Below are 493,261 nucleotides of genomic sequence, written 5' to 3'. Positions count from 1 at the left end.
AGCCTTCATCCCTATTTTACAGATGAGGGAACTGAGGCACAGAGAAGTGAAGTGACTTGCCCAAAGTCACACAGCTGATAACTGTCGGAGTCAGAATTTGAACCCATGACCTCTGACTCCAAAGCCCGGGCTCTTTCCACTGAGCTATGCTGCTTCTCACTTAACTTCTCTGAACCTCAGTTACCTCATCTGTAAAATGGGGATTAAGACTGTGAGCCCCCCATGGGGCAACCTGATCACCTTGTAACCTCCCCAGCGCTTAGAACGGTGCTTTGCACATAGTATGTGCTTAATAAATGCCATTATCATTATTATTACTAAGCACTGGGATGGATACAAGCAAATTGGGTTGGATGCAGTCCTTTGTCCCACTTGGGGCTCACAGTCTTAATCCCCATTTCACAGATGGGGTAAGGCAAGTGGCACAGCTAGGATTAGAACCTATGATCTTCTGACTCCTAGGCCCGGGGTCTATCCACCTCGCCATGTTGCTTCTAACCCTTACTATGTGTAAGGCACTGTACTAAGCACTGGGGTGGATACAAGCAAATCGGGTTGGACACAGTCCCTGTCCCATGTGGGACTCACAGTCTCAATCCCCGTTTCACAGATGAGGTAACTGAGGCCCAGAGAAGTGAAATGAGTTACCTAAGGTCACACAGCAGATAGGTGGCAGAGCTGGAATTAGAACCCACACCTTTCTGAGTCCCAGGCCCATGGTCTGCCACTCTGCCACTCTACCAGGTCTCACTCTGCCACGTGAAAGAGACCAGGCCAGAGAGAGATACCCACATATCAGCGGGATCCGATCTCCAAGCTTCCTCCTGGGCCTGTGGCTCCAAGGGCGCTTTAGAGAGGGGCCCGGAGATGGGAGAGAAGCTTTACATGGGCTTGAGTCAGCCTCATAGCCCACTATCCAGATCGAAATGAGGTAGCAGGGGCGGGAGGGAGATGGGGAGGAAACCCATTCATTCATTCGTTCATTCATTTGATCGTATATATTGAGCAGGCCTGTGTGCAAAACACTGTGTGCAAAATACTGTGCCAAATGCGTCGGAGAGTACACTACAACAATAAACAGACACATCCCCTGCCCACATGGGTTTACAGTCCCGAGGGGGAGACAGACATTAATATGCATAAAGCAATGACAGAAATAATAATAATGATGGCATTTATTAAGCGCTATGTGCAAAGCACTGTTCTAAGCACTGAGGAGGTTACAAGGTGATCAGGTTGTCCCATGGGGGGCTCACAGTCTTAATCCCCATTTTACAGATGAGGTCACTGAGACCCAGAGAAGTTAAGTGACTTGCCCAAAGTCACACAGCTGATAGTTGGCGGAGCCGGGAATTGAACCCACGACCTCTGACTCCAAAGCCCGGGCTCTTTCCACTGAGCCACGCTGCTCCAGATATGTACATAAGTGCTGTGGGGCTGGGAAGGGGAAATGAATAAAGTGAGCAAATCAGAACGACGCATAAGGGAGTAGGAGAAGAGGGGCTTCTTAGGAAGAGGGGCCATGGGAAAACCTAGGCGACAGCCTGAAAGACCTTCACCCTGTTTCCGCCTAACAACCAGGCTGGAGGGTCCCTGGCTTCTGGGCAAAGGCCAATTCATCCAGGCCCTTTTCTGCATGGCCTAGTGGCAAGATGATCATCAATCGTATTTATTGAGCACTTACTGTGTGCAGAGCACTGTACTAAGCACTTGGGAAGTACAAATTGGCAACATATAGAGACAGTCCCTACCCAACAGTGGGCTCACAGTCTAAAAGATGATGATGATAATGATGGCATTTATTAAGCGCTTTCTATGTGCAAAGCACTGTTCTCAGCGCTGGGAAGGCTACAGAGTGATCAGGTTGTCCCACTGAGGGCTCACAGTCAATCCCCATTTTACAGATGAGGTAACTGATAATAATAATAAATAATAATAATGGCATTTGTTAAGCGCTTGCTATGTGCAAAGCACTGTTCTAAGTGCTGGAGGGGTTACAAGGTGATCAGGTTGTCCCACAGGGATAATGTTATTATCATTATTATTATCACCAGGAAGGACTTGCCTCAATCTCTCTTGCTGCAGGCTCATTCCCTCCAGTCCAGTCCTGGCCTTCCCTGACCCTCTGATCGCCAGCCCAGGCCTTGGTGTCTCTGGGCAGGGCAGCCCAGCTGGCTGTGCCCCTCGGCCCCCTGCGGGGGGATGGGCACAGGGGGCTGCCCACGGCCCGGGCCATTGATACATGTCCACATGTCCACGTGTCTGCTGTGTGACCTTGGGCAAGTCACTTAACTTCTCTGAGCCTCAGTTCCCTCATCTGCAAAATGGGGATTAAGAACGTGAGCCCCCTGTGGGACAACCTGATCACCTTGTAACCCCTCCAGCGCTTAGAACAGTGCTTGCACATAGAAAGCACTTAATAAATGCCATCATTATCATCATCTTGCCACTAGGCCATGCAGAATTGGCCTTTGCCCAGAAGCCAGGGACCCTCCGGCCTGGTTGTTAGGTGGAAACAGGGTGAAGGTCTTTCAGATTGTCGCCTAGGTTCTCCCATGGCCCCTCTTCCTGAGAAGAAGCCCTGTGGGACAATCTGATCACCTTGTAACCCCTCCAGAACTTAGAACAGTGCTTTGCACATAGTAAGCGCTTAACAAATGCCATTATTATCATTTATTTATTTATTTTTTATTATTGTTATTATCATTATTACTATTATCACCAGGAAGGACTCGCCTCAATCTCTCTTGCTGCAGGCTCATTCCCTCCAGTCCAGTCCTGGCCTTCCCTGACCCTCCGATCGCCAGCCCAGGCCTTGGTGTCTCTGGGCAGAGCAGCCCAGGCGGCTGTGCCCCTTGGCCCCCTGCGGGGCTCTGCAGCCCTTGGGTGGGGGTGGGCACGGGGGGCTGCCCACGGCCCGGGCCATTGATAGAGCGGGGCTGCCCACCGAAGGCCGGCAGAGCCAGGATTAGAATCTAAGTCCTCTTGACTCCCAAGCCTGGGCTCTTTCCGCTAGGCCACGGTGCTTTACTGCCCTCTCCCCATCTCCCCCGCCTTACCTCCTTCCCCTCCCCACAGCACCTGTATATATGTATATATGTTTTTACGGATTTATTACTCTATTTATTTTATTTGTACATATTTATTCTATTTATTTTATTTTGTTCATATGTTTTGTTTTGTTGTCTGTCTCCCCATTTTAGACTGTGAGCCCGCTGTTGGGTAGGGACCGTCTCTATATGTTGCCAACTTGTACTTCCCAAGCGCTTAGTACAGTGCTCTGCACACAGTAAGCGCTCAATAAATACGATTGAATGAATGAATGAATGAATGCATCCCCCGAGCGGGCGGCGCTGCCCCCTGCTGGCCAACGCTCTCTCTCTCTCTCTCTCTCTCTCTCTCTCTCTCTCTCTCTCTCTCTCTCTCTCTCTCTCTCTCTTTGTTAAGCGCTTACTATGTGCCAAGCACTGTTCTAAGCGCTGGGATGTATACAAGGCAATCAGGTTGTCCCACATGGGGCTCACAGTCTTAATCCCCATTTTACAGATGAGGAAACTGAGGCACAGAGAAAAATAATAATAGTAATGATGGCATTTATTAAGCGCTTACTATGTGCAAAGCACCGTTCTAAGCGCTGGGGTAGATACAAGGTAATCAAGTTGTCCCACCTGGGGCTCACAGACTTAATCCCCATTTTCCAGATGAGGTAACTGAGGCACAGAGAAGTGAAGTGACTTGCCCAAAGTCACACAGCTGACAAGTGGCGGAGCCGGGATTTGAACCCATGACCTCTGACTCCAAAGCCCGGGCTCTTTCCACTGAGCCACGCTGCTTCTCTAAGTGAGGCACAGAGGAGTTAAGTGACTTGCCCAAGGTCACGCAGCAGACATGTGGCAGAGCCGGGATTAGAACCTACGTCCTCTGACTCCCAAGCCTGGGCTCTTGCCACTAAGCTACACTGCTAATGATTATGGTATTAGTTAAGCGCTTTCTATGTGCCAAGCACTGTTCTAAGTACTGGGGTAATCAGGTTGCCCCCTGTGGGGCTCATATTTTCAGTCCCCATTTTACAGATGAGGTAACTGAGGCACAGAGAAGTTAAGTGACTTGCCCAAGGTCACCCAGAAGACAAGTGGCAGAGCCAGGATTAGAACCCACGTCCTGTGACTCCCAAGTTCATGATCTTTCCACTAAGCCATGCCACTTCTCTCCCCCGGCCCTCCCACAAATCACATTTATTAAGAGCTTAGTATGTCCAGAGCACTGTACAAAGCGTTTGGGAGAGTGCAATACAACTGAGTTCTTAGACATATTCCCTGCCCTGTATGAGCTCATTCTCTCTCTCTTTTTCCCATCCCCACCTTAAAGGCCACCTTCTCCAGGAGGGATTTTTTTAAAAGTGGTATTTGTTAAGCATTTACTATGTGCCGGCATTGAACTGAACCCTGGGGTAGCTACATGATAATCAGGTTGGACACAGTCCCTGTCCCATAGGGGGCTCACAGTCTAAATCCCCATTTAACAGATGAGGTAACTGAGGCACAGAGAAATGAAATGACTTGCCCAGGTCCTCTGACTCAGACCCATGCTGTTTCCACTAGGTCATGCTGCTTCTCTGGGATTCCCGATAGATCCGGCAGTCTCCCCATTAGCATGTTCTTCTCCCTCCCCCGACCCTTCTTCCTTCCACTTTGTCTATGTGGGAGTCCCAGCTGGTGGTCTTACCCAGGCATCTTGTCTGCTGTGTGATCTTGGGCAAGTCACTTCACGTCTCTGTTGGTTCGGTTATCTCATCTGTAAAATAGGGATTAAGACTGTGAGTCCCATGTGGGACGGGCACTGTACCCAACCTCAATTTCTTGTACCCACTCCAGCCTGGCACACACTAAGTGCTTAACAAATATCACAATTATTATCAGTGCTCTGCACACAGTAACTGCTCAGTAAATACGATTGGATGAATGAATGAGCAGTTATGTACATATTTGTAATGTATTTATTTATATTAATCATCATCATCAATCGTATTTATTGAGCGCTTCCTATGTGCAGAGCACTGTACTAAGTGCTAGGGAAGTACAATGTCTGTCTCACCCTCTATAAACTGGTTGTGGGCAGGGAATGTGTCTGTTTATTGTTGTACTCTCCCAAGTGCTCAGTAAAGTGCTCTGCATCCAGGAAGTGTTCAATAAACATGATCAAATGAATGAATGAATGAATCATTATTATTATTACTATCTCCTGCATGTTGCCAGCTGGAGAAGTGAGCGGTTCAAAGGGTTGATAGATATGTCAGCCTCATTGGCTAATTCCCAGTCTGGCTGAGTGAACAGGCAGCGACTCCCAAGTACAGAAGTGCATTATCCTCATCAATGGTATTTATTGAGCACTAACTGTGTGCAGAACACTGTACTAAGCACTTGGGAGAGTACAATACCATAAAAATAGAGGTGGGAAGAATACATGCGGGCAGAGTAGGAGCAGGCCAGTCACAAACACACAACCAACCAGAAGCCTGGGGTTGCAGGCCAATTTTTTTTCTTTTCTTTTTTTTTTCTTTTCTTTTTTTTTCTTTTTTTCTTTTTTTCTTTTCTTATTTGTTAAAGCACTTATGTCCCAGGTACTGTACTAAGCACGGGGTACTTGCAATAGATCATTTGTTCATTCATTCAATCGTATTTGTTGAGCACTTACTGTGTGCAGAGCACTGTACTAAATGCTTGGGAAGTACAAATCAGCAACATATAGAGGTGGTCCCTACCCAACAACGGGCTCACAGTCTAGAAAGGGAAAACAGACAACAAAACAAAACAAGTAGACAGGTGTCAATACCATCCGAATAAATAGAATTATAGCTATATACACATCATTAATAAAATAAATAGACTTATAAATAGGTTTAAATAAAATAGAGTAATAATTATGTACAAATATATACAAGTGCTGTGGAGAGGGGAAGGGGGTAGGGCAGCCGGAGGGAGAAGTAACTAAGAGATTAGTTACAAGTGAATCAGGTGATGCACAGTCCATGTCCCCACATGGAGCTCTCAGTCTTAATCCCTATTTTACAGATGAGAAACTGAGGCACAGAGAAGTGAAGTGACTTGTTCAAGGTCACACAGCAGACAAGTGGTGGAGCCAGGATTGAAAACCCAGGTCCTGTGACTCCTAAACCCTCAGCTTTTAACCATTAGGCCACTTTGCTTCTCAGTTCAATCAGAACCAACAGATCGACCCCCAGACAGGATAGACTGCTCCAGACCACCCGCCGACTAGGCTTGAGGGGGTCCCAGGGTGAGGGGGCAGTGTAGTGGCCGGTCAGACTCGACCCCAACCGAGAATCTCTTCTCCCCGGGCCAGGAGCTGGCAAAGGGCGGAGCTGGGGTGGCCCTCCCCTTCTGGCCACACGGGGGCGCGCGCAGCCCACACAATGATCCCCGGTTCTGCTCCCTCCCAGACCTCTGTTATGGTGATGATAATGCCATTTGTTTAGCTCTTACTACGTGCTAAGCACTGTTCTAAACGCTGAAGCAAATCAGGTTGGACCCAGTCCCTGTCCCACATTCATTCAATTTATTCAATCATATTTACTGAGCGCTTACTGTTTCAAAAACACTGTAGGAGGCCTTCCCAGACTGAGCCCCTTCCTTCCTCTCCCCCTCGCCCCCCTCTCCATCCCCCCATCTTACCTCCTTCCCTTCCCCACAGCACCTGTACATATGTATATATGCCTGTACAGAACCCACTGTTGGGTAGGGACTGTCTCTATATGTTGCCAACTTGTACTTCCCAAGCGCTTAGTACAGTGCTCTGCACACAGTAAGCGCTCAATAAATACGATTGATGACGATGATGATATTTATTACTCTATTTATTTATTTTACTTGTACATATCTATTCTATTTATTTTATTTTGTTGGTATGTTTGGTTTTGTTCTCTGTCTCCCCCTTTTAGACTGTGAGCCCACTGTTGGGTAGGGACTGTCTCTATATGTTGCCATCTTGTACTTCCCAAGCGCTTACTACAGTGCTCTGCACACAGTAAGCGCTCAATAAATATGATTGATTGATTGATTGATTGATTGTACTAATGCCGCACGGGACTCACAGTCAATCCCTATTTTACAGATGAGGTAACTGAGGCACAGAGAAGTGAAGTGACTTGCCCAAGGCCACACAGCAGACATATGGCAGAGCCGGGATTAGAACCCATGACTTTCTGATTCCCAGGCCTGTGCTCTGGCCACTATGCCATGCGGCTTCTCTTCCCAGGCCTGTGAGGTCTTGAGGTCTCCATGCTAACCCTGGGAAAGGGTAGAGGGGCAACAGAGAGGCATTTTGGACAGGTTGGGGTGTGGGGAACCCAATCGGCTCCAGGGCCATATCCACCCTGCCCCCCTTCGGCTCTAGGCCTGAGAAGGCCCCCAGCTCCCACCAACTGGCCAGGCTCTACTGAGGAATTGTTAGACCTGGATGATTCCCTGTTTTTATTTTAAAGGGTATTTGTTAAGCCTTTACTGTGTGTCAACACTGTTCTAGGCACGGGGTAGATATAAGTTAATTGGGTCAGACCCAGCCCGTCCCACATGAGGCTCACATTCTGAACAGGAAGGAGAGAAAGTACTGAATCCCCATTTTTACAGTTGAGGAAACTGAGGCACAGAGAAGTTAAGTGACTTGCCCTTGTCACACAGCAAGCAAGTGGCAGAGCTGGGTTTAGAAACCAGGTCCTCTCACTCCCAGGCCTGTGCTTTTTCCACTAGGCCATGGTGCTTTGTCTATGTCTCTTTTCCACCCCTTCACATTCTTATCCCATCTTCCTGGCTCCCAGCACTCAGCTCCAGAGAGGCTAACTCAGTCACCCCCACCAACAGCTGCTCCCCTGAAACCCTGGCTTCTTCAGGGCACAGAGGATCACCAATTAATTAATCAGTGGTATTTATTGAGTGCTACTGCCTGCAGAGCACTATACTAAGCCCTTGGGAGACTATAATACAGCAGAGTTGGTAGACATGTTCTCTGCCCACAAGAACTTTCAGTCTAGCGGGGGAGAATCCGACCACCAGGCTGAACTCTAAACCGTTTCGGTCACACAGTGGACCTAGGTTTCCCACCACCCCTCCAGCCCCCTGCCCACAAACTCACTTCTGACCTGACCCAGCCAGAAGGGACATATTTTGGGTCGAGTTAGGGGCCATGGGTGCTGAGTTAGGGGCTGTCACTCAGTCAATTGAATTATTGAGCATTGTTTGCAGAGAACGGTACCAAGCACTTGGGAGAGTACAATATAGCAATATAATAGGTGCATTCCCTTCCCACAATGAGCTTATAGTCTAGAGAAACAGCATGGCTTAGTGGAAAAAGAAAGGGCTTGGGAGTCAGAGGACATGGGTTCTAATTCCAGCTCTGCCATTCGTCTGCTCTGTGACCTTGGGCAAGTCACTTAACTTCTCTGTGCCTAGTTACCTCATCTGTAAAATGGGGATTTAAAAGTGTGAGCCCCATATGGGACAACCTGATTACCCTGTATCTACCCCAGCGCTTAGAAGAGTCCTTTGCAAATAGTAATCGCTTAAAAAAATACCACTATTATTGTTATTAGAGGGGGAGACAGACATTAATATGTTACAGGTATGTACACAAGTGCTGGAGATGGGGGAATGCATAAAGACAAGTTCCTCGGTCCCCTCATCTGTAAAATGGGGATTAAGATTGTGAGCCCCATGTGGGGCAGGGACTGTGACCAACATGATTACCTTGTATTTACCCCAACGTTTAGTACAGTTCCTGCCACATAGTAAGTGCTTAACACAATTATTATTATTATCACTATAATTACTATAGCAAGGCAGGGTGACAGAAGGGAGCTGAAAAAACAGAAAAGAGAATTTAGGGAAGGCCTCTTGGAGGAGATGTGCCTTCAATAAGAGAAGCAGTGTGGCTCAGTGGAAAGAGCACAGGCTTTGGAGTCAGAGGTCATGGGTTCAAATGCCAGCTCCACCAATTGTCAGATGTGTGATTTTGGGCATCACTTAACTTCTCTGTGCCTCAGTTACCTCATCTGTAAAATGGGGATTAAGACTATGAGCCCCCCGTGGGACAACCTGATCACCTTGTAACCTCCCCAGTGCTTGGAACAGTGCTTTGCACATAGTAAGCACTTAATAAATGCCATTATTATTATTATTATTATTATTAAGGCTTTGAAGGGCAGCGCAGCTGGAAATGTCAACACACCAGTGTAGTAGAAAACCCCCTTTTCCCCAGCAGTACGGGGAAACAGGGGAGTCAGGGTCCAGAACTGGGTGGAAGTCAAGCCGGACTCCTGTAGGAGAACAACCAATCAGGAGAATTTACTGAGCACTTACTGTGTGCAGAGCACTGTACTAAACGCTTGAGAAAGCACAATCCAGTTGGTAGATTGTGTAATATCCCTGCCCTCAGGGAGCTTCCAGGAATCTACTGTTTGTGGAGCCCTGGACAAAACACTTGGGAGAGTACAATAGAGCTACCCACCCTTAAGGAGATATCTACTGGAGGAGACAGACCAAAAATAAGTTACAGTTGGGAGGAAGAAGGAAAGGTGAATAAGTACAGGAATGACAGCTATAACAAGTGTTTGGACAAGATAGGCCCAAAGTGCTTCAGGGGTCTTGAAAGGAATTAAGTGCTTATGTAGTAGGGAAGTGCTGGAATGATATTTGAGGGAAAATAGGGTGAGATTAATCTGGGAAGGCCTCCTGGAGGAGATGGGCTTTCAGAAGGGCTTTGAAGATGGGGAGAGCGGAGGACTGTGGGACATGAAGGGGGACAGGAAATATGTCTGCTAACTGTTGTATTGTACTCTCCCAAGCTCTTAGTACAGTGCTCTCCACCTAGGAAAAACTCAATAAATACCACTGATTAATTGATTGATTGAGGGACTTCCAGGCATGAAATCACACAAATGACTCCCTCCGCCTGCTTCTCCACTCTCCCAGTCTGCCAAGACACTGACTCGGAAACAAAGAACCCAAAAGAAGACAGTGGGATTTTTTTTTTTAATTTTTATTGAACACAAGTATTCTGACAGAATGCAAAGTCAAAATTCTCCGTTAGTACTCAGTATTTACACCGGCGAGAATGGAGAAGGGCGGTTTCGATGATTCGCTTGGTAAAAAGTTTCCTAACAAGAGAGAAGGCCCCAGGTGCCGGAACGCTGGACAGGGATGCGTTAATGGAGGGCCTGACAACCGCTATCTGAACAGCCTAGAGCCAAAGTCTGGGATGTGGAAGGGTGGGAAGGCTCCAGAAGAAAGAAGGAAGGTCGGCTCACCCCCCTCACCCCCTCAGCGACGGGTGGCGAGGGGCTCTGGGTGGGAGGGACCACAGCAGGACGGGCACGAGTACGAGTACATAAGTAGGGCACGTACACACATGAACATTCTTGTTGGAACTGGGTCGGAGCCAGGCCCCTCTTTTCCAAGGATTCAGAAGAATAAACGAAGATTGAACTACCGCGTTTCCGGAAGGGCAGAACACCAAAAGCAAAATGACTCGGCTGGTTTTCCCTCCTCCTCCTCCAGCGGAAGGGGAAGCAGGAGAAAGACTGGGGAAGCGAGGTTGGGGGGAACCACACACCGCAGGGGTGGGGATGGATGGGATGCAGCATGTCCACATGGGCCGGGTTGGGGGCTGCGGTCCGGGGAGGCTCCCGGTCGGATGCCCCGCCTGGCCTTCACATGCCATAGGTGGCCACGTTTCTGGTTTCTGTGGCCTGTAAGGCAGGTGGGGTCAGCCTTTCCTGGTGGACCGTGCCCAGCTGGGCACGTGGGGCAGAGGCGAGCGGCCGGGGGGGGCCCAGGTGGCTCCATCTACCCAACCTGTGTGATCTCCACTAATCAAAAGTGACCAGACCAGCCACTGCCACGATCAACCTGGATGCCCTCGCCCCCAGGTCCTCCCTGCCTAGCGGGGCCTGGGCAACCAAGCCCAGACGGCGCTTTCCTTCCCTGCTCTTTCCCACCAGGCAGGACTGCATGCCAGAATTTCTTCCCTTTCCTTAGTCTGCTGAGCTATTGTTACTGTACTTTTCTTCACCAAAAGGCTTTCTGGTCCTCTTATAGAGCTATCTTGTTCCCGAATAATTTTCTGAACTAATTTGCTACACCTTCCACAACCCAACTATGTTGAAGTTTTATTTCAATACTATGACAAAAAACACGTTTCACACTAAAATAGTCACGCATCCACAGTGCACAAGCTTGCATTTCTAAAGTAGAATGAGGAAAAAAAGGAAAACTTTCTATACAAAAGGTTGCTCTTTCCCGCCGCCCTCCCCTCCCCCCACTTCCCCACCCCCACTTTGAGTTGCTGCTTTCCCCACTCGGTCCCCCCGCCCCCCCCCAGCCCCATCATCCAGGAGAGTTGTGTTGTGACTTTACACAGAAGTGGTCACTGTGCCACTTTACCCTACAGACTGCCAAAAAAAAAAGAGACACCAGTTCCCCAAAACACACACTCTTCTGCTACGATTGAGATTTCTGGGTCAGGAAAAGCTTTGGGGGTCTACTTTCCCATGTCTTTTTGAAAAGGAAGAAAGGGTTGAGTCAAACGTGGGTGGTTCGCCTGGGTCCACAGAACCACACCTCATTTCGGTCAGCAGGGCCCAGGAGTGCCCGGGGGGGGAGGGGGGGGGTGGCGGTGAGGGGAGGAGGGGGGCTCAGCCAGGACTGAGCCTTGCTTGCCTCCCCAAATCAGAAGGATAAAAAAAAAAATGAAAAAATAAAAAATCAGGAGGGGAGCATTCCCCAGAAATGTCCACACCGGAAAAACCTCCCTGGACCAGGGAGCAGGCCGGGATCCCGACTCCCAACTCCCTCCTCCCCTGAGGCTGACCCGCTTGCTCTCTGGGGTGACAGGGAGCTGGACAGTCAGCCCAGGAACACCGGAAACTGATGTTGACAAAGAAAGGAAAAAAAAACGAGCTAAATTGGGGGGAAAAAAACACTCCAGGTCCTGCAAATTCAAATCTCTACCCCCACCCCTCGGCCGCCACCAAAGCCTCAGTTTGTCATCCGTGCCCTCCAACAACAGGAGGCTACGTGGGAACTGAACTCAGCTAGAAAGGGTGACACGCTTTGCATACTGGACAAATGACAGAGTGAACAGAAATTATAACTTATCTATGAGACTTTACATAGTTCAAACTTGACTGAAAAGTATAAAAATAAAGTGTGGACTTTGTTCACTCAGTGGCTAGTTTGTATTTCTCGGACTCTGGTCTGTGCAAATCCGGGGAAGTTGGTTGTGGGTGGGCCCGATCTGCTGACCCTTCCACCCAGCTTTGTCCCAGAGCACCCTACCTCCCTCTCACTGGCTAATTTTGGTTTTGTTTTCTTTTTTTTATTTCTTAACCAAATGGTCTTGGGGAACAGAGTGTCCTAAATTTGGGTGGGTGCTGACCCTTTCCGTTTTAGTTTTCTTCAAAGCAAGTGTATCACAGATGGACCCTTTCTACAGACATACAAAAAGAACTCCCATGGCTGGCTGGTCTGTCTGCTTTTGTTTTGGGGGGAAAAAAAAAAAGGCAAGAGACACTAGAGCAATGTGTGTGTGTGTGTGTGTGTGTGTCTGTGTGCGCGCATGCGCGTGTGTATGTGTGTGTTTGTATGCGTGCATGTGAGCGTAGACGGTGGGGAGATGCTCGGTGAAGTTGTTCCGTCATTTGATCTGATTGCTGCTCGTCCCCATCTGCCATCATGCTTTGCTCTCATTTGCATTTGTTTGTGTGGCTTCACTGGGGACCGTCTTGACTTCTGCGGGGGCTGGCGGATTTTCGGCCTCCTGGCCCTCCGACTTGGCTTCTACAGGGGCTTTCCTGCAGGAAGAGGCACAGAGGCGGACAGTTCAGAGATCTCGGGCCCAGCCCCACCCCACAGCCCAGCCCCGAGTCCTGCCTCATCTGCCCTCCTGCACCCAGTTTTCCTGCTGCTCCCTGACTCCCAGCTCTGGAATGAGGGGGAGGGGGCCGGGCATATTGCTGTTGGGTTTCACAGAAAGGTTTCAGCTGCCTAAAGCTTTCAGGATGCTTGACTCTCAGCCCCCAGCTGTAGGTGCCTGCAGAAACACCAGCCCCCGGCACCAAGCCCTACCAAATTCCTGGGAGCCCTGGACATCCAGCGGAAAGGCCGCTAGCGCCTTCCTCCCCCACCCGCCTCGGCCCAGCCATGAGGAGACTTTGAAGGGAGGGTGGGTTGGGCTAGCAGCAGGAAGGCAGCTGAAGTGCAGACCTGAGGAGCAGAGGGGACAGAAAGAGCAACTGAAAATGACATAGCCGATTCCTCCCTGTGTCTGTACGTGGGGGGCAAGAAGGGTTGGGGGCTGGCAACCTCTGCAGTGGGACTGGGATGGGGGCTTGGACCTCCCCAGCTGTTTGTGGGTTGGGGGTGGGGGGTGGGGGGGGGCGCTCTTAATTTCGAGGCTCCTGGGGTCCTGGCACTAGAACTTGAGCAAGACAGAGCTGAACTTCTCGGTGGTAGCAGTGGCTCACCCTCAGTATCACCCCAGTGGCAGCCCAGGCCCCAGCCCAGCCCCAGCACCCACCCCTGGATGCTGCCTCTGACCTTCCCCTCCCCATTCTAACTGGGCAGATGGGAGTAGGAGGAATGGGCAGGAAAGGGTGACCCCAAGACCTCATTCTCATCACTTGGGTTTCTGGTGGGATCTGGTAGTCCTGGCTCCGGGCATCCCTGCCTGTCACAATCCTGACCACTCCCTCCTCCAGGCCTCAGCTGAGTGGCTGTGGGCTTCCTCCAGAGTCTCCCCTCCCCCAACCCTGGGCAGGATCCAACCACGCCTCACTCAGGCCCCAGGAACTGAGCCGGGAGACACCCTCTACCCCTCTGCCCAGCCCCCAGGCCCTCCCTAAGCTGGCTAGGAGCCCCACGGGTAGGCTAGGCAAACCCCAAGACTAGTTCAAGGCACATCCAACGAGGAGAGCACAGCACAGCACTAAGGCACGACACAGAACACCACCGGCAGCAGAAGGAAGAGGCCATACTCGGTCTTTGCTGGTGCAGGCGACACAGAGCTGTCTGCGGGGGAAGCGGCAGGCCCGGGGACGGGCCCGCTCGCCCCAGGGGCCGGAGCGGCAGTGCCCAGGGCCGCAAAAACATCCTTTGCAAGGTCAATGTCTGGGGTCTTGAAGGTGCCTTCGTCCATTTTAAAGTCCTCGCCCTGGGGGGGGGGGTGCGGCGCTGGCCGAGGCAGCCTCGTTCTTCGGGCTGGGGAGACTCGCGGGGGCGCCAGCCGGGCTCTTCGCGGGGGCAGCCCCGGGGTCCGGGCCTTTGGGGCCGGCCGGCTCTGGTTTGGCCTGCGAGGGCTCGGAGGAGGTGGCCGGGACCGGCTGGCTCCCCGTGGGAGCCTTGGGGGTCTCCGCCGGGCTGGCCGGGGCGCCGGGGCTGAGGACGGCCCCTGGGGGGGCTGGCACGCCCGAGGGCGGATTGCCAGAGGGGGGCGGCGGCGAGGCCGGGGGGTCGCTGAGGTCCACCAGGGGGGCCACCTTGGGGACAGAGGCAGGAGGCAGCGAAGGGGCCGGGGCTGTGGGGCCCTTGGCCGGGGTGGCGTGGGCGGGCGGCACTGAGTTAGAGTCGGGGAGGGCCACAGCTGGGGGGGCAGTGCTGGAGGTGAGGGTGGTGGTCTCACTGGTGGGGCTGTTCTGAGCAGTGGCAAAGGTTTCGGTGATAGTGTCAGAGTTAGTGGTCACGGTGGTGACAGAAGGTAGCATGTCTTCGCCAGCGGCTGCGGGGTCGGCTGGCAGCCTGTTGGGGGGACAGGAAGTAGAAGAGAAAGAGACATTGAAGCCGGCACCGGACAACAGAGCGGCAGGAGAGGACGGAGACAGATAGACAGATAGACGGACTGGTAGGAACAGGCGGCCAAGGAGCTTTGACCCGCACACGCATGCACACACCAACACACAGTACCCACACAAAGCTGAGAAAGCAGCAGTTTCTGGACAGGGTGGAAAACCAAGGAGACGATGGAGAGACAGATACAAGGCAGAAGGAGGGACAGTTAGCTCCCATCCCAGCCCCTAGGGTTCTTTCTTCCCTCAGTCCAACCCCAGGCTTTGGAGCAGGAGAACCTGGAGAAGGACGAACCAAGATGGCAGCTCCACTGTCTGGCCCCTGGCAGTGAGGGGAGGAGAAGGTAGAGAGGAGGAAGGGGAGGGAGGTAGCATGGCCTTCTGGAAAGAGCCTGGGCCTGGGAGTTAGAGGACCAGGGTTCTAATCCCGGCCCCGCCACTTCGCTGGGTGACCTTGGGCCAGTCACTCCACTTGTCTGGGCTTCAGTTTCCTCATCTGTGAACTGGGGATTCAATATCTGTTCTCCCTCTCACTGAGACTGAGAGCCCGATGTGGGACAGGGACTGTCCTGATGATCTTCTATCTACCCCAGCATTTAGTACAGTGCTTGGCACATAGTAAGCACTTAACAAATACTGCCACTTTTAACAGGGTGCAGCAGTTGCTGCTTGTCTGGTCTGCCCTGGGGCTAGGTCCGAGGGGTTCATCTCTGCCACCTTCACCTGAGGAGGAAATCCCGCTGCCCATAGCCCGCTGCCCACTTCTTCCTCCCCCCACAGCAGCAGAGCTGGTTTATATCGGCGGAGGCCACAGCTGGCCCGGGACACCATGGGGCATGTGCCCCAGTGGCTCTGCAACCCCACTCCCCTTCCACCCGGTGGGCCCCCCGCCCCCAGGCTCCCTAGGCAGAATGGACAGGGTGAAGTGGACTGGGATAGATGGGGGGAGGGGAACTGGACCAGAGAAGATCTGGAGGAGAAGAAGGTCCCATCCTGTTCTGAGGACAAACCACCGCTTTCTTCATCTTCAAAGCTCTCCTAACATCACATCTCCTCCAGGAAGCCTTCCCAGACTATGCTCTGGCCCTCTCCCCTCGATTTTCCCTGCCCAGGGCCTCTCCCCTAAGCTTTCAGGACGCCCAGCCCACAGCACTTGCGTGCATATCCTTCTGTGCCTCCTATATCTGCAATTAATCTTAATGTTTATCTCCCCCATTAGACCATAAGCTCCTGGAAGGCAGAAATCATGTCTACCGACTGTACAGTACTTTTCTGAGGGCTTAGTACAGTGTCTTGCACAAAGGAAGTGATCAATAAACATCTCTGATTGGTTATTGATAAAGGAGGAGAATCCAGTGAGGACACTTTCCTCTTCCTCCCTCTTCCCTTCCTTTGTCCTCCTTCCCTGCTCTTCCTCCTTGGTCCTGTCCAAGACCCGCCCCCTCAACGCTCTGCCCCCCAAGTTTGCCCTGTGCTCAAAGTGGAAAGTATGGCCTCCCTGGTATGGCCCTAGATTGACCGGGGCTGTCCAGGTTCCTCTTCGGGCCTGAGGGTTGGAGACCGACTTGGCACTTTAGGAGGGCCTCAGAGCCTGGTGTGGGGCTCTGCCTGGGTGCGTCCTACAAGGGTCTGAGGGCTGTCTCTGTGACTCCTGACTCAACCTAGCTCCCACAGCCCACCCAGGAAATGACCCCTGAAACGACCCAGGAAAAGTCTGGAAACAACCCGGGAAATGATCCAGGAAACGGTCTCGGAAGCAACTGGAAACAATTTGAGAAATGACCCAGGAGACAAGCAATGCAAGGCACTTGTCTGTTGCGTGATCTTGGGCAGGTGATTTCACTTCTCTGGGTCTCAGTTACCTCATTTGTAAAATGGCGATTAAGACTGAGCCCCACACGGGAAGTGGACTGTATCCAATCTGATTAGCTTGTGACTACCCCAGTGCTTAGTACAGTGCCTGGCACACCGTAAGCACTTAAATACCATTCAATAATTACAGTAATAATGAAAGTAATAATAATAATAATAACAACAATAATAATAAAAGCAGTCAGAAATTCAGACACGAGCCCCAGATAGCCTACTCCCCTAGGGCCTCTGTTAACTGCTGTCACCCAGCCCAGTGTGTCCTGGGGAGAGGGACAGTGAGGACACCAGGGTTCTAACCCTGCCCCCCAAAGGCCCTGGTTAACCCCCCTGGGTCAGACCCTGCCCTTGAGGCCCCCTCCCAGAGACCCCCCCACTCCGACCCAAGCCCCAGGAACAGCCAATCCTGCAGCCAGAATCAGGGATCAGAGTCTTGGACCCCTGGGCTCCTTGACCAAGGGTCTAAGCTGCAGAGGTTTAAATGGCCTTGGGTTGGGTGGGAAGGGAAGACAAGGTGTTCTGCTGCCAATGTTATGCCAGGCCCCCTTGACCGCCATACTCCCGCTCTATCAACGGCAGGCTCGGCCCCCAACGCTTCTCCCCCTCCAAACTCTGGCTTTGCCAACTGCATGCCCAGTCCCTGTGACCTACTCTCCTATGTCCCAAGCCCCCCACATTTTGGTTCTGTCAGTGGGATGCCTGGCCCCTCTACACTCTGGCTCTGTCCGGGGCAGGTCTGGCTTTGTCAATAGGCAGCCCGGCCCCTGTGCACTAACCCCGCTACCCCCCAGAATCCCCACGTACTCTGGCTCCGTCAGTGGCGTGGTCTCATTGGGCTCCGTATGTTTCCCACCGTCGTGGTTGGGGGTCCGCTCCTCCTCCGTGCGTACCTCCACGATAGGCTCCTTTGATTCATCTTTCCTGTGGAGAGGGGAGCAAGCTGGGGCTTGGGCCGCTCTTGGTTCGTGGGGAACAGACTCCCCCAGGACTGTGGAGTCCTCTCAGGGCTGAGGAATCAGCTCCTTCTGGTCCCCAGCCCTGGTTCCACACCCTCATCTTGCCTGGCCAATACAGACAGCAGAGCTGAGGGCTGGCATGGATCATCAGATCTCACCAAGGTTACAGGAGTCAGCCCTGTGAGAGGCTCTGTTGCTTTCCCTACCTGTAATTTAATTTTTAATTTAAGCAGCATGGCCTAGTGGTCAGAGCACGGGCCTGGGAGTCAGAAGGACCTGGGTTCTAATCCCGGCTCCACTACTTGCCTACTGTGGGACCTTGGGAAAGTGACTTCACTTCTCTGGGCCTCAGTTACCTCATCTGCAAAATGGGGATTAAGACTGTGAGTCCCATGTGGGACAGGCACTGTGCCTAATCTTGTATCTATGCCAAAGCTTAATACAGTGTCCGGAACCTAGTAAGTGCTTAACAAGTGCCATTAAAAAAAACTAACACTGACTGCTGGGTCTTGCCCTCTGCCGCTGGGGCAGGGGCCTACTTACGAGAATGCGGCTTTGCCCTCCTCCATGTCCTTGCCCTTGGCCCCGGGGCCGGCCTTCCCACACAGGTTGACGGCGATGCACATGAACAGGCCACACTTGTTCAGGAAGTAGCAGGTGATGTCCACGGCCACCAGCAGCAGGACAAAGATAATCACCAGGATACCCACTATAGCACCGGTGCCCAGGCTGGAGGTGGGGCTGGTGCCAGCTTCAGAGGTCAATCGGGTAGATGGAGTAGAGGAAGCAGGGAAGAAGGGAAGGGAAGGGGAGAGAGAACAGCTGGTGGTTAGAAGAGAAGGGAACAGGCTCTCCCTGGCCCTAGGTCCCATGGCTCCTGCCCAAGAAGCAGTCCTAAAGTGTGGGGGCAGCTACACTGGCCTCCCCCTCACCAGCATCCTCTGGGGTTTCATTCCTCAGAGAAGGCTCAAACCTATCTCCCCCAGTCCTGGCAGGAACAGCCAACCCATTCCTTGGAGGAGACATCAAGTCCTGAGGAGATGAGGTAAGTACAGGGGCGAATGGAAAGCAGGAGTTAAAACTCCAGGCTGCACCACCCCCTAGGCCTTACCCTGGCCCGAGAGCCCCCCTGCAAAACAACGTCTGACCCCAGCCCCTGACCACCCACCTATGACACTTCCCTGAATCATCTAGATGCTTTGGGAGGGGACTGAGAGGGTGTCTCAAATTTGTGGTTCTGGAGAGGCCAAGACTCTTCTGTCAGCCAACAGCGGCAGAGCCCACCCTGGCCACCCCGACCCCCCACTCTACTGGTCTCCAGCGAGCATTGCCCATGGATGGCAGGTCGGTTGTCCCAGCGGTGTCAGGCCAGAGTCCCCAGCAAGGCCCGGCTGGGGCCTTATTCTGTGGGTCGCTCTCCCTGAAAAGGGGCCGGGGCTAGGGCACTCCTGGCTTTGGCCCCCACCTGCTGCTCCTTTGGAGACCTGGAGGGGATCCAGCAGGCTGGCTAAGGTTGGGGGTTGGGCATCGCCCTGGTCCCAGCAGGGGTTGTAAATACTCACCGCCAGCTAACTCCACGGAAAGCCGCCATGCTCGTGTGCGCGCACGCATACACACACACACACACACGTGCTCACACACCCTCTCTCTCTCTCTCTCTCTCACTCACTGTGCACTCCCTATCCCACTCTCCAGTTGGGCCTGGGACAGCAGAGCCAGCCCGAGCCCCATCTCCCTCTCTGGGCTTGCTACCATCTCTATCTTGGATGGCCAGGGCTGACCGGAGCAGAAGCTGGGCACCCCAGGATTCCGGCCGGGAATGAGCCAGCCAGGGGGAGGCTTCAGTTACAGGCAGCGCCAGACCAAGAGTCTGGGGGTGGTCGGGGGCAGTAACAGAGAGGGAGGACTCCATCACCGACAGAGGTCCTGCCCTTCCTCTCCTTTGAATTTCCTCTTCTCCCAGAAGTCTCCTGGGCTGATACTGGCAGCAGGCTCAGAAGGTTTACCAGTTTCAGAGAGTCTCTTTAAGAGTCATCCTTTCCCCTAACAGCAAACCCAGCCTTCGCCCCTTTCCAGCCCTCAGGGCCTTCCACCTACAACACACACTTTCCACCATGCCAGCCAGTGGCCTTGTAATGACCCCCCAAGGTCCACCATCCCCTGGCTGTGGGTCACCAGGCCTTGCTGTTCTCAGGACAGCCCGGTTCACCACCTGCTATTCCCGTTCTCCCCTACTCCACTTTGGCATTCCAACCTTCCCCAGGAGGGCCTGGCTTCCCCTTCCGGTCCTCTGAAGTCAGGGGGTTAGGGCAATGCTTCTCCAGACCTCCTGTCTTGCTCAGCTGCATCTCTCTTCTAACTCTGAGAAGAGAAGCAGCATAGTATAGTGGAGAAAACATGGGTCTGGGTTCTAATCCCAGATCTGCCACTTGCCTGCTATGTCCTTGAGCAAATCACTTCACTTCTCCATCCCTCAGTTACCTCAAGAAAATGTGGATTAAAAACTATGAGTCCCAATGTGGAGCAGGGACTGTACCCAACCTATTTATCTTGTATCTACCTTAGTGCTAACTACAGTTTCTGGCAGGTATTCATTCATTCAATCATATTTACTGAGCACTTACTGTGTGCAAAGCACCATACTAAGCACCTGGGAGTGTACAATATAACAATAAACAGACACATTCCCTGTCCACAACAAGCAGAGTAAGTGCTTAACAAATACCATTAAATAAACTTTGGCTTTCCTAATCTTATCCCTAAATAATCATGCTATTCCACTCCATTTAATTAATCAAAGAATGGCATTTCTCGAGTGCTTACTTTGTGCAGAGCACTGTACTAAGTGCTTAGGAGAGTACACTATAACAATATTAACAGACATTCCCTGCCTGCCCGCAACAAACTTACAGTCTATTCTTTTGTGACCCGGTCCAAAGACCACTGCTAGAAAGCCCTCCCACTGATCTTTTGGGTAGGTGAAAGCACTCCGGATTTGGGCAGCTTGTTCTCTTTATCACCAGCCTTGCCATTCCTAAGCATTACCTTGCTTAACAAATGGCACAGTGGATAGAGCCCAGAGTTCTAATGCCGTCTACTGGGGACCTTAGGAAAGTCGCTTCACTTCTCTATGCCTCAGTTCCCTCATCTGTAAAATGGGAATTGAGACTTTGAGCCTCATGTGAGACAGGGACTGTGTCCAACCTGATTGCCACCACAGGGCTTAGTAAAGTGCCTGGCACATAGTAAGTGCTTAACAAACACCACAATTATTATTATTATTATTATTATTGTTATTTTTAGCTGTGCCCAACTTACAAAGAACAGGAGATGGCAGGCCCCAGTACCTGGCCAATGGGCCGGTGGCATTCTGGACTGCATAGGTGCTGGGGAACTTCAAATGAGCAGTGCCTGCACCACTGCCTTAGCAACCTTACTGCTACCTCGGACACTCCCACCTACCTTGGGCCTCATCGGCCTGACAGGCCCCCATTCAGATCTGGGGGCATTGTAGGGGGGCACCCCTGAGGCAGGAATGGCCTGGGGGGAGTCAGTCCCAGCCAATGGCCCATACCCAATTCCCTCTCCCTTCTCCTGCCAACCCAGGAGGCTCAAGGACAGATCAGATGGATGCAGTTTGGGCCAGACCCCCAGGGTTTTCAACATCCCCCTGAGGCAGATGGTTTTCACTCGGTTTGGTCTGAAAAACCTGTCAGCTCTCAAGGCCCTTCCACCCTGGCATTGGCCCAATGGCCGGGATGGCAACGAGCGCTGGAAACAATTTTCTCTCCCACCCAGAAGGTCTGCCTGGGGGCCTCGAGGGGTTCGTGCACTCCTGAGAACAAGGACAAAGCTATTTTATGGGTATTTGGGTGGGGGTAAGGGGAGGGGGAGCTAGAAGTTCTGTTTTCTGCTCCATTCAATGAGTCATGTGCTACGCAGCTTGGAGTGGCTCTCTAAACTGTAAGCTCCTTGTGGACAGGGAACGTTATACGGAGGTGTAGTACATATAGCATGGGCCTGGGAGTCAGAAGGTAATGGGTTCTAATCCTGGCTCCAACATTTATCTGCTGTGTGACCTTGGGCAAGTCACTTCACTTCTCTGTGCCTCAGTTTCCTCATCTGTACAATGGGGATTGAGACTGTGAGCCCCACAGGGGACAGGGACTGCGTCCAACTCAATTTGCTTGTATCCACACCAATACTTAGCACAGTGCCTGGCACACAGAAGTATTTAACAAATACCATCATTATTATTATTATTACTCTCCCAAGCGCTTAGCACTGTGCTCTGCACATAGTAAGCGCTCCATAAATATGATTGTTTGATTGGGTCTGCAGGCAAGACTGCACCTCTGACCACAAAGCGGGCTTGCAATCCAGAAAATGGACTGCTGGCCACAGCACTATGCGGCTGTTGATCTTTGCAGTGTCAACACCATCTCTGCAACAGAGACACAATGGTTCAGTAAGGCCGAGAGGTCTCCCTAGTTCCAAGGTTGAACCTCTTGCAACTACGCACTCTCCCAACTGCTTAGTGCAGTGATCTGCACATGGTAAGCAAACACACACCACTGACTGATTGAACTTGGCAGCCCTTTGTTGACTTTGTGACCTTAGGCAGGTCACTTCACTTCCCTGGGCCTGTTTCCACAGCTACAGAATGCAGATTCAATACCTGTTCTCTTCCCTATTTAATAATCATATTATTATTAATAATAACAATATTAATTATGATATTTGGGAAGCGCTTACTATGTGTCAAGCACTGTTCTAAGTACTAGGGTAGAGATTAGATAATCAGGCTGTCCCACGAGCGGCTCAAAGTCTTAATCCCCAATTTACAGATGAGGTAACTGAGGCACAGAGAAGTTAAGTGACTTGCCGAAAGTCACACAGCTGACTAGTGGTAGAGCCGGGATTAGAACTCACGACCTCTGACTCCCAAGCCCGTGCTCTTTCCACTAAGCCACGCTGCTTCTCTTCTGTGCTTTTCACAATTTAAATTGCGAGCCCCACAGGGACGGGGACTGTATCTGACCTGATTATCTTGTACCTACCCCAGACTTTAGTAAAGGGCTTGGTGCGGAACAAGAGCTAAACAAATGATCACAATTATTATAATTATTATTAGCTTTCACAGGAGCCCACTGTGCACCATCTATCCCCAGAGGAGATAAACAGCTCACAAGGGTCTCCCCTGCCCGCACCCCCCTACTCAGACAACTGGGACACAGTGGTGGAAACAGGGTCTCCCAAAGAAGAGCACAAGGGCCCAAATGCAATGGGAAGAGACCAAGATCAGAGAAAGGATTTGGCCCTTTTGAGGTCCGGCGATGTTCTAACTGGAGGCTGGGTGGCCTCTTTTGAGAATGGAAACCAGCTCCAGGAAACCACAGCCTTTCAGCAGAAAAGAGCCCCCTGCCCACCCCCGCAAAACATCATGGAGGCAAAGGGGGACGGGGTCATTCAGGATGAGGACAGAAGACGGAGTGCCAGGAATCCAACAGGGACCCCAGCTAACTGTTAGGCCTAGTCTTTCCTGGTCTGGCCATAACACCGGCAGGGCTTTCCCTTTGGGGGCCGGACCCAGCGACCACACTCTGCAGTTGGGGGGTATGGGGGTGGGGGGAGAGAGGGAGAGAGAGAGGGAGGGAGGGAGGGTGAGAGAGAGAGAGAGAGAGAGAGAGAGAGAGGGGAGAGAGAGAGGAGAGAGAGGGGAGAGAGGGAGAGAGAGAGGGAGGGAGGGAGAGAGAGAGAGAGAGAGAGAGGAGAGAGAGAGAGCAGAGAGAGAGGAGAGAGAGAGAGGAGAGAGAGGGGAGAGAGAGGGGAGAGAGGGGGAGAGAGAGAGAGAGAGAGAGAGACTGGGCAGCAGCGTGTGCACTTCTGGGCATGGGACTATCCCATTGCCTGCAACAGAACAGGCTTCTGGGAATCTTCCTCCCCACTTGCCTGGACTCGGGGGCAGTCCTCCACATCAGGGGAGAAATACAATCAGTGGTATTTATTGAAAGCTTCCTGTGTGCGGAGCACTGTACTAAGCACTTGGGAGAGTACAACAGAATTGATAGAAATATCCTCTGCTCACAATTAGTTTACAGTTTAGAGGGGGAGACAAACAAGAATATACAAAAGTTATGAATATGTACACAAGCGCTGTGGGGCTGAGGGTGGGGTAAATATCAAATGTCCAAAGGGTACAGCTACAAGTGCACAGATGACACATAAAGGAGAGGGAGTCAGGGAAACTGTGCCTCAGTTCCCTTATTTGTAAAATGAAGATTAAGACTATGAGCCCCATGTGGGACAGGGACTGTGTCCAACCTGATGATCCTGTATCTACCCCAGCTCTCAGAACAGTGCTTGACACCTAGTAAGCACTTAACAAATACCATCATTATTCTTATTATTAGAAACCCCCGCTGTGGACAGAACTGGCCCCATCAGATTTCCGCCAGGGACAGAACTGTGAATCCCTGGCACCGACAGGCAAGCCCCAAGCAGTCGACACTTGCCTAGACACTCCACTGGAAAATAAACCCAACCACGCCAGGCAGTTGACATGAATCATTATTTCCTTTAATAATGCAACAGTGTGAACTGTATAAAGGCCTCGCTGAGAATCTACACGTCAACAAGAGCATTCTCGTTAGTAGAAAAAACACGATCCAAACCTGCTGTATAAACGCGTTGGGAGTGAGCATGAGGACCCTGCCGGTCTGTAGAGAACAGGCTGTGCCACCAAGTAGGGCAGGGCCCTGGTCGGTGGAAGGAGGGGGGTGACACTGCCCACCCGCTGGGTCCCCTGAGGGCCACTGGCCTGTTGGGGGTGCCCTGACAGGGAGGGAGGAGTGGGAGGATGGAATGGGTGAGATGGTTACAGGGCTGGGGACACCCATCAATGTGCTCCAGGAGGCAACAACGGATTGGCCGACTGGCCCTCGGGGTGCTGGGGAGAGCGGGCAAGAGGGCTAGACTTGCCTGCCAAGAAGTCACCTTCCTGTCAAGGGGCTGTGCGGGCAGAGACGGTGGCTGTTATTGGAACCCCAGCTGTTGACAAGCCACGTATGGGTGGAGGGTCTGGCCTGGGTATGAGCTGAGGAGACCACAGGTAGCATCCAGGAGTTCCAGAAAGGTACCTGGGAGTTAGGAGGCCACTGCTCTGCTTTCCCCTGCCAATCCATCAATTGGCATGAGACAGACTCACTAGCCAGCTAAGGTGCCCCCTGCTCCCACCCCCCTGCCCCGCCCCATATCCATCCCTTTAGGCCATACTTTAGCCTGGACCCTGAGGGCCAGGGGCGAGTTCCTTCTCCAGACTGGGTTGGGCATCTAACCTCCTCCCGGAACAGGATGTGGGAGGTTTGGGGGAGGTGACCGCTCTCCAGCTAAGTTACCCCCTCTCCCCTCGGCTCCCTGCCTCGGGTACTGGATCTAGGTGTGTCCCTGGGGCTTGCCCTGCCCAGCCACCTGCCAGGAGAGACGTCTGCGCCTCTGAACCCAGAAACTCAGTCTCACACGGGGCAGCTCAGACCTGTGGCTCAGGCAGGGCTCTGGCCCGAGATGGGGGGTAGAGGAGAAGAGAGGAGGACGATCTCACTGACAGGAAGTGAGGGCTGGAGGTGCCAAACGGGACTTCCTCTCTGGGCCCTGTCCTCTGTCCGATATGCTTTATCCCTCTCCTGCCTCTCCCCCAGCGGACTCATGTGCCCACACACATGCTGGGAAGGTGCTCTCAGCCTGATGCCTGGGGTCCTGCCCCTCAGCAGGCTGAATCACACCCTGATAACAGCACGTCTGCCCCTTTAACCACCGAGGTGACGCAGATCCCCACTAACTTGGGACCCAATGGAGCAGCCCGGGACATCCTCCCTGCCCACCACCCCCACTTTATAGCTGAGTCCTCAAACAGGACCACTAGCCTCAGCCCCAAAATCAGCCAACCTTCCCAAGAAGCCTCCAAAGCCTGGTCTGCTGGGAGAAAAAAAAATCAAATTCCCTCCAATGCCCGGGGTTTGGGAGCAGCCATGGCATTGATCCTTCTCCAGGCCAGTAGGGGCCTGCAGGAGCATGGGGCGGCTCTCTCAATGGGCCTCTCTGAAACGAGGGCCATCAACCCAGGCTGGCGGCTCTGCAGAGTGGTGGCCCGAGTCCTAGAGAGGGCCTAGGAGTCTCCCTTTGCCGCCTGAATTGGAGGGGATGGCTGACGACGAGATCGGGGGCAGATGGGTAGATGTGTCTCTAGAGACCGAACCTAAATACATATTGCACTTTCTGATGATTAAAAAAGAGCCAATGAGAGCTTTTCCTTCACATCCATTTAAAAAGGGCAGATTCATTAATAAGTGGCACAAAGACAGCTCTGTTAATGACAAGACACCTGGGTAAGCCTTCTTCCTCCTCCCCAAACCTCCAGCTTCCAAACAGAATGGTGGGGTGTGTTTGTGTCTTGGGGTGCAGGGGAGAAGGGAGGTAGGGGCTGGAGGGGGAGGGGATGGGGAGTCTCACTGAAGTGGTCTTTCACAGGGTGGGGGGTGGGGCCCTATCCAATCTCAGGCCTGGGAAGCAATGACGCTTCTAAGCAAATTGGAGATTTGGTTCGAGTTTCTAACACAGCAGAAGGAGAGTGGCTGCAGAGAGAAGCAATGAGGCAACTGTGTAAGATGGGGAGGAGCCGCCTAAAGTCGCTGTGAGAGAGGGACAATGGGTCCCCAGAGCGGGCGTGGTTGTTTGAGAAATGAATGTTGGTGTGTGCCAGCGGGGAAGTCCCATAAATGCCAGGGTGGGGGGAGGGGGGAGGGGGACGGACCCGGGTGACAACAAACATGGTAGGAGGGAAAGGCGGGGAGGAGAAGGAGGATGAGGAGAAAGAGGAAGGAGAGAAAGGGAAAGAGACAGAAACAGAGAAAAAAATAGATAGAGGAAAAAAAAATTAGGTCCAATATAGAAAACATAAGAGATAAAGGTTTATTCAACTCAACTGGTTAAGATGACAAAGGTTAGAAAAAGAATTCAGTGCAGTTCCAACCACCGGAGGCCAGTTCAGAAGCTCAGCGAGGCCAGAAGCAGCAGGGCAGGGGTGGAGCGGGGGTGGGGCAGGGGTTAACTTTGGGGGGACCAGGGGTTAGCAAGCAAATGAAATTAGAATGAGGGTGGAACAGAAGGCTGAGGGGTGGAGGGACGGGGGAAAGGCTCAAGACCTGCTGGTCCTCGAGAAGACCCCATTTTTATCCCTTTTTTATGACCCTTTCACCGGACAATTACTCTCCGCCCGCTTCAAAGCCTTACTGAAGGCACATCTCCCTCAAGAGTCCTTCCCTGATTAAGTCCCCCTTTCCCCTCCTTCTGCATCACCCTGGCTTGCTCCCATTATTCATCCCCTCTCCCAGCTCCACAGCCCTTAAGTACATATCTGTAACTCATTTATTTATATTAACATCTGTCTCCCCCTCTCTAGACTGTATGCTCATTGTGGGCAGGTAATATGTCTGTGTATTGTTGTACTGTATTCTCCCAAGGATGGAGTACAGTGCTCTGCACACAGCAAGTGCTCAATAAATATCAGTGAATGAACGAATAATTTATTTATGTCTATTAACGTCTGTCTCCCCCTCAAGACTGTAGCTCGTTATGGGCATGGAATGTGTCTGTTACATTGTACTCTCCCAAGAGCTTAGTACAGTGCTCTGCACACAGTAAGCCCTCAAAAAATAGTGGTGTGGAGCACCATGGATTCATGGATAGAGCCAGGCTTGGGAATCAGAATGATCTGGTTTTGAATCCTGGCTCAGCCACATGTCTGCTGTGTGACCTTGGGAAGTCACTTCACTGGGCCTCAGTTACCTTATCTGTAAAATGGTGATTAAGAGTGTGAGCCCCACGTGGGACAGGGACTGTGTCCAACCTGATTAACATCTATCTACCCCAGTGCTTAGAAAAGTACTTGGCACGTAGTAAGCGCTTAGCAAATGCCATAATAATAATAAAATAATAATAATAATAATCACAAATATGTTTGACCGACTGACAAGAGCTGAGGGGTGGCACGGGTCAGAACAGAGTGCCTTCTGGCCGGAATGAGGTACTTCTCTCCCCTTCCCTGTAGCAAGCCTCCCTCTGCTCTCAGACCTTGCTCCTGCAGCTCCCTTCCCCGGCTCCATTCTTCGACATCTAGATGGGCCAGGAAGCTCCTCTGCGACAGCTTATCATTTGGCCTTCCTGATAGAGCCACAGCACCGGAACTGGGCGGGGGAGCGGGGGCAGCAGCCCGGGAGCTGACTGCCCACGGAGGTCCCTGACTCCTTCAGAAACCACAAGAGGTCAGCCCCTACCCTCTTCTCTCCTCCCTCCGAACTCCAGGGTCCCTTCCTCTGCTGGAGGCTGGCCCCACAGTCCTGCCCCCCGTAATTCGACAGCTCGCTTGGGGAGGCCCTAGCCAACGGGCTGTACCCAAGGGAGGCCAGGTCAGCAGGCCCTTGCCTGGGGTGTTAGGAGGTCAGGGCTCCCACAGAACCACCTGCCCGGTGGCTCTGGGGACTGGGTTGGCAAGTCCTGAGGAAGGAAGAGGCCGTAACCAGCCAAGGCACGCCAGGACCAGCCACCGGGCAGCTGAATTTGCCCACCAAGTAGCAGAGGACAGTTGGTGGAGGAAGGAGGGGCAGGCGGAAGGGCTCAGGGAGAATCCTGCCACTCCACTTCTCCTGGACAGGGTGTCAAGTGGGATGTAAGGCTCTTCTCACTCCTCCCCATATAGCACTTCAAGGGGCTTCTGAATGGCTCCCAGCAGGAACTCTGCCCAAACTCACACACACACTCTCACACACACACACACACACACACACACACACGCGCGCGCGCGGGGGAGCGTGCACGCACACACAGTTCACAGCTCTTCCTGCCTCTCCTCATGGGGCCAACCGGGAGTCCCACCAGCCAGGCCAGCCCCTGGTCCCTGGCCACCCCCAGGCACTGGCATGTCCAAGCCAGGGCTCTCCATGTGGAGCTGGGCCACCAGGGCAGGCCCTGACCCCTATTCCAGATCGAGGGGGGAGCCTTCTCTCACCCTGTTGGCGTCCCAGGTGCTCCGGCCTCCCCTCCTGGAAGGCCCCAGTTCGAACGGGAGGTGGAGGGAAAACCCGGCTCGGGGTTGGGGGGAACCGCTGGTCTGTGGGGGAACCTTACACCCCTCCACCTCTCCAGCCCCCCGACCCCGTGGTGGGTTAGACAAGGCAAAACTAAGCGCTGCATGAGCAACCGATTATGAGAATGGCTAAAAGCGAGCACGCTGTCAAGGTCCGGTCAGGCACGTTAGGGGATGCAGCACCGCGGCGTTAATCCAGAGCAGGGACGGCGAAAGGAAGCGGCTGCTGGCGTACCTGGGATGGCCGTGGGCTGGGCCGTTGTCCTGAATGCATAGTGGGCGGCCTTGGATTTGCCCTGCTGGTTCTCGGCCACCACCACGACCTCGTACTCTGCGTTCCAGTCCAGGGCCTTGAGTGTGATGTGGTCACTGCCCGACGGGAGCTTGATCTCAGGCTTCCACTCCGAGGCGTGCTTCTGGGGGAGACGGGCACGGCGGGAGATGATGGATGAGGACAGTGACAAACAGAGACAGGGACAAAGAAAGACAGGAGGAGAGAGGCAGAGGCAGACACAAGAGAGAGGGAGGCAGAGACAGGGACAAAGAAAGAGAGGGAGAGAGACACGAGAGAGGGAGACAGGGAGAGGAAGGCAGACAGGGACAATGACAGAAAAAGAGAGACAGACAGAGGCAGACACAAGAGACATGGAGCGAGAGAGAGAGAGGCAGAGACAGAGATGGGGACAAAGAAAGAAAAAGAGGGAGAGAGAACAGAGATAGACACAAGAAAGAGGGAGACAGGGAATGAGAAGGAGGCGAGAGAGACAAAGACACAGAGAGGGAGGCAGAGACACAGGGACAAAGACAGACACAAGAGAGGGAGACAGAGGGAGAAACAGAAACAGAGAGACAGATTGGGAGACATTCAGAAAGAGACAGAGACAAAGATGGAGACAGAGAGAGCAAGAGTCTTAATATGGATGCATATGAAGCTTTGAGATGGGAGGCAAGAAGTGGGGGTCCTCTTGTAACCTAACTGACTCAAATGGCTAAAGAAGGGGAGAGGGCTGGGATCTTCCAATTGGCTGCCCCACCTGGGGCACTGGCTCCAACAGTGAGGGGAGGCAAGGCTTCCAATCTGCCCCTCCCGCACTGTGCCCAGGAATGAACCCCGAGTGCAACACCCCGGAGCTGAAGAACCCCTCAACTAGCTTCCAGGCTGGCTGGCAGAGTCCCACGTGGATGCTGGCACCCCTTCTGGGAGGAGATGGCAGATCCCTAGAAACCAAACTTCTGTCCGCAGAGATGGGGCGGTCCTGGGAGCTCTCCCACACCTCCAGAGCTTTTCTTCTGCCCGCCGAGGCTGGGAACCTGGCCAAAGGCCATTCCCATAAGCTCTTGGTCATCAGGCAGCCAGAGGGGGCCCACCAGACCCCCAAGCCCAAATGGAAGGGAGACTCTGCTCCACTGTCCTCTCTCAAAAATTTAATACAGTGCTCTGTACAAAGTAGGTGCTCAGTAATACTGTTGATTGACTAACCAACAGTTGCCAATGACATATTATTGTTTAATCATCTCCCATCCCACAGTCACCATCTGGCCCCTGGTATCTAGGCCACATCTCCCTCTGGAGGGGTGGGGGCAAAGTCCAGTACTGTGGGCCCGGCCTGGGGCCGCTGGCAGGACGGTACTCACCGCGCGGTACTTAATCAGGTAGTGTCTAATCGGGGAGCCGCCGTCATCCTGCTTGATCACATTCACTTTGATGGAGTTCCCATCCTCGCCCATCTGCCCCTCCAGTTTGGGGGCGCTGGGTTCTCCTGCCGGGACAGTGGAATCCACATGTAATTTCCTCTGGGAAACAACTGTCAGGCCCAGCTGAAGGGGGCTGGGGCCCTGGTGGAGGAGGGTGTTAGGGCGGGGTTGGGGGAGATCCAACCTTCAATCAATCGGGCCCATTGTTAGACGGCCACACCCCCGGATAGCCTAACCCGGCGTGTCCACAGCTCAGACCGGCCCCCAAGAGAGACAGATTTGAAAACACCACATGGTGGCTTGCTGGCCCACCAGCAGCTGCCTCCAAGAGGCCCTTTTAGTCCCACCTGGTCCTTCCTCTTCGTTGGGAGGCACCCTCCAGGATGATGATCACACTGTCAGGTTGCTGGGCCCACTCTAAGAAATGGGACAGATAGACGGAAGGGTCTGAAGGGCTTCCAATAAACCAGGCTTGTACCCGTGGGATCACTAAATCCTAGTTGGTCACCTTTAGTGACCACCCCTCTCCTACCGCCCAACTCCATCCACCATATAGACATCTTGTCTTCGTTTTGGAAAACGAACATGATTCACTTCCCATTTGCCAGTCTTTGCCTCTGCCCCTTTGCCAGCACGCCCCTCTATCCTGGCCCGATCGGAAGAGTGGCGTGCCATGGCCTCCCTTTCTTCAGGCAGCCATTCAGGCCTTTTTCTTTGTATAAAGCGAGAAAAATCCATTTGTCTTCCACTTGTCTACCCTGGAAAAATCAATATGAATCTTCATTTGCTGTTACCAGCCCGGCCTGAACGCTGGTAATTCAAGCCGCGTCCAGGGGTTGATTGACTGGTGTGGGAGCCGTGGGCCAACCTCCAGGGACTCTTCCTGGGCAGCACTGTGTCCATCTTACTAGAATACATATGAAGCCACGGCGTGTCAGGTGGGATCCCAGAAACATGCCATGGAAGAGTGCCAGAGAGTATTTCTTTCCCATAGCAGCCATCTCTCATTTCCCAGAAACAGCACCAATGTGACATCTGTGCTCTATGCCCAGGATGGGAGAATGGATTCTCTTCTAGGTCTGGGACCTCCTAGAACCCTCCTCAGAGCTGACCCCAGCCCAAGCCGGCTTGGAGCTAGATGGGCAGACCCCTCTTACAGGATGCCCAGGGCTGACCCTGAAGGGGAGCACGAACTGACAAAGGGGAGAATTCTCCCATGAGACAAAGTGTGGTCATTATACTAATTTCCTTAAAGGAACCTGGAATGAAGCACTCTGGCCTGGAGTGTCCTCCCTCTTCATATCTGACAATGACTCTTCCCTCCTTCAAAGCCTTACTGAAGGCTCATCTTCTCCAAGAGGCCTTCCCTAAGTCCTCCTTTCCTTTTCTCCCACTCCCTTCTGAATTACCTTGACTTGCTCTCTTTATTCATCCCTGCTCCAAGCACCACCACTTATGTCCATAACTGTAATTTTATTTATTTATATTAATGTCTTTCTCCCCCTGTAGACTCGATATGGGCAGAGAATGTGTCTGTTATATTGTTATAGTGCTCTGCCCAAAGTAAGCGCTCAATAAATATGATTAACTGACTGACTTACAGGATTTAAGAACTCCTAGGCCCAAGAAGACCCCCTTGAGATTACGGAGGAGCTCAGCACCTGAAGACAAATGCCAGGAGATGCTCAGGTCTTGCCCGGTCCTCCAAACCTCCATCCTATAGGGCCTGCCGTGGGACAGGATAGGGAGCTAGGTTCAAAAATGTTTTGCAGCACTTCTTGTCATTTCCTCTCCTCCCCACCTGCAATCGGCCTGCAGTTTATCCTCAACAGCTCCTCGCCTCTGAGGGGAGGGAGGGGATCCTCCTCCATCCAAGTCGGGATCCCTTCCGGAAGTCCCCACACTCGACCAGGCATGACAGTTGCTTGCTCTGTTCGTGTTCAGTAGGTGGGGAAAATGAGTTCCAGTGATTCACCCTGGACCTGGGAAGGAAGCCAGAGGGACTCCTGCCCTGTGCAGGAGCAGATTCATGTCTGCTCGGCGCGTTGGGGTCCTGGCTTCCTTGTAGCTCTGTGGAACCACAGTGGCATCCCAGCTTTGCTGTGTGACCTCGGGTCAGACACTTCACTCCTCTGGACCTCAATTCCTCCTCTGTTAAATTGGGATTAAATATCAGTTCTCCATTCCCACTTAGATTGGGTGCTCCACCCATCTGACCTAATTACCTTGGGCTTCCCCTGGCACTTAGTAGTGTTTGGCATCTACTGAGCACTTAACATATACCTCAATGATTAGTGTTAACACTGGGCTGTAAGCTTGTCCTCTAGACTGTAAGCTCATTGTGGGCAGGGAACGTATCTGCTATAGCGTACTCTCCCAAGTGTTTAGTACAGTGCTCTGCACATAGTAAGCACTCAATAAATATGACTGATTGGGAAGTGAGGTGTGCTCACCACTTGAGTGCTTAGTGCAGTGCTCTGCATATAGTAAGCGCTCAATAAACACCACTGACTGATAAACTCCACCCTATCATCCATTTCCAATGGAGCTTTGCCTGGTCTAGGGCCCATCTGATACGAGCCAGCAGAAGACAATGAGGCAGGGAATGGTCAGACCCTGAACATGAAAGTCTGAGACAAAGGGAAATGCAGTTCCAGGCATTCAGGTCAGCCCTTTTCCCTTTCCGACCTGTTTGACTGGCCCCTCGATCCCAAGAAATAACTTAGACCACTCCCGTCCCCAGGCAGCTGCTCAGACCAGAGTGTGTCAGGGCTGCTTTTAGCAGCAGTAATGCTAATTACGGTGTTAGCTCACTGAAACCTGCCCCATCCTAATAAATGGGATGCATGCCTAAGTGCTAAGGTTGGCTGTTGGGCAACACAATTGTGGGCAGGGAATGTGCCCGTATATTGAATTGTACTCTCCCAAGCACTTAGTACAGTGCTCTGCACACAGTAAGGGCTCAATAAATATGATTGAGAGAATGAATGAATTCTCACCCCCCTCTAAAATTTCTGCCCTCTTTCCACCCCCGCACCCAAAATGGCACCTCTGCTCTAGGCTCACTCTGCTCAGCCCCCAAAGTCTCCTCCCTTCCTTCTCCCAACCCGGCCGGTCCTATGACCTATACGACTGTGAGCTCCTTGAGGGCAGGGAGTCTCCTCTCAATTTTCCAGCCCAGTGCTCTGGGAATGGTGGATGTGGGCGATGCCTCAGCTGGAGGCCCTATGGGCCCGGAGGTTGTGACACGGTCAGAACTGGGGAGGCTGAGCCCTCCAGGCCATTGTGAGGGTGGGGGTTGTTACTGGCTGGCTCCCTGGGGAGACTTGGCAACCCCCAGCTCCTGCCGGCCCCTATTTCTCAGGCAAGATGGGTTTCGAGTGGATGCCAGCCTCAGAGCAGGTGGGCAGCCAATCGGCCCTGACCACACAGAACTGGCACGAGACCAGTCTGTTCTTCTGGGCACCATGAAGCACTCAAAAATGAACGATCTTTGTTTTCTTCCTAAAGAGAAAATACAACCACGAAGGCGAGAGCTGGGGTCATGGGGGCGGCCCCATGCTGGGGAAGACAGGACAGAAATAGCCATCATGAGCCCATGAAAAACTCTGGCAGTGGCCCAGAGCCAGGCCAGCTGGCCAGAGTGACAATCAGTAGCGGAAAGAGGGCAGGAGCAGCAGGAGCCCCCAGGATATAGTCTGAAGTTGTCATCCTCCCTGTCCCCTCCAACCCTCCTCAGGCGCCACCCCCCTCATCTCCAACCCAGCAAGAACTAGAACACCTAGAAACCAAAGTGAAGAGAGCCCGAATCCTGGTGAGGAGTTCAGGCATCGATCCGGCTGGAAAAAATGAAAACCAGTTAGTGATCTTTCAGTCTAAGGAGGAAGATGCTGGGATTTAGGAGTTTAGTCCCCACATCAGCATTTCCTACTGGGAGTTGGGGTCAGTAGCTGAAGAGAAGAGATAATTAAGGTTGGGGGGGTGGTTAGACAGTTGCATGCTCCGACGTGCAGCCCGCTGGACAAGCAGTAAGAGGAACATGAGGGCTTGTTACATACGGGCCAGGAGCAGCCCCATTTACACACAGGCGTGCGGGAGGGGAGGGGCTGGCTGGCCCCTCCAGCGGTTCATGGAAATGGGTGAAGCAGCGTGGCTTAGAGTGAAGGGCACGGGCCCAGGAGTCAGAGGGCCTGAGTTCTAATCCCAGAAATGGATCTCTCTTTGGAATACTCTAGACTGCAAGCTCATTGTGGGCGGGGTACATATCCATTCACTCTGTTATAGGATACTCTCCTCAGTGCTTAGTACAGTGCTTTGCACCCAGTAAGCACTCAATAAATACAACCGGTTGATCCCAAGCACTTAGTACAGTGCTCTGCACATAGTAAGAGCTCAATAAATAACATTGATTGACTGCCTGATTTGAAAAGAGGAGCACCTTTTTCTGCCTGAAACCAATGCTCCTTTCTTAATAATAATTATGGTATTTGTTAAGCTCTTACTATGTTCAAGGCACTGTACTAAGCACTGAATGCCCAAGTCTGCCTCCCCTGAAGACTATAAGTACGAGGGAAAATAGGTATTCTTGTGGGCAGATATCGTCCACCAATTTTATCGTATTGTATTTTCCCAAGTGCTTAGTACACTGCTCTGCACAGACCAAGCTCTCAGTAAATACCTTTGGTTGACTGAGTGATTGATTGCCAAACTGGGGAAGGCTGTGAACAGCATCTGCCTGAGTCTGTAGTGATGGCATTGATCAATCAATCAATCAATAGTATTCATTAAACATTTACTGTGTGCAGAGCACTGTACTAAACACTTGGGAGAGTACAATATAATGGAGTTGGTAGATATGATCTCTTCTCACAAGGAACTAAGATCGAGACATACCCTGCTTCAGGGAAAGGCCCCACATTTTTCATCCAGACCCCACCCAGCAATTACACCGGAGCAGGGTGGAGAAGGAGGGAGAGAGATTGACTCCTGTTAGAACCTTTCAAGTGAACGACAATCCATCTCACAGCCCCCATGCTGGAGGTGGCACCCTCCCTGACTTGTCTGCCTCTCAGGGAACATGGCACCAGTACCAAACAAGACCCTCAGTTTCCTTTTAAGGGGCCGCGGATTTACCCTGCCGTTATTGTGTGGGAAGGCAGCTCAGAATGTCACCAGATTTTATGAACACACCGTGTGGAAGAGGAGAGAGCTTGATGTCAGAAGTGGCATGGCCTAATGGAAACAGTGCAGGACTGGGAGTCTGAGGACCTGGATTCTAGTCCCAGTTTTGCTGCCTCCCTGATTTGTGAACCTTGGACAAACCACTTTATTTCTCGGTGCCTCAATTACTTCATCTGTAAAACGGGGATTAAGACTGTGAGCCCCAAGTTGGACAAGGAATCTGTCCAAACTTATTATCTTGTATCTCCTCTGGGCCTCAATTTCCTCAACTGTACGTTGGAGATACTGGTTCTCACACCTACTTAGATTGTGAGCCCCATGTGGGACAGGGACCCTGTCCAACTTAACTTGTATCTTCCCTAGTGCTTAGGACTGTGCTTGACACGTAAAAAGTGCTTAACAAATATCATAAACAATCAATCAATCAATCTTCCTCAATGCTTAATATTGTGCCTGGCCCATAGTAAGCACTTAACAAATACCATGAAACAAACAACAAAAGAAACTGTTCGATCTGCTTATATCTACCCCAGGGCTTTGACCAGTGCCTGGCCCATAGTAAGCACTCAACAAATACCACAATTATTGTTATTATGAGGAGATCTCTTAAACAAGCCACGGTCCCAATGCCTCGGTGTAAATGGGAACAAAAAACACTAACTACAACCTCTCCAAGGTGAGAGTGCAGGAGGAGAGAGAGAGAGAGAGAGACAGAGAGAGAGGGAGACAGACAGAGAGAGAGAAGGAGGGAGGGAGGGAAAGAAGAGAAGGCTTCACACGCACAGGGGACTACAAAACAAAACAGGAACAAAGGACATGCGAGACAGGGCGTCACCATCTTCTTTCCTCGCTGCCATTACCCCATTGGCTCTCAGAGTTGGGGGCGGAGGCAGGGGGAGGAGAGGAAAAGGCAGAAGGGTGCCCGTGGGGTCAGCTTGCATGCCCGCGACTACGCTGGGAGGTTATTGGTGTTAGTTTTGGGTTTTTGCCACAAACTCAGCCCACATGCTTCCCAAGTTTTGATTCCCAGCCCAAACAATTTTGCCATCCCAAAAGAGGCAGGAGAAACATGCCCTTTGATAGGCAGGGCTGCATATCCCGAGGAAGCTGGAGGGCTTCCAGTGGGCTACTGTCATTGAATGAGGTCCCAGGAATCCCGGGGTGGCCTCCCATGAGCTCCCAGGTTTGATGTCTTCCCTGTGTTAATTGGGCTGCAGTTTTACTTCTCTATTTGTAATGGTCAAATCCTCTGTCCCCCAAATACCCAGATCACCATCTTTGGACACTGCCTAGGGACAACTAGATCTGAGAGTCCTTCTCCTCATAGGAAAAAGTTTTGGGGGGGCTTTTTGGAGTGTGTGTGTGGGGAGGGGTGGGTCGCAAGTAGCTTCAATCTCAAGAACAGTGCTCCGATATCATCATGGCACCAATGGTTTCCTATCAGCTCCGTTTTTTGTGAGGATGCTACGCTTTTCTCCAGGAACAAGTGCGGGAGGCTTTCCTCTTCACAAGAGGAAACTAAATTATAATGAATAACAAGGACATATATTTCAGCTCTAAAGCATCCGGGATTTAAAAAGAGAAAAAAAAAAAAGAAAAATAAAACCAACACACCATAGCAGCATGGCCTGGTGGATAGAGCATGGGTGTAGGAATCAGAAGGACCAAGGTTTTAGCCCTGGATCTGCCACTTGTCTGCTGTGTGACCTTGGGAAAGCCACTTCCTTCTCTGGATCTCAGTTACCTCATCGTAAAACGGGGATTAAGACTGTAAGCCCCATGTGGGACATGAGTAGTGTCCAACCTGACTACTTTGTATTTATCCCAGCACATGGAACAGTGCCTGGCACATAGTAACCGCTTAACAAATACCATAAAAAAATTAAAATGAATGGCTAAGGTAGAGCCATCATGGAGAGAACGTTTCATGGAACCAAATATGGTTCAAATCGCACGAGATTCTGGGAGTTAAAGGGACTGAGATACATCTGTCTTTCTGGTCGGAGACTCCATCAGCACTGCAGAGGAAAAAAAAAGTCCACGGATTCCCATTTATTGAAACAAATACTGGAAAGCAATGTGGTATCAACTAATTTACCAAAGCAGTGAGGCTGCTGAGGTCTGCCTGCAAAGAGAGGCCTGGGGAAAAAAACAAAATCTCTCATATGCCTTCATTTAGAAAATCTTAGAGAAGGGGAAAGGGACAATTTAGGGAGCCCTAATTGCTGGGTTTGGGGCCCAAGTTTATTCCACCAATCAGAACAAAAAGTTTTACCTTCTGTTCACCAGCGTGGACGCCATCAGCAGCACCATGCAAGCCACATGACAAAGTCACATGATACGCACGCACATGATTGGTTGAAAGGAAAGTGGAGGAGGTCACATGGAAAATACAAAAAATTTAAAAACGGATGTAAACAATGGGCAGGGAAAAATCAAACCACACAATCACAGAGTAAATAAAACTGAAATAAAATAAAATTAGCAGCATATATAGGACACATTGGGGAAGACGGAAAAATTGCCTGGAAATAGAAGACTATTAAACCACAGAAAGCATTTAGGTAACACCAAGGAGAAGCGTTAGGTTCGGCTGCAACTCTACTTATTAATCTCACGTCAGAGGAATAAGTAAGATTTCCTTGAAACGATGTTGCCTTGCAGAGTGGATGCCTGAATGCATTTCCCTGAGACTCTTGGAGGAAAAGAGAAAAGGGAAGGCATTATTAAGAAGCAACCCATTCCTTGGGGAAATCTGGATCACACAGCCAGCCAGCCTGCAGCAAGGAAAAGGCTCCAAAAGATAAGACCGTCAGCCCCTGAAATGAATCCCTTAGTTGATGAAAATGAGAAAAAGGAAATCAAAAGCAGCGCCGTCGTTGTCCTGTGGGCGATTGGGGTTCTCGAGAACCTGGGGTCACCGCTTGACGTCTCCTGGAAGGCAAGTCCCAAGTGGCTGCCTGGGTCCCAGAGACCAGATGGCTCCCGGCAAGTGCCCTGACCCCGGCTTGGTTGGGTGAGGGAAGACCACCGCGCCTGGACTCTGTGGTGGCAACTCGGTGCCCATACTAGAGAAGAAAGCCTCAAACCAAGGCCAGAGCAAAGCCCTCCCCACTTCCTTGTCTCCCCTTTCCCCCACCTGCCAGCGTCAAGCCCTAAGGAACAGATGGTGCCAGGGATGGCTGGAGATGGCTGTACCTCTGCCCTCCATTGGCAGGCAAACCTCAAGACCCACCAGTGCCCTGCAAACCCAGAGCCTCTCTGCGTGTCCACCAGAGCTGATGCTCCAACATGAAGGACAAGGGTTCTGATAGTCACAACGTAACCACTGCAGGCTCCCTCCTGCCCTCGGGGGGGTGCGGGTCGGGGGGAGGAGGGGAAGACAGATAGGGCCTGCTTCTTGACCCAAGTGCAAGAGGGAGGGAAGCAAACTGGCCCTATCCCACAGAAGCCACGAGTACCCGAGATGGAGACGGCATCATAGATCAAATCAAGAAATCTTTCCTGGCTTTGTCTTGGACACTCGACTCCTCCCCAGTCCGAAGCCTGTCAGACGCTTAACAAGTGGTGCAGTCTTTCCCCGGTCACTGACCTCTTGGAACACCTAGACTCCTTTTCTTTGGGGACTTCAGGCCTAAGGCTGACAAGCTAAGCAGATGCTCTTGTTCACCTTTGGATGGGTGCTGGGGCCTCAAATTGTTGCAGGCAAAAATGATGGAAAAGGAGCTCCTTGAGCACCTGCTGGCTTCTCCCTAGAGCATTTCTCTGTTCCAGAATGGTGGGTGACACTTTATCATAATTGCGACATTTGTTAAGTGCACTGTACTAAGCGCTGCGGTAGGTACAAGACAATCAGGTCCCACATGGGGTTCACAGTCTAAGCAGGAGTTAGAACAGGTATTGAATATCCATTTTGCAGGTGAGGCCCAGAGAAGTGAAATGACTGGCCCTTGGTCACAGAGCAGGTATGTGGAAGGAAGCTGGAACTAGAACCCAAGTCCTCTGACGCCCAAGCCTGTGGTCTTTCTATTATGCCATGCTACTTTCCATGGGCGGGGGTGAGGATGTCTTATTTTTCAACAGAAGAGTTTCCCCAAAGCCTGACTTGTGCCTTCAAAATTAATTAATTAATTAATGATGGCATTTGTTAAGGGCTTACTATGTGCGAAGCACTGTTCTAAGTGCTGGGGAAGATACAAGGTGATCAGGTTGGCCCACATGGGGCTCATAGTCTTAATCCCCATTTTCCAGATGAGGTCACTGAGGCCCAGAGAAGTGAGGGACCTGCCCAAAGTCACCCAGCTTACAAGTGGCAGAGCCGGGATAAAAACCCACGACGTCTGACTCCCAAGCCCAGGCCCTTTCCACTGAGCCACGCTGCTTCATTGTGCCTTCGCAATCAGTGGTATTTATTGAGTGCTTACTGTGTGCAGCGTGAGTACAATACAACAGAATAAGCACATTCCCTGCCCATAAGGAGCTTACAGTCCCAAGCGCTTAGTACAGTGCTCTGAACGCAGTTAACACTCAATAAATATGATTGATGAGGAGGAGGAAGACAGGAGGGGATGTTGGGGCTGGGCTGAAAGTGGGGGTAAGTAGCCCCCCTCCCCTTCAGGTTGTCCTACATCCAGCTTCATCCCCATTTTCCAGATGAGGTCACTGAAGCCCAGAGAAGAGAGGTGATTTGCCCAAGGTCACACAGCAGACAAGTAGCAGATCCGGGATTAGAACCCAGAATTAGGCTCTTGGGAGAGTTCAGCAGAGGCAGAGGATGTGTGCCCCACCCTCAGGGGGCTTCCCCTCTCTGCCCTCCCCTCTCCCCCACCCAGGTTCATGCCTCTCCCCCTTCACACAATCTCAGGAGAGGCCATTTCATCGATAGGGGAAGCAGTGTGGCCTAGTGGCTAGGGCCTGGGCTTGGGAGTCAGAAGGCCCTGGGTTCTCATCCCAGCTCTGCCACTTGTCTGCTGGGTGACCCTGGGCAAATCACTTCACCCCTGGGCCTCAGTTCCCACAATCGTTCATTCATATTTATTGAGCGCTTCCTGTGTGCAAAGCACCATACTAAGCGCTTTGTTGTCCAACAGAACAACAAACAGACATGTTCCTGCCCACAATAATAATAATGATGGTATTTGTTAAGTGCTTAAGAAACCTGGGGTCCAGGATCAGGATTTGACTTCTACAAGGAAAATGCTTAATGAACACAATGTAATTTAACATCTTAAAAATAAGACAGCTCAAACAAAGCCGTGCCTGTCACGCCAAAGAGCGTTTTTCTCTCCTGGCACACACACAACCCTCTTAAGCTGAGGGGGAGAGGAGAGAAGCAAAATTCTCATTTCTGGAGGCAAGAGGGCAAGTTAGTTTCTGTTAGCTGCACTCCTTATCAACGTACAGAAAGCCAAGGCCAGAATGAAATTGCAAAGCACACAGAACAAACCAAAAAACCACACCCCTTTACCCCACTCTTTCCCTTTCCAAAGCCCCAGGATTGATAGCTTTAGGCAAAGAAGATGGCAGAGCTCAGTCCCGAGAGAGCAAAGGAACCAATCTTGGCAACTCACAAAACCATTGCCCTGTTTGGTTTTCCTGCTCAGATATGTGGGGGCAGGAAATAGGAAGAGGAACCAAAGCAAGCTCATTCCCTCGGCAACATCGGCTCCTGCAACACACACATGCTGGGCGGATGGGGGCGGCGAGGCGTGGGGGGTGTTTTGTAGGTGGTGGAGAGGGGGAGTCTTGTTTCACTGCAGTGTTGCTGGGTACTAGGGTTGCAGTGTCAACAACAAAGGGAGAAAACTAAGAGGACAGAGGAGGATTGGGAGGGAGAAGGGGATTCCTGTCTTTTATAAAGTCCTCTGTGGCTTCAAGTGGCTTCCCAGGATACCATGCCCCCATGCTCTTCCGCAGGTTTGGGAGAGACAAATAATGTCCACCGTGACAACTGTGCTGTTCTCTGCCAGCTTGGCCTGGGGACCAGATGCATGCTGGAATAGGATGGGGTGGGGGGGGGTTTCCTGCAAACAGCTGGACCCCAGGCCCTCTGGCCACTACTGCCAAGCAGCCGGGTGGCCCAGGGTGCCGGGCTCGGGCCCTGTGGTTCAGCTAAATTGGCAGCTGCTCTGGACCTGGGTGGGGGGAAGAGGTGCGGCTCTGGTACCTTGTCTATCTCTCTCTGCCTCTACCCTCCTGTCCACAGTCGGGTTCTGAAGCGGAGATGCTCCCTACACCCGGCCATGGGGGTGGGCCATAAGCAGACTGCCGCTGTATGGGGTCAACATGACTTGGCAGGGGAGGTGGGGGAAGTCCTCCCTGAGCAGGGAGGAGGCCTCCTGCTCCGGATTCCATGCTGGGCTGGGAGCTCTCATGCACTCACACTCTGAGGCCTAACGATCGTTCCCCCTGGGGAGGGGGGCCCACAGCCCCTTGAATCAGACCCTTGACCCACACTGAGTGGGCCCCCCGGGACCAGACCCGGAGCAGCCCCTCTCTGTACTTACTAGCTGGCTCGGTGGCTGGAGATGCGGGTGGCCAAGTTGCTATGGGAACACGAAGGATAGATAGGACATGTAAAGGTGAAGCAAAGCGCAAAGATGAATGATATTCTTTAAGGACAGAGCTGCACAAGGAGGAGAAGATGGCGGAAGTTCAGGGGAAACCTACTGAATGGCAGCTGCCACCTTAGGGGAGTGACTGGGGCCTGAGAGCTGATGGGAAGAGATACCGCAGGTGGAAATATGAGGAACTGGAAGCTGGGCCAAAGGATCAGACCAGCAACAACCATCAGTTCTCCTGTTGTACAGGCAGGGGAAACTGAGGTCCAAGGACCTTAGATTCCAGACTTGGTGGTATGCAGATCCCCAGTTTTGAGTCCTAGGCCTGTATCTCCCCCCACCGCCCTGGCCCCACGCCAGCCACTTGCTCCAGAGCCTTGGCATCACGTGAGTGACTCTGGGCACACAACTTATAGTGTGATTTTGTGCCAGTCTGGCTGAGTCCACCCAAACCTAGGACACATCCCTGGAGTGAGCCCAGAGGCCCTCCCACCCCATTTTAGAGCCTTTACATGCCCCTCACAGTTCTGGGTGAACATGGGAACCACTTCTGAGCCATGGAATTTGACAGTAGAAGCCGAGATGGATGGAGGCAGAAGGGCCAGCCCTAAATTATCATACCAAGGGGTCGCTCTGCTCCCCTCAGGTACCAGGCTTTGCTGCCTCTCCTGCCCCAGGTCCGGCAACCTAGGCACTCGTTAGGGTGGCAGTCCAATTTTAGAACATAGAGCCTGGTTTCCGGTTGGTCTGCCCCCAGTCTGGTAGGGATATGGCACCGGCTCTCTCTGTGCCCTGGATTCTTTCTCTAAACACTCAACCACCCTCCACCTCAGCTCTTGACAACTAATTCCATGGCTCAGAAGCAGCACCATGTTCATGGAGAACTGAAAGGGCAACGTAAAAGCTCTAAAGTGGGGTGGGAGGGTCTTGAGATTCACCCAAGGAACATGCCCTAGTTTTGGGTGGCCTCCGCCGGACTGGCACAAAATGGGGCTTATGACATCACACTACATTGCTTGCCCCGAATGACTCGTGTGACTGCAAGGACACTGGGGGCCACCCTGGCACCATTAGACTCCAGGGCAATTCAGACTGGAAGTGGTAGGAGGGTGCATGAAAGCCTGCTTCGTGGCACCCAGCCTGGTTTGGCAAGAGTATTCTCCCCACCAACCCCCACCACATACCAGGGGATCCCTAGGAAACCTGCAGTTCAGCTGGGGAACACAGTACAGGCACAGATGGATGCCCTGCAGAGGATACTCACTGACTGCAGCGGGCAGCAGGGCAGTGGAGGAGGAGGGGGGCACAGGAGTCGCTAGAGAGAGAGAAATGAAGGTGAAAGTGGGCACCAGTGCCCGTAACCTTGGGGCAGAGAGAGGCGCCAGCACCGGCCTGCTGGCAGAGACCCCTTGATCTGAGATGGTGGGACAGCAGGGAGTGCTGGGAGAGCCCAGCCCAGGGAGGCGAGGGAGCGCAAATCAGTCAGAACCAAAACCTGCCTCTCCGCCCAAGCTGACTGCCAAGGGAGAGGGGGCAGCCCCACGAGACACACAATGGAGCCAAAAGCCCAACTGTCTCTGGTACCATCTGGGATTCCTGTGAAGGTACAACTTTGGATTCAACTCCTGGCCTGCAGAGGAGGTGAGGGTTTTCTATCCCTCTTCCCTATGCTGTTCTTCCTCTCCCCCTTTCAAGCTTTCCCTCTTGTTTTCAATCTTCCATAGACCACCGCTGCCTCTGCATTCAGTTTGTTCCAGTCTGAGCTGCACCATCAATATTCAAACGGTCTTGGGCTGTTCCTTCTAGAGTGTGGCCTAGTGAGACAGCCCAGGCCTGGGAATCAGGAGACCTGGGTTCTAATCGTGCTCTACCACTTATCTGCTGTGTGACCTGGGGGGAGTCATGTAATGTAACAGAGCTTCAGGTTTCTCATCTGTAAAATGGGGATTAAATACCAGTTCTGGGACCCCTTCAGACTGGGTGTCCCATGTGGGACAGGGATGAGTCTAATCAGATTATACTGTATCTACCCCAGCACTCAGCACAACACGACATATATTAAGCCCTTTAATATCACAATCATTACTGTAATTATTACCATGCCTCTCGACCCTCTCCTCACCCCAGTCAGACCCTCTGCTAAAGGCCCAACAGACACAGTGGTCTGATGCCTAACACTATCTACCCCAGCACTTAGCACATGGTAAGTGCTTAATAAACGCCATCCTCCTCATCACCATCACCATTAACATTCTATGGTGGAAAAGATTTCCACTCAAATGAACTTTTAGCTGGCCAATCCCAGTGCCATGCCTCCTGACACCCACAAACAAGCTTTCTGCGGAGGGCAGGGGGAGACTAGACACCAATGCGGAGGCCGCTCACAACCTTGACTAGGACAAGTGGCTCAGGATTTCCAGGTGGCCCCACAGCCCGAGTGTCCCTCCACCAGACACCAGCCCAAGATGGCCATGCCGCTCCTGAGCCTGGGGTAGTTCCAGGCCCACTGCCTTCACGTCAAACAGGCAAGGTTTGGGCAGACACCCGATACCAGTGAGCCCACCATGCTCTTGGCATCGGGGTCCCGCTCAGGAGAGAGCCTGCCACTGTGGCAAATTCAGAGGCACCGCTGAAGCCGGGAAAGCCCCAAAGGTTGGGACTCAATCAAGGGGCAAAATTTTGGTGACATCTTGGAAGCCCACTTCAGGTCTTCGCCCCTTCCCCCAGTCCCCTGACCTCAGCAAATCCAAGAAGTAATGGAGTCCTTTGTTCCCAGAGGGCAGCTTCCTCAGGCCCAGAGCAACAGACACAGGTGGCCTAAAGGCGGTGGAAATGGGGAACCTTAGATTACAGGACCTTTAGTGGAGGCTTGACAAAGACATCATGGCCCAAATGTCTGAAAGCAGCTTGTGTTCAGACCAAGGCTGTCAGGGGAGGGCACCACCAGAGCAAGGAGAGATTAGAAACGAGGCACAGGGAGCCAGGGCTTCTGGCAGTGATGTGGTCATGCAAAACGCACTGGGCCTAACTCATAGATTCTCAGCCTCCCGGGGGGCTGCTGCCGGGATCAGGGCCAGACAGCCAGATCCATAGTCTTCTGTGAAAATAGAAGCGCTCCTCTCCAATCTAACTGGGTGGTCCCAGCAGCAAAGATAGATGGGTAGGCAAGAACCTCTTTAGCCAGAGCAGGCCCATGTCTGGTTTGGGGGATTTGATCCCCAAAAATGTTCGGGTGGCTCCTTCTGACTCTGCTGGTCCTGTTGTCTGTTGTCCACCTCCTGCTGAGAGGGTGGGCTGCACAAAAGCTGTGAGATGGTGAGTCCTGCAGCTCTTACTAGCTGAAGGTAGTTGGCTTATTATGGTCCAGAACTCATCCTTCTGAGATATCGTTAAGGGCACCTGCTTCGTCATTCCATTAATGACCTGGCAGCCGAGGGCCATTGAATTTCCGCAGCCTGGCTTGGACAGCTGACCCCAGCATTTTTCAAAGCAGATTCAGAGTGCTTTGGCTGTCACCCTATTTTTCATCCCCCACAGATGGAACACCAGGAGTTGAAATGCCTTGCCTTTTCACCAGCCTTTCAGAGTTCAACACTGGGTTACTGCTTCCCCTGAACACAGACTGGTCAGATTTTTCAAAGACATTCCTGCAGTTACTGGAGGTGGGTGTGTGTGTAGGGGCGAGGGTCATATATAAAAGCATTCAATAGCATTTATTGACACTTACTGTGTGCGGAGCACTATACTAAGTGCTTGGAAGAGTGCAATACAATAAACAGACACGTTCCCTGACCAAAATCGTGTTTCCCAACAGCCAACCTTAGCACTTAGGCATACATCCCATTTATTCATTCAACTTATTTCCTTTTCTGCTCCTGTTATCAGTAAAATCTATGTTTTCCCTCTTGTTCCTATTGTATCAATTCAAATCCACCTCCATTAGACTGTAAGTTTCTTAAGGGCAGGGACTATGCCCTCCGCTTTAATTATAGGCTTCCAAACACCCAGTGCAGTGCTCCATGCACAGAAGGCAATCAATACGGCATCCAGTAGGTGCCCAGTAAATACTGATGATGATAGTAATGATGATGGTGATGATGATGACTGAATTTCCATTTCTGGCCATCCAACAGAAAACCTTTCTCCAATCTACCCCTCCAAGTGCTTAAACTAACATATGTTTTTCTCTTCCTTCCCAATCTAGGACCGGGCATCAGCTTGAGGCCCCACTCCTTAGCCCAATCAATCAATCAATGATATTTACTGATCCAGGGCTCCTGTGACTATCACACGAACGGACTCCTCTCCAATCCAAGTTGGACTGGATTCTCTCCTTCCCTAACTTAGCAGCCAACTCTGCTGAAACGCTGGCCTGCTGAGTATAGCCAGGTCCCCCTTAGTTCCCTTCCTGTTTGTGCCCCTTGCTGCAGTGTTTCAGTAGGACCTGAAGCAGGGCGGGCCGGCCCCGCCTCCTTCCAGAAACTCTCCGATATTCTAGAAAAAACTGGAGCTTCTTTGGATGCATCACCTTCTTGGCCACTCTGGGCTCTCCCACCCTATCCTGCTCTCCAAACTATGCACCTCCCTAACAGAAACAAGTCCTTCATGGGATCTTGGAAAGGATTCTCCCAGCAAAGGGTCTGCTGCCTTGACTCCTCTACTCTGCATATCTCACTTCGCTGGTTCCTCCCGCCATCACCATGACTCCCCTTTTGGGACTCCAACAGGTTCCATCCTGGTCATTCCTAATCCACCCAAGAGCCCAGCTGCCTGAGCCCAGAAGAAAGCTGTAGGAGCCAAGGGAGTCTGACTCCCCTCTGGCTCTCAGCCCATGTACAAGGCTTTGGCCCCCCTGAGGGGGTTCAACAGGTGTATCGGGCACCCACAAGTCCCTGCTCCCCTCCGAGTTGGTGGCCAGGATGGCGCTTCCATCCGAAGTTATGCTGCTTCCGTGATTGCGAAAGCTCGCCGGCAGCTGGGGGAGGGGCCCGAGTTGGTCTCCGGTAGAGCACGTCACTGCAAAACCGCCCCCTCTCCCCCTTCCCTTTGAGGAATTCTGCACCCATGCAGGGGGGAGGAAGGACCAAGTTGAGGGACAGCAGGGGGAGGGGGTGCCAACACCCTCATCCCCAAATGACTCAGCTAAGCGCTCAGAGATGCGATCATCTGGCAAACCTGGTGACCCTCTGCGTTGGGGGGAGGGGGCGGTCTACCGGGTGCTGTGGAGTCACAGGTGGCAAGCATTAAAAAAAAATACACGTAAACTGTGGCATGCTCTAGTCAGGAACGTGTTAGCCTCTCAGTGTATCCTACAAACAGCAATTAACAGGAGCACGCCGACTACACTACTGTCAGTGTGGTTAGGATCCAGGCAGCGGGGTCTACTTCTGGTTCTAGGGGACAAAGAGGGGGGTCGGGGCGAGATTAACGGCTAAGGTCTAGCGCATGTTAACGTCACACTCGGGGGGCGGGGGACAGGCAGAGAGGCACTTACGTGAAGGAGCATCTGCAATTTCCCAGGGTTGGAACCCAGACGAAAAGAAAGGACAAAAAGACAGACCCAAGAAAAAAAATACAAGCTGTAAAAGATGAACGGATTTGGCAGGGCACGGGGAGACTGGACGTTCCCAACAACAGGATGTGGGTTTGCGAGCAGTCCGGCTAAAGGTTCGATCCCTGTGGGAGGAAGAGGCGCAGACGGGCTTTCTGGTATCCCCGCCCCCGGGTGTCAGCCCAACACACCTGGCTCTGTGAAATTTGGGGCTGGGGGAGGCAGATGAGGCTGTTGGTTAGAGAAGCCAGAGACGTGCTGGATGAAGCCAGACCCCGCCTGTCTGGGGCAGTGTTCCTGGGCCCCAGCTTTGGCTTCGGGGATGGTAGAGGGGTGGGCTGAGATCGGGGGGTGTCGCCCACTAGCATTAGCCTCTCGCTCAATCTGAACGGGAGGCCACTGATGGCACTAAGGAGATGTGGAGGCAGTGTGGTCTAATGGAAAGCTCCTGGACCTGGGGGTCAAGAAACCCAGATTTGGGTCCCGGCTCTGCCACTACGAAAACCCCAGACTCTCTCTGGGCCTCAGTCTCCTATTCTGTAAAGTGGGGATTAGATTGGTTGTTAGCCCAACGTGGGTCAGAGACTGTTTCCAGTCTCAAAGCCTGTATCTACTCTAGTGCTTAGTAAAACATACTAAGTGCTTAGTAAATGTTGTCATTATAAGAGAAGGGTCTATGACATCCAGATGTGGCCTTGGGGAAGAGGTTGGCAATCACTAAAATGGAATGGAGCATGGGCCCCAAGTGCCCCAAACTGGCTGCACGCTCTATGTCTGTTCCTTTGGTCATTTAGCCACCCACGCTGAGTCTCAGGGAGGGCAAGCAGCATCGCCAGGGACTGCAGAAATGCCACGGCCCCTTAGTGTCCTGGATATCTGGTAGCTAAGGGGCTTTTTTAATGGTATTTGTTAAGCACTTACTATGTGCCAGGTACTGTTCTAAGCGCTGGGGCAGATACAAGGTAATCAGGTCCCACACAAGGCTCACACTCAATCCTCATTTTACAGATGAGGGAACAGAGAAATGAAATGACTTGTCCAAGGTCACACAGCAGACAAGTGGTGGAGCTGGGATTAGAACCCAGGTCCTTCTGACACCCCTGTTCACCTCTATTCATTACACCACGATGTTTCCCTTGTGTGACTAGTGCAGGCCCCACCCAGCGTGACTGCCAAGTTGCCGGTCTCCACTCTGGCTGTCAGCACCTGCTCTCCCAGACCAACCACACCCCTGGGAGAAAGAGATCACATAAGAGCAGCGTCAGGAGACGTCGAAGGCCAAGGAGTGAAGAGACGTGCCAGCCACAGTACGTGGCCCGAGACCTGCAAGAGAAGCATCTGCGGCCTGGGGGACGGGGCGGGGTGGCGGTCTCCCCGAACCAGGGGAAAGAGGCGGTGGGAGGTTGGGGGAGGCAGCTTCACTTACGGACTGGCTGGGTCTTGAACTCCGAGACCCCACTGATTTCCCCGAGCCCCTTTCCGTTAATGGCCGACAGTCTCACGGAGTAGGTTGTCTCTGGCTTCAGTCCCACGATGGTGATCAGTCCTTCCACGTTTGCTGTCCCGGGCAGAGCAGAGAGAAAGGTCACAGGGTCAAGCCCAGAATGAAAGCATCCCCGTGGTGGGAATAACAATGAACAGATGCGAGGCTGGGCTTCCCCCAACCCCTGGCATGATGCCCTCTCATTCTCCTCCAATCTGAAAGAGCCTGGTGAAAAGTGCTTGGGGATTCATCTGGCTACAAGAGGCAGTGTGGCCCAGTGGAAAGAGCACAAGCCTGGGAGACAGAGGATCTGGATTCCAGTCCTGGCTCTGCCTCTTGTCTGCTGTGTGACCTTGGGCCTTCACTTCTCTGTGCCTCAGCTTCCTCTTCTGCAAAATGAGGATTCAGTACTTGTTCTCCCTCCCCTTCAGTCTCTGCGCCCCAGGTGGGACAGTCCTGTGTCCCACCTGATTATCTTGTCTCTACCTAAGTGCTTGGTAAATAGAAAGCACTTAAATACCACAATTGTTATATTATCACTACTAGCTGAACCGAGATTCTGCCTGTCCCAGTTGAGACACTCAACCTCCCAGCACTCCTTGGTGATGGCCCCAAGAAGACTGAATGGGGGAAGATAGGAAGCCTGCTTTCTGATCAATTGCAGCCCCCCTGCCAGCTCCTGCCCCTGGCTGCCAGCCTGGGGCCTCAGGCCCGGGCCCTGTGTTAGGCCGCTGGGTCCGCTGGGCCCATACTGCCGAGGGGAGGGAAGTCGATTCGCTAGAAAGCTGCAAGGCGCCAAAAGCCCCAAGGTCCTGCCCCGTCCTACCTTCCTTGGCATCGTACCACCTGGAGTGCCACTTCTCCTCCCCAACAGGTCTCCACTCGGCCTTGTAGCGGAGGATAGGCACACCTCCCGTGGCCTCTGGCTCGTCAAACTGGACCTGCGCGGTGCTAGAGTAGGGTTCCACGCCGCCAATGGACGGGGACGACGGGGTGTCTGCAGCAGGATGGAGAGAACCGGTGAGCAATGGCCCGGCAGGAGGGAGGAGCGAGGATCAGTGAGCGAGGACATGCTGAGCCAGGCTGTCCTCCCCTTCCCCACTCCCGCCGGGGCTTCCCTCCCTGGGTACATGCCCCCAGTCTTCTCCTGAGCCTTCAGGAGCCAGAAGGCCCCTCCCCAGCCTGATGGGCTCCCACAACACCAAGCCCTCCCTGTTTCCACTTTTGTGGCCCAACGGTCAGTCCCCTCTACCCCCACCTCTTTCCCGCTCGGAGCAGTGGGGGAGACTCACCTGCTTGGACGAGGATGAATTCCAGGGACTCCTGGCCAATGCGGTTCACGGCCGTGCAGTTGTAGTTCCCAAAGTCATTCTCGGAGTCAGGGGTCACCTGGAGGGGGCGAGAGGAAGGGTCTGCATCACCCTGCTTTCCCTCCTAGTTCGCTAATATCTCCAGGAGCCTTGTTACTGATGTGGGCCAGGGGAGGATGGGCAGAGAAACCGAGGCCAAAGCAGAACAGTCTCCTGGACCCTTCGGGGGACTAGCCCCTGGGGACAGCCCCACAGCCCTGACCGTGGGGCAGGGCTGGCCCTGGGAGTATCCCCAGGTTGATATGGACCACAGCCCATCTGTCCTAGGACAGGCCAGCTTCCTGTCTGCTGACCAGAGGTCATCACGATTTGGATGGACAGGAAGGCCTGAAAGGAGGCTTTTGACCCTATGAGAACCCCGCTCCCACCTCTAGCCCCCACCCTCACCTCCAGGTAGCTGGCCGAGGGGCTGCTGTAGATTTTGAGGTTGCTGTAGTTGGAGCTGGGGAGCAGCTGCCCATCGCGGAACCAGGAGATGACGGCGCTAGGGTAGGCGAACACCTCGCAGGTGATGTTGACCTGGTTGCCCTCCCAGGTGTAAACCGCCACGGGGCCCTGCAGCTTGGGGGCATCTGCAAAGGGGGAAGGGGAGAGGGGTGGATCACGTGGCCATCCCCTCCCTGGGGGACCAGCCTCCTCCCTCTGTGGAGCCCGGGGCGGGCGGGAGGAGCACTGGAGGGTTGCCAGCAAGATGAAAGGATCCCCCGCACCCCAACACACACGCTTTCCCCCTCACTCTTGGTGGCTGCTAGCTGCTGCAGTCAACTTCTGGAGGTTCGCAGTAAGTTCCCTGAGGGAAGAGATCTTGTCTACTGATTATTGCATTGTCCTCCCCCAAACCCTTAGTACAATGCTCTGTATACAGGGGAAAGAGCACGGGCTTGGGAGTCAGAGGATATGGGTTCTAACCCCAGCTCAGTCTCTTGTCTGCTGTGTGACCGTAGGCAAGCCACTTAACTTCTCTATGCCTCAGTTACCTCATCCGTAAAATGGGGATTAAGACTGTGAGCCCCACGTGGGACAACCTGATTACCTCATTTTTACCCCAGCATTTAGAACAGTGCTTGGCATATAGTAAGCCTTTAACCAATACCATCATTATTAGTATTATTATTAATAATAACAAATACCACTGACTAATTAGAAGCAGCATAGTCTAGTAGAAAGAGCCTGGGCGTCAGAGGACCTGGGTTCTAATCCTGGCTCTTCTACTTCTTTGTGTGACCTTGGGCCAATCACTTCACTTCTCTGTAACCCAGTTTTCTCATCTGCAGAACAGGGATTTGATACCTGAGCTCCCTCCTACTTAGACTGTGAGCCTCATGTGGGACAGGGACTGTGTTCTAACCTGATTAACTTGTATCTACCTCAGCACTTAGAACAGTGCTTGGCATAATTATTGTTATTAGGAAGCAGGGGGTGCCAACTGGGGCAGCCGATCCAGTCCCCCAGTGGTCCCGCACCCTCAAGGCCTCCTCACTTACACTGCACTTCCAGGTGCATTGCCTGGGAGTCCTGGCCAATGGGGTTGCTGGCGGTGCAGACATATTCGCCGGCGTCCGTGTACTGGATGCTCTTTAGAGTCAGGGATGAGACTCGTGCGTGACTGCGCACCACAATGCGCCCGTCCAAGGTCTGGAGAACGGGAAGGGAGACAAGAGTCAGAGACTGAGTCTGCAGGGGCCAAGGAGAGGGAAGGGGGACGGAGGTGGGGAGGGGGTGACAGAGGGGACAACGTCCCTTGGTCTCAGCCTGCAGCAGACCCTCTGCCCTCTGTCTTCCCTCTAAGCGATTTGGGTCATCCACCTGCTGAAGCCTCCCCCGAACCTACCCTGTTTGTTACAAGGGAGTCAAGGCCAGCAAGGGGCTGGGAAGAAGAGACACAATCTCTTTCTGGAGTGAAACCCACAGGGGAAGAAGAGACGCCTTGCCAAGGTGGCGGTGAGGGGAGGGTGCCTGCCCATCCTCCAGTGGCCTAGCCACCCCTGCTGAGGCCATGCCACCATGGAGAATCCTGGGAAACACTAGAGGCCATCCCACTGGATGGGACAGCTTGGCCTCGCTGGGATGCCCGCGGGCCAGTTCGTCCTGAGTCCACAGGGCTTGGCCAATTGGAAATCAGTCTGTGGGGCCAAGAGGCCACAAAGCTGTGCTAGAAAATAGGCAGGGCCGGGCAAGTCCTTGATAGCATTCCTGTTTCCCTCTTCCTCCCGCTGAGATGCTGCCACTGGCTTGCCCGGGGCTTGGAATTGCAGCCATTGGCTCCCGAGACCCTTCCCAGGTGGCGGGTGCCAGGCTGGGGCATACCTAATTGGGCACAGAGAACAGGTCCAAGCCTGCCCACCCTGAAGGCTGGCAGCGGATCCCAGCCCAGGACAGTCTCCTGACTGGCGCTGAAGTTTGTCACCAGACAGCTCCCTCCGGACTGCTACTCTACGGGAGGAGCCTCTCCCTGGAGGGCTGGTGGTGCCTGGCTGAGCCCAGGACAGGGTCAGTCGGGATTCATATGAAGACCCCACACTCATGAAACTCTCCCAGGCCCAGGAGAGGGCAACCAAACCTCCCTTCATTTCTCACCCCCACTGATGGACCTAGCACGTTCTCCTCCCTCAGGTGCAGGAACGTAAGCATTGGTTACTCTGACAGCACATTTAGCAACCTCCAGCAGCCTCTCCTGGGAGGAGCAGGAGCTGGAGCCCTGCTTTCTTAGGATCAGCTTGGGCTCTAACCTGGCTGTCAGATCCCTGTGGAAGCTCTGCCCTTATCAAATCCTAGTGGCACTGGCTCAGGTCAGGGCAAGAACCCAGGCAGCACAAAGGTTGCTACTCCTGACAGACACACTCTTCCAGCCTCCGAGACCCGTCTTCTGTTGCCAAAGACAGCTCTGCCAGTACAGACAGGACCCTGGGATGCCCAGCCTCAGGGCTGATATGAGTAGTGTGCCATGCTGGTGCCTGGACCATGTCCCCAAAGCCCCCAAGGAGTTTGGTTTGGTGGGAAGAGGAGACCCATTCAGGGCCTCAGAAGGCCCTGGGAAAACTCTCAGCCTTAACTCCTCAGCCATGTCGGGGATCCATTTCCCCTTCCTGGGGGAAGGATCGGGAGTGACGGCATGAGGGTGGTCATCCCAGCTGGATTCCCTACCAGGTAAAGAAACCACCGCAAGTAACCTGGACAGGAAATGGACGGGCAGGAGCCCCATCGGTTTCACCCTAACCCTAAGGCCGTTCTCTGGGTGAGCTTGGGAAGAGGCCCAGGTTGCACTCCTTGGGGCCCCAAGGAAGGCACCTCTCCATCTCCCTCTACCCACTGAGGTGCCCCCCTACTCATGCACTTCCCAGCCCTACCCAGGTCAGAAGGAGTGGAGGGGGTAAAGCAGCATGGGGCAGAATGAGTTCCAGCAAGGCCCAGGTACCCCTACACCCCAAAAGGGAAACATCTGTTCCTAAGGCGGGAAGCCAGAAGAGGCCCTGGGGGATGGGTTTGGGAAGGAGCAGGATGGGGAATGAGGAGAACGAATTAAATGTAACCGTGGTGGTAAGAACAAGAGCAGAGCGAACAGGATGACCTGTGAAAAGGCAGGTGACCCTTAGATATCGGACCGCACTAAACCGCTCTCCCCTCGGGTGCCGAGAAGCCAAATGGAGCTTCCTGCTCTCCCGGGCCCGCTCTCATGGCTACAAAGTCACTTGTGTTGAGCACAGAGCCAGGAGTCTCAGCTCTGCCAACCTGCCTCCCCCGCCCGACCCGTTAAGACAGCAGAGGGGGCCAGAGGCCCGTCGATCCAGTCAAGAGCAGGGGCGGTGGAAGGCAGCAACGAAGAGTCGGAGCCAACGCTGGGTGGTAATGGACCCCACCCCACCCGCCCCGGAATCTAAGAATAAGCCTCCCATTGCAACCAGACCAAAGCAAGAGGTCTCTCCCTCTCTCTCTAAAAGCACATTCGCCCAACTGCAGGCATGGGACAACTCTGTGGAGGTCAAAACCCCCAAGCATTTGATGCCAAATCATCCTCATTTTGTCAGTCCAATGTTGGGGCTCCTTGTCTGTCTTCTATCTCAGATGGATTGAGTAATTTTGAAACATGGTTCTGGGCAACAATGGAGTACAATCGCCACGGCATCATTTGAGCAGTGGAATGGGATGTCTGCGGATTCCCTAAGGCACTGACCGTCATCACGCCTACAAGGTCTCTGGAGTGGAAGCCCACTGTGGGCAGGGAATATGTCTACCAACTCTGTTGCAGTGTACTCTCCCAAGTGCTTAGCATAGTGCTCTTCACACAGTAAGCATTCAATAAATACCACTGATTGACCCACAGGTAAGTTGGGCTGGAAAGGGTATGAGTGGGTGGGCTTTGCACTTCTGAATTCTTTTATCCCCTGTCCAAAGCCAGACCAGGTAGACCAGGGGAACCACACTCCTCAACCCCAGAGAACCCTGGGCTGAAACAGAGGATGGCGGGGGAGCAACGGGACTCCCGGACTCCCATGATTCCCTGCTTTGGCCCCGAAGTCATATCGGAACCAGCTGTTGGAACCCAACCGAGACTCTTTCCTCCATTCCAGCTAAGGTTGCTGGCTCATCCCAAACAGGGATGGGCCATTTCTATCTCTATTGACCGATCCTTTAATCCGGTACACTAAGCCAGTAGCGTGTTTAGTGGGTCTGGTGACTTGTGCTAGTGGGGAGTTAATCTGTCGGAAGCTAAAGGCTGGCTTTTGATCGGGTAAGCTATACCTCTTGTTTCTCGGGTCGAGTCCACGAAGCCTGGAGAGAACAGATATAAAACACAACAAGAAAGCGGTAAGAAGTTTCAACATGTTGCTTTTAGGTAAAAGATGCACCACTCTGCATTCCGTGCACATGCAGCACCTCTTCCATTCAGAACAATTTCCAGGGCCCTGGTTTCAATGGTGACAGTGACTTACAATTCAGACTCGCTCTATTTGGTTTTGAGGTGGCTGATCAATGGAAGGCTCAGGATTGCCAAGACCTCCTGCTCTCCAGACTCTGGGAGAAACGACCCCCGGCCAACTACCCCGTATCTTGGGACGTCTAGAAATGTTTCTTGGAGGTGGGCCCTGCCCACGAGGTCTGGAGGTACTTATAGCGAAGGCCCTCCTGCTTTGGATTGCCGCTACCCTCTGGCAGAAACACCGCTGACTTCATGTGCTCATGCAAGTCTTACATGCCGCTACCCTCTCGCAGAAACACCACTGACTTCATGTGCTCATGCAAGTCTTCCAGAAAAGAAATTGAACGATTGCCTCAATTATCCAGGAAGGGAGAAAGCACATTTAAGGCAGGCCCCACGAGTTGAGTAATGAGAATGGGGTGAGGGGGGCTGGGCCACCATGGCAGACCCCCAGCTGAGGCTGGGTGAGGCAGACTCCCCCCTCCCTGGGTTGGAGGTCCAGAGGGCAGGCATGCCCTAATCGTGTACTAGCCTCAACCCCCAACTGTGAATATGCGTGTGTGTGTGTGTGTGTGTGTGTGTGTGTGTGTGTGTGTGAGAGAGAGAGAGAGAGAGAGAGAGAGAGAGAGAGAGAGAGAGAGAGAGAGAGAGAGAGAGAGAGAGAGAGAGAGAGAGAGAGAGAGAGAGAGAGAGAGAGAGAGAGAGAGAGAGAGAGAGAGAGAGAGAGAGAGAGAGAGAGAGAGAGAGAGAGAGAGAGAGAGAGAGAGAGAGCGCACGCGCAAAGCTCCACAGGAAGACTCAGCCTCATTCTAATGGCTTTCTCCTTCCCACTCTCCGATCATCCATTCTCTTGCCCTTGTCTTCTCCTTCCCTTCCAACCTGGTTTGGCCTCGCACCAAAAAACCAGTTGCTGCTCTGACCTTGGCCATGGGGTTTTACTGGCAAGGGGCTGGCCAGACTGTGGGGCAGGTTGCTGATGGCCACGGAGGAAGGGGAAGGCATGAGAGAGGCAGCAATGGAGTCCAGAGAGGATGGGTGGGGCGGTCAGTCAGTCAAAAAGCATGCCCCAGGGGCCGGGAGCATGGCACGGAAGTATGGCATCCTTTGAAGGAGAAGGGGTGACCAGCAGTGCTCCCAGCAGCTGAATACCACCCTGCGCAGTGCTGGGGGAGTGAACAGAATGTTCCCACACCTCTAGGAAGCTCACCTGCCCCAACGGTAGCCCAAGGGCGAGGCTCTGTTCCTTTCTGGTCCTGGGTCTCTAGGGACTTCCCAGACCACCCCACTGAACCTCCCAGAAAGAGCAGGTTTTGCAACAGGAGTTTCATCACAGTGCTCTGAAACTCACCCTGCCCTGCAGCTCTAAGTCCCGAGAGGCCCCTAAGTGTGGACCGCCATATTGTGAGACGACCCCCAAAGTTTCCCTGGCCCTGACCCTGCTTGCTGCTGGCTGTCAGCACCCAAACCCCTTTATCTGGAAGCACTCTCATGCTCAGATCTGGGAGGGGGGTGAGGGGGAGTATGGGGCAGGGGTCACTAATGGTGCTGGGATTCACGCTTCGCACATCCTTCTGGTGGGCCCGGGGGTCCCAGTACCTGAGCCTCCCCACTGAGCACTGCTACGAAGGGCGTTCTTTACCTCAACAACTCTAGCTCTAAATATTTTTATGTCTTTTTCTTCCCTTAGAGGGTCAGATCCTTGTGGACAGAGATTTGTACCTTCCAAGTGCTTAGTACAATGCATTGTATCAAGAAGTGCTCAGGAAATGCTAGAACTACTACTGCTGCTACTGTTACTACTGCTTTTGCTACTACTACTACTACTACTACTACTATTACTGCTGCTTCTGCTACTAGTACTGCTGGTACTATCACTTGTCTGCTGTATGACCTTGGGCAAGTCACTTCACTTCTCTGGGCCTCAGTTACCTCATCTGTTAAATGGGGATTGAGACTGTGAGCCCCATGTGGGACAGGTACTGTGTCCAACCTGATTTGCTTTTGTTCACTCCAGCACTCAGTACAATGCCCGATATATAGTAAGCGCTTAACAAATACCATTATTATTATTATTATTATTAATACTACTGCTATTGCCACTCCAACTGCTACTGCTGCTACACCACAAAGAGGCTGGGCCCACCTTGGCAGCCCTTGCTACCCCGTCCTTGGGCCCAAGGAAGACGCAAGCTCTCAGCTGGGACAGAAGACAGAGAAAGCCAAAGGACTTCCAGCAAGGACTAAACAGCTCAGCCTCAAATGTAGAAAGGCCCACAAGGGGGTGAGGTATTTCCCTTACTATCAAGAAACAGTTTAGTCTGCCTTTGAAACTTACAAAATCACTAATACTGGGAAAACTGCCCAGAGAGATCCAAACCCTCCTCTGAATCCCTCTATCCTCTCCCAGGAAAGAGCTTTGTTGCCATTTCTGGGTTATCTTGTTTATGCAAGAAAGAGCTCTCCCCTTCCTTCCTTGCCCCCAAGTACAGTGCTCTGCACACAGTAAGCACTCGATAAAAGATTGATTGATTCCTGCCACTTTTCTTGCCCATCTTTCAACAGCCATTGCTAAGTGGCTCCACTCCTGGTCCCTGATATTCCTGACAGAGTGAAGGGCAGCAGTCTGAATCCTCACAGGAGCTCATAAGGGCTATTCTTTGCTTGTGTAATTATTAGAGACTGGGGGCTTGTTGTTTACTGTGTGACTGTGGGCAAGTCACTTCACTTCACTGGGCCTCCGCTTCCTTAACTGTAAAATTGGGATTCGGTACCTGGTCCCCCTCCTCCTTACACTGTGAGTCCCGTGTGGGAGAGTGACTGTGTCTGATCTGATTATCTTGGACCTAATCCAGTGCTTAATACAGAGGCTGGTACACAGTAAGCACTTATCAAGTGTAATGCTAATAATGATGATAAATAATAATAATAACAACATTATGGGGAAGCAGCATTGCCTAATGGGTAGAGCATGAGCCCAGGCTCAAAGGAAAGCCAAGGAAGTGAGAAGTTGGGATGAATCTGTACTTGGTGATTTGACCCCATGCTAAGGGCTGACCTGCTAAGGCCCATTGCGAGCCTCAGAATATAACAATGCCATTTACCAAGTACCTACTATTTTCCAAAACTCTGTGCTAAACTTTAGAGGTAGGTCCAGATGATCTGATCAGATGCAGACCCTTTCCTATGCCCAGGGGCGTAGATCACCCCACTGTGCCCTCCCAACCGCTTAGTACAGTGCTCTGCACACAGTAAGCACAATAAATACCAACAACTGATTGAACCCCCCCACCCCAAGCCTGGCCCACTGTTATCCAGGGCCAAGGCAGCTCAGCAGAAACACCTGCAGCTCACCATCTCTTTAAGTGTTTCTTCTGCCCACTGGGTAAAATAACCAGGGCCAACCTAAACCTTCATGAACCCCAGCAATCTACCTTGGGCCTGTCTGTTAGCCCAGACACCTAGAGAGACGAGGTTCCCCTCGGGCTTCTAGACTGAAACATGTTTCCTTTCATCCTCTGGAATGGAAAGGACCATTCCTCTCTCCAACAGGTCATCTTATGACTGGCTTTAAGCGGGCCCTGGGCATCGGTTGGCATAAGCAGCACCCTAGCAGCTGTAGTCCCTGGGCAGGTGGGGGAGGGAGGTGTTAAACTCCCGTCTGTGTGAGGAAGCTATCTCAACTGAGTTCGTCCTTGCCAGAGTTTCACACAGCAGATGGGAGAGTCTCAAAAATACTTAGCAGTTTCTAAAGTTCATTTCAACTGGGGCGGTAGGGCTGGTGGAAATCCAGTCTGGGTTCTCTTCAGCGCTAGCTTACTTCCTCTTCGCTTTGACCCGATTTGTGTCCCCGGCAGACTGAGAGAGAGGGCTCTTTGCAACCACTCCTCAGGAACATCCCTGAGGCCATCAGACTGTCAGATCCTTGAGGGCAGGGATCGGGTCTGTCAACTCTATTGTACAGGACTCTCCTAGGTGCTTAGTACAGTTCTCAGCCCACAGGGAGTGCTCAATAAATACCAGTGACTGATTGATAGGCTGTGATTTCAGCGCCTTCCTCTAGAGCTTGGTGCATCTCTGTGCTCGGGGGATGTCAGAGTAAGAGAGAGGGATGGACTTGTTTGGGCACGCACTCCATCCAAAGATTCTCCACACAAAGTTAAGGCCACCAGGCCTCAGGAAGTGGCTAAAATGGCAACCGCTGGCTCTAAACAAGGTGGTGGGTAGCTGGATCTAGAGGAATTCCCCTGATGTGCTCTCCCAAGCACTTGGTACAGTGCTCTGCACACAGTGAGCACTCAATCAATACCACTGACTGAACTGACTGATTCCCTCTGCCCCCGTTATCCAGGGCCAAGGCAGCTCAGCAGAAACAACGGCAACTCACCACCTCTCGAAGCGTTACCCTAAACTCCTTTCATCTGCTTTTTCCCCAGGCCTGAGAAGTTTTCCCCCGAGACCACACTGGATACAGCCTTGAATGACAGGTGGCTAATCGAGTAATAGGCATTCTTGAGAAACTGCTAATTATTTTTGCCTTTAAATGCATGGAATCGGTACGGGCTGAACAACGCAGACAGACACAAAGGCAGCGGCTTTGGGCGTGAGACGTGGGAAAGCAAAAGATGGACGGGGTGACGTTGGCAGCTAGCTCTGGGGAGAAGCCATTTCCCACGTTGCTCTTGGGATGATAAGACTCCAGGAAGCGGCCTGGAGTCTTGGTCTCAGAGCCCCCCTTCGGGCTGGCGGTCCCTTCACCTTTGCCCCCAACTCTGTCCACCTTGGCTCAAGGTGCCTGGGGAAGGTTGGGCCTCTACAGCCCCAACGGCTCTGCTCGCCTTGGGGAGGAAGACCCCGGGGGTACGGTGGGTGCCACGGTGACCCTGATCTTCCTTCCCCGGCGAAGTCAGCAGCAGGGCCCGGTGACATTCCCAGGCTCCTGGGCCCCAGACTCTGAGGAGACGCTATTATACCTTCTCTTCATTGCTGATGTTCCGCGTGGCACTTCTCCAGGTGATGGAAGGAATGGGGTCTCCAGAGGCCTCACAGGTCAGCGTGATCTGCTCCTCCAGCTCCATGGCAGTTTTGTTCTCCACATACGTGATTTTGGGTTTTGCTGAAAAGAACAAAGACAATTACTAGATTGTGAGCCCCAATTTGGACTGTAAGCTCGCTATGGGCAGGGAACGTCTGTTACATTGTTACTGTTATACTATACTCTCTTAAGAGCGTAGTACAGTGGTCTGCACACAGTAAATGCTCAGTAAATATGATTAACTGATCGACTGGACTGTAAGCTCGTTGTAGGCGGGGACCGTATCTACCAACTCTGATGTATCGTACTCTGCACGTATTCAGTAAAGTGGCTGAATAAATACCACTGCCTGGCTGGAAGCTTCTTGTGGATCACAAGTCACATCTACCAGCTCTAGTCTACTCCCCCAAGGGCTTAGTTTAGTGCTCTGCACATAGTTTGCAACTCATTAATACTCATTAATGCAAGTTACCTGAATTTCAGGCATGCTGCCCCTAGTTTACTCAGATGTGTTAAACAGAATTTGTTTTCCACAGTTTCCAAACTGCAGGATCCCCCAGGTCAACTCTGTATTCGCAAACAAACAACTCAGCTCTTGGGGACAAAAGAGACATAAGGGATATTCAGCCCTGGAGACATTCAGCACCAATGCGAGACGTAAGGGATAGGAGAAGTAGCGTGGCCTAGTGGATAGAGCCCAGGCACGGGAGTCAGAAGGCCCTCGGTTCTAATCTCAGCTCTGCCACTTGTCTGCTGTGTGACCTCGGGCATGTCACTTAACTTCTCTGGGCCTCAGTTACCTCATCTGTAAAATGAGGATTGAGATTGTGAGGCCCCATGTGGGACAGGGACTGTGTCCAACCTGATTACCTTGTATCTACCCCAGCACTCAGTATAGTGACTGGAAGTAGTAAGAATTTAACAAATACCATTAAACATGAAAAACAAAAAACAAAACAAAACCAAATAAAAAGGGCTTGCCCAGCCTGGGACCCAGAGCCCAGGTGGAGCTCTCCAGAGACCAGGCCAAGTCAACCCCACTCTGAGCAGAATGCCCAGGGAAGTTTGGCATCTCCTCCAGGAGGACTTCCCTGGTTCATCTCTTATCCCCCCATCCTTAAGCCTCTCCATGTCAATTATGCACGTTAAGTTCCTCTAGACTGTAAGCTCCTTGTGGGCGCGAACATGTCTACCAAATGTTATACTGTACTCTCCCAAGCACTTAGTAACAGTGCTCTGCCCATAGAAAGTGCTCAGTAAATACCAGTAATTGACTGATTCATGAACTCTGTAGTCATCCCCCCTCCTTTTTAACAGTCTTTATTAAGCACTTACTCTGTGCTAAGTGCTGGGATAGATATGAGATTAGATGAGGTCAGACTTGGTCCTGGTCCTACCTGTGGCTCGCAATCCCTCTTATCACTAGTTTACAGATGAGGAGACTGAGGCCCAGTGAGGACAAGTGACTCATGATGCAGGTCAGTGACTGAACTTGGACTTGAACAGTCTCCAGACTCCCAGGCTCTGGCTCTTTCCCAGAGGTGCTTCTCTGTATATTTGTATTAGTAGATCTATTTTTATACTCAGCTACTTCACAAGTACTGCTTCCTGGTCTACATAATGATAGTAATAATGACTGTGGGATTTCCTGAGCACTTACTGTGTGCCAAGCACTATTCTAAGCACTGGGGTAGATACAAAATTATCAGGGTGGACACACTTTCTGTCCCACATGGACTCACAGTCTTTATCCCCATTTTACAGATGAGGTAACTGAGGCACAGAGAAGTGAAGTGACTTGCACACACACAGTCACACAGCAGACATGGCAGAGCTGGGATTAGACGTGCTCTCTGATGCTCAGGTCCGTGCTCCTTCCGCTAGACTGTAAGCTCGTTGGGGGCACGGAATGTGTCTATTTATTGTTGGACTGTACTCTCCCAAGTGCTCAGTACAGTGCTCTGCACATAGTAAGCATTCAATAAATACAACTGAATGAACTACACCATGCTGCTTCCCTGCATTTCATATTTTATTCCTTTCTCCAATCTATCATTTATTTCATTGTCTGTCTCTTCCGCCCTAGTCTGTAATCTTCTTGAAGGTGGAGATTGTGTCTACTATCTCTATTGCACTCTCCCAAGTGCTTAGTACAGTGCTCTGCACAGTAAGTGCTCATTAAGTACTACTGATTCACATGTGTCTAGGATGAATCCCAGAGGGACATCCAGCAGTTTTGTTCGGAGGCAATACCCATGAAAACCAGTGGCAATGGGCACAAAGCCCTTGGCACCCTGCCATCCTGGGGGAGACAGGCAGAGAAGGGAACCAGAGACGCCAGGGTGGGCCCCACCCCCCGGTGGGAGTTGGAGTCCCTGGCTGGTGATTGGACACTGCTGTTGCCCCAGAGGTGGAGAGATGATGAAACCTGAACACAAAGTTGCCATGGCACCAGCAGACTCTAGATGCGCTCCCTACCCTCCATCTTCAAGCCTGTCTTTCCTCTTCCCCAGCACCCCACCCTGCCCATCCATGCTGCCTAAGACCATGCTACTCCCAGGGATCTGGGGGAACGTTCTTCCCGCAAAGAGGGATGGGAAACCCAAGGAACCAGGAGGCAAGGACTCCGGCTACACAGACGCAGGTTGGTGACTCCATGTCCCTCTTCTCTCTTACCAAAGACTTTGAGATGGATAAAATCTTCCTGTTCTCCTGCTTTGTTCTCGGCAATGCAGATATACTCTGCCTCATCATTCTTGTCCACCTTCCTGATGGTCAGTTCGGAATTGTCCTCACTGAAGCTGAACTTGTCATCGTCCTCGGGCTCGATCTGCTCCCCATCCCTACGTGCCACAGAAATCAAGGTTGGAGAATCAACTTGGCCCTTTCCAATCCCCCTCTACAAAGTTTGGTAGCACCAGGGCTTCACCCTGGCCCCAAGCTCCACTCCTGGAACCACATGTCACTGGGACTCTACAGAGGGTCACGGTGGGCTGGTGGCGTGTCCTAGAGGAAGGTCTGGACCAGGTGAAGGCCCTAGTTTATGGGGTGGTCCCCTAGTTCTGTAATGGGCACAAGGGATCCAGAGGGGGACCACAGGTATCCTACCCAAGGGATCCTCGGTCAGGAGAAGGTACCAAGAGGCTGGCGGAGATTCTGTGTACCCCGACACTGCCCTGGAGTCTTGGGAAACTTGCAATCCCCTCACAGATTGGGGCTTCCTAGCAACATCCACCCTGTTACTGGCACCAAAGAGGAGATCCTATGGCCCCTGGGCTGATCTGGTGGGTGGAACAAGGCACCGCTAAAGGCTGGGAGGAATTTTCACTCCAATCTCTTTTCCACCTTCAGGAGAGCTTGCCTTCTCACTCACCACACCACCAAACTAGAGGAGAGGGGAAGCTGAGTTTGGGGTGCAGACTCCCATTCCAAGACGCCAGTGTTCCTGATCACTGCCCTGCCTCCCCAGAGCAACTTCCCCAAGGGCTGGACTTGAAGCAGCAGCCCCACCCATCAGCCACTGTGCTTCCCACTCATGGGCCAATGAGGCAATGGAGGTAGCTGGGATGCCACCTCGTCCTGCCTCCTCCTGGCTCCGTGGGCCCGGTCCACCCCTGCCCCTTACTTTGTCCAGCTCATCGTGGGCTCTGGGAAGCCGTCTGCTTCGCACACCAGGGTGACCGACTGGCCCAGGTTGGCCGTGGCATTCACCAGGCTCTGCCTGGCCCGGACCGAGGGCGGCACTGGAAGGGAAGGAGAAAAGGAGGGTGGGAGGCGGCTGCGGGAAGACCCGACAGCCGGAGGCTGGGGGAGTGGGGGCTTCCTTCCCTCTGGGGGCCCCTTCGGCTAAGGGGGGCATGGGGTGCTTCAGGGCTCCAACTTGAGTGTCACAAACAACATCCAAGCTGCTGCCTCCTCTGCAAAGGAGACACATACAGGGATGGATGGAGAGAAGGAGCTGGAAGATGACTGCATGGGATCACCAGCCAAAGCGACTGCACTACAATTTACTTATTTTCTTTGTCTTGACATTATAATTTCCTGTAAACATCTTGTAAATGTCAGATCGATTCCAGGGGGTGTTTCTTTGACATTGCAAATTAAGATTAACGAGCCCCCGCATTAGAGAGCTTGAATGGATCGCAATATTTTCCCGGAGCCCCATGCCAAGGAATATCTTCCCAAACATCAGAGAAACCAGGTTGGATGGGGGAGTCAAGTCTGTTTAAGCAAGGGGAGTGGTCTCAGTCATCCGGATGAAATCGTGTCCCAACCCAAGAAACCCTAGATATAAGCCCGGTGGGAGGGGGGCGGAGGGGGCAGAGTCAATGAACAACAGAAAGCATGAGTTAGAGGCACAGAGAAAAATAGAGAAAGGGGAAAGAAAAGGAGAGGGAGAGAGAAAAATGAGTAAAGAGAAGAAAGACGAAAACGATGAGAAAGAGAGGAAGATAGGAGAAAGAGAAAGATATGGAGAGAAAGAAAAGAGTAGAGAGAAATAAGACAAGAGGGAGACAGGAAGACAGAGGGAGAGAGAGAAAACAGGAAAAGTAGAAAGAAAAAAGGCGAGGGAGAAAAGAAGATAGAAGGAGAAAGAGAGAGGGAGAGAGAAAAAAGACAGGAGGGTGAGAGGAAGAACGGGGAAAAAGATACGGAAGGAGAGAGAGGGAGAGTGGAATAGAGAGGGAGAGAGGACAACAAAAGAGAGGGAGAGAAAAAGATGCAGAGAGAAACCACTGAGAGTCCAAACAGGCAAAGGATGCGGCTGAAGGGAGAGAGAGAGATGATGGAGAGGTAAGGACTACAGCAGCTCTCTTACCATTCACAATGACCTGAATGTCCTTGAAGTTGATCTCTCCCCGGGCCAGGATCCTGCCCTCACAGCGATAGGTCCCCTCATCCGTTTTCTTGATGCCTCGGATCTGCAGGTAGTTGTTGGTCAGAACGATAAATCGGTCTGGAAGAGAGAAGGGTCCAGTTTAGCTATGGATTATGCAAGACAGTTCTCCACTGCAGACCACTGGTTCCCCCACCCCCCAACCCTCTCCAGGCTGCTTCCCAGGGGATCTCCTGCTCCTCACCTTGCTGAGTCAGACGTTTTTTCTTTTCATCCACTAGACTGCAAGCTCCTTGTGGGCAGGGATCGTGTCTACCAACTCTACCACATTACACTCTCCCAAGGGCTTAGTACAGTGCCCTGCACAACAGTAAGCACTCAATAAACACCATCCCCAGAACCACTGCCCCATCCTAGAAGTAAGGGGCCCTGGAAACCCAGTCTGGTCTCCTTGGGGTACACGAGGCACCTCGCCTGTCATGGTCAAAGCATTGGTCAGGTCAGGTGCTGAGGGCAGAGGCGGGGCCCAGGTGCAGGAATCCACTCTCTGCCCTAGTCTGTAAGCTCACTGTGGGCAGGGAAACTGTCTACCAACTCTGTTGTACTGTTCTCTCTCAAGTGCTAAGTACAGTGCTTTGAGTACAGTAAGCGCTCAATAAATACCATTGATTGATTGGGCAGGGAACGTGCCTACCAACTCTGTTGTATAGTATTTGTATTGTATGTACTGCATTGTATATATACGTTTTGTATTTATGTATATACCTGTAATTTATCTATTTACTTATCTACTTAATTCATTTCTATTAATGTCTGTCTCATCTCTCTAGACTGTGAGCTCGCTGTGGGCAGGAATGTGTCTGTTATTATACTGTACTCTCCCAAGCGCTTAGTACGGTGCTCTGCACCCAGTAAGTGCTCAATAAATATCATTGATTGAGTGAGCCGGTCACTGGGATGCCACTTAAGACCAGGAGCCCCATGTGGGATGGGGAACTGGGTCCAATCCGATTGTCTTGAATGTACCCCAGCACATAGGGCATAGTAAGTGCTGAAATGTACCACCGCTATCATTATTGTTATTATTATATCATCACAAAGTCCCACCCGTGTCCCCCGAGCCTGGACCACCATGTTACTCTGCCAGGCAATGGGAAACCCACACCTCACCATCTTTTTTCAGGATGACGTCACGCCCCTTGTGCTTCCAGATGATGGTTGGGGGCAGGGAGCTGACCACGTCGCACACGATCACGGCATCGTCTCCTTCTTTGAACTCCTGTGGGGTTGGGGCGTTCTTGAACATCAATTTCTCTAAAAATGAGCAAGTGGAAAGGGGAGGGAGGGAGGGAAAGAGAGAGAGAGAGAGGAAGGGAGAGGGAGAGAGAGGGGAAGGGTAAGCGGAAGGGAAAGAGGGAGGGAAAGAGGGAGGAGAGAGGGAGAGAAGAAGGGAAAGAGGCAGGGAGAGGAAGGGAAAAAGGGGAAAGGGAAGGAGGGGGGGGGGGGAGAGAGAGAGAGAGAGAGAGAGAGAGAGAGAGAGAGAGAGAGAGAGAGAGAGAGAGAGAGAGAGAGAGAGAGAGAGAGAGAAGATGGCCGCCTTTCAGAGACGCAGCTTGGTCTCTAGAGTGCTGCTGGCCTCAGTACACATTCGGGGCAGCCTCTTTCCATCAGGACCTACATGGGGTTTCAGGGAACTACAGGAGCTCTGGCTCTGAGAGGCAGAGGTCTAGGGGGTGGGCCTCTCTCCCAAGCACTTAGTACAGTGCTCTGCACATAGTAAGCGCTCAATAAATACAATTGATTGATTGATTGACTCCCAAAGAAGCAGCACAGTATAGTCAAAAAAGCATGTGCCTGGGAGTAGAGGAACTGAGTTCTAATCCTGGCTGTGCCACTTGTTTGCTATGTGATCTTGGGCAAGTCACTTAACTACTCTGTGCCTCAGTTCTCCTGTTCTCCTTCCTACTTAGACTGTGAGCCCCATGCAGGACAGGGACTGTATCCAACCTAATTTATCTGTATCTTGCCCAGCACTTAGAACAGTATTTAACACACAGTAAGCGCTTACCAAATGCCACTAAAAAAAAAAAATAAGGCTCCAGTCCCTGAGTAGCCCCTAGCTCTTGACTAAATCCCCTTTGCTCAGTGGAGTTACTAAACCAGGAGAAAGCAGCAGGTCTCTCCACCCTGCCTGGCTGACGCAGAGAAAGAGAACTCCGATGAGAAGGGGGAGGGAGAAGCAGCTGGCCGGCCATTAGTCCCAGGGAGATCGATATGGTCCCATTAGCCGTCACCCACCATTATCCAGGTCAATGGGGCTGAGGCACCAATAACAGGGCATGACATCAACGTTCTCCCCACACCTGCCCAGGGCAGGCTTCACTCAGAATCGTAACGGTCTGCTCTAAGAGCATGGCTTGCCCACAGCCTCCCAAGTCTCCTGGGAGCTGGAGGCCAGGAGGGACTCCTATAACCTAGCCGAGTTTTGCGGTACAATGTCCCAGAAATGCTCTGGGACTCCTGGAATCAGGAAGAAGCAGCGTGGCCTAGTGGAGAGAGCAGGAGCCTGGGAGCCAGAGAACATGGATTAAAATCCTGACTCTGCCACGTGGGCTGCTGTGTGCCCTTGGGCAAGTCACTTTGCTCTTTGGTGCCTCAAGTTTTCTCATCTGTAAAATGGGGATTCGATGCCTGTTCTCCCTTTCCCGTAGATTGTGAGCCCCATAAGGGACAAGGACTGTGTCCAGCTTCATTATCTTGTATCTACCCAAGAGCATAGTACAGTGCCTGGCATACAGTAAGCACTCAAAAAATATTATTATCATCACCTTCACTATGGGCTTGGGAGACAGAGGACCTGGGTTCTAATCCACTTACACTGATTGTTTGTTTGGTATTTGTTAAGCGCTTACTATGTGCCAAACACTATTCAAAGCACTGGGGTAGATACAGGGTAATCAGGTTGTCCCACGTGGGGCTCACACTTTTAATCCCCATTTTACAGGTAACTGAGGCATGGAGAAGCTAAGTGACTTGCCCAAGGTCACACAGCAGACAAGTGGAGGAGGCAGGATTAGAACCCATATCCTCTGACTCCCAAGCCCGTGCTCTTTCCACTAAGCCACGCTGCTTCACCGTCAACCCATCTGAGATATGAACTGTGTGCATACTGCTTATCTTTTATCTACTCCAGGGCTTAATACCTATCTTGGCACATAATAAGTGCTTATAATAATCCTGGCTCTGCCACCTGTTTGCTGTGTGACCTTGGGCTAGTCACTTCACTTCTCTGGGCCTCGGTTTCCTCTACAAAATGGGTATTCAATACCCATCCTCTACAAAATGGGTATTCAATACCCATCCTCCCTCCTTCTTAGACTGTGATCCTCATGTGGAACAGGAACTGTGCCTGACCTGATTACCTTGTATCTACCCTAGTGTACCCCTCTCAGGGTCACACCTGGAGAGTTTCCAGTACTCTACCAGTCTCGGCTTCAGGAGGGAGAGTCAAGCAGAGGTATACCCATTCCATTCCTAGGTTGGCCAGTGGCTAGCAAGTGGAAGACAATCTGCTACAAGTCAAAACTCACTCATGCTGGGCAGCAGCGGCATGGGAGAGAGTCGAGGGCGGAGACTCAAGTTTACTGCGCGGAAGGAGGCAGTGGTAAACCACTACCGTTTTTTTACCAAGAAAACTCTATGGATATACTACCAGAACAATTGCAGATGGACAGCGGGGCATTCTGGGAGAGATCGGAAACGACTCGATGGCTTAAGACAAGATCCCAGTATAGTACACTAGACTGTAAGCTTGTTGTGGGCATGGAATGTGTCTGTTAATTGCTATATTGAACTCTCCCAAGCTCTTAGTTCAATGCCCTGCACATAGTAAGCGCTAGATAAATACGACTGACGGACTAACCCAGCGCTTAGTATGGTGCTTGGCACAAAGCAAGCCCTTAACAAACACCCCAGTTATTATAGCCCTACCTCATATGACAGCTCCCTCTTCCCGTCCCCAGTGAAAGCCACTCTCCACCCTTCCCCATCCTTGAAGGCCATCCCAAAGATGAGGAGCCAGGGTCTTACGGAAGATCTTCACGTTGACCGTGGCCTCGGATTCGCTGCCGTCCTCGCTGGTGACAACACACTTGTAGATGCCAGCGTCATCGATATTGGCGTTGTAGATGGTGAGGGTGGAGGAGGAGTCATCGTTCCAGACCACAGAGATGCGCTGCTGGTTCGGAGTCAGTTTTTCTCCATTGGGGGAGAACCAGGAGATTTCTTTGTCTTTGGCTTCCCCGGCCACTGAGCGGGAGAATAAACCAAGTCACACTCCTCTCGATGGGGGGAAACTCCCCACCCCTCCCCCTGACCTCTTCCCTCCTGGCAGAGAGGAAGGGAATGGATGATCTATAAAGCTTTATCCCATCTGCACCTTGACCTGACACCTTTCCCTTCCCAGCAAGCCTCATGGCCATGTGGTCATGGGTCACCGACAGGCTGAGCCACAGAACACAGGCAGATCCTCTCTCTGACCCTTGGAGAAGGGGCAGGGGATGATGGTCCACCTTGAGGAAAGGTAAACTGAAGCCCCAACTCACAAGTGGTTGAGTCCAGAGCTGGCCTGGTTGGGAGTCTGAGACTGAGGCCTGCCTACTCTCAAATGCCACCCCCTCCACATGTGCATTGGACCCCATTCCTTTGCACCTTGTAAAAACTCTCACGCCATCCGTCCTCCCCTCCTTCATTTCCATCTTCAATCACTCACTCTACAATGGCTTCTTCTCCTCTGCCTTCAAACATTCCCACATCTCCCCCATCCTAAAAAAACTCTCCCTTGACCCCACAGCCCCCTCCAGTTAACACCCCATCTCCCTCCTACCCTTCCTTTCCAAATTCCTGGAGCAAGTCATCTACACTAGCTGCCTCTAATTCTTCTCTTCTAACTCTCTCCTGGACCCCCTCCAACCTGGCTTCCGCCCCCTCCACTCCACTGAAACCATCCTCTCAAAGGTCACCAATGACCTCCTTCTTGCTAAAATTCAACGACTCCTACTCCATCCTAATCCTCCTCGACCTCTCAGCTGCCTCTGACACTGTCGACCATCCCCTTCTCCTCAACTCGTTATCCAACCTTGGCTTCACTGACTCTATCCTCTCCTGGTTCTCTTTTTATTTCGCTGGCCTTTCATTCTCAGTCTCCCTTGTGGAATCCTTCTCCCCCTCCCATCCCCTAACTGTAGGTGTCCCTCAAGGGTCAGTTCTTGGTCCCCTTCTATTCTCCATCTACACTCACTCTCTTGGAGAACTCATTCACTCCCACGGCTTCAACTATCATCTCTATGCAATTGACACCCAAATCTATAATTCCTCCCCTGTTCTCTCTCCCTCCCTCCAGGCTCACATCTCCTCCTGACTTCAAGACATCACTACTTGGATGTCCTCCTGCCATCTAAAACTCAACATGTCCAAGACAGAGCTCCTTATCTTCCCTCCCAAACCCTGTCCTCTCCCTGCCTTTCCTATCACTGTGGACAGCACAACCATCTTTCCAGTCTCACAAGCCTGCAACCTTGGTGTCAACCTTTACTCTGCTCTCTCATTCACCCCACATTTCCAATCCGTCTCCAAAGCCTGCTGGTCTCACCTTTACGACATCGCCAATATCCACCCTTTCCTCTCCATGCAAACTACTGCTACATTAGTACAATCACTCATTCTATCCCGACTGGATTACTGCATCAGTCTCCTTCTGACCTCCCAACCTCCTGTCTTCTGTCCATACTTCACTCTGCTGCCCACATTATCTTTCTAAAGAAACGTGCAGGGAATGTCACCCCCCTCCTCAAAAATCTTCAGTGGTTGCCTATCAACTTCCTTATCAAACAAAAATTCCTCACTATTGGCTTCAGAGAAGCAGCGTGGCTCAGTGGAAAGAGCACGGGCTTGGGATTCAGAGGTCATGGGTTCAAATCCCAGCTCTGCCACTTGTCAGCTGTGTGACTCTGGGCAACTCACTTAACTTCTCTGTGCCTCAGTTACCACATCTGTAAAATGGGGATTAAGACTGTGAGCCCCATGTGGGACAACCTGATCACCTTGTATCCTCCCGAGCGCTTAGAACAGTGCTTTGCACATAGTAAGCGCTTAACAAATGCCATCATTATTATTATTATTCAGAGTTCTCCATTACCTTGCCCCTTCTTATCTCATGTCCCTTCTCTCCTTCTATATCATGGCCCGCACAATCTGCTCTTCGGGTGCTAACTTTCTCACTGTGCCTCTTTCTCTCCTGTCCTGCGGTTGACCCCCATACTACCTCTGACCTGACACGCCCTCCCTCCTCAAATTGGCCAAACAATCACACTCCCCCCACTTCAAAGCCCTACTAAAGGCTCACCTCCTCCAAGAGGCCTTCCCAGACTGAGCCTCCCTTTGCTCTAGCCCCCTCTCCCCGCCCCACAGAACTTGTGTATATGTACATATCTATAATTCTATTTATTTGTATTGATGCTTGTTTAATTGTTTGATAATAATAATAATAATGGTATTTCATTCATTCATTCAATCGTATTTATTGAGCGCTTACTGTGTGCAGATTACTGTACTAAGCGCTTGGGAAGTACTAGTTGGCAACATATAGAGACGGTCCCTACCCAACAACGGGCTCGCTTACTATGTGCAAAGCACTGCTCTAAGTGTTGGGGTTGATACAAGGTTGTTTTGATGTCTGTCTTCCCCACCACCCTTCTAGCCTTTAAGCCCAGTGTGGGCAGGGATTGTCTCTATTGCGGAATTGTGCTTTCCAAGTGCTTAGTACTTAGTACACAGTAAGTGCTCAATAAATATGATTGAATGAATGATCCCTTTGAGAGGGATTCTTGTGTGCCCCTAGGAACGAAGCCAGCATAGGGGAATCCCACCACTGACAATCTGCTTTCTCCTAACCCTTCTGCTCTGCCCTCCCCTCTCCCAACTAGCTCTGTCATCCCCAGAGTAAGATGGCCACTGTCAACATCCACCATCCTGTACCTCCCCACACTACATCGTAATCTCCCCACACTACATCGTAAAGGATTACATTCACTAACTACTGTATTCTCCCAGGCACTTAAATGCAGGGCTCTGCACACAGTAAGTACTCACGAAATACCATTGATGGATTCCCAAGAGTGCCAGCCAGAAAGGCCAACCCAGAGGAAGCCAGGAGCAGGCAGGTAGTCCAAGCTGCAACCTTGTCCCTTTCCAGCTGCCTCTTAGGAGTCATGAAGGAGAAGCAAGAAGCCGGCTCTGCTTACCTTGACACAAGAAGAATTTGGACTCTCCGACACTGATTTCCCCCTGGCTGGGAACGATATCCACCTGGAGAGAGACTGGAAGAGAGAGGGTCCAATTTAGCCACTTTAGGGGGTCTTCTCTCTATCAGATGGTGACTCCTGAGAAGAGTGCCAAGCATTCAGTACAATGCTCTACAAATGGCAAGCACCCAATAAATACCACTGAACGTGTGGTTGATCCTGATATTGTCACGGTAGGCAGAGAAGATGGAAAGGTCATTTTGGGGGGTAACCTGCTACCCTGATTCTGGGGCTGCTGGCCTATTCTAGGGGAAGGATTTATCCGGCCTTGAGTCCAATTCTTCTCTGACCTTTATCCTGGGCTTCCCCCTTTCTGGGCCCTCCAGAAGCTCAGTCCCTGCAGCGGCGCCTGGGTCTAATCCCAGCTCCACCATTTATCTTCTGTGTGACCTTGGACAAGCCACTTAACTCCTCTGTGCCTCAGTTCCCTCATCTGTAAAATGGGGATAAAGACAATGAGCCCCATGTGGGACAGGGACTGTGTCCAATCTGATTAGCTTGTATCTATAAATGCTTAGTGTGGTGCCTGACACATAGTAAGTACTTAACAAATACCATATAAGGAAAAAAACAACAACAACAGGGAGTACAGACTAGCAAAGCTCTCCTCGAAATTATGGCCTTAAATCTGATGTGTCCCAATTTTTTCTTTTTTTTTTTTAATGGTATTTGTTAAGTGCTTACTGTGTGCCAGGCACTGTACTAAGAACTGGGGTAGACACAAGCAAATCAGTTTGGACACAGTCCCTGTCCCATGTGGGGATCCCTATCTTAATCCCCATTTTTCCAATGAGGGAACTGAGGCCCAGAGAAGTGAAGTGACCTGCTGAAGGTCACACAGCAGACACATGGCAGAGCCAGGATTAGAACCCAGGTTCTCTGACTCCCCCGTTTGTGCTCTATCCACTACGCCATGTGGCGTCTCTTGTTCCAGGCCTCATCCTGACATCACTATGTGCAGGCCCCCTCAAGGCCCCACCCTGATTCTGCCTCCCTGGCAGATCTGCAAACAAAGAGGGTGCCCTCATTGTTCCTGCCCTGCCAGCTCTCCCACCATCAATAAGTCCAGGTCCCCCGCTCCTGCCTTTCCACTGCACAACTCCCTCCCTGCTTCCTCCTCTCCAGTCTGGGCTGGGATTCCTTACTTGGGAGCTGCCACCCAGGTTAAAGAGCACTTTCCCACTGAAGGCTAGTCCCAAACCCTTCTTCCTCTCTCTATGGGGGCACAGTCATATTACTTGGCGGTGGGGGAGGTGGGGGGGCAGCTGTGGCTCCCGAAGTCACTGAACGCCGAGGAGACAGACACGGGGTGGGCTGGGCCGGGGCAGCTGCCGGGGAGCTGCCCCTTCTGAGTGTGGACATTTTCTTCCTAGTAGGACAGTAGCAGTCGTCAGGCTGGTTGCCATGGTGACTGATGGGTGGTCGGAGCTGTGCAGGCCCGCGGTCTGAACTCACCCTCCCAACGGCACCGGGAAAGGCACGGAGCCACCCTGTATGGGACGATGGGAGACTGGAGGGAGAATGGTCCACACTGAGCCACGGGCACCCCTGGCACAGGACACCCCTTGGTGCCAGACTGTAAAAGTGCAACCTGTCATCGCCTTTAGGGTGGGGCCAGGAGCCCCAAACAGATGACTGCTGGGAAGGGGTCCAGTGAAACCAGAAACGAGGGGTCAGGACACCCACTGATCCAGCAAATTGATGCCCACAGGTCTCGCATCCTTTGGGCATCAAGCTGGCGCTGTCAAGCTGGCAGCGAGCCTGTTGCCAGTGTGGGTGCGATAAAGACGACCGCAAGGCCGATTCTCCTTCCCATATGGGGCCAGTGGATTGGGGGCCTGGCCATTACGTGTGACTGGATCTCCAATGCCTGACCCAGCCCATCCGGTTTGTTGTTGCTTTTTGTTTCATTTGCCCTTACTATGTGCTAGGCTCTGTTCTAAGCACTGAGGTTGAAACAAGGTTATCATATTGGACACAGTTCATGTCCCACATGGGGCTCACAATCTTAATCCTCATTTGACAGCTGAGGGAACTGAGGCCCAGAGAAGAGAAGTGATTTGCCCAAGGTCACACAACAGACAAGAGGCGGAGCCGGGATTAGAACCCAGGTCCTTCTGACTCCCAGGCCCGGGCTCTAGCTAGTTCCCAAAGAATAATAATGATAATAGTAATAATTATTATTATTATAATTATAGCATTTGTTAAGCACTTACTATGTGCCAAGCACTGTTCTAAGTGCTGGGGTAAATACAAGGTTAGCAGGTTGTCCCACGTGGGGCTCAGTCTTAATCCCCATTTTACAGATGAGGTAACTGAGGCACACAGAAGGGAAGTGACTTGCCCAAAGTCACACAGCAGACAAGTGGTGGAGCCGGCATTAGAACCCAAGACCTCTGACTACCAAGCCTGTGCTCTTTCCTCTAAGCCACGCTGCCCCATGTGGGACAATGATTGCCTTGTATCTACCCCAGTGCTTAGAACAGGGCTTGGCACATAGTAAGCGCTTAACAAATACCATAATACCATTATTCTTATTATTCTTATTATTCTTATTATTCTTATTATTCTTATTATATTGTTCTATTGTTCTCTCCCAAGAGCTTAGTACAGTGCTCTACACATAATAAGTGCTCAATAAATACGACTGACGGACTTTCTTCCTCCCTCCCCCATTAGAGTCCCCCCAGCCCAACTGCCCCCTCACCAAGCAAACAGGTGGTTGGGCATCTTGCTAGCATCCATCCTCTCCAGAAGCCAAACCCAGCGGGGCTGAGCCGCAATTCTCATCAGTTTTCAATTCCTCTCCTGCCTTCGGCTCCCACTTCCACTCGCTGGGAACGGGCCGCCCACCTCATACTGGGCCTTGCCTTGCCACCCTGCTGCCTTGCAACTGTGCATCCAACTGCTGCCTTCACAGGAGGCCTCGCCTGACCGAGGGACTTCTAGGGTTCTCCCTGCCTTTCGGGGTCCCTTCTGACCTCTCCCACTGACTCACTGGGGCATCTCTCCTCAGCCTTGGTTAGGGTCAGCGACGGGACCGTGGACTGAAAGCCATGCTGCCCCAGCACCACAGGTCGGAGCCAATTCACTGAGAGGTGGCCTAGTGGAAAGAGCTTAGGAGTAGGAGGACTTGGGTTCTAATCCCGGCTCTGCAGCTTGCCTGCTGTTTTACCTGGATGAGTCGCTTTGCTTCTCAGCATCTTGGTTTCCTCATGGTAAAATGGGGGTTAAATGCCCGATCTCCCTCCTATTTAGATTGGTAGTCCCATGGGGGATAGGGATTGCATACAGAATGATTAACTCTACATCTATCCCAGTGCTCAGTAGGGTGTTTGGCACATAGTAAGCGCTGGGCCTGGCTCCCAGGCCCCGAACTCCTAGCCGCCCGGCCAACCGGGATGGACTAAGGTTGGATTCAGAGGCGGTTGAAGGCCACAGCTGTCCTGGAAGCGAATCTGGGTCAAACGTGGATGTGGCCCAAATTTACTTCTGCTGGATCTTGCCACAAGTCTGCAGTGTCCAGCAGCTAACACAGGATACTGGCCCCACACCGAAGGGGGATGCTGGTCACTTGCAGCTCACACCCTGACCACGCAGTGCTCCCGAAGGAGCACCATAGTTGGATCTTGGACAGCCCATTAGGGCTGCCCCTCCCTTTTGGACATCAACTGTAGTATTCGCTGAGCGCTCTACTATGTGCTCAGCACCAGACTAAGCACCGAAGTAGATTAAAAAGCCCAGCAAGTCAGATGCCGTCCCTGCCCTCCAAGGGACACATGATCTATGTGGGAGGGAGAATAGGTATATTTACTCCCCATTTCACAGATGTGGAAACTGAGGCCCTGAGAAGCAAAGTGATTTGACCAAGATCATTCAGCATGTGAGTGGCAGAACCGGTATTAGAACCCAGCTCTTCCGACTCCCAGGCCCAGGCCCTTTCTACTGGGCCACTCTGCCATTACTTCTTCCCTCTCTCCTTGGGCATGACTCTCATTCCAATGGACCTGATGAAGCAATCAATCAATGGTATTTATTGCAAGTTAACTATGTGCAAAGCACTGAACTAAGAGCTAGGGAGAGTACAATATAACAATAAACAGACACATTCCCTGCCCACAATGAGCTTATACAAGAGAGTTAGTAGACACATTCCCTGCCCACAATGAGCTTATACAAGAGAGTTAGTAGACACAATCCCTGCTCACAACAAGCTTAGGGTCTAGAGGGGGAGACGGACATTCATATATATGAGTAATTTTCAATCTATAATTTAAGAACACGCATATAAGTGAAACCTCCCTGTAGCCCATGACCATAGGGGCTGTGCATTCCAAGAGTTTGGGAAGAAATCAGCTGCATATTTTGGCCTGAAAGGTTCACCAGACCATATGCCAAGTATTCCCAGCCAGCTCCAGGACACAGATCCTGTTACTCGCACCCAGGCCCTGCCGCTCCAGGGAGGATATTCTTACCCCAAGTGGAAATATAATCCTCGCCTTTGGGCTCTTTGCCAACAGGGCCTGGATCCCAGGGGGCAGAGAAGTATGCAGGGAAGACAGGAGAGTTTCCAGACCCAACTGGGCCAAGCCCCGCCCCTTGGTTTGGAGGGGGTGCCCGGTTCCACCAGACGGAGGTCCCCAGTGGCCGCCGCCACCAATCTGGAGCCTTTTGGTTAGACGAAGCAGTGTGGCCTAGTGGATAGAGCCTGGGCCAGGGAGTCAGAAAGGACCCAGTTCTAATCCCAGCTCTGCCTCCTGCCTTCTGTGTGACACTGGGCAAGTCACCTCATTTCTCTGGACCTCTGTTACCTCATCTATAAAATGGGGATGAAGACTGTGAGCCCCATGTGCGACATGAGCTGTTTCCTATCTGATTAGTTTGTATCTACCCCGGGGCTTACACAAGTGTCTGGCACATAGAAAGCACTGAAATTTTTACCATTAAAAAAAAGAAAAAAGAAAAGAAACTTGGCCCCAGCTTTGCCTCCCAAACTCAGTAACTTCCAAAGAATTGCTTGGGAGACTGAAGATCATGGTTTCTAATCCTGGCTCCACCACTTGCCTGCTCTGTGACCTTGGGCAAGTCACTTCATTTCTCTTGGCCTCAGTTACATCATCTGTAAAATGGGGATTGAGACTGTGAGCCCCACATGGGACAAGGACTGTGTCCTATTTGACTGCTTGTATCCACTCCAGCACTTAGCACAGTGCCTGACACATAGTAAAAGCTTAACCAGTGCCATCACTAATATTACTCAGGGCCAAAACCAGCCTGGGACAGATCAGATCCTCTGGACCCCGCTCCGACACACTGTCACATGAATGACTCTCTCCAAACTTTATCCTGCTGGAAGCCGGCAGAGCCCGTCTCCCCGCTGGATGCCTCCGGGTTCCCTCCTTTTTTTGCCTCGACTCCTAACTCCCCTGACTCTCTGGGAATCTCCTAATCCTTCCCTCCCCCAGCTCCACTCTGAGGGGGAAGGCAGGATTTCCAGGCAGGAAGCAGAGAGACTAGTTCACAGGGTCTGTGGGACATGTGTCCCCAAAAAGGAGAGGATGGAAGGCATTAGCCAAAGCCAGTGCCGGCTTCCATTCCTCCCGCCTTCGGGGTGCTGGGCAGGAATGATGCCAGCTGTCCTGCTCCTTACTTCCCCAGAGAAATTCCCAGAGTTATTTCAGGGACTGAACGAAGCACCCCCGCCCCCGCGACACACAGCACATGCTACAACAAATCTGGCTTCCCTTGTTCCTCAGCTATCCCTCTCTTAGCTGGGCCCCTCTACAAAGCCTAGACATCGCTCCCAAGGTTTGTGTCTTCTGCCGGGGGCGCTCAATCAATTGATCCATAAATTGTATTTATGAGCATTTACTGGTACATAGAGCACTGTATTAAGTGCTTGGGAGGGCAGGATATAACAAAATTAGTAGACACATTCCCTGCACACGATGAGCTCACAGTCCCCTTGCTAACCCAGAGGGAGCCAAGGTGCAGTCCCTCCAAAATCAGGGGCTCCTCGTAGGAGGGGGATGGGGTCAATCAGCTCTAGAGTAATTACCATTACGGTATTTGTCCAGCGTTCATTATGTGCCAAGGTAGGGGTAGCTCTCTTATTCATTCAGTTGTATTTATTGAGTGCTTTCTATGTACAGGGCACTGTACTAAGCACTTAGGAGAGCACAAAATAACAAGAAACAGACACAATCCCTGCCTGCTACGAGCTTACAGTTTAGAGGGGGATCTGAAATGATCAGGTCAGTCGTTGTCCCGGTCTCACTTGGGGATCATCGGTATAGGAGGAAGCGAGATCAGGTATTTTATCCCCATTTTACAGTTGAAGAAACTAGGCCCAAAGAAAGTGATTTTTCCAGAGTCACACAGCAGGAAAGTGGCAGATCCGGGATTAGAACCCAGGCCGGATGCAGTCTCCGTACCACTTGGGGCTCACCACTATAAGAGGGAGAAAGAATCGGTGTCTTATCCCCATTTTACAGCTGAGGAAACTGAGGCCCAAAGAAGTTTATTGACTTTCCCAGGGTCACCCAGCAGGCAAGTGGCAGCAGATCTAGGATTAGAACCCAGGTCCCCTGACTCCCAAGCTTTTCCTCTGGGCCATGCTGCGCTTAGTACAGTGCTCAATAAATACCCTTGACTGAATAGGGGCATGGAGTTGGAGCACTTTGGTTTTCCTTAGGCTGCTGCAAGATCCATGCTCTCTATCCCAGGTGGGGCACCATATTCTTGATGGGACTAAGTTTAGTGGTCCTTAGCCAGGTTTGGCCCTTTCCATAACTATGACTTGGTTTTCCTAGAATTAAACCAATTTGGGTCCAGAAGGAGAGGAGCTCTGGGTAATCAATGGATCACCAGAGAGGCTCCCAGTTCCTTTCCAGTTTTGTCCAGATCTGGATCATACTCTTGAAGTTATTATTACTATTATTATGGTTATGTCATTTGTTAATAAGTGCTTATCAGGTGTCAAGTACTTGTTCTAAGTGCTGGGGTAGATACAAGTTAATCAGGTTGGAAACAATCCCTGTTCAACATGGGGCTCACAGCCTAAGTAGGAGGGAGAATGGGAATTGAATACCATTTTACGGATGAGGAAACTGAGGCCCACCAAGGTCACAGACAGACAAGTTGCAGAGACAGGATTAGAACCCAGGTCCTCTGACTCCCAGGGTCGAGGCTCTTTCTGAAAGACCACACTGCTGCTTGGAAATATCACCCATTTATTCCCGGGAAAGGAAGAAGTTTTGCTCCTCCAATGTGATCATCCCTCGGGGGCCTCACCCCCTCCTTCCCACTTCTCCGTCCTGTGCAAGCCTGGGAGCGAGTGGGAAGGAACACACCCTCCAGTAGGCGGGAGGTCCTTTCTGGGGAGAATGGTTCTCGGAGCCACTGGGAATCCAAAATAATTGGATCCTGGCTCTTCTCCACAGGGCTGGCATCTTCTCAGAACAAAGAGCCAACCTCTCCAGCCTGGGCTCCTCTGCCCGCCTAAACTGCCCAGGCTAAATTAGCATTTCATTAGGCTCGACCAGCAAGCCTTCTTCCCAGAAACCCAAACCACTGCGGGACCTGATGGTGGCCAATCATGGTCTTCCCGGCTTCCCCGCCCAGTGCTGGGGCGCTGGGCCTAGTCATCCAGGCGGGGCACAGGGAAGCCCAGGACTAGGATGGCATTGAGTTTTGCTCCCTGGGAAATATCCGCCAGAAGGCTAGCTGGGGAAATCGGCCGGTGTCCCCACTCTGCTAACAAAATCGATTAGCCTCGTGTCCAGCCTTGCACCCACTATCCCTGTCTGAAGCTGCTTGGCAGAACAACAAGGGCTTTCTGCCAATCAATCGATGGTAGATTGATTGACTTTCTACTGGGTGGATGGCACTGTACTAAGAGCTTCGGAGAGTACCAGTGAGTAAGAAACCTGAACCCTGCCATAAAGGAGCTTACTATACTTGTACACTCAGACACCTGTACCTCTTTCACTAATAATAATAAAAATAATTATGGTAATTTTGGTACACGTTAAGCACTTACTAGGTGCTAGGCACTATACTACACACTGGGGGTAGATACGAGGTAATTGGGTTGGAGATAGTACCTGTCCCACATTAGGCTTAGTCTTAATCCCCATTTTATTGATGAGGTAACTGAGGCACAGAGAAGTGACTTGCCCAAGGTCACACAGCAGACAAGGGATGGAGCCGGGTCCCTGGCCTGTGCTCGATCCATTAAGCCACACTGCTTCCCTTCTTCCATATGTAAAGACTTATACACTCTACTTAAGCATTTACTTATTCAAGCACTTACTCATCCAATCAATCGATGGTATTTGCTGAGGGCTTACTGTGTACCACGGACTGTACTAGGCATTTGGGAATGAACAATAGAATAAGTATTCTCTTCTTCCTCCTGTCTATAATTGTTTATACCTATCTCCTCCATTGGATTCTAAGCTCCTCAAGGGCAGGGTTCACGTTTTCAATTTCTATATTGCATTCTCCCAAACACTTGGTATAGTACTCTGCACACAGTAGGAGTCAATAATATTGATCGATTGAATACTGTATTATTTACACATGAAATGGTTACCTTTCCCCTAGATAAGAGTGCCCTGGGTCCAGCTCATCAAAGAAGGTGCAATGCTGATGCCACTGGGCCAATTCCACATGCCCGTTAAGAAACCTGGCATACTCAGGGCCACTACAGACAGGTAGCGAGGTCAGAAAGCATCTCAAGGTGCACCACGGAACCTTCCAAACCTTCCCCTGGACTTCCCTCAAAGGCAGTCAGGCTGAAGCACTTCTCAAAGATGGCAGCCAAGAAGCTTCTCTCCCAGATGGCCACTCTGCCACAATTTTTAAAGATGGTGACCATGTGACTTCCCTCAGATGGCAACACATCCACCCTTTCAAGGATGGTGGCTCTATGGCCTGCCTCGATATCCACACCACCTCCTTTCTCAAAGGTGATTCTATGGCTTCCCTCAAAGATGCCCAGGCCGACACCCTTCTCAAAAATGATGATTCTACTGCTTCCCTCAAAGATGTCCACACTGCCAACCTTCTCAAAGATGGTAGCTGAATGGCTTCCTTCAAAGACATCTACGCCGCCACCCTTCTCAAAGATGGTGGTTCTCTGACTTCCCTCAAAAATGGCCACGTCACTGCCCTTCTCAAAGACAGCAGTGGGACAGCAGAACTCCCTTAACAGATCATAATCAATCAATCAATGATATTGATTGAGAGCTTACTATGTTCAGAGTACCGTACTAAGCAGTTGGGAGAGTACAAAACAAGAGAGTTGGCAGAAACGTTCCCTACCCTCAACGGGCTTAAAGTCTAGAGGCACGAGCTTACAATCTAGAGGGAAGAAGTCATAAGTCAGGGGATCAGAACCATACATAGCCTGGGGTGCTTAACTGAGGGACTGTGTCCAACCTCATTATTGTCTATCTACTCCAGCACTTTATACAGTGCCCGGAACACAGTCAGTACTTCACAAATACCATTTAAAATAAAGGGGGGAGGGTGCAAAATGTCTGACGCCGGCCCTGGGTACACTCACCCCAAGATGCATCCCAGGAAGGCACACTGCCTCTCTCCTTTCCAGCCTGCATTTCCTCAGGTTTCCTTCCCCAGCCCCGCTGAGTTGAATTATTGAGATATGGAACAAGGACAGGGATGAATGGTGGGAATTCACTCAGGATTCCTTAGATAAACAGTGGACGATCTATCAGGCTGTCCTGATAAGAAAAACCTTTCTAGCAAATTGCACGGTATTATCTGATCACCGCTGGCCTGCCTCTGACATGCTTCCCCATATTCCATCTCCTAAAAGCTTGTTGGGGAAAAATTGTGTTCACAAAGGATTTTTTTTTTTTTACCTCCTCTGCAAAATAGATGCAAGGAGAAATTTTCTCTTCCCAGCGCCTCTGCCAACATGACGAGAATCTGGAATATCATTTTTCATTACGTTTCCAGCTGTTTGTGCCAGAGATGTACAGTCCTTTACAGTCGGAAATCAAGAGACCCTTTTGAAGAATTTAGGTTGCCAACTCATTCTCTGAACAGCAATTCCTGTCTGGATTTTCCCAAAACATCCCTTTGTCTTAGGGATTTTTAGCCCCAGCTGTGCCACAGAAGATGCAGAAGGCACTTTTACCACCAATAAATCAATTTTATTTTCATCCACTGAAAAATAACCCTCCCTGCCCTCTAACTCTTGCCAGCTCTCCATCCTTCGCCGTTTAATCTCCTGGGGCAGCTTTTCTACAAAAGGCTCTGTTCTGCTCTGTTTCCTCATCTATAAAATGGGGATTCATTCCCTGTCCTTTGGACGGTAAGCTTGATGTGGGCAGGGAAGATATCTGCCAACTCGAACTGTATTCTACCAAGTGCTTAGTACTGGGCTCTGCACACTGTAAGTGTTCAGTAAATCATCATCATCATCATCAATCATATTTATTGAGCGCTTACTATGTGCAGAGCACTGTACTAAGCGCTTGGGAAGTACAAATTGGCAACATATAGAGACAGTCCCTACCCAACAGTGGGCTCACAGTCTAAAAGGGGGAGACAGAGAACAAAACCAAACATAGTAACAAAATAAAATAAATAGGATAGATATGTACAAGTAAAATAAATAAATAAATAAATAAATAAATAGAGTAATAAATATGTACAAACATATCTACATATATACAGGTGCTGTGGGGAAGGGAAGGAGGTAAGGTGGGGGGATGGAGAGGGGGACGAGGGGGAGAGGAAGGAAGGGGCTCAGTCTGGGAAGGCCTCCTGGAGGAGGTGAGCTCTCAGCAGGGCCTTGAAGGGAGGAAGAGAGCTAGCTTGGCGGATGGGCAGAGGGAGGGCATTCCAGGCCCGGGGGATGACGTGGGCCGGGGGTCGATGGCGGGACAGGCGAGAACGAGGTACGGTGAGGTAAATACCACTGACAATAATGTTTTCCCCCCCTCTAGACTGTGAACCTCATGTGCAACAGGGATTGTGTTCGACCTGATTATTCTGTATTTATCCCAACACTTAGGATAGTGCCCGGCACATAGTAACCACTAAACAAATACCATTACTATTACTATTATTACTATTTAGGCCTGAGCAAAACCCAGAATTTTCTACAGAAAATACCTTCCGCAGACAACGGAAAGAGCATGGGCCTGGCTAATCCTGGTTCCGTCACTTGTCTGCAGTATGACCTTGGGCAAGTCACAGCACTTCTTTATGCCTCCGTGACCTCATCTGTAAAATGGAAATTAAAGCTGTCAGCTCCATGTGTGACAGGGACTGTGTCGACCCTGGCTGTCTTGTATCTACCCAAGCACTTATAGTACAGTGACTTGCACATAGTATGCACTTAACAAATACCATAAACAATAAGAAACAACAAATACCATTAAAAAAACAGAATTGGGGGGTGGGCAGTTTGAGAAGTCTGGTGGACCACTCACCCGCATTTCAGTTCCTCTTGGCTAACAATAATAATAACTGTGGTATTTGTTAAGTGCTTACTATGCGCCAGGCACTGTACTAAGCGCTGGGGTGGATACAAGCAAACAGGGTTGGACAGAGACCCTATCCCACATGGGGCTCACAGTCTTAATCCCCATTTTACAGATGAGGTAACTGAGGCACTGAGAAGTGATGTGACTTGCCCAGGGTCACACAGCAGACAAGTGGCACAGTCAGGATTAGAACCCAGGTCTCTCTGACTCCCAAGCCCAGGCTCTATCCACTAGGCCACGCTGATAGGGGGCTAAGGATGGGGCCACTCTATCCCAAGGAATTTTCCAATCAGGGTTTTGGTGGGGTGTTTTAGAGGGCCAGACAGGAAGATTTGTGACCACTTTTCATCTTAAACAGACTTCGGCAAAGTTATCTTCAATTGCCTTTGATGGACCTTCTCAGCATGTCTCCTTCAGCTTTCACAGTACAATATCAAAGGCAGCCACTTCAAAGCCCTGTTCCTTTTTTTAAAAAAAAATAATTGTTTGTTAAGTGTTTACTATGTGCCAAGCACTGTATTAAGTGCTGGGGTAGATTTGAGCTACTCAGGTTGGACACGGTCCAGGTCCCACATGGGGCTCACAGTCCTAATCCCCCATTTTACAGGTAAGGGAACTGAGGCCAAGAGAAGTGAAGTGACTTGCCCAAGGTCAAACAGCAGACAAGTAGCACAGCTGGGATTAGAACCTTGGTTCTCTGACTCCCAAACTCTTTCCACGAGGCCACTGGAGCCAGAGTCATATTGGAGGTCAGGATTCCCAAGAACAAGCCTATCCAGAAAGCTTGGTAAAGGAAATGGCGGTATCAAAGTCTCAGCCTTGGGGAAACAATTTGTGTGTGAATGTGCCTGTGCAGAGCTGTAGCATGATCTGATATCTACTACAGAGCTTAGTACAGTATCAGACACGTTAGTAAGCGCTTAACAAATACCCCCCCCCCCCCCCGCCATACACTGTCCACCTAATGGTTCGAGATGGACCACGTGATAGCCCCAACTTCTCTCTCTGTACCCCTAACGAATTCTCCTTTTGGAACCCCTTCTGGACTTCCTGAATGTACCCAAACCCTTCATGAACTGATAGATCCTTTCAGCCTCCATGAACCCCGTGGGATTGAAATCCATATGCTCGCTGCTGACACATTGCTTTCAGAATCGAACTATTTTCTGGATGACTTCGCTTTTCCACCACAAGCCCTTACGGGAGAAGGGCTGCTCAAGCTTTGAAACCAAGGGGAGGAGGAACGAGGGAAAACGCTGACCCAAGCAAACAGCTGCTGCTCCTCACCTGACTTACCGCGTTCGGAAGAACGCAGGAAAGCCACCTCAGGTCCGCTGTGCAAACTGGGCCATCGACATCTCTCCTCTGACTGCTGTCTGAGGCTCGGACACAGCGGCTGTTCAACAGCAATGCCTCACATCACAGTCCTCTGTGAGAGCACAGCCTCCGAACAAGTGGCCGGAGAGAAGTCCGGTTTTTGTTGTTATTTTTTTTCAATCACTTTATTCATTTGTTTAGTGGTACTTGTTAAGCACCATGTGTCAAACACTCTCTATGCACCAGGGTAGGTCCAAGTCAATTAAGTCAGACAAAGTCCCTGTCCCACATAGGGCTCACGGTCTAAATAGGAGGGAGAACAAGAAAACTAAGGCCCAGAGAAGTGAAGTGACTTTGCCCAAGGTGACACCACAGAGAAGCAGCATGGTGGAGTAGATAGAGCAAGGCCTGGGAGTCAGAATAATAATAATAATGGCATTTGTTAAGCACTTACTAAGTGCCAAACACTGTTCTAAGCACTGGGGCAGATATAAGATTATCAGATTGTCCCACGTGGGACTCGCAGTCTTAATCCTCACTTTACAGATCAGGTTACTGAGGTACAGAGAAGTTAAGTGACTTGCCCAAAGTCACACAGCTAAGTGGCGGAGCCAGGATTAGAACCCATGACCTCTGACTCCCAAGCCCATGCTCCTTCCACTAAGCCATGCTGCTTCTCAGAAAGTTATGGATTCTAATCCCACTCCGCCACTTGTCTGCTGTGTGACCGTGGGCAAGTCACTTTGCTTCCCTGGGCCTCACTTATCTCAGCTGTAAAATGGGGATTGAGACTGTGAGCCCCACATGGGACAGGGACTGTGTCCAACTCCATTTGCTTGTTTCTACACCAATGCTTAGTACAGTGCCTGGCACATAGTAAGCACTGAACAAACAGCATCATTAATTAAGCAAGTAGCAGAGCTGGGATCAGAACCCAGGTCCTTCTGACTCCCGAGACCGTGCTCTATCCATGAAGCCACACTGCAACTGGTTTGTCCCTCCATCAAAACCCCTTGAACACTTCTCCTCTTCATCCTCTTCCTCCTCCTGCATCTCCGGAGGAAAGGCGAGAGACCAGAGGGCCAGTCTGCACATCTCCAAGTTGTCCCACAGCAACTGCATGCGGGTGCCGGGGACTAGTAGCAATGGTATTTACTGAGCTCCTCCTGGGCAGCAGGCACTGTACTAAGCACTTTGAAAATTGCAGCAAAAGCATAAGATACATTCTCAGCGTACAGTGAGCTGACACTCTCATGGGGGAGAGGAAGACACAAACATATTTACTAATAGAGTAATCAAAATTAATCAGTGATTGAATAATCAAAATTAACTGGTGATGATACAAATAATACAATTATCACAATCGCTGATTGATTTTGATTACTCTATTAGTATGTATATTCATGTCTGCCTCTACCCCATAGCTATTTTTATTATCAATAATATTAATAATAACAATAATGGTACATGTTAAGCGCTTACTACATAGCAAGCACTGTTCTAAGCACTGGGGTAGATATAAGATCATCAGGTCAGATACAGTGTCTTTTCCACATGGGGCTCCCAGCCTAAGTAGGAGGGGGAACAAGAACTGAATTCCTAATTTTAGCCATGGGGAAACTGAAACGCAAAGAAAGGAGGTGACTTGCCCAAGGTCTCACAGCAGGCAAGTGGTGGGGCTGAGATAATAATAATAATGGTGGTATTTGTTAAGTGCTTACTATGTGCCATACTTCATGCTGCTGCCCGGATTATCTTTGTCCAGAAACGCTCTAGGCATATTACTCCCCTCCTCAAAAATCTCCAGTGGCTACCAATCAATCTGCGCATCAGGCAGAAACTCCTCACCCTGGGCTTCAAGGTTGTCCATCTCCTCGCCCCCTTCTACCTCACCTCCCTTCTCTCCTTCTACTGCCCAGCCCGCAACCTCCGCTCCTCCACCGCTAATCTCCTCACTGTACCTCATTCTCGCCTGTCCCGCCGTCGACCCCCGGCCCACGTCATCCCCCGGGCCTGGAATGCCCTCCCTCTGCCCCTCCGCCAAGCTAGCTCTCTTCCTCCCTTCAAGGCCCTGCTGAGAGCTCACCTCCTCCAGGAGGCCTTCCCAGACTGAGCCCCTTCCTTCCTCTCCCCCTCGTCCCCCTTTCCATCCCCCCCCCCCATCTTACCTCCTTCCCTTCCCCACAGCACCTGTATATATGTATATATGGTTGTACATATTTCTTACTCTATTTATTTATTTATTTATTTTACTTGTACATTTCTATCCTATTTATTTTATTTTGTTGGTATGTTTGGTTCTGTTCTCTGTCTCCCCCTTTTAGACTGTGAGCCCACTGTTGGGTAGGGACTGTCTCTATGTGTTGCCAATTTGTACTTCCCAAGCGCTTAGTACAGTGCTCTGCACATAGTAAGCGCTCAATAAATACGATTGATTGATTGATTGATTGATGTGCCAAACACTGTTCTAAGCACTGGGGTAGATACCAGGTAATCAGGTTGTCCCATATGGGGCTCAAAGTCTTAATCCCCATTTTACAGACGAGGGAACTGAGACACAGAGAAGTTAAGTGATTTGCCCAAGGTCACACAGCAGACAAGTGGCAGAGCTGGGATTAGAACCCACTCAGACTCCCAAGCCTGGGCTCTTGCCACTGAGCCACGCTGCTTCTCCAGGTCTCCTGACTCCCAGGCCCGGGCTCTTTCCACCAGGCCAAGGGGATGGTTAGTCACTCAGATCCAAATCAATGACTTTTTTTTACCACTTTTCCTCTCCTTGGACACAGTGGAAGATACTGTCCACTCCAGCTTAGCCTTCCTCCTGGTCTTTAAAAAATAACAGACTGTAGACTTTAAGCTCATTGTGGGCAGGGAACGTCTCTGACAACTCTGTTGTACTGCACTCTCCCCAGCACCTAGTACCGTACTCTGGACACAGTAAACACTCAATAAATACCATTGATTAATTGATTTTCGATCCTGAAGGGAAGCTCGTGAAAGACCTGGGATGAGTTGAGGTCAGAGGGCCATGGGGCTGGATGGTTGCTCCGTGCCTCAGTTGCCAGAGTGAGCACTGGGAACTGCTGCTGGAGAGCAATGGCTAAAGTACTGGACAGGCCAGATTTGAGGTCTTCCCTGACATAGCCTGGCCTGGCAAAGGGTGACAGAGCCAGGGTCCGGTGAGCCCAAGAGCCTTGGGTTTTAAAGTCGGCCTGGCAGCAGGGTTAACCCTTAGACATGGTGCTGTGGGGGAGGGTCTGTGCTTAACCAATCAATCAATGGAATTTATTGAGAGCTTACTGTGTGCATAGCACTGTACTAAGCACTTGGGGGAGTACAGTATAATGATATAAAGGCACACTCCCTGCCCACAATGAGCTTACAGTCTAAGCCTAAACAAAAAGCACCTATAACTAAGCACTTGGGGGAGTACAGTATAATGATATAAAGGCACAATCCCTGCCCAGAATGAGCTTACAGTCTAAGCCTAAACAAAAAGCACCTATAAGTATGCACTGAACTCCCAGGCAAGATTTCCAAAGGAATAAGCTGTCATCAACATCACTGTGGAACTTGCTAAACATTTGCTATGGGCCAAATACTGTATTCCTTCATTCAATCATCGTTATTGAGCACTTACTGTGTGGAAAGTACTGTACTAAGCACTTGGGAGAGTACAATATAAAAACAAACAGATACATTCCTGCCCACAATGAGCTTACAGTCTAGAGGGGGGCACTGTACTAAGCGCTGGGGCAGATACGAAATAATCAGGACCTACATGGGATGCACAGTCCAGGTAAGAGGAAGACCAGGCACTGAGTCCCCATTTTACAGATGAGGAAACTGAAGCCCAGAAAAGTGAAGTGACTTGCCCATGGTCACAGAGCAGATGAGTGGCGGACCCAAGATTAGAACCCAGGCCCTCTGACTCCCATGCTCTTTCCAATAGGCCATGGTGTTTCTCAATTAATATTGATTGATTGATTGATGGAACTCACAGGAAGATGAGCCAACAAGCCCCTTCCCCTGAAAAGGTAACAGAGTCAGGCAAGCTTTTCATTCTACTAATATGGGACTCTGTGTTTTCTGCTATTTATTTGCAATTTCCACTCTAGTAACAGGCAAGGCATATCCACCTCTTTCTCCGTTTACCTGTCTACTCATTTGCCCTCAATCTACCACCAGTATTAGATGAGCACTTACTGTGTACAGAGCACTGTACTAAGCATTTGGGAGAGTACAATATAACTGAGTTGGTATGCACATTCCCTGCCTACAACGAGCTTACTCTCCTCTCTGATTCTCTTTCTCCCTGTCCCTCTTGGTTTCACTCCATTTCCCCTCATCCTTTTCTTCTTCTTCCCTGCAGTATTCCTGAAACTCTGGCTCCCAAACTGCAAAATGGGGAATCAGTAATTCAATCGTATTACTGAGCACTTACTGTGTGCAAAGCCTTGTACTATGCGCTTGGGAGAATACAATATAATAATAATAGTATTTGTTAAGCGCTTACTATGTGCAAGGCACTGTTCTAAGCATTGGGGGAGACAAGGTGATCAGGTTGTCCCACATGGGGCTCACAGTCTTCATCCCCATTTTACAGATGAGGTAACTGAGGCCCAGAGAAGTGAAGTGACTTTCCCAAAGTCACACAGCTGACAAGTGATGGAGCCGAAATTAGAACCCATGACCTCTGACTCCCAAGCCCAGGCTCTTTCCACTGAGCCATGCTGTCCCTGCCCACAACAAGCTTACAGTATAGAGGGGGAGGCAGACATTAATATAAATAAATTAATTACAGGGATTCAAACCTGTTCTCCCTCCTACTTACAGACCGTGAGCCCCACGGGGGACCTGATTATCCTGCATCTACCTCAGTGTTTAGTACAGTGCTTCACACATAGAAAGTGCTTAAAAAATACCCCAATTCCTAAGCACTGAGGTAGATACAAGATGATCAGGTTGGACACAGTCCTGTCCCAAATTCTAGTGGGGAGGGAGAACAAGTATTTAATCCCCACTTTACAGATGAGAACACTGAGGCCTGGAGAAGTGAAGTTGACTTACCCAAGGTCACCCTGCAGGCAAGTGGCAGAGATGGGATTAGAACCCAGGAGAAGCAGCATGGCTTAGATGATACACCATGGGCCTGGGAGTCATGAGGATCTGGGTTCTAATCCCACTCCACCACTTGTCAGCTGTGTGACCTTGGGCAAGTCACATCACTTCTCTGTACCTCAGATCCCAGGTCTGTAAAATGGAGATTAATACTGTGACCTCCATTTGGGACAGGTACTGAGTCCAACTTGATTAGCCTGTATTTACTCCAGTGCTTAGTATAGAGCTTGGCACATAGTAAGTGCTTAACAAATGCCATAAAAAAGTTTTTTTTAAAAAGAGGAAGCAGCTGTGAGACGTTAAAGCAGGACAAATGCAATGAAAAGCTCAACATTCTTTCCGGGGTGGAGGCCTTCCTGGGGCCAAATTCATAGGGATTAGGAACTCTGTTCAGGACAACATCCGCTCTGCTCTTCGGAGAAGTAATTCTTCACCCTCACTCTGAGAGAAACACAACTTCTCCACAGAGACAGGCTGTTTGGAGCAGGCTGCTAGATGAATACCGCTAATAATATGGCACAGGGAAAACCTTCCGAGGCCTGTGTGTTTATCCCTGACTTTGGAAATCTGTTATGCTATATTTGGCCGAGTCCCAATTACCACACAGAAAGCCACAAATATTTCTGAAAAATAATAACTGTAGTATTCGTTAAGTGTTTATTATGTGCTGGGTTTTTTGGTATTTGTTCAGCACTTGCTATGTGCCAGGCACTGTACTAAGTGGTGGGGTAGATATAAACTAAACGGGTAGGGCATGGTTCAGGTCCCACATGGGGCTCACAATTCTAATCCCCATTTTACAGATGAGGTAACTGAGGCACAGAGAAGTTAAGTAACTTGCTCAAGGTAGCACAGCAGACAAGTGGCAGAGCGGGGATTAGAACCCAGGTCCTCTGACTTGCAGACCCATGCTGTAGTCATTGGAATATGCCCTGTACTGAGTGTGTGGGGCAAATACAAGATAATTAGGTTGGACACAGACCCTACCCTTTCTGGGGCTCACAGTCTATGTAGGAGGGTGAACAGAATCCCCATTTTAGACATGAGGTAACTGAGGTACAGAGAACATAAGTGACTCACCTAGGGTCCCTTAGCAGGTAAGTGTCGGGGCCAGGATTAGAACCCAGGTCTCCAAAAACCTAGGCCCATGCTCTTTCTGTTAGGCCACACTGCGTACTCTTAAATTGAACAAACATGCAACAATATTGGTCAAGCTTCCTGGAATTGCCTGGTATATTGTTTCCTGAGAGATAATGGGAAAGAAAAACAGGTCTAAGGGAAAAATAAATGTATTTCCCTGAGGCCAATCCCTCTTCCCAGCTGGGGAAGGTCTCACTGCAGCGCTCCTGAGCAGAGAGTACAAACTCTAGTAATAGCAGTAGCAGTAATAATAGTAATAGTCGTATTTGTTAAGCACTTACTATGTGCCAGGCACTGTACTAAGCATTGGGGTGGATACAAGCAAATCAGGTTGGACATAGCCCCTGTCCTATCTGGGGCTCACGGACTCAATCCCTATTTTACAGATGAGGTAACCAAGGCCCGGAGAAGTGAAGTGACTTGCCCAAAGTCACATGCCAGACAAGTTGCAGAGCCTGGATTAGAGCCCAGATCCTTCTGACTCCCAGGCCCACGTTCTAACCACTTGGCCACACTATTTCTCAAATTGGTAGACACATTCCCTACCCACAACAGGCTTACAGTCTAGAGGGGGAAACAAACATTAATATAAAGAAATTACAGAAATGTAAATAATTCATTCAATCATATTTATTGAGCATTTACTGTGTGCAAAGCACTGTATTAATTGCTTGGGAGAGTACAACATAACATTAAACAGACACATTCCCTGCCCACATTGACCTTACAGTCTAAAGGGGGAAACAGACATTAATATAAATAAATTATAGTTGTACAAATACACAAATTACAGATATTCAAGTACTTATGCAGAAGTGTTGGGCTGAGGGAGGGGTGAATACAGGGTGCAAAGGTGATGCAGAAGGGCATGGGAGAAGAGGGAACGAGGGTTTAGCTGGAGAAGGAAGTCGGCCTACCCAAAAAGTGTGCTCACATTTTTCTGTGCTTTCCCTGGCCATGAATGTATCACTGGCAGGCTGACGGTCTTACATCACCCAACAAACTGCTGATGGTATGAAGGATGGATAGCCAGGGGGAAGGAAAGGAGCAGCCGTCTCATCAGCTTCCTTCCCTGGAGTCTCATGCTAACCCCCCGGGGCCAGAAAATCCGGAAGACAGGGTGGGCCTGGTCGGGTTCCAGGTCCAGTTCCACCACCTGCCTGTGCTGTGATGTTGGGCAAGTCTCTCAACCACTCCGTACCTCGGTTTTGCCATCAGTAAAATGGGGATAAGACACCCATTTTCCTTGAGTCAGATTGAAAGATAGGGCCTGTGTCCAACTGATTATCTTGTGGAGGGGCCAGGACAACATCCAGAGCTCAGCTCCCCCATCCTCCTGTTCTTATGGAGAGACGGACATCTTGGGTTCCCAATTTGGGAAAGGACAGGTCTCGACTGCCGGAGCCCTTGGGGTTTTATTGTTTTGTTTTTAAATAGTATTTATTAAGCACTTACAATGTACCAGAAACTGTACGGAAGTAGTGTGGTCTAGTAGAAAGAGCAGGGGCCTGGAAGTCAGAGGACCTGGGTTCTAATCCCACCTTTTCCACCTGCCTGCTATGGGACCTTTGGGAAGAACTTCACTTCTCTGGGCCTCAGTTCCCTCATCTGTAAAATGGGGATTCAATACCTGTTCTCCCACCTGCTTACAGTGTGAGGGCCAAGGGGCTTCAACTATCATCTCTACGCTGATGACACCCAAATCTACATCTCTTGCCCTGCTCTCTCTCCCTCCCTCCAGGCTCGTATCTCCTCCTGCCTTCAGGACATCTCCATCTGGATGTCTGCCCGCCATCTAAAACTCAACATGTCCAAGACTGAACTCCTTATCTTCCCTCCCAAACCCTGCCCTCTCCCTGACTTTCCCATCACTGTTGACGGCACTACCGTCCTTCCCGTCTCACAAGCCCGCAACCTTGGTGTCATCCTCGACTCCGCTCTCTCGTTCACCCCTCACATCCAAGCCGTCGCCAAAACCTGCCGGTCTCACCTCCAACACATCGCTAAGATCCGCCCTTTCCTCTCCATCCAAACCGCTACCCTGCTCGTTCAACCTCTCATCCTATCCCAACTGGATTACTGCATCAGGCTCCTCTCTGATCTACCATCCTCCTGTCTCTCCCCACTTCAATCTATACTTCACACCACTGCCCGGATCGTCTTTGTCCAGAAACGCTCTGGGCATGTTACTACCCTCCTCAAAAATCTCCAGTGGCTACCAATCAACCTACGCATCAGGCAAAAACTCCTCACTCTCAGCCTCAAGGCTCTCCATCACCTCGCCCCCTCCTACGGCACCTCCCTTCTCTCCTTCTACAGCCCAGCCCGCACCCTCCGCTCCTCTGCGGCTAACCTCCTCACTGTGCCTCATTCTCGCCTGTCCCGCCGTCGACCCCCGGCCCACGTCCTCCCCCTGGCCCGGAATGCCCTCCCTCCTCACATCCGCCAAGCTAGCTCTCTTCCTCCCTTCAGAGCCCTACTGAGAGCTCACCTCCTCCAGGAGGCCTTCCCAGACTCAGCCCCCTCCTTCCTCTTCCCCTCCTCCCCCTCCCCATCCCCCCACCTTACCTCCTTCCCCTCCCCATTGCACCTGTATATATGTATATATGTTTGTACATATTTATTACTCTATTTATTTTACTTGTACATATTTATTCTATTTATTTTATTTTGTTAATATGTTTTGTATTGTTGCCTGTCTCCCCCTTCTAGACTGTGAGCCCGCTGCTGGGTAGGGACCATCTCTATAGTTGCCAACTTGTACTTCCCAAGCGCTTAGTACAGTGCTCTGCACACAGTAAGCGCTCAATAAATATGATTGAATGAATGAAGTGGAATCTGACTATCCTGTATCTACTCCAGTGTTTAGTACAGTTCTTAGTACATACTAAAGGCTTAAGAAATAGCACTATTAATTTTATGGGCAGAGAAAGTTTCTGCTAACTCCATGTATTGTACTCTCCCAAGCACTCAGTACAGTGCTCTGCACATAGTAAGCACTCAATAAATACCATTGATTGATTGAATATGATTAAGTGCTAGAGTAGATATGAGATAATCAGGTCAGACACAGTCCCTGTCCCCATGGGGTTCACAATCTACATTAAGTCAGGTCAATCAATCACTCATATTAACTGAGTGCTTACTGTGTGCAGAGCACTACTAAGAACTATGAAGAGTACAATAAAACAAGATCGCTGACACATTTCCTGCCCATAACAACCCTACAGTCTAGAGGGGGAGACATTAATAGAAATAAATAAATTTTGGATATGGACATAATAATAATGATGGCATTTGTTAAGCACTTACTATGTGCCAAGCACTAAGTGCTGAGCACTGTTCTAAGCACTGTGGGGCTGAGGGAGGGGTGAATAAAAGGAGCAATACCGAGTGCAAAGGTGATGAAGAAGTGGGTGGGAGAGGAAAAAATGAGGGCTTAGTCAAGGAAGGCCTCTTGGAGGAGATGTGTCTTCAATACGGAGGGGAGAATAATTGTCTGCTGGATATGAAGAGGGAGAGCGATCCAGGCCAGAGGCAGGACGTGGGAAAACAGTCAGCGGTGAGATATTCGAGATCAAGGTACAGTGAGTAGGATGGCATTAGAGGAGCAAAGTTTGGGGGCTGGTTTGTAGTAGAATCACCTTAAGAATAGCTGGATTCTTCTCATGGCCACAAAAATGGAAAGTCAGGCTGGCTCTTGACAGAATTTTTCTACTTAAAATTTCATTCATATGGAATCACCACTGCCACCCAATCAATAGGGGAGGGAATTGAAACCTTGGGATTTTCAGGTTTTCTGGCAAGTGATGAAAGCCAGGATGGACGTAAGAGCCCACTCAAGTGTAATGGTGGACTCAGCCCAGAGAGCCCCAGGGCAGCGGGTGGGGAGGAGAGAGAGAGAACCCACCCAGAAGCTATTACTTTCCCAGCTTCACAGCACTTTAAAATGGCCCATTACGAGAAACTCAATCGGCCCTTTATGTGAGAAAGAGCCGTCACAAGCAGAGTTCTTTGTAAGTAAAAACCTGACAACCTCACGAGGAGGCCTATTAGCATCTGTATACCACATAATAATCAGGATGGCATTTATTAAGCGCTTACTAGGTGCAATGCTCTGTGCCAAGCCCTGGGGATTATACGAGATCATCAGAATGGATCCAGTCTCTGTTCCATGATAAAAATAACAGTGATGAAAAGCAGTGATATTGAGAGTTTACTATGTGCCAAGTAGTGGGGTAGATATGGTACAACTGGATCAGAGGCAGTCCCTGTCCAATAATGATAGTGACAATAATAATAAGAATAATGATATTGCATTTGTTAAGCACTTCCTATGATCCAAGCACTGTACTAAACCCTGGGTGGATATAATACAATCAGACTGGATCCAGTTCTTGTCTAGTATGATGATGACAATAATAATAATAATAACAATAACAATTACTTTAACTGTGATATTTGTTAAGCGCTCACTATGTATCAAGCCTAGTGGAAAGAGCACAGGTCTGAGAGTCAGAGGACCTGGGTTCTAATCCCAGCTCCACCACCTGTATGCTATGTGACCTCAGGCAAGTCATTTCACTTCTCTGTTCCTCACCTCATTTCTAAAATGGGGATTTTTTTTACGGTATTTGTTTAGCACCTACTAAGTGCCAGGCACTGTACTAAGCACTGGGATAAATTCAAGCTAATCAAGTTGGACACAGCCCACTTGGGGCTCACAGTATTAATCCCCACTTTACAGATGAGGTAGCTGAGGTACAGAAGTTAACTTGCTTGACCAAGGTCGCACAGCAGGTAGGTGGGCTCTGTGAGCTCGTCTCTAGACTGCAAGCTTGTTGTGGGCAAGGAATGTGTCTGTACTCTCCCAAGCAGTTAGTACAGTGCTTTGTACACATTAAGTGTTCAATAAATGCAACTGAATGACTGAATTTAAAAAAAATCACTGGACTAAGCTCTGAGGTAAAGACAAGATAATCAGATCCCACATGAGGCTCACAGTCTAAATAGGAGGAAGAACAGGCATGGAATCCCCATTTTGCAGGTGAGGGAACTGAGGCACAGAGAGGTTAAGTAACTTGCCCAAGGTCACACAGAAGGTATGTGGCAGAGCAAGGATTAGAGTTCAGGTTCTCTGACTCCTACCCCTGTGTTCTTCTTCCACTAGGTCATGCAGTTATGACCTTACTATGTGCCATGCACTGGGGTTGATATAATACGATCAGATAGGACACAGTCCTTGTCCCACAGTAACAATTCTAAATATGGTATTTGTTGGGCACTTACTATATGATAGGCACTGGGGTAGATACAATAAAATGAGATCTAATACCATTCCTGTCCCTCATGGGAATCACAGCGTAAGATGGGGGAGAACAGTTGCCTTATCCTCATTTTACAGATGAAGAAAGTGAGGCACAGAGAGATTAAGTGACTTGCCTGGTTGCTAGCAGGCCAGTGGCAGAGCTGGGTCTAGAACTCAGGTTTTCTGTCTCCCAGTTCCAGGGTCTTTTCTTTAAAAAAAACGGTATTTGTTAAATGCTTACTATGTGTCAAGCACTGTTCTAAACACTGGGGTACATACACGATAATCAGGTTGGACACAGTCCCTGTTAATCCCCATTTTGCAGATGAAATAACTGAAGCAGAGAGGTGAAGTGCCTTGCCCAAGATCACACAGCAGACAAGTAGAGAGCAGGGATTAGAACTCAGGTCCCCTAATTGCCAGTCCCGTGCTCTTTCCACTGGGCTATGCTGAGCCCCTCCTTGTACCTCAACCAAAAATACATTCCCATTTTAGAACAAGGAAGACGTGTTTTTAGGAGCAAAACAGCCCCAGCAGGAATTAGCACAGTTCCATCCGACAGGGGAAAATCCCCCGAAGTCCACGGTGGACGGCCAATGACCAACAATCCTCTGAGAAGTGCCTTGGCCTTTGGCTTGTGCAAATTTAAACTCCGGGACATCTCCCAGACTGCCTTGGCTGAACTTCCAGAGCCTGTCGCTGGCAAAAATCAAACCCAATGTGCACTTTCCCCAAGACCTGTGGATATCCAGACAGAAACACACCACAGAAGGCTCAGATCTGCTGCTCACAGAACCCCTGGTCACATCCACAATGGGGATCCCCGATTCTGGCCTCAGCATTTCCATCTCATCTGACTCAGGGCAGGGAATGCCAGTATATCCCTGCAGTAAGTCTTTGGCTGCTGCTCCTAACAATTACCCCAGAACTTTAAATATTCAATGAGATAGTTTCCTTTCTGACAGTTAGGGGGATAAAACACGAACACTTGCAGTGGTCAACCTGATCACCTTGTAACCTCCCCAGTGCTTAGAACAGTGCTTTGCACATAGTAAGCACTTAATAAATGCCATCATTATCCTTATTAAAGTGAGTTTACACTCCAGAGAAGCCTTAAAGACATCCATATGTCCTGGATGGTTTAGCCAGTCACCTGTTTGGAGGCGGGGGGCTGGACAGATTGACCTCAAGAGGCTCTGCCCAGACTGGAGGTTCTATCTGCTCGGAGACCTGGGTTTTCAAATACAAGCTGTGCAGAGATCTTGAAGTGTTACAACTTGGAGTTAGCCACATCCTGGGTGTATTGGTGCTAATAAAAAATAATTGTGGTATTTGTTAAGTGCTTATACTATGACAAACATGGCTGATCTCACTTTGCAGGGGGGGAGAACAGTTACTGAACCCCCATTTTACAGCCAAGGAAACTGAGGCACAGAAGAGGAACAAAGACTAGAACCCATGCCCCCGACTCTGTCTGATGCTCTTTCCTTCAGGCCTCACTGTAGATTATTGGTTGGTGTTATCTAGGTTTTAATTAAATCGTGGCAAGTTTTCCAAATACAAAACAATGTGAAGCAGAAACAGGGCTAGCCTAGCCCTCATTTACAACTGCACGTAATTCTTTCACTGCAATTAGCTTTTGGCTGTCTTGGAAGAGGGGCTTAATTGATTTCTTTCCACTCAGGTGTTTTGACTCCCTGCTCCCACCTCCTTGGCCTGATTTTGCCCCAACTCTTGGGCAGGGAAGGAATTCCTCTCCCCGTCGCCACTCCTTCCAGAGTTTTCCTATGCATGGTAGGCCGGAACTAAAGTTCCTGATGACCACCCCCCAAGAGCCTGGCACAGCATGAAGGAACCAATTTCTGATGCCTGGTCATTTTTCCCGGCATGAGAACATCCGACTGACCCATTAAGCCACTGCAACACTGAACAGGACTGACCTATCTGCCCCCATGGGTTGGGTCAAGATGAATACCCCCGTTCAATACCTCACAGATACTCAAGCAGTTACCCCTCAATAATAATCATATTTATAGTATTTATTAAGCACTTACTATGTGCCAGACATTGTACTAAGTAAAGGGTGGATACAAGCAAATCACTTTCGACACAGTCCCTGTCATACGTGGAGCTCATAGTTTCAATCCCCATTTTATAGATGAGGGAACTGAGGCACAGAGAAGTGAATTGACTTGCCCAAGGTCACAAAGACAAGTTGTGGAGCCGGGATTAAAACCCATGACCTTCGCCTGTGCCCTATCCATTACGCCACACTGTTTCTCAACCAGCCCCACTCCATCTTCTCTCCCTTTTCAAGAGCTCAGATGAACAGACGGAAGACTGTACTATCCTAAGTGCTGGGGTAGATACGGTCCCTGTCCCACAAGGGGCTCACAGTCTTAGTAAGGGGGAGAATAGGTATTTAATCCCCATTTTACAGTTGAGGAAACCAAGGTACAGAGAAGTTAAGTGACTTGCCCAAGGTCACAGAGCAGGCACATGGAGGAACTGGGATCAGAACCCATGTCTTCTGAATCCCAGGCCGGTGTTTTTTCCTCTAGGCCACACCACTTCCCATCTATAAATTGAGGATTCAATATTACTCCTCCCTATTTAGATTGTGAGCCCTGTGTGGGATGGGGCTGTAGTCAACCTGATTATCCTGGATCTTCCCCAGTACTTTAGAACAGTGCTCAACACATAGTAAGCACTTAATGAATCAACACCACCATCACATGGTCATCATTAGAGGAGCTGATAACTCCCATGCTGAGCCTCTCTGTTCTCTCTGTCATTAGACAACCTTCCTAGAGGCCTTTCCCAACTGAGCCCTCATTTCCTCTTCTCCCACTCCCTTCTGTGTCACCCTTGCGCTTGGATTTGCATCCTTTAGTCACCCCTCCCTCAGTCCCACAGCACTGACATACACACCTGTAATTTATTTATTTCTATTAAAGTCTATCTTCCCGTCCAGACTGTAAACTCCTTGCGGGAAGGGAACGTGTCTACCAACTCTGTTATACTGTACTCTCCCAAGTGCTTAGCACAGTGTTCTGTACACTATAAGCACTCAATAAATATCACTGATTGAACATGTCTGCTATGTGACCCTGGGCAAGTCACTTAACTTCTCTGGGCCTCAGTTACCTCATCTATAAAATGGGGATTAAGAGTGTGAGCCCCACATGGAACTGGAACTGTGTCCAACCTGATTAACTTCTACCTACCCCAGAGTTTAGGAAAGTGCTTGGTACAGAGTAAGTGCTTAACAAGTACCATAATTATTACTATTACTATTATTATTGATAGATCTACCAATAGAAGTGGGTTGAAATGACCTGCCGGCCCTGTGGCTTAGGGAAACTGGTCTGCCTACCCATTCAACCTTATAATCGATCATTCCTGGGATTCTGGGGTGTCAGATCTGTGGTGGGAACGTCCCGTCACCTCCCGCAATGGACAACTGGGATCGGGTGATGCTTCAGCAGATTGAGGTGGATGTTTGGACAAGAACCCCCAGGTGATCCTAAATTCCCAACGTTTCCCAGGGGGAAGGAAACCAGGGAGCTGGGCCAGACACCCCTGAGGCTACTGAGGGAACCTTCGGGGTCGCCCCAGTTGGCTCCCTTTATTCACCCTGGCCCCCAAACCTTCAGCCCCACAGCAATGAAGTACATATCCCAAACTTATTCATTTATACCACAAGAAGCAACGTGGCTTAGTGGAAAGAGAACAGGCCTGGGAATCAGAAGGACCTGGGTTCTAATCCCGGGTCTGCCACTCATCTGCTGTGTGACCTTGGGTAAATCACTTGTCTTCTCTGTGCCTCAGTTTCCTCATCTGCAAAATGGGGATTAAGACTGTGAGTCATATGTGGGATGGACTGTGACCAACCCGATTTGCTTTAATCTACCCCAGCACTTAGGACAGCGCCTGGCACACAGTAAGTGCTTAACAAATAACACAATTATAATTATTTTTATTATTATCAACCCTCCGGTGCCCTAGGGACATAACCATCTTGGGTTTAGGGAAAACTGCCCTCCCGGAAGCTCGCGACTGAACCTGGATATCTCCTAAGGGCTAGGCTGCTCAACGACACTTTTCTCAGCACTCAGAAACATGACATTTTCTTCTCAGAGATATTAAAGCAAGAGCTATAAAGATTCAGACAAGGAAAGATTCACCTTAAGGACCAGAAATTACACGGAAAATCTACAAAACCTGTTACTAACTCCCAGGCGCCTCTCTGCTTCTGACCAGTTCCTCTGAATGCCCTAGGTCAGGGAGGCTGAGAGGCAGAGTTGGCTCCTTAGTGGTCAGTGAAATGGGGGCAATGTCCTTTATGTTTTGTTTGTCAGACCTCTAATAATAATTATTATTGTTATGTAATACCATTATTATATTATACAATGTGCTGTGTAATATGATTGTATTATAATAAATATTAATATTATAATACTTGTTAAGTGCTTACTTTGTGCCATGCACTGCACTAATTGCTGGAGTAGTTACAAGATCAGCAGGTTGGACACAGTCCCTGTCCCACATGGAACTCACATTCTTAGTAAGAGGAAGTAGAATTTAATCCTCTTTCTATAGATGAGGAAACTGAGGCACAGAGAAGTTCAGTGACTTGCCCAGGGTCACACAGCAGACAAGTGGTGGAGCCAGGATTAAACCCAGATCCTCTGACTCCCAGATCCAAGCTCTTTCCATCAGGCCACACAACTTCACGCTGCTTCTACCTTCAATAATCAATTAATGGTATTTACTGAGTGCTTGCTGGGGGAAGGGAATGTGTCTGTCAACTCTGTTGTACTTTCCCAAGGGCTTGGTATAGTGCTCTGCACATAGTAAGCACTCAATAATCACCATTGATGATGATGCACTGTACTAAGCATTTAGGAGAGAATAATACACCAGAGTTGGTAAGCACGCTCCCTGCCCACAAAAAGCTTAACAGGCTAGAAGAGACAGACGTGAAAATAAATTACAAATATGAACGTAAGTGCTGTAAGTCTGAGGGTGGGGGAAATGTCAAGTGCAGAGTAGAGATCCAAGTGCATAGGCGATGCAGAAGAGAAAGGGCGTAGGGGAAATGAGGGCTTAGCCGGGGAAGCCCTCTTGGAGGAGACATGATTTTAGGAGGGCTTTTGATGGTGGGGAAGAGTAGAAGTCTGTCAGACATGAATCGGGAGGGAGTGCCAGGCCAGAGGGAGGATGTGGGAGAAGGGTCATCAGACAGAGGAAATCAAAGTACGTTGCATAAGCTGGCAACAGATGAGCAAAGTATGTGGGCTGAGTTGTAGCAGGATATTAGCGAGGTAAAGAGGAGGGAGGGATTCAATACCAGTTGTGCTTTCTACATAGACTGTGAGCCCCATATGGGATAGGGACAGTATCCAACCTGATAATAGTGTATCTACCTCCGCACCTAATACAGTGCTTGGCACCTAGAAAATACCACAATTGTTATTATTATTATCATTATCATCAGCACCTCGGCTGGGCATGGTTGCCTACAGGGCAGGGACTTGGGTAAAAACAACAACAACCCAGGACAGAATCCAATAATGTCTCTCACTGCAGAAAACACTCACCCGGCCCTATTCGCATTTTCTCTTGTCCATTACCTGCGTCCTACCCAGATAGCAATTTCTATTTGCTACTGAAAATCCATTAAGGCTTTTTTTCCCTATGATTTTTGCTTGGGCAGACGGTGACTCATGAACTTTCTCTTCCCATTCTGGAATGGGAAAATTGGTCCTTGCCTGTTCAACTGCAGGCCCTTAGGCCAGGAGCTAAAATAATAATAATAGTAATTTGTGGCATTTGTTAAGTGCTCACTCTGCAGCTTGGCATGGTGGATAAAGCATGGCCCTGGGAGTCAGAAGGTCATGGGTTCTGATCTCAGCTCCGCCACTCGACTGCTGTGTGACTTTGGGCAAGTCACTTCACTTTTCTGTGTCTCATTTACCTCATCTGGAAAATGGGTATTGAGGCTGTGAGCCCCACAAGGGAAAAGGGATTGTGTCCAAGCCAATTTGCTTGTAATAACTGTCATATTTGTTAAGCACTTACTACATGGCAGGCACGAGCTGCAGTGGATACAAGAAAATGCAGTTGGACACAGTACCTGTCCCACATAGGGCTCACAATCTTAATCCCAATTTGAGGTAAATCCACCCCAGCACTTAGTTCAGTGCCTGGCATAGAGTAAGCACTTAACAAATACTATTATCATTATTATTATTATTATTATTATTATTATTATTATTATTATTATTATTATTATTATTGTTATTCTGACTCCCAAGCCCGGAGCTCTATCTGCTAAACCACACTGCTCTTCTCACCACTGAAGCCACCGAAACCATCTGCAGAGATAACAGAAGGTTCCTCGATCTCCTTGCTCAGCTTTGTACTGCCAGCCCCCTGTTTATTATGCATGGATTTGCTGCAGTATTTGCTAAGAGATTAAGCTGTTTTTTACAAGCCAGTGACAAAATGAGGGAGTCACCTCGAAGTGACAGGGAAGCAAACAGACCCAGGATGGCTGTAATATCTTTCTGTGGATATTTTTAGCTCCATTTTGAAGTGATAAATTACAAGAGCCCTTTGGTTTTGCTCCTGTAGCAACGACAACCCCATTTTTCCCCTCCCCGCTTCTCCTCTTTCCTGGGTAAACAATTCGGATCCTCGGATGGCATGATAAAGAAAGTCCAGAATCGCTATTTTAAACACAAACAAGAAATAACCTGAGTCTTTCTTGCACCCAACTTCCACATTCCAAAACTCTTCACCCAAGCTCTTCAGCAGGCAACCCTTCCCGGCATGTACCCCAACCAATCCAATCCAGGATTTTTATTTTTTTTTTTTTTAGAAAGAGAGAAACAGCGTGGCCTAAGGGAAAGAGCCCAGGCCTGGAAATCAGGGACCTGAGTTCTAGAACAGGCTCCTCCTACTTTTCTGCCGGGTGACCCTGGGCAAGGCCTGGGAGTCAGAAGGACCCAGGTTCTAATTCCAGCTCCACCACTTGTGTCCTGGGTGACCTTGGGCAAGTCACTTAACTTTTCTGTGCCTTAGTCACCTCATCTGTAAAATGGGCATTAAGTCTGTGAGTCCTACGTGGGACAGGGACCGGGTCCAACCCGACTAAATTCTATTATCCCAGGACTTAGTGCAGTGCCTGGCAGATAGTAAGCTCTTAACAAATATCACAATTATTACTGTGTCTCTGGACCTTAATTTCCTTTTCTAGAAAATGGGGATGAAATACCAGTTCATCTTTCTACTTAGATTGCAAGTCCCAGATGGGCCAGGGCCAGTGCCTGACCTGATTATCTTATACTTGTCCCAGTGTTAGTACAGTGCTTGGAATATTGTAAGCACCTAACAAATGGTACAATTATTACTATCAATCAACCAATCAATGGTACTTACTGAGCGCCTACTGTGTGCACAGCACTGTACTAAGAACTTGGGAGGGTACCATAAGACAGAGTTGTAGTTGGCGACGCAGCATGATCACCCTGTGAATAGAGCACGGGCCGGGAGCCAGAAGAATCCTGGGTTCTAATCCCAGATCAGCCACTTGTCTGCTCTGTGACCTTGGGCAAATCACTTCCCTTCTCTGTGCCTCAGTTACTTCATCTGTAAAACGGAGATTAATACTGTGACCTCATGTGGTATATGGACTGTGTCCAACTTGATTAGCTTATACCTACCCCAGAGCTTAATACAGTAACTGGTGCATAGTAATGGCTTAACCAACACCACTAAAAAATAAAAAAGGTGGTAGAAATGTTCCCTGCCCGCAGCAAGCTTACAGTCTAGAGTGTACAGTCTATTATTATTAGAATCTGCAGAGAAATGGGCCCTGAGATTGGGCATGCAACTAAGAGATATTGACTAAGGCTGGTCAGAATCCCACCGCTCTGGAAGAGCCTCACCCCAAGTGGGCTTTCCAATTCCCTCTCCCATCTGCAACTGATGTTCAAACCTAGACAGAAAACAGTATGGCCTAGTGGAAAGAGCACAGGGCTGAGAGTCAGAGGACTTGGGCTCTAATCAAAGCTCCATCTCTTGTCAGCATGGCTCAGTGGAAAGAGCACGGGCTTTGGAGCCAGAGGCCATGGGTTCAAAACCCAGCTCCGCCAATTGCCAGCTGTGTGATGTTGGGCAAGGTGCTTAACTTCTCTGTGCCTCAGTTACCTCATCTGTAAAATGGGGATTAAGACTGTGAGCCCCCCGTGGGACAACCTGATCACCTTGTAACCTCCCCAGAGCTTAGAACAGTGCTTTGTACATAGTAAGTGCTTAATAAATGCTATCATTATTATTGTTATTATTATTGTCTGTTGTGTGACCCTGGACAAGTCATTTCACTTCTCTGTAACTCAGTCACCTCATCTGTAAAATGGGGATTAATTAATGTGTCCAACCTGATTAACTTGTACTCCAGTGCTTGGCACACAGTAAGCACTTAACAAATACCCCCACACACTAACACACCCCCCCCCCCAAAGTTGTTCCAAGCTGATATGAAAGGGAATCTTAGTTGCCTGTGAATCCTTAATCAATCAATAGAATTTACTGAGTGCTTACTGGGTACAGAGCACTGGATTTAGTGCTTGGGATTGGACAATACAATCAAGTTGGCAGACAAGATCTCTGTCCACAAGGAGCTTACAGTCTGAAGCGGGAGAGGCAGACAATGAAATAAATTACAGCTGGAAAATGGAAGAGTTTAAGGATGTGGACATAAATGCTGTGGGATTGAGAGTGGTGTGAGTATCGACTGCTTAAAGGGTACAGATCCAAGTGCAGAGGCAAGGCAGAAAGGAGACTGAGAAGAGGAAATGAGAGCTTAGTTGGGGAAGGCCTCTTTGGAGCTGTGATTTTTAGGAGAGCTCTGAAGGTGAGAAACAAGGTGGACTGCCAGATGTGAAGCGGGGAGGTGAGTAAGGGGTGGGCACTGTGATAGATGAAACTGAGGTACAGCCAGTAGATTGGCATCAGAGGAGCAAAATGTGTGAGCTGGGTTCTAGTAGGGAATCAGCGAGGTAAAGTATCATCATCAATCCTACTTATTGAGCATTCTACTGTGTGCAGAGCACTGTACTAAGCACTTGGGAGAATACAGTGGGTAAGGGGGAGGACTGATTGAGCGCCTTAAAGTCTAGGGAGGTGGATGGGCAGCCATTAATTACTATAATTATCATAGTATTTGTTAAGCGTTGACTATATGGCAAGCACTGTTCTAAGCGTTGGAGTAGATATAGAAGTGGCATAGCACAGAGGATAGAACACGGGCCTGGGAGTCAAAAGTTCATGTGTTCTAATCCCAGCTTCACCACTTGTCTCCTGTGTGACCTTGGGCAAGTCATTTCACTTCTCTGAGCCTCAGTTACATCATCTGCAAAATGGGGTTTGAGACAGTGAGCCCCAAGTGGGACAGGGACTGTGTCCAACCCGATTTACTTGTTTTCATCCCAGCACTTAGTACAATGCCTGGCACACAGTAAGCACTTAGCAAATACCACAATTATTTTTATTAAATGTAGCTTATTCAGATAGGGGAAACGTGGGCTGAACATTTATTTTTTAGGAAAATGATCCCGATTTAGCATGCGGCCTCTTTCCAGTATCTTACAGCCCTGCCTAGAATCACTCTTTGGGCACTGGAAAATAGGAGAGCAGAGGAACAGGGCTCTTCCTGCTGATAAATGCACTAAATCTTTTTTCATTAGCACTCTAACCTGATTACAAGATTGATCAGGCTCAGGTTTAAGCTGGCCAGAACGAGATAAAAGCAGCCGGGTTGGGGAAGGTTGCAAATTTTCCTGGGACATCAGCCACTGAACATTTTCTACTGATAACTCTCTTCAAGCCTCTAATGAATATCTGAGCTCTGTTTAATAACCCAAGCTGGCCAAGTGACTTCTGCTTCCAGACAGCAGCGGGGAGAGGAGGGAGATTCTTACAGGAGACCTTGAACGATGTCGTCGCTTGGTCAGAGCCGCGATCAAAGTTTCCACTTCTGATGGTGGCAATGGGATGCTGACCCTCCTGGCCTTCATCCCCTTGATCAGGGATGGACCACTCAATATTTCACCCACTTTCTGCAAATAACTCATTGAAGTCTGCTTGCCCACTAATGGCTTCGAACCACTTTTGAATCTGCCATTTTCGGCCTCCACAACTAAATGCAGAAATGGGATCCTGTGTGCTCTCCTTCCACTGGGTGAAGGAGTGTTATTGTTACTGTCTGCTTTGAGACCTTGGGTCAGTCATCACTTCCCTGTGCCACAATTACCTTATCCGTAAAACGGGGATTAAAGATGGTGAGTCCCAAGTGGGACATGGGCTGTGACCAACCTGATTAGCTTATACCTACCCCAGGGCTTAGTACATGGTCTATCACATAGTAAGCACTAAACAAATAACACTTAAAAAAAGAAGATGGTGACATCCAAAGGAGGGAGGTGCTGCACCCCTCAATGGAAGTGAAGCAGCATGGCCTAGTGGAAAGAGCCTAGGCCTGGGAGTTGGAGGACCTTGGTTCTAATCCGGGCTCCGCCACTTGTCCTCTGTGTAATCTTGGGCAGCTTACTTCATTTCCCTGTGCCTCAATTCCCTCACCTGCAAAAATAGGGATCCATTATCTGTCTTCCCTCCTACTTAGACTGTGGGCCCCAAGTGGGATCTGATTATCTTGAATCTACCCGAGCACTTAGTACAGTGTTTGGAATGTAGTACACCCTTAACAAATACAATTACTATTATCAATGCCAATCCCAATTCTAATGGCTGTGTCAACTACTTCTGTCCTACTGAACTTTTCCGAGCGCATAGTACAGTGATCTTCACACAGAAAGAACTCAATAAATACCACTGATTGATAACATGAGTTTGGGACCACCCCTTGCCTCCCATGTCTGGAACCTCCAACTTAACATGTCCAAAAGAGAACTCTTTATCTTCCCACCCAAACCTGTCCTTCCCATGACTTTCCCATCACTATGGACAGCACCACCACATCCCTGTCTCACAAGCCCGAAACCTTGGTGTTATCCTCGACTCATCTGTCTCGCTCAACCCACATATTCAATCTGTCACCAAATCCTGTCAGTTCAACCTTCACAACATCGCTAAAATGTGCCTTTTCCTCTCCATCCAAACTGCTTCCACGTTAATCCAGACATTTATCCTATCCCACCTTGATTACAGCATGAGCCTCCTTGATGGTCTTCCCACCTCTTTTCTCTTTCCACTCCAGTCCATACTTCACTCCGCTGCCCACATAATTTTTCTTCAAAAATGTTCAGTCCACGTCTCTCCACTCCTTAAGAACCTTCAGTGGTTGCCCATCCACCTCTGCATCAAACAATATTTCCTTATCATAAGCTTTAAAGCCCTCCATCGCCTTGCCCCCTACGTTAACCTCCCTGATTTCCTATTCTAACCAGGCCCACACACTTCGCTCCTCTAATGCTAACCTACTCACTGTACCTCCATCTCATCTATCTTGCCGCTGACCTCTCGCCCACGTCCTTCCAGTGGCCTGGAATGTTCTTCCTCTTCACATCTGACAGATGCTCGCTCTTCCCACCTTCAAAGCCTGATTAAAAGTACATCTCCTCCAAGAGGCCTTCCCTGACTAAGCCCTTATTTCCCCTACTTCCACTTCCTTCTGCGGCTCCCCTGCACTTGGATTAGCCCAGTACCTGGCACATAGTGCTTAACAAATACGATCCTGGTTATTATTATTAGGGCTCTTTATTCACCCATCCCTCAGCCCCTTAGCACTCCTGCACATCTATAATTTACTCATTTATATTAACACCTGTATTCCCCCCTAGAATGTGAGCTCACTTTGGGCAGGGAACATGTCTACCAACTCTGTGGTGGTGCAGTCTCCCAAGCACTTAGTACAGTGCTCTACATACAGCACGTGCTCAATGAATATGATTGATTGACTGATTGAACATATTCTGACCGAAATAGCAACCCTGGGTTTTCCTTTATTCCAGTCGTCTACTGTGTTAAGTCCTTGAGGGTAGGGATCGCGTCTACCTTCTGTCTTGTAATGTACCCACCCAAGCACTTAGTACAGTGCTCTGCATACAGTAAATGCTGGATAAATACTGTTAATTGACTGATCAGATCCTTCTTTGGATAGCAACGACCCCACACCTCCTCATGGTGCTCACCTGGAAGCTCATCTGCTTGAGTGGATGAGAGCTTAGGAGTAATAATAATAATAACAATAATGTTGGTATTTGTTAAGCGCTTACTATGTGCCAAGCACTGTTCTAGTGCTGGGGAGGATACAAGGTGATCAGGTTGGTAGATCCCTGCCCTCAATGAACTTAAGGTCTACACTGTAAGCTTACCAACACTGTTAATAATAATAACAATAATAATTGTGGTATTTGTTCAGCACCTACTATGTGCCAGCACTGTACTAAGCACTAGGGTCGATACAAGCAAATTGGGTTGGACACAGTCCCTGTCCCACATGGGACTCAGTCTCAATTCGCATTTTACAGATGAGGTAACTGAGGCCCAGAGAAGTGAGGAGACATGCCCAAAGTCATTGCATTGTACTCTCCAAAGCACTTAGGACACTACTCTGCACACAGTAAGAACTCAATAAATACCACTGACTGACAGTTTAGTGATTGGCTTAATTGGGACTGGGCTTTCACAAAAGGAAAGAGATACCAACTCAAGAAGAGTAACAGCCCAGAGACCCAGCCCTGGGCTTCCTGGGGATTGAGCAGGTGGACAGATGAAACTTCCCTTCTATAAAGAGGGTTTCCTGGTATTGTGGGATCATTTTCCCATCGATGCTTTCCTGCCTTTCATGCACACTGGGGGTCTGTTTCTACCAGGGAGGTGAGAGTTGCTAGAGCCTGGACACTTCCTTCTGGAGTACACCCCCTCTCACCCCGCCCTTCCTGCAAACATCCCCTCCCTGGAATATATTAAAATATTCATCACATTTCCAGCACCCTCATCTCCTGTCTGGAACAGTCTCACAGTAAGGATACATTTTCCTTGCATATTTCTGCCCTTGATTCGCCAGCTCCATTCTTGGCAAAATTGACTCTGCTTATTAATGCTGTCCACACTCCCCAAGGCCCCAAACTATTAGATCGGCTCAGAGACCCAGGGATGTGGGCTCCGGATGCGATGAAACCGTCGTAAGCCACAGACACGTGTGGCCCTCCCTCCACACATACAAACCCTCCCCCCACACCATCATGGGGTGGGGAATGGGCTAAACAGAGCCAGATCCAATATCTGCCAGCTTCTTCCTCTTTCTGCATTTTCCGGCAGGAGAGGAGCCAAGCCGGGCAGCTTCAAGCCTCTGTCTGAGCCAAGATGGCTGCTGCAGATGAGACAGAGAGGGAGAGGAAGGCGGGGGGAGAGAGAGACAGAGACAGAGACAGAGAGAGAGAGAGAGAGAGAAGCGGGGGGGAAGTGAAAGACAGAGACTGAAAGATACAGACAGACACATGCACAGAGACGGAAAGACAGAGAAAGAGACTGAAAGACAGAGAGAGGCAGGCACAGAGATCAAAAGAAGGGGGGAGGGAGAGACAGAGAGAGCAGACACAGACACATAGAGATAGAAAGACAGAGAAAGACAGAAAAGCATAAGAGGAGGGAGGAGAGGATCGGGGAGGGGGAAAATTCGGCTGTTGGCTACTTGCAGTCAGACTCCAAAAGAGTGGGTTGCCTCAAGCTGAATGGAGTGGTTTAATCCACAAAGGAACTGTCCACAGGAGCAATTCCTGCATATGAGAACTTGTGGGCTTATATGTACATATTCTTAATCATTATCTTCATCAATGGTATTTATTGAGCGTTTGCTATGTGAAAGAGTCCATACAACAGAGTTGGCAGATCTGTTCCCAGCCCACAGAGAGCTGTCCAGAGGGAAGAGATATACACAAACTCTTCTAGACATACAGATTGGATGGCAAGGCCACACCCACATGCACAGAACCTTTCCCTTCTCGACTGTGCCTGGTCAAGGCCTGGGGGTCTGCAGCGGCCTCCCACCCACCTCCTTCCACCCTCACATTTCCCGAGGGTCTGGTTGTGTGAGGAAGATGACCCAGTGGCCTAAACTCCAGATGGGAGGAACTCGCAGAAATTAACAAAACAGAAAGTCCGCCCAAGACAGATCCTATTAAAACACACACACACACACACACACACACACACACACACACACACACACACACACACACGAGAGAGAGAGAGAGAGAGAGAGAGAGAGAGAGAGAGACAGAGAGAGACAGAGAGAGAGACAGAGAGACAGAGAGAGACAGAGAGAGAGAGAAATACAAAAACCCCACACGGGTTGATGCTCCGCAGAAGGGGATTGATCTCAGCAGGCGCACCGCTCCGAGCCCCACTGCCTGTTGCCATGACAACCACCTCGGTGCCATCCCACAACGAATTAGAGCAGCGAATGCTTTATAGCTCTGGGGAAGGAGCCCCGCTGAAGGCTTAGAATCAGGCAGCCACAGCCTGCTAACCTCCCAGTAACAAACAGGACTAACCGGAGGCTCATGGTGGGGGGCATTTAGAGTTGGTGGAGGGGGGGAAGCAACACACTCTCCCAGCCCCACATATCCCATGATGCTCTGATCAGGGTGCTCAAACTCTCTGCAGGCCCATATTCTTCCTCCACTTTGATAAGAAATGACAGGCATTCTGCTTCGGCCATTTTAAAATCCAAGCCGGCCTTCCCGTCCAACCCCGGGAGGGACCTTGCAAGTGGGGCCTTCTTACTGACTATGCTGTAGTTCCACGGGCATGGACACCTCCCACCACTTTCCAGAGGGCCTCCTCTTTCAGAAAGTCAGGACTGGAGTTTGGGGTGGGGAATTCACCAGTGCCTCTGGGCTGATGTGCTCCCCGATAAACAAACCTGGCAGCATCACATCAGACAGCCTCTGAGTGTGAACAAGGCGGCCAGGCCTGTGGGTCCCTCAGTGGTCTGCTCAGTCACACTTTTTGTTTGTAATGGTACTTGTTAGGCGTTTAGTACATGCCAGGCACTGTGGTAAGTGCTGGGGTAAATACAAGCTAATCAGGTTGGACAGTCACTGTCCCACATAGGGCTTACAATATTAATCCCCATTTTACAGATGACATAACTGAGGCACAGAGAAGTGAAGTGACTTGCCCACGGTGACCTAGCAGACAAGTGGCGAAGCCGGAATTAGAACCCTTGTCCTTTTTTTAATAGCATTTATTAAGCGCTTACTATGTGCACAGCACTTTTCTAAGTGCTGGGGAGGTTACAAGGTGATCAAGTTGTCCCACATGGGGCTCACAGTCTTCATCCCCATTTTACAGATGAGGTAACTGAGGCACAGAGAAGTTAAGTGACTTGCCCGAAGTCACACAGCTGACAATTGGGAGAGCCGGGATTTGAACCCATGACCTCTGACTCCAAAGCCCGTGCTCTTTCCACTGAGCCACGCTGCTTCTCTCTGACTCCCAGGCCCGTGTTCCATCCATTAGGCCACGCTGCTTCTCACTGGCACCAATTTTCCTGTCAGGGATGTATTTCGAGGAAAAAGGGAAAATTGTTTTTTATCTCTATGTAGAGGTCTCTAAGAACTTTTCCCTATTTATCCCCTAGCACATTTATTGAACTCCCACTTGATGTAGTACACTATATTAGGCTCTTGCCCTGCACTAGATCAGGGGCTCCAGGTCACAGTAGAAAACGATTATAAATTCACTACCACGCCTATTGTTCACCATTTGGTTTCTAGGTGGAGAAAGCTTTGAGGAAGAAAGGGAAAGAATTTGGGCTCAGGGAGCCGAGCCCTTCAGCACACTGGTGAACCAGTGTAGCTTCTGGGGTCAAAGGTCACCATGCTAAATTCCACTTTGCTTTTCTGGCCAGGCGATACTAAACACCTCCTCTGCCATTGTTCAGGACATCTGGCTGCAACTTAACTGCCCAAGCAGGGCATTTATTCGCTTCTGGCAATGGGAAGCAGCACAGCCTAGTGGCTAGAGCCTGGGCTTGGGAGTCAGAGGACCTGGGTTCTAATCCTAGCTCTGCCACTCATCTGCTGTGTGACCCTGAGCAAGTCACTTCACTTCGCTGGGTCTCAGTTACCTCACCTGTAAAATGGGGATTAAGACTTGGAGTCCCATGTAGGACCTGATTACCTTGTGTCTACCCCAGCGCTTAAAACAGTGCCTAGAACATAGTAAGCGCCTAATGAACACCATAAAAAAAATGGGACTCATTCAGTACAAGCAAAAGCCAGAGTCTGGTGGACCAAAAATGCATACAGACTTAAAGGAACTTCCCCATGGGGGAAAAAACCTGGACTGGATGATCTTTGCATAGCCACACTACACAATTTTCCACGGGATCAATCAATTGATCGATCAATCAATGGCATTTATTGAGCACTTAGTATCTGCAGAGCACTGCACTAAGTGCTTGGGAGCGTACAATACAACACTAAACAGACACATCCCCTGCTCACAACAAGCTTACAGTCTTGGGGGTCTGGGGGGAGGGAGAAGGGCAGACATTAATATAAATTACAAATCAGTACATATGTGTTGTGGGACTGGTGGGGAGAAGGGCAATTAGGCCGACGACGCACAAGGGAGTGGGAGAAGAGGAAAGTGGGGCTTAGTCAAGGAAGGCCTGTTGGAGGAGATGTGCCTTCAATAATTGTCAGCTGTGTGACCTTGGGCAAGTCACTTAACTTCTCTGTGCCTCAGTGACCACATCTGTAAAATGGGGATTAAGACTGTGAGCCCCACGTGTGACAACCTGATCACCTTGTATCCACCCCAGCACTTAGAACAGTGCTTTACACATAGTAAGCACTTAAAAATGCCATTATTAATAATAATAATAATAATAATAAGGCTTTGAAGCAGGGGAGAGTAACTGTCTGTGGGATTTGAGGAGGGAGGGCGTTCCAGGCCAGAGGCAGGATGTGGGTGAGGGATCGGCACGAGAAGGGCGAGATAAAGGCCCAGTGAGAAGGTTGGCATTAGAGGAGTGAAGTGTGCAGGCTGGGTTGTAGTAGGAGAGTAACGAGGTGAGGTAGGAGGGGGCAAGGGGATTGAGTACTTTAAAGCCAATGGAAGGCAGTTTCTGTTCGATGCAGAAGTGGATGGGCAACCACTGAAGTTTTGTAAGGAGTGGGGAGACATACCCTGAACGTTTTTGTAGAAAAATGATCTGGGCAGCAGGGTGAAGTATGGACTGGAGTAGGGACAGACAGGAGGCTGGGAGGTCAGCAAGGAGGCTGATGCAGTAATCCAGGTGGGATAGGATAAGTGATTGTATTAACGTGGGAGTAGTTTGGATGGAGAAGAAAGGGCAGATTTTAATCGATGTTGTGGATCAGAGGGGAAAGATCAGAGGGGAAGCTCCCCAACCTATTCTCCTCTCCCCTAACCACCCTTCACCTCTATTTATGGTATTTGTTAAGTGCTTACTATGCACCAAGCACTAAGCACTAGGGTAGACAGTAAGCACTCAATAAATCTGAGTGAATGAATGAATATAAAATAATAAGTTTGGATACATAATCCCTGTCTGACATGGAGCTCAGAGTCTAAGTAGGAGGGAGCAGGATTTAATCCCCATTTTACAGGTAAGGAAACTGAGGCAAAGAGGCAGGACGGTGGAGCCCCCCAGTTGAATCCAATTGGCATTACCATTATTCCAACACTTTTTCCCAACTTAGCAGATGCTGTGTAGACCAAGTTGTTTTCCAAAGGAACCAAGAATTCCTTAACTTTGGAAGCCAGCAGCCATTTACTTCCTCCTCCGCCTTTAGGAGATACATCAGGCACCCCCAGAGACGACAATACTTTTGTTAGGAGTTTGATTTTAAATTCTCTTCTTCTGACAGAAGCTCTTTGATGCTTTGGGGTAGAATGGTATTTACTGAGCGCTTACTGTGTGCAAAGCACTGAACTAAGCGCTTGGAGAATCCAAAGCAACAAGTGTTGGTTGACATGATCCCTACCCACCAGCAGCTTAGGGTAGAGGGGGCAGACAAAATCATGGAAATAATGGGGCTGATATTTTCTCCAGTAAAGATTTTCATCCACCAGAGGCAGATGCAGCCATAATTCTCCCACCGTGGCCGTTCTCAATTAAGAATTCAAGATAGACACATTGTTTCTAGCAGTGTGATTAGATGAGTGCTTCTGGTTGAGGTGTGCCAGGATAAGATATGAGGCTGCTATTTACCTAGCTGTCTTTTGTATTTGAAGAAGACATAGCTGATGGTGAAATTCACCCAAGAGAGTGTACGTGGCTGAAAAGACCAATGTGGGAACCACAGTCCTATCAACATCAGGGATTCAAAAAGGCAAACCTTGCTGGGGTGTTAACTTTGAGGCTGGCCATGCCTGGAGCTATCGTTTTTTCTTCGCTTTTTTTTTTTTAAAAAAAAGGTACTTGTCAAGTGCTTACTATGTGTCAGACACTGTTCTAAGCAATGGGGTAGGTACAAGTTAATTAGATCGGACACATTCCCTGTACCACATGGGGGCTGACAGTCTAAACAGGATCTCTCCTACTTAGGTATCCCCATTTTACATTTGATGAAACTGAGGCTTAGAGAAGTGATGTGACGTCTTAAGGTTGCACAGCAGGCAATCCTGACGTCGATCCCTGGACCACGCCCATTCCCTGCCTGGAATGCCCTCACTCCACACATCCGCCAAACTAGCTTTCTTCCTCCCTCCAAAGCCCTACTGAGAGCTCACCTCCTCCAGGAGGTCTTCCCAGACTAAGCCCCCCTTTTCCTCCTCCCCATCCCCCTTGCCCTACCTCCTTCCCCTTCCCATAGCACTTGTATATATTTGTACAGATTTATTACTTTATTTTACTTGTACATATTTACTATTCTATTTTGTTAATGATGTGCATATAGCTATAATTATATTTATTCTGACAGTTTTGACACCTGTCTACATGTTTTGTTTTCCCCCTCCCATCCCCTTACTGTGGGGGTTCCCCAAGGTTCAGTGCTTGGTCCCCTTCTGTTCTCAATCAACACGCACTCCCTTGGTGACCTCATTCGCTCCCACAGCTTCAACTATCATCTCTACGCTGATGACACCCAGATCTACATCTCTGCCTCTGCTCTCTCCCCCTCTCTCCAGGCTCGCATCTCCTCCTGCCTTCAGGACATCTCCATCTGGATGTCTGCCCACCACCTAAAACTCAACATGTCCAAGACTGAACTCCTTGTCTTCTCTCCCAAACCCTGCCCTCTCCCTGACTTTCCCATCTCTGCTGACGGCACTACCATCCTTCCCGTCTCACAAGCCCGCAACCTTGGTGTCATCCTTGACTCCGCTCTCTCATTCACCCCTCACATCCAAGCCGTCACCAAAACCTGCCGGTCTCAGCTCTGCAACATTGTCAAGATCCGCCCTTTCCTCTCCAACCATACCACTACCCTGCTCGTTCAAGCTCTCATCCTATCCCGTCTGGACTACTGCATCAGCCTTCCCTCTGATCTCCCATCCTTGTGTCTCTCCCCACTTCAATCCATATTTCATGCTGCTGCCTGGATTGTCTTTGTCCAGAAATGCTCTGGGCATGTTACTCCCCTCCTCAAAATTCTCCAGTGGCTACCAATCTGCGCATCAGGCAGAAACTCCTCACCCTGGGCTTCAAGGCTCTCCATCACCTCGCCCCCTCCTACCTCACCTCCCTTCACTCCTTCTACAGCCCACCCCGCACCCTCCGCTCCTCTGCCGCTAATCTCCTCACCGTACCTCGTTCTCGCCTGTCCCGCCATCGACCCCCGGCCAACGTCATCCCCCGGGCCTGGAATGCCCTCCCTCTGCCCATCCACCAAGCTAGCTCTCTTCCTCCCTTCAAGGCCCTCCTGAGAGCTCACCTCCTCCAGGAGGCCTTCCCAGACTGAGCCCCTTCCTTCCTCTCCCCCTCGTCCCCCTCTCCATCCCCCCATCTTAACTCCTTCCCTTCCCTACAGCACCTGTATATATGTATATATGTTTGTACATATTTATTACTCTATTTATTTATTTCACTTGTACATATCCATTCTATTTATTTTATTTTGTTAGTATGTTTTGGTTTTGTTCTCTGTCTCCCCCTTTTTAGACTGTGACCCCACTGTTGGGTAGGGACTGTCTCTATATGTTGCCAACTTGTACTTCCCAAGCACTTAGTACAGTGCTCTGCACACAGTAAGTGCTCAATAAATACGATTGATTGATTGACTGATTTGTTTTGTTGTCTGTCTCCCCCTTCTAGAATGTGAGCCCGTTGTATGGTAGGGACCATCTCTACATGTTGCCGACTTGTACTTCCCAAGTGCTTAGTACAATGCTCTGCACACAGTAAGCGCTCCCCCTCTAGACTGTGAGCCCATTGTTGGGTAGGGACCGTCTCTAAATGTTGCCAACTTGTACTTCCCAAGCACTTAGTACAGTGCTCTGCACACAGTAAGCGCTAAATAAATACGATTGAATGAATGAATGAATAAATAAATACGATTGAATGAATGAATAAATACAATTGAATGAATGAATTCGCAGAGACAGGATTAAAACCCAGGTACTTCTGACTCCCAGGCCCGTGTTTTCTCTACTAGACCATGCTACTTCTCCTCCTTGACTTTCATTTCTTATAACTCTATGGTATTTAAAAAATATTTATTGAGTGCTTACTGTGTGGAAAGCACTGTACTAAGCACTGGGGAGAGTACAATATTAAGGAGTTGGTAGACCCATTCCCTGCCCACAGTGAGCCTACAGTCTAGAGGGGGAGACAGACATTAAAAGAAATAAATAAATTACAGATAAGGACATAAATGGCTATTGGCTTCAAAGCTCTCCATCACCTTACCCCTTCTTTCCTCTCCTCACCTCACCCCTTCTTTCCTCACCTCCCTTCTCTCCTTTTCCAGCCCAGCCAGCACACTTCGCTCCTCTAGTGCTAACCTTCTCACTGTGCCTCGTTCTCGCCTGTCCCGCTGTCAACCCCTGACCCGGAATGCACTCCCTCCTCAAATCCGCCAATCAGTCTCCCACCTTCAAAGCACTATTGAAGGCACACCTCCTCCAAGAGGCCTCCCCAGACTAAGCCCCCTCTCCCTCAGCTCCCCCTCCCTTCCACATCACCTCAACTCACTCCCTTTGCTCTTCCCCTCCCACCCCACAGCGCTTATGTATATATGTACATATCTATAATACTATTTATATTGATGCCTGTTTACTTGCTTTGATGTCTGTCTCCCCACTCTAGACTGTAAGCCCTGTATTATTGCTGAATTGTACTTTCCAAGCACTTAGTACAGTGCTCTGCATATTACAAGCACTCAATAGGACTGAATGAATGAAAAAAATACTGTAGGGCTAAGGGATGGGAGACTAAAGGGAGCAAATAAGGGTGATGCAGAAGGGAGTGGGAGAAGAGGAAATGGGGGCTCAGTCAGGAAAGGTATCTTGGAGATGTGTCCTCAATAAGGCTCTGAAGTAGGGGAGTGTGTTTATCTGTCAGATGTGAAGAGGGAGGGCGTTCCCAGCCTGAGGCTTTGCTCCAAGGCAGCAGTCAGTCAATCATACTTATTGAGCGCTTTCTGTATGCAAGCACTCTACTAAACGCTTGGGAGCATATAAGAAAATAACAGACACATTCCCTGCCCAAAGCTCCTTTCTCAATGCTCAGGTAAATCTATTCCAGTCAGGCCGTTCCAGCCAGGTCAGAGATGAAACCTCCAGACTGCGAAAGGTCTCCTGCCAGGATATGGCACCTAAAACCCAGAGTCAGGAAAGCTGCCCCAATCCCTAGTTCCAGATTTAACTGGTATTTGGTGAGAAGCTGAACTCAACTGGCCCAGCTAGCCCTTCCGCTATCAGTCTCCTCAAAAGCTCTCCGCTCCCATCGAGCCGGATGCCAGCCAGGCTCTCAGCACTGTTCTTGGAGATGTTGATTAGGACATAAACTACAGAACGACAGAAACAACTAAGACCATCGTTTTTATAAAAACCACCACAGGGGCCAATAGAGTGCTTTAAATCTCATTGGCCTTTATGGAAAAGCGATCCCACTCTGATGACAACACCATCATTGTCCCTCTCATAACAGGGGATTTTTAAAGTTTCTAGTAAAAAATGCTTTGGGGTAACTGATCGCCTATCCCTCTCAGAGCCAACAGAGATTTTTGTTTGCCACATGTAGTCAATCATGGTGCAGTCAACCAAAATTCATCCAGCACCAATGCTTCTAGACCCACTCACAATTCATTCAGTTGGCATCCTTTTCAATCAATTTACCAATGACATTTATTGAGTGCTTTCTGTGGGCAGAGCACTGTAACAAGCAATTGGGAGAGTAAAATATGTCAGAGTTGGTAGAAATGTTCCTTGCTCACAAGGAGCTGACGGTCTAGCGGGGGAGACTGCATGCTTAAGTAAAGCCTTTGAATGGGTTGGGTAGGAGGACACATGAAGATCTTGTCTGAATTGAATGGGAGAATTGAAGTGCATAGGGAAAGCAGAAGGGGGAGCGAGTTGGAAAAAAGACGGCTTAAGCAGGAAAGGCCTCTTGGAGGAGATGGGACCTTAGTAATGTTTTCAAGGTGAAGAGAGTGGTGTTCTGGCATATATGAACGGGAAGGGAGTTCCAGGCTAGGGAGAGGATGAGGGAAAGGGGTCGGTGGCAAGATAGACGAGATGGGGGCACAGTGAGTAAGTAAGCTGGCACTAGAGGAACAGAGTGTGCGGGCTGGGTTGTAGCAGGAGATTTGTGATGTGAAGTAGAATCAGGCAAGTTGACCTGTTCCCTGCTCTCAAAGAACTTACAGTCTAGAGGGGGAGACAGATGTTAATATAAATATATTACCGATATGTACATTGTTATTATTATAAATACAGTCTTATACTTACTACTGGGTGGGTGCTGGTTGGGGGGTGAACACCAAATGCCCAAAGGGTACAAATCCAAATGCAGAGATGATAAGGAGAGGGAATCGGGAGGTGGGGGGGGGGGGGGACCTAATTGGAGAAGGCCTCTTGGAGGCGATGTGACCTTAAGAGAACGGGATAGGCGCACACGCATGTATGCGCGCGCACACACACACGGACAATGAGAGAGTGAGACACAATGAGACAGAAAGTAAGACAGACAGAGAGTTGAGCTGGTCCAATCCTCCACTGGTCTTTTTCCTCCAACACAATTTCATTAGAGCTGAAATATGGAGAGTGATTCTCCACCAAGTATTCAATTTCAACATCCCAATAACACTTGCCAGGTTTAACTGGGTATGATTAATCAATTATTTACTTAGCAGCACCATTTCCCTGTCATCTAAATCACACTTAATATCAATCTATTACTCTCCATTTTCAGCTCGGAGCCAAAACCCTTTGTGCCGTGTTCGTTCGCCTCCGAGACGGTTTCACACTTAGGGCCTCAAAGAGCCAGGTGACCCGAGCATACGTCTCGATGATGTACTGCCGTCCGCCTCGGATAAGATGCGGTCACCCGAGCACTTTAGAGAGTTCTATATTTTAACACGTCCAACGTATCCGGAGCCATTTCAACAGAGTGCAAAACCACCGGAATGGTAAAAAAAAAAAATCGATATTCTATTTAATCTGCAAATTAATCTTTCAAGGAAAATGGGTCAGGAACATTCTCCAATGATTATTGAAATGCTTCTCTCTCCTCCTTACCACCTACATCCCTAAATTTTAAAGTCACATCGTAGCGCTCCCAGGAGAGACATTTTCTGGGGAGGAAAGCAGTTTGGATTCCTACTTTGTAGTTTGCCACAGTTTCACTTTAAAGGCCATAGCATTTCCAATGAATGACCGAGTACTGCGGGGGCATTTTGGGGCCTGGATGTGTGTAGATAGATACCCAACTGTTAAATTGAGCTAAAAAGAGACAGCTACAAGCAGGGGGAAAAAAGAGAAAATAAGTTCCAGCAGGCCAACCCAGCTGTGGCCTATGGGAAAACCAAAGTGTCTGACAGACTATTCTTTCAGCAACTGAACCATCTTGACACCAGGATAAACGGACGCCAGCAGGCCCCCTTTACTATCAATCAATCAGTCATATTTATTGAGCGCTTACTGTGTGCAGAGCACTGCATACACACTTGGGAGAGTACGACAGAACAATTAAAAGGGAGACATTCCCTACCCAAAGTGAGCTTACAGTCTAGATGGGGAGACAGACTAAAATAAATACTTTACGGATATGGACGTGAGTGCTGTGGGGCTGGGTGGAGGTGAATAAAGGGAGTAAGTGCAGCCGTTAAGAGATGTCCAGCGTCCATGCTATCAGGAATTCCCATCAGCCTCTGCTCCAGCCCAAGAATGATCATCATCGTCATCATCATGGTATTTGTTAAGCACTTACTATGTGCCAAACACTGTTCTAAGTGCTGGGGTAGATACAAGGTAATCAGGCTGTCCCACGTGGGGCTCACAGTCTCAATCCCCATTTTACAGATGAGGAAACTGAGGCCCAGAGAAGTGAAGTGCCTTGTCCAAGGTCATACAGCAAATAAGTCACGGAGCCGGGATTAGAGCCCACGACCTCTGACGCCCAAGCCTGTGCTCTTGCCACTAGGCCATGCTGCTTCTGGGTGGGGCAACACCAGCCATGTGAAGCCTCCTCAATTTTCAGATCATTATGTACAGAGCACTATACTAAGCACTTGGAAGAGGACATTATAATGATATAACACAAACATTCCCTACCTACATTGAGTTTACAGTCTAGGGCATGGCTTGCACTGGACACGGGTCTGAGCATCAGTCACCACTAACAAAAAGTTCAGCAAATAGCAGCTACAAATAAGGTATTTTGTCACCAGCACACCCACTCACACTACCAAAATTCAAGGGACAATCAATAGGGAATCCAAATCAAGCACTGGCATTTGTTGAGTGCTGTATTAAGCACATGGGAGAGAACAATGCAACACTGTACTTTCCCAAGCGCTTAGTACAGTGCCCTGCACATAGTAAGTGCTCAATAAATACGATTGATTGAATGAATGAACAGTTGATAGATGCATCAACTTATGGGCTCCTGCCCATAAGGAGCTCACAATCCAAAGACTTCGTGTGTGTGTGTCTGTGTGTGGATATACACAAGAGGAAGAAAGGAGTTGGTGTGACTGCGCCCTTTCTAATTAACTCTCCCTGCACAAAATGCATCCTCATCCAATTATATTGCATTGACCCTCGAAGTCGAACTGCTTCACAAGTTCTCACTGAATTACTTCCTGTTTTTGCCTAGGAATTCTGAAACTTTGACAGATCAGAATGATAAAAGAATACGAATCACTCTTTAATGCAGGTGTGATGGATGACAGAAATGAGATTTATAAACAAACGAAAAAAGCCCAGGAGCAACAATGAGAGAAATTATTCCCCACAGCCCTGTTTTTAATATGTTCAGGGTTCTCAGCTCAACATTCCCACCACCAAGGCTATTTATTAAACATCTACTGTGGGTGGAGCATGGTACTTTGTGCTTGGAGGGCATAAAAGAGTCAGTAAACATGACCTCAGTGCTCAAGGCACTTGCAATCTAATTAGTTCAGTGATAACTCACGGAATTAGAAACAAAAGCAACATTGTGCATTGTTGCTCTGACATGAATCAATATTCCTTGATGCTGAAAATAAACATTACACCCAAGATCAGTGTTCACATCTGCCAGAAGATGTCCACTGCAGCTGACGATGAACACCAGGCAATTCAGGATGACTTTAGGAGTTGAGAGGTCTAATAATAATAGAAACAATAATAATAATTGGTATTTCTTAAGCACTTACTACATGCCAAGCACTGTACTAAGCACTAGGGTAGACACAAGATCATCAGGTCAGACATGGTCTCTGTTCTACATGAGTCAAGTCTAAGTAGGAGGGAGAACAGTTACTGAAACTCCATTTTATAGATGACGTAACTGAGAAGTGAAGTGAGTTGACCAAGGTCACACTGCAGGTGTGCAGGGGATTAAGAATGTGAGCCCCATGTGGGACATGGACTGTGTCCAACCTATCCGGCTTAGTACAGGGCCTGGCATATAGTGAGAGCTTAACAAATTCCATTTTTAAAAAATGAGTTAGACACCTCTCTTCTCCCCCAATCAATCGTACTTATTGAGCGCTTACTAAGTGCTTGGGAGAGTACAACGTAACAGAGTTGGGAGGCATGTTCCCTGCCCGGAACAAGGTTACAGTCTAGAAAAGGAGACAGACATCAATATAAATAAATTTCAGATATTTACATAAGTGCTGTGGGATTGAGGGAGGGGTGAATGAAGGGAGCAAATCAGTGTGACACAGAAGGGAGTAGAAAAAGAGGAAATGCAAGCTTAGTCAGGGAAGGCCTCTTGGAGGAGATGTGCCTTTGATAAGGCTTTGAAAGTAAGGAGAATGATCGTCTCATAGATATGAAGAGGGAGGGTGTTCCACGCCAGAGGCAAGACATGGGCGAGAGGACCACGGCAAGATAGACGAGATCGAGGTACAGTAAGAAGGTTGGTGTTAGAGAAGGAAAGTGTGTGGGCTGGGTTGTAGAAGGAGAGCAGTGAGGTGAGGTAGGAAGGGGCAAAGTGATTGAGTGCTTTAAAGCCGACGGTAAGGCATTTCTGTTTGAAGTGGCCTTGATCATTACCAGGTTAGTCCAATCACTCATCCTATCCCAACTGGATTACTGCATCAGCCTCCTTTCTGACTTCCCAACCTCCTGCCTCTCCCTACGTCAGTCCATACTTCACTCCGCTGCCCGGATTATCTTTCTACAGAAACGTTCAGGGCATGTCACCCCCCCCCCCGCTAAAAAATCTCCAGTGGTTGCCTATCAACCTCCATATCATACAAAAACTCCTCACTATTGGCTTCAAAGCTCTCCATCACCTTGCCCCTTCTTACCTTACCTCCCAGCTCGCACACTCCGCTCCTCTGATGCCACTAACGTTCTCACTGGGCCTCTTTCTTGCCTGTCCCGCCGTCGACCCCTGGCCCACATCCTACCTCTGGCCCGGAACACCCTCCCTCCTCAAATCCACCAATCACTCTTCCCCCCTTCAAAGCCCTACTGAAGGCACACCTCCTCCAAGAGGCCTTCCCAGACTAAGCCCCCTCTTCCTCAGCTCCCCCTTCCTTCCACGTCACCTTGACTCACTCCCTTTGCTCTTCCCCCGTCCCCACCCCACAGCACTTAAGTACACATGTATATATCTATAATCCTGTTTATTTATATTGATGCCTGTTTACTTGTTTTGATGTCTGTCTTCTCCCCCCGGACTGTAAGCTCACTGTGGACAGGGACTCTGTGTATTGTTATACTGTACTTTCCCAAGAGCTTACTGCAGCTCTCTGCTCATAGTAAGCAATACACACACACACACACACACACACATACACACGCACGTGCGATTGATTGAATGAACTGAATGAATGAATGAATTGGGGCCCTTGGGAGGGGCAGGCAAGAAGGCCCCTGTGAGGCAGCCATAGAAAAATTGTGTTTTGGCACCAGTTTGGTAAACACTGCACCAAAGCCCTTTGAGATGCACCTTGCTGCTCCTCAGGCTTGGGTCTGGCCCACTCAGGGGTGTGGGCTCCCATTGTTTGCCACTTGGTCTGGCATCATTCATTCATTCAGTCCCACTGTCCTCCCTCTGGCCAAGGGCCTTCCCTGTTAATAATGATAGTATTTGGTAAGCGCTCACTATGTGCCAAGCACTGTTCTAAGTGGTGGGATAGATACAAAGTTATCAGGTTGTCCCACGTGGGGCTCACAGTCTTAATCCCCATTTTCCAGATGAGGTAACTGAGGCACAGAGAAGTTAAGTGACTTGCCCCAAGTCACACAGCTGATAAGTGGTGGAGCCAGGATTAGAACCGACCTCTGAGTCCCAAGCCCGTGCTCTATCCACTAAGCCACGCTGCTTCTCTGTTCTGGGTTCTAAGACCTGGGTTCTAATCAGTGACCTTAGGCAAGTCATTGAAACTGCTCTGTGCCTCAATTTCCTCATCTGAAAAATGAGGATATAAAACAGGTAGTTCTCCCTCCCCCTTAAACTGTGAATCTCACATTGGCCAGGAACTGTGTGTGATCTTATAATACTGAATGTACCTCAGTGCTTAGAAAAGACACTGTGGGCAGGGATGTGCCTGTTTATAGTTAGATTGTACTCTCCCAAGCGCTTAGAACAGTTCTTTGCACACAGTAAGTGCTCAATGAATACGACTGAATGAAGAGTGCTTGGCACATAGTAAGTGCTTGGATACCCTAATCATTATTCTCTCTCCCCACTGCAGTCAACCAGACGCTGCCCTCCTCTCTGTTTTCATCCATCAATTTTTTCTCTTAGAGTGAAGCCGATGCTAGAAACCAATTAAAGACGTGTGTGTGTGTGTGTGTGTGTGTGTGTGTTGGTTTGTTCACCACAGCAGCTGAGTACAATATGAACATCTCATTTGCATTTTGTCATCCTCTCTCGGGCTGCCTTTGTTTCTGTCTCTTTTGTCTACAAAGAGAACAATTCCCAAACATTCCCAGCCTAACAACTGGAGAGAGGGACGGAGGAAGGGAGTGGGGTAGGGAGAAAGGGAGAGTGGGAGAAGGAGTGAAAGTGGGGGAAGGGAGGAAGGGAGGGAGAGAGAATGCACAAGCATGTGTAATCCCTAATTTTATATATTTACATATATACGTATATACATATATCTATATACAGAGAGAGAGAGAAAGAGAGAGAAAGAGAGAAGTGGGGAGGGGGAGAGATTTATCCCTGCAAAGTGCTTCCTTTGTTACAAAGCAACTTTTATCTGAGGAGCAGTTCTGATTAAGGAAATGCTCTTTAGAAGGCCTAATTTCCTACTGTGATTTCCTTTAAAGTTCTAATTAGTTTTGCACAGTAATGAATTCTGTAAATTGCAGTGTTTCCCGGAAAGCTTTTAGGGTACAGAGGGAGCTAATAATGAATTTGCCACCACCATCCTGGCCTTTGCGGAGAGAGCCTTCGGAAATGGTGGCCTTGGATTTCTGGCCCTGTCGTTCAGCTCGGAAACAATCACAATGGTGAGTCCCAGCTTAATATTTGTTGTTTAATGTCATCAAAATGTCAGATGAATGAGCAATTAAGGTTTGTACACAGTGTTATTTCCCTCATTATGCAGAGGCCAAAACACAAAGCAAAATTTAGCTCGTGACACATATTCCCCTGGAAGGGTGCTTCAGCACCTTAATTAATCAATCGATGATTAACAAATCATTCAATTATCAATGTACTGAGCAATGAATCTGGGTTGGGCACTGTACTACACACCTGGGAAAGCACAATGGAGTTAGCATATGTGTTATTAATTTATTTATATTAACGTCTGTCTCCTCCACTAAGCTCATTGTGGGCAGGGAATGTGTCTGTATAGTGCTGTATTGTATTCTTCCAAGTGCTTAGTACAGTGCTCTGCATCCAGTAAGTGCTCAATAATACAACTGAATGACTGACTGATCCCTGCTCTCAAGCAGTACTGTCTACTGGAAACATTATCCAGGCTTGGCTTCACGGACACATTCCTCTCCTGGTTCTCGTCCTATCTCTCTGGCCGCTCATTCTCAGTCCCTTTCATAAGCTCCTCCTCTGCCTCCCAGCTCCTAACTATGGGAGTCCCTCAGTGCTTAGTTCTGGGTCCCTTTCTATTCTCCATCTGCATCCACTCCCTAGGAGAACTCATTCACTCCTATAGCTTCAACCAACCTCTCTATGCAGATGATTTTACCAATCCTACTTTTCAAACTCTGATCCATCTCCTTCTCTGTAGTCTCATATTTCCTCCTCCCTTCAGGACATCTCTACTTGGATGTCCAGCCAACACCTCACACTTAACATGTCTAAAACGGAACTCCTTATCTTCCCACCCAAACCCTGTCCTCCCTGTGACTTTCCCATCATTGTAGACAGCACCACTCTCCTCCCTGTCTCACAAGCCTGTAACCGTGGCATTATCTCAACTCATCTCTCTCATTCAGCCCACATACTCAATCTGTCACCAAATCCTGTCGGTTCAAACTTCACAACATTGCTGAAATCCTCCCTTTCCTCTCCAGCAAAGCTGCTACCACATTAATCAACCACGTTAAACTACCACATTAGAGAAGCAGTGTGGCTCAGTGGAAAGAGCACAGGCTTTGGAGTCAGGGGTCATGGGTTCAAATCCCAGCTCCGCCAATTGTCAGCTGTGTGACTTTGGGCAAGTCACTCAACTTCTCTGGGCCTCAGTTACCTCATCTGTAAAATGGGGATTAAGACTGTGAGCCCCCCGTTGGACAACCTGATCATCTTGTAACCTCCCCAGCGCTTAAAACAGTGCTTTGATTATTATTATTATTAATACAAGCAGTCATCCTATCCCACCTTGATTACTGCATCAGCCTCCTCCCTGACCTCCCTGCCTTCTGTCTCTCCCCACTCCAGTCTATACTTTGCACTGCTGCCGGGATCATTTTTCCACAAAACCGTTCAGTCCATGTCTCCCCACTCCTCAAGAACCTCCGGTGACTGCCCAACTATGTCCACATCAAACAGTATCTCTTACCATTGGCTTTAAAGCAATTATCTTGCCCTCTCCTACTTTACCTCCCTGTCTTCCTGCCATAATCCAACCCACAAACTTCGCTCCTCTAATGCCAACCTTATCTCGATCTCATCCATCTCACCACCAAGCCCTCATCCAAATCCTGCCTCTGGCTTGGAACGTCCCCTCTCTTCATATTCAACAGGCAATCCCTCTCCCCACCTTAAAAGTCTTACTAAAATCCCATCTCCTCCAAGAAGCCTTCCCTGTCTACCCTCATCTCCTTTACTCCTTCTCCCTTTTGCATCATCCTTGCACTTGGATTTGTTCCCTTAATCACCCCTCTCTCAGCCCCACAGCACTCATGAACATATCAATAAACTATTCATTTATATTAACGTCAGTATCCCCCACTAGACTGTGAGCTCCTTGTGGGCAGAGAGCATATCTACCAACTCAGTATGCTGTACTCTCCCCAAGCACTTAATTCCCCACCTCTTTTTAGGTATTGGTTCCCCCACTGGGGAGGAAACAGTCATTGGCAAGCTGAAGGGAACTGAGACAGCCGACTGGTAAACAACCCTGCTTTCAGGCACCTTGTCTCTATTTCTAACAGAGTCTTTCCTTTCAAACATACCTCCATGCAAATTCCGCTCCCAACATTATGCCAAAAAAAAACTGGTCAGATTCCCTGGCACTTTCTCTTGCTCTCTTTTTCTCTACTGAAACTGGACCAAAACCTAAATTCTGAATTAGTCAATGATTCATTACTCAAATCATCACCTAAAAACCATCACAAAAATGGGATTTATGACTAAAGTGGGGTGATCCAAGATAGCCAGGTTGGACATGGTCCCTTGTCCCGCACCGGGCTCACAGTCTAAGAAGAAGGGGGAAAGGGTATTTTATTCCTATTTTACAGGTAAAGAAACTGAGGCACAGAGAGGCCAAGAGATTTGCCCCAGGTCACCCAGGACACCAGGGGCAGAGCTGAGAGTAGAGACCAGTCCCCTCTAGACTCTAAGCTCACTGTGGTCAGGGAATGTGTCTGTTATATTGTACTCTCCCAAGCACTTAGTACAATGCTCTGCACACAGTAAGCACTCGATAAATACAATTGACTGACTGATTGATGCTTTTCCTAGGGGGCAACTACCTCTAGATGATGACGGGATGATTGATAGTGACTAAGAAGCTATTCATTCCCTTCAGATTTTCATTCATTCATTCAATCAATCATATTTGAGTACTTACTGTGTGCAGAGCACTGTACTAAGAGCTTGGAAAAGTACAACAACAAACAGTGACATTCCCTGCCCACTGTGAGCTTACAGTCTAGATGGTAGGAGACAGACATCAATATAAATATATAAAATGACAGATATGTACATAAGTTCTGTGGGTTTGTGGGGGGGCCGGGGGTGGGGGGAAGGAAAGGGAGCAAGTCAGGGTGACGCAGAAGACTGCTCTGAGTCTCAGAGCACAAAATTCCCCCCCGACTCCTCCCTACCCTTCCCTACAACCCCACCACTCCCTAGCCCCCAACCAGAGCAAAATCTGCACTGAGAAAATTATCTGGCCCCCAAATCACATGATACTTAAGCCCAGGGCAATGAATCAACTCTCCAATGAATCAGCGCCTTATTGTGGCAAGAGAGTTTGCAAACACTGATGAAACTTGGAGCTAAGCCATTGAGAGATACTCTCTCACTAGGGTTACTGATAATGGAAAGGTCTGAGCTGAAGCATCAGATGAAGTTGATTCACCTGTGCTTTGCGGCAGCAGCATGGAAAGGAGTCAAAGGCAGATGATCAAGTGATCAAAATGTTGATCAGAGACAAAGGCAGACACTCAAGTTTTTACTGTGTGGAAGAAGGTTAAACCATTTTCGTATTTTTTACCAAGAAAACTCTGTGGACTAGACTACAGATGAAGATGGAGAAGATGTATCCGTGGAGTCATCATGGGTCGGAAACAACTCGATGGCATTTGACAATGACAACGAGTCAAATCCTCTGATCATTATACCGGCTCTCGCCGCTCTGCTGGTGGGATTCCGGGGAATCAGAGCTGGACATTGTGGCCCTTCTAGGAGGGCCCAGAGCACATGGTCCTTCCATACAGGCTGGGCCGGAGCCATGGCATTCGGAACAGGAGAGTCACGTTACTGGAGAAAGATGGGCACTTGGAGAAGAAAATCAACCACCACAAATCAGAATAGGAAAAGCGTGAGTACAGCAGAAAAAGACCTGGGGTGGAGGTGGGCGAGGAGGAAAGGGGAAAGGTCAGGTCCAAGCTAAGTGGGCAGGAGAGAGCTTCTAAGAAAAGCCAGTACGTAAATAATAAGTGCTCAATAAATACCACTGATTGATTGAACTGTACAGAGGAGTAGTAGGAAATGGCCAGATTCTTGTCAAGAACTGCATCCACCATAATAGCAGAGAGGGAAACTAGACTATAAGCTCTTTGTGGACGGGGAATATGTCTATCAACTATGTTGTACTGTACTCTTCCAAGAGTACGGTGCACACAGTAAGGCACTCAATAAATACTATGGATTGACTGATTGAAACTGGTCCCATGATGAAAGGTTAAAAGGAATATCTGGTGCTTCCACTAGAGAAGAGACAACTGAGGAGTTCTCCAGGTCTGTGGTGGGAAGAATAAAGAAAACTGGCTGAGATGTACACAACAGAGATTTTGGTTAGCCATGAGAATAGGACTCGCTGATGGTCAGAGTGATAAAATTCTGAAATGTCCTACCAAATTATATATTTTTTTATACTGATGCCTGTCTTCCCCTCTAGACTGTAAACTAAGATTTTTTTTTGTTTTTTTTTTATGGTACTCATTAAGCTCTGACATACAGTAAGGATGTAACAAATGCCATAAAAAACCCCACTGTCCTAAGCATTGGGGTAGGTCAAGTTAATCAGGTCAGACACTGACCCCATCCCACATGGGGCTCACAGTCTCTGTAGGAAGGAGAACAGGTATTTAATCCCCATTTTACACTTGAAGGAACTGAAGCATAGACTTGTCTCAAGGTTACCCAGCAAGCAACTGGCAGAGCAGGATTGGAACCCAGGTCCTCTGACTCCTAGGCCCATGCTCTTTCCACTAAGCCACAATGGTTCACTAAAAAAAGAACTCGAAAATCTCCAGCAGCAACCCAATTCTCTTGCCTTGTGTTAGAAACTCCATTTTGTCGGTTTCCAGGCTCCCCACCAACTGTTGCCTCCTTATTTTTCCACTCTCATCCACTGTATCCCAGTTCACACTCTTCCCTCCTTCCAAACTTGCCCAGGGTTAGAGTCAGGATATGCATATCAGACACAGCCCTCATCCCACCCCAGGGTTTGTGGTCAAAGAAGGAGGGAAAACTGGCATCTCTCATCCTGATTTTTTCGATGAGGAAACTGGGGCGCCGAGAAGTTAAATGACTAGTCAAAGGTCACCCGGCAGGCAAATGGCAGGGCCGGGACTGGAATCCAGATCTCCTGATGAGCAGCGCAAGAACCCATGCTCCTAAAAGCCATTAGAACTTGATGCCATTTCAGCACACACACAAAACCAACCCAGGAATCTATACTCCAAGTGAAGAAGTCTGCACTAATATGCTACACAGCGAGGCCAGTAGATGAGATTGAACATTACGCTAATACAATGGCCTATTTACTTAACAGGCCGGGCCCTCGAGGGTCTCAAGGTAAATGCAAAATGAGGTTATTTCCACCTCCTCTCACGTTGCTCACAGCTTCCACTTAAGCCGCTGCAGTCGCTTTAGAGTTCCCAAAGACAAAATTCCTCTCCCTTCCCACCCAGACCCGGGGTCCCTGCAACGACTCTGCTCTTTGTGCATATGGCAGTGAGTCTCCCTGGAACCACTGCTATTTAACCCCATGCTCTCGATTGTCTATCCCCTATGAAACCGGCCACTCCCGGCCTCCCCGAACTCGCTCTTGTGTTCCCGCCACAGCTGGGACTGAGAGAGAATTCCAGGGAGTGGGGGAAAAAATGGAACATAGCAATCCACGGCTGCAAAATGTCTGGGAAACCAGGATGGAGCTGGTCCCAGCAAATGTGAACGCACAGCCACAGTCCACATGCCGACTGCCACCCTGAACCTGCAAAGCGGCAGAAACCATGGAGGCCGGGCACGGGAATCAGAAGGACCTGGGTTCCAATCCCAGTTCCGCCACCTGTCTGCTGTGTGACCTTGGACAAGTCACTTTGCTTCTCTGTGGCTCAGTTACCTCATCTGTAAAATGAGTATTAAAGACCATGAGCCCCATCGTGGGACATGGACTGTGTCCAACCTATCTTGTATCTACCCCAGTGCTTAGTACAGTGCCTGGCATATAGTAAGCGCTTATATTCCAATTAAAAAACAAAATGGGGCTCACCTGACAATTTCACAGCTCCAGTCCACCAATCAATGGCACTTATATAGTGATTACTCACAGAGTGCCAAGCACTGTGCTGAGCGCTTGGGAGAGTACAAAGCAGGCACAGTCCCTGCCCTTGTGAAGCTTCCCATCTCATAACATTGAACGAGTGTCTACTGTGTGCAGAGTACTGTACTAAGCACTTGGAAGAGCAAAACAGAGTAAGTATGATCCCTTTCCTCAATGATAATAATAATAATAATAATAGTATGTTAAGCGCTTACTATGTGGCAAGCACTGTTCTAAGCGCTGGGGGAGATACAAGGTAATCAGGTTGTGTCATGTGGGGCTCACATCTTAATCACTACTTTACAGATGAGGGAACTGAGACACAGAGAAGTTAAGTGACTTGCCCAAAGTCACACAGGAGACAAGTGGCGGAGCCAGGATTAGAACCCATGATCTCTGATTCCCAAGCCTGTGCTCTTTCCACTGAGCCATGCTGCTTCTCTGGATCTTACAGCCCCATAATATTGACTGAGTGCAGAGCACTATACAATGCACTTGGGAGAGTACAACAGACCAGCGCTTAGAACAGTACTTGGCACGTAGTAAGTGCTTAACAAATACCATCATTATTATTATTATTACTACTAAGTAGGGACAATCCCTGCCCTCAAGAAGCTTACAGTCTCAGAGTATCAACAGTACTGAGCACTGTACTAAAAACCTGGGACAGTAAGACAAACAGGCATGACCCTGCCTTCAAGGAGCTTACATTCTCCTAGGATTGATTAAGTGCCTACTGAGTGAAAACCACTGTACTACATGCTTAGGAGAGCTCAATCAAGTAAGTAAGCATGATCCCTGCCCTCTAGGTGCTTATAGTCTTGGAAAGGAAGACAAATCCTAAAATAAATGAGAGGATACAGGTGAAGATGGGGAGCCATCGGGAATAAAGTAATCCCAGCTGTGCTGTTGGCCTGCAGTGAGACCATGCATAAGTCACTTATCCTCTCTGGGCTGTTTCCTTACCTATAAAAACTCTCTCTAGACTGTAAGCTCATTGTGGGCAGGGAATGTGCCTACCAATCCTGTTATATAGGGGAAGTAGCATGGCTTAATGGATAGGATCTGGGCCTGGGAATCAGAGCCATGTGCTCCAATCCCGGCTTCCCTGCTTGTCTGCTGTTTGGCCTTGAGCAAGTCACTTAACTTCTCTGGGCCTCAGTTACCTCATCGTAAAATGGGGATTAAGAATGTGAGCCCCATGCAGGACAGGGACTGTGTCCAACTCGATTTGCTTGTATCCACCCCAGTGCTTAGTGCAGTGCCTGGTACATAGTAAGTGCTTAACAAATACCAATATTATTATTACTCTTCCAAGCACTTAGTACAGTGCTTTGAACACAGTAAGTGCTCAATAACTATTAATGACTGACTGACAAGCTTAGAGTCTAGAGGAACATACCCTTATACTCGATTGCCTACTCTTATATTAATGTCTTTCTCCTCTGCTAAATTGTAAAGTTTTGAGGGCAGGGATAGTGTCTGCTTATCATATTCTCGCAGGTGCTTACTACAGTGCTCAGTCCTTGGTTAGCGCTCAATGAATACCAACGATAGATTGGGGGAGACGGACAGAAAAATGTGTACCAATAATAATAATGGTATTTGTTAAGCGCTTACTATGTGCCAAGCACTGTTCTAAGCACTGGGGTAGTTACACACTAATTAGGCTGCCCCACGTGGGGCTCGCAGTCTTAAGCCCATTTTACAGATGAAGTAACTGAGGCACAGAGAAGTTGAGTGACTTGCCCAAAGTCACACAGCTAAGTGGCAGGGCAGGGATTAGAACCCACAACCTCTGACTCCCAAGCCTGGGCTCTTTCCACTAAGCCACACTGCTTCTCTAGAGTAATCAAAGTTACCAGAGGTACAATCGAATAGCATACATGCCAGCAGGTAAGGGCGTTACGCTAGTGCCTTAAAGTCACGCTATGCTAGGCTTGGCCATCCTGGCCCTTGAGAATCCAGGAGGCAGCACAAGGCCTGTTTGTTTCCCAGGACAGACAGGCCCTTGTTCGGGTCCTCTGCACCCGCTGCTGCGATACCCAGAGCCTAGGGAACCAGGGCAGAGCTGCGCTGCCCGCCTCAGATCGGCCAGAGTGGCAGGCCTCCGATCCCTGCCCCGCTTGGAACATTCTGGAGGAAAGCTAGTTCCCGCCCACCCAGCGCATGCCATCTGGCTCTGTCCCATCAGGAGCTGGCCCTTCTCTGAAGGGACGACAGCCGAGTGGGAGGCCCAGGAGGCGAGCAGAAGGATGACCGGAAGTTGGGCAGCCGGTCTGGCCGGATGTCCATCCCACACGCACTGGCTTGGCTCAGTGATTCACCCAGTGAACACCAGGGCCTCCCACTCCCAGAAGGCCCCAGCAGCCAGGGAGACAAAGATGAGCCTACCCAAAAGAGAAGCAGCATGGCCTAGTGGCTAGAACCCGGGCCTGGGAGTCAGAAGGACCCGGGTTCTAATCCCCACTCCACCAGGTGCTTGCTATGTGACCTTGGGCAAGTGTCACCCATCACCTGGGGACGGGTTCGTTCGGAAATCGGCGCAGTGAGAGAGAGACAGAGAGAGACCGGGGACAGAAAGCCTGAGTTTTATATACAATTTATTCCGCGAGGCGAATTGAGTTATTTATTTGGATGCAGCCAATTGAACTTCTCTTTCGGGAGAAATATGATTATTTGGGGAAATTAAAGCTTCCCTAACGGGAGGTGTATGCTTGTATGTTACTCATGTATGGCACACCCAGGTCCCACTCAGGCGGAATTCAATCATGGTTTGTTTGCAAATGGTGAGGTGGCTAGCTCTCACCCACTAGTACTTCCCACTTGGGAGGAATCCACTTATGCGTTACACACCCGTGGTGAAGCCCCTAGCTCCTACTCACGAGGGTTCAGCAGGATGGGACACTCACCCATCCCACAGCTTCTCTCTTGGTGCAGGCAGAGCAGGCTTCTCACGCTCTGGACAGAGGCGCCCTGCAGCCGGCTGCTATAAGTCTCGATCCTTTGTACAAAAGGCTAGAAGCTGCAGGTATTTACCACCTATGCTCTTAGGCCATTCCAGCTTCCAACCTCAGTTTATCCAATCTCTGCCCTCCCCTCTCGTTCATGCCTAATGTGATTGGCACGGGGGCGAGGGACACCTTCTGCATTCCCGGTTTGGGCTGTCAATCTAGCGGTTTTGATTGTGGGGACGTTATCCCACCCTCACTTCCGAGTTCCGTCTGCTGTCTCAGGAGGTCACGAGATAGCATTTGACCTTGAGATGGTCAGAACCCCAGAGATACCTTGGGACAGCAAGTCACTTCACTTCAATGGGCTTCAGCTCCATCATCTGTAAGATGGGGATGAAGACTGTGAGCCCTTTGTGGGATGGGGACTATGTCCAATCCGACTAGCTTCTATCTATCCCAGCACTCAAAATAGTGCCTGGCATGAAGTAATCACTTAACAAATACCGTGATTATGATTATTAAAATAATAATGATGGCATTTATTAAGCACTTACTATGTGCAAAGCACTGTTCTAAGCGCTGGAAGGCAGAGGGTCAAAGAGTGCAGGGAGGCACAAGCCCCCAGACTCAACAGCCTTCTGAGGAAGGACAGCCAACCACCTGGGAGTCGGGGTAGATTGGCTGGGTTGGGAAAAATGACAAAAGAAAGTCCCTAGAGACGGGGCTGATTCCCTCCCCAGACAGAACGACTGATCGCTTCTCCAGCGACGTCGCTCAGCTGGGTTGCTCTGCTGCCCGGGTTATCCCGCTCCACTCGGGAGGCTGCAGCTTCTCATTCATTTGTTTCCTTCATTTGTGCATAGAGGACTGTGCTAAGCACTTGGGAGAGTACAACAGAACAGTAAACAGATGCATTCCCTACCCAAAATGAACTCACTCAGAAGTGAAGGACAAACCGTAATGCCGAGGCTCCAAGGAAACGCTGCAGCTCAGGCACTATTTCATTCCCTGCCCGCAATAATAATAATAATTATGGCATTTGTTAAGTGCTTACTATGTGCCAGGCTCTGTACTAAGTGTTGGGGTGGGTACAAGCAAATTGGGTTGGACACAGTCCCTGCCCCACATCGGGCTCACAACCTTAAGTCCTCATTTTACAGATGAGGTAACTGAGACACAGAGAAGTGAAGCAACTTGCCCAAGGTCACTCTGCAGACAAGTGGCAGAGACAGGATTAGAACCCATGACCTTCTGACTCCCAGGTCCAGGGTCTAGCCGCTACGCCACGCACGATGAGTTTACCAGCTAGAGGGCTTGTACAATGCTCTGTACACTCTAAGCTGCATGGCAGAGTGGATAGAGCATAAGCATGATATATATGTGTGTATATATATATGTATATTTAGGTTTAGCGGTGCCTGAATTTCAAATAGCAAAAGACACTCACAGTCACAGGATAATATGGTTGCTTCACCAGAGCAAGAATGTGAACAAAACCCAGCCGCATTCCACCTGGGTCAGACGCAACAAGGTTGCAGTTTATCTCACTCTGCCAAATTACTTCGAAGGGTTTTCTAAGTGGCCAAATGAAAGAAGGCTGATTTCATTAGAAGTGTTCAAATAAAACTGACAAGCACTTGCACATACATGTGGGTTGCTGAATCCTGCTTAAAGACCCAATAACACAGAGTGGAGTTGACGGACAGCTATGGATCCAGTGGCAATGGCCGGTGAGAGAGAAAGAGATATGTATTCCAACAATCAATCAATGGTATTTACTGAACGTTTACTATGTGCACAGCACTGTAATGGGAGAGAACAATACAACAGGGTTGGTATACACATTCCCCACCCACAAGGAGCTTACAGTCTACAGCTTACATCTGCAGTGGTGGGAGATCGTAGAAGACATCAGGCAATGCACGTCCAATGAGAAACCAAAGAGTGATAGGCAATAAGACTGTGCCATGAGATATGGATGTCATTAAAAAGGGCGCTTATTATTTGTCCTTTATTTTGGTCCCTGGGTGCCATTTAAATCCCCAACATCCTCGGCAGGGTCAGTAGCCCTTTTGGCTGTTTCCAACAAAATCTGGTTTCCTAGGCCAGAAGAAGCAGTGTGGCCTCAAGAAAGAGCCCAGGCCTGGGAGTCGGAGGACCTGGGTTTTAATCCCCTAGCCTGGAACTCCTTCTGCCTTCATATATGTCACACCACCACCCTCTCCACCTCCAAAGCTTTATTAAAGTCACAACTTTCTCCAAGAGGCCTTCCCTGATTAAGCCCTCTTTTCCCCGGCCCACTCCCTGTTCTGTGTCATCTATACACTTTGATTTGTGACCTCTGGACTGTTGATATTCACCCCACCCCCAACCCCACAGCACTTCTTAAATTATATATTACAGATTATTTATTTATTCATATTAATGCCTGTCTCCCCCTCTAGGCTGTAAGTCCATTATGGGCAGGGAACATGTCTGCTAATTCTGTCTTACTGAACTCTCCCAAGCGCTTAGTACAGTGCTCTGCACTTAGTGCTTTGACTGATTAATCCCAGCTCTGCCGCTGACCCACTGTGAGACCCTGGGCAAGTTGCTTCACATGGCCTCAGTATCTGTTCTCCCTCCTAATTAGACCACGAGCCCCACATGGGACACGGACCTTGTCCAATCTGATTATGGCACATAGTAAGTGCTTAACAAATACAATTATCATTATTATTATTATTAGTGTGTAATATCAAAGCTGCATCCTCAGAAACACAGCTAAAGTCACACTGCAGGAAAAAGGGGAAGGGCAGGAGTTAGGGAAAAGAGTTGGGAAACCGTGCTTTTACCAGGGCTGTAACTCTGAGTCAAGGACAATATGGCACCCCAAAACTCAAGGCTGCCACAATGCTGCTGAGGTTGGGGTGGACCAGTAGCAACAGGGGAAGGACACCAACAGCTGGAGTATACATTTGGTCTTCATTTCCCTTTTTTTTAAATGGCATTTGTTAAGCACTTACTATGTGCCGGGCACTGTTCTAAGAGCTGGGATATATACAAGCTAATCAGGTGGGACACAGTACGTGTCCAACATGGGACTCACAGTCTTAATCCCCATTTTACAGACGAAGTAACTGAGGCCCAGAGAAGTAAAGTGACTTGCCCTAGGTCACAAAGCACACGTGGCAAAGCTGGGATTAGAACCCAGCTCCTTCTCACTTCCAGGCCCGTGCTCTATCCAACAGGCCACACTGCTTCCCTTATCCTCCCCTCCACGTCTAACTTCGCACTTGACTGCGTACCCCTTAAGTACTCGGATACTCTCTGCAGCCCCACAGCACTTGTATACACCTCATTATATTCTTCTATTCCCCTTACCTGTAATCTTGGTTAATGCCTGTTTTCCACAGGGGAACGACCGTAAGCTCCCTGTGGGCAGGGATCATTCATTCATTCAATCATATTTATTGAGCGCTTACTGTATGCAGAGCACTGTACTAAGCGCTTGGGAAGGACAAGTCGGCAACATGTAGAGACAGTCCCCACCCAACAACCAGCTCACAGTCTAGAAGGGGGAGACAGGCAACAAAGCAAAACATGTACACAGGTGTCAAAATCATCAGAACAAATAGAATTAAAGCTATATGCACATCATTAACAAAATAAATAGAATAGTAAATATGTACAAGTAAAATAAATAGAGTAATAAATCTGTACAAATATATGTATACAGGTGCTGTGGGGAGGGGAAGGAGGTAGGGTGGGGGGGGTGGGGAGGAGGACAGGAAAAAGGGGGCTCAGTCTGGGAAGGCCTCCTGGAGGATGTGAGCTCTCAGTAGGGTTTTGAAGGGAGGAAGAGAGCTAGCTTGGCAGATATGTGGAGGGAGGGCATTCCAGGCCAGGGGAAGGATGTGGGCCAGGGGTAGAGGTGGGACAGGCAAGAAAGAGGTACAGTGAGAGAGGTTAATACAGGGCTGTACACATGGAAGTGTTCAATAAATAGCACTGATTGAGTCCCCCCCACCCTAGACTGTAAACTCATTGTGGGCAGGGAATGTGTTTACCATTGCACTGTACTTTCCTGAGCGCTTAATACAGTGCTCTGCACATAGTAAGCGCTCAATAAATATGACTGAATGAACTAAAGAATCTAACGTGTGCAAGAAGGGAGGCAGGTAAAGGCTCATTCGGTGACATTATTCTTCTTGCATGACTGACTCTAAATTCCCAGCCCCCCTCCCCCACCCGACCCCCCTCGGCTGGCAGCACGTAGATTCAATAGCTTCTGACAATACCTCCTATTTGTATAGAACTTATTTTTCCAAAGGGCTTAAACACCAATTATTTCTTTTTCTCAAATAGCTCAATTATCTCACAGTCAACTCTCAATTACCCATGCCACTTCCCCCTTCCATTAGCCTGGACAATACAAAACGACTGATTAAGCAAAATAAGATAAGTACACTTAAAGCCAGGGGGTAAAGCATGGGGGAGGGGGCAGGCTGGGGGTAAATCTACCATGTTCCTTGATATCTGGGAACCTTATGTGAATTGGGGTTGTTAACTAGACTGACCACTCCACTAGATTTTAAGCTTTGAGGGTGGGGATCATGATTACTAACTCTTTTGTTCACTCCCAAGTGCTCAGTACAGTGTTCTGCACAGAGTAAGCTCTGAATAAAAGTATGACCCTGGATGTCAGAAGACCTGCTTTCTGAGCCCAGCTTTGCCACTCGCTTGCTGGGTGAGGCTGGGTGAGGTTCACTTCTCTGTGCCTCAGTTTCCTCACCTGTAAAATGGGGTTTCAATACCTATTCTCCCTCCTTCTTAGACTGTGAGCCCCAAGTGGGACAGGGACTGTGTCTCATTATGTGTCTACCCCAGATCTTAGTACCATGCCTGGCATCCAACTTGTACTTCCCAAGCACTTAGTACAGTGCTCTACACACAGTAAGCGCTCAATAAATACGATTGAATGTATATAGTAAGCACTTACCAAGTACTATAATTATGATCTTAATCCACTCATGGCTATTGAGAGTGGACAGTACAATCAAGGCCATTCTGAGAAAGGCAAAAGGAGAGAAACAGATCTCAGCCTCACCCTTTGGGGAAGCACAATGGCCTAGTTGCATAGAGCTCGGGCCTGGGAATCAGAAGGGCCTGGGTTCTAATCCCGGCTCTGCCACTTGCCTGCTGTGTGACCCTGGTAAAGTCACTTAATTCTCTGGCTATTACCTCATCTGTAAAATGGGGATTAAGACAGTGAGCCCCATGTGGGACAGGGACTGTGTCTGACTTGATTAGATTGTATCTAGCTGTAGATACAACTGTTCCCCATCCTCCTCCTACTCCATCCAGCTCCTGTCATTCTCTTCTTCTCCCCACCCAAACCTTCTCCAAAGTGGGAGGTGAGAACAGTGCCTGACCGTAGTAAGTGCGTAACAAATACCATCATCATTATTATTATTTTTACACAAGGTTTGTCAGCCTCCAGGGACAGACTGTCACCATAATAAGGGTTTGAGAACTCAAATGCTTCAGGGTGAACCAGCCAGGTGAAAACCAACAGTAATGGCAAATTTTCTGGGGTTTCAGAGTATCAAACCTCATCACTTTGGAGCATCAGCTAACTCGATAGCTCTAAAAAGCGCTCTAAAAATCAATAGCTGGGATCGGAAAATTGGACAAACGGAGGCAAGAAATCGGAAAATTGGACCGATGAAGGCAAGAAATCCCAGCTTGTTGGATGTCGCCGGTTGTTATGCACACTTGGTCGGCAGCGCCGGCAGGAATTTTAAAGCATAAAGGGGCAGCTGGAGTCCTGGACTTCGATTTGCACAGTTCCTTGGCGGTATCTGCCCTCAATAAATGTTTGCCAACTGTTCCCCGTCCCCCTTCCCTACCCAGCCCCTGTCATTCTCTTCTCCTCGCCATACAGACCTTCTCCAAAGTGGGAGGTGAGAACGTGACCTTTTTTTTAAAACTGCTGTTGGGAGCTCTCCTTTTCCTGAGGAGTTTCCTATGTCCTGGGTCTTCATCCCCCTCTCTGAAACTCTCCTCCTGCCAGGAGGTGGAGTGAGGCGGGATAAACAACAAGCCCCTCTCCTCTAGAACAAAGGCAGGAGGCTAATTCAAAATGGAAGCTGCAGGGCAAACAAAGTCAGGGTTTCTGAGTTCTAATCCTACTCAGGCTGTGTGCCCCATGTGGGTCAAGGACAGGTAATTTATTTGTCCTGATGTCTGTAAGCTCTAGACTTTAAGCTTGTTGTGGGCAGGGAATGTGGCTGTTTACTGTTGTACTGTACTCTCCCAAGTGCTTAGTACAGTGCACTGCACACAGTAAGCGCTCAATAAATACGACTGAATGAGTGAACGAACACGACTAACTTGTATCTACCCCAGCACTTATGACAGGGCTTGGCAACACATAGTAAACGCTTAACAAGTGCCACGATTATTATCAATTATTAACCCTGACTTTGCCACTTGCCTCTTACATGACCCTGAACAAGTCACTAGACTTTCACAGCATTTGTCTAGCATCTATTATGTGCCGGGCACTGTACTGAGCACTGGGATAGATACAAGTTAATCAAGTTGGACACAGTCCCTGTCCCACATGGAGCTTACTGTCTTAATCACCATTTTAATTTGAAGTAACTGAGGCGCAAAGAAGTGAAGGGACTTGCCCAAGATCACACAGCACACAAATGGCAGAGCCTGGATTAGAACCCAGGGCCCTCTGACTCCCGGGCCCATGCTTGGATCCATGGCTGCTTCTCGTGTGTTTCCATTTCCTCACCTGTACCATAGGGACAAGATACCCGTTCTCCCTCCCCTTTAGGCTGTGAGCCCCATGTGAGATGGGAACTGTGCCTGGCCCAATTATCCTGTATCTAACTCAGTGCTTAGCACAGTGCTGGGTTTCCAGTCAGCACTTAACAAATGCCATTATTATCATTATCATTACCTCCCTCCCTACCCCCTGCCAAGGGCCAGGCTGCAAGCTCATTGTGGGCACGTAATGTTATAGTGTTCTCTCCCAAGTTCCTAGCACAATGCTCTGCCACAATGTGCCCTCAATAAATACGACTGACTGCATCTAGAGACTAGTCAATTTCCCGACTTCTTCCGCTCCTGCCCAGAATAGGCCACATTCATTCATTCATTCAATCATATTTACTGAGCGCTGTGTGCGAAGCACAGTACTAAGCACTTAGGAGAGTACAATATCACAATGCTCAGCACCCCCTGGCATCAGAAGGGCACATTAATGGCCATTTCAAAAGGAATTAGGTGAAAATGAGCATAGCTGGATGATTGCATTCAGCAGAAATCTGTCACCCCCACATTCCCAAGGCCTATGGCAGGAAGTCACTAAGGTCCTGCTTTCAGCTAGGGGTGGAGGGAGGAGGTGGGCAAAAGGGCCCATTATCTCTCTGACAAGGTAATCTGGTCAGAGAGTCCCCATCCCACACGGAGCTCATGGTCTAAGTCGGAGGGAGAACGGGTATTTCTGTGTCGATGAGGAAACTGAGGCCCAGAGAGGATCGATGACTTGCCTAAGGACACAGAGCAGTCAAGTGGTGGATCTAGAATTAGAATCCAGGTCCTCTGACTCCCAAACCCACGGTCTAACCATCAGGCCATGCTGCTTCTGCTCTTCCCCACCATCCCCTCGGCAGTCGCCACTCCAATTCTGGATCTGGGGCTTCCAGTCCTGGAACTGGGGGTTCAGGGAATCCCCAGGGATATCAGGACTTTCTGCTATCACTGTTCCCTTAGCTGCTCCTGACTGAGGAACAGCTCTACCCAACCGAAGTTATCTTCTAAGAACAATAAAATCAGCCCTAAGCGAGTCCACAAATACCCTGATCACTGCAGCCCGAGGGGAAAAAAGCCTGTGGCGTTCCTAATGAGCCTAGGTTACAATTTTATTGAGATGGCTGATTATTACACCTGAATAAAGTGAAATTCCTCAACCACGAGCCTGACTCTTCACTTCTTAGAAGGTATGGATTATTGCTGTTACTTCTTAATTGGTTCATCCCTGGGAAGACCATGAAGCTGCACCATCCAACTTTTCAAAATGACTTTTACCTCAGCCATGGATAACTCCACCCCACAGGAGCTAAGCACACTACAAAGTCACTCCGGGAAACACACCACTACAGTTGTACGCATTTACATCCTCCTCCCTAAAAAAAACCCCAAAAAAACCCCAGCACTGCATACACACACACACACACACACACACACACACACACACACACACACACACACACATACACACACGGCTTTGAAACCATCTTCCATTAATAAGTCAGACAGATCCTTCTACCTGGTGCTGAAGACAATAACAGGCAATTCCTCTGGACTGCTAAGAGGGCCCTCTCGATCCTATTCTGTTTAGGAAACTGCGCAGTCTAATTACACCAGGCAGCAGGGGCAGTAAATGCAAATCTTCTTCCTCCTCTAGCCATTTCTAAGTAGCAAAGCATTATCTCTTTCATTTTCCCTGTGCTCCAACTGAGTATTTTGTCATTATGAACGAGAGGCGAATTAATGAAACAGCCCTGGCTCAATGTAACTCAGACAAGGTGCTGGACTGAGAATCTGGGTGGCTGACATTAACGAAATTCTGTTTATCTCCAGTATGCTCAAATAGTATTTCATAGAAAATTGTCTGTGTGAGGCACCGAGAGGAGGGGAATTGAACCCATTGACATTTAGCGAATGGAATTTTTAATGGTATCGAACTGGCCCTCGTAGAGAGGAGAAGGGGGACAGAAATGCCAGCCAGACGGGTCCCGGGAGGACGATTCATTCCCGTTTTATGGGATATTAAATATCACTTCCTCCACCAGGGTTAATACCTGCATTCTTCTTCAAGAAAATTTCCAGGTTTATTCCACCTCCCTCTGAAGGCTGTGCTGGGCCAAGCAGGAATCCTGGGACCACCACCCCCACACTCATAGGCCCGCTCCGGCTAAATCCGACCAGGACTGGTGAGGGAATGTGTCTACCAACTCCACTATACTGAACTCTCCTGAGCACTTGGTACAGTGCTCTGCCCACTGTAAGTGTTCAATAACTACAATTGACTGGTATTTACTGAGTGCTTTCAAAACTTTATTGAAGTCTTTTAGAGCCCTACTGAAGGCACATCTCCTCTAAAAGGCCTTCCCTGACTAAGCCCTCATTTCCTCTTTTCCCCACTCCTTTCTGCGTTTTCCTGATTTGCTCACTTTATTGACCCCTTCCTCACCCCATAACATTTACGTACATATCCATAATTTATTTATATTAATGTCTGTCTCCCCATCTGGACCGTGAGCTTGTTGTAGGCAGGGAATGTGTCTACCAACTCTCCCAAGCGTTTAGTACAGTGGTCTGCACATGGTGCTCAATAAATATGAACGACTGATTGGTATTCATTGAGTGCTTACCGTTATTGATTGTGGTGCTCCCACTTCTGACCTTCTGCTGAGATTTCCCCCTGACTCCCATGACAACTGGAATTTCCTCCCTCCTCAGCTTTGCCAAGCCACACACCATCCTAAAAGGTCACATCCACCAAGAAGCATTCCTTGAAGCCCACCTTTCTGGTCATGCCATCCCTGTGGCCAACAGCGCTAATGTATATATCTGCTGGGTCATCTATTGAATTTCTTAATTAAACGGCTCGCTTGTATTGCAAATGAATTTGGCTGATGACTATGTAGAGTCACAGACAAGTTAGAGAATGTCTTTGCAGAGTCAGCACAGAGTAACGGATTGAGGCTGAGGGTGAAAACTGAATTCTGCACATATGCAAAGATTTTCATCAGCAATAAACAATGGAATACTCCCCTTTCCCTCCCCCCCCCTTAATCGTTTATGTCCATATCCTTGCACACAATTAAGCACTTACTACCTGCCCAGACTGCCCAGAACTGTACTAAGTGCTGGGGCAGATACCGGCTAATCAGGTTGGACCCAGACCATGTTCCACAGGGGGCTCACAGTCTTAATCCCCATTGTACGGAGGAGGTAACTGAGGCACAGAAAAGTTAAGTGACTTACCTGAGGTCACACAGCAAGCAAGTGGCTGAGCCAGAATTAGAAACTGGTTATTTACTGTACTTTAGTACTTACAGTACTTTATTGTACTCTCCTAAGTGTTTAGGACAGTGCTCTGCATATATTAAGCCTTTACTGAAGACCAGTGATTGACTGATTATAGTCACTGAGTTCTGCTACCTAGGCAGCTCTGTCCAACAATGCTCTTGTTGACAAAGAATTTCAGAACATAAACAGCACTCTCCTGGTCAACCAGTGATCCATCCAGCCCTGTATTCTATCACCAGTATTAACAAATAATGGAATCTTGAAGGAGCAGTTTATATGAATGGGAAATTCAACAGCATATCAAGGAAAGATTTTTATTAGTGCCGTCTTAGCAATCAGGGGATTAAAAACACCCAAATAATACTAATAATGTTGGCATTTATTAAGCGCTTACAATGTGCAAAGCACTGTTCTAAGCGCTGATCTCTTCCCAGATATTTTGGGAAGCAGCAGGGCCTAGTGGAAAGAGCATGGGACTGGAAGTTGGAGGACCTGGATTCTAAGAGCGGCTCTGCCACACACCTGGTGTGTGACCGTGGGCAAGTCACTTAACTTCTCTGTGCCTCAGTTCCTTCATCTGAAAATTGGGCATTCAATACCTGTTCTCCCTCCTACTTAGACTGTGAGCCCCATCTGGGCCCTGATCATCTTCTATCTCCCCCAGTGCTTAGTGCAATACTTGGTACATAGTAAGTGTTTAACAATACCACTATAACTATTCCCTCTAGCCTGTCAGCTTATTGGCAGGGAACATGCCTACCAACTGCATTGTAATGTACTCTCCCAAGCACTTAGTACTGTGCTGTACACATAGTCAGCACTCAAATACAATTGATATATGCATATATATATTAATATAATATTTATTGAGCACTGACTGTGCAGAGCATGGTACTAAGCACTTGGGAAAGTACAATACAACAGAGTTGGTAGACACATTCCCTGTCCCATGTGTGTGAATATTTATATCATGTAAATTCAATCATTTACTTTGTCTAATCTAGTTGTAAATAATTTTATTCATTCATTCATTCATATTTATTGAGCGCTAATTGTGTGCAGAGCACTTTACTAAGCGCTGGGGTAAACACAGTACAATCAGAACAGGCACAGTCCCTGTCCAACATCAATTAATCAATCAATAGTATTTACTGAACGCTTACTATGTGCAGAAAACTGTTCTAAGCTCGTGGGAGAGTACAGCACAAGAGAATAAGCAGATACGTGCTCAGAACTACCTGACATGGAGCTCATTCATTCAATCAATCATATTTATTGAGCACTTACTATGTGCAGAGCACTGTACTAAACACTTGGAAAGTATAATTTGGCAACAAATAGAGACAATCCCTACCCAACGGGCTCACAGTCTAGAAGGGGGGAGACAGACAACAAAACTAAACAAGACAGGTGGGCAGACATCAATAGCATCATTATAAACAGAATTATAGACATACACACATTAGAGCAGAGGGAGGGAGTAGGGGTGATGGGGAGGGGAGGAGGAACAGAGGAAAAGGGGAGCTCATTGCTTTCCTCATTAGAGTGGAAGCTCCTTGTGGGCAGGGAACATGTCACTTCTTTACTCCATACTTCCCAAGGGCCTAGTACAGTCACCGCATCAAGTGAGCACTCAATAAATACTATTACTCTACCCCTTCTGGACAGTGGCACAGGGCCAGAAGTCACGTCCAGCCCTTAAAATGGTCCAGAGAAAAGTTTTGTCTCTGACCGACAGGGAGGAAAGCCATAATAATAATAATAATAATGGCATTTGTTAAGTGCTTACTATGTGCCAAGCACTGCTCTATAAACTCAGACACCATCTCAACACCTCTGAGCAGTGTGGACTAGTGGATAGAACATGGACCTGGGAGTCAGAAGGACCTGGGTTCTAATCTCAGCTCCACCCCTTGTCTGTTGCGTGACCTTGGGCAAGTTGCTTCACTTCCCTGGGCCTCAGTTTCCTCATCTGTAAAATGGGAATTAAGACTGTAAGCTCCATGTGGGACAGGGACTGCGTCTGACCTGATAGCTTGTATCTACCCCAGCGCTTAGTACAGTGCCTGGCACATAGTTAAGTGCTTAATACCATAAAAAATTGCTAATTCTTTAAGAATCACTTGGGCACATTAGAGTTTTTCCTTTCAACAATCTTACTCAGTCTTAAAATAACAGCTGAACCAAAGCCTGACTTCACTGCTACCGCACCCAAACAGCAGCTCAAGGAAGAGGATTTATGTTCTCAGAGTGCACTGAGAGAGAAAAGATTCTTAAATCTCTTTTTAGAACCTGAATACCTAGATCGCCACCATAAAAGGAGCCTCTGAGCAAGAGAAAGATTCAATCAGAAAAATATGACCAAGTAATCTCTGCAGGGAGGTAAAGAGAAAACACTGAGTATCATTGAAACCTGATTGAAAATAGCAGAGAAGCATTTCTCTGAAAAAGATATCTGCTATTAATCCCTCTTCCTTCTAAAATACCCTGGGGGGACACTCAAATTTAGAGCAGGCATCGACCAGAAAGCCCAAATTACAAAATTCTGCTTTTTAATCTCTTGCCATCAAAGAGACAGTTCTGGTTTTCCTAGCCAGCGTCATAGCATATTCTGTTTTAGTGTGGTCTGGAACTGAAGTGATCTGAATCTATCCCTTCAGAGTGTTCATGACATCCGAAGCTCAGCTTACCCAACAAGCATGCTGCCTTGAGAGAGAAAGAGAGAGAGAGAGAGAGAGAGTGTGTGTGTGTATGTATGTATTTGGGGGGGAGGGGACTGGAAATGAAGACCAAAAAATAATAATAATAATAATGGCATTTATTAAGCACTTACTATGTGCAAAGCACTGTTCTAAGCACGGGGAGGATACAAAGTGATCAGGTTGTCCCACGGGAGGCTCAGTCTTAATCCCCATTTTAAGCACCCAGACTTGTAATATAATAATAACAATAATAATTGTGGTATTTAAGTGCTTACAATGTGCCAGGCACTGTACTAAGCACTGGGGTAAATACAAACTAATAATAATAATAATAATAATAATAATAATAATGGCATTTATTAGTGGCTTACTACGTGCCAAGCACTGTTCTAAGCACTGAGGGGATACAAGGTAATCAGGTTGTCCCACACAGGGCTCACAGTCTTCATCCCCATTTTACAGATGAGGGAATTGTGGCATAGAGAAGCTAAGGGGCTTGCCCAAAGTCACACAGCTGACAAGTGGCAGTGATGGGATTAGAACCCACGACCTCTGACTCCCAAGCCCGGGCTCTTTACGCTGAACCAACTAATCAGGTTGGACACAGTCCCTGTCCCACATGGGGCTCAGAATCTTAATCCCTGTTTTGCAGATGAGGTACTGAGGAATAAAGAATCAGTCATATTTATTTAGCGCTTACTGTGTGCAGAGCACTGTACCAAGCGCTTGGGAGAGTACAATATAACAGAGTTGGATGACATGCTCCCTACCCACAACAGGCTTACAGTCTGGAAGGGAGACAAGCATAAATACAGATATTATGTAGGTGGTGTGGGCTGAGGGAGGGGTGAGTAAAGGGAGCAAATCCAAGGGTAAGGGCAATATATAAAGGAGTGGGAGAAGAGGAAATGAGGCCTCAGGCACGGAAGGCCTGTTGGAGGAGATGTGCCTTCAATAAGGCTTTGGACATGGGGAAATGATTGTCTGTCGGATGTGGGTGAGGGGTCAGGGGTGAGATAGATGAGATTGAGTAGGTTGGCATTAGAGGAGCAAAGTGGATGGGCTGGGTTATAGGAGGAAATCAGGGAGGTAACATAAGAGGTGCAAGGTGATAAGAAGCAGCATGGCTTAGTGGATAAAGCACAGGCCTAGGAGTCCGAAGGACCCGGATTCTAATTCTGGATCCCCCTCATCTGCTGTGTGACCTTGGTCAAATCACTTACCTTCTCTAAGCCTCAGTTACCTCATCTGTAAATCGGGAAATAAGATTGTAAGCTCCATGTGGGACAGGGACTCTGTCCAACCTGATTAACTTGTACCTACCTCAGCTCTTAGAACACTGCTTGGCACATAAGTGCTTAACAAGAACTATTATTTTTATTATTATTGAGTGCTTTAAAGCTGATGGTAAGGAAGTTTCTGTTTGATGCCAAGATGAACAGGCAACCACTAGAGATCCATGAGGGGTGTGGAGACAGCGTCTGAATGTTTCTGGAGAAAAGTGATCCAGTCAGCAGAGTAAAGTATTGACTGGAGTGGGAAGAGACAGGAGGCATGCAGGTCAGCAAGGAGGCTGATACAGTAATCAAGGTGGGATAGGATAAGTGCTTGGATTAACACGGCAGCAGTTTGGGTGGAGCAGGAAGGGCAAATTTTAGCCATGTTGTGAAGGTTGAGTCGACAGAATTTAGTGGCAGATTGAATATGTGCAATACGGAGAAGTGAAGTGACTTTCCCAAGGTCACACAGCAGACAAGTGGTGGAGCCAGGATTAGAACCCTGGTCCTCTGACTTCCAGGCATGCTCTATCCACTAGACCATACTGCTTCTGGATTTTCCCAATAATCCCCAACTCCCTGATCAGATCATCCCCCTGTTCACTTATTCCACTTATTCAATTTTGTTTACTTTTCTTATTACCACTTGTATCTATGACTTTGCTCCCATTACAGGCATAAAGACTACATCTGTACTGTTAAATTTTAAGCCCCTCAAGGGCAGGATGGTGTTTTCTGCTTTTATTGTACTCTACCAAGTGCCCAGTACAGTACTCTGTATCATCATTAATGGTATTTATTTATATTGATGCCTGTTCACTTGTTTTGATGTCTGTCTCCCCACTCCAGACTGTAAGCCTGGTCTGGGCAGGGATTGTCTCTATTGCTGAATCATACTTTCCAAGCACTTAGTACTGTACTCTGCACACAGTAAGCACTCAATAAATATGATTGAGTGAATGAATGAATGAATTGAGCACTTACTGCGAGGAGAGCACTGTACAAAGCACTTGGAAGAGCACAATATAACAGAGTTGCCAGAAAACACCCCATGCTCTGAAACCAGTTGGCACCCCAATGGGTAGCACCTATACCTAGCTGGCACCTAGGCACTGTCAGGGTGTGGCTCTCCTAGACAGAGGCAGAATGTGCCTCTTCAACAAAACAAGTCAAATGATACAAGAAAACCTCTCTCTAAAGACAACAGAAAAAAGTAATTTTCAGCCACTTTACAATACAGGGGGATCCTTTACTTTTGTGTGTGGATTTTGTTTCAATGGACCTCATCAAAAGGTCTGACTATAATCCACCAGCATTTAATAATAGTAATTGTGGTGTTTATTAAGTGCTTACTATGTGCCAGGCACTGGACTAAGTGTTGGGGTGGATACAAGCAAATTGGGTTGGATACAGTTCCTGTCCCACGTGGGACTCACATTCTCAAACCCTGTTTTACAGATGAGGAAGCTAAGGCACAGGGAAGAGAAGTGACTTGCCCAAGGTCACACAGCAGACAGACAGGCATCCGTTGAACCCTGAAGCAGTCTTAGAAGGAAAAATCCCTTTTGGAGACTGGCTAGTAACATTCCCCACCTTCCAACATGCTCTCTGGAAACTGGCGGCAAGGAGACGTGGGCTGCAAAAATGCATTTATTAAGCGTTGACTTTGGCTGAGCACCGAACCAAGTGCTTTTGTAGGGAAAGCGAAATGAGAGAGAAGAGATGATGCCTAGCCTCAAGGAGTTTAACAGTCCAGAAGGAGAGACAGACAGCTGAATTACAGATGAGGGAGTACTGGAATATATGAGACATGTACTTACATGCGGTGGAAGTTTATGGGAACTTACATTTTTCTTTAAAATTTTAATGGTATTAAGCTTTTATTGGGTGCCCAGGAGTAGGTTAAGGCTTGCAGTTGATACAGCAAAATCAGGCACTGTCTCCCTTGGGGGCTTCCAGACTAGGAGGGAGGGAAGACAGGGAGGGAGAATTTTAGCATTTAGGTGGCCTGGAAATGGCATTTGGGGATATTATGTGGGGAAATTATTGACTGACCAGAATTATTGTTATAATTATTATTGACCTGGAACACAGCTGAGAAGCAGAGTTAATAATAATAATAATAATTAGGGTACTTGTTAAGTGCTTACTATGTGCCAAATACTCTTCTAAAGCACTGGGGTAGTTACAAGTTAATCAGGATGGACACAATGGCCACCCTGCTCTTCAACCAAGTGCACTTGCCCAGGAATTCTGCGAAAGCCAGTTAAGAAGTAGCATGGCCAAATGGATAGAGCCTGGGCCGGGGTTCTAATCCCTACTCTGCCACTTTGCTGCTATGAGACCTTGGGCAAGTCTTTTTCCTTCTCTGGGCCACAGTTTTTTCATCTGTTAAATGGGGATTAAGTCTGTCAGCCCCATGTGGGATATGGGGCTGATTAGCCCGTATCTATCCTAATGCTTTGTACAGTGCCTGGTATATAGTAAGTGCTTAAAAATGACCATAAAATTCATTCATTCAGTCATATTTATTGAGTGCTTACTGTGTGCACAGCACTGTACTAAGCCCCATTTGGGATATGGACTGTATCCAACCTGATTAGCCTGTATCTATCCTAATGCTTCGTACAGTGCCTGGTATATAGTAAGTGCTTAAAAAAGACCATAAAATTCATTCAGTCATATTTATTGAGTGCTTATTGTGTGAAAAGCATTGTACTAAGCGCTTGGGAGAATACAATATAACAATAACTGGACACATTCATTACCCACAATGAGCTTACAGTCTAAAGGGCGAGAAAGACATTAGTGTAAATAAATAAACAAATAAATAAGTTGCCCAGGTGTACATCGGTTTTATTTATTTTGTTAATGATGTGATTCTAGCTTTACTTCTATTTATTCTGATGACTTGACACGTGTCCACATGTTTTGTTTTGCTGTTTGTCTCCCCCTTCTAGACTGTGAGCCCGTTGTTGGGTAGGGACCGTCTCTATATGTTGCCAACTTGTACTTCCCAAGCGCTTAGTACAGTGCTCTGCACACAGTAAGTGCTCAATACAATTGAATGAATGAATGAATAAATGAGGCAGCAAGCTCTGCCCTAATGCCCCCCACCCCCCCACCCCCGGCCGCCGCCTTGGGGTGGAAGACAGAGGTTTTGATGGGCCGATCACTGCGCTTCTGAGTGTCCCAGTCTCTGTCCCCCGGGGGGGGGGGGGGGGGGGGTGATGTGGCTTTGGGTAGCCATGGAGCCAGTTGATGAGCTCTGGGACAAACCCACCTAACACCACCAACCCTCCTTCCACACCTGCCACTCAGTTTCAGCAAGGCAAAGTTCACCTCTGCCCTCTGGGCAGAAATCTTTCACTAGAGGGAGCAGGAGTCTTGCTGCTTCCACCCCTGACAGAGTGTGGCATGAAGGGGCAGGTGGCACAGGTGAAAAATCACAATAATAATAATAATTGGGGTATTTGTTAAGCACTTATTATGTGCCAGGCACTGTTCTAAGTGCTGGGGTGGATACAAGCAAATCAGATTGGACGCAGTCCCTGTCACACGTGGCGTTCACAGGCTCAATCCCTGTTTTACAGATAAGGTCACTGAGGCCCAGAGAAGTGAAGTGACTTGCCCAAGGTCAAGCAACCGATAAGTGGAGGAGTCAGGATTAGAACCCATGACCTTCTGACTCGCAGGCCTACGCTTTGTCCACTACACCATGCTGCAGAAGTGAGGTGACTTGCCAAAGTTCATCCAGCAGACAAGGGCTGGAGCCGGATTTGGAACTCAGCACCTGTATGTTTTTACAGATTTATTACTCTATTTATTTTACTTGTGCATATTTACTATTCTATTTATTTTGTTAACGATGTGCATCTAGCTTTACTTCTATTTATTCTGATGACTTGACATCTGTCCACATATTTTGTTTTGTTGTCTGTCTCCCCCTTCTAGACTGTGAGCCCGTTGCTGGGTAGGGACCGTCTCTATATGTTGCCAACTTGTACTTCCCAAGCACCTAATACAGTGCTCTGCACACAGTAAGCGCTCAATAAATATGATTGAATGTATGAATGAATGTACTCGGATCCTTCGGACCCACAGGCTCGTGTTCTATCTACAAGGCCATGCTGCTTCTTGGTGAATATATTACAGATCCTGTGGTCAGCTTCCCCAAATGGCACCCAGTCAATCATATTTATTGAACATTTCCCGTGTGGCAAACACTGTAGTAAGCACTTGGCAAAGTACAATATGACAGTATAACAGACATATTCCCTGCCTACAATGAGCTTACAGTCCAGAGGGGGAGGCAGACATTAATATAAATCAATTATAGATAAGGACACAAATGCTCTGGGGCTGGGAGTGGGGAATGAATAAGGGGAGAAAGGTTCCAGTAAATGTTCTCTTTGGGTGTGGTCAGGTCTGCTGTTCCTGTCTATCTCAGGCAAATTGTGAAGAGACCCCACTAGTAATAATAATAATGATGATAATGGTATTTGTAAAGTGCTTACTATGTGCCAAGCCCTGTTCTAAGCACGAGGGGAGGTACAAGATGATCAGGTTAGACACAGTCCCTGTCCGGCATGGGGCTCCTAGTCTTAATCCCCATTTTACAGATGAGGTAACTGAGGCACAGTGAAGTTGAGTGACTTACCCAATGTCACCCAGAAGAAATGTGGCAGATTCATTCAGGCAGATCCAGGATTAGAACCCAGGCCCTCTGATTCCCAAACCTGTGCTCTTGCCAGTAGGCCGTGCTGCTTCCCACTACAGAGCACAGAAGGTGGGGCCAATCATCTACCACAAAGAGCTATCTGCAGGCTACTAGCCCTATAATGTCCACAGCCAAGGGGGGCCTTCCCCATTCCCCAAAACACAAGTGTCTGGAGTGTGAGGGGCGTTCAATCCCTCCCTTTTTTCCAGAACTTCCAGCGCCAAGCCTCGGGTGGGCTGACAGCTTCTGCCCACCATGGAGAACCCCTCGCTTCAAGACCTGGACACCCGATGAGCTCACAGCCGCTGACCCACTGTCCATTTCACTGGCCTCCTTGTGGTCCAGGATACCCGGACTTCTCAAACCAGCAGTCTGCATCTGGGCCCCACATGCCTTCAACTGAATGAAGGCTGAAAGACAGACAGACCGTTAGTGGGATTCTCTCATCCAATCAAATAAAGACCTCTTGGAAAGCCAAAAACACCCAAAGTGAGGGGGCTGAAATCCTGACACCACCAAACATTTCCCTGCAAACTTACCAATAGTGAGTTTCCAAACCTATGGTCATATATGTGTGTCCCTCTTTTTCTCTTTCTCTCCCTCTCTTTTTCTCTCTCCTCTTTTTCTCTTCCCTTTTCTCTCTTGCTCATTTCTCTTTCCTCTCTCCTCTCTTTTTATCTCTTCCCTTTTCTCTCTTTTTTCTCTTTTCTTTTTCACTCCCTTTTTTCTCCTTTTCTCTTTTTCTTTCTTTTTTGTGTTTCTTTTTCTCTCTTTCCTCTCTTTTCCTCTCTCTCATTCTGTCTGTGCCCATAAAGATAGTTCCCATAACAACTTCAGAAACACCATTATTCAGTTAGGCCAATGGGCTCTCCAACCGTCTCCAAGAGAAACACTGGGATGCTTGACGAAACTCTAGTAGTAGTAGTAGTAGTACAGTCAAGCACTTAGTACACAGTAGAGAATGGCAGACTACACAGTAAGCGCTCAATAAATACAAGTGAATGAATGAACGAACAGTAGTCTTAGATTGTGAGCCCTCAAGGAACAGAGTCCCTGTCTCCCCCCGCACCCCCCCACCACGCATTCTCTCCCAGTGCTTATTACAGCACTCTGCACACAATGTGAGCTTAATAAATACTAATACTACTATTTACTGACCCCTCTCAGGATGGCACCTGGAGAGTTTCCAGTACTCCAGTCTCAGCTATGAAAGGGAGAGTCACACAGAGGCCTACCCATTCCACTCCTAGCTTGGGCAGTGGATAGCGCATGGAAAGTAATCTGCTACAAGTCAAAACTCACCTGTGCTGGGCAGCAGTGCCACAGGACAGAGTCGAGGGTGGACACTCAAGTTTACTGCACGGGAGGAGGCAATGGTAAACCACTTGCGGATTTTCACCAAGAAAACTCTAAAGATACACTACCAGAACGATTGCAGATGGAGAGTGGGGCGTTATGGGAGAGATCTGTCCATGGATTAGCTATGGGTCATAGACAACTCACCAGCAGAAGACAAGACAAAACAACTGCTACAGAAGTGCTCGAGTGGCAGTTGTGGGGGCTATTAGGTGGGCGGATTACCCATCGATCAATGGTATTTATTGAGTGCTTGCAGTATGCATAGCATTATATTAGCAGCTTGGGAGAGTACAATCCAACAGAGTTGGTAGATGCGATCCCTGCCCAGTGAGACCTTACATCATCATCTGTGGTATTTACTGAGTGCTTACTATATATGCATCCAACCTTGGCTTCACAGACTCCGTCCTCTCCTGGTTCTCCTCTTATCTCTCCGGCCGTTCATTCTCAGTCTCCTTTGCGGGCTCCTCAAGGGTCAGTTCTTGGTCCCCTTCTGTTCTCTATCTACACTCACTCCCTTGGTGAACTCATTCGCTCCCACGGTTTCAACTATCATCTCTACGTTGATGACACTCAAATCTACATCTCTGCCCCTGCTCTGTCTCCCTCCCTTCAGGCTTGGATCTCCTCCTGCCTTCAGGACAACTCCATCTGGATGTCTGCCCACCATCTAAAACTCAACATGTCCAAGACTGAACTCTTTATCTTCCCTCCCAAACCCTGCCCTCTCCCAGACAGCACTACCATCCTTCCCATCTCACAAGCCCGCAACCTTGGTGTCACCCTCGACTCCGCTCTCTCGTTCACCCCTCACATCCAATCCGTCACCAAAAACTGCTGGTCTCACCTCCGCAACATCACCAAGATCCGCCCTTTCCTCTCCATCCAAACCGCTATCTTGCTGGTTCAGTCTCTCATCCTATCCTGACTGGATTACTACATCAGCCTCCTCTCTGATCTCCCATCCTCCTGTCTCTCACCACTTCATTCTATTCTTCATGCTGCTGCCCGGATCATCTCTGTGCAGAAACGCTCTGGGAATGTTACTCCCCTCGTCAAAAATCTCCAGTGGCTACCAGTCAACCTATACATCATGCACAAACTCCTCACTCTTGGCCTCAAGGCTCTCCATCCCCTCGCCCCCTCCTACCTCACCTCCCTTCTCTCCTTCTGCAGCCCAGCCTGCACCCTCCACTCCTCTGCCGCTAACCTCCTCACTGTACCTCGTTCTCACCTGTCCCGAAGTTGACCCTCGGCCTCCCCCTGGCCTGGAATGCCCTCCCACTGCACATCCGCCAAGCTAGCTCTCTTCCTCCCTTCAAAGCCCTACTGAGAGCTCACTTCCCCCAGGAGGCCTTCCCAGACTGAACCCCCTTTTTCCTCTCCTCCTCCCCATCCCCCCGCCTTACCTCCTTCCCCTCCCCACAGCACCTGTATATATTCATTCATTCATTCAATCGTATTTACTGAGCGCTTACTGTGTGTAATAAGCACTTGGGAAGTACAAGTTTGATGTTTGTACAGAATTATTACTCTATTTTACTTGTGCATATTTACTATTCTATTTATTTTGTTAACGATGTGCATCTAGTTTTATTTCTATTTATTCTGATGACTTGACACCTGTCCACATGTTTTGTTGTCTGTCTCCCCCTTCTAGACTGTAAGCCCGCTGTTGGATAGGGACTATCTCTATATGTTGCTGACTTGTACTTCCCAAGTGCTTAGTACAGTGCTCTGCACACAGTAGGTGCTCAATAAATACGACTGAATGAATGAATGAATGAAAGTGCTGAAGAGCGTTCAATACAACAGAGGTAGCAGATGCATTCCCTGAGGCAAGTCACTTCACTTCTCTGTGCCTCAGTTACCTCATCTGCAAAATTAAAACTGTGAGCCCCACATGGAATGTAAACTGTGTCCAACCTGATAATTTTGTATCTAACCCAGCGCAAATTGCGCCTGACACATAGTAAGGGCTTGACAAGCACCATAAAAAAAAAAAACCACATAGAGCAACAGAGAAGCGGTGTGGCCCACTGCATAGAGCGTGGACCTGGGAGTCAGAAGGACCTGGGTTCTAATCCCAGATCTGCAACTTGTCCACTGTGTGGCCCTGGGCAAGTCACTTCACTTCTCTGTGCCTCACTTATCTCATCTGTAAAACAGGGACTAAGACTGCAAGCCCCATGTGGGTCATGGACTGTGTGGACTGATTAGCTGGTATCCAGCCCAGCACTTACTACAGTGTCTGGCACATAGTAAGTGCCATGGGAAAAAAAATGGGGGAAAACTTCTTGGAGGAAATGTGTTTTTGGAAAGACTTTATAGATGGGAAGAGCTGTGATCTGTCCGATGTGAACTGGGAAAGGGGTGAGCAAGAGGTCGGGAGGGAGGAGAGTCAAGGATGAGATACAGTGGTGTAGAGTAGCACAAGAGGAATCCAATTAGAAGTAGCCACCATTGTTTGGGGAGTGGGGAGGCTCTGTGAGGGAAAATCCTTTCAGGTTAAGCAGGACAATGACTCATCTGGGAAGCAAAGCATTATTCAGGCACTGACTATGCCTATAAAACCCTCGAGTGCACCCATAAAACAAGGAAGTGATAAAGAATGGGGACAGCTGTGACCAGAAGACTCCTGTAGTTCCCCAGCTTTATCCAGTGCTGAGTATACAGTAGGTGTTCAATAAATAGCCCTTTTAAAATGGAATGTGTTAAGCACTTACCATGCTTTGCCAGCACCACATTCTACAGTGCCAGGCACTGTACCATGTGCTGGGTTAGATACAAGCTAATCAGGTTGGACACAGTCCCTGTCCCAAGTGGGACTCACAGTCTTAATCCCTAATTTACAGGTGAGGGAACTGAGGCTTAGAGAAGTGAAGTGATTTGCCCAAGGTCATGCAGCATGCAAGTGGTGGAACCAGGATTAGAATCCAGGCCTGGGCTCTTTCCAGTGCTCCACTCTGCTTCTCTTTGTATAATAATAATAATAATTTTCATTATGGTATTTGTTAAGTTCTTAATATGTGCCAGGCCCTGTGCTAAGCACTGGGGTAGATACAAGAAAATCAGGTTGGACACAGTCCCTGTCCAACACAGGGCTCACAGTCTCAGTCCCTATTTTACATATGAGGTAACTGAGGCCCAGAGAACTGAAGTGACTTGCCCTAGGTCACACAGCAGACAAGTGGCGGAGCCAGAATTAGAACCCACAACCTCCTGACTCCCAAGCCCATGCTCTACTCATACGCCATGATGCTTCTCTTGTATCTACCCCAGCTCTGGGTTCAATGCTTGGCTTATAAAAGCTTAAATACAATAATTATTATTAAGGGAAAAATTATTAAATAAACGAATAGATAAGTGGACTCTAGACTGTAAACTCCTTGTGGGCAGGGAACACAACACTGTTATACTGTCCTCTCCCAAGCGCTTAGTACTGTGCTCTGCACACAGAAGGCACTCAAATAAGCACGACTGATCGGAGTTTGGAAATCGATCTAGATATACTTAAGCATTACGAATGGCTGTTTGGAGGACAACCCCAGGTGATCATGGCGAGCTTTCTAGAGAAGGTGGGTTTTTCAGGAGGGCTTTGAAGATAGTGAGAGCTGTGAGCCCACTGTTGGATAGCGACCGTCTCTATATGTTGCCAACTTGTACTTCCCAAGCGCTTAGTACAGTGCTCTGCACACAGTAAGCGCTCAATAAATACGACTGACTGAATGAATGAATGAATGGTAAGGCACTTCTTGAAAGGGGAGGAGGGGTCTCTAGCCCATCCCCCTCCCCCACGAAGAAATCCCTACATGGTGCTTTCATATACCAACACCCATTGGAAGGGAAGAGCAGACCAGACAAAAACCATTGTTCTCTGGGTGGGAATAGCTATGGAGAATCAAGGGTGAGGTCCTTTGTCCAGTCTGCATCCTGCTCCCCCAGGGCACTAAGTCTAACGGCTGGCAGGCTCAAATTTCCCTTCTCTTAAAGGACAGACAACTTCAGCCCCCACATTCCCCTGAGAACAGAATCTCAACGGGAGATGGGATAATATTCTTACTCTGTGACCACGGTAAACCAAGCAGGCCTTTGGGGAATATCACTTGCTTATGTAGTGATCGGGCAGATGACATTTTGAACCAAAACCGCACATGCTCATAGACAGACACTTTGCGCTCTGGAGAAAGAAACAGGTTTCATTTTTCTCCATTTCCTTCTTTATGGGGTGGGGTGGTGATTAACAAGGAAATCTTTATTTTTTTTCTATTGAGGGATCTAGGAACTAATATTTATTACTTATTCACAGAGCGCAATTGCGGGATGTACGCACTGGGACAGATTCCAAACAGAAGGCTGTCCTTGATAGCAGTTCGGCCTAGTGGAAAGAGCGCAGGTCTGTGAGTGAGAGGACCTGGGTTCTAATCCTGGCTCTGCCACTTGCCTGCTGGGTGCTCTTCGGGAAAGTCACTTCACTTCCTCTGTTCTCTCATCTGTAAAATGGAGATTAAGACTTTGAGCCCCATGTGGGCTGAAAACTGTGTTCAACCTGATTATCTTGTATCTACCTCAGCAATTAGTACAGTTCCCGGTATATAATAAGCTCTCAAATACCATTAATCAATCAATCGTATTTATTGAGTGCTTACTATGTGCACAGCACTGTACTAAGCGCTTGGGAAGTACAAATTGGCAACACATAGAGACAGTCCCTACCCAACAGTGGGCTCACAGTCTAAAAGGGGGAGACAGAGAACAGAACCAAACATACCAACAAAATAAAATAAATAGGATAGAAATGTACAAGTAAAATAAATAAATAAATAAATAAATAGAGTAATAAATATGTACAACCATATATACATATGTACAGGTGCTGTGGGGAAGGGAAGGAGGTAAGATGGGGGGATGGAGAGGGGGACGAGGGGGAGAGGAAGGAAGGGGCTCAGTCTGGGAAGGCCTCCTGGAGGAGGTGAGCTCTCAGCAGGGCCTTGATACCATTAATACCATTAATACCATTATTACACTAATAAAAACAGTGCTTGACACATAGTAAGTACTTAGAGTACTTAGTAAGTACAGAAACAACGTGGTTCAGTGGAAAGAGCACGGGCTTTGGAGTCAGAGGTCATGGGTTCAAATCCGGACTCTGCCAACTGTCAGCTGCGTGACTTTGGGCAAGTCACTTAACTTCTCTGTGCCTCAGTTATCTCATCTGTAAAATGGGGATTAAAAAACTGTGAGCCCCCCACGGGACAACCTGATCACCTTGTAACTTCCCCAGCGCTTAGAGCAGTGCTTTGCACATAGTAAGGGCTTAACAAATACCATTATTATTATTATTATTATTAAATACTATTATTATTATTAGTGGTCTGGTCAGTGAAATCAGCCAGTCAATCTGTCAATCAGTGTCTAGACTAGTGTCTAGACTCCCCCTCTAGACTGGAAGATCCTCGAGGACAGGGATCATGACCTACTCTATTATACTCGCCTAAGCATTCATACAGTGCCCTCTACAGAATGGGTGCTCAATAAATGATACTGATTAATACACTTCAGATCTGAATGTTTCAATTTCTCCCTTCAATCGATACAAGGTCAGGCCTCACTGCGAATCTAAATAATAATAATAATAATAATTGTATTTGATAAGCATTTGCTACATGCCAAGCACTGCACTAAGCTCTGGGGCAAATTTGACATAATCAAGTTGGACACGGTCCCTATACCACATAGGGCTCAGTTTACATAGAAGGGATCCCCATGTTTACAGATGAGGAAACTGAGGCCCAAGAAAGTTAAGTGATTTGCCCAAGGTCACAGAGCAGGCAAGTGGAGGAGCCAGGATTAGAACCCAGGTCCTCTGACTCCCAAGCCTTTCCTCTAGGCCATGCTCCCTCCTCTACTGGCTGGGACACCTAGGTTAGGATCTGGGGACCTTGTTTCCAGAAACCTTGGGGAGCCGGAGAAGGGCACACAGACTCCAGCTTCCCTTCATTCTGGCTACTTAGATGTTGGAATTTTGCTCCCCTTCCCAGAACAAGGCTGGAGAGCAGCCTGGCCTAGTGGAATGAACACAGGCCTGGCAATCAGAGGACCAGCTGGGTTCTAATTCCAGCTCTGCCACGTGTCTGCTGAATGACCCTGGGCAAGTCACTCAACTTCTCTGTGCCTGGGCTCTAATTCCAGGTCCGCCACTTGTCTGCTGAATCACACTGGGCAAGTCACTCAACTTCTCTGTGCCTCAGTTCCCTCATCTGCAAAACGGGAACCAAATCATCCTCCCTTTTGGTTTAGACTGTGAGTCCCCTGTAAGGAAACAACCGCGTCCAAACTGATCATCTTGTATCTTCCCCAGGGCTTAGTTCAGTGCCTGGCAAATAGTAAACCTTTAAAAAGTACCTTTAAAAAAAGAACAAAAAGAAGAGCTTTATCCCCACCCATTAGGTGGTCCTACTGACTTAGCTCTTACCCTGAAGAGGAGATTTAAGGACACCCTATTGTTCTGCAAGACAGAAGTTCTGAATCATCACAGCTTCAGTGGTGATTCCAAAGTCCAGAAAAATGTTCATGCAGCTGGTCTTTAGCTTCCTGAGCATGGAGAACAAGCCAAGATGTTCCTAAACACTAGGGAGTTCCTGAAAGTTTGGAATGAGAGGAACCACTTCACTGGGTTCTGATGCTCTGTGGTGAATTTATAATTCACTCATCTCTTCTCATAAGAAGGCTCCAGCTGGATTATAAAACAGCCTTGCTGATTTCACGTTCCTTGGCCAAAGAACAGTCCTTGATATGTCTAATATCTCTCGGTACTGCCGTCTATGTTTTTCTCTCTCTCTCTCTCTCTCTCTCTCTCTCTCTCTCTCTCTCTCTCACACACACACACACACACACACACACACACGCACGCGTAATGTATATGTAATACAGATGTGCCTATACATATGCATATGAAGTCTCCCTGCAGAAAGACCTGTTCACTTTCAATGCACTGCCCTCTTGTCTCTCGCTCTCCCAGTGACAGCTGGGAGAACCAAGAGATATTTTTCAGGGGCAAGGCCTTGGCAACGTTCCAATTTTCCAATGCGTGACATTCCGTCACTCCGATAGAGACACCAGACAGAGTCCAGATCTGTCCAGCCCCTCCCCGGCAGACAAAGGAGGAAATGGAAGTTGTGCATGGCGTAAGAGGTTTATCGTAGGAATCCTGCCCAGAGGAAGCCTCGGAGAGGCCGGCACAAAGATGATTCTGGCCTCGTTTGGATGACCTCCCCGGGTAGAGGTTTAGGTTCTGGATGATTCTGGGGCACCCTTGTTTCACCTGGCATCCGTTGTGCCCCATGCAGGCAGGAGCTAGGAGAGAGTGAAGGGTGTTTGGGCTGGGGGGTAGAGGAAGAGATTGCGAGAACACAGAAGAGGGTGAGGAGGAAGACGAGGAGGACAAGGAGGATAAGGAGGATGAGGAGGAGGATGAGGAGGATGGGAAGGATGAGGGGCAGGACAAGGAAGAGGGGAACAAGGAGGATGGGGACAAGGACGACGGGGACAAGGACGACAGGGACAGGGACAATAAGGAGGAGAAGGAGGATGAGGACAAGGACAAGGAGGAGGATGAGGACAAAGGGGGGAAAGGAGGATGAAAAGGACAAGAAGGGGGAAGAGGACAAGGAGGGAGGAGAGGGGATGAGAAGAACAAGGGCAAGGAGGAGGAGCCCAGCTTTGGCAAGGGGCCTGGGGGACAGGGAGTAGGGGGGAAAGTCCTGGCTGTTTGGTGGCATCGAGGTAAGGTCTTTCCCGAAATTTGAGATTACGGCTCGACCTAACTCTGGTACACTGTACTCTCCCAAGTGCTTGGTACAGTGATCTGCACATAGTAAGTGCTCAATAAATACCACTGATCGATTGATTGCTTGAACTCTTGCTAGGGATGGCTCAAGGACTTAGAGGACCAAAACAGGTGCAAAGAGAAGGAAATGGATGGAGCAGCTCCCCTGGAGGCTTAGGTGGCTCTTCCCGTTCCTTCGCTCGGCCAAGTTGCATCCCGTGACGCCAGAGTCCAAAGCCCACCTAGCTTCTAGAGAAGCAGCGTGGCTTAGTAGAAAGAGCACGGGCTTGGGAGTTAGAGGTCGTGGGTTCTAATCTCACCTCTGCCGCTTGTCAGCTGTGTGACTTTGGGCAAGTCACTTAACTTCTCTGAGCCTCAGTTACTTCATCTGTAAAACGGGGATTAAGACTGTGAGCCCCACGTGGGACAACCTGACAACCTTATATCTATCCAGCGCTTAGAACAGTGCTTGGCACATAGTAAGTGCTTAACAAATACCATCATTATTATTCCAATAGCAGGTGTGGAGGAGAAGGGGGTCGGTGATACACTCACTTCCTCCTCCAGCCTTGGAGCCTTCTGTAGAAATCAACTGCTGAGGGTACACACATGCACACTCTGGCCACCTCCACCCCCAGAGTTGCAGATGGGGCTCCCATAAGCCTGCCTCAATCGATTAATCAATGCTACTCATTGAGTGCTTACTGTGTGCAGAACACTGTACTAAGCGCTTGGGCTCTAAGTGCTGGGGTAGATACAAGCTTATCAGGTTGGACACAGTCCCTGACCCTCATAGGACTCACAGTCTTAATCTTCATTTTAGAGGGGAGATAACTGAGGCCCAGAGAAGTGAAGTGGCTTGCCCGAAGTCACACAGCAGACAAGTGGCAGAGTAGATAACAGAACCCCGGTCCTTCTGATTCCCAGGCCCGTGTTCTATCCACTACACCATGCTGCTTCCCTAGACTTTCTGACCTATTTGCTTTTGGAAGTCTGCCTCTTTTAGTCCTCATTCCCCTCACAAAAAAAAACTCTGACCCCTTTTCACCTCTGATACTCAAAAGTCAAGGTTCGGAAATGAAATCCTTAGACCATAAACTCCTTGTGGGCAGGGATCACGTCTACCAACTATATTGTTTTGTAAAGAAGCAGCATGGCCTAGTGGAAACTGCACACGCCTGGGAGTCAGGGAACCTGAGTTCAAATCCCAGCACTGCCACTCGACTACCATGTGACCCTGGGCAAGTCACTTAATTTATCTGTGCCTCAGTTTCCTCACCTGTGAAATGGTAGTTCAACATCCCTCCTAGATAGACTCCAAGTGGGACAGGGATTGGGTCTCACCAGATTTTCTTGTATCTAGCCCAGAGCTCAATACAGAGCGTGGCACACAATAAGTGCTTCAGGAATACTACAATTACCATCATTACCATTATTCTACTCTCCCAAGGGCTTAGTACAGTGCTCTGTATATAGTAAGCGCTCAATAAATACCACTCGATTGCTTCCCTCTCTTATTTGGGTTTCTTCATCAGAGCCCTCTCCCATGTGGGCTGATTAACGATCATTTAAAAAGTCACAAAAATCAATCTGGAAAGAGAAAATGGAAAGGAACCTTCAGATTCAGTCTGTCTGCCTGCCTCCTTAATCAATCAATGGTATTTCTCAATTGAGAGCTTACTACATACAGAGCACGGTTCTAAACACTTGAGAGAGTACAGTATAACGGAATTAGCAGACCCGTTCCCTGCCCATAACAAGCTTACAAGAGAGGAAGAAGGAAAAGAGTTAGGGCTTGGCTTGGGAGGTGCATTTTTGGGTTATTTTGTTTTAATTGACCATAACCTATGTTTTCTCCAGCTTCTGGCAAGAGAACAGCCTGCTGCCTGGCCCAGACTCGGGGAGGGGGAAGTTTATTAGCCAGGAGCTGAAAGAATTAAGTCACCATCTTCTGGGCTCACAGACTTGGGCTACAGGCTCAGGCTGAGGCCAGGAATCCTGACCAGTAAATGGGGCCATTGCGGTTTGTAGTACAGTGCTCTGCACACAGTAAGCACTCAATAAATACGATTGAATGAGTGAATCAATGTTCCAGACCTACAAGTCACAGGTTCCCTCTCATCAATTAAATCACTTTGGGGATGGAGAGCTCACCACCCTAAACTCTGCCTCAGCTAGGACATTACCGACGTGATCACACTTCTTGGGCGGACCCGGGGTGTGTGTGGGAGGGGCAACCCTGCAGCAACTGTTAAGTGTGGGTCACAATCTGTACCGCACAACTGCTTCTGATGGCCTCTTCTGCATTTTCCCTACTTGCTTTATTTGAAACAGATGGGCATCGGACCAACATGAGGGCCCTTTTTCCCGCAGCTGCGATGGCCTGGATTGCCAGAATGGCAATCATCTGAATGATTCTTCCTGCCACAAACAACCACAGCTTCTCTGGTCATGGAGGCTAACTGGGGGGCTTTAGGAGGCAGTCTTCTCCACAGAGGGGTTTGACGTCTATGTTAACCTCAACATAGTTTTGCACTGCTGGCTGAAATGCCAGGACCTAAACACCTGGACATGTCAGATTAATTTCTTTTTTTTTCTAATGGTATTGGTTAAGCACTTACTATGTGCCAGGCATTCTTCTAAGTGCTGGGGGAGATACAAGGTAATCAGGTTGGACACAGTCCCCATCCCACATGGGACTCACCATTTTAATCCCCATTTTACAGATGAGGGAACTGAGGCCCAGAGAAGTGAACTGATTTGCCCAGTTCAGACAGCAGACAGGTGGTGGAGCTGGGATTTGAACCCCAGTCCTTCTGACTCCTGGGCCTATGCTCTACGTGCTGCTTCTCTTACTATCTCTTTTGAAGATTTGGAAAGGCATTTTTCTCTTCCCTCCCTTCACGCTGGCATGGAGAAACTCCAGAAGTTCCTTAACTGAAGCACTTGGAAGACATTCCCTTGCTCACTATGAGTCAAGCACTATTCTAAGTGCTGGGGTAAATATAAATTAATCAGATTGGACACAGTTTCTGTGCACACAGTGCTGCCATTATTATTATTATTATTATTATTACTAAGCACCTGGGAGAGTACAATATACAATAAACAGACACATTCCCTGCCCACAAGGAGCTTATAGTCTAGTTGTCTAGTTGGGGAGACAGACATCAATATAAATAAATCATGGATATGTACAAAAGTACGATGGGCCTGGGGGATAAATAAGAGGAGCAAGTCAGGGTGACGCAGAAGGAAGTGGGAAAAGAGGAAAAGGGAGCTTAGTCGGGGAAGGCCTCTTGGAGGAGATGTGCCTTCAATAAGGCTTTGAATAATAATAATTATTATATTAAGCATTTACTATGTGCCAAGCACTGTTCTAAGCACTGGAGGAGATACAAGGTAATCGGGTTGACCCACATGGGGCTCAAAGTCTTAATCCCCATTTTACAGATGATGTAACTGAGGCACAAAGAAGTTAAGTGGCTTGCCCAAAGTCACACAGCAGAAAAGTGGCAGAGCTGGGATTAAAACCCATGTCCTCTGACTCCCAAGCCTGTGCTCTTTCAACTAAGCCACGCTGCTTGAAGGGACGGGGGAGAGTAATTGTCTTTCGGATTTAGGATGTGGACTAGGGCAGTAGGATGTGCAGTAGGGCAGTAGCGAGGTGAGGCAGGAGGAGGCAAGATGACTGAAGGCTTTAAAGCCGATGGTAAGGAATTTTTGTTTGACAAAGAGGAGGATGAATAGCCACTGGGGCTCAGAGTCTAAGTAATTACACTTACTAAGAAATGAAAATAACCTCACCACACACACACACACACACACACTCACTCACTCACTCACTCACTCTCTCTCTCTCTCTTTGGAGTGTTTCAGAAAGAGGGGTGACCAGGGATTGCAAGACTGATATAAGCCAGGGAATGTGCCTGCCAACTCTGTTGTATTGTACTCTCCCAAGAGCTTAGTAAAGTGTTCTGCGCACAGTAAGTGCTCAAAAAATACCACTGATTGACTGATCAGCTGACTGTGTCTGTTTTGATTATCTTATATCTATCGCAGAGTTTATCACAGTGAAAAGGCACATAGAAAAGGCTTAATAACCCAACAGCATTATTTGGGCAGACCAGAAAGTAGGGAAGTCCAACGAAATGTGGATCATTTTTCTACAAAACCACTCAGCCCATATTCTCCCACTCCTCAAGAATCTCCAGTGGCTTCTCATCCTCCTCAATGTCAAGCAGAAACTCTTTACTATGGGCTCTAAAGCACTCAATCACCTGCCCCCTCCTACCTTACCTCTCAAATTTCCTACTACAATCAAGCTCACACACTTCGTTCCTCTAATGCCAATCCATTCGCTGTACCTCCATCTCCTCTATCATCAATCGTATTTATTGAGCGCTTACTATGTGCAGAGCACTGTACTAAGCGCTTGGGAAGTACAAATTGGCAACATATAGAGACAGTCCCTACCCAACAGTGGGCTCACAGTCTAAAAGACTGTATCCTCCTCTATCTCACCATGGACCTCTTGTTCTGCTTCTGGCCTGGAATGCCCTCCCGCTTCATATCCAACAGATGATTACTCTCCCCACTTTCAAAACCTTATTAAAGCCACATCTCCTCCAAGAGGCCTTCCCCAACTAAACGCTCATTTTCTCTCCTCTCACTCCCTTCTGTTTTGTCCTTGCACTTGGATTTGCAGCTTTTATTCACCCCTACCTACTCTAACAGGACTTATGTCACATCAGTAATTTAATTAATTTATTTATAGTAATGTAACTCCTCCTCTAGACTGTTGGCTCATTGTGGGCAGGGAACGTGCCTACCAACTCTGTTGTACTGTACTCTCCTGAGCACTTAGTACGGTGTTATACACACGATTAGCGCTCAAAAAATGACTGATTGACTGATGGCATTTATTGAGACTTACTATGTTCAGAACGCTATACTAAGTGCTTGGGAGGGGACGACAGACTTGGTAGACCCAATCCCTGCCCTCGAAGAGTTTACAATCTACTGGACATAGGCTAGGTTAAAAAAAATAACATCCACTACAACTCAAAATCCGCTACTCCCCATTCTCAGTTTTCACACGCATTAACTCAGTACCAAAATGGGTAGTCTCAGAGATGCCAGGGTAAGTGGCAGCCTGTGGGCATGGCCTATTTACCTTGTAGTCTAAACCCACCCTGTTCCAGATCTGTACCCACCCCACACCCACAAAGGCATCCTTCTTGTCCTTCATTCAATCGTATTTCCACCCCAGCCTCCTCTGGAGAAGCAGTGAGGCCTAGTGGAAAGAGCATGGTCCTGAGAGTCACAGACCTGGATTCTAATGCCGCCTTTGCCAATTGCCTGCTGTGTGACCATGGACAAGTCACTTTATTTCTCTGTGCCTCAGCTATCTCATATGTAAAATGGAGTTTAAATAGCCTCCTCCATCTGACTTAAGACTGTCAGCCCCATGTGGGATGTGGACTGTGACCAACCTAATTTTTTCCTTGAGCACTTAGCACAGTGCCTGGCACTTAGTAATCACTTAACTAGTACCATTTTAAAAATAAGCTGGAAAAGCAGTGTGGCATAAGTGGAAATAGCACGGACTTGGGAGTCAGAGGACTTTGGTTCTATTCCTGGCTCTGCCAAATATCTGTTCTGTGACCTTGGGCAAGTCACTAAACTTCTCTGGGCCTCAGTTTCCTTATCTGTAAAATGTTTTTTTTTTAACAAAGTAATATTTGTTAAGCATTTACTATGTACTACTAAGCCCTGGGTTTGATATGAAATAAGCAGGTTGAGCACTGTCCCAGTCCCACATAGGGCTCACAATTCTGATCCCCATTTTATGGATGTGGTAACTGAGGCACAGAGAAGTGAAGTGACTTACCCAAGGTCACAAAGCAGAGAAGTGGCAAAGCCGGGATTAGAACCCAGGTCCTCTGACTCCAAGGCCTATGCTCTTTCCGCTAGGCCATGCTGCTTCTGGATTCAACACCTGTCCTTCCATTACTAGATTTTGAGCGCCCCGTGGGATAGGGAGTGTATCTAATGTGACTGTTTCTATCCCAGTGCTTCGAACAGTGCTTGGCTCAGAGTAAGCACTTTACAAATACCATCATCACCATCTGCCCATCTCCTGTGAGAGGAGAAGTTCCTTTTGGGCTGGGATCGCTTCATGTAGTTCTGTTAAACTCACTGAGGCACTTACTACAGTGCCTTGCACCCAGCAGGCATTACTTCAGCTCTGTCCTGGAGACAGGCCTCCCTACAAATCAGGGCTCTACTGAGCACCTCTAGTAATTAACAGCCTGAGAAACAGGCCTGAGGTTGCTTTAAAATTTAACATGGGCCAAACAAGACTGGGACTATCAGAAGCTCCCACAAAGGCACCTCTTCAGAACAAGAAAAAGCCTTAATAAATAAATGGATGAATGAATAAATAAATAGTCTGACAGAACTTTTTTTTCTTCAAACATTCCTTTCACAGGACCCAGGGAGTTACAAATTGACTTTGTTGATTATACATCAAAGACACTTCCCCCAGTGTCAGAAATTTTAGTCAAAGAAGCTTCATTTTAGTCATCTTCGCCCCGAAGTGAAATTGGGCTCCAGAACTCAACTTGCATAAAACCCAATTGATTTGGCAGAGGAGGTGATTCCAGTGGACATGATGACCGGGGTTCTGGGACTTCACCCTTGTCTCCTCTTCGTTCTTTTCTCAGAGGGTTTACCCGAGGTGAGTTGGGGGGGCCTGGGAAACAGGGATCCTTTCCATTCCTTCTGTTTCCTGTCAAAAATGCTACAGAAGCAGCGTGGCCTAATGGGTAGAGCTCGTGGGCCTGGGAGTCAGAAGAACCTGGGTTCTAATTCTCACTCAGCCACTTCTTTGTTCTCTGACCTCGGAGAAGTCACTTCAATTCTCTGTGGCTCAATTACCTCATTCATTCATTCAGTCAGTCAATCAATCAATCAATTCAATTGTATTGAGTGGGCACATTCCCTGTCCACAGCGAGCTTAGTCTTACAGAGAAGCTTACAGTCTAGAGCTGCGTATCTGTAATATAGGAATTGTGTAAGCACTATGCGGGACAAGGCTGGGTCCAACCTGATGATCTTGTATCTACTCCAGAGCTTAGTTCAGTGCCCAGCACACAGTAAGTGCTTAACAAATACCATTAAAAAAAGTCCACTACAACCAAGGAGCAGCACCCAATGCAGAGGTTAGAGATTGGGACAAGTCCCACCCCATGACACTTCAGCATTTCTGCATCAATCAATTAGTGGTATTTACTGAGCACTTACTGTGTGCAGAGCACTGTACTGAGCACCAGGGAAAGTACAATAATAATAATAATGATGCCGCGGCGCGGCATTTGTTAGGCACTTACTAGGTGCAAAGCACTGTTCTAAGCGCTAGGGGAGATACAAGGTGATCAGGTTGTCCCACGTGGGGCTCATAGTCTTCATCCCCATTTAACAGATGAGGTAACTAAGGCTCACAGTAGTTAAGTGACTTGCTCAAGGTCCACAGCAGACATGTGGGGGAGCCGGGATTAGAACCCATGACCTCTGACTCCCAAGCCCGTGCTCTTTCCACTGAGCCACGCTGCTTCTCGTACAATACAATACAACAGAGTTGGCAGACATGATCTCTGCCTTCAAGGAGTTTACAGTCTAGTGGATTGCACGATCTAGACACTTGAGTATTCACTCCCCCAATCAGTAAATGGCATTTTTTGAGAGCTTAGAACATCGATTCTTTTGAAATGTGGTGTTGGAGAAGGCTTTTGTGAATACCACGGACTGCCCGAAAAACAAATGGATTTTGGAGCAAATTACACCAATGTGGTCTTTGGAAGGCCAAATGATTTGACTTAGATTAGCATATTTTGGACACATAATCAGGAGGACTAAATCTCTGCAGAAGACACTAATGCTAGGAAAAGTCCAGGGAAAATGTGGAAGAGGCAGACCAGCAGCTAGATGGATAGAGACTATAACAACGATAACAGAAGAACCATTAGAGAGGTTGCAGATTATGGCAGAGGACAGGATGTTCTGGAGAAAGTATATTTGTGAGTCGCTATTAACTGGAAATGACTCAACGGCACTTAATAATAATGGGTGTGTCTTGTTTTGTTGTCTGTCTCCCACTTCTAGACTGTGAGCCCACTGTTGGGTAGGGACCGTCTCTATATGTTGCCAACTTGTACGTCCCAAGCGCTTAGTACAGTGCTCTGCACACAGTAAGCGCTCAATAAATACGACTGAATGAATGAATGAATAGCTCCTATGGACATACCTTTATACCCTACTTATTCCCCACTACTTGTACTTTCCTTTAGTATCGATTATAACAATAATAATTCTGATATTTATTAAGCACTTACTATGTGTCAGGCACTGTACTAAATGCTGGGATGGATGCAAGCAAATTGGGTTGGAACCAGTCCCTGGTCCACGTGGGTATCAGTCTCAACCCCCATTTTATAGATGAGGTAATTGAGGCCCAGAGAAGTAAAGTGATTTGTTCAAGGTCACGCAGCAGACAAGTGGAGCAGCCGGGATTAGAACCCCATGACCTTCTGTCTCCCCCTCTAGACTGTAAACTCCTAGAGGACAGGGATCATCATCATAATAATAATAATTGTAATGTTGGTTAAGCACTTACTGTGCACCAAAGACCATATTTAGTATTGGAGTAGATACAAGATAATTTGGTCCTACAGTGGGGTCACAGTCCAAGTAGGAGGGAGAACAGGTATTGAGTACCCTTTTGCAGCAGAGAAGCAGCATGGCCTAGTGGCAAGAATGGGCTTGGGAGTCAGAGGGCTTGGGTTCTAATCCCGGCTCTGCCACTTGTCTGCTGTGTGACTTTGGGCAAGTCATTTAACTTCTCTGGGTCTCAGTTACCTCATCTGTAAAATGGGGGTTGAGACTGTGAATCTCATGCGGGACAGGGACTGCATCCAACCTGATTACCTTGTACCTGCCCAGATGCTTAGAACGGTGCTCTACCCCCACCCCTGAAGCCCCAAAGCACTTGTGTACAGATGGACATATCTATAATTCTGTTTATTTATATTAATATGTATACATCTATAATTCCATTTATATTGATGCTACTGATGCTTGTTTACTTGTTTTGTGGTCTGTCTCCCCCATTCTAGACTGTGAGCCCATTATTGGGTAGGGACTGTCTCTGTTGCTGAACTGTACTTTCCAAGCACTTAGTACAGTGCTCTGCACACCATAAGCGCTCAATAAATAGAACTGAATGAATGAATGAATAGTAAGTGCTTAAATTCCATTATTAGTATTATTAGTATTTTGCAGATGAGGGAACTGAGGCACAGAAAAGAGAAGTGACTTGCCCACCGTCACTCAGCAGAAAAGTGGCAGAGCTTGGATTAGAAACCTGGATCCTCTGACTCTCAAGCCTGTGTTCTATCCACTAGGCCAGGCTGCTTCATGCTGTCCCTGACAACCTTCCATCCACCGATACCAATCCCCCCACCCAGAACTTCCAGAAAGATCCAAAACGCAGCTCAGCCCAACCCCTACAGCCCGCATCATACACTCCACCAAATGGCCCACCATCTTCCACAAATTCCTTTCAAGCCCCAAAGGGGCATTATGACATTATCGGTGAAAACAAGAACACATTAGCCGTGCACAAATTAGCATTTCGCACAATTATCTACAAAGGCACAAGGAAGACATTTGCATTTCAAATCTTCCTAACTCCATTTAGCAGCCGGCAACTTTGTCAACAGACCGACCCATCCCAGGATACTAGAGAGGGGAGTTTCGGCTTGCCAATATATTTGGACTTAATGATAATAATAATAATAATAATAATAATAATGGCATTTATTAAGCACTTACTATGTGTAAAGCACTGTTCTAAGTGCTGGGGAAGTTACAAAGTGATCAGGTTGTCCCACGGGGGGGCGGGGGGGGGCTCAAAGTCTTAATCCCCATTTGACAGATGAGGTAACTGAGGCACAGAGAAGTTAAGTGACTTGCCCAAAGTCACACAGCTGACAATTGGCGGAGCCTGGATTTGAACCCATGACCTCTGACTCCAAAGCCCGTGCTCCTTCCACTGAGCCATGCTGCTTCTCTACAGGGACTTGTCATATTAATGCCCATACCACCCATCCCAGCAGGTTAATGGTAAGAGAGGGCCCCGGCAGAAATGGCAGTGTGGCTTAGTAGATAGAGCCCAAGCCCGGGAGTCAAAAGGTCCTGAGTTCTAATTCCGGCTCTGCCACTTGCCTATTGTGTGACCCTGGGCAAGTCACTTCACTTCTCTGTGCCTCAGGTACCTCATCGGTAAAATGGGGATTGAGATTATGAGCCCAAGACTTGGGACAGGGACCGTTTCCAGCTCCATTTGCTTGTATCGACCCCAGTGCATACTACAGTGCTGGCACATAGTAAGCGCTTTGCAAATACCATAATAATAATAATAATAATTATTATTATTATTATTATTATTATTTTTATTAGCCACTCCCAAAGTGACAGAGATGGATGAGCCTTCTCTCTTCTAGTCCTCTGTGAGGATGGCTCTTCCCATCTATCAAGCAATCAATCAATCATATTTATTGAGTGCTTATTGGGTGCAGGGCACTATACTAAGCACTTGGGAGAGTTTAACATAATATAACAGACACATTCCCTGCTATGCTACGCTGACCAACCAGTTCCATTTAAACTTGACCAGTACAAGTTCAGCCTATCCGTTTTTGTGTCTTCCAAGGAAGGGGGCTGCTCATACTTGAAGGGAAGATGATCGATGGCACTTACTAAATGCTTGCTTTGTGCAGAGCTCTGTACCAAGCACTTGGGAGAAAACAATGCAATAATAATGATGACTGTGGTATTTGTTTGGTACTTCCTGTGCGCCAAGCATTGTACTAAGCGTTGGGGTAGACATAAGATCATCAGGGCCCCCATAGGGGTCACAGTCTAAGTAGGAGGGAGAACAAGCACTGAACTCCCATTTTGCAGATGAGGGAACTGAGGTCCAGAGAAGTGAAATGATTTGCTCAGGGTCACACAGAGAACCCAGGCTCTCTAACTCCCAAGCCTGGGTTTGTTCCACTAGGTCACATTGCTTCTACTAGACCATGCCACAGTTGGTAGACCTAATCCCTGCTTTCAAGGAGCTAATGGTCTAATGGGGGAGATGGACATAAAGACAAATTAAACGTACGGAGGTTATGGATATAAGCGCTACAGGGTGGAGAAGGGTCAGGGTGATGGCGAAGGATTTAGGGGGTGAGGCCAAGGGCATGGGTGTAAGAGGAAGGGGCCAGGGGGATGAACCCTGAATTAAAATACTGTATGGATCAGATCCTAATTCTGGATCAGTTAGGTCCCATTGGGCACAGACAGGCTTTGAACATCTCTTCACTCATTCATTCCTTCTCTCTCTCTCTCTCCCCCCTCTCTCTCTATCTCATTTGTTAAGCACTCACTATGTGTCAAGCACTGTTCAAAGCTCTGGGGTTGACATAAATTCATCAGGTTGGACACAGTCCCTATCCCACATGGGGCTCCACAGTGTAAGTTGGAAGGAAGAGGATTTAATCCCCATTTTACAGATGAGGTAACTGAGGCCCAGAGAAATAAAGCAACTTGCTCAGGGTCACACAGCAAGTAACTGGCAGAGCTGGGATTAGAACCCAGGACCTCCCACTCCCAGGCCTGGCCTCTTTCTCTCCCAATATCCAGACACTGGGTTGTTGGGTAGGGCTGTGGCCCAAGCTGGACTAGGGATGAGTCTGGGCCATATTACAAGTGAACGGAACCTCATTTCCAGGAAGCAGTTTTTTTGGTGTTTTGGGGTTTTTTTTATGATATTTGTTAAGCACTTACTACGAGTCAAACACTAGGTTGCCTGGGAAAAGCAGTTCTGCCTTCCTCCAGGAAGATGAGAAATACAGGGTGCTTTCCGGGCATTGTATCCGTAATTTATTTATTTCTATCAATGTCTGACTCAATCGGATTTATTGAGTGCTTACTGTGTGCAGTGCACAGTACTAAATGCTTGGAAGAGGACAATACAACAACAAATTCCCTGCCCACAACAAGCTTGCAGTCTAATAGGGGAGACAGTCATTAATATAAATAGATGAATAGATTCCCCCTCTAGACTGAAAGCTCACTGGGGGCTACCAATTCTGTTATATTGTCCTCTCCCAAGCTCTCGGTACAGTGCTCTGCACACAGGACATGCTCGATAAATATGATTACTTAGCGTCCCCATCCTCCCCTCCGCACCACCGGCACACTCAGATCTGTACTCCTTAAGCCTTATTCAGCCCCACAGTAGCTGCATACATATCCTTATACTCTGCCATTTCTTTCTGTACTTTATTTTAAGGTCTATCTCGCCCTCCAGATTGTAACCTCCTTGCAGGCAAGGCCTGCATCTACCAACTCTATTGTACTGGTCTTTCCCAGCACACAGTACAGTGCTCTGCACAGAGCGAGCATTCAATAAGTACCACTGATAGATTGATGAACTGACTGATTGGGTTAGGTGGCCAATTTACCTGAAAAAGACAGGCTGACACAGGGTGTTTGAATCTTTGATTTCTTTCTGCCAATAAAAAGCCATTCAGCACTCTACAGTGATCCAGATGGCTAGAAAAATCTGCTACTAGGAGCTCCAGCCCACATTCCACTGGGCCTGGTGGTCAAATGCTGCCCTGGACACATTCCAGAACAATAGTCACTAACATCAGTAACCGCCCTCTTCCATGCCTTCCCACCAATGGCCTGGGCTCCTCCCGGAAAGGAGGATGGTCTTGGAAAAAATGGGATTGAATGGGCACCCAATGTCTTTTAAAAATTCTTCTTCAGTGCTAAAAGCTAAAAGTGGATAGAGCGCAGGCTTCGGAGTCCGGAGGACCTAGGTTCTAATCCTGGCTCTGCCACATGTCTGCTGTGTGACCTTGGGCAAGTCACTTGACTTCTCTGGGCCTCGGTTACCTTGTTTATAAAATGGGGATTAAGACTGTGAGCTCCAGGTGGGACAGAGACTATGACCCTGCTTAACTTGTATCTACCCCAGTTTAGAACAGTGTTTGTAAGCGTTTAACAAATACTGTTATGACTAGCCCCCACCCCTTTATTTTGGGATAAAATGGGATTAAGTGAGCACTCAACTGTCTCTTTAAAATTCCTCTTCAGTGCTAAAAGCTTAACCCCCACCTCCTTATTTTGGGCACGAAAATCTTCCCAGTCCATCTGAGAAACAAGCTGTCAACCTCCCCAAGTAGGAAACTTCTCCCACATCACCAAAAGCCCCTTCAATGGAGTATCCTGATCTGTTGCCATGTGGCCAGGCTGAACCCAAAACACAATCAGTTACTCTTCCAAAGACTGAGGTTATGACAACGACCTGAACAAAATCAGGAGAAAGGCATATGGGGTCTCACAAGCTGTTGCCAATTTCTTATTGGTGGCCAGGGTGCATTCTGGGAAAGATGGAACCTGTCCAGAAGCTTCCATGAGGTCTTTGTCAGCAGCCCTCTACCACATTGCTCTATCCCGTGAGCCAGAGCAATCTCTTACTAAGGAGAGAGCCTTCAACATCATAATACATCACTGGTGTTTCCCTCAACAGAGAAAAAAAATTCTCCCTGAGAACATGATTCAAAAAAATGTGAAAAAGGATTATTTTCAAGCTATGAGTTTGCAGTTGCAAAAAGGAGCTGACATCACGGTGACGTCAGGACAACCCCAACCTTAAAGCTCATGATCCCGTGCGGCAAACTCTTACCTTTAGGTACAGATGGGGCAGGCCAAGAACCGGGATTTGGTTAATCCAAGCCAATGGAGGGTGAAATTCAGGTGGTCAGATGAGTGAACCCACAGAGAAAACAGAGGAAAAAAAAGTTTCATTAGGATACTAATTAAACGGCAACAAACCCAACACTTGGAAGAGATTCAGAGGAGCCAGGTTAAGTACGGAAAAGAAGCAGACCTCAAAGATAACCCAGCCAATGAAGACTGTTATGAAATACAAGGTCAAAAATATTCAGTGGTGATATATCACCAGGAATTCTTGAGGTCACCAAAAGAGTTTGCCTGCATTTTCTTGGTCTGTTTTCAGGATTTTCTACTTAGTCAAGTTTCATTCATTTATTCATTCATTATTCATTCAATCATATTTATTGAGTGCTTACTGTGTATAGACACTGTACTAGGTGCTTGGGAGAGTAGCCTAGGTCTGGGACAAGAGTGGGGACTATTTTGGTTTTGCAAAATTCCCTGAGAAAGGAAGCCACCAGAAAAATGTCCTTGGGGAGTCCAAGCCCCAATTAATCATCAGTGATAGTTACTGAGCACTAACTATTCATTCAATCGTATTTATTGAGCACTTACTGTATGCAGAGCACTGTACTAAGCACTTGGGAGAGTACAACACACAGAATTAACAGACATGTTCCCTGCCCATAATGAGCTTACAGTCTAGAGGACACAAGATAATTGGGTTGGACATAGTCCCCATCCCACATAGGGCTCGCAGTCTTAATCCTCATTTTACAGATGAGGTACCAGGTAAAGGGAAATTAAGTGACTTGCCCAAGGTCACATAGCAGACAAGTGGCAGAGCCAGGATTCAGCCAGGAAAGCCCCGGAGAGAGAAAGCAAACAGAGATGCTGGCGATTCCCGTGGAAGGAAAATCCACCCTCCTTCAAGTCCATTCCAAGAGTCACAGATACCCGCCATGAAACATGTAATGAGAGAATCAAGCCTAGGCTGTGGTAACCCGAGAGTAAACCACCCACTTGGGCAATTAGTACAGTGCTCTGCACACAGTAAACGCTCAATAAATATGAATGACTGATTGGCCAGTGAAGCCAAGTGACTCCTGCTCCACCGAGGGCCTAAAAGACCTCTTTGCTGTCGAAGAGTCAGGGTGCTTGGGCACTGGCAGAGGGACAGCAGTGTTGCCTAGTGGCTAGAGGCCAGGCCAAGGAGTCAGAAGAACCTGGGTTCTAATCCCGGCTCAACCACTTGTCTGCTGTGTGACCTTGGGCAAACTGTCTCACTTCACTAGGCCTCAGTTCCTTCATCTGTAAAATGGGGATTAAGACTGTGAGCCCCACAGGGACGAGAACTGTGGCCCACGTCATCCCCCTGGCCTGGAATGCCCTCCCTCCGCACATCTGCCAAGCTAGCTCTCTTCCTCCCTTCAAAGCCCTACTGAGAGCTCACCTCCTCCACGTGGCCTTCCCAGACTGAGCCCCCTCCTTCCTCTCCCCCTCCTCCCCCTCCCCATCCCTCCCACCTTACCTCCTTCCCCTCCCTACAGCACCTGTATATATGTATATATGTTTGTACGCATTTATTACTCTATTTATTTTATTTGTACATATTTATTCTATTTATTTTATTTTGTTAATATGTTTTGTTTTGTTCTCTGTCTCCCCCTTCTAAACTGTGAGCCCACTGTTGGGTAGGGACGGTCTCTCTACATGTTGCCAACTTGTACTTCCCAAGCGCTTAGTACAGTGCTCTGCACACAGTAAGCGCTCAATAAATATGATTGAATGAATGAATGAGTTAGAGGTCATGGGTTCTAATCCCAGCCCTCTAATCCCTCAAAGAGGCCGGGGCTGGGAGGAGTCCCTGGTTCTGGCTCTGGCACTGGACACAAAGGCACAGCCTTGTGCAGAAAGGAAGGCAATTAGGGTGGGAAGATGAGTCGTTAGTCAGGGAAGGCTTCTAGGAGGAGGTGTGATTTCAGTAGGGCTTTGAAGATGGGGACAGTGGAGGTCTTTCTGATGGGAAGGGAAAGGGAGTTCTAGGCAGGAAAGAGAATGTGAGCAGAGGGTCGAATGTTGGCGGCCGTTAGGGTGAAGTGTGCAAGTTGCACTGAACTAGGAGAGGGGTGTGGTAAGGAGAATGAATGAATGAACAGGAGGGGGCCTGAGGGCCTTAAAGTTAGTCAGTCAGTCAGTCAAATCATTCATTCAATCTTATTTATTTAGCACTTACTGTGTGCAGAGCACTGTACTAAGCACTTGGAAGAGGACAATATAACAGTAAACAGACACATTCCCTGCGGATGAGCTTACAGCCTAGGGGGGAAACAGACATTAATATAAATAAATAAATAAATTATAGATATAGACATAAGTGCTGTGAGCCTGAAAGGGGGGATGAATAAAGGGAACAAGTCAGGGTGACACAGAAAGGAGTGGGAGAAGAGGAAAGGAAGAAAGTCAGGGAAGGCCTCTTGGAGGAGATGTCCCTAACAAAAGCTTTTGGGGGGGGGGGGGTGATATGAGGAGGGAGATCAGGAGGGAGGATGCTCTAGGCCAGAGGCAAGATATTGGCAAGAGGTCGGCAGCGAGATAAGCAAGATTGAGGTACAGTGAGTAGGTTCGCATTAGAGGAGTGAAGTGTGTGCGCTGGGTTGTAATAGGAACTGAGGGTAAGGCGTTTCTTTTGATGTGGAGATGGATGGGTAACCACTGGAGGTTTCTGAGGAGTGGGGAGATTTGCGCAGTATAGTGAAGCATGGACTAGAGAGGGGAGAAAAGGGAAGCAGGGACATTAGGGAGGAGGCTGATGCAGTAGTCAAGCCAGGCTAAGTGCCTGGATCGACATGGTAGTAATTTGAGTGGAAAGGTAGGGGCAGATTCTAGAGATGTAGTGACGGTAAAACAGACAGGATTTTTGTGACTCCGAATATGAAGAAGAATGGAGAGCAGGATTTTTTTTATGGTATTTGTTAAGCATTTACTATGTGCCAGCCCAGGCACTGTACTAAGCACTTAGGCAGATACTTAAGTAATAATAATAATAATGATGATGGCATTTATTAAGTGCTTACTATGTGCAAAGCACTGTTCTAAGCACTACAAGGTGATCAGGTTGTCCCACAGGGGGCTCACAGGGGGCTCACAGTCTCAATCTCCATTTTACAGATACAAAGTAGATATAAAACATGTTTTGTTTTGTTGTCTGTCTCCCCCTTCTAGACTGTGAACCCCTTGTTGGGTAGAGACCATCTCTTTATGTTGCTGACTTGTACTTCCCAAGTGCTTATTTCAGTGCTCTGCACACAGTAAGCGCTCAATAAATACGATTGAATGAATGAATACAACCTATTCAGTTTGGACACACTCCATGTCCCACATAGGGCTCACAGTCTTAATCCCCATTTCACAGGTAAGGTACAAACAGGCACAGAAAAGCAAAGAGACTTGCCCAAAGTCACACAGCAGAAATGTGGCGCAGACAGAATTAGAACCCTGGTCCTCTGATTCCCAGGCCCATGCTCTATCCACTAAGCCATGCTGCTTCTCTAATAGTTAGAATAATAATAATGGCATTTATTAAGAGCTTACTATGTGCAAAGCACTGTTCTAAGCGCTAGGGAGGTTACAAGGTGATCAGGCTGTCCCACAGGGGGCTCACAGTCTTAATCCCCATTTTATAGATGAGGTAACTGAAGCACAAAGAAGTTACGTGACTTCCCAAAGTCACACAATGGACAATTGGCGGAGCTGGGATTTGAACCCATGACCTCTGACTCCAAAGCCTGCACTCTTCCCACTGAGCCACGCTGCTTCTCAAGGCTGGGTAGGGAGGAATGAAGAGCATGAGTTAGGACAAAGCAGCTGAAGAGAGAGAAGGTGAGAAGCAGCATGGCCTAGTGGATAGAGCATGAGCCTGGGGGTCAGAAGGACCTGGGTTCTAATCCCAGTTCTGCCCCTTGTCTGCTGTGTGACGTTGGGCAAGTGGCTTCACTTCTCAGTGCCTCAGTTACCTCATCTGAAAAATGAGGATTAAGACTGGGTGCCCCATGTGGGACATGGACTGTGACCAATCTGATTAGCTTCCATCTATCCCAGGGTTTAGTAGAGTGCCTGGTGCATAGTAAGCACTTAGCTACCATTAAAAAAGGAAAAAATGGATAAAGTGGGGTAGGTTGGTTCAGAGCCTTAAAGATGATTGTAAGGCATTTTTTTCTTGATGTGATTTCCCATACTGAGAAGCAATCAATCAATCAATTGTATTTATTGAGCGCTTACTGTGTACAGAGCACTGTACTAAGCGCTTGGGAAGTACAAGTTGGCAACATATAGAGACAGTCCCTACCCAACAGTGGGCTCACAGTCTAAAAGGGGGAGGCAGAGAACAAAACCAAACATACTAACAAAACAAAATAAATAGAATAGATATATAGAAGCAATGTGGCCAGTGGAGAGAGAATAGGCCTGGGAGTCTGAAGACCTGGGTTCTAATTCCAGTTCCATCACTTGCCTACTGTGTGACCCTGGGCAAGTCACTTCACTTCTCTGTGCCACAGTTCCCTCATCTGCAAAATGGGGATTCAATTACCTGTTCTTCCTCATCTTTAGACTGTAAGCCCCTTATGGGATCTGATTATCTCATATTTACCCCGGCTCTTAGTACAGAGTTTGGCACATTGTAGGTACTTACATAAAATAATTATTATTATTACCATTATTTTTATAATGCCTCTTAGGTCAGCAGCTGCACAATAGATTTGTGGCCAAGAAAATGGCGTGGGGGGAAAAAACAGTCTACTCTAGGGGCCTTCTCAAGCCTACCCTTTCTTGTTTCCCGTGTTGGCCGAGAGTTCAAGAGTTCAGGTGTTGGCTTCCCGTCTGGAAATCCACAAATTGATTAAGTGAAATAAGGAACGGATTCTGTGTCCTTCTGCAGCCCAAATGGCTCTTCCACAAACTATGTCGCCCTACATTACTGTTCAGTGATGCAAAACTCCTCTTTCACAGAAGATGTATTGTTCTTGATCCCATTAATATGGGTCAGTAATAGTGTAAGTAATAACGCTCGTACGGTGAAGTCACCATGAATGTTAACTAAAACACACTACCAACAAGCAATATAATAAGGCTTTCACATCAGAGCATTTTATCAAGTAATAGTCCATAACAAAACATGATACTAATGAGGTCAGAGAGGGTAGCTCCAAATTATTTTTTACAGAATAATTATACGTTAGAATTCCTAAACACATTTCTTTAGGGATTTAAGTGAGAAAGATGGTTGATGATACCATACTTCATAGTGAACTGAAGACCCAGATAAATAGAAAATACATGAATCCCTTGCCTGGGTTAAAAGCCATAGCCAGCAATGCTTTATTCAAAGAGGAGGCTGTTTGGGGTGAATGCTTGCGTTCCCTTCACACAAAGTGCTAGAATATTCTCAAAATGTAAATCACTTTCTCTACTCAGACTACGTTCACGGTACAATCGCCTGGAAGATGCCCGTGTTTCAGCACAGCCTAGCGGAAAGACTTCAGGGCCCGGCATCAGAAAACCAGGATTCTAATCCCAGTTTTGTTCCTGGGCTACCTTGTGATCTTAGGCAAATCACTTCACCTCTCTGGGACTCCATCCTCTAAACTGTAAAATGGGGCGGAGATCAATTGGAAGGCCCATATGAGACAGGGAATGGATTTTTTTTTGTTAAGCACTTAGTGTGTGCTAGGCATGTGCTAAGCACTGGGGTAGATACAAACTAATTAGGTTGGTCATCGCCCCTGTCCCACACAGGTCTCACAGTTTTATTCTCAATTTTAAAGATGAGGTAACTAAGGCACGGAGAAGTAAAGTGAATAGCCTGAGGTCAAACAGCAGACAGGTGGAGCTGGGATTAGAACACAGGTCCCTGTGTTCTATCCACTTGGTAATCTGATTAACTCTATCTACTTCAGTGCTCAGCACATGGCGAGTGCATCATGAATGCCACAATTGATACATTAATATTATAATCTTCTCACCTGCCTCCTCACTCACACTCCTTTCCCCTGTAAATCCATATTACTCCCTCACAGAGATCTCCGCTCTCTTGACCCCATCCATCTTTCTGAGCGCCTCCCACCGCACCTCGCCTCCCTCTCCTCTCTACCCAGTCTTGATGATCAGATTACTGCTCTCAACTCTACCCTTTCTACTCAGCTAGACTCACTCGCTCTCCTTTCCCTTCGCCGCTCTCGTACCACTAACACACAGCCCTGGATCACTGCCACTGTCCGCCTCCTTCACTCGTATGCTCGAGCTGCCGAACGCTGCTGGCGAAAGTCTAAACACCACGCCAACCTCGTTCACTTCAAGTTTATCCTTTCCTGCCTCTCCTCTGCCAGACAAAACTATTTCTCCTCCCTTATTGACACCCATGCCCATCACCCCCGCCAGCTCTTCCATACATTCAACTCCCTTCTAAGGCCCCCGGTTCCTCCCCCTCCTCCTTCCCTCACCCCCAACGATCTGGCCTCCTACTTCATTAACAAAATTAAATCCATCAGGTCCGACCTCCCCAAAGTCACTCCCTCCCCTTCCCCAACCCCCCGGCTCTCAACACTCTCTGCTACTCTCCCATCCTTCCCAGCAGTATCCTCAGGGGAGCTCTCCTCCCTCCTCTCAAGTGCTACTCTGGCCACCTGTGCTTCTGACCCCATTCCCTCTCATCTCATGAAATCTCTCGCTCCATCCCTTCTCCCCTCCTTAACTTCCATCTTCAACCGCTCACTCTCCACTGGTTCCTTCCCCTCTGCCTTCAAACATGCCCATGTCTCTCCCACCCTAAAAAAACCCTCTCTTGACCCCACCTCACCTTCTAGTTATCGCCCCATATCCCTCCTACCATTCCTTTCCAAACTCCTTGAACGAGTTGTCTACACGCGCTGCCTCGAATTCCTCAACACCAACTCTCTCCTCGACCCCATCTAGTCTGGCTTCCGTCCCCTACATTCCACGGAAACTGCCCTCTCAAAGGTCACCAATGACCTCCTGCTTGCCAAATCCAACGGCTCCTACTCTATCCTAATCCTCCTCGACCTCTCAGCTGCCTTCGACACTGTGGACCACCCCCTTCTCCTCAACACGCTATCCGACCTTGGCTTCACAGACTCCGTCCTCTCCTGGTTCTCCTCTTCTCTCTCCGGTCGTTCATTCTCAGTCTCTTTTGCAGGCTCCTCCTCCCCCTCCCATCCCCTTACTGTGGGGGTTCCCCAAGGTTCAGTGCTTGGTCCCCTTCTGTTCTCAATCTACACTCACTCCCTTGGTGACCTCATTCGCTCCCACAGCTTCAACTATCATCTCTACGCTGATGACACCCAGGTCTACATCTCTGCCCCTGCTCTCTCCCCGTCTCTCCAGGCTCACATCTCTTCCTGCCTTCAGGACACCTCCATCTGGATGTCTGCCTGCCACCTAAAACTCAACACGTCCAGGACTGAACTCCTTGTCTTACCTCCCAAACCCTGCCCTCTCCCTGACTTTCCCATCTCTGTTGACGGCACTACCATCCTTCCCGTCTCACAAGCTCGCGACCTCGGTGTCATCCTCGACTCCGCTCTCTCACTCACCCCTCACATCCAAGCCGTCACCAAAACCTACCGGTCTCAGCTCCGCAACACTGCCAAGATCTGCCCTTTCCTCTCCATCCAAACTGCTACCCTGCTCGTTCAAGCTCTCATCCTATCCCGTCTGGACTACTGCATCAGCCTTCTCTCTGATCTCCCATCCTTGTGTCTCTCCCCACTTCAATCCATACTTCAGGCTGCTGCCCAGATTGTCTTTGTCCAGAAAAGCTCTGGGCACATTACTCCCCTCCTCAAAAATCTCCAGTGGCTACCAATCAATCTGCGCATCAGGCAGAAACTCCTCACCCTCGGCTTCAGGGCTCTCCATCACCTCGCTCCCTTCTACCTCACCTCCCTTCTCTCCTTCTACAGCCCACCCCGCACCCTCCGCTCCTCTGCCGCTAATCTCCTCACCATACCTCGTTCTCGCCTGTCCCGCCGTCGACCCCCGGCCCACGTCATCCCCCAGACCTGGAATGCCCTCCCTCTGCCCATCCGCCAAGCTAGCTCTCTTCCTCCCTTCAAGGCCCTACTGAGAGCTCACCTCCTCTAGGAGGCCTTCCCAGACTGAGCCCCTTCCTTCCTCTCCCCCTCGTCCCCCTCTCCATCTTACCTCCTTCCCTTCCCCACAGCACCTGTATATATGTATATATGTTTGTTCATATTTATTACTCTATTTATTTATTTTACTTGTACATATCTATTCTATTTTATTTAGTTAGTATGTTGGTTTTGTTCTCTGTCTCCCCCTTCTAGACTGTGAGCCCACTGTTGGGTAGGGACTGTCTCTATATGTTGCCAACTTGTACTTCCCAAGTGCTTAGTACAGTGCTCTGCACACAGTAAGTGCTCAATAAATACTACTGATTGATTGATTTCTAAGGATTCTCTGTTGGCTCTAATTCATCATCATCAATGGTATATATTGAGTTCTTACTGTGTGCAGAGCACTGTACTAAGCACTTGAGAGAGTTCAGTACAAGAGAATTGGTAGACACAGTCCCTGCCTTAAATCACCTCACTAAACTTGTCCCCTCCTACCTCATCTCGCTACACTTCTACTACAACCCAGCCTGCATACTTTGCTCCTCTAATACTAACTTTCTCCTGTACCTCAATTTCATCTCTCTTTCATTCATTCAATCATATTTATTGAGCATTTACTGTGTGCAGAGCACTGTACTTAGTGTTTGAGAAGTACAAATCGGCAACATATACAGATGGTCCCTACCCAAGAACAGGCTCACAGTCTAAAAGGGGGAGACAGACAACAAAACAAGTAGACAGGTGTCAATACCATCAGAATAAACAGAATTATAGCTATATAAACATCATTAATAAAATAAATAGGGTAATAAATATGTACAAATATATAAAAGTGCTGTGGGGAAGGAAAGAGGGTAGGGCGGGGGGGGGGGGGGGGAATGCCGACCTCTCACCCACGTCCTGCCTCTGGCCTGGAACACCCTCCCTCCTCATAGCCAACAGAAAAGGACTCCCCTCACCTTCAAAGCCTTATTGAAAGCACACCTTAGAGAAGCAGCATGGCTCAGTGGAAAGAGCCTGGGCTTTGGCTTCAGAGGTCATGGGTTCAAATCCCGACTCCACCAATTGTCAACTGTGTGACTTTGGGCAAGTCACTTAACTTCTCTGTGCCTCAGTTACCTCATCTGGAAAATGGGGATTAAGACTGTGAGCCCCCGGTGGGACAACCTGATCACCTGGTAACCCCCCCCCCAGCACATAGAACAGTGTTTTGCATATAGTAAGCGCTTAATAAATGCCATCATTATTATTATTGCACACAGTAAGTGCTCAATAAATACGACTGAATTAATGAATGATTATTATTATCTCCTCCAAGATGCCTTCCTGGATTAAGCCCTCTTTTCCTTTTCTTCAACTCCCTTCTTCATTGCCTTGACTTGCTGCTGTTATTCATTCCCCCTCCCAGCTCCCACAGCACTTATGTCCATATCTGTAACTTATTTATTTATATTAATGTCTGTCTTCAATCAATCGTATTTATTGAGCGCTTACTGTGTGCAGAGCACTGTACTAAGCGCTTGGGAAGTACAAGTTGGCAACATACAGAGACAGTCCCTACCCAACAGTTGGCTCACAGTCTAAAAGAATTGTCTTCCCCTCTAGACTGCAAGCTCATTGCGGGCAGGGAATGTGTTTGTTTTATTATTATATTGTAATAATAATAATGGTATTTGTTAAGCACCTACTAGGTGTTACAGACTGTTCTAAGCAGTAGATCCAAGCTAATCAGGTTGGACACAGTCCCTGTCCTACATGGGGCTCACAATCTTAATCCCCAATTTACAGATGAGACCCAGAGAAGTGAAGTGACTTGCCCAGGGTCACACAGCTGACAAGTGGCAGAGCCAGGATTAGAACTCATGACATAATAATAACAATGATGGCATTTATTAAGTGCTTACTATGTGCAAAGCACTGTACATGACTCCCAGATACGTGCTCTATCCACTACACCGTGCTGCTTCTCTAAGGGCTTTAGTACAGTGCTCTGCACATAGTAAGCACTTAATAAATATGACTGGCTGACTGACTGCCCACAACAAGCGTACAGTCTAGAAGGCGAGAAATTCTGGGCTTGGTCCGCGCACTCCCCTAGACTCAACCAGCTTGCTCTCTTCTCTGTCCTTGTCATGCCTCCTTCTTTTCTTTCAGTACTCCATTCTTCTATCTCCCCCACCACCGACTCACCTGGCCCCCTTCCAAGATGGCTTCCTCTCCCAGCTCCCTCGAAAAGTCTCATTATGCCCTCTGTGGCATTCCATCGCCCCCTCAATGTCCACATTGGAAAGGAGAAGTGAAAGCAATGGCCACTATTACAATTGCTTCCACTCAGTTATTGTTATTTTATTTTGGAACAAGCCAGTAATTTTGGCATTTGTTAAGCAATTACTTTGTGCCAAGCCCTATACTAAATAATAATAATAGTATCTGTTAAGTGGTTACTACACGCCACGCACTATAGTAAATAATAATATTTGTTTAGCACTTGCTATATGCCAAACACTGGACTAAATAAATATAATGGCAGCTGTTAAACACTTACTATATGCTAAGCCCTATACTAAGTAATAATAACTGTATTTGTTAAGTGCTTACTATGTGCCAACCACTGTAATAAATAGTAATGATAATGGTATTTGTTCAGCTCTTACTATATGTCGAGCAATGTACTAATAGTAATAATAATGGCATTTGTTAAGCTTACTATGTACCAAGCACTGTATTACATAATAATAATGGCATTTAAGTGCTTACTTTATGCAAAGCACTGTACTGACAACCGGTACATTATGACTATGTACATTATTATTATGTACTAAATAATAATGATAATGGTATTTGTTCAGCTCTTACTATAAGTCGAGCAATGTACTAATAGTAAAAATAATGGCTTTTGTTAAGCACTCACTATATTCCAAGAACTATACTAAATAATCATAGTGGCATTTGTTAAGCTTACTATATACCAAGCACTGTACTACATAATAATAATGGCATTTAAGTGCTTACTTTATGCAAAGCACTGTACTGACAACTGGTACATTATTACTATGTTCTTATTATTATGTATAATAATAATACATAATTATTATTATGTAGTGCTGTACTACATAATAATAATGGCACTTCAGTGCTGACTTTATGCGAGGCACAGTACTGACCACCAGAGTAGATACAAGATACTGAGGTTGGACATGGTCCCTTGTCCCACAAGGGGCTCACTCTTAGGGGGAGTGGAATTTAATCCCCATTTTACAAATGAGGAAACTGAGGCACAGAGAAGTGAAGCAACTTGCCTAAGGTCACACAGCAGACAAGTGGCAGAGACAGGATTAGAACCCAGATCCTCTGACTCCCACGCCTGGGTTCTTTCAGCCCTTAGAACAGTGCTTCACACATAGTAAGTGCTTAACAAATACCATCATTATTATTATTATTTCCACTAGATTTAGCTCATAAGGAGTTTCAAGCACAATAAACTATGGGCTCTAAGAGACTTTGCCCCACCAAGCCAAAACACCTCACTACCGAGAGGCCGGCAGACAGAATGGCCTAGTGAAGAGTGTACAAGCCTGGGAATGCAGCTGTCTGGGTTCTGGCCCCAGCTCTGCCACTTGCCTGCTGTGTGACCTTGAACAAGTCACTGCACTTCTCCAGGCCTTGGTTTCCTCATCCTTATAATGGGGGGTCCAATGCATGTTCCTTCTCTCTTTTCCTCTTCTGTTAAATGGAGACAAATTATCTGCTCTCCCTCTCTTCATCCCTGCCCCACATGGAGCTCAGAATCTGTATCCGATCTGCTTTTCCTGGAATGACCCCAGAGCTTAGCACAGTGCTTGAATCACTGTAGAAGGTAAGCAGCTTGGCCTAGTGGACAGAGCATTGGCCTGGGAGTTAGAAGGATCTGGATTCTCATCCCGGCTCTGTCACTTGTCCACTATACAACCCTGGGTAAGTCACTTCACTTCTCTGGGCCTCAGTTACCTCTTCTGTAAAATGGGGATTAAGACTATGAGCCTCATATGGGACAGGGACTGTATCCAACCCGATTACCTTGCACCTACTCCAGCACTTATATATCTACATATTCATATAATATATATTTCATATATATTATATTTTTAAAGTGCTTAATAAATAGCATCATTACTACTGTGATGATACCATTCTCCAAGCACATGAGGGAGCGCTGGAAAGAATCCAGAGGATGATTTTCATGTTTGAGGGAAAATGTAGTCTTCAAAAATGGCTTCTCCGATTTCCTTTCAATCAACCATCTCTTCTTACATCTTACTTATCCCCAATTAGAGAAGGGAATTCTTTTCAACTCTTTTTCTCCCCAATCAAGTGTTAAAATAGTGTCAGCATCATTACCTAGATTATTAACCTGAACTCCCCATTCATCTGTAGAGTAATTATCACTGTGGAAGGACAGATGTGGGAAATTAAAAACAGAAAAAAAAAAAGAATTGACAGTGAAACTAATGCTGTGTCCATTTGAGCATTTTTACTGGCAGAATAAATCCGTGTAACTGAATTGACCAAAGAAGAGTAAAGACTTTCTGTCCCCAGCCATGCAGTGGTGGTTCAGAAAAAAATTGAGTGGATGAAAAACAAATCCGAAATAAAGCTGACGTCTCGAAAAAATAAAATTTAATAGTATTCACTAAGAACCTACTAGGTGCAGAGGTAATAATAATAATAATTGTGGTATACATAAGAAGCAGCATGGCGCAGTGGCAAGAGCTTGGGCTTTGGAGTCAGAGGTCATGGGTTCAAATCCCGGCTCCACCAATTGTCAGCTGTGTGACTTTGGGCAAGTCACTTCACTTCTCTGGGCCTCAGTTACTGCATCTGTAAAATGGGGATTAAGACTGTGAGCCCCCGCCCCCCCATGGGACAACCTGATCACCTTGTAACCTCCCCAGCGCTTAGTACAGTGCTTTGCACATAGTAAGCGCTTAATAAATGCCATCATATTACAATGTGCCAGGCACTATACTCAGCGCTGGGTGGGATACAAAAAATCAGGTTGGACACAGTCCCTGTCCCACACTGGGCTCACAGTCCCAATCCCCATTTTACAGATGAGGTAACTGAGGCCCAGAGAAGTGAAGTGACTTGCCCATGGTCACACAGCAGAAAAGTGGTGGAGCTCTGAACTAAGCACTTGGGACAGTACAAGAGAGTAAGAATCTAGAGAAGGAGCATGGCCTAGTGGAAAGAGCACGGACCTGGGAGTTAGAGCTCCTGGGTGCTAATAACATATGCTGTGTGGCCTTGGGCAAGTCACTTCACAGCTCTGTGGCTTAGTTATCTCATCTGAAAAGATGGGCATTAAGGCTGTGAACCCCACATGGGACAGAGATTGTGTCCAAACTGATTAGGATGTATCTACCCCAATAGTTTAGAAGAGTGTCTAATAATAATAATAATAATAATAATAATAATAATAGCATTTGTTAAGCGCTTACTATATGCGAAGCACTGTTCTAAGCGCTGGGGGCATACAAGGTGATCAGGTTGTCCCACGTGGGGCTCACAGTCTTCATCCCCATTTTACAGATGAGGTAACTGAGACACAGAGAAGTTAAGTGGCTTGCCCAAGGTCACACAGCAGACAAGTGGCAGAGCCAAGACTCGAACCCTTGACTTTTCACTTCCAAGCCCGTGCTCTTTTCACTGAGCCAAGAGAGTAAGCACTTAACAAATACCATTTAAAAAAAAAAAGTAAACAGACAATCCCTGCCCTCAAGGGGGGATAGAGACACTAAAATCAATTACAGCGAGAGGTGGAGATACTAGAATATAAAGAGGCATTCTTAAAGGCTGGGAAGGTGGGAGGCCTTAAGTTCTTAAGTAGCTGGAAAGTGCTGAAGAGGCAGTTGGGGGATATAAATTGAGGGGGGGGGGGGGATTTTTTCAAATGGAGCTGGAGTTTATACCAGGGTTTGTCTGCTGTGTGACCTTGGGCAAATCACTTCACTTTTCTGGGCCTCAGTTACCTCATCTGTAAAATGGGGATTGAGACTATAAGCCCCATGTGAGATAGACACTGTGTCCAACCCGATTTGCTTTATATCCACCCCAACGCTTAGTACAGTGCCTGGCACTTAGTAAGCGCTTAAAAAATACCATAGTTATTATTAGTATTATTACCAGGGGAAGACAAAGTAATCAAGTAACCATCAGGACCCATATCCACTTTAACAGCTGATTCTGGCCAGCCCTCTACTATGTCCAGTTAAAAAAAATAAGAATCTACATTGCCAATCTACATTGCCATATCAAATCTGCTACCATGTTTTCAAGTACTGTAAATTTTTTATTTGTCCTTTCTCTGGACTGCAATGCCCTCCCTTTTCATATCGGACAGACAATTACCCTCTCCAACTTCTTTTTTCAAAATGGTATTTGTTAAGCGCTTACTATATGCCCGGCACTGTTCTAAGCACTGGACTAGATACAAGGTAATCATGTTGGATACACCCCCTGTCCCATATGGGGTTCGCAGTCGTAATCCTCATTCTACAGACGAGGTAATTGAGGCACAGAGAAGTTAAGTGAATTGCCCAAGGTCACACAGTAGACAAGAGGCAGGGCCAAGACTAGAACCCAGGGCCTTCTGACTCCCAGACCAGTGTACCTTCAAAGCCTTATTGAAGGCACATCTCCTCCATGAGGCCATTCCTGACTAAGCACTCACTTCCTCTCTTCCCACTCCCTTCTACATCACCCTGGTTTGCTCCCTTTATTCACCCTCAGTCCCGCAGTACTTATGAACATACCCACACTTTATTTATATTACTGTCTGTCTCCCTCTCTAGACTGGAAGCTCAATGTAGGCTGGGAACGTGTCTTACCAACTCTGTTATGCTGTACTCCCCCCAGCACTTAGTATGGTGTGCGACACACAGTAAGCACTCAAATACGAATGATTGTGAGGAATTGGTCTGAAGGTTCCTCAGATGATAAATGCAATGACAATTTGGTTGCTGGGATTGTCAAGAGTGGAAAGAGCAAGAGACCACGAATCAGAAAACCCAGATTTCCAGTCCTGGCTCTGCTCCACACCTGCCTCGGGCAAGTCCCTTACCCTCTCCGTGCCTCAGTATCCTTGTCTGTAAAATGGAAATAAAAGACTTGGTTTCTCTCCCCCTCAGAGTGTGAGTACCGTATGGGACAGGGATGGTGCTGATCTGATTGTTGTGTATTCACCCCAGTGCTCAAAGCCCAGCAAGCAGTTAACGCTATCATCATTATTCTTCCTATTGAGACAAAACAGCGTGAGGCAATGTGGCCTAGTGGATGCAGTATGGGCCTGTGAATCAGAAGGACCTGGGTTCTAAATCTCAGCCTCGCCACTTGTCTGCTGTGTGGGGACTGAGGCCAGGATCCTTAAGGGGACAGAGACCATGTCCCAACCCATTACCTTGTATTTACCCCAGCACTTCTGGCACACAGTAAGTGCTTAATACCATTAATATTATTATTTTTTTTAAACATACAGCCCACAACCACTTGCTAAATGGCCCTATGTCTCCACTCCAGACTAAAGTAGGAAATGGTTAGCTGGGGGAAACTAGCCTCCAATCAATCTCTCTCTTCCCCCGACCCTTCGCCCCCACCTTTGACGGAGTCCTCGACTGAGGAGGGAGCCAAGCTCCTGGCAACTTGAATCTCACCTCCCACAAAGCAGGGATTGAGAAAACTGCCAACCGAACAGCAAATCTGTCTTCACGAGCAAAAGGAAGGGTGACAATAATCCGGTTCATTCAGGACACGAGCCAAAAAGAAACAGCATGGCATAGTGGAGAGAGCACGGGCCTGGGAGTCAGAAGGTCATGGGTTCTAGTCCCAGCCCCGCCACTTGTCTGAATTGTGACCTTGGGTAAGTCACTTCACTTCTCTGGGCCTCCGTTACCTCATCTGTAAAATGGGGATTAAGACTGTGAGCTCCATGTAAGACAGGGACTGTGTCCAACCTGATTACCACGTTTCTACACCAGCACTTAGAACAGTGCCTGGCACATAGTAAACACTTAGCAAATACCATTATTATTATTATTAAGTGGTGCATATATTGAAAGGAAACACTGCAGATGGGCAAAAATAGCAGTGTGGTCTAGTGGAAAGAGCATGGGCCTGGAAGTCAGAGGAACTGGGTTCTAATCCTGGCTTTGCCAGTTACCTGCTGTGTGACTTTGGGCAAGTCACTTAATTTCTCTGGGCTTTCAGTTATATTTTGCCTGTAAAATGGAGGCTAAGACTGTGAGCCCCACTCCACCCCCCGCCACACCTTTTTATGGTATTGTTAAGCACTTATTACGCGTAAAGCAGGGGTAGATTCAAGTTAATCAGGGCGGGCACCATCCCTTTCCCTCCAGGTCTAAGCAGGAGGGAGAACAAGGTTTAATCTCCATTTTACACTTGAGGAAACTGAGGCACAGAAACGTTAAGTGACTTGCCTCGGTCACACAGCAGGCAACAAGCAGAGTCCGGATTAGAATCCAGGTCCTCTGACTCACAGGCCCGTGCCTTCCACTACGCCATGCTGCTTCTCTATGTGGAACGGACTGTGTTCAACTTGATTATTTATTCATTCATTCAATCAATCAATCAATCAATCGTATTTATTGAGCGCTTACTGTGTGCAAAGCACTTGGAAAGTACAATTTGGCAACATATAAAGACAGTCCCTACCCAACAACAGGCTCACAGTCTAGAAGGGGGAAACAGACCGCAAAACAGAACAAGATTATCCTCTATCTACCCCAGAATTTAATACAGTGCCTGGCATATAAGTGCTTAACAAATACCACTAATAAATGAATAAATAATTAAATAAATAAATTTACAGCAGGTTGGTGATCTTATACCAAACGAATTCCTTAGAAAATTGTTTCTCTCTCCCTTTCCCCTGAGCCTGCTGGGAGTCACCATTTCTGCTAACTCTTTCACCCTGGACAGGCCAGCCTATCCCGGAGGAGTCGAGTTAATGCACCTCTTCAGAACGTGAGTTATTGATTTAATCCACTCCCACTGGCAGGGCCAGTTAAGGTACATAAAAATAAATGTCGTGTTTTGCCTAAATGGACATAAATCACATGTTAAGTAATCTACCCCGGCGCTTCAATTTTCTTAAGTAGAGTGCTGCCGGGACAGCACTTAGACCTCTTCTCTGTGTCTGTCATCCCTCCGGGCTGAATGGCAGCCCCGGCCTTCTGAAGTACAAATTAATACCCCTAACTGCAAGCACATGTTGAGAAGCAACATGGCCTAGTGGAAAGACCACAGGCCTGAGAGTCAGAGGACCTGGATTCTAATCCCAGCCTTGCCACTGGTCTGCTGTGTGACCCTGAGCAAGTCACTTCACTACTCTGGGCCTCAGTTTCCTCATATGTAAAAGGGGGACAAAAATTCTACTTCTACTTAGACTGTGAGTCCCATGTGGTACAGGAACTGTGTCCAGCTGGGCCTCAGTTACATCATCTGTAAAATGGGGATTAAGACCGTGAGCCCCAAGCAGGACAGTAGCTGTGTTCAACCCAATTACCTTGTATCTACCCCAGTGCTTAGTACAGAGCCTGGCACAAAGTAAGTACTTAAATGCCATAATTACTATTATCTTGTATCTACCCTAGTGCTTAGAACAGTGCTTGGCACATAGTAGGCACTTAACAAGTACCATTATTATTATTATTATTATAGTTATTATTCCAACACTGCAGCGGGAAACACAAGCAGGGGTGAAGCCCTCCCCACTGGACAATGAAGGTTTACCCACTCTTGAGACAGACCACCTTCATGCCCTCCAGCTCCAAACGCAAGACATGGAAAGAGGCAGAAATGTGGCTTTGCTCAAATCATTCCACCAGCCTGACCAGGGAGCTGAAAGTTCATTCATTCATTCACTCAATCATACTTATTAAGTGCTTACTGTGTGCAGAGCACTGTACTAAGCGTTTGGGAAGTACAAGTTGGCAACATATAGAGACGGTCCCTACCCAAAAGCAGGCTCACAGTCTATAAGAGGGAGACAGACAACAGGGTAATCATCATCGTAGGCATTTACTGAGCACTTACTGTGTGCAGAGCACTGTACTAAGCGTTTGAGCACTGTACTAAGCACTTGCCCTGGCCCGACTAGGTTTGGGTGACTGGTCTCCTCCAGCCCTCTCATATGTTCAGGCCACGGCCAGACCGTGTCCTGGCCGCTCTGTGTTCAGTCAGGGCCTCCCTGCTTCTGTGGCTTTTCTGAGAGTTTTCCTTGAATTGCTTTAGGACGACAAGATTTGGAAGATTGCTTGGGCTGGAATCCAGATCAATTAGCAAACTACTCCCAGCTGAGGAAAAAACAGTCAATTATCCAATAATGACTATTGGCTGTTCAAAGGAGTAATCAAATTAGACCTCGGAGTGAAGTGTCATATAACCAGATCTCCCACGGATGCAGTTTGGGGCGGGGTGGGCAGCCTCGGCACCCCACAAAAAAGTGGCCCTAGAGAGGTCAGAGCACAGGCCCAGGAGCCAGGTGACACTGTTTCTGGTTCTGACTCTCCTAAGGGACTGCTGTTGACCTTTGTGCAGAGCACTTATCCTCACATTTCAGATGAGGAAACTGAGGCCCAGAGGAAGTTGAGATACCCGCTCTCCCTCTCTCTGAAATCAGGAGTCAGGGCAGGGATGGAATCTGATCTGATTATCTTATAATGGCCACAGCACTCTGCCCAGTGCCTTGTACAATGTTAGTGCTTAATAAATACTGCTACTCACACAGCCTTCTTGGCTCTGCAAGAATGGAAAGGGTCAGTTGTCAGGGATTCTTGGAGGCAGGGGGGAGCAGTTTATGATATTTGTTAAGCACTTACTATGTGCCAGGCACTGTACTAAGCCCTGGAGTTGATAGAAGACAATCAGGTTGGACAGAGCCCCTGCCCCACATGGGGCACACAGTTTCAATCGCCATTGTACAGACAAGGTAGGACACTCTGATTCTTTCTTTGAAGTATTTGCCTCACAAAATTGTCAGATGTTTGGGGATAACCCTCCTAAATATATTAGCTTATGATCCCTACAGACAGAGGGAACCAGGCCTAGGACACTGGGAATTGGGCACATGCAGAAAGGAGACAGCAAGGGTTCCTGAAAGAAGAGAGGAGCCAAGCCTGTGACATTGGGTATTGGGCATGTGCAGAGAGGATACAGTGAGGGTCTCTGAGGGGAGGCAGCAGCCAAACAAACCTGAGTTGCCAGGTATTGGGCATTTGTAGAAAGGAGTCAGTCAGTCAATTTTATACTGAAGCAGTGAGGCTTAGTGGAAAGAACATGGGCTTGGGAGTCAGAGGTCATGGGTTCTAATCCTGGCTCTGCTACTTGTCAGCTGTGTGACTTTGGACAAGTCACTTAACTTCTCTGGGCCTCAGTTACCTCATCTGTAAAATGGGGATTAAGACTGTGAGCCCCACGTGAGACAACTTGATAACACTGTATCTCCCCCAGAGCTTAGAACAGTGCTTGGCACATAGTAAGCACTTAACAAATATCATCATCATTATTATTATTATTATTATTTATTGAGCGCTTCCTGTGTGCATAGCACTGTACGAAGAGCTTGGGAGAGGACAATGTCACAATACACCAGACACAGGAGCCAGGCCTGAGACACTGGACTTCGGGTGTGTGCAGACAGGAGACAGCAAGGGTCCCTGAGGGTGAAGCAGGAGCCAGGCCTGGGACGATGGGTATCAGGCAAGTGCAGAGAGAAAACAGCGAGAGTCTCTGAGAGGACGCAGGAGCCACGCCTAAAACAATGGGTATCCGGTGAGGGCAGGGAGAAAACAGCGAGGGTCTCTGAGGAGAGGCAAGGGCCAGGCAGCACAAACTAGCCCCTACCCACCAGTCATTCAAAAGCAACCAGAGTCTAGGAAACCACCCCAATAGAGAAAGAATGAGGCCCCCTCATAAAACGTGGCTTGCACACACAAATATACACAGGCTCAGACACATAAACACATCCAGAGACACCAACAAACATATACTGTAGACTCAACACACACATTTCTTTCAGCTTCTGAGTCAGTAAAGATTGATGAGAGAAAAACCACAATGAGTAGAGTGTGAGAAGGCCTCTGAGTTCTTTCCTTCTATTTCAGGTCCCTGAAGAGGAAGGGTGGATTTTCTGGGCGCTCCAGATATTCCACCCAGTGTGGCTTCTGAAGCCGGCAAGAACACAGGGCTGAGCCCTTATCCATGTTCACCAAGGCTCTCTCATCAATAAACTCATTCCTACTGCTTCCTCTCAGTTATCCATTAATCAGTGATATTTATTGAGTGCTTACTGTGTGCAGAGCATTCTACTAAACAATTGGGAGAGTACAACAGAACAAAGTTGGTAGACACGTTCCCTGCTGGCAGTGAGCTGAGTCTAGAGGTGGAGATGGACATTAATGTAAATCAATAAATTACGGATATGTACATAAGTGCTGTAGGACTAAGGAAGAGGTGAAAGAAAGGAGCAAATCCAAGTGCAAGGGTGATGCAGAAGGGAGTGGGAGAGGAGGAAATGAGGGCTTAGCCAGGGAAGGCCTCTTGGAGAAGATGTGCCTTCAGTGAGGCTCTGAAAGTGGGGAGAGTCATTGACTGTTGGAGGTAAAGAGGGAGGACATTACAGGCCAAGGGCAGGACGTGGGCGAGAGGTTGGCGGCGAGATAGATGAGGTCGAGATACAGTGAGTAGGTTGGCATTAGAGGAGTGAAGTGTGCTTGCTGGGTTGTAGTGGGAGAGTAGCGAGGTGAGGTAGGAGGAGGCAAAGTAGCAAATGCCATCACACGGAAACTGAGATGATTACATCAATTCCCAAAAGATCAAGCAACACCACTGCCACCTCTATTACTACTACTACTACCATCACACTTGCTGTTTACATCTCTAATTTACCAACACCCAGAATAATAATATGCTTATTATGGTATTTTTATGGTATTTGTTAAGTGCTTACCATGTGCCAGGTATTGTACTAAGCACTTGAGTAGACAATCAGGTTGAATACAGACCCTGTCCCACATGGGGCTCCCAGGCTTAATCCCCATTTTACAGGTGACCTAACTTAGGCACAGAGAAGTGAAGTCACTTGCCCAAGGTCATCATCATCAGTACAATATAATAGAGTTATATCATCCACCTTTATACCCATCCTTGGCATTTATTTGTAAGTACACATGCTCCAATGTTCAATTTATTTGGATTCCGCTGTTGATAAATATGTCTCCAACTTCCCATTTGGATCGGAAATCCCTGCTTTTGTTTCTGATACCCCTCCCCAGTCTCTCAGCATGGTAACAGGGCACAGTTGGCAGATGTTCACTAAATTCCATTACTACTACTATTGACCATACCATTAAGGACTTTGGGAATGACATCAACCTAATAGTATTTTTCCAATCAAATAATCTGCTGAATAATCATGCTGGCCAACAGCTGCTTCATCAGGTAAGTGTTCTCTCTTATGGAGCAGGGAGGTGGGGGGAAGGGAGGCGGAAAGGAATAGGGAGGAGAGAAAAGAAAGAATGGCACCAACGTTCTCTCCGAAAACAGGACACAGAAAACTCAATCAATCAGTGGTATTTCTTGAACGCTTACTGTGTGCAGAGCACTGCACTAAGAGCTCGGAAGAGTACAACAAATCCAGGTTAGTAGACACGTTTTCCCGTCCACACTGAGCTAACAGTCTAGAGGGGGAGCCGAGCATTAATAGAAACAGATAAATTAGATATGGACATAAGTGCTGTGGGGCTGAGGGAGGGGTGGAAGAAGGGTACATTATGGGAATGTATCTGCTTTTTGTTATATTTTATTCTCCCAAGCACTTAGTATGGTACTCTGCACACAGTAAGTGCTCAATAAATACGACTGACTAGTATAAAGCCTTTCATTTTCTGTTGTACTGTCCTCTCCCAAGTGCTTAGTATAGTGCTCTGCACATAGAAAGCACTCAATAAATATGATTGGCTCTCACATGTCCGAAGGAACAACCTTCGTGCAACTCACGTGCATTTCTAGCTATTTAAATAAAAGTTTCGTTAAGCACTTATTAGGTTCCAAGAACTGCACTAAGCACTGGGGTAGATAATAGTAATAACTACTATGGTATTTGTTATGTGCTTACATATGCCAGGCACTGATCTAAGTGCTGGGGTAGATAAAAGATAATCAGGTTGGAAATAGTCCTTGTCCCACATAAGGCTCACAGTCTTAATCTTCACTTTACAGAAGAGGTAACAGGCACAGAGAAGTGAAGTGACTTGCCCAAAGTCACAACACAGCCAAGTGGTGGAGCTGGGATTAGAACCCATGACCTCCTGACTCCCCAGTCATTCTCTATCCACTAGGCCAGGCTGCTAGTGGATAGCACTAGATCCAAGATAACAGGGTCAGATGCAGTCCCTGTCCCATATGAGACTCACAGTCTAAGTAGGAGGGAGAACACATTTATTTCATCCCCATTTTACAGATGAGGAACCCATCATGCAGCAGGCAAGTGTTGGAGCCGGGATTAGAACCCAAATCCTCTGACTCTACCTTCAGAGTCATGTGGAGCACAGGACTGGCTCTAATCCCAGGTCTGCCACTTGTCTGCTGTGGGTCCTTGCATTTAACTTCTCTGCTTCTCAGTTTCACCATCTGTAAAATAGGGATTAAACTCCTATTCTCCCACTCCCTTAGACCATGAGCCCCATGTGGGACAGGGACGGTGTCAGATCTAATAATAATAATGATGATGATGGCACTTGTTAAGCACTATGTGCCAAGCACTGTTCTAAGCGCTGGAGGGGATACAAAGTGATCAGGTTGTCCCACATGGGGCTCACAGTCTTCATCCCCATTTTCCAGATGAGGTAACTGAAGTTCAGAGAAGTTAAGTGACTTGCCCAAGGTCACACAGCAGACATGTGGCAGAGCAGGGATTAGAACCCATGACCTCTGACTCCCAAGCCCGGGCTCTTTCCGCAAAGCCTACTGATCTGATTATATCCACCCCAGTGCTTGGCACATTGTAAGCACTTAAATACCATGATTATTTTTCAGTTCTAAACGAAAGCAGAACATCAGCTTCCACGCCAGCTAAATGGGAGAGAAAACATGGCTACTTCATCCGAAGAGATACCTATCCACATATCTCTTAATACCCACGAAGTACCCAGCTCTAAAAGCTGTCATTTTTTAAAGGACAAACACGTTTATGTGAAGATATAAACTACTCTTGAGTTCAGATCAATAAATCAATGGCATTTATTGAGCACTTCCTACATGTAGAGCAGAGTTATAAGTGCTTAAGAGAGTACAACAGAATGAGCAGATACGTTCCCTGACCGTTATGAGCTTCCAGTCTAGAGGGGGGGACACACATTATTAAGAATAAATAAGTCATTTATAATAAATTAAAGGTATAAAAAATGGTGTTGTGGGGTTGGGGCGATTACCAGATGCTTTATGCTCTAATATTAAGGTCAATAATATGGAGGTATGAGTAAGAGATCGGGCTATACTCTAAAATCCACTTACTTTAGTTCATCCTTCCTCCCAGCCCCACAGCACTTATGTGGCTATCTGTAATTTAATTTTTTATCTTAATGTCTGTCTCCCCCTTTAGACTGTAAGCTCATTGTGAGCAGGGAATGTGTTGGTTATATTATTGTACTGTACTTCCCGAAGCCCTTAGTACAGTGCTCTGCATACACTATGCGCTCAATCAATACGACTGACTGACATCTTTCATTTTTAAAATAGCCGCTGTTTTCAACAGGCACGCCAGCCGGAATAAACAAAGACAGGCATCCTGGTAAAAGGAGTTCCCTCAGTCATGTCATCCCAACCCAGTCATTTTCCTTCTTCCTCCCATCTGTTATTTATTTTACTGTCTGTCTCCCCTCCCCTCTCAGGGTCACACCTGGGGTGTTTCCAGTACTCTACCAGTCTCGAATTCAGGAGGGAAGAGTCAAGCAGAGGCATACCCATTCCATTCCTAGCTTGGGCAGTGGCTAGTGAGTTGAAGGAAATCTACTACAAGTCAAAACTCACCTGTGCCGGGCAGCAGTGGCATGGGAGAGAGTCGAGGACAGAGATTCGTTTACTGCACAGGAGGAGGCAATGGTAAACCACTTTGGTATTCTTACCAAGAAAAATCTACGGATACACTACCAGAACGATTGCAGACAGAAGTTGGGTATTCTGGGAGAGATGTGTCCATGGCGTCGCTATGGGTCGGGCATGACTCGACAACAAAAGATAAGTCTCCCCTACTAGACTGCAAGTTCCTTGAGGGCAGTGGTCATGTCCACTAATTCTGGTATAATGTGATGGTATTTGCTAAGCACTATGGGACAAACACTGTACTAGATGAAATGATCAGGTGGAATACAGTCACTGTCCCACATGGGGCTCACAGTCTAAGTGGGAGGAGAACAGGCTTTGAATTTCCATTTTACAGATGAAGAAACTGAGGCAAAGAGAAATTCCTTGATTAACCCGAGGTCACACAGCAGGCAAGTGGCAGAGCTGGAATTAGAACCCCGGTCCTCAAACTCCCAGGCCCATGATCTTTGCCGTAGGCCACACTGCTTCCCTCCCAAATATTTGGTACAGTGCTTATTCTCTCCCAAGCACTTAATAAAGTGCTAGTAACAATAATCATAATAACTGTGGTATTTGTTAAGCACTTACTCTGTGCCAGGTACTGTACTAAGCACTTGGGTAGATACAAGGTAACCATGCTGGACACAGTCCCTACACCACATGGAACTCACAGTCGTAATCCCCACTATACAGATGAAGTAAATGAGGCACAGAGAAGCAAAGTGACCTGCCCACAGTCACACAGCAGACAAGTGGCAGAGCCAGGATTAGAACCCAGGTCCTTCTGACTCCCAGGCCTGTGGTCTATCCACCAGATCACACTGCCTCTCTCCACACAGAAGGCATTCAATAAATACCACTGATTGAAAGTGACTCAGTCAAGTATAATGCCAAAAATCAACCCAAGAAACATTTTTAGAAATATTACAAATGAGAAGCAGCATGACCTCATGGATAGAGCACAGGCCTGGGACTCAGAAGGACCTGGGATCTAATCCCGGTTCCGCCACTTGCCTGCTGTGTGTGTGACCCTGGGCAAGTCACTTCACTTCTCTGGGCCTCAGTTACCTCACCTGTAAAATGGGGATTAAGACTTTGAGCCCTATATAGAGCAGGGACTGTGTCCAACCTGATTATCTTATACCTACCTCAGCGCTTGGTACAGTGCCTGGCACGTTGTAATAACTTTAATACCATAAAAAATAAAACAACAAATGAAAACGGCCTGATTGGTCCCAAAATGATGGGTCGATTTCAATCCAGAAGACTGGGCACCCTTTAGTGCAGGAAACAATTCTGAGGCATTTCTCTCATGGAGAAAATATGTAGCAACATCTCATCCTCCATGACATTCGTATGAAAGAAATATTTCTGATCGGAGAGTTGCTTGAGGTGACCTAACATTAAAAGAAAGTGTTTCCCCCCTAAACTGTAACCTGGTGTGCAGGGAAAGTGTCTGTTTATTGTTATATTGTATTCTTCCAGGCGCTTAGTACAGGGTTTGCACACAGTAAGCACTAAATAAATATAATTGAATGAATGAATGAAGAAGGCAAAAAAGGGAAAAGAGATTCAGAAATGAGCTGGGAAAGTCAGGATAAATATGAACTGCTTACTATTTCCTGAATCCTGGGGTTTCTATTAATCAACAGTATCCACTGAGAACTTCCTGTGTGTAGAGCATTGTTCTATGCACTTGGGAGAGTACAATACAACAGATTTGGTAGATATGTTCCCTGCTCACAAGGAGCTTCAATCAATCAGTGGTATTTATTGACCACTTACTGTATGCAGAGCACTTTACTAAGGGCTTGGAAGGATACATTATAACAGAGTTGGTAGACCTATTTCCTTCCCACAAAAAGGTAGACATATACAGAGGAACAGATACTAAAACTAATAATATAGCTATTAATAGCCCCTTACAATTTTCCAAGCACAGCCACTCCTAGCTTGGTTGTGCCCTCTTAGTCTACTACACTGTACCTTCCTGGATATCTTGGGCAGGGAACGCATCAACCAATTCTACTACACTGTACTCTCCCAAGCGCTTAGTACAATGCTCTACACAGAGTAAGTGCTCAACAAATACAACTCAGTGATTGACCACTGCACTCTAACTTGTTGTAGGCAGGGAATTTATTTTATAGTCTGTAATAACTGCATGGTCTTTCATTTAGTTTATTATCTGTAGCCTGTAAGATTCCTGTGGCAGGGGCCACATCTACCAATTCTGTTATATTGTGCTTTCCCAAGGGGCTTAGCACAGTGTCCTGTACACAGCTAAGTGCTCAATAAACACCATTCCTAGATTAAGCCCCATAGCAGCCCAGAACCTTGGCTGGAGCCGGGGCCCAGATTCTTCAAATAGAAACGAGCCCGGAACTTGTAATCTTCTAGCTGTACATTACAGATCAACCAGTCTGAAGCTTTCAGTCAGTCGGTCTGTCGATCGCATTTATTGAGCGCTTACCATGTGTACAGCACTGTAGTAAGCGGTTGGGAGAGTACAATACAACAATAAACAGACACATTCCCTGCCCACAACAAGCTTACAGTCTAGACCTTTGCACCAGAGACCAGAACATTTAAGATTTAAAATAACCCACGTCTTCTCACCACCATCTCCAGGAGATGTTTTCCTGGGGGAGCCGGGGAGGGTGACTTCAAATAGACACCATTACACTCCTCAACAACCTTCTTGAACTCCACCTCTTTGATTTGTGAATTTCTTTTTTTGTACCAGGGGAAGGCAAGTGGCCCAGATAACTGGAAACCCACAAAGGAGACATTAAGGCTCAACAAGTCACGTGATTCCACGTCACTTCTAGCCCAGCCAAGGAATCCATGTGCATTCTTCCCGGGGAGAAGTAGCAGCAGGTCACCTTATCAATCAAACCCCACCAAGGCCTCCTATTGTTTTCGCCAACCCTCCCTCTGCCAATAAGCTCTCCCGTTAGACTGAGGCGAATGATAATGACTTCATCCTAAAGGCTGAGCCTCGTAACCTTTCTAATAAAATATACAAGGCAGGCAGGCATCCTGAGAATTTTCCTTCCATAGCCAGGGTTTGGTTTTCAGTTGGTTTTGCTCAGGCTAATGAATTCCTTCTGCCTCCTGTTGGTTCATTCCCTGGTGCCAATTAAAAAGACTAACTTCGGTGTCAGCTTTCTCCCAGCCTCTAAGAAAACCACTTTTTTTGTTGTTGTTTTTCATGTAAGTAGCTTTTTTTATTTTAATTGAATGTGAACCGCATATGTAGATGGATGCATACACGTGTGTCTCTGTACGTATCTGCATATATACAGATGTGTAATAATAATAATAATGATGGTATTTAAGTGCTTACTATGTACAAAGCACGGTTCTAAGTGCTAGAGGGGAAACAAGGTGATCAGGTTCTCCCACGTGGGGCTCACAGTCTTCATCCCCATTTTACAGATGAGGGAACTGAGGCTCAGAGTAGTTAAGTGACTTGCCTAAGGTCACACAGCAGACATGTCGCGGAGCTGGGATCAGAACCCATGACCTCTGACTCCCAAGCCCGTCCTCTTTCCACTGAGCCACTCTGCTTCTCTACAGATATATAGATAAGGCAGTACTACTCCTTTGGCTTGGCACATAGCAATCGCTTAATGTCATCATTGCTCAGCTTCGAGTTCATTAGAAAACCCCGGCATGGAAGACCACTTCCTTAATTGGAGCCTTCCATTTTGAACTGATGAAATTAAAACAAAGCCAATGAAAGAACAGTATTTTCTGTAGCAGACTTAGCCCGGGTGTTTGAGGTCACTGGGGAGACAGACCCAGATCCCAGTGGAGTCAGAACTCGTACAGTAACCAAAGGATAGCAGAGTGTCAAGATCGGGAAGGGAGGAATGAGGGAGAGGGGGGCAATCCGTTTTCACAGTAATGGAAGGCATGGACAGCAGCCATTTTGTGCTAGGAAATCACTTCCCAGTTGCCCCGACAAAACCTCTTTCCGAGGCTCTGGTTTTTCGCTCTCACTAAATTGAAACAAAATCGCAGGGAGACTGAAGTGTGGTACTTGGCAGAAAGAAGAAAATGAAACAGATGTTGAATGGATGAAGAAGCAGTCTGCAGCTGGGAGAAGGAGGCGCTAAAGCGGTGCTGCAACTAACCTCAATTTACCAGTCCCCCCCCACGAAAAAAAAAAATGTTTACAAGCCTCCCTTCTCCCCCAGGAAGCACATAAATTCTGCATTCTTTTCATGCAGCTTCAACTGCTACTCCTCCTTGAAAAGAAGAAAAGAGGTTGTTTCCACGCTCTACTCCCTGAGACCTGGCCCCCAGGACCGACATGACATCACATGTGCTACAGCAGCATTCATTCATTCAATTGTATTTATTGAGCACTTTCAGTTAGCAGAGCACTGTACTACCTGCTGGAGAGGATGACATCACAATAAACACATTCCCTGCCTGCAAAGAGCTTACAGTCTAGAGGGGGAGACAGACATTACTAGAAATAAATAAATAAATTACAGCTATGGACAAAAGTGCTATGGGGCTGGGGCGGTGGGGGCGGATGGATGAAGGATACAGCAGCGTGCATTACCAATCAATCGTATTTATTGAGCGCTTACTGTGTGCAGAGCACTGTACTAAGCGCTTGGGAAGTACATGTTGGCAGCATATAGAGACAGTCCCTACCCAACAGTGGGCTCACAGTCTAAAAAGGGGAGACAGAGAACAAAACCAAACATACTAACAAAATAAAATAAATAGAACAGATATGCACAAGCAAAATAAATATATAAATGAATGAATGAATGAATGAATAAATAAATAAATAAATAAATAAATAAATAAATAAATAAAATGACATGATGTCATTAGACAGCCACCATTTTGCAGACACTTACTGCATCCAATTTGGCCCGGACATAGAACATCTGCCCAGAGACCCTGATCCTTCCAGTGACTCTACTGTCCTTGTGTTCCCCGGGCACGTCTGTGAGAACTCGGGCACTGCGACTGTGCCGTGCAGCTCCTTATTTATTCATTTTTAATGTTATTTGCTAAGCACTTACCGTGTATCAAGCATTTCGGGAAGTAACTGGGCCTATTGGATTGGAAACCCACATTTTTATGGCCACTGTTAAAAAAGATTCAGTGTTCAGCCTCCCTCCAGATATCAGCCTCCCTAGTAGAAAGAGCACAGGTCTGGGAGTCAGGAAGACCTGGGTTCTAATTCTGGCTCTGCCACTTGTCTGCTATGTGACCTTGGGCAAGTCACTTCTCTAAGCTTCAGTTCCCTCATCTGTAAAAGGGGGATTAAGACTGAGCCTGATAATAATAATAATAATGATAGCATTTATTAAGCGCTTACTATGTGCAAAGCACTGTTCTAAGCGCTGGGGAGGTTACAAGGTGATCAGGTTGTCCCACGGGGGGGCTCGCAGTCTTAATCCCCATTTTACAGATGAAGTAACTGAGGCCCAGAGAAGTTAAGTGACTTGCCCAAAGTCACACAGCTGGCTATTGGCAGAGCCAGGATTTGAACACATGACCTCTGACTCCAAAGCCCGGGCTCTTTCCATTGAGCCATGCTGCTTCTCATGTGGGTCAGAGACTATGTCTAACCTGATTAACTTGTATTTGCCCCAGCACTTACTACAGTGTCTGGCACATAGGAAGCACTTTCCAAATCATGTAAAAAACAAAAGAAAAAATACACTGTTCTAAGCACTGGGGTAGGTAGAGGTCATCTAGTTTGGACACAGTCCCTGTCCTACATGGGGCTCACAGTCTAAGTAGGAGGAACAAGTACTGAATCCTCATTTTACAGTTGAGAAAACAGTCCCACAGAAGTCAGGTGACTTGCCCAAGGTCACATCACAAGCAATTGGCAGAGCTGGGATTAGAACCCAGGTCCTCTGACTCTGACTTTCCATTTGGGAAGCTGACTCCAGAAGGGAGGCTGAACACTACAAAATTTAAACAGTAGCCATAACAGCGTGGGTTTCTAATCCTTACTAGGCAGGCAACAGTCCAGCAGAAACAAGACCATCCATTATATAGCCAGATGAATGGCCACCCCTCCACCTATTAGTACTTTAAGGCAAATGAGCAGAAAAATAATATTAATCGTATATTTGATGGGAAGCCACGTGGCCTATTAGAAAGAGCACGGCCTGGGGAGTCCGAGGTTTTAATCCCAGCTCCGCCGCTGATCTGCTGTGTAACTTTAGGTAAATCATTTCACTTTCTCTGTGCCTCAGTTCCCTTATCTGCAAAATGGGGACTCAATACCTGTACACCCTCCTATTTAGATTGTGAGCCCCATGCAGAACTTTATTATCTTGCATCCACCCCTGTGTTTGGTAAAGAGCTTGGCACGTAGTAAGCGCTTAACAAATATCACAATTATCATTCCAGGCCCTCTGACTCCCAGGCCCATGCTTTTTTCACTAGGCCATGCTGCTTCCCAGCAAAAGGATTATATGTTCTTCATGGCATGTTTAAAAGCCCTCACAAGCCACCCACTGCCTCCCTCCTCCCCCGATGATGACCCTATCTAAACATGTGTATCACCAAAACAGACATAAACAAGCACCCTGAGGTAAATACGTTTAAAATCTTACTGTAGGCTTTTCCTCTGTCCAATCACCTCCCTCCACTTGTGTAATGAGATTGCCTTATGGGAATCAATCATATTGATCAAGTGCTTACTGTGTGGAAAGCACTGTACTAAGCGCATGGGAGAGTATAAATACAATAGAGTTGGTAGACATGTCTACCCCAGTCCTTCCTGCTGCAATTCAGGCCTATCTGATCTCAGGGACTTCAGCCCTCTAGAATGTAAGTTCGCTGCGTGTAGGAAATGTGTCAGTTATAGTGTTTTATGGTACTCTCTCAAGCGCTTAGTACAGTGCTCTGTACACAGTACACACTCAATAAATATGACTGACAGGTTCCCTGCCCACAATGAGCTTGCAGTCTGCAGAGAAAGTTGGCTCCTAATCAGATGCCAGTTTTCAACATTTTCTCAGTTCACAACATCTCCTCCCACCTGGAGAGTCTGGCTTTGGCAGGACAGACGGAGATCTTTACCCACGTATGTAATTTTGGCTGTTTTCTGAGCCTGGGAATTAGAGGCCCACACATCTCTCTCTACAGACCCTTAGAGATGAATTTCAAGTCTGATCCCAAAAAAATAAACATGGAACCGCACAACTGCTACAGAAATGAGATACAAAACACAAACTGGTATGGTGAAAACCACACTAAAAAACAAAATTACCTCAGCGCTTCCCCCAAACTATCAGTTTTCACTCTTCTCAAGGAAACTCACTTAGGCGACTTGCAAGTGTGACATGGAGCCAATACACACCCAATCTTTCTGAATTCAAGTCGCTGAGTATTTGCAAACAGGTGAAGAATAGTCACTGAGAGGCTCCCAGACAGCAGAGTTTATAACGAAAGACTATCGGCTGCTAGGACGGGCAACGCCACTGGGAGAAGAATCAGAGACAAAATAAATTAATCTTGATTTCCAGCATTTGAGAAAGAGAGCTTTCCCACAAAAAGGAATCCAGTATTTCATTTAGAACTTCTTAAGCAAATAACTTGGTTCTACATGTTTGGTAAAAGAAAAATCAATGTCTGCAGGTTTTCTTTTTTTTTTTATTTTTTTTGTGTACGTGGTCTTTTTTTTTAATGGTATTTCTTATGAGCTTACTACGTTCCAGGCACTGTACTAAGTGCTGGAGTAGATGAAAGCTAATCAGTTTGGACACAGTCCCTGTCCCACATGGGGCTCACAGTCTTAGTCCCGACTTTACAGATGATAATAATAACAATAATAATGGTATTGGTTAAGTGCTTACTATATGCCAGGCATTGTGCAAAGCACTGGGGTACAGATAACTGGTCAGACATAGCTACTGTCCCATTTAGGGCTCACAGTCTTCTTCCCCATTTTAGAGATGAGGTAACTGAGGCACAGAGAAGTGTGGCAACATGCCCACAGTTATGTGGCAGAGCCAGGATTAAAACCCAGGTCCTTTTGACTCTCAGGTTTATATTCTATCCACCAGGCAATGCTGCTTATTTTTATTTACAGGGCCCTAAGTGATTCTTCCCTAAAGTGTGATTTTGGTGAGGATTCAGGTATGCAACATGGCCTAGTGGATAGAGCACTGCCCTGGGAGTCAGTGAACCTGGGTTCTAATCCAAGCTCCGCCACCTGTTTGCTGTGTGACCTTGGGAAAGTTGCTTCACTCCTCTGGGCCTCAGTCCCCTGATCTGTAAAATGGGGGGTGAAGACTGTGAGTCCCATGTGGGATGTGGACTGTGTCCAACCTGATTAGCTTGCATCTTCCAAAGTGCATTATACAGTACCTGGCACATAGTAAGTGCTTAACAAATACCATATAAAGAAAAGCTGGCCCTGTCTGACCTGGGCATAGAACGGAACTATCTGCCACTTGCTCTGGACTGTAAGCTCGTCCTCAAGACGGTCAGCTCACTGCAGACAGGGAATGTGTCTGTTACATTGTTATACTATACTCTCCCCAGCGCTTAATACAGTGCTCTGTAGACAGTAAGTGCTCAATAAGTGTGATTGAATGAAATGAATGAATAGTGCTGCTCCTTGAGTTACCCCCTCGTTGGCCTGAACCCAAGAGGACGCTGTTTTTTCAAAGTGCAGATCACTTAATTAGAGAGAAATGAGCAAGAGGTCTCCCAGCAAGAAGGCAATGAGCTTCTTTCATGGTCAGCTTAGTCGATAAAGCCAAGGAAGACATTTCTTCTCAATGATCACCAAGAAAAACTGGGGAAATATGTACAATTCGGCCACATGTTATGGTAAAGGATGATGGATTATAAACAAAAAAAAAATTACATGACAATCATATTCAACGTCTTGGGCCTGGAATCCTGATATTTCTAGATGAGGTCGTCACCACAGCTGGCAGAAGGACCTGATGGAATCTACAAATTACCTTTTATGGGCACAACTGTCCAAGTCAGCCTTCTGTCTCATCTTAAACCTACCTCCGGGAATTCGAGTATTTCCAGAGACTCTGATTCCAGACTTCAGGGGGCTGCAATCTCGGGGCTCACAGTTCCCAGGTACAGGTCTCCCCCTGCAGGACTCTATCAGCTCCATTGACAGGGGGATAACTTGTACCTGATCTGAAGCAAATTTCTCTCTTCAGGCAGTCAGTCCATCATATTTACTGAGCGCATACTGTGTGCAGAACACTGGACTGAGCTCATGGGAGAGTACAATGTAACAGACACATTCCCTGCCCACAACAAGCTTACAGTCTAGAGGGGGAGACAGATATTGATTAAAAAAAAAAATTACAAATATGTTCGTAAGTGCTGTGGGGCTGGGAGGGGGGATGAATAAAGGGAGAAAGTCAAGGTGACACAGAAGGGAGTGGGAAAAGAGGAAAGGAGGGCTTTGCCAGGGAAGGCCTCTTGGAGGAGTTGGGCCTTCAATTAGGCTTTTAATTGTCTGTTGGATATGAAGAGGGAGGGCATTCCAGGACAAAGGCAGAATGTGGGCAAGTGGTGAGTGGCAAGCCCAACCTATCCGTTCCCAACCCTCTGCTCCTCAATAATCAATCGATGGCATTTATTGAACACTTATTACTACTACTACTAACAATAATAATAATAATAATAACAAGAGTGGTATTTCTTAAGCACTTCCTATGTGCCAAGCACTGCACTAAGCACTGGGGTAAATACAAGCTAATCAGTTTTGGACATAGTCATCCATGTCCCACATGGAGCTCACAGTCTTAATCCCCATTTTACAGCTGAGGTAACTGAGGGACAGAGAAGTGAAGTGACTTGCCCAAGATCACACAGCAGACAATTTGCAGAGCTGGGGTTAAAACCAGGTCCTTCTGACTCCAGGCCTGTGCTCTAACCACTAGGTCACTCTGCTTACTGTGTGCATAGCACTGTACTAAATGCTTGAGAGTGTACAATAAAACAGACTTGGTAAACACATTCCCTGCCCACAATGAGCTTATGTGTCTGGAGTAAACGCCACCCAGAATTGTAGTGTGCCTCAGTTTCCTCATCTGTAAAGTGGGGGTTCAATACCTGTTCTCCCTCCCTATAGGACTACTAGCCCTGGGTGAAATAGGGACTCTTCCCACCTGATTATTTTGTACTATGAGCCCAGCATAGTAAGCACTAAACAAATACCATAATTACCACTATTTTTTTTATTTGTTTCCCTGCAGTTTCCATGAGCTCCACTCCACTGAATCCACCAAAAAACAGAGTTGCCTAATGGATAGAGCAGGGGCCTGGGAATCAGTAGGATCTGGGTTCTAATACTGGCTCTTCCACCTGTCTAATGTGTGACCTTGGGCAAATCATTTCACTTCTCTGTGCCTCAGGGAGCTCATCTGGAAAATGGGGGTTAAGACTGTGAGCCCCATGTGGAACATGAACTGTGTCCAATCTGTTGAGAAGCAACGTGGCTTAGTGGAAAGAGCCCGGGCTTGGGAGTGAGAAGTCATGAGTTCTAATCCCGCTCCGCCACTTGTCAGCTGTGTGACTTTGGGCAAGTCACTTCACTTCTCTGTGCCTCAGTTACCTCCTCTGTCAAATGGGGATAAAGACTGTGTGAGCCCCATGCAGGGCAACCTGATTACCTTGCATCCCCCACAGCGCTTAGAACAGTGCTTGGCACATAGTAAGCACTTAACAAATGCCACCTTTATTATTATTATTATTATTATTATTATTATTATTATTATTATTATTATTATTTAGCTTGCATCCACTCCAGGGCCTAGTACAGTATTTATCAAATATTTATTATGTGCCAGGCACTATACTAAACCCTGGGGTAGGTACCTTGTATCCTCCCCAGCGCTTAGAACAGTGCTTTGCACATAGTAAGCACTTAAATACCAAAATTATTATTATTATTACAAGATAATCTAGTTGGACACAGTCCCTGTCCCATATGGGGCTCACAGTCTTAATCTCTGTTTTACAGATGAGGTCACTGAGGCCCAGAGAAATGAAGTGACTTGAGCAAGGTCACCCAGCAGACAAGTGGTGGAGTTGGGATAGAACCCAGATCCTTCTGACTCCCAAGCCCCCGCTCTACCCACTAGAACATGCTGCTTCTCCACAGGAGCTGAGGCTTGACACGAAAAGTTAAATCTGCCATCCTGCAGGCACGACTTAATCCTCCAAACAAGACGATGCCTAGTCAGAGCTGGAGTCAGAGATGTGAAGAATGGCGAAGCTCCCAGATCTGATGGTTTTATCCGCTGAGTTCCATATGTGGGGGTGGCGGAAGGGGAGGTCTCTTTCCCAAGCCCTTCCTCCACAGACGGCACACCGAGGAAATCCACAGGATTGCAAGGATGATGCCACCATTGCCCTCTTCAAGGAGAAAGAGTCTAAACTCCTCGTGGGCATGGAATCAGTGTGTGAGCCCATCTTCTAGACTGTGAGCCCGCTGTTGGGTAGGGACCGTCTCTAAATGTTGCCGAGTTGTACTTCCCAAGCGCTTAGTACAGGGCGCTTAGCTCCACACACAGTAAGTACCCAATAAATACAATTGAATGAATAGTGGAAAGAGCACAGGCCTTCAAGTCAAAAGACCTGGGTTCCAATCCCTGCTCTGTCACTTTGCTGCTGGACCTTGGGCCACTCACTTCACTTCTCTGTGCCTCTGAGGTAAGAGGGGGTAAGGCGATTGAGTGCTTTAAAGCTAGTGGTGAGGAGTTTTCATTTGATGCGGAGGTCGATGGGGCATCCACTGAAGATTCTTGAGGAGTAGGGAAACATGGACTGAATGTTTTTATAGAAAAATGATCTGGGCAGCAGAGCGGAGTATAGACAAGAGTGGGGAGAGACAAGAGGCTGGAGGCCGGCAAGGAGGCTGATACAGTAATCAAGGTTAGACAGGATAAGTGCTTGGATCAGTATGGTAGCAATCTGAATGGTGAGGAAAGGCCTGTCTTCTTGGGTGTTCTATGTATATATCTATAAATTATATATATATACATTATATATAAAATAAAATGATTATTTATATTCACGTCTGTCCCATTTCCCCCACAACCCACAGACTGTAAGCTCCCTGTGGGCAGGAAATGTGTGTTTTAGCTCTCCCAAGTGCTCTTAGTACAATGCTCTGCATACACGAAGTGTTTAATAAATACCATTGATTGATCGATTCAGGCAGTATAACTGTAACTAAGGCTGCTCACCTAAATCTAAAGGGGAATTTCGGGAAGTCTCATTTACCCCAGGGGAACTTCCCCTTCATCTCTAGATTTATAATCCACAAATCCTAAAGCCTGGAAGGAATTTACGGCTTCATCCCCAAAGCCTTCGGGAAGATGAAGAGCCACCTATCATGCTTACAACCTCCCTCATCTAGAATTTCAGTATGCTTGTTATGGGTAGGGAACATTTATATTGTGCTCTCCCAAGTGCTCAGTACAGTGCTCTGCAAAGAGTAAGTGCTCAATAAATACCAATGATTGACTGATTAACCTTCAGTTCCCCTGGGATGGTCTTCCTCCAGAGATTAGTAAAATTGGAGTGATTCCTTTCGGAAAGTTGATTCTGAGTTGAATTGCATCCAGTTCTCCCCACCCCCAACTTGAGGATTCTTCTGACAGCATTTTAATTACAGGCACTTGAGAAGCAGCATGGCGTAGTGGATGGAGCTTGGGCTTGGGAGTCAGGAGGTCATGGGTTCTAATCCAGGCTCCACCACTTGCTTGTTGTGTGACCTCGGGCAAGTCACTTCACTTCTCTGTAACTCAGTTACCTCGTCTGTAAAATGGGGATTAAGAATGTGAGCCCCATGTGGGACAACCTAATAATAATAATAATAATAATAATAATGGCATTTGTTAAGCGCTTACTATGTGCAAGACACTGTTCTAAGTGCTAGGGAGGTTACAAGGTGATCTGATTGTCTTCTAGACTGTGAGCCCACTGTTGGGTAGGGACTGTCTCTATATGTTGTCAACTTGTACTTCCCAAGCGCTAAGTACAGTGCTCTGCACACAGTAAGTGCTCAATAAATATGATTGATTGATTGATTGACAGGGACTATGTCCAACCCAATTTCCTTGCATCCACCCCAGCGCTTAGTACAGTGCCTGGCACATAGTAAGCACTTAAGAAATGCAATTTTTTTTTCTGACTCCCAGGCCATGCTCTATATACTAGTCCATGCTACTTCTCTTAACAAATAGCTTAACAAATACCGCAATTGTTTATTATTGTTAATAATAATAACATATTGCAAGATCCTCAGGTTGGACACAGTCGCTGTCCCACTTGGGCCTCACAGTCTAAAAAAGAGGGAGTACAGGTATCAAATCTCCTTTTTACAGATGAGAAAACTGAGGCCAGGGTGACGGCACTTTTGCTTACTATTCTGACCACACAGATCTGTAATTAATTTCTCTGCTGCTTACTGAGAATAACAGTCCCAGGCTCCCAAAACCACGGACACACCAAAATTGACCCACCAATGGAATCATAGGGACAGACACATGGAGAATTTTCCCAGGATTCCCTTTCAAACCTGCCTGTTGGGTTCCAATTTGAAAGAGGGCGAGGAACACAAGAGAAACCAATCCAATGTGGACTGAAATATTCCTTTTTCAAAAGCAGAATGAAATGGACTACATGTATTCATCTGGTGGAGCCTGAAGGGATGTCAATTACTTTGTGTGAATTGTTCTTTGTTTTCCTCTTGGGCCAATCAAGTCTTTCCGTTATTACTATAAAGCACCCAAAATAATCGCTGTAATAGATGGGTGCGTTTCCTAAATGAATTGCCATTCTTCAGTAGTCACTAAAAAGGCAACAATCATATAGAATTCACAGAAGTTAACTACATATGTAATTCAGGCATTAAAAGCATTTCTGTCAAGTACTTTAAGACAAAGTACATATTTATTTCACAATTGGCTCCTGAATGACCTATGAAACATTCTATATTCTGCTTGTTGATAGCTAAGAATGTTGCAAATTACCTCAAAATGCTTTTGAATGTATTTAGATACAGATTCATAACCTTGGTTTAAAATTAAGACCAATTTATTTTCCTAGTAAGTGGAACCCTTCATTTTTTGTTTAAACCGGTTTTTACAAACAATTCATGAGTTTTGTAAAATGTACCACCTGTTTCTTCCAGTTTTCATTCTCATTTTAATGGGAGAGGGGATTCAGGCTTAAAATACTTTACCTCCCTTCCACCTCCAGAGCTGGTGGCGAGAAAAATAAATGCCTTCTGACCTGTAGATTAATTAATTGTGGTATTTGTTAGGCACTTATTCTGTGCTGAGCACTGTACTAACAGCTGGAGTAGATACAAGATAATCAGGTCCAACACAGGCCCTGTCCCATCAGGAGCTCACAGTCTAAGGGGGAGGGAGAACAGGTGTTTAATTCCCATTTGACAGATGAGGTAACTGAGGCCCAGAGAAGTTCAGTGACTTATCCAAGGTCACACAGCAAGCAAGTGGCAGAACTGGGATAAGAACCAAGGTCCTTGTATTCCCAAGCCTGTGCTCTTTCCACTAGGCCCCACTGCGTCTCTAACAGCGATGATGGTGCTTATGCAGTGTAATCTAATAAAGAGGTGATCAATCAATCATGTGTGCTGCAGTCCTTGTTCAACCACACGATGCCCCCAAGCCTTCAAAGCCTTATTGAAGGCCATCTCCTCCAAGAAGTCTTCCTGACTAAGCCCTCATTTCCTCTTCTCCCACTCCCTTTTACATCGCCCTGATTTGCTTCCTTTACTCACCCATCCCCATGGCACTTGTGTGTATATCTGTAATTTTTTTCTTTATATCAATGTCTGTCTCCACCTCTAGATGGTAAGCTCGTTGTGGGCAAGGAACGTGTCTATTTGTTGTTGTATTATACTCTCCCAAACACTTGGTACATTGCTCTGCACACAGTTGGCATTCAATAAAGAGAACTGATTGACTGACTGAGCACTTACTCTGGGCAGAGCACTCAGGAGATCTAGGTTCCAGTAGTCCAGGCTACTGGCTCACCTGGGGCAAATCCTTTAACCTCTCAGGGTCCCAGTTTCCTCATCTGTAGACCTGGAATTAAATACTTTTTCTCCATCCTTCTTACACTGTGAGTCCCCACAGAGGACAAGGCTGGTGACTAATTCACTTTACTTGTATTTACTTCAGAGTGTATCATCTGCTTGGCACACAGTAAGAGCTCTACTAAAAGTGCTAGATGATAAAACATAAACAGATCGGACACAGGCCTCATCCCATCATGGGGCTCGCAATCGAAAACATGAGGAGAGCAGATAGTTTACTCCCCCAGATGGGGAAACTGAAGCCCAGAGAGGTTAAGCAACTTGCCTGTGGTCATTCATCTGGTCAGTGGCAGAGCTTGAATTCATTGAGCAAGTCATTTAACTTCTCTGTGCCTCAGTTCCCTCATCTGCAAAATGGGGATTCAATACCTCTAGACTGCAAGGTTATTGTGGGCAGGGAACATGGCAACTAATTCTGTTGAAGGGTCCCCTCCCCAGTAAGCATTCAATAAATGCCACTGATTGATTGACTGGCTGTTCTCTCTCCTAGACCATAAGCCCCATGTGGGACCTGATTATCTTGTATCTAACCCAGCACTTGGTACAATGATCAGCATGTAGTAAGTGCTTAAATACAATTATCATCATCATCATTATTATTATTTTCATCATCATACCACCCAGAGAAGACCAGTAAGAGAAAGGAAGAGCAACAGAGAAAGGCAGGGAGAGACCAGTCCTTTGCTCATCAAATTAACAACATTCTTAAAAGAGAAACTAAATCCAGAGAACACAAAGTTGAAATCCACATAGATGCATGACAAAGAAAGAGACCAGTCAAAAGCTGAAGTGCCACGGTCATTCCAGAGCACAACAAACCCCTTCTTCACTACAAGATAAGACGAGCCTTGTCCTTTTCCTCTCTCCTTCCCAAACTCAGGTTCCCAAACTCCCAACAACCCCCAAAGAAAGACTTGGCAAATTGAAACATTATCCCTTCCCCTATTCCAAAAACAGCCCTCCTCCTAGGCCACTTCTACATTACACAGAAAAGCTATATAAATACATTAATGCATCTATATGCAGCCCGAGAGGGTGGCTGCTAATTAAGTAAAACTTTTTCTTCAAATGGCATTTGTTAAGCACTTACTCTATGCCAGGCACTGTACTAAGCATTGGGATAGATACCAACTAGCTAATCTGACTGGGCACAGTTCATGCCCCAGTGGGGCTCAGAGTCTTAATCCTCATTCTATAGGTGAGGGAACTGAGGCACTTTAGAGACGAGAATGCTTATGCACAGATAAATTGAGTGGCTCACTCAAGGACAGCCAGCACATTTTTAGCAGAGGTGGGGCTATAAGCCTGAGCACTAACCCCCACTCTGCTGCCTGTCTGCTGTGTGACCTTGGGCAAGTCACTTTACATCTCTGGGCCTCAGTTCCCTCATCTGTAAAATGGGGATTGAGACTGCGAGCCCCACGTGGGAAGGGACTGTGTCCAACACGATATGCTTGTATCTACCCCAGCACCTAATACAGTGCCTGGCACAGAGTAAACTCCTTAATACCATAATTATTATCATTAATTATTACTAGAAGTTCTACTGTGCTCCTTCCTGACCCGTTTCTATAGAGAACTTTGTGGAACTAAAACACCAATGACACCATGGTGTCCTAATTAGAATATCTCACATTCCAGATCAGGGAAGGCCAGAGAAAGAGTTCTCAAAATCTCCCTGAAGAAAGCAGACTCTCGCAAAACTGCTGCCTTCTATTCCTTAGGGAAAGCACATTCGAAGTGGAAGAGGACAGTCTCCTTTTTCTGAAACAATTTCCAGCAACAGTCAATGGTATTTATTGAGCCCTTAGTTTATGAGTATCACTGTACTAAGCATTTGAGAGAATACAGAGGAGATCATAGACACGGTCACTGCCCATAACAAGCTAATCAATGGTATTTATTGATGGCTTATTATGTGCAAAGCACTGTACTAGGCGCTCAGGAGAGTACAATACAACAAAATTAGCAGACATGTTCCCTGCCCATAACAAGATCACAGTCTAGAGTGGCTGACAGACATTAGTATAAATAATTTATGGATATATGCTTAAGTGATGTGGGGTCGAGGTGGCGGGGTGGTGAATACCAAATGCCCAAGGGGTAACAGAACCAAGTGCATAGATGCAGAAGGGAGAGGGAGTCGGAAAAAGAAGGTTTGATCAGAGAAGGCCTCTTAGAAGAGATATAACCGAAAGCAGATTAAACTCTAATCTCTCCACCTTACAGTCCCCAAATGCCACTTCAACCCTTCTGCCCACACCATGTAAGCATTCAGGTGCAGATTCCCAATATTCCAGCACTCCCCCCCCCTCCCCCCCAAATCTGCAAATTATCCATCCATCTCCCTCAGCTTGTAATCTCCTTGAGGGCAAGGATGGTGTTGTTAGACTGAGAGCCCATGTGTGACTGGGACTGTGTCTGACCTGAGCATCTTGTAATAATAATAATGACAATTGTGGTATTTAATAATTATGGTATTTGTTAAGCTCTTACAATGTGCCAGGCACTGTACTATGTGCTGGGGTGGATACAAGCAAATCGGGTTGCACTTTGTCCCTGTCCTACTTGGGGCTCACAGTCTCAATCCCCATTTTACAGATGAGGTAACTGAGGCCAGAGAAGTAAAGTGACTTGCCCAGGGTCACACCGCAGATATGTGGTGGAGTGGGGATTAGAACCCAAGACCTTCTGACTCCATCCACTACACCATGCTGCTTCTCTTATATCTTGCCCAGAGCTTATAACAGTGTTTGGCACACAGTTAAGTGCTTAGGAAGTACAATTATCATTATTCTGATTACTGAACTCTCCCATGCATTGAGTCCAGTGAACTGCACACAGTAGGCACTCAAAAAATGCTATTGATAATTTGGGCATGAATTCTCCCACGAGCTTAATACAGTGCTCTGCACATAGTAAGCGCCCAGTAAATATCATTGATGCTAATTTGTTAGAGTAAATTTAATGTCAGAGTGGTACAGAAGGGACTCTTCCACTGTAATACCACCCAAAATGGCATCGGGACAATCCAAACGATCTGGATTTGGAGTTTGGCTAGTTCCATGGATGATTATTCAATATTTATGAACCAAATGCTATCTGTGAAGCGCTAAAGCTGCTGACAGCTGAGAAAAGGGACTATTAAAATAATATTTTATCTTCATCTGCCCTCCCATCTTACACCATGATATGGTAACAGATTGTAACTGTCATCAAATCACGAATCTCTTAGACCAACAGGCGACCTGTATTAGCCAAATCAAAGAAAGGGCCACAAAGTCCTCTTTAGCAGCTCAGACAGAAAAATGAACATCATTCCTGCTATTAAAATCTAACTTCTTTCTCCTTGGTAAATATCACAGCTACCTTAGCTGGTCCATCAGAACCTTTCACCCCCTCAATCAGAAGTTTGGGCTACAATACGGTCTTATAGAAGGAGCATGGGCCTGGGAGCTGGAGGATGTGGGTTCTAATTCTGTCTCTGCCACTTGTCTGCTCTGTGACCTTGGGCATGTCACTTCACTTCTGTGCCTCAGTTACCTGACCTGAAGATGGCGGTTAAGACTGTGAGCTCTATGTGGGGACACGGATTGGGTCCAACCTGATTATATGTATCATCCCAGGACTTAGTGCAGTGCCTGGCATATAGTTAGTGCTTCACAATTACCATTAAAAAAAACACACACACAGAAGTGCTAATTCATATATATTAGTATCTGTTGTCGTCCTCCACCTCCCAGAGCTTGTAAGCTCATTATGGGCAGGGAACGGGTCTGCTAATTCTGTTAAACTGTACTCTCTGAAGCCTTTAGTATGGTGCTTTGCACAGAGTAAGCACTGGATAAACACTAATGATTGATTAACAAATGTCATTAAAAAAAGGTGTGGGCAGGGAACATGTCTACCACTTCTGTTGTACTGTGCTCTCCCAAATGCTTAGTATAGTTCTCTGCTCACAATAAGCACAATTTGTTGGTTGGTTTTAGCTGGATGTCTCCAATACACTTTCAAACCCTCAACGAGAGTTGAAAAGGAAGGAATCACATCTATTCACTCTCAAGGTCAGAGAAGAGACAGAGAAAAGTTTTTTAGCCTATGAGCTGAGGAACTAGTCACGTCGTTCTCCCACACCTCCCCCGCCCCAAAAATAGGCTGACACAGACACGCAGGAAAACTAGCCTCCAGGACACACAGTTACATTGTGACTGCTCCCTCCAGATTCAAGTTCTCCTCTCCTATCAACAGCCCCGACCTAAAAATAGCCCATCAGTCAAGCAGACAAACGGGGCATTTCAGGTTCACAGCCTGAAAGAAATCGGGCTAGGTCTAAATGAAATCAGGCTGGGAGCAAGCAGGGATTTGAACTAAAACGGGAGCTCTCGCCTCAGTAATGCCCGGCCCGAGCCGAAGAGCCCTAGCTTGGCCAGGCTTGCCCAGCCTATCCCACCTCGGCCTTCGCCTGGCCCATTTGGCATTCGAGAGGTGCGGAGGTCTAAGCCAAACAAGCACGCAGGCTGGGCCAAACAAGTAGTCCCTGTTACTCTTAGATGTAGTACGGAAACCCAAGTCTCAGGATCCAGGCGGGGTCTCTGAGCTCTGGAAAAGAGAATCCCCCCCAAGGCATTCTGGCCCAAGTCACAGAAGCAATGTGGCTCAGTGGATAGAGCACAGACCTGGGAGTCGGATGGACCTGGGCTCTAATCCCAGCTCTGCCACCTATCTGCTGTGTGACCTTGGGCAAGTTACTTCACATCTCTGGGCCTCAGGTACCTCATCTGTAAAATGGGGTTATGAGTGTGAGCCCCATCTGGGACTGGGCTGTGTCCAACCTGATAAGCCTCTATCTAGAATATGGCTCGGCATGTAGTAAGCCCTTAAAAAATACCATAACTATTATTATTATTACATCCAAGAGACCAAACCAACTTCGGGGGTGGGAGGGGTGTGTGTGTGTGAACCCCGATGAAGCTTGTGGATTCCCTCCTCAGGGGCTCAGAAGCTGTGTGGATTTACTTGTGTGGAGATCACTGACTCAGAGCTACCCATCACGCTCCTGACTCCACATTTCACTACAGGTTCTGTTAGACAGCAGACATAAGTGCGGGTTCTGGGGGTGGTGTTTCCTGGGTACAATGTGGGGATCCCCTAAATAGAGATGGAAGAAAACCCCCAGAAGACAACCTCTCAGGCCTGAGACTTCAAGAGCGAGGTACTAGGTAGGAGGGGCCCAAGCCCATTGTCTCTCAGGCCTGGTTTGTCCCAGATGCCCTTGGGCCTTCAGAACCAATGCTTGGGACCAGTCATCTTTCAAGCCAATTGGGGGGGGGGGGGGGGGGTGCGCGCGCGCACGCACGCATCAGGCAGGGGCTCCTTTCAGTCCCAACCCCATTGTGTTCCAGCCTTTTCCCAAACCTGACCTCCCATCCCCATGCCTCAGGGAAAAGGACTGGGGAATGAGAAAAATATAGCAGCCAAATGGAGAAAGCTTCCTAACTTTACCCTTCCCTGAGTTCACTGTGGGCAGGGAATGTATCTGTTTATTGTTCTATTGTACTCTACCAAGTTCTTAATATAGTGCTCAGCACACAGTAAATGCTCAAAAAATACGACTGAATGAATGACACACCCCAAGGAAGTGCTTTTAATGCCACCACGTGATGGAATACTGTCCCTCCCCATTAGAAACAGACAGCCTCTGTGGGCTCAGCTCGGACTCACAATTTAAATCTTATTTTTTTTTTGTATTTGTTAAGTGCTTACTCTGTGCCAGGCACCATACTAAGCGCTAGGCTAGATACAAGCTCATCAGGTTGGACACAGTCCCTGTCTCACATGGGGCTCTGAGTCTTAATCCTCATTTTACAGATGAGGTAACTGATCCCCAGAGAAGTTAAATGACTTGCCCAAGATCACATGGAGGCAGAGTCGGGATTAGAATCCAAGTCCGCTGACTTGCAAGTCCACGCTCTTTCCACTAGACCACAACTGCTTCCGCCGCTAAAAGCCCATTGAGAATCTGCCCTTCAGGAAGGCAAGGAAAAGGAAGTCCTCATTTCCGATGACCTCACACATACAAATCACTGTGGACAGCAATCCTGACAATTACCGCACAAGTGATGGTAAAAAAAAAAAATGTGTAATCATATTTATTAGAGCTGTTTTCAATCTTGGGCAGAGGCAGGAGGAAGACTGTGGATAGTTACCCAAGAGAAGGTCATATTTGAGCCAGTTTTCATTTTTCATCAAGACATTTTGTTTGGTGACATGCCTTGTGGGTCCTTAAAGAGAGGGGCCCAGTCGAAAGCAGAGTGAGGTGAGAAATTGAAAATTATTCATCATCACTTTCCAAGTGGGAGTTTACCGAGGATTTTGACAACCTGGTGCTTAATTGTGCCACTGAAATAGTTATAATCTTTGCAAAATAGATTAGAAGATTCCAAATGGGGTGTGAAAACAAGTGAGAGGCTTGCTTCAAATTCTGCGAGATTTCAGCAACTTGGGAGGCACCTCTTTGGTGAAGAGGTTTCCCACCTCCCAACCTCCTAATTTTGGGTCAGGCTTTGCAAACTCCCTAGACACCAGTCGATCAACTACTGAATTCATTCATTCATTCAATTGTATTTACTGAGCATTTACTGTGTGTAGAGCACTGTACTAAGTGCTTGGGAGAGTACAATAGAACAATAAACAGACACATTCCCTGCCCACAGTGAGCTTAATCAAAAAGCTAAATAGTTCGATCCTGATTGATAGAGGGTCAGCACCAACACACAGATTCATGGACCTGTCTGTGACCAGAAGAGACAGAATTTCCTTCAGCTTGCTCACAGATATTGAGGCCCAGAGAAAATTCAGGGACCCCAGAATTGATGAGACGTCTAAAAGGGGCAAAAGTTGCTTAGCCAAGATCACCCCACTTCTTCTTACTGGTAAACTAGAGCTTCTCCCTCCCCCGCCACCCACTAAAAGACAACCCTGACAGAAACTCAGCTCCAGAAAGGAATTTCAAGGAAAACAGTTTTACTTTGCCCTGAGCTATTAAGTCTACTGGGTAGTAATAACAGTAATGATGATGATGGGATTGATCGAGTGCTTACCATGTGACAAGCACTGTGCTAAACTCTGGGGTAGGCAAATGGGGAAAGACAGGATATGTTTACAAGCATTTAATGATAATAATAATTGCTCCCCAAAATCTGGAATCCAAACACAACATTAAAATTCCTTAGCAATTAACCAGAGAACGCTCATTTTTGGAGTTTAGATTATAACTAAGACTAAGGCAGGTTGAAAAGCCAGAGGCTTACAGGAAGCTTTTCTTTCCTGAACCACAGTAAGCCCAATAGATTCATCACACTCCTATCACTAGGCCTGCCAGTGTTAGTATTTTTTTTATGGTACCTGTTAAGCACTTACTATGTGCTGGGCACTGTACTAAGGGCTGGGACAGATACAAGCTAATCAGGTTGGACACAGTCCCTATTCATTCATTCAATAGCATTTATTGAGCATTTACTGTGCGCAGAGTACTGCACCAAGTGCTTGGGAGAGTACAGAACAATAAACAGACACAATCCCTGTCTGCAACGAGTTTACAGTCTAGAGGGTCTAAAGATTACAGTCACCCCCTGAACTGCTCCAGGATTCTTGGTTTGGGTCTGGAGTTACTTACTGAATAATTCAAGAAAACCAAATGCTGCCATGGAAAATAAAGGGGATGTTCCTTAAATAGCCAGTTTTTCTACCCCGATTGAATTCCCCAAAGAATAGCTCCACCTTCCACACTGTGCCGGTCGGTCCGGCTTTTTTATGCTACCGAGCTGGAGGGGATTCAGAAATACAAATATCTGGATCTAGTTCTTGACAAGTTTAGGTCTGCTTCTAATAAATAACATTAAAGCCAAGATCACAAATTAGAAAGGTTGGTTTACTATACAAATTGAAAGGGAATCCAATTAAAAATGCCACGGCGACTGTAGCATTAGTTGGTTGCTCTCGAGGGGTCACTGGTTTTCTGGGAAATCGATTTGAGAAGCCCTGTTTGAACTAGGCAGGGTTCATAATAAATCATAATCATGGTACTTGTTAAGCGCTTACTATGAGTCAAACACTGTTCTAAGCACTGGGGTAGATACACAATCATTGGGTTGGACATAGTCCCTGTCCCACATGGGGCTCACAGTCTTAATCCCCATTTTACAGATGAGTTAACTGAGGCACAGGGAAGTGAAGTGACTTGCCCAATGTCACATGGGAGACAAGTGGAAGAGCCAGGATTAGAATCCACTTCCTAACCAGGGCTCCTCTAACCTTGGGGAGAACTCACCACTGCAATCTTTATACCCCAAAAGGAAGTTAATTTGGGGATGTTCAGTCAATCAATCATATTTACTGAGAACTTACTCTGTACTAAGCACTTGTTCTCACAAGAATTAAAATTAGAATTACATTAGAATTAGTGGACATGTTCCCTGCACTTAACGAGCTTACAGCCTAGAGGGGGAGAAGGACATTAACACAAATAAGTTATAATATATCAGCTTTCTGGGCCAAAAGTATCTGGCTACCTAGGACTAGAATAATAATAATTAATAATAATTTTGGTATTTATTAAGTACTTACGATGTAAAAAGCACTGTTCTAAGCGCTGGGGAGGTTACAAGGTGATCAGGTTGCCCCACGGGGGGCTCACAGTATTAATCCCCATTTTACAGATGAGGCACAGAGAAGTGAAGTGCCTTGCCCAAGGTCACACAGCAGACAAGTGGGAGAGGTGGGATTAGAACCCATGACCTTCTGAGTCCCACGCCCGGGCTGTTTCCACTGAGCCACGCTGCTTCTCTGCAGCATGGCTGCAGCATGCAACATTAGAAGCAGCATGGCACAGTGGGATTCAGAAGGTCATGGGTTCTAATCCCACCTCTCCCATTTGTCTGCTGTGTGACCTTGGGCAAGATACTTCACTTCTCTGGGCCTCAGTTACCTCATTTGTAAAATAGGGATTGAGACTGAGCCCCACGTAGGACAAGGACGGTGGCCAACCCGATTTGCTTGTGTCCACCCCAGCGCTTAGAACAGTGTCAGGCACACAGTAAGTACTTAAATACCATCATTATAATTACTTATTACTATTATTTTGCTTCTCCTTATCGCTGGCCCCAAGGTTAGGAGACCAGACTGAAGATTTTTCTTAGACTGTGAAGAGACCAGAGTCAGTCTTCCTTAGAGGAGTAGCTGACGTCTCTGAAACAGAACTCAAGTCTTGGAAGGGGGCTGAATTTTATTTTGTGCCCATCATTAGTGCAGGACTTAATCCTACTTGACTGGGCATTGATTTTTCTTTTAATCTTGATGTATGTACTCTATATACACTCAAGAAGTTTGCATTTGGCTTTCAGTCACTTCCCAACTCACATACTGCCTACAATGTGGAAAGAGCACAGGCCTGAGAGTTACATGACCTGGGTTCTAATCCCCCTTACCTGCTGTGTGACCTTGGGCAAGTCATTTCACTTCTCTGAGCCCCGGTTCCTTAATCTACAAAATGTGGACTCAATACCTGTTCTCCCTCTTCCTTAGACTGAGCACCCAACGTAGGAACTGATTATCTTGTATCTACCCCAGAGCTTAGGGCAGCACTTGGTACACTGTAAGCGCTTAACAAATACCACAATTAGGGGCTCATGGGTAATAAGTTTGTCAGGGACACGATCGTGGCTCAGTGGAAAGAGCACGGGCTTTGGAGTCAGAGGTTAGGGGTTCAAATCCCGGCTCCGCTAATTGTCAGCTGTGTGACTTTGGGCAAGTCACTTAAACTTCTCTGTGCCTCAGTTACCTCATCCGTAAAATGGGGATTAAGACTGTGAGTCCCCTGTGGGAAAACCTGATCACCTTGTAACCACCCCAGCACTTAAAACAGTGCTTTGCACATAGTAAGCACTTTATAAATACCATTATTATTATTATAAACAATCCATCAATACTATTTATTGAGCGCTAACGATATGAAGCACTGTACTGAGCACTTGGATGAGTTCATCAGTTAGTAGACATGATCCCTGCCCTCAAGGACCTTACAAAGTATTTTATGCAGAGCACTGTACTGAGCACTTGAAAGAGTACAAAAGAGTAGACACTATCTCCGCCCTTAATGATCTTGCAGTTTACTGTGGGTCCAGCACTCTGGCTCCCCCACTAGACTGTAAGCTCACTGTGGGAAGGGAATGTGACTACTTAATTGCTGCACTGTACTCTCCCAAACAGTTCAGTGCTCTGCACAGAGTAAGTGCTCAATACATACCATTGATGATGATGATGACTACTGAGCACTTGGGAGAGTACAACAGAGTAAATCCCTGCCCTCAAAAAACTTAACCTTCTTTGTGTAGAGCACAGTACTGTGCTTGGAAGAGTTTGCAGACACAGCCCCTGCCTTCAAGGAGTTACCAATTTCCTCAAAAAAGTTCACACTGCCCAAGTCTTCATGACTGGACCTATGCTCTTCCGCCATTTATGATGGGAGTCTCTATACTCAACACTTCACCTGATGTGAGATTGTGGGCAACTCACCTAACTTCTCTGGGCCTCAGTTGCCTCATCTGAGAAATGGGGAAAAAAAATTCCCGTTCTCCCTCCCCCTCTGACCGTGAACCTTAAACACGGCAGAGACTGGATCTGACCTGATGATCTTGTACTCATTCCAGTTTTTAGCACAATGCATGATACATAGTAAACGCTTAACTAATAGCATTATAATGATTAATTTCTCAGAACATTTACTTGGAAGAAACATTCCTGTTATGGCCTTTAGTGGACCCAATCACCGCAAACATTTTCAATTTGGTTGGGTGGTGGGGAGGGGATGCAGTAGAAAATGTGCTTCTACACTTCATATTTGCTGAGAAAATCATTTTTCTGCCGAAAGAACGGTTTCTTTGTGCGAGCTCAGCGTCAGAGAGGAGGAATGTTTAGCTCTGCTCCTTGGGACACTAAGCGAGGAGGAAACAATGGTGAGACAGGCTTTGCTTTTGTCCTCCAAAACCCTCTCCTCAGAAGCAGGCTTACCATATGGTCATTAATTACAAGTTTATGAGCTCTAACTGAAAATGAACTCCAAAAGCCCCAGCTTCAGAACAAAAGTGTAAAAGGGTAACAAGCTCATAGACTGTCCAGAAGAAAACAGAATTGTGAATTAAAGAGAAAAGCAAAAAAATACAGATATAGATAGACAGAGACTGGCACTGTTTTTCACTCCACTGGCTAATTTCAGAATGGATTCTGGCTGAGAGGAAGGCTTCACTTGGTTACCTGTTACAACAATTATAGGTGACAAAAATCTGTGGTTACCTCAGAGGGCATGTGGTAGGGAAAAGGCCTGTGCTCTGCACTCAGTAGGCACTCAGTAAATACGATTGAATGAATGAATGAATCACATTTAGCACTTTCACAATTAGCACAGAAATTCTTAATCGATCCGATCAATCAACGGTACGTATTTGGCACTTACTACATGCAGGGCACTGAACTAAACAATTGGGAGAGTACAATATAACAGAAACGGTAGACACAGTCCCTGAGTGGATACAACGTGGGCCTGGGAGTCAGAAGGTTATGGGTTCTAATTTCGGCTCCACCACCTGTCTGCTGTGTGACCTTGGGCAAGTCACTTCACTTCTCTGTGCCTCAGTTACCTCATCTGTAAAATGGGGATTAAGAGTATGAGCCCAATGTGGGACAGGCACTCTATCCAACCTAACTTGAAATTACCCCAGTGCTGAGAACAGTGCTTGGCACATCGTAAGCACTTAAGTACCATTATTATTATTATTATTATCATTACAGAGGGAACCAGGATTAAGGGAACAGAGTGCATTTCCTACTGGATTGTAAGACGCCTGGGGACAGAAGAGTGAAGTTTGGCCTGGAGTGGGGAGAGACAGGAGGCAAGGAGGCCATCAAGGAGGCTGATGCAGTAATACAGGAGAGATAGGATAATTCTTTGATTAAGGTAGTAGCAGTTTGGGTGGAGAAGGTGGATGAAAGGCATATTTTAGCAATCAGTGGCATTTATTGAGCACATACTATGTGCGGAGCACTGTACTAACAGCTTGGGAGAGCACAAAACAGAATTAGCAGACATGTTCCCTGTCCATAATGGGCTTACAGTCTAGAGGGGGAGACAGACATTAACATGAATAATGATCATTTATAATATACAAATTATATTGGGAAGCGATGTCATGGAGGTTGAATTGACCGAAATTTGTGACAGAATGAATATGTTTTACTTACATTGACTGAGAGGTTCCACAACAGATTAGCTAGCTTTCACTTGGGTCTGCTATTCAGTTAACTCCTCCCCTCCCTGCCTCTGGTCTCCTCAGACCTCCTCCCTTTAAACTTTCTCTTCCATTTCCCCTCCTGACCACTACATGAATTGTTTCTCCTGTTCCCTGAGGCTCCTGACCATCCCCACCTAGGCTACCCAGAAACTCCCTAAAGGAGGCGGATGTCATAGGGTCTAAATCTTTTAGACTGTGAGCCCACCTTTTAGACTGTGAGCCCACTGTTGGGTAGGGACTGTCTCTATGTGTTGCCAATTTGTACTTCCCAAGCGCTTAGTACAGTGCTCTGCACATAGTAAGCGCTCAATAAATACGATTGATTGATTGATTGATCAAAGGGCTGAAGGGCTGACATGATTGTAGGCTTGGAAACTCTGTAAGGGCCGTTTGTCTTAACGTGAAGTGTCCCAAGTGGAGGGCTGAGCATACTCTGTGTTGGTCAGAGCACAGGGGGCTGGGGATGGCCCTTCCCCAGAAGCACTACTTTCCTGCACCAAGCCAGGGTTAGGAGAGATGGAGAGGGAGGAGAAAGGGAGGGGAAGGGGAGATGGAGAGGAGGGAGAGAGGGGTGAGAGAGGAGGTAGGGGAGGAAGAGAGAGGAGGGAGGAGAGGCAAAGGAGGAGGGAGGGGAGGCAGATAGAGAGGAGGGAGGGGAAGAAGAAAGGGGAGGCTGACAGAGAGGGGAGAGAGAGAAGGCAGACAGAGAGGAGGGAGGGGAGGCAGACAGAGAGGAGGGAGGGGGAGGCAGACAGACAGAGAGGAGGGAGGGGGAGGCAGACAGAGAGGAGGGAGGGGGAGGCAGACAGAGAAGAGGGAGGGAGGCAGACAGAGAAGAGGGAGGGAGGCAGACAAAGAGGAGGAGGGGAGGCAGACAAAGGAGACAGGCAGAGAGGAGAGGGGAAGGAGGCAAACAGAGACAGAAGCGAGGGGAGGCAGACAGAAAGGGGAGGGGAGGGGAGGGGGGAAGGAGGGAGAGAGAGGGAGCTTCACTGCTTGCTGTCCTCCTGCTGGCTCAATGTGGCCCCCAGTGGTGTCCCAGCAGGGCCCTTCACCCCTTTCTAATGATCCTCACCTTCTGCTTACTCCTCTTGCTGGTAGCTGAAAACACACAAAAACATCTCCCATTCTGGGCCCACCTACTTGCTGTTTCCGAGGGGAGGGAGAGAAAGGGAGAGGGAGAAGGAGAGAGAGAGAGAGAAAGAGAGAGAGAGAGAGAGAGAGAGAGTTTTGAATCCCACTCCCTCAATGTCCATTTTCCTCTCTCTCACCTAAGACTTAACGACAACCAAATGGAGAAACCGCTTATCGTTACCTTGACAATGTCAATTTAACGCCCCTTCAGAGTAAAATTCGAGCCCCAAAGACCCCTCCAACACAGGTGTTTCTACACTGTTCACAGCAAAAGGGAACAGTCTTCTGTTTCTACACTTCTCAGAAGTCCTGAATAGGTTTCCTTTCTGCCGAGTTCTTACCACTGGAGATGGTCACCGAAATGAATGAAAAATGGTCATCGGCTTGCCAAGTCAATTCTTGGCTTGAACTTTCCGGGGAAGTGCTTTGTGGGTACGCAGCTGAATGAACTGCTGTAAAAGTCACGGGGTTGGCATTTAATTATTTCTGGTTTTGTTGGTTCTCTGGCTCCATCTTCCAGGTTTGCGAGCACAAGAAATGTCAGACTGATAAAAGGGGAGCAGTGTTTTAATGTCCAGTTTCAATCACCTCCAGAATTTTCCCTCCTCCTTCTACTTGTTTTTTTAATATGCACGAATCCCCAAATTGTGTTATTCTTCTTGCTGTGAAGAAAGGTGCGATATCTGGGGAGGGTTTGTACCCAAGAGCTTGCCAATTCTCTTTTTAAGGCAGGTGAAATAACAACACTGCTTAGAGGAAACATATTTGAATAGATGACAGGGAGAGTTCTTCAGTGAAATGAGCCCCAGGTGGGACAGAGACTATGTCCAATCTGATTATCTCTCAACATAGTAAGCACGAAGTAAGCACTTAAAAATATACCAGATTAGTGAGTGGGGAAAATAATGACCGCTTCTTATTTTCTATTTTAATGTCTGTCTCCCCACATTGACTGTAAGCTCCTTGTGGGCATGGATCACATCTACCAACTCAAAGGTAATGTACTTTCCCAAGTGCTTAGTACAGCACCCTGCACGTAATAAGCACGCATTCATTCATTCAATTGCATTTATTGAGCGCTTACTGTGTGCAGAGCACTGTACTAATCGCTTGGGAAGTACAAGTCGGCAACATATAGAGATGGACCCTACCCAACAATGGGCTCATAGTCTAGAAGGGGGAGACAAACAACGAAACAAAACATGTAGACAGATGTCAAAATCGTCAGAATAAATAGAATTATAGCTATATGCACATCATTAACAAAATAGAGTAGTAAATATGTAAAGTAAAATAGAGTAATAAATCAGTACAAATATATACAAGTGCTGTGGGGAGGGGAAGGACACCATTCATTGTTTGGTTGATTTCTAATACCTCAGTTCACAAGAGTTGGCCAAGAACCCTAAGATTCTTTTTCAGTTGAAAGAGGACAAGAAGTTTAACAAAATCCCTATTCCTGATCGCTGAACTTAAAAGATTATCCCTACAGCCCCTTGAATAATGAGCTAGTTCTGCTTCAATGTTACATCTTTCTTATCTCCTGGCCATACAAATCTTGTCAGACACAGCCCTCTGAAACTTTCATTCTTTACCTAGGCTGTTCCAGTAGCTTAGCATATTCAGGCAAATGGAATTACTACCCCTTAGGCAAGTCAGGCAGAGCAAAATGGTCACAAATGCCAACAACGGTGTTGGGTTTTTTTTCCCTCAAATAACAAAGATTTGTGATAATATCACACAAACACAAATCAACCTTGTCCTTGGTGGTTCAAGTTGACTTATTTAATGATAAGAAACTCACAATAGCTCAGTTAATAGCATTTGGCTTGAAAGGAAAGCAAAACTTCCAAATTCTAAACTGATATGAATCCACAAATAATTTATGTTACTGAAGTGCTGTGGGGCCGAAGTATAAAATGGAGAGCACTGTACTAAGGACTTGGAAGAATAACATATATCAGAGTTGACAGGCATGGTCCCTACCCACAGGGAACTTGCAGTCAAGTGGTGAAAGACAGATATTAAAATAAATTACAGCTATACACACAAGTGCAGTGGGGCTGAGGTATAAAATGGAGACATATTTTCATGTCTGTGCCCCCCTTCTTACTGTAAGCTCCTTGTGGGCAGGGACCACGTTTACCAACTCTGAAGGTGCATCTCCTCCAAGAAGCCTTCCCTGACTAAGCCCGCCTCTCCTCATCTCCCACTCCCTTCTGCACCGTTATTACTTGCTTTCATTCATCCTCCCTCCCATCCCCAAGGCACATATCTGTATATATCTGTAATTTATTTATCTATTTATTTATATAAATATCTGTGTCCCCCTTTAGATTGTGAGCTCATTGTGGGCAGGAATGTATCTGTTCGTTGTTATATTGTACTCTTCCAAGCACTCAGTACAGTGCTTTGCACACAGTAAGTGCTCAATAAATACCATTGAATGAACTCTATTCTGTTAATCATAATGGCATTTATTAAGCGCTTACTATGTGCAAAGCCCTGTTCTTCTGTTGTACTCTCCCAAGCCCATAGTACAGTGCTCTGCACACAGCAAATGCTCAATAAATACCACTGATTGACTGATTGTTAGCTAGATATTTTCTGGGTCTGAGCTAACCTGGATCAAGCCTACTTACCAATTCCCAGTGCCCTCAGCTCCTACTCTGGAAATGAGAAGTCTTCTAACTACCCATTACTGACAGGGTTTTCCAGGATCATTAATCCATCAATCAATGGTATATTTAGACTATAAGCTCATTTTAGGCAGGGAATGTGTCTGTTTATTGTTATACTGTCCTCTCCCAAGGGCCTTGTACAGTGCTCTGCACCCAGTAAGCACTCAGTAAGTAGGACTGAACAAATCAATTTATCCTCTAGATTGTCCGTTCCTTGTAGGCAGGGAACATGTCTACCAACTGTTGTAATACTCTTTTCCAAGGGTTCTATACACAGTAAGGGCTCAATTAATGGGAAGGGCGGAGCACTGTATTAATCATTTGGGAGAGTATTCCTGCATTCAAACCTCAGCTAAGAATGTTTTTGTTTGGGCCTCAAACTCATTGATGAAGTCAGGGCTCTGTCTAGCCCTGGGAATAGTCTGCTCAGTTTTTAAATGCTGCTCCGACACCAAGGGAGCTCAAGGTTTTTGTTTTTGTGAGCCTCACAACAATGGGAGCTTTCTTGATTTATTCATTTTGATTTCTCAAGATTAAAAATAAAAAAGTCACACTAAGTCCTGTGGTGGTTCCCTTTTCCCCATCACAATCTCAAAATGAGATTTTCAATTGGAGAATCATCCCCAACTGGCAAAACCAATTTCCAGGCTGTTAACCTGGACTGAGGGAACCTGGTCCCAGCCGTCATACAAATTAAATGGACATTTCTCTCATGCTGCTCAGCAGAAAGAGTGCAAGGCTGGGAGCCGGGATACCTGGGTTCCAGTCCCTGCTATGCCCCTGGCCTGCTGCGTGACCTTGGACAAGAGACTTAAGGTCCCAGTGCCCCACTCTCCTCATGTGTAAAATGGAAATTCAATCCCTGTTCTCTCTCCCTCTTAGTCCGGGAGAGACAGGGACTGTTTCAACCTTTCATTCATTCATTCATTCGTAATTATTGAGCACTTACTGTGTGCAGAGAACTGTACTAAGCACCTGGGAGAGTACAATACAACAATAAACAGACACATTCCCTGCCCACAATAAGCTTACAGTCTTGGATACAGTCTTGTATCTGTAGATACAGACTGTACCTATACATAACAGATGCAGTAGAGGAGACAGATCAATACAGATAAACTACAGATATATACATAAGAGCTGTGGAGCTGGGAGCCGGGAAGAGCAAAGGGAGCAAGTCAGGGAAGGGAGAGAAGGGAGTGGAAGATGAGGAAAGGAGGGCTTAGTCTGGGAAGTCCTTTTGAAGGAGATGTGCCTTCAATAAGGCTTTGAAGCGGGGGAGAGCAATTGTCTGTCAGATCTGAGGAGGGAGGGCATTCCAGGCCAGAGGTAGGATTTAGGCTAGGGGTTGGCGGCGAGATAGGCGAGATGGAGGCACAGTGAGAAGGTTAGCACTAGAGGAGCGAGGTTTGCTGGCTGCACTGTAGAAGAAGAGTAGTAAGACTTTAAAGCTAATGGTGTGGAGTTTCTGTTTGTTGCGGAGGTGGATGGCCAGCCACGGAGTTTTTTGAGGAGCAAGGTGACATGTCCTGATCCTTTTTCTAGAAAAATGATCCAGGCAGCAGAGTGAAGTACAGACTGGAGTGGGGAGAGACAGGAGGCTGGGAGGTCAGTAAGGCGGCTGATGCAGTAATCCAGGTGGGATAGTATGAGTGATTGTATTAACATGAAAAGTTTGGATGGAGAGGAAAGGGTGGATTTTAGCTACATTGTGAAGGTGGGACCAACAGGATTTAGTGATGGACTGAATCTATTCCACCATTTAGTACAGTGCAAGCACTTAAATGCCACAGTTATTACTATTATTACTCCTCCTCCTCTTGGGAACTGATAGTTTCCTTTTCCCTATCCGCCCTCCCTCTGTGCCAACTATGTACTTGGCAGTGTACCCATTAAGTACTTTGATACCCGAGCCCCACAGCACTTAGGTACATTTGCTTATACTCTATTTCCCCCCATCTGTCATTTGTTTAATGTCTGTCTTGCCATGTTGCCTGTAAGCTCCTGAAGGGCAGGATTTGTGTCAACTAACTGCACTGCATCATACTTTCCCAAGAGCTTAGTATGGTGCTCTGCACATAGTAGCATTTGATAAGCACCAGTCAATCATTTTTAGCGCTTACTGTATGCAGAGCGCTGTACTACGCACTTGGGAGAGTACAATATAATAATAGACACATTCTCTACCCACAAGTGACTGACTGATGAGAAAGCACGCTGAGCCTTCCCCCAATCCTCAACACAAACACACTTGCCCAGAGGGGTGAGAGTATCTGCCCGCTAGGTTGGCAAAAGCTACAATCTAATCAAGTTGGAAACAGTCCCTGTCCCACATGGGGCTCAGTCTTAATCGCCATTTTACAGATAAGGGAACTGAGGCACAGAGAAGTGAAGCAACTTGTTCAAGGTTACCCAGCAGACAAGTGGTGGGGCCGGAATTAGAAACCAGGTCCTCCTGACTCCTGGGCCCATGCTCTAGCCACTAGGCTGGGCTACTTCTCAATTAATTCTCAACTCAACACCTTGAACCAGCTGACTTTCTGGCGGCTGTTAACCTGCAAACTGTGGAGGGGTTTGACAGACTGAGGCAGCTGTTCACTTAGCTATGAACCCCTTGAGCACTGTGATTCTCCCCCCACCCCCACAGGATTTATGAACATATCCTTATACTCTATTTCCCCATATGAAATGTATTTTAACATATCTGTCCCTACCTCTCAACTTCCTTGTGGGTAGGGATCACCTCTACACAGTCTATTGCATTGTAGTACAATGTACTTATCTTTAAATCATATCTTATAAATTACTTATTTATTCAAATTAATGTCTGTCTCCCCCTCTGGACCGTAAGCTCATTGTGGGCAGGGATTATGCCTGCTAATTCTGTTGGCTTATGCTCTCCCAAGTGCTTAGTACAGTGCTCTGCACACAATAATCATTCAAATACAACTGATTGAGCAATTCATTGATTGACTGATTGGTCTCTCAGGCGTGAACCCCAAATGACTCAGGGACCATTTCCAACTCGATTTGCTTGCATCCACCCCAGTGCTTAGTATAGTGCCTGACACATAGTTAGCACTTAAATAAACATTATTATCATTATTATTATTAATCCAGTGGTTGGCGCATAATCAACGCTCAATAAATACCAGAGATTGGCTTCCCTCATACTCAACTGGGCAGTTCATGAAGACCTTCTCCAGGCAACCTGTGATGTGACCGTTCCAGTCAGGCACTAATCCCAAGGTTCATTTCTTTTTAAAGCCCCGACAGGTTGGCTTGGTTGGGTCCCCAGAGACTCTCTGAAGCACGGCAAGGGCCCCGGGTGGAATCACTTTCCAAGCAGCCCATCCTGACGATTCCCTGAGGCTCCACACACAAACAAGTGCAGCCCGGCCTTGCGGAGAGACAGCCTGGCCCTAGGAGTCAGAGCACCTGGGCTCTAGTCCCAGCTCCACCACTTGTCTGCTGTGTGACCTTGGGAAAGTCACTTCACTTCTCTCTACCTCAGTTCACATTTGTAAAAGGGGGATTAAGACTGGGAGCCCCATGGGGGACATGGACTGTGTCCAACATGACTAGCTTGTAACTATCCCAGCTCTTTGAACAGCGCTTGACACATAGTAAGTGCTTAACAAATAACATCACTATCATCCAGATAATGCAATCAATCAGTGGTAGTGCATACTGGGTGCACAGCACTGTACTAAACATCAGGGAGTACAATGCAGTAAATACAATATAGGTGATCATGGGTTCTAATCCTGGCTCTGCCACTTGTCTTTGTAACCTTGGGCAACTCACTTTACTTCTCTGCACCTCAGTTCCCTCATCTATAAAATGTGGATTGAGACTGTGAGCCCCAAGTGAGACAGGGACTGTGTCCAACTTGATTCGCTTGTAACCACGCCAATGCTTAGGACAGTGCCTGGCACATTGTAAGCACTTAAATATCATAAAAAATTTGCTTTATCAGCCTGATTTCTTCAGGCCCTCTCCTCATTATTAAACAGATATGACTTCTGCCTTCAAGGAGCTCATAATATAGCAAAGTAGAACAAGTGGTCTCCTGAATAGAGAACACATTTAAAATTCTGGGGTCATAGAGGAATGTGACAATGCAGATGGACAAATCCAAATTAATGGGGAAGACCTGAACACATCTGTTATACCATGCATCTACTTTCCGTCAAGATTTGGGACCAGACAGTGGTGAGAAAAAGCTTATGTTTCCTACTAACGCCCATCCTCAATACTTACGCACCTTTGTTTATTCAATTGAATATTCAACTGCAGTCTATTATTGATTTTGACTCCACTGCTTAGAAATATATTCTTATGACTGTCTCCCCCATTAAAGATTTAAATCCTCGTGGCAGCTAACATGGCGATTCTTTGTTTTGTATTTCCCAAGTGCTTTGTATACAGGAGTGCCTTGTACTCCTCAAGCCCTCGATAAATAATCTTGAAATTAATGGTAGATGAGCACTGGCTATGTGCAGAGCACTATTCATTTATTCAATCGAATTTATTGAGTGTTGTGTACAGAACACTGTACTAAGTGCTTGGGAGAGTTACGATACTGCAATTAACACACATTCCCTTGCTCACAATGAGCTTACAGTCTAGAGGGGGAGACAGACATTGGTAGAAATAAGTAAATTACAGATATGGACATAAGAGCTATGGGGCTGGGACGGGGGAGCAGGTCACGGCGACGCAGAAGGTAATGAGAGAAGAGGAAAGGAGGGCTTAGTCAGGGAAGGCCTCTGTGTAGATGTGCCTTCAATAATGTTTTGAAGCGGGGGAGAATAATTGCCTGTAGACAATTACTGTTCTAAGCACTTGGAAATATACAACAGAATTGGCAGACACGTTCCCTGCCCACCAGAAATTTACAGTCTATAGGGTAAGACAAACATTAAAATGAATTCCGGATATTTTCAGAAGTGCTGTGGGGCTGAGTGTGAGTTGAATATCAAGTGGTTCAAGGGTATAAATCCACATGCAGAGGTGATGCAGAAAGAAGAGGGAATAGGGAAAATGAAGACAATCAGGGAAAGCCTTTTGGAGAAGATGTGACCTTGGCAAGAATTGGAAGTGGGGGAAGACAGGTGGTCTGTCCCATATGAAGAGGGAGGGAGTTCCAGGCCCGAGAGACGACATGGGAAAGGGACGGGTGGCGAGATAAATGAGGTCGAGGTACAGAGAGCACTAAGTTGGTGTTAGAGGATTGAAGTGTGCTGGCTGGGGAGTAGTAGGGAATCACTGAAGTAAGACAGGAGGGGGCGAGATGACTGAGTGGCTTTAAAGCCGACACTACGGAATTTCTGTTTGATGCAAAGGTGGATGGGCAACCACTGGAGGTTCATGAACAGTGGGGAGATGTGGACTGAATGTATTTTTTTAGAAAAATGATCTAGGCAGCAGAGTGAAGGATGAATTAGAGTGGGGAGAGACAGGAAGCAAGGAGGTTACAACCACTGGTCCTACGGAGGCTATTTCTATTAATGTCTGTCTCCCCCTCTACACTGTAAGCTTGTTATGGGCAGGGACTGTGTCTATTATATTGTTATAGTGTACTCTCCCAAGCACTTAGTACAGTGCTCTACACATAGTAAGTGCTTGATAAATACGACTAAGTGCTGTGGCAATAAAGGTTTTTGCTCCAATTAAGATTTCCACGATGCTTTGCTTGACTAAGTCTTACACAAACGATCTAGAGCTGAGTTCCTGGGATCCGACAACAAATTGGGCACCAAAGCCCATGTGTCTGTCTCATTCTGATCATCTTGTACCTTGCTGGTTATAATTCTGGCTCCTCCACCAGTTTGCTGGGTAACTTTGGGTAAGTCACTTCATTTCTCTGGGCCTCAGTTACCTCATCTGGAAAATGAGTACTGAGACTGTGAGCCCCATGTGGGACACAGACTGTGTCCACCCCAGTGCTTAGCACAGTGCCTGGCACATAGTAAGCTCTATTATTATTATTTAATTATTATAATGACCTCTGCACTTAGCCAGTCAATGGTATTTACTGAGGACTATAATTTACTTTGTGCACTGTACTAAGCACTTGAGAGGGTTCAGTAACACAGTATAACAGACACACTCCCTGCCCACAATGAGCTTAGTCTAGAAAGGGAGGCAGACATTAACATAAACAAATTACAGATATGGCCCTAAGTGCTGTGGGGCTGGGAGGGGAGAAGAATAAGAGGGAGCAAGTCAGGGTGACACAAAAGGGAGTGAGAGAAGAGGAAACGGGGGCTGAGTCAAGAATGGTCGCTTGGACACATATTAAGAGCTTAACAAATACCGAGATCGTTATTATTCTTTGCTCTTGGCTTTCCATGACCAAAGGGAGAACCTTCCCAATCCTGAAATGGGAGAGAATGGGGAATGATTTTTCTGGAGTCTCCAATACACAGCAGCTGATGTTTGCTCGTTAGCTGAAAACACCCAGGAGAACCAACCCTGATGCTGTGACAACACACAGGTGGTGTGCTTAACATCTACTGTCTCCTGGGACCCTCGGATCCTTGGATAGCTGACTGGAGATAATGAACCATAATTACTGCAAGATATATTTTCCTAAGAAATGTTTAAAAACGGAAGATGAGAATGAATCAGTCAGTCCCCAGCTTATGACCTCGGGTTGGGCACTCACTTTATCTGCCTTCTTATCATTATTATTATTATGATGATCAGGACTCATTTTATCTGTCTTTGTATCTGTATTTGTGAAATGCTATGTATCAAGCAATGTTCTAAGATCCAAAGTAATATAAGTTAATCAGGTGACCTGGTGGATAGAGCATGGCCCTGGGAGTCAGAATGACCTAGGTTCTAATCCTGGCTCCGCCACCTGTCTTGTGTGAACTTGGGCAAATCACTTCACTTCTCTGTGCCTCAGTTACCTCATCGGCACTTTCCACTAGGCCACGCTGTTTCCCCCTCGTTCCAAGAGGAGTGGAGAAAAGCCTAACCTACAACTGGCACAGAGTAGCTTAATAATAATAAAAATAATAATAATAATGGCATTTATTAAGTGCTTATTATGTGCACAGCACTGTTCTAAGTGCTGGGGATGTTACAAGGTGATCAGGTTGTCCCACGGGGGGCTCACAGTCTTCATCCCCATTTTACAGATGAGGGAACTGAGGCACTGAGAAGTGAAATGACTTGCCCAAAGTCACACAGCTCACAATTGGCAGAGCTGGGATTTGAACCCATGACCTCTGACTCTAAAGCCCATGCTGCTTCTCTACAGCTTAAGATTTTCATGGTCCCATTTGAAACCTTTTAGCTGCCAAGGACTGTTCCTAATGCAATGGAGTAAATCCTATAAGCATCTGAAATTAAACTGTTAAATCCTGCAGATTCTTCCTCCACAGGTGCTACCTTAGTAGTAGTACTTGTTACTAAGCAGTTATGGTGTATTGCACTGAGGAAAAGGTATACAGGTGGGAATTAGATAAGGGCCAAGTCCCTGGTGGAGCTCTCAGGGACCTTCCAAGTCTTTGTTTTTTGTCTTTATGATGTCTAAGTGCTTTGTTTATCTCACCTTCTCTCTCAATGTGCCTGATCTCATCTGATCTAGGAAGCTAAGCAGAGTCGGACCTGGATGGGAGACCACCTGGGAATACCGGGTGCTGTAAGCTTGAAGCAGCGTGGCTCAGTGGAAAGAGCCCGGGCTTGGGAGTCAGAAGGTCATGGGTTCTAATCCTGGCTCCGCCACTTGTCTGTTTGACCTTGGGTAAGTCACTTCACTTTTCTGTGCCTCAATTACCTCATCTGTAAAATGGGGATTAAGCTTATGAGCCCCATATGGGACAACCTGATCACCCTGTATCCTTCCCAGTGCTTAGAACAGTATTTTGCACATAGTAAGCACTTAAATACCAAAATTTATTTATTTTATTTTATTTAAAATCGGGGTAAAGATGGTGAGGTCCATGTGGGACATGGACTGTCCCACATGATTTGCTTGTATCTGCCCCAGAATTTAGTAAAGTACCTGGCACATGGTAAGTGCATAAGATACCATAAAAAATTCCCACCTCAGTATTCTTTCCCAGTGCTTAGTGCTGTGCTCTGCACACAGTACGCTCCCGATACTCCCCCTTCTCCTCCTCCCAAACACACCTCTTCCTCTCTACTACTACTACTACTAATAATAATGATATTTATTACACACTTTCTTTGTGACAGGCACTATACTAAGCGCTGGAGTGCATAAAATAATAATAATAATAATAATAATGGCATTTGTTAAGCACTTACTATGTGTGAAACACTATTCTAAGTGCTGGGGGGATACAAGATGATCAGGTTGTCTCACATGGTGCTCACAGTCTTAATCCCCATTTTACAGATGAGGTAACTGAGGCTCAGAGAAGTTAAGTGACTTGCCCAAGGTCACACAGCAGGCCAGGATTAGAACCCATGACCTCTGACTCCCAGGCCCGTGCTCTTTCCACTGAGCCACGCTACTTCTCTAATCGGGCTGGACACAGTCCCTGTCCCATACGGGACTCACAGTCTTGATCCCCATTTTACAGATGAGGTAACTGAGGCACAGAAAAGTGAAGTGACTTGCCCAAGGTCAAACAGCAGATAAGTGGCGGAGCAAGGATTAGAACCCATGACCTTCTGACTCCCAGGCCTCAGCTCTATTCATTCAATTGTATTTATTTAGCGGTTACTGTGTGCAGAGCACTGTACTAAGTGCTTGGGAAGTACAAGTCGGCAACATATAGAGACAGTCCCTACCCAACGACGGGCTCACAATCTAGAAGGGGGAGACAGACAATGAAACAGAACACGCAGACAGGTGTCAAAACCATAAGAATAAATAGAATTATAGCTATATGCACATCATTAATAAAATAGAGTAGTAAATATGTACAAGTAAAACAGAGTAATAAATCTGTACAAATATATACAAGTGCTGTGGGGAGGGGAAGGAGGTAGGTCAGAGTGAGGGGCGATGGGGAGGAGGAGAGGAAAAAGGGGGCTCAGCAAGCAGGAGGGATTCACTTAAGCACTTAACAAATACTATCATTATTTTTTTGGCACGTGGGGTGGCATCTACCTCCCACCCATGAGCACTTCCCATTCTGGAGGTATCCATTCATGCGTTCCACAGCCATGGCGAAGTGCCTGGCTTCCAGCCTCACGAGTGTTCAGCAGGACAGGACACTCACCATCTCACAGCTTCTCACTTGGTATAGGCTTCTCACGCTCTGTATAGGGCACCCTGCAGCTATCTGCTGCCAATCTCAATCCTCTCTACTACACCATGCTGTTTCTCTACCTAAACAGTCTAGTTCATGCTCTTCCCACAACCCAGCCTCTCTCCTCACTGCCAATAACAATAATAGTATTTGTTAAGGGCTTACTATGTGCCATGAACTGTTCAAAGCGCTGGAGTAGATACAAGGTAATCAGGTTGTCCCATGTGAGGCTCACAGTCTTCATCCCCACTTTACAGATGAGGTAACAGGCACAAAGAAGTTCAATGACTTGCCTAAAGTCACACAGCTGACAAGTGGCAGAGGCAGGATTAGAGCCCATGACCTCTGACTCTCAAGCCCGGGCTCTTTTCACTAAGCCATGTTGCTTCTCCAATCGAGAGCAAAGGACTAGATTTGTTCCAGAGGCTTTCAGACCGAATCCAGGGCCAAAAAGCAGACTGTGATGCCAGTGGTTTGTGCCCTGCTCCTCATGATGTCTTCCCTGCCGGTGGTGTTCCTGCTGGGGTACCAAGAGCAACAAGCGAGTCGACATGCAAAGTACATGCCAAGCTTCTTTACTAGCAGGGCTGCTTATCTGTTTGGCAAGTCACTTAACTTCTCTGTGCCTCAGCTACCTCACTTGTTTAAAAAAGATGAGGATTAAATCCTACTCGTTCCTACATAGACTATGAGGCCTATATGGGACAGGGACTCTTTACAACCTAATAATGACAATAATAATAGTGGGATTTGTTAAGTGCTTCCTATGTGCCTCGCAATGTACTAAGCGCTGGGGTGGACACAAGCAAATTGGGTTGGACACAGTCTATGTCCCACATGAGGCTCACAGTCTCAATCCCCATTCTACAGATGAGGTTACTGAGGCATAGAGAAGTGAAGGGACTCGCCCAAGGTCACAAAGCAGACAAGTGGTGAAGCCGGGAATAGAACCCATGACCTTTTGTCTTCCAGGCCCATGCTCTAACCACTAGATCACCCTAACTTGTATCTACCCCAACACTTAGAACAGTGCTTGGCACATAGTAAGCAGTTAACAAATACATTATGACTATCACCATCACACGCGGGAATGACCTGAGATTATCCCTGCCTTGTGTTCAGAAAATAAGGTCTGGGAAGACTTAAAGGTAACAGTGCTTATATTAGTTTTGCAAGTAAGAAATGCCAAACAATCAAGGAGAACTCTTTCTTAAAGACATGAAACAAAAGCTAAGCATGTATTCCCACCTAATTATGCCTTTCAATGGAGACAAAGCCCAGTTAATCTTTGCTGTTGAGTAATTAAAGAACAATTTATCCCATTCCAGAATTGCCACCAAATCACCACTATCTCACCCAGAACCCCTCACCCACGCCCTCCCTCCTCATATCTGGTCAGACAACTTCAAAGCTTACTGTAGGCACATTCATTCATTCATTCAATCATATTTATTGAGCACTTAGTGTGTGCAGAGCACTGTACTAAGCACTCAAGAGGCCTTCTCTGACTAAAGCCTCCTTTCCTCTTCTCCCACTCCCTTCTGCATCACCCTGATTTGCTCTCTTTATTCACCTTTCCCAGCCCCACACCACTTAAATAAAAGCAAATTATAGTATTTGTTAAGTGCTTACTATGTGCCAGGCACTGTACTAAGCACTGGGTTCGATATAGGAAAATCAGGTTGGACACAGTCCCTGTCCTGCATGGGGCTCACAGTCTTAATTTTACAGATGAGGTAACTGAGGCCTGGGGAAGTGAAATGACTTACCCAAGGTCTCACAGCAGACAAATGGCAAACTCAAGATTAGAACCTATGACCTCATCACATACCTGTTATTTATTTGTATTAATATATGTCTCCCTGTCTACGCTGTAAGCTCATTGTGGGCAGGGAATGTGTCTGCTTTATTGCTTTATTATAGTCTCCCAAGCGCTTAATACAGTGTTCTGCCCATAGTAAGTGCTCAATAAATACGACTGACTGACAGGTTACTAGGGGTCTCCAGAAGTTGTGCAGTGGGCCACCACTACATTCTGGGGACTATCTAATAATAACTCTTCAATCTGTGGCATTTTTAAGCATTTGCGATGTGCTAAGCACAGGGGTTGATTCGATAAAATCAGCTCAAATCTGATTCAGTCCATGTTCCACATGGAGCTCAGAGTCTAAAGGGGAGGGAAAACCCAGATTTCATCCCAATTTTTTCAATGAGGAAACTGAGGGGCAGAGTGGTGAAAGGACTTGACCAAGGCCACCCAGCAGGCAAGTGGAGGAGCCAGGATTAGAACCCAGGGGTCCAGGCTCCCAGTCCTATTTTTTCCCCCACTAGGTCACACTGCTTCTCAAATTAAATGTAAACTAGTAAGAAAAAGCAGAAACTCTGTCAACACGCACAGGTTTTAAAGGATCTTTGTGGTCTCTCTTGCCTCTGCCATTTCACACCTCACAATCTCTCACTGGCTGGGCCTTGGTTTGCATTCATTCATTCATTCATTCAATCTTATTTATAGAGCACTTCCTATATGCAGAGCACTGTACTAAGTGCTTGGGAGACTACATTATAATAATAAACAGACATATTCCCTGCCCACAACAAGCTTACAGTCTAGAGAATACAGGGGGGTCACAGAAAGACTCAGACATTATATTAATGTCTGTCTTGCCCTCTAAACTGTAAGCTCACTGTGGGCAGAGAATGTGTTCATTATATTGTTATACTGTCCTCTCCCAAGAGCTTAGTACAGTGTTCTGCACACAGTAAGTGCTTAATAAAAATGACTGGCTGATTGACTGACAGAGGAAGTCTTGGGAACCTCACATGTTATCCCTCTCTTACAGGACAGAGAAATAAACCAGAAATTCAATTCTATTTATTGAGTGATTACTCTGTACAGAGCACAAATGGAAACGTCCACTTAGTTTTGGGATTTGTTCAGTGCTGAGCACTGAGGTAGGTGAAAGTTCAACAGATCAAACCCAGTCCCTGACCTACAAATGGCTCATAATCTAAGGTGGAGGGATGCTTTTTCGGGGTTTTTTTTGAGAAGCAGTGTGACCTAGTGGAACCAGCACGATACTGGAAGTCAGGGGATCTGGGTTCTAATCCTGCCTCTCCAATCTTCCTGCTGTGTGACCTTAAGCAAGTCAATAAACTCCTCAATGCCTCAGTTTCCTCATCTATAAAATGGGGATTAAATACTTGTTTCCTCTCTGCCCCCTAGCCTGCGAGTCCCATGCGGGACAGGGACTGATTTGATGATTTTGCATGTCCCCCAGCGCTTAGTTCAGTGTTTAGAAAATAGTAAGCACTTAAATACCGCAATTATTTATTGTCAGTGCAGTTCCCATCTTAAAGCTTAAGTTCATTAGTTTCAACTAATGAGCAGCAGCATGACCTAGTGGAAAGAGCACAGGCCTGGGAGTCACAATAATAATAATAATAATGATGATGGCATTTATTAAGTGCTTACTATGTGCCAAGCACTGTTCTAAGCGCTGGGGAGGTTACAAGGTGATCAGGTTGTCCCACCGGGGAGCTCACAGTCTTAATCCCCATTTTACAGATGAGGTAACTGAGGCACAGAGAAGTTGTGACTTGCCCAAAGTCACACAGCTGACAAGTGGCGGAGCCGGGGTTTGAACCCATGACCTCTGACTCCAAAGCCCGTGTTCTTTCCACTGAGCCATGCTGCTTCTACAAGGACCACGGTTCTAATCCTGGCTCCACCACGTGGCTGCAGCGTGACCTTGTCCAAGTCACTTCACTTCTCTGGGCCTCAGTTTCCTCACCTATAAAATAGGGACTAAGACTGTGAGGCCCATGTGGGATAGGAACTGTCCAGCCTGATAAGCTTGTATCTACTCCAGGGCTTAGTAGAGTGCCTGGAACATAGCAAGTACTTAAATACTGTATGAAAAATTTTTTTAAAAATTAAAAACTTTGGAGATCCACAACTGGCACCTAACCAGCTTCTATAGCTTCCCTTTGAGGCTGATGAATTAGTGTTTTCCTCACCCTTAGAGAGAAGACTGCTTGGAAGCGCAGATCTGATGAAATAATAAAGCAAGTGCTTGGATTTGTTCCCTCTATTCACCCCTGCCTCAGTTCCACAGCATTTATGAATATATTTCTAATTTACTTATTCAAATTCACGTCTGCCTCCCCCACTAGACCGTAAGCTCATTGTGGACAGTAGTAACTCTGTCATATTGTTATATTGCACTCTCCTATGCACTTACTACAGTATTCTGAACAAAATAAGTGCTTAATAAATGCAATGTTCTACTTGATAGACCACAGGTCTGGGAGTCAGAAGGACCTGGGTTCTGATCCTGCCTCCTCCACTTGTCTGTTATGTGTCCTTAGGCAGGTCACGTCACTTCTCTGTGCCTCAGTTACCTCATCTGTAAAATGGGGATTAAGACTGTGAGCCCCATGTGGGATACGGACTGTGTCCAACCTCATTAGCTTGAATCTACCCCAGTGCTTAGAACACAGATTGGCACATAGTAAGCCCTTAACAAATACCATAAAAAACCCATCCACCTTCCTACTCAGATTACGAGCCCCATGCAAGACAGTCCCGGCTCCACCACTTGTCTGCTGGGTAACCTTGGGCAAGTCATTTCACTTCTCTGTGCCTCAGGTACCTCATCTGTAAAATGGGGATTAAGACTGTGAGCCCCATGTGGGGCATGGACTGTGCCCAACCTGATTACCTTGCATCTACCCCAGAGCTTAGGACAATGCCTGGTACCTAAGAAGCGTTTAACAAATACCATAAAAGAAAAAGACAATCAGTGTGTCTGAGCTAGTTATGTTGCAGCTCCACCAGCGCTTAGTACAGTCCTTAACATATGGTACGCGTTTAACAAATAGCACAATTATCATTGTCCTCGGTCACGAACAACATGCTCGAGCCGCACAAGGAGAAAGCATTTCCCGCTGAGAGCCACCTTTCCCATCAGCCTCCCGGTCCCCGGCCCGTGACCCAGCTGTCCCTGACGAGCTCGCTCTCTCGGGGGCACCAGAAAGTCCCTTGCCTGAGCGTGATTAGTTAAAAGATGACATCATGATTTATACTACAATTTTCCAAATCCTAAAGCAGTCATTTATAATGAACCAGACATGGCTCATATGGGACTCGCTTAGCCCTTAATTGGAGGTAACTGCATTAACCTCTCCTCTACTCTGGATACAAAGAGCAAATTCTCCTTCCAACACCACACATACGCGCACAAAAAAAAAGCCGTCATCAATCAGGTCCTCCGACAGATGAAAAATAAGTATACAAGAGGGGAGAATAAGAAACGGACGGCTGCAGCTCAAGTATGTTGTCCAGGTCTGTCCTGAACAATGAGGACACACCACACAAACATCCCAATTATGTTTGTGTATGTGTGTATGTATAGAGACACATACATATAATTGGTCTAAATATCTTTTATCCCTCAAGGCTACACCATATACATATTTATGGTCTAAATATGTTTTATTTATCATTTATATGAGATGGTTTACCATATATGGTCTAGTCCGAGGAATAAAATGTGTTTAGACCAATTGTGCATACACACACACACAATTGGTCTGAACACGTTTTATTCCTCACACTGTATATGCATACATAGTGTGGAGTATATACGTGTGTACAAACACACACACACACACAATATAATGTGGACTATATGCTTATGAACCATATGTATATGAACATATGTGTGTGTGTGTGTGTGTGTGTGTGTGTGAATATGTGTGTGGGGACAGGGGGGTCTGGTGTGAGGAATATTATATGTAATATATAGATATATATAGTCTAAAATGTAGATCAAATATAGTCCCTGGGTCACTTTGGCTCTCACTCTGAGGGAGTTAAGACGGCCACGCCCTCCTCTGTCCTCCTTGCTTTTGGTTTCCTGATTTCAGCTCTTCAATACAGCAGCTGTTTGCCTATCTTCACACATTCATTCAATCGTATTTACTGAGTACTTACTGTATGCAAAGCACTGTTCTAAGTGCTTCAGAGAGTACACTAGAACAATAGACATATTCCCTGCCCACAACAAGATGGCACTCCATCTCCTCTGATGTCAAAGCTGCACTCAGTTGAGCGGAGCTTTGATTCTAGGAGACTGACCGATTAATCAATCAATCCACTGTATTTATTGAGCGCTTACTGTGTGCAAAGCACTGTGCTAAGCGCTTGGTGGAGTACAATACAAAAGAGTTGATAGACATGTTCCTTGCCCACAACTGGCTCACAGTCTAGAGGGGGAGACAGACATGAATATAATTAAATTATGGGTATGGACATAAGAGCTGTGGGGCTAATGGAGAAATGAATAAAGGGAGGAAATCAGGGTGATGCAGAAGGGAGTGGTAAAAGAGGAAATGGGGACTTGGTCAAGGAAGGCATCTTGGAGGAGATGTGAACTCAATAAAGGCTTTGATGACTGGGAGAGTAATAGTCCGTCGGATGTGAAGATGGAGGGCGTTCCAGGCCAGAGGCAGGACATGGCGAGAGGCTAGTGGCAAGATAGACGAGATTGAGGTATGGTGAGTAGGTTAGCATTAGAGGAGCAAAGTGTACAGGCTGGGTTGTAATTGGAGAGACCACTACAGAATTTCATTGTTTGTGATTTATATTTATATTGTACTGTATTCTCCCAAGTGCTTAGTACAAAGCTCTGCACACAGTAATAACTCAGTATGTACCACTGATTATGATATATATGTGTATTATATATATATATACTATGTATATGTATACACACACACACACACACACACACACAATGCCACTGAATTTAACCTATGAGTTTGTATGTGGCTCAAAAATACCACCCCATGCATACACATACTTGTACTTTTGTGTTTAAGTCTTGCGGTTTCTGGTGCTGTTTTCTCTCTTTATGGTATTTATTAAGCCCTTAATATGTGCCAGGCATCATACTAAGTGCTGGGACAGAGACAAGCTAATCAGGTTGGACATAGTGGATGTCCCATATGGGGCTCGCTGAATTAATCCTCATTTTATGGATGAGGGAACTGAGGCACAGAGAATTGGAGTGAGTTGCCCAAGGTCACCCAGCAGACAAGTGGTGGAGCTGGAAATGGAGCTCAGGTCATTCTGATTCCCAGGCCCATCCTCTACCCACTAGGCCACACTGCTTCTTGTTTAGTGCTTACTATAGGCCAAGCACTGTACTAAGCATTGGGTAGGTACACGATCATTAGATCAGACCCAGCTCCTGTCCCACAATGGGCTTCCAGTCTAGGGGATAGGAAGGACAGATACTGAAGCCCCACTTAGCAGATGAGGAAATTGAGGCACAGAGAAGTTAGGTGATTTGCCCAACAAACAAGTGCCAGAGCCGGAATTAGAACCCAGGGCTTCCTACTTCCCAGACCCATGTTCTACCCACTAGGCCCCGCGGCTACTCCTTCCTCCTTGAGCGACAGAATGGATTTCAGTCAGTCAGTCAATCATATTTATAAAGCATTTACCGTGTGCAAAGAACTGTACTAAGCACTTAGGACAGTACAATAAAACAATAAACAGACATATTCCTAGCGCACAACAAGCTTAAAGTCTAGAGGGGAAGACAGGCATTAATATAAATAAATATACATATAAATTTCAAGGCCAGTGCCTGGGGATCCTGAGCTTCCGTCTGGAGTCATACGCGGCTGAAAACTCTCAAAATGGTGCCTGGGGCGAGTCTGTGAGGAAGCCGCCATTGATGCTGCTGAGGTTGGTCTGGGACTCGGTGCTCCAGTGACACGATATCTGCTGGGATTCGAGATTCCAGGCCAGCTCTCAATTCAATTTGCTCCCTTTTAGTCTGGATTAGTGATTCATCTGATGGAGGCAGGATATGCCTGAACTCACTTGGGACTCATAAAAAACCACACGCAGCAGTCATAAAACCATGAGATGACATGAACAGGAGCCACAGCACTTAGAAAAAGTGCCTATCAGCTGTCAATAGGTGAGGATCAATTAATCAATAATATCTTTAGGCACCTGTGTCTAAACCGAATTAGCTTGTATCTACCCCAGCGCTTAGTACAATGTCTGGCACATAGTAAGAGCTTACCAAATACCATTTTTTAAAATGGAGCTTACAATCTAGCAGGGAGGAGACAGGCACAAAAGAATTATAGTAAGAGGAAAAAAGAGAACAGCAAATGGGACAGGTAGGACCTGGCAGTCAGAAGGACCTGGGTTTTAATCTCCGCTCTGCCACTTAACTGCTGTGTGAACTTGGGCAAGTCATTTCTCTTCTCTGGGCCTCAGTTACCTCATCTGGAAAATGGGGATTAAAACTGTGAGCCCTATGTGGAACAGGGACTATGTCCAACCCAATTACCTTGAATCTACCCCAGCGCTTACTGCAGTGCCTGGCACATAGCAAGCGCTTAATACATACCACAATTATAATTATTTTTATTATTATTATATAGTAGAGTATTCACAGCTTAGTGTACAGAAGTGTTAAGCAGGGGATCGTGAATATGTAAATGCAGAAGGGGTGCAAAACAGCTGAGGTGGCATGAATTGGGGACAAGAAAAATTAATCAGGGAAGGCATCCTGGAAGAGGTGGGATTTCCAAAGGACTCTGAAGATGGGGAGAGCTGATGTCTGGAGGTTTTAAAGAGGGAGGAGGTGAGGGCAGGTAGAAAGGCATACGTGACTAGAATCAAGGACAAGGCACAGTTGGAAAGGAACCAAAAAGTAGCATAGCCTAGTGAAAATAATAATAATGACGGTATTTAAGAGCCCAGGGCAGGGAGTCAGAGGACCAGGGTTCTAAGCCCAGCCCCGCCTCTTGCCTGCTGTGTGGCCTTGGAAAGGTCACAACTCTTTACCTCACGGACAAATTTGTGAAGCATTCCATTTTATTTTCTTCAAAGCTTTATTGAAGGCAATCTCCTCCAAGAGGCTTCCCTTTAAAGCGCTCCATTTCCTCTTCTCCCAATCTTTTCTGGATCACTCTTGCACTTGGATTTGCTCCTTTAACTCAGCCCTCTCTCAGGCCCACAGCACTGAATATCTGTATCCCCCTCAAGACTGTAAGCTCATTGTGGGCAGGGAATATGTCTACCAACTCCATTATATTACACACACCAAGCGCTCAGTATAGTGCTCTGCACACAGGAAGCGCTCAATAAATACAACTGATTAATCACTTTCCTTAACTCTCAATTGGGGATTCAATTCCTGTTCTCTTCCTACCTAGGCTTGTGAACCCCACATGGGACAGGGACTATGTCTGACCTGATTAACTTGAATCTACCCCAGCACTTACAATTGTACTTGACACCTAGCATAAAAAAAATTAAAAATTAAAAAGATCGAGAATGGGAAAGTAAGATGAAGAGAGCTGATAGAGTGTCTTAGAGCACTCCAATCAATCAATGGAATTTATTGGGCGCTGAATGTGAAGAAATACATCCTGCCCTTCCTTGAGAGAGAAAAGAAACAAAACATATTTCACAAGCCCTCAAGAAACTCACAATTAAAGGGGAAGACAGACAAAAAAGTATGCAGGAGGAAAAACAAAGACATAACAGAAATCCGTATAAATACTTCAGGATGAAGCAGCTGAATAAATTGAAGCTACAAATGAAAATACAAATAAAAGACAACATATGCTCACAAATGCTAAAGGGTAGCTGTTGGGTAAATGCAACTGGGAGACTTAATTATTTGGGGAAGACTTCCTGGAGGAGGAGGGGGCTTTGAGAATGGGAAGAGTTGTGATCCAGCAGATGGTGGAGAGAAGAGATATTCCGGACTTAGGGAGCAGAGTGAGGGGTCAGAATCAAAAGCGTCAAACGTTAGAAAGATTTTTCTGTTTGCTTTTTATGATGTTCGTTCCTTCATTCATTCAACTGTATTTATTATGTGCTTACTGTCTGCACAGCACTGTACTAAGTGCTTGGGAAAAAACAGTGCAACATAAACATCAGGGTGTAGAAGCAGCGTGGAGCAGCAGGGCAGCTCAGTGGAAAGAGCACAGGCTTGGGAGTCATAGGTTGTGGGTTCTAATTCTATCTCTGCCACTTGTCAGCTGTGTTACTTTGGACAAGTTACTTAACTTCTCTGTACATCAGTTACCTCATCTGGAAAATAGGGATGAAGACTGTGAGCCCCACATGGGGCAAGCTGATTACCTTGTATCTACCCCAGTGCTTAGAACAGTGCTTGGCACATAGTAAGCGCTTAACAAATACCATTATTATTATTTTAAACAGTGACAATCCCTGTCCACAGCAAGTGCTAAGTGTTTACTATGTGCCAGGCACTGTACTAAGGTCTGGGGTAGATACAAGCTAATCGGGTTGGATACAGTCTTTGTCCCACATGGAGCTCACAGCCTCAATCACCATTTTCCAGATGAGAGAACTGAGAAGGCACAGAGAAGTGAAGTGACTTGCCCAAGGTCTTACAGCAAACGGAAGGATGGCATTGCGCTTAGAACCCAGGTCCTTCAGACTCTCAGGCGCGTGCTCTACTTACGGACAGTAGAGTAGCAGGTGAAGACAGCTGATATGAATAGATGGGGAGAGTCTGAGGAAGCAGTGTTGCCTAGTGGAAAGAGCATGGGACTGGGAGTCAGAGAACCTGGGTTCTCATTCCAGCTCAGCCGCTTGTCTGCTGTGTGACCCGGGACAAGTCACTTCACTTCTCTGTGCCTTGGTTCCATCATCTGCAAAATGGGAATTCAATAGCGGTTCTTCCTCCTACTTAAATTGTGAGTCCCACGTAGAATCTGATTATCTTCTATCTTCCTCAGTGCTTAGTTCGGCCCTTGGCACATACTAAATGTAAATAATCAATCGATGGCATTTATTGAGCGCCTACTATGTGCAGAGCACTGCACTAAGCGTTTGGGAGACTACAACGCAACAGAATTGGCAGAAACCTTCCCTGCCCATAACGAGTTTAAATACCACAATTATTATTATTATTATTACTAAGTCAAATGAACAGTTTTGCTTGTCATGGAGATAGAAGGTGGGGCATTTTAAAATTCACTACAACACAAAACACCTATAAAGTTTATCTGAAAGCCTAATTAAAGATGTAAATGACATCGTTACTCCAGTTATTGTTTCAAATGCAACATATTGTCAACTGTCGATTCCTTCTGGGGTTGATTTTCTCACCCAGACAATTTACTGTTCTGTTTCTAGAGACCTATTCATATTCCCACAGCTATGGAATCTTTGGATAATCAGACCAAACTTCGATGCAGAAATCTGGGTGCTATCAGCTTCTCATGTGTTCAAAAATATATTGTATTATTATTATATTATTGTATAACATTATAATAATGAATTTATTGCTATAACATTATTTGTTAAGCACTTACCATGTGCCAAGTATTCCACTAAGTGCTGGGATAGATACAAGCTAATCAAGCAATTGCATCTATTAAGCACTTATTGTGTGCACAGCACTGTACTAAGCACTTGGGAAAGTACAATACAGCAATAAAAAGTGACAATCCCTGCTCACAAGGAGCTCACAGTATAGAGGTAGTCTATAACAGACAGTCAATAACAGACATATTCCCTGACAGTCTAGAGGGGGAGACTGACATTATTATAAATAAATAAATTATGGATATGGACCTAAGTGCTGAGGGGGAAGGGGTCTGAATTAAGGGAGAGAGTCAGGGCGATTCAGAAGGGAGCGGGAAAAGAGAAAATGAGGGCTTACTGTACTACTGGAAGAGATGTGCTTTCATTCAGTAAGGCTTTGAAGGTGGGAAGAGTAATTGTATAATTAGATTGGACATATTCCCTGTCCACATGGGGCTCCCAGTCTAAGAAATTATGTGAGTCAATAGTATTCATTGAGTGTTTACTATGTGCAGAGCCCTGTACTAATCGTTTGGGAGAGTCCACTACAACAGAATTAGTGGACACATTCCCTGCCTATAACGAGTTTACAGTCTATGACGCACCTAGAATATGGCTCTGCCCACAGAAGTGGTGTGTCCTGGTGAAAAGAGCTTGGAGCTGGGAGTTAGGAGGACCTGTGTCTTAGTACAGTGCTCTCTGCACATGGTAAGCGCTCAAGAAATATGACTGGCTGACAGGGTTCTAAAGTGCTTTTCCGCTGTGACCTTGGCCAAGTTACTTAACTTCTCAGGGCCTCTGTTACTGTAAAATGGGGATTGAGATTGGGAGCCCTAATTGGGATGGGGACTGTGTCTAACCTGATTATCTCCCGGCTCTGCCACTGTCTACTGTGTGACCTTGGGCAAGCCACTTAACTTTTCTAAGCCTCAGTTACCTCATCTGTAAAATGGGGATTAAAAGTGAGAGCCCCACGTGGGACCACCTGATTACCCTGTAACTACCCCAGCACTTAGAATGGCGCTTGGCACCTATTATGCGCTTAACAAATACCATAATAATAATAATCTACTCCACAGTTTACTATGGTGCTTTAAATACCATAATATTGTCAGGCCTGGGAGTCAGAAGGTCATGGGTTCTACTACCGGCTATGCCACTTGTCTGCTGTGTGCCCTTGGGCAAGTCACTTCACTTCTCTGAGCCTCAGTTACCTCATCTGTAAAATGGGGAATTAAGGCTGTGAGCCCCATGTGGGACAGGGACAATGTCCAACCTGACTACCTTGTATCTACCCCAGCACGAGAACAGTGCGTGGCACATAGTAAGTGCTTAGTACCATAATTATCATTATTATTATTATTGGCAATAATAATAAATACCAAAAGGGGTTAAACACCATAAAAGAAAGAAAAACAAGTGCCCTGTCAAGATAATACTGACAGTGGGGGTAAGCCAGGTTTGCTCCTTGGGAGAGAAACTCAACCGGCTTTCTCCTAGACGGAAAAACAAATGTCTTCCTCTGCCCTCCCCGCCAATTCCCAGAGGCATTCCGGAGCCTCGGCCCGCTTCCCACCTCAGGTGGCCGAGCCCAGCTGGGACTCACAGCTGCTGCTGCCGGATTAATCTCTCCCTGGAGACTGATGACTGTCGCTGCTGCTGGTTACGTGGAAATCGGGCAGAGAGAGAAACCTGTGGCAGAGCGACTGAGGGTGGCTTGGTGGATAGAGCCCGGGCCTGGGAGTCAGAAGGATCTGGGTTCTAATTCTGGCTACACCACTTGTTTGCTCAGTGACCTCAGGCAAGTCACTTCTCTGGGCCTCAGTTACCTCATCTGGAAAATGAGGATTAAGACTGTGAGCCCCATGTGGAACAGGGACTGTGTCCAACCTGACTACCTTGTATCTACCCCAGTGCTTAAAACAGTGCTTGGCACACGGTAAATGCTTAATACCATAATTATTAACAAAACATATATGAGATAGACAATGGAGGAACTGTTCCAGTGCAATATGATCTGAAGGGACATTAGGAGGTGGTATAAACCAATGAGTGCTATTTACTAAGCACTTACACTGTGCAGAGCTCTGCACTAAGAAGTGCGAGAGAGTTCCATACAGAGTTGGTAGACAGTCCCTGCCCACAAGGAGCTTACAATCTAGAGGGGGAGGCAGACAATAAAATGAATTGTGAGTATGGACATAAGTGCCACGGAGCTGAGGATAGAGTGAATAAAGGGTGTAAATCCAAAAGTAAGAGGGACAACTACCTCTTTTCAGCTCTGTTTGCCCTGTAGACTGTAAGCTCCCTGTGGGTAGGGATCACCTTAACCAACTGTTTAGTGCAGTGCTCTGCATGTAGTAAGAGCTCGATAAATAGAGAAGCAGCATGGCATAGTGGATAGAGCCCGGGAGTCACAAAGACCTGGGTTCTAATCCTGGCTCCACCACATGCCTGCTGTATGACCTTGGGCACGTCACTTGGCTTCTTCTGTGCCTCCGAAAAATGGGGATTATAACTGTGAGCCCATGTGGACATGTGTCCAAACCCCACTGCTTAGTACAGTGTCTGGCACAGAGTTGGTGCTTAACAAATACTGTAAAAAAAAATACCATTGATGGATTTGCCTTGGGCTATAGATGACTGTAGGGAGGCTGTCCCTTTTCTTTTTCTTTATTTTTATGGTATTTGTTAAGACTTACTCTGTGCCAGACACTGTTCATTTATTCATTCGCATTTACTGGGCACTTACAGTGTGCAGAGCACTGTACTAAGCACTAGCGCTGGGGTAGATACACGCTAATGAAGTTGGACACAACTCCTGTCCCACATGGGGTTTACAATCTTAATCCCCATTTTACAGATGAGGTCACTGAGACCTAGAGAAGTGACTTGCCCAGGGTCACACAGCAGACAAATGGCAGAACTGGGATTAGAACCCAGATCCTTCTGACTCCCATGCCCTAGCCACTAGGCCATGCTGTTTCCCTTCTGTTCCTGGGGCTGTGTGCCATGAGATAAGCCCAAACCTGCAGAGTTTGGATGAGAAATCCCAGGAGGCTGGCAGCTCTGCCCTCACCCCCCACAGCTTGCTGCCAACCTGCTCAGGAGCCAGAGGGAGCCTTGCAGGGCACTGAACTAAGCACTTGGGAGAGGACAACAGTAAACAGACACATTGCTTAGTGGAAAGGGCATGGGCTTGGGGGTCAGAGGTCATGGGTTCTAATACCGACTCCGATACTTGTCAGCTGTGTCAACTTTGGGCGGGTCACTTCACTCTTTGGGCCTCAGTTCCCTCATCTGTAAAATGGGGATCAAAATTGTGATCCCCAAGTGGCACAACCCGATAACCTTGTATCTATCCCACCGCTTAGAACAGTGCTTGGCACATAGTAAGCACTTAACAAATACCATCATTATTATTACCCACAGCAATTTTAGGGTCTAGAGGGAGTATGACTTTACACATCCACAACTTCCGGGTCACCGCAGCTTCGGTTACAAGTAATAATAATAATAATAATAATAATAATAATAATAATAATAGCATTTGTTAAGCATTTCCTTTTTGCCAAACACTGTTCTAAGTGCTGGGGTAGACAAAAGGTAATCAGGTTGTCCCACTTGGGACTCAGTCTTAATCCCCATTTTACAGCTGAGGTAACTGAGGCACAGAGAAGTTAAGTGGCTTGCCCAAGGTCACACAACAGACAAATGGCGGAGCCAGGATTAGAATCCACATCGTCTGACTCCCAGTCCCGTGCTCTTTCTACTAAGCCACACTGCCTCTCAGCATCAGATGAGCCTGGACAAACACCCCCACAACGCTGCCAGGTTTTGCCAAGACCCAACCATTTGGCAGGGGCGGGGGCGGCTACACTTCTCTCTTCACGTTCCCCCACCCCTCTAGCGCACCCCCACCCCCTTCACTGACCTACTACAATTCAAGGCTAAGAATTGGACTTGGGCCAGCCCGAGTAATGGCTGAAATGCAGACCTTCCGCGGAGAAAGCCTGCTTGGAAATGCACAACTGTGAGACGGAGACCCCGTGCATGAGTCAGCAACAGAACTGAACACAATCCTGGGGTGCAAAAATAGAATAACACCTCGCATGCAAGGCAAGCAATGAAGCAGCATGGCCTAGTGGAAAGAGCACGGGCCTGAAAGTCAGAGGATGTGGGTTCTAATCTCAGCTCTGCCACATGTCCACTGTGTGATCTGGGGCAGGTCACTTAACTTCTTTGGACCTCAGTGCCCTCATCTGTAAAATGGGGATGAAGACCATGAGCCCCACATGGGACAGGGACTGTGTTCAACCTGATTACTTTGTATCTACCCCAGCACTTAGAACAGTGTTTGGCACAAAGGAAGTGCTTAACAAATATCATAATTATTACTGCCAACGGCTTCAGCATTGCCCAGCACAAAGTCCTGCGATGGTTCTGACAGAAAGGGAGCTTATGTAGTAACCCATCCATCAATGGTAATTACTGAGCATTGACTGGATGCAGAGCATTGTACTAAGCCCTTGGGAGAGTACAACACAACAGAATTGGTAGACAAGTTCCCCGCCCAAAAGAACTTAAGGTGTAGAGGCAAAATGTAGGCAAAACATTGTTTCGACTTATGCAAGGCTTTCTGGACTGCTGCTTGTCTCTATTAGATTGTGCACCCCACTAGGGACAGAGACCATATTTAATTCCAAATGGGTGTTTTCTTCCACTGCTTAATACGGTGCTCTGCACACAGTAAGCTATCAATAAAACTATCACTACCACTAAATTTTGTTACCTAGACAATACTCTAGGTAGCCTAGGTGGTCTGAGATGCAGCATGGCCTATTGGATAGAGCATAGGCCTGGGAGTCAGAAGGACCTGGGTTCTAATCCCATCTTCCCCACTTGTCTGCTAGGTGACCTTGGGCACATCGTTTCACTTCTCTGGGCCTCATTTACCTCATCTGTAAAATGGGGATTAAGAGTATGAGCCCTATGTGGGATAGGGACTCTGTCCAACACAATTATCTTGTACCTAACCCAGTGCTGAGAACAGTGCCATAATTACTATTATTATTATTACTCAACTCTCAATCAGTCACTGGTATTTACTGAGCACTTACTGTGTGCAGGGCACTGTACTAAGCGTTTGGACAGACAAGTCAAGGACACTACGGAGTTACTTAGGAGGCGGAGTTTGATGACAAAGGGACATCAAGGTTCAAAACAAACTAAAAGGTCTGTGGAGCCATTATGAGCACGGGCCTGGGAGTCGGAAAAACCTGGGTTCTAAACCCTGCTCCACCACGTCTGCCATGTGACGCTGGACAAGTCACTTCACTTCACTGTGCTTCAGTTACCTCAGCTGTAAAATGGGGGTTAAGACTGTGACCTTCATGTGGGACAGGGACTGTGTCCAACCTGATTCACTTCTACCCCAGTGCTCAGTAGGATGCCTGGCACAAACATTTAAAAATTGAAAAAAAAACACCTTTCTATACTGGGGAGTTGAGAGGGGGGGAGCTGACGAGATTCCAGAAACCACACCAACTTCACCAATACTTCTGGACAGCATTTCCCTTTGGGGATTCCCCATCCCATGGCCTCTGTAGAGAACAATCTTCCAGACAATGCCAAATATTACAAAGAGTCATGCTCTTAGCAGCTTCCGTGTTAATCACCAATGACACATCCCTGCCTTGGTTAGTATTTACTTAAGATTACTCCTGCATTTTTACCACTGGGTAAACTGCCTAATTCCTGGTTCTCTGAAAGACAGCTTAAATTCATCTTAGTAGGGATTTCTGGATGCAATGCGATTTATTTCGCACTTTGGCCTCACAAATCCACAGATCTGTATTTGAGACGGCCAGCAAGGACACCTCTCTCTACTCACAATAACAATGATGGCATTTCTTAAGCACTTACTAGGTGGCACACACTGTTCTAAGCGCTTGGGTATATACAAGTTAATCGAGTCGGACACAGCCCCTGTCTCTCAAGGGGCTCATGGTTTAAGGAGAAGGGAGACCAGATATTAATCCCCATTTTACAGATACAGAAACTGAGTCCCACAGAAGTGAAGTGACTTGATCAAAGTCGCCCAGCAGACAGGTGGCAGAGCCAGAATTAGAACCCAGGTCCTTTTGACTCCCAGGGCCATGCTCTACCCACTACGCCACACTGCTTCTTAAAGTCTCAAACTGGAAATTTTTAACAACTATAATAACTACTGAACTTGTTCAGCGCTATGTGCCAGTAATAATAATAATAATAATGGCATTTGTTAAGTGCTTATTATGTGCCAAGCAACGTTCTAAGCGCTGGGGAGGTTACCAGGTGATCAGGTTGTCCCACAGGGGGGCTCACATTAATCTCCATTTTACAGATGAGGTAACTGAGGCCCAGAGAAGTTAAGTGACTTGCCCCAAGTCACACAGCCGACAATTGGCGGAGCCGGGATTTGAACCCACGAGCTCTGACTCCAAAGCCTGTGCTCTTTCCACTAAGCCATGCTGCTTCTCGATCACTGTACTAAGTACTACCAATCACTGTACTAAGCACTGGGGTAGATCCAAGATCATCAGGTCTCACAGCATAAGTAGGAGGAAGAACAGGCCTTGAGTCTCCATTTCGCAGAGGGAAATGAGACCCAGAGAAGTGAAGCGACTTGAGCGAGGTCACACAGCAGGTTCATAGTGAAGCTGGAATTATAACCCAAGTCCTCTGCTTCCCTGGCCCTTGCTCAATCCACTAAACCATTCTGCGTCTCTAAAATTTAATGGTCCCCTGAGTAGCCCCCTACCCCGCACCCCCGACTCCTGACTACCATCCTGGTGCCAGGCTGCACAGACTCCAGGGACTGTGGAAAGTAGTGTGGCTTAGTGGATACAGCACAGGCCTGGGAGTCAGAAGGACCTGGGTTTTTCTGGGTGATCTAGGGCAAGTCACTTCACTTCTCTGCGCCTCAGTTTCCTCATCTGTAAAATGGGGCCTAAGACTGTGAACCCCACGTGGAACATGGACTGTGTCTAACCTGATTGTCTTGTATCTACCCCAGCAGCTTAGAACAGTGTCTGGCACATAGTAAGCGTTTAACAAATACCACAATTATTATTATTGTAAGCTTGTATCTACCCCAGCGCTTAGTACAGTAAACGCTTAACAAATGCCATCAAAAAAAAAAAGGTTCAGAGCCAGTCCCTAGCAGGGCTCACATTCTAAGGGACAGAGCTCAAAAACTACCAATGTGGTTTGATCCCCATTTTTTTAAAACTGCAAATAACCCATTATGGGCAGGGAACATGACCATAAACTCTGTTATATTGGACTCTCCCAAGCGTTTAGTACAGAGCTCTGCACCTATTAGTGCTCAATAACCACTGATTGATAGCCCCTCAAGTACAGGTTTGAGCGTTTTAAATTAGCAGTTTTTCAAGAAAAAAAGTCAGAGGAAATTATTTTTAACGTGACACAGGAAGACTTAATGTCTACAATTTTCACTAAGTGGTGTTCGGGTGTAAATTAGCAGGTACTGAGATTAAAATACGCCTCGGAGTTTACAAACAAACCATAGGGTGACGCAGGGAAAGTTTCGATGTGAATGAAGCTATATTCGGTACACTGAAGCTTGTGATAGCAGGCGGGCAAATGCCTTCCTATGAGCGTGTCTTTATCCTAAGATGGATGTTTTACATTCAGATGCCATAATAATAAAATAGACTGAAAGAGAGTCTGTGATTCTCTTGTCTGGCTCGTGTAAATATACTACCTAAATTCAAATCTTTTTCAAAACTGACATTTTTATGTCTGAAATTATAATTCAGCCACTTCGAGACTACCCAAGCACAAATGAAACCTCAGATAATCCAAATTGTCATAGGGAGCATGTCTACCAACTCTGTTACATGGTACTTGCCAAGGACTTCGTATGGTATTCTGCACACAGGAAGCAGCTCAGCCTCATGGACAGAGCACGGGCCTAGGAGTCAGAGTTTACTTTCAGCTCTGCCACTTGCCTGCTGTGTGATCTTGGGCAAGTCACTTCACTTCTCTGGGCCTCAGTTTCCTCATCTGTAAAATGGCAGTGAAATATCTACTGGACTGTGCCTTTTTGCCCACTGCTTTCAAATATGCCCATGTCTCCCCATCCTAAAAAAACCCTCCCTTGAGCCCACGGCTCCCTCCAGGTATCACCCCATCTCCCACCTATCATTCCTTTCCAAAATCCTTGAATGAGTTGTCTACACCCTCTGTCTCAAATTCCTCTCCTCCAATTCTCTCCTTGACCCTCTCGAATCTGGCTTCCATCCCCTTCACTCCACAGAAACCACCCTCTCGAAAGTTACCGATGATCTTCTTCTTGCCAAATCCAATGGCCTCTACTCCATCCTAATCCTCCTCGACCTCTCAGCTGCCTTCAACACAGTCGACAACCCCTTTCTCCTGGAAACGCTATCCAACCATGGCTTCACTGACTTTACCCTCTCCTGGTTCTCCTTATCTCTCTGGCCATTCATTCTCAGTCTTGTTCTGGGGCTCCTCCTCTGAATCCCACCCCATAACTGTGGGGGGGTCCCTCAAGGTTCACTTCTGGGTCCCCTTCTATTTTCCATCTACACCCACTCCCTTGGAGAACTCATTGGTTCCCCTGGCTTCAACTACCAGCTCTATGGGGATGATACGCAAATCTCCCCAGCCTTTCTCTCTCTCCAGTCTCACACCTTCTCCTGCCTTCAGGGCATCTCTACTTGGATGTCCTCCCTTACCTCAAACTTAACATATCCAAAACAGAGCTCTTTATCTTCCCACCCAAACTCTGTCCTCCCCTGACTTCCCCATCACTGTAGACAGCACCACCATCCTTCCTGTTTCACAAGCCCGTAATATTGGCATTATCCTTGACTCCTCACTGCCATTCAACCCACATATTCAATCCATCATGTGGCACAAATACAAGTGAACTTGGAACAGAAGGGGGGAGCAAGAAGAGAAAATTATGTTTCCACCTTTAGACTGGAAGCTTATTGTGCGTAGGGAAAGTGTCTACCATACTCTCCCAACCACTTTGTACTGTGCTCTGCACACAGTAAGCGCTCAACAAATACCACTGATTGATTGAGAAGTGGGGACCTAAATCATCCTCAATGGTATTTACTGAGTGCTGTGTCCACAAAGCACTGTATTAAGCGCTTGAGACAGAGTCAGCAGACACATTCCCTGCCCACACCCAGCTTCTGGTCTAGAGGGGACCTAAGTCTCCAGCCCGTTCATTCTTTCATTCAATTGTATTTACTGGGCACTTACTGTGTGCAGAGCACTATACTAAGCATTTGGAAGAGTACAAAAGAACAATAAACACACATTCCCTCACCACAATGAATTTACAGTCTAGAGGGAGAAACAGACATTAATATAAATGCATTACAGATAAGGACATAATAATAATAATAATAGTACTTCTTAAGTGCTTACTATGTTCCAGGCACTGTACCAAGCACTGGGGAGGATACAAACAAATCAGGTTGGACACAGTCCCTGTCCCATATGGGGCTAACTGTCTCAATCCCCATTTTCCTGATGGGGTAACAGGCCCAGAGAAGTGAAGTGACTTGCTCAAAATCACACAGTAGAGAATTGGCAGAGCCAAGACTCGAATCTTCCGACTCCCAGGCCCGTGCCCTAGCCACTAGGCCATGCTGCTTCTCAAGTGCTGAGGGTCTGGGAGGGGGAAAAACCAAGACATGCAGACTGGTAATGAACCTCAGGAGAGGAAAACAGGGTAAGGGAGGGGAGGTTCTAAGAGGGAACAATAGCAGGCCAGGCTATTTTTACTTCTAATCCTTTTAGAGCACTAAATACCAGACCAATCAACATCTCAGCTTCACTCATCACTTCCACCAGCTCCCAATGTCTCCCACCCATCAAAGCATCCATCTATTTAGGATGGAAATAACAGCCAATAACAACCATTTCTGAGATAAGGAGCCATTCTCCTTCAGGATTTCTTGCTTGACTACTAGTTTTTGATTTTTGGTTTTGTAGAAGTAGCGTGGCTTAGTGGAAAGAGCCCAGGCTTGGGAGCCAGAGGACATGGGTTCTAATCCCGCCTCCACCACTTGTCTGCCGTGTGCCACTTAACATCTTTGTGCCTCAGTTACCTCATCTGGAAAATGGGGATTAACAGTGTGAGCCCCACATGAGACAACCTGATTACCTTCTATCTGCCCCAGTGCTTAGAACAGTGCCTGGCACACAATAAGCACTTAAATACCATGATTGTTATTATTAGGTTAGCATGTGCTGGGGTAGATACAAGATAATTGGGTGGGACACTGTCCCTGTCCCACATGGGGCTCACAGTCTTAACCCACATTTTACAAATGGGGCACCGAGAAGTGAAGTGACTTACCCAAGGTCACAGAGCAGACAAGTGGTGGAGCCAGCATTAGAACCCAGGTCCTGCTGACTCCCATGCCTGTGCTGTATCCACTAGGACACGCTCCTTCTCTAGTTTTCGTATTCTCTTTGTTTACACCCTCTCCTCATATGCAATCTGAATAATAATAATAATTGTGGTATATGTTAAACGTTTACTAGGTGCCCAGCACTGTACTAAGCGCTGGGGTAGATATAGGATAATCAGGTTCCACATGGGGCTCATAGCCTAAGGAAGAGGGAGAACAGGTATTGAACCCCTTTTTGCAGATGAGAGAATTGAGGCATAGAGAAGTGAAGTAACTTGCCCAAGGTCACCCAGCAAGCAAATGCCAGAGCCACACTAGAACCCAAGTCCTCTGGCTCCCAGGTCCGTGCTTTTTCCAGTGCTTAGTACAGTGCCTAGCACATAGTAAGCGCTTAACAAATACCACAACTATTATAATTATTATTATTATTATTTCCACTGGGCCATGCCACTTCTCAGCTACACTGGTAGTCACATGAACCTTGAAGGAAAGACACCTTCTCGCCTATTTCTCATCATTTACCCAATGAGTGTGCTCTAAGTCACCAAGAAGACTTGTGTGTACTCCTCTGTCCGTCCCAATTCCTCCAATCCCACCTACAAAACCATGTGCATCATTCATTCATTTGATTGTATTTATTGAGCACTCACTGTGTGCAGAGCACTGTACCAAGTGCTTGGGTGAATATGGTGTAACAATAAACGGACATACTCCCTGCCCACTACGAGTTTAAAGTCTAGTGGGGGCAGTCAGGCATTAATATAAATTAATTACAGGTATGGGTTTAAGTGCAGTTGGATTTCCCTACCCTCCCTCTCCTAATCCTCAAAGCTTTGAGCTCATCTTCAATTTCTCTTTCTCCCCTAATCAATCCATGGTATTTATTCAGTGTTTACTGGGTACAGAGCACTGTACCCCACCCAAATCCAGAAAAATTGTTATAAATACCATGTCTGGAATGGATAATAATATTGGTTTTTGTTATGCACTTACTATATACCAGGCACTGTTCTAAGAGCTAGGGTGGATACAAAGAAATCAGGTTGGACACAGTCTCTGTCCAACATGGGGCTCACAGTCTCAATCCCCATTTAATAAGTGAACTGAGGTCCAGAGAGTGAAGTGACTTGCCCAAGATCACACAGCAGACAAATGTTGCTTCACTTCTCTGGGCCTCAGTTACCTCATCTGTCAAATGGGGATGGAGACTGTGAGCCCCATATAGAACAGAGATTGTTTCCAACCTAATTTGCTTGTATCCACTTCAATGCTTAGTACAGTGCCTAGCACACAGTAAGTGCTTAAATACCATAATTATTATTATTATTTTTACTATTAAGTGACGGAGTCAGAATTAGAACCCATGACCTCCTGACTCCCAGGCCTGGGCTCTACACAGGATGAAGCTATTTCAGAGACAGAGAACAAGATGGTTTTTGTAATAAATATCACATCTCTGAAGGGCACATACATTGAGCACCAAAAGTCTTTTTTTCCTTCACAAACACCTGGGATGTAAATAAATGAATGTTAAGTGCTCCAGAAAGTCTACACTCAAGCAATAAGCCATACAGACTTCAGCTCATAAAGTGATTATAGTTCTAAACTATTTGGCACAATTATATACGGCATGTCAGTTCACAGCTTCTAAAACCATAATTTTCTAAGGGATTATGTTTACAAAATCCCCAAGAAGAATACGGTCATTAGAGTTTGACTTTTTCAATGCTCACAATGAATTCTACACATTGTTCTGAAAGGACCTGTTGATCATCTATTCCACAAACCTACCGAAACCTACCGGAGGAGGCTGTCAATGTTTTCTACCCAACAATTATTTGTTTGCTTACATGCCAACCACATCTTTAAACAGATTTTAATTACACTACTTGTCAGTATATCCAGCTTCTATTTATGCCTTTTATAACATGCACTGGTGTTCTGTAGTAAAATGATTTTATAGAATGACACTTGGTAAGTACCAACCCATAAAAAAAAAAATCAAAGATTTTATACAAAGCTATTTGGCGCTCCAAATTTCCACAGTTATGCCAATGATTCATTATTTTGGCATCGCCAAAAATGGTGGCATCGCCACAGAAAGAATCAAACCCAGATTTCTTGGGTCATCTTTGTGATCCTAATTGCTGGGGGCTCTCTAGACTACTAAGAGCCCGGGCTTGGGAGTCAGAGGTCATGGGTTTTAATCCTGGTTCTGCCACTTGTCAGCTGTGTGACTTTGGGCAAGTCACTTAACTTCTCTGGGCCTCAATTACCTCATCTGTAAAATGGGGATTAAGACTGTGAGCCCCACGTGGGACAACCTGATCACCTTGTATCCCCCTCAGCACTTAGAACAGTGCTTCACACATAGTAAGCGCTTAACAAATGCCACCATCATCATTATTATTATTACTAGCCTTTCCCTCAAATAATAATAATAATGGTATTTGTTAAGCACTTCCTATGTGGCAGGCACTGTGCTAAGTACTGGGGTGGATACAAGCAAATTGGGTTGGACACAGTTCCTGTCCCTTAATGGGTTCACAGTCTCAATCCCCATTTTACAATTGAGGTAACTGAGGCATAGAGGAGTAAAATGACTTGCCCAAGGTCACACAGTAGACTTCTGACTCCCAGGCCTGTGCTAAATCCACTATGCCATGCTTAACACTTTAGGCTCATTGTAAGCAGAGAACGAGTCTACCAACTCTGATGTATTATACTCTCCCAAGTGCTTAGTGAGAAGCAGTGTGGCTTAGTGGAAAGAGCATGGAATTGAGAGCCAGAGGATGTGGGTTCTAATCCCAGCTCTGCCATTTACCAGCTGTGTGACTTTGGGCAAGTCACTTAACTTCTCTGTGTCTCAGTTACCTCATTTGTAAAATGGGGATTAAGACTGTGAGCCCCACGTGGGACAACCTCATTACCTTGTATCTACCCCCAGCACTTAGAACAGTGCTTAGCACATAGTAAGAGCTTAACAAATACCTTCATTATTATTATTATACCATTGGTTGGTTGATTGAAATTAGTAAATACCATTGGTTGGTTGATTGAAATTAAACAGCACCTAGTATAGGTCCTAAAAACTCCACCTCAAGCCTGTCATCCCCCTCAGTCACACACCAGGGTTCTAATTCCGACTCCGCCACTTGTCTGCTGTGTGACTTCAAGCAAGTCACTTTGCGTCTCACTGCCTCAGTTCCCTTATCTGTAAAAGGGAGATTAAATCCTCCTCCCTCCTATTTAGACTGTGAGCCCCACAGGGAACAGGGACTGTGACGGACCTGCTTGTCTTGTATCTACCTCAGCGCTTAGTACAATGCTTGGCATTCATTCATTCACTCAATCATATTTACAAAGCGCTTTGTGCAGAGCACTTTACTAAGCATTTGGAAGAGTACAATACAACAATAAACAGTGACATTCCCTGCCCACAACAAGCTCATACTCTAGAATGGGGAAGACATATAATAAGCACTTAATACCATAAAAAATAAAATCAACCCAAAGAATCTGTTCTATGTACTGAACACTTCCTTTATGTTGAGAGCACCGTATTGATGGCTTGAGAGAGAACAAAAGAATAGGTATGCATGAGGTTTACAATCCAGTGGAAAAGGCAGACACAAATAAATCAGACAGGAGGAATATATAAATTCTAGACTGTAAACTCGTCATGAGCAGGGAATGTGTCTGTTTATTCTCATATCGTACTCTCCCAAGCACTTAGTACAGTGCTCTGCACACAGTAAGCACTCAATCAATACGAATGAATGAATACAATTGAATGAATGAAATTCTATACAAAAATACTTCAGGGAGGTGGCAGAGAAGAGCAGCATGGTCTAGTGAAGAGAACACAGGCCTGGGAGTCAGAAGGAACTGGTTCTAATCCTAGCTTTGCCACCTGTCTGCTATGAGACCTTGGGCATGCCACTTCACTTCTCTGGGCCTCAGTTCCTTCCCCTGTAAAATAGGGGTTAAGACTGTTCGTCTTAGGGACATGGACTGTGTCCAACCTAATTATCTTGTATCTACCCCTAGCACTTACAGCGTTTGACACATAGTAAGTGCTTAACAAATACCATAAGCCCCCCTAAAAAAAAAGCATCTGAGGAATACAGAGTGAATTTGGGAAGACTTCCTGGGAGACGTGTGATTTCAGAAGGGCGCTGAAGAAAATGGGGAGGGCTGTGGCCTGTTAGAGACAAAGGGAGAAAGAAGGAATTCCTGTGGCAGATTGCGGGGGCACGAGGAAGAGGTTGGTGGCTGGAAGTGAGTAGGTTATTTTGGGAGAAACTCAAAATAAACACTCAATCAGTTCTCCCCGTCCCACCTACTACAACCGAGCCCACCCACTTCACTCCCCTGATGCCAATCTACTCCGGTACTTCGCCCAAACCTGTCTCATTCATTCAATCGTTTTTATTGAGTGCTTACTGGGTGCAAAACACCGTACTAAGCACTTGGGAGAGTACACTCGCCGCTGACCCCTTGCCCACATTCATTCATTCATTCAATCGTATTTATTGAGCGCTTACTGTGTGCAGAGCACTGTACTAAGCACTTGGGAAGTACAAGTTGGCAACATATAGAAACGGTCCATACCCAACAGCGAGCTCACAGTCTACCCTCCATCTAGCCTGGAGTTCCCTCCACCTTCATCTTCAAGAGACTACCACTCTCCCCATGTCCAGAGTTTGACTCAAATCACACCTCCTCCAAAAGGCCTTCCCTGACTAAGCTCTCATTTCCCCACCTGATTGGCCCTCCCTTCTGCGTCACCTATTCATTCATTCAATCATATTTATTGAGCGCTTACTGTGGGCAGAGCACTGTACTAAGCAATCAGGAAGTACAAGTCGGCAACATATAGAGACGGTCCCTACCCAAGAACGGGCTCACAGTCTAGAAGGTCCTGCATCCTTTAAGCACTTTGATTCTCTCCCCACTCCAGCCACATGACATTTATGTACACTTTTTAAATGTTATTTGTTAAATGCTTACTATGTATCAAACACTGTCTTAAGCGCTGGGGTAGGGACAAATTAGGTGGAACACTATTCTTGTCCTGCATGGAGCTCGCAGTCTAAGGAGGTGGGAGAACACGTAATTAATCTCCAATTTTCCAGTGGGGAAACTGAGGCATGGAGAAGTTAAGTGACTTGCCTAAATAATCAATTGGTAGAGCTGGGATTAGAACCCAGGTTCTTCTGTCTCCCAGGCCCGTGCTCTTTCCACCAAGCCACACTGCTTCTAAATATACTAACCTAGTGGTTAGAGCACAGGCCTGGGAGTCAAAAGGTCATGGGCTCTAATCCAAGCTCCAGCACTTATCTGCTGTGTGACCTTGGGCCAGTCATTTAACTTATCTGTGTCTCAGTTACCTCATCTGTAAAATGGGGATTGAGACTGTGAGGCCCATGTGGGACAGGGACTGTGTCCAACCCCATTTGCTTATATTCACCCCAAGGCTTAGTACAGTGCCTGGCACATAGTAAGCACTTAAATACCATACTCACTATTATTATTATGTCCTTATTATCTGCCGCTTCCCCTGTCATTTATTTTAATGTCTCTCTCTCTCCCCCACTGGACTGTAAACACCTAGTGAGTAGGGACTGTTTCTACCAAGTCTATTGTAGTATACTCTCCCAAGTGCTTAGTACACTGGTAATTTAGTTATACTAATGTCTTCAGCTCTATAATGTAAGCTCACTGTGGGCACAGAATGTGTCTGTTTATTGTTGTATTGTACTCTCCCAAGAGCTTAGTACAGTGGTAATTTATTTATATGAATGTCCGTCTCCCCCTCTAGACTGTAAGCTCGTTGTGGGCAGGGAATGTGTCTATTTATGGTTATGTTGCTCCCCCAGGTGCTTAGTATAATGATCTGCACACAACAAGCACTCAATAAATACAGTTGTCTGCTCTGAACTCAAGAAATACCATTAGGTGACTGAGTGATTGACTAATTGAGAGTGAAGAGTGCGAGCTGGAGTAGAGTGAAGGAAGAGAGTGGATAACAGGAAAGAGCATTCTGTGGGCCAGTAGCCCTGAGAAAACCACACCCAAATGACACAATATATTCATTCAATCATATTTATTGAGTGGTTACTGTGTGCAGAACACTGCGCTAAGCACTTGGGAGAGTACAATACTACAATAAACAGACAAATTCCCTGCCCACAACGAGCTTATAATCTAGGGGAGCATGCTAGCCCTTGAGCATTCCCCACTCAACGAAACCCAAGCAGGCCTAATCTTCAGAGAATCAAGGTGGCCTGGTAGAAAGAGCCCAGGCTTCTAAGTTGGAGAACCTGGGTTCTAATCCTGGCTCAGCTACTTATTTGCTGAATGACCTTGGGTAGGTCATTTCATTTCTTTCTGCTTGTTTCCTCAACTGTAAAATGGGGATTCAATACCTGTTCTCCCTCCTACTTAGAGAATCTGAGTCCTGGGTAAAGTCTGATCATCGTATATCAACCCTGGCACTTAGTCCAGTCAGTCAGTCGTATTTATTGGGTGCTTACTTTGTACTAAGCACTTAGGAGAGTGCTGTGTGACCTTGGGTAAGTCACTTCACTTCTCGGTGCCTCAGTTACTTCATCTGTAAAATGGAGATTAAGACTGGGAGCCCCATGTGGGACAGGGACTGCGTCCAACCTGTTTAACTTGTATCTCCCCCAATGCTTAGAACAATGTTTGACACATAGTAAGAGCTTAACAAATACCATCATTATTATTACTATAAGCAAGACACATTCCTTGCCCACATCGAGTTTACAGTCTATTGGGGGAGACAGACATTAATATACAGTGTACAGTGCTTGGGACATAGGAAGCACTTAACCCTCATTATTAGCATTATTGTTGTTGTGATGATTATTATTCAGGCCGGGGTTAAGTCCAAACTCCAGAAGCAGAAGAGCACCACCAACTACACACACACACACACACACACACACACACACACACACACACACACACACCAATCCTCAGTCCAATTTCCACAGCCAATACAAGATGGAGGGCTCCTTCATTATACAGTAACAGTGGAGAAGTCAGGCAAAAAGAAAATCTGCTCTGACCTGAATTATCCTAATTGGCTGATGAAGCACTTCTGAATTCATCAAGCAATTAGGCAACCTTATGCTTCTCTTTGGCTACAGGGTCCCGGGCCTAGCTTATGAAAGAATTACAAGCCTCAGATTAGAGTGTCCTGCAAGACTCACGGACAACGGACAGCATCACAAACTCAAGCCCGTTACCATGTTGGCTGTGTGAGAAATAAGCTTCATCAGTGGAACTGGTCACTACCAAAGGAGGGCTCCTCTCTTCCGAGGGTTCCTCTCTTCCCCCCACCTCCATTTGTGGATCGAAAGATGAATCACAATCAGTCACTGAGGCAAAAGGAAGCAGAAAGGTGCGCAGTTATCAAATAAATTTAATCTCAGCAGCCAAACCAGATCACCCAGAAAAACAAATTGCTCATTCAATAGCAGGAATTTTGCCTGCATTATGCAGATTAAGTCATCTCAACTCTTCAATTCATCCTGCCTGAGCAGATGCAGATTCCTGGTCTACTTCCCATCTCTGCAGAAGAGGTTCGGGTATTAAACAGATAACACACATCTCAAAAACATAAAATAGAAACACACGGCAGAGGCGGAATATTGGTGATTAAATAGTGGCCTTCCTCGGTCAAACATTTTCCTGCAGACCAGTAAAGTTTGCAGCTGGTATTGTTCTCCAATCTAGGAATAAATCCAAGGAGGATTGTTTGCCCGCAGCTATAATTAGTAGCTACGGTACACTGCGGCACTACAATTAGTAGCTTCGGTGTGCTGGGTCTCCTGGCTTCAGGGGAGGAAGAAGAAAGGAAAACTCCCGAGGCCTGAGGTGTGAAGGCAATAGTGGTAACCAAGGAGATCGTGGTGAGCCCTGTGTGGGGAACGGTCTGTGTCCGATCTGATAATCTTATAGGTCCCCCAATATTTGACCCAGTACTTTAGCACATCATAAATGCTTAACAGACACCATAATAAGAGGTGGGTGTTGGTAGTCAGTGACTCTTCTGTGGGGGACACAACCCCCAATCTGCCATCACTTAACTTCTCTGTGCCTCAGTTACCTCATCTGTAAAATGGGGATTAAGACTGTGAGCTCCCCCGGGACAACCTGATCACCTAGTAACCTTCCTAGCTCTTAGAACAGTGGTTGGCACATAGTAAGTGCTTAATAACTGCCATTATTATTAATATTATCATTATTATTATTATCAGGGGACCTGGGTTCTAAGCCAGACTAATCTATTTATTTTGTTAATGATGTGCATCTAGTTTTACTTCTATTTATTCTGATGACTTGACACCTTTCCACATGTTTTGTTTTGTTGTCTGTCTCCCCCTTCTAGACTGTGAACCCGCTGTTGGGTAGGGACCGACTCTATATGTTGCCAACTTGTCCTTCCCAAGCGCTTAGTACAGTGCTCTGCACACAATAAGCGCTCAATAAATATGATTGAATGAATGAATGAATGAATGACTCTGCCACTCAGCCGCTGTTTGACCTTGGGTAGGCCAGTGGAAGTCTCTGGGCTTCAGCTTCCTCATCTGTAAAATGGGAACTCAATGACCATTTTCCCCTCTTACTTAAAACGGTAAGCCCCATGTGGGACAGGGACTGAATCCAACCTGATTAATTGATATCTACCCCCCTAGTGCTTAGAACAGAGCTTAGTACAGTGCCTGGCACATAGTAAGCACTTAAACACCATATTAAACAAATCCTTGATTCTCTCTCTTTCCTTCCCTTTTGGTTCTGTCCCCTCATGGGGAAGATGTCTGTCTGTCTCGTGTGTGTGTGTGTGTGTGTGTGTGTGTGTGCGCGCGCGCGTGTGTGTGTAGATAGACAAATACACATATATATACATATACTATATATACATTTATATATATGTACATATATACATATATGTATATATATATGTATATATACATATATATATATATACACACACACACACACACACACACTCTAACTCTCTCCCCACAACTTCACTGGGGAACCAAAACCAAAGTTCAGTTCTTTGGAAGGTAAGCATTTACAAATCTTTTTTTATCACATCGATTAATAATAATGATGGTATTTGTTACGTGCTTACTATGTGCCAAGCACTGTTCTAAGCACTGGAATAGATACAGAATAATCAGGTTGGACACAGTCCCTATCCACATGGGGCTCACAGTCTCAATCCCCATTTTACAGATGAGGTAACTGAGGCCCAGAGAAGGGAAGTGACTTGCCCAAGGTCACACAGAAGACAAGTGGTGGAGCCGGGATTAGAACCCAGGACCTTCTGACTCCCAGACCCATGCTCTATACTCTATGCCATGCAGAAGGCAAATAGCCATTCTACCAATGAACAAAAGAAATCTTCAAAAGATTTATTACCTGGTGAAATGCCACCAAGAGCCAAATCAATATACTGGATCCAAACTGGTCTCTATTTGGCCTCTAGACAGCAGGTTTTAGCAAAAGAATTTTGAGTCCTTTCAGCCATAACCGTAATTAAAATATTAGATTCACTGGACATTGGGATAAAAATAGCCAACATATAACCCCAATGGAAGACAGAGGAAAACGAGCCTAGAAAGTATTTGTCCATCTTCAAAGAATGACGATCAATTTCTGAAATCACATTTTACAGCATCTGATAAAAGAAAGCAACTCCGTCAGGACAAAACTACAGTTCACCTGCTTAATCCTTGTTTTTTTTATTATTATTATGGTATTTGTTAAGCGCCTATGTGTCAAGCACTGTTCTGAACACTGAGGTAGTTCATCTCATTCCAAATTAGGTGAAACCTAAGCTAAGACAATCTGCTTCCTTTGCAGGAGCCAAAAAGAAGGGGAGTAGAACTAGGACACTAATAATAATAATAATAATAATAATAATAATAATAATAACAGTACTTATTAAGCACTTATTATGTGACAAGAACTGTTCTAAGTGCTGGGGTGGATACAAGGTAATCAGGTTGTTCCACATGGGGCTCAAACTCTTAATCCCCATTTTACAGCTGAGATAATTGAGGCCCAGAGAAGTGACTTGCCCAAGGTCACACCGCAGACAAGTGGTGGAGTTAGGATTAGAACCCACAACCTCTGACTCCTAAGCCCATGCTCTCGCCACTTGGCCATGCTGCCTTTCACGAAAGAGGAAAGTTCCTGAAATCGTCCCAAACCATCAAATGCCAATGAGACTCAGCAGCAGCCGGTGAAATAAGCCTTAAAATCGGATTTGACTAAACCTTGCCTCACTGATTTGTTCCACAGATATTCCTTCTAGTAAGAGGCTCCACCATTTCATACGTTTTTACATCTCTTCTGAGATGGAATAGATTTTGCCCATCATTCCCTCTTATCGCCTCATTGCTCAAATGTGTGATCGCTGGAGAATCAAGTCTCAGGCCAGCACTTTCCTCTATAGGCAAAAGAGGAGTCGGTCCATAAAACCTTCCCCAGTTAATCAACCCATGGTACCTAGTATGCAGAGCACTGTGGTGAGCGCTTGGAAGATTACAGTACAAAAGAGTTGATGGGCAATGATCCCTGCCCACAAGGAGCATACAGTCCAGAAGGGGAGACAGACATTAAAATAAATTACAGCTAGGGGAAATGGGAAGAGTGTTAAGGATAAGGACATAGACTGTAAGCTCACTGTGGGAAGAGAACGGATCTGTTTATTGTTGCATTGCACTCTCCCAAGCACTTAGTACAGTGCTCTGCACACAGTAAGTGCTCAATAAATACGACTGAATGAATAAGGGCTGCACTTCATGGAATGCGGTATTCTAAAGGGGCTCCCCTTCCCCCCAACACTTTCCGAATTCTCTTGCATTCAGCCTTTCCACTTGAATAGAATAAAAACCCTTTTCAGAACAACAATTACAATTCCCCCATTTTTTTCCCCCTCACAGGCACACACTATTGGACTTCTTAGTGCATGCCCAATGCAAATAAGGCAAACTTCCTTTCACCGAATGATTAATATGCAGAGACAGACTGCTTTTTTGGTGGGCTGTGAAGAACGCCAACAACCTTTCTAAGCCCAGAGGTTTCTTCACTGATTGCTTCTCTTTATTTTTAAAACCTCAGATTATGCAATAAAACCCAACCTTTGGGTGCTAATTTGCCAATATTTTGTAAACAATGCCAATTTGGATTTTTAAATCCTTTGTATCGGGTTTACATCTGCCCTCGGTGATAAGGCGGCTGCTGGATCCTGGGAAGTCATAATTTCATTATTAAAATCTGGCTCTTAGAAAACTACTTACATTCAGGCCGTTTTCCAAAATTTGCTTTTAAAAAAAATTCCACTACATCATTAGCACAAAAAGACTTGAGTACCCAAACCTGATTTTTTTTTCCAAGTAGCTAAAAAAATCCAAGATTATTACATTTATGGCAGAGATTTGAAAGAAACACACTAAAGGCACAAAGAAAGATTAGAACTGATCACTAGTTCTGTACAGAGAAGGAGCATGGCATAGTGGATAGAGCACGATCCTGGAATTCAGAAGGTCATGGGTTCTAATCCCAGCTGTGTGAGCTTGGGCAAGTCACTTCACTTCTCTGTGCTTCAGTTACCTCATCTGTAAAATGGGGATCGAGACTGTGAGCCCCACACGGGAGAGGAATTGTATCCAACCTGATTAGTTGATATCCACCCCAGCGTTTAGTACAGTGCCTGGCACACAATAAGCACTTAACAAATGCCATAATTATTATTACCATGTGCCCCTCTCATATAAACTCATGTTGGTTCATCCTAATTTCTCAACACTAATTTACATCATTTGTTGGGGGCGCCTTGCCAAAATTCTTGAGAGACTCAGCTTTACTAAAGATAAGAGAAACTATTTACTATCTAATCACCTTATCCAACATTTCTTTGATCTCTACAATTCGATCGGTATCTTCCTGATGTAGGCATCCCACAGGACAATCCAGTTACCTGGATCCTGCTCAAAATGACTTCAAATGGTAGTTTACCCAAGGAACTGACTCTCCCCCAGTTTAGCCCTCTCTGGTAAGATATGTACTTGTTTAAACTCCATTTTTGAACATTTTTCATTGACAAAAATCTACAAATGCTTAAACTCTGATTTTTTAAAAAAAACTTTTTATGGTATTTGTTAAGCACTTAGTGTGTGCCAGGCACTGTGCTAAGCGGTGGGGTGGATACAAGCTTACCAGGTTGAACCCAATCTGTGTCCCACATGGGGCTCACAGTAGACTGTAAGCTCATTGTGGAAAGGGAATGTGTCTGTTTATTGTTATTTTCATTCATCTAATCATTTATTGAGCACTTGGAGTGTGCACAGCACTGTACTAAGCGCTTGGGAGAGTACAATACCACAATTTACAGACAAATTCCCTGCCCACAACGAGCTCTGCACACAGTATGTGCTCAATAAATGTAACTGACTGAATCCCCATTGCACAGATGAGGTAACTGAGGCACAGAGAAGTTAACTGACTTGCCCAAGGTCATACAGGAAACAAGTGTTGCCGTCTTGTACTTCCCAAGTGCTTAGTTCAGTGCTCTGCACACAGTAAGCGCTCAATAAATACGACTGAATGAATGAATGAGTCAGGATTTTGTGGCCAAAGTACAACTCCCAAGTTTATCTTTCCCTGACATTTCAAGGTTCCCTTTAGTATCATGCGACATAAATAAAAGATACAGATGCTACAAAAATATTTGGACAAGACTCCATTCCATTCTTAATGCCGTCAGATCCATCAAAATAAGGAATTTAGAAGCAGTTTCTCTCTGATTTCCATTTCCAAAGCTGACTAGACAAATCTAGTTTCCCCTCCCACCTTTCGACTCTGGGATCAAAATGCCTAATCCTCTGATGTTAGCAATACCGAAAGTGTCAAAATCAACAATCAAATCTCAGGAGAAAATGCACTGATCTATTGCCAATTAGGTCCTTAACATCATTTCACGCCTAATAAATTAACCATGCCGCTCCAAAAATAATTTTCCTTTCCTCTTTCTAAAACTGTGTTCACAAACACACTAAGCCTCAATCCAACCTTTCTAATATTTTGTCCTAAATCAGACGGCTTCATCTGAGGAGTTCAAAACCTATGATATTGGCTCATTTATCTTCACTTTGAGGCTATCCTATCTACAATGCGGAAGCAGGGAAAAAAAAATCAAGAATCTGGGCAGATACAAACGAACAGCTTAAGGTATGAGAAACTCAGTTGCGGGCTACCTCAGCCCCGAAGCCCCTAGGTCCATATCCGTAATTTGTTTATATTAATGTCTGTCCCGCACTCTAGACTGCAAACTCCTGGTGGGCAGGGAAAGTGTCTGCCGATTCTGTTACATTGTAATAATAAAAACAATTGTGGTACTTATTAAGTGCTTACTATGTGCCAGGCACCTTTCTAAGCACTGGAGTAGATACAAATAATCTGGTTGGACACGATCCCTGTTCCACACAGGGCTCACAGTCCTAATCCCCATTTTACAGATGATAGAACTGAGGCCCAGAGAAGTTAAGTGACTTGCCCAAGGTCATACAGCAGACAAATGGAGGGGACAGGATTAGAACCCAGGTCCTTCAGACTCTCAGGCCCGGGCTCTTTCCACTAGGCAACTCTGCTTGTACTCTCCCAAGGGCTAAGTATAGTGTTCTGCGAGTAATTAAGTGCTCAGTCATTACCATTGTTCGACTGATTATGCACAGCCCGGCTCATCTTGCATTTATATTACTTCATCTTTCATACTGGTTCTGTTGTCAAACCCTTCCCCATAGTATTTTTAGACTGCAATCCAGGAAATGGGTCTATGCTCATCTGTGTATTTTTTCCCAGTCCTAAGTACAGTGCCCCTAGGACTGAGAGCCCCGTGTGGAAAAGGGATTGTGTCCAACCTGATTATCTTGTAACTACCTCAGTGCTTGCACAGAACAAGTACTTAAATACCATTATCATCATCACTGCACTAAACAAATAATATTACTCCTCCTCTCCTGCTCCTGTCCTGTGCCCATAATTTCTTTTAATGTCCGTCTCCTCCTCTAGACTGCATACTCCTTGTAGGCAAGAAACATGCCTATCAACTCTCTTGTACCGTATTCTCCTAAGTGCTTAAATACAGTGCTCTGGATACAGAAAGCCCTCTTACTGGCTTAGTTCAAAGACTGGGAGTCAGGAGGACCTGGGTTCTAATCCCAGCTCTGCCACACGTCCAATGTGCACCTTGGACAACTCATTTCTTCTTCCCCACTCCCATCCACACAGCACTTATGTACATATCTGTAATTTATTTATTTTTAATGATGTCTGTCTCACCCCCCCCAGACTGTAAGCTCACCATGGACAGGGAATGTGTCTGTTTATTATTATACTGTACTCTCCCGAGCACTTAGTATAGTGCTCTGTATACTGTAAGCACTAAAACGCAATTGAATTCATTCATTCAATTGTATTTATTGAGCACTTACTGTGTGCAGCGCACTGTACTAAGTGCTTGGGAAATACAAGTCAGCAACATATAGAGACAGTCCCTACCCAACAACGGGCTCACAGTCTAGAAGGGGGAAAATGAATGAATTTCACTTCTGTGAGCCTCAGTTACCTCACCTGTAAAACGGGGATTAAGAGTGTGAGCCCCATGTTGGACAGGAACTGTGTCTACCCTAATTAACTCGTATCTACCCCAGTGCTTGGAACGCTGTTTGGCACATAGTAAGCATTTTATTAAGTACCGATGTTATTATTATTATTGTTGTTATTAAAGAGACCTGCCACTCCTAGCCCACCAAAGGGTCACTGATCCTGGTTCCCGCAATCAGGTAACTGATCCCTCTAGACTGTAAAATCGTTACGGGCAGGGAACGTCTCTGCTAATTCTGTTGGATTGGACTCTCCCAAGCACTTAGTACTGCCCTCTGCTCATATCAGCACTCAATAAACACGACTGATCGACTGGTCTGGGATTCGGTGGTTGGACTGATCCAGTTCATTTCAGTTAACGCTGGGTCTATGAAACCCAACCTGGAACACTCCGCTAAATGGTAAGCTCGCCCTTAGATTGTAAACTCATTGTGGGCAGGGAACGTCTCTGTTATATTGGTACAATGTCCACTCCCAAGTGCTTAAGAGAAGCAGCATGGTGCAGTGGATAGAGCACAGGCCTGGGAGTCAAAAGGTCATGGGTTCTAATCCCAGCTTTGCCACTTGTCTGCTGTGTGACCTTGGGCAAGTCACTTCATTTCTCTGTGCCTCGGTTTACTCATCTGTAAAATCAGGATTGAGAAAGTGAGCCCCAAGTGGGACAGGGACTGTGTCCAACCCAATTTGCATGTATCCACTCCAGTGTTTAGTACACTGCCTGGCACACAGAGCTTAATACCATAATTATAATTATTATTATTACAGTGCTCTGCACACAGTACATGCTCAATATAACTGAATGAATAAATGAATCTCTTCTGGTCTCTCCTGTGGTCCTCTGCTCAGGGATGACCAAGGCTGGTTCAGGCCCCTAGATCAATCAATCAATCAATCGTATTTATTGAGCACTTACTGTGTGCAGAGCACTGTACTAAGCGCTTGGGAAGTACAAGTTGGCAACACATAGAGACAGTCCCTACTCAACAGTGGGCTCACAGTCTAGAAGGGGGCCTGATGCTGACCCCCACCCCCAGGGGAGCCCCAGGCCCTTCTGCCTCTCACCCAGACCCCTGTCCCCCTTAAAAAAGAAGGAGGCAAATGCCAGGCAACCACCACTGACTGCCCATCTCAGGCTCCTGGCTACAGAGAAGGTCACTAAGGGAAGCAGCATAGCCTAGTGGATAAAGCCTGGGCCCGACAGTCAGAAGATCATGGGTTCTAATCCCGGCTCCACCATTTGTCTTATGTGTGACCATGGGCAAGTTACTTCTCTGGACCTTAGTTACCTCATTTGGAAAATGGGGGTTGAGACTGTGAGCCTCGTGTGGGACAGGGACTGTGTCCAACATGTTTTGTTTATATCCACCTTAGTGCTTAGTACAGTGCCTGGCACATAGTAAGTGCTTCACGAATAGCACATAATTACACCCTCACCCCCTGCCTCACAGTCAACTGAAAGAAAAATGAATTGGTAGCTCATGTTTGGTGCCATAATTTAGCCTAAAATCTGCCTTGAGAAGAATAGATCTGGCTTCAGGGGACAGGGTGGGGAGAGGAAGGGGGCTTCTTTGTGCTAGAACATATCTCCAATGCAGTGGCAGATCTGACCTTCTGAAGCCCCAAGAAGCTGGGGATCATGCAGTTTGTTTATATTAATTTTATTGTAATTATATATCATTTATTTTAATTATAAATGTATTTACATTTAATGTCTGTCTCCCCCTCTAGACTGTAAGCTTGTTGTAGGTAGGGAATGTGTCTGTTTATTGTTGTGTTGGACTCCCTAAGGCGCTTAGTACAGTGGTCTGCATACAATAAGCACTCAATAAATATGCCTGAATGAATCTGGTGAACAATCTCACTCACGCCCACCCTCCGGGAATTAATAAGAATAGTAATACTAATAATATTCCTTAAGTGTTTACTATATGCCAAGCACTGTATTAAGAGCAGGAGTATATATATAAATAGATGAATATCTATCTATTTATATTAATGTCTGTCTCACCCTCTAGACTGTGAGCTTGCTGTGGGCAGGAATGTGTCTGTTTGTTATACTGTACCCTCCCAAGCGCTTAGTAGAGTGCTTTGCACACAGTGAGTGCTCAAAACATATGACTGAATGAATATAAAATAATCAGGTCCCACATGGGGCTCATGGCCTCTGTTGTAATGTACTCTACCAAGAGATTAGTACAGTGCTCTGCACATAGTAAATGCTCAATAAATACCTTTGATTGAGGGAGAATAGGTACTGAATCCCCATTTTGAAGATCAGAAAACTAGGGCATAGAGAAGTTAAGTAACTTGCCCAAGGTCACACAGCAAACAAGCAGAGGACTGGAATTAGAACCCAAGGTCTGTGATTCCCAGGCCCGCGCTCCTTCCCCTGCTTCAGTTCCAAGCAGTCTACCAGTCAAGGTGTAGCCTTTCCCATTCCGCTCACCAGTCTAACAGGCAATAGCTAGAATTTGGGAGCCGTGTCAGTCAACTGGATTTATTGAGCACTTATTGTGTGCTCAATAAATACGACTGAATGAATGAATGACCACTGTACGAAGTGTTTGGGAGAATACAATATAACAATGTAACAGACACATTCCCTGCCCAAAACAAGCTGGCTGTCTATCGGATGAAAAAGACTGAAACCGAAAGCTCTAATAGGGAGGCTGGAGACTGTAAGCTCCTTGTGGGCATGGATCACGTCTACAGACTATTGTACTGTACTTGCCCAAACGCTTAGCACACAGTAAATGCTCAAAAAAAGCCCCACTGATTGATTGATTGAGATCGCTTAACCCTCAAAGGACTTAGGCCCTTTGATCTGTTCAGGCAATTTGGTCCCTTATGCTCTTTATCTTGGGTCACCATTTGTTCTTTGGGAATTAAACTTCGTTTTCTGGGTGTTACCTTCCCCCCCACCTCACCCCCACATCCCTTAGATGACCATTTACCCGTGGACAGGAAGCACAATATACCAAAGCATAATGTGTCTAGCAGAGTATTACCTTGAACAAGTCACTTAACTTCTCTGTGCTTCAGTTACCTCATCTGTAAAATGCAAATTAAGACTGAGCCCCATGGGGGACATTGATGGTGTCCAATCTTGTATCTACTCCAGCATTTAGTACAGAGCCTGGCACATAGTGAGCACTTCACAAGTACCATTTTTTAAAAAAGCATATTAAATCCCTAACTACTGGGGCTTCCTGAGTACCAGCGCTTAGAACAGTGCTTTGCACATAGTAAGCGCTTAATAAATGCCATTATTATTATTATTATTATTATTATTATCTCTGAGGTTAACACAACAGCAGCAGGCTGGCCTAGTAGAAACAGCACAGGCCTAGGAGTCAGAAGGATGTGGGTTCTAATTCTAGCTCTGCCACTTGCCTGCTGTGTGATTTGGAGCAAGTCAGTTCACCTCTCTGGGCCTCAGTTCCCACATCTGTAAAATGGGGATTAAGACCGTGAGCCTTATATGGGACAGGGACTGTGTTCAAACCTGATCAACTTGTATCTACCCCAGCACTTAGAACAGTGCCTGGCACATAGTAAGCACTCAACAAGTACCATTTAAAAAAAAACCCAATGATCCCCAATTCACACTTCTGGACTGTAAGCTCCCTCTAGACTGTTCACTCGATGTGGGCAGGGAATGTGTCTATTTATTGTTGTACTGTACTCTCCCAATTGCTTAGTACAGTGCTCCACACATGGCAAGCGCTCAATAATTACAACTGAATGAATGAATGAACATTTCCGCATTTTCCACTCTTGACTACCCAGTCCCTCTGTCCATTCTTCCCAAGCCTGCCATCTAACAGCACACTATTCCTTCCTCTTCCACCTGCACCCCTTGCTCCCTCCATTTCCGTTGGGCGGGGGACTCCCTCCCATCCCCAGCTAATCCGACTGACCCCCTGCAAATCTCCCTACCTTTGCTTGTATCCATCCCAGCACTCAGTACGGTGCCTGGCACATAGTAAGTGCTTAACAAATACCACAATTATTATTATTATTCAAAGCCCCTCATGCAGCCGGCTCTGCCACTTGCCTGCTGTGTGACCTCAGACAAGTCACTTAATTCTTCTGTGCCTCAACTTCTTTACCTATAAAACGGGGATTATATCCTACTCCCTCCTACTTAGACATCTTAGATTATCTTGTATTTACCCCAGAGCTTACTACCTAATAAGGACTTAATAAATGCCATTATGATTTTTACAGCCTTCCACTCTGTTAACTACTTCAGCACTGACATCTTGATTTGTAACCTAACCGATTGCATAGTCTATTTACTCTGATTACCCTGTCAATTTTTTTTAATGTCTGGCTGCCCTGTTAAAGTGGAAGCTCCAGAAGGACAAGGAATCACTTATGTTTCTGTTGCACTTTCCCAAGCTCTTTTGTTCTGCAACTAGTGGATACACAAATACCTTTACTATCGATAATAATTATAATTGTGATATTTGTCAAGCGCTTACTGTGTGCCAGGCACCGTTCCAAGCACTGGGGTAGAAACAAGATAATTGGGGTGGACACAGTCCCTGTCCCACATGGGACTCACAGTCTTAATCCTCATTTCACAGATGAGGGAACTGAGGCCCAGAGAAGGGAAGTGACTTGCCTGCAGTCACACAGCAGACAAGTGGCAGAGCCGGGATTAGAACCCAGGTCCTTCTGATTCCTGGGCCCATGCTCTATCTACTAGGCCACACTGCTTCCCTATTAGTGAACTGGTGGCTTTGCTCCCCATCCTTTGGCCTCACCATGGGTCTGCTTGGGCTCTGAGTGGCTACCTGGAGGCCGTTAGTGAGCTCACAGGGCAAGGACTGGGAGATGGAAAGAGGATGAGGTGCTTTCTTACCACAAAATGGGATTCCCCTCTAGACTGTAACCTCGTTATAGGAAGTGAACACGTCTGCTAGTTTGGTTGTATTTGACTCTCCCTAGCGCTTAGCACAGTGCTCTGCATATATTAAGCACTCAATAAATACCACTGATTGATCCAAGTTCCCAGAGCCACCAGGGCAGGGCTATTCATAAATTCAATCGTATTTATGGAGCACTTACTGTGTGCAAAGCACTGTACTAAGCGCTTAGGAGAGTACCGTATAACAATAAACAGACACACTCCCTGCCCACAATGGGCTTACAGTCTAGAGACAAGCTTACAGTCAAGAGGGGCTAGTGGTGCAATTCTCCCATAACTTAATGGTACAAGCCACCCAGCCCTTACACTGGGACTGTTAGATAGGTGCTACAAAGCAGGCTCGACGCTTAAACAATTATGGCTTCCAAAATACCTCCTTCTGAAAGATTCAGGGGTGAAAACAACAGTTTCTAATATAGAGCTGCAGATGGGGTGGCCAAAATACTGCTCTGCCCATCCTACAGAAGACCAAGAAACAGCACTGGGGAGGTGGAGAGGTGGGGAGAGAGGCAAAGGGGGAAGGTGAGGCAGGAGAAGATATTCACCCAACCAGGCTGCTTCTCTCATCATTGTTCAAAACGTCTATCCAGGGAAAGCAAGAGACAAATCCAGTGAATACAATTAGTGTGACATCTGGATAATTCGGTGTATAAAAACTGACCCTTTTCCTTTAACAGAAGGTTTTTTTGGCCTGAATTACCTATATAATTGCTCCAACATTACATTTTGCTTTGCTCAGCACTTTGAGGATTATGCTTGTATGGCTGTTCTTACCCAGCAATTAAATGGCCTGTGGAAGAGATCTCTCAAATAATAACCTTTATTTTCATTTGTAGGAAAAATAAAATGGTGGTATTAAGGCAGAGAGAGGAGAAAATTCTCTTTCAAACTGCTTCTCTTCCCTAGAGCTTCATTACTGTCTAAAAACAGATCTTTTCGGAGCAGATTGCAGCACAAGTGAGACGAGTAGCCATGGTTTTCCAACAAGAGAAGTCAGTAAATCATATTTATTGAGCGCTTACTGTCTGCAGAGCACTGCAGGACACGGTCCCCGTCCCACATGGGGCACATAGTCTTAATCCCCATTTTCCAGATGAGGAACGGAGGCCCAGAGAAGTGAAGTGCCTTGCCCAAGGTCACACAGCAGACCAGTGGCAGAGCCAGGATTACAACCCAGGAAGTTCTGACTCTTAGGCCCATGCTCTATCCACTAGGCCACACTGCTGCCTAGCGAAAGGCCTGGGTTCATGTCCCAGCCAACACAGATACATTTTCCTCTAGACTTAAAGCTTGTTGTGGGCAGGGAACCTGTCCACCAATTCTCTTATACTGTACTCTCCCGAGCACCTAATATAGTGCTCTGCACACATTAAGTGCTCAATAAATACCACGGACTGATTGAGCTGAGCACTGAACTTAGTACTACTGTACCATCTAGGCAAATGCGCGTTGTTAGAAAAACATTCCCTAATTCTCCAAAATATCCTCATCATTGGTATTTACTGAGCACTTCCTAGGTGCAAAGCACTGTACTAAGCACCCGGGAGAGTACAATACAACAAAGTTAGCAGACACATTCTCTGGCCATAACCAATCTACAGACTAGAGGGGAGCTTAGAGTGAAAAACGTGACTTAGGGGAGAACTAACTGCAGAATGTGAAGGAAATTTATCACGAGAATCAAATTATTCATTTTGTCAAAATATTCACAGCATCGGGATTTATTGCATGTAGCACCTGCCTAAACTAGCAAACACTTGCTTCAATGATGTCCTAAATATTTTCCAAACTATGAGAACCAAGCTAGCTCCAAGACGCCTTCCCTGACTAAGCCCTCATTTCTTCTCCCACTCCTTCCTGCGTCCCCTTTGTGCTTGGATTTGCACCTTTTATTCACCCTTCCTTCAGCCCCACAACATTACATATATATACACACACAAGAGATATATACAGATATATCTACATTTTATTTATACACACACAGAGATATACAGATATATCTATATTTTATTTATAAACACAAACACACACACAGATATACAGATATATCTATATTTTATTTATACACACACACAGAGATATACAGATATATGTATATTTTATTTATTGACATTAATGCCTGTCTCCTCCCCTGGACTGCAAGCTCCTAGTGGGCAGGGAACGTGTCTACCCACTCTGTTATACTGTACTTTCCCAAGCATTAGTACAGTGCTCTGCACACAGTAAGCACCCAATAAATACGATTGATTAGCTCCCGAGAGTTGCTCTCAAAGTCAGGTGGCCAGAGAGGATCATAAACCCCAAACCCTAGAACGGAATCAGTTTCCTAGCACTGATGCTAGCCTCACCTCAACCCATTCTGGTTGGGAGAGTCATGTGTGATGCTGACAACTGGAAGAGAAGCAGTGTGGTCTAACGGTCAGAGCCCAGGCCTGGGATTCAGAAGGCCATGGGTTCTAATCCCAGCTCTGCAACTCGCCTATCGAGTAACCTTGGGAAAGTCACTTCACTTCTCTGGGTCTCCGTGACCTCAACTGGAAAATGGGGGTTAATACTCTAAGCTCCACGTGGGACGTGGACTGTGTCCAACCTAATTAACTTGTATCTACCCCAGCGCTTAATACAGTGCCCGGCAAGCAGGACATGCTTAAATATCATTTTAAAAAAATAAGGTAGTGCAATAGATGGACCAGTATGGCACACTGCAATCTAGAAAGGAGCAGCTTCCTTTGGAGGGGATACTTTAAAAACATCATAAGACAAGCAGGCTGAAGAGAAAAACACACCAAAACCCGTAAACGACAAACCTGGTAGGAGATGCAGCCGAGTGGAAAGAGCACGGGACGGAAGCCGAGAGATCTGAGTTCAAGTCCCAACTCTATCAATCAGTGGTATTTATTGAACGCATGTGCACAACACTGTGCTGTGTACCTGGGAGAGTGCAACAGAATAGGCACTTGTACATCAACTTGTACTTCCCAAGTGCTCTGCACACAGTAAGCGCTCAATAAATACGATTGAATGAATAGGCAGATATGATCCTTGCCTTTTTTTTTTTCCCCCCAGATGCCTGGGTCATCCTAGCCACAAAGATGACTTCATGAACATGTCTACAAAGTTTCCAGACAATAGAACAGCTTGTAGTTTGGGGATAACAATGGTGGCTGGGAAAGGGCAGAAGATGCTGCAGGTGGCTTAGAAAAACATTGGAAAAAGTGTTTGCTTTTTTGGCTAATTGAAGAACCGTTTGTTTTAGCTACCCTTTAAATAAATATTGCATTTTCAGATAGTTATGAATGATACAAACATTTGTAACTACAAACTGAGCTTTTTAAGAGACACAAAGCATCTGTTTACTAAAATTGAGCTCAGAGGCAGAAATGCACCCAAAAATGAGTGTCTTGGGCATCAAGAAGGGTGGAAAATAGCCAGATTTGACGGCCAACTCATAACAGTGGCCAAAACTGCCCACCATCCTTAATAATTCCATTTATTATTTTGATATTTACCTCAAGTCTCGAAATCAGTCAGTGGTATTTACTGAGTGCAGAACACTGATCTAAGCATTTGGAAACGTACAACACAAAAGAGTCAGTACCCTCTGGTCACAAGGAGCTCACAGTCTCCAGAGGAAAGACACTCACCACTACCCTTTGTTGAAATACTGACTCCATCACCAGATGAGGCATCTTTCATTCATTCCATAGTATTTATTGAGCATTATTGTGTGCAGAGCACTGTACTAAGTGCTTGGGAAAGTACCATACAACAATAAACAGACATGTTCCCTTCCCACAACGAACTTACAGTCTGTATTGAAGGTCCAAGATCAAGGCCAGTGCCAAGTTCAAACCAGTGCAGTATTCAATCAATAGTATTCATTGAGCGCTTACTGTTCTCAGGGCACTGTGCTAAGCATTTGGGAAAGTATAATATAACAGAGTTGGTAGATACGTTCCCTGCCCACTACTCGTATAGGATGGATACGTTGAGATCTCCACGCTCTGCTATTTGTCTGCTGTGTGACCTTGGGCAAGTCACTTCACTTCTCTGAGCCTCAGTTACCTCATCTGGAAAATGGGGATGAAAACTGTGGAGCCCCATATGGGGCAACCTGACTACCTTATATCTACCCCAGTGCTTAGAACAGTGCTTGGCACATAATAAGCTCTTAACAAATACCATAATTATTATTACAAGGGAAAACGGAGGGTCCTGACCTCAGTCAACTACAAACTGATAAGTGGCTGCGGAATGATACACATACTACTCAATCCATGGTATTTATTGAGCACTTACTGTGTGCAGACCACTGTACTGAGCACTTGAGAGAGTAAAATAGAACAGAGTTGGTAGACACATTCCAATCAATGGCATTTGAGTGCTTACTCTGTGCAGAGCACTGCACTAAGCGTTTGGTAGAGTACAATCAATCAATCATATTTATTGAGCGCTTACTGTGTGCAGAGCACTGTACTAAGCACTTGGGAAGTACAAGTTGGCAACATACAGAGATAGTCCCTACCCAACAGTGGGCTCACGGTCTAAAAGGGGGAGACAGAGAACAAAACCAAACATATTAACAAAATAAAATAAATAAAATAGATATGTACAAGTAAAATAGAGTAATAAATATGTACAAACATATATACATATATACAGGTGCTGTGGGGAAGGGAAGGAGGTAAGACGGGGGGATGGAGAGGGAGACAAGGGGGAGAGGAAGGAGGGGGCTCAGTCTGGGAAGGCCTCCTGGAGGAGGTGAGCTCTCAGTAGGGCCTTGAAAGGAGGAAGAGAGCTAGCTTGGCGGATGTTGGGAGGGAGGGCATTCCAGGCCAGGGGGATGACGTGGGCCGGGGATCGATGGCGGGACAGGCGAGAACGAGGCACGGTGAGGAGATTAGCGGCGGAGGAGCGGAGGGTGCGGGCTGCGCTGTAGAAGGAGAGAAGGGAGGTGAGGTAGGAGGGGGCGAGGTGATGGACAGCCTTGAAGCCGAGGGTGAGGAGTTTCTGCCTGATGCGCAGATTGATTGGCAGCCACTGGAGATTTTTGAGGAGGGGAGTAACATGCCCAGAGAGTTTCTGGACAAAGACAATCCAGGCAGCGGTGTGAAGTATGGATTAAAGTGGGGAGAGACACGAGGATGGGAGATCAGAGAGAAGGCTGATGCAGTAGTCCAGACGGGATAGGATGAGAGCTTGAACGAGCAGGGTAGCAGTTTGGATGGAGAGGAAAGGGCGGATCTTGGCAATGTTGCGGAGCTGAGACCGGCAGGTTTTGGTGATGGCTTGGATGTGAGGGGTGAACGAGAGAGCGGAGTCGAGGATGATACCAAGGTTGCGGGCTTGTGAGACGGGAAGGATGGTAGCGCCGTCAACAGTGATGGGAAAGTCAGGGAGAGGGCAGGGTTTGGGAGGGAAGACAAGGAGTTCAGTCTTGGACATGTTGTGTTTTAGGTGGCAGGCAGACATCCAGATGGAGATGTCCTGAAGGCAGGAGGAGATGCGAGCCTGGAGGGAGGGGGAGAGAGCAGGGGCAGAGATGTAGATTTGGGTGTCATCAGCGTAGAGATGATAGTTGAAGCCGTGGGAGCGAATGAGGTCACCAAGGGAAGCAGTGTAGATCAAGAACAGAAGGGGACTGGGAACTGAACCTTGGGGAACCCCCACAGTAAGGGGATGGGAGGGGGAGGAGGAGCCTGCTAAAGAGACTGAGAATGAACGACCGGAGAGATAAGAGGAGAACCAGGAGAGAATGGAGTCTGTGAAGCCAAGGTTGGATAGCGTGTTGAGGAGAAGGGGGTGATCCACAGTGTCGAAGGCAGCTGAGAGGTCGAGGAGGATTAGGATAGAGTATAAGCCGTTGGATTTGGCAAGCAGGAGGTCATTGGTGACTTTTGAGAGGGCAGTTTCCGCGGAATGTAGGGGACGGACGCCAGACTGGAGGGGGTCGAGGAGAAAGTTGGTGTTGAGGAATTCGAGGCAGCGCATGTAGACAACTCATTCAAGGAGTTTGGAAAGGAATGGTAGGAGGGAGATGGGGCAATATCTAGAAGGTGAGGTGGGGTTAAGAGAGGGTCAAGAGAGTACAATATAACAGAGTTGGTTAAGACATCTTCCCTACCCACAAGAAGCTTACAGTCTAGCCCAGGAGACAGACGTTAATATAAATTACAGAAGTGTACAAACGTGCTATAGGGCTGAGAGTGGGGTGAATAAAGGGTAGAAACCAAGGGCGATGCAGAAGGGAGTCAGAGTAGAGGAAATGAGGGGCTATTCGGGGAAGACCTCTTGGAGGAGATGTGCCCTCCATAAGGCTTTGAAGGTAGGGGGAAGTGATCATCTGTCCTATAAATGCTGACTAGAACTGGATCTACATTTTTTATGGTATTCGTTAAGCGCTTAATATGTGCTAGTTGCTATACTAAGCATTGGGATAGATACAAGTCAAGCAGGTTTGACCCAGGCCCTCATGGGGCTCAGTCTTCAGCCCCATTTTACTGACGAGGTAACTGAGGCACAGATAAGTTGAGTGGCTTGCCCAAGGTCACACAGTAGACAAGCGGTGGAGCAGGGATTAGAACCCCGATCCTTCCAACCCCCAGGCCTGTGCTCTAGCCATTAGGCTATGCTACTTCTGTTGGATTTCATATGATAGGGAGTGCCAAACTGGGGAAACAGCATGAGTGGTGGTGGAGGCAGAGGGGAAGGAATGGAGGCAGGAGAGTTGAGAGCAAGGAAAGGCTTGAAAGAAGACTGCGTAGTGATAGAGGTTTTTGAACATCTCATGGCTCATGGAGTGAAGCTGATAGCAATAATGATGCTGTTCTAAGCGCTGGGGTAGATACAAGTTAATCAGGTTGGACACAATCCCTGTCCCACATGGGGTTCACACTCAATCCCCATTTTCCAGGTGAGGTAACTGAGGCCTAGAGAAGTGAAGTGACTTGCCCAGAGTCACACAAGAGACAAGTGGAGGAGCAGGGATTAGAACCCAGTCCGTCTGACTCCAAGGCCTGTGTTCTATCCATTACGGGCACGTTGCTTCTCACTAAGCCTCGCTGCAGAGGCTGACAGTAGAAAAAGAGTAAAGCCCATAGCTTCCACTGCCTCCCTCCTTTCTTGTTTGGAAATCCATCCACTCAAGACAAATGGAACAGACTTCCTTTCTATTGCACAGAAAGGAAGTCTAATGGAAAGGAACAGGAGATTCACAACCCAATGCAAAAGGCAGGGGAAGCCTAAGAAGAAATAACTCTTAAAGAATCCTAACCTTCCCTCCAGCCCAGCCTTCAAATCCTGACTATAATCAACAAGGAGGCAAAAAAAAAAGAGCACCTGGCACTGCCAACATTGCATATGACTAGATTTCTAGACTGTGAGCCCGTTGTTGGGTAGGGATCGTCTCTATATGTCGCCAATTTGTACTTCCCAAGTGTTTAGTACAGTGCTCTGCACACAGTAAGTGTTCAATAAATACGATTGAATGAATGAATATGATGATAAAACAAGCGACAGGCTTTTTGTGTGCACCGTGTGGCCAGGACTGGTGGGATCTGGCATTGGACAGGAAACACACACACACACACACACACACACACACACACACACACACACACACACACACACACACACACACACACACACACACACACACACACACACACACACACACACACACACACACACACACCCCCACCACCACCACCACCACCACCACCACCACCACCCCCAATTTCACAAATCAGTGCTGACTGGCTAGCAAGAAGCATATATATCAAAGTAATCAACACCCTTGGGAAAGGATTAAGTTGAACATGTGGTCCTCCTCATCCCTTTGGCTTTCCCTCTAGACTTTAAACTCGTTGTGGGCAGGTAACTTGTCTACCAGATCTGCTGTATGATACTCCCCCAAGTGCTTAGTACAGTGCTCTGCACAGAGTAAGCACTCAATAAATTCCATTGATTGACTCCCTAGCTGGTGGAAAGCAGGGATCTAGTCAGTTCCCTAATAAATTTTCTAACTTCTAATTTTCAACAACCAGTTACTTAGTCTTTTCTGACTTATTTGAGGAAAAAAAACCCACAACTGCCTTATTTTCACAAATTACCACCAAACCTATGGTTCAATGTGAAAAATGAGATATAGTACTAACAGGGACACTGTGCACGAGGCTTCTCCTCTTTTCCTTTCCTCCCCTCCTCCTTTTTTTATGGTATTTGTTAAGTGCTTACTATGTGCCAGGCAGTGTACTAAGCTCTGGGTTAGACTCAAGCTAATCAGATTGGACACATTCCATGTCCCACATGAAGCTCACAGTCTTAATCGCCATTTTGCAGAAGAGGAAACTGAGGCCCAAAGAAGTTAAGTTGACTCACCCATGGTCAAACAGCCAAGTGGGGGAGCTGGAATTCAAACCCAGGTCATTCTGACATCCAGTCCCACATTCTATCCACTAAACTATGCTGCTTACCCCTCCCATTAGAATAATTCTTAATAACCCTACGTGTGATACAGCACGGTCCTGAGAGTCAGAAGGTCGTGGGTCCCAATCCCGGCTTCGCCACTTGTCTGCTGTGTGACCTTAGGCAAGTCACATCTCTTCTCTGTGCCTCAGTTACCTCATCTGTAAAATGAGGATTGAGACTGGGAGCCCCATATGGGATAGGGACTGTGTCCAACCCAATTTGCTTGTATCTACCTCAGCACTTAGTACAGTACCTAGCACACAGTAAGCGCTTGAAAAAAAAATACCACAAAGGTACAATCCAAGCAATTTTTATCAATCAATGGTATTTTTTGAGCACTTACTCTGTGTACAGCAATGTTCTAAGCGCTTGGGAGAGTACAATACAAGAGAATTAGCAGAAACATTCCCTGCCCATAATGACCTTACAGTCTGGAGAAGAGTTTACCTATTTGCCCCGAGTCAAAGGCCAATAAAGCCCAGAAATTATTGCTGATCATACCACAAATCTCTTCAGAAGTATAATAACCTGACACAAGTCCCATTAGATTTTAAGCACCTTAAAGGCAGGGATTGAGTCTCCCAACTCTATTGTACTGTACTCTCCCAAACGTTCAGTACACTGCTCTGCACACAGTAAGCACTTAAATATCATGGACTGATTGATGGTATAAATTCAGGCCTTTTGACCCCAAAAACGAAACATCACCAAAGAGCCTTTTGGGGGAGTGTGTTCTTGAGGTTAAGGGGCTGCGAAAAATTACCAGAAGCTAAAGGACTGTAAATATTTCCTTGATCCCTAACTATTTATTAGATGGCAAGATCTGGGAAGGCAGGCACCCTGCCACCGAGTTCTTTCAAGCTTCCTCCATTAGACCCTCTAATGCAGGTAGAAACATTTTTTAAAAAAAATATCTTTCCAATAATAGTTGGTGACTCCCTAAGACAGTGAGTTTAAATGTAGCATCTTAAAAGTGCCTGAAAGCCCGCCATTTGGCACTCGGTCTGACATCAAAAGGCAATGCTCTTAATGAGCATCTGCAGCTGAGAGGCAGCATTTCAACACCCTGAACAGAAAGGGCAAACCCAACTAATTTATGCCCCTTTGCAGCCACCAGGGCTTTAAGGCTTGGCTCTGGGTGTTCCCAAACAAAGGGGGGTGTCAGCGAGCACAAATCGGACCTTCCACTGTGCTTTCTGTGATTCTGCTGTGCAACAAAAGTCCAGGCGTCTAATTGTTGTTGTTTATTAAAGATTCACTGTAAACTGGCCCTCCCTCCAGCATTCACAAAGCCTACAACACACATGTGCATCAATGTCCCTTTAAGATCAAAGGTATTTGGGAACTGGGGTCCCTTGCCTGCAACTCCTCTGGCTAGCTCATGGGCTTATTCGATGTTTTAAAAGAACTAATACCAAGTATATATATACATACACACACATGTATATATCTTCTGAATTACACCCAGAATCTCTCCTTGGTGAACGATCGTTAGCCTTTCTTACTCAATATTCAGATGGCTACCACAATTTACCAAGTGGGGGGAGAAACTACTGCAATGTCAGTTCTGCTTAGCTTGGATGCACTTTTTAGTACTAATAAAATTATTTTGACAGTTTGCTTTCAAAAACTCTGACTTTTTTTAGAAAAACAAATGGACCTGAAAGATTATGCCCTTGGTCTGAAAAATCCAGTCTCTCTTCCTGAAGAACCATCAATAGTGATTGAAATGCATTTTTTTTTTAGAAATTTTTTTTTAAAATGTGCCCAGTGCCTGAGGCGTATAGAGGTGCCTTTCTAAAAACAAAGCGAAATTTGCATTTGTCTTTTGCAAAGCTCCTTGCTGTTCCCCACAGACTGATAGTAGCAGGTGCAAAAAACCTCCTTTCTCCTCCCTCCCAATTGGATCTGCTTTCCCGTCACCCACACCCATCTTGGCCAGTCCCGGACATTAAAGTCTCTGCCTTCCTTGAACAAAAAGCCGATCTTTAATTTTACCCTAAGAGGAAGATGTAGCGCTTACATATATTTTCTGGCAATCAGCCAGGCCTCTTGATGGCCCTTTCAGCCTGGCTATCAGCCAAGGTCCTTTTAACCCTCGAGACTTCAACACTGAGAAGTCATTGAATTAATAATTATAATTTCACACACACACACACACACACACACACACAATCACGCCGGCAACTGGTCAAGTCAGAAATCCCAGGGTCCATATGTCGAGATGGGGTACCGTTTTAAAAATTCGGTTCTCTAGAAATAAAGCGAAAAGAGGGAAGCCATCTGTCGAGGCTATAAATCAGTCTCCGAGTTATAAAAGAACGGTATTTTCATTAAGGGGGAAATTAAGGCAGATAGGCATCCAAACGGGGGCTATTTCGAAGGGATTGAAGCTGGGAGGGGGCTTCTGGCCACCCGGCAGGGGCACCCCTTTCTGGGTGATCATGTATTCTGCATCCGTTCGTGGGCACCGGTCTGTTTCCTGCCCTTCGGTGGTGGTTTTGGGGTCCCCTGGCAGAGGGTGAGAGGGAGGGTGGGTGGATGTGTGCCCGCTGCCAAAGGATGGGCCAGGCCTGGGGGATTTGTCCGCTCAACGATCCGCATCTCGGTGAAACAAAGGTGGGCCCTGGGCGTGGTCGCCCTTGGCACGGCTGCTGGCACGCCCCTCCTTTGACTCAATCCCCCTTTTAGACTGTAAACCCACTGTTGGGTAGGGACTGCCTCTATATGTTGCCAACATGTACTTCCCAAGCGCTTAGTCCAGTGCTCTGCACCTAGTAAGCGCTCAATAAATCATCATCATCAATCGTATTTACTGAGCGCTTACTGGGTGCAGAGCACTGTACTAAGCGCTTGGGAAGTACAAATTGGCAACATATAGAGACAGTGCCTACCCCACAGTGGGCTCACAGCCTGAAAGGGGGAGACAGAGAACAAAACCAAACATACTGACAAAATAAAATAAATAGAATAGATATGTACAATACGATTGATGATGATGACTGGGGGCTTAGTTTGTGCGGGGCGCTGCGCTAAGCGCTGGGGAGCGTCCACCACGCCCCGACCGTCCTTACGGTCTAGAATTAATCGCTCAGAGGGGGCGGTTGCCGAGCAACGACTGTGCCCGCAGCACTGCGCTAAGCGTTGTAGGGGCGGACGATCCCATGGGGTTGCTGGCCACGACGGGCTTCCCCCGGGTGTCCGCGCTCTTTCCCGGGGAGCCTCCTCCTCCAGGCCGCCCTCCGCCCTGCAATCCCGGCCGCAGGCGGCTACCCGCCCGGGCGGCTCCTCCCTCGTTTGGCCGCCGCTAGGGGGCGCCCGCGGGGGCGCGCGCACGCGCGCACGCCCCCTCCCCACCCATCCCTGGGGGGGGGGGGCCCGGCGAGGATGCTGCTGCTGCTGCTGCTGATGGTATTTGTTCGGCGCTCACTACGCTCCATCATCATCATCAATCGTATTTATTGAGCGCTTACTATGCGCAGAGCACTGTACTCTGCGCTTGGGAAGTACAAATGGGCAACATATAGAGACGGTCCCCACCCAACAGTGGGCTCGCAGTCTAAAAGGGGGAGACAGAGAACAAAACCAAACAGACTAGCAAAATAAATAGAATAGATAGGTACAAGTAAAATAAATATGTACAAACATATATACATATATACAGGGGCTGTGGGGAAGGGAAGGAGGTGAGATGGGGGGGTGGAGAGGGGGACGAGGGGGAGAGGAAGGGAGGGGCTCAGTCTGGGAAGGCCTCCTGGAGGAGGTGAGCTCTCGGCAGGGCCTTGAAGGGAGTGCTCCAGGCACTGTTCTAAACGCTGGGGCTGCCGCCGATCGATCAATCAATCGTATTTATTGCGCGCTTACTATGTACAGAGCACTGCACTAAGCGCTTGGGAAGTATAAATTGGCAACATATAGAGACAGTCCCCCCCGCCTTTTCGCATCACCCTCTCCCCTGCCCCACCCCTCCTGCAGCCCCCTTCTTTCCGCTGTCAGACACGCGCCAGCGCATCCTCGCCCCCCCCAAAAAAAGGGTCCACCCATCAAACAAGCCTGCGATCGGGATGGATTTCTTTTCCAACGGACACTCCCCTCTGCTTCCTCTCCCCTCCCCTGAGCTCTCCAGCATATTCAACACGCGGCACGTCGCATCCCCATCCTCTCCTAATCTTGCCCCCGCCTATTGTCTGCACTTTTGCAATAAGCGGGAGCCTCGCCCGAAGAGGGGGAGGGGGGGCTACCTGCAATCATCTCCCCCTGCACCAAACCCCGCCGGCACCGGACAAGGGGTGGAACCGAGGGCCTTCAAAGCGGCTCCCACCTTCCGCACCTCCTCCTGTCAAATCTCCGCGCCCGATTCATTCAATCGTATTTATGGAGCGCTTACTGTGTGCAGAGCACTGTCCTAAGCGCTTGGCACTGTCGCCCCCCCCCCCCCCCCGCCCCTTCTCCGATCCCCGGGGCCCTCGGCGGCATTTGCAACCCACCGGCAATTTGGCTAATTAGCAACTCGAGTCACACCAGGGAGGCGAGCAGGGCGGGGAACGGCCTCCACCTCTGGCTTTCCGCCCGCTTCGCCCCGATTTTGCAAACCATCGGTCTGCCCATTGTGGGATTTTTTTCCCGTTTTGGGGGGGGAGGGGGGTGTCACTTTAATAGACACGCGAGGATGGAGAGATAAAGGAGAATAAAAGGGAAGGGGCGGAAAAAGCTTCCCCGGCTCATTGTTCGCTCCCGCTGTAGTAGTAGCGGGGCGATTAAAGGGGCTGGGGGCTGCCTCTCGGCTTCGCCCGCCTCGCCCCTTCCCATGCCCCAGTCGCCCCTTTGCCCGGCAACGGAGCCCCCTCCCCCCTTGGCTGGGAAGGGAGGGACGGGAGGAGGAATGCACCAGCGCTAAACGGTGCCCATCCCTAGGCAGCTGCCCGGCTCCAACAGGGGCATTGCCCAGCTCCAACAGGGGTATTGTCCAGCCTCATCAGGGGCACAGCTCCAACAGGGGCACTGCCCAGCTCCAACAGAGGCACAGCTCCAACAGGGATATTGCCCAGGTCCATCGGGGCACTGCCCAGCCCCACCAGGAGCACTGCCCAGCTCCAACAGGGGCACTGCCCAGCTCCAACAGAGGCACAGCTCCAACAGGGATATTGCCCAGCTCCATCAGGGGTATTGCCCAGCTCCATCAGGGGTATTGCCCAGCTCCATCAGGGGTATTGCCCAGTTCCATCAGGGGTATTGCCCAGCCCCATCAGGGGTATTGCCCAGGCCCATCAAGGGTATTGCCCAGCCCCATCAAGGGTATTGCCCAGCCCCATCACGGGTACTGCCCAGCTCCAACAGGGGCACTGCCCAGCCCCAAATGGGGCACTGCCCAGCCCCAACTGGTGGACTAGGCGGTAGGGGAGCCCAGGCCTCCCCGGGGGGAAGGGGACGGGGTGCAATCCCACCGCCCCCGGGGGTGTAAAGGGGTGCCACGTCTTTTTCCCCATCATCTCCAACGTTTGCAAGCCCACCCCCCAAAAGAACGGGGGCGGGGGTCGCGATGTACCTGCGGATCCCAGGAGAAGCAAAGTCCAGATGAGGTCGGCGGCTTGCAGCATTGTAACGGGCGACGGGGCGACGGAGGGTCGGTCGGGGAGCGGTGGGAAGCCGCGGAGCTCGGCGTCCACGCGCCGACCGGAGAATGACTGACAGCTCGGGCCGCACCACCCCCAGCCCACAGGATCCTTGCGCTCCCCGCGGGCGCGCGCGCGGACGGGACGGGTCGGGACGAAGGGCGGGAGCGCGCGCGGGCGCGCCTCTCGCCGTGTCCTTCCACCGAGCGCCGCCCGCAAATAGTGCGCAGCCTCGCCGAGGTGAGGGAGCCCGGAGCGGCGGGGACGAAAACGCGGCCTGGAACCCGGGACGGCTCCTCGATTCATCCTCAATCGTACTTATTGAACGCTTACTGTGGGCAGAGCACTGTACTAAGCGCTTGGGAAGTACAAGTTGGCAACATATAGAGACAGTCCCTACCCAACAGTGGGCTCACAGTCTAAAAGATTCATTCATTCAGTCGGATTTGTGGAGCGCTCACGGTACGAAGAGCACTTGGAGAAGCAGTGGAAAGAGCCCGGGCTTTGGAGTCAGAGGTCATGGGTTCAAATCCCGGCTCCCCCAATTGTCAGCTGTGTGGCTTTGGGCAAGTCACTTCTCTGGGCCTCAATCAATCAATCGTATTTATTGAGCGCTTACTGTGTGCAGAGCACTGGACTAAGCGCTTGGGAAGTACAAGTTGGCAACATACTGAGACGGTCCCTACCCAACAGTGGGCTCACAGTCTAAAAGATTCATTCATTCAGTCGGATTTGTGGAGCGCTCACTGTACGAAGCACTTGGAGAAGCAGTGGAAAGAGCCCGGGCTTTGGAGTCAGAGGTCGTGGGTTCAAATCCCGGCTCCCCCAATTGTCAGCTGTGTGACTTTGGGCAAGCCACTTCTCTGGGCCTCAATCAATCAATCGTATTTATTGAGCGCTTACTGTGTGCAGAGCACTGGACTAAGCGCTTGGGAAGTACAAGTTGGCAACATATTGAGACGGTCCCTACCCAACAGTGGGCTCACAGTCTAAAAGATTCATTCATTCAATCGGATTTGTGGAGCGCTCACTGGACGAAGAGCACTTGGAGAAGCAGTGGAAAGAGCCCGGGCTTTGGAGTCAGAGGTCATGGGTTCAAATCCCGGCTCCCCCCAATTGTCAGCTGTGTGACTTGGGCAAGTCACTTCTCTGGGCCTCAATCAATCGTATTTATTGAGCGCCTACTGTGTGCAGAGCACTGGACTAAGCACTTGGGAAGTACAAGTTGGCAACATATTGAGACGGTCCCTACCCAACAGTGGGCTCACAGTCTAAAAGATTCATTCATTCAATCGGATTTGTGGAGCGCTCACTGGACAAAGCACTTGGAGAAGCAGTGGAAAGAGCCTGGGCTTTGGAGTCAGAAGTCATGGGTTCAAATCCCGGCTCCCCCCAATTGTCAGCTGTGTGGCTTTGGGCAAGCCACTTCTCTGGGCCTCAATCAATCGTATTTATTGAGCGCTTACTGTGTGCAGAGCACTGGACAAAGCGCTTGGGAAGTACAAGTTGGCAACATATTGAGACGGTTCCTACCCAACAGTGGGCTCACAGTCTAAAAGATTCATTCATTCAATCGGATTTGTGGAGCGCTCACTGGACGAAGAGCACTTGGAGAAGCAGTGGAAAGAGCCCGGGCTTTGGAGGCAGAGGTCATGGGTTCAAATTCCGGCTCCCCCAATTGTCAGCTGTGTGACTTTGGGCAAGTCACTTCTCTGGGCCTCAATCAATCAATCAATCAATCGTATTTATTGAGTGCTTACTGTGGGCAGGGCACTGGACTAAGCGCTTGGGAAGTACAAGTTGCCAACATATAGAGACGGTCCCTACCCAACAGTGGGCTCACAGTCTAAAAGATTCATTCATTCAATCGGATTTGTGGAGCGCTCACTGTACGAAGAGCACTTGGAGAAGCAGTGGAAAGAGCCCGGGCTTTGGAGTCAGAGGTCATGGGTTCAAATCCCGGCTCCCCCCAATTGTCAGCTGTGTGACTTTGGGCAAGTCACTTCTCTGGGCCTCAATCAATCAATCGTATTTATTGAGTGCTTACTGTGTGCAGAGCACTGGACTAAGTGCTTGGGAAGTACAAGTTGGCAACATGTAGAGACAGTCCCTACCCAACAGTGGGCTCACAGTCTAAAAGGAGGGAGACAGAGAACAAAACCAAACATACTAAAAAAATAGAATAGATATGTACAAGTAAAATAAATGGAGTAATAAATATATACAAACATATATACATATATACAGGTGCTGTGGGGAAGGGAAGGAGGTAAGATGGGGGGGATGGAGAGGGGGACGAGGGGGAGAGGAAGGAAGGGGCTCAGTCTGGGAAGGCCTCCTACCTCATCTGTAAAATGAGGCTTCAGTTACCTCATCTGTAAAATGGGGATTAAGACTGTGAGCCCCCCCGTGGGACAACCTGATCACCTTGTAACCTCCCCAGTGCTTAGAACAGTGCTTTGATGATGATGATGATGATGGCTTTTGTTAAGCGCTTACTATGTGCCAAGCACTGTTCTAAGCGCTTTGCACATAGTAAGTGCTTAATAAATGCCATTTAAAAAAAGGCGCAATTCGGCAACAGATAGAGACCATCCCAACCCAACAACGGGCTCACAGTCTAGATTAGGGAAGCAACGTGGCTCCGTGGAAAGAACCCGGGCTTGGGAGTCATTTGTTAATGATGTGCATTTAATCAATCAATCAATCGTATTTATTGAGCGCTTACTGTGTGCAGAGCACTGGACTAAGCACTTGGGAAGTACAAGTTGGCAACATGTAGAGACAGTCCCTACCCAACAGTGGGCTCACAGTCTAAAAGGGGGGAGACAGAGAACAAAACCAAACATACTAACAAAATAAAATAAATAGAATAGATATGTACAAGTAAAATAAATAAATAGAGTAATAAATATGTACAAACATATATACATATATACAGCTGCTGTGGGGAAGGGAAGGAGGTAAGATGAGGGGGATGGAGAGGGGGACGCGGGGGAGAGGAAGGAAGGGGTTCATTCTGGGAAGGCCTCCTACCTCATCTGTAAAATGAGGCCTCAGTTACCTCATCTGTAAAATGGGGATTAAGAATATGAGCCCCGCCCCGTGGGACAACCTGATCACCTTGTAACCTCCCCAGCGCTTAGAACAGTGCTTTGATGATGATGATGATGATGGCATTTGTTAAGCGCTTACTATGTGCCAAGCACTGTTCTAAGCGCTTTGCACATAGTAAGTGCTTAATAAATGCCATTTTAAAAAAGGCACAATTTGGCAACAGATAGAGACCATCCCGACCCAACAACGGGCTCACAGTCTAGACTAGGGAAGCAGCGTGGCTCAGTGGAAAGAGCCCGGGCTTGGGAGTCATTTGTTAATGATGTGCATCTAGCTTTAATTCTATTTAATTCTATTTGTTCCGACGTCTTGCCACCTGTCCACTTGTTTTGTTTTGTTGTCTGTATCCCCCTTCTAGACTGTGAGCCCGTTGTTGGATAGGGGCCGTCTCTATATGTTGCCAACTTGTACTTCCCAAGCACTTAGTACCGTGCTCTGCACACAGTAAGCGCTCAATAAATACGATTGAATGAATGAATGAGTTACAGGTCATGGGTTCTAATCCTGCCCTTTGTCAGATGGGTGACTTTGGGCAAGCCACTTCACTTCTCTCTCAGTTCCCTCATCTGGAAAATGGGGGTGAAGACTGTGAGCCCCACGTGGGACAACCTGATTACCTTGTGTCTACCCCAGTGCTTAGAACAGTGCTTTACGCATAGTAAACCCTTAACAGATGTCATTATTATTAGAATAATAATTCTCAATAATAATTCATTCAATCGTATTTATTGAGCGCTTTCTGTGTGCAGAGCATGGTGCTATAATGACGGTATTTGTCAGATGCTTACTGTGTGCCAGGCACTGGTCTAAGCGCTGGGGTGGATTATGAGGTGATCAGGTTGTCCCGCATGGGACTCATGGTCTTAGTCCCCATTTTACAGATGAGGGAACTGAGGCACAGAGAAGTGAAATGATTATCATAATTATCGGATTTATTAAGCACTTACTTTGTGCCGAGCACTGTTCTAAGCACTGGGGTGGAATACAATGATGATGATGATGATGATGGCATTTGTTAAGTGCTTACTATGTGCAAAGCACCGTTCTAAGCACTGGGGAGGATACAAGGTGATCAGGTTGTCCCACGGGGGCTCACAGTCTTAATCCCCATTTTACAGATGAGGGAACTGAGGCCGAGAGAAGTGAAGTGACTTGCCCAAAGTCACCCAGCTGACAAGTGGCGGAGCCGGGATTCGAACCCGTAACCTCTGACTCCAAAACCCGGGCTCTTTCCACTGTAATCAGGTTGTCCCACGTGGGGCTCACAGTCTTTATCTCCATTTTACAGATGAGGTGACTGAGGCACAGAGAAGTGAAGTGACATGCCCAAAGTCACACAGCAGACAAGTGTGGAGCTGGGATTGGAACCCACGTCCTCTGACTCCCAAGCCCGGGCTCTTGGTACTGGGCCATGTTGCTTGTCTTCTTCAGAAGCTCCCTCCTCCCCACCAACCCCGATTGCCTCTATCCCTCTTTCTAAGACTGGGCTATTTGGGGGCGGGGGGGGGGGGGGCGTGATAGCTAGGGGTGGGGGGGAGGTGTTGGTGTTTGGTAGCCTCAACCCCCTAGCCTAGCCCACCCCCAGCCGAGCCTAGATGCCCCCTTCCCCCCAGCCCCAGGGAGTCATACTGACTGTTCCTGATAAACCACAGTTGGCAAAGGGAGCATCAGAGGGGAGGAATGAGGTGCTGGTGGGTGCAGAAGAAAGAGGGACAATTATGCAGGGACACCGCAGCCTCTCGGAAGAATGGGGAGTGCGACCCTGGGGCCAGCAGGTTGAGTTTCAGGCAGATAATTGATCTCCCCGACTTCAAAACCTCACTGAAGGCCCATCTCCTCCAAGAAGCCTTCCCTGACTAAGCCCTCCTCTCTTCTCTCACTCCCTTCTCTACCGCTCTTTCTTGCTCCTTTGTCCATCATCCCTCCCATCCCCACAGCACATGTGTAGATATATCTGGGATTGATTGATTGATTTATCTATTTATATTAATGCCTGTCTCCCCCTCTAGACTGTGAGCTCATTGTGGTTAGGAATGTGTCTGTTTGTTGCTCTAGTGTACCCTCCCAAGGGCTTAGTACAGTGCTTTACACATAGTAAGCACTCAATAAATACAATTGAATGAATGACTGAGTGAATGAGTTTCTGCCTGAAGCACCAAAGTCCCTGTCCCAAAAAGAAAGTGACCTCTCCCGCTATTCCTGGGTTCAGATACACTTGGTTTCAATGCAACAAACAAGCTCAAAAGTTTTCCTAAAGACACAGGGGTTCCCAACACCCACCAGATTGAAAGAGGACCCTGGGGATTCATTCATTCATTCATTCAATCATATTTATTGAGCACTTACTGTGTGCAGAGCACTGTACTAAGTGCTTGGGAGACTACAAGACAACAATAAACAGATATATTCCCTACCCACAATGAGCTTACAGTCTGGGGGAGAAGCAGCATGGTTCAGTGGAAAGAGCCCGGGCTTGGAGTCAGAGGTCATGGGTTCTAATCCCGACTCCACCAATTGTCAGCTGTGTGACTTTGGGCAAGTCATTTAACTTCTCTGTGCCTCAATTACCTCATCTGTAAAATGGGGATGAAGACTGTGAGCCCACGTGGGACAATCTGATCACCTTGTATCCTCCCTAGCACTTAGAACAGTGCTTTGCACATAGTAAGCGCTTAACAAATGCCATTATCATCATCATCATCATCATTATCAGACAGACATCATTACAAATAAATTACAGATATGTACATAAGTGTTGTGGGGCTGGGACAAGGGGAAGAAGGAAGGAAGCAAATCGGGGCAAATCAGGGTCCAAAATCCTCCATCTACTCAAGGTGTGGCAATTGGGCTCTCTATTTTTTTAATGGTGTTTGTTAGGTGTTTATGAGCCAGGCACTGTACTAAGTGCTGGGGTAGACACAAAGTTGTCAGGCTGAATACAGTCCCCATCCCACATGGGGCTCACAGTCTTCATCCCCATTCTACAGATGAGGCAACTGAGGCCCAGAGAAATGAAGTGACTTGCCCAAGGTCACACAGAAGACAAGTGGCAGAATCAGGATTAGAACCCAAGTCCTTCTGATGCCCAGTCCCTTGCTCTAACCATTAGGCCATGCTCCTTCTCCACCTGGAACAACCAGGCTACTGTCCCACACCAACAAAAGGCAGGCCTTTTGGGAAGAGGGGATGAGGGGTGGGGGTTCATCTGATTTCCACCAGCCAGGACACAGCTGTTTCAGCCTGAATGCCCTGGAGGCACAACTAGCCTCCTTTTGGGCCCTGCCTAGCCCCGGGAGTACAGGCCATGAAGCAAGAGGGGCCTCAGGTTGAATAGTTTGGACTCCAGGAGGCAGAGGCTGGACAGAGCTAGTGGCCAAATGCTTGCCCCAAATGGGTGCATTCAATCAGTCAATCAATGACATTTATTGAGTGCTTACTCTGACCAGAGCACGGTATTAAGCACTTACAACAGAGTTGGTAAGATAGGATCCCTTTTTTTTAAGTGTTTGTTAAGCACTTACTATGTGCCAGGCACTGTACTAGGTGCTGTGGTCGAAGCAAGCTAATCAGGTGGGACACGGTCCATGTCTCGCGTGGGGCTCACAGTATTAAATTCCCATTTTATGGATGAGGTAACTGAGGCACAGAGAAGTGAAGTGACTTGCCCAAGGTCACACAATAGACTCTAGACTGAAAGCTCTTTATGGACAGGGAATGTGTCTGTTTATTGCTATATTGTACTCTTCTGAGTGCTTAGTACAGTGCTCTGCACCCAGTAAGCACTCAATAAATACAATTGAATTGATTTGAATTGAATTGAATTGAAGTGGTAGAGTCGGGATTAGAAGCCAGGTCCTTCTGACTCCCTGCCCACAAGAAGCTTACAGTCTAGTGGGTAAGACAGACATGAAGAAATTCAGCTGCATTTACAGAGGATAATAATAGTACTCTGTTCTATATATGGTAAGCACTCATAAATATTATAGATTGATTAAGCAGTTAAGATGTGCCAAACACTATACTAAGCATTAAGAGAGATTCAAGATAATGAGGTCAAACACAGTTCCTGTTCCACACGGGGCTCACTGTCTGAAGAGGAGAGAGAACTGGGATTGAATCCCCATTTCACAGATGAGGAAACTGAGGCACAGAGAGGTGAAGCAACTTGCCCAAGGCCACACAGCAGGCAAAGCACTCAATAAATACGATTGAAAAGAGGAACCGGGATTAGAAAACAAGTCCTCTAACACCCAGGCCCAGGCTCTTTCCACTAGGCCAAGAGGCACAGCTACTCCCGAGCTTGCCACGTTGGGGGTTTGGGAGGGAGAGGCCAGGCGGGTTATGTGGATGACCACGGAACCAGAATTAGCTCCTGCCTTGGCTACACGTGAGGCCTTTGAGGCTCCCCGACCGGGCCCTGGACAACTCTGATCCCTCCTTCAGCCTATAGACCTCACCCGACCTCGGGCTGATTGTCCAGCCTTTGGCCTGACTGGACAGCCCCCACCCCCTCCTTCCTATCCAAGTCCCCGGGGGCGGGGGTGAGGGGGAGACAAAGCCAGAATGGATCCAGGAGTCGACACAGTTCAAAGGCACTGGGGCGGGCTTGTGGGTGGCTTCTGGGAAAGCGGCCCAGCACAAAATCCCTGCCGCTCAGGCCTGGTTCCTGATTCCTGGTCCCCTCGGGCCTTCAGTTTGGAGTTGCCGGGTCAGCCAAACTCTCCTGTGGTTGCCAACCTCTTGCGGCCCCACTCCGGACATGGTTGAGGGAAAGGGGTCAGGCCCAGGCCCCGGGTGAGCTGGAGGGGTGAAGTCTGTGGGTTCAGTAAGGTGCCAACCGTGGGTAGCTCAGGCCTGCTAATTTAGATCTGCCCAGCCACAAGGACACGAATTTGCACTTTCTCTACTGCCTACCCAGCACCAATAATAACTGGTATTTGTTAAGTGCTTATTATGTGCCAGGCACTGTTCTAAGCACTGGGGTAGATACAAGATAATCGGGTTGGACACAGTCCCTGTCTGACGATAGGGCTCACGGTCTTAATCTCCATTTTACAGATGAGGGAACTGAGGCACAGGGAAGTTAAGTGACTCGCCCAAGGCCACACAGCAGACAAGTGGCAGAGCAATACTGGTATTTGGGGAAAGAGGACCTGCCCCTAACTCTCCCCCTGTCTTTACCCAGTTCAATCAATCGTATTCATTGAGTGCTTGCTGTGTGCAGAGCAATGTACTGAGCACTTGAGAGAGAACAATATAGCAGATGCATTCCCTGCCCACAACAAGCTTACAGTCCAGAGGGGGAGACAGACATTAATATAAATTGATAAAATTACGGATATGTACATAAATGCTGCGGGGCTGAATGGAGAGGTGAATAAAGGGGGGAAAGCAGGGTGATGCAGAAGGGAGTGAAGAAAAGGAAAGGAGGGTTTTGTCAGGGAAGGCCCCTTGGAGGAGATGTGTCTTCATTAAGGCTTTGAAGAATGGGAGAGTCATTGTCGGATTTGAGGAAGGAAGGCATTCCAGGCTAGAGGCCAAACATGGGCGAGAGGTTGGTGGTGAGATAGACAAAGTCGAGGTACCGTTAGAAGGTTGGCATTAGAGGAGCAAAGTGTGTGAGCTGAGTTGTTCATTCAGTAGTATTTATTGAGTGCTTACTGTGTGCAGAGCACTGTACTAAGCGCTTAGCTAGGTGAGGTAGTAGGGGACCAGGTAATGGAGTGCTTTAAAGCCAATGGTGAGGAGTTTTTGTTCGATGTGGAGGTGGATGGGCAACCATTGGGGGTTCTCGCCCCTTTCCCTACTCCTGCCCCTACTTCTCTCCTTGACCCTATCTTTGCCCCATCCTGATGCCTTTGAAGTCTTTCTCCATTTGTCTTCACTCTCAGTTTCACTCTCAGTTTCCTTACATTTGTCAGTGAGTAGTCCCCCTGGTGCCCTTGGGTTTAAAGAAACATTTCAGGAGAAGAACAGATGTTTGTTTGTTTGTGTTTGTTCGTTTGTTGGTTGGCTGGTTGAAATTTGAGCTGGGCCCTTCGGTGTAGCACCTCAGAGGTTACAATTTTAGTACCGTGCTCTGCACACAGTAAGCACTCAATAAATACGATTGAGTGAATGAATGAATTGAACACCCAAATGAAAGTGCTTCTTAAGCCTCCAACAGCCTCATCTTCAAAAACACCTCCGTGGATGAGAGAAGGAACTTCCATCCTTTCAGTCAGTCAGTCAATCACATTTATTGAGCTCTTACTGTGAACAGAGCACTGTACTAAGCGCTTGGGAGAGTGCAGTACATAACTTGCTCCCTTTTTTATCCCCCTCCTAGCCCCACAGCACTTACGTACATATCTGTAACTTAGTTATTGATATTAATGTCTGTCTCCCCCTCTAAACCGTAAGCTCGTTGTGAGCAGGGAATGTGTCTGTTTATTGTTATATTGTACTCTCCCAAGCACTTAGTTCAGTGCTCTACACACAGTAAGCACTCAGTAAATACGATTGAATAGAGAAGACACATTCCCTGCCCACAAGGAGCTTACAGCCTAGAGGGGGAGACAGGCATTAATATAAATCAATCAATTACAGATATGGACATAAGTGCTGTGCTTTTACCTCAGTAAATATGATTGAATGTAACAGTATATTCCCTGCCCACAAGGAGCTTACAGTCTAGAGGGAGAGACAGGCATTAATAATAATATTAATAATAATTAACAATAGTGATTAATATAAATCAATCAATTACAGATATGGACATAAGTCCTGTGCTTTCGCCCCCTCTAGCTGGAGACCATCGGCCAGGATGCAGAAATCACATGGCCGAAGCTCGGCCAGAGTTGGGCCCCAGGAGTCTGATCGGGTTCACAGCTACCCTACCAGTCGAGTTAGCCTAAGATCGAGAAGCAGTGTGGCTCAGTGGAAAGAGCGTGGGCTTGGGAGTCAGAGGTCATGGGTTCGAATCCTAGTTCTGCCACTTGGGGCAAGTCATAACTTCTCTGTGCAATGGAGACTAAGACCATGAGCCCCACGTAGAACAACCTGATAACCTTGTATAATAGTGATGGTACTTGTTAAGCGCTTTACTTGTGCCAGGCACTGTTCTAAGCGCTGGGGTAGATACAGGGTAATCAGGTTGTCCCACGTGGGGTTCACACTTTTAATCCCCAATTTACAGATTAGTTAACCGAGGCACACAGAAGTGAAGTGACTTACCCAAAGTCACACAGTTGACAAGTGGTGGTTGGAATTTGAAGCCACAACCTCTGATTCCCAAGCCTGTGGTCTTGAGAAGCAGTGTGGCTCAGTGGAAAGAGCACGGACTTTGGAGTCAGAGGTCATGGGTTCAAATCCCTGCTCCGCCACTTGTCAGCTGTGTGACTTTGGGCAAGTCACTTCACTTCTCTGGGCCTCAGTTACTTCATCTGTAAAATGGGGATGAAGACTGTGAGCCCCCTGTGGGACAACCTGATCACCTTGTAACCTTCCCAGTGCTTAGAACAGTGCTTTGCACACAGTAAGAACTTAATAAACGTCATTATCATTATTATTATTATTCCCCTAAAAATGATGGTATTTGTGAAGTGCTATGAGCCAAGCACTGTTCTAAGCACTAGAGTAGATACAAGGGAATCAGGTTGTCCCATGTGGGGCTCACAGTCTTAATCCCCATTTTAGAGATGAGGGAACTGAGGCACAGAGAAGTGAAGTGACTTGCCCAAAGTCATACAGCTGATAAGTGGCAAATCTGGGATTAGAACCCATGACCTCTGACTCCTAAGCCCGTGCTCTTTCCACTAAGCCTCGCTGCTTCTCTCGTAGCAAACCCCAGCGCTTAGAACAGTGCTTGGCACATAGTAAGCACTTAACAAATACCGCCATTATTATTATTATTATCCATAATTGGATCCTCCCGCCCCCCACCAGCTGGGTTCAGCTGCCTCCCCGCTGCTGCTCCGCAGAGCGTTCAGGGTCGCGGAGGATTCGTGGCTTAGTGGCAAGAGCCCGGGTTTGGGAGGCAGAGGACGTGGGTTCTAATTCTACCTCCATCTCTTGTCTGCCGTGTGATCCTGGGCAGGTCACTTAACTTCTCCGTGCCTCAGTTCCCTCATCTGTAAAATGGGGATTAAAAGTGTGAGCCCCACGGGGGACAACCTGATTGCCCTGTATCTCCCCCAGCAGTTAGAACAGTGCTTGACACATAGTAAGCTTTAAAAAATACCATCATGATTATTATTCGCATTCGGAGAAGAAAAAGGTGGGAGGCCAGAGGGTTTGGCGGTGACTTCTCAGTAAGCTCAGGGGAGAGTTTGTTTCCCACTGATGGCTGAGGCCCTCCTCTAGGCTCAGCCACACACCATAACCATAGCTGTGGGGTTGATTTAGCTTTTATTAATAATAATAATAGTATTTGTTAAGCGCTTACTATGTGCCAAGCACTGTTGTTTACTCCGTGCCAAGCCCTGAGGCAGATAATAATAATAATGGCATTTGTTAAGTGCTTACTATGTGCAAAGCACTGTTCTAAGCGCTGGGGAGGATACAAGGTGATCAAGTTGTCCCACATGGGGCTTACAGTCTTCATCCCCATTTTACAGATGAAGTAACTGAGGCCCAGAGAAGTTAAGTAACTTGCCCAAAGTCACACAGCTGACTTTTGGCGGAGCTGGGATTTGAACCCATGACCTCCGACTCCCAAACCCGTGCTCTTTCCATCGAGCCACGCTGCTTCGCAATCAGATCAGACAGTCCCTGTACCACGTGGGGTTCACAGACAAGGAAGAGAATATGTTTTAATATGTTCCCCACATGGAGAAGACAATTTGTTTTAATCCCTGTTTTACAGTTGAAGCAGGGGAGACACGAAGAGGTTAAGTAATAATAATAATAATAAAGGTATTTGTTAAGCGTTTACTATGTGTCAAGCACTGTTCTAAGAGCTGGGTTAAATACAAGTTTATCAGGTTGTCCTACGTGGGGCTCACATTCTTAATCCCCATTTTCCAGATAAGGGAACTGAGGCACAGAGAGGTTAAGTGATTTGCCCAATGTCACACAGCTGACAACTAGTGGAACTGGGACTAGAACCCACAACCTGTGACTCCCAAGTCCTGGCTCTTTCCACTAAACCACGGTGCTTCCCCTAAAAATGATGGTATTTGTGAAGTACTAAGCATGTGCCAAGCACTGTGCCACTGTTTAAGCACTGGCGTAGATATAAGGTAATCAGGTGGGGGTCCTGCCATCGACCCAACCGACATACCCAGCCCCCACCGCATCCTCCAGGAGGCGCGTTTAGATAATAATAATAATAATAATAATAATAATAATAATAATAATAATAATAATAATAATAAACATTTATTAAGTGCTTACTATGTGCAAAGCACTGTTCTAAGCACTGGGGAGGTTACAAGGTGATCAGGTTGTCCCACGGGGGGCTCACAGTCTTAATCCCCATTTTACAGATGAGGTAACTGAGGCCCAGAGAAGTTAAGTGATTTGCCCAAAGTCACACAGCTGACAATTGGCAGAGCCGGGAGTTGAACCCATAACCTCTGACTCCAAAGCCTGGGCTCTTTCCACTGAGCCACGCTGCTTATCATCATCATAACAATATAATATATTAACATATATGATATATTACTATATCATATATTACTATATTATTAATATAATAATATTATACTACTATATTATATACTATAATATTATTGTTATTATTATTATTATTATTACTATATATTACTATATCATATATGATATATTACGTCATCCCCCGGGCCTGGAATGCCCTCCCTCTGCCCATCCGCCAAGCTAGCTCTCTTCCTCCCTTCAAGGCCCTGCTGAGAGCTCACCTCCTCCAGGAGGCCTTCCCAGACTGAGCCCCTTCCTTCCTCTCCCCCTCGTCCCCCTCTCCATCCCCCCCATCTTACCTCCTTCCCTTCCCCACAGCACCTGCATATATGTATATATGTTTGTACATATTTTTTTACTCTATTTATTTATTTATTTTATTTGTACATATCTATTCTATTTATTTTATTTTGTTAGTATGTTTGGTTTTGTTCTCTGTCTCCCCCTTTTAGACTGTGAGCCCACTGTTGGGTAGGGACTGTCTCTATATGTTGCCAACTTGTACTTCCCAAGCGCTTAGTACAGTGCTCTGCACACAGTAAGCGCTCAATAAATACGATTGATGATGATGATGATGATGATTACTATATACTATATTTTATTATATATTAATTATCGATTACATAATAATTACATTGTTATATAATATATAATGATTATGATGTAATGATAACCATAATAATAATGATGATATTTGTTAAGCACTTACTACGTGCCAAGCACTGTTCCCGCAAACACACCCCGATCTGCGGGGAACTGCCCGCCAGCTGTACAACAAACCGCTGCATCCTTAACGGCACCACTCCGGATGCCCTCTGCCTGCAGAGCGCTATACTAAGAGGCTACTGAGGGCCGAGCGTTATGCTGCAATTTTTCATTCAGTCATTCATTCAATCGTATTTATTGAGTGCTGACTCTGTGCAGAGCACTGTACTAAGCGCTCGGAAAACACAATTTTGAGAACAAACTCATCAATCAATCGTATTTATTGAGAGCTCACTGTGTGCAGGACATTGAGAAGCAGCGTGGCTCAGTGGAAAGAGCCTGGGCTTGGGAGTCAGAGGTCATGGGTTCTAATCCCGACTCCGTCACCTGCCAGCTGTGTGACTTTGGGCAAGTCACTTCACTTCTCTGGGCCTCAGTAACCTCATCTGGAAAATGGGGATTAAAACTGTGAGCCCCATGTGGGACAACCTGATTACCTTGTATCCCCCAGCACTTAGAACAGTGCTAGGCATATAGTAAGCGCTTAACAAATGCCATCATTATTATTACTAAGCACTAGGAGATTTCAATAGAATAGAGTGGGTAGACATGTACCCTGCCCACAATGAGTTTACAGTCTAGAGGACAGAAGACTGTGAGCCCTAGGTGGGACAGGGACTGTGTCCAACCCAATTTGCTTGTATCCATCCCAGCGCTTAATACAGTCTCTTGCATACAATAAATGCTTAACAAATACCATAATTACTATTATTAAGGAATAGTACAGTGCCTGGCACATAGTAAGTGCTGAACGAATACCACAATAATAACAATAAGTAAAAGACACAATCCCAGCCCCCCAGGCGTGTACAATATAATGTGCAAGAAAAGTGGGTGCAAATTACAGAAATGCAATAGGGAAAAGAGTAAGAGACAAATGACAAAAACAAAAGTAACCCATTATATCACTAGATCAGTAAATAATAAGGGAACTAATATGCACGGGCACGAGAGTGCTAAGGTGGAGGTGATGAATCAGTGAAGCTGTGTCTAATGATTACAACCCAGCTCACACGCATTGCTCCTCTAATGCCAACCTACTCATTGTAGCTCAGTCTCATCGGTCTCCCCGCGGACCCCTCACTCAAATCTTCCTTCTGGCCTGGAACCCTCCCTTCCCCCGACCCCCATCCGACCTCCACCACCTCCCTGTCTTCAAAGTCCTCCTAAAAAATCACATCTCCTCCAAGAGGCCTTCTCTGACTAATCTCTCATTTCCCCACCCTATTCACACTCCCTTCTGGGTCATCTATGCACTAAGATCTGCATTCATTCATTCAATCGCATTTATTCAGCATTTACTGTGTGGAAAGCACTGCACTAAGCACTTGGGAGAAGACATTATAAGAATAAACTGACATATTCCCTGCCTACAATGGGCTTACTCACTAAGCAGTTTGATATTCGCCCCCAACCCCAGCCCCACAGTACATATGTAACAATAATACTAATAATAATGGCATTTGTTAAGCACTTACTATGTGTGAAGGACTGTCCTAAGCGCTGGGTAGATACAAGATAATCAGGTTGTCCCACATGGGGCTCACAATCTTAATCCCTATTTTACAGATGAGGTAACTGAGGCACAGAGAAATGAAGTGACTTGCCCAACGTCACACAGCTGATAAGTGGCAGAGCTGGAATTAGAACCCGCGACCTCTGACTCTCAAGCCCGGGCTTTTTCCACTAAGCCACGCTGCTTCTCACTGTATGTACTTTATACAGTATACTAATACAGTATTTATACCTTAGTGATTTCGCTATTTGTCATTTATGTTAGTCTTTCTCCCCTGCTAGATTGTCAGTTCCTTGAGGCCAGGGATCCTGTCTACCAACTCAGTTGTATTGTACTCTCCCAAGCGCTTAGCACAGTGCCCCCACACACAATGACCGTTCAATAAATAAAACTGATTGACTGATTGTGTGTCAGTGTTTAATAATAATGATAATAATTATGGTATTTGTTGAGTGCTTACTATGTGCCAAGCACTGTTCTAAGCACTGGGGTAGATACAAGATAATCAGGCTGTCCCACAGGGGGCTTACGATCTTAATCCCCATTTTACAGTTGAGGTAACTGAGGCACAGAGAAGTTAAGCGGTTTGCCTAAAGTCACCCAGCAGACAAGTGGCAGAGATGGGATTAGAACCCACATGACCTCTGACTGCCAAGCCCCTGCTCTTTCCACTGGGCCACGCTGTGCTTCCGAGTGGGTGTGTGTTTTCTGTGCCTGTGGGTGAGTCCGAGGCCGGTCTTAGTGTCTAGCTGAGTGTCTGAACCGTGTGTGTTTTCTGTGTCTGTGGGTCTGAGTCTGAGGCCGGGTCTGAGTGTCTAGCTGAGCGAATGATCTGTGCGTCTCTCTAGGGGATCTCCTTGGCCCTTGTAAGCAGAGGATTCCTTCTGAATTGTCTGGGAGTCCAGCCCAGGCCAGACCTCGGGTTTCCTGGGGCTGTGTAGACAACACCACAGGCAGTCCCCCGTCCCCCAGCGATCTCCCGAGCCAGACGGAGAGGACTCCGGGTCCGAGCCCGGCAGGTGGCTCGGAGCTAATGAGCCCCTTTCCCCGCAGCCAAAGGAAGCCGACAAATTGCTCCCCGGGGAAGTCGTCAGACAAACAGGCGCCCCCCACCCCCAGGAGACCCCCCCCTCCCCTGACCTTGGGGATGGAGTCCGGGGATGGGAATGGGATGGGAAAGAGGGGAGGGAAGACAGAACCCTCCTCCCCCGCCCCCAGTTCGTCCCCCCAGACCCTCGAGGCTTGCGAAGTGAGCGTCTGCGTGGGGCAGCAGCAGGAGGGATTGCGATTAGACTGTAGGCGGCCCTGCGGCAGGGCGGGGTGGGGGGCTGCGGGCGGTGCTGGTGGCTAAGGCCAGGGGAGACCCCACCACCACCACCGCCAGGATGGGCCGAGACAGGGGCTGGCTACGGGGTTGACCCCCGATTTCCCGGGGAGCCCCTGGGGGAGAATCGTGGTTTAGTGGAAAGTGAACGGGCTTGGGAGTCAGAGGTCGTGGGTTCTAATCCCGACCCCGCCACTTTGTCTGCTGTGTGACCTCGGGCAAGCCACTTCACTTCTCTAGGCCTTAGCGGGGCTCAGTGGAAATGGAAATGGAAATGATTCCGGGCTTGGGAGTCAGAGGTCGTGGGTCCAAATCCCGGCTCCGCCAATTGTCAGCTGTGTGACCTTGGGCAAGTCACTTAGCTTCTCTGTGCCGCAGTGACCTCATCTGCAAAACGGGGATTAAGACTGTGAGGCCCACGGGGGACAACCTGATCACCTTGTACCCTCCCCAGCGCTTAGAACAGTGCTTTGCACCTAGTAAGCGCTTAACAAATGCCGTCATTATTATTATTCCCTCATTTGTAAAATGGGGATTAAAACTGTGAACAACGCTTGAGACAACCTGATTATCTATCCCAGCGCTTCGAACAGCGCTTGGCACATAGTAAGCGCTTAACAAATACCACTATTATTATTATTATAATTATTGTGCAGACCCGGGGCCGAGAGAAAAGGCTCGGTCACCGAGCTGAGCCGGCTTGCCTAAACCCTCCGGCTCCCGCAGCTGCGGCCTGGCCTAGGGAGGGGGGGTCTCTCTCCAGCCCCCGGCGAGGGGGAGGGGATGGCGGAGGAAGGGGGAGGTATATATAGCTATAATTCTATTTATTCTGATGGTATTGACATCTGCCTACTTGCTTTATTTTGTTGTCTGTCTCCCCCTTCTAGACTGTGAGCCCGTTGTTGGGTAGGGACCGTCTCCATGTGTTGCCCAATTGGACTTTCCAAGCGCTTAGTACAGTGCTCTGCACACAGTAAGCGCTCAATAAATTCGATGGAATGAATGAATAAATGAATGAATGGGAAGGGCAGGGTCCTGGCAGGGCGGGCTGTGGGGGCAGCGGAGAGTGGGGGGCGAGCAGGCGGGCGGGGGGAGGGGCGGCAGCTGAGGCTCGTCAATCTGCGGCCCGGGGGGCCTGGGGGGGTCTGAGGGGGCCGGAAGGACAAGGGGGCGGGGCGGGTACACAAAGCCCCCGGCCCAGGGGACCAGTCCGGGGCCACTGGGCGGACAGTCAGTCAGTCAGTCTGTCTGTCTGTCCGGTGGTCTGTCCATCCGTCCATCGGGCCGGGCCTCGGCTTTGGGGCAGCGGAGAAGGGGTGGCCCCCTCCCCTCCCCTCCCTCCGGAGGGTCATCTCCCTCCGAGCCGCGATGGGGCCTCCCCGAGGCCTGTCCCTGCGGGCTGCGGGGCCCTGCTCCTCCCTCCATCCGCTCCACCACCCACCCACACCCGACACACCCGCCCACCGGCGGCAGACCCCTTCCCAAAAAATCCAGCCGCCGCCGACAACAACCTCCCCCAGAAATCCGCCCACCGGGGACAGCCCACTCCCCAAAAACTCTGCTCCAAAAACCCGCCAACCGGGGACAGCCCCCTCTCCAAAACTTTCACCCATCGGGGACAGCCCCCTCCCTCAAATTTCCACCTACCATGGACAGACGCCCCTCCTCCCAAAAACCCTCCCATCGGGGACAGCCTCCTCCCTCAAACTTCCACCCACCGGGGACAGACCCCTTCCCCAAAAGCCCCGCCCACCGAGGACAGATTCCTCCCCCAAACCTCCACCGACCTGAGACAGCCCCTTCCCTAAAATACCTGCCCATTGGGGACGGCCCCCTCCCCCAAACTTCCACCCACCAGGGACAGCCCCTTCCCCAAAAAACCTGCCTACCGGGGACAGCTCCCTCCCCAAACCTCCACCAACGGGGACAGACACCCCTCCCCAAAAAAACCGCCCACCAGGGACAGCCCCTTCCCCAAAAAACCCTCCCACCGGAGTCAGCCCCCTCCCCAAAAAACCCGTCCCGGGGGGCAGCCCTGTCTCCCAAAAAACTCCTCCCGCCTGGGTTATCGATCCCCTGACCTCTCCGCCCCGGAGGACCACTCACCCCCAACCTTTCCCCAGGGGGAGGGGGAGAGGGGGCTCTGCCCCGACCCCGGGGCCTCGGGGCGCTCAGACAAGGGACCCGGGACCGGACAGGTGACCAGGGGAGAGCCAGGTGACCCAGAGATGGCCAGAGGAACTGAAGCCGGGCAGGACCTGAGACTGGCCCTGGGCAGCCACCGAGGGTAACTTGTGTATATTGTACAATATATTGTAATATATACAATATATTGTACAATATATTGTAATATATACAATATTATTACACTATAACAATCTAATATTGCTATTATGACTTTGAGTAAGGGGGCAGGACTGGATGAGGCCCTTGATACCCACCTCAGCTCAGCGTGCTTCACTGTAGAGCCTGGAATAATAATAATAACGGCATTTATTAAGCGCTTACTATGTGCAAAGCACTGTTTTTAACGGCACTTATTAAGCGCTTACTATGTGCAAAGCACTGTTCTAAGCGTTGGGGAGGTTACAAGGTGATCAGGTTGTCCCACGGGAGGCTCACAGTCTTAATCCCCATTTTACAGATGAGGTAACTGAGGCACAGAGAAGTTAAGTGACTTGCCCAAAGTCACACAGCTGACAATTGGCGGAGCCGGGATTTGAACCCCTGACCTCTGACTCCAAAGCCCGTGCTCTTTCCACAGAGCTACGCTGCTTCTGCTTCCTGGAACACAGGAAAGTCTGTGGCCCTGCTTGTTGGGGGGGGGGGGGGGGGTCTGGACACCTGGGTTCTAGGCCCAGCTCTTCCCCGGCAGTGAGCCTCTTTGGCGGCCCAGGATTCCGTGGAGTTTCCATCATCATCAATCGTATTTATTGAGCGCTTACTGTGTGCAGAGCACTGTACTAAGCGCTTGGGAAGTACAAGTTGGCAACATATAGAGACAGTCCCTACCCAACAGTGGGCTCACAGTCTAAAAGGGGGAGACAGAGAACAAAATCAAACATACTAACAAAATAAAATAAATAGAATAGATATGTACAAGTAAAATAAATAAATAAATAAATAACTAGAGTAATAAATATGTACAAACATATATACATATATACAGGTGCTGTGGGGAAGGGAAGGAGGTAAGATGAGGGGGACGGAGAGGGGGACTTCTTTGTGTCTACTTCTTTGTGACACAGGTAACCCCTGTCTGGTGGGCTGGGACTGGGGGGAGACAGAGAGGCAGATGATGGAACAGACCAATACCCTGAGTAGAGGTGTCAGAACCCCCCGCGGTGGGCGTCTCTTTAATAATAATAATAATAACACTGGTATTTGTTAAGCACTTACTATGCGCCAGGCACCCTAATCATAATAATGATGGTATTTGTTAAGTGTTTACTATGTGCCAAGCACTGGTCTAAGCTCTGGGGTAGATACAAGGTAATCAGGTTGTCCCACGTGGGGCTCACAGTCTTAATCCCCATTTTCCAGATGAGGGAACTGAGGCACAGAGAAGTTAAATGACTTGCCTAAAGTTATACAGCTGATAAGTGGCGGAAGTGTGATTAAAACCCACGACCTCTGACTCCTAAGCCCGGGCTCTTTCCACTAAGCCACGCTGCTCCCCAGCGAACTAAACTGTGAGCCCGTTGTTGGGTAGGGATTGTCTCTTTTGCCGAATTGTACTTTCCAAGCGCTTAGTACAGTGCTCTGCACACAGTAAACGCTCAATAAATACGATTGAATGAATGAAGTACTAAGCGCTGGGGTAGATACAAGCAAATCGGTTTGGACACAGTCCCTGCCTCATATGTAGCTCTCCATCTTCATCCCCATTTTACAGATGAGGTAACTGAGGCCCAGAGAAGTGAGGTGACTTGCCCAATATCACACAGCAGACAAGGGGCGGAGTGGGGATTAGAACCCAGGTCCTTCCGCTAGGCCATTTTGCTTCTCTTTGCCACGTGCCCGGTGCCGGTGGGGAGGGGGACAGACCTGACGCTGGACCCTTGCCTGCCTGCCGAACCGCCTTCCCGCTGATGTCGGGTGGAGAAGGCCCACGGCATTATTAATGGGCGTTGTCGGCTCCTTATCACCTATTAACTCATTAAAATAATTGTCCTAATTGGATTGTTAAAGAGATTAATAGGGCAAGTGTGGATGGAAATGAATACTCAAAAGGGATCGTAAGTGCAGCCAAAAAAAAAAAATGGCTGTGGAAGGGGGGGCTTCGGGGCCCAGGGATCCGCAGTGCTGAGGACAGAGGCCGGCAGTGAGACATGCCAGGGGGGCTCAGAGACCCTCCCCCCCAACACACACACACACACCACACACACACACACACACACACACACACCCCGTTCCATCCTTCAATCGCCCCGGCCGGAGCAGGTCCCTGCCCCCGGGCTGACATGGGATTGTCCTCCAGGAGGCCTTCCCAGACTGAGCCCCTTCCTTCCTCTCCCCCTCGTCCCCCTCTCCATCCCCCCCATCTTAACTCCTTCCCTTCCCCACAGCACCTGTATATATGTATATATGTCTGTACATATTTATTACTCTATTTATTTTATTAGTACATATTTATTCTATTTATTTTATTTTGTTAGTATGTTTGGTTTTGTTCTCTGTCTCCCCCTTTTAGACTGTGAGCCCACTGTTGGGTAGGGACTGTCTCTATATGTTACCAATTTGTACTTCCCAAGCGCTTAGTACAGTGCTCTGCACACAGTAAGCGCTTAATAAATACGATTTATGATGATGATGATGATGAGGGTCACCGGCGTGGCCGCCGCCTCCGAAGCCTTGGACAGGGCCGGGGGTCCGTGTGGTCCCCGGTTCTGCGACCGCAGCGCCATTTCGTCTCCATGGCGACCAGCCGGTCTCCGAGCGGTCTCAAGGTGTTATCGGAGCTGGGAGCTGCGTTCCCATGGCGACGGGGGAGGCGGAGGATCCCCGGCGCGTTGCTATGGCAGCGGAGCAGGGCGCGGTCCATCCAGGGATGGATGAAAAGGCGGCCCGCCAAGAACCAAGGGATGGGGAGGGGTTGGGGGGACGGGTTGGGGGGAGGGGTTGGGGGGAGGGGGTGGGGACCCCGGGGAGCTGGGGCCGGGGGCGAAGGTCTGTTTCTCGCCACCTGGTTTCACGGGTCTCGTCGCTCGCAATTGCTCCTCGGAATTCACCTACGGGGAGGGGACGGAACGGGGAGCGGAAGAGGAAGGACGCTTGGGCAGGGTGGAAAAGAGGAGTAATAATAATAATAATTGTGTTATTTGTTGAAGCGCTTACTACGTGCCAGGCACTGTACTATGCGCTGGGGTAGGTAATAGTAATGATAATAATAATGGCATTTATTAAGCGCTTACTATGTGCAAAGTACTGTTCTAAGCACTGGGGAGGTTACAAGGTGATCAGGTTGTTCCACGGAGGGCTCACAGTCTCAATCCCTACTTTACAGATGAGGTAACTGAGGCCCAGAGAAGTCAAGTGCCCAAAGTCACACAGCTGACAATTGGAGGAATCGGCATTTGAACCCATAGCCTCTGACTCCAAAGCCCGTGCTCTTTCCACTGGGCTACACTGCTTCTCAAGCAAGGATACAAGCAAATCAGAGTACTTGTTCCACAAATGGCTCACAGTCTTAATCGCCATTAAGAGGACAATACAACAATATAACAAACACATTCAATCAATCAATCAATCAATCAATCGTATTTATTGAGCGCTTACTATGTGCAGAGCACTGTACTAAGCGCTTGGGAAGTACAAATTGGCATCACATAGAGACAGTCCCTACCCAACAGTGGGCTCACAGTCTAAAAGGGGGAGACAGAGAACAGAACCAAACATACCAACAAAATAAAATAAGTAGGATAGAAATGTACAAGTAAAATAAATAAATAAATAAATAAATAAATAGAGTAATAAATATGTACAACCGTATATACATATATACAGGTGCTGTGGGGAAGGGAAGGAGGTAAGACGGGGGGATGGAGAGGGGGACGAGGGGGAGAGGAAAGAAGGGGCTCAGTCTGGGAAGGCCTCCTGGAGGAGGTGAGCTCTCAGCAGGGCCTTGAAGGGAGAAAGAGAGCTAGCTTGGCGGATGGGCAGAGGGAGGGCATTCCAGGCCCGGGGGATGACGTGGGCCGGGGGTCGATGGCGGGACAGGCGAGAGCGAGGTACAGTGAGGAGATTAGTGGTGGAGGAGCGGAGGGTGCGGGCTGGGCAGTAGAAGGAGAGAAGGGAGGTGAGGTAGGAGGGGGCGAGGTGATGGAGAGCCTTGAAGCCCAGGGTGAGGAGTTCCCCACTCACAGTGTGTTTACAGTCTAATCAGATCGTTCAGACCCACGATTATTACTACTAATAATAATAGTGGTATTTATTAAGCACTTGCTATGTGCCAGGCACTGCACTAAGCACTAGGATGAATACCAGCAAATGGGGTTGGCCACAGTCCCTGTCCCACACGAGGCTCCCAGTCTTAATCTCCGTTTTCCAGATGAGGTAATTGAGGCCCAAATGAAGTGACTTGCCCAAGGTCACACAGCAGACAGTGGTGCAGTCAGGATTAGAACCCAGATCTTTCTGACTCCCAGGCCCGAGTTCTAGTTCATTAGACCATGCTGCACATTGATTTTTCCCTCTTTGGGTCTCCCCAGGAACATTCTCATAAATGGGAGACAGAGGGGCTTTTTGCAATGATTCATGTGAGCCGAGGGTGAGCGGGGCTGTAAGACCAGAGGCCCGGGCTCGGCTACCACCTGAAAAGCAGCATGGCTTAGTGTAAAGTGCACAGGCTTGGGAGTCAGAGGTTGTGGGTTCTAATCCTCTCTCCACCACTTGTGTGACTTTGGGCAAGCCACTTCACTTCTCTGTGCCTCAGTTCCCTCATCTGTAAAATGGGGATTAAAACTGTGAGCTCCACGTGGGACAACCTGATAAACTTGTATTTACCCTCGACTGTATTACTGCATCAGCCTCCTTTCTGACCTCCCAGCCTCCTGTCTCTCCCCACTTCAGTCTGTATTTCACTCTGCTGCCCGGGTTATCTTTGCACAGAAACGCTCTGGGCATGTCACTCCACTCCTCAAAAATCTCCAGTGGTTGCCTATCAACCTTCGAATCAAGGAAAAACTCCCCACTCTCAGCTTCAAGGTTCTCTTTCACCTCGCCCCCTCCTACCTCACCTCCCTTCTCTCCTTCTCCAGCCCATCACGTGCCCTCCGCTCCTCTGCCACTGCTCACCTCCTCACTGGGCCTCGTTCTCACCTGTCCCACTGTCGACCCCTGGCCCACAACCTTCTGGCCTGGAATGCCCTCCCTCCACACACACATCCACACATCCACACAAAGAACAGTGCTTTGCACATAGTAAGCGCTTAATAAATGCTATTATTATTATTATTATTATTATCCACCCTTCACAGCCCAACTGTGAGCTCACGTCCTCCAGGAGACCTTCCCAGACTGAGCCCCCCCTTTTCCTCTCCTCCTCCTCCTCCCTTCCCCATCACCCACCCTCCCTCCCTCTGCCCTACCCTCTTCCCCTTCCCCACAGCACTTGTGTATATTTGTACATATTTATTATTCTATTTACTTTATTTGTACATATTTATTACTGCATTTATTTTATTAATGATGTGTATATAGCTATAATTCTATCTATTCTGATGGTATTGACGCCTGTCTACTTGTTTTGTTCTGTTGTCTGTCTCCCCCTTCTAGACTGTGAGTCCATTGTTGGGTAGGCACCGTCTCTATCTGTGGCCGATTTGTACTTCCCAAGAGCTTAGTACAGTGCTCTGCACACAGTAAGCGCTCAATAAATATGATTGAATGAATGAATGAATGAATGCTTGGCACATAGTAAGGGCTTAACAAATACCATTATTATTATTATTATTATTCCTCCCCCTTCCAGAGTGTGAGCCTGTTGTTGGGTAGGGACCGTCTGTATATGTTGCCAACTTGTACTTCCCAAGCACTTAGTACAGTGCTCTGAACACAGTAAGTGCTCAATAAATACAATTGAATGAATGAATGAACACCAGCTCTCCCCACCATTCATTCATTCATTCAATCGCATTTATTCATTCATTCATTCAATCGTATTTATTGAGCCCAGACTACTCAGAGAAGCAGCATGGCTCAGTGGAAAGAGCACAGGCTTTGGAGTCAGAGGTCATGGGTTCAAATCCTGGCTCCGCCAATTGTCGGCTGTGTGACTTTGGGCAAGTCACTTAACTTCTCTGTGCCTCAGTTACCTCCTCTGTAAAATGGGGATTAAGAGTGTGAGCCCCCCATGGATCAACCAGATCACCTTGTAACCTCCCCAGCGCTTAGAACAGTGCTTTGCACATAGTAAGCACTTAATAAATGCCATTATTATTATTATTCTAAGCGCTGGGGTAGATACAAGCTAACTGGGTTGGACACAGTCCCTGTGCCATATAGGGTCTTAATCCCCATTTTAAAGACAATCCCATATAGGGGCTCACAGTCTAAGCTCACCTCCTCCAGGAGGCCTTCCCAGACTGAGCCCCCCATTCCTCTCCCCCTCCCACCCCTCCCGCCCTACCTCCTTCCCCTCCCCACAGCACCTGTATATATGTTTGTACAGATTTATTACTCTATTTATTTTACTTGTACATATTTACTATTCTATTTATTTTATTTTGTTAATATGTTTTGTTGTCTGTCTCCCCCTTCTAGGCTGTGAGCCCGCTGTTGGGTAGGGACCGTCTCTATATGTTGCCAACCTGTACTTTCAAGCGCTTAGTACAGTGCTCTGCACACAGTAAGCACTCAATAAATACACCTCCTTCCCTTCCCCACAGCACCTGTATATATGCATATATGTTTGTACATATTTATTACTCTATTACTCTATTACTCTATTTATTACTCTATTTATCTTCACATAGAGAAGCAGCGTGGCTCAGTGGAAAGAGCACGGGCTTTGGAGTCAGAGGTCATGGGTTCAAACCCCGGCTCTGCCAATTACCAGCTGTGTGACTTTGGGCAAGTCACTTCACTTCTCTGGGCCTCAGTTACCTCATCTGTAAAATGGGGATGAAGACTGTGAGCCCCCCGTGGGACAACCTGATCGCCTTGTAACCTCTCCAGCGCTTAGAACAGTGCTTTGCACATAGTAAGCGCTTAATAAATGCCATCATCATTATTATTATTTGTTTATTTATTTATTTTCCTTGTACATATCTATTCTATTTATTTTATTTTGTTAGTATGTTTGGTTTTGTTCTCCGTCTCCCCCTTTTTAGACTGTGAGCCCACTGTTGGGTAGGGACCGTCTCTAGATGTTGCCAACTTGTACTTTCCAAGCGCGTAGTACAGTGCACTGCACACAGTAAGCGCTCAATAAATACGATTGAATGAATGAATGAATGAACACTGGTGCTCGGGCGCGGAAGGTCGAGGGCAGGGCGCCCTCTGGTGGCCGGCGAGGGAGGGAACCGCAGCTCGCCCAGGCCAACGGCCCTCGGACAGCGACCACCAGAAAACCGGGGTTCACTCGCCCCGGCTTCACCCTATCTCCACGGTGACCCCAAAAGAACGGACCCCACCTCTGGACCAGTCTTCTAGGTGACCTTGGGCAAGTCACTTCATTCCTCTGTGCCCCAGTTCCCTCATCTGAAAAATGGGGATGAAGACTGTGGGCCCTGTGTGGGACAGGGACTGTGTCCACTCTGATTAGCTTGGATCTACCCCAGCGTTTACAACAGCACCGGGCATCTCGGGTCAGCTTGTCTTTGCAGGAGGGGTGAGGCAGAACTCAATCAATCAATCAATCGATCGTATTCATTGAGCGCTTACTGTGTGCAGAGCACTGGACTAAGCGCTTGGGAAGTACAAGTGGGCAACATATAGAGACGGTCCCTACCCAACAGTGGGCTCGCAGCCTAAAAGGGGGAGACAGAGAACAAAACCAAACATACTAACAAAATAAAATAAATGGAATAGATATGTACAGGTAAAATAAATAAATAAATAGAGTAATAAATATGTACAAACATATATACAGGTTCTGTGGGGAAGGGAAGGAGGTAAGATGGGGGGATGGAGAGGGGGACAATCAGTGATAAACTCGTTTTGGACAGGGAATGTGTCTGCTTTTCCTTCCATTGTCCTCTCCCAAGCACTTAGTGCAGTCCTCTGCACACAGTAAGGGCTCAATAAATACGACTGCATGAATGAATTGGTTAGTTTATTGAGCGCTTACTGTGTGCAGAGCACTGCACTAAGCACTCTGGAGAGTACAATACAATAGAGTTGGCAGGTGCCCCCTCCTGCAAAGTCACTTCTTCTAGACTGTGAGCCCGCTGTTGGGTAGGGACTGTCTCTATGTGTTGCCGACTTGTACTTCCCAAGCGCTTAGTACAGTGCTCTGCACATAGTAAGCGCTCAATAAATGCGATTGATTGATTGATTGATTTGCCACCCGCCATCCCAGGGCCCTGCCCCATCAACTGCTTCCTCGAGGCCCCTTCCTTCCAATCTACTGCTCCACTCGTGTCTGAGCCATGCTCTTTCTTTCTTTTATGGTATTACTTAGGCTCTGGAGAAGCAGCGTGACCTAGCAGACAGAGTACCAGCCTGGGAGTCAGAAGGACCTGGGTTCTAATCCTACCACTGCCACTTGTCTGCTGTGTGACCCAGGGCAAGTCACTTCTCTGTGCCTTAGTTACCTCATCTGTAAAATGGGGATTAAGACTGGGAACCCTATATGGGACAGGGACTGTGCCCAACTTGATCTGCTTGTAACCACCCCAGCACTTAGTACAGTGCCTGCAACATAGTAAGCGCTCATAGTGGTTAGAACACAGGCCTGGAATTCAGAAGGTCATGGGTTCTAATCCCGGCTCCACCGCTTGTGTGCTGTGTGACCTTGGGGGAAACCACTTCTTTGGACCTCAGTTCTCTCATCTGTAAAATGGGGATTGAGACTTTGAGCCCCACGTGGGACAGGGACTGTGTCCAACCTGATTTGCTTGTACCCACCCCAGTGCTTAGTACAGTGACTAGCACATAGTAAGTGTTTAATCAATACCATTATTATTATTATTAACAAATACCACAATTATTATTATTAATAAATTCTATGTGCCAGGTACTGTACTGGGCACTGTATTAAGTACTGTGTGCTCCCCAGTCTGTGTCACCCTCATAACCCGGGCCAATAGCACCTTCAGAATAGGGGGGCATCTGTCCATCCATTTGTTGGCCAGTCCCGGCCCCAAAGCAGGCTCCCCCAGGTCATAGCATGGGAAGAAAAGACAACTCTCTCTCTCTGGGTGGGTCCACCGTGATGAATACCTTTTCTGGCAAGGTACTGAGCGTCCTGACTCCGCCAGATGGATAGACTGAGCTGTGCCCCCACTGAGGGGAGGGAGGGGCTTATCTGGTTCAGGGTTGATATACTGTACGGCTCCGGGGACTGGGCATCAAACCCAACCCTCACTGATGAGGCCCTCATCAGTCTCTCAGCAAGGCCCTGCTGAGAGCTCACCTCCTCCAGGAGGCCTTCCCAGACTGAGCCCCTTCCTTCCTCTCCCCCTCGTCCCCCTCTCCACCCCCCCATCTTACCTCCTTCCCTTCCCCACAGCACCTGTATATATGTATATATGGTTGTACATATTTATTACTGTATTTATTTATTTATTTTACTTGTACATTTCTATCCTATTTATTTTATTTTGTTGGTATGTTTGGTTCTGCTCCTGTCTCCCCCTTTTAGACTGTGAGCCCACTGTTGGGTAGGGACTGTCTCTATGTGTTGCCAATTTGTACTTCCCAAGCGCTTAGTACAGTGCTCTGCACATAGTAAGCACTCAATAAATACGATTGATTGATTGATTGATTGATTGATTGATGAGGCCGGGGGCACAGGGGAAGACGTGGGGTCAATCCAAAGCAGCATGACCTAGTGGATAGAGCTAATCCCAGCTCTACCACTTGTCTGCTATGTGACCTTGGGCAAGTCATTGTACTTCCCTGTGCCTCAGCTACCTCATCTGTAAAATGGGGATTGAAACTGTGAGCCCCAGGTGGGACCGGGACTGTGTCCAATCTGATTTGCTTGTATTCACCTCGGCGCCTAGTACAGTGCCTGGCACATAGTAAGCACTTAACAAATACCACAATTATTATTATTCTTACAGAGGCTGAGTCTCGGCGGTCACTAGTACTGTGACCCAATGTGGGCTGCAGGGATTGGACCACTGGGGTCCTGGTTGGAGGTCTCTCCTGATGGTGCCCATTCCTTTTTCATGGCCGTACTTGGAGTCTAGCCTCAGTCCCTCCAGCTGCAATTCAGGCCTGTCTGGATTTCGGGACTCGTGCTCTCTTAACTGAAAGTTCATTGTGGGCAGGGAATGTGTCTGTTATGTTGTTGTGTTATAGTCTCCCCTGCACTTAGTTCAGTGCTCTGCACATAGTAAATGTTCAATAAATATGATTGATTGATTGATTGATTTGTCTAGCAGGACAGAGGCATGGAGACAGGGCAAGGGCAGCGTGTTTTGGGTCCTCAGCTCTGTAAAATCGTTATGGACAGGGAATGTGTTCACTAATTCCATTGTGTTAATAATAATTAACAATAATAATTATGATATTTGTTAAGCACTTACTATGTGCCAGTCACTGGAGTGGATACAAACAAATCGGGTTGGACACAGTCTCTGTCCCACATGGGGCTCACAGTCTCAATCCCCATTTTACAGATGAGGGAACTGAGGCCCAGAGAAATGAAGTGTCTTGCCCAAGGTCACACAATAGACAAATGCCAGAGCTGGGATTAGAACCCATGACCTTCTGACTTCCAGACTTATGCTCTGTCCACTACGCCAGGCTCTTTCTCATGCTCTTTCTCTTTCTCATACCATGGATTGATTGGAGGCTGTTTTCCCCAAGTCTCCCAAGGCCTCCCTGCTGCCTGCCTCTTGATGGAGATGCATTAAGTCTGAACTGTGAGAAGCGAGTCAGGGATGGAGAGGGGAGCGTCCAGCGGGGAGGGATGGTTCATCCCTAATCATGAGGAAAGTCCTCCAGGACACAGTTCTTCCAATCAATCAATGGTATTTATTGAGCTCTTACTGTGAGCAGAGCGCTGTACCAAGCACACGGGAGGGTACGATGTAACAGAGTTGGTAGACATCATCATCATCATCATCAATCATATCTATTGAGCGCTTACTATGTGCAGAGCACTGTACTAAGCACTTGGGAAGTACAAATTGGCAACATATAGAGATAGTCCCTACCCAACAGTGGGCTCACAGTCTAAAAAGGAGAGACAGAGAACAAAACCAAACATACTAACAAAATAAAATAAATAGAATAGATATGTACAAATAAAATAAATAAATAAATAGAGTAAAAAATATGTACAAACATATATACATATATACAGGTGCTGTGGGGAAGGGAAGGAGGTAAGATGGGGGGATGGAGAGGGGGACGAGGGGGAGAGGAAGGACACATTACCTGCCCACAAAGAGTTTGCAGTCTAGAAAATCCAGGCAATGAGACCAGGGCAGGAGACAGAGTCCAGTGCTGCATAGATAGACCCAAGCTAGTATCGCACAGAGACTGAAGATTTCATGATTCTATCTGCACACGTCACCCTGTCCCTCAGAAGACTCCAGTGGTTTTCCATCCACCTCCTCAGCAAAGAAAAACTCCTCTCCATGGACTTTAAAGCAGTCCATCTCCTTGCCCCCTTCTACCTCACCTCGCTTCTGTCCTTCTACAATGCAGCCTGCACGCTTCGCTCCTCTAGTGCTAACTTTCTCACTGTGCCTCCATCTCGCCTAACTTGCCGCCGACCCCTAGCCCACGCCCTGCCTCTGGCCTGGACGCCCTCCGTCCTCAAATCCGGCAGACAGCCACTCTCCCCCACTTCAAAGCCTTATTGAAAGCCCATCTCTTCCAAGAGGCCTTCTCAAGTTAAGCCCCACTTCTTCCCATCTCCCACACCCTTCTGCATCACCCTGTCTTGCTCCTTTCGCTCTTCCCCCCCACCCCCACACCACTTTTTGCGCATATCTGTCATTTTATTCATTTCTATTGATGTCTGTCTTCCCCACTCTAGACTGTAAGGTCACTGTGGGCAGGGAATGTCACTGTTTATTGTTGTATTGTAGCTTAGTACAATGCTCTGCACACAGTAAGGGCTTAATAAATAGGATTGAATGAATGAATGATTGAATGAATCTGGGAGAGAAATAACGATCGGCCCAATATTTTTCTGACCCCTGTGACCCACCCCTAACAGTCCCCCAAACTCTGCAAGATTTGTACAGAGCTTACTGAAGGCAGGGAATTTGTCTACCAACTCTATTGGACTTTACTCTCCCAAGCGCTTAGTACAGTGCCCTGCACATAGTAAGCGTTCAATAAAAACCATCGATCAATTTTTTTTTAATGGTATTCATTAAGCATTTACTATGTGCCAGGTACTGTACTAAGCACTGGCATAGATAAAAGTTAATCAGTTTGGACACAGTCTCTGTCCCACAAGGGGCTCACGTTCTTATTTCCCATTTTCCAGATGAGGGAACTGAGGCCCAGAGAAGTAAAGTGTCTTGCCCAAGGCCACCCAGCAGATGAGAGGCGGAGCCAGGATTAGAACTCAGGTCCTTTTGACTCCCAGCCCCACATTTCTCACACTTACTAGTCTCTTGGCAAAGCTACAAGGAGCAGATTTTGTGTGCTTAATGAAATACTAAAATTTGGTAGTGAATTAATGAACGGGCAGTATGAACAACACCGCCTTCGCCAGCCAATGCTTCCCAAGCCTGGGCAGGGTATGCAGCATTAATTGTTACAATTAATTAGACATTAAACTGATAATAGTACAGCTGCCAACAATTAACAGCTAATTGCTCCAACTGCTTTAACCACTTCACTGAGGAAATGAGAAAGTGACCAGCGTCGTGCTGGAGGGATCCAGTGACACTTGGATCAAATGCAGACCAGCCGCAGCTCTGCCCCGAGAGGGGAGTGGTGGCTTCTAGTGGCCAGGGAATATTTCACTTGAATAATAATAATAATAATAATAATAATAATAATAATAATAATAACAACAATAATAATATTTATTAAGTGCTTATTTGAGACACAGCAGGGCCTAGTGGAAAGAAAACAGTCCTGGGAGTCAGAAGGTCATGGATTCTAATCCCGGCTCCGCCACTTGTCTGCTGTGTGACCTCGGGCAATTCACTTAACTTCTCTGTGTCTCAGTTACCTTATCTGTAAAATGGGGGTTAAGACTGCGAGCCCCAGGTGGGACAGGGACTGTGTCCAACCTGATTAGCTTGTATCTACCCCCGTGCTTAGTACAGTGCTTGGCACATAGTAAGCAGTTAATAAATATCATTAAACAAACGAGAATGATAACTATGATATTTGTTAAGCACTTACTATTTGCCAGCATTGTTCTAAGTGCTGGAGAAGATATAAGATACTGCATTAGCCTCCTCTCTGATCTCCCGTCCTCCTGTCTCTCCCCGTTTCAGTCTATACTTCACTCTGCCACCCGGATTATCGTTGTTCAGAAACGCTCTGGGCATGTCACTCCCCTCCTCAAAAATCTCCAGTGGTTGCCTGTCCAACCCACAAATCAAGCAAAAACTCTTCACCCTCAGCTTCAAGGCTCTCCATCGCCTTGTCCCCTCCTACCTCACCTCCCTTCTCTCTTTCTCCAGCCCAGCCCATACCCTCCACTCCTCTGCCACCGCTCACCTCCTCACTGTACCTCGTTCTCGCCTGTCCCACCGTCGACCCCTGGCCCACCTCCTTCCCCTGGCCTGGTCTTTTAGACTGTGAGCCCGTTGTTGGGTAGGGACTGTCTCTATATGTTGCCAATTTGTACTTCCCAAGCGCTTAGTACAGTGCTCTGCACATAGTAAGCGCTCAATAAATACGATTGATGATGATGATGATGATGAATGCCCTCCCTCCACACATCCGTCAAACTAGCTCTCTTCCTCCCTTCAAAACCCTACTGAGAGTTCACCTCCTCCAGGAGGCCTTCCCAGACTGAGCCCCCTTTTTCCTCCCCTCCTCCCCTCTCCATCGCCCCCCCCCGCCCTATAGCACTTGTATATATTTGTATATATTTATTACTCTATTTATTTTACTTGTACATATTTACTACTCTATCTTATGAATGATGTCATATAGCTCCCCCTTCTAGACTGTGAGCCCGCTGTTGGGTAGGGACCGTCTCTATATGTTGCCGACTTGTACTTCCCAAGCGCTTAGTACAGTGCTCTGCACACAGTAAGTGCTCAATAAATACGATTGAATGAATGAATACAAGATAATTAAATTGGACACAGTCCCTGTCCCATATGGGACTAAAACACTCTAGGTGGGAGGAAGGATAGGTATTGAATCCTCATTTTACAATAGGGGAAACTGAGGCCCACAGAAGTGAAGCGACTTGTCCAAGGTCATACAGCAGGCAAGTGGCGGAGCTGGGATTAGAACCCAGGTCCTCAAGTTCAAGGCTTATGCTCTTTCCACTAGGGTACCCCGCTTCACAATCACAGTAAGGTCTGGGAATGCAGTATGTTACTTCAGAATGACCCCTGGGCACCCCTACATAATAATAATAATAACGATTATAGTATTTGCTAAGTGCTTACTATGTGCCAGGCACTGTACTAAGTGCTGGGTGGATACAAGCAAATCGGGTTGGACATAGTCCCTGTCTCACGCAGGACTCCCAGTCTCAATCCCCATTTTACAGATGAGGTAACTGAGGCTCAGAGAAGTTAAGTGACTTGCCTCAGGACATACAGCAGACAAGTGGCGGAGCTGTGATTAGAACCCATGACCTACATCAGTGCACCTCTATCTGCCCCCACAAAGGAATCTCCTAGGAGTAATCGTAGAGCAGTGTGGCTCAGTGGAAAGAGCACAGGCTTTGGAGTCAGAGGTCATGGGTTCAAATACTGGCTCCACCAATTGTCAGCTGTGTGACTTTGGGCAAGTCGCTTAACTTCTCTGTGCCTCAGTTACCTCATCTGTAAAATGGGGATTAAGACTTTTGAGCCCCCTGAGGGACAACCTGATCGCCTTGTAATCTCCCCAGCACTTAGAACATTGCTTTGCACATAGTAAGCAATTAATAAATGCATTATTAGTAGCAGCAATGGTAGTATTGTATATATATATCTCTATATATCTGTAATTCTTTTCATATTAATGTCTGTCTCCCCCTCTAGACTGTGAGCTCACTGTGGGCAGGGAAAGTGTCTGTTGTTCTACTGAACTCTCCCAAGGACATAGTTCAGTGCTTTGCACATAGTAGGTGCTCAAGAAAGATGATTGAATGAATGAATGAGGGGCCACTTAGTCCAGCATACTTTAATAGGCACTTGAGAAGTACAGAATAAAGAAAGAACATATTTCCTGCCAATGATCAATCAGTCAATGGTATTTATTGAACACTGACTGCGTGCGGGGCGTTTTCCCAAGCACTTGCGCAAGCACAATCCAAGTCAGGAAACACATTCCCTGCCTTCAATGAGCCTACAGTCCAGAAGGGGAGGCAGACATGAGTATAAATAAATCATTTATAGATACGTACATAAGTGCTGTGGACCAAGGATGGGGTGATTATCAAATGCCCTAAGGGCACAGTCCAAGGGCCTCGAAGACACAGAAGGGAAAGGAAGTCGGGGAAGAGAGGACAATCAGGGAAGCTCTCTCGGAGGAGATGTGACCTCAATAAGGCTTTGAAGACAGAGAGAGTGGTGGTCTGGCATATATATGGAAGGGGAGAAAGTGCAGAGTCAGAGGGAGGATGTGGGCAGGAGGCTTAAACTCTAATGTGAGACAGACATAAAACTGTTTACACATAGAGAAGTCAAAATAAAAAATTGAATATAAAGTCCCAGACTAGGCCCCCCCTTTTTCCTCACCTCCCTCTCCCCTCCCCATTGCCCCGACTCACTCCCTTTGTTCTACCCCCCAACCCCACAGCACTTGTGTATATATGTACATATCTACAATTCTATTTATAATTAATGCCTGTTTACTTGTTTTGGTGTGTATACATCTATAATTCCATTTATTTAAATTGATGCTATGGATGCCTGTTTCCTTGTTTTGATGTCTGTCTCCCCCTTTCTAGACTGTAAGCCCACTGTGGGCGGGGATTGTCTCTCTTTGTTGCTGAGTTGTACTTTCCTAGTGCTTAGTACAGTCCTCTGCACACAGTAAGTGCTCAATAAATATGATTGAATGAATGAATGAATGAATGAGTGAATATCAGCTTGGCTCAGTGGATAGAGCCCGGGCTTGGAAGTTAGGAGGACCTGGTTTCTAATCCCCGCCCTGCCACATGTTTGCTGTGTGACCTTGGGCAAGTCAGTTCACTTCTCTGAGCCTCAGTTACCTCATCAGTAAAAGGAGGATTAAGACTGTGAGCCCCATGTGAGATAGGGACTATGTCCAATCCAATTAACTTGTATCTACTTCAGCACTTACAACAGTACATGGCACATAGTAAGCATGTAAGTACCATTTTGATTACTGTTACTATAGATTTGAATAAACATATATAGAAGAGTGCTGAGGATGGGAATAGTTCGCACTTAATAAACATCATTAAAAACAAAATCACTTTTGCTGATGAGTTATTGGGTGCTGAGAGGTGGATCGGGGAAGGCTTGGAGAAGCTTCCGAGATTTCTCTGAATTCCCCCCCAACCTTCCCCTCCAGGAAACTCCCTCCCTGATGTCTCCCAGCAGGCTGGGAAACATTAATCGCTGATGAATATTAATAGGCTGCTGGTGAATATTAATGCATCTCTAACGAATATGAATGAGTTACTGGTGAGTATAAATTACCTTCTCGTCCCTCCTGTGGAGGCAGAGCTCCTTCTGGTTGTCAGGCAGTGGCAGGGCCCAGTGGCCTCGGGCCCTGGTATGTGGATTGAGGAACTACCAGGAGAGTCCCCGGCTATTTCAAAGCCCCAGGGCACGTGGCCTGGCAGTGCCACGTTCAGGGTGTGACTGTTACTCATTAGTGGAACTCGTTAGGCTAAGACAAAGGGAAGAAACCATCCAGGGCAAGGAATCCAGGGCTGTTTCTGCCCCTCATATGGCTGGAGCCATTTTGCGAATGGCCTGATAACCATATAGGGGCCACCATTTTCTTCCTGAGGAGGCAAGTTTTCAATCGTATTTACGATTACCAAGTTACCCTTGTTCCTTCCCTCGCTCTGACTCAATCAATCAATAGTATTTATTGAATACTTCCTGTGGGAGAGCACTCTACTAAGCCATTGTGAGAGTACAATATGACAGAATTAGCAGACCCATTCCTTGCCCATAACAAACTCACAGGCTAGTGGGGTGCCCCTCAGGGGTATGAAGATGAGGGCCCACTGATTCAGGGAAATAAGGAGAATAAGCATCCAGTACAGTCCCTGATTACGGTGGGTCCTCAGTAAATGCTATGGATTGGTCAAGACCGTCCAACATCCCTAACTTACCCTGTAGATAATTGCAGGGGGAATGTCGTTTTTGTGAGTTTCTTGCACTGAAGTATCTCAGGTGTAGCTCGGAAACATTTGAGGTTTCTGAACAGCAACGATGTCATTGCAGGGCTCCTTGACTTCACCTGAATGATGATTGAACAGTTTCCTTGCATGTTGCAGAAGGAAATCAGCAATGTTTCAAGCCTAGGCCGGCTGTTATTGCAGGGTCTTTGTTGCTGGGTCCCTGATGTTAATAATAATAATAATGATAGTACTTAAGTGTTTACTATGTGCCAAGCACTATTTTAAGCCTTGAGATAAGAGTGTGTGTGAGTGTGTTTGTTTGGGGGTGGGGGGAAATTGAGGGGGAAGCAGAGTCCTGGACCTCTCCCCACCTCTACCTTTAGGATTCCCCTTGGGCAAGTCACTTAACTTCTCTGGCCCTCAGTTACCTTATCTGGAAAATGGGGATTAAGATTGTGAGCCCCATATGGGATGGGGATAGGGTCCAACCTGATTACCCTGTATCTTCCCCACTGCTTAGAACAGTGCTTGACACATAGTAAGTGAGCACAATTTATTATTATTATTATTATTATTACTACTACTACAAGATAATCAGGTTGGACACCATCCCTGTCTCACATGGGGCTCGTACTCTTAATTCCCATTTTACAGATGAGGTAACTGAGGCCCAGAGAAGTGAAGAGCTTGCCCAAGGCCACACAGCAGAAATATGGTGGAACTGGGATTATAACCCAGGTCCTTCGGACTTCCAGGCCCGTAAGCGCTTAGTACAGTGCTCTGCACACAGTAAGCGCTCAATAAATACAATTGATGACGATGGTGATGATGCTCTATCTGCCATATGACCCCAGTTCTTAATACAGTGCCTGTCACAAAATAAGTGCTTTACAAATATGATTACTATTTTTATTACCCCTTTATCCCCAAAGCACTCTCACATTTCTTATCTCATTTTTGCCCATGCAACAACCCTGTGAGGAAGGGAGGCAGGAATCATTATTCCCATTTTGCAGATGAAAAAACTGAGGTCCAGAGAGATCAAGGGACTTGCCCAAGACCAGAGCAGGTGTCACAGCTTGAGCTCGAGCCTGGGTCCTCTGCCTTTCAGGCCTGCATGCTTCCGCTACTTCCCACTTGCCGGTCCTGGATCCCATCACCTGGAGATTCCAGTCTTCCATGGTAGGGCAAGCCCTCTTGACTTTAAGTTCATTGTGGGCAGGAAATGTGTCTGTTTGTTGCTATGTCGTACTCTCCCGAGCACTTAGTACATTGCTCTGCACACAATAAGTGCTCAATAAATACGATTGACTGACTAACTAGCAGGCCAAGTCATGGGAAAGAACTATTTTTATACCTCAGTTCAAGGAGCAATGGAGGTTTATCATTCATTCAATCATATTTATTGAGTGCTTGCTGTGCACAGAGCACTGTACTAAGCGCTTGGGAGAGTACAGTACCACAATCAACACACATATTCTCTGTCCACAATGAGCTTACAGTCTAGAGCAGGGGAGAGAGAGAGCAATAGAAATAAATAAATGACAGATATGTACATAAGTGCTATGGGGCTCGGAGCGGGGAAGAAAAAAGGGAGTAAGTCGGGGTGACGCAGAAGGGCGAGGGAGAAGAGGAAAGGGGGGGCTTAGTCTGGGAAGGTTTCTTGGAGGAAATGTGGCTTTGAAGGAGGAGAGAGTAATTGTCTGTCAGACCTGGTTCTGACCCGGAATCTGATGTCCATCCCCATCCAGTATTCTCCCCAAATAAAAATGAGGTCATTCATGATATGGTCAATCCATCAATCAATCATATTTATCGAAGAAGCAGCATGGCTCAGTGGAAAGACCACGGTCTTTGGAGTCAAAGGTCATGGGTTCAAATCCCGGCTCTGCCAATTGTCAGCTGTGTTACTTTGGGCAAGTCACTTAACTTCTCTGTGCCTCAGTTACCTCATGTGTAAAATGGGGATTAAGACTGTGAGCCCCCCGTGGGACAACCTGATCACCTTGTAACCTCCCCAGTGCTTAGAACAGTGTTTTGCACATAGTAAGCGTTTAATAAATGCCATCATTACTATTATTATTATATGCAGCATGCTGTACTAAGTGCTTGGGTGAGTTCAATACAACAGAGTTGGTAGAAACATTCCCTGCCAAATGTCTAGGGGGGAGAAAGGCAATAATATAAATAAGTAAATTATGGAAATATACATGAGCGCTGAGGAGCTGAGGGAGGGGTAAATAAAGGGAGCAAACAAGGGAGATGCAGAAGGGAGTGTGGGGAAGAGGAAATGAGGGTTTAGTCCGGGAGGCCTCTTGGAGGAGATGCACCTTCAATAAGGCTTTAAAGGTGGGGAGAGTCATTGGTGGTGGGATTCAAGTCTGTCCCTACTCCTTCTGGAATCCCTCTGCTTCTCATCCCGCTGAGTTGGGGAAACAGAGAACCTGGAGGGGGTCATGGAAGCCTCTGGGGCCCAATCAGTGGTATTTATTATACGCTCACTGTGTGCAGAGGACTAAACTGAGTTCTCAGAAGAGTACAAGACCAAATCAATCAATCAATCACATTTATTGAGCACTTATTTTGTGGAGAGCACTGTAACAAGCACTTGAGAGAGTACAGTACAACAGAGTTGGTAGACACGTTCCCTGCCCACAAGAAGTTAACAGTCTGAGGGGGAGATAAACATTAACGTAAATAAACTACTGATATGTATGAGTTCTGTGGCAGAGGGTGGGGTGAACAAAGGGAGTTTACAGTCTAGTGGAGGAGACAGGCATGAAGATAAATTACATTTCTTTCCAAACTCCTTGAGTAAGTGGTCTATTGCCCCAAATTGCTTTCCTCCAATTCTTTCCTTTTCCTTCTCCAATCTGGCTTCCATCCCCTTCGCTCCACAAAAACCGCCCTCTCAAAGGTCATGAATGATCTTCTTGCCAAATCCAATGGCCTTTACTCCACCCTACTCCTCCTCCACCTCTCAGCTGTCTTCGACACTGTCGGCCATCCCCTTCTCCTGGAAACAGTATCTAACCGTGGCTTCATTGACACTGTCCTCTCATTCATTCATTCATTCAATGGAATTTATTGAGCGCCTACTGTGTGCAGAGCACTGTCCTCTCCTGGTTCTCTTCTTATCTCTCTCAGTGTCTTTTGAGGGCTCCCCCTCTGCCTCCCATCCCCTAATTTTGGGGGTCCCTCAAGGTTCAGTTCTGGATCCCCTTCTATTTTCCATCTACACCCACTCCCTTGGAGAACTCATTAGCTCTCATGGCTTCAATTGGCCCCTCTATGCAAATCTACAAATCTACAGCTAGCCCTGATCCCTCTCCCTCTCTACTGTCACACATCTCCTCCTGCCTTCAACAAACCTGTACTTGGAGGTTCTGTTGTCACCTCAAACTTAACATGGTAAAAACAGATCTCCTTATCTTCCCATCCAAACCCTGTCCTTCCCCTGACTTTCCCATCACTGTCCGTCTCCCACTGCTTGTGGTGGGTAGGGAATGTGTCTGTTTATTGTTATATTGTACTCTCCCAAGTGCTTAGTACACTGCTCTGCACACAACAAGCACTCAATAAATACGATTGAATGAATGAATGTAGGCAGCACCACCACAACCCAGTTGCCTTGGCATTATCCTTGACTCGTCTCTCATTCAACCCACATATTCGACTCACTACTAAATCTTGTCGGGTCAACCTTCACAACATTGCTAAAATTTGTCTTTTCCTCTCCATCCAAATTGTTACTACTTTAATCCAAGCACTTCTCCTATCCCGTCTTTGTTACTGCATCTACCTCTTTGTTGACCTCCCTGCTTCCTTTCTCTCCCCACTCCAGGCCATACCGCCCAGATCGTTTTTCTACAGAAATTTTCACCCCATGTTTTCCCACTCAAGAACCTCCAGTGGTTGCCCATCCGCCTCCACATCAAACAAAAATCCCTTACCATAGGCATTAAAGCATTCAATCACCTGGCCCCCCCACCTCACCTCGCTACTCTCCCAGCAGAACCCAGCCCACACTTCTCTCCTCTAATGCTAACCTACTCACTGTAGTTCAGTCTCGTCTATCTCGCCGTCGACCTCTCGTCCACATCTTGCCTCTGGTCTGGAACGCCCTCCCTCTTCATATCTGATAGACTATTATTCTCCCAGACTTCAAAGCCTTATTGAAGGCACATCTCCTCCAAGAGGCCCTCCCTGACTAACCCCTCTTTTCCTTTTCTCCACTCCCTTCTGCACTGGCCTGACTCCCTCCCTTTATTCCAACGCCCCTCCCATCCCCACTGCACTTACATACGTATCCATAATTTATTTATTTCTATTAATGCCTGTCTCCCCCTCTAGACTGTAAGCTCCTTGTGGGCAGGGAATGTGTCTGTTACATTGTTATACCCTACTCTCTCAAGTGCTTAGTACAGTGCTCTGCCCACAGTAAGTGCTAAATAAATATGATTGATCGATTGACTACAAGTAGTTACTTCACTGGGCCTCAATTACCTCATCTGTAAAATAAGGATTAAGATTGTGAGCCCCACAGGGGACATGGATTGTGTCCAACCTGATTAGCTTGTATCTGCCCCAGCACTTAGTACAGTCCCTGGCACATAGTAAGTGCTTAACAAACACCATAAAGAAAGGTATGGGAAGCAGCAGTGTATAAGGATATGTACATAAGCACTGTGGGGTTGGGGTGCGGTGAGTAATGAAGTGCTTAGTGAGAGAGGTCTCAAGGGCATAGGTGATGAAGGGAGGGAAAATAGGTAGGGGAGATGAGAGATTAGTCAAAGAAGGCATCCTGGAGCAGTTGTGATTTTAATAAGATTTTGAAAATGGGAAGAGTTGTGTTCTGTCAGATACGAAGGGGGAGGGCGTTCCAGTGGGGAGGGAGGGTGGGAGCAAAGGTTGACATCAAAATAGAAGAGAACAAGGAGCAGTATGTTGGTACTAGAGGAGCGAAGTGTGAGTATACAAGCTGGGGTGTAGTGGGAGAGAAGTGAGCCCGTTATTGGGTAGGGACTGTCTCTATCTGTTGCAGAATTGTACTTTCCAAGCACTCAGTACACTGCTCTGAACACAGTAAGCGCTCAATAAATACGATTGAATGAATGAATGAATGAGGAGGAGAGTTGAAGCCGATGATAAGGACTTTCAGTTTGATGTGAAGATGGATGGGCATCCGCTGGAGGTATTTGAGGACTGGGGAGAATGTTTGTGAGCCCCCTGAGGGTCATGCTTGAGTCCCCTTCCCCAGTGCTAAGCACAGTGTTCTGCACACAGTAGGTGCTTGACTAATCCCATTCAATGATTACATGGATGAATGAGTCCCATGTATGTGTCTTAGCAGTGTAACTCATAAACTACCCAGAAGCAGGTAGTTTGTGAAAATCTGTGTGGTCTAGTGAATAGAGCACAGGCCTGAGAGTCACATGGCTCAGTGGAAAGAGCACAGGCTTTGGAGTCAGAGGTCATGGGTTCAAATCCCGGCTCCACCAATTGTCAGCTGTGTGACTTTGGGCAAGTCACTTCACTTCTCTGTGCCTCAGTTACCTCATCTGTAAAATGGTGATTAAGACTGCGAGCCCCCCGTGGGACAACCTGATCACCTTGTAACTTCCCCAGCACTTCAAACAGTGCTTTGCACATAGTAAGCACTTAATAAATGCCATTATCATTATTATTATTAAAGACCTGGGTTCTAATCTCAGCTCCATCGCTTTTTCGGCTGTGTGACCTTGGGCAAGTCACTTAGCTTCTCTGTGCCTCTGTAAAATGAGGATTAAGATAGTGAGCCCCATGTGAGACATGGATGGTGTCCAACCTGACCAGCTTGTCTCTACTCCAACACTTAGTACAGAGCCTGACACATAGTAAATGCCTAACAAATACCATAAAAAAAGGTGTGGACTACCAGTTTAAACCTGTGCGAGCTAGGCTGAACCCGCACAGACAGGCTTGGGCTCAGCCCTGATTGATGATGGTGAGTAAAACGTAGCAAGGTCCGTTGGGTGCCGACAACTGAGTTACGCGGTCTCAAATGGAGGCTCTTCCTGCCCGAAGGAGGCTGTGTGGCCTAGTGAAAAGAGCACCAGACTAGGAACCAGGAGAACTGGGTTCTCACCCTGGCTCAGTCACCTGCCTGCCGTGTGATCTTGGGCGAGTCACTTCATTTCCTTGCGCCTCAGCTTCCTCATCTGTTCTAAGGGAATTCAATGTCTGTTCTCCCTCTGCCTCAGACTGCTTGGGTGGGACAGAGACTGTGTCAAGTCTAAGTTGTTTCAATCATCATCATCAATCGTATTTATTGAGCGCTTACTGTGTGCAGAGCACTGGACTGAGTGCTTGGGAAGTACAAGTTGGCAACATATAGAGACAGTCCCTACCCAATAGTGGGCTCACAGTCTAAAAGGGGGAGACAGAGAACAAAACCAAACGTACTAACAAAATAAAATAAATAGAATAGATATGTACAAGTAAAATAAATAAATAGAGTAATAAATATGTACAAACATATATACATATATACAGGTGCTGTGGGGAAGGGAAGGAGGTAAGATGGGGGGATGGAGAGGGGGACGAGGGGGAGAGGAAGGAAGGGGCTCAGTCTGGGAAGGGGCTCAGTCTGTGAAGGCTTCAACTCTCTTCCTCATTCATTCATTCATTCATTCAATCGCAGGGCTTAGTCCAGTGCTTGGCGCACAGTAAGCAACAAATACCATACTGTTGCTTTTATTATGATTATGGAAGGGGTTTTGACTCTCCAGGGGTGCTTTATGTGGGTCCTGCCCTTGGCTATTGACTGCTTGTCCTTCCCAAGAAACAGACAACTAGAAAGAGAAGCATTTAATTTCTTTTTCCCCCCGAGCTTGCACTGAACCCAATGTAAAACCTTTCACTGGACACCTTGACACTTTGGGATGCGGCTCCTTGATGGCTCTTACCACTGACCTAAGCCCTGGGGTAGACACAGGATAATCGGGTCTCCCATGAGCCTCACATTCTAGGCAGTAGAAAGGTCAAAAATTGAATCTCCATTTTGCAGATGAGGGAACTGAGGCACAAAGAAGTGAAGTGCCTCTGACTTCTGGGACCGGGCTCTTTTCACTAGGCCACAATGCTTCCAGTGGCCGAAGCAGCAGTCCGAAAAAATCCAAGAAGTCCAAAGCAGCCCTGGCCTGGCTACAGCAGAGGAGACCCGGTCAGGCCAAGCCAGAGACCCCAGCCAGACTCTCCAACTCTGGGGTGAAGTCCGAGGCTGCAGGATGGGGGTGGGACCATTGCCGGAGCCCCCCCAAGCTGCCCCTCCCCGAGGGATTAGGTGCTGATAATAATAATAATTCTGGTACTTATTAAGCACTTGCTATGTGCCACGCACTATTCTAAGCACTGAGGTAGATACAAGTTACTCAGGTTGGACACAGTCCCCAAGCCGGAATGGGCTTACACTCTTAAACCCCATTATTTACAGAAGAGGTAACTGAGGCACAGAGAAGTTGAGCGATTTGTCTTTGGTCACACAGCAGATAAGTGGTAGAGTCGGAATTAGAACCCATGACCTCCTGAATCCCAGGCCCATGCTTTATCCTCTGCACTATGCTGATGTTGGTGCTTCTCAGGTTTGGATTTGTACCCTTAGTAAGCACTCAATAAATATGACAGATTGAATGATTTAACCACTTAAAGAAGCAGCGTGGCCTAGTGGATAGAGCATGGGCCTGGGAGGAGTCAGAAGGACCTGTGTTCTAATTCTGGCTCTGCCATTTGTCTGCTGTGTGACCTTGGACAAGTTGCTTCACTTCTCTGTGCCTCAGTTACCTCATCTGTAAAATGGGGATTAAGAATGTGAGTCCCGTGAGTCATGAATGTGTCCAACCTTATCAGTAATGGTGGTATTCGTTTAGCACCTACTATGTGCCATGCAATGTCCTAAGCGCTGGGGTGGATACAAGCAAATCGGGTTGGACACAGTCCCTGTCCCGGGTGGGGATCACAGTGTCAATCCCCATTTCACAGATGAGGTAACTGAAGCCCAGAGAAGTGAAGTGACTTGCCCAAGGTCACACAGCAGACAAGTGGCAGAGATGGGATTAGAACCCATGACCTGCGCTCTATCCACTACGCCTTGCTGCTTCTCTGGTTCTGCCTGTCTCTGTCCGCCCGGCTGCTCGTGTCAGTCGGGGTCTCTATGTGTCTGATTCTGCCTTTCCATCGATGAGTGCCTGAATCCACCTGTTCCTCCCCTCCGTCTGTCTTTAAAAGTGAAAGCTCAGGCCCCAGCACCCACAAAGGCATCCACAGAGCAGGACACTTACTCTATAGCCAAGGTTTTTGCCATTTGCCTACCATAAGCCCCTCGACTCCTCCTGGTCATCATCATCATCATCAATCGTATTTATTGAGCGCTTACTATGTGCAGAGCACTGTACTAAGCACTTGGGAAGTACAAATTGGCCACATATAGAGACAGTCCCTACCCAACAGTGGGCTCACAGTCTAAAAGGGGGAGACAGAGAACAAAACCAAACATACTAACAAAATAAAATAAATAGAATAGATATGTACAAATAAAATAGAGTAAAAAAATATGTACAAACATATATACATATATACAGGTGCTGTGGGGAAGGGAAGGAGGTAAGATGGGGGGGATGGAGAGGGGGACGAGGGGGAGAGGAAGGAAGGGGCTCAGTCTGGGAAGGCCTCCTGGAGGAGGTGAGCTTTCAGCAGGGCCTTGAAGGGAGGAAGAGAGCTAGCTTGGCGGATGGGCAGAGGGATTGGGGGCATTCCAGGCCCGGGGGAGGACGTGGGCCGGGGGTCGATGGTGGGACAGGCGAGAGCGAGGTACGGTGAGGAGATCAGCGGTGGAGGAGCGGAGGGTGCGGACTACGGGGTGGTCAGTACCTGCAGGATGGAGGCGAAGGAAGGGCTACCTCTCCCTGCCCCGGGTATCCTTGCAGGGATGAGGGGGCTGGCTAGTCAGTCAGTCAGCCAGTCAATTGTATTTATTGAGCGCTTACTGCGTGCAGAGCACTGTACTAGAGTACAGACTGGTGCAAGGCCTGGGAGGTGGCTTGGCTGGGCTGCGGGGCCAGATTTTGGCTCGGAGATGGACCCAGTGCAGGGGGATGGGCGGGGATGAGAGGCAGGAAGGGAGGGGAGGTGGAGGCCTGGCGCCTGCTGCTGGTCCTCAGCCTTGGCCAGCATTGCCATGGCAGCAGTGTTGCCATGGCAGCGGCGTTGCTATGGCAGCGGGGTTGCTATGGCAGCGGCCTGCCCTGCTTCCCAACAGCCCCAGCAGCCGCCGTCTCCGCCGTTCAGTCAGACGGTGTCTGACTTCCCGAAGGCCGACCGGCTGCCCTGCCCGTCTTGGTCGGGCTGGGTCCCCACGGCCATACCCCCAGCCGCGCCCAGGGATGCCCACCTGCAGGTGGCATGGATGGGAAGGGGGAGTTGGGGTGCAGGGGGAGGGGTGAGGTCACATGACCCTGCCCACCGAGAGGTCATGCCCACCGACTTGGACCCTGCTATCCGGCCTCATGGTAGGGACTCTCTACCTTTGGCCTGAGTCTCCCCCAAGGTCGGACCTCAGCCCAAGCTCCCACAGAAGCAGCATGCCCCATCACGTGGGTAAATGCATGCACACCTGAGTAAACACACACACACACACACACACACACACACACTCTTTCTCTCTCTCTCTCTCTCTCTCTCTCTCTCTCTCTCTCTCTCTCTCTCTCTCTTTTTTTTCCAGGGAGCAGCTGCTTTGCAGCCTCCACTCCTGACTCTATTTTGACCATGGGTCCCACCGCCATTGTCATGGGCAACGGTGACTGTGAGGGAAGGAAGAGGTGGACAGGGTCACACGGGGCCGGGGGAGGGGAGGGCACTGAACCAGGCGGCGATTGGGCCACCAATATGAAGGCCTGGAAGAGGGGAAAGGAGAAAGGCATGGGGACAGGGAAAGGAAGCCCTCAGGAACCCTCAGCGCTTAGTACAGTGCGTACTATTAATAATAATACTGATAATGGTATTTATTAAGCACTTACTGTATGTCGGGCACTGTTCCAAGTGCTGAGGTGCATACAAGCAAATCAGGTTGGACACAGTCCCTGTCCCACATGGGGCTCACAATCTTAATCCTCGTTTTACAGATGAGGCAACTGAGGCAAGAGATGGGAAGTGACTTTCCCAAGATCACACAGCAGACATGTGGTGGAGCTGGGATCAGAACCCAGACCTTTCCAACTCGAGGCCCATGTTCTATCTGCTAGACCAAGCACCTAACAAATAGCATTAAAAAATAATAATAATAAAGTTGATGCTCTCTCCTTTTTGCTCTGCCCTGAGGGGGAACTCAAAGAACAGTCTGAGCCTCTTTATCCCGCTCCTGCTCCGGGAGGGCGAGGGGGCACCGCATGGAGGGGCTCAGTTTAGCCAACAGGGCCACAGGAGCTGTGCAGGGCTTTACAGGCGAGTCTGTTCCAAGCACTTAGTACAGTACTCTGCACACTGTAAGCGCTCAATAAATACGATTGAATGAGTGAATGCCTGTCTCAGTGGTGCCTCCTGATTGGTCTGAGAATGGGCTGATTGACAGCCACTACCCTGGGGCGCCCTTGGCGCTGAGCCCACAGTCATTATGCCCCACCTTGACTGGACCAGGGTTGTGTCGAAAACCCTGCAGAACTGCGGTTCTAACCTCTTCGAATCCCAGCTCCGCTGTGTGACCTGGGGAAAGACATTTCACTTCTCTGGGTCCCAGTTCCCTCTTCTGGAAAATGGGGATTTTAAGACTGTGAGCTCCATCTGGGACAGGGACTGTGTTCAATCTGATTAACTTCTATCTACCCCGCCGCTTAATACAGTGCATGTAGTAAGTGCTTTACAAGTACTATAAAAAAACCAAAACTGGGCAAGGAGCTGAGCATAATAATAATGATTATAATTGTGGTTTTGGTGTCGAATTGGAGCCCTCTCCCCTTATTCCCCTTGCAAGACATCAGTTCCCCTCTGACTCCCTCAAACTTCCCTGAGGGACATATTTATTTATATTAATGTCTGTCTCCCCCTCCAATAATAATAATAATAATGATAGCAATTATCATAGTTGTAAAGTGCTTACTATGTAATAATAATAATGATGGCATTTGTTAAGCACTTACTATGTGCAAAGCACTGTTCTAAGCACTGGGGGGGATACATGGTGATCAGGTTGCCCCACATGGGGCTCACGGTCCTAATCCCCATTTTACAGATGAGGTAACTGAGGCACAGAGAAGTGACTTGCCCAAAATCACACAGCTGACAAGTGGCGGAGCCAGGATTAGAACCCATGACCTCTGACTCCCAAGCCCAGGTTCTTTCCACTGAGCCACACTGCTTCTGGCACTAAACTAAGTGCTGGGGTGGATACAAGCAAATCGGGTTGGAAACAGTCCCTGTCTTATGTGGGTCTCCCAGTCTTAATAGGAATGGATCAGCTGAGGCAGCCTGCCAGCTTAGTTCCCTGAGGTACCTTCGGGGTGGACTCAGAGGCAGGGAACGACCCCAGAATCAATCGTATTTATTGAGCGCTTACTGTGTGCAGAGCACTGGACTAAGCGCTTGGGAAGTACAAGTTGGAAACATCTAGAAACAGTCCCTACCCAACAAGGGGCTCACACTCTAAAAGGGGGAGACAGAGAACAAAACCAAACATACTAACAAAATAAAATAGAATAGATTTGTACAAGTAAAATAAATAAATAGAGTAATAAATATGTACAAACATATATACATATATACAGGTGCTGTGGGGAAGAGAAGGCAGTAAGATATGGGGGATGGAGAGGGGGACGAGGGGGAGAGGAAGGAAGGGGCTGAGTGTGGGAAGGCCTCCTGGAGGAGGTGAGCTCTCAGTAGGGCCTTGAAGGGAGGAAGAGAGCTAGCTTGGCGGATGGGCAGAGGGATTGGGGGCATTCCGGGCCCGGGGGATGACGTGGGCCGGGGGTCGATGGCGGGACGGGCGAGAACGAGGCCCAACAGTGAGGAGGTGAGCGGCAGAGGAGCGGAGGGTGCGGGCTGGGCTGGAGAAGGAGAGAAGGGAGGTGAGGTAGGAGGGGGCGAGGTGATGGACAGCCTTGAAGCCCAGGGTGAGGAGTTTCTGCCTGATGCCCAGAAAGACAGTCCGGTCTGCCTGGTCCCCCTGTCTTGCCGTGAACTTGAGCATCTGGCCCAGGCAGACTCACCCTGGACTCTGCCCTCCACTGACCTCCCGGGGTGGCTGGCGGGGCCGGCCAGAGAGCGTCCCAGAAACACATCAATCAGCTGCATTTACGGAGCGCCTACTACGTGCACCTGTATATATGTTTGTACAGATTTATTACTCTATTTGTTTTACTTATACCTGTCCACATGTTTTATTTTGTTGTCTGTCTCCCCATTCTAGACTGTGAGCCTGTTGTTGGGTAGGGACCGTCTCTATATGTTGCCAACTTGTACTTCCCAAGCGCTTAGTACAGTGCTTGGCACACAGTAAGTGCTCAATAAATATGATTGAATGAATGAATGAATGTGCACAGCACTGTACTGAGTGCTTGGGAAGAGCACAAAACAACAGAATTAGTGGACACCTTCCCTGACCATAACGTGCTTACTGTCTAGCTGTGTGAACTCGGGCAAGTCACATCACTTCTCTGTGCCTCAGTTACCTCATCTGTAGAATGGGGATTGAGACTCTAAGCCCCATGTGGGACAAGGACTGTGTCCAACCCATTTTGCTTGTATCCACCCCAGCACTTAGTGCGGTACCTGGCACATAGTAGGCACTTTACAACTACGATAATTACTATTATTATTATTAGAGGGGGAGACAGACATTAATATAAATAAATATGCCCCTCAGGGAAATCTGAGGAAGTCAGTGAGAGGGGAACTGATGTCCTGAGAGGGGGATGGGGGAGAGGGCTCTAATTTGACACCACTTTTTCCCCCTCAAAATGCACACACAGCTAACCCTTTTCATTATAAGGGTTAGTCCCCCCCTCCCTTTTAGACTGTGAGCCCACTGTTGGGTAGGGACTGTCTCTATATGTTGCCAACTTGTACTTCCCAAGCGCTTAGTACAGTGCTCTGCACACAGTAAGCACTCAATAAATATGATTGATTGATTATAAGCGCTTAGAACAGTGTTCTGCACACAGTAAGTGTTCAATAAATATGATTGAATGAATCTCCACAGTTCTGGTGATTGGGAGCCAGAGGGACCCAGGAGTTCAGGAATAGGAGTGGTGGAGGGCAGTCTTTAAGCAGCCTTCCAGCTATCAATCAATCATATTTATTGAGTGTTTTCTGTGTGCAGAGCACTGTACTAAGACCTTGGGAGAGCACAGTACAGCAATATTCCCTGCCCACAACGAGCTTACAATCTAGAGGGGGAGACAAATAGTAATGTAAATCAATAAATTAAGGTTATGTGCATAAGCGCTGTGGGCCTGAGGAAGGGGGGAATAAAGGGAGCAAATCCAAATGTAAAGAAGAGGAAAATGAGGGCTTAATCAGGGAAAGTCTCTTGGAAGAGGTGGGCTTTCAATAAGACTTTGAAGGTGGGGGGAGTCATTGTCTGTCAGTTAGGAGGAGGGAAGACATTCCAGGCCAGAGGCAGGAGGTGGGCAAGAGGTCAGTGGCGAGATAGATGAGATGGAGCAGTGTGAGAAGCAGCGTGGCTCAGGGGACAAGAGCCCAGGCTTTGGAGTCAGAGATCATGGGTTCAAATCCCAGCTCCATCAATTGTCAGCTGTGTGACTTTGGGCAAGTCACTTCACTTCTCTGTGCCTCAGTTACCTCATCTGTAAAATGGGGATTAAAACTGTGAGCCCCCCTTGGGACAACCTGATCACCTTGTAACCTCCCCAACGCTTAGGACAGTGCTTTGCGCATAGTAAGCACTTAACAAATACCATCATTATTATTATTATTATGGAGGAATAGTGAGAAGGTTGACATGAGAGGAGCGAAGAGTGTGGGCTGGGTTATAGTAGGAGAGTAACGAGGTGAGTTGTGAGGGAGCAAGGTGATTATTAGAGGGGGGGACAGACAGTAACACCAATAAATACATCCTTCAGGGAAGTTTGAGGGATCCAGTGAGAGCCAGTGATGTCCTAGGTGGAGAATGCGGGGAGAGGGCTCCAATTCGACACCCCTTCGTCCCCCCACAACACACACATGCATCGCTACAGATCGGAGGCGTCTGAGGGAGGAGGGACCTTTGGCTATCTGGAAGGTTGACCTCTCATGCAAAGGCGGTACCCCACTCCCTCACCCTTCCTGCTTCTCAACCCAGAGTCGTCCCAGGCCTGGAAAGGGACTTTCCCAGAGTCCTTTCCGGGTCAAAGGGAAAATGCAACAGCCTCAAGCTGGAATGAGGCCTCATCCCACTGCAGGTTGGTTGGTGGATGAAGATGATGGTACTTGTTTTTTTTTTTTTTTAAATGGCATTTATTAAGCACTTACTATGTGCAAAGCACTGTTCTAAGCGCTGGGGAGGTTACAAGGCGATCAGGTTGTCCCACGGAGGGCTCACAGTCTTAATCCCCATTTTACAGATGAGGTAACTGAGGCCCAGAGAAGTTAAGTGCCTTGCCCAAAGTCACACAGTTGACAGTTGGCAGAGCCGGGATTTGAATCCGTGACCTCTGACTCCAAAGCCCGGGCTCTTACCAGTGAGCCACGCTGCTTCCCCAGTTAAGCGCTTATTATGTGCCAAGAACTGTTCTGAGCACTGGAATAGATTCAAAGTTATCAGGTTGAATGCAGCCCCTGTCCCACATGGGGCTCACAGTCTTAATCCCCATTTTACAAATGAGGAGTGAAGTGAGTTGCCCAAGGTCACACAGGAGACAAGTGGCAGAGCAGGGATTAGAACCCGGCTTTTTCTGGCTCCCAGGCTTTATCCACTATGCCATGCTGGTTCTGTGTATTCCAGCTGACGATGTTCCCAGTGCTTTTTGGTCCCATCCCACTGTTGGGTAGGGACTGTCTCCACATGTTGCCAATTTGTACTTCCCAAGCGCTTAGTACAGTGCTCTGCACATAGTAAGCGCTCAATAAATACGATTGATGATGATGATGATGATGATCCCACCCCCAGGATGGGGTTCACCAAGCAGGGAACGGGTGGGAGAGGATGCAGGCTCTCACACGAGGCAACGCTTCCCAGAGGCGGCTCTGGAGGTGTCTACATTAGTGCAGTGCAGGGCAGAGCTCATTAATCCTTATTCTCTTGGGCCCCGATTAAACCATAAGTGACTGAGAGGAGGAAGTCAGCCCCCTGCTTTTTTACTCTTTTTACATGTCTGAACCTCCCCACCCCTCAGTTTCAGTACTGTGCTCTGTGCATGGTACAGGTGTCCAGTAATAATAATAATAATAATGATGATGGTATTTGTTAAGTGCTTAATATATGCCAGGTACTGTACTAAGCCCTGGGGGCGATACAAGCAAATTGGGTTGGACACAGTCCCTGTCCCACTTGGGGCTCATCGTTGCCATCTTCATTTTACAGGTGAGGGAACTGAGGCACAGAGAAGTGAAGTGACTTGCCAGAGGTCACACAGCGGACATGTGGCGGAGCCGAGATTAGAACCCATGTCCTGACACCCAGGCCCGTGCTCTACCCACTATGCCATACTGCTTCTCAGTGCAGTACAGGGCTCTGTACATACTAGGTGCCCATTACAGGGCTCTGAACATAGAGCAGGCACTCAGCACAGTGTTCTGAATACACTAGGCACCAAGCAACCAGTGCATCACTCTGCACAAGGTAAGTGCCCAGAACAGTGCTCCAAGCAGGTAGGATAACAGGGAATGAATCCCCATTTTACAGATGAGGTCACTGAGGCCCAGAGAAGTGAAATCATCAATCGTATTTATTGAGCGCTTACTGTGTGCAGAGCACTGTACTAAGCGCTTGGGAAGTACAAATTGGCAACATATAGAGACAGTCCCTACCCAACAGTGGGCTTACAGTCTAAAAGGTAAATGATGTGATATGATATGATATGAAATGATATGCCCAAGGTCCCACAGCAGGCGTGGGGCAGAGTCAGGATCAGAACCCAGGTCCTCTGACTCCTAGGCCTAGGCTTTTTCCACTAGGCCACGCTTCCCCTTCTCCAGATCATTTGGGAAAAGAGAACAGATCTCACCTTTGAGGAAAAGATCATGAAACCTGAATTGTCCAGCTTGGCCCCGCACACTGATTCAGTTTGTCCAGATGATCGCTCAATTCCCCCTCCCCGGAGGCTGTGCCCAGGGCTAAGATAAACACACACACACACACACACACACACACAAACCCCAGACTGATCGAAATGGGCGCGGCAGCCCAGCCGTTCCTGGTGGCCTCGTCCCCCAGGAGCCAGGAAGTGACCACCGACTCCAACCACAACCCGGGAATTGGGTCGGAGCGGAAGAAGATGTTTGCCCGCCCTCCCCAGCCCCTCCGGGAACCCGCCCAGGGCTATATAAAAACGGAGCCGCCCGCTCACCCGCCCATCCAGCCCTGGGCCCTGAGAGCAGAGCGCCGGCATGGCCCCGTCCGTCGCCCCATTTCTCCTGCTCCTAGGCCTGGCCGAACTGGTCAGCCTGGCCTCCTCCAGCAACAGCTCCTACCAGTGCCCTTCACTGCTGCTTCCCGAAAGCGGCAACATCAGCATCTCCGCCCAGCCCAACTCCTACATGGCCAACACCAGCTATCTGGGTAAGGGAAATCTACTCCCCTGGGTCTGGCCTTTGGGCCTCAACAATTTCTCCCCACCACGTTTTTTCCCAAAGATGAGCCGGAAGCACGGCTGGAGCTGCTACCTTCTGCTTCCTTGAGGCCTAGTGGATAGAGCGCTGGTCCAGGAGTCACAGGGACCTGGGTTCATTCATTCAATCGTATTTATTGAGCGCTTACTGTGTGCAGAGCACTGTACTAAGCGCTTGGGAAGTACAAGTTGGCAACATATAGAGACGGTCCCTACCCAACAGTGGGCTCACAGTCTAGAAGGGGGAGACGGTCTAGAAGGGGGAGTCCCCGCTCCTCCATATGTCTGCTGTGCAACCTTGGGCAAACCACTTCACTTCTCTGGGCCTCAATTCCCTCACCTGTAAAATGAGAATTGAGAGTGAGACCCTGTGGAACAGGGACTGTGTCCAACCCGATTAATTTGTCCTAGTGCTTAGAACAGTGCTTGGCCCATAGCAAGCGCTTAACAGGTACAATCATTATTATTATTGTTATTATAATTATTATTATTCTCTCCCTTGGAATTCCTGGCTTGCAGGGAAGGGAGGAAGGGTGTCCCCCTTCTTGGGAGAGGATGGCGTAAAGCCATTTCCTGTTAGTCCAGGCTTGGGGGCTCCCTTGAAGACACCCCCATCCAGTCTGGCCTCCCAAGCCAGTGGTTCCCTCCTGGTTCGATTCTCCTGTGCTCTCCCAAGTGCTTAGTACTTTGCACATGTGCTTTGCACATAGTAAGCACTTAACAAATGCCATCATTATTATTATTATCTGCACACAGTACACGCTCAGCAAATACCGCTGATCGATTGACTGACCTATTGAACATGCTGCAGACCAGGACGCTGTTTAGAAAAGCAGCGTGGCTTAGTGGATATAGCACGGACCTGGGTTCTAATCCCAGCTCCACCATTTGACTGCTGCGTGACCTTGGGCAAGTCATCATCATCATCATCAATCGTATTTATTGAGCGCTTACTACGTGCAGAGCACTGTACTAAGCGCTTGGGAAGTACAAATTGGCAACATATAGAGACAGTCCCTACCCAACAGTGGGCTCACAGTCTAAAAGTCACTTAACTTCTCCAGGCCTTAGTTACCTTATCTGTAAAATGGGGATTAAGAGTGTGAGTCCCAGATGTGACAGGGACTGTGTCCAACCTGATTAACTTGTAGGTACCCCAGTGCTTAGAACAGCGTTTGGTGGCACATAGTAAGTGCTTAACAAATTCCATAATTATTATTATTAGGAGGAGCAGGAGGAAGAGGAGGAGGAGGAAGAGGAGGAAGGGAGTTGGGCCTAGCCATCTCGGGGAGAGGGAACGGTGTTAGGGCATCTGTGGAAATCAGCCCGGCAGGAGCCGTGTCACAAGGGAGGGACCCATAGACATGGGAGCCCAAGAATCACCCAGGAGCTTAGTACAGTGCTTGGCCTACAATAAGCATTCAATTGTGATGACTAACTCATGGAAGACAGACTGCCGAGGGGGCCAGGCTGGCTTCCTTTTCGGAGCTTAGGAAGTTTCCAGTGAGGCTTGGGTTCTGGAGGCATAGGTAGGTTGCTTCTTCCTCCTACTTCTGGTCTCTCGGAGCACAAATCCAGGGGTGGTGGTGCCCAGGGAGGGCAGCAAGACCCCGGGCTCTAGCACTTCCTGCTCTGGAATTGCCCCAACTCCACCATTACGGCCAACTCCAACTTCCCACATTCGCAGGGTGGGAGAAGATGGTGGCACAGATAAATATCATACAGAGAAGCAGTGTAGCCTCGTGGAAAGAGACTGGGCCTGGCAGTCAGAGAACCTGGATTCTGATCCCACTCTGCCACTTGTTTGCTGTGTTACCTTGGGCAAGTCACTTCACTTATCTGTAACTCAGTTTCCTCATCTGCAAAATGGGGATTCAATGCGGGCTCTCCCTCCTACTTAGACTGTGAGCCCCTATATGGGATTGTCTGTAAAATGGGGATTAAGACCCTATATGGGACAGGGACTGTGTTTAACCCCATTAGCTTGTATCTGCCCCAGCACTTAGAATAATAATAATAATAATATTGGCATTTATTAAGCGCTTATTATATGCAAAGCACTGTTCTAAGCGCTGGGGAGGTTACAAGGTGATCAGGTTGTCCCATGGGGGGCTCACAGTCTTAATCCCATTTTACAGATGAGGGAACTGAGGCCCAGAGAAGTTAAGTGCCTTGCCCAAAGTCACACAGCTGACAATTGGCGGAGCCGGGATTTGAATCCATGACCTCTGACTCCAAAGCCCGGGCTCTTTCCACTGAGCCATGCTGCTTCTCTAGAAGAGTGAATGACACATAGTAAGTGCTTAACAAATACCAAAATTATTGTTATTATTATTATTATTATTATTAGGGAGGTGGCTCAGGTCCCATTAGGATGAAGTAGGGGAGTTGAATGTGAGGGGCTCTGTTGTTGAGGCTCCTGACCCGGTCCCCTGAGATATGGGGTGTCACAGGTGAAGCGAGCAAATGAGTCAGGTGACCACCCGCAACACAGCATTTCTGGGTGTAGGGATGGGGGACATCAGGGGTGGGGGGGGGCTGCTTTTTTCTCCCCCACTTTCCCTACCTGAACTGTAGCCCTGAGTGATCAGGAGCTAAAAAGAGGGGGGAGGTTGGAACTCCCTTCGCTGAGCCACGTTCCCCCCAGCTTCCAACCTCCCCTCACTCCCAGGCTGGGCACACAGCAGTGTCGGCCTGGCAGAAGGAGCCCCTCAGCCTCTGCCCGGCCACCCAGAGCATGGCCCTCGCTGCTGTTTCTCCACAGTGACCATTTCCAGGACCCAGGACCTCCAAGCAGTGATCCTGCAGGCACTCAATGCCAACAATGCCTCGGTGGGAGTGTGGCAGGATTCCAACCTGGACTGTAACGGCAGCAGCTTACTCGTGACCATCGAAGGCAATGCCAGCAGCTCACTGCTCAACGCTTCCTGGACATCCCCCAACATCTTGGACACCCAGGAGGTGCAGCTGCGGTATGAACCATACTGACCCTGGCAGGGGATAGCAGGGTGGGGGACGGAAAGGATGCCCTGCATTCTCCCTCCCGCCTCAGAAAAAAAGGTGGTTCAGTCAGGAGCTGGGTTTCCTCGATAAGCATCCCCCACCGATCAGCAGAATGGGTCCTCCCGCACAGCGGACTACTGGGCTCCCTGTCCACCTCAGGGCCAGACCATTCCAGGGCAGGGTGGGAAGGGGTGAGACAGAGAGACCTTCAATTACCAAACAAAGGGCAGCGGGAGGGAAGGGGAAGGGGAAGATCCATTTGGGAATGGAGGGCAGGATTCCCATTCCCCTAAAGTGACCAGATGTCCGGAAATGGACTGGGCGGTATTGGTATTCGGGCTCTGTCTGGCTTCTCCAAAGGCTAAAGAGGCAGAAGGAGAGAAGCCTCCCGATTCAATCATCATCATCAATCGTATTTACTGAGCGCTTACTATGTGCAGAGCACTGTCCTAAGCGCTTGGGAAGTACAAATTGGCAACACATAGAGACAGTCCCTACCCAACAGTGGGCTCACAGTCTAAAAGGGGGAGACAGAGAACAAAACCAAACATATCAACAAAATAAAATAAATAGGATAGATATGTACAAGTAAAATAAATAAATAAATTCAATGACCATGGAGGGAGTCTAAATTATAAATTACTTATTTATTCATATTAATGTCTGTCCCAATCAATCATAGTTATTGAGTGCTTACTATGTGCAGAGCACTGCACTAAGCACTTGAGAGAGTCCCCTTTAAACTGTAAGCTCACTATGGGCAAGGAATGTGAGCCCACTGTTGGGTAGGGACTGTCTCTATGTGTTGCCAACTTGTACTTCCCAAGCGCTTAGTACAGTGCTCTGCACACAGTAAGCGCTCAATAAATACGATTGATGATGATGATGAAGGAATGTGTCTGCTGATTCTGTTGTATTGTACTCTCCCAAGCACTTGGTACGGTGCCCTGCATATAGTAAGTGCTCACTAAATACCATTGATTGATTGTATGGTGTGGCTAGAAACACTTCAACTGGCCTGGTCACTCTGGCCACTTCTGGCCACAGCAGACTTAAGGAGAGGCACTTACTGCCAGGCTCTTGCTGGGGTCAGGACAATGTGGCAGAGGAGATAAGCTCCCCCCCACCAAAATTCCCTCCCCTGTTCTCCTTTCTCCTCCCCATCCTGCTCCCACTCTGGAACCATAACCATTGTCCCTGCTTGCTTTGTCTCCCACAGGGTTGTCGGCATCGATTCAGATAACTCATCTTCCTTCGCATCGCTGTACCTGACAAATAACTGTAAGTTTCTCCCTGGCTTTGGTTCCGCTCCAGCATAGGTGGCCCCCCATTCCTCCCCCTCCCCGCAACCTGTGAGACGGTAGCATCCAGTCCCTAGGCCGCTGTTGGTCAGTGGTCAGTCCAGATTGACTCTCCCCCCCAGGTGTAATTTTCCGACTCCCCCAACCATGAAGCAGCGTGGCTCAGCGGAAAGAGCATGGGCTTTGGAGTCAGAGGTCATGCGTTCAAATCCTGGCTCCACCAATTAGCTGTGTGACTTTGGGCAAGTCACTTCACTTCTCTGGGCTTCAGTTCCCTCATCTGTAAAATGGGGATTAAGACTCTGAGTGCCCCCGTGGGACAACCAGGTCACTTTGTCACCTCCCCAGTGCTTAGAACAGTGCTTTGCACATAGTGAGCACTTAATAAATGCCATCATTATTATTACAGTGCCTGGCACATAGTTAGTGTTTAACAAATACCATTGTTATTAATTATGAAGAGTTGGTGCCACTGGCCCCCGGATCCCAGCCCACGATTTTCAAGCCAAACCCCAACGCAGCCCCTAATCAACCCCTCAGAAGGTGGTGGAGGGAAACTCCGTCTGAGGTGAAAAAGGACAGGGCTCCAAATGCTGGAGAATCCCTCCCTTGGTTCTCCCTCTCTCTCCCCCAAGGTTCCCCCCGCAGACATTCACTCAAGCACACATCTTGCACACACATGCCCAAACACACATTTAAACATATGCACCCATATTCAGTCAGAAATGCATACGCCCTTGCACATAGGCACTTCCTCAGAGGACCTGGTTCCTAATCCTGGCTCCGCCACTTGTCTGCTGTGTGACCTAGGGCAAGTCACATCACTTCTCTGTGCTCGGTTTCCTCATCTGTAAAATGGAGATTAAAATACATGTTCTTCCTCCTGTGCGAACTGTGAACCCTATGAAGGACAAGAAGTGTGTCTTTCATCCATTCATTCAATCATATTTACTGAGCACTTACTGTATGCAGAGAATTGTACTAAGTGCTTGGGAGAGTACAATATAACAATAAACAGACACATTCCCTGCCCACAATGAGCTTAGAATCTAGAGGGCTAGTTTACAGCCTAGGGGACGAACTTAAAGTCTAGAGGACAAGCTACAATCTAAAGGACCTGCTTGGCTTCACTCCAGTGCTTAATACAGTGCTTAGTCTAGAGTAGGCACTTAAATGCCACAGTTATTGATATTTGGCTAGGACAGAGCAAACTCTTCCCTCCCCCAAGCAGGGAGGACAGTGACTCCCTCTTTTCTCTCCCCAGGGACCAAGTCCTCTGACATCGCTATCCTGGTCAGTGCAGGCCAAAATGCCACCCCCCACCTCCCTGCACATCCCCTCAAGCTTTGGTCCAAGCATCCAATCACAGTTCTGAATCTCTTTTTAAAAAATAGTATTTATTAAACAGTTAATATGTACCAGGCACTGTACTAAGCACGGGGGAGGATTCAAGCTAATCAGGTTGGACATATTTCTTACATGGAGCTCACGGTCTTAATCCCCATTTTACAGATGAGGGAACTGGAACACAGACAAGTTAAGTAATAGTAATAACAATGGTATTTGTTAAGTGCCTACTATGTGTCAAGCACTGTTCTAAGCGCTAGGATAGATATACGCTAATCAGGTAGGACACAGTCCCTATCCCACATGGGGCTCACAGTCTTAATCCCCATTTTCCAGATGAGGGAATTGGGATACAAACAAGTGACTTGTCCAAGGTCACACAGCTGACAAGGGGCAGAGCTGAGATTAGAACCCAGGTCCTTCTAACTCCCAAGTCCGGGCTGTATCCACTAGGCCACACCGCACCCTTGTCTTTCCTCGTCCCCTCCAACCATCCCCTTCCAACCATCCCCTCAAGCCTTGGTCCAAGTGGCTAGTCACAGCTCTGACCCTTGTCATTTTCTTCCAGCAACAACCGCGTCTACCACAGTCACATTCCCCACAGTCACGTCCACCACCAAAAATGCCGCCTTCGTGGCCCTCACTAACCCGGGGCTTGTGGTCCTCCAGTTCCTGTTGGCCTGGCTGACCTTCCAGCTGCTCACCTAGGGACTCTGTAATACTGCCGCCGCATTGTCCACCACCCCCGGATCATCCCCCACTCCAACCTCTACCACCTCCTCCAGCCACCCTCCCGAGCCAGGACAAAGCACGTGATGGGACCCCCCTCCCAACTGCCTCCCACGCCCCACAGCCGTCCGGCCGGGATCTCAGAAACCTCCAGGAGGGAATTCTCGGGCCCAAATATTAACAATTTTCCTCCCTGCCTCGGCTGCCTGGGTAGGAGTTGTGTTTCCTCAGGTTTTTCCTCCAGGGGTATTTCCTCTAGACTCTAAGCTCATCCTCGAGACTGTAAGGTCATTGTGGGCAGGGAGTGTGTCCGTTTATTGTTCTATTGTACTATCCCAGACAGTACAATGCTCTGCACACAGTAAGCGCTCAATAAATACGATTGAATGAATGAATGAATGAAAGGTTATCTGGGCAGCCAGGGGGATCGGGCTTGAGAGAGCGTTTCCTGGCCTACGTACCACCAGAACTCCGTGACTGTGTCTGCAGGCTCTGCGGGGTCGGGGAGGAGGAACCTGGGCGAGACCAGAACTCGGCTCTGCTCACGCTTGGTCCTTCCCCGCTTCTGGTGGGTGTTGGGCCAGTTCTGCTGGAAAGCACTGGATGAAGAAGGGGCAAAAAGAGCCCAGACCAGATTCCTTTCCATTGCCCAGAGATGCCACATCCCTCAGAATGCCCTCAGTGAACCAGCCAACTCCACAGAGCGACTTGCCGTCGGGTGGCTGGGCATTACAAGGCGGGCATATCTGAAATCCAGCCGGGGTCAACATTTTCCTGGCTAAACCAAAGGGCAGAATGATTTCCACTTTCAACCCTAAGCTACAGGCTGGCCATTTCTTCTCAACAATTTCATTTAGAAGGAATGGGGTGGAGGGTAAATATTTAGGCAAGGAAGGAATGGTGTTTCAAGCCCAAGTGAGCCAGAGGCAAGCACCTCTACCCTGCTTCCTTCTAGACTATGAGCTCGCTGTTGGGTAGGGACCGTCTCTATATGTTGCCAACTTGTACTTCCCAAGCGCTTAGTACAGTGCTCTGCACACAGTAAGCGCTCAATACGATTGATTGATTGAATGAATGAATGCTTGCTAAATCAAGGTTTGCACATAGATCGTAAGCTCTTTGAGAGCAGTGATCGCATCTTCTAACTCTCTTGCACTCTCCCAAGCTCTCAGTAAAGCGCCCTCCCCAAAGCAGGTGCTCATTAAACACTATTAACTACAACCTGCATCTGAGTCATCCTTAAAACCCCATCCAAGGTTATGCTACTTTCTGAAGACTAAGAAATCAGGAGCACCTAGCATCCTGTTTCTGGCCAACCTCGCTGCCTCACAGCTGGGGACGGGTCGGGGATGCAGACCCCAACCCTCTCTCCATTCCCCACATCCCTTTCCCACACCCCAGGATCCAGGGCAGAGTTGTGACCCCTTGGTGGGGGTGGGGGCCGTTTAGCCTCATTTGTTTGCTCGACCTCCGGCACTGACTTCTCCTGGCACAGTCCCCATGGGCCCGCTCCCCTGCCTGGACTAGGAATGAGGAAGGAGTTGGTATGAGAAGAGAGATACAGAGCTGTTTAACCAGGGAGGGGAGCGGCTCAGACTGATTAACCAAGGCGGCAGGGATCGGGGGCTAGGATGGCTGTTCAGCACAGCTCGGGGTGGGTGAAAGTGTCCGATCCCCTTTAGAGATCCTGCCACACCTGGTGTTTTCAAAGAAAAACACCTCACCAATAGGTTAAAGCACTCGATTCATTAATCGTATTTATTGAGCACTTACTCTGAGCAGAGCACTGTACTAAGCATTTACCTTTCCCCCGCCTACCTCACCTCGCTACTCTCCTACTATACATCCCAGCCCACACACTTCATTCCTCTACTACCAACCTTCTCACCGTACCTCAATCTCGCCACCGACCTCTTGCCCATATCCTGCCCCTGGCCTGGAAATCCCTCCTTCCTCATACCTGACAGACAATAACTCTCCCGGGCTTCCAAGCCTTTGTGAAGGCCCATCTCCTCCATGAGGCCTTCCCGGAATAAGCCCTCCTTTCCTGTCTCCCACTCCCTTTTGCATTGCCCTGACTTGCTCCCTTAATTCATCCCCCCTCCCAGCCCCACAGCACTTATGTCCCTATCCGGAACTTCAGTTCACTGTGGGCAGGGACTGTTTATTATTGTATCATACTCTCCCAAGTGCTTAGTACAGTGTTCTGCACACAGTAAGCGCTCAATAAATATAATTGAATGAATAAATGAGCGTCCTTGATGGGGCCTGGAAGTCCCCCCGAGACAGTCCTTCTGAGTTGGCTGGCTGGAGTGTCTCCCCAGGGCCCTCCACAAACAAGCCGCCTGCCATAACCTTCAGTGACTTTGGGATTGGGATGAGGGCAAGCTGAATTTTCCCCATTCCCCCATCTCTCCGCCCCGACCAGGTTCAAAGGTGCCTGTGTTCAGCCCCTCCGGGACCCATGCCAAGCCCACCCACCCATCACCACCATGGCCTCCATTACACAATGCACACAACAAATGCTCAATAAATTGATTGATAATGATCAAAGAATTGATTCTTGATCCAGGACTTTAGTGGGTTCCTCTAGATGGAATAAAACCCACTGGGCTCATATTGCATCTAGGCTGCTTTTAGATGCAGGCCTAGACCCAACTCTTCTCTTTCCACTGCATCGCAGCAGGTATAACAGTGTGTGCACATGGGGTGGCCCAGTGTCTATGAGGGTGTACGAGGATCAGCATGTTGGTAGGTGCCCCAGGGTGTGTACATGGGTGAACCAGTGTGTGTATGTGGGGGGTATCAGTGAGTGTACATGGGTATGCCCACGTATGTATCCATGTGTATATGTGGGTGTACCGGTGTGAAGGGGTGTCACAGTCTGTGTGTTGTTGCGGGGGTGAATCAGTTTGTGTACACAGTTGTACTATACCCAGTCTACCAGTCTGCATGGCTTCTCCAAACAGCACTTTGACCTCCACCCGGTCCTTTGCATCCAAGTTTTATTTGATTCTTATTTAAGGTCCCTGGCCATGCTTCCTGCAAGCTTCCGGACATGGGTTTAAACACACATTGCACGCCTCCCCAACCCTCCTGAGGGGCCAATCATGACAGTTTCTCCACCAGGAAAAGGGATTAAAACTGAGCTGGGCTGGCTGGGAAGCTGGGAGGAGCCAGGGCAACTGGCTAAGACTGTGAGCCCGTTGTTGGGTAGGGACCGTCTCTATATGTTACCGACTTGTACTTCCCAAGCACTTTTAGTACAGTGCTCTGCACAGAGTAAGCGCTCAATAAATGATTGAATGAATGAATAATAATAATGATGGCATTTAAGCGCTTACTATGTGCACTGTTCAAAGCGCTGGGGAGGTTACAAGGTGATCAGGTTGTCCCATGGGGGGCTCACAGTCTTAATCCCCATTTTACAGAGGAGGAAACTGAGGCACAGAGAAGTGAAGTGACTTGCCCAAAGTCACACGGCTGACAATTGGCGGAGCCAGGATTTGAACCCATGACCTCTGACTCCAAAGCCCGGGCTTTCCACTGAGCCACGCTGCTTCTCTAATGAGAATGAATGAGTCAGATGACCTGGCTTTGAACCCTGGCTCTGCCACTTGGCTGCCGCGTGACCTTGGGCAACTCATTTCACTGGGGCTCAGTTTTCTCATCTGTCAAACAGGAATTCAATACCTGTTATTATTAATAATAATAATAAGAATCAGAAGAATTGTATTTGTTAGGTGCTTACTATCAATCATATTTATTGAGCGCTTACTGTGTGCAGAGCACTGTACTAAGCGCTTGGGAATTACAAGTACAAGGAAGTAGTACAAGTACTATGTGTCAAGCGTTGGGGAAGATACAAGCTAATCAGGTTAGACACAGTCCATCTCCCGCATGCGGTTCACAGTCTTAATCCCCATTTTATAAATGAGGCAACTGAGGCACATATAAGTAAAGTGACTTGTCCAAGGTCACACAGCAGACAAGTGGTGGAGCTGGGATTAGAAGCCAGGTCCTTTTGACTTTCAGGCTCATGCTCTTATCCACTAGGCCATGATGCTTCACTAGGTCATGCTACCTGTTCTCTCTCTGCCTTAGACTGTGAGCTCCATGTGGGTCCAGGACTGTGTCCGTCCTGATGATCCTGTATCTACCTCAGTGCCTAGTACAGTACTTGGCACATAGTAAGTGCTTCACAAATACTACTGTTACTGGGATGAGGGCAGGGAGGCGAGGCAGGCAAAGGAATAGGCCTTGATTAGCTCTCCCAGGGGCTGGCCATCTTCCCTGAAATCATGAGGCGCCAATGATGCGATGAGGCAGCAAATGCATTTCCAAATCATTTCATCCCAATGCCGGGAAGACCCTACCCCTGAACCGGAAACAACGGGCTCCCGCCGGAGGTGGAAATCCAATTCTGACAGCTGTGGGAGTGGGGAAAACCAGCCCTGTGGGTGAAACCTGTCAAATACTTTCTCCTCCCCAGCATCCCAAGACATCAGGGAACAAACATTGCTCGAGGGGGCAGATCGACATAATGGAAAGGTCTTGAGATGCTCCGAAAGAACTGAATTTGAATTATATTGAGATGGAGGACTGGTTCCCCAAGAAGTGATCACTCCCCCTTGTAGACCACTATGTTCTTGTCAGTTTCGTGCACTGTGACTTTATACAGAGCTCCCTCTGGCAGGAATCTCTGAAGGCTTTCCCAGATATACACAGCAACATTTTCAGTTGTGCTGGAGAGAGAGAAGGAGGGGGAGAGAGACAGAGAGAGAAATGGCACCATTAAACTACACACTGTAGACTGTAAGTTAGACTGTAAGCTCGTTGTGGGCAGGGAACATATTTGCCAACTCTGTTATAGTACACCATCCCAAGTGCTTAGTACAGTGCTCTGGACACAGTGAGCGCTCGATGAATACCACTGATTGACCAAAAAATAATACCTATGGTATTTGTTAAGCATTTACTATGTGCCAAGCACTGCTCTAAGTGCTGGGGTAGAGACAAGCTAATCAGGTTGTCCCACGTGGGGCTCAGTCTTAATCCCCATTTTACAGATGAGGTAACTAAGGCACAGAGAAGTAAAGTGACTAGGGGTCACACAGTACACAAGTGGAGGAGCCGGGATTAGAATCCACATCGTCTGACTCCCAAGCCTGGGGTCTATCCACTAAGCCATGCTACTTCTCGATCAAATGCGATTAAGCACATCTTGCACGAGGGCGATTGTTTTCTTCTGGCCTGAAACTTCCTCCCCTTATATACGACAGATTACCACTCTCCCCGCCTTCAAAACCCTCCTCAAACCACATTGCCTCCAAAATGCCTTCCCTGATTATGCCCCCATTTCCCCTACTCCCCCTTCTGCGTTGCCCATGCACTTAGATCAGTATTCATTCAAACTTATTTATTGAACGCTTACCGTGTGCAAAGCACTAAGTGCTTGGGAGAATACAATATAACAATGAACAGATACATTCCCTGCCCGCAATGGGTTTACCCTTTAAGAACCTGATATTCGCCCCCGACCCCTCAGCCCCACAGCATACATACCCATCATTTGTTTTAATGCCCGTCTCCCCCTCTAGACAGAAAGTTTGTTATGGGCAGGAGACACGTCTACTAACTCTGTTGATTGTACTCTCCCAAGCGCACCCAATAAGCACTTACTAAACACCACCGATTGACTGATCTCCTCACTTGGCAATAAATCGCCCCTTCAGCCTTCATCTCCCTACCTCCGGGCCTCGTTCCGGGCCGGTGGTTAGGGGGTGGCCGCATCTGGACCCCTGCCATCCCAGAGTACCCACCTTACAACATTCTCAAAGTAGGGCACATCTTGATCCAGGTTCTTGTGATCTAGGGGTTTCATAATCGCCTCCTGGAGCCACAAACAAGGCACTGTTGAGGTCAGCTAGGAATCAGGCCCCTTCCCGGCCCCAAGACCACCCTGGGGTCCCAAAGATGAGTGAATAACGCCGGAATATTCTTCCCATCTGTTCCAGGGAGTTTAACACTGCTGCCTGAAACACCCCCAAACTATGGAGGTTCCCCGACTACGGGCCCCAGAAACACGAGGACAAACATCCCCCAGAGATACAAAGAACGAAACACAGCAAAGTGACCAAAGTCATGAGTGAATAAACAGCGACGTATTCCACTTGGAATCACTTCACTTTTGGAGGAGAGAGCACTAGGGCTCCCTAGGACCTAGTCCCTTCAAAAACGATCTTAATAATAATAATAATGATGGTATTTGTTAAAGCGGTTACTGTGTGCCAGGCACTGTAGTAAGCACTGGAATGGCTACAAGCAAATTAAGTTGGACAGAGTCCCTGTCTCACGTGGGGCTCACAGACTCAATCCCCATTTAACAGATAAGGTAACTGAGGCCCAGAGAAGTGAAATGACTTGCCTAGGGTCACACAGCACACAAATGGCAGAGTTGGGGTTAGAACCCATGACTTTCTGACCCCCATGCCCGTGTTCTATCCACTATGTCACGCTGCTTATAATAATAATTAGAATTTATTAAGAATTTACTATGTGTCCAGCACTGTTCTAAGCACCGGGGTAGATGCACAATAATCAGGTCGGACAGAGTGGAGGAGTTCAGTAGCCTTTCTTTCAAAATTTGGGAAGAACAGACAGTTCATAAATGCAGAACAATTGGGATTTCCCAGCATTTGAAGCAGTTTACGTTAACAGCCTCAGTGACACCCCTCTAGACTTCAAGCTCCTTGTGGTTAGGGAATATGTCTACCAAGCAGGAAGGGGAAGCAGTGTGGCCTAATAGAAAGAGCTTGGGCCCAGGAGTCAGAAGGCCCTGGGTTCTAATGCTGACTCCGCCACCTGCCTGCTGGGTGTCCTTGGGCAAGTCACTTCACTTCTCTTTGCCTCAGTTTCCTTGGCTGTAAAATGGGGATTCAATACCTGATATCCTTCCTACTGAGACTGTGAGCCTCATGTGGGGAAGGGACTTGTGTCCAAACTTATTATCTTGTATTTAACCCAGAACTTAAGAGATACCATCATTATTAGTATTACCAACTCTATTTTACTGTACCCTCCCAAGCACTTAGTACAGTGCTCTGCACATAGTGGGGGCTCGATTGATTGACATTTGCCAGAGTAGTGACTGCCTTTTTTGGGGCTGATCATTCATTCATTCATTCAATAGTATTTATTGAGCGCTTACTGTGTGCAGAGCACTGTACTAAGCGCTTGGGAAGTACAAGTTGGAAACATATTCATTCATTCAATCGTATTTATTGAGCGCTTACTGTATGCAGAGCACTGTACTAAGCGCTTGGGAAGTACAAGTTGGCAACATATAGAGACGGTCCCTACCCAACAGCGGGCTCACAGTCTAGAAGGGGGAGACAGACAACAAAACAAAACATATTAACAAAATAAAATAAATAAAATGAATAGAGTAAATATGTACAAATAAAATAACTAGAGTAATAAATACGTACAAACGTATATACATATATACAGGTGCTGTGGGGAGGGGAAGGAGGTAAGGCCGGGGGGATGGGGAGGGGGAGGAGGGGGAGAGGAAGGAGGGGGCTCAGTCAGGGAAGGCCTCCTGGAGGAGCTGAGCTCTCAGTAGGGCTTTGAAGGGAGGAAGAGAGCTAGCTTGGCGGATGTGCGGAGGGAGGGCAGGCCAGGCCAGGGGGAGGACGTGGGCCAGGGGTCGACGACGGGACAGGCGAGAATGAGGCACAGTGAGGAGATCAGCGGCAGAGGAGCGGAGGGTGCGGGCTGGGCTGCAGAAGGAGAGAAGGGAGGTGAGGTAGGAGGGGGCGAGGTGATGGACAGCCTTGAAGCCCAGGGTGAGGAGTTTTTGCCTGATGCATAGGTTGATTGGTAGCCACTGGAGATTTTTGAGGAGGGGAGTAACATGCCCAGAGCGTTTCTGCACAAAGACGATCCAAGCAGCGGCGTGAAGTATGGACTGAAGTGGGGAGAGACAGGAGGATGGGAGATCGGAGAGGAGGCTGATGCAGTAATCCAGTCAGGATAGGATGAGAGATTGAATGAGCAGGGTAACGGTTTGGATGGAGAGGAAAGGGCAGATCTTGGCCAATGTTGCGGAGGTGAGACCAGCAGGTTTTGGTGACGGATTGGATGTGAGGGGTGAACGAGAGACCAGAGTCGAGGATGACACCAAGGTTGTGGGCTTGTGAGACGGGAAGGATGGTAGTGCTGTCAACAGTGATGGGAAAGTCAGGGAGAGGGCAGGGTTTGGGAGGGAAGATAAGGAGTTCAGTCTTGGACATGTTGAGTTGTAGATGGCGGGCAGACATCCAGATGGAGATGTCCTGAAGGCAGGAGGAGATGCGAGCCTGGAGGGAGGGAGAGAGAGCAGGGGCAGAGATGTAGATTTGGATGTCATCAGCGTAGAGATGATAGTTGAAGCCGTGGGAGCGAATGAGGTCACCAAGGGAGTGAGTGTAGATCAAGAACAGAAGGGGACCAAGAACTGACTCTTGAGGAACCCCTACAGTAAAGGGATGGGAGGGGGAGGAGGAACCCGCAAAAGAGACTGAGAATGAACGGCCGGAGAGATAAGAGGAGAACCAGGAGAGGACAGAGTCTGTGAAGCCAAGGTTGGATAGCGTGTTGAGGAGAAGGGGGTGGTCCACAGTGTCGAAGGCAGCTGAGAGGCCGAGGAGGATTAGTACAGAGTAGGAGCCATTGGATTTGGCAAGCAGGAGGTAATCAGTAACCTTTGAGAGGGCAGTTTCCGTGGAATGTAGGGGACGGAAGCCAGAATGGAGGGGGTCGAGGAGAGAGTTGGCATTAAGAAATTTGAGGCAGCGCATGTAGGCGACTCGTTCAAGGAGTTTGGAAAGGAATGGTAGGAGGGAGATAGGTGATAACTAGAAGGTGAGGTGGGGTCAAGAGAGGGTTTTTTTAGGATGGGAGAGACATGGGCATGTTTGAAGGCAGAGGGGAAGGAACCAGTGGAGAGTGAGTGGTTGAAGATGGAAGTTAAGGAGGGGAGAAGGGACGGAGCGAGAGATTTCATAAGATGAGAGGGAATGGGGTCAGAAGCACAGGTGGCTGGAGTAGCACTTGAGAGGAGGGAGGAGATCTCCTCTGAGGATACTGCTGGGAAGGATGGGAGGGTAGCGGATAGAATTGAGAGCCGAGGGGTTGGAGAAGGTGGGGGAGTGACTTTGGGGAGCTCAGACCTGATGGATTTAATTTTATTAATGAAGTAGGAGGCCAGATCGTTGGGGGTGAGGGAAGGAGGAGGGGGAGGAACCCGGAGCCAGAGAAGGGAATTAAATGTATGGAAGATCATGCAACTGTCAGACTGCCAAGCAGATGTGAGCCAGACTCAGGACAGGAAAACACTGTCTCCCCACTTTTCCTGCCCAGACTCTCTGACGGAGGAGAGCGAGTCCCCTCCAGGGAGCCACCCCAGCCCCCGCTGCCAGGCGAGTACCAGACTTGGCAGCAAAACATTTCCAGGCCGAGCTACCGGACTTCTTACCTCAATGTCCCTGTTTAGGTCCGTCAGGTTCATGACCATCCCGGAGATCGGGTCAATCTACGGAGAAATGGATGCGGTGAAAGGGATCACGACCCGCTCCCAGCCCACCTCCGAATGGCCAAATCCAGAAATCCGGAGAGGTGGGAAGAGAGCAGGATGTCCGTCAACTGCAACCCCACCCCTGCCCTGGGGGTCCAGGCCCTCCCCAGGGGTCCAGGACCACCCCCTCCACTCCAGGGTCAGGCCCTTCTTAAGGCAGAGCTTGCTGTGGGCAGGGAACATGTCTGTCATATTGTTTTATTGTACTCTCCCGAGAGCTTAGCACGGTTCTAATCCCAATTCCACCACTTGCCTGCTGTGTGACCTCAGGCAGGTCACTTCACTTCTCTGTGCCTCAGTTCCCTCATCTGTACAATGGGGATTAAAACTGTGAGCCCCATGTGAGACAGGGACTGTGTCCAACTTGATTACCTTGTATTTATCCCAGCACTTAGAACATAGTCACATAGTAAACGCTTAACAAATGTCATCATCATTATTATCATTATTATTACTCTGCACCCAGTAAACTCTCAATAAATGCAATTGACTGACAGCCAGAGTGCTGGTCTAGGCACCCAATGGGCACCTAGAAGTTACAAGATGCAAACCCTGGACATGAGAGGCTTATTGGCTCATGCCATCTGGTGAGGAGAAGGTAGAAGTAGATTTATGGAGCACCCATTCGATGCAATGCACTGTACTGAGCGCTTGAGCAAGTACCAAACAAAGAAGTGACACATGCCCTGCCCACAAGATGCTTCCACTATAACAGAGGGGTAGACATTGGGAAGAGAACTTGTCAATCAACTGTATTGTACTGGACTCTCCCAAGAGCTTAGTACAATGCTCTGCACACAGTAAGGGCTCAATAAATACCACTGACTGATGGATACTTTCATTTATGCTAATTGAGAGTAGATATACATCATGACTGTGAGTGAATTAATATACCGCCAGCAAATCCCCATGTCTGGTGTTGGCTGGTAGGATTTATTTTACTTTTCACATGATATTTGTTAAGCATTTACTATGTTCCAGGCCCTATAAGCACTGGGTAGATACAAGCTAATCGGGTTGGAAACTGTCCATGTCCCACTTGGGGCTCACACTATTAATCTCCATTTTACGAATGAGGTAACTGAGGCACAAAGAAGTGAAGTGACTGGCCCAAGGTCACACAGCAGATGAGTGGTGGAGTCAGAATTAGAAGCCAGGTCTTTCTGACTCTCAGGCCTGTGCTCTACCCACTAGGCCACACTGCTTCTAGGCTGGCACAAATAAGAAAGGAATGGGGCAGACACCTTCCAGGCCCAAACACTGGATGATTTGAATAATAATAATAATAATGGCATTTATTAAGCACTTACTATGTGCATAGCACTGTTCTAAGCACTGGGGAGGCTACAAGGTGATCAGGTTGTCCCCCGTGGGGCTCACAGTTTTCATCCCCATTTTACATATGAGGTAACTGAGGCCCAGAGAAGTTAAGTGATTTGCCCAAAGTCACACAGCTGACAATTGGCGGAGCCGGGATTTGAACCCACGACCACGGACTCCAAAGCCCGTGCTCTTTCCACTGAGCCACCCTGCTTCTGGCCACCTCTTCCACCTCCCTGGGGGAGCCCCACTGCCTCAGCACTTTGTACAGTGCCTGGCACATAGTAAGCACTTAACAAATACCATAATTATTATTATTACCATGTGGTCGGGGTCTCCTCACTTCTTTGTGCTCCAGGGGGACCACCCGACAGTCGAGGTGGCTTCCCCCTTCCTCCCAAATCTCCAAGAATGTAGCCTGCGATGACCTGTAGGCATCATTGTGCGCAGAGAATATGTCTGTTCATTGTTATATTGTATTCTCCCAAGAACTTAGTACAGTGCTCTGCACACGGTAAGCGCTCAATAAACACAACTGAATGAATGAATAAATGAAGGAGTGAACCTGGTTCTAGTCATTTGTGGCCTGGGGTTGGGGAGGATCCTGAGAGCTGCCCACTCCCAGGATGGTTTTAATTTCATATTTTCATGTTCTGGATTTAAGTTGTTCACTCCTTTATTGACTCTTATTGTTTCTAATTTATTCCAATTTTTCATGGGCCCTGTCCTCCCTCACTTAGACTGTCTGAGTCCCTTTTGAGGCTAGGACAAATGTCTGAGCTTGAGCTTGTATTTACCTCAACAGTTATTACAGGGCCTGACAAAATTAACATTACACAGAATAGCAATAATAATGACAATAACAATAATGCCACATAAAAGGGGAATTGTAGAGATAACAGAGGCAATAGTCCAGCAGAGCCTGAGAAGCTTATGAATGAGCAAAGATCACGACAAAAACTCAACGCAGAAAATGTAACGGAGTGGGGGAACTCGCCACACTGTCGGACAACGCTTAAGCCATCTGACACACAAAGCCACAAGGAAAAAAAGCTGCACATACCTCTCCTTGTACTGTCACCACAACTGCAGAAAAGAAAACAAGACACCAGAAATGGACTTGACTCTCGACAGGCTTAGGCTAGGGCGGCTGGCCGGCGCAAGGCACGTGAATTAGACCAAGGACTGCTTGTTACCATTTCTGAACAAAACTCTTCAGCTGTTTTTAGACAACTCCTTTTGCCAACAAAACTGGCCGAGACTGGAGGCTTTTGGCAGGACCGAGGCCATGAAAGGGTGGTCAGTCAGTCGTATTTATTGAGTGCTTACTGTGTGCAGAACACTGTACTAAGGGCGTGGCAGAATACAATATAAAAATATGCATATTCCTTGCCCAAACTGAGCTTACAGTCTAGAGGAGGAGATAAACATTAATAGAAATAAACGAAAAATACGGACATAAGTGCAGTAAGGGGGGATGAATAATGGGATCAAGTCAGGACGACTCAGAAGGGAGTGGGAGAAGAGGGAAGGAGGGCTTAGTTAGGGAAGGAACAGGGAACATATGGGCAGGGAACATGTCTACTATGTTATACTGTACTCTCCCAAGGGTTTAGTACAGTGCTCTGCACACAGAGAGCACTCAATATAATAGATTAATTGGTCTGTTTCAGATTCCCCTTCTACCTAAGGTGAGCCTGAAAATAAGGCACAGTCACCCTGTTTATCAACCAATGGTATTTATTAACCACTTACTGTGTGCAGAGCACCATAGGAGGGTACAATACAACAGAGTTGATAGTAGACAAGCTCCCTGCCCCAGTTCTTAGCCTGAAGGTCACGTTTACATGAACTCTGTCCCACAATGTGACTTACCCTCCAAACTGTGTGTCAATCCCTGTTGGGCACAGTCATGTGACTGTTGGCAACCAAACTGGGTGGGGAGATTTGCTCACTGGTTCAAAAATGATAGTTTGGGGAAGTTTTGGAAGGGCTCCCCCGGCCCCCTAAATCTCTGATTCCCAGATGTAGGATGAGAATAATAATAAAAAAAAAATATTTGCCCATGCAAGTTCAAGGGCACTTAAGTGTTTTGAGGGGCGTGACCTGGTTTGCAAACCTCAATTTTATCTGCTAGGGGTTTGTCACAGCACTTGAACTACTTTAAAACATGTTCCCGTATTTATATTTATCTTTTCTCCAGCCCTCTTTATGTCAACATGCCAAGACTACTTAGAACTGATTTAACTTGGGGGAGAACAGAGGTCCTTTCTCTTTGGAACCTGCTTCTTTGCTTGTTCCCCCTCCTACTTAGATTGTGAGCCCTGTGTGGGTCAAGGACTGTGTCCAACCTGATTAACTTATATCTACCCCAGGGTTTACAACAACGTTTGACACAGTGTAAGCACATAACAAATACCATTAAAAAAAAAAAAAAAAACCTTCTGGCCAGTTTGAAGGCATCAGGATTTCTACTGACAAACTCTCTCTCACCTCATGGCCGCACTGGGTGTTTGTCTCTCACCTTTATAGTTATGGCCGTGGCCATTTGGATTGTTGCATTTTCCAAACAGCTTCAGGTTCTCTTCATCGCTCAGAGACTTGCTGACAAAACAAAGGAGGAAATCAGTTGCAAATCTGAGCATGAACCCTACACGCAAACCCTGCATGATAACTCCTTTTTCGTCATTTGTTTTGGGCTTGGGAAATCCAGCATTTTGTGGAAATATCGCCTGGAGTAAGCCACACGAATATCAGAAACCAACTGGTGCCTGTTTCTATATTGGGTCGTACTGCCCACTGAGCTCTCTCAGATAGAAATTAGAGATAAGACCTTAACATATTCACCTCAGTACCAGTGCAACAGACCTGCCTATTTGCTGCTATCCATTTCCAGCCTAGTTTTTATGGCAGAGGACAGGACGTTCTGGGGCAAGTATATCCACGGAGTCGCTATGAATCGGAAACGACTCGATGGCACTTTATAATAATAATAATTCACCACAGGAAGAGGTTTCTACTCTTCCCCTTGAGAGACCTCTGAGCCATTTCCTTCCACCGCCTCCCCGCCTACACACCCCAATAAGGCTATTCAAACTTCTGCACTCCCAGAGGGCTGGTTGGGGTGTCCCATGGAAGAGGCTAATTAAACAGACAAATTTCCAGACCAGGATTCTAGGCCCTAAACCCCGCCTTACCAGTTCCCTCTTATCCCTCTGATCTCTCTCTCCCTCCCTTTCCTCCCCTTCTTTCCCTCCTCTCCCCACTCCCTGAAATCAATCAATAGTATTTATTGAGGGTTTAGGGCACTGTACTAAATGTCTAGGGAGAGTTCAATACAAGAGAGTCCAATACAATTCCCCTCCAAAGCCCCATTGAAAGCCCATCTCCTTCAAGAGGCCTTCCCAGTCTAAGCCCCACTTTTCCTCATCTCCCACTCCCTTCTGCATCACCCTGACTTGCTCCCTTTGGTCTCCCCTCCCCCCACCAGCCCCACAGCACTTATTTATATATTTGCCATTTTCTTTATTTGTATTGTATTTATTTGTATTTTTTTGTGTTATTATTATTGTATTATTTTTGTATTATTATTATTATTTTATTTGTATTATTTGTATTCCAGCGCTTAGAACAGTGCATTGCACACAGGAAGCGCTTAATAAATGCCATTATTATTATTATTATTGATGTGTGCCCCCCCGTCTAGACTGTGAGCTCATTGTGGGCAGGGAATGTCACTATTTATTGTTGTATTGTACTTTCCCAAGCACTTAGTACACAGTAAGTGCTTAATAAATACAACTGAATTGAACTGAACAGAGTTGGTAGACACATTCCCTCTCCTCTCTCTCCCCTGCAACCCCGCACTTGTAGCTGGAACCAGGTGGACTGGTTCCACCTTAGTCTAATAATAATAATGAGTACTTGTTAAGCACTTACTACGAGAAGCAGCATGGCATAGTGTAAGGAGCATGGGTTGGGGAGACAGAGATCGTGGGTTCTAATCTTGGCACTGCCACTTGTCAGCTGTGTGACTTTGGGCAAGTCAATTAACTTCTCTGTGCCTCAGTTACCTCTTCTGTAAAATGGGGATTAAGACTGTGAGCCCCATGGGGGAGAACCTGATGGCCTTGTATCTGCCCCAGAGCTTAGAACAGTGCTTAATAATAATAATGATGGCACTCATTAAGCGCTTACTATGTGCCAAGCACTGTTCTAAGCGCTGGGAAGCTTACAAGGCTATGTGCTTGGCACACAGTAAGCACTTAACAAATACCATTATTGTTATTATTATGATGTGCCAGGCACTGTTCTAAACCCTGGGATGGATACAAGTTAATGGGGTTAATAAGGATGGTATTTTTTAAGCGCTTACTATGTGTGAAGCACTGTTCTTCGGACTGTTGATTGTTGGACACACCCCTGTCCCCCATGGGGCTCACACTCTTCATTCCCGTTTTACAGATGAGGTCACTGAGGCCCAGAGAAGTGAAGTGACTTGGCTTCTCTGTGCCTCAATGTGCTTTGCACATAGCTAGCGCTTAATAAATGCCATTATATTATTCTGTGGGCCTCAGTTCCCTCACCTGTAAAATGGGGATGAAGACTGTGAGCCCCATGGGACAACCTGATCACCGTGGCTCAGTAGAAAGAGCACGGGCTTTGGAGTCAGGGGTCATGGATTCAAATCCCGGCTCTGCCAATTGTCAGCTGTGTGACTTTGGGCAAGTCACTTAACTTCTCTGGGCCGCAGTTCCCTCATCTGGAAAATGGGGATTAAGACTGTGAGCCCCACATGGGACAACCTGATTACCTTGTATCTACCCCAGCGCTTAGAACAGTGCTTGGCATATAGTAAGCACTTAAATACCATTATTATTATTATTATTATTATTCTGTGGGCCTCAGTTCCCTCACCTGTAAAATGGGGATGAAGACTGTGAGCCCCACATGGGACAACCTGATTACCTTGTATCTACCCCAGCGCTTAGAACAGTGCTTTGCACATAGTTTGCACTTAATAAATGCCATTATTATTATCATTATTCTGTGGGCCTCAGTTCCCTCATCTGTAAAATGGGGATGAAGACTGTGAGCCCCACATGGGACAACCTGCTTACCTTGTATCTACCCCAGTGCTTAGAACAGTGCTTGGCACATAGTTAGCACTTAATGAATGCCATTATTACTATACTGTGGGCCTCAGTTCCCTCACCTGTAAAATGGTGATGAAGACTGTGAACCCCACATGGGACAACCTGATCACCCTATAACCACCCCAGAGCTTAGAACAGTGCTTTGCACATAGCTAGCGCTTAATAAATGCCATTATATTATTCTGTGGGCCTCAGTTCCCTCACCTGTAAAACGGGGATGAAGACTGTTAGCCCCACATGGGACAACCTGCTTACCTTGTATCTACCCCAGCGCTTAGAACAGTGCTTTGCGCATAGTTAGCGCTTAATAAATGCCATTATTATTATTCTGTGGGCCTCAGTTCCCTCACCTGTAAAATGGGGGATGAAGACTGTGAACCCCCCATGGGACAACCTGATCACCCTGTAACCACCCCAGAGCTTAGAACAGTGCTTTGCACATAGTTAGCGCTTAATAAATGCCATTATTATTATTATTCTGTGGGCCTCAGTTCCCTCAACTGTAAAAGGGGGATGAAGACTGTGAACCCCACATGGGACAACCTGCTTACCCAGTATCTACCCCAGCGCTTAGAACATCATCATCATCAATCGTATTTATTGAGCGCTTACTATGTGCAGAGCACTGTACTAAGCGCTTGGGAAGTACAAATTGGCAACATATAGAGACAGTCCCTACCCAACAGTGGGCTCACAGTCTAAAAGGGGGAGACAGAGAACAAAACCAAACATACTAACAAAATAAAATAAATAGAATAGATATGTACAAATAAAATAAATAAATAAATAGAGTAATAATAGAATAGTAATAGTAGTAATAGAACAGTGCTTTGCACATAGCGCTTAATAAATGCCATTATTATTATTCTGTGGGCCTCAGTTCCCTCACCTGTAAAATGGGGATGAAGGCTGTGAGCCCCACATGGGACAACCTGCTTACCTTGTATCTACCCCAGCGCTTAGAACAGTGCTTTGCACATAGTTAGCGCTTAATAAATGCCACTATTATTATTCTGTGGGCCTCAGTTCCCTCACCTGTAAAATGGGGGATGAAGACTGTGAACCCCCCATGGGACAACCTGATCACCCTGTAACCACCCCAGAGCTTAGAACAGTGCTTTGCACATAGTTAGCGCTTAATAAATGCCATTATTATTATTATTATTCTGTGGGCCTCAGTTCCCTCATCTGTAAAAGGGGGATGAAGACTGTGAACCCCACATGTGACAACCTGCTTACCCAGTATCTACCCCAGCGCTTAGAACATCATCATCATCAATCGTATTTATTGAGCGCTTACTATGTGCAGAGCACTGTACTAAGCGCTTGGGAAGTACAAATGGGCAACATATAGAGACAGTCCCTACCCAACAGAGGGCTCACAGTCTAAAAAGGGGAGACAGAGAACAAAACCAAACATACTAACAAAATAAAATAAATAGAATAGATATGTACAAATAAAATAGAGTAATAATAGAATAGTAATAGTAGTAATAGAACAGTGCTTTGCACATAGCGCTTAATAAATGCCATTATTATTATTCTGTGGGCCTCAGTTCCCTCACCTGTAAAACGGGGATGAAGACTGTTAGCCCCACATGGGACAACCTGCTTACCTTGTATCTACCCCAGCGCTTAGAACAGTGCTTTGCACATAGTTAGCGCTTAATAAATGCCATTATTATTATTCTGTGGGCCTCAGTTCCCTCACCTGTAAAATGGGGGATGAAGACTGTGAACCCCCCATGGGACAACCTGATCACCCTGTAACCACCCCAGAGCTTAGAACAGTGCTTTGCGCATAGCTAGCGCTTAATAAATGCCATTATTATTATTCTGTGGGCCTCAGTTCCCTCACCTGTAAAATGGGGATGAAGACTGTGAACCCCACATGGGACAACCTGCTTACCCTGTATCTACCCCAGCGCTTAGAACAGTGCTTTGCACATAGCGCTTAATGAATGCCATTATTACTATTCTGTGGGCCTCAGTTCCCTCACCTGTAAAATGGGGGATGAAGACTGTGAACCCCCCATGGGACAACCTGATCACCCTGTAACCACCCCAGAGCTTAGAACAGTGCTTTGCACATAGTTAGCGCTTAATAAATGCCATTATTATTATTATTATTCTGTGGGCCTCAGTTCCCTCATCTGTAAAATGGGGATGAAGACTGTGAGCCCCACATGGGACAACCTGATTACCTTGTTTCTACCCCAGCGCTTAGAACAGTGCTTGGCACATAGTAAGCGCTTACTAAATACGAGCATTTTATTTATTTTTTATATTGATGACGATGAAGGTCACACAGCCGACAAGGGGCGTTGGCGGGAAGAGAAGCCAGGTGCTCGAAGCCCCGCCCCCTCACCTGTGGAGCCGGTGGCACGCGCTGAACGTGGCGCAGCGGGAAATCCGCGCGCGCCGGCTGCGGCACGCGCCCGCGGCGTTCGCCATGACCCGGATGAGCAGCAGGGCGAGGCGGACTTCTGCGCCTGCGCAGTCACCCCCCCCCGCCCCACAGCCCGCCTCCCGATTGGCCGGTCACGGCCAGGGGCGTGGCCTGTTGTGGGAGGGGCGTGGCTTCCACGATGCCCCGCCCCTCCTCCCTCCCCGCCTCAGCGCGCGCGCGCGGCCTTCCTCACAGCCGTAGCCACCTCCATTCATTCATTCATTCATTCATTCATTCATCATCATCATCATCATCATCATCATCAATCGTATTTATTGAGCGCTTACTATGTGCAGAGCACTGTACTAAGCGCTTGGGAAGTACAAATTGGCAACATCTAGAGACAGTCCCTACCCAACAGTGGGCTCACAGTCTAAAAGGGGGAGACAGAGAACAAAACCAAACATACTAACAAAATAAAATAAATATCATCATCATCATCAATCGTATTTATTGAGCGCTTACTATGTGCAGAGCACTGTACTAAGCGCTTGGGAAGTACAAATTGGCAACATATAGAGACAGTCCCTACCCAACAGTGGGCTCACAGTCTAAAAGGGGGAGACAGAACAAAACCAAACATACTAACAAAATAAAATAAATAGAATAGATATGTACAAATAAAATAAATAAATAGAGTAAAAAAATATGTACAAACATATATACATATATACAGGTGCTGTGGGGAAGGGAAGGAAGTAAGATGGGGGGGATGGAGAGGGGGACGAGGGGGAGAGGAAGGAAGGGGCTCAGTCTGGGAAGGCCTCCTGGAGGAGGTGAGCTCTCAGCAGGGCCTTGAAGGGAGGAAGAGAGCGAGCTTGGCGGATGGGCAGAGGGATTGGGGGCATTCCAGGCCCGGGGGAGGACGTGGGCCGGGGGTCGATGGCGGGACAGGCGAGAGCGAGGTACGGTGAGGAGGTGAGCGGTGGAGGAACGGAGGGTGCGGGCTGGGCTGTAGAAGGAGAGAAGGGAGGTGAGGTAGGAGGGGGCCAGGGGATGGACAGCCTGGAAGCCCAGGGTGAGGAGTTTCTGCCTGATGCGCAGATTCATTCATTCATTCACTCACCCCATCGTATTTATTGAGCGCTTACTGCGTGCAGAGCATGGAAGGCCTCCAGGAGGCCTTCCCAGACTGAGCCCCTTCCTTCCTCTCCCCCTCGCCCCCCTCTCCATCCCCCCATCTTACCTCATCATCATCAATCGTATTTAGAGAGCGCTTACTGTGTGCACAGCACTGTACTAAGCGCTTGGGAAGTACAAATTGGCAACATACAGAGACAGTCCCTACCCAACAGCGGGCTCACAGTCTAAAAGGGGGAGACAGAACCAAACATACTAACAAAATAAAATAGAATAGATATGTACAAGTAAAATAAATAAATATCCCTTCCCCACAGCACCTGTATATATTTGTACATATTTATTACTCTATTTATTTATTTTACTTGTACATATCTATTCTATTTATTTTATTTTGTTAGTATGCTTGGTTTTGTTCCCTGCCTCCCCCTTTAAGACTGTGAGCCCACTGTTGGGTAGGGACTGTCTCTATATGTTGCCAACTTGTACTTCCCAAGTGCTTAGCACAGTGCTCTGCACACAGTAAGTGCTCAATAAATACGATTGATTGATTGACTAAGCACTTGGGAAGTACAAATCAGCAACCTATAGAGACAATCTCTAGCTCTCTTCCTCCCTTCAAAGCCCTACTGAGAGCTCACCTCCTCCATGAGGCCTTCCCAGACTGAGCCACCTTTTTTGATGATGGTATTTGTTAAGCACTTACTATGTGCAAAGCACTGTTCTAAGCACTGGGGGGATACAAGGCTATAAGGTTGTCCCATGTGGGGCTCACAATCTTAATCCCCATTTTACAGATGAGGTAACTGAGGCACAGAGAAGTGAAGTGACTTGCCCAAAGTCACACAGCTGACAACTGGCAGAGCTGGGATATGAACCCATGACCTCTGACTCCAAAGCCCGGGCTCTTTCCACTGACCCACGCTGCTTCTCACTTTTTTTCCTTCTCACCCATTTTTCTCTCCTCCTTCCCCTCCCCAGAGCACCTGTATATATGTTTGTACAGATTTATTACACTATTTATTTTACTTGTACATATTTACTATTCTATTTTGTTCTTTTAGACTGTGAGCCCACTGTTGGGTAGGGACTGTCTCTATATGTTGCCAACTTGTACTTCCCAAGCGCTTAGTACAGTGCTCTGCATAAAGTAAGCGCTCAATAAATACGATTGATTGATTGATTGATGATATGCCTCTAGCTTTATTTCTAGATGCATTGAAATAAATGACTTGACACCTGACTGATAAATGACCGATGACTTGACAGAAGCAGCGTGGCTCAGTGGAAAGAGCACAGGCTTTGGAGTCAGAGGTCATGGGTTCTAATCCCGGCTCCGCCACTTGTCAGCTATGTGACTTTGAGCAAGTCACTTAACTTCTTTGTGCCTCAGTTACTGCATCTGTAAAATGGGGATTAAGACTGTGAGCCCCCCTGAGGGACAACCTGATCACCTTGTAACCTTCCCAATGCTTAGAACAGTGCTTTGCACATAGTAAGCGCTTAATAAATGCCATTATTATTATTATTACACCTGTCCACGTTTTGTTTTGTTGTCTGTCTCCCCCTTCTAGACTATTCTATTCATTTTGTTAATGATGTGCATTGAGAGCTCACCACCTCCAGGAGGCCTTCCCAGACTGAACCTTCTTTTTCCTCTCCTCCCCGCACCCCCCGGCCCTACCTCCTCCCCCTCCCCACAGCACCTGTATATGTTTGTACAGATTTATCACTCTATTTATTTTACTTCTACATATTTACTATTCTATTCATTTTGTTAATGATGTGCATTGAGAGCTCACCTCCTCCAGGAGGCCTTCCCAGACTGAGCCCCCTCCTTCCTTTCCCCCTCCTCCCCCTCCCCATCCCCCCCGCCTTACCTCCTTCCCCTCCCCACAGCACCTGTATACATGTATATATATGCTTGTACATATTTATTACTCTATTTTACTTGTTCATATTTATTCTATTTATTTTATTTTGTTAATATGTTTTGTTTTGTTGTCTGTCTCCCCCTTCTAGACTGTGAACCCGCTGTTGGGTAGGGACCGTCTCTATATGTTGCCAACTTGTACTTCCCAAGTGCTTAGTATTGCCAACTTGTACTTCCCAAGTGCTTAGTACAGTGTTCTGCACACAGTAAGTGCTCGATAAATACGATTGAATAAATGAATGAATGGATATAGCTTTAATTCTATTTGTTCTGACAGTTTTGACACCTGTCTACACGTTTTGTTTTGTTGTCTGTCTCCTCTTTCTAGACTGTTAGCCCGTTGTTGGGTAGGGACCGTCTCTATATGTTGCCGACTTGTACTTCCCAAGTGTTTAGTACAGTGCTGTGCACACAGTAAGTGCTCAATAAATATGATTGAATGAATGAATGAATGAATCCCTACCCAACAACGGGCTCACAGTCTAGAAGGAGACAGACAACAAAACAAAACATGGAGACAGGTGTCAAAACCGTCAGAATAAATAGAAGTATAGCTATATACACATTAGCTAGGCCCTGTGGGCCTGAGCCTCCCGCAGCCCGTGCCCCTTGCCCCCTGTCCCCAGATGCCCCACGTGGGAAAGCATTATGGCTTAGTGACAAGACCACGGGCTTGGGAGTCAGAGGTCATGGGTTCTAATCCCGGCTCCACCACTTGTCAGCTGTGTGACTTTGGGCAAATCACCTCACTTCTCTGTGCCTCAGTTAACTCATCTGGAAAATGAGGATTAAGACTGTGAGCCCCACGTGGGACAACCTGATCTCCTTGTATCCCCCCCAGTGCTTAGAACAGTGCTTGGCACATAGTAAGCACTTAATACCTTCATTCATTCATTCATTCACTTGTATTTATTGAGCGATTACTGTGGGCAGAGCACTGTACTAAGCGCTTGGAAAGCACAATTTGGCAACACATAGAGACAATCCTTACCCCAACAACAGGCTCACAGTCAAGAAGATGGGCTCACCCAGCTCTGCCACTTGTCTTCTGGGTGACCTTGGGCAAGTCACTTCAATTCTCTGGGCCTCAGTTCTCTCATCTGTAAAATGGGGAATAAGACTGTGAGCCCCATGTGGGACATGGACTGTGTCCAACCTGATTGGCTTGTATCTACCCCAGCGTTTTAGAACAGTGCTTGACACATAGCAAGCACTTAACAAATACCACAATTATTATTATTATTATTATTGTTATTAAGAGCTGTGGGTGGATACAAACAAATCAAACTAGTACAATACAGCACCTGGCACAGTAAGCACTTAACAAATACCATTTTAAAAAAAAGTCAATTGTCTTGCCCAAGTTCACCCAGAAGGCCAGTAGTGGAGCTGGAATTACAGCTCAGGTCCATTGACACAAAGGCCCATGCTCTTCCCACTAGGCCATACTGCTTCCTCATCCCCAGGGACCTGGCCCCGGACAGCCTGTGGTTGCCCCTCACTTCTCTCTTGCACAGGGTGGGCTTTGAGAGTAATAATAATTGTGGTATTTATTAAGTGCTTACTCTGTGCCAAGCACCGTTCTGAGCGGTGGGGTAGATACAGGATAATCAGGTGGGACACAGTCCCTGTCCCACGTGGGGTTCACAATTTTAATCCCTATTTTAAGGATGAGGGAACTGAGGCCCAAAGAAGGGAAATAATAATAATAATTCTTATTATATAAGAATAATAATTCTGAAAAGACTCGCCCACGGTCACGCCGTAGACAAGCCGGGACTAGAACACAGGTCGTTCTGGCCCGTGCTCTTTCCACTAGGCCACGCTTCTTGAGAGTTGCTGCTAAGGCAGCTGGACCTTTCGGGAGAGAGAAATGACCACCTGTGTGCGTGGGCGGAAGGGAGCGGCCGCAGAGGACATTAAATGCGACTCAAACCTTGCTTTCTCCAATAGAGGAAGCTGCGGTTTCTGGGAGATGGGAAAGGAGGAAGGGCCCCAGGCACTACATTCGACTTTGTCTCTGTCTGGCTACTGCAACCGCCTGACTCCAGCGCAGGAACTGACCTCTCCTTGGCCTCGAGCTAGATGCCTATAGTAAACATCATCCCTCCCTTACCCTCCACCCAGCAACTGGGGTAGGCAGGTGACTGCTATAAAGCTGACCCATCTGAAAGATTGATCCAGAACACACTCCTGGTTGACAGGGTGGGAAGGACAGTACTTCTTCTGGTTTTATAGATGGTGGAACAGGGTCAAAGGAGGAGCAGGTGCAGCATTGGGGGACTGGACTTGCTCTTGACCTAATGCTAGGAAAAGATCCTAAAAGACCGCAGCTTGGCCCAAGAGAGCCGGCTGGTTTGTTTACTGGCCATTGGGAAGACAGGTGTCATATACTCCTAGGCTCTGCCAAAGCAAGGCCGCACACACAACACTTGATCCTTCTAAGCCTGTCATTTTCTCCTCCCGTTGTGTGTCCCTTTTATCTTTTCCTCCCATTTTCTTTCCTCTTCCTTTTGGGCTGTTAGTTGCCTTAACTTAGGGCTGGTCAGAAGTGTCATCATACTAGAGAAGAATCATAGCTTAATGGATAAAGCATGGGCTTAGTAGGTAGAAGGACCTGGGTTCTAATCCCGACTCCGCCACTTGTCTGCTGTGTGACCTTGGGCAAGTCACTTCACTTCTCTGTGCCTCAGTTACCTCATCCGTAAAATGGGGATTAATATTGTGAGCTCCATTTGGGACAGGGACTGTGCCCATTCTGACAACTTTGTACCTACTCCAGTCCTTAGTACGGCGACTGGCACATTGTAAGCATTTAATAAATACCATTGTATAAAAAAAAACCCTAAATATACTAAATACTAAATACTTCCCTTCCCAACTGGGGCTTAGGCTTGTGATTCTTTTTACGTTTTTCTTGGAACTGTTTAAGTGTGGGATATAAATTTGTAAAGAGGTATTATGTATGTGGTATGTCTATAATGAGGGTGTGGTGTGTGGTTATGGTGTGTTTTTTTTTTACGGTAGGCGTTAAGCATTTACTATTGGCCAGGCACTATACTAAGCACTATGAACTGGGGTAGATAATCACATAATAATAATAACAATAATGGCATTTATTAAGCACTTACTATTTGCAAAGCACTGTTCTGAGCGCTGGGGAGGTTACAAGGTGATCAAGTTGGCCCATGGGGGGCTCACGGTCTTAATCCCCATTTTATGGATGAGGTAATTGACGCACAGAGAGTTAAGTGACTCGTCCAAGGTCATATAGCAGACAAGTGGTCGAGCCAGGATTAGAACCCAGATCTTTTGGCTTCCAGGCCCATGCTCTTTCCACTAGGCCACACTGCATGTTTGTGTGTGGTGGTCTGTTTGCCTAGTAGATGGAGGGACTGTGTGGTTGTGGTTATGCTGGTGTGATGTGTGTTTTTTTCCTGACCAGGGGACAGACTGTAGGAATTATCTACTTTCCATGCAGGAGCCCATGCAGGGCCACACTGCATGTTTGTGTGTAGCGGTCTGTTTGTCTAGTAGATGGAGGGACTGTGTGGTTGTGGTTACGCTGGTGTGATGTGTGTTTTTTTCCTGACCAGGGGACAGACTGTAGGAATTATCTACTTTCCATGCAGGAGCCCAAGGATGGTAATAATAATAATCTGTGGTATCTGTTAAGAACTTACTCTGTGCCAAGCCCTGTATTAAACGCTGGGATAAATCAAGGTAGCGGATGCTGTGTCTAACCTAGTATGAGGCTTAGTCTGTGTCTGACCTAACTGTGCTTGAATGGCTATGCGGCTTAGTGTTTTCCAGGGGTTCCGGGGCTTCCCAATAGCCCAGTGTTGCCAGGGTTATGATCAGATTTCTGTTCCCAGGAACCCCCCAATTCCCCTGCAGGGAACACACTTGGCCAAGAGGGTGGTTCGTTTCACATTTTAATGGACTACTCGAAGCCACGGAACACCAGTGATGCTGAAAACATGACCTGTTTGTCCTGATCTGCTCCTTGCTGCAGGGACCACGGGGTTGAGTGAGCCATCCGCTCTGCCCCAGGCAACCCCTCTTGTCCTCGCAGACCCCGGCGGCCCATCAGCTGGGCACAAAGATGCCATGGAACCCATATGGCATCCGCACAGGCACCTCTGCTCGGCCCAGCTCCTCAAAGGTCTCGGCATCCAGCACCAGCAGAAAGGCACTTTCATTCTGGAAAAGGATGGTAAACGCTAAAGGTCCCCTTGGGACCGAAGACCTAGTGGAAAGAGCACGGGCTTGGGAGTTAGAGGGCCTGGGTTCTAATCCCAGCTCTGCCAAATGCTTGCTGTGTGACCTTGGGCAAGTCACTTCTCTGGGCCTCGGTTCTCCCGTTCTTTTATTTATCATCATCATCATCAATCGTATTTATTGAGCGCTTACTGTGTACAGAGCACTGTACTAAGCGCTTGGGCAGTACAAGTTGGCAACATATAGAGACAGTCCCTACTCAATAGTGGGCTCACAGTCTGAAAGGGGGAGACAGAGCACAAAACCAAAAATAAATAAAATAGATATGTACAAAATAAATAAATAGAGTAATAAATATGTACAAACATATATACATATATACAGGTGCTGTGGGGAAGGGAAGGAGGTAAGATGGGGAGGATGGAGAGGGGGACGAGGGGTAGAGGAAGGAAGGGGCTCGACTGTGAGCCCCATATGGGACAGGGACTGTGTCCAATCTAATTCACTTGTATCTACCCCAGCGCTTAGAACAGTGTCTGACACATAGTAAGCACTTAACAAAAAACATAAAAAGGAGGGGACAGACATTAAAATAGATGACGGATCAGCAGGATTTTTCGGAACCTGGCTTCTACTGTCCCTGTCATCGATTTTAATGTCTGCATCTTTTTTTATGGTATTTGTTAAGTGCTTACTATGTGGCAGCCACTGTTTTAAGCTCCGAGGGTAAATAAAAGGTAATTAGATCAGACCCAATCCCTGTCCCGCCTGGGGCTCACAGTCTAAGTCGACCATACTTTCCTTGTAAGCAGGGATCGCATCTACCGACTGTTGAACTGTACTTTCCCAAGCACTTAGTTCTCACACTGGAAACAATCAATAAATACCAGTGAGGGATTGGCTGATTGATTGCTGGGTGATAGCTCTGAGAAGTCTCCTTTCCGTCTGGAGGTGCCAGCTATTCAGTGAGTACCCGGGATGGGGGTGGGGTTGGGGGGTAAGGGGCTTTGAGTGAGGAGCGATCAGATGGGGTTTAGCATCATCATCATCATCATCAATCGTATTTATTGAGCGCTTACTATGTGCAGAGCACTGTACTAAGCGCTTGGGAAGTACAAATTGGTAACATATAGAGACAGTCCCTACCCAACAGTGGGCTCACAGTCTAAAAGACTGTTTAGAGAGGTTTAGAGAGGTAGGCTGGCTTCAAAGAGCCAACAGCCCATAAGGACCTGATCCGGGGGGCCTTTCCAGCCCTGCTTGGATGCTCTCAGATACTTTTTTCTTTTTTTAAATGGCATTTGTTAAGCACTTACTATGTGCCAGGCACTACACTAAAGCACTGGACACAGGTTGGACACAATCCCAGTCCCACACAGGGCCTCAAAGTCTTAATCCCCATTTTATAGATGAAGGAACTGAGGCCTAGAGAAGTGAAGTGACTTGCCCAAGGTCACCCAGAAGACAAGTAGTGGAGCTCAGATTAGACCCTAGATCCTTCTGAGTTCCAGGCCTGGGCTCCATCCACTAGGCCAAACTGCTTCTCCATGGGGTGAATGAGGCAGGGAGTCCAACCCAAACAGCTCTGGGTGAGAACGACTCCATCCACACAGCTAGAAACTTTGGGGGGCTGAGGGGGGCGAGGAGGGACATGGGCTAATGGAAAGAAAAGGGGCTTGGGAGCCAGAGGCCGTGGGTTCTAATCCTAGCTCCTCCACCCGCCTGCTGGGTGGCCTTGGGAAAGTCACTTTACTTCTCTGCCTCAGTTGCCTCATTTTGAGCCCGCTGTTGGGTAGGGACCGTCTCTATATGTTGCCAACTTGTACTTCCCAAGCGCTTAGTACAGTGCTCTGCACACAGTAAGCGCTCAATAAATACGATTGATTGATTGTCCCGCCATCGACCCCCGGCCCACGTCATCCCCCGGGCCTGGAATGCCCTACCTCTGCCCATCCACCAACCTAGCTCTCTTCCTCCCTTCAAGGCCCTACTGAGAGCTCACCTCCTCCAGGAGGCCTTCCCAGACTGAGTCACCTCCTTCCTCTCCCCCTCCCTCCCCTCTCCATCCCGCCCGTCTTACCTCCTTCCCTTCCCCACAGCACCTGTATATATGTCTGTACATATTTATTACTCTATTTATTTTACTTGTACATATCTATTCTATTTATTTTATTTTGTTAGTATGTTTGGTTTTGTTCTCTGTCTCCCCCTTTTAGACTGTGAGCCCACTGTTGGGTAGGGACTGTCTCTACATGGTGCCATCTTGTACTTCCCAAGCGCTTAGTACAGTGCTCTGCACACAGTAAGCGCTCAATAAATACGATTGATTGATTGATTAAGACTGTGAGCCCCACGTGGGACAACCTGATTACCTTGTATCTACCCCAGTGCTTGGCACATAGTAAGCGCTTAACAGACACCATCATTATTAATTATTATTATCCTTCCTTTTCCAGCCTCCTTAGGTCCTGGTTTTGATCCTTTTAGACTGTGAGCCCACTGTTGGGTAGGGACTGTCTCTATATGTTGCCAACTTGTACTTCCCAAGCGCTTAGTACAGTGCTCTGCACACAGTAAGCGCTCAGTAAATACGATTGATTGATTGAAGTTGTTTTGGACGGACCACATGGTGGTGCTGCAAGGTAGGGTGAGGAATGGCCATCCCAGCTGGACTACCTGGGCCACTGATGGAAACGGCCCCAAACGGCCCTCTCACAATAATAAATAATAATGATGGCATTGATTAAGCGCTTACTTTGTGCAAAGCACTGCTCTAAGCGCTGGGGAGATTACAAGGTGATCAGGTTGTCCCACGGGGGGGCTCACAATCTTCATCCCCATTTTACAGATGAGGGAACTGAGGCACAGAGCAGTTAAGTGTCTGGCCCAAAGTCACACAGCTGACAACTGGCGGAGCTGGGATTCGAACCCATGAACCCTGACTCCAAAGCCCCTGCTCTTTCCACTGAGCCACGCCGGGGTTTCCCACTCACATCACTGGCCTCTAGTGACCCTGCATATTATATCTCAATATCACAGCGAAGTAGCGTGGCTCAGTGGAAAGAGCATGGGCTTGGGAGTCAGAGGTCATGGGTTCTAATCCCGGCTCTGCCACAGGTCAGCTGTGTGACCTTGGGTAATTCACTTAGACTGTGAGCCTGTTGTTGGGTAGGGGCCGTCTCTATATGTTGCCGACTTGTACTTCCCAAATAATAACAACAATAATAATGATGGCATTTATTAAGCGCTTACTATGTGCACTGTTCTAAGCGCTGGGGAGGTTACAAGCTGATCAGGTTGTCCCATGGGGGGCTCACAGTCTTCATCCCCATTTTACAGATGAGGTAACTGAGGCACAGAGAAGTGAAGTGATTTGCCCAAAGTCACACAGCTGAAAATTGGCAGAGCCAAGATTTTTTTTTAATGGCATTTGTTAAGCGCTTACTATGTGCAAAGCACTGTTCTAAGCGCTGTGGGGGGGATACAAGGTGATCAGGTTGTCCCACGGGGGGCTCACAGTCTTCATCCCCATTTGACAGATGAAGGAACCGAGGCTCCGAGAAGTTAAGTGACTTGCCCAAGGTCACACAGCAGACATGTGGCGGAGCCGGGACCTCTGACTCCAAAGCCCGTGCTCTTTCCATTGAGCCATGCTGCTTCCCAAGTGCTTAGTACAGTGCCCTGCACACAGCAAGCGCTCAATAAATACAATTGAATGAATGAGTGAATTCACTGAGCCTCAGTTACCTCATCTGTAAAATGGGGATTAAGACTGTGAGCCCCACGTGGGACAACCTGATCACCTTTGTATCCACCCCAGTGCACAGAACAGTGCTTTGCACATAGTAAGCGCTGAACAAATGCCATCATTATATTATTATCTCAATATCAAGCACTTAGTACAGTGCTCGAGAGCTCAATACAGTGCTCTGCACGCAGTAAGCGCTCAATAAATACGACTGAATAAATGAATGACTATCTCCAAGAGGCCTTCCCTGACTAAGCCCTGTTTTCCTTTTCTTCAACTCCCTTCTCTGTCACCCTGACTCGCTCCCTCTAATAACAATAATAATAATAACAATAATGGTATTTGTTAAGCGCTTACTATGGGCCAAGCACTGGATAGATACAGGGTAATCAGATTGTCCCACGTGGGGCTCACACTTTTAACCCCCATGAGGTAGCTGAGGCACAGAGAAGTGAAGTGACTTGCCCAAGGTCACACAGCAGACAATGGCGAAGCTGGGATTAGAACCCACATTCTCTGACTCCCAAGCCCGTGCTCTTTCCACTGAGCCACGCTGCTTCTCTATTCATCGCCACTCACAGCACCTATGTCCATATCTGTCATTTATTTATTGATATTAATATCTTTCTCCCCATCTAGACTGTAAACGCATTGTGGGCAGGGAGTGTGTCTGCTATATTGTTGTAGTGTACTCTCCCAAGTGCTTAGTACAGTGCTCTGCATACAATAAGCACTCGATAAATATGATCGACTGACAGTAAGCACTCAATAAATATGGTTGACTGGCTGAGTAAGCACTCAGTTAAGTGCTGTGCACAGTGCTTTGCACACAGTAAGTGCTTAATAAATATGACTGACTGAATACAAAATCTCCACTCTGCAAGGCAGCAATCAGCCTCCCCTGGTCCCGCTGAGAATAATGCTAATTATTATTATGGTATTTGCGAAGTGCTATGTGCCAAGCACTGTTTTAAGCACTGGGGTAGATACAATCAATCAATCAATCGTATTTATTGAGCGGTTACTGTGTGCACAGCACTGGACTAAGCGCTTGGGAAGTACAAGTTGGCAACATCTAGAGACGGTCCCTACCCAACAGTGGGCTCACAGTCTAGAAGGGGGAGACAGAAAACAGAACAAAACATATTAACAAAATAAAATAAGTAGAATAGATATGTACAAGTAAAATAAATAATTAAATAGAGTAATAAATCCGTACAGGGCAATCAGGTTGTTCCACGTGGGGTTCGCACTCTTAATCCCCATTTTACAGATGAGGTAATGGAGGCACAGAGAAGTGAAGTGACTTCCCCAAGGTCACACAGCAGACAAGTGGCAAAACCTCAATTAGAACCCATGACCTGTGAATCCCAAGCCCCGTGCTCTTGCCAACAGGCCATGATAATAATAATAATAATAATGATGGCATTTATTAAGTGCTTACTATGTGCAAAGCACTGTTCTAAGCGCTGGGGAGGCTACAGAGTGATCAGGTTATCCCATGGAGGGTTCACAGTCAATCCCCATTTTACAGATGAGGTAACTGAGGCACAGAGAAGTTAAGTGACTTGCCCAAAGTCAGGCAGCTGACAGTTGGCAGAGCCGGGATTTGAACCCTTGGCCACTGACTCCAAAGCCCATGCTCTTTCCACTGAGCCTCGCTGCTTCTCTTAAGCCATGATGCTTCGAGGGATGTCAGAGGGTGACGGAGCCCCGCCTGACCTAGGTGGGCAGGTGTTTAACATGCCTCAGAAAACAGGTTGCTGCCGGGCAGTACTCGAACCGGCCAAGGCTTGGCATCAAAATGTCCTTCCCTGACCGTCTTAGCTAGATCGCTTGGGGTTCCGCTGCAATCAGCGGCTGAGTGACCTGTGTGGGGTCGGAGGCCTTTCTCCAGGTGGAGCTAAAAATAGCGGGTGTCCTGTGATGACTGGAAAGGAGATTACTCTCGGGAGGGACTGACTGTAAGCCCAAACTGCCCACCAACTCCCTCTCCTGAAGAGAAGGGATGATTTGCCGCCTCCCCTTCTTCCTCATCATTCACTATCATCACAGGCCCCCACAGAAGGCCACGGACTTACCTGGTTGGGAGTGACCACCACGGAGAGGATGACGCACCAACTCCCTCTCCTGAAGAGAAGGGATGATTTGCCGCCTCCCCTTCTTCCTCATCATTCACTATCATCACAGGCCCCCACAGAAGGCCACGGACTTACCTGGTTGGGAGTGACCACCACGGAGAGGATGACGCCCCCATCTTCCTCGCTGGCTCCCGGCACCGGAACGAAAACAGGTTCTGAGGGATAAAACCCATCCTCTCGCCACACCTAGAAATCCCCCCCAAAAACCAACCAAACAAGAAAACAGTGGTGGGAAAATGGAAACTGAATTACAGATCCAGTTGCTCCTTCAGCTTCCTCTGTGACCAACATGTCTAGCTTTTCAACAGTGCTCCAGCGCTTAGAACAGTGCTTTGCACATAGTAAGCGCTTAACAAATACCATTATTATTATTATTAGTATTCATTTGTTCTTTCATTCAATCATTTATTGAGTGCTTACTGTGTTTACTGTTGTACTGAGTGCTTACTGTGTTTACTGTTGTATTGTCCTTTCCCAAGAGCTTAGTACAGTGCTCTGTACGCAGTAAGCACTCAATAAATACGACTGAATGAATGAACGAGTGAACAAATACCGTCATCATCCCGGGGCAGGAGACTGTGGGAGTCCTTGGATGGGGGCCTTGGTGGTGTTGGGGGGGGAAATAACCCTGAATTGTCACCTTCAGTTTCTTTGTCTCCACATCAACCTTGATCAGGGAGTCTCCGACAAGGTGCCGAAAGCCACAGCCATAGAAGAAGCGGTACCGCTGGCTATTACAGCGGGAATAGTTGATCTGGGGGAATTCCAGGCCCCCCTCCTCCTCCAGGTCCTCATGGTGAAGGTTTTCAGGAGAGCACCAGATCTAGAAGAAGCACAGAAAGCCTACCATGGGAGTGGGAGGGACCCCTCCCCTGGCCCTGAGGGTCCAGCCTGAAGGGACTCGGGAGAGGGAATGGTCAGCAGGAGAAGGTGGATTAGGTCTCTAACTGCACTGGTTCTTTTCATTTGTACGGCAATCAGTGCATCGGAGGTATTATTTGTTATTATTTATTTATTTATATTAACGTCTGTCTCCCCCGTAGACTGTAAGCTCGTTGCGGGCAGGGAAAGTGTCTTGTTTATTGTTATACTGTACTCCCCCAAGAGCTTAGTACAGTAATCTGCAAACAGGAAGCAATCAATAAATACGACTCTCTGTTATTTATTGAGTACTGACTGAGTGCAGAGCACTGTATTAAGCACTTACGTACAATACAACAAGGTTGATAAATGAGACCCCTGTCCTCTGCATTCTCCACATTACCCACCCCCCGCTACCTTTCCCTCTGATTGTGAGCTCTTCGAAGGACAGCGTCCATGTCTAATTCCCACTTCTACACTCTTTCCCAGCACTTAGTACAGTGCTCTGTACCCAGTAAATTCTTTCATTCATTCATTTGTATTTATTGAGTGCTTACTGTGTTCAGAGTACTGTACTAAGTGCTTGGGAGAGTACAACAATAGGCAGACACACTCCCTGCCCACAGTAAGTGCTTCGCAAATACTATTAATAATGATGGTATTTGTTAAGCGCTTACTATGTACGATACATTGTTCTAGTACTACCCTACCTCTTATGACCGCCTCAAATCACTTGCTTGCATACAACAATAGGCAGACACACTCCCTGCCCACAATAAGTGCTTTGCAAATTCTATTATTTGCAGTATTATTATTACTCTATTTATTTATTTATTACTCTATTTATTTATTTATTACTCTATTTATTTATTTATTTCTCTATTTATTTATTACTCTATTTATTTATTACTCTATTTATTTATTTATTTATTTATTTATCTTACTTGTACATTTCTATCCTATTTATTTTATTTTGTTGGTATGTTTGGTTCTGTTCTCTGTCTCCCCCTTTTAGACTGTGAGCCCACTGTTGGGTAGGGACTGTCTCTATGTGTTGCCAATTTGTACTTCCCAAGCGCTTAGTACAGTGCTCTGCACATAGTAAGCGCTCAATAAATACGATTGATTGATTGATTGATTGATTAATAATGATGGTATTTGTTAAGCGCTTACTATGTACGATACATTGTTCTAGTACTACCCTACCTCTTATGACCGCCTCAAATCATTTGCTTGCATTCTCCCCCACTCTTATCTTGTCTTATGCTGTCAAGCTGTCTCCGACCCATAGCGACGCCATGGACACATCTCTTCCAGAATGCCCCACCTCCATCTGCAGTCGTTCTGGTAGTGGATCCATAGAGTTTTCTTGGTAAAAATCCAGAAGTGGTTTACCATTTCCTCCTTCCGCGCAGTAAGCTTGAGTCTCCTCCCTCGACTCCCTCCTATGCCGCCACTGTCCAGCACAGGTGAGTTTTGACTTGTAGCAGATTGCCTGCCATTCGCTAGCCACTGGCCAAGCTAGGAATGGAGTGGATATGCCTCTGCTTCCTTCTGCCTCCCATAGTCGAGACTGGTAGAGGACTGGAAACTCTCCAGGTGCGACCCTGAGAGGGGATTCCTCTACTCACCTCACTGTTTTCATTTTCTCGCTCTCTGTTGGCTCCTTTAATCTCTTTAAGTGGAGTCTCTTTAAGTGGATCTCTTTAAGAGGAGTCTTAATCTCCACTTTACAGATGGGGTAACTGAGGCCCAGTGAAGCGGCTTGCCCAAGACCACACAGCAGACAAATGGCAGAGCCAGGATTAGAACTCATAACCTTCTGACTCTCAGGCCCTGGGTCTATCCGTTGTGCCAATCAATCAATCGTATTTATTGAGCGCTTACTGTGTGCAGAGCACTGTATTAAGTGCTTGGGAAGTACAAGTTGGCAACTTATAGAGACAGTCCCTACCCAACAGTGGGCTCACAGTCTAAAAGGGGGAGACAGACAACAAAACCAAACATACTAACAAAATAAAATAAATAGAATAGATATGTACAAGTAAAATAAATAGAGTAATAAATATGTACAAACATATATACATATATACAGGTGCTGTGGGGAAGGGAAGGAGGTAAGATGCGGGGGATGGAGAGGGGGACGAGGGGGAGAGGAAGGAAGGGGCTCAGTCTGGGAGGCCTCCTGGAGGAGGTGAGCTCTCAGTAGTCTGGTGCAATAGCCCCACACCCACACACAGCCTCTGTGCTGGGAAACCATGGTGGGGATGGGGAGGACAAGGGGGTGTCTGTACGCTCACGGCTTCTGGGATAAATGCGTGAGGAAATGCTTTCAGTCCCCGGAATTGCCCCCCTCACCACCCCCAAACCCAACCCAGTTCGGTCTGAGCCAGAGACCGGGTGCGAAACCCCCAGGGGCAAAGGTGAGGCCGAGCCAACGAAGGCCGGCTCCCTCCCTCCGGGCCTGGGCACGGTACCTTCCCACCCTCCCCTCTAACAGCCTTGGCAGTCGAGTAGGTCAGAGGGCTCAGGTTCTCCCCCGTGGGGGCATCCAAATGGGTATCCAGGGGCAGGACGAACCGCCGAGGGAAGGTCCGAGCTGTTGAGTTGTACACCTGTTCAGGAGACAAGGAGATACTGTTGGTCAGATCTTAATAACACTAATAATAATAATAACTGCGGTATTTGTTAAGTGCTTACTACTTGCCAGGCACTGTGCTGGGGCAGATATAAGGTAACTGGGTTGGACACAGTCCCTGTCCCATATAGGGTTTACAGCCTTAATCTCCTTTTTATGATGAGGGAACTGAGGCCCAGAGAAGTGAAATGACTTGCCCAAGGAACGTGTCTGCCAACTCTATTGTACTGTACTCTCCCAAGGGCTTAGTATACTGCTCTGCACACAGTAAGCTCTCAATAACTACCACTGACAATGATGCTGATGATCCTTGGGAGTTTGAGAGAGTCGCCAGCTTTGGGTGTTGGCAAGTGACTGTGTTTCTGAATCTCACTGACAAACTGAGAAGCAGTGTAGCCTAGTGGAAAGGGCAGTGGGCCTGGGAGTCAGAGGACCTGAGTTCTAATCCTGGTTCCTCCGCTTGTCTGCTAAGTGACCTCGGGCGAGTCATTTCATTTCTCTGTACCTCAGTTCCCTCATCTGCAAAGTAGGAATTCGATACCTGTTCTCCCTCCTACTTAGACTCTGAGCCCCATGTGGGATGTGATTATCTTATATCTATCCCAGCATTTACTACAGTGCTTGACAGTCAGTACGTAAATACTATAATTATTAGTAGTAGTACTAGTACTACAACTAATAATAATAGTAATGCTGATACCAATATTAATAATGATAATAATAATAATACTCCCAGAACTTTCAGTCCAGGAAAGGAAGAGCGATTGGAAGCAAACTTAGCAGCAGCAGCAGGTTGGTGCTACCAGTTTGAGATCCCATCAGCAGGTCCGAAGCAGATAAGCAGCGTGGCCTCATGGATAGAGGAGTCAGAGGACCTGGGTTCTAATCCCGGCTCCATCACTTGCCTGCTGGGTGACTTTGGTCAGGTCACCTAACACCTCTGGGCTTCAGTTTCCTCATCTGTAAAATGGGAATAAAATACCTATTCTCTCCTTTAAACGCCCCATCAAGGCCCCATCAAGGACCGTGTCAAATCTGAGAGCTCACCTCCTCCAGGAGACCTTCCCAGACTGAGCCCCCTTTTTTCTCTCCACCTCCCCATTCTCCCCACCCTACCTCCTTCCCCTCCCCACAGCCCCTGTATATATGTTTGTACAGATTTATTACTCTATTTTACTTGTACATATTTACTATTCTATTTTGTTAATAATATGCATCTAGCTTTATTTCTAGATGTACTGAAATAAATGACTTGACACTTGACTGATAAATGACTGATGACTTGACACCTGTCCACATGTTTTGTTTTGTTGTCTGTCTCCCCCTTCTAGACTGTGAGCCCATTGTTGCATAGGGACTGTCTCTATATGTTGCCAACTTGTACTTCCCAAGTGCTCAGTACAGTGCTCTGCACATAGTAAGCACTCAATAAATGCAACTGAATGAATGAATGAATGAATCTGATGCGTTATATCTTCCCCAGCATTGAGCACAGTGCTTGGCATGTTGAAAGCACTTTAGCGACACATTATTGTTATTATTATTAATCCTCCCTTACCTCGTCAAGCCCCTCCCCGGATTTCCGCAGATTCTGGAGCTGATAAATCCCCAGGGTTTCCCCATCATCCTGACAACACAGATCAATGACCACGCAGCCTTGGTCCTCAAAGGCATTGATTTGATGAAAGGCAAGAAAAGGTTTGCTGAAGAACTTTCCCGGAAGAATCTGCAGGGGCAGACCAAAGAGGAAATACAAAGATTCACACCGTTTTAAAATAGAAAACTGAAGTGTTAGGGTTTTCCTTCATTAATTCTCCTCCAAGAGGCCTTCCCCAAATAAGCCCTGTTTTCCTGGTTTCTTCTCCCTTCTGTGTGATCTAGTAACTTGGATCTGTGACTTTTGGGCATTTCATATTGAGGGTAGCCTCAAGAATAATAATAATAAAGGTATTTGTTAAGCATTTACTATATGCCAGGCACTGTACTAAGCACTGGGGTAGATATAATCCATTGAGTCAGACAGAATCCCTGTCCCACATGGGGCTCACAGTCTTAATCCCCATTATACACTTAGACTTAGACTGTGAGCCCAATGTTGGGTAGGGACTGTCTCTATATGTTGCCAATTTGTACTTCCCAAGCGCTTAGTACAGTGCTCTGCACATAGTAAGTGCTCAATATGATTGATTGATTGATTGATTATACAGATGAGGTAACTGAGGCCCAGAGAAGTGAAGTGACTTGCCCAAGGTCACACAGCAGACAAATGGTGAGATGGAGAGAGAGGGAGAGAAGGGAGAGAGAGGAAGGGGGGAGGAAGGAGGGAGAGAGGGAGGGAAGGGCCTCTCAAGAAACTTCAGAGTCTAGCAAATCGGAGAAGAGTCACAAGCAGAGGATAATCTTCACCAAGGAAATGTTCACTAGATTGTAAACTTCTCCAAGGCAGGGATAATGGCTACCAACCTTCTTATTTGCTCTCAAGCACTTAGTACAGAGCTCTGCACACAGTAAGTGCTCAATAAATAGCACTGGTGGATTGATTGGGTAGAGCAACAAAGGGGCAGCAGTACCTCTGCCCATTGGTGAGGAGCTAGCCTGAGAAGATGGGCAGATGGTTAGGCCCAACAACAGGGGGATCAATCAATCAATCAATCAATCAATCGTATTTATTGAGCGCTTACTATGTGCAGAGCACTGTACTAAGCGCTTGGGAAGTACAAATTGGCATCACAATTTGTGATTGTGATGCCACAATCACAATGGGGGATGGAATAGATAACCTCTTCTCAGGCAACCTCTTGGCCCCACAACCCCTTGGTTCTCTTTTATGGAGAAAGGGCAGGGGGAACACCTAAAGGGTGGCAGGAGCTGGAGGTCTGAGGAAGGTCTGCTGTGGAAAGTCCACCCTCTCTGTCCCTATAAAGGGCAGAAACTAAAACGCCCCTCCATCACCAGTGAAAGGAGCTGCATGAGGCGGATTTAGAGGGAGGGAAGACAATACAGCCACCTCCCTGTAGAACAGGAAGTTCTTTGTGGGCAGAGATCACATCTACCAATGCTTTTGTACTGTACTTTCTCAAGCACCTTGTGCAGTGCTCTGCACACAGTAAGTGCTAGATAAATACCATTCATTGACTGGTTGATTCAATCAATCAGTCAATCAATCGTATTTATTGAGCGCTTACTGTGTGCACAGCACTGTACTAAGCGCTTGGGAAGTACAAGTTGGCAACATATAGAGACAGTCCCTACCCAACAGTGGGCTCACAGTCTAAAAGGTGGAGACAGAGAACAAAACCAAATATACTAACAAAATAAAATAAATAGAATAGATATGTACAAGTAAAATAAATAGAGTAATAAATATGTACAAACATATATACATATATACAGGTGCTGTGGGGAAGGGAAGGAGGTAAGATGGGGGGATGGAGAGGAGATGGATTCCTAATAAGACTCTACCACTTGTCAGCTGTGTGACCTTGGGCAAACCACTTACCTTATCTGGGCCTCAGTTACCTCATGTGTAAAATGGGGATTAAGATTGTGAGCCCCACGTGGGACAACCTGATCACCTTGTATCCCCCCCAGTGCTTAGAACAGTGCTTTGCACATAGTAAGAGCTTAACAAATGCCATTATTATTATTATTATTAAGATGGCATACTGGAAAGAGCATGGGCCCAGAAGTCTCAGATGGTCTGGGTTCTAATCCCAGCTGTGCCAAATGCTTGCTGTGTGACCTTGGGCAAGTCACTTAACTTCTGTGTGCCTCAGTGTTTTTGTTTTGTTTTTTATAGTATTTACTATATTACTATTACTATTATGGTATTTGTTAAGCGCTTACTATGTTCCAAGTACTGTTCTAAGCACTGGGGTAAATACAAGGTAATCAGGTTGTCCCACTTGGGGCTCACAGTCTCAATCCCCATTTTACAGATGAGGTAACGGTGGCACAGATAAGTTAAGTGACTCGCCCAAGGTCACATAACAGACAAGTGGCAGAACCAGGATTAGAACCCACAACCTCTGACTCCCAAGCCCGTGCTCTTGCCACTAGGTCACTAATTATTATATTATTTTTATTGTTGTTGAGCACTTACCTGGCACTGAACTAAGCGCTGGGGTAGATACAAGCTAATCAGGTTGGACACAGTCCCTGTCCCACATAGGGCTCACAATCTCAATCCCCATTTTAAAGATGAGGTAACAAAGGCACAGAGAAATGAAGTGACCTGCCCAAGGCCACACAGCAGATATGCGGCGGAGCTGGGATTAGAACCCAGGTCCTTCTGGCTCCCAGGCCCATCTTCTATCTAGTAGGCCACGTTGCTGCTTAGTCCTCCCATTCTCCCTCCTACTTCGACTGTGAACCCCATGCAGGACAGGGACTGTGTCCAACCTAATTCACTTGTACCTACCCCAGTGCTTTCCACAATGTTTGACATGCAGTAAGTGCTTAAGACATACCATTAAAAAAATTAAAAGTTTTACGGTCAGTCAGGGAGAAAGTAGCCAGGACATAATTGATCCAGTGATTCCACTCTGCCCCTCCATAGCATGCTGAGGATACCCTGTCCAAACTGGTTATCTTGTATCTTTCCCAGAGCTTAGAACAGTGTTTGAACACATAGTAAGCACTTAACAAACACCCCAATTATTATTATTAATTATGATTACCTGCCCTGTGTGCTTATCCACCACATGAAAGCGGGTATCATACTGAGGCTGCCAGCTGATCCCGTCCATGAAGGCTTTCCCCCGCAGTTTGGAAGTGACCATTTTCCACAAGTCTATCTTTACTGGCTGTTCGATGAAAATGATGTAGTTTTTGGTCATTCCTGTAAGGTCCAAGCAAATGATTCATTCATTCATTCAATGGTATTTACTGAGCACTTAATGTGTGCAAAGCACTGTAATACGTACTTGGAAGAGTACAATAGAGCAATAAACAGACATATTCCCGGCACACAATGAGCGTTACCTCATCTGTAAAATGGGGATTGAGACTGTGAGCCCCAAGTGTGACAACCTGATTACCTTGTCTAGATGGAGAATCCCAGTCAGCAGTATGGCATAATGGATAGAACATGGACCTGGGAATCAGAAGGTCACGGGTTCTAATTCTGGCTCCCCACTTATCTGCTGTGTGGCCTTGGGCAAGATACTTCACTTCTCTGTGCCTCAGTTACCTTATCTGTAAAATGGGGATGGAGACTGTGAGCCCCATGTGGCACAGGGACTGTGTCCAACCCAATAACTTGACAAATCCAACGGCTACTCTATCCTAATGCTCCTCGACCTCTCAGCTGCCTCTGACACTGTGGTCCACCTCCTCCTCCTGGAAACATTATCCAACCTTGGATGCACTAACACTGTCCTCTCCTGGTTCTCCTCTTTTCTGTCTGGCCGTTCATTCTCAGTCCTTCACGGGCTCCTCCTCTGCCTCCCACCCCTAACTGTGGGGCTCCCTCAAGGTTCTCAGTTCCCTTCTATTCTCCATCGACGCTCATTCCCTTGGAGAACTCATTTGCTCCCACGGCTTCAACTACCATCTCTATGCAGGTGGTACCCAAATCGACATCTCCTCCCCGATCTCTCTCCCTCTCTCCAGGTTCGCATCTTCTCCTGCCTTCAGGGCATCTCTGCGTGGATGTCCTCCCATAACCTCAAACTTAACGTGTCCAAAACAGTGCTCCTTATCTTCCCATCCAAACCCTGTCCTCTCGTGAACTTTTCCATCACGGTAGACGGCACCACCATCCTTCCTGTCTCCCAAGCCCGTAACCTTGGAGTTATCCTTGACTCCTCTCTGTCATTCAATTCACATATTCAATCCGTCACCAAATCCTGTCAGTCTCACCTTCACAACATAGCTAAAATCTGCCCTTTCTTTTCCACCCAAACTGCTACCACATTAATACTATCACTCATCCTACCCCGCCTAGATTACTGCACCAGCCTCCTTGCTGATCTCCCAACCTCCCCACTCCAGTCCATACTTCACTCTGTTGCCAGAATCATCTTTCTACAGATATGTTCAGGGCATGTCACCCCCTTCCTCAAAAATCTCCAGTGGTTGCCTATCCACCTCCATATCAAACAAAAACTCCTCACCATTGGCTTTAAAGCTCTCCATCACCTTGTCCCCTCCTACCTCACCTAGCTTCTCTCCTTCGACAACCCAGCCTGCACATTTTGCTCCTCTGGTGCTAACCTTCTCACTGTGCCTCGATCTTGCCTGTCTTGCCGCCAACCCCTGGCCCGTGTCCTACCTCCAGCCTGGAACGTCCTCCCTCTCAAATCTGACAGACAATTACTCTCCCCGCTTCAAAGCCTTACTGAAGGTCCATCTCCTCCAAGAAGTCTTCCCAAACTAAGCCCCACTTTTCCTTATCTCCCACTCCCTTCTGTGTCACCCTGACTTGCTCCCTTTGGTCTTCCCCTCCCTGCCCCACAGCACTTAAATATATATCTGTAATTTTATTTATTTATATTGATGTCTGTTTATTTGTAATAATAATAATAATGATGGCATTTATTAAGCTCTTACTATGTGCAAAGCACTATTCTAAGTGCTGGTGAGGTTACAAGGTGATCAGATTGTCCCACGGAGGGCTCACAGTCCTAATCCCCATTTTACAGATGAGGGAACTGAGGCACAGAGGAATGAAGTGACTTGCCCAAAGTCACACAGCTGACAATTGGCAGAGCTGGGATTTGAACCCATGACCTCTGACTCCAAAGCTCGTGCTCTTTCCACTGAGCCACGGTCTGTCTCCTCCACCATTTAGGCTGTGAGCTCGTCGAACGATTGACACTCTTTATTGTTGCATTGTACTTTCCCAAGCGCTTAGTACAGTGCTCTGCTCATAGTAAGAACTTAATAAACATTATTGAATGAATGAGAGTACAATAGAACAATAAACAGACACATCCCCTGCCCAATGAGCCCACAGTCTAGATGGAGAGACAGACATTAATATATATAAATAAATTACAGATATTTAGGAATATGGGCCCAATCTTGGCTGGTTTGGGGACTTACCAAAGCTGTGGTAATAGGACGGTTTCATCTTTTCGGCAGGATAGATGGAGCAGATCACCCGGGCTCCAGCTAGCTCCCCCAGGCCACCCTCTCTCTGCGGGGGAATCTGAATAACGTTGTAACAGGAGCCTGAGGAATGAGAACGGGGTCAAAATAATAATCATAATAATAATTGTGGCATTTGTTAAGCACTCACTATGTTCCAGGCATTGTTCTAAGCGCTGGGGTGGATATGAGCAAATTGGGTTGGGCACAGTCCCTGTCCCACACGGGGCTCGCAATCCTAGACCCCATTTTACACCTGGGATAACTGAGCCCCAGAGAAGTGAAGTGACTTGCCCAAGCCCACACAGCAGATAAGGGGCGGAGCCAGGATTAAAACCCAGGTCCTTCTGACTCTCAGGCCCAGGCTCTATCACTAGGCCATGCTGCCAAGCTGCCATCTCTGATCAGCCTGGTCTGATGTCCGTTCCGAGGCGGATAAGTGGCAGGTAAATTCCCACAGGGCAGTTGGGTGGGATATCCGTGTTCTGGGAAGGTTTGGCGGGTGGGGAAGGTGAAGCTTGTGGGCTCTGCTCTCACGTTTTAAAGTGGGAAGATCATGAGAAGCAGCGTGGAATAGAGGATAGCGCATGGACAGAGTGGATAGAGTCTAATCCTGACTCCACCACTTGTCTGCTTTGTGACCTTAGGCAAGTCACTTTACTTCTTTGTGCCTTACTTCCCTCATCAGTAAAATGGGGATTAAGACTGTGAGCCCCATGTGGGACAGGGACTGTGTCCAATGTGATTACCTTGTATCTACCTCAGCACTTACAGCAGTGCCTGGCACATAGTAACAGATACTATAATTACATTTACAATCTAAAGGGGGGGAAAGACATTAGAGAAGCAGCGTGGCTCAGTGGAAAGAGCACGGGCTTTGGAGTCAGAGGTCATGGGTTCAAATCCCAGCTCTGCCACTTGTCAGCTGTGTGACTTTGGGCAAGTCACTTCACTTCTCTGTGCCTCAGTTACCTCATCTGCAAAATGGGGATTAAGACTGTGAGCCCCACGTGGGACAACCTGATCACCTTGTAACCTCCCCAGTGCTTAGAACAGTGCTTTGCACATAGTAAGTGCTTAATAAATGCCATTATTATTATTATTATTATTATTATTATTATTATTATTATTATTGGCTAATAGGCTAACTTGCCAGTGCCAGTTCTCGGCTCTCTAATGATGCTCCCCTGCCCATTTGGCGCAGTTGGCATCAGAGAGCGCTGCCATAACAGGAGGAGAAAGACCCATTGAGGGAGTAAACCAGTTAGTCAGTTAACTGTATTTATTGAGAACTTACTGTGTACACAGCATTGTAACTAAGCCCTTCGGAGAGTACAATACAACAATATAACAGACCCATACACTGCCCACAAAGAGCTTACAGTCTAGAGGGGGAGACGGACAATAATAGAAATAAATACATGACAGATATGGACATAAGTGCTATGGGGCTGGGAGGGGACGTGAGTAAAGGGAGCAAGTCAGGGCGACGCAGAAGGGAGAGGAAGAAAAGGAAAAGAGGGTTTAGTCAGGGAAGGCCTTTTGGAGGAGATGTGTGTTCAATAAGGCTTTGAAGAGGGGGAGAGTAACAAACAAAAGCAGCCTGGCCTAATGGCTAGGGCCTGGGCTCTGGAATCAGAGGGACCTGGTTCTAAACCCAGCTGTGCCACTTGTCCTACTGGCTGACCTTGGGCAAGTCACTTCACTTCTCTGGGCCTCAGTTCCTTCAACTGTAAAATGGGGGTAACGACTGTGAGCATGTGGGACAGGGACTGTGTCCAACCTAATTAACTTGCATCTACCCCAGCGGTTAGAACAGTGCCTGGCACATAGTAAACACTTAACAAATACCACTGAAAAAAGTGGGAAGCCCCCAGCTCCCTGCTGCTTTGTGGGGATTTAAACAGTTTACGGACTCTGAACAAGGAGAAGACGCTAATCCCAGAAGCCAGGGCTCAGGTTTCCGAGTTTCCTCAAGCAGTGAGGAAATCATTCAGATGGCATTTGAGCCCCTGGGACCCTTCTGTGGGATAAGGGTGGTGAGTCTGATTGACTCAAAAAAGGAGACTTAAAATAAGCCTTAAAGAGGCAGCACAAATGCTACCAGATTGTTAAATAATAATGATAATAATGATTGTGGTATTTGTGAGGCATTTATTACATGCCAAGCGCTGGGATGGACACAAGATAATCAGGTCGACAAATACAGGGACCACCTGGGCAGAGCTCAGGGTACCACCTGGGCTTCTGCCACCTCTGTCCCTATCCCACACGGGCTCACGGTCTGAATAGGAGGTACTAAATCCCCATTTTACAGATGAGGAAACCGAGGCACAGAGAAGTGCAGCAACTTGCCCAAGGTCATAAAGCAGGTAAGCGGTTCTCTGGATCCCAGGGCTGTACTCTGTCCACTAGGCCACTCACAGGGTCCAAGGGGCAACATGGAGCTGAAAGGGATTGGGGGCCAGGAAAGATCTACAGCTGATTTCTGTGTTGAAATTAAGGCTGGCTTCTAGGCCAAGAGACTCCGTGGCTTTTCAGCTGGGGAGTCAGGATTGGGCTGTAAACTCACTGTGGGCAGGGAACGTGACTACCAGCTCTCTAGACTGTCAGCTCATTGTGGGCAGGGACTGTGTCTGTTTATTGTTCTACTGAACTCTCCCGAGCACTTAGTACAGTGCTTTGCACACAATAAACGCTCAATAAATACGATTAACTGAATGGATGAATTATATTCTACTCTCCCAAGCACATAGTACAGTGCTCTGCACACAGTAATCAACCAATCAATCGTATTTATTGAGCGCTTACTGTGTGCAGAGCACTGTACTAAGCACTTGGGAAGTACAAGCTGGCAACATATAGAGACAGTCCCTACCCAACAGTGGGCTTACAGTCTAAAAGGGGGAGCCAGAGAACAAAACCAAACATACTAACAATATAAAATAAATAGAATAGATATGTACAAGTAAAATAAATAAATACAAGTACAAGTAAACAGTAAGCACTCAATACGACGGATTGATGGATTGACATATTCTAGATTGTGTGAAAGGCTCCAGGATCTGGGGAGTTTGTAAATGTGAGTCAGAATGTTTTCCATCTATGTGGGCCACTGTTGACAGGGAACCCTTTTGATTTCCTGGCATTGTGGGCACCCACTGGCCTGCCAACAACCACAACATTCTGGGCATTTCCTGGGCACCTAGGAGAGGAGCTCAGGGGACCACCTGGGCTTCTGCCATCTCCAACTCCTTCCTCCAGAGGTCTGGCCTTCGGGGTGGCCAAGAAGGTGACACCCTTGTCCCTGTTGAGTTCTCATTCATTTTCCGGTTTGGGCTAAGGGGGAGCCGGGGTGGACAGGGGCCACACTCCGAAAGGGCCTCTAGCAGGAAGGATGGCGATGGCTCAAAGAAGCAGCATGGCCTAACGGGTACAGCACTAGGTCCTTGTAGTCAGAAGGACCTGGGTTCTAATCCCGGCTCCGCCACTTTTCAGCTGGGTGACCTTGGACAAGTCACTTCACTTCTCTGGACCTCAGTTACCTCACCTGGAAAATGGGGATTAAGACTGGGAGCCCTGTGTGGGACGGGGACTGCGTCCAACCCAATTGGCTTGTATCCACTCCAGTGCTTAGTACAGTGCCTGGCATATAGTAAGCAATCAAGAAAAATCACAATTATTATTAACCCCACTACACTGTCAGCTCCTTGAGGGTGGGGATCAATTAATCAAAGGTATTTATTCATACTTACTGTGTGAATAATACTGTGCTATGCAATTGTGAGAGTACGACAGAGTTAGTAGATAACGATCCCTACCCACATGGAATTTACAATCTAAAGGGGGAGACAGACATTAAGTGCTTATTGTGAGTGCTTGGCAGAAGACAACACAATAGAGTTGGTAGACATGTTCCCTGCCTTCAAGGAGCTTTCAGTCTAGAGAGGGAGACAATATTAAAATACTTTAAATATTTTAAATATAAGTATTTAAATACTTTAAATAATTTTAATATGAATACAAGTGCTCTGTGGCCCAGGGTGGAATGAAAATCAAGTGCTGAAAATCGACAGATCCAAGTGCATAGGCAATGCCAAAGAGAGGGGAGTAAGGGGAAAAGGGGTTTAGTCGGGGAAGGCCTCTTGGAGATGTGATCGTATCCACCAATCCTCTTGTACTGTACTCTCCCCGGTGCTTACCCCAATGCTTTATCTACCGTAGGCACTCAATAAATAGCACCGATGGATCGATTACTTAACTGTCTTAGACCTCACTCTAGTCTGCCCCGGGATTGTGCAGGCGATCCATTGCACTAGAAGAGTACCTTTTTCTACCCCATCATTCTACATGCTCTGTCGCTCAGTCAATCAGTCGTATTTATTGAGCGCTTACTGAGCACTTGAGAAAAGTACAATGGAATTAGTGGACCCGTTTCCTGCCCTCAAGGAGTTTTCAAACTAGCAAGATGCCCAGGGGATTTTGGGGCCCCTGTCCTATCCCAGCCCAGTGCCTTGCCCTGTGTTACCACGTTCAAAGTTCCCTGCTCATGAGCCAAGGCCCAATGTGCCCAGCTAAACAAGAAGAAGAAGAAGAAGAGGAGGAGGAGGAGGAGGAGGAGGAGGAGGAGGAGGAAGAGGAGGAGAAGGAGAAGGAGAAGGAGAAGGAGAAGGAGAAGGAGAAGAAGAAGAAGAAGAAGAAAAAGAAGAAGAAGAAGAATCGTGGTATTTGTTAAGCACTTACTATGTGCCAGGCACTGTTCTAAGCGCTGGGGTAGATACAAGGTAATCAAGTTGACATTGCCCCTGTCCCACATGGGGTTCACAATCTTAATCCCCATTTTACAGATGAGGGAACTGAGGGACAGAGAAGTAGAGTGATTTACACAAGGTCACACAGCAGACTGTGGGGGCTGGAGGGGCATCCGAAGGTCAGGAGCGGAAGGGGGGTGGAAGGGGGCCCTAATCATGTGCAGGCTAAAAAGGTGGGCAAGGGGTCCGGTGGCACTTGGCCTACTGGGAAAAGGCAGTGCTGAAGACATTAACAGCTGGCTGGTGTCTCTGCCGGGCACCTTCAAACGCCTTAGCCATAGCCCCCCTCCCCAGGTAGACTAGCCGCTCAGTGCCCGCGTTTCGGAGATCAGGGTCCCGGCTCACCGTGTGGCCCATAGGAGTTACCCATGTTGTATGCTGTTCCATCAGGGTCGTAGTGAGGGTGGGCGGTGGCACCGTTCACGGCTATGACCTTGCTCCAATCCACCTGCAAATTCAAGGCCCTGGGTTAGCTCCTGGTGGGCAGGGATCATATTATCAACCCTAATGTCTTGTACTCTCCCAAAGGCTGCGGAGCAATGTGGCTTAGTGGTTAGAGCATGGGCCTGGCATTCAGGAGCACCTGGGTTCCAATCCCAGCTCCACCACGAATCTGTTTGACCTTGGGCAAGTCACTTCACTTCTTTGGGCCTTAATTCCCTCAGCTATAAAACAGGGATTGTGACTGTGAGCCCCATGCAGGAGAGGGACTGTGTCCAACTCGATTTATTTGTGCTCACCCCAGCACTTAGAACAGTGCCCGGAGCATAGTAAATGCTTAACAAATACCACGATTATTATTATTACAGAGTTCTGCTCAAGGTAGGTTCTCAATAAACTGATTGGTTTCTGCCCTCGCAGAGCTGAGGGGCTAGTAGGATTCCAACTGTTAGATGGGGAAAGCACTGAGCATTTTAAAACCCTCCTGATCCTCTGGAGTGAAAACAGCTCCTCCTGTGAAGCACCTGTAAAGAATCCCACATTCTTTGCGATACACAGCAGGCATGGGCATGCAAACGGCAGGTGCATGGGCTTGATCCATGGTGAAACAACCCAAGGGTGAGAAAATACTAAACGCCTCAACCTCAGGCAAGAAAAGGCAAACAGACTTGCATGAGTGGGTTCTAAAGAGGTGAGCAGTCAGGCGATCTGGGTTCTAAAGCTGGTGGATTACAGCACAAGTCTGGGAATCAGAAGGACCTGGGTTCTAGTCCCTGCTTGGCCATGTGTCTGCTTTGTGACCTGGGGCAAGTCACTTTACTTCTCGGTGCCTCAGTTAACTCACCGTAAAATGGGGATTAAGCCTGTGAGCCCCATGGGGGACAGGGGTAATTTGTATCTACCTCAGCGCTTAAAACAGTGTTTGACACATAGTAAGCGCTTAACAAATACCACCATTAGTACAGTGCTCTGCCCACAGTAAGCACTCAATTAAAGACCACACTGATTTTTTTTATGGTATTTGTTCAGCGCTTACTCTGTGCCAGGAACTGTACTAAGCACTAGGGTAGATTCAAGATAATCAGGTTGGACATAGTCCCTGTCCCACACAGGGCTCAGAGTCTTAATCACCCTTTTACAGACGTGGGAACTTGACTCTAATCCCGACTCAACCACTTGCCTGATATGTGACCTGGGGCCAGTCATTTAATTTCTCTGTTTAATTTCCTTGTTGGTAAAATGGGGATTAAATACCTGTCCCCCCTCCCCCTTAGCCAGTGAGCCCCAGGTAGAACAGGGACTGATTTATCTTTTATCTATTCCAGAGCTTAGAACACTGCTTGGCAAATAGAAAGTGCTAAACAAATACCGTCATTATGAACATTATTAGTCTTAGAATGGAAATGTAGGGCTTCCTGACCCCTGGCACTCTGGATCCTGGGTCCTTTGTCATATCCGAACTCATTCCGGAATTTGACTTTAAAGCATTCAATCAGCTCGCCCCCTTCTACCTCACTACTCTCCTACTACAATTCAGCCTGCATTCACTTCACTCCTCTAATTCCAACCTACGCTCTGTACATCAGTCTGGTCTATCTCACCCGGCCTCTTGCCCACATCCTGCCTCTGGCCTGGAATGCCCTCCCTCTTCATGTCTGACAGTGACTCTTCCCCCCTTCAAAGCTTTATCGAAGGCCCACCTCCTTCAAGAGCCCTTCCCTGACTGAGCCCTCTTTTTCTTTTCTTCCACTCCCTTTCACATCACCCTGAGTTGCTCCCTTTATTCATGCACCCTCCCAGCCCCACAGCATTTACGTACATATCTGTAATTTATTTATTTATATTATTGTCTGTCTCCCCCTCTAGAGTGTAAGCTCGTTGTGAGCAGGGAATTTGTCTGTTATATTGTTTTACTGTACTCTCCCAAGCATTTAGTATTTAGCATTTTAGACTGTGAGCCCACTGTTGGGTAGGGACTGTCTCTATAGGTTGCCAACTTGTACTTCCCAAGCGCTTAGTACAGTGCTCTGCACACAGTAAGCGCTCAATAAATACGATTGATTGATTGATTTAGTACAGTAAGTGCTCAGTAAATATGATTGATTGATTCCAAGTGGTGAGGGATTTGCAAGATTCCCCCCTGCCTTGCACTGGGGGAAATAGGAACCTCTGTGGGTGGAGGGGAGAGTCACCTCAGCTCAGTTTCCCCTCCCAACTCAGACTTGAGGCCCCCTGACTGCAGGAGGACACTGGAAGCAGCAGATCAGGAAATGGTGGAAGGGGCACTATCAATCTATCAATCCTATTTAATAATATTATTATTAATAATAATAATAATAATAATAATAATAATGGTATTTGTTAAATGCTTACTAAGTGCCAAGTACTGTTCTAAGCACTGATTGAGCGCTTACTGTGTGCAGATCACTGTATTTAACCCTCAGGAGAATACAATATAACAGAATTAGTAGACACGTTCCCTGTCCACAACCAATTGTATTTGAGTACTTTCTGTGTGCAGACATGGGCGAGGTACAGTGAGTAGGTTGGCATTAGAGGAGCCAAATGTGCGTGCTGGGTTGTAGTAGGAGAGTAGCGAGGTGAGGTAGGAGGGGGCAAGGGATTGAGGGCTTTAAAGCCGATGGTGAGGAGTTTCTGTTACTGACTGTGTGACTCTGGGCAAGTCACTTAACTTCTCTGGGCCTCAGTTCCCTTATCTGTAAAATGGGGATTAAGACTGTGAGCCCCCAGTGGGACATCCTGATCACCTTGTAACCTCCCCAGCGCTTAGAACAGTGCTTTGCGCATAGTAAACGCTTAACAAATACCATCATTATTATTATGAGGAGGTGGACGGGGGAAATATGTGGAACTCACACGACTCATACATAGCCCACCCGCCCCGCCTCACCCTCTCTTAGCCACAGGGGTTAACCCCGGTGGAGGAAATGGTCAGGAACAAGTCTGGTGACCAGAGGGCAGCATTTCTGGGGTGCAGCAAGGCACCTCACGGTCAACTGGACACAGAGCTTCCTGGGTTTGGCTCACAGAGGTTCATCCTCTAGACTGTAAACTTGTTGCGGGCAGGGAACAAGTCCCAATTCTGTTGTAGTCTCCCAAGCACTTAGTACGAGTGCTCAGTAAATACCATTGATTAATTGATTGCTCCCTGTTTCTCCCTGTGTGGGGTCCCTACAAAGCCATTCGTAGGGAAGGATAATCAATCTATTAATGGTATTTATTGAATGCTTCCTATGTTCAGAGCACTATTCTGAGCACTTGGGAGAGTACAATACAAGAAAATTAGCAGACTCGTTCCCTGCCCATAATGAGTTTACAGTCTAGAGGGGGAGATGGACATTAATAGGAATAAATAATGTATAATGAATAATTTAAAGATATGTACACAAGTGCTGTGGGTTTGGGGGGGGATGACTATCAAATGTCCAGTGAACAACTCAGCAAAAATAATAATAATAATATTAGTACTTACTATGTGCCAAGCACTCTTGTAAGCACTGGGATAGATGAGTTGGGACATGGTCCCTGTCCCACATGGGACTCCCTGTCTTAATCCCCATTTTACAGATAAGGTAACTGAGGTCCAGGGAAGTGAAGTGATTTGCCCAAGGTCGCACAACAGACACGTGGCAGAGCTGGGATTAGAACCCAGTTCCTTTTGTCTCCAAGGCCCATGCTCTATCAACTAAGCCACACTGCTTGCCCATCGACTGCCCACCCAGCTTGTACCTTTTTAGTCCTTTCCAGGGTTTCTAGATCCACTTTGCTGATGAAGTTGGTCTCAGTGCTGACGTAATAGTCCCCCTGGTACTGAACGTAGTTGACGCTGGTATTGTCGGTTATCTCTGAAATCGAAGCCACAGGTATTTAATTCTGGGCTAAGGTCTGAGTCCCACTGCAACAGCTTCTGATTGCTTAAGTCCTTTAAAAAAAACAGTTTTGTCAAAACACATTCCCTGGCAAAGCGCGCCGATATGTGGAGTGTCACCAATAACAAAGGTAGTTATTAACTTATTATGGCATTTGTTAAGCACTTAGTGTGCGTCAAGCACTGTTCTAAGCTCTGGGTAGATGCAAATTAATTAGGTCAGACACAGTTCCTGTCTCGCATGGGGCTCATAGTCTAAGTAGGAGAGAGGACAGGGATTGAGTCTCCATTTTACAGTTGAGAAAACTGAGGCAAAGAGAAGTGACTTGCCCAAGGTCACACAGCAAGCAAGTGGCAGAGCTGGCATTAGAACCCAGGTCCTCTGAGGTTCACTAAGCCCTGCTGCTTCATTCATTCATTCATTCATATTTATTGAGTGTTTACTGTGTGCAAAGCATTGTACTAAGTGCTTGGGAGGGAACATTGTAATAATAAACAGACACATTCCCTGCCAACGAGTTTAGAGTCTAAAGACAACAAGCTTATAGTCTAGAGATGAGCTTACAGTCGGTGCGAAAGCATTGTGCTAAGCCCTGGGGTAAACACAAGGTAATGGATCAGACTGTGCCAGTCCCACCTAAGTCTCATGATCTAAGGGGTGGAGAGAACAGGAATTTTAACTCTTATTTTACAGATGCAGAAGCTGAGGGCCAGGGAGATGAAGTGACCAGCCCGAGTATATCCGTAGCAGTGCCCAGACTAGAACCCAGGTCTCCTGATTCCCTGCCCCGGACTCTTTCCCCTAGCCAATTGTATCCATCCCCCAAACTGCTCAAATGCATTCTGATGATCAGGGAAGAAGAAAAGCCCTTTACTAAGGGTCTCGAACTTGGACATGAATCGCTCGAAAAGACTCTTGCATGGGTCTGGGAGGGCCAGGGTTCCAAATTCGGAGACCATGATGCGTCCATGGGAGCTGTTGGCCAAGTAAGTGTCGCTCTGTAGAAACTTGCTCTTGTAGGTCACGGTGCCATTTTCCAGCTTGAACTGGTGGAGCAGGGCCATTCCGTCAAACCAGTGGTTATACCTTTGATCAAGAGCAGGGACACAATTATCGACAGCCAAGAAGCCAGTCAGTCAGTCAGTTGATCATACTTAGCGCTTACTATAATAATAATAGTGGCATTTATTAAGCGCTTACTATGTGCAAAGCACTGTTCTAAGCACTGGGAAGGTTAGAAGGTGATCAGGTTGTCCCAAGAGGGGCTCACAGTCTTAATCCTCATTTTACAGATGAGGTAGCAGGCCCAGAGAAGTTAAGTGACTTGCCCAAAGTCACACAGCTGACAATTGGTGGAGCCGGGATTTGAACCCATAACCTCTGACTCCAAAGCCCGGGCTCTTTCCACTGAGCCACACTGCGTCTGTGCAGAGCACTGTAGTAAGCACTTGGGAAAGGACAATATATCAATATAACAGACGCATTCCCTCCCAAAGTGAGCTTAGAGTCTAGAGGGAGAGGCGGACATTAATAGAAATAAATAAATTACAGATATGGACATAAGCGCTGTAGGGCTGGGAGGGGGGATGAATGAAAGAAGGAAGTCAGGGCGATGCAGAAAGGAGAGAAGAGGAAAGGAGGGCTTAATTGGGGAAAGCCTCTTGGAGGAGATGTGCCTTCAATAACGCTTTGAAGGTGGGAGAGTCATTGTCTGTTGGATTTGAGGAGGGAGGGCATTCCAGGCCAGAGGCAAGACATGGGCGAGAGGTCGGAGGTAAAATAGATGAGATCTCTTCTCTGTCTTCCCCTTTTTTCTCTGTCTCCCCCTTTTAGACTGTGAGCCCACTGTTGGGTAGGGACTGTCTCTATATGTTGCCTATTTGTACTTCCCAAGCGCTTAGTACAGTGCTCTGCACATAGTAAGCGCTCAATAAATACGATTGATGATGATGATGATGATGATGATGATGATGATGAGATCAACAGTCAGGCCCAGGGACATGGACAAAGTTTCAGCCCAACCACCCAGCTCCCAGAGATGTCCAGTGAGAAGGAAGATGGGGATTCTGGGAGAAAACCGCCAGCCCCAGCAGCAGGCATCAGCTTCTTGGAGGCCTGGGGGGCAGCTGCCTCCCATGGATTTCTAACTGTGGGGGTGAAATCATTGTCTTTTGCCACCATGACCTCTTGAGTTGGACTGTGAGCCTTTTAGACTGTGAGCCCACTGTTGGGTAGGGACTGTCTCTATATGTTTCCAACTTGTACTTCCCAAGCACTTAGTACAGTGCCCTGCACACAGTAAGCGCTCAATAAATATGATTGATTGATTGACTGTAGATTGACTCACGCCAGGTCTCCGACAAGACTTGAGAGTTTCTGAATGGGGCTAAAAGATGCCCAAACTGCTCCCCCTTCTCTCAGGTCCCATTCCTCTGGCTCCCCTTAACAGCACCCCTCTTCTCATCCCCTCCCACATGAATTGTTGGCAAATATGCCTATTGTGCCTTCTCCTCATTCTCCTAATCCTTTGAAGGGACAGAAGAAGCCCTATGCATCACCCTGATTTGCTCATTTTATTCATTTCCCCCCTCCCAGCGCCACAGCAATTATATACATAATCTGTCATTTATTTCTATTAGTGTCTGTCTCTTCATCGAGGCTGTAAAGTCGAAGTGGGCAGGGAATGTGTCTTGTATACACAAGTATAATCTCCCAGGTGCTCAGTACAGTGGTCTGTACATAGTAAGAGCCCCATAAATACGACTGACAGTACTGACTTTGAAAAAGGTAAACTCCTTGAGGGCAGATATAACCCACATTTCAATCTGTCACCAAATCCTTTCAGTTCAACCTTCACGGCATCGCTAAAAGCCACCCTTTCTTCTCCAACCAAACTGCTACCACGTTAATCTGAACATTTATCCTTTCCCTCGATTGCTGCATCAGCCTCCTTGCTGACCTTCCCCCTTCCTGTCTCTCCCAACTCCAGTCCATACTTCACCTTGCTCTCTGAATCATTTTTCTACAAAAACATTCAAGGCGACATTTCCCCAGTCCTCAAGAAACTCCAGTGGTTGCCCATCCACCTCCCCATCAAACAGAAACTCCCTACCATCGGCTTTAAAGCATTCAATCACCTCGCCCCCTCCTGCCTCACCTCACTGCTGTCCTACCACAACGCAGCCCGCGCTTCGCTCCTCTAACGCCAACTATCCCGGACCTCGATCTCATTCATTCATTCATTCAATCGTATTTATTGAACACTTACAGTGTGCAGAGCACTGTACTAAGCGCTTGATCTATCTCGCCACCAGCCTCTCACCCAAGTCCTGCCTCTGGCCTGGAATGCCCTCCCTCCTCATATCTGACAGAGGATCACTCTCCCCACCTTATTGAAGGCACCTCTTCTCCTTTTCCTCCTCCTTTTCCTCTTCTCCCACTCCCTTCTGCATTATTCATTCATTCATTCAATCATATTTATTGTGCGCTTACTGTGTGCAGAGCACTGTACTAAGCGCTTGGGAAGTACAAGTCGGCAACATATAGAGACGGACCCTACCCAACAACGGGCTCACAGTCTAGAAGGGGGAGACAGACAACAAAACAAAACATGTAGACAGGTGTCAAAATCGTCAGAACAAATAGAATTAAAGCTATATGCACATCATTAACAAAATAAATAGAATAGTAAATATGTACAAGTAAAATAGAGTAATAAATCTGTACAAATATATACAAGTGCTGTGGGGAGGGGAAGGAGGTAAGGCGGGGGGGACGGGGAGGAGGAGAGGAAAAGGGGCTGAGTCTTGGAAGGCCTCCTGGAGGAGGTGAGTTCTCAGTAGGGCTTTGAAGGGAGGAAGAGAGCTAGTTTGGTGGATGTGTGGAGGGAAGGCATTCCAGGCCAGGGAAAGGATGTGGACCGAGGGTCAACAGCAGGACAGGCGAGAACGAGGTACAGTGAGGAGGTTAGCGGCAGAGGAGCGGAGGGTGCGGGCTGGGCTGTAGAAGGAGAGAAGGGAGGTGAGGTAGGAGGGGGCGAGGTGATGGACAGCCTTGAAGCTGAGAGTGAGGAGGTTTTGCTTGATTTGTAGGTTGAAAGGTAGCCAACGGAGATTTTTGAGGAGGGGAGTAACATGCCCAGAGCGTTTCTGCATAAAGATAATCCAGGCAGCAGAGTGAAGTGTAGACTGAAGTGGGGAGAGACAGGAGGATGTGAGATCAGAGAGGAGGCTAATGCAGTAATCCAATCGGGATAGGATGAGAGAATTGGATTTGCTCCTTTTATTCACAACTCCCTCGGCTTCATAGCACTGATGTACGTATAAATAATTTAATTATATTAATATGTCATTCAGGCAATCGTTCAATCACATTTATTTAATCATACTTATTGAGCACTTACTGTGTGCAAAGCACTGTACTAAGCAGTTGGGGGAGTACAATATAACAACAGACACATTCCCTGCTTACAACGAGCTTCCAGTCTAGCTGTCTCCCTACCTAGACTGTAAGTTCGTTGTGAGAAGGGAACGTGTCTACCAACTCTGTTATACTGTACTCTCCCAAGCGCTTAGTACACTGCTCTGTACTAGTGCCCCTTCTAGACTGTGAGCCTGTTGTTGGGTAGGGACTGTCTCTATATGTTGCAGATTTGTACTTCCCAAGTGCTTAGTACAGTGTTCTACACACAGTAAGCACTCAATAAATATGACTGAATGAATGAATGTACCCAGTAAGCATTTCATAAATACAAATGACTGACTGATACGGTGTCGACTAATTCTACAGTACCCTCCCAATTGCTCAGTATAGGGCTGTGCACACAGTAGGTGCTCAATAAATACCACTAATTGAGTCCTGGTGTGTAGCTGAATTCAGGGAACACTAAATGATGGGATTGAAGTTTTGAAGATCCAAGTTGACTCAGGCTGGGTTTTAGAGTTCACAGAAAGTAACTGGAGTTTTTGATTCTTTATCAAATGAACACTGGTTAGAGGATTTATATTTCCCTGAATTTGTAGGGTGTTTTTTTTTTCATTTTTCCAAAGTGCTTTCATCCCTGTGAGGAAGAGAGAGGCAGGTATTTTTATCGCCATTTTACAGATAAGGAGGCCGAGGTTCACAGAGGTTAAGTGACATATCCAAGATCACACGGTGGGTGAGATGCAGATCTGGACAAGAACACAGGTCCTCTGATTCCCAGCCAGGCCTGTGCCTTTTTCACTAGACCACCCGTGGGAAAGTTTAGGGGCGGAAGTTGATGATTATAGCCCAAAATTTCACTGGGCGAAGACTATGGAAATTAAGCCAAGTCAAGGGGTCTTTGTAGAGCTTTGAAATGAGAGATTAAAGCTTGGCTTTAAATAAAACTTTGTAATCTGAACCTATTTTTTCTTGAACCCAGGTACCTGGACTAATAATAAAAAGAATAATAATTGTAAATCAATCAATCATATTTATTGAGCGCTTACTGTGTGCAGAGCACTGTACTAAGCGCTTGGGAAGTACAAGTCGGCAACACATAGAGACAGTCCCTACCCAACAGCAGGCTCACAGTCTAGAAGTGCTTGTAAAGCACTTACTATGTGCCAAGCACTAGGGTAGATAGAAGATAATCAAATTGGACAGTCCCTGGGGTTCACAGACTAAGGACTAGTACTTTAATATTAAATGCCTAGCTGCCTAGACACTTGAGAAAAAATTATCAATCGATCAATCAAATTTATTGAGCACCTCTTTCTGTGTGCAGAGTACTGAATTAAATGCTTGGGTGGGTACAATATAACAGAGTTGGTAGACACTCCTTGCCCACAAGGAGCTTACAGTCTAGAGGGAGTAACAGACATTAAAATAAATTGTGGTTATGTCTATAAAAGGTGTGGAGCTGAGGGTGAGGTGAATATCAAGTGCTTAAAGGGTACAATTCCAAGTGCATGGATGACGCAGAAGGGAGAGGGAATACGGGAAGTGAGGGTTTAGCTGGGGAAGGCAAATTGGAGATGTGATTTTAATAAGGTTTTGAAGGTAAAGAGAGTGGTGGACTGTCAAATATGAAGGGGGAGAGAGTGCCAGACTAGAGACAGGATGGAGTTAGAAGAAAAATAAAAAATGAAGTCTCTGCCTTCATGATGCCCACTTATTCTATATGACCTGACAGTGCTTCAGCCAAGAGAAAGGAGGAGGGAGGGCAGTTATGGGAGAAGCCAGAGCGGTTATTAGATCCTTCGAACACACCCTCATGATAAAAACCAGATTTATTCTAGAAACCCAAGGCTTACTTTTCCTTCCCAAACTCGAATTTCCCAGGACCCGTCCGAACCAAACGGCCACTGAGCCACTTGGGAATGTGGCCTTTGATCCTGGTGGGGATGGGCTCGGGGGTCTCCTCCACGGTGGCCATTAACGGGGCTATGCACTGCAGGCCTCGCCGTAGTCTGGGAGCCACTGGCTTCCGCGGAGTCTCTGGTAGATAGTTCTTCAAAACTGTGGAGAGGAATGAAACGTGAGTGATGTCTTCAGCAGCCAATGGACACTTGCTCCATCAGCCCAGCCCTCTGAAGGTGGTCCCGAAAAGTCTGCCTTCACGACTTCCTGTGGGAATGAAGAAGTGTTTGCAAGCATCTGTGAGAGCTCCCTGGTCCTGGTACTGTGGGATCTGATGAACAGTAGTTATTAATAATAATAACGGTATTTAAGTGCTTACTTTGTACCAATATTATTATTATTATTATTGTGGTATGTTAAGCGCTTAACCAAAACGCCCATGACAGTTTATATGCCAAGCACTGTGCTAAATGCAGTGCAATCAGATCAGACACAAGCCCTCTCCCACAAAAAACTCCCAATCTAAGGGGAAGGGCAAACAGGCATTTAATCCCCATTTTACTCATGGGTAAAACGAGGTCTGGAGAAATTAAGTGACTTGCCCAAGGGCACAGAGCAGGTCCCCATCCCCCCCACCCTAACTCCTTCCCCTCCCCACAGCACTTGTATACATATTTGCACAGATTTATTACTCCATTTATTTTACTTGTACATATTTACTATTCTATTTATTTTGTTAATGATGTGCATATAACTTTAATTCCATTTGTTCTGATGATTTTGACACCTGTCTACATGTTTTGTTTTGTTGTCTGTCTCCCCCTTCTAGACTGTGAGCCCATTGTTGGATAGGGACCGTCTCTATCTGTTGCCGACTTGTACTTCCCAAGTGCTTAGTACAGTGCTCTGCACACAGTAAGGGCTCAATAAATATGATGGAATGAATGAATGAAAGTGTTGGAGCTGGGATGTGACCCCAGATTTCCTGACTCTTTGTCCTGTGCTCTTTCCACTAGGCCACCTTGCTTCTCAGCGTGTGCTGTGTATGGACCCTTGTTTAATGACATCATACTGAAGGGAAGGGGCGCAAATTGTTGCCTGCCTCAGTCATTCATTCATTCATTCAATCGTATTTATTGAGCGCTTACTGTGTGCAGAGCACTGTACTAAGCACTTGGGAAGTACAAGTTGGCAACGTATAGAGACAGTCCATACCCAACAGTGGGCTCACAGTCTAGAAGGGGGAGACAGACAACAAAACAAAACATATTAACAAAATAAAATAAATAGAATAAATATGTACAAATAAAATAAATAGAGTAATAAATACATACAAACATATATACAGGTGCTGTGGGGAGGGGAAGGAGGTAAGGTGGGGAGCATGGAGAGGGGGAGGAGGGGGAGAGGAAGGAGGGGGCTCAGTCTGGGAAGGCCTCCTGGAGGAGGTGAGCTCTCAATAGGGCCTTGAAGGGAGGAAGAGAGCGAGCTTGGCGGATGGGCAGAGGGAGGGCATTCCAGGCCAGGGTGATGACGTGGGCCGGGGGTCGATGGCGGGACAGGCAAGAATAAGGCACGGTGAGGAGGTGAGCAATGGCAGAGGAGCGGAGGGTGCGGGCTGGGCTGTAGAAGGAGAGAAGGGAGGTGAGGTAGGAGGGGGCGAGGGGATGGACAGCCTTGAAGCCCAGGGTGAGGAGTTTCTGCCTGATGCACAGATTGATTGGTAGCCACTGGAGATTTTCGAGGAGGGGAGTAACATGCCCAGAGCATTTCTGGACAAAGACAATCGGGGCAGCGGGGTGAAGTATGGATTGAAGAGGGGAGTCAATCTGTGTGCAGAGCGCTGTACTAAGCACTGGGGTCAGAACAAGCAGATCAGGTTGGACACAGTCCCTGTCCCAAATGGGGCTCATAGACTCAATCCCCATTTTACAGATGAGGTAACTGAGGCACAGAGAAGTAAAGTGACTAGCCCAAGGTCACACAGCAGACAAGAGGCAGAGCCGGAATTAGAACCCATAACTTTGCAACTCTCAGGTCCATGCCCTAGACACTATGCATGCTGCTTCCCAATATAACAGTACAATATAACAATTTAACAGACACGTTCCCTGCCCTCAACGAGCTGACATTCTAGAGGAGGAGACAGACATTGCTAACAATAAATAAATTACGGATATGTACATAAGTGCTGTGGGGCTGGGAGGGAAGGTGAATGAAGGTAGCAGTCAAGAAAGAGCATAAGGAAGTGGGAGAAGAGGAAAAGAGGGCAGTCAGATGTCTGATGTCTCCCCCTCGTCATCCCCCCCATCTTACCTCCTTCCCTTCCCCACAGCACCTGTATATATGTATACATGTTTGTACATATTTATTACTCTATTTATTTATTTATTTATTTTACTTGTACATAACTATTCTATTTATTTTATTTTGTTAGTATGTTTGGTTTTGTTCTCTGTCTCCCTCTTCTAGACTGGGAGCCCACTGTTGGGTAGGGACTGTCTCTATATGTTGCCAACTTGTACTTCCCAAGTGCTTAGTACAGTGCTCTGCACACAGTAAGCGCTCAATAAATATGATTGATTGATTGATTGATTGAAGCCCGCCCTGAAAGGGACAGTCAACAGTAATTGCAAGGACTCCACGAGTCCGAAGGACCTGGGTTCCAATCCTGGCTCTGTCCCGTGTCTGCTGTGTGACCTTGGACAAGTCACTTCACTTCTCTGGGCCTCAGTTACCTCCTGGACAAAATGGAGATTAACACTTGAATCCCTTGTGGGACGTGGACTGTGTCCAAACTGATTAACTTGTAACTACCCCAGCAATTAATACAGTGCCTGGCACATAGGAAGTGCTTAACAAATACAATTTTTTTTTTGAAAAAAGCCAACTTCCTGAGTCATGACTGTTAGCTCAGAATCCATTCATTCATTCAATCATATTTACTGAATGTTTACTGGGTGCAGAGCACTGTAGTAAACACTTGAGAGAGTACAATAGAACAGTAAACAGACACACTTCCTGCCCACAACCAGCTTCAGTGGATGCATTGCCTTGCTCATGCTTAAACTGAAGCCCGCCAGCCACTTTTCTGTCCAACATTTCACCCCAAGAAAGAGCTTAGTAACCCCCTCAGTTTGGGAGATTTTTACTGCCACAGTCTGTTCCAGATTATTTATGAAAATATAAAATCAAACCGATTGTAGCACTGTCAATCAATAATATTAATTCAGTACCTACCCTTTGCAGAGTGCTAAGTACTTCGGAAAGTACAACAGAGTTAATAGGAGTGATTCCTAATCTCGAGTGGGGCTCCAGTATTTAAAGATCTCCACTCAGATAAGTGATTGTTTTTCTTTATTCCTATTCTTCAGCCAATTGTCTCTTCATAACAGAATACTTCTTTTTGATGGACCTTTCTAAACATAATCTAAACAATACTATGTTCCCTTGCTCCCCTCTAACCCTCATAATAATGATAATAATTGTATTTGTTAAATACTTACTATGTTGCCAAGCACTTTACTAAGTGCTGGATGTTTACTGACCCCTTCAAAGCACTCGGACAGGGCAGTGAGATGGGATATTTCCCCTTACAGAAACCACTGTCCTTCTTCCAAATTGGGTTTGTCTAAGTGTTCACTGATTCTCAGTTTAATTATAAATTCTACCAGTTTGCTCAGGTATAAAAGTGAAACTCATCGTTGCATAATCCTGAGGACCACCTCTGGAGTGCTTCTTTTAAGGAGAATTATGCTGGTACTCAGCCAAGCCTGAGGTTCAGTGACTATCTATAATGATAGGTTCCGGCTCTTTAACGATTTCAATTTCCAGAGGCTCAGAAGGGATTTGGAGAAATTCATGGTAAGAGGGCCACAGCAGGTGAATAAAGAGAAAAGCTGGGGAGGGAGAGGGAAAGGTTGGGAAGGGGGAGGGAAACGTTGGGCAAGGAAGAGTTGGGAAGGGAGAGGGAGAAGTTGGGAGAGGAATAAGATGGGGAGGGAGAGGGAAAGGCAGGGGGGAGAAGTTGGGAAAAAAGAGGGAGAAGTTGGGAAGGGAGAAGTTGGGGAGAAGTAGGGGAGGGTGACGGAAAAGGTGGAGAGGGAAAAGTTAGGGAGGGAGCAGCTGGGGAGGGAGAGGGAAAGGCTGGGGAGGGATAATAATTAATTTAATTGCGGCATTTGTTAAGTGCTTACTTTGTGCCAGGCACTATACTAAGCACTGGGTTGGATACAAACAAATTGGGTTGGGCACAATTCCTGTCCCATATGGGGCTCACAGTCTTAATCCACATGGAGAATAATAATAACTTGGTATTTATTAAGCACCTAATATATGCCAGTCACTGTACTAAGCAGTGGGGTGGATACAAGCAAATTGGTTTGGACACGGTCCCTGCCCCACATGGGGCTCACTGTCTTAATTCCCATTTTACAGATGAGGTAACTGAGACATAGAGAAGTGAAGTGACTTGCCCAAGATCACACAGCAGGCAAGTGGCAGAGCCACGATTAGAGCCCAGGTCCTGCTGACGGCAAGGCCCAGGCTCTACCCACTAGGCCATGCTGTTTCTCCAAAAGTTGGGGAGGAAAAGTTGGGGAGATCAAAGTCGGAATCACGGAATGGATAGAACAATTGTCTGGCCCAGGAGTGAAGCTTCTTATTATGTTTTCTTTGGGCTCAGTAATCACATATACTCAAAAATGAGGAAAACAACAATTAAACTGTAGCTATAGGCATGAAGAACTGCCTCGTTTTCTAGTTAGGAAATTCCTTGGTTGCAATGCCCATTCTACTAACACAGTGCCATCAAAGGGGTTTAAAAATTGACTTCCCTTCATCCTCCATTAGAGTGTGAGCTCCTTGTGGACCAGGAACGTGTCATTTCTCTGTTTTGTACTTCCCCAAATGCTTAGGTCGATGCACTGCACCTAGTGGATGCCTAATAAACAATATTACTACCAACAGATCTCCCTTCTCCATATACCACCAATACATATAACCTCCTCTAGACTGTAAACTTGTTATAGGCAGGGAGCATGTCTGCTAATTCTGTAGTATTCTCCCAAGTGTTTAGTAAAGTTCTCTGCACATAGTAAGTGCTCAAAAAATATGACTGATTGACAACCAACCCTAACCTATAACAATTACTAACCTACCAAACCAGCTCAATCCAAAGAATCCTTTAGGATCTCCAAGTGAGGTCTTTTCACACCTCTGAAATTCTGCAGAATAATAATGATTGTGATATTTGTTAAGCACTTACTATATGCTGAGCACTACACTAAGCGCTGGAGTAGATACAAGACAATCAGTTCCCACGTGAGGCTCATGGGCTAAATAGGAGGGAGATCAGGTATTGAATCCCCACTTTGCAGATGAGGGAACTGAGGCATGGAGAAATTAAGTGACTTGCTCAAGGTCACACAGCAGGAAAGTGGCAGAGCCGGGATTAGGACCCAGGTCCTCTGACTTCCATGACTGTGTTCTTTCCACTAGGCCATTCTGCAAAATCATTTTTCTTCTTTGCCAAACAGGGAGTTTCATCTGCAACTTTTCATTGTGGTTCAAAGGTCTAAAATCAGTCAGTCAATCAAGTCAATCATATTTATTGAGCACTTACTGTGTGCAGAGCACTATACTAAGCTCTTGGGAGGGTGCAATATAACAATAAACAGACACATTCCCTGCCCACAGTGAGCTTACTGTCTAGAGGGGGAGGCAGGCATTAATATAAACAAATAAATTACAGCTATGTATATAAGTGCTGTAGGGCTGGGAGAGGGGAAGAATAAGGGGAGCAAGTCAGGGCTCTGCAGAAGGGAGTGGGAAAAGAGGAAAGGAGGGCTTAGTGAAAGGCCTTTTGGAGGAGATGTGCCTTCAATATGGCTTTGAAGCAAGGGGGAGAAATTGTCTGTGTGATATGAGGACAGAAGGCAATCCAGGCCAGAGGCAGGATGTGGGTGAGAGGTTGATGGCAAGATAGAAATCTGCTTCATCTATACAATCTGTGCTTGTCAATGTGGCTTGAATTTCTCACCAAGAGCAAAGGATGTTTTCCTGACTTTATCTGGCTTGGGTATCTGGGCTGCCCAAATTCCTGACCCTTGACCCTTGAGGCTGTTTTGTGGGGATGGTCCTTGTATCCAAGGCCCGTTAGGCTCCTCCTGTTTCCCTTCAAATAGACGGCCCAAGGCAGCCCCGTGATTATCCCTCCCCTACCCAGGGCTCTGCCCTCACCCATTTTACAGATGAGGTAACTGAGACACAGAGATGTGAAGTGACTTGCCCAAGATCACACAGCAGGCAAGTGGCAGAGCCACGATTAGAGCCCAGGTCCTGCTGATGGCGAGGCCCAGGCTCTAGCCACGAGGCCATGCTGTTTCTCTGCCCTCACTCAATCTGATGCCCTCCAAATAGCTTACGCAAACCTGCCCACCATCCTCCACACAACATTGTCTCCTTCCTGAGCCATCTGTCTGGGCCTTCCTCCCACCTGGCATCCTTACCCCTTCTCTTGGCTGGCCCGCATCCCTCCCCTCTTTCGGTGATTTATACAACCCACCTCTTGAGGGAAATCAATCGATCAATCATATTTATTGAGTGCTTGCTTTGTGCAGAGCATTCATTCATTCAATCATACTTACTGAGCGCTGTGTGCAGAGAGAGCACTGTACTACGTGCTTGGGAATTACAAGTTGGCAACATATAGAGACGGTCCCTACCCAACAACGGGCTCACAGTCTAGAAGGGGGAGACAGACAACAAAACAAAACATCTGAACAGGTGTAAGTCATCAGAATAAATAGAAGTAGCGCTAGATGCACATCATTAGCAAAATAAAATAGAATAGTAAATATGTACAAGTAAAATAAATAGAGTAATAAATCTATACAAACATATATACAGGTGCTGTGGGGAGGGGAAGGAGGTAGGGCGGGGGGTATGGGGAGGGGGAGAGAAAGGAGGGGGCTCAGTCTGGGAAGGCCTCCTGGAGGAGCTGAGCTCTCAGTAGGGCTTTGAAGGGAGGAAGAGAGCTAGCTTGGTGGATGTGAAGAGGGAGGGAATTCCAGGCCAGGGGGAGGACGTGGGCTGGGGGTCGACGGTGGGACAGGCAAGAACGAGGCACAGTGAGGAGGTTAGCGGCAGAGGGTACGGGCTGGGCTGTAGAAGGAAAGAAGGGAGGTGAGGTAGGAGGGGTGAGGTGATGGAGAGCTCTGAAGCCCAGAGTGAGGAGTTTTTGCCTGATGAGGTTGACTGGTAGCCACTGGAGATTTTTGAGGAGGGGAGTAACATGCCCAGAGCGTTTCTGCACAAAGCTGATCCGGGCAGCAGCATGAAGTATAGACTGAAGTGGGGAGAGACAGGAGAATGGGAGATCAGAAAGGAGGCTGATGCAGTAATCCAGTCGGGATAGGATAAGAGATTGAACCAGCAGGGTAGCGGCTGGATGGAGAGGAAAGGGCGGATCTTGGTGAGGTTGTGGAGGTGAGATCGGCAGGTTTTGGTGACAGATTGGATGTGAGGGGTGAACGAGAGAGCGGAGTCGAGGATGACACCAAGGTTGTGGGCTTGTGAGACGGGAAGGATGGTAGTGCCGTCTACAGTGATGGGAAAGTCAGGGAGAGGGCAGGGTTTGGGAGGGAAGATAAGGAGTTCAGTTGAGCACTGTACTAACTGCTTGGGAGAGTACAATATAATAAGGTGTGGTGGACACGTTCTTCGCACACAAAGACCTTACAGTCCAGAGGAGAAAAGAGACATTAAAATACATTACAGATATGCAGCATGGCCTACTGGATAGAGCTCGGGAATCAGAAGGATCTGGGTTCTAATCACCGCTTTGCCTCATCTGCTGGGTGATCTGGGGCAAGTCACTTCACTTCTCTGTGCCTCAGTTATCTCTTCTTTAAAATGGGGATCAAGACTGTGAGCCCCGTGTGGGACAGGGGTTGAACCCGACTTGCTTGTATTCTTCCCAGCACTTAGTACAGTGCCTGACACATAGGAAGCACTTAATAAATGTCATTATTATTATTATTACTTATACAAAGTACTATGGGGCTGGGGGAGATGTGAATAAACGGTGCAAATTCAAGTGAAAGGGCAATGCAGAAGGGAAAAAGAGGCAAGAGAAGTATTCCCTGAATGTTTCTCCCTGCTCAAACTAAGCACCAGGTCCCCTACCATTTATCTCTTTCCCTCATGTCTAATCCTGTCAATCTGGTACCTAACTGTCTTTTCTGGCAGCCAAGAAGCCATAATAACTGTGAGCCCACTGTTGGGTAGGGACTGTCTCAATATGTTGCCAACTTGTACTTCCCAAGTGCTTAGTACAGTGCTCTGCACACAGTAAGTGCTCAATAAATACGATTGAATGAATGAATAATAATCAATAATCATTATTATGGTACTTGCAAAGTGCCAAGCACTGTTCTAAGCACTGGAGTAGTTACAAGTCAATCAGGTTGGACACAGCCCCTGTCCCACATGGGACTCATATTCTTAATCCCCATTTTACAGATGAGGTAACTGATGCCCAGAGAAGTGAAGTGACTTGCCCAAGGTCACCCAGCAGACACGGGGCAGAGCTGGATTAAAACCCAGGTCTTATTGACTCTCAGGCCAGTGCTCTACCCACTAAACCATGTGGGGCGTTGGAGAACCTGGGTTCTAATCCCAGCTCCGCCACTTGTCTGCTGTGCAACTCTGGACAAGTCACTTTAATTCTCTGTGCCTCAATACCTCATTTGTAAAATAGGGATTAATGCTGTGAGCCCCATGCGGGGCATAGACTGTGTCCAACCCGTTAGCTTGTGTCTATCCCAGTATTTAGCACAGTGTCTGGCACAGGGTAAGTGCTCAACAAATACCATTAGCCACCACCACCACCTCTAGGCACCTTCACTAGTTCGGTCCCCTACTAGACTGTGAGCTTCTCAGCAGACCCTGCCATGTTGTTTTGAGACGCTGCCATCCCCTTAACCTCCTCCAGTACCTTGCCAGCAAGCAAACCACGGTGACCGACAATCACAACATTTGGGCAGTATCGATCATAGTTGCAAGCCACTTATAATAATAATGATGGCATTTATTAAGCGCTTACTATGTGCTAATAAGCACTGTTCTAAGCACTGGGGGAGTTACAAGGTGATCAGGTTGTCCCACAGGGGGCTCACAGTATTCATCCCCATTTTACAGATGAGGAACTGATGCCCAGAGAAGCTAAATGACTTGCCTAAAGTCACACAGCTGACAATTGGCAGACCCGGGATTTGAACCCATGACCTCTGACTCCAAAGCCCAGGCTCTTTCTGCTGAGCCAGGTTGCTTCTCCACTTATCTGCTGCATGACCTTGGGAAAGTCATATTGCTTCTCTGTGCTTCAGTTACCTCGTCTGTAAAATGGTGATTGAGACTGTGAGCCCCTCGTGGGACAGGGGCTGTGTCCAGTCCAATTTACTTGTATCCTCCCCAGCGCTTAGTACACTCCCTGGCATGTAGTAAACACTTAACAAATGCCACAATTGTTGTTATTATTACCAAGAGGCTAAGGAGAAACAAGCGTGCTATAGTAGGAACACAGCCTGCCTGGAAACAATGAGCCAGCCAGGTAACAAGTGGAAACATCAGTTGTGGCTTGTGTTAGCCCTTCAGAGTGTATAATGCCCACACACACACACACACACCACACCACACCCCGCCCAAAGTCCTCACAGTCCTGTGCTGCCCGACCGACTGACAGACTTTGCTCCAGGGGACCCCCAATCAATCAATGCTGTTTATTGAGCGCTTACTGTGGTGCTCTGCAACTTGCCTGATGTGGGACCTTGGACAACTGATTTTACTTCTCTGGGCCTCAGTTACCTCATCTGTAAAACGGGGATTGAGACTGTGAACCCAAGTGAGACAGGGACTGTGTCCAACCCTATATGCTTGTATCCACCCCAGTGCTTAGTACAGTGCCTGGCACATACTAAGTGCTTAACAAATACCTTAATTATTCATTCATTCATTCATTCAATCATATTTATTGACTGTCTGCAGAGCACGGTACTAAGCGCTTGGAAAGTACAATTCAGCAACAGAGACAGTCCCTGCCCACACTGGGCTCACAGTCTAGAAGGGGATTGAAGATAAACTAGTGAAGGTGCCTAGAGGTGGTGGTGGTGGTGGTTACACCAAAACAAGTAAACAGGCATCAAGAGCATCAAAATAAACAGAATTATGGATATATACACATCATTAGTAAAATAAATAGAATTAAAAATATACACACAAGTGAGGGGGCAGAGGGTAGGGGGAGCAGAGGAAAAGGGGGGCTCAGTCTGGGAAGGCCTCCTGGAGGAGGTGAGCTCTCAGGAGGGCTTTGAAGGGAGGAAGAGAGGTAGCTTGGCGGATGGGCAGAGGGAGGGCATTCCAGGCCAGGGGAAGGATGTGGGCCGGGGGTCGATGGCGGGACAAGCAAAAAGGAGGCCCAGTGAAGAGGTTAGTGGCAGCAGAGGAGCGGAAGGTGCGGGCTGGGCTGGAGAAGGAGAGAAGGGAGGTGAGGTAGGAGGGGGCGAGGGGATGGACAGCCTTGAAGCCGAGAGTGAGGAGTTTTTGCTTCATGCTTAGGTTGACGGGCAGCCACTGGAGATTTTTGAGGAGGGGAGTAACATGCCCAGAGCGTTTCTGCACAAAGATAATAATAATAATAATGATGGCATTTATTAAGCGTTTACTATGTGCAAAGTACTGTTCTAAGCGCTGGGGAAGTTACAAAGTGATCAGGTTGTCCCACGTGGGGACCCATGAGGTAACTGAGGCACAGAAGTTGTGACTTGCCCAAAGTCACACAGCTGACAACTGGTGGAGCAGGGATTTGAACCCATGACCTCTGATTCCAAAGCCCGTGCTCTTTCTACTGAGCCATAATCCACTGAGCCATAATCCAGCGTGGCTCAGTGGAAAGAGCACGGGCTTTGGAGTCGGAGGTCATGGGTTCGAATGCCGACTCCGCCAATTGTCAATCAATCGTATTTATTGAGCGCTTACTGTGTGCAGAGCACTGGACTAAGCGCTTGGGAAGTACAAGTCGGCAACACATAGAGACAGTCATCATCATCATCGTATTTATTGAGCGCTTACTGTGTGCAGAGCACTGTACTAAGCGCTTGGGAAGTACAAATTGGCAACATATAGAGACAGTCCCTGCCCAACAGTGGGCTCACAGTCTAAAAGGGGAAGATAGAGAACAAAACCAAACATACTAACAAAATAAAATAGAATAGATATGTACAAGTAAAATAGAGTAATAAATATGTACAAACATATATACATCCCCACCCAACAGCGGGCTCACAGTCTAGAAGGGGGAGACAGAGAGAGAACAAAACCAAACATACTAACAAAATAAAATAGAATAGATATGTACAAGTAAAATAAATAGAATAATAAATATGTACAAACATATATACATCCTCACCCAACAGCGGGCTCACAGTCTAGAAGGGGGAGCCAGAGAACAAAACCAAACATACTAACAAAATAAAATAAATAGAATAGAATTGTCAGGTGTATGACTTTGGGCAAGTCACTTAACTTCTCTGTGCCTCAGTTCCGTCATCTATAAAATGGGGATTGAGACTGGGAGCCCCCCGTGGGCCAACCTGATCAGCCTGTAACTTCCCCACCGCTTAGAACAGTGCTTTGCACATAGTAAGCGCTTAGTAATGCCATTGCTATAAGTGGGGAGAGACAGGAGGTTGGGAGATCAGAAAGGAGGCTGATGCAGTTATTATTAGTAATTAGTAGTAGCAGTACGGCGCTTTGCCCCCAATAAGCGCTCACTAAATACGACTGAATGAATACCGCGTTCAGAGCACTGTGCTAAGCGCTTAGGACAGGATGGGGGACCCACCTGGGAGCCGGGCCACGGCGGCGGGCAGGATGCTGCGGAGGAAGAGGAAGATGGGCCGCAACATGTTGCACATGGTTTGGCGGCTGCCAGTGCAGCGGGCGAGGGGGCACGGGGCGGGCCGCCAGGGGCAGTCCCCGCCCCAACCCAACCCCCCCATCAAAACAAAAGTCCCGTCGCATGGCAACCGCCGCTGGACTTTTATCTGGAGCCGGAGCACCCCAGCAACCTGAGGCCCGGGCGACCACCAGGCCTCTCCCTGGAAGCTCAGTTCGGGGGTTGGGGGACAGTCCCTGAAATCCCTGGAACTTCTCCACGGGTGGGTGCTTGGGGTTTTTTTTTATGGTATCTGTGAAGCGCTTACTACGTTCATTCATTCAATCGTATTTATTGAGCGCTTACTGTGTGCAGAGCAATGGACTAAGAAGCGCTTGGGAAGTCCAAGTTGCAGCACATTCGTTCATTCATATTTATTGAGCGCTTACTGTGTGCAGAGCACTGTAATCAATCAATCAATCGTATTTACTGAGCGCTTACTGTGTGCAGAGCACTGGACTAAGCGCTTGGGAAGTCCAAGTTGGCAACATCTAGGGACGGTCCCTACCCAACAGCGGGCTCACAGGCGAGAAGGGGGAGACAGACAACAAAACAAAACATATTAATCATCATCGTCAATCGTATTTATTGAGCGCTTACTATGTGCAGAGTACTGTACTAAGCGCTTGGGAAGTACAAATTGGCAACATATAGAGACAGTCCCTACCCAACATTGGGCTCACAGTCTAAAAGGGGGAGACAGAGAACAAAACCAAACATACTAACAAAATAAAATAAATAGAATAGATATGTACAAGTAAAATAAATAAATAAATAAATAGGGTAATAAATATGTACAAACATATAAACATATATACAGGTGCTGTGGGGAAGGGAAGGAGGTAAAATCAATAGAATAAATATGTACAAATAAAATAAATAGAGTAATAAATACGTACAAACATATATACAGGTGCCGTGGGGAGGGGAAGGAGGTAAGGCGGGGGGAGGGGGAGAAGGGGGAGAGGAAGTAGGGGGCTCAGTCTGGGAAGGCCGCCCAGTACGTGCCAGGCACTGTACTAATAATAACAATTATTATGGTATAACAGAGAAGCAGCGTGGTTCAGTGGAAAGAGCACGGGCTTTGGAGTCAGAGGTCATGGGTTCAAATCCCGGGCTCTGCCAATTGTCAGCTGGGTGACTTTGGGCAAGTCACTTCACTTCTCTGGGCCTCAGTTCCCTCATCTGTAAAATGGGGATGGAGACGGTGAGCCCCCGTGGGACCACCTGATCACCTTGTAACTTCCCCAGTGCTTTGCGCATAGTAAGCGTTTAATAAATGCCATCATTATTATTGTTATTTGTTAGGCGCTTACTTTGTGACAAGCACTGTTCTAAGCGCTGGGGTAATTACAAGGTAATTAGGTTGTCCCACGTGGGGCTCACAGTCTTCATCCCCATTTTCCAGATGAGGTCACTGAGGCCCAGAGAAGTTAAATGACTTGCCCAAAGTCGCACAGCTGACAAGTGACAGAGCAGGGGTTAGAACCCATGACCTCTGACTCCCAATCAATCAATCAATCATATTTATTGAGCGCTTACTATGTGCAGAGCACTGTACTAAGCGCTTGGGAAGTACAAATTGGCAACATATAGAGACAGTCCCTACCCAACACTGGGCTCACAGTCTAAAAACTCCCAAGCCCGGGCTCTTTCCACTGAGCCACCCTGCTTCTCTAAGCACTGCAGTAGACACAGCTGGGACACAGAGTGTAGGGAGAATCCCTGGAATTTCTCCACAGGTGGGGCTCATTAATCTGCTGGATTCTTGGTTTGTTTGTTTTTTTAATGAGACCTCTGAAGCGCTTACTATGTGCCAGGCACTGTACTAAGCACTGCAATACTTACAAGCTCATCAGATTGGACACAGGGTTGGGGGAGAGTCCCTGGAACTTCTCCACGGGTGGGGCTCACTAACCAGCTGGGGCTTTTTTTTTATTTTTTAATAGTATCTGTGAAGCACGTATTATGTGCTAGGTACTGTATTAAGCGCTACGGTAGATACAACCTCATCAGATTGGACACAGGGTTGGGGGAGAGTCCCTGGGATTTCCCCACGGGTGGTGCTGATTTAACTTGCTGGGTTGTTTTTTGTTTGTTTTTAATGGAATTAAGCATTTACTATGTGCCAGCCACTGTACTATGCGCTGGGGTAGATACAAGCTAATCACACTGGACCCAGGATTGGGGGAGAGTCTGTGCGGTTTTGTCATGGATGGTAATAATTAACCTGCAGTTTTCTTATTTTGTTTTTATATGGTATTTGTTAAGTGCTTACTATGTGCCAGGCTCTATACTAAAGCACTGGGGAAGATACAAGCTAGTCAGGTTGGCCACAGTCCCTTGTCCCACATGGAACTCACAGTCTTAATCCCTATTTTATAGATGAGGCACTGAAAAGTCAAATGATTTGTCCAAAGTCACCAGAAGACAAGTGGCAGAGTCAGGATTAGAACTCACTTCCCGACTCCCAGGCCAGTGCTCTATTCACTAGGCCAGGCTACTGCTCAACATTTTGCGGTCCCTAGGATTTTCTGCCGAAATAGTTCAGTTTAAAAAGGTACCAGCTCCTCTCACCCACCCTTTCTCCCTAGACCGGAGAAGATGGAAAACGATGCTAGAGTCCAGGCTTCTCCTTTGGTAAAAGAAGCTAACCCCCACGTTCCACACGACTTTACCATCCTCGGCCAAAGCTGTGCGGCCAGTTATGTAAGTGAACAGATGACCTCAGCCTTCCTTTTCTGTTGTTGTTCAATCAAATCAAGTTCCTGCGAGATCAACTCGACATTCCATTATCCGCAGGAATTCTTGGGCAAACATAGAGCCGGATATCAAGAAGTGCTTCACTTAAGTAATATACTTGTGTTTAGCATTTATAAGCCACTTTATCTTTGCAAAAGGCCTTTGAAATGATTTACTGGCCGTCCTCTGGACAATCCCAGATGTCCAGTTGGTCAGTGAGCCCCAGCTGATTCAGCTGTCCCTTTTTAAGGCAACCCTTCAATGGAGAAATTTGAGAAAAGTACCTCACAACCACAACAACTTTGGCTTTCCTGGAAGAGGATGTTTGTTCATTCATTCATTCATTCAATCATACTTATTGAGTGCTTATCCTGTGCAGAGCACTGGACAGCCTCCAATTGATTCTCATCTATTTATTTATTTTACTTATACATATCTATTCTATTTATTTTGTTTTGTTATTATGTTTGGTTTTGTTCTCTGTCTCCCCCTTTTAGACTGTGAGCCCACTGTTGGGTAGGGACTGTCTCTATATGTTGCCAACTTGTACTTCCCAAGCTCTTAGTACAGTGCTCTGCACACAGTAAGCGCTCAATAAATACAATTGATTGATTGATTGATTGATCTTAGGCTCCCTATTGGATGGGCCCAGTAAGGGTGTAGGTTCTGCCCCAGCAGGCCCCGAAAGCAGCCCCCGCTCATTTTCCCCAACACAAACTCCCCCCTGGCTCCCCAAGCCCACCCCTATTTTGTTTTAGTGTTCTGCAGCCCCATTTTGGGATTTGCATGGGCGCCCAGGTTTAAATTTCCCATCTATGCTGCGATCCTTACGGATTGAATCTCAATTTAACCCAATGGAAGGTTTCAAATAAATATTTAAAAATGCACCCATCATCATTATAAATCTCTGACTGCGCTTCTGATCTGGCATCTTCTGTAGGCTCTGCTGTGTGACTTTAGACTGGTCGTATAACCGCCCTGTGCTTTAGTTTCCTTCTAATGCCAGCCCTGCCACTTTGCTGCGTGACTGTGGGCAAGTCACTTGACTTCTCTGTGCCTCAGTTCCCTCATCTATAAAATGGGGATTAAGACAGTGAGCCCCATTTGGGACAGGGACTGTATCTAACCAGATTAGCTTGAATCTACCCTAGTGCTTAGTAAGTGCTTAAGAAATACCACATTTATTATTATTACCTGTAAAACGGAGATTAACTACCTGTTCTCCCTCCCATTTAGACTGTTCCCCCCGATGTGGGGCAGCGACTGTGTCCAACCCGATTATTTTGGATCTACCCCAGTATTAAGAGAAGCAGCATGGCTCAGTGGAAAGAGCCCAGCCTTGGGAGTCAGAGGTCGTGGGTTCAAATCCGAGCTCTGCCCCTTGTCAGCTGTGTGGCTTTGGGCAAGCCACTTCACTTCTCTGTGCCTCAGTTACCTCATCTGTAAAATAGGGATTAAGACTGTGAGCCCCAGGTGGGACAACCTGATCACCTTGTCTCCTCCCCAGCGCTTAGAACAGTGCTTTGCACATAGTAATCACTTAACAAATGCCATCATTATTATTAGTAGTACAATGCTTGGCGCATAGTAAGCCCTTGACAAATTCCACATTTATTGTTATAATAAATTTACCCAAATTTCCAATTAATCCTTAAATGAGTATAACCAAAAATCTGAGCATAAGGAAAGCTTATAAGATTTGTCAGATTTAAAAATCAATTAATTTTCATTCAAAGCTTCCCATTAAACTGAGGTGCAGATTTTAGTGGGAAGAAAAGAAATATGTTCACTACTGTTGGCATTTTTTGTTTAAAATGACCATGTTTCTATCCATTTTTTTTCTATGCACATGAAGGCGTGAGCCAGCTTCGTTAAAGTAAATTACGGTTATACTGTAATGATAATACCGGCACGTGATTTGTACTCATTTATAGAGGGATGGAATTACAATACCCCAGAAAGGAAGTTGGCATGCTAGGAGTATTTAACAAGTACCTACCAGAAGCTATTATTGTCCTAGATGTAATCTTGCATATGGCCAAGTTTCAGTGCCTTCCAAATCTTAGCATTAAATAGATTTATTATTCCACTAGGCAATTTGAGCTATTCCAAGAGTAATAGTAGCAGAGAACAACTAGCCAAAACAACTCTGACCCCCTGGGGTGAGGCAATTAACTGGTGCCATATGAAATTTACAGAAAGTGGTTTAAAATGCCAATTCATGAAAGAGGCAAAATAAAATGGTTCAAGAGTAAATTCTGAATACATACTCTTTTTAATAAAGGTCTTCTGGGAGGGGCTTCTTTCTGATATTCTTACATGTTTTGATGAGGTGTACTTTTATACTACAACTGGGAGCGCCCCAAGGTATTCTTGCAATCCACACCACTGCACATTAAGAATGCCAGCATAACTGTGATTCCATCTGCAAATATGTTTCTATAACAACAAAGGCAAGTCTGGAAAAAATGAAAATGACAGAAGGCTTGCCCATCATTTTTAGGGGCTTTCCACACAATTGTCAATTTTTTAAAAAATGGTATTTGTTAAGCATTTACTAGGTGTCAGGCACTGTACGAAGTGCTGGGGTAGATGCAAGGTAATCAGGTTGGACCCAGTCCCTGTCCCACATGGAGGACACTGTCTTAGTTGTCCTTGTTTTACAGATGAGGTAACTGAGCCACAGAAGCAAAGTGATTTGACCAAGGTCATACAGCAGAAAAGGGATGGGGCAGGATTAGAACCCAGATCTTCTGACTCCTAGGCCTGGGCTCTTTCTATTGGGCCATATTGCTTCTCAACACTCAGACTGTTCTTAACTGTCAAAAATGCCAACAGAAATACCTATGCCGGCATACCCCAGTTCACAGTTAACCTGGGTGATGCGCCAGTATTGACACCTTTCCCAAATTTGGGGTTTTTTAAAATGGTATTTGTTAAGTGCTTACTATATGCCAGGCACTGAACTAAGTGCTGGGGTAGATACAAATTAATCAGGTTTGACACAATCCCTGTCCAAGATGGAGCTCCCAATCTTAATTCCCATTTTACAGACGAGGGAACCGAGGCCCAGAGTAGTGAGGTGGCTTGCCCAAAGTCACACAGCAGACAAGTGGCGGAGTTAGAATTAGAACCCAGATCCTTGTGGCTCCCAGGACCACGCTCTCTCCACTAGGCCACACTGCTTCTCAACCATTGGTTACAACCATTCTGGGGATGCTGTCTATTATTGTTTGATGCCTTTCCTCATAAATACCCCCTGCCCAAATTCCAAGTTAGGGAGTCCTTTCCCATTTTGGCTGCCGTTGAAGCAATCAATGAAAAATGAGAAGTTAATTAATCAGTGGTATTTATTGAGTGCTTACTGCTTGCAACGCACTATATTAAGTGCATGAGAAGCAGAGTGGCCTAGTGGAAAGAGCACAGGCCTGGGAGACAGAGGATCTGAGTTCTAATCCTGATTCCGCCACTTGCCGGCTGTGTGACCTTGAGCAAGTCACTTGACTTCTCCATGTCTCAGTTCCCTCATCTGCAAAATGGGGACTTAAAGCCGGTTCTTCCTCCTAGACTGTGAATTGCTTTCTCTCCTCATCTCACACAGACAATTTCTCCCCGCTGCTTCAGAGCCTTATTAAAGGCACATCTCCTTACCCCTTCTAGACTGTGAGCCCGTTGTTGGGTAGGGACCGTCTCTATATGTTGCCAACTTGTACTTCCCAAGCGCTTAGTACAGTGCTCTGCACACAGTAAGCGCTCAATAAATACGACTGAATGAATGAATGAACACCATGTGGGACCCAATTATCTCGTATCTATCCCAGCGCTTAGTTCAGTGCTAGACGCATAGTAAGCACTTAACAAATGCTGCTATTGTTATTATTGGGAAAGTACAGTACAGTAGAGTTGGTAGACAGTCACAGACCATGGGAAACTTTACAGTCTAGCGGGAGAGACAGGCTTTAAATGGCAGCTAGGTACTTAAGTGCTGTGGGGCTGTAGATGTGGTGAATATCAAGTGCTTGAATAATAATAATAATAATAATGGCATTTATTAAGTGCTTACTATGCGCAAAGCACTGTTCTAAGCGCTGGGGAAGTTACAAGGCGATCAGGTTGTCCCACTGAGGGCTCACAGTCTTAATCCCCATTTTGCAGATGAGGTAACTGAGGCACAGAGAAATTATAGATATATACACATCAAAACAATAGGCATTAATATATATAGAATTATAGATGTGTACATATATACGAGTACTGTGGTGTGGGGAGGGGGGTAGAGCAAAGGGAGTGAGTTGGGGTGAGGGGGAGGAGAGGGGGAGCTGAGGAAAAGGGGGGCTCAGTCTGGGAAGGCCTCTTGGAGGTGATGAGCCTTCAGTAGGGCTTCTAAGTGGGGGGAAGTGTGATTGGCGGATTTGAGGAGTGAGTGAATGAGTTCACCAAGGGAGTGAGTGTAGATGGAGAATAGAAGGGGACCAAGAACGAATCCTTGAGGAACCCCTACAGTTAGGGGATGGGAGGGGGAGGAGGAGCCCACAAAGGAAACTGAGAATGAACAGCCAGAAAGATACGAGGAGAACAAGGAGAGGACAGAATCAGTGAAGCCAAGTTTGGATAACATGTTGACAAGGGGAGGGTCCACAGTGTCAAAGGCAGCAGGATTAGGATGGAGTAGGAGCCGTTGAATTTGGCAAGAAGGAGGTCATTGGTGATCTTTGAGAGGGCTGTTTCAGTGGAGTGGAAGGGGTCCAGGAGAGAGTTGGAGGAGAGGAATCGGAGGCAGTGAGTGTAGACGACTTGCTTCCGGAGTTTGGAAAGGAAGGGAAGGAGATGGGGCAATAGCTGGAAGGGACAGTGGGGTCAAGGGAGGGTTTTTTTTAGGATTGGGGGAGACAAGGGCATATTTGAAGGCAGAGGGGAAGAAGCCATTGGAGAGAGTGGTTGAAGATGAAAATTAAGGAGAGGAGGAGGGAAGGTGCAAGAGTATTTTTAAGGTGCAAGGAAATGGGGTCCGATGCACATGTGGAGGGGGTGGCACTTGAGAGGAAGGAGGAGATCTCCTCTTAAGATACTGCTGGGAAGAATAGTAAAGTAGAAGAGGGGGCGAGAGGAGAGGGGGTGGGGAAGGGGTGATTTGGGGGAGCTCAGTTTTGATGATGTTAATTTTCCTAATGAAGTAGGTGGCCAGATCACTTGGGGTGAGGGATGGGGGAGGGACTCCCTGAGGGAGTTAAATGCCCAGAACAAGCGCTTATTACATATGAATCACTGTTCTAAGCGCTGGGGTAACTACAAGCTAATCAGATTGGACAGTCCAACCTCGAATTCCTCAACGTCAACTCTCTCCTTGACCCCCTCCAATCTGGCTTCCGTCCCCTACACTCCACTGAAACTGCCCTCTCAAAGGTCACCAACGACCTCCCTCTTGCCAAATCCAACGGCTCCTACTCTATCCTAATCCTCCTCGACCTCTCAGCTGCCTTCGACACTGTGGACCACCCCCTTCTCCTCAACACGCTATCCAACCTTGGCTTCACAGACTCCGTCCTCTCCTGGTTCTCCTCTTATCTCTCTGGTCGTTCCATCTCAGTCTCCTTCATGGGCTCCTCCTCCCCCTCCCATCCCCTTACTGTAGGGATTCCTCAAGGGTCAGTTCTTGATCCCCTTCTGTTCTCTATCTACACTCACTCCCTTGGTGAACTCATTCGTTCCCAAGGCTTCAACCCCCCTCCTTCCTCTCCCCCCTCCCCCTCCCCACCCCCCACCGCCTTACCTCCTTCCCCTCCCCACACCACCTGTACATATGTATATATGTTTGTACGTATTTATTACTCTATTTATTTTATTTGTACATATTTATTCTATTTATTTTGTTAATATGTTTTGTTTTGTTGTCTATCTCCCCCTTCTAGACTGTGAGCCCACTGTTGGGTAGGGACGTCTCTATACATTGCCAACTTGTACTTCCCAAGCGCTTAGTACAGTGCTCTGCACACAGTAAACGCTCAATAAATACGATTGAATGAATGAATGAATCATCTCTACGCTGATGACACCCAAATCTACATCTCTGCCCCTGCTCCCTCTCCCTCCCTTCAGGCTCGTGTCTCCTCCTGCCTTCAGGACATCTCCATCTGGATGTCTGCCCACCATCTAAAACTCAATGTCCATGAGTGAACTCCTTATCTTCGCTCCCAAACCCTGCCCTCTCCCTGACTTTCCCGTCACTGTAGACGGCACTATCATCCTTCCTGTTTCACAAGCCCGCAACCTTGGTGTCATCCTCGACTCTGCTCTCTCGTTCACCCCTCACATCCAATCCATCACCAAAACCTGCCGGTCTCACCTCTGCAACGTCGCCAAGATCTGCCCTTTCCTCTCCATCCAAACCGCTACCTTGCTGGTTCAATCTCTCATCTTATCCTGACTGGATTACTGCATCAGCCTCCTCTCTGATCTCCCATCCTCCTACCTCTCCCCACTTCAATCTACACTTCACGCTGCTGCCCAGATCAGCTTTGTGCAGAAACGCCCTGGGCATGTTACTCCCCTCCTCAAAAATCTCCACTGGCTGCCTGTCAACCTACACATCAAGCAAAAACTCCTCACTCTCGGCTTCAAGGCTGTCCATCCCCTCGCCCCCTTCTACCTCACCTCCCTTCTCTCCTTCTCCAGCCCAGCCCGCACCCTCCGCTCCTCTGCCACCGCTCACCTCCTCACCGGGCCTCATTCTCGCCTGTCCCGCCGTCGACCCCCAGCCCACGTCCTCCCCCTGGCCTGGAATGCCCTCCCTCCACACATCCGCCAAGCTCGCTCTCTTCCTCCCTTCAAAGCCCTACTGAGAGCTCACCTCCTCCAAGAGGCCTTCCCATACTGAGCCCCCCTTTTTTCTCTCCTCCTCCCCATTCATTCATTCAATTGTATTCATTCATCCCCCCTCTACCTCCTTCCCCTCCCCACAGCACCTGTATATATGTTTGTACAGATTTATTACTCTATTTATTTTACTTGTACATATTTACTATTCTATTTATTTTGTTAATGATGTGCATTTATCTTTAATTCTATTTGTTCTGACAACTTGACACCTATCCACATGTTTTGTTTTGTTGTATGCCTCCCCCTTCTACACTGTGAACCCGTTGTTGGGTAGGGACCGTCTCTATATGTTGCCAACTTGTACTTCCCAAGTGCTTAGTACAGTGCCCTGCACACAGTAAGCACTCAATAAATACGATTGAATGAATGAATAAAGCAGTCCAACCACTGTCCACACTAATACAGCACCAGAAGACAGGTGCTGTACAACCCAAATTAGACCAATTCTTCACTAAGATTGAAAAACCCCAATCACAGTCAGCAGAATAGGATTCTAGTTCCAGCAAAAACTTCATCCTATTGCAACTGCTTATATATTTGAAATTGTGGTGTTATAGTCTGATTTTATTTATCTGTAATTTATTTATTTATTGATTGATTGATATTAACGTATGTCTCCCCCTCTAGACTGTAAGCATATTGTGGGCAGGGAATGTGTTTGTTTATTGTCCTATTGTACTCTCCCAAGCGCTTAGTACAGTGCTCTGCATACAGTAAGGGCTCAATAAATACCACTGACTGACTGACTACCTTAATTGTCTGGCATACATGGATTTTTAGTTCACGGTTTCACCTATTTGCAATTTGCTGTATCCTTACCCAGGGCAGTGACACCCATCAGAAGCATCTTCTTCAAGCAAGAAGACTAACTCTTCATATAGAATAAGCACTTTTTACTGGGGTAGCTTTTAAAAAACAACACAATCCCTTATCAAAAAGGGATTTTGACTGCTAGATCACGCAAAATGAACGCAATGAAGGATCTTAAAAACCATCAACAGGATTGAATTACACTTTATTAAGTTGTCCAGGAAGTTACAGCCTTAGAGTACATGCTATCCATACATCTTTCTCAAACTGTTAGTCACAGCGCAATCAGAAAATCAAATTTGTAACTCTTTCAAAAAGCTAAGAATAAAACAAAATGGAAGAACACTGAATACTATGGAATTGGTTTCGGAAGATACATTTGTAACGTTGGCCAGGCAAATCCTCTTTTGAAATTCACTGTAAGGCAACCAGCCAAGTAATCCAAGTACAATTACCTTAAACTCCTTTGAATTTTTCCTAAAGTCACCAATGAATTCTGCATCAATCGTGGAATTGGGTGATACTTTAAATTAGTGTGTACTTAACATCTCAAACAGGATTCCCTAGAGCTTACCCTCCTTTATATGCAATTCACTTTTCTTAAACAATTAAAAATAGTCACAGGAAGTTAAATGTTTTAAGTGGTCACACATCTGTAACGCAATAACAATCAGTTCTGCCACAGTAGTACTTTAATGCATTTGGAAAAGATGAGGCAGCTGCATTAGGGATTGTTTTTCAAAGAACACAATGCCCAAGAAACATTTGTACACTTGCATGTAACTTCAGTGAGGGTATAAGTACTATAAGAATTTTTGTTTTTTGAAGATTTTTGTTCTTCAAAGTATTCTTTCACTGGACAGTAACAGGCTTACCACCTAAAATAATACTTGAGGTTATTTTAAATACTACTTTTGCTATTCAGAACATCTGTACCAGAGAGTTTTCATTTTGAATCTTTCTTCCTTTTATAAAAAGTTTTCAAAAAGGCCCATGTCATCACGGATTAACTCAAACTCTTGAATGTGAGCAATTTTCGCTGCTAGCTTCTCACTAAATAGAAACAAAAAGTTGAGTTAGAGATTTTTGAAAATCAGCATATTAAGTCATTTTCAAATAGAATTTGGTATTTATTTTAATGGATTACTTAGATACTTTATGAATCATGTACATTTATCCATTAACTCCATAAAAAGCTACGTTTATGTCTTTTTTTCTGAAAATGTACATTATTAGCTAAAAAGTCTCTATCTTGGTCACTCAGAATTTCCTAAATAGAGCTACACTCTAGCACTTTAAATAAAGTTGTTTCTCCTTTGAAAACATTTCTTTTGACTATCTGATTCAAGGCCAAACTAAAATATACTTGCCACAGATTCTGGATAAGGTTAGCCATCATTTCAGTTTCACTGTTCATATCTGTTAATAAAAACAATGAATCAGCTTCTAAAATATATACAAGTTTTCACCTTTAAATGAATATCTATATTTTTTGGGGGGGTTAAATGATTTTTGTTAAGCACTTACTATGTGTCAAGTACCATTCGAAATGCTGGGGTAGATACGAGTTAACCAGGTCGGACACAGTCACTATCCCACATAGGAATCACAAGTCTTAGTGGGAGGTAGGAGGATTTAATCCCCATTTTGGAAATAAAGTAACTGAGACACAAAGAAGTGAAGTGCCCAAGGTCACACAGCAAGCATTTGGCAAAACTGGGATAAAAACGCAGGTCCCCTGACTCCCAGTTCCGTGCTCTTTCCACTAGACCGTTAAGCTTATTTCTGAGGAATAATTTATACTTTACCATATAAACTTTCATCCACGGCTCCAACTGCATTCAATGACAACTGAAAACTTTCAGGAAAGCTTAAATCCAGTCTTTCACAGATGGGCAGTTGTGGACCCTGCTGAGGTTCCTCCTAAAAATTACAAAAAATTTGGGTGAAATATAAGCAGCTGCTCTTGCCTGAAGAAAATTCTGCAATATTAAGGATTTTTCTCTGCATTTTGGTTAAAAAAAAGGTCATTAGGAAGGAAACACCGGGACAGTAATTCATTAAATTCACTATTCACTACTTCCAAAGGATGTAGTTCTACATGTGTGTCCTTTAAATCTCAATCGGCTACTACCCTTTATGGTGTTACTTGTCAGGTGGATATATGTAAATGTAAAGACTGATGTGAACCCCGTAATTCTGACCGTGCTGATAAGGCATGGAGAAGCAGACCATCATTTAGTCAACTACGATTGCTGCTTACAAAGTCCATCACAAAGCCATTATAATCCCTTACAAGAACTGACAGTGAGTCCCTGAAAGGTAAACCAGAACTTGCACCAGAAAGAAACGCAACTGCTAATTTTTATGATTGTGATATTAAGCACTTCTGTGCAAAGCACTAGACCAAGCACTGGAGTAGATACACAATAACAGGACACCGCCCAAGACCCGCATGGGGCTCCCAGTCTTATTAGGCATTAAATCCCACTTTACTGATAAGGAAACCAAAGAACAGAGACTTTAAGCGACCTGCCCATGGCCACAGAGCAGGCAAGTCAAGAGGACCTGGGTTTTAATTCCGGCTTCACCACTTGCCTGCTTTGTGACCTTGGACAAGTTGCTTCACTTCTCTGTACCTTAGTTACCTCATCTGTAAAAGGGGGATTAAGACTATGAGCTCTATGTGGGACAGGAGCTGTGTCCAGCCTGATTATCTTGTGTCTACCTTGGCAATAAGTACATTGCCTGGCATACAGCAAGTGCTTAACAAATTTCATTTTTTAAAGTGGCAGAGCTGGAATTAGAACCCAGCCTGTGGGCTTTTGACTATCCAACATAGCTTTTGTGGGGGGCAATTCACCACTTTGAGTCAACAAAATGCTCTGCCCATGGGTGCTGGGACTGTTGCTGAGAGGATCTCAGCACCCACTGCGGATCCCTCCCACCCCAACCACCTCCCATGCCTGGCCCTGGGCCACAGAGATTGGCAGGATGGCAGTGTGGCTTAGTGGCTAGAACACAGGCCTGGGCATCAGAAGGTCCTGGGTTCTAATCCCTGCTCCGCCACATGTCCGCTCTGTGACTTTGGGCAAGTCACTTCACTTCCCTGGGCCTCAGTTCCCTCATCTGTAAAGTGGGGATGAAGACCGTGGGTCGGGGACTGTGTCCAACCTGATTAATTTGTATCTGCGCTTAGACCAATCAATCGTATTTATTGAGCGCTTACTGTGTGCAGAGCACTGTACTAAGCGCTTGAGAAGTACAAGTTGGCAACATATAGAGACAGTCCCTACCCAACAGTGGGCTCCAAGCTCTTAACAGGTACCATAATTAATGATGGGCGAGAGACTAGCAAGGTCAGGCAGGCTGGGGCCCACTGAGGCAAGAAGCAGCTAGAGAAGCAGCGTGGCTCAGTGGAAACAAGCCGGGCTTTGGAGTCAGAGGTCACGGGTTCGAATTCCGGCTCCGCCAACTGTCAGCTGTGTGACTTTGGGCCACTTCCCTTCTCAGTTGCCTCATCTGTAAAATGGGGATGAAGACTGTGAGCCCCCCGTGGGACATCCTGATCACCTTGTAACCTCCTCAGCGCTTAGAACAGTGCATTGCACATAAGGAAGCGCTTAATCCCACTGATGGGTAGGGACTGTCTCTATATGTTGCCAACTTGTACTTCCCAAGCGCTTAGCACAGTGCTCTGCACACAGTAAGCACTCAATACGATTGATTGATTGATGAAGACTGGGAGCCCCCTGTGGGACAACCTGATCACCTTGTAACCTCCCCAGCGCTTGGAACAGTGCTTTGCACATAGTAAGCGCTTACTAAATGCCATCATTATTATTATTAAGGGGCGGAGGGCGGGCCTTTTCCACAGGGAAGGAATTCCCTTGGTTTTCTGAGGGGAAGTTGGGGCCCAAGGGCGCACCTCCTGCTCCACACCCTCATGGCTCCCATCCTCGAATGGCGTCTCTTCAGAAGCACTGGAGACGGGCTGGTCGGCGGCCCCGGGGCTGGAGCTCGGCTCGTAGGCCTCCTCCTCGGGGCCCTGCCCGTCCAGGTCACCCACCACAATCATTTTCCCTCAGTTTCGGCCTTCCTTGCCCTGACTCCTGCGAAGGACTGCCTCACGGCCCTGACCAACGGCTCCTTTCCCGCCCGTCTCCCTCAGCTCGAGCGCTCAAACTGGCTCGCGCCGGATCGAGAAGCGTTTAACCGTCCGAGCGCGCATGCGCGAGCGCCGGGCCTCGCCTCTAGCCCGTGCCCTCAAACCGGCTCGCGCCGGACGGAGAGGCGTTTAACCGTCGCGCGCAACGGACGGGCGCGCATGCGCGAGCGCCGGCCTCGCCTCTAGCCCGTGCCCCCCGCGGGCCACGTGATGCGAAATGAGCGGGAAAGAGGCGGGCGTCTCGCGCCCCGGCGCCATTCCTGTCAGGGTTTGCGTCGGCGTCGCGTAACTGCTCGACGGCCCCTCATGGTGCCCTAGGCCATGCGGGAGGAAGGAATGGTGGCCCCAGGAAAATTAATAATAATAATGGCAGTCCCCTTCTAATCAATCAATCAATAATAATAATAATGCAGGCATTTATTAAGCACTTACTCTGTGCAAAGCACTATTCTAAGCACTGGGGTAGAAACAAGGCAATCAAGTTGGCCCACGTGGGGCTCACAGACCCAATCCCCATTTTCCAGATGAATCAATCGTATTTAGTGAGTGCATACTGTGTGCAGAGCACTCTACTAAGCGCTTGGGAAGTACAAGTTAGACTGTGAGACTTCCAGACTGTGAGCCCACTGCTGGGTAGGGACCATCCCTATATGTTGCCAACTTGTGCTTAGTACAGTGTTCTGCACACAGTAGGCGCTCAATAAATACGATTGATTGATTTTATTTTGTTAGTATGTTTGGTTTTGTTCTCTGTCTCCCCCTTTTAGACTGTGAGCCCACTGTTGGGTAGGGACTGTTTCTATATGTTGCCAATTTGTACTTCCCAAGCGCTTAGTACAGTGCTCTGCACACAGTAAGCACTCAATAAATACAATTGATTTATTGATATCTATCCTATTTATTTTATTTTATTAGTATGTTTGGTTTTGTTCTCTGTCTCCCCCTTTTAGACTGTGAGCCCACTGTTGGGTAGGGACTGTTTCTATATGTTGCCAATTTGTACTTCCCAAGCGCTTAGTACAGTGCTCTGCACATAGTAAGCGCTCAATAAATACGATTGATGATGATGATTGAGAGGAGCTTAACCGTCGCACTCAACGAACGAGCGCGCATGCGCGAGCGCCGGGCCTCGCCTCTAGTCCGTGCCCCCCGCTGGCCACGTGACGCGAGGTGAGCGGGAAAGAGGCGGGCGTCTCGCGCCCCGGCGCCATTCCTGTCAGGGTTTGCGTCGGCGTCGCGTAACTGCTCGACGGCCCCTCGTGGTGCCCTAGGCCATGCGGGAGGAAGGAATGGTGGCCCCAGGAAAAATAATAATAATAATGGCAGTCCCCTTCTAATCAATCAATAATAATAATAATGATGGTATTTATTAAGCACTTACTCTGTGCAAAGCACTGTTCTAAGCGCTGGGGTAGAAACAATGTAATCAAGTTGACCCACGTGGGGCTCACAGACCCAATCCCCATTTTCCAGATGAATCAATCGTATTTATTGAGTGCTTACTGTGTGCAGAGCACTGTACTGAGCGCTTGGGAAGTACAAGTTAGACTGTGAGACTTCTAGACTGTGAGCCCACTGTTGGGTAGGGACCGTCCCTATATGTTGCCAACTTGTGCTTAGTACAGTGCTCTGCACACAGTAATTGCTCAATAAATAAGATTGATTGATTGATTTTATTTTATTAGTATATTTGGTTTTGTTCTCTGTCTCCCCCTTTTAGACTGTGAGCCCACTGTTGGGTAGGGACTGTCTCTATATTTTGCCAATTTGTACTTCCCAAGCGCTTAGTACAGTGCTCTGCACATAGTAAGCGCTCAATAAATACGATTGATGATGATGATGATGATTGATTGATTGAGAGTTTAACCGTCGCACTCAACGGACGAGCGCGCATGCGCGAGCGCCGGGCCTCGCCTCTAGCCCGTGCCCTGAAACTGGCTCGCGCCGGATCGATTGGCGTTTAACCGTCGCGCGCAACGAACGAGCGCGCATGCGCGAGCGCCGGGCCAGGCCTCTAGCCCGTGCCCCCCGCGGGCCACGTGATGCGAAATGAGCGGGAAAGAGGCGGGCGTCTCGCGCCCCGGCGCCATTCCTGTCAGGGTTTGCGTCGGCGTCGCGTAACTGCTCAACGGCCCCTCTTGGTGCCCTAGGCCATGCGGGAGGAAGGAATGGTGGCCCCAGGAAAAATAATAATAATAATGATGGCAGTCCCCTTCTAATCAATCAATAATAATAATAATAATGGCATTTACTAAGCGCTTACTCTGTGCAAAGCACTGTTGTAAGCGCTGGGATAGAAACAAGGTAATCAAGTTGGCCCACGTGGGGCTCACAGACCCAATCCCCATTTTCCAGATGAATCAATCAATCGTATTTATTGAGTGCTTACTGTGTGCAGAGCACTGTACTAAGTGCTTGGGAAGTACAAGTTAGACTGTGAGACTTCTAGACTGTGAGCCCACTGCTGGGTAGGGACTGTCCCTATATGTGGCCAACTTGTGCTTAGTACAGTGCTCTGCACACGGTAAGCGCTCAATAAATACGATTGATTGATTTTATTTTGTTTGTATGTTTGGTTTTGTTCTCTGTCTCCCCCTTTAGACTGTGAGCCCACTGCTGGGTAGGGACTGTCTCTATATGTTGCCAATTTGTACTTCCCAACCAATTAGTACAGTGCTCTGCACATAGTAAGCGCTCAATAAATACGATTGATGATGATGATGATTGATTGAGAGGAGTTTAACCGTCGCACTCAATGGACGAGCGCGCATGCGCGAGCGCCGGGCCTCGCCTCTAGCCCGTGCCCTCAAACTGGCTCGCGCCGGATCGATTGGCGTTTAACCGTCGCGCGCAACGAACGAGCGCGCATGCGCGAGCGCCGGGCCAGGCCTCTAGCCCGTGCCCCCCGCGGGCCACGTGATGCGAAATGAGCGGGAAAGAGGCAGGCGTCTCGCGCCCCGGCGCCATTCCTGTCAGGGTTTGCGTCGGCGTCGCGTAACTGCTCGACGGCCCCTCATGGTGCCCTAGGCCATGCGGGAGGAAGGAATGGTGGCCCCAGGAAAAATAATAATAATAATGATGGCAGTCCCCTTCTAATCAATCAATAATAATAATAATAATGGCATTTATTAAGCGCTTACTCTGTGCAAAGCACTGTTCTAAGCGCTGGGGTAGAAACAAGGTAATCAAGTTGGCCCACCTGGGGCTCACAGACCCAATCCCCATTTTCCAGATGAATCAATCAATCGTATTTATTGAGTGCTTACTGTGTGCAGAGCACTGTACTAAGCGCTTGGGAAGTACAAGTTAGACTGTGAGACTTCTAGACTGTGAGCCCACTGTTGGGTAGGGACCATCCCTATATGTGGCCAACTTGTGCTTAGTACAGTGTTCTGCACACAGTAAGCACTCAATAAATACGATTGATTGACTGATTGATTTATTAAGCGCTTACTGTTGTCCACTAGCGGACTTGACATGACTGACTCCATTTTGTGTATGCTGAAAGTAACCCTCCATTTGGGCAGGCCGAGAAAACAAGCCTGCAACAGATCATCATCATCAATCATATTTATTGAGCGCTTACTATGTGCAGAGCACTGTACTAAGTGCTTGGGAAGTACAAATTGGCAACATATAGAGACAGTCCCTACCCAACAGTGGGCTCACAGTCTAAAAGGGGGAGACAGAGAACAAAACCAAACATACTAACAAAATAAAATAAATAGGATAGATATGTACAAGTAAAATAAATAAATAAATAAATAAATAGAGTAATAAATATGTACAAACATATACATATATACAGGTGCTGTGGGGAAGGGAAGGAGGTAAGATGGGGGGATGGAGAGGGGGACGAGGGGGAGAGGAAGGAAGGGGCTCAGTCTGGGAAGGCCTCCTGGAGGAGGTGAGCTCTCAGTAGGGCCTTGAAGGGAGGAAGAGAGCTAGCTTGGCGGATGTTGGGAGGGAGGGCATTCCAGGCCCGGGGGATGACGTGGGCTGGGGGTAACAGATGCCTTCAAGGCCATCAAGGAACACCCATCCAAAGAGAATTTACCTCCCTATTAACGAGAATTTACCCTCCTGTTAATGAGAATTTACCTCCCTATTAATGAGAATTTATAGACCTATCTATGCAAGGCCATAGGGCAAATAACAACATCTTGCACAAGGCCATAGGAACGGAGAACAAAGAGAATTCGTAACACCCTGCCGGTCCCAATTGAATTCCAGAAATTTCCAAATGCCCCACCCCCATGTTGCTGTAACTCAATAAAAGGCACAGTGATATTGGGATCGGGGCTGCTTGTCACTCGTACCTCTCACCTCTCCCGGGAGGTGAACGGGCAGGTAGCCACTTTCCTTCTTTAGTGCTCTATCTGCTCATGTCTCCGAGTCATTTTTCCTATCTGCATCACCACCCTGGGTACAAGAACCCGGCGGCCCATTTACACCGAGTTAACCTATTTTGCACCCTACTTGTCGATAACAGTAACTATGTGCAAAGCACTGTTCTAAGCACTGGGGAGGTAACAAGGTGATCAGGTTGTCCCAAGGTCGGGGGGGGGGGGGGTGTCACAGTCTTAATCCCCATTTTACAGATGAGGGAACTGAGGCCCAGAGAAGTTAAGTGACTTGCCCAAAGTCACACAGCTGACAATTGGCAGAGCTGGGATTTGAACCTGAACACCTGTTTTGTTTTGTTTTGTTTAGTTTTGTTTTGTCTCCCCCTTCTAGACCGTGAGCCCGCTCTTGGGTAAGAACCGTTTCTATATGTTGCCGACTTGGACTTCCCAAGCGCTTAGTACAGTGTTCTGCACCCAGTAAGCGCTCAATAAATACGATTGAATGAATGAATGAACCCACGACCTCTGACTCCAAAGCCCATGCTCTTTCCACTGAGCCATGCTGCTTCTCTGCTTTATATAATAATAATAATAATAATAATAATAATAATAATGGGATTTGTTAAGCGCTTACTTTTGAGGTAACTGAGGCACAGAGAAGTTAAGTGGCTTGCCCAAGGTCGCACAGCAGACAAGGGTCGGAGTCGGGATTAGAACCCATGTCCTCTAACTCCCAAGCCTGTGCTCTTTCCACTAAGCCACTCTGCTTCTCTAAGCAAAGAAAAAAAAGAGACTTGGCTCCAAAGGGATGAGGCAGTAAACTGTATTTGTAGTATGCAAAGCACTGTATCGTGGGCTTGGGCGTTCATTCATTCATTCTGTCCTATTTATTGAGCGCTTATTGTGTGCAGAACACTGTACTAACCGCTTGAGGGAGTACAATAGAACAATAAACAGACGCATTCCCTCCGCACAATGAGTTTAGAGTCTAGAGGGAGAGGACAACAGAGATAAAAGACACACTCTCCTCCCTCAAGGAGTTTTATTCTACCCCTGGAGACACCAAATAATTTACAGGTAGAAAAAGGGAAGGGAAAATGCAGACCCAGAGCAGGATTATTCATCTATCTCCTTTGTTCTCTGAAGCCTGGATCTCCAGGGCAAAATAGAGAGGAGCAAGCACTGCTTTATTAGAAGACATCTCCTCCAAGAGGCCTTCCATAACCAAGCCCTCTTCCTTTTCTTCAACTTCCTTCTGCATCGCCCTGACTTGCTCCCTTGATTCATCTCCCCTCCCAGCCCCACAGCACTTTTGTCCATATCTGTAATGTATTTATATTAACGTCTGACGCCCTCTCTAGACCCTAAGTTTATTATGAACAGGGAATGTGTCTGTTTATTGTTATATTGTACCCTCCCAAGCACTTTGTACAGTGTACAGTGCACACAGTAATCACTCAATAAAGACGAATGACTGAGTGACTGAATGACTGGTGAAGGGACAGTGAGACTGTGAGCCCACTCTTTTAGACTGTGAGCCCACTGTTGGGTAGGGACTGTCCCTATATGTTGCCAATTTGTACTTCCCAAGCGCTTGATACAGTGCTCTGCACATAGTAAGCGCTCAATAAATAAATACGATTGATGACAGGAAGCCTCTCTGAGGGTTTGAAATTCAATCAGCCACCTCAGGGAGCAGTGAAGCAAGATGCTAAGCTGCTACAACTCTACAACAAGACAAAGGGATGAAGGAGCTGACATGTCCCTGGGGCCTGCTACCCAAAACCATTAATGCCAGGCCTAAACAACTCCGCTTAGGCAACCCTTTAATGAGGCAGGAAGCCAAAGTTACTACCATCCAATCACCTGTACTGTTGAGGACTTGGAACCTTGGATGAAACACCTAAATGAATCAAGATTTGTGACGTGGGGTTAGACTGATGATGGCATAAATATATGCCTAGAAAAGATCAACCAACATTAAAACCTTGCTATTAGCATCACCACCGCCAACAGGATTGGCTGAACCAGGCCCCAAGGGAATTTGCTACATGAAAAAGAGGGGATCCTCCACTTGAGTTTACCATCCAGTGAAAGGAACCAGTCAATTCATGAGAATTCAGACTGAAGAACAATTAGATACGGGTGCGTGAGCATAAATAAAATTGACAGCTCCATACTGCTGCATGGATCATTTTTCTAAATAACCGCTCAGTCCAGGTCTCCCCGCTCAAAAACCTTCAATGGTAGCCAATAAATCTCCACATCAAATAGTCTCCTTACCATCAGCTTTAAGGCTCTAGATCAGCTTTCCTTATCCTACCTTTGCTGATCTCCAACTACAACTTTCCACCTCCAACCCCAAACTACTCACCATACCTTGATCTCATCTTTCTTGCCATTTGACCCCTTGCCCACATCCTTCCACAAGTAGCGTGGCTGAGAGAAGCAGTGTGGCTTAATGGGAAGAGTACGGGGCTGGGAATCAGAGGACGTGAGTTCCAATATCGGTTCCACCGCTTATCTGCTCTTTGACCTTGGGCAAGCCACTTAACTTATCTTTGCCTCAGTTATCTCATCTGTAAAATGGGGATTAAGACTGTGAGCCCCACGTGAGACAACCTGATTACCTTGTATCTACCCCTGTGCTTAGATCAGTGTTTGGCACATAGTAAGTGCTTAACAAATACCATTATTATTATTATTATATTAATCAGCCCACCACACTCTTTGAGTACTCACACTGCACTTGTGAACTTACATTTAGTACTCAATTACTTCCCCTGGCTGTAATTTATTTTAGTGTCTATCTCTCCTGATAGAGTATAAGCTCCTCAAGGGCAGGTATCATGCCTACTAATTCTATTGTACTCTACCAATGCTTAGTATGGTGTTCTGCACACTCCCTTTGCTATTCCCCACTCTCCCCACCCCACAGCACTTATATATATACATATGTCTATAATTCTATTTATTCATATCAATGCCTGTTTACTTGTATTGGTGTCTGTCTCCTCCCCCCCGCCCCTGCCCCCTCAGACTCTCAGCCTGTTGTGGGCAGGGATTGTCTCTCTTTATTGCTGTATTGTACTTTCCAAGTGCTTAGTACAGTGCTCTGCACACAGTAAGTGCTCAATTAATACGATTGAATGAATTAATTAATTAATGCACAGAGTAAGCACTCAATAAATACTATTAATTGATTAGCTGCAGTCCTCAAAGACAGAGAGTGTCCTCTGTGGACTCAAGGCAGGGCCCTTGGCAGTGGGAATCATGTCTACCAATTCTATTGTACTTTCCCAAGTGCTTAGTACAGTGCTTTGAGAAGCAGCGTGGCTCAGTGGGAAAGAGCACGGGCTTTGGAGTCAGAGGTCATGGGTTCAAATCCCGCTCTGCCACTTGTCAGCTGTGTGACTTTGGGCAAGTCACTTAACTTCTCTGTGCCTCAGTTCCCTGATCTGTAAAATGGGGATGAAGACTGTGAGCCCCACGTGGGACAACCTCATCACCTTGTATCCCCCCAGTGCTTAGAACAGTGCTTTGCACATAGTAAGCACTTAATAAATGCCATCATTATTATTATTATTATTTGCACATGGTAGGCACTCAGCAAATACTATGATTGACTGGGGAGTTTGGGGACAATCTTTTGAATCTCAGACTGTGAGCCCCATGTGAGACAGGGACTGTGTCCAAGCTGATAAACTTGGATTTCATCTACCACAGCTCTTGGAATTTGACACATAGTGAGAGCTTAACCAATCCCAATAAAGATTTTATTTTTTTGTGCTTTACTCCCTGTTAGTGTACACTTCTCTTTGGAAATAAGTGGTGCCTCTTTGGTGCCAGCTGCCTGGAACTATGTTGTGCCCAGAACATTTCAAATCTTTGTGGTTGACCCTGGCTGAGTACACCTGCTCAAACCCTAACCCTAACCCTAGCCCTAACCTGTCATTTCAGAAAAGACTTGAAGGTAAGCAGCATGATCTCCTCCTCCAGGAGGCCTCCTCCTCCAGGAGGCCTTCCCAGACTGAGCCCCTTCCTTCCTCTCCCCCTCGTCCCCCTCTCCATCCCCCCATCTTACCTCCTTCCCTTCCCCACAGCACCTGTATATATGTATATATGTTTGTACATATTTATTACTCTATTTATTTATTCTACTTGTACATATCTATTCTATTTATTTTATTTTGTTAGTATGTTTGGTTTTGTTCTCTGTCTCCCCCTTTTAGACTGTGAGCCCACTGTTGGGTAGGGACCGTCTCTATATGTTGCCAATTTGTACTTCCCAAGCGCTTAGTACAGTGCTCTGCACATAGTAAGCGCTCAATAAATATGATTGATGATGATGATGATGATGATCTAGTGGAAAGAGTGTGGGCCTGGGAGACAGAGGACTTGAATTCCTATCTCAGCCCTGGTGCTTGCCTGCAGTGTGACTTTGGTCAAGTCACTTTACTTCACTGCGCTGCCACTTCCTCATCTGTAAAATGGGGATTCAAAACATGTTCTCCCTCCTACTTCAACTGTGAGCCCCACATGACAGGGACTGTGTCCAATCCGTTCACCTTGTCTCCAACCTAACGCTTGTTGGACTTAAGTACTACAATTATTATTATTAAGATGGGGAGAGCAGTGGTCTGTGGAATGTGAAGGGGGGAGAGTCTTAGTAAGAAAGGGTGAGGCCTTTGAGAAGCAGCATGCCATCCCCCCCATCTTACCTCCTTCCCTTCCCCACAGCACCTGTATATATGTTTGTACATATTTATTACTCTATTTATTTATTTATTTTACTTGTACATATCTATTCTATTTATTTTATTTTGTTAGTATGTTTGGTTTTGTTCTCTGTCTCCCCCTTTTAGACTGTGAGCCCACTGTTGGGTAGGGACTGTCTCTATATGTTGCCAACTTGTACTTCCCAAGCTCTTAGTACAGTGCTCTGCACACAGTAAGCGCTCAATAAATACGATTGATTGATTGATTGATAGTGAAAAGAGCACACTGAGGATCTGGGTTTTAATTCCTGCTCTTCCATGCACCTCCTGTGGGATCTTGGGCAAGTCACTTAACTTCTCTGTGCCTCAGTTCCTTCAGCTGAAAAATGAGGATTCAAAACTTCTTCTCCCTCCTACTCAAACTGTGAGCTCCACACAGGTCATGGACTCTGCCTAAGCAAATTTGCTTGTACAGTACTTAGCACAGTGCCTGAGCTCCACACGGGTCATGGACTCTGCCTAACCAGATTTTCTTGTACAGTACTTAGTACAGTGCCTGGTACATAGTAAGCAACTAACAAATGCCATTAAAAAAAAATATTTGGGAGGGGGGAAGGTTGTGCATATATCTCCCAACCAGTCCAGTAAATAGTCATTTTGCATAACCCCATCCAGCCTGATCTGCCCTGCGTTCAGAAATGGGGGCCCCGCTTCTCTACGGCACTTGAGAGATGGGGTACCCGGAGTGATCTTGCATTTGGATTTGCTCCCTTTTTTCAACCCACCCTTAGCCACACAGCATTTAAGTGATCCCCATGTGGGACAGGGACCCGATTTCCAGTGGAAAGAGCACGGGCTTTGGAGTCAGAGGTCATGGGTTCAAATCCCGGCTCCGCCACTTGTCAGCTGTGTGACGTTGGGCAAGTCACTTCACTTCCCTGTGCCTCAGTTACCCCATCTGTAAAATGGGGATTAAGACTGTGAGCCCCCCGTGGGACAACCTGATCACCTTGTAACCTCCCCAGCACTTAGAACATTGCTTTGCACATAGTAAGCGCTTAATAAATGCCATTATTATTATTATTATTTGCTTGTATCCACCCCAGCGCTTAGTACAGTGCCTAGCACACAGAAAGCACTTAACAAATACCGTAATTATTATTAGGTCTGTACCCATAATTTATTTATTGTTACAAATGTCTGCCTCCCCCTCTAGACTGTAAGCTCATCATGGTCAGGGAATGTGTCTACCAACTCTGTTCTATCATACTCTCCCAACCACTTAGTACAGTGCTGTGTACACAATAAATGCTCAATAAGTATGATTGATTGATCAATTGATTGATTGAACAGTCATACCAACGTCTGTCTCCCCCTCTAGACTGTAAACTTGTTGAGAGCAGGGAAAATGTCTACCAACTGTGTTCTATATTACTCTTCCAAACACTTAGTATAGTGTTGTGCCCACAATAAGCACGATTGATCGATTGATTGATTATTCATATTAATGTCTATCTCCCCCTCTAGACTGTAAGCTCATTGTGGGCAGGGAATGTGTCTACCAACTCTGTTCTATCGTACTCTCCCAACTGCTTACTACAGTGCTCTGCACACAATAAGCACTCAACAAGACCACTGATTGATCGATCGATTGATAGTTCATATTAATGTCTGCCTCCCCCTTTAGACTGTAAGCTCGTTATGGGCAGGGAACGTGTCTGCTAATTCTGATGCACTGTAATCTCCCAAGCGTTTAGTACAGTGCTGTGCACACAATAAGCACAATTAATATTGATTGATTATTCATATTAATGTCTGTCTCCCCCTCTAGACTGTAAGCTCATTATGGACAGGGAACGGGTCTGCTAATGCTGTTGAAGTGTACTCTCCCAAGCGTTTAGTACAGTACGCTGCACAGAATAAATGCTCAATAAATTCCACTGGTGATGGTTGATTGAGTGGAGCAGGGCGAGACCGCTGCCATCCTCTCCCAGCCGCGCGCGGAAATGCATCCTCCCGGTCTCTCCCTGGGAACCATCAATCAATGATGATGATGATGATGATGATGATGATGATGATAATGATGGCATTTGTTAAGCACTTACTATGTGCAGAGCACTGTTCTAAGCGATGAGGGGATACAAGGTGATCAGGTTGCCCCACGTGGGGCTCACAGTCTTCATCCCCATTTTACAGATGAGCTAACTGAGGCACAGAGAAGTGAAGTGACTTTCCCAAGGTCACACAGCTGACAATTGGCAGAGCCGGGATTTGAACCCACGATCTCTGACTGCCGAGCCCGTGCTGTTTCCACTGAGCCACGCCGCTTCCCTTGGCATTTGTTAAGCGCTTACTATGTCCTGAGTGCTGTTCTAAGCGCTCGTATTACACTGAGCGCTTACAGTGTGCATAATAGTAATGATAATAATTATATGGCATTTGTTAAGTGCTTAATGTGTACCAGGCACTGTTCTAAATGCTTGGGAGAGAACGGTAGAGTTGGTAGAAACATTCCCCTCCCATGAAGCGCAGCTCAGAGTCCAGGAAAAGTAAAATTGGGACTCCTTATCCTGGTGGAGCTTGTGGTCTAGTGTGGTTTATTTCACTATGCCTTAGTTACCTAATTTGTAAAATGGGGAATAAGACTACGAGCCCCAGCTGGGACAGGGACTGTGTCCAACCTGATTTAGACTTTTAGACTGTGAGCCCACTGTTGGGTAGGGACTGTCTCTATATGTTGCCAATTTGTACTTCCCAAGCGCTTAGTACAGTGCTCTGCACATAGTAAGCGCTCAATAAATACGATTGATGATGATGATGATTTGCTTGCTCAGTGAGCAAGCGCTGAGGTGGTTACAAGCTTTGAACAGTGCCCAGCGTTTAGAACAGTGCTCCAGTGCTTAGAAAGGCTTGGCACACAGTAAGTGCTTAACAAACAATAATACTAATAATAATGATGGCATTTATTAAGCGCTTACTATGTGCAAAGCACTGTTCTAAGGGCTGGGGAGATTATAAGGTGATCAGGTTGTCCCGTGGGGGGCTCACAGTCTTAATCCCCATTTTCCAGATGAGGTAACTGAGGCACAGAGAAGTGAAGTGACTTGCCCGAAGTCACACAGCTGACAATTGGCGGAGCTGGGATTCGAACCCATGACCTCTGACTCCAAAGCCCGGGCTCTTTTCCACTGAGCCACGCTGCTTCTCTATGCCATAATAAATGCCATAATAATTACAAGCAAATCGCGTTGGTCACAGTCCCTTGTCCCACGTGGGGCTCACAGTCTCAATCCCCATTTTTACAGATGTGGGAACTGAGGCCCAGAGAAGTGAAGTGACTTGCCCAAAGTCACACATTAGACAAGTGATGGATCTGGGATTAAAATCTACTGACTCCCGGGCCTATGTTGTATCCATTACACGAGTCCTGGGGAGAGTACACTAGAACAATAATCAGATACATTCCCTGCCCACAATGAGCTTACAGTCTAGAAGGGGGGGGGCAGACATTAATATAAATAAATTACAGATCTGGACATATTTATTTATATTTTATTTATATTAATGTCTGTGATTTACTTATCCATTTATTTATTTATTATATTTTATTTATATTAATGTCTGTGATTTACTTATCCATTTATTTATTTATTATATTTTATTTATATTAATGTCTGTGATTTACTTATTCATCCACTTATTCAATTGTATTTATTGAGCGCTTACTGTGTGCAAAGTACTGTACTAGGAACTTGAGGGAGTACAGTATAACAACAAACAGACACACTCCTGCCTTCAATGAGCTCACAGTCTAGAGCGGGAGATAGATAGCAATATAAATAAATAAATAGATAATAATAAATCACAGCTATGTACAGAAGTGCTGTGGGGATGGGGGGATGAATGAAGGAGCAAGTGAGAGCGGTGCAGAAGGGAGTGGGAGAAGAGACGAGGGCTTAGTCAGGGAAGGCTTCTTGGAGAAGGTGTGCCTTCGATAAGGTTTTGAAGTTGGGGAGAGCAATTATCTGTCTGCTATGAGGTGGGAGAGTCTTCCAGGCCAGAGGTAGGATGTGGACAAGAAGTAGAGGAGATGGAGGTACAGTGAGAAGGTTAGCATTAGAGGAATGAAGTGTGTGGGCTGGGTTGTAGTAGGAGAGGAAAAAGGTGAGGTAGAAGAGGACAAGGTGATGAAGTGCTTTAAAACCAATAGTGAGGAGTTTTTGTTGGCTGTATTGATGGATGGGCAACCACTGGAGTTTCTTGAAGAGTCGGAAAACATGGTCTGAACTTTATCAAGGAAAATGATTCAGGCACTAGAATGGAGTATGAATTGGAGTGGGGAGAGACAGGAGGCAGGGAGGTCAGCAAAGGAGGCTGATCATCATCATCATCATCATCAATCGTATTTATTGAGCGCTTACTGTGTGCAGAGCACTGTACTAAGCGCTTGGGAAGCACAAATTGGCAACATATAGAGACAGTCCCTACCCAACAGTGGGCTCACAGTCTAAAAGGGGGAGACAGAGAACAAACCAAACATACTAACAAAATAAAATAAATAGAATAGATATGTACAAATAAAATAAATAAATAAATAGAGTAACAAATATGTACAAACATATATACATATATACAGGCGCTGTGGGGAAGGGAATGAGGTAAGATGGGGGGGATGGAGAGAGGGACGAGGGGGAGAGGAAGGAAGGGGCTCAGTCAGGGAAGGCCTCCTGGAGGAGGTGAGCTCTCAGCAGGGCCTTGAAGGGAGGAAGATCCAATAATTGATCCAATAGTCAATAATATTGATCCAATAATCAAGGCGGGATAGAAGAAGTGGCTTGCATTAATGTGGTAGCAGTCTGGATGGAGAGGAAGGGCTGATTTTGGCGATGTTGTGAACTGGTAGGATTTAGCGATGGCTTGAATATGTGGGTGGAACGAGAAAGAGAAGTCAAGGATAATGCCAAGGTTATGGGCTTGTGAGACAGGAAGGAGGGTGGTACCGTCAACAGGGGTGGGAAAGTAATGGGTTTGGAGGGGAAGATAGGAAGTTCAGTTTTAGCCATATTAAGTTTGAGGAGATGGGAGGGCGTCCAAGGAGAGATGTCTTGAAGGCAGGAGGAAATGCGAGGCTACAGAAAGGGAAAGAGATCAAGTGCGAGGCTACAGAAAGGGAAAGAGATCAAGGCTGGAGCTGTAGATTTGGGTGTCATCAGCTTATTTCTATTAATGTCTACCTCCCCCTCTACAGATATGGACATATTTATTTATGGCATAGTGGACAGTGCACAGGACTGGGAGCCAGAAGGTCATGGATTCTAATCCTGGTTCCACCACTTACCTGCTATGTGACCTTGGGAAGTCACTTTACTTCACTATGCCTTAGTTACCTAATTCGTAAAATGGGGAATAAGACTATAAGCCCACTGTTGGGTAGGGACTGTCTCTATATGTTGCCAACTTGTACTTCCCAAGTGCTTAGTACAGTGCTCTGCACACAGTAAGCGCTCAATAAATACAATTGATTGACTGATTGATTGATTGACTGTGAGCCCCAGCTGGGACAGGGACTGTGTCCAGCCCGATTTGCTTGTATCTACCCCAGCGCTTAGTACAGCGCATCACACATAGTAAGCGCTTAACAAATGCCATTATTATTATTAATAATGTCTGTGATTTCTTCATTTATATTAATGTCTACCTCCCCCTCTAGACTGTGAGCTCATTGTGGGCAGGAATGTGTCTGTTTATTGTTGTATTGCACTATTGTACTCTGCCAAGCGTTTAGTACCAGTGCTTTGCACACAGTAAGCGCTCAATAAATAGGATTGAATGTGTGAATGACTGAATGAAGCGCCGTGGGGCTGCAGCAACGGAGCATTGGTGACTTTTCGGGAAATTACGGTAATGTAAAGGCAGTTTCTGTCCCATTTCGGAAAGACGAGCCGGGGATCAGTTCCCCAAAGGGGGAGACCTCGTTCTACTTTAACTACTGATCCTCTGGGTGCCATTCTTGGCATTCCCTAATCCGAGGGCCTCGTTTTATGTTAGCTAGGCGGGAAGCGAGTTTTACCTGGATTTTCCAAAAAGACCTCAGCAGCAAGCGGGAAAAAAGGCGAGAGTGATTTATGTCCGCGAATTTTCCAGCATTAGGACCTTTCTGGGCTTGGGGGAGTGTCGAGAGTTTTAGCTGGATTTTCCACAGAACGACCTCAGCGGCCAGAGGGACAGAAAGCGAGAGTGATTTATGTCAGCGAATTTTCGAGCATCAGGAACCTTTCTGGGCTTGGGGGAGTTTGCCAGGGAGGGCCTGCCTGGAAGAGCTGGTTCTTGGAATCCATCGGGAGTTTCCCCTTGATGAGAGCAGAATCGAGTAGCAAAAAGCAGGCGGATCTGAAGGCGATCATCCATTCTTTCGATCGTATTTATTGAGCGCTTACTGTGTGCAGAGCACTGTACTAGGCGCTTGGGAGAGTACAATGTAACTGTATACGGTGACCTTCCCATCCCCGCCGTTCCAAGGGAATGCTCGCTTTCCCAAAGCGGGCTTAAGTCAGGCGGACCAAAGAAAGAGAGGGGGAGTGGGAGAAGGGAGAGGGAAAGGGAGCAGGGAGAGAGAAGGAAGCAGGAAGAAAGGAGAAGGGAAAGGGAGAAGGGAGAAGGAAGCAGGGAGATGGGCCTTCATTAAGGCTTTGCCGAACAGACAGTCCTGGAATTATCTGGTGTCTTTGATGGTGCTCAGGATGGAATCGGGCCGGGGCGTCTCCTCCCTCTGTGTCTGCTTCGAGCCCCAAGGGGGCAATCCAGGCTGAAGAGGTGGCTTATTCTAATTAATTAATTAATGTATTTATTTATGTATTTTACTTGTACATATTCTATTTATTTTATTTTGTTCATATGTTTTGTTTTGTTCTCCGTCTCCCCCTTCTAGACTGTGAGCCCACTGTTGGGTAGGGACCGTCTCTAGATGTTGCCAACTTGGACTTCCCAAGCGCTTAGTACAGGGCTCTGCACACAGTAAGCGCTCAATAAATACGATTGAATGAATGAATGAATGAATGAATGAATGAAAGGGAGAAGGGAAAAGGAAGCGGGGAGACGGGAAAGGGAGCAGGGAGAAGGAAAGAGAAAGGAAAGGGAGCAGGAAGCAGGGAAAAGGGAAAGGGAGAAGGGAGAAGGGAAAGAGAAGGGAGAAGGAAACAGGGAGATGGGAAAGGGAGAAGGAAGCAGGGAGACGGGAAAGGGTGAAGGGAGAAGGGAAAGGGAGAAGGAAGCAGGGAGAAGGAGAAGGGAAAGGGAGAAGGAAGCAGGGAGAAGGGAAAGGGAGAAGGAAGCAGGGAGACGGGAAAGGGTGAAGGGAGAAGGGAAAGGGAGAAGGAAGCAGGGAGAAGGGGAAGGGAGAGGAAGCAGGGAGAAGGGAAAGGGAGGAGGAAACAGAGAGACGGGAAAGGGTGAAGGGAAAGAAAGAAGGAAGCACGAAGAAGGGGAAGGGAGAAGGGAAAGGGAGAAGGAAGCAGGGAGACGGGAAAGGGAGAAGGAAGCAGGGAGACGGGAAAGGGTGAAGGGAGAAGGGAAAGGGAGAAGGAAGCAGGGAGACGGGAAAGGGTGAAGGGAGAAGGGAAAGGGAGAAGGAAGCAGGGAGACGGGAAAGGGAGAAGGGAAAGGGAGAAGGAAGCAGGGAGAAGGGGAAGGGAGAGGAAGCAGGGAGAAGGGAAAGGGAGGAGGAAACAGAGAGACGGGAAAGGGTGAAGGGAAAGAAAGAAGGAAGCACGAAGAAGGGGAAGGGAGAAGGAAGCAGGGAGAAGGGAAAGGGAGCAGGGAGCAGGGAGCAGGTAGAAAGGGGCAAGGAAGGCGGGAGAAGCGGAGCTGCCGGTTGTTTTCCGTGGCAGCCTTTGCTCCTTTGGGGAGAGGCGGGGGGGGGAGAGGGCAGGGCGGGCCGGGCGGGGGCGGGCAGGGGAGACCAAGCGAGCAGGCGAGCGGGGCAGGGCTGTAGCCGGGGCCCGACAAGAGGAGGTTGGCCGCCCCCGCCCCCGCCGCCGCCCCCGGCCCCGCTCCCGTCCGCCCTGCCCGGTCCCGCAGGCCGGCGCCCCGCCAGGACCCCCCTCCAAGACCCCCGTCCGGGACCCCGCTCCAGCCCGGCCCTCGGGGGCTGCCCGAGCCCCAGCGAGCCCCAACGGGGGGAGGAACGAACGAAGGAAGGAAGGAAGGAAGGAAGGTAGGAGCCCAAGCCCCTCCGCGGGGGCTGCGAGCACCAGCCGGGCGGGACGGGGGCTACAGGGGAGGGGGACATAGATTGCATCCCCCAAACACCCCCAACACGCTCTCAGACACACACACACACACCCCCGCTGTCCCCCCCAGGCAGCTGCAGGCTGGGGGGTAGGGGGATGACACTCCCGACAACTTTTTCTGGGGTGCAGGGGGACCCCCTTCCCCGCCCCCCGCAACTCCTTCAGCTCTGCCCACTCAGGCCCGGACCAGGGGAGGGGCTGCCCGAAGACACTGGGAACATCGCATTTCGGCCCCCTTTTCCAAAACCTGGAAATATCCAAGTGCCACACACACCCCCATCCCCAAAAGCGCTTTCACCTCAACACATTTTATCATCATCATCATCATCAGTTGTATTCATTGAGCACTTACTGTGTGCAGAGCACTGTACTAAACGCTTGGGAAGTACAAGTTGGCAACATGTAGAGACAGTCCCTACCCAATAGTGGGCTCACAGTCTAAAAGGGGGAGACGGAGAACAAAACCAAACATACTAACAAAATACAATAAATAGAATAGAATAGTCCAACCAACATCCCCGTGAGGGGCGAGGAGCATTGCCCCCTTTTTACGGGCTGGGGAAACTGAGACTTCGAGACCGTATATTCTAGACTGTAAGTTCGTTACGGGCCGGGCAAGTGTCTGTTTATTGTTGTTTTGTCCTCTCCCACGCGCTTAGTACAGTGCTCAGCACACCGTAAGTATGACTGACAGGCACACGGAACCTGCATCCGAATCGTAAACTGACAACACTGCCCTAAGATAAGGAGGAGCGTGCGAACTATTGCTAGATGGAAAAGAGGAATCCAAGGTAGGATGAGGGCAAGGATGGCAAAGCAGAGCTGTTTTCTAGGCCTTTTTAAATGGTTGTTATTTGTTAAGCGCTTCCTATGTGTCCAACACTGTGCTAAGCAGTAGGGTAATTAGGCCAGATACGGTCCCTGTCTCTCTTGAGGCTCACAGGTGGGAGAACAGGTATTTAATCCCCATTTTACAGCTGAGGGAATTGAGGCACGGAGAAGTGAAGTGTCTTGCCCAGGTTCACACAGCAGACAGGTGGAGGAGGAGCAGGGATTAGAACCCAGTTCCGCTGACTCGCAGGTCGGTGCTCTTTCCACTAGACCACAGTGCTCCTTCTTCTTTCCTGCGCTTCTTCCCAGGGGACCTGAGTAATGCAGTCACAGCCGCCATCTGAAAGTCTAATGATTTTACCAGCAGGAATGGAAATTCTGTACACCTCCCCCCCGCCCCCCCCAAAACGTTTAGAAATTGTCAGTCCATTCCAAAACTTCTTCTTTCCAACCTGGCTGCCCCCGAAGAAATGCTGTCATTTTTTGACCTTATGGAATAATTTTCTGGGTCGCCCCTGGGCCTTTTGAAAGGGAAAACATGACAGTTAGCCAGTACTTAGAATTTGCCTTACTTCTCTCTTGACTTTTCCAGTAGAATAGAAACTTTTCATTTCCTGTTTCAACTCTTGCCTAGAGCTGCAATGCTCATTTGTGGGTCTCTCCCTCCACTGCCCGGGTAATTAACTGGCTGTTAAATGTACAAAATGTTTTAAAATTTGGCAGAATAAAAGAAGAACAGTTGGAATCCGGAAACGTGATTATCCTGCCTTATCTTATTCACCAAGCACCTTGATCTTAGAGTCCTAAGGTAACATGAATCCCTTAACGGACTTCGGGATTGACCCCAGGGTCCGGGCCTGCCTCGGGTGAAATTAGATCTCTCAGACCCCTCAACTGCGGCTCCATCAATAAGAACTTGATATCAACCCCACCCCCACAACCCATAAATACATATCCCTCTACCCACCCATCCCCGTCCCCATCAGTAATTTATTTTAATGTCCATCTCCCCCTCTAGACTGTGAGCTCCTTAGTAATAATTGTGGTATTGGTTAAATTAAATTTTAAAAAAATAAATTGTATTTATTAAGAGCTTACTATGCGCCAAACACTGTTCTAAGCGCTGGGGTAGGTAGAAGGTAATCAGGTTGTCCCACGTGAGGCTCACAGTCTTAATCCCCATTTTACAGATGAGGGCACTGAGGCACAGAGAAGTGAAGTGGCTTGCCCAAGGTCACACAGCAGACAAGTGGCAGAGGCAAGATTAGAACCCACATCCTCTGACTCCCAAACCCATGCTCTTGCCCCTAAACCATACTGCTTCTCTAAGCCATGCTTACTGTGTGCTAAGCACTGGACTAAGCACAGAGGTAGATTCAAGATAATCCTTCTAGACTCTAAACCCGGTGTGGGCAGGGGTTGTCTCTCTTTATTGCCGAATTGCTCTTTCCAAGTGCTTAGTACAGTGCTCTGCACACAGTAGGGGCTTAATAAATACTATTGAATAAATAATCAGGTTCCACATGGGGCTCACAGTCCAAGCTTGTACTTCCCAAGCGCTCTGCACACAGTAAGCACTCAATAAATACGATTGAATCAATGAATGAAGTAGGAGGAAGGGCAAGTGTTGACTCTACATTCTGCACATGAGGGAACTGAGGCCCAGAGAAGTGAAGCGACTGGCCCAAGGTCCCACAGTAAGCAACTGGAAGAGCAGGGATTAGAACTCAGGTCGTCTGACTCCCAAGCCTGGACTCTTTCTAATAGGCCATGCTGTATCTCATGGGCAATCAGGCAATCAGTGAGTCATATTTATTAATCACTTGCTGTGTGCAGAACCCTGTACTAAGCACTTGGGAGTGTACAATATAACAATAGACAAACACATTCCCTGCCCAAAATGAATTTACAGTCTGGGGAGGGGGACATCTCCTCCAAGAGGCTTTCCCTGACTAACCCTTCTTTTCCCTTTCTTCAACTCCCTTCTGTGTCGCCCTGACTTGCTCCCTTTATTCATCTTCCCCTCCCAGCCCCACAGCACCTATGACCTTATCTGTCATTTATCGATTTCTATTCATGTCTGTCTCCCCCTCTAGACTGTAAGCTTGTCGTGGGCAGGGAATGTGTCTGTTTATTGTTATAGTGTCTTCTCTCACATGCTCAGTACCGTGCTCTGCATACAGTAAGCGCTCTGTAAATACAATTCAATGGATGAATGAATGAGACAATAAAAAAATAATGGTTATGGACATAATGCTGTGGGGCTGGGAGGGAATGAATAAAGGGAGCGAGTCAGGGCAATGCAGAAGGCATTGAGAGAAGAGAAAAGGAGGGTATAGTCGTGGAAGGCCTCTTGGAGGAGATGTGCCTTCAGTAAGGCTTTGAAGTGGGGAGAGTCATTATCTGTGGGATTTGAGGAGGGAGGGAGAGTGTTCCAGGCCAGATGCAGACCTGGGCGAGAGGTCAACGGCAAGATAGATGGGATCGAGCTGCACTGAGAAGGTTGGCATTAGAGGAGTGAAGTGGAGGGGGTAGGTTGTAGTGGGAGAGTAGCGAGGTGAGGTAGGAGGGGGCAAGAGGATTGACTGCTTTAAAGCCAATGGTGAGAAGTTTCTGTTTGATGTGGAGGTGGATGGGCAACCACTGCAGGTTCTTGAGGAGAGAGGAAACATGGCCTGAACATGTATACCAACTCTACCATATTATTCTCTCCCAAGTGCCTAGTGCAGTGCTCAGAGCAAAATAAGCACTCAGTAAATACCCTTGATTGATTGACAGATATTCTCCCGGGCTCAAACCCACCTTTTCCTGTTAGTCAGGTGCTTAGGAAACATGGCACATTTTTCCGGCCAGCAGTGAACTCCTTGGCTCCGCCAGCCTCCTGCTCCACCTCACCTCGCCCACTCACCAACTTGGTCACACCCTCGACCTCATCGTCTCTTACGGCTGCACTATCTCCACCCTCACCAACTCTGAAATCCCTCTCTGACCATAACCTTCTCACCTGCCTCCTCTCTCACACCCCTCCCCTCATAAATCTATGTTACTCACCCACAGAGACCTGCACTTTCTCCACCCCATCCTTCCCTCTCAGCGCATCACACCCCACCTTGCCACCCTATTCTCTCTACCCACTCCTGATGACCAGATTACTGCTCTCAACTCTACCTTCTACTCAACTCAACTCGCTCACTCCCCTTTCCCTTCATCACTCTTGCACCACTAATCCACAGCCTTGGATCACTGCCACTGTCCTCCTCCTTTGCTCTTATGCCTGAGCTGCTGAACATTGCTGGCGAAAGTCTAAACACCAAGCCAACCTTGTTCACTTTATATTTATCCTTTCCTGTATTAACTCTGCCCTCTCCTCTGCCAGGCAAAACTATTTTTCTTCCCTTATTGACACCCATGCCCATCACCCCTCTCAGCTGTTCTGGACATTTAACGCCCTCCTCAGGCCCCCTGTTCCTCCCCCACCTCCATCCCTCATCCCCAACGATATGGCCACCTACTTCATTAGTAAAATTAACACCATCAGGTCTGAGCTCCCCAAAGGCACCCCTCCCAATTCTCCATCCACCCTGCTCTCAACCCTCTCCTCTATTTTCCCATCCTTCCCAGCAGTATCTTCAGATGAGATCTCCTCCCTCCTCTCAAGTGCTACTCCGGCCACCTGTGCTTCTGACCCCATTCCCTCTCATCTTATGAAATATCTCGCCCTGTCCCTCCTCCCCTTCTTAACTCCCATCTTCAATCGCTCACTCTCCACGGGTTCCTTCCCCTCTGCCTTCAAACACGCCCACGTCTCCCCCATCCTAAAAAACCCTCTCTTGACCCTACTGCCCCTTTCAGTTATCACCCTATCTCCCTCCTACCCTTCCTTTCCAAACTCCTCGAACGAGTCATCTACACTCGCTGCCTCGAATTCCGCAACTCCAACTCTCTCCTAGATCCCCTCCAATCTAGCTCCGTCCTCTACACTCCATCAAAACTGCCCTCTCAAAGGTCACCAATGACCTCCTTCTTGCCAAATCCAATGGCTCCTACTCTATCCTAATCCTCCTCGACCTCTTGGCTGCTTTCGATGCTGTGGACCCTCCCCTTCTCCTCAACACGTTATCCAACCTTGACTTCACGGACTCCGTCCTCTCCTGGTTCTCCTCTTATCTCTCTGGTCGTTCCACCTCAGTCTCTTTCATGGGCTCCTCCTCCCCCTCCCATCCCCTTACTGTAGGGGTTCCTCAAGAGTCAGTTCTTGGTCCCCTTCTGTTCTCCATCTATACTTACTCCCTTGGTGAACTCATTCACTCCCATGGCTTCAACTATCATCTCTACGCTGGTGACACTCAAATCTTCAACTCCTCCCCAGTCTTTCTCCCTCCCTCCAGGCTCATATCTCCTCCTGCCTTCAGGACATCTCCATCTGGATGTCTGCCTGCCACCTAAAACTCAACACGTCCAAGACTGAGCTCCTTATCTTCCCTCCCAAACCCTGTCCTCTCCTGACTTTTCCGTCACTGTACATGGCACTACCATCCTTCCCACCTCACAAGCCCACAACTTTGGTGTCATCCTCAATTCTGCTCTCTCGTTCACCCCTCACATCCAATCCGTCACCAAAACCTGCAGGTCTCACCTCCACAACATCACCAAGATCTGCCCTTTCCTCTCCATCCAAACCGCTACCTTGCTGGTTCAATCTCTCATCCTATCCCCCTTGGATGACTGCATCAGCTTCCTTTCTGATCTCCCATCCTCTTGTCTCTCCCCACTTCAGTCTATACTTGACTCTGCTACCGGGATTATTTTTCTACAGAAACGCTCTGGGCATGTCACTCCCCTCCTCAAAAATCTCCAGTGGTTGCCTATCAACCTTCGCATCAAGCAAAAACTTCTCACTATTGGCTTCAAGGCTGTCCATCCCCTCACCCCCTCCTACCTCACCTCCCTTCTCTCCTTCTCCAGCCCAGCCCGCACCCTCCGTTCCTCTGCCACCACTAACCTCCTCACTGGGCCTCATTCTCACCTGTCCCACCGTCGACCCCTGGCTCACGTCCTACCTCTGGCCTGGAATGCCCTCCCTCCACACATCCACCTAACTAGCTCTCTTCCTCCCTTCAAAGCCCTACTGAGACTCACCTCCTCCAGGAGGCCTTCCCAGACTCAGCCCCCCCTTTTCCTCTGCTCCTCCTCCCCTCTCCATTGCCCCCACTCCCTCCCTCTACCCTGCCCCCTTCTCCTCCCCACAGCACTTGTGCATATTTGTATGTATTCATTACTGTATTTATTTTATTAATGATGTGTATATATCTATAATTCTATTTATTTTGATGGCATTGACACCTGTCCACTTGTTTTGTTTCGCTGTCTGTCTCCCCCTTCTAGACTGTGAGCCCATTGTTGGGTAGGGACTGTCTCAATATGTTGCCGAATTGTACTTTCCAAGCGCGTAGTACGGTGCTCTGCACACAGTAAGCGCTCAATAAATACGATTGAATGAATGAGTGAATTTCAGCACAGTAATTGTCTACCAACTCTGTTGTATTGTACTCTCCCAAGCTCTTAGTACTGTGTGCAGAGCACTGTACACAGTAAGTGCATAATAAATACTATTTATTGATTGACTGATTGATTGATTGTAGGCCAATCAAACAATCAATTGTAAACCAACAATAAACCAACTTTGGAATTTGAAAGTTGGACACAGTCAATCAATCAATGATATTTATTGAGCGATTACTGCTATGCTGAGCACTGTACTAGTGAGAAGCAGCATGGCCTAGTGGATAGAGCTCAGGCCTGGGAATCAGAAGGACCTGGGTTCTAATTGAGGTTTTACCACTTATTTGTCTTCTGTGTGACCTTGGGCAAGCCACTTCACTTCTCTTTGCCTCAGTGACCTCATCTGTAAAATGGGGATTAAGTTTATGAGCCCCACGTTGGGACAGGGACTGGGTCCAACCAGAATTGCTTGCATCGACTCCAGTGCTTAGTACAGTGCCTGGCACATATTAAGTGCTGAGCAAATACTATACCTATTATTACTATTATTATTATTATTACTAAGCGCCTGGGAGAGTACAATATAACGGAGTCTGATGTCCGGAAAGCCACTTCACTTCTTTGTGCCTCGGTTCCCTCATTTGTAAAATGGGAACTAAGACTGTGAGCCCCATGTGGGACTGAAACTGTGTCCAACCTGATCCGCTTGTATCTACCCCAGAGCTTAGAACAGTGCTTGACACATAGTAAGTGCAGCAGTGGGCTCAGTGAAAAGAACATGGGCTTGGGACTCAAACGTCATGGGTTCTAATGCCGGCTCCGCCACTTGACTGCTGTGTGACTTTGGGCAAGTCACTTAACTTCTCTGGGCCTCAGTTCCCTCATCTGTAGAATGGGGATTAAAACCGTGAGCCCTGCGTGGGACAATCTGATTACCTTGTATCCCCCTCAGTGCTTAGAACAGTGCTTGGCACATAGTAAGCGCTTAGCAAGTACCATCATTATTATTATTATTATTAAATACCATCACAATCATTATTATTATTATGCCGAGGACCCACAATTGGGATCAAATCCATAGTTGGGGCTTTACTGTTCATCTCGATTTCCTTCAGGTGCAGAGATGGCTGCTGGATGTACTGGTGTTTTGGAGCCAAACTTGACCCACATTTTAATTGCAAAGCTAGATGGGGATACATTTTACTTCAGAGGTAAATTCAACCCATTGTCCTGCATCCCTCACAGGTGTTTGGGTCTTCGGGGTTCGCAAGAGAAACTCGTTTTGTCATCAGACATGCCTGGGCTGGTAGGGTGCTCTCAAACATGACCAGAACCCTTGTTAAAGGGTGAACGACAACCTCCTAGATATCTCCATTTCCTCGAGAGGTGGTCCGTAGCTTTGGAATAACCAGAGGCGGATTGAAACTATTGCATCGCTGATATCCGAGATGGGGCAAAGCCCGCATTTCGTCAGTGGATGGGGTGTTTGCTGGGGCTTGGGAAATATTGGGTTTCCACACATTGGGGGAGGCTGTGGGAAAAGGAGGGAGGAGGTTGAAGATTGGGGTCCAAGGGATGGGAGGAAGGGGTGACGGGAGGAAATGCAACTGGGGAGAAAATGGGCTCCTTTATCTCAAAGTGCTAATGGCCTTGTCTCTTTCTCCCCCCCCGCCCAACCTGCTGCCATCCAAGATGAAGGTATAGTCTGACTTTATTTTTCTCTTTCTAACACACCACAAAATGTGATCCAGAGATAGTCTGCTGATGGAGCTGGCCCACACCCTAGCTCATTATCAAGAAGAAAACTGGTTTTGGGAGCTGACCTTCTTCCCAGGGTGGGGACGGGGGTGGGGCCTGGGGGAATGTGCTCCTGTTTGGTGAAGGTAATTCAAAATCCACCCCAGGAAAAGCACGGTCTAGTGGATAGAGTCTGGGCTTGGAAGTCAGAAGCACCTGGGTTCTAATCCTGGCTCTGCCACTTGTTAGCTGTGTGACCCTGGGCAAGTCACTTCATTCATTCAATCATTCAGTAGTATTTATTGAGTGTTCACTGTGTGCAGAGCACTGGACTAAGCACTTGGGAAGTACAAACTGGCAACATATAGAGACGGTCCCTACCCAACAGCGGGCTCACAGTCTAGAAGGGGGAGACGGAAAACAAAACAAAACATGTGGACAGGTGTTCCAGTCATCAGAACAAATAGAATTAAAGCTAAATGCACATCATTAACAAAATAAATAGAATAGTAAATATGTACAAGTAAAATAAATAGAGGAATAAAACTGTACAAACTTATATACAGGTGCTGTGGGGAGGAAAGGAGGTAGGGCCCGGGGGATGAGGAGAGGAAAAAAGGGGGCTCAGTCAGGGAAGGCCTCTTGGAGGAGGTGAGCTCTCAGTAGGGCTTTGAAGGGAGGAAGACAGGTAGCTTGGCGGATGTGGGGAGGGAGGGCATTCCAGGCCAGGGGAAGGACGTGGGCCGGGGGTCGATGGCAGGACAGGTGAGAACGAGGTAGATTGAGGAGGTTAGCGGCAGAGGAACGGAGGGTCACTTCACTTCTCTGGGCCTCAGTTCCCTCATGAAATATGGTATTTGTTAAGCACTTACTACGTGTCCCTGCAGTAAGCACTGGGGTGGATACAAGCAAATCGAGTTAGACACAGTCCTTGTCCCTTGGGAGGCTAACAGTCTCAATCCCCATTTTACAGATGAGGTAACTGAAGCACAGAGAATTCATTCATTCAGTCATATTTATTGAGTGCTTACTGTGTGCAGAGCACTGTACTAAGCGCTTGGGAAGTCCAAGTTGGCAACATATAGAGACAGTCCCTACCCAACAGTGGGCTCACAGTCTAGAAGGGGGAGACAGAGAATAAAACAAAACATATTAACAAGATAAAATAAATAGAATATGTACAAGTAAAATAAATAAATAGAGTAATAAATGCGTACAAACATATATACATATATACAGGTGCTGTGGGGAGGGGAAGGAGGCAAGGCGGGGGGGATGGGGAGGGGGAGAGGAAGGAGGGGGCTCAGTATGGGAAGGCCTCCTGGAGGAGGTGAGAGCTCAGTAGGGCCTTGAAGGGAAGGGGATGTGGGGGATGATGTGGGGGTGCCGGTGCTCGTCATCACCATTTTGCAGATGAGGTAATTGAGGCCCAGAGAAGTCAAGTGACTGGCCCAAGATCACACAGCAGACAAGTGGCTGAGCTAGGACTAGAACCCAGGTCCTTCTGGCTTCCAGGCCTGTGCTGTATCCACTAGGCCATGCTGCTTTCCTGTTTGTTAAGTGCTTACTACGTACCAGGCACTGTACTAAGCACTGGGATAGATACAAGGCTGGACACAGTCCCTGTCCCACATGGGGCTCAAAGCCTCAATCCCCATTTTATAGATGAGGGAACTGAGGCACAGAGACATGAAACGACTTGCCCATGGTCATGCTGCAGATTCATTTATTCAGTCATATTTATTGAGCTCTTTCTGTGTGCAGAGCACTGTACTAAGCACTTGGAAAGTACAATTCGGTAACAGATAGAGACAATCCCAACCCAGCAACGGGCTCACAATCTAGAAGGGGGAGACAGACAACAAAACAAAACAAGTAGACAGGCATCAATAGCATCAAAATAGATAAATAGAATTATAGAGCGGTGGAGCCGGGATTAGAACCCAGTTATGTATTCAGCACTTACTATGTGTCAGACACTGTTTTAAGCACTGGGGTAGGTATAAGTAAATTAGGTTGGACATGGTAATAGAGTAATTCTCTATTACTTCCTCTTCTCTGTAATTTATTTGAGTGTCTGCCTCAAGGACCTCAAGGAGTGTGAGGTCCCTGAATGTGGAGAATCATGTCAAGTTCTCTTTCAAGCACTTAGTACAGTGTACAAAATCTGTAATTATGATAGAGTGATTATTGAGTCCATAAACTTCTATTTCTCTTCTTGATTTAGTTTTTTTTAATGGTAGTTGTTCAGCATTCACGGTGCACCAGGCACTGTGCTACGTGCTGGGGTAGATACAAGCTAATCAGGTTGGACATAGTCCATGTCCCATATGGGGCTCACGGTCATCATCCCCATTTTGCAGATGAGGTAATCGAGGCCCAGAGAAGTCAAGTGACTAGCCCAAGATCACGCAGCAGATAAGTGGCTGAGCTAGGACTAGAACCCATGACCTTCTGATTCCCAGGCCCATGCTCTATCCACTACTCCATGAGGCCTCCTTCTTCCCTGTAAAATGAGGATTAAAAGTGGGACAGGGACTGTATCCAATCTGATTAGTTTATATCTACCCTGATGCTTCACACATAGAAAGCGCCTAACAAACCCTCATTATTATTATCAATCGATGGTATTTATTGAGCTCTTGCTATGGTGTTAGAGAAGGCCTTTGTGAGTACTGTGGACTGCCCAAAAGACAAACAAATGGATTTTGGAGCAAATTAAGCCGAAGTGGTCCTGAAAGGCCAAATGACTCCACTTAGATTAGCATATTTTGGACACATAAAAGGAGGACTAATTCCCTGGAGAAGACACTAATGCTAGGAAAAGTCCAGGGAAAACGTGGAAGAGGCAGACCAGCGCCTAGATGGATAGAGACCATAACAACGATAACGGAAGAACCATTAGAAAGGTTGCGGAGACAGACAACAAAACAAAACAAGTAGACAGGCATCAATAGCATCAAAATAAATAGAATTATAGAGCGGTGGAGCCGGGATTGGAACCCAGTTATTTATTCAGCACTTGCTATGTGTCAAACACTGTTTTAAGCACTGGGATAGGTACAAGTAAATTAGGATGGACATGGTCCCTGTCCCACAGTGGGTTCCTAGTCTAAGGATTGGTCCAAGACCACATTTCAGATCCATTTCTGTTCCCCCCTGAATCGGCTGAGGACGTATTTCCCAGGTGTTGACTGGAGGTTTGTATATCAGTTCTAGTCTGTGAGCCAACTGTTGGGTAGGGACCGTCTGTTTATGTTGCCAACTTGTACTTCCCAAGCGCTTAGTACAGTGCTCTGCCCACAGTAAGCACTCAATAAATATAATTGAATGAATGAATGAATATCAGTGAGAGCAGAAGTGCGAACCTACTTTTCTCTCTTCCTTTGCACTCTGTATTATTATTATAATAATCAATCAATCAATCGTATTTATTGAGCGCTTACTGTGTGCAGAGCACTGTACTAAGCGCTTGGGAAGTACAAGTTGGCAACATATAGAGACAGTCCCTACCCAACAGTGGGCTCACAGTCTAAAAGGTGGAGGAAGCAGCGTGGCCCAGTGGAAAGACCACGCCTGGGAGTCAGAAAGACACGGGTTCTAATCCCAGCTCAGCCACTTGTCTGCTGCACGATCTTGGGCAAGCCACTTCAGCTCTCTGGGCCTCAGTTACCTCTTCTGGAAAATGGGGATTAAGAGTTTGAGCCCCACATACATAATCAGGAGGACTAATTCTTTGGAGAAGACACTAATGCTAGGAAAATTCCAGGGAAAACGTGGAAGAGGCAGACCAGCACCTAGATGGATAGAGGCCATAACTACGATAACGGAAAAACCATTAGAAAAGTTGCGGATTATGGCAGACTATGGGTCGTTCTGGAGAAAATAAATCCAGAGTGGCTTTGAATCAGAAATGACTTGACGGTACTTGATAATAATAATGGTGTGGGCAAAGCACTGTACTAAGCGCTTGGGAGAGGACAGTACAACAGAGATGGTAGACATGTTCCCTGTCTGTAAGGAGCTTACAGTCTAGAGGAACCCTGAGTCTCCAGGGAAAGGATTTTTATCAACTCGCGAGCTCCGATGGGTAAGCGGAAGAGCTGTCGGGATCTCCGGCCTGGGATGAGAGGGTGGCATAGAGCTTGGCTCGGAAAGAGAGGAGATAAATAATAATAATCGTGGTATTTGTTAAGCACTTACTATGTGTCAAGAACTGTTCTAAGCCCTGGGGTAGATATACTTCTACAGTCTTCTAGACTGTGAGCCCACTGTTGGGTAGGGACCGTCTCTATATGTTGCCAACTTGTACTTCCCAAGCGCTTAGTACAGTGCTCTGCACAGAGTAAGCGCTCAATAAATACGATTGATTGATTGATATATGCTAATCAGGTTGGACACAGTCCTTGTCCCACATGGGGCTTCCAGCCTTAATCCCCATTTTATAGATGAGTTCACTGAGGCACAGAGAAGTTAAGTGGCTTGCCCAAGATCACACAGCAGACAAGAAAGTGGCGGAGCTGGGATTGGAACCCAGGTCCTTCTGATTCCCTGGCCCGGGCTCTAGCCACTAGGCCATGCTTTCCCTGGGGGAATGTGCCCCTGTTTGGTGAAGGCAATTCAGAATCCAAGCAGAGGGGAGATTAAAAATGTTCTGAGAAAGCCATCCTGGAGGTGTGATTCCAAAAGTCCTTTGAAAATAGGGAGGGCACTGCTGCCGATTGTAATAGGGGATGTAATTATGTGCATATTTTAAAATTATTTATTATAAATGACATTTCTTCATATTAATATCTGTCTCCCCTTCTAGACTGTAAACTGGTTATGGGCAGGGAACATGTCTGCTAATTCTGTTGTGTTATCCTCTCCCAAGAGCTTAGAACAGTCTTCTCTAGACCATCACATAGTAAGTGCTCAATAAATACCATTGATTGAGTTCCAGGCAGAAGGAAAGGGTGTGATCAGGAGGACTGCAGCTGGTCAGGGACAATAATAATAATTATGGTACTTGTTATAAGCACTTACTATGTGCCAGGCGCTGTACTAACTGTTAGGGGAGATACAAGTTAATCAGGTTGGACCCAGTCCCTGTCCCACATGGGGCTCAAACTCTTAATCCTCATTTTCCAGAAGAGGTAACTGAGGCCCAGAGAACTGAAGTGACTTACCCAAGGGCCCAAAGCAAGCAAGTGGTGGAACCGGGATTAGAACCCAGCTCCTTCTGACTACAGGCACGTGCTCTGTCCACTGCGTCACACTGCTTCCCAAGGCTCCGTGGGTTGGTTAGCAGGACAGGAACAAAGACTGCCAGTTGCGAAGTAGTGTGAGAAGGCAGTTGGATCCATAAGAGGAGAAGAGCTGATTTCTCGGAAACACCTGGTCCTAGAACCCACAAGATTAAAAATAACCCTGGACATTATTCTGAGGCAGGGAATATTACGTGAGAAAGTAACTCAGCATTAATGGTCGCAACGTCATATGCTTTCTGGGGGAAAGAGGAGAAGAGGTGAGAGAGGAGAAGAGAAGCCTCCCCCGCCCCCCAGAAATAAACACCGACTTACTGAATTTTAGAAAAGAGGAACTATGGAACAAAATGAGGACCTTAGGTAGAAAAACGCTGAAAGTAGTAATTTTAAAAATAAGCGACCTGACCAGGAGCCTGGAGACTACTAACAAAAGCCTTTAAGAGGCCCAAGTGAAATGAATCCCTAACGATTGCCACAAAAATACAAATTGCCAGTTCTATGGTGTTGCCAGTGATAATGTATGAATCTGAAAGCTGGACAGTGAAAAAACAGGATAGAAAGAGCATTGATTTGCTTTTGAAATATAGTGTTGGAGAAGGCTTTTGTGAATACCGTGGACTGCCCCCGAAAACAAACAAATGGATTTTGGAGCAAATTAAGCCAGAGTGGTCTTTGGAAGGCCAAATGACTGGACTTTGGATACATAATCAGGGACGCTAATTCTCTGGAGAAGACGCTAATGCTAGGAAAAGTCCAGGGAAAACGTGGAAGAGGCAGATTAACAGGGAGATGGATAGAGACCATAATCACGATAACAGAAGAACCCTTAGAAAGGTTAAGGATTTTGGCAGAAGACAGGACGGTCTGGAGAAAATATATCCAAAGAGTCGCTATGATTCGGAAATAACTCAATGGCACTCGATAATAATAAGACCATACACTCCTTGTGGTCAGGGAACGTGTCTACCAAATCTGTTATCTTGTTCTCTCCCAAGCGCTTAGTACAGTGCTCTGCTTACAGTAAGCACTCAATAAATAGGATTGATTGAATCCTTCAGAACGACAAAACAAGCGAGCAAATGGAAACTCCTGCAAGTCTTAATTGCCTGAGGAAATGTGGCTATTATAATAATAATAATTGTGGTATTTGTTAAGCACTATGTGCCAGACACCGTACTAAGCAGTGGGGTAGATGCAAGATAATCGGGTTTGTCCCACATGGGGCTGACCGTCTTAATCCCTGTTTTACAGATGAGGAAACTGAGGCACGGAGAAGTGATGACTTGCCCAAGGTCACACAGCAGACAAGTGGCAGGGGCAGGATTAGAACCCAGGTCCTTTGGCTTCCCAGGCCCAGGCTCTACCCACTAGGCCAATAAACCCTGATTATCCCTGCACTGTATTTAGCTCTTGAAAGAGTACAATGCAGTAGAATAGGTAGACACAGTTTCTGTGTAGTGGAGCAGGCAGAAGTCAGATTTCAGGGCATCAGGGGGAGAGTTGGAGGAAAGGAAGTGGAGGCAGAGGTAAATGCTCAATAACGATGATTGATTGATTGATTGATTGATTGTGAAAATCAATGACGGGAGGTGCCGGGCCGAACCCAGAATTGTTGTTCACCAAACACGCCAGGACATTAGGTCGTTCGTTAAGAATTAAATTCAAGACCAACAAAGGAAACTTTTCTTCTTCCAGCAGGTAGTAAGGCTATAGGATTCAACCCCCTGTTGCCCCCAGGAAAATATTAGTAGGTTCAAGGAAGCAACGTGGTCTAGTGGATCTGGGAGTCCAAAGGACCCAGGTTCTTATCCCGGCTATGCCACTTGTGTGCTAACTTCTCTAGGCCTCAGTTACCTTATCTATAAAATGGGGTTGGACACTTTGAGCCCCCTGTGGGACAGGAACTGTGTCCAACCTGATTAGTTTGTATCCACCCCAGTGCTTGATACAGTGCTTGACACATAGTGCTGAATTAATTCCATTTAAAAAAATTAGTCATAGGTTTGGATTCAATTTATGGATGAATCTGGAGGGGTACTGGGGAAGGGGGAATTGGGGAAGAGAGTATTTGAAGGTCCATTCCTAATGCAGGAGGGTTTGTAGCTGGCGTATAATTTCTCCATCAACCCTGATGTCTCTGTTGGAAGAGCCTCAGATTGGCTGGACCAGGCGTATAGATGGTAAAATGTCATTTCTTACCTTCTGTTGCAGATGGTTTTGAATCCGATGCCTTCCTGAAACATGGGAATCCTAAATTCCAAGTGTTCCAAGACTCCAACACCAAAGTTCTCATAATGAAACAGGACACCTGCTCACCCAGATTTGAGGCCATGAGTGAACAGGAAATTAAAGGTAGGATGAGTTACTGTCTCAGACTGTAGACTGTAAATTCGCTGGGGGCATCATCATCATCATCAGTCGTATTCATTGAGCGCTTACTGTGTGCAGAGCACTGTACTAAGCGCTTGGGAAGTCCAAGTTGGCAACATATAGAGACAGTCCCTACCCAACAGTGGGCTCACAGTCTACAAGGGGGAGACAGAGAACAAAACCAAACATACTAACAAAATAAAATAAATAGAATAGATATGTACAAGTAAAATAAATAAATAAATAGAGTGACAAATATGTACAAACATATGTACATATATACAGGTGCAGTGGGGAAGGGAAGGAGGTAAGATGGGGGGGTGGAGAGGGGGACGAGGGGAAGAGGAAGGAAGGGGCTCAGTCTGGGAAGGCCTCCTGGAGTAGGTGAGCTCTCAGTAGGGCAGGGAACGAGTCTACCAACTCTGTTATATTGGACTCTCCCAAGCATTTAGTACAGCGCTCTGCACAGAGGATGCGTTCAATAGATACCATTATTGGATTGATCTTAGAAGTCCCTGCCCCAGCTCTGCCCCTAGGGAGGGCTGTGACTCCATTTGCCCTCTAGACTATAAACTTGTTGCGGGCAGGGAATGTGTCTGTTTATCGTTGTATTGTACTCTCCCCAGGGTTTAGTACAGTGCTCTGTAAACAGTAAGCGCTCAATAAATACGATTGACTTACTGATTGACTCCGTAGTAACCCTCTCTGTTGGGTGCCAGGGCCAGGCAAGGCGAGATCAATCGATCAGTCCTTCAATCAATGGAACTTGTTAAGCGCTTCCTACAAGCGTAGCTCCCTATTAAGTGCTTAGGAGAGTCCAATACAACAGAGTTAGCTGCCCCATTCCCCGCCCGTAACGAGCTCACATTCTTGAGGTGCTTGGAGAATCAGTAGGAGAAGTGACTGCTGCTCACGGTTTTTCATCACAGTGGCAAGACACGTCACCGGAAATATGAGAACGGCCTTGCCTACTGTGTCACTTTAAGCAATCAGTCAATCAATCAATCAATCGTATTTATTGAGCACTTACTATGTGCAGAGCACTGTACTAAGCGCTTGGGAAGTACAAATTGGCAACACATAGAGACAGTCCCTACCCAACAGTGGGCTCACAGTCTAAAGGGGGGAGACAGAGAACAAAACCAAACATACCAACAAAATAAAATAAATAGGATAGAAATGTAGTCACACAGCATGGCCTAGTGGATAGAGCCCGAGCCTGGGATTTAGAAGGATCTGATTGATTGATAATGGCATTTATTAAGCGCTTACTATGTGCAAAGCACTGTTCTAAGCGCTGGGGAGGTTACAAGGTGATCAGGTTGTCCCACGTGGGGCTCACAGTCTCAATCCCCATTTTACAGATGAGGTAACTGAGGCCCAGAGAAGTGAAGTGACTTGCCCAAAGTCACACAGCTGACAATTGGCGGAGCCGGGGTTTGAACCCATGACCTCTGACTCCAAAGCCCATGCTCTTCTTCACTGAGCCATGCTGCTTCTCTGGGTCCTGTTCCTTGCTCCACCTCTTGTCTACTGCATGACCTTGGGCAAGTCAGCTTCACTTCTCTAGGCCTCAGTGACCCCATCTGTAAAATGGGAATTCAGTACCTGTCTGCCCTCCTACTTTGTTAGCCCTGTGTGAGTCGACAGGGACTGTGTCCCACCTGTTACCTTCTTTTTTTTTTAATGGTATTTGGTAAGAGCTTACTATGTGGTATGCACTGAACTAAGCGCTGAGGTAAACATAGGCTAGTAAAGTTGGTTACAGTCCATGTCATTCATTCATTCATTCAATCGTATTTATTGATCGCTTACTGTGTGCAGAGCACTGTACTAAGCACTTGGGAAGTACAAGTTGGAAACATATAGAGACGGTCCCTACCCAACAGCGGGCTCACAGTCTAGAAGGGGGAGACAGACAACAAAACAAAACATATTAATAAAATAAATAGCCTTTCACAAACATTTCATTGCCTCAATCCTGAGTCAGACCAATTCATTCATTCATTCATTCAATCGTATTTGTTAAGCACTCACTGTGTGCAGAGCACTGTACTAAGCACTTGGAAAGTACAGTTCAGCTCAAAATCTTAATCCCCATTTTGCAGATGAGGGAATTGAGGCCCAGAGAAGTGAAATGACTTGCCCAAGGTCACACAGCAGACAAGTGGCAGAGCTGGGATTAGAACCCAGGTCCTTCTGTCTCCCATGCCTGCGTTCTGCCCACTAGACCACCCTGCTTAAAGATACCTTGCATCTACCCCAGTGCTTAGAATGAAAACTACAAAATGTGCCAGACACATTTTGGGATAGATGCAGTTAGTAAATGTGAGACCTTGGGCAAGTCACTTCACGTCTCCATGCCTCTATTACCTCAACTCTAAAACAAGGATTAAGATTGCGAGTCCCATGTGAAACATGAACTGTGTCCAACCTGATTAGCTTGTTTCTACCCCGGCACTTAGTACAGTGCCTGGTACACAGTACATGCTTAACAAATACCATTAAAAAAATAAAAAAGATTCCTGGAGGTGGGAGGGTATTTTGTAGGCCTTCCCAGACTGAGCCCCCCTTTTCCTCTCTTCCTCCCCATCCCCCCACCCCCACCTCCTTCCCCTCCCCACAGCACCTATATATATGTTTGTACAGATTTATTACTCTGTTTATTTTACTTGTACATATTTACTCTTCTATTTATTTTGTTAAGGTGGTGCATCTAGCTTTATGTCTATTTGTTCTGATGACTTGACACCTGTCCACATGTTTTGTTTTATTGTCTGTCCCCCCCCCCCTTCGAGACTGTGAGCCCATTGTTGGGTAGGGACCGACTCTATATGTTGCCAACTTGTACTTCCCAAGCGCTTAGTACAGTGCTCTGCACACAGTAAGCGCTCAATAAATACCATTGAATGAATGAATGAATGAACTGTCTGTTCCTGGGCAGCAGGCAGATTGCAGACTTCTGTCTCTCCCTTTCTCTCTCTGTCTCTTTGTCTCTCTTTCTCTCCCCATTGGACTGTGTCCTACCTGATTAGTTTTTAATAATAATAATTGTGCTATTTGTTAAGAGCTTACTGCATGTCAGGCACTGTACTAAGTGCTGGGGTAGATACAAGCAAATCGGGTTGGACACCGTCCCTGTCCCGCACGGGGCTCACCGTCTTAATCCCCGTTTGACAGATGAGGTAACTGCTACATATCTATTCTATTTATTACATATCTATCCTATTTATTTTATTTTGTTGGTATGTTTGGTTTTGTTCCCCGTCTCCCCCTTCTAGACTGTGAGCCCGCTGTTGGGTAGGGACCGTCCCTATATGTTGCCGACTTGGACTTCCCAAGCGCTTAGTCCGGTGCTCTGCACACAGTAAGCGCTCAATAAATACGATTGATTGATTGATTAATTACAGCACCTGGCACGTAGTAAGCGCTTAACAAATACCACAATTATTATTATTATTATTATTCGGAGTGAAGGACTTGGGGGCATCCTTCTTGAGCTGACTGGAGCAGATGTTTTGGAGGATTGACGGGCAAACCCTCATGGCTAATATTCTCATTTCTCCTCTTCTGTCCTCAGATAATGCACCTCAGACCAGGTTTATCATTCAGTTCTACAAAAGCACCAAACCCGGTTGCTATCCGGTAACCATCAGCGTGAAGAGCAGAGACCGGATCTACCATCTTTCCTGCCAGGGAAACATCCTCCATTTTAAAGTAAGACTAATGTCTGCCTGGTTTGCCGACCCGGCGGGCACCCGGATCCAAAGCGAAACCCTCTGGGAAAGAGGGCAGCGAGAGGCGGAATGCCACCCCGAGTTGGCAAACCCACTGATTGATTGTGCCTGGAAGTGGGCATCAGCTGGCATGGCGGGAGGGAAGGCGGAACCTGTTGGATCGTAAGATCTTTGAGGGCAGCGGTCATGTCTGCTAACTCGGAGGACCTGGGTTAATAATAATAATAATAATTGTGGCATTTATTGAGAAGCAGCGTGGCTCAGTGGAAAGAGCCCGGGCTTTGGAGTCCGAGGTCACGGGTTCAAATCCCGGCTCCGCCAACTGTCAGCTGTGTGACTTTGGGCAAGTCACGTCACTTCTCTGGGCCTCAGTTACCTCATCTGTAAAATGGGGATTAAAACTGTGAGCCCCCCGAGGGACAACCTGATCACCTTGTAACCTCCCCAGCTCTTAGTGCAGTGCTCTGCACACAGTAAGCGCTCAATAAATACGATTGATTTATTAAGCGCTTACTATTCATTCGTTCATTCAGTTGTATTTATTGAGCACTGACTGTGTGCAGAGCACTGTACTAAGCGCTTGGGAAGTACAAGTTGGCAACATATAGAGATGGTCCCCACCCAACGGTGGGCTCACAGTCTAGAAGGTGGGCTCACAGTCTAGAAGTGCCAGGCACTGTACTGGGACTGAGACTGTGAGCCTCATGTGGGACAACTTGATCACCTTGTATCCCCCCCACCCAGCACTTAGAACAGTGCTTTGCACATAGTAAGCGCTTAATAAATGCCATTATTATTATTATTATTATTATTACTAAGCACTGGGGTGGGTACAAACAAATCGTGTTGGACACAGTCCCTGTCCCACTTGGGGCTCACAGTCTCATCCTCATTTCAGATGAGGTAACTGAGGCCCAGAGAAGTGAAGTGGCTTGCCCAAGGTCACATGGCAGACAAGGGGCAGAGCAGGGATTAGAACCCAAGTCCTTCTGACTCCCAGCTCCATGCTCCATCCATTACATCATACTGCTTCTTAGTCCCGGCTCTGCCACTTGTCTGCCGTGTGACCTTAGGCAAGTCACTTCACTTCTCCGTGCCTCAGTTACCTTGTATGGTGCTCTGCGCATAGAAAGCTCTCCATAAAAAACCCTTGATTGGATCAGTTAGCTGGGATCAGGGTGGAGGGACAGCAGGGAATGGCTGAAAATGCTTCTTGAGGGCGGGAACCAGGATGTGGGGGAAGAAGGAGGGAGGGCAATTACCAACAGACAATGACTCACCCCCCCATTAAAGCCTTCTTGAAGGCCCACCTCCTCCAAGAGGCCTTCCCTGACTACGCCTTCCTTTCCTCCTCTTCCACTCCCTTCTGCATCGCTCTGACCTGCTCCCTTTATTCATCCCCCATCCCAGCCGTTCATTCAATCATTCATTCGATTGTATTTCTTGACCGTTTGATGATGATGATGATGATGGTATTTGTTAAGTGCTTACTATGTGCAAAGCACTGTTCTAAGCGCTGGGGAGTTTACAAGGTGATCAGTTTGTCCCAATGGGGGGCTCACAGTTTTAATCCCCATTTTACAGATGAGGTAACTGAGGCACAGAGAAGTTAAGTGACTTGCCCAGAGTCACACAGCTAACAGTTGGCGGAGCTGGGATTTGAACCCATGACCTCTGACTCCAAAGCCCGGGCTCTTTCCACTGAGCCACGCTGCTTCTCTGCTTATTGTGTGCAGAGGACTGTACTAAGCGCTTGGGAGAGGACAATATTACAATAAACATGTATGTTTGTACATATTTACATGTACATATGTACATGTTTGTAAATATGTTTGTACATATTTATTACTCTATTTATTTATTTATTTATTTTATTTGTACATATCTATTCTATTTATTTTATTTTGTTAGTATGTTTGGTTTGTTCTCTGTCTCCCCCTTTTAGACTGTGAGCCCACTGTTGGGTAGGGACTGTCTCTATATGTTGCCAATTTGTACTTCCCAAGCGCTTAGTACAGTGCTCTGCACATAGTAAGCGCTCAATAAATACGATTGATGATGATGATGAATAAACAGACACATTCCCTGCCCACCGTGAGCTTGGGTACATAGCGTGGCTCAGTGGAAAGAGCCCGGGCTTTGGAGTCCGAGGTCATGGGTTCGAATCCCGGCTCCACCCCATGTCTGTTGTGTGACCTTGGGCAAGTCACTTAACTTCTCTGAGCCTCAGTTACCTCATCTGTAAAATGGGGATGATGACTGTGAGCCCCACGTGGGACAACCTGATCACCTTGTATTCCCATGCCCAGCGCTTAGAACAGTGTTTTGCACATAGTAAGCGCTTAACAAATGCCATCGTTATTATTATTATTATTATATTTGTAATTTATTGATTTATATCAATATCTGTCTCCCCTTCTAGACCGTAAGCTCATGGTGGGCAGGGAATGTGCCCATTATATTGTTGTCCTCTCCCAAGCGTTTAGTACAGTGCCTGCTTACAGTAAGTGTTTAATAAATACGATTGACTGGCTGAGGGCAAGGGTTGAGGAGGAAGGGGCCTGGGGGCATCATTGTCCATCCAGTGGTCAGCGTCTTTTCCAGGCCGTGAGACAGGGCCGCTGCCTTTGCACATAGTAAGCACTTAACAAATGCCATCGTTATTATCATTATTATATCTGTAATTTATTGATTTATATCAATATCTGACTCCCCTTCTCGACTGTATGCTCATGGTGGGCAGGGAATGTGCCCATTATATTGTTGTCCTTTCCCAAGCGTTTAGTACAATGCCTGCTTACAGTAAGTGTTTAATAAATACGATTGACTGGCTGAGGGCAAGGGTTGAGGAGGAAGGGGCCTGGGGGCATCATTGTCCATCCAGTGGTCAGCGTCTTTTCCAGGCCGTGAGACAGGGCCGCTGCCTTGCGTGGTGAATGCCAGTGGCTTCCCTCTTCCCCAGGCCCGTCAGTCAGTCAGTGGCAATTATTGAGCACTTACTGTGTGCAGAGCACTGTACTGAGCGCTCAGCCTCTGTGGGTGGGCGGCAGGGCACGGGCTATCGCGGAGGAAGCGGATCCGCCGGGCTCACTGCGTTCTCCTTCTCTGCAGGCGGGTGAAGCACCGCAGAAAATCAACGAAGATCAGAGCGATATCATCTTCTTCCAAAGGGGCATCGTAGGTTTTACAGACCGGTATCAGTTTCAGCCCTCCTCGTGCCCGGGGTCCTATCTGGCTTGTGAAAAGAAGCAGAACGACCCCTATTTCACGATGATTTTGAAGAAGGTGAGTGGAGATGAGAACGACTCCACCCACATGACTCTCAAGCCTTTCCCTCAGTAGTCAGAAAAGAAAGAAAAGCAGTTAGATAAAATCAGGGCACCTGGGTTCCTGCTCCGCCGGGCCTCCGGCTATGTGCCTCTACAAAACACTGGGCTCTTTCCTGCCTCTCAGGGGTTTTGGGAGGTTGGGAAATAAACTATTATGTATTTTCCTGGAATGACTTCATTGTGTAAAGTGTTCAGATGGTTATTTCCTGGCACCCTGAAAGACCTCAGTGGCATTTAGAAAACAGTACTTGCTGCCGGGTAAATATTCTTAATCCCAAATTAATACCAAGGCAGTCGGGATCTGTTGTTTTTTTTTTTTTCATCAAAATCTGGCACTCTAGAGTGGAAGGTCGGGAGGGAAGCTAATGTTGGGACACCGGATGTGGGTTGTCGGCTGGCACGGTGCGGGGAGATGAGAGTCTGTTAGATCAGAAGCTGTTTGAGGGTGGGGAGCATGTCTACTCACTCAGAGAACCTGCGTCTGATCCCAGCTCCACCACTTGTCTGTCACATGACTTTGGACAATCAATCAATCAATCAATCAATCGTATTTATTGAGCGCTTACTGTGTGCAGAGCACTGTACTGAGCGCTTGGGAAGTACAAGTTGGCAACAGATAGAGACAGTCCTTACCCAACAGTGGGCTCACAGTCTAAAAAGTGACAAGTCACTTCACTTCTCTGGGCCTCAGTTACCTCATCTGTAAAATGGGGATTTTACACTGTTCTATTGTACTCTCCCAAGCTCTCGGTACAAAGCTCTGCACACAGGAGGTGCTCAAGAAATACCATTGATTGACTGATCGATTACGATTAGGGCTGTAAGCCCTGTATGGGAAAGGGACTGTGTCCAACCTGATGATCTGGCTTAGTACAGTATGAGAAGCAGCGTGGCTCAGTGGAGACGAGCACGGGCTTTGGAGTCAGAGGTCATGGGTTCAAACCCCGGCTCCGCCAATTGTCAGGTGTGTGACTTTGGGCAAGTCACTTCACTTCTCTGTGCCTCAGTTCCCTCATCTGTAAAATGGGGATTAAGACTGTGAGCCCCCCGTGGGATAACCTGATCACCTTGTAACCTCCCCAGTGCTTAGAACAGTGCTTTGCACATAGTAAGTGCTTAATAAATGCCATCATTATTATTATTATTACAGTACTCAAGTGTCCAACCTGATTTGCTTGTACCCATGCCAGCGCTTAGTACAGTGTCTGACATACAGTAAGCGTTTAACAAGTACCATAATTATCGTCTTTATTATTAAGTGCCATTGATTGACTGACCGATAGCGATTTAGATGTGATTCCCATGTCGGGCAGGGACTGTGTTCAACCTGATGATCCTGTATGATTATTATCATTATCATTATGGTATTTGTTAAGTGCTTACTAAGTACCAAGCAGTGTTCTAAGCGCTGGGATAGATACAAGGTAATCAGGTTGGCCCACGTGGGGCTCACAGTCTCAATCCCCATTTGACAGATGAGGTAACTGAGGCACAGAGAAGTTAAGTGGTTTTCCCAAGGTCACAAAGCAGACAGGTGGAGGAGCGGGAATTAGAACCCACATCCTCTGACTCCCAAACCCGTGCTCTTTCCACTAAGTCACGCTGCTTCTGTACACACTGCTCTTCTCTGTTTGTATCTACCCCAGCGCTTAGTACAGTGCCTGGCACATAGTAAGCGCTTAACAAATACCATAATTATCATCATTATTATTAAATGCCATTGATTGACTGACCGATGGCTATTTAGACTGTGATTCCTATGTCGGGCAGGGACTGTGTTCAACCTGATCATCTTGTATCTACCCCAGCGCTTAGTACAGTGCCTGGCACATAGTAAGTGCTTAACAAATGCCATTTAAAAAAAAAAAGAAGTGACGATGGAAAGAGCATGGGCTTTGGAGTCAGAGATCATGGGTTCAAATTTCGGCTCCACCAATTGTCAGCTGTGTGACTTTGGGCAAGTCACTTCACTTCTTTGGGCCTCAGTGACCTCATCTGTAAAATGGGGATGAAGACCATGAGCCCCCCATGGGACAACCTGATCACCTTGTATCCCCCCCAGCACTTAGAACAGTGTTTTGCACATAGTAAGCACTTAACAAATACCATCATTATCATTATTATTATCAAGCGCCCAGGGTCCCAGGTTTGGTGAATAATCCAGCATCTAAGTAACCCCTGTTTGGTTTTCAGTTTAGAGAAGCAGCGTGGCTCAGTGGAAAGAGCCCGGGCTTTGGAGTCAGAGGTCATGCGTTCGAATCCCAGCTCCGCCAATTGTCAGCTGTGTGACTTTGGGCAAGTCACTTCCCTTCTCTGTGCCTCAGTTACCTCATCTGTAAAATGGGGATTAAGACTGTGAGCCCCCCGTGGGACAACTTGATTGCCTTGTAACCTCCCCAGCACGTAGAACCGTGCTTTGCACATAGTAAGCGCTTAATAAATGCCCTCATTATTATTATTATTATTATTTTTGGTGGAAATAGAGAACTAGCAGAGGACTTGGGAGGCCCAAGCCCCCTCCCCTGCTCCACCCTGATTGGTGCAGTCGGGCTGAGGGGGCGGGGCCGGGGTCGTTGCCATGGTTTCCTCCAAGACCCCGCCCCACCCAGCCCCAGAATTCATTCATTCATGCATGCATGCATTCATTCATTCAATCAATCGTATTTATTGAGCGCTTACTGTGTGCAGAGCACTGTCCTAAGCGCTTGGGAAGTACAAAGTTGGCAACATATAGAGACAGTCCCTACCCAACAGTGGGCTCACAGTCTAAAAGGGGGAGACAGAGAACAAAACCAAGCTAACAAAATAAAATAAATAGAATAGATATGTACAAGTTAAAGAAATAAATAGAGTAACAAATATGTATAAACATATATACAGCTGCTGTGGGGAAGGGAAGGAGGTAAGATGGGGGGGATGGAGAGGGACGAGGGGGAGAGGAAGGAAGGGGCTCAGTCTGGGAAGGCCTCCTGGAGGAGGTGAGCTCTCAGTAGGGCCTTGAAGGGAGGAAGAGAGCTAGCTTGTCGGATGGGCAGAGGGAGGGCATTCGAGGCCAGGGGGATGACGTGGGCCGGGGGTCGACGGCGAGACAGGCGAGAACGAGGCACGGTGAGGAGATTAGCGGCCGAGTAGCGGAGGGAGCGGGCTGGGCTGTAGAAGGACAGAAGGGAGGTGAGGTAGGAGGGGGCGAGGGGATGGATGGACAGCCTTGAAGCCCAGGGTGAGGAGTTTCTGCCTGATGCGCAGATTGATTGGTAGCCACTGGAAATTTTTGAGGAGGGGAGTAACATGCCCAGAGCGTTTCTGGACAAAGACAATCCGGGCAGCAGCATGAAGTATGGATTGAAGTGGCGAGAGACACGAGGACGGGAGATCAGAAGGCTGATGCAGTAGTCCAGACGGGATAGGATGAGAGCTTGAACGAGCAGGGTGGCGGTTTGGATGGAGAGGAAAGGGCGGAGCTTGGCAATGTTGCGGAGCTGAGACCGGCAGGTTTTGGTGACGGCTTGGATGTGAGGGGTGAATGAGAGAGCGGAGTCGAGGATGACACCAAGGTTGCGGGCCTGTGAGACGGGAAGGATGGTAGTGCCGTAAACAGAGATGGGAAAGTCAGGGAGAGGGCAGGGTTTGGGAGGGAAGACAAGGAGTTCAGTCTTGGACATGTTGAGTTTTAGGTGGCGGGCAGACATCCAGATGGAGATGTCTTGAAGGCAGGAGGAGATGCGAGCCTGGAGGGAGGGGGAGAGAGCAGGGGCAGAGATGGAGATCTGGGTGTCATCAGCGTAGAGATGATAGTTGAAGCCGTGGGAGTGAATGAGGTCACCGAGGGAGTGAGTGTAGATCGAGAACAGAAGGGGACCAAGCACTGAACCTTGGGGAACCCCCACAGTAAGAGGATGGGAGGGGGAGGAGGAGCCCGCAAAAGAGACTGAGAATGAACCACCGGAGAGAGAAGAGGAGAACCGGGAGAGGACGGAGTCTGTGAAGCCAGGTCAGATAGGGTGTTGAGGAGAAGGGGGTGGTCCACAGTGTCGAAGGCAGCTGAGAGGTCGAGGAGGATTAGGAAAGAGTAGGAGCCGTTGGATTTGGCAAGCAGGAGGTCATTGGTGACCTTTGAGAGGGCAGTTTCCGTGGAATGTAGGGGACGGAAGCCAGACTGGAGGGGGTCGAGGAGAGAGTTGGTGTTGAGGAATTTGAGGCAGCACGTGTAGACAGCTCGTTTAAGGACTCGTTCAACAACTCGTTATTATAATAATAATAATAATAATAATGATGGCATTTGTTCAGCGCTTACTATGTGCAAAGCACTTTTCTAAGCACTGGGAGGGATACAAGGTGATCAGGTTGTCCCACGGGGGGCTCACAGTCTTAATCCCCATTTTCCAGATGAGGGAACTGAGGCCCAGAGAAGTGAAGTGACTTGCTCAAGGTCACACAGCTGACAATTGGCGGAGCTGGAATTTGAATCCATGACCTCTGACTCCTAAGCCCCGGCTCTTTCCATTGAGCCATGCATGGCTTAGTGGAAAGAGCCTGGGCTTGGGAGTCAGAGGTCATGGATTCATTCATTCATTCATTCAATCATATTTATCGAGCGCTTACTGTGTGCAGAGCACTGTACTAAGCGCTTGGGAAGTACAGGTCAGCAACATATAGAGACGGTCCCTACCCAACAACAGGCTCACAGTCTACAGGAGGGAGATGGGTTCTAATCCTGGCTCCCCCACTTGTCAGCTGTGTGACTTTGGGCAAGTCACTTCCCTTCTCTGGGCCTCAGTTATCTCATCTTAATGGAAAGAGCCCGGGCTTGGGAGTCAGAGGTCGTGGGTTCTAATCCCGACTCTGCCACTTGTCAGCTGTGTGACTTTGGACAAGTCACTTTCACTTCTCTGTGCCTCAGTTACCTCATCTGGAAAATGGGGATCAAGACTCGTGAGCCCCAAGTGGGACAGCCTGATCACCTTGTATCTATCCTAGTGCTTGGACAGTGCTTGGCACACAGTAAGTGCTTAATAAACACCATTATTATTATTATTAAAATGGGGATTAAGCCTTCTAGACTGTGAGCCCACTGTTGGGTAGGGACTGTCTCTATATGTTGCCAACTTGTACTTCCCAAGCGCTTAGTACAGTGCTCTGCACACAGTAAGCACTCAATAAATATGATTGATTGATTAAGATTGTGAGCCCCACATGGGACAACCCGATAATCTTGTATCTACCCCAGTGCTTAGATCAGTGCTTGGCACATAGTAAGCACTTAACAAATACCATCATTTTTATTCACTCATACATTCATGCATGCGATCAATCGTATTTATCGAGTGCTACTGTGTGCTGTGCGCTGTACTAAGCCCTTTGGAGAGTGCAATACAACAGTATAATCAAGTTCATTTATTCATTCGATCGTATTTATCGAGGGCTGTGTTCAGAGCACTGTACTAAGCGTTTGGGAGAGTACACTACAACAATATAATCAGTTCATTCTTTCATTCGATCATATTTATCGTGGGCTTACTGTGTGCAGAGCACTGTACTAAGCACTTGGGAGAGTACAATACAAAAATATAATCAAGTTCATTCATTCAATCATATTTATCGAGGGCTTGCCAACTTGTGCTTCCCAAGCGCTTAGTGCAGTGCTCTGCACACAGTGGGTGCTCAATAAATACCATTGAATGAATGAGTGAAGGAAGGAACCCTCTCTCCACTCAAACTCTTTTCCTCACTCAAACCCGCTCCCAATCAATCAGTGGTACTTGTTGAGCACCTACTGTGTGCGGAGCACTGTACTGAGCGCTCGAGAGAGTATAGTATAACAGAGTTGGTAGACAAGTACCCTGCCCACAAGATGTTGCCAACTTGTGCTTCCCAAGCGCTTAGTACAGTGCTCTGCACACAGTAAGCGCTCAATAAATACGATACGAATGAATGAATGCAGAGCACTGTACTAAGCACTTGGGAGAGTACAATACCACAATATAATCAAGTTAATTCACTCATTCAATCGTATTTATCGAGCGCTTACTTTGTGCAGAGCAGTGTACTAAGCACTTGGGAGAGTACAATACTACAATATAATCAAATTAATTCACTCATTCAATCGTATTTATCGAGTGCTTACTTTGTGCAGAGCACTGTACTAAGCACTTGGGAGAGTACAATACCACAATATAATCGAGTTCATTCGTTCAATCGTATTTATCGAGTGCTTACTTTGTGCAGAGCACTGTACTAAGCACTTGGGAGAGTACAATACCACAATATAATCAAGTTAATTCACTCATTCAATCGTATTTATCGAGCGCTTACTTTGTGCAGAGCACTGTACTAAGCACTTGGGAGAGTACAATACCACAATATAATCGAGTTCATTCGTTCAATCGTATTTATCGAGTGCTTACTTTGTGCAGAGCACTGTACTAAGCACTTGGGAGAGTACAATACCACAATATAATCAAGTCAATTCACTCATTCAATCGTATTTATCGAGCGCTTACTTTGTGCAGAGCACTGTACTAAGCACTTGGGAGAGTACAATACCACAATATAATCGTGTTCATTCATTCAGTCGTATTTATCGAGTGCTTACTGCGTGCAGAGCTTTATTTATTTATTTATCTTACTTGTACATATCTATTCTATTTATTTTATTTTGTTAGTATGTTTGGTTTTGTCCTCTGTCTCCCCCTTCTAGACTGTGAGCCCGCCGTTGGGTAGGGACTGTCTCTACGTGTTGCCGACTTGTACTTCCCAAGCGCTTAGTACAGTGCTCTGCACACAGTAAGCGCTCAATAAATATGATTGATTCATTCATTTAATCATATTTATTAAGCGCTTACTGTGTGCAGAGTACTGTACTAAGTGCTTAGGAAAGTACACTACAACAGTGACATTCCCTGTCCACAAGCTCACAGTCTAGTACAGTGCTCTGCACACAGTAAGCGCTCAATAAATACAATGTAAAAATGAATGGAAGGGTGGAGACAGACATCAATGCAAATAAATACAAGCACAGAAAATGACAGATATGTACATAAGAGCTGGAGGCCTGGGGCAGGAGTCCAAAGGGAGCAAGACAGGGGGACGCGGGAGGGAGTGGGAGATGTGGAAATGTAGGGCTTAGTCTGGGAAGGCCTCTTGGAGGAGGTGGGCCTTCAATAATGCTTCGAAGAATAATTGTCAGATTTAAGGAGGGAAGGCCAGGGGTCGGCGACGAGACAGGTGAGATCGAGACCCAGTGAGAAAGTTAGAACCAGAAGAGCGAAGCGTGCAGGCTGGGTACTTCCCAAGCGCTTAGTACAGTGCTCTGCACAAAGTAAGCGCTTAATAAATACGATTGAATGAATGAATGAATGAGAGAAGCGGGGGGATGTAGGAGTGGGCAAGGAGATGGAGAGCTTTAAAGTTAATGGAGAGTTTTTGTTTGATACGGAGGTGGATGGGCAACCACCGGAGATCTGAGGAGTGGGGCTACGTGTCCTGAGTGTTTATGTAGAAAGATGATCCAGGCAGCAGGGTGAGGTATGGACTGGAGAGGGAAGAGACAGGAGGCTGGGAGGTCAGCAAGGAGACCGATGCAGTCATCTAGGCAGGATGGGATGAGTGATTGTATTAACGCGGTAGCAGTTTGGAGATGAAAGGGTAGATTTCATTGATGTTGTGAAGGTGGGACCGACAGGATTGGATGACGGGCTGAATATGTGGGTTGAATGAGAGAGAGGAGTCAAGGATAACACCAAGATTACGGGCTTGTGAGGCGGGCAGGATGGTGGTGCCATCTACTGTGATGGAAAAGTCAGGGAGAGGGCAGGGTTTGGGTGGAAAAAGAAAAGGAGCTCTGTTTTGGACATGTTAAGTCTGTGCTAAGCGCTTGGGAGAGTCCAGAACAATAAAATCAAGCTCATGTGCAGAGCACTGTACTAAGCGGTTGGGAGAGTCCATTACAGCAATAAATACTTCCATTCCCTGCCCCCTGCAAGGAGCAGCAGGCACCCCTTGGGCCGCTCCCTCTCCCCCAGGGTGGGCCTGGCTCTGTACTGATGTCGGTCTCCCCTCCTCTGCACAGTGACCTCCTCGTGGGCAGGGAATGTGTCTGTTTATTGTTGCATTGTCATCATCATCATCATCATCATCATCATAAATCGTATTTATTGAGCGCTTACTATGTGCAGAGCACTGTACTAAGCGCTTGGGAAGTACAAATTGGCAACACACAGAGACAGTCCCTACCCAACAGTGGGCTCACAGTCTAAAAGGGGGAGACAGAGAACAAAACCAAACATACTAACAAAATAAAATAAATAGGATAGATATGTACAAGTAAAATAGAGTAATAAATATGTACAAAAATATATACATATATACAGGTGCTGTGGGGAAGGGAAGGAGGTAAGATGGGGGGGATGGAGAGGGGGACAAGGGGGAGAGGAAGGAAGGGGCTCAGTCTGGGAAGGCCTCCTGGAGGAGGTGAGCTCTCAGCAGGGCCTTGAAGGGGGAAAGAGAGCTAGCTTGGCGGATGGGCGGAGGGAGGGCATTCCAGGCCCGGGGGAGGACGTGGGCCGGGGGTCGATGGCGGGACAGGCGAGAACGAGGTACGGTGAGGAGATTAGCATCAGAGAGGAGCGGAGGGTGCGGGCTGGGCAGTAGAAGGAGAGAAGGGAGGTGAGGTAGGAGGGGGCGAGGGGATGAACAGTCTTGAAGCCCAGGGTGAGGAGTTTCTGCCTGTCCTCTCCCAAGCACTTAGTACAGTGCTCTGCACAAAGTAAGCACTCAGTCAATACAATTGAATAAATGAATGAATGGACGGGGCTGGTTCTGGGCCCGACTCCTTGGTGTCTGTGCGTTGAGGAAGCCAACAGTTAACTTTCCTGACCCAGCCCCGATTCCCATCTGCGTTGGGAAACTTGCGCAACTCGACGATCCGAAAACCAGTTTCGCGTTGCGCCAGCGGGCCGGAGCTGGAGAGATTGCTGCCCTGGAGGCCCGCGGGCCGGCCCAAAATGGTTGCGTCAACCAGGGCCGTCCGGGGAGGGGGCCGGGACTGGGGTGAGGGGCCGCATTTCATTCTGTGGAGACACAGCTTCCACAGGCCCCACCCGTGACCCCCCTCCTCACGCTTTTCCTGGACGGTATTTGTTAAGCGCTTACTCTGCGCCGGGTGCTGTACTCGGCACTGGGGTAGGTACAAGATGATCGGGTTGGCTATAGATCCTGCTCCCACACTGGCTTCACAGTCTTCATCCCCATTTTACAGGTGAGCAAACTGTAGGTGCAAAGGAGTTGAGTTTTTTTTTTTTAATGGCATTTATTAAGCGCTTACTATGTGCAAAGCCCTGTTCTAAGCGCTGGGGAGGTTACAAGGTGATCAGGTTGTCCCATGGGGGGCTCACAATCTTAATCCTCATTTTACAGGTGAGGTAACTGAGGCACAGAGAAGTTAAGTGACTTGCCCAAAGTCACACAGCCGACAGTTGGCGGAGGCAGGATTTGAACCCATGACCTCTGATTCCAAAGCCCGGGCTCTTTCCCTTGAGCCATGCTGCTTCAAGGTCACTCAGCAGACACTCAGCTGTCACTCAGTGCCAGAACTGGAATTAGAACCCAAATCCTTCTGACCTCCAGGCGCGTGTGCTCTATCTGCTTAGGCCACACATTTCCTCCCGTCAGCTCTCTGGACCTCTGCTTCCTGCCCCGCCGACTGGCTTCTTGGGAGAGGGGAGGTTGGAAGGGAGGCAAAATACACACACATCATCATCAATCGTATTTATTGAGCGCTTCCTATGTGCAGAGCACTGTACTAAGCGCTTGGGAAGTACAAATTGGCAACATATAGAGACAGTCCCTACCCAACAGTGGGCTCACAGTCTATAAGACACACACACACACACTCTCTCTCTCTCAATTGTATTTTTATTGTACGCAGAGCATTGTAATAATGATTAGATAATATTATATAATATTGATAATGATTAGATAATAATGATTAGAGAAGCAGCATGGCTCAGCGGAAAGAGCACGGGCTTTGGAGTCAGAGGTCATAGGTTCAAATCCCGACTCTGCCACTTGTCAGCGGTGTGACTTTGGGCAAGTCACTTAACTTCTCTGTGCCTCAGTTCCCTCGTCTGTAAAATGGGGATTGACTGTGAGCCCCCCGTGGGACAACCTGATCACCTTGTAACCGCCTCAGCGCTTAGAACAGTGCTTTGCACATAGTGCTTAATAAATGTCATTATTATTATTATTAATGATATTAGTTAAGTGCTTATTATGGGCCAGGCACTGTACTAAGCACCGGGGTGGATACAAACAAATCGGGCTGGATGCAGTCCCTGTCCCATGTGGGGCTCAATCTCAATCCTCATTTGACAGATGAGGTAATTGAGGCCCAGAGAAGTGAAGTGACTTTCCCAAGGTCACACAGCAGACAAGTGGTGGAGGGGGAATTGGAACCCTTCTGCCACCCAGGCCTGTGCTGTACTAAGCGCTTGGGAGAGTACAACCCAACAGCGTAGCAGACACCACACTCCCTGCCCACAAGTTCCAGCCTTACAGTGTCTCTGTTTCTGGTTTCCTCCTTGGTGTCGCAGGGAGCGGGGTGCTTTGGGGTGCCGCCAACAGCCTTCCCCGAGCCCCGGGCAGCCGGGATGGAGGGGCGACCCACGCTTGGGAGGGTCCGGTCGGCAAGGCCGGAGACCACCGACCCCCCTCCCCGCCAAATCCGGTCAGGGGCAGACCCCGGCCAGCCGGGGCACCAACAGAAAACCCGAAGGCAACACGTGGCTGTGGTCTGAAATGTTTTATTGTGCGAATTAAACGCTGCCCCCCTCGTCGTTAGCTCTGGCGTTCAGGCGACATTCCAGGTTGGGAACAGCCTTGCGGGACACCCCTATCCCAAATGCTGAGCCCCACACCCCAAATCTGGGGAAACTGAGGGTCCAGATTGAATGGCCCCAGGGCCTGCAAGATTAAGGCCCCCCCCACCCCACCCACTCTCCAGCTGTCTCCGTTCAAAGTGGGGGTTTGAAGCCTCCCCCAAGGGCCCCCTTTGCCTTCAGCGTGGGATCCCTCGGCCCCGCGGCGCTGGCAGACGGCTGGGGGTGGAGGCGGGGGGCGGTCAGGGTGGAGCTCAGAGGCTCCACAGCAGGGCAACGGCTTTGCAGATCCCCACGTCGTGGTAGTTGAAGTAGCAGAGGCCGGCGAAGGTGGCGGCCGACAGTGCCAGGAGGCCGGCGTTGGCTCCTTTCACCAGCGCGTCCCCGTGGACGTAGTCGGTCACCACCTGGCCGAGACCCCTGACGGCGGGGGGGGGAGGGACGGGGGGCAGAGGGAGACACAGAGACACAGAGGCGGTGAGAGAACCTGCCAGGCTCCTGGCGGGAAGGCAGGAGGCAGACGGGGAGGAAGAATGGACTCCCGCTGAGCTCCAGGATCCCAGAATCAGGAACCAACTGCCGCAAGCCCCAAAGTGGTTCCTGTCCCCCCGGGGGGCCCTCCCCGATGACTCCCACCGGCCCAGCCCCGCTTCAGCAGGGGGTCGGACGTGATGCAGCCGGGGATGCTGCAGAAGCCCTGTTCTATCATACTCTCCCAAGCGCTCGGTACAGTGCCCTGCACACAGTGAGCGCTCATTAAATACGACGGATCCAGCCGCCCCATCCCCCCGAAGGCGGAGCGACGCAGCCGGAGCGTGGGACCGTCTGTGGGTGGCACCCCGGCACTATCGCCCACAGGAGAGCCCCGGAGCCGATGGCTTCTGTCCGACTTCCCCAAGTAGGCAGTACAGTTCACCCGGTTGGCCCCGAGCAGATCGCGTCCACCCCCGGCCCCCGTCGGCCCGGCCCTCCCCGCTGGCTGGCTCCAAAGGGGAAGGAGCCAGCTGAAAGCAGAAGGAAACCAGTGCTCCTGGGTTGGGGCTGTGGAAGCCGGAGAGCCAGGCGAGGGGCAGGGCGCATCTCCGGGCCTGCCCAACCCGTACCCCCTCCCCATCGGCACGAGGCCTCGTTAACCCTGTGAACGACAGCCCCGAGGAGCCGCTTAGCGCGACCTTGCCGACGGTCTGTTTCACAGAGCCGCGGTCCGCCGGGGGGGGTTGGGGCCTCAGACCTCAGACCAAACCAAACCAGACAGTGACCCGCCGTCGCCCTGGGGACGGCTGGACTCTGAAGCCTGGACCCTGACGGGGCCCTCCGAAGCCGCACACGACTCAGGGTCCCTGAGCACGCTCCCCCACTCCTCTACTACGATAGTGGGGGCGGTGACACTCAGTAGGTTGCTGGAACCCCCTCTGCCTCTCCTCTGGTCCCAGCGGCCCCCAC

General features: G+C 47.5%; 5 protein-coding genes and 2 non-coding genes across 18 annotated transcripts in view; 2 read left to right on the top strand and 5 right to left on the bottom strand.

Moving 5' to 3' along the window:
- Positions 1 to 11,674: 11,674 nt before the first annotated feature.
- NCAM1 (neural cell adhesion molecule 1) lies at positions 11,675 to 297,510 on the bottom strand. 11 transcript variants are annotated; one of them, XM_038754572.1, is made up of 24 exons: positions 297,340 to 297,510; positions 72,742 to 72,816; positions 69,530 to 69,748; positions 66,611 to 66,754; positions 65,423 to 65,560; positions 64,229 to 64,346; positions 63,280 to 63,446; positions 60,542 to 60,684; positions 55,394 to 55,423; positions 52,138 to 52,288; positions 51,041 to 51,225; positions 50,576 to 50,672; positions 50,110 to 50,280; positions 49,227 to 49,358; positions 47,744 to 47,755; positions 43,514 to 43,564; positions 42,196 to 42,234; positions 37,965 to 37,967; positions 30,449 to 30,573; positions 29,049 to 29,229; positions 18,217 to 18,424; positions 17,522 to 17,638; positions 14,686 to 14,801; positions 12,755 to 12,859 (listed from the first exon to the last, which is right to left on the bottom strand). In XM_038754572.1, exons 1-24 carry the CDS (start codon positions 297,389 to 297,391, stop codon positions 12,846 to 12,848), a joined length of 2,688 nt encoding a protein of 895 aa, XP_038610500.1. In that variant the 5' UTR covers positions 297,392 to 297,510; the 3' UTR covers positions 12,755 to 12,845. The 11 variants fall into 11 exon arrangements, with proteins under 11 accessions (XP_038610501.1, XP_038610502.1, XP_038610503.1 ...); XM_038754573.1 differs by lacking the exon at positions 14,686 to 14,801 and having other exon boundaries at positions 11,675 to 12,859; XM_038754574.1 differs by lacking the exon at positions 14,686 to 14,801 and having other exon boundaries at positions 11,675 to 12,859; positions 29,049 to 29,226.
- On the top strand, positions 68,883 to 69,020 carry LOC119935242. Its single transcript, XR_005453130.1, has one exon. It is a non-coding gene; the product is annotated as a small nucleolar RNA SNORA7 (small nucleolar RNA).
- A 63,154-nt stretch (positions 297,511 to 360,664) lies between the features above and the next one.
- PTS (6-pyruvoyltetrahydropterin synthase) lies at positions 360,665 to 375,082 on the bottom strand. The gene is made up of 6 exons (XM_038753797.1): positions 374,989 to 375,082; positions 369,989 to 370,068; positions 368,528 to 368,550; positions 366,046 to 366,102; positions 362,348 to 362,418; positions 360,665 to 361,270 (listed from the first exon to the last, which is right to left on the bottom strand). The coding sequence occupies exons 1-6, from the start codon at positions 375,072 to 375,074 to the stop codon at positions 361,147 to 361,149; spliced, it is 441 nt and encodes a 146-aa protein (XP_038609725.1). The 5' UTR covers positions 375,075 to 375,082; the 3' UTR covers positions 360,665 to 361,146.
- Positions 375,083 to 382,001: 6,919 nt separating this feature from the next.
- On the bottom strand, positions 382,002 to 426,231 carry BCO2 (beta-carotene oxygenase 2). 2 transcript variants are annotated; one of them, XM_038753859.1, is made up of 12 exons: positions 426,152 to 426,231; positions 414,204 to 414,408; positions 408,800 to 409,011; positions 407,786 to 407,901; positions 403,940 to 404,042; positions 398,739 to 398,867; positions 396,371 to 396,531; positions 393,250 to 393,417; positions 391,531 to 391,668; positions 388,833 to 389,015; positions 388,268 to 388,378; positions 382,002 to 382,285 (listed from the first exon to the last, which is right to left on the bottom strand). In XM_038753859.1, exons 1-12 carry the CDS (start codon positions 426,222 to 426,224, stop codon positions 382,172 to 382,174), a joined length of 1,713 nt encoding a protein of 570 aa, XP_038609787.1. In that variant the 5' UTR covers positions 426,225 to 426,231; the 3' UTR covers positions 382,002 to 382,171. The 2 variants fall into 2 exon arrangements, with proteins under 2 accessions (XP_038609787.1, XP_038609788.1); XM_038753860.1 differs by lacking the exon at positions 391,531 to 391,668.
- Positions 390,533 to 390,670, bottom strand: LOC119935386. Its single transcript, XR_005453271.1, has one exon. It is a non-coding gene; the product is annotated as a small nucleolar RNA SNORA7 (small nucleolar RNA).
- A 17,535-nt stretch (positions 426,232 to 443,766) lies between the features above and the next one.
- IL18 (interleukin 18) lies at positions 443,767 to 481,114 on the top strand. Its single transcript, XM_038754290.1, has 7 exons — positions 443,767 to 443,811; positions 457,981 to 458,116; positions 465,641 to 465,736; positions 466,218 to 466,223; positions 473,720 to 473,860; positions 477,459 to 477,595; positions 480,727 to 481,114. The coding sequence occupies exons 1-7, from the start codon at positions 443,767 to 443,769 to the stop codon at positions 480,955 to 480,957; spliced, it is 792 nt and encodes a 263-aa protein (XP_038610218.1). The 3' UTR covers positions 480,958 to 481,114.
- Positions 481,115 to 491,723: 10,609 nt separating this feature from the next.
- The window catches only part of SDHD (succinate dehydrogenase complex subunit D), a 6,511-nt gene continuing 4,973 nt past the window's right edge, over positions 491,724 to 493,261 (bottom strand). The window contains exon 4 of the mRNA XM_038753989.1: positions 491,724 to 492,238. Coding sequence (XP_038609917.1) covers positions 492,073 to 492,238 — 166 coding nt within the window. The 3' untranslated portion in view covers positions 491,724 to 492,072. The remainder of the gene's footprint in view (positions 492,239 to 493,261) is intronic.

The sequence above is a fragment of the Tachyglossus aculeatus genome, chromosome 11 (genome assembly GCF_015852505.1).
Source record: "Tachyglossus aculeatus isolate mTacAcu1 chromosome 11, mTacAcu1.pri, whole genome shotgun sequence".
In the NCBI taxonomy this organism is placed as follows: Eukaryota; Metazoa; Chordata; class Mammalia; order Monotremata; family Tachyglossidae; genus Tachyglossus; species Tachyglossus aculeatus.
This window is presented reverse-complemented; position numbering and strand designations above follow the sequence as displayed.

Coding starts and splice junctions, on each gene's coding strand:
- NCAM1 (XM_038754572.1), bottom strand. CDS start 297,391: ATGCTGCAAGCCGCCGACCTCATCTGGACTTTGCTTCTCCTGGGATCC. Junction 63,447..64,228: donor CCCACGATGAGCTGGACAAA/GTAAGGGGCAGG, acceptor TGTGGCACGTAG/GGATGGGGAGCAGATCGAGC. Junction 49,359..50,109: donor GTGGTACGATGCCAAGGAAG/GTAGGACGGGGC, acceptor TGCCCGGGACAG/CAAACGTGGAAGGACTGATC.
- PTS (XM_038753797.1), bottom strand. CDS start 375,074: ATGGCGAACGCCGCGGGCGCGTGCCGCAGCCGGCGCGCGCGGATTTCC. Junction 366,103..368,527: donor TGGTGACAGTACAAGGAGAG/GTATGTGCAGCT, acceptor ATTTCTCCGTAG/ATTGACCCGATCTCCGGGAT. Junction 361,271..362,347: donor TACTTTGAGAATGTTGTAAG/GTGGGTACTCTG, acceptor CTCTCTCTCCAG/CACAACTGAAAATGTTGCTG.
- BCO2 (XM_038753859.1), bottom strand. CDS start 426,224: ATGTGCAACATGTTGCGGCCCATCTTCCTCTTCCTCCGCAGCATCCTG. Junction 409,012..414,203: donor TTCGAGTTTGGGAAGGAAAA/GTAAGCCTTGGG, acceptor TCTTGATCAAAG/GTATAACCACTGGTTTGACG. Junction 407,902..408,799: donor GTCCAAGTTCGAGACCCTTA/GTAAAGGGCTTT, acceptor CTTCGATTTCAG/AGATAACCGACAATACCAGC.
- IL18 (XM_038754290.1), top strand. CDS start 443,767: ATGAGCGGGAAAGAGGCAGGCGTCTCGCGCCCCGGCGCCATTCCT. Junction 473,861..477,458: donor GAGTGAACAGGAAATTAAAG/GTAGGATGAGTT, acceptor TTCTGTCCTCAG/ATAATGCACCTCAGACCAGG. Junction 477,596..480,726: donor GAAACATCCTCCATTTTAAA/GTAAGACTAATG, acceptor CCTTCTCTGCAG/GCGGGTGAAGCACCGCAGAA.